The 539,073-nt window shown below is 44.0% G+C and overlaps 10 protein-coding genes and 1 long non-coding RNA gene across 18 annotated transcripts in view; 6 read left to right on the top strand and 5 right to left on the bottom strand.

The window, feature by feature from the left end:
- Positions 1-116,855: 116,855 nt before the first annotated feature.
- baiap3 (BAI1 associated protein 3) lies at positions 116,856-188,933 on the top strand. Its single transcript, XM_078558426.1, has 33 exons — positions 116,856-116,955; positions 128,782-128,872; positions 129,649-129,726; positions 129,985-130,092; positions 131,326-131,385; positions 135,191-135,257; positions 138,515-138,728; positions 140,369-140,413; positions 145,578-145,655; positions 146,544-146,643; positions 150,362-150,469; positions 151,775-151,867; positions 157,761-157,864; positions 158,299-158,416; positions 159,719-159,843; positions 161,057-161,147; positions 162,340-162,396; positions 164,025-164,122; positions 164,769-164,820; positions 166,030-166,181; positions 167,751-167,874; positions 168,190-168,333; positions 172,750-172,827; positions 174,450-174,665; positions 174,997-175,065; positions 175,697-175,776; positions 178,497-178,605; positions 179,328-179,399; positions 182,738-182,821; positions 184,119-184,239; positions 186,232-186,355; positions 187,026-187,228; positions 188,197-188,933. Exons 1-33 carry the CDS (start codon positions 116,861-116,863, stop codon positions 188,295-188,297), a joined length of 3,459 nt encoding a protein of 1,152 aa, XP_078414552.1. The 5' UTR covers positions 116,856-116,860; the 3' UTR covers positions 188,298-188,933.
- A 652-nt stretch (positions 188,934-189,585) lies between these two features.
- On the bottom strand, positions 189,586-203,381 carry tsr3 (TSR3 ribosome maturation factor). 4 transcript variants are annotated; one of them, XM_078558419.1, is made up of 7 exons: positions 202,727-203,381; positions 199,924-200,103; positions 197,057-197,270; positions 196,436-196,629; positions 195,755-195,925; positions 195,404-195,464; positions 189,586-189,896 (listed from the first exon to the last, which is right to left on the bottom strand). In XM_078558419.1, the coding sequence occupies exons 2-7, from the start codon at positions 200,045-200,047 to the stop codon at positions 189,698-189,700; spliced, it is 963 nt and encodes a 320-aa protein (XP_078414545.1). In that variant the 5' UTR covers positions 200,048-200,103; positions 202,727-203,381; the 3' UTR covers positions 189,586-189,697. The 4 variants fall into 4 exon arrangements, with proteins under 4 accessions (XP_078414545.1, XP_078414547.1, XP_078414546.1 ...); XM_078558421.1 differs by lacking the exon at positions 202,727-203,381 and adding an exon at positions 202,533-202,584; XM_078558420.1 differs by lacking the exon at positions 202,727-203,381 and adding an exon at positions 202,418-202,574.
- gnptg (N-acetylglucosamine-1-phosphate transferase subunit gamma) lies at positions 202,785-212,132 on the top strand. Of its 2 annotated transcripts, none has more exons than XM_078558422.1 (11): positions 202,785-202,866; positions 203,369-203,423; positions 206,531-206,598; positions 207,101-207,155; positions 208,182-208,265; positions 209,258-209,351; positions 209,813-209,927; positions 210,265-210,347; positions 210,572-210,700; positions 211,074-211,155; positions 211,782-212,132. In XM_078558422.1, exons 1-11 carry the CDS (start codon positions 202,821-202,823, stop codon positions 211,871-211,873), a joined length of 903 nt encoding a protein of 300 aa, XP_078414548.1. In that variant the 5' UTR covers positions 202,785-202,820; the 3' UTR covers positions 211,874-212,132. The 2 variants fall into 2 exon arrangements, with proteins under 2 accessions (XP_078414548.1, XP_078414549.1); XM_078558423.1 differs by having other exon boundaries at positions 202,818-203,181.
- Positions 212,133-216,865: 4,733 nt separating this feature from the next.
- On the bottom strand, positions 216,866-360,187 carry unkl (unk like zinc finger). Of its 2 annotated transcripts, XM_078558416.1 has the most exons (17): positions 360,102-360,187; positions 359,640-359,849; positions 285,055-285,231; positions 274,408-274,541; positions 270,361-270,496; positions 266,438-266,555; positions 263,940-264,024; positions 256,041-256,222; positions 254,958-254,997; positions 254,809-254,882; positions 252,654-252,719; positions 251,272-251,437; positions 243,603-243,695; positions 242,326-242,544; positions 229,059-229,261; positions 226,741-226,998; positions 216,866-224,485 (listed from the first exon to the last, which is right to left on the bottom strand). In XM_078558416.1, exons 1-17 carry the CDS (start codon positions 360,164-360,166, stop codon positions 224,330-224,332), a joined length of 2,382 nt encoding a protein of 793 aa, XP_078414542.1. In that variant the 5' UTR covers positions 360,167-360,187; the 3' UTR covers positions 216,866-224,329. The 2 variants fall into 2 exon arrangements, with proteins under 2 accessions (XP_078414542.1, XP_078414541.1); XM_078558415.1 differs by having other exon boundaries at positions 254,809-254,997.
- A 30,679-nt stretch (positions 360,188-390,866) lies between these two features.
- Positions 390,867-393,592, top strand: h3f3a (H3 histone, family 3A). Its single transcript, XM_078558406.1, has 4 exons — positions 390,867-391,075; positions 391,699-391,841; positions 392,164-392,317; positions 393,104-393,592. The coding sequence occupies exons 2-4, from the start codon at positions 391,714-391,716 to the stop codon at positions 393,230-393,232; spliced, it is 411 nt and encodes a 136-aa protein (XP_078414532.1). The 5' UTR covers positions 390,867-391,075; positions 391,699-391,713; the 3' UTR covers positions 393,233-393,592.
- Positions 393,593-397,052: 3,460 nt separating this feature from the next.
- Positions 397,053-401,040, bottom strand: uqcc4 (ubiquinol-cytochrome c reductase complex assembly factor 4). The gene is made up of 2 exons (XM_078558405.1): positions 400,885-401,040; positions 397,053-398,827 (listed from the first exon to the last, which is right to left on the bottom strand). The coding sequence occupies exons 1-2, from the start codon at positions 400,989-400,991 to the stop codon at positions 398,473-398,475; spliced, it is 462 nt and encodes a 153-aa protein (XP_078414531.1). The 5' UTR covers positions 400,992-401,040; the 3' UTR covers positions 397,053-398,472.
- Positions 401,041-401,541: 501 nt separating this feature from the next.
- On the top strand, positions 401,542-427,031 carry top3a (DNA topoisomerase III alpha). Its single transcript, XM_078558402.1, has 19 exons — positions 401,542-401,946; positions 407,004-407,063; positions 408,232-408,305; positions 408,680-408,755; positions 409,095-409,203; positions 410,000-410,143; positions 410,589-410,759; positions 411,326-411,426; positions 412,798-412,872; positions 414,050-414,132; positions 414,780-414,987; positions 416,239-416,424; positions 416,982-417,111; positions 419,352-419,465; positions 420,367-420,532; positions 420,992-421,135; positions 421,867-421,989; positions 422,084-422,739; positions 423,201-427,031. The coding sequence occupies exons 1-19, from the start codon at positions 401,809-401,811 to the stop codon at positions 423,323-423,325; spliced, it is 2,883 nt and encodes a 960-aa protein (XP_078414528.1). The 5' UTR covers positions 401,542-401,808; the 3' UTR covers positions 423,326-427,031.
- Positions 427,032-430,642: 3,611 nt separating this feature from the next.
- Positions 430,643-440,379, bottom strand: LOC144690671 (mitochondrial dynamics protein MID51-like). 2 transcript variants are annotated; one of them, XM_078558404.1, is made up of 4 exons: positions 440,107-440,379; positions 438,359-438,530; positions 437,788-437,953; positions 430,643-432,294 (listed from the first exon to the last, which is right to left on the bottom strand). In XM_078558404.1, exons 2-4 carry the CDS (start codon positions 438,500-438,502, stop codon positions 431,240-431,242), a joined length of 1,365 nt encoding a protein of 454 aa, XP_078414530.1. In that variant the 5' UTR covers positions 438,503-438,530; positions 440,107-440,379; the 3' UTR covers positions 430,643-431,239. The 2 variants fall into 2 exon arrangements, with proteins under 2 accessions (XP_078414530.1, XP_078414529.1); XM_078558403.1 differs by lacking the exon at positions 440,107-440,379 and adding an exon at positions 439,223-439,697.
- Positions 440,380-440,591: 212 nt separating this feature from the next.
- Positions 440,592-499,165, top strand: flii (FLII actin remodeling protein). The gene is made up of 30 exons (XM_078558412.1): positions 440,592-440,744; positions 443,551-443,661; positions 444,734-444,805; positions 445,308-445,388; positions 446,271-446,356; positions 447,324-447,485; positions 447,962-448,065; positions 450,047-450,222; positions 455,411-455,568; positions 456,091-456,175; positions 459,330-459,477; positions 461,411-461,544; positions 463,559-463,771; positions 467,460-467,639; positions 469,254-469,333; positions 471,061-471,135; positions 475,448-475,531; positions 476,204-476,375; positions 477,617-477,721; positions 477,915-478,106; positions 478,764-478,952; positions 482,761-482,900; positions 483,276-483,483; positions 489,330-489,484; positions 491,436-491,496; positions 493,028-493,156; positions 495,757-495,863; positions 496,156-496,261; positions 497,857-497,922; positions 498,363-499,165. Exons 1-30 carry the CDS (start codon positions 440,682-440,684, stop codon positions 498,495-498,497), a joined length of 3,777 nt encoding a protein of 1,258 aa, XP_078414538.1. The 5' UTR covers positions 440,592-440,681; the 3' UTR covers positions 498,498-499,165.
- LOC144690684 (uncharacterized) lies at positions 491,513-492,029 on the top strand. Its single transcript, XR_013578931.1, has 2 exons — positions 491,513-491,621; positions 491,663-492,029. It is a non-coding gene; the product is annotated as an uncharacterized LOC144690684 (long non-coding RNA).
- Positions 499,166-501,178: 2,013 nt separating the features above from the next.
- The window catches only part of llgl1 (LLGL scribble cell polarity complex component 1), a 108,984-nt gene continuing 71,089 nt past the window's right edge, over positions 501,179-539,073 (bottom strand). Inside the window, exons 7-23 of one of the 2 annotated variants that reach the window (XM_078558414.1) lie at positions 536,775-536,907; positions 533,976-534,030; positions 533,209-533,363; positions 532,344-532,561; positions 531,751-531,818; positions 528,830-528,983; positions 526,480-526,584; positions 525,372-525,664; positions 524,441-524,594; positions 523,688-523,841; positions 521,647-521,763; positions 514,775-514,941; positions 513,034-513,298; positions 512,293-512,419; positions 509,577-509,671; positions 507,762-507,885; positions 501,179-503,271 (exon numbers count right to left, since the gene is read on the bottom strand). In XM_078558414.1, coding sequence (XP_078414540.1) covers positions 503,262-503,271; positions 507,762-507,885; positions 509,577-509,671; positions 512,293-512,419; positions 513,034-513,298; positions 514,775-514,941; positions 521,647-521,763; positions 523,688-523,841; positions 524,441-524,594; positions 525,372-525,664; positions 526,480-526,584; positions 528,830-528,983; positions 531,751-531,818; positions 532,344-532,561; positions 533,209-533,363; positions 533,976-534,030; positions 536,775-536,907 — 2,394 coding nt within the window. In that variant the 3' untranslated portion in view covers positions 501,179-503,261. The remainder of the gene's footprint in view (positions 503,272-507,761; positions 507,886-509,576; positions 509,672-512,292; positions 512,420-513,033; positions 513,299-514,774; positions 514,942-521,646; positions 521,764-523,687; positions 523,842-524,440; positions 524,595-525,371; positions 525,665-526,479; positions 526,585-528,829; positions 528,984-531,750; positions 531,819-532,343; positions 532,562-533,208; positions 533,364-533,975; positions 534,031-536,774; positions 536,908-539,073) is intronic. The other variant, XM_078558413.1, reaches the window with a different exon arrangement.

The raw sequence follows: 539,073 nt of genomic DNA, 5'->3' as shown, positions 1-539,073 counted from the left end.
ACCTGCAAGGTGTCATGGCCTTCCTCAAACAGAGACACTCGAAAGGGAGATAGGAAAGAGCTAAAGACTGAACTTTATAAAAAGACTGATTTGCACATCTCACCAAATATTCGAAACCCATCTCCTGTTGATTTATATCCCAGAATGTGTAAATGGTTGAGATGAAAAGAACATGGACTCTGGGTGCAAGTCAGTTTTTTCCCTTCCAGGATACACAGGGCAAAATCAGTTAAAAGCTGGGGTGCTGTGTGACTGTGTGTGACAACAAGCAGAAGAACAAGTCAGTCACCACCCCCTGCAGCTTGCAGGCAAAAGATCTCTCCCTCTCTCTCTCTCTCTCTCTCTCACTCTGTTGCCGGAGGCAAAGCAGAAGCCACAACCTAAAGGAAATAACGCAACCTTTCAGCCATCCTGCAGAACCAAACTAACTGCAAAACTACCAAAGTCAGCTCCAGTGGAATCACCCAACTTAACAGCCACAACGTACCACCATCTACGCCTCACGGACAAGTCAAAGACTGATTCATATATTCTTAAAAACTTTTATTTGGACACTTCTCATCTCTGATCTGTGTGTATATGTGTTGTGTTTTCGTTATTTTTCTCGGGTTTTAGTGACTAATAAACTTACTCTTTCTTTGACTCAAGAAAGCCTGGTTAAATTGGCTCCTTCTAAAAATAAATACATTTGGACTGGGAAAAGGTATCCACGGGGTGAAGGGATGCCTTTTAAATTAACCTTGTTGTGACCAACTGAAGGGGTTCAATAAAAAAGGGGAGCCAGCTGATTCCTCCTCACCCAGGAGCATAACAAAATGGGGGTCTCGTTCGTGAAGTTAACAAATTGGGGGACCTCAGTGGTGACCGATCATAACATTGGCATCGCCAATGGTGATTTCTAATCCTAATCCTAACAAACAACCACCAACCCTAAATTGTGCAGTGTTAATAGGGTGCTCTGCACCATGTTGTAGTGTTGGCTGCATTGTCAATAGTCACTCCAAGTGAGGAAAAAATCCAAAGAAACCTCAAAAAAATCCTGAGAGTTTACTTTATCTGAACTGTAAAGGTTACACAATAAAGCATGTAGTAAAGCCATGGGAAAGATCAGCTCCTCTTTCTCCCACTTCATACAGTTTTGCTCCCCATAGTGGTTGACCCATAAACAATGCTTACAAGGCATGTGCAGCGGAAAGTGTGGCTGTGGTTCAATAGCGAATAATCACTAAAGTAGCCAATTGTTGTTGGATAACAGATTAGGAGGGCAGGATATCAAACAGGGCAGGTTCTGACCAAGGGGATGAGTGGCTCAGTCTCTGACCCTTTTGACCCCGTAGCCTTTCTGTTAGGCCTCAGCATTCTCACATTCAACATTTATTCCAGGATGCTATGACAGAAATGTTTGAATTATGAAAGATAGAATGGATAGACAGAAGCAGACTATTTCAAGTAGTTGAGGTGTCAAAACAAGGAACAAGCCAGGATTTTCATCACAGAGGCGCGTAGTAAGAGTTGGGAAAATTCCCGGCTGGGCTCGCCAAGAATACATAATGAGCTTGGCTCAGAGCCCAGAAATCCATTAGCATTCTAAATCACCTGAGCCCCAGAGAAAACATTGGTTAGTTGACAGCTCTGGCTCTCTGATCTCTTCTGTCAATTGCACAATGTTTATTTACACAAAATAAAAAGGTTTAAAATGCCTGCAGCTTCAGCTATTGAAACTTCAAAGGGTCTGGATGATTGGTAATTTCATAGGGTTGTAGTGAAAGGACTTTTTTAACATAGTGGAAATTAATGAATGAATAACTTTTTCTGAAAAGCTTTTTTTTAAACACATCCTACTGTCACTATTGGATTCATTATTCCCATAAAGTCTGTAGTTGGTGAATGAGCATGAAAATGCCATAGCTTGGCATGGGCATGAGGGGCCATGGGGGTGAGTGGGAGCATACCATGACATAGGGGGCATAAGGACCTATGGGGGTGGGAGGGGGGCAAACCTAGGCATGGGGGAGGGCAAACTTACTTTTTAAAAAATCCCCTCATGCAGACTATGGTTCAGACTACAGACTCCTCTGAGGAGCTGTAAACTACGAGTCCTTTAAAACCTGGCCTGATTCAGTGAAAGCTGCAGACCTCGCAATGGAGCTGACCAGGTGAGGAGTGCAGGGTGCAGGCTTTTGACCAGAACCAGCCTGCGCCTTAATAAAACACTCCTGAAAATCAGACAGCCTGAGAATAGGAATCTTGGAATCAGGACCTGCCCACTGTAAGATTTCCTGGAGTTTGGGGGGCACAGATAACTAAATAGGCCGTCAACTAGTCATAAGTAATTTTAAGATGGTTTATTAAAGTTTATTCAGAAACAACAGTTTAGATATATGTTAACTAATTGGACAAAGTATACAACCCATGACAGTTGTGGTTTATTGGTTCCAGACGGCAGACAAACAGTTGGCACAGAGTCTGTTAATCTCATCATCATCCTCCTCCTCCTCCTCCTTATCCATCCTAGAGATTGGCTGCTGACAAGTACTGCAACCTCCCCAGCACCTCAGCAGTATAAGATCCCTCAGCAGTATACGACCTGGCCCCTGTGCGTGTGCACTTGTTAATATACCCTTTTTCTGGGGGCTGGTAGCTTACCCAATGTCAATCACCTATCTACATCCTTTAGACCAATGTATACAAGACAGGTACCCAAATTGTCAGGGTGGTTACCAGCCCCCCTGCTCACCACCCTGCACCAGGTCAACTTTTTAGTTTACATCCTGCTGAAAGTTACATCCTGGCCCTTTCTAAACAATTACGTAGATAAGGGGGTGCACAAGGTGTCATCCTAACAGCTTAGGAATGTCAACATAGCAGCCTGAAATAAGACTATTTAGAGGTCGAAGTGTTTAGAAATCCTCCTTCCAGAGAGACAATCAATGATACATAACTAATCCAATATGATGCAGAAAATACCTGCTTTTAAAGACCCCAATTTCTTACACCGCCACTTTAAAGGGCTCCCAAGACATCTCAACCTGTTGAAAATCCAGGCCTATAGATACCATATTAAATGTAAGAGAATGAGAATAGTGATCAAGAGAAATTTATTTACACAGAGCTCTGAAGCTGTGGAATTCACTTCCAGGATTAGAAATTGGAGCACAAAATTGTTATGTGACAAGTCATCCTCATGTTTTTATTCAAGACAGACCTCAGCCCAGCCCTCCGCTCCAAATATTGATGCAATGATTCAAGCTAAGAGGTGCCAGATATCGGAACAACAGTGGCTGTGAATAAAATCTAAATGTAAATTAATATCGTTTATCTTCAACTATTTCTGGTTTAATAAATTTTGCTGAATGCGGCCAACATCAATGGCTTGGATATGAAACCCAGCCCATGATAGGAAATGAGTTTCATACAACTGACCCAAATATGAGATTCACCAAAATTAAGTGTGAGTGAAGGCTAGTTTCCCCAGGGATCCAGTATGGCTGTGTTAGTAAGGGCCACTACAAACAGCTAATGTGTGTATACCAGGGGTGGGGAACCTTTACGTATCACGGGCCATTCACACATAGACAAAATCCGGTGCAGGCCACGCACACATAAAAATCAACAGTGTGGGTGGAGTTTTAGCACATCAAACTGCATTGTCAACTTGTAATCTGCTGATTTGAGCTCTTCCCACAGGACAGCAACCATAGCCAAAGATCTTGGCCAGAATTGTACGCCCCGCAGGCAGGCGCACGCCCAACCTGAACGGGCATAAAATCGTGCGAGATGATTTTGGGCGAGCGTCCCGACGCCATTGCGCACTCACACGATATTTTGCTTGGCGGGCATGTGTAGAAGTCGGAAGAGTGCCTGGTAACAATTAAGCGGGCAACTAAGCACATTAACAGCCCAATTGCAAGCGTTTTTTTGTGGCATGTCCAACCTTATGGTTGGCGGATGGGCCAATCGGCCATGCGGGCTTTACATTTTTGGTGAAACCTCATCTAAGGGCAGAATGAAATCTCCTTAAGGGTAAAAAATAAAAAAAAATATCTGGTGACTTTTTTTATGAGGTGTGCTTTCAGGTGCTTGATTGTGCTGCATGGACATTTTTCGCAGCAATTTTGTGTTTTATTTTATTATTTGGAGGTCTGCAGCTCCCTGAGGCAGCTGTCTGTCTTCAGGGAGCTCAGTGGAAGCGCTCACCAGCACCCGTGGTGACGTCAGCAGCCGCCCTCTTCCTGCCTCCACCCCGGCAGTGCTGAGCCTTTCTCCGGGCACGTTTTATGCTGGCTAGCCGTTAATTGGCTAATTGGTTAATTAGTCAGGGGCCGATCGCAGTCGGGGAAGCGCTTCCCATCTGCTCCCGGACCCGCCGATCGCGTGCACCCAATGGACGCGAAATTCAGGCCTGTGTTTCTCAGCATTCCTGGTGTCATTCTTTTGTTTAAATTAGATGGCAAGTTTCCAAACCCAAAAGCCTAACACTGTCCTAAAGTTCACCCAGGACTTAATTGTTTTCACACACCATTGTAGTCAGTTACAGAGACAAATGAGCAGCCATGCTATCATGATGAGTTTGTACATATCTCACCAAAAATAGCATCTGAGACAACAACAAAAGAAGTTACTTAGACAATAGAAGGATCTAGTACCGTATTCAGACTCTACACAAAACACCTGAGCTCATTTTAATTTTTAGAAGCCTTGCTGTGGGCCGATGAAATTGAGCAGTGGGCCAGATCTGGCCCATGGGCCATAGGTTGCCCACCCCTGGTTTATACAATATGTAACACCTGATCTCAACATATTCTATAAACAGTATAGGCCTGATTTTAATTTATTATTATGGGCCAGCAGTACAAGCACTGGGCCAGGAAGGGGACAAACAGGGTTCTGCATTCTCGATCACTGTCTCGTGACTCAGGACTTAAGTGTGTGGTGAGTGGACAGCTGTTGAGGTCAGCATCAATTTTGACTGTATTGTGCCCTCATTTGAATAGCCTGATACTGTAATAAGAATTACATGGGAAGTGGCTTATTGGACATAGAGCAGAGAGCGACCACTGGAACTGTTTCCCAACAACAGCAGCACTTTGACAATAGGAGTTCTATATACTCAAATAGAAGCTTCTGTTTCAGAACCGTCGGTCAGGTGCAGTGGGCATGCCCAGGGGCAGCCAGGAAACGGTCCACCACCGCCCGTGATCGGCCCCCGTTAATTTGCCAGCCTGCTTGAAAGGTGCGCTGAGAAGCTCAGCGTTGCCGGGGTGGGGGCAGGAGGAGGGCAACCGCTGAAGTGTGCAGATGGGCAGGGGAGCCCGCAATGAAAGCTCCCTCAGGGCACAGTGCTGCCTCAGGGAGCTGAAGAATTGTGGAAACAAAAATAAAGATTTTAAAAATGAGAGAAACATGTCCCCCACATGCGACTCAGTCGCATGAACAGGGACGTATTAAAAATGATATGTAAAATTTTTATTTTATTGCGGCTGGAAACCTCATCCCGCCTGTGGGTGAGGTTTCATAAAAAATCCAAAGGCTGCCTGGCCGATTTGCCCACCCGCCAACCGTGAGGTTGGGCGGGCAGCAAAAAATAGCTTTCAATTATTTGATTAATGGCCTTAATTGGCCTCTTAATTGTCGGCGGGCGCGCTGCTGACTCTTGCCCGTGCCCGCCAACTGAAATATCGCGTGAGTGCGCGCTGACATCGGGACGCTTGCCTGGCATCATTGCACGCTATTTTACACCTGAGGAGTTGGGCGCACGCCCGGCCGCAGGATGTAAAACTCTGCCCTGCGAGTGACTGGGGCTCTCCTGTTTTAGCTCCCTGCTGTGTTATCACTGTACATATCAATCACCTGCCTTAAGGTGTCAGTGTTGCACACTCTATAATTCCATCCATGCTTACCCACTTTGGTGCTTTTCCAGTGCACCATCCCCAAGCCCAGAGTATCTAGCTACAACTTCCATAATATTTTTGACTCCACTGCACATGTGCAGATTATTCCAATATTCATCATTTTTCCAATACTATTTTTCTAATACCTGGATTCAAATGTAAATTACTCTTTTCCTGCTATGGGTCTACTGAGCTCAGCACCCACCCATATCCTGTGCACAGCTCCCCAAGACAAGGAGTGTCCAACCTTCTACGAGTTGATGCCAGATGCAATCTAAAACCAGTCCATGGTCCGCATATGGCATCCCAGAAGGAAAAAATAGTTCAGACCAGTACTCTTATTTCCCAGTTTTTATTGGTGTTCCATTTTAAGGTATACAAGACCAGTTCGGACCAGTATTCTTATTTCCCAGTTTTTACTGTATTTTCATTCTGGGATTGCGAGAATTGAAGTTCTGATAGATGTGCAAATGACTTTTTGGAATGTACTGAATCTGTACCTGAAACATCTCTTCCTTAAAGATCACTCATTGTTTCATTAAAGTTTTCCCAGTCAGCCTTTGGTTCCATTTTACTCTGGCTAGATGCCCTCTCATCCCATTGAAGTTAACCCTTTTCCTATTTAGAAGTACTACTTTAGTCTGCTGCTTGCTCCTCTCCATTACAAATCTAAACCTTGTGTTATGATGATCCACCACAGACACTTGGGGCTGAATTTTATGGCAGTGGGATTTTACAGTCCCGCCAGAGTCAATGGGCCTTTTGAACGTCTCCCTGCATTTTACGGCCCCAGCCCCGCCCCCCCGCACCACCCCCCCACCCCCTCGCCACGACGGGGCCGCCAAATTCCATCTTTGGTCTACTCGGCCCACCTCATTCTCCAGCACCAGACCCAGCAATGCCTCCTTCACAGAATCTTCAAAATCAACTCTACACAACCTGCTCATCACAAAATGAGCCCCTCACACAAAGTGCTGAACTCCTCTGTGTCTGCCCCTCTCTCCCCCTCTCTCTGTATTTCTGCCCCTCTGAGTGACTCTCACCCTCTATGTCTCTCACCATCCCTCTGTCTCAATTCATCTGTGTGTGTCTGTGTATGTCTCTCTCCTTCTCTGCATGTCTCTCTCTCACTACATAGAAACAAAGAAAATTCATGCACAGAAGGAGGCCACTCAACCCATTAAGTTTGTCCCAGCCAAAAAAAGGGCTATACAATCTAATCTCATTTTCCAGCTCTTGATCCATAGTAGGTTACAGCACTTCAAGTCTCTTAAGTATTTTTTTAAGTAGTGATGAGGATTTCTGTCTTTACCACCTTTTCAGGTAATGAATTCCAGATCCTCACCATCCACTGGTTGAGAGCATTTCCCCTCAGCTGTTCTCTAATCCTTCTACCAATTACTTTTGAATCTATGCACCTTGGTTATTGACCTCTCTGCTAAGGGATTTAGGTCTTTCCTATCCGTCCCTTTCTAGGTCCCTCACAATCTTTAATCAATTCAATCTCTCCTTAGCCTCCTCTGTTTCGAAGAAACCCCCAGGCTATTGTTATGGACAGGGGTGGGGCGATAGACTCACTGTATTTATTTCCTCTTACCACCCGTCCGTAAGCAGGTGTTTTGAATTTTTTTTAATATGCAGTGGCGTGTTTTCCCAACCCCTCATTTTTTTGTGATCCAATTTATTAATAGTCCGCAGAAAACTAGAGTTAGGATTAACTCAGAAGGTTAAGTTTATTTCACATTCAAAAACCTGGGAGAAGGACTGTCCGCAACATTTCACTCCAAACACACACACACACACACACAGTAAAGGGGGGACAGGAAAAAGGAATTTTACAGGACAAAAGCCACAGAAATGAATATTAGCTCATGTGATTTCCGGAATCCCAAGCCAGAATCCAACGAGGGATTCTTTCACGTAGTAGTTCAAGTTCAGCTGGCTGAAGACCAGAGTTATAGTATTTGCCTTTCAGCTGGTGCTGATACTGTATGATGAATTAGGCACGCAGAGACTGAATCGGGCCTATAGGCGATGGTATGAAATCTTCCAGCAGACGCAGGTTTCGAGGTACAGGCTGTTGTTCTGCCTGGGGGGGGCTGCTTCTTGGTGGCTCACCAGCTGGATGTTAAAACAGCAGACTAACTAATCGTCAGTTCTCAAAGGCATATAGGGATTTCAAAATGGTCACTTAAGTCATGTGACCCTCCTCCATGATGACTTCAAAAGGGATGTTTATCCAGCATCTGGAATTGGCTTTGATTTCAGGGCTGATAATGTCCCAGTCACTAGTGGGTCTGGTGTTTGGGAAGCCATTGTCTCGACTTTGTATCTAGTGATCGAGATTGTTTTAAGTCTCTCTCTTTTCCCCTGTCTTACTACTATTTTTAGGATGCATTTTGTGACTTCTACTGTGAGGAAAGATACAAAATATTTGTTCAAAACATTTTCCATTTCCTGGCTTTCCATTTTAATTCCCCAGTCTCACCCCTAAAGGATCAATGCTCACTGTCGCTACTCTATTCCTTTTTATATACTTATAGAAGCTTTTACTGTTTGTTTTTATATTTCTTGCTAGTCTTCTCTCATACTCCATTTTTTCCTCTTCATTATCTTTTTAGTCAACGTTTGCTGGTTTCTAAAATTTTCCCAATCTTCTCATCTATCACTAATCTTTGCAGCATTGTACATCTTTTCTTTCAATTTGATACCATCTTTAGCTTCCTCAGTTAGTCATGGATGGTGCGTCCTTCTCGTTAACCTTTCTTTCTCAATGGAATATATCTCTATTGAGAGTTATGAAATATCTCCTTAAATATCTGCCATTGCTTCTCTACCGTTATTACCTTTTAATCTATTTTTCCAGTTCACGTTAGCCAACTCTGTCTTCATATCCTTGTAATTGCCTTTATTTATGTTTAAGACACTAGTTTCCTCAACTTCAAACTGAACGTGAAAGCCTATCATATTATGATCACTCTTACCTAGAGGATCCTTTACTATGAGGTCATTAATTAATCCTGTCTCATTACACATGAGAGTAATGTAGTACTCATTACCACATTAAGTCAGTCTAAAATAGTTTGTTCCCTGGTTGGTTTCAGAACATGGGCCGAGATTTTCTGCCCCCAATTGGGATGGGCATCATGCCAGGTGCGTGAGCTGAATCTTGCGAGAAGGCCTAAAACGGGATTTCAGATGACATAAAATGAGGAAACGATTGTGCGTTTCAACCATCAATGGCAGATGTGTTTCCCGCTGCTGAACATCACAAGCGTAATTAGCATAAATCTGCATCTAATTATGGTGCCTGCTCACCAGAATCACCCCTCCACACTGGATTAAGAGCCCAGGTCAGCGTGCAGTTAGGATGACGTGCTTCACAACAGGATTTAAACGACGTGCAGCTGGCGACCTGCACTTCGCTCAGGGCTCCGAGGCGAGTTCACATAAGTTGAATCGTGCAGCGCTGTCGGGGATCAGCACCGCATCAGCCTCCGGGGGATCTCTCAGGCAAGTCACCACAGTGACCACGCCAGGGTTGAGGCGGGGGTGGATTTTGCTGTGCTGCAGGACTAGGGCTCCATTGGGGAAGGGGCCAGACACAACTGAGGGAAGGGAAGAAGCTTCAGGGCAAGGGTTCCACTGGGGGCAACAAGCGGGGAAGATTGCATTGAAACACATGACTTGGGGGGGGCACTAAAGGGCCACCCAACTGAAATGTAACTTCCAAAGTGAGGACAGAGCCACAGCTGAGACAGGTTAGCAGGTGTTCAATTGACATGCAGGGAGTCAGGGAAGTGAAACAATTACACCCATTCTTGCAACACTGATCCCTTAAACTGGCAATGATTATCCCCTAGTTATATACCCTCGTGTGCACCCTTCAAATTCACAAGAGCATGATGGAACTGCATTTTTTACCCTGATCTTTTTTACCCTTTGCCAATTTGCAGTGGCTGAGGTAGCAATCCAGAGATAATTACCTTTGTGGTTCTGCTTTTTAATTTAGCCCCTAGCTGTTCATACTCCCTCAGCAGAACCTCTTCCTTTGCTCTATCTATGTCATTGGCACCCAAGTGGACCAAGACAACTGGATCCTCTCCTCCCACTCCAAGTTCCTCTCTAACCCTGAGGAGATGTCCTTAACCCTGGTACCTGGCAGGCAACACAGCCTTCAGGACTCATGCTCTCAGCTGCAGAGAACAATATCTATCCCCCTAACTATACTGTCCCCCACTACAACTACATTTCTATTTTCTACCCCACTTGAATGGCCACCTAAAACTAACTCCAGAACTATCCCTTCCCTCAGGCAGCGCCCTGACTAAAAAAAGTTCTCCTGAATGAATGTTAAGAATTCTGTGCCCTCCGCACCTTTTACACTGATTTTACTCAATTAATTTTAGGGTAATTGAAATCTCCCTACTATTACTGGCCTATAGATTCTGCACTTTTCAGCAATTTCTCTATATATTTATTCTTCTATCTCTCTCTGATCTGACTGTTTGGGGAAATATAGTTTAACACCAGCAGTGTGATTGCCCTTTTTTGATCCTCAGCTCAACTCATTTGACCTAATTCGATGATTCCTCTAGCAAATCATCCCTCCTCGCAGCTGTGATTGTTTGTGTGTGTGTCTCTCTCTCGTCCTGTCAGTGTATTTCTCTCGCCCTCCCTCTGAAGTGCTGCAAACAAGTTCAGCTGCATAAATCTGTGAACTGTAATTAGGAGCTGTGAGGATGAGATGGACTGAACATTGTGCATTAGTGCAGAGTACAGCGCCAAATAGATCCACAAGGCTGTTGGTTACCAAGGTGACAAGCTGAAGATCAGCTACAGCACGGGCATGAGGGCAAAGTGTTTCATGTTTTGCTCAATCAAATTTTCAGAGAGAGTAAATTTGCATCAAAAAGCAAATGTTCACTTTTGTAAACTCATGATTCACATTTGTTAAAAGAAAATCATCAAGTACCATAATTCTGAATGTGCATTTTGCAAAGCAATTCAATGATTTTAATGCTGACCCCATTCCGGGCTGAAAGAACCCAAGAGAATGCCGATAAACTGATAGGGGTAATTGGGTTTTCCAAATGATGTGAAAAAGGAGTAAAATTGCACAACACTGCTTCAGTATGATTTGCTGAAAGTTTCAATAGTTTTTCTGCAACATCCAAATGCTGACACAGTGTACAGACTGTACGCATTGTACACTGATACACTGTACACTGAGACACTGTGCACTGGCACACTGTACACAGTGTGCACTGGCAGACGGTGCACGTTGTACACTAACACAGTGTACATGCTGTACACTGACACGCTGTGCACCGGCACACTGAACACTGGCACACTGTACACCCACACACTGTACACTGGCACACCGCACCCCAGCACACTGTATGGTCACACACTGTGCACTGGCACACTGTACACTGACATAGTGTACACTGGCACACTGTACATTACCACACTATACACCGACACAGTGTGCACTGGCACGCTGTACACTCACACTCTATACACTGACACACCGTACACTGACACACTGTACACACTGTACGCTGACACACTGTACGCTGGCTCACAGAACACACTGTATACCAGCACACATTTCACACTGTTTACTTACACCGTGTACACTCACACAATGTACACTGAGACACTGTGCACTGGCACACTGTACACTCACACTCTATACACTGACACACCATACACCGACACACTGTACACACTGTACGCTGACACACTGTACGTTGGCTCACAGAACACACTGTACACCGGCACACATTTCACACTGTTTACTTACACCGTGTACACTCACACAATGTACACTGAGACACTGTGCACTGGCACACTGTACACTCACACTCTATACACTGACACACCATACACCGACACACTGTACACACTGTGCACTGGCACACTGTACACTGACACAGTGTACACTCACACACTGCACACTGCTTACTGTATATTGAACACTGTGTGCACTGTATACTGACACCGTATACACTGTATATCAATGCACTGTACATGCTATGTACCAACACACTGTACACATTGTAAACTTATTCACTGTACATACTGTATACCAACACTGTGCACAATGAATATTGGCACATTGTATGCTCTGTATATCAATTTATTGTACACACTGTATACCAATATTGTGCAAACTGCACACTCTGTACACTGGCGCCCTGTGTACCCTGTATACCGGCACATTGTACACTACACACACTGTACAGACTGCCTACCAACACATTGCACACATTGTATACCAACACACTTTACACTAACAAACTGCACACTCACACGCCGAACACTGGTGACTAGGTACTCACACGCTGTACATTCACACACTGTACACAGACACACCATACACTGGCATACTGTACACACTGTACACTGACACTGTGTACACCAGCATATTGTACACTCACACACTGTACACTGACACAGTGTACACCGGTACATTGTACACTCACACACTGTACACTGATGCATTGTTCAATGGCACACTGTACACTGGTACACTGTACACACTATACACTGACACTGTATACTGACATACTGTACACTCACACACTATACGCCAGTACACTGTACACACTGTACACTGACACACTGTACACTGGCACACAGTATACACTGTACACCAGCACACTGTACATTGGCATACTGTACATTGGCATACTGTACACTGACATAGTGTACACTGGCACACTGTACATTCACACACTATACACCAACACAGTGTATACTGACACACTGTACACTCACACTCTATACACTGACACACTACACTGACACACTGCACACACTGTACGCTGACACACTGTACACTGGCACATAGTACACCCTGCCACTGGCACACATTTCACACTGTCCACTGACACAGTGTACACCGGCACATTGTACACTGACACAATGTACACTGAGACACTGTGCACTGGCACACTGTACACACTGTGCACTGGCACACTTTACACTGACACAATATACGCCTGCATGCTGTACACTCACACACTATACACTGACACACTGTATACTCAGACATTGTACACTCACAGACTGTACACCGGCACACTGTACACTCGCACACTGTACACTGACACACTGTATATCCACACACCGTATACTAGCACATTGTACACTGACACACTATACACCAACACAGTGTACACTTGCACACTGTATACTCACACAATGTACACTTACACACTGTGCACCGGCACATTGTACACATTGCACACTGGCACACTGTACACTGTAACATTTTACACTGGCACACTGTACATTCACACACTATACAGTGACACAGTGTACACTGACGCACTGTATAGTGGCACACAGCATGTACTATGCACCTGCACATTTTTCACACTGTACACTGGCATAATGTGCAGTGACACAATTTATACTCACACATTGTACACCGGCACACTATACGCTCACACACCGTACACTCAAGGAGAGAAGAGGTGGTATAGTGGTATTGTCACTGGACTAGTGATCCAGAGACCCAGGGTAATGCTCTGGGGACCTGGGTTTGAATCTCACCGTGGCAGATAGTGGAATTTGAATTCAATTAAAAAATCTGGAATTAGAAGCCTGATGATGACCATAAAACCACATTGTTGATTGTCATAAAAACCCATCTGGTTCACTAATGCCCTTTAGGGAAGGAAATCTGCTGTCCTCTGGCCTACATGGGACTCCAGACCCACAGCAATGTGGTTGACTCTAAAATGCCCTCTGAACAAGGTCAATTAGGGATGGGCAATAAATGTTGGTCTAGCCAGTGATGCCCACGTCCCATGAACAAATAAAAAAAAACTCACACGCAGTACACTGACACAGTGTACACCAACGCACAGTGCACACTGTCTACTGACACTTTATACACTGTATATCAATTCACTGTACATGCTGTGTACCAACACACTGTACACACTGCAAACTTATTCACTGTACTTATAGTATACCAACACTGTACACAATGAACATCGGCATGTTTTATACTCTCTGTATCAATTGATTGTACATACTGTATATCAATATTGTGCAAACTGTACACTCTGTACACTGACACACTGTATACAGACACACTGTACACTACACACACTGTACACTGTGCACTCACACACTGTACATTCACACACTGTACACTCACACACTGTACACTACACACTGTACACTGACACAGTATACGCCAACGCACTATGCACACAGCATATGGCACATGGTATACACTGTATACTAACACTGTATGCACTGTATATCAATTCACTGTACATGTTGTGTAGCAACACATTGTACACACTGTAAACTTATTCACTGTACATACTGTATACCAACACTGTAAACAATGAACACCGGCATGTTGTGTACTCTCTATATCAATTTATTATACACATTGTATACCAATATTGTGCAAACTGTACACTCTGTACACTGACACACCGTATACGACATAGACCGACACACTGTACACTACACACACTATACACACTGCATACCAACACATTTCACACACTGTACACTGGCACACAGCACACTGCGCACACTGTACACACCAGTTACCGACACACTACACACTGTATACCAACACACTAACAATGGCATACTGTACACCCTATACTGACACACTGTATATCAACATTGTACACATAGTACACATTGTACACTGACACACTGTACACACTGCATACCAACACTCTGTACACATCATATATCGACACACAGTACATGCTGTATACCAACATACTGTATACACTGGCACACTGTACACACTGACCAGCAGCATTCCCACATTCTTGGTGCATGTGCTGGCACTAACATGTAGAACTAACCTTTCCCTCAAATTTCAGATTTACCAACTCCATTCACCAACATCCTTCAAATACTCTCCTTCAATATCCGTATAAGGTTTTTATCACTTCTGAGAGATCCTTTCCTTTCTCCCTCTCCCCTTCCCATTCAGCCTACCCTGGTTCCTCCAATGCCCATCAGTTACCATTGGTACTGGAGAAGTTGATAAGAGCTCATAAAACTGCCGTCACTACCTGGCCTAATTCAAAATTTTCTTTTGAAATCGTGTACTGAAAACAACCAAAATTAATTAGCCTTCCCTTATTAATCAAAGATACACTTTGATGGCAATTCAAAGACACCACGAGAAGTGAATTTTCTCCTTCCATCTCCCCTCCCTTACACAAGTGAGCATTATGCAGCACAGTGAAACCAGTCTTTCATCTCTGACAGGATCTCCGTGACAGGATACATGAAGCAGAGAGCAATTATCTGAACTGATATTTGAATCAAAATGCAAAAGCATTTGATTCTTGTTCAGATGTTCAATTCTTTCGAAATAATGAGACACTCTGTGTCCTTTGTTGCTCATGGTAATTGAGGCTATTTTTGGGATATCATGGCACTGTACCAAGAGTTTGTACAGTTTTTGGGTAATTTGTCCTCAACTGGCTGAGCATTTCCCAATTGCAAACCCACCTGAATCAGTCTAGAGCAAGGGGAAAGTAAAGGGAGATTGGTGTCTCACCTTAACGGTGAGGACAATCTTCATCATGTAATGTGAAACTAATATCACACTAATTGGAAAACGACATAGCAACTCAAACCTGGGTCATCAGAAGCAGCTACAGAACTGTATACAACCATATAGTAATTATAGTTTTGATAAATATAGGACTGTAGCTTTAAGAATAATCCTGTGTTGTAAGATCACATGATCTGTGTAAACCAATGAGTTAGTAGCACGGGGAGCATCTCTGGAGAGTTCTTCTTTAGCTATGGAGTTTGATGCACACATGTAGCTGCTGCTGCTGTCTTGTAAATAAAGTTAAAATGTGTCCACCAAGAAAAGCTGCCTGGAAGATCAACTCTACAACAAACTGGTGACAAGGATAAATCAGATCTGTTGCTGTACCTCGCCCAGCGATTGTGAGTATCTAAGTTCATTAACAAGAAAGGAAGATATACTCATCTGAGATGCCACAGTTTGGCAGACTTGATCCCTTTGAGCCAGCCACAGTCGACTGGTCTCAATGTATAGAACGTCTTGCATTCTACTTTCAAGCCAACAAAATCATGGGAGACAAAAAGAGGAAAGTGATTCTCCTGAGTGTATGTGGTGGGAGCAGGACTGAAAGTTTAATTCAAAGCTTGACAGCTCCCCATGCCCCAGATTGGAAGACTTTCAATGAATTAGTAGACTTTGTTAAGGGACATTTTCAACCCAAGACCTCAGTCACAATGCAGAGGTTCAGGTTCAGTTCATGGAATAGAACCCCAGGGGACCATTGCTACCTATGTGGAAAAATTAAAACAACTAACAGAATATTGTGATTTCGGTGAAACCATGAATGACATTCTCAGAGATCATTTGGTATGTGGCGTGCAGGAGGACGCTATTCAGTGATGTTTGCTGGTTGAAGTGGATCTTGATTTTAAGAAAGCGTTAGAAATAGTGATTATGATGGAAAGTGCTATAAGGGATTCGCAAGCAATTCAAGGGGTGCAAAATGGCGATGTTCTCCTAGTTGGGTGGGAACAGCTGGAACTCTGCTGCAAAGCGGGAAACAGCCCCTGCTAACCGAAAACTTAGAGGAAGCAGCTTAGCGACAAATTCACAAACTAATTTTTATCGACATGGAAACAATTATACTCCTCACAATTGCCAATTTAAAAAAGTAGAGTGTGATTTTTGTCACAGAAGTGGACACATATTGAAACATTACAAAGTGAGATTTACACAGGCTTCCAGACAACAGCCGAAGCCCAATGAAGCCTATAGTGCAGAAGAGCCAGAAACAACCAATTCTGACATTTATTCATTATTCAACATGAAAGTTGGGAAGATAGAGCCAATTATTGTCACAGTGCAAGTGAATGGTAAGCCCTTAAAAATGGAAGTAGGCACGGGAGCTTCTACCACTGTAATAGGAGAACACACTTTCGGATATTTAAATAAAGGTGATCAACAATTACATTTAGAACAAACATCTGCCAAGTTGAAAACGTGCACAGGCGAAGAAATCCAGGTAAAAGGTATCACAAGAGTAACTGTTCATCATAGACACCAAACAGCACATCTACCCATGACGGTGTTAGAAGGCAGAGGACCAATCCTTCTAGGCCAAAATTGGATGAGGGAAATTAACTTAATTGGCCAGTGAGATTTCAAAAGGAAGTAGGAAGTTGGAAAAGGAACAAGGCAAGGTACTTCAGAAAGAGCCTGGGGAGTCCAAGGACCGCAACAGGATGAAAAAGGAGCGTGTAAACATTCAGCAACCTGAAGAAATGAAGACTGACTTAAACAACGACATGGAAGAATTGCAGAAGAAACCCAAGAAGACTCTGCTGAATGATGGAGTTCAAGATGAAGTGAATGAGCTTCACAAAGAAAAGGAAAATCTGTTGAAAAATCTTCATGCATGACAAGGATCCCTCTGATCAAAGTTTGTACCTCTGAAAAATTACGAAGAGAAACAGAAAGAATTTGACACCTCTCTCAACAAATTGAAGAACCAGTTGGCAGAGAAGAAGCAGCAATGTTCAAATTTCCAGGAGGAAGCCAACAGATACAAGAGGGAGACAGAAGAGTTGAAGAATCAGCTGAATGAAGATAAAAAGGCTTTGAAAGCAAAAGTCGTAGGACATTCGAAGATGTGAGTAGATAATGAAATCATGGGTAGCTCAACTACTGAACCAAGGCAAGTTGAGATTTCACCTAAGAGACATCTGGCCGACAGTGAAGTCAAAAAGAAGGCCGAGACCAAACTCTGTGGTAGATAAAAGAAGAAGACACGTAGGAAGAGGATGCAGAATTACTGATAAAGCACCAACTTTTAAAAAATCATACTGTGTGGGATTCAGCATTGTTCAAAACTTCCCAGCAACATGCTGCCGCTGCCGAGAATACACTGGCACAACAAGAAATCGCCAGAATAACTGATGATGGATTAAGTAGTTCTAGAGACCCTGACCATCTTAATCAAAACCAGTCTGCTGTATGCAATATAAGCAATAGTCAACATGATTCACCAAAATCTGAAAGACATGTAATAGGCCCTACACTGTACTTGAAGTGAATGGCCCAGAAGTATCAGAACCTTGCATTCGGACTTCAGGTATAGTTGAGCCACAGCAAGGGCTGACACAAGTAAGGTTCATGGAGATGTTGCTTGATCAATCAAAGTTCCAAGGAGGACATCTGGGAACATCAGAAATTTCAGGCAGAGCTTTGAAACATTCAATGCTTTCCACAGCCTTGATAAAACATACTGAAGTTTTGAGGAATCAAGTGAGATTGCGTGCTTCATCAGTAGGTATTCAAGTTCAACAAGAACTTTTGAAATAATTGCAGCAACAGCTGTATAGACAGAGGGAGGAACTTGTTGCAACACACAGGTTACAAGAGGAATTCATCTACAGGCAAAGCCATCTGAAGGAGCTGATGCAACAACAGAGCAACGCCCTGGAGAAGAATTTTTTTGAAAATCGAGTTGCATAAAAAATTAGGGGAAGAAATCAGGAAGCAATTAGAGGAATATCAGTTGAAAAAAGGATGGTCTTCTGTTTCTACCATAACAAAGCACTTATCTGAGCAGCACTTGGTACCTCAGATAAGCCATTATGATAAATGTGCTGGACCTGAACTCAAGGCTAATACATCCTATAATAAGCCTGAACAGACCTTTGTCCCTTTTGCCCCTGATTTTGTGAATAATTCGAGAACTCTGGATCAGGGGCAACCCATGGCTGTGCCATTTGTTCACTTGCAAATACCAGAATTACCAGACACGAGCACTGGTCAATCACAAGTCAATCCAGCAATAAAAGTACCAGTTAGCACCATTTACCCAAGTGTTCCTAAAATACCTCTAACTTTTTACCAAGGAACCATCTTCGAACAAGGCTAAGCCTGATACTTCTCAATTTGTAGGGGAAGGTGGAGAAAAGTCAAAGGAACTACAAAGCTTCTCATTATTTGCATAGTTGTGAGAGACAATTTACTGTTGGTGAAGCAGTATATGTAAGGGATTTCAGTGGAGGACTGAAGTGGTTACCTGGTAAAGTAAGATCTGTGGCCGGACCATTGTCATACCACATGGAAGTGGAGGGCCGGATCATCCGTGAGCATGTGGATCATTTAAGGAAAAGAGAACAAAATGATGTTCCACCTGTAACCATTACCAAACCTCTGGCTGCTGTTGAAGTTGCTCAACCAAGGACAGACATGCCCGATGATTCTGTCGGAGTGCAAGACACTGAACTGCATGTGCCTAATGAGGTACCTGATGTTAATGTGGTTCCAGAGAATATGGTTCCTGCAAAAGAGTAGGAAGTCATGGAGCTCCGACGTTCCACACGGATCAGGAAACCACCTGAAAGACTGAACTTGTATTTTCATGATCTGTACAAAATGTACAGAAAAGTTAAAGGGGGTGGGGGGGTGGGGAGGGATGTAGTAATTATAGCTCTGATAAATGTAGGACTAGCTTTAAGAATAATCTTGTGTTGTAAGGTCGCATGATCTGTGCAAACCAATGAGTTAGCAGCGCGGGGAACCTCTAGGAGGAGAGTTCTTCTTTAGTTATAGAGTTAGATACGCACATGTAGCTGCTGCTGCTGTCTTGTAAATAAAGTTAAAATGTGTCCACCAAGAAAAGTTGTCTGGAAGATCAACTCTATAACAAACCACAACCTCATGGCTCAGAACATCCCTCACACCTCTATCGACCTTAGTCTTGAAAATTCAAATTGGCCCAACATCATCTTTTGGGGGGGAGAGATTTCCGTGATCTTTGTGCAATAAAAATGCTTCCTGATGTCCCTCCTTAATGGCCTAGCTATAATTTTAAAATTATGACCCCCCCATTGCATTCTTGATAACCCAGTTCCTTCTTATCTACTCTATCAAATCCTTTTAACATTTTAAGTACTTCAATCAGATCTCCACTCAATTTTCTAAACTCAAGAGAGTTCATGTAAACCTCTCCTGATAACTTAACCCTTTAAATCTCTGTATTATTCTGCTGAAATTATGCTGCACCCCCTCCAAGGCCAAAATATATCCTTTCAGAGACCTGGTGCCTAAAACTGTACGCAATATTCCGAATGGGGTCTAACCGAGACTGTAGAATTTCTTCCCCTTTGTATTCTAGCTTCCCTGAGGTAAAGATCAACATTCTATTAGTCTTTTTAATTGTGTTTTTTTTACTCTGTGCACCAGCTTTTAATGATTTCTGTACTTAGATACTCAAATGTTTTTTCTTCACTACAATTTCTAGTCTTTCACCATTTAGGAAATATTCCAATTTATCTTTCTTATATCCAAAATTGTTCCCCTCACACTTGCCCATCTTAAACTCTGGTCCTTCATTTTCTTGCTCACTCACTTAACCTGTCTGTGTCACTTTGCAATTTTAGGTTCCATCTGCCCTAATTACTGTCCCTCCTCACCTATCTTTATTCTATATCTAGCTCATGCTGTACCTGCCCAGGGAGTGTTTGCTGGGACAATGTAGCGTGGTTTTATTCAGTATACAACCTGTGCTGTACCTGTCCTGGGAGTATTTGATGGGACAGTGTAGTGGGAGCTTTACTCTGGCCAGGATTTTTCCTATGGCGGGTGGGCTGGGCGGGAGCGGGCGCAGAGCCAATCACCACCCTCGATCGGCTCCGCGTCACCATTTTATGCGGGTGGGCCAATTAAAGCCCCACCCCCCAGTGTAGATCACGGCTCCTGAGATCAGCGAGAAGGGGTGGGCGGCAGTGGGAGGCCCATGTCCGCCGGGTCCAATGGCAACCCGACAGCCTATTCAAAAACGGCAGGCAGCTGTCCTAAGGCTGCCACTGATGCCGGACAGAAGCGTGACGGATAATGTCCACAAAGAGCAGGCCAGGCAGGAGAGCAGGTCAGTGGGGCAGTTGGCCCCGAGGTTCTCAGATGAGTGCCTCACTGCCCTCCTCGAGGAGGTGGCAGCATGCCACGTGATCCTGGTGCCAAGGGGTGGGAGGAGGAGGAGGCCCCCCCACATAACAAAATGTGCTTGAGGGGAGGTGGCAGAACAGGTTAGCTCCCAAGATGTGGTGAGATGCACCTGGGTGCAGTGACGCAAGTGGTTTAATGACATCTTGCGATCGGGAAGGGTGAGTACCGTGTTGGCATAGGCCACTTAGCACAGAAGTTAGGTTGCCCGCCCCCCCCACAACCCCTCCCCCAACCCTGGGCTCCCCCCAACTCAGAATTTTGTTTTGGTATTCATTCATGGGATGTGGCCTTCGCTGGGTGGGCCAACATTTATTGCCCAGCCCTAGTTGTCCCTGAGAGGGTGGTGCTGAGCTGCCTTCTGTACCCGCTGCATTTGGTGTAGGAACGCCAGCAGTGCTGTTGGGGGCGAGTTCCAGGATTTGGACCTAGTGACAGTGCTGGAGCGCTGAAACATTTTCAAGTCAGGGTGGTGAGTGACTTGGAGAGGAACTTCCAGGTGGTGGTGTTCCCATCTATCTGCTGCCCTTATCCTTCTAGGTGGTAATGTTCGTGGGTTTGGAAGGTCTTCGAGTGTGACTGGCAAATGTGATGGAGGCAGCACCTGGGCGAGGGGGTCAGCCCTGGCTGCTTGGAGTGAGTGTATTGTGGCTCCAGGGTCACGAATTGGCTGAGCCCTGCAAGGTTTTCCTCAGGTGGGGTTGGCCAGGCTGCAATGGCAATGCAGATACAGGGTGGACTAATCAATGCTCCTCTCTCCTTTCAGGAGAAGACAGCACAGAATAATGAGCGGCTGCGGACTGGCGGAGGGCAGCCCCACCTTCTCATCAGGACCAGATACGAGCAGGAGGCAATGGAGCTGGAGAGGCGCCATGTGCCCAGGTCAACCGGCCGCGGTGAGGTTGGGGTGCCACTGGGAGGTAAGAGTGCCATGCTGAGGTCACAATGTCCATCAGTGCAAACATTCCACCGTTGAGTGTGTATTGATTTCAGCCTCCAACATGGGACGCCCATTGATAATGGAAGGAGGAGCACATCCTGATCCGGGGGCGAGGCCCGCACCAGACTTCAACTAATCAAATGTCCTTGTTCTTCCTTTCAGCCTCTCCAGAACACGCCCGGACTCAGGAGGCAGAGGGACCGCCGCTGACCCCTGAAGGCACAGAAGATATAAACGCACCAGCGTCACACCCTCTCAACCAGGCAGGCACCAGCGCAGATACCAGCACCTCGGTGGGGATAAGATCGTTGACTAGTATCTCAGTGCACAACGGTGAGGACACATCACACTTGCTTGAGGTGCAGGCGGAGACAGAGTGTGCCCAGGGCGCTGGCAGTCAGAGAAATGCTGGGGACCAGGAACATGCTCAGTCGGTGGCTGATGATGAACCTTTGGAGTTGTTTCTGAGGCAGCAGATGCTGGAACTCCAGCAGGGTGTGCGGGAGGATCTGGCGGAGATACATGAGGGAATGTGTGCCATGGTCTCCGTGATGGAGGAGTCCATGCGGAGCATGAGCAATGCAATGACCCTCATGGTCGAGTGCACTGCCTCCTCCATGGAGAGAGTGATGACTCTCATGAAGAGGCTCCTCCAGGAGATCAATCAGGGGTTCCTGGGGTTGCGCTCGGACCTTCAAGCCCTCACTGCGGCAATGACCTCAGGTGGTCAGTGTCAGTGTGGGAGATGGATTGGGCACCCAGTATCCCAGCTCGGTGCCCGTCCATCAATGGCAAGCAGGGAGGTCCAAAGTGACCTCACGTTGGCGCATGAGCTGCCTGTTGTCTCTGTGGGCTCCTCTCACAGTGCTCTGGATGACGGCAGCAGCTCCTCTGCCCCTCTGCCAGTGACCGTGGCACCTGATGAGGCTGTGGCGACTGGGGAGATGCCAGCAGTGCCACTGGCCGCTCCCTCTCAGGCGGGGCCAGCGCAGACTCCATGGGCCAAAGGAAGCCCGCCAAGGCCAACAGGACAGCAGGGTGAGCAGGCTGCCTCCAATGCTGGTGCCAGCGAGGGGGGCGCACCTAGACGTGGCACTCGCAAGCATAAGCGTAAATCACCTTAGGCACAACATGGGCTTTTTTTTGCCCCACGTTTCAGTTGATTTTAAGTAGCTGTGCTGTTCAACACCTTTTAACGTACTTTGATTTCTGTATGCAAGTTGGCAAACATTAAATGTTTTGGTTCTCAACAAGCCCCTGGGTGCTTCATTAGTTCTGCAGGTGAAGGGGAACCCATGATGTTATGAGTGACTTGTTTGTCATTGAGCTTTATTGAAATGGCACATAGTGCATGTTCCTGACCAGGCAAATGTTGCTCTCAGGTATCGAGTATGGAGTCTGAGCCCTGGCATGTGGTGGTGGTTCATCTTTGGTAGGCTATCTGAAGGAACATTGGATCAAAGCCTCCTGGGGGTCCCTGTCTCCCTGGAGATTGCCGAGATCAGTGTCTACCCCCTCAGCGTTCTTGTCCTCGGACTCACTACTGGACTCGTCTGCTGCCAGAGCAGCTGCGTCAACATCTTCTTCCTCCACTGCGTCCCCCCTTTCCAGCGCCAGACTGTGGAGAGCGCAGAATGCAACCACTATCAGTGACACACGATCAGGGGGTATTTCAGTGTGCCTCCTGAACAGTCCAGGCATCGGAAGCGCATCTTGAGAAGACCAATGGTTCTCTCCACCACAGCCCTTATGGAGGCGTGGCTCCTATTATACCGCTGCTCGGCCTCTGATGGTGGAGAGGCGTCATGAGCCACCTTCTGAGGGGATAGCCCTTGTCACCCAGCAGCCATCCATTTAGCTGGGCTGGAGCACTGAAGAGCCCCGGCACCTGGGAGCGTCTGAGTATCTAAGTGTCATGGGAGCTGCCTGGGTACCTTGCACAGACTTGCAGAATCTGCATCCTGTGGTCACACACTATCTGCACATTCATGGAGTGGAAGCCCATCCTGTTGACAAAGGCACCAGGTTCACATGCTGGCGCCTTGATGGCCACATGTGTACAGTCTATTGCACCCTGGACACGGGGGAAGCCAACAATCACTGCAAAGCCTCTGGCTCACTCTGCCTGGCTGGCCTCGTCCGAGCGGTAGTGAATGAAAGTCAACACACGCCTGAACAAAGCGTCTGTCACCAGCTTGACACAACTGTAAACAGCTGATTGGGAGACTCCACAAAGATCTCCCACTGACCCCTGGAAAGAGCCAGAGGCATAGAAGTTGAGGGCCACTGTGACCTTCAGAACCACTGGCATACAGTCGGAACTGATCTCAGGCCCAATCATCTGACAGATGGAGGTCATTGTCTCCCCTGAGGGACGTAGCCTCCTTCAGCATTGCACTTAGGGCATATTGAGGTAGCTGCATCGCCTCCTGTAAACCCTGGCAGCAGGATAGTGGCATCTTCTGCAGCCCCTTCCGCCTTGGACTTCCTGCTGGCCCTGCGCCCCTTGTGCCTGCGCCTCCCCTCCCACAGGTCCCTCCCCTGGAGGCTGAATGTGGACTCCTGGCCTCCTCCCCCTTCTGGCCCTCTCTTCCTCCTCAGAGGAGGTGCCTCCAGCGGAGACCACAATCCCCATTCCCAGGGTAAGGGAAGGCTGTCTGATACCTGGAAGGCCCCAAGTGTTGTGATTCCTCCAGGGCCCTGAACTGAAGCCTGTCCTTTCTGTCAAAGCAGTTCTGAAGCGAAATGAAGTTGACCTGTTCACACAAGCAAGCAGCAGTAAGTAATAAAGTAAAGTTCTAACAACTCGCATTAGCAAGCCCACTCACCCCTCTTATCCCGCCCGTGGATGAAGTTTTTAAAAATGTGGCCTACTCGCCTGCCCGTGCGAGGCCCTGAAAATCGCACGGGCTGCGAAAAATCATCTTCAATTTCTGCCTCAGGGGCCTTAACTGACCCGTTAATTAATGGCAGGCGCACCCGCCTTCCGAAATATCGCGATGGCACGTGGTGACGTCGGGACACATGCCCGATGTCATCACACATCATTTTACGCATTAGCGTGTCGGGCCCGCCCCCACACACCAACCTGGCAAATTCTGCCCTCTGTATCTAACCTGTGCTGTTACTGGCTTGTGCTGACACGTGGTGCCAATCTTTAATGATTAATTTTTCTCTGTACTGACACCTGTTCGGTATACATAAAAATTCATTCAAGAATATACATAAATAATTTCTTAAAAGGAACATTTTTTTTATATTTTAATTAATAATTATGCTATTTCCGCTCCATTAAGGATCACAAGGGTGACATTTGCACTGAAAGATCCCTGCCGTGGTTACTGAGTAAGGAGATGTTAAATTATGCAGGTAACAGAATAATTAAAACATTAGCATTTACAAAGGTGAGAATAGGGAAGGTCAATCCACAGCTTTAAGCGTGTAATCTGATGTTTGAACTACAACCTGTAATAATGCAGCCGTTAATTATTATACACAGTGCAGACACCTGCAGTGGCTGAGTTTATCTGAGATTAGGCTTCCTCACTGTTGTCATTAGCTCCCCACTTTCCCTGTGTGGTTGTCTAATTTATGTTTCATTATAATTCCAATGGCTACCCTCTGGAATTAACTCTTTACTGGGGTACAGTCCCACTGTATGTGCCCTGGCACTGACTCCCAGGGGTGCAATTCTACTGGTTGTTCTCTTACTTACTGCTACCCTTTACTGCAGTATAGTTCTACAGACTGTCCCCTGGTACTGACCTCTTACTGACATACAATTCCATTGGCTGTCCTCTGGCACCAACCCTGCGCTTAGGAACCAACTGGGTTACTACCAAATTAGCCAAGCTGACACTTATTGGAGGAGCTAGCTGTAGGAAAGACTGGGAAGTGTATGAGAGTATGCTTCTGGCTGGCAGCATGTCAGAATCCATGAGGAAAGGCATCATCACCCTCATCTACAAGCGGCAGGGGGAAAGGGAGGAAATTAGAAATTGGTGACCCATTTCACTGTTGAATGTGGAGTATACGATTCTGTCCAAGGTCATCGCCAATCGGGTCAGGTCTGCTCTGGAGTTGGTGATCCACCCTGACCAGACCTGCACTGTACCTGGCAGGAAGATCTCTACCAGCCTCGCGCTACTCAGGGATACGATTGCCTATGTATGGGACAGGGGTGTGGACACCTGCCTCATTGGCCTGGATCAGGAGAAGGCCTTTGACAGAATATCGCACACCTACATGGTGGATGTGCTCTCCAAAATGGGGTTTGGGGAGGGAATCCGCAACTGGATTCAACTGCTCTACACTAACATCTGTAGCGCAGTTTCAATCAATGGGTGGGGATCAGAAAGCTTTCCAATTAAATCTAGAGTCAGGCAGGGCTGCCCTCTCTCCCCTGTCCTGCTTGTGTGTTGCATCGAACGCTTTGCTGAGTCCATCAGGAAGGATCCGGGCATAAGAGGAGTGACGATCCCAGGCAGTGGAGGCACTCAGGTCAAAGCCTCCCTGTACATGGATGATGTCGCCGTCCTCTGCTCAGATCCGCTGTCGGTGCGCAGACTGATCAACACTTGTGACCAGTTCAAACTGGCCTCAAGAGCCAAGGTAAATCATGGTAAGAGCAAGGCCATGTTCTCTGGGAACTGGGCTGACCGATCCTTTATCCCCTTCACTGTAAGGTCAGTCGGACTGAAGGTGCTGGGGATATGGTTTGGAGGAACCGGGGCATGCGTTAGAAACTAGAAGGAGCGAGTGGCTATGGTGAAAAGAAAACTGGGCATGTGGGAGCGATACTCTCTCTCCATTGCGGATAAGAACCTGCTCATCAGGAGTGAGGCACTCTCAGTGTTGCTGTACTTGGCGCAGGTCTGGCCCATTCCACACTCCTGCACGATGGCGATCACTCGAGCCATCTTTCCCTAATCTGGACGTCGAAAATGGATCGTGTCCGCAGGGACGCGATGTACAAGCCTCTAGATAAAGGGGGAAAAACGTGCCCAACATCGCCCTCATCCTGATGGTCACCTTTGTGTGCGGCTGCATCAAGCTGTGTGTAGACCCTCAATACCCAAACACCAAGTGTCACTATGTGCTGAGGTTCTACCTGTCCCTGGTGTTGCGAAGGATGGGTCCGGCCACACTGCTGCGGAACGCTCCAAGTAGTTGGACCGTGCCGTACCATCTGTCCCTCGTGGAAAAATTTATGCAGAGAAACACCTTTGACCACAAGTCCATCAGGCAGTGTTCGGCATGTAATGTCCTAGAGGCCCTGCGGGGAAAGGAGATGGTGGATCCTGTCGGATGGTTCCCCAAGTAGACTGTCAAAGTCATTTGGCAGAATGCCTCATTGCCAGAACTTTTCAACAAGCACCAAGATGTAGTTTGGCTGGTGGTGAGAAAGGCCCTCCCTGTCAGATCCTTCCTACACACCAGGAGTCTCACCCACTCTGCAAGTTGCCCTCGAGGTGGCTGTGGTGGGGAAGAGACCGTTGTTCACCTCCTTGTGAAATGTGCCTTTGCAAAGAAGGTCTGGAAAGAGATGCAGTGGTTTCTGTCGAGGTCCATCCCAAGCAGTGCTGTGACACAGGACTCTGTGCTCTACGGGCTGTTCCCAGGGACACACACCGAGACAAACATCAACTACAGCTGGAGGATCATCAACTCGGTGAAAGATACTCTTTGGTCTGCCCGAAACTTGTTGGTCTTCCAGTGCAAAGAGTTGTCCCCCGACCAAGTGTTGCAGACTGGCACTTTCCAAGGTCCAGGACTACGTGCTGAGGGACACACTGAAGCTTGGGGCAGCCGCCGCAAAGGCCCAATGGGGAAAGGTCACTGTCTAAGACCTTTCTGCCATAGTGCACAGAGGGGCTGGGAACTGCTTGGAGCCCCTCGGGCTGTCTGACTCACATTGAATGTATGCAGTGAATATTACATGTATCACAATTGTGTTGAAGCACCTCAGAGTGCAACATGATCTATGTAGACAACTTAAATACCATTGCACTGTCTGACAGTCTGTAATGACCATGTTGAAATGTCTGTAATGTTCACTGATTGTATTGAAGCACCTCATGACCTATGTGGAGAGCTTGAATATGATTGCACTTTTTGTGATGGCCATTTTGAAATGTTTTGTAATGTTATTTCAGATATTTTATGAATAAAGTATATTTTTCCAAAAAAATAGACTTCAAATCAATAGGATGTGTGCCTCTTTGAGGCATTACTGAAAGTCACAGTAAGGTGGTATGTGGATACACTGTGTCATGGAAGAAGATGACTTAGTACAGCTATGCAAGATGTTTAATGGTAAAGGAAATACACGATGACAGCAGGAGGCACAGGTTATAGAAACAGAAGGAGGCCATTCAGCCTCAAGAGCCTGTCCCGCCATTCAATTAGATTATGGTCGATCTGTACCTCAACTCCATCTACGCAATATTGTTTCATATCATTAACACCCTTATTCAACAAGAATCCACCAATCTCAGTCTTGGAAGCTTCAACTGATTGAGAATTCGTAACCTTTTGTGGGAGAGAATTCTAGATTTTGCTGACCATTTATGTATAAAAGTGCTTCCTTTCCGAACTGGCCTGGTTCTAATTTTAAGTTTATATCCCCTCTTCCTTGATTCCCCCATCAGAGGAAATAATTTCTCTGTATCAACGCAATCGACTCATTTTAACATTCTAAACGCCTCAATCAGATGACTCCTCAGTCTTCTAAACTCAATTAAGGACTACACGCTACATTATGCAACCTGTCCTCACAATTGAACCTTTGAGTCCTGACATCATTCTAGTGAATCTTCACTGAAACCTCTCTAACTTTAATATATCCTTTCTGAGGTGTAGTGCTCAGAACTGAACACAGGTTGAAACTGGCAAGCTGCAGACTTGGGACAGATTTGAGAAAATGCTTCACACAAAGGAATCAATACATGGAATGAGTCAGAAAGCTTCAGACTCTATCTTTACACTGACAGAAGAAAGTCAGAATGGCGGCTTCACGAAGCAGTAATCAGGTTCACTGATCTATTCTGAGGTTTCTTCAGAGGGAAAATGAAAGCATGCAGAATAACATTAAAAATAAACCCAATCCATTCAGTGCAATTTACATTTCTTGAAAAGACTGAAAGAGTTTTGAATCTGTAATAGTAATTAATACAAAGAGATTATTAATTAGAGCCAGCCAATGCTATTCAAGCCTCCAGTTGCCTATAACATTGGACTTGATGCTTTATAAGGATATTTTGTGGGCACAGGGGTCACTGACAGTCAGCCACTAGCTCCCATAGACTCAGAGGCCACTGGAAATACAACTACCAGATTAGTAAACCCTCAACCTCGGTCTTTCCAACCTCCTGTCTTTGTCCCCGCTTTTCGGTCTCTGACTCTGATCCCTAAGCATCCCACTCCCTTTGCCCCACTGTTTGCCCCAGGGCCTTCTGCTGCCTTGACCTATTTCTCTGGTACTGTCTCCACAAACCTTTGTCCTGAATTTTTATTTCTCTCTTAGTTATCCCCTTACATCTCCCCATGGTTTGCTGTTCAATCCTTTCATCTATCTTTATCTATTTCTCCCCATTTTTAAAGCATCTGAACTCCTCACTGGATACAATCCTAACTCTGGCACTTACTCCTCACTGGAGTACAGTTCCACTGGCATTTCTCTAGCACTGACTCCTCACTATGGTACAGTTCTACTGTAAGTATCCTGGTGCTAACTCGTCATTTGGGTACTGTTCCACTCTCCTCTGGCTCTGACCCTTTGCTTTTTTCTTATTCTTTCATTGGATGTGAATGGGGCTGCTAAGGCTAGCATTTGTTGCCTATCCCTAATTGCTCTTGAGAAGGTGTTGGTGAGCTGCCTTCTTGAACTGCTACAGTCCATCTGGTGTGGGTACTCACACAGTGCTGTTTGGAAGGAAATTCCAGGATTTTGACCCAGTGACGGTGAAGGAATGGTGATATCGTTCCTTGGTGTATGGCTTGGAAGGGAACTTGCAGGTGGTTGTGTTCTGCCGTCTTTATCCTTCGAGGTGGTAGTGGCCGCAGGTTTGGAAGATGCAGTCGAAGGAACCATGGTGAGTTGTGGCAGTGCATCTTGTATATAGCACACACTGTGCACCAGTGGTGGAGGGAGTGAATGTTTAAGTTGGTGGATGAGGTGCCAATCAAGTGGACTGTTTTGTCCTGGATGGTGTTGAACTTCTTGGGTGTTGTGGGAGCTGCACTCATTCAGGCAAATGGAGAGCATTCCATCACACTCTTGACTTGTGCCTTGTAGATGGTGAACCGGCTTTGGGGAGTCAGGAGGTGAGTTACTCTCCACAGACTTCCCAGCCTCTGGCTTGCTCTTGTAGCCACAGTATTTATATGGCTGGTCCAGTTCAGTTTCTGGTCAATGGTAACCCCCCAGGATGTTGATAATGTGGGATTCAGTGATGGTAATGCCTTTGAATGTCAAGGGGAGATGGTTAGATTCTCTCTTGTTGGAGATAGTCATTTCCTGGCATTGGTCTCACATGAATGTTGCTTGCCACTTGTCAGTCTAAGCTTGAATGTTGTCCGTGTCTTGCTACATATGGACACGAACTGCTTTAGTATCTGAGGAGCTGCAGATGGTATTAAACGTTATGCAATCATCAGTGAACATCCCCACTTCTGGCCTCATGATGGAGGGATGGTTATTGATGAAGCAGCTGAAGATGGTTGGGCCTAGGACGCTACCCTGAGGAACTCCTGCAGTGATGTCCAGGAACTGAGATGATTGGCCTCCAAATATCACAACCATCTTCCTTTGTGCTAGGTATGACTCCAACCAGGGGAGAGTTTTCCCCATGATTCCCATTGACTCTAGTTTTACTAGGGCTCCTTGATGCCACACTCGGTAAAATGATGTCTTGATGTCAAGGGCAGCCACTCTCACCTCAGCTCTGGAATTCAACTACTTTGTCTTTGCTTGGACCAAGGCTGCAATGAGGTCAGGAGTTGGGTGGCCCTGGCAGAAGCCAAACTGAACATCAGTGAGCAGGTTATTGCTGCTTGAATGCACTGTCAATGACATCTTCTATCACTTTGCTGATGATCAAGAGGAGGCTGATGGGGTGGTAATTGGCCAGCTATATCCATCCCATTTAATCCGAGGAGCAGCTGCAGGTCCAGTGGGGACTGATATGTTACCCCAGCACTAGCGCAACATTCGGTTGCACAGAGATTTTGACTATCTTGTCTGCCCTTATTCTCGGAAAACCTTAATCTCACACTTCAATACTCCCTGTGCCTTTAATAAATATTTTAAGATGAAATAAACATGGTACCATGGAAACAGGAATAATGAGAATTGAAACATAAACGCATCAATAACAGTTCCCAAATGGCAATTCAATCATAAGGCAATTGTAACCAGACATCTAAAATCCAATAAAAGACAAATTCATTCAGAAGCAAGCAATTTACATACAGATCCCATGGGGCCAGCCCACGTCATGGTTGGCAAATCACGCAGATCTCCTGGTTGGATTTCTGATCCATGCACCTAGCCTTTTCCCTGCCAATGGTGGAAAGTCGGAATATTACTCCATAGCCTCCAAAGTCTCCACTTGATCAAACTTAGAATTCGCCACCTCCCCACCACAGCAATACACAGCCTTGAATGTTTGACACTTTGAAAGACCAGAAATGCCAAATTGTAGCCAGTGATACAAAAGGTTAACAGGGAACAGGGTTAAACAGGGAAGACCTTTGGCTCATACTCCAGAGCATTCCCTTTTGTCCATCAAGCCCTCCCCCCAGTATTCCCTTCTGCCCATTGAGCCGTAAGGCTGCTTGGGGAAGGGGGAGAAGTGGCCTCAGGCAAGGGAAGAGGGTGTACTGGGGAAGGGGGGTATCCCAGGGTGTGCGTGGAGGCACATGTTGGTCTGTGCAAGCGGTCTGAAGATGGTGAGGGCTGAGGAGGCAGTCTCCAGAGGAGATAAGGCCAGATGGAGATGTGAGAGTGGGTGTGAAAGAGTGAGTGGTGATGTCCCTTGAGCTGGCAGTGAGTGGGAGACCAGTGAATGTGTGATGGGCTTGTGAGTGTGAGGGTTGAGAGTGATGAGATGGTTGCCTTACCCTGGTGGCATGGATGAGATCATTCATCCTCTTTCTGCACTGGTTGGCCAACCTCTTCTGTACAACATTGGCACTGACCACCATTGCCACCACCTCCCAAGCTGGAGTGGTGAGATTGTTGGGTCTCCTGCAGTCAGAGCGGGGTGGAGGACATCACGGTGGGCCTCCTAAACACATTCCAGTGATGGGTTACTGAACTCTTCTTGACTTTCAGGGCCACATCTTCACTGGAGCAGTCCTGGGCTGCAAACATAGAGAACTGTGTGGGTGGCTGCAGTTTAGATATGGCACCCGGAGTGAGGAAATGGTGAGGTGACGGCGTGGTGGGTGATTCAGAGGCCACCCGCCAGTGAGACAGTGTATTTCCTGTGGCTGCATAATTAGTGAGACGGGAAGCAGATGACACGGCTTGAATACCCGCCATTGTGGCCGGCGGGTAAAATGTTGTTTTTCACACCCGCTCTCACACTTATTGCAATTCTGGGATGATTCTGCCCTAAACCCGGTGGCGGGAGCGGGATGTTGGAGTGGCTTCTGTTGGAGAGCAGGGCGGGTGAACATGCTGAATCGTGCACTGTTCATCCTATTCATTAAGCAGCCACAAGGTTCTCGCCGAGTCTCGGGGCGAGGCCGGCAGGAAGTCGCGTGCCCCGCCATCATGTCCGGGCGCCATATTTAAAAGGCACCTGGACAGTCCTTCAATCACTGTGCCAGGGCCTTCAGATTTCAGCGTGCCACCTAAGAGAAGGCAACAGGTTCTGGGCCCAGGCTTCAGCAAGGCCTCCCTGGAGATTTTCCACCAGGCCCATCAAGTAAAGACTGGAGGTCTTCTTTCCGAGGGGTAGCAGCAGGTGGCCCTCCTGTCTGACCACAGCGGCCTAGGAGGAGGTTGCCAAGGTGCTCAGTACCCATGGGGTTCCCAAGAGGACAGCCCTGCAGTGCAGGAAATGCGCGAATGATCTCATTCGCTCTGCTATGGTAATTGAACCTCTTACTGTCCAATATCACATCAGCAATGAGTTTTTTCTCATCTTTCATGGCATGTGGGCATCGCTGACGTGTCCAGCACTAGTGGCCCTCGAGAAGGTGCTGGTGAGCTGCCTTCTTGAACCGCTGCGGTCCATGTGGTGTAGGTACACCCATAGTGCTGTTAGGGAGGGAGTTCCAGGATTGTGACTCAGCGACAGTGAAGGAACGGTGGTGCAGCTCCAAGCCAGGATGTGTGGCTGAGGGGGGAGCTTGCAGGTGGTGGTGTTCCCATATTCCCTTGCCCTTCTCAGTGGTAGAGGCCGTGGGTTTAGCAGTTGCTACCAAAGGAGCCCAGGTAATTTGTTGCAGCACATCTTTTATGTGGTACACACTGCTGCCACTGTGCCAGTGGTGAAGGGAATTTGTGTTGAAGATGGTGAATGTGATGCCAATCCAGCGGGTTACATGGTACTCGATGGTGTCTAGTTTCCTCATTGTTGTTGAAGCTGCACTCACCCTGGCAAGTGGAGAGTAATACATCGCAGTCATGACTTGTGCCTTGTAGGTGCTGCACAGACTTTGGAGAGTCAGGAGGTGAAGCACTCTCTACTGGATTTTCAGCCTCTGACCTGCTCTTTCATCCAATGTGCTAACACTCAATCCCCTTGTCCTCATGTACGAGAAGATAGCCCACAACAGGAGGGAGAGAGAAGATGGGAGATGGAATGGTGGAGCTGCAACACCTCATGCAATTTGAACAGAAGGCTGCAGAGCTGGTAGGAGAGGCCAGAGACCATGCCTAAACTGATGGCAAGTTTGGCCACCCTCCCCCAACAATCCAGTGAGGAAACATGGACATTGGGCAAGAGTGTGCCCGATGTCTGTAATGCCTGAGCCAGCTATTCCAGGTGCCAGCCGGAAGAGGGGCAGGCCAGCCTCTTCCAGTGAAGAAAGCCCCACCCACCGGCCACCTCAGGGGACAAAGAAGGCCCTTTCACACCTGGAGAGCCATCACAGCTTTCACCTACACCCTCCATCAGTGCAGAGACACACACATCGTGGGGCATAGTTCAAGGGTAGGCTTGAGGTCACTCAAAAAGCAATGTCTCTATGCCCAGGCATGTATTATGGGGAGGAACACCCATCTTTGGTCCTACAGGATGTCCTTCACCTGAAAGGAGCAGCAGGTCACCCTTGGAGTTTGCTGGATGGATGGCCCTGGGGTGTCTGGCTGTTCCTCCTCCTCCCTTTGTGTGCCCAAGGACATCCCCCCCCCAATTCCTTGAGAGGAAGGGGCATCTGGAGGTGCGTTGAGGTGCCTTGTTCCTCTTTCGCCTGCTGAAATGCAGCCATAGCTAGAGAGATGGAATGCAGGTCTGAGTGCAAACTGTGCATTCTGCTGGACCTGGGTCTCCAAAGTGACCACTGTTGTAATATGGGCTCTTTAGAAACTCCAAGGGTGTCCTGCTGCTCCAAATCCCCTCTGCCCATGACCCCATCAACTGCAGCTAGTCAGGCCGAGGAGGGTGCATCTGGCCCGCAGTAGGAGACCCTTATCAGGTCGGGCCCTCCAGGCCTCGGACCTCCAGAGGATGCCCGCCCCAGTCATCTTAGATAACAGGGCACAGCAGTCAGCAGGCTGCCTCCAACTCTGCTGCGGATGTTGGGCTGCACCTAGACGCAGTTGTAGAGTAAGGAAAATTAAGAAGTTTTGAATGAACATTGGCGGCACGGGTGTGCAATCATTGTTTATAGTTTTGGCACTTGTAAATATATGTTCGCTTGCACTGATTGAAAGTCTCCTGGATTCATTCTTACTGCTAGTCGTTGTAATGGTTGCACAGACTCCACCCCTTCCAGGTGAAAGGCATCCTGGAGGACCAAGGATGGTTGTCTTCCCCTAATTCATGCGTGTACATGGAAACATCACTCTTTGACAAGGCTGATGAGAGCCATGTGCGAGAAGCCTCTCACTCATACTTTCCCACTTGCATCCACTGCCCTCGAGACTCTATAGAGAGACCTTTGCCTTGTCATAGTAGAAAGACTAACCACATGAGCCCTTGTCAGACATGACCTTTTCCCCGGGAAATGGAGGTTTGCAGTCACAGGTTGGCTGCCATTCATCTGCATGCCCCTTGTAGACATCCCCCTCCCTCTCTCCCTCCCTTCATCCCTAACCCTAACTGGAGCTGATGGGAAATGGCTCAGAGTGAAGGGTAGCTCTACACCTTGCTGGGATCTCGTCATAATGAGAACCCTCTGGGTCTGACCTGCTGGGTTGTGGGCTACACCATGCAGTGAGGATATCAAAAGGACAAAGCTCTCATACAGTCGCCCCATGATTATTAGGGTTCCTGTTTAGTTGTCTAGTTGTACTGACCTTCAGCTCCATCCACCTGAGCAGACCCTCCCTCACCTCAACGTTTGGCACTTGGACATGGAGGACGTTGCATTGCTCTGGAGCTGGCTCTGTCTCAGGATAGTGTGTGTTTCATTTCAAACTGTCTCCACCACCTTTTAGCACCCCCTGTCACCCACCAACTTCACCCATCACCATTGACACCCCCTCCAAATTGACTTTCACTCTTCCCCTGTAACCCTTGAACCTCCCCTCATTACCCTGGACCCAATATTAACCTGGACAATATTAAGACTCCCCTCCACAATGAGACCACACCAGTCCCACCCTGATCCTACCCATTCCCATTATTCATGCCACCATTCTTGTCCCCCTCAATAACCCTCCCAATGAGAACTACACCTGCCATGTCCACACCTTGACCCTCCTATACTTCCGTGTCCCACTTCCTCCTCTCACTGTCACTGCCCCTCCAGTCCATCAACACCCTCAGCTCTCCCCCAGGACTCTGCTATTGACTCCACTGACTGCTCCCTTTAAAACACTACAAGCATCCCCACTCATCACCCCATCCCTGATCACACCCCCATCCCCACTCACACACCCCCAGCCCCATTCACACACCCCCATCCCTGATCACACCCCCATCCCCACTCACACACCCCCAGCCCCACTCACACACCCCCAGCCCCATTCACACACCCCCATCACTGATCACACCCCCATCCCCATTCACACCCATATCCCCACTCACACCCACATCCCCACTCACACCCCTATCCCCACTCACACCCATATCCCCACTCACACCCCTATCCCCACTCACACCCACATCCCCACTCACACCCACATCCTCACTCACACCCACATCCTCACTCACACCCACATCCCCACTCACACCCACATCCCCACTCACACCCACATCCTCACTCACACCCACATCCTCACACACCCACATCCTCACTCACACCCACATCCCCACTCACACCCACATCCCCATTCACCCACATCCTCACTCACACCCCATCCGCATTCACCCCCCACCCTCACTCATACCCCCCATCCCCATTCACACCACCCATCCCCACTCACACCCCCCATCCCCACTCACCCCATCCCCGCTCACACCGCCATCCGCACACCCCCATCCCCACCTACACCCCTCAATCCCCACTCAAACCCCCCATCCCCAGTCACCCCCGCTCAGCCCCACTCACCCCCATCCCCACTCACCCCCCATCCCCACTCAAACTCCCCCATCCCCACTCACCCCCCATCCCCACTCAAACTCCCCCATCCCCACTCAGACCACCCCATCCCCACTCACAACCCCCCATCCGCACTCTCACCCCCCCATCCACACTCACATCCCTCCCACCTCCACTCACACCCTCACATCCCCATGCACACCTCGCATCCCCGCTCACCTCTCCATCCACACTCACATCCCCGACCCCCACTCACACCCCCCATCCCCACTCACAACCCCATCCCCACGCATACCCCCCATCCGCACTCACCCCCCATTCCTACTCACACACCCCAATCCTCACTCACACTCTCCCTCCCCACTTACACCACTCATTCCCACTAATACCCCCATCGCCAATCACCCCAATCCCCACTCACCCCATCTCCAATCACAAACCCCATCCGCCACTCACCCTCATCCCCACACACCCTCATCCCCACGCCCCCCCCCATCCCTACTCACCCCCCAACCCCACTCACGCATCTCCATCCCTGCTCACAGATTCCCATCCCAATTCACATTCCCTCATCCCCTCTTAACTCCCCCTCCCCACTCACATATCGCCCCCATCCCCACTGACATTTTCCATCACCACTCAAATCCCATCAACTCACAACACCCATCCCCACTTATCCCCAACCCCCACTCACCCCACGATCACCACTCACACCCCCCCATCCCCACTCACCCCCCATCCCCACTCACACTTCCTCATCCCCGCTCAGACTCCCCATCCCCACTCACACCCCCTATCCTCACTCACACATCCCCATCCTCACTCACCCCCAATGCCACTCACACCCCCCATCCCCACTCACTCCCATTCCGACTCACAGCCCCATCCCCACTCACACCCCCGCATCCTCACTTATACCTTTGTCCCTACTAACACCCACCTGTCCCCCGATCCCCACTCACACCTCCCCATTCCCACTCAAATCCCATCCCCATTCACATCCCCCATCCCCACTCACCCCGATACCCACTCACACCTATTCCTACTCACAACTCATCTCCACTCACCCCCTCACCCATGCTCACACCCGTCACCCCCACTCATCCCATTCCAGCTCACACCCCATCCCCACTCACCCCCCATCCTGACTCATATCCCCATCCCCACTAACACCCCATCCCCACTCACACTCCATCCTCACACATCCCCCATCATCACTCACCTCCATCCCTTTTTCACCCCCAGTGCCACTAACAACCCCATCCCCACTCACTCCCCAATCCCAAATCACATCCCCCATCCCCACTCATACCCCCGATCCCAAATCACACCCTCCATCCCCACACCCCCATCCCTACTCACCTCCCGCAATGCCACTCCCACTCCCCATCACCACTCACCCCGATCACCATTCACTCCCATTCCCACTCACACTCCCCATCCCCACTCACTCCCCCCATCCCCACTCACACCCCCCACCCCCACTCACACCCTCCCTCCCCACTCACCCCCTAACCCCACTCACACCCCTCGATCCCCCCTCAGACCCCTCCCACCTCCACACACCCCCACATCCCCACTCACACCTCGCATCCCCGCTCACCTCTCCATCCCCACTCACACCCCCACCCCCACTCACACCCCCCACCCCCACTCACAACCCCATCCCCACTCACACCATTCGATCCCCCCTCAGACCACCCCACCTCCACTCACACCCTCATCCCCACTCAAACCCCCATCCCCACTCACACCCCTCAATCCCCACTCACACCCCTCCCACCTCCACTCACACCCCCACATCCCCATGCAGACCTCGCATCCCCGCTTACCTCTCCATCCCCATTCACAACCCCCATCCTGACTCAAACTTCCCCATCCCCACTCACCATCCCTACTCACACCCCCCCATCCCCACTCACATCCTCATCCCCACTCACACCCTCATCCCCACTCACACTCATATCCCCACTCATTCCCATCCCCACTTAACCCCCATCCCCACTTAACCCCCATCCCCACTCACATCCTCATCCTCGATCATACACCCCTATCCCCACGGACACCTCGCATCCCCGCTCACCTCTCTATCCCGACTCACACCCTCCCTCCCCATTCTCATTCACACATCCTCGTCCAGGCTCAGACATCCCATCCATAGTCACATCCCCCCACATCCATCACACCCGCATCCCCACTCACAGCCCCACCACCACTCACACCCCCCCACCTCCATCACACCCACATCCCCACTCACAGCCCCACCACCACTCACACCCCCCCACCTCCATCACACCCACATCCCCACTCACAGCACCCCCACCACTCACACCCCCCCACCTCCATCACACCCACATCCCCACTCACAGCCCCACCACCACTCACACCCCCCACCTCCATCACACCCACATCCCCACCCACAGCCCCACATCCCCATGCACATCACGCATCCCCGCTCACCTCTCTATCCCTGCTCACACCCTCAGCCTGACTCACACCCCCCACCCCAGCTCACTCCCCCCATCCCCACTCAATCCCCCCATCCCCATTCACACCCCCCATCTCCACTCACACCCCCCATCTCCACTCACACCCTCCCTCCCTTCTCACTGCCCCATTTTCATTCACACATCCTCATCCACACTCACATCCCCCATCCCTACTCACATTCCCCCATCCCCACTCACCCCCCCATCCCCATTCACACACCCCCATCCCACTCACCCACCACCATCCCCACTCACCCCCCATCCCCACTCACCCAGCATCCCCACTCACACACCACCATCACCACTCACCCCCCATCACCACTCACACACCACCATCACCACTCACCCTCCATCCCCACTCACCCACTCACACACCACCATCACCACTCACCCCCCATCCCCACTCACCCACTCACACACCACCATCAGCACTCACCCCCCATCCCCACTCACCCACTCACACACCACCATCACCACTCAACCCCCAAACCACTCACCCCACCTCCACTCACAACTCCTATTGCCACTCATTCCACCAGCCCACTCACACACCCCGATCCCCATTCACACACCCCCATCCCCGCTCACACCCTCCCTCCCCACTCACACCCTTCATCCCCACTAATACCCCCATCCCCAATCACCCCAATCCCAACTCACCCCCATCTGCACTCACAGCCCCCATCTCCACTCACAGCCCCAATCCTCACTCACACATCCTCATCCCCGCTCAGACTCCCCATCCCCACTCACTTCCCCCATCCCTGCTCACACCCCCACATCCCCACTCACAGCCACATCCCGGCTAACTCCCTCCTCCCCACTCACACCCTCATCCCCACTCACTCCCCAAATCCCCACTCATCTCCCCATCACCACTCACACCCCCATTCCCCCTCTCAGACACACCCCCACTCAACTCCCATCCCCGCCTACACCCCTGAGCCCCACTCACACCGTCCATCGCCACTAACACCCCTCATACCCACTAAAACCCCCCATCTCCCATCACCCGCATTCCCATTCACCTCCATCCACACTCACCCCCATTCCACTCCCCCCCATCCCCACTCACCCCTCTACCTACTCAACCGCCATCCCTACTTAACCCCCATCCCCGCTCACACTCCCCAACCCCACTCACACATCTCCATCCCTGCTAACACACCCCCATCCCCATTAACACCCCCCATCCCCACTCACCCCATCCCCATTCACCCCTCTACCTACTCAACCGCCATCCCTACTTAACCCCCATCCCCACACACACTCCCCAACCCCACTCATACATCTCCATCCCTGCTAACACACCCCATCCCCATTCACAACCCACCATCCCCACTCACCCCTCTCCCCACTCACACCCCCCCATCCCCACCAATAACCCCAATCCCCACTCACCACCATGTGCACTCACAACCCCCATCCCCACTCACAACCCTCATCCACATTCACCCCCATCCGAACTCACAGCTCCCCATCCCCACTCACCCCATCTCCAATCACAACCCCAATCCGCATTCACCCCCATCCCCACTCGTACCCCCACATCCCCATTCTCCCCCATCCCCATTCTCCCCATCCCCACTCACCCCCATCCCCACTCACCCCATCTCCAATCACAACCCCAATCCGCACTCACCCCCATCCCCACTCGTATCCCCGCATCCCCATTCTCCCCCATCCCCATTCTCCCCATCCCCACTCACCCCCATCCCCACTCACCCCATCTCCAATCACAACCCCAATCCACACTCATCCCCATCCCCACTCGTACACCCGCATCCCCATTCTCCCCCATCCCCATTCTCCCCATCCCCACTCACCCCCATCCCCACTCACCCCATCTCCAATCACAACCCCAATCCGCACTCATCCCCATCCCCACTCGTATCCCCGCATCCCCATTCTCCCCCGTCCCCATTCACCCCAACCCCACTCACGACCCCTTCCCCACTCATGTCCTCATCCCCGCTCACACTCCCCATCCCCACTCACACCCCCATCCCCACTCACCCACATCCCCACTCACCCCCATCCCCACTCAGCCCCATCCTCACGTACACCCACCGATCCCCACTCACATTCCCCCATCCCCACTCACACACACACCGATTCCCACTCACACCCCTCATCCCCACAAATAACCCCAATCCCCACTCACCCCCATCCCCACTCACAACCCATATCTCCACTCACACCCTCCCTCCCTAATCACTGCCCCATTCTCATTCACACATCCTCATCCACACTCACATCCCCCATCCCTGCTCACAGCCCCCATCCCCACTCACATTCCCCCATCCCTTCTAAACCCCCATCCCCATTCACACCCACCATCCCGACTCACACCCCCCCATCCCTACTCACCCCCCATCCCTGCTCACACTCTCCTTCTCCACTCACGCCCCTCATCCCCACTAATACCCCCATCCCCAATCACCCCAATCCCAACTCACCCCCAACTGCACTCACAACCCCCATCTCCACTCACAGCCCCAATCCTCACTCACACATCCTCATCCCCGCTCAGACTCCCCATCCCCACTCACTTCCCCCATCCCTGCTCACACCCCCACATCCCCACTCACAGCCACATCCCGGCTAACTCCCTCCTCCCCATTCACACCCTCATCCCCACTCACTCCCCAAATCCCCACTCATCTCCCCATCACCACTCACACCCCCATTTGCCCTCTCAGACGCATCCCCACTCACCTCCCATCCCCGCCTACACCCCTGATCCCCACTCACAACGTCCATCGCCACTAATACCCCTCATACCCACTAAAACCCCCCATCTCCCATCACCCGCATTCCCATTCACTTCCATCCACACTCACCCCCATCCCACTCCCCCCCATCCCCATTCACCTCTCTACCTACTCAACCGCCATCCCTACTTAACCCCCATCCCCACACACACTCCCCAACCCCACTCACACATCTCAATCCCTGCTAACACACCCCCATCCCCATTCACAACCCCCCATCCCCACTCACCCCCATCCTCATTCACACCCCCCATCCCCACTCACCCCTCTCCCCACACACCCCCCATCCCCACCAATAACCCCAATCCCCACTCACCACCATGTGCACTCACAAGCCCCCATCCCCACTCAGACCCCTCATCCACATTCACCCCCATCCGAACTCACAGCTCCCCATCCCCACTCACCCCATCTCCAATCACAACCCCAATCCGCACTCACCCCCATCCCCACTCGTACGCCCACATCCCCATTCTCCCCCATCCCCATTCTCCCCATCCCCACTCACCCCCATCCCCACTCACCCCATCTCCAATCACAACCCCAATCCCCAGTTACCTCCATCCCCACTCGTATCCCCGCATCCCCATTCTCCCCCATCCTCACTCATCCCCCATCCCCACTCACACCCCTCATCCCCACTCACGTCCTCATCCCCACTCACCCCAATCCCCACTCACCCCCATCCCCACTCAGCCCCATCCTCACCTATACCCACCGATCCCCACTCACATTCCCCCATCCCCACTCACACACCCCGATTCCCACTCACACCCCTCATCCCCACTAATAAACCCAATCCCCACTCACCCCCATCCCCACTCACACTCCCCATCTCCACTCACACCCTCCCTCCCTAATCACTGCCCCATTCTCATTCACACATCCTCATCCACACTCACATCCCCCATCCCTGCTCACAGCCCCCATCCCCACTCACATTCCCCCATCCCTACTAAACCCCCATCCCCATTCACACTCACCATCCCGACTCACACCCCCCCATCCCTGCTCACACTCTCCCTCTCCACTCACACCCCTCATCCCCACTAATACCCCCATCCCCACTCATGTCCTCAACCCCGCTCACACTCCCCATCCCCACTCACACCCCCCCATCCCCACTCACCCCCATCCCCACTCAGCCCCATCCCCACCTACACCCACCGATCCCCACTCACATTCCCCAATCCCTACTCACGCACTCTGATTCCCACTCACACCCCTCATCCCCATTAATAACCCCAATCCCCACTCACCCCCATCTGCACTCACAACACCCATTCCCACTCACATTCCCCCATCCCCACTCACACCCCCCCATCCCCACTCACATTCCCCCATCCCCACTCACACACCCCCATCCCCACTCACACCCCTCCATCCCCACTCACACCCCCACTCCCACTCACACCACCCATCCCCACTCACACACCCATCCCCACTCACACCCCCCCATCCCCACTCACACCCCCCCATCCCCACTCTCACCCCCCCATCCCCACTCACATTCCCCCATCCCCACTCACACCCCCCCATCCCCACTCACACCCTCCATCCCCACTCACACACCCCCATCCCCACTCTCACCCCTCCATCCCCACACACACCCCCACTCCCACTCACACCACCCATCCCCACTCACACACCCATCCCCACTCACACCCCCCCATCCCCACTCACACCCTCCATCCCCACTCACACCCCCATCCCCACTCACACCCCCCATCCACACTCACACACCCCCATCCCCACTCACACACCCCCATCACCACTCGCACCCCCACAACCTCACTCACACCCCCCATCCCTGCTCACACCACCCATCCCCACTCACATTCCCCCACCCTACTAAACCCCCATCCCCATTCACACCCACCGTCCCGACTCACACCTCCCCATCCCCACTCACACCCCCATCCCCACCAACGCCCCCTTCCCCACTCACACCCCCCATCCCCACTCGCTCCCTCCATCCCCACTCACACCCTCCCTCCCCACTCACCCCCCATCCCCACTCACACCCCTCTATCCCCCCTCCGACCACTCCACCACCACTTACACCCTCATCCCCACTCAAACCTCCATCCCCACTCACACCCCTCTATCCCCCCTCAGACCACCCCACCTCCACTCACACCCTCATCCCCACTCAAACCCCCATCCCCACTCACACCCCTCAATCCCCACACACCCCTCCCACCTCCACTCACACCCCAACATCCCCATGCATACCTCGCATCCCCGCTCACCTCTCCATCCCCATTCACAACCCCCATCCTGACTCAAACTCCCCCATCCCCACTCAACCCCCATCCCTACTCACACCCCCCCATCCCCACTCACACCCTCATCCCCACTCACACTCATATCCCCACTCACCCCCATTCCCACTTCACCCCCATCCCCACTTAACCCCCATCCCCACACACCCTCATCCTCCCTCATACACCCCTATCCCCACGGACACCTCGCATCCCCGCTCACCTCTCTATCCCGACTCACACCCTACCTCCCCCATTCTTATTCACACATCCTCGTCCAGGCTCAGACATCCCATCCATAGTCACATCCCCCCACCTCCATCACACCCACACCCCCATTCACAGCCCCACCACCACTCACACCCCCCACCTCCATCACACCCACATTCCCATTCACAGCCCCACCACCACTCACACCCACCCCCCCCACCACCTCCATCACACCCACATTCCCATTCACAGCCCCACCACCACTCACACCACCCCCCCCACCCCACCACCTCCATCACACCCACATCCCCACTCACAGCCCCACCATCACTCACACCCCCTCCACCTCCATCACACCCACATCCCCACTCACATCCCCACATCCCCATGCACACCTCACATCCCCGCTCACCTCTCTATCCTCACTCACACCCCCATCCCCACTCATCCCCCATCTACACCCACCCCCCATCCCCACTCACAAACCCCATCCCACTCACCCACCACCATCCCCACTCACCCCCCATCCCCACTCACCCACCATCCCCACTCACACACCACCATCACCACTCACCCCCCCATCACCACTCACCCCCCCTCCACTCACAACTCCTATTGCCACTCATTCCCCCAGTCCACTTACACACCCTGATCCCCACTAACACACCCCCATTCCCGCTCACACCCTCCCTCCCCACTCGCACCCTTCATCCCCACTAATACCCCCATCCCCAATCACTCCAATCTCCACTCACCCCCATCTGCACTCACAACCCCCATCCCCACTCACACCCCTCATCCACATTCACCCCATTTCTCAGCTCACACCCCAATCCCCACTCACCCCTATCCCCACTCAACTGCCATCAGTGCTCTACCCCCATCCCCACTCACACCCTCATCCCCATTCACACCCCCATCCCCACTCATCCCCCATCTCCACTCACACGTACTCATGCCTTCTCACACCTCCCCATCATCACTCAGACCTCCTCATCCCCGCTCAGACTCCCATCCCCACTCAGCCCCATCTGCACCTACACCCCCCAATCCCCACTCAGATTCTCCCATCACCATTCAAACCCCCCATCCCCACTCACATCCCCAATCCCCACTCACTCCCAGCCCCACTCATCCCCCACAATGCCACTCGCACTCCCCATCCCCATTCACCCTGATCCCCACTTACTCCCATTCCCACTCACAAGTCATCTCCACTCACCTCCGCACCCATGCTCACACCCGCCACCCCCACTCACCCCATTCCAGCTCATCCCCACTCACACCAGCCCTTCCCCGCTCACCCCCACATCCCCATTCACACCCTAATTCCTACTCACATCCCCCATCCCCACTCATCTCCCCATCCCCACTCACACCCCCTGTTCCCACTCACACCCTAATCCCCACTCATATCCCCCATCCCCACTCATCTCCCCATCCCCACTCACACCCCCTGTTCCCACTCACACCCCCCCATCCAAACTCACACCCCCATCCCCACTCACACCCTCCATCCCCACTCACACCCCCATCCCCACTCACACCCTCCATCCAAACTCACACCCCCATACCCACTCACAGTCCCCAACCCCACTCACACCCCCATCCCCACTCACACCCCCCCATCCCCACTCACACCCTCCATCCCCACTCACACACCCATCCCCGCTCACAACCCCCATCCCCACTTACATCCCCATATCCCCAATCACAATGCCCTATCCCCACATACACCCACATCCCCACTCAACCCCATCTCCTCACAGCCCCCCAATCTCCACTCACACCTCCCATCCCCACTCACACCCCCCATCCCCACCACCCACATCCCCACTCACACCCCCCATCCCCACTCACCCCCACCTCCTCACACCCCCCATCCCCACACACATCCCCCATCCCCACTCTCCCCCACATCCCCACTCAGCCCCATCTCCACTCATCCCCACTCAGACACCCCATCAACATTCACATCCCCCATCTCTGCTCACATCCCCCCATTCCCACTCTCCTCCTGATCACCTCTCACACCTCCCCATCCCCATTCACACCCACACCCACACTCACGCCCACATCCCCATTCACACGCCCCATCCTCACTCATCTCCCCACCCACAATCACACCCCCCCATCACCACCCGCGCTCCCCATCACACCCCCCATCCCACTCACAACCCCCATCCCCACTCACACCTCCCCATCCCCATTCACAAGCCCCACGCTCACTCATCTCCCCATCCATACTCACACCCCCCCATTCCACTCACACCCCCATCCCCACTCACACCCACCATCCACACTCACACCCCCCCCATCCACACTCACACCCCCCATCACCACTCACGCTCCCCATCCCCACTCACACGCCCCATCCTCACTCACTCCCCCCCATCCACACTCACACCCCCCATCCACACTCACACCCCTCATCCCACTCACATCCCCCATCCCACTCACACCCCCATCCCCACTCACACCTCCCCATCCATACTCACACCTTCCCATCCATACTCACACCCCCCCATCCACACACTCCCCCATCACCAGTCACGCTCCGCATCCCCACTCACACGCCCCATCCTCACTCACCCCCCCCATCCACACTCACACCCCCCATCTCCACTCACACCTCCCCATTCCCAATCACACCCCCATCCCCTCTCACCCCCCATCCCCACTCACCCACCATCCCCACTCACACCCCATCCCCACTCACCCCCCATTCCCACTCATGCCCCCATTTCTTCCTGCCTTCAAACCCCGCCTCACCCCTTGTGTACCACCTTCCGCGGTCCTCACCAATGCGTCAGGCAGCGCTGACTGACCAGTAAACCCAATTAGTCTCCCTCACGAGTGCCCGACCAGTTTGTTAAGTCGGTTAACTGAACAGGGTACATTCCCGCTGCAGCAGGCCGGAAGTTTGATAGGGGCACAAGATTTCGGCCTATTGGCCTGGCAACGAGCATTCATTGATTCCCGAAAATCTTCAGTGGGAAAGTTGATATGTCATTATCCCGCCATGAAAGTCAGGAGAACACGATTCCAACCTGGTTTCCCAACGTCAGAAAACTGATTTTTGGACTCCCGCTACATCTTCCGCCCTCACCTACCACGATTTTCGCTGATGGAGGGAGGGGAAGATTCCGCCAATATCTTAGAGGAACGAAGAGCTCAATCCATTTGGTTAGAGCTAAGAAACAATTGCCAGAACCTTCCAGCCCTGCCGCGGTGGTGCACACATCGAGCCATCCAAGCGTCCATGGGCTTCGGCAGGACTGGAAGATCCTGCCGGTGGGAGGGCCTGGAAAATTCCAGCCAGAAGACATGCACTTATACTACTGAGTGCATTTTATAGGCTACCAACTAGCGGGAAAGATACAAAGGAACAAATTTGCAGGGAAACTACAGAGAGGTGCAAAAACTATCGAGCAGTTATAATGGGGGAGTTTAATTATCCTAATATAGACTAGAGCCGGGATTTTCCGTGCCTGATTGGGGTGGACATGTTTGATGGTGTGATCGGATAATCTCATGATTAGTCGCCCGTCCAGATGACGTAAATCCAGGACACGAATGTCCCTCCGCCCTCCGCCAATCCTGGGCCACGTTTCCCGCTGTCGAACGTCCGGAACTTAATTTGAAAAAATTTGCATCTCATAATTGTGGTCACAGGCTGGAATCACAACCCCCCATGTCAAATTTAATTCCCACATCAGCGCAACTTCAGAATGGCGCGATTTACGACTGCCTTTAAAGGGCGTGCACCTGGCGACCGGGACTTTGAGGGGAACTTGGAGGTGAGTGCACACAACATAGTGCGGCACACGCGAGGATCCCCCATAGGAATTCAAGGAAGCTGGGCCACGGATTCAGTGGGGGACGGTCATGGGCAAGTCTCCAAAATGGCTTCTTCCAGGCTGGCTTTCAGTGCAGTGTTGGGGCAAGGGGTGGGGTGTGGGCAAGGCAGCACAGACTGAAGGAAGTACACAAGCACATGCCGGTTTAGAGGGGGGGGGGAGGGATGGGTAGGGGGGATAAATCGGCCAGGCAGTTGGAAAAACTTTTCAAGATTGAGCGTCCTTCCACAGCTGTGACCGTTCAGCATGAGCTCCGTTGACATGCTTGGAGTCTGGCTTCTGAAACAATTATGGTCTCTCAAGCAACGTAAATTCCTGATAGTGCCACTGATGACTCCTGAGCTTTTAACCCCTCGGGCACGCACTGCAAAATAATCTGAGTTTTATGGGGGCTGCAGAACAATTGGGTGACTGGGCAAGTTGGAGGATCAGTCATGGAACAGTCACTGAGGGAGGCGCTCAGAACCCCTTGCTTTGTAGTTATTCAGGCTTTGAGCAGTAACCCTCATGGTCCAAGCTGACTGCTCAGCCTTGGAGTGCCGGTTAGGATAATATCTGCGCCTGAGCTAAACGCACAGGATGCAATCACGTGGTCGAAGCTGTCGCCACTCGGTCATGTGGTGTGGGGCAGCGGTGGGTGGGGTTTCGGTCAGGCATCAAGCAAACTAAGCACTGGCCAACCAAGTGGTGGCCTTGACTCTCCGACATGTATGAAGGAGCCTTGAGATGCAGCCGGAGCCGGAGACTTAACCGAGAGAGGTCCTTAGGAGACAATTGCTGACCCTTGTGTCTCTCTCTTTGATACTGCAGTGAGGAGACCTTCAGGAACATGGAGCCTGGTGAGCTCACTGTCTGCCTCATGGCTTATAGACAGGATTGAAGATGGAGAAGAATGTGACAGGCGCTGGCTTGGCAAAGGGAGGAGCACAACACTCAAAATGAAGGAGCACCAGGGACAGTGAAAGAAACCTCCACGCTCAATTTCTATAGCAGTGGCTCCTTCCAGGGCTCCACCTGCGACTGTGTAAGATCTCACAAGCCTCCACTCACAAATGTACCCAGGAGGTCACAGATATCACCTTCGCCAAGGCACACAACTTTGTCAATTTCGACCAAGATCAGGCTAGCCAGGAAGCAAGAGCGCTGGGATTTGCTGAGATTTGCAGTTTCCCACAGGCACAGAGTGCCATCGACTGCATTCACATGGCTCTAAGATCTCCATGGCAACAAGCAGTCCAGTACATGAACCGCAAGGGCTTCCACTCGCTTAATGTTCAGCTGGTCTGCAGCCATAATAAACGGACCATGCAGGTCTGCGCACGATACCCAGGGAGTGTCCACGACTCATATATCCTCAGCAGGTCTCAGATCCCTGACGCTTTCCAGGGACCACAGAGGCTGCAGGGCTGGCTCCTCAGGGACAAGGGTTACCCCACAGAGGACGGAGATCATGACACCCGTGCGGTGGCCTCAGACTCCAGCTGAGAGAAGGTAGAACGAGGCTCATGCCACAACCCAGACTCTGGTGGAGCAGACCATTGGGATCTTGAAAATGAGGCCCTGGTGCCTCGACAGCCTGTACACCCCCTCAGACGGCGTCACGCATCATCGTGCCTTGTTGCACACTGCACAATCTGAAGATGCAAAGGGGGCAGGTTCTGGATGATGAGGAGATGGAGGAGCTGTATGTCCCGTCCAGTGAGGAGGAAGTTGAAGGGTAAGAGGGTGATGAGGTGCTGGAAGCCCAGGCTGCAGGCGATGAGGCCATTGCTCTGGCCAGACGAGGGAGCCACAAGATTTCATGAGGAGGATGATGAATTGCAGTAAGGACTCTCCTGAGAGCACAAGATAGCAACTGGGGGCATCTGGCACCAGCCTGGCAGAGGTCATCACACTCGCACTCTGTGCTGAGTCTCATCTGCACCTTGCTGGGATATAGCAGAACATGGACTTCAAAAGTACTCGATCCTTTTACATGCGTAATCACTTTCCCCTTCAGCATTACACCTTCTGTCCAGGATGCAGACGAGGAGGGGGAGGAATCCCTGCCTCAAAGGTGCTCAGAGCACACATAACATCACACGACCCAACACTAGGGCACAACATTCTTGCAGTAAACGCAATCAACATCAAGGTGTAGGCATCACTGAGCTGGGCTGTGACTTTGGGATGGGACAGCCATGATGGTCAGAAGGTTACACACGCACGGAGGAGAAGCCCTGGACTGCGACACGCGGCTTTATTTTGTGCAGGGACCAAGGCTTCACTTCTGAATGATACGAATGCACCTCATCATAACAAGGAGCCATAGGCAAAGACACATGATTATGTGTGTACTTACATTGGTGAACATTATATTCAAGCGATTAACACCCGTGCCCACATTGTGCAACTACATCTTATTAACTTTCCTCACCCTGCCGCTACATCTTGGTGCATCTCCAACATCCACAGCAGAGGTGGAGGCACCTTTCTGACTGTTACACCCTGTTGTCTTTGATGACCTTGGCAGGCTTCCTCTGGAGGGCCGAGAACTGGAGGGTCCCGGCCTGCTTTCGGGGTCCTGCTGTGTGGCAGTGGCATCCTCCTCAGCCTGCAGAGCTGGAACTGCTGGGTCACAGGAAGAAGGAGTTTGGATGGGCCGCACACTCCCAGGGTCACCTGGGTGGATGGCCCCGGGGTGTGCACCTGCTGATCCTCCTCCTACTGGGTGTCCAAGGGGCCCTGGCTGACTCCTTGAGAGGGAGGGCCAGCTGGAGTTCGAGATGCCCCACCCCCTTCTCGCATTGACACTGATGGATATGTGCAAGTGCCTCAGTGGTGGAGTGCAGCTCCTGCAGCAATACAGGACCAAAGTCCTAGACCAAGGTCTCCATGGCAGCCACCACCCTAACAGTGTTGACCTTGGTGCAATGGCATGCCGGCGCTATCACCTCAGTCTGAAGGCAGACAGCTTCCTCCATCATACCTTGCAACCTGAGGAGTGCAGGGACATCCCTTCCTGATGTTCCCGAGCTTGTCTTTGCAGCTCCAGAAACTGAGACATGACCGAGTCCAGAGGCTCCTCACCTGACTCGAACTCAGCAGATTCCTGGCCTCCAGCTGTTCTCCGAGTGCTAGGGATCTGGGAAGTCCCTGCTGCCGCCTCCTGTGGATCAGTCAGTACAATGTGTTCACCAGATTGTGACCCCGAGGCTGCTCTAAAGCTTGGTCCCACCGAGGTGTGTGTCTCTGTGCTGGTGGAGGCTGTGGGTGAGCGCTGTGATGGGTCCTCAATTAGGGTATCATCATATTCCTCTTCTGAGGTGTCTTCAGGGCTTGAGTCAAGGACCTGGCTCGTGGATGCTCTGGGATGCTTTCGAGATGTACCAGCAAAAGAAAGGAGAGATCATTAGTGCATGGTAGGAGATTGTGGAACAGGAGATATTACTCACAGCATGGTTGCCTGATGGATGTTGCAGTGCAGGATCCTCACTTGGTTGAACACCACCGACCTCACCATCAGTACAGGAAGGGTCCACATCCTCGCTGGCCAACTGGATGGCTCTATTCTCCAAGTTGATTAGGGTCTCTGGTTTGGGCATTCCACTCCCGGCCTGGGACCTCTCCCTTTTGTTATCAGCCAGCTTGTCCTGCATGAAGACAGATGGAGAGAATGTAAGCAGGATACTTGCCAGGCCAATTGAGAACAATAAAAGCACAATGCTCCTCACCACCCACACATGCCAGGCATCCGTCTCATTTGAAATAAAAACAGAAAGTGCTGGAAAAGCTCAGCAGGTCTGGAAGCATCTGTGTAGAGATGAACAGAGTTAACGTTTTGAATCCAAAGTGACACTTCTTCTTGAGTCATATGCGACTCAAGACGTTAGCTCTGTTTCTCTCTCCACAGATGCTGCCAGACTTGCTGAGCTTCTCAAGCATTTTCTGTTTTTATTTCAAATGAGACGGATGCCTGGCATATGTGGGTGGTGAGGAGTGCCACAGACGGGTTGAGGGCACGATCCACAGAGGAGATGACAGTGTGTGTGAAAGAGTGAATGGTGATGCCCCTTGAGCTGGCAGTGAGTGAGCTCCCTGAGATTGTGTGATGGGTTTGTGAGTGTGTGAGCTGAGAGTGATGAGAAGAGTGACTTACCCTGGTGGAACGGAGGAGATCACTCATCCCCTTTTGGCACTGGGTGGCTGTCCTCTTATGTAGGGCTTTGGCACTGACCATCGCTGCCACCACCTCCCATGCTGCATTTGTCATTTTGGATGAGGGCCTTCATCCGGAGCAAGGGCAGAGGACTTCACAACGGGCCTGCACTGCGTCCTGCAGGCACTCGAGAGAGGTGACACCGAATTCGGGGGCAGCATGTTTCCTCCCTTTGGAAGCCATGACTTTCCACCAGCTTCCGACCCCTTAGAGAGTGCTAGCTCTGTGCAGGAGCGACCTTTAAACATGGCACCTGAATTACAGAAGGCCTAAGGTGACGGCGGGGTGAGCAAATCTGAGGCCGTCCCGCCAGCGACCTGGAGTGAAACCCTTGCCTCTCAATCTTTTCAGCTAAGTGCTACACAGTACAGCGGAAAAAGATGCCATTCTCGTTGCCAGGGTCGAACACCGCTTTCCCCACCTGCTTTCGGACTTTGCCGATTTCACTGAAGATCCTGGCCTAGGATAGCGACAATGCAAAGAGCAGAGAGGGGGGAAGAGTTTTTGAAGCGTGTTCAGGAGCATTTTCTACAGCAGTAGGGGCAGAATCTTACGTTCCGCGGGCGGGTGTGTACCCGACCTGAACTGGTGGAAAAACGCCTGAGATGACAAAGGGCGAGCACCCTGACATCATCGTGCACTCACGTGATATTTCCCTCGGCGGGTGTGCGCAGCAGTCGGAAGGGCTGTCGCCGACAGTTAAGCGGCAATTAGCTCAGTAATGGCGCAATTGTAAGCGGTTTCTCATGGCCCGTCCAACCTTACGGTTGGCAGGTGGGCCAATCAGCCAGGCGGCCTTTATGGTTTTAAAGAGACCCCCGTTAGGATATAAAATAAAAAGAAATATCGGGGGACAGCATTTTTATGAGGTGTGCTTTCAGGTGCTTGATTGTGCTGAATGAACATTTTTTGCAGCAATTTTGGGCTTTCTTTTATTATTTGGAGGTCTGCAGCTCCCTGGGGCAGCTGCCTGTCTTCAGGGAGCTCAGTGGAAGCGCTCACCAGCACCCGTGGTGACGTCAGCACCCGCCCTCTTCCCGCCCCCACCAGCAGCGCTGAGCTTTTCAGGTGCGTTTCACGCTGGCTGCCCGATAGTTGGCCAGCCAGTGTGAAATTACGGGTCAGGGACCCGTTTCCCATCCGCTCCCAGGCCCGTCGATTGCTCACGCCCAACAAGGGAAAAGTTCAGGCCTATGTTTCCAGCCCAATGAGGAAGGAGGCATTGCTGGACCTGGTTCTGGGAAATGAGGTGGGTCAAGTTGACCAAGTGTCCGTCAAGGAACATTTAGAGGTCAGTGATCATCGTATCTTAAGATTTAAGTTAGCTACGGAAAATGAAAAGGACCAATCTAGAGTAAAAATACTCTAAAAATGGAGGAAGGCCAATTTCAGAGGGGTAAGAATGGATCTGGCCCAGGTAAATTAGAATTAATGAATAGCAAACAAAATTGTAATGGAACAATGGGCTGTCTTTAAAGATGAGATGGTTTGGGTACAGTCAAGGTACATTCTCATATGGGGATTGTTTTTTAGACTGGGGGAAGGTATATAGTGGGATTCCCCAAGAGTTGGTGCAAGGACCACTGTTTTTCTTAATCTATATTAATGACCTGAACTTGGGTGTGCAGGGCACAATTTCAAAATTTGTAAGTGACACAAATCTTGGAAGTATTTGAACTGTAAGGAGGAGAGTGATAGACTTCAAGAGGACCTTGGTTGGTAGAATGGGTGGTCACGTGGCAGATGAAATTTAATGCAGAGAATTGTTAAGTGGTACATTTTGGGAGGAAAAATGAGGAGAGGCAAACAATGTTTTATAAAGGTTCACCATAACCTCTGTGCTTTTGTACTTTATCCCTGTATTTATGAAGCCCAGGATTCTGTATGCCTTATTAACCATTTTGTCAACCTGTCCTGCCACATTTAATGATTTATGCGCATATACACCCGGTCCATCTGTTCCTGCACCTACTTTAAAATTCTATCCATTATTTTATATTTCTCTTGTTCCAGTGATGAGGACTTCAGTTACGTGGATAGATTAGAGAAGCTTAGGCTGTTCTCATTAGAGAAGAGAAGGCTGTGAGGGGATTTGATAGGGGTATTCAAAGTCATGAGGGTCTGGACAGAGTAGTTAGAGAGAAACTGTTCCCATTGGTGGAGGAAGGAAACTCATTTTAAGGTACTTTTTTTTATATATACATTCATGGGGTGTGGGCTTCGCTGGCTGGGTCAACATTTTTTGCCCATCGCTAATTGCCCTTAAGAAGGTGGTGGTGAGCTACCTTCTTGAACTGCTGCAGTCCATGAAGTGTAGGTACACCCACAGTGCTGTTAGGGAGAGAGTTCCAGGATTTTGACCCAGCGACAGTCGTTATGGCCGATGCAGTTGGTAAAGGAGAGTTATTTAAAAATCCCAGAGAGAAACTTTAAATAACTGTCATAACCTATAACTTTAAGTGTTATGTTTGACATGCAACTCTAAATTCAGGAATCAGGCCACCAGTTCTCGAGGTTTTACATTAAACTAAATGAAACATTTTATTAACTTATACAGGTTAAAATATATATATATATATATATACATTACTACTACTACAAATTACTACTATCATAACTTTTAACAAATTCCCAAATTAATCTCCATTAAAGCAACAGCAACCCATAGACTTAACCAGACACCAGGCAAAGCATTTTCACCTTATGAATTCAAAATTAGGTTCTTTTCACTTTGGTTCCTTTGCAGACACAGTGGTCGGCTTACAGCTGCTTTGATATTACATTGCCTCTGCTCTGCACACCCAAAACAGTTGTCTTGTTATACCTACCACTGCCCATTGAATGTTAATTCTCATTGTATCAACAACCTCTGAACTAAACCTCCTTAATAATAAAACACCTTTCATAATACCAATTTTATTAGTAATATAAACATATTGCTTGGTTGCTGCTAGATACATGACGTTTTCACCCTACTTCTTAAATGCTCTATTCAAAAAATGCAAATGCACACTATCTCTCTTACATATCAAAACTAGTACACACCAAAGCACCCAGACTAGCTGGCTTTAATCCAGCTAAGACTCACCCACAGACTAAACCTCTATTTTAAAAGAAAAATAGTTTCCAAAATGTTATATACATTAATAGCTTCATGACGCAGTGAAGGAACAGTGATATATTTCCAAATTAGGATGGTGAGCGGCTTGGAGGGGAACTTCAAGGTGGTGGCATTCCCATGTGTCTGCTGCCCTTCTCCTTCTAGATGGTAGTGGCCGTGACTGCCTAAGGAGGCTTGGTGAGTTCCTGCAGCGCATCTTGTAGATGGTACACACTGATGTTACTGTGCGTCGATGGTGGAGGGAGTGAATGTTTGTGGATGTGGTGCCAATCAAGCAAACTGCTTTGTCCAGGTTGGTGTTAAGCTTCTTGAGTGTTATGGGAGCTGCACTCATCCAGGCAAGTGGGCGTATTCCATCAAACTCCTGACTTGTGCCTTTTAGATGGTGGACAGGCTTTGGGGAGTCAGGAGGTGGGTTACTCACTGCATGATTCCTAGTCTCTGACCTGTCCTTGTAAGCACAGTATTTAGGTGGCTAATCCAATTCAGTTTCTGATCAATGGTAACCCCCAGGATGTTGATAATGGGGGATTCAGCGATGGTAATGCCATTGAACATCAAGGGGTGATGGTTAGATCCTCTCTTGTTGGAGATAGTCATTGCTTGACACTTGCGCGGAGTGAATGTTACTTGCCTCTTGTCAGCCCAAGCCTGGGTATTGTCCAGGCCTTGGTGCATTTAGACATGGACGGCTTCAGTATCTGAGGAGTCACGAATGGTGCTAAAGATTGTGCAATCATCGGCGAACATCCCCACTTCTGACCTTATGATGGAAGGAAGGTCATTGATGAAGCAGCTGAAGGTGTTTGGGCCGAGGACAAAATGGCCAAAGAACCAAAGGTGACACGAGGGAAAATTTCTATACGCAGCAAGTGGTTAAGATCTGGAGGGCACTGCCTTAGAGTGTAGCGGAGGCAGATTCAATCTAAAGAGAATTGGATAATTATCTGAAGAGATAAAAGCAGGGCTACAGGGAAAGGGCAAAGAGAATGGGATTAGCTGAGTTGCTCTTGCAGACCAGGCACTGACACGATGGGCCGAATGACCTCCTGTTCTGTAACCTTTGTATGATTCCATGGTCCTTCTCAGGCTGTGACCAATTCAGTGCCTGGACAGCTTCGTAACCTTCTAATTTTTGTGCCATGTCCCAGTAAATAAATTTCCGTTTAGTTTATATTGTCAGGTATATTTTCTCTATTTCGGATATATAATTCTCTATTCTTGAAATATTTCCATTCTCAGTGCTTTTTTGCTATAATGTAGGCCGGCAGCCACTTATTTTTGCAGTTTTTATTTTTGCATTTTATTTTTGCTTTGCTCTTGATTTTAAGCCTATAGTGACTATTTAGTTATTTTGTATTAAATCTTACTTGGTAGACATTAATCTTTACCCAGCTATGATTGTGCTTTGATTAATTGATCAATAATAATCCGTAGTGATCTGTTTTTCCAGGCTTTGTTTTATTCATGCTCGCCATGCACAGCTGGAATTTAGACTACATCTTTGTTTTCCATTTTTCAAGCTAGGATACCAAAATAAATTGTCTTTTGTTTATCAGAAGTCCTTTTTCTTACTGCATTCAGTGACCCTTGGACTGCAGGCCAGGGCAATGAGTAACCATATAGTGGTCGCCTAATGTGGTCATCAGGAGATGAAGTTTGATTGATGGACGTAACACTTGAAGGATGACAGATGGGAAGACACCATCAAAAGACGTGTAAACAAATTGGATATTGCAAAGTCTGCATAGCCTTGCAGTGCCTGTGAGGGGAGTTGATAAAAACCGAGCTTGTTTTGGGAAAAGACTGTACCAGGCCTCAGAAGGCTGGAATGGAGCCAGAAATTTGGCTTAAAGGGACGCTGCTTTGAGGACTCGCTGCTGCATCCACAGTGGAATAGCCACCACTGAAGATGTGAAGAAGGGCCAGGAACAGAGTGACTGACCGTAGTGCTCACCCGTAGGTTACTCAGAGACTTGGTAATGTATGTACCAAGGAGATGGTAACGTATGTACCAATTTAGGTTGCTGTTGTGGAACAGACCAAATTGGGGCTATTCTTTGTGCTTTAGAAAAATCTGTCTTTCTCCTTTTCTTCTGATATATATAAAGCGCTTTCTCCTTTCTGTAAAGTTATCTTTCTCTTTACTTATTTTTCTCTTCTTTTATGTATTATCATTTATAATTGTCATGTCATTATTATTGTTTTACTATTATAATCATTATTCAAGATTCAATAAAATTGTTGTTTTAACACATTATTTGTCATAGTCACTCAATCTTGTTATGTCCAGAGTACAGCTCTGAAAGTACACGAGGCTCTGCAAGGGACTCTTAAGCCCCTCCCTACAAATGTACCACTTGAATTTAATTTAATATGGAATACAGAGAGAACAGAGCAGATGGAAGAACAGAAACGTTACAGAAATTATTAGATTTATAATAACTTGTTCCTCAGCGTCCTCCCTCTCAAAGGTGCTAACTTGTGCTGGATTCCTTGCTCCCTGTCTGGGGTTCCTTCCAAGTGGCCATCCTTCATTAGTACAAGTGGATGGTGAATATCGAGAGACCACCACAATTGGCCTTCCATGTCCGCTACACATGCACGCTCCAGGTAAGTGGAGAACGGGAAAAAAAACTAGATAACGATTAGCCATGAGAGCCCTGGCTCTCAACCCTAGGGCCACGGGTGAAGAGCAGCTAATTCAGCACAGATAAGGATTGAACCAGGGGTGTGTGAGCTCTGGGGAGTTGTGTATCGCAGCAACTGGTAGAGGTGGTGAAGCTATTGGAGTGCTCGGCTGTGTAGAATTTTTTAATTCATTCAGGGGATGTGGGTTTCGCTGGCTGGGCCAGCAATTATTGCCCACCCCTAGTGGCCCTTGAGAAGGTGGTGGTGAGCTGCCTTCTTGAACCGCTATAGTCCATGTGGTGTAGGTACACCCACAATGCTGTTAGGGAGGAAGTTCCAGGATTTTGACCCGGCGACAGTGAAGGAACGGCGATATATTTCCAGGTCAGGATGGTGAGTGACTTGGGGAGGAGCTTGTAGGTGGTGGTGTTCCCATCTATCCGCTGCCCTTATCCTTCTAGATGGTAGTGGTCAAGGGTTTGGAAGGTGCTGTTGAAGGAGCCTTGGTGAGTTCTTGCAGTGCATCTTGTAGATGGTACACACTGTTGCAACTGTGTGAAGGTGGTGAAGGGAGTGAATGTTTGTGGATGTGGTGCCAATCAAGTGGGCTGCTTTGTCCTGGACAGTGTAAGCTTCTTGAGAGTTGTGGGAGCTGCATTCATCCAGGATTTGTGAGATGAGTTCTGATTAAAGCCCCTGACACCGGCAGTGAGTAGCTGTCTCGTATTTGAATTTCTTTTAGTTCTTTTCCAATTATTTTCTGCAACAGTGAATTCTGCCTCCTTCAGATAGCACATGCCCAACTTTCACCCACGCATAGTCTCACAGGCACCAAACCAGCATTTAACTCTGATCTCATTTACCGGCAAGTAATATGAAATGAATACGTCTTGGAGCTAAGTCCTGTGATTCCCCTTCTGTTCAGGCATTTCAACAAAACACAAGAGAACTTCAAAGCTGTTGTCTTTGGGGTGTAATCCTCAACTTCCTGACCAGTGTGGAAAGCCATACAATTAGTACAAATATATTAAACATGTTAGTACAAGGATCTTAAATGTTTGTAAGCTGTTAACAGAAGGATCTTAATATATTCTAAACAGTTAGTACAAGGCCCATAAACGTACTTCACCAAGTTGGTACAAGGTTTGATGTGTGTTGTGTTTGTGTGTTTGTGTGTCTGTAACTGTGAGTGTTGAATTTGTGACATTGGTTGTGTATCTACGGCCAGAATCTTAAGCCTCGCAGGTGCTGTCTAAGGAGCCTTAGTGAATTCCTATTAACAAAACATGGCAGAACAGAGGAAACAGGATCATCCGTGAACAGTCCCTCTTGTTCTCATGGTCCCTTAAACTTACATTTACAAGTGCTGCGTCTTGTTGCCACCCACCCCCCACCCCCGCACCTCGCTGGCACTGGCATTGCAGGCAGTCGCTGACTCTGCTGTCCTGCTGGCCTTGATGATCTTGGTGGTCATCTTCTGGCCAGTGGAGCCTGTGCTGCCCCCACCTGGGAGGGAGCGGCCAGTGCCACGGCTGGCATCTCCCCAGTTGCCGCAGCCTCATCAGATGCAACGGTCACTGGCAGAGGGACGGAGGAGCTGCTGCCATCATCCAGGATGCGCTGAGAGGAGCCCACAGAGATGACAGGCAGCTTGTGCGCCAACGTGATGTCACTCTGGACCTCCCTGCTCACCATTGATGGATGGGCACCTAGCTGGGATACTGGGTGCCTCATCCATCTCCCACACTGACACTGACCACCTGAGGCCATTGCCTATTTGAAGGCTTGCAGGTCCGAGCGCAACCCCAGGAGCCTCTGATTCTGTTCCTGGAGTTGCCTCTCCAAGAGAGTCGCTACTCTCTCAATGGAGGAGGCAGTGCACTCGGCCATGAGGGTTAACGCAGTTCTCATGCTCTGCATGGACTCCTCCATAATGGAGACCATGGCACACACACCCTCATGGATCTCCTCCAGATCCTCCCGCACATCCCGCTAGACGTCCAGCATCTGCCACCTAATGGATGACTCCAGAGGCTCATCATCAGCCTTCGACCCAGCATCATCCTGGTCTCCAACAGCCCTCCAACTGCCGGCACCCTGGGTACTCTCTGCCTCCGCCTACACCTCAAGTGACTTTGAAGTGCCCTCACCGCTATGCACCAACATTCTAACTGACGATCTAATGCCCACCGAGGTGCTGGTATCTGCGCTGGTGCCTGATTCAGAGAGTGGGCGTGACACAGGTGCAGCCGAAGCCCGGCTGTCCTCTGGCATGAAGGGTGGTGCTTCAGGGTCCAGCGTTCAAGGACGAGCTGGCAATTCTAGAGGAGAACAACAACATGTTATTAGTTTAAGTCTTCACACTGTCACTGTACATGCCAGGCGCCTTTGTGAGGCAATGGAGATCTGCATCATGGTGCCATCATCTTTCAATGAGTAATGGGGACTCCAGGTTTGAGGCTCCCATCAATGATGAGACTACACAAGAATGTTTGCACCATCCAAAACTCTCACCTCTGTGCACTGCACTCTTACCTTCATCAGAGACCCCTGCCTTTCCACGCCCGGCTGACCAAGGTGGGTGGCGGCTCTCCAGCTCCATGCCATCCATCTCGTACCTCATCAGAATGAGGAGATTTGGGGGACGTCCGCCTGTCTTGGTTCTTTCATTGGTGTTATGGGTTCTCTTCTCCTGAAAGGACAGAGGAGCATTTATTATTCCACTCTGGCCAATCCCACTCGAGGAACACCTTGCAGGGCACATCCAAGTCGTGGCCCTCGAGCTGCAAGGCACTCAGGCCAAGCAGCCAGGACTCACCCCCTTGGCCCGGTACTGGTATCAGTGACAGTTGGCACTCAGACTCTAACAGCACTGAGCTGCACTTGGGGACAGCCAGACCTTAACATTTCTCCACACTGATCCATGCCAACTCCCAGTACTTACCCTTGCCGAGGGCAGCAGGTCGTTGAACCTTTTGTGGCACTGCACCCATGTGCACCACACAATGTTGTGGCTGCTGACCTCGGCTACCACCTCCTCCCAGGTTTTTTTGGTCAGATGCAGTGACCTCCTCCTGCCATCCCTGAGTGCTAAAGTGTCCCGCCTGACACCGACCTCCTCCACAAGGACCACAAGGCACTCGTCCGAGAAACAGGGGGGCCGGGCGCCCATCCAACTTGCCCTCCCGTCTGACGTCTCCAGTCACTAGTGAGGCCATTGTGCAAGTGAAATGGTTTCCTGGACAGACTCCAGAGATTCTCCCCTGGCAGTCTTCAGGGAGCTGCCTCTGCCGGTTTTGAAGTGCCCGCTAGGTCGCCATTGGACCCAGCGCCTGACAGTCTCCTGGCCCCGCCCGGCCCTTCCCGACCATTGAGGAGACGGGTTTCACGCTGGGCGGAGCTTAATTGGCCACCCAGCGTGAAATTGGGTTTGCAACACGACCACAGCCAGGAGCAGATTCCACATCCGCTCCCGCTCCCACTGACTGGGCGCCGCATCCCAAGCCTGAAATTCAGGCCTATGGATATTTACTATTGCTTGTTTAGTTTCGTATTTTTCTTAATGCCTCGATTCTCTGTTGAAACTGGACAACCACAGGACCTTTTCTAAGTGCAGAGACAGTAATGACGAGGAATAACATGGCCAATCCTGCTCCCCTCCCACCTGAACTTCCATGGCACTCGCCAGAGGCCAGAATCAAAGCTGCAACCTTGCCAGTCGAGTGGAGGTGAAAAGAAGCTGACAAGTTACCTGCGATTTCTGCAGCTACATTGCACCTCACAGCCAATGGAGCTAGATATGGTGAAGCAGTGGGATGTTGCCCGTTCCTATGGCTCACTCCACAAAGATTGAATAAAGCTGTTTGGACTTCACATGGACATTGAACACAGACAGAATATCAAGTGTCACACCCCAAACTCGCTCTGAAAAGAAGTTGAGTGAGACTCTTTTTCTGGGGCACTTTTACTCTATCTTGAGGTTTTTAAGATGATTAAAGGATTTGAATGAATAGTTAGAGAAAAATTATTTCTCTAGTTGGGGAGTCTAGAACAAAGGGGCATGACCTTAAAATTAGAGATAGGCCATTTAAGGAGTGAAATCAGGAAACACTTTTTCACTCAAAGGGTAAGAGAAGTCTGGAACTCTCTTCCCCAAAAACTACTGAGGCTGGAGCCTTTGAACATTTCAAAATTGTGAGAAGATAGACTTTCATTTTAATGCAAGGAGTATGAAGCAAAGACAGGGAAATGAAGTTAGGATGCAGAACATCCATGATCTAGTTGAATAGCAGAACAGGCTCGAGGTACTGAGCAGCCTAATCCTGTTCCTATATTCCTGGGAGTGTATATGAAGTTCCTCTGTGTGCACATGGGCAGAATATTGCGCTTGTCAGGCGGGTGTGCACCTGACCTGTATGAGCGTAAAATGACGTGTGATGACGTCAGGCGAGCGCCCCGATGTCATTGCGCACTCATGCGATATTTCGGTTGGCGGGCACACATGGGAGTCGGCAGTGCACCTGCCAACAATTAACAGGCCTATTAAGGCCATTAAAGTGATAATTAAATGAAATGTTTCGCTGCCCGTCCAACCTTACTGTTGGTGGGCAGGCGAAAAGGCCAAGCGGCCTTTGGATTTTTTAGGAAACCCCATCCACGGGCAGGATGAGGTTTCCAACAGCAAATAAAAATTAAATAAAAATGTTTAAATTCCATTCATAACATGTCCCTGCTCGTGTGACAGAGTCACATGAGGGGACATGTTTTTAACATTGCTTAAGTTTTTAATTTTTAATTTTTAGAACCTTCAGCTCCCTGAGGCAGCTCCCTCTGTGCCTCAGGGAGCTTTTACTGCGCACACCCATGGGCATGCGTGAACTGCAGTGCTCGTGCTCCTCCAGCCCCCACCCCAGCAGCGATGAGCACTGCAGCATGCGTTTCACTCTGGCTGACCGTAATTGGCCAGCCAGCGTGAAATCGCGGTCGGAACCCAATCACAAGTGGCGGTTGGTTTCCCAACTGCTCCCGGGCCCGCCCACCGAGGCCGCTGACTTTCGGAAAATCCTGGCCCAGGTGTGTGAATGTGTGATCCGGTGCTTGACCGAGACAAGATGGTGGAGGGAAGAAACCAACCTTTGTTAATTAGATTTTAAAACACTTGTCAGAGATGGTGATGAGCAGACCTGACTGTGTTGTCTCATATGCCTTTGTTCTAATACAAGGCAATATGATGCTTCTTCATTGGTTGGTCTCTCCTTTCTCATTGTACATTACTAAACTTCCATCATTTCCTGATCCCACATGTTTCATCTAATTGGCTCTCTATCTTAACTATTTTACGTTTTGGATTTTGTTTTTAGGTTCCTTGCTCTAACAGTCTGGGATTGATGAGTAATCATCAGAGCAACACTCCTCAATCCAAGTGTTAATAAACTTGTAAAGCAGCCCATCCATGAGAGAGGCCCTGGCCATTTGTAACTAAGCAACTGCAGTTAGCACTGTTCTGATGTCACTTACAGACATAGCTGGGCCAGCTAGGCTGATGGGGTTTCGGTGTTCCAACTCCCACTGTGTAACAGGAAGAGCCGCTGGGTCTGGTGCTGAAGTGCAGAGTATATCTTAAAAAAAAGTTCATGTAAATTATTGGCTCCTGGCAAGAATGCAGCACGTTGAAGCATTGATACTCATGTCCTTAATTCTCCAGTCCACCAATTTCCTATACTCAGCTATGCTGCTCTGGAGAGTGATAAGCAGGATGCAAGTACCCTGCACAATCTTCACTGCAGGTTCCAAAGACCTGTCTGATGATTATAGATACTTTTCTTCCTCTAATTACCTCACCTAAGAATTTCAGCCTACCGAATGGGTATCAGCAGCCCACTGAACTGTGGGAATCAGCAGAAATAGATCTAATCCTGGCCACAGTCAATACCCCACATTCTCCAGTCAATATCCCACACTCTCCAGTCAATAGCCCACTATCTCCAGTCAATATCCCACAATCTCCAGTCAATATCCTACACTGTCCAGTCAATGTCCCACTATCTCCAGTCAATATCCACATTCTCCAGTCAATATCCCACATTCTCCAGCAGGAGTCACTCTATAGAGATCAGGTGCAAGTCTGCTGGCTCATTTTTGCCCCTTACTGACCCACAGACACTGAGGAAAATGGTTTCACCTTACTGCCACTTGGGTTGAATTCATCTAACTTAGCAAAGTTTAGGGACTTTGGGACTCAGCTCTGTACAGCTCCATACTTTGAATCAAAAAAGCAATTCTATTAAAGTTGTAAATAGATAACTCCCTGAGGCTTCACAGTGGGAAACTACAATTTTCAATTGAGAAATCCAATAAATATTCATTAGCAGCTTTATATTGTGTGCTGGCCAAGAGTTCGTATGCAGAAGGTTACTGAATTTTATTAATATGCAAATGAGACTGACGGGGATTAATACATTTCACAGAAACCAGGGTCTGTTTCCATAGGTCTAATTAGCAACACAAATTGTAACAGAAAATCTTCTCCTTCCTTTCCACAGCAACAGGAATTTGAAAGGAAACAATAGAAAACACTGATGTCTCCATTATGAAGAATTCTCAGGTCAGGTACACACAGGTTAATACAACAACAACCTACAGTTATATAGCACATTTAATATAATAAAACATCCCGAGGCATTTCACAGGAGTGTTTGCAAACAAAATTTGGTGTGAGCTATGTATGAAGATATTCAGTCAGGGTACCAAAAGCCTGGTGAAAGAGGTAAGTTTTAAGGAATGTCTTAAGGGAGAAGAGAAATAGGAAGAGAAGCAGAGAGGCTTAGGGAGGGAAATCCAGAGTTTACAGGCCAGACAGCTCAAGGCATGGCCATTAATGGTGGGGTAAAATCAGGAATGCCAAGAGGCCAGAATTAGAGGAGCACAGAGATTTTGGAGTGTTGTGGAGCTGGAGATGGTTACAGACACAGGGATAGGTAAGCCAATGCAGGGATTAGAAATGAAAGGATGAGAATTTTTAAATTGACACATAGCTGGACTGGGAGCCAATTTGGACAGTGAGAACAGGGGGCGATGGGTGAGCAGGGCTTGGTGCAAGTTAGGATATGGACAGCAATGTTTTCAAGAGAGTGTAACAGTATAACAGGATCCTATTCTATGGAACAATTAGCACCATGTCACTGTCACAAAAGTAGAGAGAAGGTAACAGTACTACAGTAGAATCAGTAGTATCAATCTGTGCAGAATCATAGAATCTTCGAACATAGAAGTACCATATTGCCAGTGCTGGCTCTTTGAAAGAGCGTTCCAAGTTAGTCCACACAATAACTTTCTCCTCATAACTCTGCTTATTGGTCCTCTTCAAGTAAATGCCCAGTTGCCTTTTGCATGTTCCAATAGAATATCACCCTTTTTAGGCAAGCGTTCCAGATCTTAACAACCCTCTATGTGAAATAATTTCTCCTCATTTCCTCTCTAGTCCTTTTGTCAATTGTTTTAAGTCTATGTGTTATGATCCACAGCTGATGTTACCCCTGGACATGCCTGGTCCCTGAGTCCCAGCTTGATGGATCCTAACTTTTATTTTTGTTTGTTTAGATACGTGGAGAGTAGCTACTGAACAGAGGCACAGGAGTCAGCTGATGAACTTTTAACAAAAGAATAAAACATTTATTCAAAAAGAAAAGATGAACTATATTACAATACTCCTTCACCCACAACTATACCTTTATAGATGTATACAGATTTGTAAGGATAACACAAGTTACAAAAGCTATCTTATACTCTATTTCCTAACATTATTGGTTAATGACCCACTAACCCAATTTCTCCTTAATTGCTTTACTAAGAACATAATTTTGTACATCTCTATTAGGTCTCCCCTTAATCTTCACTGCTCTGGGGAGAACAATCCCAGCTTCTCCAATCTCTTCACATAACTCAAGCCCCTCACACCTGTTATCATCTTGATGATCCTTCTCTCCATGGCCTTGACGTATCCTTCCCAAAGTGTGGTGCCCAGAATTGGACACAATACTTCAGATGCGGCCTAACCAGTGATTTGTAAAGATTTTGCTTGATTCTTTTTATATTCAATGCCTCAATTTACAAAGCCAAGTATCCCGTGCACTTTTTAAAATATATTCTCAACTTGCCCTGCTATCTTCAAGAATTTGTGAATATGAACCTTCAAGTCTCTCTGCTCTTGCATCCCCTCAAAACATTACAATTTAGATTATACACATCTTCATGTTGTTTCATCAGAATCTGTATCACTTCATACTTATCCTCAATAAATCTGCCATGTCCATCCATTTCACCAGTCTGTCTATGTCTTTCTGAAGTCTGATACTGCCATTCTCACTATTTACTAAGTTACCAAGTTTTGGATCATCTACAAACTTTGAAATTATACTTATACCTAAGTCCAAGTCATTTATGCATGACCAAGAAAGGCAATGCTCCTAATATTGACTCCTGGGGGACAGAAAAAGTACATATGTACTTTTCCCTTCAGCCAGATAAACATTCACTTTTACACCCTGCCTCCGATCCCTCAGCCAATTATGTACTCGAGATATGACTGCCCCTTTAATACCATGCACTTCTACATTCCAAGTAAGTCTGTCATATGAACTTTATCAAATGCCTTTCAAATGTTCATAAGTACTGCATCTACACACAACATTCATCGACCTCCTCGTTTACTTCATCAAAGAACTCAATCAGGTTAGTCAAACAAATTTTCCTTCAACCGTTCTATTCCGGCTGTCCATTATTAAACCATGCTTCTCCGAAGTGAGAATTAATTTTGTTCTTGAAAATGGTATATCATAATTTTCCCACCACTGACATCAGTCTTGTTGGACTGTCCCTTTTGTTGAACAGGGGTGTAACATTGACTATCCGCCATTCCTCAAGGTACCACTCCAATGTCCAAAGGGGATTGAGAGATTGTGGTCAGAACTTCTGCAATCTCCAATCTAGCTTTCCTCGGCAAACTAAGACCTATCCAATCTAGACCAGGTGACTTGTTAACTTTGAGGGATGCCAAATTATTTAGCATATCCTTTCCATCTATTTTTATCCTATTCAATTTCAATACTCCTTCCCCCTCTACTGGGAAATTAACTTCATTCTCCTCTTTTGTGTAAAAATTAGTTTTTAAACTTTTAAAATTAATTGTTACTTTCCAGACTCCATCTGGATGACACTTGACTAATAGGGAACCTGATGAGTTGAGTTCTTGCAATTTTTAATACTCTTTAGCCAGGCCAGCAGATCATGTCTGTCTTGTCAGCCCCACCACGTTTTGGTTATTGCTTTTCTGGGTGTTCCCCACCCACCACCCTGCCTGATCTAGACCTTGAGAAATTGCCAAACTCATCATCACTACAGCCACAGGCACATCTAACAGATGAATAAAATTTAAAAGCCTAGAGCCATTAATGTATCATTAAATTTCTTGAAATAAATTTCATTCTCTTCTATTCCCAGGTCTTCCAGGATTTGTGATACCCTGTGACTTTAAATTAAAACAGTTGGCCAGATTTCTTGCTCTTGAACCCTCTCTAATCATTACAGCTGAATGGTGACAGAAGCAGACTCTGCAGACATACGTACGCCCATGGTCAGGAAGCTGACTGACACTCAGCTCCCAGGCTGGAAAGGCTTTTCATTTAAGATTTTCCCTGTTTGGTTTCAAAGAATGTATCATTAACTTATATGATTACCTTGATATGCAGTTAGATTCAGTCACAAGGAATTAAATCCCATGGGCATACTGTTTGGGATGCTGTTTTGTTCAATTAATTGTAATTGCAGATGAAAAAGCTATCAGAAAATGTGTATTGCGACATACCATAATAGCTTTCAGACAACTGGGAGTCATTTAGCACGTTTCCAAGCGGCTTGCATCACTAATGTAAAAATTGTGTTCATCCAAGATACCCAGCAAGGGATTAAACAGCTAAAAGAAGCTAAACAGATAATGGGCCGACTCTTCTGTGGCGTGGCATCAGCGTCAGATTGCCACTCTGCTCCTATTTTCCTACCTTAGTCTGGAGCTCCACACCCCTCGCCCCGACTTCTGACTCAGCCCTGCTAAGAAATGTGGAGCACAGCTGCTCCTACAGTGCAGTGTCGAACCATTTGGGGAAATGAGGCATGTCCCCCTTTTACGGCACTAGCTGGTAGTTGGGTGGTCGGGGCTGGGGGTTGGTGGGGGTGGGGGTGGGGAGGTAGTCGGAGGGGTTTGGAGGGGATAGTCAGGTGGTGGGAGGGACCATGGGTGGGGGCTTGGGAGGTGGGGGGTTGTTGGGTGATGGGGTAGTTGGGTGTTGGTGGGCAGTTAGGGGTTGGGGGGCTAGTCGGTTTGAGTGTAGTAGTCAGTTGGTTGGGGGTGATCGGGGGATAGGGTGGTAGTCAGGGGTGGAGGGTTAGACGAGGGGTGGGAGGGGTATTTGGGTGGTGGGTGGGGGTTACATGGGGATCCAGTGGGGAGGGGGTGTCAGCAGCATAGTTACCCAGGTGTTATAACTGGTTTTAATCCTTCTAACTTTTCCTGGATAGCTATTCCGCTAAAAGAGGGTCGGAACCATCCAAAGTCTCCAACTTTAAATCGGAGTTTTGGAGGGTTCCGCATGCAGGGTAATTTCCCAATGGAAGTTGAAACTTCCTGGGCAATTCCTGTCCAGTTGTTACAAGGGGACTTCCGAACTGTCCCTCCAACGCCTCTTCTCGGGTACGTATGGGATACGACTTCCTGGGGAACGGGAGATACGGGCCAAGGTTCTGCTTGTGTGCTGTCCTCTTTTCCATGGAATTCCCCTTCAACTTTGCAGCTTTGATTGGCAGCTTGAGGAGCCAACCCTTGACTCTGAAATTGGGGGGGGTGTGTAGAGGAAGGAGGAAGGGGGTGGTGATGAGATGTTATTTTGTTTTGTCTGTGTCTCTTTTTCAGCCAGAATCACTCTGAAACAGCTTTGAGTCTGAAACAGTTCAGGTGCACAAAAGAACCATTGTTTTCTAAGGTTAGTGCGGTCAGTTCTGGGAACTCAAGATTTTGTAAAGTGAATTCAGCTCAGAGCAAAAGATGAATCAATCGTAAAGTAATTCTGCTGCTTGGTGGGCTCAGCTGCGGTACTCCCCACGATCAGTCAAAGCTGCAAACTCCATGAAAAAGAGGAGAGGCACGCACCAATGCCACTGTCTGTTTAGCTAAGCACTTAGCTTGATTTAATTCAATTTTTGCATTAAGGATGCAAATAACTTTCATGTTTAATGTTAGTGTTCGCTGTACTAGCTAATGTGAAAAGCAGCCAAAGTGAGGCCAAGTAAAAACAGAAAATGCTGAAAACACTCAGCAGGTTTGGCAACACCAATGGATAGAGAAACAGAGTTAACGTTTTGAATTGAATATGACTCTACATTAGAACTCTAAACCAATAGGTAAAAAATTGGGAGTGGATAAGGGTGAGCCCACAGCTGGAGAATACATCAACCCACAGTTGAAAGGATGCATGAGTCCACAGTTGGAAGGGTATGTGAGCCCACAGCTTTGACTGTTGTTGCTCCAGATCTCTCAGCCTGAATGTTTAACTGGCTGGCCTTTGCTGACTCTGTAAACAGTTCCTCTGTTTTATTTATGTCTGACCCCTCTCTTAATTTCACTCAATCATTGTCCTCCCTGATGTCATGGACTTTGCTTTTTCATCTCAGGCAGCTCAGCAACAAATGTCTGAACGACACTCTCAGTCCCATTTTACAGTCTCCATGGAAACTGATCAAACTGGAATTTGAATAGCTCCATACAGACCCACTAATAGTCACTGCAGACCAGTTTGTTCAAGCTATAGATGGCCACTCAATATCCCCAAATAGATTTTGGTCACCCAGACCTGAGCCCCTATATGCCACTGTCACTCCTCCCAGCCCACATCACAATCTCTTCAGCCCAGACCCTGCCTTGTCCCTAGCAACAAGCCTGCTCTGGTCACAGTTCCCAATCATGCACCTTAGAACAGTATTAATGTCTCTCTTCTTCCTCATTGATTTTGCTGCAGCTCACAACATGTTGGTCAGCCCATCTTCCTCTGACCACTCTCCACCGAGGCCTCTCCTCTGTCCATCCACTGTACTGTATTCTCTTGGTTGTACTCCTGCCTTAAATTACTTCTCCTGCCCCCCCCCATCCCCTACACTTATGTGTGACACAAGGTTAACCTGGAGGAACAGCACCTCATCTTCCAACTAGGCACTTTACAGCCTGCCGGACTTAACATTGAGTTCAACAACTTCAGATCATGAACTCTCTCCTCCATCCCCACCCCCTTTCCATTCCCCTTTTTTCCAATAATTTATATTTTTTCAATATATTTTTCATTTCCCAACTATTTCCATGATTTTTAAATGTATTTCTACCCATTGTTTCATCTCCACCTTTTAGCCTATTTCAATCCCTTCCCCCCACCCCACCCCCACTAGGGCTATCTGTCACTTGCTCGTCCTGCTTTCTACCCTTAATGTCACCATTAGCACATTTCTTAGCTAATAGCACCACCGTCAACACCCCTTTGTCCTTTTGTCTATGACATCTTTGGCAATGTCTCCTTTGGCTCCACCTATCACTGGCCCTCTATCCAGCTCCACCTGTCCCACCCTCCTCAACTAGCTTATATTTCACCTCATTTCTATATTTCCTCAGTTCTGATGAAGAATCGTATGGACTTGAAACGTTAACTGTATTTCTCTCCGCAGATGCTGTCAGACCTGCTGAGTTTTTCCAGCTATTTTTATTTCTGTTCCGTCTCTGACCCTCCCCCTTTTCCCAAACACCTAACCCTGGCTGTGTGCAGGACAGATATACTACTATGGGGAAGGGCTTTGTAATCAGCCCTGTCAACACATGCTGCTGTTATCATCTCCTTGTGGTTGGACAAGAGGCAGAATGATCTTATTGAATGGTGGGGCAGGCTTAAGGGGCTGAATGGCCTATTCTTGCTCCTATTTATTATGTTCTAGAGTTAATAGCGATCTCAAACAGGACGTGTCTCTCTTCTTTCCCTTCTCTCTCTCTCTCTCTCTTTTCTGTGTCTCATCTCTTTCTCTGTCTCTCCATCCTCATCTTTATCTTATCCTCTGGCTCCATTGTTTCGCTTTGTCTGTCTCTTTCTGTATCTCTGTCTGTATCCCTCTGTCAGTCAACTGTCTCCTTACTATCTTTCTCTGCTTCTCTCTGTCTATACCGTTCTCTCTGTTTTTCTGTTCCTTGTTCCGTCTCTTGTTTCCACCTCTATCTTTCTGTGATTCTACTCTTTCTCTGTTTTTCCCTTGCTCTTGGACAGTAAATGAATAAGTTTTGACCAAACCTATCTGTTTGTTTCAATCACCACTTTCCTCGCGCTGTCCTGTGCAAGCCTTCATTTTAAACTGCCTGGTAGATTGCAGATCACAGTCATTCCACCACACTGATTCTGCAGCCTGCTCATAAAAATCACTTGTCTTCATCTAACCTTTAGATATTAGTTTCTTGAGTGATTGTAGAGCATTTATTTCCTGGTATTCATGCCTATTTTTGTCATTAACAATTGTTCTGTCCTGTTTCTTTTAATTGATGATGCTTTTTATTCTATTGATTGCAAAATTTCAGGTGTATTGTCTGCTGGAGTAATAAACTGGGCTGTAATTTCCACCAGGAATTGATTGTTTGCCTGACCTTTAATGAAGCAGGAGTGTTGCTGGCAGTGGTCCAGTTACTCACTCACAGTCCTCAATCCTAACAGCTCTGCCGCTGGTCCAGTGTCTAGAACATTGCATTTGTCCTCCATTCCAGGTGCAAGCTGTGTTCCTCAGTTTACAGCGACCCTCGATCCTGGCTTGGACCGTTGACTGTGGCAAGAACTCTTGGCTCAGCATGAACCTTGACCCTGCCTGGGACCATGGGCTCGCTACAACTCTCAGCCCTTTAAGATGCTCCTTCAAACCTACTTCTTTGACCAAGTTTTTGATCGTCTGCCCTGATAGCATCTTATGGGGTTTGGTGTGGAAAGTTTTATTGTTAACTCTCTTTTGAAACGCCTTGGAGCAATTTTTCTATGTTAAAGGTGCTAGTTAAAGGCAACTTGTTGTTGTTAACCTCGGCCACATTTCCACACAATTCCGGGTTGGTTGAATTGTTAGCTCATGGAGCTCTGAGTCAGAAACTCCACAAAAAGGCTCAGGCTGGCACTTCAGTAGAGTTCTGAGGGAGCACTGCTCTATCACATGTGTAGTGCTGAGGGAGTGCTGAATTGCCACAGGCACAGTGCTGAAGGAGTGCTGCACTATTACAGGCACAGTATTGAAGGACCATTGCACTGTCGTAGGCGCAGTGCTGAGGGAGCGCTGCATTGTTGGAGGCGCAGTGCTGAGGGCGCGCTGCATTCTCAGAGGGATAGTGCTGAGGGAGTTCTGCATTATCGCAGGCACAGTGCTGAAGGAGCACTGCACTGTTGCAGGCGCAGTGCTGAGGGAGCGCTGCACTCTCAGAGAGGCAGTGCTGATGGAGCACAGCATTATTGCAGCGCAGTGCTGAGGGAGTGCTGCACTATCACGGGTGCAGTGCTGAGGGAGTGCTGCACTGTCGCAGGTGCATTGCTGAGGGAGCGCTGCACTCTCAGAGGGGCAGTCCTGAGGGAGTCCTGCATTATCGGAGGTACAGTGCTGAAGGAGCACTGCACTGCCGCAGGTTCAGTGCTGAGGGAGCGCTGCACCCTCAAACAGACAGCACTGAGGGAGCGCTGCATTGACGGAGGTGCAGTGCTGATGGACTGCTGCACTATCGCAGACGCAGTGCTGAGGGAGTGCTTCACTCTCTGAGGGACAGTCTGGGGATTCTGCAAAGCTGCAGGTGAGCGTTGAGAGAGCGCTGTATTGTTGGAGGCACAGTGCTGAGGGAGTGCTGCACTGTTGCAGACGCAGTGCTGAGGGAGTCCTTCACTCTCAGAGGGACAGTGCTGAGGAAGCTCTGCACAGTCGCAGGCGCAGTATTGAGAGAGCACTGTGTTGTCGGAGGCACAGTGCTTGGGGAGTGCTGCACTATCGGAGGGTCAGTACTGAAGGAGTGCTGCATTGTCGGATGGACAATGCTGAGAGAGCACTTCACTGTCAGAGATGCTGGCTTTCAAAGGAATAATTAAACTGAGGCTCTATTTGCCCTCTCAGGTGGATGTAAAAGATTCCCTGGTACTATTCAAGGAACGGTGGGGAATTTTCCCTGGTGTTCTAGCCAATATTTTGTAAGTTTGAGTCAATGTTTGGTTCCGACTAGTCACTGACCACTCTGGGTACAAGGCATTTCGTATAATCAGTAGTAAGTTTATTAAATAGAAGCACGAGTCGTATAACAAAATGGTACTTAGCAAGGCGGTAGTCACAATCTGTTCTTATGAACTACAGACTCTTCGGTTGATTGGGACGCTATCTCCTGCTTGGATCTTGTTGCTGCTGTGTTCTTGTTGACCATAGTCTATCTTCTCTTCCCCTGGTTGTGTATTGAAGGTCACAAGACTCTTCTTCTTATACACATTTTGGGTCTAGTCTTGTGCCGTATTAGGTGACTGATTAGTTTACCTTTGAGCAGGATGAAATCTCATTTTAGCCAACCTGATTAGGCTACCATTATTTTATCATGGACCTGATTAGTTTACCATTATTTCATTAATGTCCATTACTTATTGTTAGTTTGCATGTCCATCATGCATGGCACTTTTGTTCATTAAGCAGGAGACCCTTTGACCATCATAAATAACATAACACAGTTCTTTATCTTTGCTAAAAGCAAAATGCTGCGGATGCTGGAAATCTGAAATATAAACAGAAAATGCTGGAAAGGCTCAGCAGGTCTGGCAGCATCTGTGGAGAGAGAAACAGAGCTAACGTTTCAAATCCCTATAATGAAGAAGAGTCATATGGACTGAAAATGTTTTTATTCTTTATCTTTGCTATTGTCTTACTCTAGAGTTCAGCAGATGAAAATGCTTATCCAAGCTTCCAATCAGTCAAAGGTCAGAATACTCCCTGACGTAAGCTTTTATAATAGCTTGACATTTTTTTCCACTATCCTCCACACATCAGAATCTTACATTGACTACATTATTAAAAATTATGCCTTGCTTCCCAGCATTTTCCAAATTCATACTTCCATACTAATCTACAATTTATCTCTCAACTGACATCACTGAACAATATGGGCTATAAACTTCTCAGTAACTTGCACAACTTGAAGAAAACCTACTTAAACCTACTTAAAGCTAGCCTGCACCTCTTAAAAGCCACTCTGCACTTCACCTTCTAGCCTGCCTTCACCACCAAAGGGGTGGATACAGCACTGACACACACCCAGTCTGCAAAGGTCGCCGGGCTCAATGGCATCTACCCAGAATTCCTCAAGGACAATGGCATCTATTCAAGAATCCCTCAGGGCTCAAATCGGATGTCGTTTGCCAAATTCGTCTCCAACATCCTTGACACTGAGATAATCCTGGAAGTCTGGTGCCATCCCAACGTTGTCGTTATCCTTAAGCCAGAAAAACAAGCTCACGACCCCAAAAGCTCATTTCCCATTGCCGTACGGTCTACGGAATGGTTGAACAGCTTGTCCTAAAGTGGGTAAAGCCGTTTTTAGAAACCGCCCTCCAATATAACCAGGTGGGCTTCAGCGAAGGAAGAAGGAACACAACGTTCCAATGCGCTTCTGCACCAGGTTCATTCTGGTTTTTACTTTTTGGCTGGTGTTAATGAGTTGAGGCCAATAGGCGACCATCCTGACCAGGGTGACAAGACCAGCCAAAGACAAATGCTTACGAGTGTTCTGCCACAGGGATCAGTGTGTGCAATGGCTTTTGAAATATCTATGTGAAGGATATGGCGTGCACCATATCCACTATATTTATTTTACATCAGATCCCAGCTGTTCACCTAGGCTGATTCCATAGCAATGCTGACACAGATATCAAAGCTAAAGGATGATCACAAGTGACTTGGAGCTGAGTCTACTGGAATGCTACTTCCCAGCTGTGGCCATCCCACCACTATCCAGGGAAGACAGTTATGTTGGTATTCTATTGAAATCAATGCCAGCAGCAAATAACTCAATGTTTCCTTCTGGAAGGCAATTTACCCGCAACCCCTGCCCAAAGGACCTGGGTGTCACCCTGGAGAGGACAGTCACCTTTTGGCTTTATCTCATTAACATCAGCCAAAAAATAAAAACCAAGATGAACATCATGGGGGAGCCAGAACACTGCTTATCACAAACAATGATCCTAGTCTACTCTGTTGCTCTGTCTTATGGTCCTGCAACTGTCCCACTAAGACACAGGTGGATGCGCAGTTGAACGTCGCCATGAGGACAGTGTCACAGACACTTAAGTCCAGCTGAGTGACTCTTAGTGCTGGGAGCCCAACTGCAACTGAATCTGGCCAAGGAAAGAGAGAACAATGATTGACCATGGGAGAGAGTGGGCGCCCAGAATTGTGGGCACTGCAATTGAGGTCTTTGTGGAGGAGATGGAAAGGAGGAGAGAACTGGTGTATCCACAGTGAGGAAGGAGGCCATCCAGACATGCACTCAATAGGCAATGGGTCAGATATCCGTGATGGTTAATGCCAGAAGTCCGGCCCCTAGGACCTGGATGCAATGTTCGTAAAAGTTCAGTGGGTTTGCAGGAGTGGTGACAGTCAGTAAATGCATATTTGTGCAATTTCTACTGACAGGTTATCAACCAATAGTCACCATTAGCCCACTGATGCCCACAGTTACCTTGACTACCCTTCCTCAAAACCTGCTTCTCGAAAGGAATCCAATCCATTCTCCCAGTTTCTCCATCTCCATCTGTTCTGACGATGCAACCTTCCATACCAGTGCCCCTGCTATTTCTTCCTTTTTTTTGAACCAAGGTTCCTGTCCAGAAGTCCCACTGGGGTTGACAGGGCCCTCGACCATGTCCATTCCATTTCCCCCACCCCTTCCGCACCCGCACTGGAGTGCGACTCTAAACAAGAGTGCTGGGAGTTGGGTGAGTGAGGGAGTTAGGTGAAGGAGGTGCTCCTTTGCTTTTTATAACTTTTTCACTCCATAGGAACTGGTTCTTACTCTTCTACAGGGGAAGAAGCTAGCTGTTTGGTGAGTATCTGATGAGTACCTGGTAAGTGGTTAAGGTCTATTCTATTCTTAAGGTTTAAAACAGTATATGAACAAATGGTAATGTTAATAAAATAAATAGAAAAGGAAAATAATTAATTTATTAAAATAATTAAGTCATTAATTAAAACACATCAAGAATGGCAAGACAGGTGATGTATCACGGCTGCAGCTTTTGGGAGCTCCTGGATGCCATCGTGATCCACGGCAAACACATCTGCCATAAGTGTTTGCTACTCGAGCAGCTTCTTCTCAGAATCATTGAACTGGAGGCCAAGTTGCAGACAAGCTGCGATGCATCAGGGAGGGGAAAAGTTACCTGGACAATTTGTACCAGGGGGCGGTCACATCCCTTAGGATAAGGTCTTCTGATTTGGTCAGTGGTCAGGGACAGGAGGGTCTGACTGCAAGCGAGGCAGGCAAGGTGACCCAGAGGGCAGGAGTTCAGCCTTTGCAATTGTCCAACAGGCTTGAGGTTTTTAGGTTCTTTCAGTTTGTTTGAATGAGAGTGGGGGCTACAGGGTGGATGAGCAGGCAGGCCATGGCACTGTGGTACAGGAAACTATTCAAGGGGTAGGAAAAAAAGAATGTAGTGGTGGTAGGGGACAGTATAGCAAGGGGGATTGACACTGTTCTCTGTAGTAAAGAGCGAGAGTCCAGAAGGCTGTGTTGCCTGCCCAGTGCCAGGGTTCAGGACATCTGCTCAGGGCTAGAGAGGAACTTGCAGTGGGAGGGGGAGGACCCAGTCATCGTGGCCCATGTAGGTACCAATGACATAGGCAGGATAAGGAAAGAGGTTCTGCAAAGTCAGTATGAGGAGCTAGGTACCAAATTAAGAAGCAGAACTTTGAAGGTAATGATCTCTGGATAATTACCTGAGCCACGTGCAAATTGGCATAGAGCAAATAAGATTAGAGAAATTAAAGCATGCCTCAAAGACTGGTGTGGGAGAAGTTGGTTCCAGTTTGTGGGGGCTGCACTGTTGGGACGGTCTACACTTGAACTGTACTGTGACCAGTGTTCTAGCGAGCTGCATAACTAGGGAAGTAAAGGCAATTTTAAACTAAATAGTTGGGGCAAGGGATCAAATCTGGGAAGATGTGGTAAATCAAGGCAAGAAATAAAAGGTAATAATATGGGAAATAATAAGGAAGGGATAGAAAGTATAAATCTAAGAGTAAATCGGTAGATAAGGCTAGAGGTTACAAAAATAATAAAAGGACAAGACTAAAGGCTCTGTGCCTGAATGCACATAGCATTCGAAGCAAAACAGATGAACTGATAATGCAAATAGAAATAAATAAGTACGATCTAATTGCCAATACGGAGACATAGCTACAGGATGACATAGATTGGGACCTGAATTTTGAAGGGTACATGGCATTTAGCAAGGACAGGAAGCTAGGAAAAGGTAGAGATGTGGTTCTGATAATTAATGATGGTATTAGCACAATACAGAGGGATGACCTAAGGTCCGGAAACTAGGGTGTAGAAGCGATTTGGGTAGAGATGAGAAATGATAAAGGCAAGAAATCACTTGTGGGAGTGGTGCACAGGCCCCCTAACAGTACCCACATGGTAGGAATAAACAGAATAGATACATTCCAACAAGAATAGAAAAATTCCAAGGGAAGGACCCACCATCCATGGTTAACTAAATAAGTTAAAGATAGTATCAAACTTAAAGAAAAAGCATATAATTATGCAAGGATGGGTGGCAGGTCAGAAGATTGGACAGAATATAAAAACAGCAAAGAATGACTAAAAGGTTAATAAACAGGGAAAAATTAGAGTACGAGAGAAAGCTAGCTAGAAATATAAAAACAGATAGTAAGAGTTTCTATAGTTATTTTAAAAAGAGTTAACAAAGTGAGCGTTGGTCCTATAGAAAGTGAGACTGGGGAATTAATAATGGAAAATAAGGAGATGGCAGATGAATTGAACAGGTATTTTGCATCAGTCTTCACTATAGAGGATACAAGTAACATCCCAGAAATAACTGTAAATCAGGAAGTGGAAGGGAGGGAGGAACTCAAGAAAATTACAATCACCAGGGAAGTGGTACTGAGCAAATTGTTGGAATGCGGGTTGACAAGTCCCTGGGTCCTGATGGCTTCATCCTAGGGTCTTAAAAGAAGCGGCAATGAGATAGTTGATGCGTAGGTTTTAATTTTCTAAAATTCCCTAGAATGGGGGAAGGTTCCACTAGATTGGAAAATAGCGAATGTAACTCCTTTATTCAAAAAAGGAGGGAGACAGAAAGCAGTAAAATACAGGCCAGTTATCTTAACATCTGTCATAGGGAAAATGTTAGAAGTTATTATTAAAGACATTGTGTACAGGGTCAACATGTGAGAGGGAAATCATGTTTAGCCAATTTATTAGAGTTCGTTGAAGAAGTAGCATGTGCTGTGGATAAAGGGGAACCAGTGGATGTACAGTAGTTAGATTTCCAGAAGGCATTTGATAAGGAGCCGCTTCAAAGGTTGTTGCAGAAAATAGAAGCTCATGGTATTGGGGGCAATATATTGGCATATATAGAAGATTGGCTAGCTAACAAGAAACAGAGAGTAGGCATAAATGGGTCATTTCCTGGCAGGATGTAACAAGTGGCCTGCCACAGAGATCAGTGCTGGGGCCTCAACTTTTTACAATTTATGTAAATGACTTGGATGAAGGGACCAAAGGTATGGTTGCTAAATTTGCTGATGACACAAAGATGGGTAGGAAAGTAAGTTTTGAAGAGGACATAAGGAGGCTACAAAGGGATATAGGTAGGTTAGGTGAATGGGCAAAGGTCTGGCAAATGGAGTATAATGTGGGAAAATGTGAAATTGTCCATTTTTACAGGACAAATAAAAAAGAAACATACTATCTAAACAGTGAGAGATTGCAGAGCTCTGAGATACAGAGGGATCTGGGTGTCCTAGTGTATGAATCGCAAAATGTTAGTATGCAGGTACAGCAAATAATTAGGAAAGCTAATTGAATATTATCACTTATTGTGAGGAGGATTGAATGCAAAAGTAGAGACGGTATGCTTCAGTTATACAGAGAATTGGTGAGACCACATCTGGACACTTTTTTTAAATTCATTCGTGGGATGTGGATTTCGCTGGCTGGGCCAGCATTTATCGCCCACTCCTAGTTGCCCTTGAGAAGGTGATGGCAAGCTGCCTTCTTGAACCGCTGTAGTCCATGTGGTGTAGGTACACCCACAGTGCTGTTAGGAAGTTAGTTAGAACATTCTGGATGTTAGTGGTCATGGGTTTGGAAGGTGCAGTCGAAGAAGCCTTGGTGAATTCCTGCAGTGCATCTTGTAGATGGTACACACTGCTGCTACTGTGCGTCAGTGGTGGAGAGAATAAATGTTTGTGGATGTGGTGCCAATCAAGCGGGCTGCTTTGTCCTGGATGGTGTCAAGCTTCTTGAGTGTTGTGGGAGCTGCATTCATCCAGGCAAATGGAGAGTATTCCATCACACTCCTGACTTGTGCCTTGTAGATGGTGGACAGGTTTAGGGGAGTCAGGAGGTGAGTTACTTGTTGCAGGATTCCTAGCCTCTGACCTGCTCTTGTAGCCACAGTATTTATATGGCTAGTCGGTTCAGTTTCTGGTCAACGGTAACCCCCAGGATGTTGATAGTGGGGGATTCAGTGATGGTAATGCCATTGAACATCAGGGAGTGATGGTTGGATTCTCTCTTGTTTGAGATGGTCATTGCCTGACACTTGTGTGGCGCGAACAAGTATTTGCCACTTGTCAGCCCAAGCCTGGATATTGTCCAGGTCTTGCTGTATATGGGCACAGGCAGCTTCAGTATCTGAGGAGTCGCAAATGGTGCTGAACATTGTGCAATCATCAGTGAACATCCCCACCTCTGACCTTATTATGGAAGGAAGGTCATTGATGAAGCAGCTGAAGATGGTTGGGCCTGGGACACTACCCTGAGGAACTCCTGCAGTGGTGTCCTGGAGCTGAGATGACTGACCTCCAACAACCCCAACCATCTTCCTTTGTGCTAGGTATGACTCCAACCAGTGGAGAGTTTTCCCCTGATTCCCATTGACTTCAGTTTTGCTAGGGCAGAGACGAGGAGAATATTTGTCTCTCAGAAGGTAATGAGTTTTTGGAACAGTCTTCCTCAAAAGCCGGTGGAAGCAGAATCTTTGAATATTTTTAAGGCAGAGGTAGATAGATTTGTGATAAGTAAGGGGGTGAAAGGTTATTGGGGGTAGGTGGGAATGTGGAGTTGAAGTTGGGAATGCGGGGTTGAGGTTACAATCAGATCAGCCATGATCTTATTGAATGGCGGAGCAGGCTCGAGGGGCCAAGTAGTCCACTCCTACTCCTAATTTGTATTTTCCTATGTTCCCTTCCCAGAACCACAATAATGTTCCTCTTGTATTCACTTTCCACCCCATCAGCCGCTCCATTCAATGAATCAACCTCCACCATTTCCATCACCTCCAGCATGATGTCACTACCAAACACACCTCCCTGCTATCCACTCCCGCCCCCCGCCCCCCCACCCCTCCCCACACCCCACAGATTTCAACTTTCGAAGGGACCATTCCCTCACAATGCCCTGGTCCACTCCTGCAGTCACTCCCAACACCCCCATCCCTTCCCACAGTAACTTTACACACAGCACATAAGATACAATACTTGGACATCTTCTCTCCTCACTGTCCAAAGCCCCAAATACTCCTCCCAGGAGTGCTTCTTTCCTGCTGCTCACACTGTGGTCTCCTGTACAATGGGGAGACCAAACACAGATTAGGTGGCTGCTTTGCTGAACGCCTCTATTAAGTCCAAGAGCATGATCCCGAGGTCTGCAGTCTCCTGTCATTTTAATTCTCCGCTCCACGTCCCTTCAGAACTTTCTGTCCTCAGCCTCCTACAGTGTTCCAATGAAGCTCGAAGTAAGTTCGAGGAACAGCACCTCATCTTTTGACTGGACACTTTACATCCTACAGGGCTCAACACTGAGTTCAACAATTTCAGATTATAACATCCGTCCCTTTTCTTTCTTTAATGAGTGTTTTTTATGTTTTTAAAAAAACTTTTGGATAACAGCTGCTGGTGATGATTCTGTTTGTCCCATTCACACCTCCCCTGGAAACATCTTTTGTTTCTTTGCTTATTCTATTACCACTCCTTTTTTGCCTTGCACTGCCATCTCTTCTTCTCTCCTCCCTTCCCCCATTTTGCCTGCCTTGCTTAAAAACTGTGACATCTCAAAAGTACTCCTAGTCCTGATGAAAGACCATTGACCTGAAATGTTCACTTGTTTCTCTCTCCACAAATGCTGACAGACCTAATGTGTATTTCTATCATTTTCTGTTTATACTTCAGACTTCCAGCATCTACATTACTTTGCTCTTCTTCAAATGCCATTTCTTACCAAGTGTACTGCTAGCCTCAGCCACTGCCCAAAACCTCATTCCAATCACTTGCCTCCCAACAATCTCCAGCAATCAGGACTCATACCTAACAATCTTATGCCGCTCTGTTTCCTCACACACTTAGCACTGCTGCAAGGCTTGCACCCACAGCTTAAAACTTTCACAGACTGCCAGCTATTCAACCATGAAAGGCTCATCACCCAAACAGATTGCATCACACTTATTGACACACTTCCCTCTCTCTTGCAGAAGGAGGTGATGCACAACCAAAGGCAGCAGAAGCTAGCCAGAGAGGGAGAGGTACAACTGAGGTCATACCAACTGACAGGCTGAAACCATTCATGGTGATGATATCATAAAAACATACGAACATATGAATTAGGAGCAGGATTAGACCACTCAGCCCCTCAAGCCTGCTCCATTCAATAAGACCATGGCTTGTAACCTCAACTCCACATTCCCGCCTATTCCTTGATAACCTTTCATCTCTTTGCTCATCAAGAATCTACCTAGCTCTGCCTTAAAAATATTCAAAGACTCAGCTTGCACTGCCTTTTGAGAGAGTTCCAAAGACTCATGGCCCTCTGAGAGAAAAAAATTCTCTTAATCTCTGTCTTAAATGGGCAACCCTTTATTCTTAAACAGTGACCCCTAGTTCTAGATTCTCCCACAAGAGTAAACATCCTTTCCACAGCCACCCTCAGAACCTTATGTTTCAATCAAGACTCCTCTTACTCTTCTAAACTCCAGCAGATATATGCCAAGCCTGTCCAACATCTCCTCATAAGACAACTTTCCCATTCCAGGTATATCCTCATACCTGATCCTCCTTCTCACATCCCACTTCCACCTCATTTCAAAATCTCTTTTTGTTTACAAACTACAGATGGTGTAAACATGCACCTCTTGCTTTCCCATCGCCTCCCCTCATCACTACCTTGTCCTTTTGTTTTTCTCTTTTTTGATGCCCAAGAGCAGCAGCCTGCCCAGGCAGTGGCAGGAGAGTGGAAGGACAGTGAAGATGAAGACACAGAGTCATTCAATTTGACATTATCAGCCCCCAACTAACTGACATTGCGTTATCTTATAGGAAAGCATAGAGACAGGATCAGCATGCGGTGAGGCATTGGGCAAGAGTGGCCCACAGCCAGGGCAGGGAGCAAGGAGCTAACTCACCAGAGAGTAAGTCACACACTGGTTCTGATGCACAAGATTCAGATGAGAACTTTGATGGTCCAGGCTACAGAAGAAGGCTGATGGGTGTAAACAATGAAACGTTTGATGCATTGGCAAGTCTGCCACAAAGCTTGCACTCAATATCCAAGTGAATGGAGAAATTCAGAACCAACCTGGCAGGGGATTTTACACAGAGCTTGGTGTCCAACCATTCCAGCAAGGAATGTCCTCCACTGTCCTCCATTATTACATTTGTGGATACACAATGATGCGAGCCCTCACTTCCATTACAGTGAAAGCAGCTTCCACTAGAATTTTGAGTGTTGCAATAGAAACTCAGATGGAAGTCATGCAAGGTCAGCTTGCTGCCAGCATGGCTGTGCACACCAGTGTTCAAAGGGCCTTGCAGAGTCTCACAGCAGTCCATTCATCCATTCTCCAACAGATTACTCCGGTTGCTGAGGCACCACCCCAGGAGAGCAACAGTGGCTCCGTGGAGCACTAACCTGCTGTCCTCTCTCAAGGTGACGGCATTCATGCTCCCACCCCCTGCAATCCCCCTCCACCAGTGCCCTGCTGATACCTATCAGTCAGCCATTCCAAACTGCTGCCACCTGTGTGGAGATGTTGCAGCCTGAAGCCAGGCCTTCCAAGTCCAGTGCTGCTCAAGGTTGTCCTCCAAGGCCATCTACAGTGTCCTCCAATGAATGTTAGCAGCCTTCCATCAACCATGCTGGAGCCAATGGGGTAGCACTGCATAGGAACACAAAGGCATACATTAGACAGGCACTAAGGGAATGCAAAAGGCTCATTAGTTTATTATTGTACGTGATAGGGCAAGATTTAATTTATAAATTTGGATTGGATACCTATTTTATGTTCTCTCCTATCCCCCCTCGTGCTCTCTCTGACCTCATCTTGTCCATGAGAGCAAACTCCTGTTCCCTCGATTTTATTCCCACTAAACTGCTGATCACCCAACTTTCCCTCCTGGTCTCATGTCCCCTCATGTTAGCCAATGTTGTAAAATGATTCTCTCTCTTCAGGTGTTGTCCCTCTATCCTTTAGTCTGCCATCATCATCCCTCCCCTCAAAAATACAACCCTTGACCCCACCATCCTCAACAAACTGACATCCTACCTCCGACCTCCCTTTCCTCTCTGAAGTCCTTAAACGTGTTGTCACCTCCCAAATCTGTTCCCATTTTCCCAAAATGCCATGTTTGAATCTCTCCAATATGGAGGTGGTTGCATAGTGGTATTGTCGCTGGATTAGTAATCTGGAGACCCAGGGTAATGCTCTGACTCCAGACCCACAGCAATGCGGTTGGCTCTTAATTGCCCTCTGAAATGGCCTACCAAGCCACTCAGTTGCTCAGTTGTACCATGCTGCTCTGAAGCCTAAAAAAAGGAATGAAACTGGACAGACCACCCTGCAAAGTCCTCCTTACTAACATCTGGGGGCTACTGCCAAAATTGTGAGGGCTGTCTCACAGACTAGTCAAACAGCAGCCTGAAATAGTCATTCTCATAGAATCATATCTTACAGATAATGTCCCAGACTCCACCATCACCATCCTTGGGTATGTCCTGTCCCACCGGCAGGACAGACCCAGCAGAGGTGGGGGCACAGTGGTATACAGTCAGGAGTAAGTTACCCTAGGAGTCCCCAGCATCGATTCCGGGCCTCATGAAATCTCATGGCATCGAGTCAAACATGGGCAAAGAAACCTCCTGCTGATTACCACGTACCGCCCTCCCTCAGCTGATGAATCACTGCTCCATGTTGAACACCACTTGGAGGAAGCACTGAGGGTGGCAAGGGCACAGAATGTACTCTGGGTGGGGGACTTCAATGTCCATCACCAAGAGTGGTTTGGTAGCACCACTGCTGACCGAGCTGGCCGAGTCCTAAAGGACATAGCTGCTAGACTGGGTCTGTGGCAGGTGGTGAGGGAACCAACAAGAGGGAAATGCAAATTGACCTCATCCTCACCAACCTGCCTGCTGCAGATGCATCTGTCCATGACAGTATCGATAGGAGTGACCATCACACAAATGTTGTGGAGACAAAGTCCCACCTTCACATTGAGGATACCCTCCATCGTGTTGTGTGGCACCATCGCCATGCTAAATGGGATAGATTTTGAACAGATCTAGCAATTCAAGACTGGGCATCCATGGGGCGTTGTGGGCCATCAGCAGCAGCAGAATTGTCCTTGAACGCAATCTGTAACCTCATGGCCCGGCATATCCCCCACTCTACCATTACCATCAAGCCAGGGGATCAACGAAGTGTGCAGGAGGACATGACAGGAGCAGCACCAGGGATACCTAAAAATGAGGTGTCAACCTGGTGAAGCTATAACACAGGACTACTTGCGTGCCAAACAGCATAAGCAGCAAGGGATAGGCAGAGCTAAGCGATCCCACAACCAACGGATCAGATCTTAGCTCTGCAGTCCTGCTATATCCAGTCGTGAATGGTGGCGGACAATTAAACAACTCACTGGTGGAGGAGACTCCACAAATATCCCCATCCTCAATAACGGAGGAGCCCAACACATCAGTGCAAAACATAAGGCTGAAGCATTTGCTACAATCTTCAGCCAGGAGCGCTGAGTGGATGATCCATCCCGGCCTTCCCAGCATCACAGATGCCAGTCTTCAGACAATTCAATTCACTCCACGTGATATCAAGAAACAGCTGAAGGCACTGGATACTGCAAAGGCAATGGGCCCTGACAATATTCCGGCAATAGTACTGAAGACTTGTGCTCCAGAACTTGCAGGCCCCTAACCAAGCTGTTCCAGTACAGCCTCAACACTGGCATCTACCCGGCTATGTGGAAAATTGCCCTGGTATGTCCTGTACACAAAAAGAAACAGGACAAATCCATCCCGGCCAATTACCGCCCCCATCAGTCTACTCCTGGTCATTATTAAATTAATGGAAGGGGTTATCAACAGTGCTATCAAGCGGCACTTGCTCAGCTATAACCTGCTCACTGATGCCTATTTTGGGTTCCACGAGGGTCACTCAGCTCCTGACCTCAATACAGCCTTGGTTCAAACATGGACAAAACAGCTGAACTCCCAAGGTGAGGTGAGAGTGACATCACTGCAGGTGTCCCTCAGGATAGTATCCTCGGCCCAAACATCTTCAATTGCTTCATCAATGACCTTTCTTCCCTCATAAGATCAGGAGCGGGGATGTTTGTTGATGATTGCACAATGTTCAGCACCATTAGTGACTCCTCAGATACTGAAGCAGTCCATGTCCAAATGCAGCAAGACCTGGACAATATCCGGGCTTGGGCTGACAAGCAGCAAGTAACATTTGTGCCACTCAAGTGCCAGGCAACAAGAGAGAATCTATCGCCCCTTGATGTTCAATGGCATTACCATCATTGGATCCCCCATTATCAACATCCTGGGGGTTACCATTGACCAGAAACTGAACTGGACTAGCCATATAAATACCTTGGCTACAAGAGCAGGTCAGAGGCTAGGAATCGTTCGACAAGTAACTCACCTCCTGACTCCCCAAAGCCTGTCCACCATCTACAAGGCACAAGTCAGGAGTGCGATGGAATACTCCCCACTTGCCTGGATGAGTGCAGCTCCTTTAACAATCAAGAAACTTGACACTGTCCAGGACAAAGTTCGATTGGCACCACATCAACAAACATTCACTCCCGACGCACAGTAGCAGCAGTGTGTACCATCTACAAGATGCACTGTAGGGGTTCACCAAGGCTCCTTTGACAGCACCCTATAAACCCACGACCACTACCATCTAGAAGGACAAGAGCAGCAGACACATGGGAACACCACCACCTGGAAGTTCCCCTCCAAGTCACTCACCATCCTGATTTGGAAATATATCACCATTCCTTCACTGTTGTTGGGTCAAAATCCTGGAACTCCCTTCCTAACAGCGCTGTGGCTGTACCTACACCACATGGACTGCAGCGGTCCAAGAAGGCAGCTCACCACCACCTTCTCAAGGGCAAGTAGGGATGGGCAATAAATGCTGGCCCAGCCAGCGAAGCCCACACCCCGTGAATGAATAAAAAAACCAGTTTTCCACCCCTGCCGTATTTCCAAAACAGTTCTTATAAAGTCACAAATGACATCCTATGTGACTATTATAAAAGTAAGCTTTCCTTCCTCACCCTTCTTGACGTGTCCGCAGCCTTTGACACAGTTGATCACATCATCCTCCTGCAACATTTCTCTACTGTTATCCAGCTGAATGGGACTGCTCTCCCCTGGTTCTTTTCTTACCTATCTAATTGTTGTCAGAGAATCACTTGCAATGGCCTCTCTTCCTATTCCCATTCCATTATCTCTGGTGTCCCCCATAAGGATCTATCCTTGACCTCTCCTATTTCTCATCAACATGCTGCCCCTCAATGACATCACCTGAAAGCACAGCATTAGCTTTCAAATATATGCTGATGACACTCAGCTCTACCTCACCACCACCTTTCTCAAATCCTCCACTGCTAATCCGGCATCCAGTACTGGATGAGCAAAAATTTCCTCCAATTAAATATTCGGAAGATCAAAGCCATGTTTTCAGCTCCTGAGGAACTCCATTCCCGAGCTACTGACTCCATTGCTCTCCCTGGCAAAAGCCTGAAATTAAGCCAGTCTGTTCACAGCCTTGGTGTCACATTTGGTCCCGAAATGAGTTTCCGACCTCGTACCCGTGCCATCACTAAGACCTCCTCTTTCCACCTCAGTAACTTCGCTGACATTGCCCCTGTCTCAGCTCCTGCTGAAGCCATCATTCACACCTTTGTTACCTCTAGATTTGACTATTCCAACACACTTCAGGCATTCCAACCTCTGTAAATGTGAAGTTTTCCAAAACTCTGCTGCCTGTTTGTTAACTCACAGGAAGTTCCGTTCACCTATCACCCCAGTGCTCACTGACCTACGGTGGCCCCCAGTCAAGCAATGTCTTGATTTTAAAATTCTCATCTTTGTTTTCAAATCCCCCCATGGCCTTGCCTCTTCCTATCCCTGTAATCTCCTTCAGCCCCACAACCCTCTGAGATATCCGTGCTCATCTAATTCTGGTTTCTTGTGCACCCCAATTTTCATCACTCCGCTATTGGTTGCCCTGCCTTCAGTTGCCCAGATCTCAAGATGTGGAATTCTGTCTCTGCACCTCTCCATCTCTCTATCTCACTTTCCTCCTGCAAGACACTCCTTAAAACCTATCTCTTTGATGAAGACTTTGGTTATCTGACTAACATCTCCTTATGTGGTTCGGTGTCATGCTGTGTTTATAACGCCCTTGGTCTTGGGACATTTCATTGTGTTGAAGGCACTATATAAATTAAATTGTTTTTGGCTTTTATTTTTGCTTGATGATCAAACTGACGATATGGTGCTCAGTGATGTAGGGAAGGTAAGGAGTGTGGGACTATTGGTGAATGGGGAATTGGGGTTGTGATTACTGGTATTGTTGTTGAATTAGTTCTTCACGTACAAACATTGGAGAAAGGTTGCAACTTCCCTCTGTCATCCTCCTCTTCTTCATACTCTGGCTGCTCAGCTTCTTGCCCTATAGTTAGTGACAAGGGCTGTCCTTCATGAAGGCAATGTTGTGCAGCATGTAGCACACTGCCACAAATCCTGACATCCACCCTAGCAAGTACTGCAGGTTCCTCCAGAGTGGTCAAGGCAGCACAATCATTGCTTCAGCACATCAATGGTCTACTCTGTCACCTATATTGTTTCAACATGACTCTTGTTGTATGCATGCTGCGCAGATGTGCGCAGACTGTGATCTGGAGTCATGATCCATGTGGTCAGCGGATAGCCCTCGACACCAGTAGCCACCCTTTGGTTTGTCACAGTGACTCAAAAGGCGCCTTGGCTGCTACCATAATACCACGCATTGACTTGCATGATTCACTGCTGCAATCATACACCAACTGGACGTTGAGAGAGTGGAATCTCTTTTGGTTCTGCTACATGACAGAATTGATATGTGGCACCCACAAAGCAATGTGTGTACAGTCAATGGCACCCTGCACCATGGGAAGCCTGCAACCCTTGTGAAGCTGCATGATCACTTTGCCTGCTGTTCACTGCCAAGATGGATTGAAATGAAATTACTTCTCATTGCATAGATAGCCTCAGTGACCTCCCTCATGCAGCAGTGCGCTGTAAACTGCGAGATGTTGCAAATATCTCCAGCAGCAGCCTGAAGGGATTCAGATACATAAAGGTTCATGTCCATGGTCACCTTCGCAGCCACAGGCAATGTGGCCCTTACCCTGCTCTGAGGTTGGAGCTGTGGCTGCAACAGGTGACAGATTTCAGTGAGAACCTCCTTATTGACATCTCATATATTATCCTTCTATCCTACTATCCTGAGGTTGAGGTAGGGAAGCTGTTCCCTGTACATCCTGGGCAGTTATGGGCCCTGGCTGAGAGCCCTTCTCCACACCTATCTCCCACCTCCTCCTCCTCCCCCTTCTTCCAGCAGCTTCTCCTCTTCTGCATGATCTCTCTTCATTCTTCCACCCATGCTTGATTCCAAGAGGAAGGTCTACCAGGCCACCATGTCTGAGAGTAACTTGTTTCAGCACAAACCTTTAAACCACCAAAGTATTTCAATAAGAGCCAGACCACACCCCAGAGAAGATTGGAACTTTATTCAAATATAGGAAAGCTCCAAGGATGTGTAGAATTGCACCAGCAGCCAGAAGAAATAATCAATAAACCAATCTGTAAGTAGTTCATGATCCCTTTAAAAATTGTTAGTCGGGTGTCCATCACGCCATTGAATGGTATGGGAGATTAAGAGAGAGTGAAGACTGGAGTGTGGCATTCATAAATGGCAGCACTGACTGTGTGTGAATCACTTATAGATGTGATTATGTTATTGTACAAATATAAGTTCTCTCTTACCAAGCCCAATGTATTTAGCCTTTAAATCCTAGCTCTGTGTACCTGCCCCTTATAACGCAAGAGGTTATTGATTCTAGGTTCCTGCAAGAATCCTGATGGAGATGGGCTCCCTGGGCAGGAGTCCCGATGGAGATGGGCTCCCTGGGCAGGAGTGCCAATGGAGATGGGTCCCCTGGGCAGGAGTCCCAACGGAGATGGGCTCCCTGGGCAGGAGTCCCGATGGAGATGGGTTCCCTGGGTAGGAGTCCCGATGGAGATGGGTTCAGTGGGCAGGAGTCCCAATGGAGATGGTCTCCCTGGGCAGGAGTCCCAATGGAGATGGGTCCCCTGGGCAGGAGTCCCGATGGAGATGGGTTCCCTGGGCAGGAGTCCCAATGGAGATGGGCTCCCTGGGCAGGAGTCCCGATGGAGATGGGTTCCCTGGGCAGGAGTCCCGACAGAGATGAGATCCCTGGGCAGGAGACCCGACGGAGATGGCTTCCCTGGGCAGGAGTCCCGATGGAGATGGGGTCTTTGGGTAGGAGTCCCAATGGAGATGAGTTTCCTGGGCAGGAGTCCCGATTGAGATGGGTTCCCTGGGCAGGAGTCCTGACAGCAATGGCCACCTAGTTAAATTGGATTGATCCCAAAAATGGGTGAGGGAATCCGGATGCAGGATTCCCTAATGTACATTCAACGTATTGCAGGTAGCACATCATATTCATGCGGCATGTTCATTATAATGATTGCTATGTGCAGCAGCACTAACTGCGCTGCATGCCTCAGAAAGGGGCTCAATCTTATTGCTTTCTAGCACTACTAAAACCTAGCCTACACTACTTAATGATAGCCTTCACTTCTTAAAGAAAGGATGTATTGTGGCTGCTGAAGGTGCTGAGATCATTTGGAGTAGTGCTGACAACAAACAGCAGTGGATGACCATGAAAGAGGGTGGGCAGCAAGGTTTTCAAATGCTGCACTGGAGGCATTGGTGGAGGAGATGGAAAGGAGAAGGGACATTTTATATCCAGGACACACAATGAGAGGGCAGTGGAACATTTAGTTGTGGATGTCAATGCCAGGAGTCTGGCCCAAGGACCCAGAAGAGGTGCCAAAAATAAGTTCAATTACCTCACACCAGTGAGGTCAAGGTCAATAAATGCTTTCTCAAATGCTATATCCTACAAATAGCACCATTAATCTCAGCTACTCCTCAATTCACCACACTCCCAATATTCACCTACCAACAATCTCTGTTGATCAGGACTCTTCATCTAACTTTCAAATGCATCGCATCATCCTTACACACTTAGTAATGTTGCAAGCTTCACGTTCACACCTCACTGCTTTCACACACTGCCAGCTATTCAACCATGAAAGCCACATCACCCAAACACATTGCACCAAATTCATGAAAACACTTCTACACCTTGCTGGAGAAGTGACAACCAGAGGCTACAGAAGCTAATGAGAGGGGAGTGGCATGACTACATGTTCTAACTGCCATGGAACAGATGCAAATGGCCATTATCGAGACTATGGCCAAAAGCGGGCTGAAACTATTGAAGATTATGGATTGAGAATTGGTTAGCAGACAGGAAACAGAGAGTAGGAATAAATGGGTCTTTTTCAGAGTGGCAGGCGGTGATTGGTGGGGTACCACAGGGATCAGTGCTTGGGCCCCAGCTATTCACAATATATGTCAATGATTTGTAGGAAGGAACCAAATGTAATATTTCCAAGTTTGCTGACTACATGAAACTTGGTGGGAATGTGAGCTGTGAGGAGGGTGCTAAGAGGCTTCAAGCTGATTTAGACAGGTTGAGTGAGTGGGCAAATACATGGCAGATGCAGGATAACGTGGATAAGTGTGAAGTTATCCAATTCAGTAGGAAAAACAGAATGGCAAAGTATTATTTAAATGGTGATAGATTGGGAAATGTTGATGTACAGAGGGGCCTGGGTGTCCTTGTACACCAATCATTGAAAGCAAGCATGCAGGCACAGCAAGCAATTAAGAAGGCAAATGGTATGTTGGCCTTCATTGCGAGAGGACTTGAATACAGGAGCAAGGATGTCTTACTGCAGCTGTACAGGACCTTGGTGAGACCACACCTGGAGTATTGTGTGCAGTTTTGGTCTCCTTACCTAAGAAGGATATACTTGCCATAGAGGGAGTGCAGCAAAGGTTCACCAGACAGATTCCCGGGATGGCAGGATTGTTGTATGGGGAGAGATTTGGCTGACTAAGTCTGTATTTACTGGAGTTTAAAAAAATTAGAGGAGATCTCATTGAAACATAAAGTTCTGACAGGGATGGGCAACCTGGATGCAGCGATGATACTTCCTCTGGCTGGGGGGGATACAGGGTAGGCCATTTAGGACTGAGATGAGGAGAAACTTCTTCGCTCAGAGGGTGGAGAACCTGTGGAATTCCCTAACACAGAAGGCTATGGAGGCCAAGTCACTGAATATATTTAAGAAGGAAATAGATAGATTTCTAGTCTCTAAAGGTGTCTAAAGGAAGACAGTGAAGATAAAGACACACTGTCACTCAATAAAGACAGTGAAGATAAAGACACACTGTCACTGAATATAGACAGTGAAGATAAAGGCACATTGTCACTGAATATAGACAGTGAAGATAAAGACACACCATCACTGAATATAGACAGTGAAGATAAAGGCACACCATCACTGAATATAGACAGTGAAGATAAAGACACACCATCACTGAATATAGACAGTGAAGATAAAGGCACACCATCACTGAATATAGACAGTGAAGATAAAGACACACTGTCACTCAGTAAAGACAGTGAAGATAAAGACACACTGTCACTCAATAAAGACAGTGAAGATAAAGACACACTGTCACTGAATATAGACAGTGTAGATGAAGGCACACTGTCAGTGAATATAGACAGTGAAGATAAAGACACACTGTCACTCGATATAGACTGTGAAGCTAAAGACACACTGTCACTCAATAAAGACAGTGAAGATAAAGACACACTGTCACTCAATAAAGACAGTGAAGATAAAGACGCACCATCACTGAATATAGACAGTGAAGATAAAGGCACACTGTCACTCAATAAAGACAGTGAAGATAAAGACACACTGTCACTCAATAAAGACAGTGAAGATAAAGGCACACTGTCACTGAATATATTTAAGAAGGAAATAGATAGATTTCTAGTCTCTAAAGGTGTCTAAAGGAAGACAGTGAAGATAAAGACACACTGTCACTCAATAAAGACAGTGAAGATAAAGACACACCGTCACTGAATATAGACAGTGAAGATAAAGGCACAATGTCACTGAATATATTTAAGAAGGAAATAGATAGATTTCTAGTCTCTAAAGGTGTCTAAAGGAAGACAGTGAAGATAAAGACACACTGTCACTCAATAAAGACAGTGAAGATAAAGACACACCATCACTGAATATAGACAGTGAAGATAAAGACAAACTGTCACTCAATATAGACAGTGAAGATAAAGACGCACCATCACTGAATATAGACAGTGAAGATAAAGACACACTGTCACTGAATATAGACAGTGAAGATAAAGACACACTGTCACTCAATATAGACAGTGAAGATAAAGACACACTGTCACTCAATAAAGACAGTGAAGATAAAAACACACTGTCACTCAATAAAGACAGTGAAGATAAAGACACACTGTCACTCAATATAGACAGTGAAGATAAAGACACACTGTCACTCAATATAGGTAGTGAAGATAAAGACACACTGTCACTCAATAAAGACAGTGAAGATAAAGACACACTGTCACTCAATATAGACAGTGAAGATAAAGACACACTGTCACTGAATATAGACAGTGAAGATAAAGGCACACTGTCAATGAATAAAGACAGTGAAGATAAAGACACACTGTCACTCAATAAAGACAGTGAAGATAAAGACACACTGTCACTGAATATAGACAGTGAAGATAAAGACACACTGTCACTCAATATAGACAGTGAAGATAAAGACACACTGTCACTCAATATAGACAGTGAAGATAAAGACACACTGTCACTCAATATAGACAGTGAAGATAAAGACACACTGTCACTCAATAAAGACAGTGAAGATAAAGACACACTGTCACTCAATAAAGACAGTGAAGATAAAGACACACTGTCACTCAATAAAGACAGTGAAGATAAAGACACACCGTCACTCAATAAAGCCAGTGAAGATAAAGACACACTGTCACTCAATATAGACAGTGAAGATTAAGACACACTGTCACTCAATAAAGACAGTGAAGATAAAGACACACCGTCACTGAATATAGACAGTGAAGATAAAGACACACTGTCACTCAATATAGACAGTGAAGATAAAGACACACTGTCACTCAATATAGACAGTGAAGATAAAGACACACCATCACTGAATATAGACAGTGAAGATAAAGACACACTTTCACTCAATATAGACAGTGAAGATAAAGACACACTGTCACTCAATAAAGACAGTGAAGATAAAGACACACCATCACTGAATATAGACAGTGAAAATAAAGACACACTGTCACTCAATATAGACAGTGAAGATAAAGACACACTGTCACTCAATATAGGCAGTGAAGATAAAGACACACTGTCACTCAATAAAGACAGTGAAGATAAAGACACACCGTCACTCAATATAGACAGTGAAGATAAAGACACACTGTCACTCAGTAAAGACAGTGAAGATAAAGACACACTGTCACTGAATATAGACAGTGAAGATAAAGACACACTGTCACTCAATATAGACAGTGAAGATAAAGACACACCATCACTGAATATAGACAGTGAAGATAAAGACACACTGTCAATCAATAAAGACAGTGAAGATAAAGACACACCGTCACTCAATAAAGACAATGAAGATAAAGACACACTGTCACTCAATAAAGACAGTGAAGATAAAGACACACCATCACTCAATATAGACAGTGAAGATAAAGACACACTGTCACTCAATATAGACAGTGAAGATAAAGACACACCGTCACTGAATATAGACAGTGAAGATAAAGACACACTGTCACTGAATATAGACAGTGAAGATAAAGACACACTGTCACTCAATAAAGACAGTGAAGATAAAGACACACCGTCACTCAATATAGACAGTGAAGATAAAGGCACACTGTCACTGAATATAGACAGTGAAGATAAAGACACACTGTCACTGAATATAGACAGTGAAGATAAAGACACACCATCACTGAATATAGACAGTGAAGATAAAGACACACTGTCAATCAATAAAGACAGTGAAGATAAAGACACACTGTCACTCAATAAAGACAGTGAAGATAAAGACACACTGTCACTCAATATAGACAGTGAAGATAAAGACACACTGTCACACAATATAGACAGTGAAGATAAAGACACACCATCACTGAATATAGACAGTGAAGATAAAGGCACACTGTCACTCAATAAAGACAGTGAAGATAAAGACACACTGTCACTCAATAAAGACAGTGAAGATAAAGACACACTGTCACTCAATAAAGACAGTGAAGATAAAGACACACTGTCACTCAATAAAGACAGTGAAGATAAAGACACACTGTCACTCAATATAGACAGTGAAGATAATGGCACACTGTCACTGAATATATTTAAGAAGGAAATAGATAGATTTCTAGTCTCTAAAGGTGTCTAAAGGAAGACAGTGAAGATAAAGACACACTGTCACTCAATAAAGACAGAGAAGATAAAGACACACTGTCACTCAATAAAGACAGTGAAGATAAAGACACACTGTCACTCAATATAGACAGTGAAGATAAAGACACACTGTCACTCAATATAGACAGTGAAGATAAAGACACACTGTCACACAATATAGACAGTGAAGATAAAGACACACCATCACTGAATATAGACAGTGAAGATAAAAGCACACTGTCAATCAATAAAGACAGTGAAAATAAAGACACACTGTCAATCAATAAAGACAGTGAAGATAAAGACACACTGTCACTCAGTAAAGACAGTGAAGATAAAGACACACTGTCACTGAATATAGACAGTGAAGATAAAGGCACACTGTCAATCAATAAAGACAGTGAAGATAAAGACACACTGTCACTCAGTATAGACAGTGAAGATAAAGACACAGTGATGGCCTACTCCATTACCACATTTACAGATGTAACAATAATGCAGCGTCTGATGGCTGATATCTCAGCTTCCATTACAGCATGAGAAGTTTCCACTAAAAGTCTGGGTGCCACAGTGAAAGCTCAGACCAAAGTCATGCAAGCTCAGCCTGTTGCCATCATGGTTGTGGATGACTATGTGAAAAAGTGTTTACAAGGTGTCAGAGCAGTCCAGGAGTCTGTCCTACAACAGGTTACTAGGATTGCTATGGCGCTGTGCAGGAGAGCAGCAGTGTTTCCATGGAGCATGAATCTGCTGTCCTTTCTCAGGATGACAGCAGTCATGCTCCCAACGCTGCACTCCCTTGTTATTGCCTGTCAGTCAGCCAGCCTATACTGCTAATGCACAGGTTGAATGGTAAAATCTGAAGTCAGATCTTCTAGATCCAGATAAAAGCAAAATACTGAGGATGCTGGAAATCTGAAACAAAACCAAAAATAGCTGGAAAAGCTCAGCAGGTGAGTTTGATGAAATACGGAATCGAAACGTTAACTCTGTCTCCCTCTCCACAGATGGTGTCAGACCTGCTGAGTTTTTCCAGCTATTTTTGGTTTTGTTTCTTCTAGATCCAGAGCTGCTTGAGGTAATCTTCCAGGACCATCTGCAGTCTCCCCCAGTGAAAATCAGCATCAGCCATGCTGAAGCTATGAGGGTAACACTGCCTAGGAGCACCAGGCACACACAAGGGGCACACACATGAGAGGGAATTCACAGGGTGATTAGTTTATTTATAATATTCTGTGTTGTTTTTTAGCTTTTGCTTTGAGGCCAAGAGGATGCTGTGAAGGTCTGTGTCAGAGGGAAGATAAAGAATGTTGGACTGTTGGTGAGTGATGAATTGGGACTGTAGGTAATGGTCTCACACTTGAATTAGTTCTTCAAGTGCAGTTTCCTATCCTCTTCCCCCACTTCCACCTCCTTTTTCACACCCTCTTCTTTCTGTTCCTTCTGCTCATGCTCCTACTTCTCAACTTCTTGTCTGATTGATGGTGGTGAGTCCTGTCCCTTAGGATAGTGAGGTTATGCCGCATGCACCTAGAGACCCATCCTCCAGATTGGTCCAGGCAGCAGAAGCATTGTTTCTGCACACCAATGTCCTGCTCTATCACACTTCTTGTGCAGCATGGCTTTCATTGTGTGCATACTGCTCACATGTTGCAAACTGGTGTCATGAGCCAGGTTGGCAGCAGTGGTTGTTGCCCAGTAGCCACCGTTTGGTTCGATGTGGTGGCAGAGATGCAGCCAACACATCTGACCGCCGCAGACTGAAGGCATCATGATTCCTTCCAGAATACCGGACTCCTTCCAGGATACTGGGCAATAACATGCTACCCATGGTCTCAGGCCAGCTGGACAATGATGAAGTGAAATCCTTTTTGATCAGGTAGGTGGTAAAGTTCACATGAGATACACACAATGCGACTCGTGTACTGTCAAAGGCACCCTGCTTCATGAGGAAGATTCCAAGCTGACTAAACCCTCTTGCTCATTCTGCCTGCTTCTCTCTGGTAAGAGGGAATAAAATTAAGTTATCTCTCTTTTTGTAGAGAGCCTTATGCAACAATGGGCTGCAAACTGTCAATGTTGCTGATATCTCCAGCAGCAGCGCGAAAGGAGCCAGACGCGTAAATGTTCATAGCCACGGTCACCATGATAGCCGCAGGGAAAGCAATCCTTGCTGTACTCTTGAGGTCAGGTTTGTGGTTGGAGCAGTGGATGGATTTTAGTCATGACCTCCTTAGTGAAGTGCATTCAGCTCACACACTGGTCATCACTGAGGTTCAGATAGATTTACTCCCTGAACACCCTTGGTAGATATGGTCTCCAGCTGGGAGCTCCACTTCCTCCCTTTATCCTCCTGCTTCCTATAGCCTGTCCAGCTCTGCTCATTCTCCTAGTCATACTTGATTCCAAGAGGAAGCCCCTCGCCATGTCTGGGAGCAACTGGTTTGTACAGAAATCTTGAAGTCAGCAAAAGTACTTCAGTGGACCTGCAGTCTTTTGAAAGTTGAACTAACTATGGAAAGCATCAAAACTCTGCAGAATCAGAGCAACAGCCAGGAGAAATCAACCAGCAACCTGTAAGTTCCTTAACGACCCCTTTGGAGGGCGGGGGGTCAACAGAGGGGGAGGGGGGTTCGGTTTTTCATGCTGCTTAACCATGTTCAGCTGTGTGAGATTAAGTGAAGGCACTGACTGGACCATTGAGCTCCAACATAGCGGATTGACATCATGTGCTGCCCACTCTACATCTACATACTAACTACATGTGTGCTAACACCTTTACCAAGTGGAACCAGGAAGCTTAACATCAGAAGTGTGCACGTGTGTCACAGACACTATCTTACAGCCTTACAGGCACTTATAGTTCTCAAAAATGGGTGCTACTAAGCTCAATTTCACCCCCAACCTTGTGTTTTTATAGCGTCATCAACTTGTTGCCCCACTTTTACATATTTATGTATCTTGAATCCCCTCCCCAATGTCTGCTCATCTGCTCCTTTCACACTTTTACCATTTAAGGTATATTTTCCATAAGACCATAAGATCATAAGACATAGGAGCAGAAATTAGGCCATTCGGCCCATCGAGTCTGCTCCGCCAATCAATCATGCCTGATAAGTTTCTCAACCCCATTCTCCCGCCTTCTCCCCGTAACCTTTGATCCCCTTACCAATCAAGAACCTATCTATCTCGGTCTTAAATACACTCAATGACCTGGCCTCCACAGCCTTCTGTTGCAATGAATTCCATAGATTCACCACTCTCTGGCTAAAGAAGTTTCTCCTCATCTCTGTTCTAAAAGGTCTTCCCTTTACTCTGAGGCTGTGCCCTCGGGTCCTAGTCTCTTCTACTAATGGAAACATCTTCCCCACGTCCACTCTATCCAGGCCTTTCAGTATTCTGTAAGTTTCAATCAGATCCCCCCTCATCCTTCCAAACTCCACCGAGTATAGACCCAGAGTCCTCAAATGTTCTTCATATGTTAAGCCTTTCATTCCTGGGATCATTCTCGTGAACCTCCTCTGGACCCTCTCCAGGGCCAGCACATCCTTCCCGAGGTACGGGGCCCAAAATTGCTCACAATATTCTAAACGTGGTCTGACCAGAGCCTTATAAAGCCTCAGCAGCACATCCCTGCTTTTATATTCTAGTCCTCTCAAAATAAATGCCAACATTGCATTTGCCTTCCTAACTACCGACTCAACCTGCAAGTTAACCTTAAGAGAATCCTGGACTCTCTTGCAGGTTGCACTCCAGATTTCTGAATTCTCTCCCCATTTAGAAAATAGTCTATGCCTCTATTCTTCCTACCAAAGTGCATGACCTCACAATTCCCCACATTGTATTCCATCTGCCACTTCTTTGCCCATTCTCCTAACCTGTCCAAATCCTTCTGCAGCCTCCCCGCCTCCTCAATACTACCTGTCCCTCCACCTATCTTTGTATCATCTGTAAACTTAGCCAGGATGCCCTCAGTTCCTTCATCTAGAACATTAATGTATAAAGTGAAAAGTTGTGGTCCCACACTGACCCCTGCGGAACTCCACCAGCCGCCATCCTGAGAAGGACCCCCTTATCCCCACCCTCTGCCTCCTGCCAGACAGCCAATCTTCTATCCATGCTAGTACCTTGCCTCTAACACCATGGGCTCTTATCTTACTGAGCAGCCTCCTGTGCGGCACCTTGCCAAAGGCCTTCTGGAAGTCCAAGTAGATAACATCCATTGGCTCTCCTTTGTCTAACCTATTCGTTACCTCCTCAAAGAATTCTAACAGATTTATCAGGCATGACCTCCCCTTGATGAAACCATGCTGACTTTGCCCGATTTTACCATGCACTTCCAAGTATTCTGAAATCTCATCCTTAATAATGGACTCTAAAATCTTACCAACGACCGAGGTCAGGCTAATCGGCCTGTAATTTCCCGTCTTTTGCCTCACTCCCTTCTTAAACAGGGGGGTTACATTAATGATTTTCCAGTCCTCTGGGACCCTCCTTGACTCGAGTGATTCCTGAAAGATCACCACTAACGCCTCCACTATCTCTTCAGCTGTCTCCTTCAGAACTCTGGGGTGTAATCCATCTGGTCCAGGTGATTTATCCACCTTCAGACCTTTCAGTTTTCCTAGCACCTTCTCCTTGGTAATGGCCACCATACTCACCTCTGCCCCCCAACTCTCTTGAACTTTGGGGATGTTACTCGTGTCTTCCACTGTATTCCACCTATTCAGTTCCTCCGCCATTTCTTTGTTCCCCACTACTACTTCTCCAGCGTCATTTTCCAGCGGCCCAATATCCGCTTTTGCCTCTCTCTTACCCTTTATATATCTAAAAAAGCTCTTGCAATCTTCTTTTATATTACTGGCTAGTTTACCCTCATATTTAATCTTCTCCCTCCTTATTTCTTTTTTAGTTGTCCTCTGTTAGTCTTTGTAGGCTTCCCAATCTCCTGGTTTCCCATTGCTCTTCGCCGCATTGTATGCGTTCTCTTTAGCTTTTATGCTGTCCCTGACTTCCCTTGTCAGCCATGGTTGCCTCGTCCTCCCTTTAGTATGCTTCTTCTTCCTAGGGATGAATTTTTGCTGTGTCTCCCAAATTACTCCCAGAAACTCCTGCCATTGCTGTTCCACTGTCTTTCCTGCTAGGCTCATCTCCCAGTCAATTCTGGCCAGCTTCTCCCTCATGCCTCTGTAGTTGCCTTTATTCAACTGTAATACCGTTACATCTGATTCCAGCTTTTTCCTCTCAATTTGCAGGGTAAATTCTATCATATTATGGTCACTTCCTCCTAAGGGTTCTTTCACCTTAAGCTCCCTTATCAAATCTGCCTCATTACACATCACTAAATCTAGAATTGCCTGTTCCCTAGTGGGCTCCACCACAAGCTGCTCTAAAAAGCCATCTCGTAGATATTCCACAAATTCCTTTTCTTGGGATCCACTACCAACCTGATTTTCCCAGTCTACCTGCATATTGAAATCCCCCATGATCACTGTAACCTTGCCTTTCTTACACACCTTTTCTATCTCCTGGTGTATCTTGTGCCCCACATACTGACTACTGTTCGGAGGCCTGTACATAACCCCCATTATGGTTTTTTTACCTTTGCAGTTCCTCAACTCTACCCACACAGATTCTACATCATCTGACCCTACATCATTTCTTGCTATCGATTTAATTTCATTTCTTACTTACAAAGCAACCCCAACCCCTCTGCCAACCTGCCTATCTTTTCGATAGGATGTATATCCTTGGATATTTAGCTCCCAGTCCTGATCCCCTTGCAGCCATGTCTCCGTAATGCCCACCACATCATACCTGCCAATTTCAATCTGCGCCACAAGCTCATTTACCTTATTTCGTATACTGCGTGCATTCAGATACAACACCTTCAGTCCTGTATTTCCCGTCCCCTTTCTCATTGTCGTCCCTTTATCTGATGTGCTTGAAGTTAGATTCCTAGCCCTTTCCAAACACTCTGTCCTATTTTGTGTTCTGGAGACTTTAATAGCCTCTCCTGGGCTCTCCTTTCTTTTCAGTTTTTTCATAATTTTCCATGAAGTTGAATCCAACCCCCCACATGCTAACCTGCTGCTTTGTTTCCCATTAGTCATACTTCTTGGAGTTTTACCCTTCCCTCCCCCCTCTCCTTATTCTTCCTCTAAAAATAGATTGCCTCATATTTCACTGCGCTAAGTTTACCTGGCATCTGCCTGATCCACTAACCTGTCCTGATGGCCCTGGTTAGCACACCCCGGGTTTCTGTATTGTCTGCAAACTGTAATAGTGAAACCCCTATATCTGAGTGGGTGCCAAAGAACGACAAAGTTCTCTGGCCAAACATATACCTGATTACAAAAACAAAAAATGCTGGAAAAACTCAGCAGGTCTGACAGCATCTGTGGAGAGAAAGACAGAGTTAACGTTTCGAGTCTGTATGATTCTTCTTCAGAGTTCTGTCAGACCTGTTGAGTTTTTCCAGCATTTTTTGCTTTTGCTTCAGATTTCCAGCATCTGCAGTATTTTGCCTTTATCTTAGCATATACCTGATAACTCTTTGTAATAAATTCCCATTTGGAAACAGATGTAATAAATGTTGATTTGGGACATGATTGCAATAAATGCTGGTTTTGAGTTTTGGGCAGAGCTGTAATATACACAAGTTTATGACAGGACTGTAATAAACATATACATTTCTTCAAGGGGTTAACAAGGTAGATGCTAAGCAGCCATCACCTCTGGTTGGAGAGCCTAGAACACGTGTGGTAGACCCGGGACAAGGGATCAGTAATTTTGGACTGAGATTAGGAGAATCCTTCACTCGGAGGAATGTGAATCTTTGGAATTCTCTACCCTGGGGGGCTGCTCAGTGGTTGAGTATATACAAGAATGAGACAGATAAATGTTAGAACACTATGGGAATCAATGGATATGGGAACTGGATGGAAAATGGGATTGAGATAGAACGTGAGCCATGATCTTACTGAATGGATAGGCTGGAGGGGGCACGTGGCACACTCCTTCCATTGCTCATGGTCCTAAACACTGGTTTGGGAATTGGACTGTAATAAATGCAGGTTAGACCAGGACTGTGATAATTGCCTGTTTGGACAAAATTAATAAATGCAGCTTTTGGATTGGTCTGTATTATTAAATGCACAGAAACAACTCCAAGAAATTCGGAAATAAGGTTGACAGCAAGCTTGGCCGATTTGCTGGTAATTTTAAAGTCAAGAAACTTTGGCTCCTCCCTCCAGGCGAGTGATTGATCAGCTCTGGTTGTATTCTGATTGGGCTCTTATAAGTCTGGAGGTGGCCAACCGCCCCCCACCCCCTTCTCCCCCCCACCCCCCGCCCCTCTCCATTCCCAGAGCCTGGAACTGTCAGTGTGCGGTGGGCAGGGAGCGGCTGCGGCAGGTGAGGTGCCCGCAGCAGGTGAGGTGCCCGGGGCGGTGGGCAGGGAGCGGCTGCGGCAGGTGAGGTGCCCGGGGCGGTGGGCAGGGAGCGGCTGCGGCAGGTGAGGTGCCCGGGGCGGTGGGCAGGGAGCGGCTGCAGCAGGTGAGGTGCCCGGGGCGGTGGGCAGGGAGCGGCTGCGGCAGGTGAGGTGCCCGGGGCGGTGGGCAGGGAGCGGTTGCAGCAGGTGAGGTGCCCGGGGCGGTGGGCAGGGAGCGGCTGCAGCAGGTGAAGTGCCCGGGGCGGTGGGCAGGGAGCGGTTGCAGCAGGTGAGATGCCCGGGGCAGTGGGCAGGGAGCGGTTGGGCAGGGAGTGTGAGCAATGTTAGTCCAGTGTAGAGGCTCTGCTTTTTCAGAGTTGCAACCTTTGGTTTTACGCCTGTCATGTTTGTTTATATGTCTATAGTTGTGTGTCCGTCCCCCACTCTGTTCCTCCCTCACTTTACTTCTCTCTCCCTCACTCTCTCTCTCACTCTTATCTCTCTCCTGGTCCCCCCTCCCATTCCCCGTCTCCATCCACTTCACCTTTCTCCACCTCTTCCCTTCCCCTCCTCACTCTCCTCCCCACCCCCTTCCTGCCCAGTCTGGGATCAAATGTATTTCAGACGTCCATGGGCGGCGGGAAATTGCCGCACGAAATTGGTTTGTGTCCAAAATGAAGGTGAAACGGTGTCTAATCTCCTGGCGTCGGTGTCTGTCTGTGTAAGTGATTCTCTCCCTGCCTTGCTCTCCCTTTCTGTCTCTCATTTTCTATTTTCCTTTCACTTTTTGTCTTTGTCATTTTGTGTCTTTCTCTCTATCTTGATGTTTGTGTCTCTCTCTCTCTCTCTCTTTCCCCCCTCCCCTTTATTTTTATGTGGCTTTTATCATCTCTTCCTCTCTTTCTACCGCTCCCTCTTTCTCCCTAGGTGTCTGTCTGTCTGCTCTTGTGCTGTTTACAGTGTAAAAGGACAGTTAAACCGCTCTTCCCTGGTTATGCATTTACATCGCAAGTGCTGGCAGTCTCCATGTCCATTTCTGATTCTGGCATACTTCATCTTTTCATCTTTTCCATTCTGACTGTTCTGTTTCTAACATAGTGCATTTTCTAGTTGCTTTGTTCCCACTGCATGAACACATCAATTTATTTTTGTTCTACCTTGCTATTTTTAGTTTTCCATTATATATCTTTCAGTTCTTTTATTCATTCTGTCTTGTGCGGTTGTTTTTCTTCATCTTCAATTTTTTTTTTGTTTTCCCTCCATCTATCTTTTACTTGGTGTGCAAGTATACCGAAACAGCGGGGCTATAGCGAGGCAGTGGATGCTGGGCCAGGGATGGGCTGAATAGAGAGCCGCTTCTCGAGTGAAACAGTGTGGGAGTCGGGGCAGAGTTGGTGGACAAGGGTCTGGGGGAGCTGAGGTGGGCTAGAGTCTGTCTGCTGCTCTTCAGGGTGTTAACGTGCAGGCAGGGGGAGGGTACAAAGCTTCCACTGAAAGCCACGTTCCACATTGATGTTTCTTCATTAACATGATTAGAGCTTTGCTGAGGAACTGTTTCTAATTTACCCCGTCAAGGTTTATTTTGCTCATTTTGTTAAGGAATTCGAGTACATGTTGAGAAACCTTTTTCTGCTGGCGAGGGAGGGCGGCCTGGGGGTCTCGGAGAGGGAGCCGGGTCATAGGCGAATGGTTGGGAAACGCTTCTTCATTTAAAGGCTGGTAAAAGTTTGGAACTCTCTCCCTCGCCAAACAATAGGTGCCTGGCTCAATTAATAATTCAAAACTAAGATCGATAGATTGCTGCTAACCAAGGCTATGGAAGGGTATGGAGCCCAGGCAAGGGCATGGAGCAAAATACAATCAGTGATGATCTCATTGAATGACGGAACAGGCTCGAAGGGCTGAACGGCCTCTTCCTGCTCCTATGTTCATGTGAAGATCACTTTATTGAAGATAATTAGTTTCATTTCTTGGGGTCCCCTGTTTTCCCGCGTTCTGTCTCCTCAGGTAAGAACAGTGGCCAAAACTTGGGTTCCTGGGTGACCCCACGAGTGGACCGATTGGGGGGAGGGCCTGGTGCGGCTGTGGGGCGGGGGATTAACTGCAGCGTTAAAGACACATTCGAACATATCCATTAGTGAAAAAAAAACATCAGTGAGAGAGAGAGAGATCTCAGGTGAGGTGATTGAATGTAATCTAATTGTTCAATTTAAGCAACAAATTCATGAAGAGGCGATTGGTTGAAAGCTCAGAACTGCCCCCCCCCCCCCCCCCCCCACAAAGCTTGCCACACGCTGTCAGACATGATCCCTCAGCTGATGTTCAGCTCCAATGTCAGTCACAGCCTCTCACAGGTCCCTTGTTGGGGAGAGCTTCCTCCCTTGAGCTTTATTCGCACTCCCTCCGGCATTCCCCGGGTTTCTCGCACCGCTCGCCAGTGTAGTGTGTGTCGGTGATCCACACTCATCCCATCAGCTGGATTTCCAGACCTGTCTCCCATCCCTAAAAGCCTATCCGTTGGTTCTACACCACTCCCAGCACACGTTCGGCCGTGTGAGTCTCTCTCTCTCTGGACAAGCGGTGCCCCAGCTGTAATCTTCACATGAACATAGGAACAGTAGGATCCCAACAGCCCCTCTCCTCTCTCCACTGGCCTGGTTCAATCCCAGATCAGCACCAGCCTCCAGTCAGAGTCTCTGATGGTCAGTTACATTGGAACCATTCCTCCGCCGGTCAGGAAGGTACCCCATGAAAATCTAAGGTGTCCCTAACCCTTTAAATAATTTCTGAGGGGTTAATTTGAAATGGACAGTTGAGTGTTCTTCCGCGACGTCCAATTCTCGTAAATGAAATCCCATCTCCGCCTGCATTCCCGTACGTTAATCTTTCAAATAAACCTTTCCAGTTATCGGAGTAAGGCACTTGCCTTTTCCCCAGTGACAGACTGTCCCCTGCCCTTAACAACGAGGCAGCTTCTACTTCAACTGCCGCCACTTTTGGAAAAAAAATACATAAAGGTAAAGAAATCTTAAAGTCCGTAATACACGGAATCAGCAGAGAGGGGTCCTGGGACCGTTCGTATCCCGAGTGAAGATCCCCATGCATGGACGGCTGGACACTAGGACATCCCCTGTTAGAGGCTGGACACTGGGAGGCCACATGATGGGGAACTGGACACTGAGAGACCACATGATAGGGAACTGGACACTGGGAGGCCACGTGATAGGGAACTGGACCCTGGGAGGCCACGTGATAGGGAACGGGACCCTGCGAGGCCACGTGATAGGGAACTGGACACTGGGAGGCCACGTGATGGGGAACTGGACACTGGGAGGCCACGTGATAGGGAACTGGACACTGGGAGGCCACGTGATAGGGAACTGGACACTGGGAGACCACATGATGGAGAAATGGACACTGGGAGACCACATGATAGGGAACTGGACACTGGGAGACCACAGCTGTTGGAGAACTGTGCAGGAAGTGACCACCCTTTAGAAATCTGGATACTGATAGATGACCTGTTAGAGAGTTAGACACTGGGAGGACACCTTTTAGAGAGAAGGATACTGGGAGATCACTTGTTAAAGAGTTAGACACAGGGAGATCATCTGTTAGCTAGATGTTGGGAGACCATATTAAGGGGAAGGACACTGGGAGACTACCTGTTAGAGCTGAACAGTCGGAGACCATCTGTTGGAAGGATATGGGAATTCACTTCTGGACACTGGAGTCCATCTGTTTGACCGCTGGACACTGGAAAACTACATGTTAGTGAAGTGGACACCTGGGAGACCACCTGTTAGACAGCCGGACACTGGGAGACCACCTGTTAGACAGCCGGACACTGGGAGACCACCCGTTATACAGCCGGACACTGGGACACCCCCTGTTAGACAGCCGGACACTGGGAGACCCCCTGTTAGACAGCTGGCTACTGGGAAACCACCTGTTAGACAGCTGGACACTGGAAGACCACCTGTTAGACAGCAGGACACTGGAAGACCACCTGTTAGACAGCTGGCTACTGGGAAACCACCTGTTAGACAGCTGGCTACTGGGAGACCACTGTTAGACAGCCGGCTACTGGGAGACCACCTGTTAGACAGCCGGCTACTGGGAGACCACCTGTTAGACAGCTGGCTACTGGGAGACCACCTGTTAGACAGCTGGCTACTGGGAGACCACCTGTTAGACAGCTGGCTACTGGGAGACCACCTGTTAGACAGCTGGCTACTGGGAGACCACCTGTTAGACAGCTGGCTACTGGGAGACCACCTGTTAGACAGCTGGCTACTGGGAGACCACCTGTTAGACAGCTGGCTACTGGGAGACCACCTGTTAGACAGCTGGCTACTGGGAGACCACCTGTTAGACAGCTGGCTACTTGGAGACCACCTGTTAGACAGTTGGCAACTGGGAGACCACCTGTTAGACAGCTGGCTACTGGGAGACCACCTGTTAGACAGCTGGCTACCGGGAGACCACCTGTTAGCTGGCAACCGGGAGACCACCTGTTAGACAGCTGGCAACCGGGAGACCACCTGTTAGACAGCTGGCTACTGGGAGACCACCTGTTAGACAGCTGGACGCTGGGAGACCACCTGTTAGACAGCTGGACGCTGGGAGACCACCTGTTAGACAGCTGGACGCTGGGAGACCACCTGTTAGACAGCTGGACGCTGGGAGACCACCTGTTAGACAGCTGGACGCTGGGAGACCACCTGTTAGACAGCTGGACGCTGGGAGACCACCTGTTAGACAGCTGGACGCTGGGAGACCACCTGTTAGACAGCTGGACGCTGGGAGACCACCTGTTAGACAGCTGGCTGCTGGGAGACCACCTGTTAGACAGCTGGCTGCTGGGAGACCACCTGTTAGACAGCTGGCTACTGGGAGACCACCTGTTAGACAGCTGGCTACTGGGAGACCACCTGTTAGACAGCTGCCTACTGGGAGACCCCTTGTTAGACAGCTGCCTACTGGGAGACCCCCTGTTAGACAGCTGGACACTGGGACACCCCCTGTTAGACATCTGGACACTGGGAGACCACCTGTTAGACACTGGACGCTGGGAGACCACGTGTTAGACAGCTGGACGCTGGGAGACCACGTGTTAGACAGCTGGACGCTGGGAGACCCCCTGTTAGACAGCTGGACGCTGGGAGACCCCCTGTTAGACAGCTGGACGCTGAGAGACCCTCTGTTAGATAGCTGGACGCTGGGAGACCACCTGTTAGACAGCTGGACACTGGGAGACCACCTGTTAGACAACTGGACGCTGGGAGACCACCTGTTAGACAGCTGGACACTGGGAGACCACCTGTTAGACAGCTGGCTACTGGGAGACCACCTATTAGACAGCTGGCTACTGGGAGACCACCTGTTAGACAGCTGGCTACTGGGAGACCACCTGTTACACAGCTGGACACTGGGAGACCACCTGTTAGACAGCTGGACACTGGGAGACCACTTGTTAGACAGCTGGACGCTGGGAGACCACCTGTTAGACAGCTGGACGCTGGGAGACCACCTGTTAGACAGCTGGACGCTGGGAGACCACCTGTTAGACAGCTGGCTACCGGGAGACCACCTGTTAGACAGCTGGCTACCGGAAGACCACCTGTTAGACAGCTGGCTACTGGGAGACCACCTGTTAGACAGCTGGCTACTGGGAGACCACCTGTTAGACAGCTGGCTACTGGGAGACCACCTGTTAGACAGCTGGCAACTGGGAGACCACCTGTTAGACAGCTGCCTATTGGGAGACCCCCTGTTAGACAGCTGGCTACTGGGAGACCACCTGTTAGACAGCTGGACACTGGGAGACCACCTGTTAGACAGCTGGACGCTGGGAGACCACCTGTTAGACAGCTGGCTACTGGGAGACCACCTGTTAGACAGCTGGCTACTGGGAGACCACCTGTTAGACAGCTGGCTACTGGGAGACCACCTGTTAGACAGCTGGACACTGGGAGACCACCTGTTAGCCAGCTGGACACTGGGAGACCCCCTGTTAGACAGCTGGACACTGGGAGACCCCCTGTTAGACAGCTGGACACTGGGAGACCCCCTGTTAGACAGCTGGACGCTGGGAGACCACCTGGTAGACAGCTGGACGCTGGGAGACCACCTGTTAGACAGCTGGACGCTGGGAGACCCCCTGTTAGACAGTTGGACGCTGGGAGACCCCCTGTTAGACAGCTGGACGTTGGGAGACCCCCTGTTAGTCAGCTGGACGCTGGGAGACCACCTGTTAGACAGCTGGACGCTGGGAGACCCCCTGTTAAACAGCTGGACGCTGGGAGACCACCTGTTAGACAGCTGGACGCCGGGAGACCACCTGTTAGACAGCTGGACGCTGGGAGACCCCCTGTTAAACAGCTGGACATTGGGAGACTACCTGTTAGACAGCTGGACACCTGCTAGACCGCCTGGCCTGCCAGATCTTGCACGGGTCAGCCATTGGGCTAATAATGTGGGGGTTCTGGTGCTCTGTGCGTTTTGAGCAGGTCTCTGGCGGATGATCAATAGCCGAGACTCTCAAACGAGCACAATATTCATACAAGAAAAGGACATAAAATCAGGAATTGTGCCCGTGCAGCTTCATAATGAATCTAAATAAGCAGTCAGCTCCTGGCGGCACTTCTGTAACCAGCTGTAAATCACAGCTTCCTTTTCTCACCGTCATTTATTGTGGGATTTGTTCAGTCAGGTAAACCAGTCTCTGAAAATGAAGTATATTATGAAATTTTAATGCCAGTCCTGGCCTCCCAACAATGTCAGCTGACTACAGACCCCTCCCCCGTCCCCAATTAGCCTGTCTATCAATCCCTCTCAAATACAATCTAATTGCTAACTCTCAGATATCTGTTATTCTATGTATAACTAGCGTCCCAACCCGCCATTAAACTCCAGCCTCTAACTCACCCCCAGGTATCTGTCTTTCTACATGTAATCCCCTTCCCCACAACCCCCACCTCTCAAAACACACACACAACACCTTGATTATATTGTTATCCCAGTTTGTGTCTCACTCCTGGGTATCTGTTATTCTACACGTAAACATCATCCCCACACCCGTCCACTCAGCCTCTCATTCACATTCCAGCCTTCAGCTCACTCTTGGGTATCTGTTATTATATTATAATCCCCGCTCCGCCGCCTGCCCCTTGATTAAATCCCAGATTGCAACACATCCCCGGGTATCTGTTATTCTATTATCGTAGCAGCAGCCTTGTTTACAGCCTTCGGTACACGATAAAGTTCTGGAGGGTCTGCAGAGAGGGTACACGCAGAACCGCGTGTGCACTCACGGAATGCACACATAGGCAGGCACTGGCATGCACACCGCACGGACAAATATGCGCGTACTCACAGCAGAAATGGACAGACGGCTATATGCACACAAGAACCCTGCAAATGCAGTTGTACTTCAAGCTGTGTCTAACATTGAAAGGCTCTGAGTGTTCTTTGAATGGACAGCGTCTTAGAGACTGAAGCAGAAGGAATAAGGAAGTTGCTGTTTATCCTCCAGTTTCAAATTAAAGTTTACATCTTGGGAGTACAGTTCGGAACCTCGAATAGGAGGCAAGGAGGCACTGTAACCCTTTGGCACTGAGTGATTGCTGATCTGGTGGGTGGGGGAAGTCACCATTCTTCAAGAAAGGAGTGTGGGGGCGGGTTTACAGCAAAAATATCTCCTTCCCAGTCATGTAACGTCAATGTTGCTATTTTATTTCAAAGAAGTGATGCCTTCATCCAGGGAATTAATTGAGAGGTGAAAAATGACGCATAAATTCTCTCTGATACCCTGCCCCAGATATTCCCTCTTTAGCAGTTCCTAGAAGCAACTTACCATGGAGGGGGTCTTTTAACATGGTGAGGCTGTTTCACTGCAGCTACCACGCAGTTCTGGCTGACCAGGAAACTCTCCTGCTCTTATTGTCTGTAATGGAAGGATTTGCAGGTTTACAGTCAACCTGCTTGGCCATTACCATGAGCAGCATACCCTCCATGGCCATTAACTCCACTGTGCCACAAGACCACCTCTTGCCCCAGGTACTAGGGATTAATGGTACCCAGTCTCAGGCCAACGTACAAATCACTCTGTCCTGCACAGACTGCATGTGTCAATGTGTCTGTAGGTAGTTCTGCCCATAATGCATGAAGGCCCAGGCATTAATCACATTAACCTTGTCATTTGGGATGAAGTATCTAACCTCACTACAAGGGCAGTTTAGACAGATGGTGGATCAGACACTTGTGACCATCAGCAGAGATCGGGAGGAATCTCTTTACTCAGAGCGTTATTACAGCTTGGAATGCTTTGCTGCAGAGAATGTTTGAGGCAGAAATCATTGTATTTTTTAAAGGGAAATTGGATAAAAATGTGAAGCAGAGGGAAATCAGGGTTCTGCGAGGAGCTGTACTGTCTCTCTGTGTCCATGGTGCTGGGTTGGGCTCCACAGGGTGCAGTGGATATATGTTATTTAAAGAAACGTGTCTCTGCCTACCAGGTCAGTCCCAAATGGTTACATTCAATATCAAACTGCTTCCTTCCCTCCCATCGGCAGGACTACACTCAGTTTTAAATCGGTGTTCCCATAATTCTCTCTCTTGTTTCAGAACCTGTGGATGTTTTCGAGAAGGAAGAACTGACTGAGGTAAAAATTATTCACAGACTGTGACACCCACAAACACCCCCCCCCCACCCCCCCCACCCGTCCTAGATACTTCGCTGGGTCAATATCCAATTTGACATTGAGTCTCTTCCTTAGGTCCCTCATCATTGATTCCCTAAGCAGAGGAAATGGCCTTCATTTACTCTTTCAAAACCTGCCTTAATTTAAAAACCTGGATTAAATTTCCCCTCAGCCTCCTCTTCTCCAATCAATCAGAACAGTCTCAGTATCTCAACTCTCTTCTCATAATCTCCTATCACTGGCATCATCCAGATAAATCTACACTGGCTGCTCTCTCTGCCCCTACTATCCTTTCTATAATGAAGTGCCCAAAACTGAATCCAATCTTTAACTGTGACCCAACCAATGTTTAGTACAAATTTATCATTATTTCTGTATGCTTGTACCAAATGCCTCCATTTATCAAACCCCAAATGCCATTGGAGTTTCTATGACTTTATCTTCCCAAACTCTCACTTTCAGGGAATTATTTATTTGAGCCCCTTGGTCCCTCTATTCATCCACCTTTCAATGTCTTCCCGACTGTTTACTTCTGCATTTCACATTTTCCCACCTAAGTCATTTTACCCCACAGTTCTCCATGTTAAATTGCATTTGCCACCCTGTCTGGCTATTTCATGGATCTGTCTATATTCCTGAAGCCCTCACTGTTTGCTAAACCTCCTCCTTTTGAGTCATCAGCAAATTTTGCAATCCTCCGGGAGCCAAATTCAAAAGGTACATCAAAAACAGAAAATGCTGGAAAACGTCAGCAGGTCTGGCAGCATCTGTGGAAAGAGAAACAGAGTTAACGTTTCGAGTCTGTATGACCCTTCTCCAGAGCTGAAGAGAAGTGGAAATGTGATGAAATTTATACTGTTGAAGGGGGTGGGGCAGGTGGAGCTGGATAGAAGGCCAGCGATAGGTGGAAACAAAGGAGGGATGGACAAAGATGTCATGAACTAAAGGACAAAGGGAGTGTTAGTGGTAGTGGTCACTGTTGCAGGCCTTCTATCCAGCTCCACCTGCCCCACCCCCCTTCAGCAGTATAAATTTAATCACATTTCCACTTCTCTTCAGCTCTGAAGAAGGGTCATACAGACTCGAAACGTTAACCCTGTTTCTATCACCACAGATGCTGCCAGACCTGCTGAGTTTTTCCAGCATTTTCTGTTTTTGTTTCAGATTTCCAGCATCTGCAGTATTTTGCTTTTATCAAAATGTGCATATTCGCCAAGAACATAAATGGTCCCAACACTGAACCCTGGGCAAAACAGAGAAACCTGGGCGTACCGCTGAACCCTGGGCATACCGCTGAACCCTGGGCATACCGCTGAACCCTGGACAAAACAGAGAAACCTGGACATAACACTGAACCCTGGATGTACCACTGATCCCAGGGCCTGGGCATAACACTGAACCCTGGGTCTACCACTGAACCTTGGGTGTGTCACTGAACCCTAGACATACCATTTCTAACTCTCTCCAATCTAGGCAAACCCATTTACCCCAACCCTTTGTTTCTCATTCAAAAACCAACTTTCTATCCAAGCTGGTACATTTCCTCTTGTCCCATATTCCTGAATGTTTCCTAACAAAAGCCTCTTGCAAGATTATTTTTGAAAGACTGCACACTGCATCTACTGCCTTCCTTTTATCCATCCCATCAGTCACGTCTCCAAAAAACTGCTAAATTTCTCAAGCGTGTCGTTAGCAGACATAATGCTGCAGTCCTTGTTTAACATATGAGTTTCTAAATGCTCGCTAACTATATTTCACATTATCTGTGCTAAAGGATCCATTTTAACCCTGTCTGCTTGGCGGGACAAGGTAGTCAGGGAGTTAAAGTGGTAATTTGATGTTCACTGCTGCCTTCCCAACACATTTACACACACCACCATTTTCACCCCGACAATTTGATCACAGAGAATGCACGTGTTACAGCCATCCAACACAATTCGACTCCCTGCTGCACCCCTGACAACTCCAACCTTCTATTATTTGATTTAATAATAGAAACCCTTACTAGTTTATTTTATATTATCTGCTATTGGCTTTTAACCATTCTCATCTCCATCTCCCTACTGCATTTTCTATATTTCCCATGATTTTCATTTAGATTTGTTGCATGAGCTGTGGCTCAGTTGGTAGCACACTTGCCTCTGAATCATAAAGTACTGGGTTCAAGTCCCACTCCAGGACTTGAGTACCAAAATCTAAGCTGACACTCCAGTGCAGTACTGAGGGAGAACTACACTGTCAGAAGTGCTGTTGTTTGGATGAGATGTTGAACCGAGGCCCTGTCTGCCCTCTCAGGTGGGTGTAAGAGATCCATGGACACTGTTTTGAAGTTATCCCTGGTATCCTGGCCAATATTTACCCTTCAATTAACATCACAAAAAATATAGATTGCCTGCTATTCTGCTGTTTGTGGTGGTCTGGTGGTCATTAAAAGCACAGTATAAACGCAATTCTTTTTTTTTGTTGTGTTTGGTTTTAATCTATTCACTCATGAAACTCTACAGTTTTGACCTTACAGGAGGATATTTGTGTTGTGCTCTGTCCATCTCATATTTAAACATTTTCCATTGAAGATTCTTCACAATTTGATAACTTTTCGCCTGGTTAGTTTGGATCGGATTCTTTCTTATTTCACAGCTTTATCTTTTTCCAGCCTGATCTTTGCTTCATTGTCTGAATGTGAAATAGATGTGACAACTATCTCTAATTGCAGACCTTGTTGGCTGTCCTGCTGCCTGCTTAACTTCTCCTTTGCTTTCTCTTCTTCCTTGTCCCCTGTGCAGCTTCAACATTTTCAAACTGCCGTTTGCCTTTGTGAGCAACAGTCAAACTCAGCAAATTATCATCACTGGAGCTTCCTCTTTGGGCCTCCCTCTCTGGCCAATCATCATTGGGCCTCTCTCCCTGGGGCCCCCTTCCCTGGGCCTCTGCCTATGGCCATCAGACCCTGGGGATGTTTTCCCTCTTTCAGACAACAATCTTGGGCAGCCAAACGTCAGCCATCCTCAAGATGAGACCTGAAGGTTTATTTGGACAGTCTTGATCCCAGACCCAAACTCATCAAGGCTCCTTTGACAGCACCTTTCAAACCCATGACCTCTACCACCTGCAAGTTCCCCTCTGAGTCACTCGTCATCCTGACTTGGAGCTATATCGCCATTCCTTCACTGTTGTTTGGTCAAAATCCTGGAACTCCCTCTCTAACAGCACATGGATCTATCTACACCACATTGACTTCAGTAGTTCAAAAAGGTGGCTCACCACCACCTTCTCGAGGGCAATTAGGGATAGTGCTGCATTGGCAGAGGGGCAGTACTGATTAAGCACTACAATGTTGGAGGGACAGTACTGAGGGAATGCTGCGCTGTTGGAGGGGCAGTACTGGGATAGCGCAGCACTGACAGAGCGCCAATACTGAGGGAGTACTGCACTGCTGGAGGAGCAATACTGAGGGAGCACTGCACTGTTGGAGGGGCAGGACTGAGAGAGCGTTGCATGGTCAGAGGTCGGGACTGAGGGAACGTTACACTCTTGGAGGGGTAGGACTGAGGAAGCGCTGCAATGTGAGAGGGGCACTGCTGAGGGAGCACTGTACAGTTGGAAGGGCAGGACTGAGGGAGCACTGCACTGTCGGAGGGGTAGTACTGAGGGAGCACTGCACTGTCAGAGGGGGTAGTACTGAGGGTGCACTGCACTGTCGGAGGGGTAGTACTGAGGGTGCACTGCACTGTCGGAGGGGTAGTACTGAGGGAGCACTGCACTGTCGGAGGGGTAGTACTGAGGGAGCACTGCACTGTCGGAGGGGCAGTACTGAGGGAGCACCGCACTGTCGGAGGTGCTGGCTTTGAAATGAAGTGTTAAACCTGTCGTTTTCAACACTGGTGCTTCTGACTCTGGTCTGGCAACACCAACCTGCATGGATTCTGGCTGCAAATTGGAATTGAGTTGGGAAATGGGTGATTGGTTACACTCTCAAATCTGTTCAATTTAAAAGGGAGTTATAAACAAAGGTAACTAATCCCTTTCCAGTGTGTCTCAGTCAGCCCTGTGCTTCTTATGGTTGAAGTCAGTTTAGACTTTATATCCTGGGAATGGATGCTTTATACAGAAGTCCTCTGGCAGCAGGTGGGTGTGGGTGAACATAGAACAACCTGATAACAGGAATCAAGCAACCACCACCACAATATCCCATAACAAACACAAGAGTTCTTTGTATTTTCAGCATTTCACAATAGTGAGTAGTAATAATGGAGAATATAGTCTAGGCTGGGATTTGCATGCATTTGTTTGAGGATTAGGTTTGGGAAAAAGGGCAGCCTGGTGTTAAACATTGCTATAAACTGAGGGAGTGGAAGAGATGCTGTATATCCGTACAGTCTGCACCAGGAGGGATTCTGTGTATTTGTATAGTGAATTCCAGGAGACATTCTATGTACCAGTGCTGTGGAAGAGGTTCTGTCTACCAGTATAGCGTACAGCGGAAGAAGTATTGTATACCAATGTAGTGTACACCAGAAAAGGTTTTGTGTACCCATGTAATGTACACTAGGAGAGGTTCTGTGTACCCGTGTAGTGTACACCAGGAGAGGTTCTGTGTACTCATATACTGTACACCAGGAAAGGTTCTGTGTACCCGTGCAGTGTACACTAAGAGAGGTTCTGCGTACCTATGTAGTATACACCAGGAGGGATCCTGTGTACTTGAATAGTGTACACTAGGAGAGGTTCTGCATATTCGTGTGGTGTACACTAGGAGAGGTTCTGTGTATTTGTATACTGTACATTAGGGGAGTTTCAGTGTACCATTGCAGTGGTTGGATTGGAGAAGTTAATCCAAATATAATTCACATTTTTTTTAATGAAAAGAGGAACAACACCTTGAAAGCTCCAATAATATGATCCGTATGTGCTTGTGGTTCCAGCAGATTGCACTTATCAAGGTGAGTAAAGGGTGTGAAAGAAGGCATTCTGAGAGTTGGAGTCCTCCACTCTTGACTTTCGAGCCTCAGAACCCACAAGTCTTGTTTGCTTTGGAGTGGACACACTGAACTTTCAAAGCATTGTGAAGTTGGATGCCACAAGTGCCGCCAGCTTACTAACCTGGCCTGTGATGCCACCAGAGCTACAGAGTGGCTGGGCCACAGCTGGGGAGCTTGCTAAGTTCTTGGTGCAGTGCCAATGGCACTCAACCAATTCTAATTTCTTAACTATTTTTAATTTCAGGTTTGCATCACTTCCTCCTGCTTATTGAGTCTTTTCACCATTGAGGTGGTGTGTAATCTTAATGCAGCAGCTCCAGAGCCACCAGTCACACCGCAGAATGACAACTCGTCCCGGGACCTCTGCAGAAGAAGCCCAAGCCACTGCCGGTGAGCCCAGGTAAGGGGGAATCAATAACCCAATTATCACAGCTTTTCCCACAGCTCAAAGCTCCTTTGAGCAATTTACTTTTCTTCAGATGTAAAAAATATATATATAAGGTGACCTTAGATTATGCCGTCCACAAAATCTAATCCTAACTGATAACTTTTTGTTAATTAATCATGGGAATTGAGAAACTCTCCGAGATTGATGCTGGTCACTCAGAGTGACTCCTCTGATTCTTGTCAAACACAAGTTTTTCCATCTCATTATCAAAGAGACGTAAAGACTTCCAGCACCAAGAGGGTTAATCAGAGAAAGACCCATCTCCATCCTCAGCAACTAGTAACTACTTGGCCTCCTGAGCACCAACTCCTGAGTCCCAGTGGCAGAGTGCTGGAAAGCCAATCCAATGAAATGGGTCAGCAGTCTGTATCCCAATCCTTGGGGATTTGGGAGAAGTGGGTCAGCAATCTATATTCCAACACCTGGGCATGGGGAGGCTTGTATCCTGGAGAGAGAAAGGGCACAGGGCTCTGTGACATTGGGTCTGTGCCCCCTTTACAGTGCCCCGGGTGCCTGACCAGTGTAGGAGGGTGGTTGTGGATGGTGGAAGATTTGTGCCCACAGTCATCACTGATTATGCTTGTGAGGTGGAAGGGGACTAAAGGGATTCTCTACCTTATTTTTCTCTTGGTGCTTTTAGTGTCCGCCAGGTTTAGAACCAAGAGCAGAAATTGGTAGGAGGGTTAGTGCCCAAGGCTGCAAGTTTCTTTTCAAAAACTCAGCAAAACCCTCAGAGGGCAGATTGCAGATCTTCTGCTCTAAGATCTAAGCTGCACCTTATGCAGTGCATTCTGGAACCATCTGCCGGTCAGGCATCCAGGATGGGAGGAAACAAAATCGTCTCACCACATCCTGCTGAATGTTTCCTAATCTCAGTTTCTCCAGATGACCTCCCACTCCATTCTTCAAACATATTTATCCAGCTCCATTTTGAAAGCATTGATCGGCACAACATGAACAACTTTTGTAGTCTGCTCTTTGTTGGGGTTCGAGCTGGGTGGTGACGGGGGTGGGGGCAGGGTTTGGGGGTTGGAGAGATTTAATCCCTCAGCTCTTTTGAAGTTTCTAAACTTTAAAGCATTGGCTCCTGTACATTATTTTGTCCCTGCATCTGTGAATACCTGGGAATGTTTTCCTATGTTAAAGATTCTTTAACGTAAATGCAAATTGTTGTTGAGGTATTTGTTGTCACCTGTAAATAAACTAGCTGCTTAGTCACTGACATGATTCACTATTATCCCTCTGGAGAGGGTCAGCCTGATCTACCTGTTACTCCAGACCCATACAAAATAATTGACCCTTCAACTCCTCAGGACAACTAGAGATGGGCAATAAATGTGGCAATTGCTGTTAAGTAAACACAGCCTGAAATCACTCAGAGTTTCATTGCTATTTGGTCAGGAAACATTGTGCCCCAAGAGGAAATATACATTAAAAAATCATCTACACCAGAGGATTTTAAAGCCAGGAATCACAACAGTCTTCATCTTCAAATAACACAGGCTCGGCTGTATGAATCTCTCCTAATAAGTTTGATACTAAACCTATCTCAATTCCACCCCTTCCCCCAAATTAAACAAGCTTAAAATACTTGTAACTTGTAACAAGTAATTTCTATTTTAGTCGCAGAGGTGAAAGGTCAGTGTTCTGGTTGCTCAAGTGAGTACTGTGCACTCATCCCTCCCACCTGCCCTCACACTTCCTTCAGTTTCTCTTTCCTCATCGCCCAGAGTGAATCTTCCTGTTTTTAAATTCCCCTTTTTTACATGCTGACTAGACCTAAAACAGAGGCAGGTCTGGAACCAGGGGTAAATGCATTGAATAAGATGTGGTCAATGAGCTATTACAGATCAGTAGAATGATCTAGGCTAACTCAGCTCTCGAGAGTAAACCTGGAAGTGAACAGGATTAGAGACAGCGCAGGAAATGAGGAGTGTAATGTATTGGGGCTAGAATTGCACAGGATCAGGAATGGAATAGTGTTATGTTTTACTATGGGGTCGCTTTGCTTGTGCAGTGGTTGCACACTTATCTGTCAGCAGGCGAGTCGATTACAATATACTGCAGACGCACAGACCAATATGAAATGAAGCACACACTGTTTATTTACACAAACAACAGAGCACTAACATGTGTGCTTCTCCAACCGGACCCTGCTCTAGACTAACATTAACATTGTAGCCCGTGCTACACAGCTATTGGGTCTTACAGTCACATGGTCAATCTGCTCACAGTCTCCTAAAGGTTATTACACACCAGATTACCACATCCCTCACCCTTTACTTGAAAGTACATTTTACAATATATTAACTATTTACAAAAATGAACTATTTACAAATTCAGTCTCTCTGGAGGCTTTTTCAAACGTGTCGACCGTCATAGTTCTACAACTTCCGATGGTTTATCTGAGGCCTCCCTCTCAGGAGTTATCTGTCCACTAGGCTCCCTAGTAGGAACCTGTAAGTTTGCCTCTTCCACTCTCTAAGGGTCAATGGGTTCTGCAGGTACTTCCAAAGCAAGAAGAGTTCCTTCTTCCTATGGCGTAGACTCCAACAGGAATGGTTGGAGCACCTTTTTTGTGAATCTGTTTCCTGTTTCCTGAGGTGATCTACATGTCTCCTGATTATCCAACCTTCAACTGATATATGGTAGGACTGGGGCCCTGTCACTGCACTGACTTCACCTGATAGCCATTAGCTTCTCCTACAGTGAAGTTTCTTTCATGACCTTAGTAATCATGTTCATTTTTCTGGGCCTCCTGACTTCTCTCTACCCCACCCCCTAAATTTGACCTTATGAGGCTTAACCGTGTCCTGGGACATCTCTTCATTAATAATTCTGCGGGCGCAATACCTATGAGCATATGTGGCATAGTTCTGTAGCTGAGCAGGAATGATAACTTTGTTGCTATGGAGATCCCTTTTGTTTTTTCATTCCGGACTTGAAGGTCTGGACTGTACTCTCGGCCAGCCCATTGGATGCAGGGTGGTATGGTGGGGTCTTGACATGTGTTATGCCATTGAGATTTGTAAATCTTTGGAACTCCCCGCGAGTGAATGCCATTCCATTGTCAGACACTATTATTTCTAGTAAACCTTGTGTCGTGAAACTGACGCAATCTGTCTATGGTGGCAGCAGGTGTGGGTGATCGCACCTCATACACATCCATCCATTTGGAGTGAGTCGATAAGTAAAGGGAACATTGTGCCTAAAAAAGTCCCCACATAGTAAACATGGAGGCCTTCCTGGCCATTCCCAATGATGCAGTAGAATAGAAGGAGGCAATTTCTGCACCTATTGACCATGTTTTTGATTTCAGTGTCTGCCCCTGGCCACCATAACTAGCTGTGCGCCAACATTTCCATTTTGGAAATGCCAGGGTGAGCACTATGCAATTCTATCAATAATGGTTGTCTTCCTCTGGGAGGCACAATGACTCTCGCTCCCCACAGTAAGATGCTATCCTGGCAGGTGAGCTCGTATCTCCTGTTAAAGTAGGGCTTCATCGCGTCTGACTTTGGCTCGTTAGACCATCCCTGCAAGACTTGTTCCCTGACGTGAGACAAAACTGGATCGCGGTCTGTCTATTCTCTGATCTGTTTGGCATTCACTGGTGATGAGTCCAGAAAGTTTAACAACAAAACAAGTTCTTGAGGGATGGGGATATTCACAGTGCTGTCCTTTAGGGGTAATCGGCTCAGCGCGTCAGCATTGGCAATCTAGCTTCCCAGCCGATGGATAAAAGCACATTGATAAGCAGCTAGAATCAGCGCCCACCTTTGGATGCATGCTGAGGTGATTGGGATATTGCCTCATCTCCCCCGAACAAGCCTAGTAGTGGCTTGTGGTTGGATACTATGGTGAAGTGGCGACCATAGTTGTTTTGGTGGAATTTCTTAATGCCAAATACGAAAGCTTTCTTTCTCTATTTGTGAGTATCTTCGTTCTGCCACGCTGAGTGTTCTTGAAACATAGCCAATGGGCCATTCGGAGCCATCTGTCAGCTGGCAGGAGAGTACTGCCCATACCCCCAAAGGAGATGCATCGCATGTTAAAATCAATTGTTTCTTTGGGTTGAAATGTACCAACAGGGCCGATTGAATATAGTAACTGCTTTACTGTTATAAAAGCCTGTTGTTGTGGGGCTTGCCAAGTTTACCTGTGGTTTTTCTTGAGTAACCCATATAATGGAACCAGTACTGTTGACAAATTTGGGAGAAAACAACCGTAGTAGTTAACCATTCCCAAGAAGGACTTGAATTCTGTGGCATTTTTCGGGGCTGGCTCCTCACGAATCCTTGTCTTCTACTGGGTGAAGGCCCTGCGAGTCAACCCTATGACTCAGGTAAATCACTTCTTTTGCTTGGAAGATACATTTTTTCCCTATTCAAGCGTACTCTGGCTTGTGAGAAATGCTTCAATACCTCTCCCAAGTTAGCCAGATGTTCTTCAACAGCTAGTCCTATAACTAGGACACCATTGAGATAAACCACCACATGGGGTAGACCTTGGCGTTAATTTTCCATAGTCCGTTGGAAAATGGCACAAGCCGATGAGACTCCAAAGGGTAACCTGGTATACTGGTATAACACCCTATGTGTGTTGATAGTCACAAAATCCCAAGAGGCCTTTTCTAGCTCGACTTGCTGGTAAGCGTGGCTCATGTCGAGTTTTATATGAGGTTCCCCCTGCCAGCTTGGAGTACAATTCATCAATTTTTGGTATAAGGTCCCTGTCAAGTCCAGCCACTTTGTTGACGGTCAACTTGTAGTTCCAGCATATTCACCTGCTCTGGACAGGCTTCAGTACTGGAACTATGGGTGCTGCCATTCGGAAAATTGTACAGGCATTTTTTATTCATTCATGGTTATAAGACACCCAACCTTTCCAGCCTGTCTAATTCAAAATCCACCTTTTCTCATAATGCATAGGGGACTGACCTCGCCTTCAAGTGTCTGGGGGTTGATCTGGGATCCATATGGATTTTAGTTTGCAGTCCCTGAACCTTCCCGAGCTCTTCCCTGAACATGGGCATATTTCTGTAATAATTCTTGCAGATCTTTCATTCTGAGTTGAAAAATCTCAGTCCACTCTAATTTTATTTCCTTAAGCCAGTTCCAACCAAGTAGACATGGACCCTCCCCTGCTACCACTATCAGGGTTGGTTAGCAGACTGGTTTCCATATTGTACTGGAACCTTGCATATACCTTTCACTTGTATGTTTTCACCAGTATATGTCTTTAGTTTGGCATCTGAGTTTTCCAGCTTTAGTGAGCGGCCTCCTGCATTCAGATACTTAAATATCTGTTCCCCTATGACTGTTATGGATGCCCCTGATCCACCTCATTCAAATGGATTTTCTATTGACTTCTACTGTCATGTAGATTGGCTGTTTTACCCATTTTTAAGTTGTGTAATGAGTAAATATCTGACTCTGTTTCTTCTGTTTCCTCCATTATGTAAATTTCACAACTTCAGCCTTTTTGTTCAAAATTTTGCCTCAATTTTTCTTTACAATATCGCAAAATGTGCCCATTGCAATGGCAGTAGAAGCCCTTGGTTCTTTTAAATTGTCATTCTTTTGTAGGCTGTCTGGTTCCAATTCTGCTGTTATGAATGTGGTTTTTATCCGTTAAGCCATTGCTTTTTGCTGGTCTGTTAATGGTGGCTGTTTCCTGCCTTTCCACGGAGCCCTGCACTTCCGCGCCATTTCTAGCCGGTGTTTCCCTCCCACCGTGAAGAACGGCGCCATTTTGTGCTCTCTTGATTTCTTCTGAATCCCCGACTGCGCTCTCCATTGCGAGCGCCAACTCCAGCGCCTTGCTGAAATCCAAATTTATTTCTGACGACAACCTTTTTTGAATGGCGTCTTCGTTAATCCCACACACTAATCGGTCTCTTAACATGTTATTAATCGAAGTCCCGAACTCACAGAGCCCTGTCAATTGTTTTAAGGCTGCTACACAGCAAGTGACTGTTTCTCCAGGGGCGCAACACCTCAAATTGAATTTAAAACTTTGCATTGTTACCGAGGGCTTCGGATGGAAGTGGCCTTTCACTAGATTCACCAACTCATCAAAGCTCTTGAAACCTGGGGTGTTGGGTGCCAATAGACTACAAATTAGGCCGTATGTTTTACTGCCACATGTCGATATGAGGATCGCCCGCCTCTTCTCCCCCCCCCACCCCGATGTGTCGTTGGCCAAAAAGAAAAATGTGAGGCATTCAACACAATGTGACCAGTCATCGGTGGTCTGATCAAATGGTTCAGTGTGGCTAAATTGTGGCATACTGGAGGGCGATGACTTCGACAACTACAATTGTAATGTACTTACAATCGGTCTGCAGGGCACGGCTAATTCACTTCAGTTGAGTTTTTGCGGCTTTCCTTGGTGTCGTCAACTGGTCGTGTTTTGCCTCGTCGCCAGTTGTTATGTTTTACTATGGGGTCACTTTGCTCGCAAATCGGTTGCACGCTTATCAGTCAGCAGGTAAGTCGATTACAATATACTGCAGACGCACAGACCAATATGAAATGAAGCACAAACTATTTATTTACACAAACAACAGAGCACTAACATGATGTGTGCTTCTCCAACCAGACCCAACTCCAGACTAACGTTAACATGGTAGCCCGCGCTACACAGCTATTGGATCTTACAGTCACATGGTCAATCTACTCACATTCTCTTAAAGGTGTATTACACCCCAGATTACCACAAATAGGAAATCAGTAGGTCAGGGATGGGACAGGAAACAAACAGGATCAGGAATGGAATAGGATACCAGCAGGATCACGGATGGGGCTGGAAACCAATGGGATCAGGTATGGGGATAGATCTAGAAACCAGCAGGATTAAGGATAGAAACCAGGAAAAAGTACTGTACACTCGGATAAAGTACCAGACATTGGGAACAGTTACCAGGTGCTGCGAAATTTATGCACATAAGGATTGCATCTGAACTGCAAGATTCCGTGGATACCCCCAGTCTTTGGGGAACGAGAATTCAGGGAAAGAATGAGTGTCTGGAAGCTGAGTATCTGTAACACAACCCACAGAATTTAGTGAGGGGCACTCTTGAGATAAAGAGGACCGGGATGGTGGAGGCATTTTCCATCAAAACCCGAACCAAGAGATAAAAACACAAAATGCTGGAAAAACTCAGCAGGACTCACAGCACCTGCGGAGGAAGAAACAGAGATAACATTTCGGGTCCAATATGACTCTTCTTCGGTTCTGAAGAGGAGTCATATTGGACTCCATGTTAACTCTGTTTCCTTCTTCACAGACGCTGGCAGACCTGAGTGTTTCCAGTGCTTTTTTTGTTTTTATTTCAGATCTCCAGCATCTGCAGTATTTTGCTTTTATTTTAGCGGACCAAGAGCCTTGCGAGGGGATCACTAAGACAGCAAGCTGAATCATTGGAAACAGGTGGATGAAGGAGAAGGTGAGAGTGATCACCAATTCAATGGTGGGCAAGACTTCCAGACAGAGGCAGTAGAATCAGTGAACAGGAACAGAGACATGACCGGAGGAGAGGTATTGTACAAAATACATAAACAATGGAAGCTGAAATAGGATGCTGGAACTGAGACTGTTGTGATAGTCAGGAACAATGATGTAGTGGGAATATCAGAAACATGATTTGATCAAGTGAATAAACATAACTCAAAACACTCAGGCAACACAGTGTTCAGACAAGGCAGAATGGACAGAATTCAACAGCAGCTTGTATTTATACAGAGCCTTTAAGGGGTTTCACAAAACAAAGTTTGACACCAAGCAACGCCATAGGGCAGATAACCAGAAGCTTAGTCAAAGAGCTAGGTTTTAATGAACATCTTAAAGGAGGAAAGAGAGATGGAGAGGTTTGGGGGGCATGGAGTTTCAGAGCTGAGGGCTGAGGCAGCAGAAGGCAGGGATAAAAATCAGAGGCGCTGAAGAGGCCAAAATTGGAGGAACAGAGAAATCTCAGAGGATTGTGGGGCTGCAAAAGGTTACAGAACTAGGAAGGGTGGAAGCCATGGAGCGATTTGAAAATAACAAGAATTTTAACTATGAAACGTTTAACCGGGAATCAGTGTAAACCAGCAGGCATGGGTGGTGATGTGTGAATGGTACAGAGAAGAGCCCAGAGTTGGTTCTGCTTGGGAGGTCCCAATATATCATCTTTCACTCTGTCTCTATGGGCAGAATTTTTAGGTCGGCCTATTGGCCGCAATTGGCAGATCTGGGATTGGCCAGGGAGCAGACCACCCACCATGATCGGCCCCCAACTGTGATTTCACGCTGATTGGCCAATTAGCGGCCAGCCAGCGTGAGGCGTGTGCTGAAATGCTCAGCGCTGCCGGGATGGGGGCGGGAGGAGGGCGGGCGCTGACGTAAGCACGGGGCGCAGGCCAGCGCTGAGCGAAAGCTCCCTGAAGGCAGAGAGCTGCCTCAGGGAGCTGAAGCCTTGAAAACAGTTAAGTAAAGTTTGTAAAATCAGGAAAAAAATGTCCAAGCATCACAATCAGTCACCTGAACATATACATGATAAAAATGCTGTCCATAGATTTTTTTAAATTTAATAACTTTAATAACGGAAACTTCATCCTGCCCTTGGATGAGGTTTCATGAAAAAAGCAAAGTCCACCTGGCTGATTCGCACGTCCGCCAACCATAAAGTTGGACAGGCCACGAAAAATTAGAGGCAGTTACAACTTTAATGACTCTAATTAGCCTCTTGATTGTCGGCAGGCACACTTCCAACTTTTGCATGTGCCCGCTGATCGAAATATTGCGTGAGCATTTGGGACGCTCACTCGACGCCATCTTGCACAATTTCTCGTCCAGTCAGGTTGGGCGCACTCCCACATACTGACCTAAAAGCCCTGTCTGTGTCATTCTCTTTTTCTGTCTCTGGTTGCCCTTTTTAACTTAATTCCTCGCTCCTGTCCCTGTCTCTTTCTTTTTTCCTCCTCACTTCCCTGCACCTTCTCTCTCCCCCTGTCCAACCCCTGGCTGCGTGTCTGTCTTTCTTCCTTCCTTTATAAATGTTTCTGACTCTCTGCCTTCCCATCTTTGTTTGCTCTTTCTCTCACTCCAGCAGCAGCTGCGAACAATTAAGTTGATTTTCTTCCTGCAGGTTTTTGCTGACTTTTATTGTTAGAATTTGTTTAAAACTCATGTCTGATTTTGAATGACTGTCTCTTGTGAATCCTATGAATCTGGCCGTCAGGATGATCTGCAAGTGATGGTCTCCTAGCAACAGTTCAAGGTCCACGGCAATAGAAAATTTTCCAATCATAACCAGAATCCTACTTGGTGGACCAACCCTCCCCAAACACCCCCTCTCCCTAAAACCCCTCTCTTCCTAAAACCCCCCTCTCCCTAAAACCTCCTCTTCCTAAACCCCACTTCCCAAACAACCCCTCTCCAAACACCCCCTCCCCGAACCCTCAACTCCCCAACCACAGCCCACCTAGCCAAGTATATCAAAGCATTTGCGATATTTAATAAAAGCATATTCCAAAATTTCAGACTGTTATGGTCTGCCAAATGATCCCAAAGACCATCAGTAAAACTGTTATGTCTCCATATTGGGGGGTGGGGTGGGGGGAAGGGTCACTATTCGGGCAGGGGTTGTGTCTATATGCAGGGTGTCAGTATTCAGTATGGGGGCTGGGTCTATACTGAGGGAGGTCAGCACTCAGTATGGGGGTGGCTGTGTCTATATGGTGGGGGAGGTCTATATTCAGTATGGGGGGTATGTCTATATGGGGGTGTCAGTATTCAGTAGGGGGGCTGTGTTTATATGGGGGGGTGTCAGTATTCAGTATGGGGATATGTCTATATGGGGGGTCAGTATTCAGTATGGGGGTTGTGTCTATATGGGGGTCAGTATTCAGTATGGGGGGCTGTGTCTATATGGGGGTCAGTATTCAGTATGGGGGGCTGTGTCTATATGGGGGTCAGTATTCAGTATGGGGGGCTGTGTCTGTATGGGGGGGTCAGTATTCAGTATGGGGCTGTGCCTATATGGGGGGGGTCAGTATTCAGTATGGGGGGCTGTGCTTTTATGGGGGGTCAGTATTCAGTATGGGCTGTGCCTATATGGGGGTCAGTATTCAGTATGGGGCTGTGCCTATATGGGGGGTCAGTATTCAGTATGGGGCTGTGCCTATATGGGGGGGGGTCAGTATTCAGAAGGGAGGGGCTGTGTCTATATGAGGGTCAGTATTCAGTAGAGGGGGCTGTGCCTATATGGGGTGTCAGTATTCAGAAGGGAGGGGCTGTGTCTATATGGGGTGTCAGTATTCAGAAGGGAGGGGCTGTGTCTATATGAGGGTCAGTATTCAGTAGAGGGGGCTATGCCTATATGGGGTGTCAGTATTCAGAAGGGAGGGGCTGTGTCTATATGGGGAGGGTCAGTATTCAGTATGGGGCTGTGCCTATATGGGGGGGGTCAGTATTCAGTATGGGGCTGTGCCTGTATGGAGTTGTGTCTATATGGAGGGTCAGTATTCAGTAGAGGGGGCTGTGCCTATATGGGGTGTCAGTATTCAGAAGGGAGGGGCTGTGTCTATATGGGGAGTGTCAGTATTCAGTATGGGGGCTGTGTCTATGTGGGGTTGTGTCTATATGGGGTGTCAGTATTCAGAAGGGAGGGGCTGTGTCTATATGGGGAGTGTCAGTATTCAGTATGGGGGCTGTGTCTATGTGGGGTTGTGTCTATATGGAGGGTCAGTATTCAGAAGGGGGTCTGTGTCTATGTGGGGGGTCAGTATTCATAAGGGGGGCACTCTGCCTATGGGGGGGGGTCAATATTCATTATGGGGGTGCTCTGCCTATGTGGGGGGGGCTCTGCCTATGTGGGGGGGGCTCTGCCTATGTGGGGGGGGCTCTGCCTATGTGGGGGGGTCAATATTCATTATGGGGGGGCTCTGCCTATGTGGGGGGGGGTCAATATTCATTATGGGGAGGCTCTGCCTATGTGGGGGGGGCTCTGCCTATGTGGGGGGGGTCAATATTCATTATGGGGAGGCTCTGCCTATGTGGGGGGGGCTCTGCCTATGTGGGGGGGGTCAATATTGAGCACAGGTGGGCTGTGTCTATATGGGGGTCTGTATTCAGTATGGGGTGGTCAGTATGAGGGTGTGTCTATATGGGGGTGTTTAATATTTATTATGGGGAGCTGTGTCTATATGTAGGGTTTGTATTCAGTATTGGGGGGGTCTGTTTATATGGGGGGTCTGTATTTAGTATGGGGGGGGTGCCTATATTGTGGTGTTCAGTATTCAGTATGGGGGGGTCTGTTTATATGGGGGGTCTGTATTTAGTATGGGGGGGTGTCTATATTGGGGTGTTCAGTATTCAGTATGGGGGGGGTCTGTTTATATGGGGGGGAGTCTGTATTTAGTATGGGGGGGTGTCTATATTGGGGTGTTCAGTATTCAGTATGGGGGGGTCTGTTTATATGGGGGGGTCTGTATTTAGTATGGGGGGGTGTCTATATTGGGGTGTTCAGTATTCAGTATTGGGGGGGTCTGTTTATATGGGGGGTCTGTATTCAATGTGGGGGGGGCTCTGTCTATATGGGGTTTCAGAATTCAGTATGGGTGGGGTCTGTGTCTAAATGGGGGGGTCTGTATTTAGTATGGGGGGGTGTCTATATTGGGGTGTTCAGTATTCAGTATGGGGGGTGTTGTATTGATGCTCAGTCTAGCTGCGTGTGTTGCTGAAGCTCCTTCCAGCTTCAACAGGTTCAAAAAAGATATTTTCTCTCTGCGACAGGACTGATGAAGGAGGTGACGGTGATTTTTTTGAAAAACTGACCGCCATTCAACGGAAGCAGGAGAGTTTACAGTGTCTGGACTACACGCAGGTACTATGCTGTCGCTGCTCCCCACAGAGCTCCAGGGCTGCCAAGGGAAACATTCAGCTGTCTGGCTGAATTCACTGACCTAAGCTCCCAGTGCCCCTGCTGCTCAGATTCCCCAGAGTGACTGCTCCATGAATACAATGCTGCCTGGGGCAGGGATAGGGTTTTTCTGTATGTGATGCTGGGAGACGGTCAGATTGGTGGCCTGAGTGGGTAAGACCCACATGGTCATTGTCTGTGGTCAGTGCCCGTGGTCAGTGTCTGTGGTTTTTGTCTGTGGTCAGTGCCCATGGTCACTGTTTGTGGTCAATGCCCATGGTCAGTGTATGTGGTTTTTGTCTGTGGTATGTGCCCATGGTCAGTGTCTGTGGTATGTGCCCATGGTCAGTGTCTGTGGTATGTGCCTGTGGTCAGTGCCCATGGTTAGTGCCTGTGGTCAGTGTCTATGGTTAATGCCCATGATTAGTGCCCGTGGTCAGTGCCCATGGTCAGTGCCCGTGGTCAGTGTCTGTGGTCAGTGTCTGTATTTTCTGTCTGTGGTCGGTGCCTGTATTTTCTGTCTGTGGTCGGTGCCTGTATTTTCTGTCTGTGGTCGGTGCCTGTATTTTCTGTCTGTGGTCGGTGCCTGTATTTTCTGTCTGTGGTCGGTGCCTGTATTTTCTGTTTATGGTTGGTGCCTGTGGTCAGTCCCTGTGGTCAGTGCCCAAACCACAGTTCTCTGCCATTGTTTTTGAATTCCAAGTCAAATATAACTTCTTTATTTTCTCTGTTTGCCACAGCCACTGGGAGATGCCAGTGACACCCTCTCTCCTCAAACAGTCGGGCACAAGAACAAGCTGAAGATGTCATACGGAGAGGTAACATCCACCTTCGCCTTCAAGGACAACTTGGAGTGCACGGGGTGGGGAGAGGGGGGTTTGAGAGCCAAGGGTGGGGGGAGTTGGTGACTGGGAGTTATGGGGTGATGGTGGGGGGAGGAGTTTATGGGCAGGGGTCAGGGGGTGGTGCTTGGTGACTGCGGATAAGGGGAAGATGAGGATGAGGCAAGGTGACTGATGATGGGACTGGCAGCAGTACAATACTCTTTCAGCTGTTTGTTGTCTCTGTTCCCATAGCTGCTTTTGCTTTACGAGGATGTGCTGTACACCCTGATCCACCAAACCGGTGTCCCCTCCTCAACACACATCACAGACCAGGATGAGATGCTCCGCTATATGCAGAAGGTAATTCAAGAGTTACAGGCAGCCCCACATGGTACCCCCAGGGATATAAGCAGTGCCACATTGTAATCCCAGGGGTAAGATAATGCCACACTGTAACTCTGATGGCACAGGTAGTCTCACATTGTAACTCCAGTGGTACAGACAGTCTCATACTGTAATTCCAAGGGTACAGACTGCCCCACACTCTGTCCCCACAATTACAGGCAGTCCTACACTGTAACTGCCACCACACAGACAGTACCACACTGTAACCCAAGGGGTACAGGAATACTCACACTGTAAAGGCTACAGACTGTCACATGCTGTAACTCTAGGGGTAAGGGCAGTCCCACATTGTAACTCCAAGGGTACAAGGAGCCCCACACTGTAACCCCAGGTGTACAGGCAGCCCTACACTGTAATCCCAGGGTTACAGGTAGTCTCACATTGTAACTCCAGGGGTACAGACTGTCACATGCTGTAACTTCAGGGGTACAGGCAACCCCACACTGTAACCCCAGGGGTACAGGCAGCCCCATACTATAACCCCAGGCAGTTGTAGGTGGAGAAGCATTAACAGAATGTATGGCATAGTTATCTTAGGGAAAGGGGCGGAGACAGAGAGAGTGAAATATACAAACAGATAGAGACAGAGGAGAAAATAGAGATAGGCACAGAGACAGACAGAAATAGAGGCAGGGAGGCCCAAATTAGAGACAATGGTGGATTTAAACTCTCCCACCTGGAAATTAAAACTGGTGCTGGGGATCAAGCTCATTACTGAGACCACTTGAGTTTGATTGTATTGAAGTGGGGCCTGTAATGACGCTGATCCAGAACTGTAGGTTCACCTCTGGGTGGCTAGTGGGGAAGCTGCTCCATGTATCTGTGGTTACAGAGTGAGGTGTGTATGGGCTGATTATCTTTCCTTGCAATGCAAACATCCTGTTTCATAGATTCCCGCACATCCACCATCCTCTTGGAATAACTTCCTCCCTGGATGGGATAGACTGACTATTTGGAAACATTATGACTTGGGGCAGAGAGTGGGCTGGCATTGGTCAGAATTGCTGCTCCTGACTCCTGCCAGGAATTTGATGGTCATCAATGTCAGGGTAGATAGGATCGTATTCAGCTGTGATGCCCCCTGTAGTTGAATATGCTCACTGCCTAGGTTCACATCTGAAGAGTGGCTGTTTGTGTATAATGATATATTCAGACTGTGAGAGGATAATGCGATTTTAAATGTTGCAGGTTTTCAAGCTGGATGAGAGCGACCATGAGGCCGTGATGCAGAGAGTGAAAGAAGCAAAGGTAAAGGTGTCTCCAGGTGTTGGAGCTCAACATTGGGGGATTGCTGACACAGTAAACGTGCTACTCCAGCACAGGAGACAAATTCCCAGTAAACCTTCCCCAATATTCCCAGTAAACCTATGCTGTGACTAGTTTAAGGGAACTTAACCCAATTTGTCTGCAGTTACAAATCTTTTTAGTTTAAAAGGATTTACACCCCTGATTTACAACCCCCCAATTTCCACCTCCCCCCACCCCCAATTTACGCTGTCTGATTTACACCACCACCCTGGTTTACACCCCCTTGTTTACACACCCTGATATACACCCCCCCGATTTACACCACCCCCGATTTACACCCCCCAATTTACACCTCCCCCCCGATACATGCCCCTCGATTTAAACCCCCGCGATTTACAATCCTGATTTACTTCCCTTACAACCTCCCCATTTACAACCTCTGATTTGGACACCAACCTCCCCCCTTCAATTTTCCTTCCTACCTGCACTGACCGGGACAGTTATTCTTGGCTCCAAAGTGTGGATCACAGGTAATCTGGATTGGTCATTTTTGACTGTCAGCCCACCGTATATCTTTTTGGTTCCTGCTCAAAATAGAGAAATGCAGATAATTGTTTATAAACTGTTCAGGTCAAGTAGCAGGAGACTGGAACTGACATATATTTTGGGTGCCAATTCACATAGAATTTCTTCCTCATCTTTAAAAAAACTTTCTTTGCTTCTGTAGCAAACTATATGCCCAGATGCAATGTCAGGAAGCGTTATACCCACAGTTTGATGCCGGAGTGTTGGGGAGCAATGTCCATGGTTTCAGGCTGCGATACCTGGGGTGTATTGTCTGAGGTGCAATGTCCAAGGTGTCAGGGTACAAAGCCCAATGTGCGGGGTGCAGTGTCTGGGGGTTCCTCGTTTGTGGGTGCCAGGGCTTGTGGGTGCCAGGGCTTGTGGGTGCCAGAGCTTGTGGGTGCCAGGGTTTGTGGGTGCCAGGGCTGGGGCGTGCCAGGTCTAAGATGCAGTGCCTTGTTTTCATGGGTGTCTGCTGGGCCTAGACTTTTAGAAGCAAACACCAAAGTAGAGCTGGGAGTTAATTCCATGAGTCTGCTCAGCTAATGCTGCAGTTTCTGGAGTTGAGGGCAAAGGAAATCAGGAATGAATTTAGTATTTTTTTGAAGTTTTCTCTGAGATGGATTAATGCAAAATCACAGTTACACAAATCTAAGCGCAAAAGAGGCCATTTGGCCCATCGTGCCAGCACTGCTGCTTCCTTCACACCAGAGCTCTCTACTCTGGTCCCGATTCCCTGCCTTTTCCCTAAGCCTTTAATATATTTTTCCTCTGTGAGTGATTCCCCTGTAACTGACTCAGCTTCCCTCACTCCCTGTGGGAATGGACCCCATCTTCCAGTCATCCTTTGGGGGAATATTTCTTTGAGCCTCTCTGAAAAGATTCAACTTTAAAACTTTGGGACAATCTCCTTTGCTTTCTCTTTTTAGTCACCAGTGATTTTCTCAATCCTGCCAGGTGATTCATGGTTACTGGCTGGTTGGCATGTCCGCTTTTTGTTCACTTGTGGTTTCCTGGTGTATATGAAAATGTGAGGTGTGGCGATTTGTGTTAAAGATCAGACTTTTGTACCTGTAGTTTGAGTTGGCTCTGCTGTCTTTATGTCCCATTTAAAAATCGGCTGTCTATAATGATTCTCTATACAATGATTTTTCAGTGTGGAATTTATTGTTCACTATATCATGGCTGAGCCACATAGAATCATAGAAATAATCATCTTGAGAAACCTGACACAGAAGATCCCTGGTTTCAATTTTCCGCAAAGCTTGAGGATAAACCTAAACCGCATCCGCACAATTCAATGCGAATACATGATGTACAAGTGAAAAGCTAAATATTCTTCAGTGTGCAACTGTGGTCACCCAGGGCAGACCATGAACATTTAACATTCAATGCCCAATTCATAAACACAAAGGAGAAATCACAGTGACGCACTGTGCTACTCCTGATATAATTATCTGACTTAACGACTGGAATGTAAAATTATAGATACTGTTATACATCTACATCAGCCAGAAGAAAGAGAGAGAAACCAAAGAACGGGGCCCATCAGCTACCATGCCTGTTTCCATTCTTTACGAGAGCTATCCAATTAGTGCTACTCTCCTGCACTTTCCCCAGAGCCATATGATTCTTTTTCCATCAAGTATTTATCCAAATTTATTTTGAAAGTTACTATTATGCACCTCTGACAGTGCAGCACTTCCTCGATACTGCCCCTCTAACAGTGCAGTACTCCCTCAGTACTGCCCCTCCAACAGTACAGTACTCCTTCAGTATTGCCCCTCCAATAGTGCAACACTTCGTCAGTACTGCCCCTCCAACAGTCCAGTACTCCCTCAGTACTGACCCTCCTATTGTTCAATATTTCCTCAGTACTAACCCTTTGACACTGGAGCACTCCCTCATTGGCGCTCCACGCTGAAAGTATCATCACCCCTTCATGCAGTGCATTCCAAATCATAACAATGATTTTTTTCCCCTCATGTCGACTCTGATTCTTTTGCCAATTACCTTAAATCCGTGTCCTCTGGTTACTGACAGTTCTGCAGCTGGAAACAATTTCATTTTTATTTACTCATCATAACTGTTCATGATTTTGAACATCTCTATCAAATCTCCTATTGGCCTTCTCTGCTGTAGGGAAATGATCCCAGTTTCTGTACAGAATGGAAGTCCCTCCTCTCTGATACTGTTCTAGTAATTCCTTCTAAAGGATGGTGCCCAGAATTGAAGACACATTTCATCTGTAGCCTGTGTCTTATAGAGAGCTTTAGCATGACTTCCTTACTTTTATACTCTATTCCTTTGTTTAGAAAGCTAATTATCTGTCTTATTTAACAGACTTCTCAACTTGTCCTGGCGCCTTCACAGATTTTTGAACATACACCCCCAGGTCTCTCTGTTCCTGCACCCCTTTCAAATTTACCATTAAGTTTATAGAATGGTTGCAACTCAGAAGAAGGCAATTTGGCCCACTGTGTCTGTGCTGGCTCTCTGTGAGAGCAACTCAACTAATCCTATCCCCAGGGTAGCTGATTGGCCCCCTTCTTTAGTTCCTCATAGCCTTGCAAATCTTTTCTTTTCCTGCAAATAATTATCCAATTCCCTTTAGAAAGCCACTATAGAATCCGTCTTCAGCACACACACAGACAGTGCATTCCAGAGCCTAACCACTTGCTGTGTTTTTAAAAAAAAAAAAAAAATTTTGCCTCATGCCACCTTTAAATCAGTGTCGTCTGGTTCTCTATTGCCTCTCCTCATTCTTCCTATCACTTCATACTCCTCTGCATTAAATTTCATCTGCCGTGAATCTGCCCAATTTCCCAGTCTGTCCAAATTTTCCTGAAGTCCAATACTGTCTCCCTCATTCTTTACTAGATTTCTGAGTTTTGTAACATCTCCAAACTTTATAAACCCAATTCCAGGTAATTAATATAGATCTCAAAAAGATGCTTTAAGAAAAGAAAATACCTCAGAACAGAATCAGATAGACAGCAGAAGTCCTCTTCCTGCCATCTTGCCTGCCGCAGTTACTAGTGGTCTTGTTGTGTTCAAGGAGTAGCTTCTAGTCTTATCAAAAATCAGATAAAAATGTGGAAAGAGTAGCTTATCTTGTTCGACGATTTGATTTGTACACTGGCTGTTTATTTCGTCTCTTGCAGGTGGTCCTGTGCATTTTCCAGTGGTCAGTGATTAACCCCAGGCTGTGCTAATACCTGTTTCCTTGTGTCTCCTGCAGATGCCCTCCTGGTCCCTGAAAGTGACTGTCATTGGGGCAAGAAACCTACTGGCCAAAGATGCCAATGGTGAATAACCTGAAGTTTCCCATCTGGCAGAGACCCTGTGAAATGGCAGCTGCCTTCTGTGTTCATTTGTCTACTGCAGTTCTATATTAATCTTCAAGGGGGGGAGAGATACTGAACCTGTTCAGGGAGGGGGCTTATAGGTGGATCAAGTTTCACACTCCCTATGTATTGTTTCATGACGCGGGTTGAAAGTGGAGGTATTACTGTTCTTATATAGTAACTAACATCAAACAAACAAGGAGTTCAGGTAAATGAAGTGATTACTCAGTGTATTAACACAGTTTTTTCTCCCCTGCACTCATCTAATCTAGTCAATAATTAGCAGTAGCTGGAAAGTACTGTGTAAGCAGACTAGGTTCTTTCTTGCATTTTAGACAGGGTAAACTCACTCTCAGCTGTAGGAGCTGAGTAGTTAATTAGCTAACTGGCTGAATCTGGTTACTGTAGCCCCAGTTCATTTTTACTATAAATTCACTGTCCTGTAGTGCAGCCTTAGCAAATGGAGTACAGCTGGCTAACTGAGTGAAGACTTGGGGCTGAATTTTACGTTCGTCGGAAGGGCTTGCGCCCTACCCGATCAGGCATAAAATCATGCACAATGACGTTGGGCTCGCGATCTTTTGGTCAGTGAGTGCACGCGAGAGTCGGCAGCACGTCTGCCGACAATTAAGAGGCCTACTGAGGCCCTTAAGCAATTAATTAATTTATATTTTTCGCTGCCTGTTCAACCATTCAGTTGGCGGGTGGGTGAATAGATCAGGCGGCCTCTGCATTTTAACGAAACCCCATCCATGGGTGGGGTGAGGTTTCCAACGGTAAATAAAAATCCGTTAAATACTTTGCCCACTCATTTAACCTATCTATGTCACTTTGTAGACTAGGTAATTAGGAAATAGCTGTAAATGAGGAAATGGAAGGGAGGGAGGAACTTGGAAAAATTCCAATCACCAGGAAGTGGTATTGAGCAAATAATTGGGGCTGTGGGCTGACAAATCCCCAGGTCTGGATGGACTTCACCCTAAGGTCTTGAAAGAAGTGGGTAGTGAGATAGTTGATGCATTGGTTTTAATTTTTCAAAATTCCCTAGATTCGAGGAAGGTTCCATTGGATCGGAAAATAGCAAATGTAACTCCTTTATTCAAAAAGGGAGGGAGACAGAAAGCAGGAAACTATCGGCCAGTTAGCTTAACATCTGTCATAGGGAAAATGTTAGAAGTTATTATTAAAGATGTTATAGCAGGGCACTTAAAAAATTTCAAGGCAATCAGGCAGAGTGCACATGGTTTTGTAAAAGGGAAATCATGTTTAACCAATTTATTGGAGTTCTTTGAAGGAGTCACATGAGCTATGGATAAAGGGGAACTGGTGGATGTGCTATACTTAGATTTCCAGAAGCATTTGATAAGGTGCCACATCAAAGGTTATTGTGGAAAATAAAAGTGCATGATGTAGGGGGTAACATATTGTCATGAATAGAAGATTAGCTAGCTAACATGAAGCAGAGAGTTGGCATAAATTAGTCTTTTTCTGATTGGCAGGATGTGATGAGTGGCCTGCCACAGGGATCAGTGCTGGGGCCTCGAATTTTTACAATTTATATAAATGACTTGGATGAAGGGACCGAAGGTATGGTTGCTAAACTTGCTGATGACACAAAGATAGGTAGGAAAGTAAATTGTGAAGAGGACGTAAGGAGGCTACAAAGTGACACAGATAGGTTAAATGAGTGGGCAAAGATTTGGCAAATGGAGTATAATGTGGGCAAATGTGAAATTCCTCATTTTGGCAGAAAGAATAAAAAAGAAGCTTCTTATCTAAATGGTGAGAGATTGCAGAGCTCTGAGATTCAGAGGGATCTGGGTGTCCTAGTGCATGAATCACAGAAGGTTAGTATGCAGGTACAGCAGGTAATTAGGAAACCTAATAGAATGTTATCACTTATTGTGAGGGGATTTGATCACAAAAGTAGGGAGGTTATGCTTCAGTTCTACAGGGCACTGGTGAGACCACATCTGGAGTATTGGTCTCCTTACTTAAAGAAAGATGTAAATTCGTTAGAAGCAGTTCAGAGAAGGTTTACTAGACTAATACGAGGAATGGGCAGATTGTCTTATGTGGAAAGGCTGGATCAGTTAGGGTTGTATCCAGTGGAATTTAGAAGAGTAAGAGGCAACTTAATTGAAACTTTTAAGATCTTGAGGGCTCTTGACAGGTTGGATATGGAGAGGATGTTTCCCCTTGTAGGAGAATCTAGAACTAGGGGTCACTGTTTAAAATTAAGGGGTTGCTCATTTAAGACAGAGATGAGGAGAAATTTTTTCTCTGAGGGTCGTGAATCTTTGGAACTCTCTTCCTCAAAAGGCAGTGGAAGCAGAGTCTTTGAATATTTTTAAGGCGGAGCTACATAGATTCTTGATTAACAAGGAGATGAAAGGTTATCGGGAGTAGGCAGGTATGTGGGGTTGAGGTTACAATCAGATCAGCCATGATTTTAGTTGAATGGCAGAGCAGGCTCGAGGGGCCGAGTGGCCAATCCTGCTCCTAATTCTTATGTTCATATGTATCTCCTCATTAATATAACATCCCACCATCATGTTAAATATCTTCCAGCACCTTGTCCGTGTGGTCAGTATTCAGCCTGAGCTCGGGCACTGAGTGTTAACAAGCTATTTAACTACAGGTGGAAGCATCTATGAAGGTGGTGGTTAGGTTTAAAACCTTGCAGCACTAACACTACACTGCATTTTCCTTTAATAAGTGAAAATAGAGCCATAGTTTATCAGCATATACCATCTAGATTGAGGAAATATGTGGCTGGTGCAAGCACAGCCAACCAATCAGTTCACTTCTCCATGAATGCACATGGACCTGTTAGACACGATCCCAGATATTACTCCATGATCCTGGTGATTCCTCTGTGATCTTAGTGATTACTTCATGATCCTGGGATACTCTGAAGCTTTGATATCCTGGGATCCTAGTGATTATTCTAAAATCCCGTGAGATTTCTCTGGGATCCCATGTGGTTACTCTAGGACCTTGGCGATTACTCTGGGAACCCGTGTGGTTACTCTGAGATCCTAGTGTTTTACTCTGGGATCTGACCAATGTCACGGATTTGTGTGCCTGCCCCACCACATCCCACCTCCCTCTGCCACCAGCTCCCCTTTGACTGAATGAGCACCAACGACTGTCCAGTGAGTTTTGGTGACTGGCTGAGAGGTCACAAAGCATTTACTCTCTGATACTCCGTGCAGGTTTCAGCGATCCCTACTGTATGTTGGGAATCACTCTGGGAAGGGCCACACGGGAGACCGAGGAGAAGAAAGAGCGGAAATTCAGCTTTAGGAAGAAAAAGGACAGGATAGAGAAAAGGTCGAGCCTCAGAGAAGCACTTCCTGCCAAGTACATTCAGGTCACAGATGTCAAACCAAACACACTGAATCCAGTGTGGAACGAGAGCTACACGTTGTGAGTATCGAGCCTGCTGCGCAATGAGACAGCTGCACTGTTGGGGAAGCAGTAGCAAGGGAGTGCTGCACTTCAATATTGAGGGAGCGCCACACTGGTGGAGGAATAGTACTGAGGGTGGGTTGGTATTGAGGATGGGTCAGTACTGAGGGAGTGCTGCACTGCCGGAGGGGCAGCACTGAGGGTATGCTGCAGTGTCGGAGGGTCAGTACTGAGTGAGCACTGCATTGTTGGAGGGGCATTACTGAGGGAGTGCTGCACTGTCGGATGGTCAGTACCGAGGAGGTGCTGCACTGTCAGAGGGTCAGTATTGAGGGAGTGCTGCGCTGTCAGATGGTCAGTACTGAGGAGGTGCTGCACTGTCGGAGGGTCAGTACTGAGGGAGTGCTGCACTGTCGGAGGGTCAGTACTGAGGGAGTGCTGCACTGTCGTGGGGTCAGTACTGAGGGAGTGCTGCACTGTCGGAAGGTCAGTACTGAGGGAGTGCTTCACTGTCGGAGGGTCAGTACTGAGGGAGTGCTGCACTGTCGGAGGGTCAGTACCGAGGGAGTGCTGCACTGTTGGAGGGTCAGTAGCGAGGGAGTGCTGCACTGTCGGAGGGTCAGTACCGAGGGAGTGCTGCACTGTCGGAGGGTCAGTAGCGAGCAAGTGCTGCACTGTCGGAGGGTCAGTAGCGAGGGAGTGCTGCACTGTCGGAGGGTCAGTAGCGAGGGAGTGCTGCACTGTCGGAGGGTCAGTACCGAGGGAGTGCTGCACTGTCGGAGGGTCAGTACTGAGGGAGTGCTGCACTGTCGGAGGGTCAGTACCGAGGGAGTGCTGCACTGTCGGAGGGTCAGTACCGAGGGAGTGCTGCACTGTCGGAGGGTCAGTACCGAGGGAGTGCTGCACTGTCGGAGGTCAGTACCGAGGGAGTGCTGCACTGTCGGAGGGTCAGTACCGAGGGAGTGCTGCACTGTCGGAGGGTCAGTACCGAGGGAGTGCAGCACTGTCGGAGGGTCAGTACCGAGGGAGTGCTGCACTGTCGGAGGGTCAGTACCGAGGGAGTGCTGCACTGTCGGAGTGTCAGTACCGAGGGAGTGCTGCACTGTCGGAGGGTCAGTACCGAGGGAGTGCTGCACTGTCAGAGGGTCAGTACCGAGGGAGTGCTGCACTGTTAGGGGGGCTGTGCTGAGCGAGTGCTGCACTGTTGGGGGCTGGTAGTGATGGAGCACTGCACTTTTATGGTGCCATCTTGCTGGTGAGAAGTCAGGTGGATGTAATTTGAAGAAGAAAAACTGAGTTGTTGATGTCCTGGCAAATACCTACCCCTCATTTAACATCACCAAATAAGAACGAATTGTGAGGAGTGAAACAGAGTTAATGTTTCACCTGAAATGTTGACTCTTTTTCTCTTTCCACAGATTTGCCTGCCCTGAGTATTTCCAACATGTTTCTGTTTTTATTTCAGATTTCCAGCATCCACAGTATTTTGCTTTTGGACACAAGCTGGCTGCTGCATGTCCTTTATTACATGTGTGACTAAAGTTTAGTGTTTCATCAAGTGTAAAGCGCTTTGGGGTGTTCAGACATCATGAAGTGTCGTTTATCTTCCTTTCTTTGTGTAATGAATATTGATTTGCTGTTTATTCCCTGGTTCACAGTGATCTGGACGACATTCAGAGTGACCAGCTCCACCTTGATATTTGGTGAGTTTGCTTCTCCAGCTGTTTATCATGTTCTGTTTCCATTTTCTGGTTTCTTTCTCTCCCTCTCATTCTCTCTCACTCTGTCTCTCTCAAACATTTTTTTCTCTCTCTCCCTCTGTTTCTCCATCCCCCCCTCTCACTCTCTATCACACTATATATCTGTCTCGTTCACCTTTGCAGAGATTGCTGTTCTAGCTGTAAGGAATGATTCCCCTCCCTTTCCCCATCCAGAACTGAGTTAAATGTCTGCTATTTTTTTCTGAATTCTGATTGTTTGGTGGTCAGGCTTGGCGATATCAGGGCACAGTGCCAGACTGTGATGGGATTTGAGTCAGCCCCTAAACTCAGCATTGGGAGGCAAGTGGAAGACAGCACCTCAGCATAGATGGCAGGAAGACTCTGCCTCAGGCCTTACCTAAAGGGACTCATTTACATGGCAAGGATATAGAACAGCCCTGTGTGCACGGTGCCAGTACAGAGCAGCCCTGTGTGCACGGTGCCAGTACAGAGCAGCCCTGTGTGCACAGTGCAAGTACAGAGCAGCCCTGTGTACACGGTGCGAGTACGGAGCAGCCCTGTGTACACGGTGCCAGTACGGAGCAGCCCTGTGTGCACGGTGCCAGTACGGAGCAGCCCTGTGTACACGGTGCCAGTACAGAGCAGCCCTGTGTACACGGTGCAAGTACGGAGCAGCCCTGTGGACACTGTGCAAGTACGGAGCAGCCCTGTGGACACTGTGCAAGTACGGAGCAGCCCTGTGGACACGGTGCCAGTACGGAGCAGCCCTGTGTACACGGTGCCAGTACGGAGCAGCCCTGTGTGCACGGTGCCAGTACAGAGCAGCCCTGTGTGCACGGTGCCAGTACGGAGCAGCCCTGTGTGCACGGTGCCAGTACGGAGCAGCCCTGTGTACACGGTGTCAGTACGGAGCAGCCCTGTGTACACGGTGCAAGTACGGAGCAGCCCTGTGGACACTGTGCAAGTACGGAGCAGCCCTGTGTGCACGGTGCCAGTACGGAGCAGCCCTGTGTACACGGTGCCAGTACAGAGCAGCCCTGTGTGCACGGTGCCAGTACAGAGCAGCCCTGTGTGCACGGTGCCAGTACGGAGCAGCCCAGTGTGCACGGTGCCAGTACAGAGCAGCCCTGTGTGCACGGTGCCAGTACAGAGCAGCCCTGTGTGCACGGTGCGGGTACAGAGCAGCTCTGTGTGCACGGTGCCAGTACGGAGCAGCCCTGTGTGCACGGTGCCAGTACAGAGCAGCCCTGTGTGCACGGTGCCAGTACAGAGCAGCCCTGTGTGCACGGTGCCAGTACAGAGCAGCCCTGTGTACACGGTGCCAGTACAGAGCAGCCCTGTGTGCACAGTGCCAGTACGGAGCAGCCCTGTGGACACGGTGCGGGTACGGAGCAGCCCTGTGGACACGGTGCAAGTACGGAGCAGCCCTGTGGACACGGTGCAAGTACAGAGCAGCCCTGTGTGCACTGTGCGAGTACAGAGCAGCCCTGTGGACACGGTGCAAGTACAGAGCAGCCCTGTGGACACGGTGCAAGTACAGAGCAGCCCTGTGGACACGGTGCAAGTACAGAGCAGCCCTGTGGACACGGTGCAAGTACAGAGCAGCCCTGTGTGCACGGTGCAAGTACAGAGCAGCCCTGTGGACACGGTGCCAGTACGGAGCAGCCCTGTGGACACGGTGCAAGTACAGAGCAGCCCTGTGTGCACGGTGCCAGTACGGAGCAGCCCTGTGTACACGGTGTCAGTACGGAGCAGCCCTGTGTACACGGTGCCAGTACGGAGCAGCCCTGTGTGCACGGTGCCAGTACAGAGCAGCCCTGTGTGCACGGTGCCAGTACAGAGCAGCCCTGTGTGCACGGTGCCAGTACAGAGCAGCCCTGTGTGCATAGTGCCAGTACAGAGCAGCCCTGTGTACACGGTGCCAGTACAGAGCAGCCCCGTGTACACGGTGCGGGTACGGAGCAGCCCTGTGGACACGGTGCGGGTACGGAGCAGCCCTGTGGACACGGTGCCAGTACAGAGCAGCCCTGTGGACACGGTGCCAGTACAGAGCAGCCCCGTGTACACGGTGCCAGTACAGAGCAGCCCTGTGTACACGGTGCCAGTACAGAGCGCCCTGTGTACACGGTGCCAGTACAGAGTGCCCTGTGTACACGGTGCCAGTACAGAGCGCCCTGGAGAACTCCACTATACACCTTCCCCCAATCTGAAAGATAACCGTTCACCACTATTCTCTATTTCCTGTCAGTCTGGTGACTTCATATCCATCCCTTTTATTCCATGGTCTTTGATTTTGCTGACAAGCCCGTTATGTCGCACTTTATCAAACATCTTTTGGAGATCCGTGTATACCACATCAACCATATTACCTTCATCGACCCAATGTTTCCTTGTCAGAAAGCTCAATCAAGTTAGTTAAAAACAATTTGCTTTTAACAAATCTGCACTGACTTTCCTTAACTAATCTACATTTATCCAAGTGTCTGTTAATTTTATCCAAATTATCATTCTTAAATTACCCATCACGAAGGTTCAACTGACTGGTCTGTCGTTGCTGGGTTTATCCTTACACCCTTTTTTGAAACAAGAGTGTAACATTTGCAATTCCCCATTCCTCTGTCACCACCCCTGTATTGAAGGAGGATTGGAAGATTCTGGCCAGTGCCTCTGAAATTTCAACCTTTATTTCCCTCAATATCCTCAGATGCATCCCATCTGATCCTAGTAATTTATCAACTTTAAGTACAGCAGCCTTCCTGATACTCCTTATTAATTTTTAGCCCATCCAGTGTCTCAACTGCTTCCTCTCTCACAATGATGTTGGCAGCATCTTCTTTTCTGGTAGAGGCAGATGCAAGTTACTCATTCAGTACCTCAGCCATGTCCTCCGCCTCTATATGGAGATCCCCTTTTGATCCCTAATTGACCCCACCCTTCCTTTTACTACCCTTTAACTATTTACATGTATATAGAGGAATTTTGGATTCCTTTTTATGTTAGCTGCCAGTTTCTTCTCCTACTCTCTTTCTGCCTCTCTTTTTTTTCTTTTTTCACTTCCCTTCTGAACTTTCTATATTCAGCCTGGCTCTCAGTTGTATTATCAACCTGACATCTGTCATACACACCCTTTCTCATCTTCATCTTATTCTCTATCTCTTTCACCATCCTGGGAACTCTGGCTTTGTTTGTTCACCTTTTCCCGTCGGAGGAATGTACCTCAACTGTACCTGAACTATCTCCTTTTTAGAGGCAGCTGATTGTTCAGTTACAGTTTGCCTGCCAATCTCTGACTCCAGAGCCAGATCCATTCTCACCTCATTGAAATTGGCCCTCCTCTAATTAAGCATTTTTACTCTGCATTGCTAACCTAAACCTTAAGATACGATGATCATTAACCCTCTAAATGTTTTGTGACTGGCACTTGACCCACTTGACCTGCCTCATTTTCCAGAACCAGATCCAGCAGTGCCTCCTTCCTCATTGGGCTGGAAACATACTGCTTTTTACACTGTTATTATCCTAATGTATTAGAGTAATTCAATCCCTTGTTATAGTTCCTGCATGTGTTGGTAATTTCCTTGCAAATTTGTTCCTCTATATCTTTCCCACTCATTTGCGGCCTATGGAATACATCCAGCAATGTAATGGTACCTCAATTGTTTCTTAGCTCTAACCAAATAGATTCTGTCCTTGACCCCTCTAGGATATCCTCTTTCTCCAACACCTGTATTATTCTCCTTAATCTACACTGCCAGCTTTCCTCCTTTCTTTCCTTCTCTTTCTTTCCTGACCACCCTTTATGGCATTAGTACAGAGCAGCCCTGTGTGCACGGAGCGAGCGTGGAGCGGCCCTGTGTGCACGGAGCGAGCGTGGAGCAGCCCTGTGTGCACGGAGCGAGCGTGGAGCAGCCCTGTGTGCACGGAGCGAGCGTGGAGCGGCCCTGTGTGCACGGAGCGAGCGTGGAGCAGCCCTGTGTGCACGGAGCGAGCGTGGAGCAGCCCTGTGTACACGGAGCGAGCGTGGAGCAGCCCTGTGTACACGGAGCGAGCGTGGAGCGGCCCTGTGTGCACGGAGCGAGCGTGGAGCAGCCCTGTGTGCACGGAGCGAGCGTGGAACAGCCCTGTGTACACGGAGCGAGCGTGGAGCAGCCCTGTGTACACGGAGCGAGCGTGGAGCAGCCCTGTGTGCACGGAGCGAGGGTGGAGCGGCCCTGTGTGCACGGAGCGAGCGTGGAGCAGCCCTGTGTGCACGGAGCGAGCGTGGAACAGCCCTGTGTACACGGAGCGAGCGTGGAGCAGCCCTGTGTGCACGGAGCGAGCGTGGAGCAGCCCTGTGTGCACGGAGCGAGCGTGGAGCGGCCCTGTGTGCACGGAGCGAGCGTGGAGCAGCCCTGTGTGCACGGAGCGAGCGTGGAGCAGCCCTGTGTACACGGAGCGAGCGTGGAGCAGCCCTGTGTACACGGAGCGAGCGTGGAGCGGCCCTGTGTGCACGGAGCGAGCGTGGAGCAGCCCTGTGTGCACGGAGCGAGCGTGGAACAGCCCTGTGTACACGGAGCGAGCGTGGAGCAGCCCTGTGTACACGGAGCGAGCGTGGAGCAGCCCTGTGTGCACGGAGCGAGGGTGGAGCAGCCCTGTGTGCACGGAGCGAGCGTGGAGCAGCCCTGTGTACACGGAACGAGCATGGAGCAGCCCTGTGTACACGTTGCCAGTACAAATCAGCTGCCTTGATAAAAGCCGACATGTGAGGGAAATGGAGAAAAAATGTGCGATTATAGGAGTGACTGAGCACCATGAGGATACAATCCAATCTTCCAAGCTTCTCTCACTCATTGTCACTAGCTGCCTTCCTGTGTCTCTCCAAGATGACTATGCTTCATGTGTGAGCACAGATTTGCTGGTAAGTTATTTGACAATGTGGGGCATCACAGCTGACCCCAATCTTTGAACTGAAGGCCCCAGCATGGACCCAGATAGTGAACCCTGGCACTCCCTCAAAAACCCAGAGCCATCAGCATCCACACATTCTAGTGCGCTGTTGAGCATGCTCAATGCCACGGCCAATGTGCACTCACACAGAGCATTCACGGTCTGAGAGGCCTGTAAGTTAACATGGATAACTAACTATTGTCATTGTGTCACCTCCCAGGGACCATGATGATGAAGTCTCAGTGGTAGAGGCTTGCAAAACACTAAACCAGATCAGTGGGTTCAAAGGAATGGGAAGGTAAGTCAACATCCTGCTCAGATTGGTCCATCCAGTGTCCAATCAAACCCTCCCAGGGCATCGAAGCTACCGCTAACCTGTGGAGTATCTGCCCTGGGAGTATTTGATAGGACAGTATAGGCCAGGGGGGCTTTACTCTGTATCTAGTGTGTGCTGTAACTTTCCTGGGTGTGTGTGTTTGATGGGGACAGTGTAGAGGGAGCTTTGCTCTGTATCTAACCCCGTGCTGTACCTGCCCCGAGAGTATTTGATGGGACAGTGTAGAGGGAGCTTTGCTCTGTATCTAACCCCGTGCTGTACCTGCCCCGAGAGTATTTGATGGGACAATGTAGAGGGAGCTTTACTCTGTATCTAACCCCGTGCTGTACCTGCCCTGGGAGTGTTTGATGGGGACAGTGTAGAGGGAGCTTTACTCTGTATCTAACCCCGTGCTGTACCTGCCCTGGGAGTGTTTGATGGGGACAGTGTAGAGGAAACTCTCCTAGCCAGAGAATTTTTGCTGCCTTTATTTGAGTTAATATTCATGCCGAGGGCTAAGTGTTTGTTAGCTAAGATGAATTGGGATTTGATTGTTATTGCTGAATTTAAAAATGCACTTGAATTAAAAAGGAATTGTTTAATTTAGGTTTAAAAGAACTTTTTATTCAGCTGTGTGTTGACAGCTTTCTAGCTCCACCTTGCAGATTACCTCTCTTTTGTAAATGTCAGTGCTGAGACCAGCTTTACTGTTGCTAAGGAAGAGTCTCCAGATTTTCATCTAGAGACTGATAATCCCACTGCAGGGATAACAGGCAGTGCTGTGCTGCCCCTTCATGCCCTTTAACCCATCCACAATACTCGGTTACTCCGCTCTGATCCATCTTGCTGATTGTTATTCTGCTTGTGTAGATACTTCAAACAGATCGTGAAGTCAGCTCGAACAAACGGGACTACAGGATCACAGGAAGAAAATGATGATTTCCTCGGCTGCCTCGATATTCCAGTTGGTGTAAGTCTGACAGACAGAACAGGGAACTGGGACAGCCTACCAGAACAGTGTTAAAAGCACCCCTCACTCCTCCCCAAACGCAGCCTCTACCATAAGTCCCAAACTGTATCCCAGGTCCAGGCAGTACCTCAGACTGTTCCCTAGATCCTGGACTGTACTGCATGCCCAGGCCCTACCTCAGGACCTAGGAGCATAAGAAATAGGAGCAGGAGCAGAGCCTGTTCCACTATTCAATACAATCATAGCTGATCTATCTCAACTCTACTTCCCTACCTGATCCCCTTATCCTTTTATTCCCTGAGAGCTCAAAATGTATCAATTCAGTCTTGAATATACTCAACAATGGAGCATCCACAACCCTCTGGGGTAGAGAATTACAAAGATTCACAACCCTTTGAGTGGAGAAATTTCTCTTCATCTCACTCCTAAATGATTGGCGCCTTATCCTGAGACTGTGTCCCTGTGTTTTAGATCCCCCAGCCAAGGGAAACAACCTCTCAGTGTCTACCCTGTCAAGCCTCTGTAGAACCTTGTAGGCTTCAATGAGATCACCTCTCATCCTTACTCCAGACAATATAGGCCTAATTTACTCAGCCACTCATCATTGGACAACCCACATCCCAGGAACCAATCTAATGAACCTTCGTTGTACTGCCTCCAAGGCAGGTATATCCTTTCTTAGATATGGAGAACAAAACTGTACACAGTACTCCAGGTGTGGTCTCACCAAAGCCCAATACAATTTCAGCAAGACTTCCTTATTCCTGTGCTCCAATCTCCTTGCAATAAAGGCCAACATGCCACCCATCTTTCTAATTGCTTGCTGTGTCTACATACTAAATTTGTGTGTTCTTTGTACAAGTACACCCAAGGTGCTCTGAATATTTAAAAGTTTTGTGTCTTTTAAAAAATATTCTGTTTTTCTATTATTACTACCAAAAGTGAATAACCTCACACTTCCCCACATTATACTCCATCTGCCATCGTGTTGCCCATTCACTTAACCTGTCCAAATCTCTTTGCAGTCTCTTTGTGTCCTCCTCACAGCTTACATTTCCTCCTAAGCTTGCTATTGTCAGCAAACGTAAATACTTAACTCTATGGCTCTTCAACTAAGTCATTAATATAGATTGTAAATAGCTGAGTCTCCAGCACTGATCCTTGTGGTGCTCAACTAGTCACAGCCTGCTAACTTGAAAATGCCCACTCTTTGCTTCCTGTCTGTTAATTAATCCTCTATCTATGCCAATATATCCCCCCCACTTCCTTGAGCCCTTATCTTGCATGCTACCCTTTTGTGTGGCACCTTACCAAATGCCTTTTTGGAAATCCAAGTATACTACATCAACTGATTATCCTATATCTACTTTACAAGTTACATCCTCAAAAAACTCTAATAAATTTGTCAAACACAATTTCTCTTTTGTCAAACTATGTTGACCTTGACTGGTCATTCAATGATTTTCTAAATGCATTGCTAAAACTTCCTTAATAATAGATTCCAACATATTCTTGATGGCTGATGTCAGGCTGACTGGCCTGTAGTTCCCTGTTTTCTCTCTCCCTTCTTCTTGAATTGCATTTACATTTGCTTATTTCTAATCTGCTCAGACCATTCAGAAATCTTGGGAATTTTGGAGAATCATAACCAGCGCATCAACTGTCTCTGCAGCTACCTTTTTTAAAACCCTAGGATGTAGGCTATCAGGTCCTGGGGATTTGTCAGCTTTTTTTCCCTTAAGCTTCTCCAGTACTTTTTCCTCTGCTGCTATTAATTACCTTAAATTCCTCACTCGTATTAGCCCCTTGGTTACTCTAATTCTGGTATGTAATTTGTGCCATTCACTCTGAAGACGGACACAAAATATTTGTTCATCATCTCTGCCATTTCCTCATTTCCCATGATAATGTCTTTTGTCTCTGCCTATAAGATCATAAGAAATAGGAGTAAAAGTAGGCCATTCAGCCCATTGAGCCTGCTCCGCCATTCTATAAGACCATGGCTGATCTGGCTGTGACCTTAACTCCACTTTCCTGCCTATCCCCCATAACCATTAACTCCCTTGTCAATCAAACATCCTTGAATAATTCAATGACCCAGGCTCCACTGCTCTCTGTGGAAGAGAATTCCAAAGACTAATGACCCTCTGAGAGAAGAAATTCCTCCTCATCCCCAACTTAAATGGGAGACCAATGTTTACTTTAGCTACTCTCCTTTTTATATACTGTAAAAAAAAAACCTACAATCTGGTTTTATATTCCTGGTTAATTTACTTTCATATTCTAGCTTTTCCCTTTTTATCAATTCTTTAGTCACCCTTTGCAATCTGTTACAAATGGGGAGAAGTGATGGGATAACTTTTCCCCTTTTTCCTCATCTCTTGGTTGTTTGCAACAAGATGTGTATTCTAGAGGGAGTATTTTAAACCCTTTCAGTGTTGCAACTTTTAATAATAAGCAGATTTTCTGTTAAGTTCAAATCAGAAGAAAGATAAACATTTATTCACATAACGCCCCAAAATGTAAATGCAACAAAACACTCACTCCCCTCAACCACACATGCACACAATTAAAGATGAATCTAGAGATGAAGCATGCATTTAGATTATTAACAGAATGATCAGAAGTAAATCACATGTTTAAAGCAGTCCTATAAGATGCCCGTGTTGCAGACCTGGATGGGTTCTCTCTTGTGGTTCTTTCGAGATAAATGGAAGTTGGAAGTTTTTGGGATTCCAGACAAAGTTGTGGCTGAGTTTCTGTGGAGATGAATTTTTGCAGCTGAAGACAAATTAGCCTCTCTCTCACTGCCTGGTTTGACAAGTATGAGGCAGATTTCCTCTCTTCTTGTTGGAGGATGGTCCCTCTTGTGTCCTATTGATCTCCAGACTGCCTTGTCTCTAGCTGGTTCTTGGAGTAATAAGATTCATTATCTGAAGTTAGCTTTGATCATGCGAACACATGATCAAAGCTTCTGTTAGTTCACACAAATGATTAGAAGTTAGGAACCATTGCTACACAATCGGGGATGAATGGTGCCTGTTGACACCTGCTTGTGATAAATTGATTTCCCTGCACCTCTTTTTGTCCTACAAGCCCATTTTCCAGACTGCCTTTGTCAATTTGATTTGTCCTGTCTACATAAAATCAAAAGTCCCCCACAATTATTACTTTGCCTTGGTTACAAGCTCCAATTATTTCTTGCTAATGCTCTGTTCAACAATATAACTATTGTTAGGGGGCCTATAACCTACTCCCGCCAGAGTTTTCTGACCCTCATTATTCCTAATCGTCACCCATACTGATTCTCCCCACACCCCCACCAATTTTCTAAGCCAAGATCCTTTCTCACTGCCACCCTTATGTTATCCTTTACTCCGCCTCCTTTTCCATTCTGTCCGACTTTTCAAAATGCTTTATACCATGGAATATTTATTTCCCAACCTTGTTCACTTTGCGACAATGCATTTGTAATGGCAATTAGATCGAAACCATTTATCTCTTTGTGCCACGAGTTCATCCTACCTTAGTTGAATGCATGAAGCATTCATAATAAAGAGACTTCAATTTTATCTTTTTCCTTCTATTCTATTACTACTAGTCAAACAGTCCATCTGGTCTGTATCCCAGGCCCAAGACTGTGACTCAGGATCCATCTCAGGCCCGAACCTCCAGTTGGCTTGATTCATGATCTGAATATTTTCTGTTCCATTGTCAGGAGATTCCAGTTGGAGGATTGGATAACTGGTTTAAACTGGAGCCTCGATCAAGCTCTTCTCGAGTGCAAGGAGATTGTCACCTCATCCTGACACTGAGCATGTCACAGGTAATGGGCTGGACAGGAAGGGGCAGAGTCACAATAAGATATCCAATTTTACCTCAGTGTCAGAGCATTTGCCTTGTGTCAGTCAGGTTTTGTCAAGTCTTTTTAATAAGACCCTTAAGATCAACTAAGCCAAGATCCTGTCAGCTGTCAGTAAACATCCTGCCCCACAGTTAGGACAGGAGCTCACATTGGAATATCACGTGAGAACCCACTGTCTGTCCTCACTCATTAAGCACAGCCACTTGGCTGAAGTACAAGATTGCCAGATTCTGCCAATGGAAATGTTCACACCAAGAGTCAGAGGGGACCTGTGCCCCAGAGAAAGTCAGCACCTTCAAGGGAGGGGGGAGCCTGTACCAGAGTGAGAGCCAGCACCTTCAGGAGAGGAGGGGACCTATACCAGAGTGAGACTCAGCACCTTCAGGAGAGGAGGGGACCTGTACCAAAGTGAGACTCAACACCTTCAGGAGAGGAGGGGACCTGTACAGAGTGAGACTCAGCACCTTCAGGAGAGGAGGGGACCTGTACCAGAGTGAGACTCAGCACCTTCAGGAGAGGAGGGGACCTGTACCAGAGTGAGACTCAGCACCTTCAGGAGAGGAGGGGACCTGTACCAGAGTGAGACTCAGCACCTTCAGGAGAGGAGGGGACCTGTACCAGAGTGAGACTCAGCACCTTCAGGAGAGGAGGGGACCTGTGCCAGAGTGAGACTCAACACCTTCAGGAGGGGAGGGAACCTATATCCCAAGGAAAGTCAGCACCGTCAGGAGGAGAGGGGGCTGGTTAGAGTAAATAGGGAGAAACTGTTCCCACTCGTAAAAGGATTGAGAACGAGAGGGCACAGGTTTAAAGTGATTTGCAAAAGAAGCAAATGTGATGTGAGAAAAAAACGTTTTCACACCGCGAGTGGTTTGGGTCTGGAATGCACTGCCTGGAAGTGTGGTGGAGGCGGGTTCAACCGAGGCATTCAAGAGGGCATTAGATGATTATTTAAATAAAAACAATGTGCAGGGGTACGGGGAAAAGGCAAGAGGATGGCACTAAGTCAAAATGCTCATTCAGACAGCAGGTGCAGACATGATGGGCCAAATGGCCTCCATCTGTGATTCTGAAGGTGCTGTCTCCCACTCTAGTACAGGTCCCCTCCTCTCCTGAAGGTGCTGACTCTCACTGTAGTGAGAGACCCTCCAGGAAAGGGAGGGTCCTGTACCCCAGAGAGAGTCAGCACCTTCGGAGAGGAGGGGAGAGAAATTGAATAAACTCTGGGGGGTTTGGAGACTGCTGTCACTATTGCCTCTTTTGCAGAGAGATACTGAGCTGTGTAAGAAGATGTGTGGTGTGAGAATCCATGAGTTGCTGCTGAGGGAACTGTTGGAGAATGAGAACCCCGATTTCCAGGTGAGCATCACTTTATTCTGAGCAGGAGTAAAGAGTCGGAGCTGTGGCTGGTTCAGGTGGATGGGGCTGGTTCAGGTGGATGTGGTTCAGGTGGATGTGGTTCAGGTGGATGTGGTTCAGGTGGATGTGGCTGGTTCAGGTGGATGTGGTTCAGGTGGATGTGGTTCAGGTGGATGTGGTTCAGGTGGATGTGACTGGTTCAGGTGGATGCGGCTCAGGTGGATGTAGCTGGTTCAAGTGGATGTGACTGGTTCAGGTGGATGTGACTGGTTCAGGTGGATGTGACTGGTTCAGGTGGATGTGACTGGTTCAGGTGGATGTGGCTGGTTCAGGTGGATGTAGCTGGCTCAGGTGGATGTAGCTGGCTCAGGTGGATGTAGCTGGCTCAGGTGGATGTGACTGGTTCAGGTGGATGTGACTGGTTCAGGTGGATGTGGCTGGTTCAGGTGGATGTGACTGGTTCAGGTGGATGTGGCTCAGGTGGATGTGACTGGTTCAGGTGGATGTGACTGGTTCAGGTGGATGCAGCTGGTTCAGGTGGATGGGGCTGGTTCAGGTGGATGTGACTGGTTCAGTTGAATGTGGTTCAGGTGGATGTGACTGGTTCAGGTGGATGTGACTGGTTCAGGTGGATGTGACTGGTTCAGGTGGATGCAGCTGGTTCAGGTGGATGCGGCTGGTTCAGGTGGATGTGACTGGTTCAGTTGAATGTGGTTCAGGTGGATGTAGCTGGTTCAGGTGGATGTGACTGGTTCAGGTGGATGTGGTTCAGGTGGATGTGACTGGTTCAGGTGGATGTGGTTCAGGTGGATGTGACTGGTTCAGGTGGATGTGACTGGTTCAGGTGGATGTGGTTCAGGTGGATGTGGCTGGTTCAGGTGGATGTGACTGGCTCAGGTGGATGTGGTTCAGGTGGATGTGGCTGGTTCAGGTGGATGTGGTTCAGGTGGATGTGGGTAGTTCAGGTGGATGTGGCTAGTTCAGGTGGATGTGGTTCAGGTGGATGTGACTGGTTCAGGTGGATGCGGCTCAGGTGGATGTGACTGGTTCAAGTGGATGTGACTGGTTCAGGTGGATGTAGCTGGCTCAGGTGGATATGACTGGTTCAGGTGGATGTGGCTGGTTCAGGTGGATGTGACTGGTTCAGGTGGATGCAGCTCAGGTGGATGTAGCTGGTTCAGGTGGATGTGGTTCAGGTGGATGTGGCTGGTTCAGGTGGATGTGGTTCAGGTGGATGTGGCTGGTTCAGGTGGATGTGGCTGGTTCAGGTGGATGTGGCTGGTTCAGGTGGATGTGACTGGTTCAGGTGGATGTGGCTGGTTCAGGTGGATGTGGTTCAGGTGGATGTGACTGGCTCAGGTAGATGTGACTGGTTCAGGTGGATGTGGTTCAGGTGGATGTGACTGGTTCAGGTGGATGTGGCTGGTTCAGGTGGATGTGGTTCAGGTGGATGTGGTTCAGGTGGATGTGGTTCAGGTGGATGTGGTTCAGGTGGATGTGACTGGTTCAGGTGGATGCAGCTCATTCAGGTGGATATAGCTGGTTCAGGTGGATGTGGCTGAATCAGGTAGATGTGGTTCAGGTGGATGTCGTTCAGGTGGATGTGGCTGGTTCAGGTGGATGTGACTGGTTCAGGTGGATGTAGCTGGTTCAGGTGGATGTAGCTGGTTCAGGTGGATGTGACTGGTTCAGGTGGATGTGACTGGTTCAGGTGGATGTGGCTGGTTCAGGTGGATGTGAGTGGTTCAGGTGGATGTGAGTGGTTCAGGTGGATGTGGCTGGTTCAGGTGGATGTGGTTCAGGTGGATGTGGCTGGTTCAGGTGGATGTGACTGGTTCAGGTGGATGTGACTGGTTCAGGTGGATGTGGCTGGTTCAGGTGGATGTGGTTCAGGTGGATGTGACTGGCTCAGGTAGATGTGACTGGTTCAGGTGGATGTGGATCAGGTGGATGTGACTGGTTCAGGTGGATGTGGCTGGTTCAGGTGGATGTGGCTGGTTCAGGTGGATGTGGTTCAGGTGGATGTGACTGGTTCAGGTGGATGTGACTGGTTCAGGTGGATGTGACTGGTTCAGGTGGATGTGACTGGTTCAGGTGGATGTGGCTGGTTCAGGTGGATGTGGTTCAGGTGGATGTGACTGGTTCAGGTGGATGTGACTGGTTCAGGTGGATGTGACTGGTTCAGGTGGATGCGACTGGTTCAGGTGGATGCGGCTGGTTCAGGTGCATGAGGCTGGTTCAGGTGGATGTGGTTCAGGTGGGTGTCACTGGCTCAGGTGGATGTGACTGGTTCAGGTGGATGTGGTTCAGGTGGATGTGACTGGCTCAGGTGGATGTGACTGGCTCAGGTGGATGTGACTGGCTCAGGTGGATGTGACTGGCTCAGGTGGATGTGGCTGGTTCAGGTGGATGCGGCTGGTTCAGGTGCATGTGACTGGTTCAGGTGGATGTGACTGGCTCAGGTGGATTTGACTGGCTCAGGTGGATGTGGTTCAGGTGGATGTGACTGGCTCAGGTGGATGTGGCTGGCTCAGGTGGATGTGACTGGTTCAGGTGGTTGTGGTTCAGGTGGATGTGACTGGTTCAGGTGGTTGTGGTTCAGATGGATGTGGCTGGTTCAGATGGATGTGGCTGGTTCAGGTGGATGTGGCTGGTTCAGGTGGATGTGGCTGGTTCAGGTGGATGGGGCTGGTTCAGGTGGATGGGGCTGGTTCAGGTGGATGGGGCTGGTTCAGGTGGATGGGGCTGGCTCAGGTGGATGTGACTGGTTCAGGTGGTTGTGGTTCAGGGGGATGTGACTGGTTCAGGTGGTTTTGGTTCAGGTGGATGGTGCTGGTTCAGGTGGATGGTGCTGGTTCAGGTGGATGGGGCTGGTTCAGGTGGATGGGGCTGGTTCAGGTGGATGTGGCTGGCTCAGGTGGATGTGGCTGGCTCAGGTGGATGTGACTGGTTCAGGTGGTTGTGGTTCAGGTGGATGTGACTGGTTCAGGTGGTTGTGGTTCAGATGGATGTGGCTGGTTCAGGTGGATGTGGCTGGTTCAGGTGGATGTGGCTGGTTCAGGTGGATGGGGCTGGTTCAGGTGGATGGGGCTGGCTCAGGTGGATGTGACTGGTTCAGGTGGTTGTGGTTCAGGGGGATGTGACTGGTTCAGGTGGATGGTGCTGGTTCAGGTGGATGGTGCTGGTTCAGGTGGATGTGGCTGGTTCAGGTGGATGGTGCTGGTACAGGTGGATGTGGCTGGCTCAGGTGGATGTGGCTGGCTCAGGTGGATGTGGCTGGTTCAGGTGGATGTGGCTCGTTCAGGTGGATGTGGCTGACTCAGGTGGATGTGACTGGTTCAGGTGGATGTGGTTCAGGTGGATGTGGTTCAGGTGGATGTGGCTGGTTCAGGTGGATGTGGCTGACTCAGGTGGATGTGGCTGGTTCAGGTGGATGTGGTTCAGGTGGATGTGGTTCAGGTGGATGTGGCTGACTCAGGTGGATGTGACTGGTTCAGGTGGATGTGGTTCAGGTGGATGTGACTGGCTCAGGTGGATGTGGTTCAGGTGGATGTGACTGGCTCAGGTGGATGTGGTTCAGGTGGATGTGACTGGCTCAGGTGGATGTGGTTCAGGTGGATGTGACTGGCTCAGGTGGATGTGGTTCAGGTGGATGGGGCTGACTCAGGTGGATGCGGCTGGCTCAGGTGGATGTGACTGGTTCAGGTGTATGTGTCTGGTTCAGGTGGATGTGGTTCAGATGGATGTGGCTGGCTCAGGTGGATGGGGCTGGCTCAGGTGGATGCGGCTGGTTCAGGTGGATGTGACTGGCTCAGGTGCATGTGGCTGGTTCAGGTGGATGTGACTGGTTCAGGTGGTTGTGGTTCAGGTGGATGGGGCTGGTTCAGGTGGATGGGGCTGGTTCAGGTGGATGGGGCTGGTTCAGGTGGATGTGGCTCATTCAGGTGGATGTGACTGGTTCAGGTGGTTGTGGTTCAGGTGGTTGTTGTTCAGGTGGATGTGACTGGTTCAGGTGGTTGTGGTTCAGGTGGATGTGGCTGGTTCAGGTGGATGGTGCTGGTTCAGGTGGATGTGACTGGCTCAGGTGGATGTGGCTGGTTCAGGTGGGTGTCACTGGTTCAGGTAGATGTGACTGGCTCAGGTGGATGGGGCTCATGTGGATGTGGCTGGTTCAGGTGGATGTGGCTGGTTCAAGCGGATGTGGCTGGTTCAGGTGGATGGGGCTGGTTCAGGTGGTTGTGGTTCAGGTGGATGGGGCTGGTTCAGGTGGATGGGGCTGGTTCAGGTGGATGGGGCTGGTTCAGGTGGATGTGACTGGTTCAGGTGGATGTGACTGGTTCAGGTGGTTGTGGTTGGTTCATGTGGATGGGGCTGGTTCATGTGGATGTGGCTGATTCAGGTGCATGGGGCTGGTTCAGGTGGATGTGACTGGTTCAGGTGGTTGTGGTTGGTTCATGTGGATGGGGCTGGTTCATGTGGATGTGGCTGATTCAGGTGGATGGGGCTGATTCAGGTGGATGGGGCTGGTTCAGGTGGATGGGGCTGGTTCAGGTGGATGTGGCTGGCTCAGGTGGATGTGACTGGCTCAGGTGGTTGTGGTTCAGGTGGATGTGGCTGATTCAGGTGTATGGGGCTGATTCAGGTGGATGGGGCTGGTTCAGGTGGATGGGGCTGGCTCAGGTGGATGTGACTGGCTCAGGTGCATGTGGCTGGTTCAGGTGGATGTGACTGGTTCAGGTGTTTGTGGTTCAGGTGGATGTGGCTGGTTCAGGTGGATGGGGCTGGTTCAGGTGGATGTGGCTCATTCAGGTGGATGGGGCTGGTTCAGGTGGATGTGACTGGTTCAGGTGGTTGTGGTTCAGGTGGTTGTGATTCAGGTGGATGTGACTGGTTCAGGTGGATGTGGCTGGTTCAGGTGGATGTGGCTGGTTCAGGTGGATGGTGCTGGTTCAGGTGGATGTGGCTGGTTCAGGTGGATGTGGCTGGTTCAGGTGGATGGGGCTGGTTCAGGTGGTTGTGGTTCAGGTGGATGTGGTTCAGGTGGATGTGGCTAGTTCAGGTGGACGTGACTGGTTCAGGTGGACGTGACTGGTTCAGGTGGATGTGACTGGCTCAGGTGAAGGTGGCTGGCTCAGGTTAATGTGACAGGTTCAGGTGCATGTGACTGGTTCAGGTGGATGTGGCTGGTTCAGGTGAATGTGGCTGGTTCAGGTGGATGTGACTGGTTCAGGTGGATGTGGTTCAGGTGGATGTGACTGGCTCAGGTGGATGTGACTGGTTCAGCTGGATGTGGCTGGTTCAGGTGGATGTGACTTGTTCAGGTGGATGGGGCTCAGGTGGATGTGGCTGGTTCAGGTGGATGTGACTGGCTCAGGTGGATGGGGTCAGGTGGATGTTTACATGCTGGAAGCAGCTCTTGACCCTCAACATTGGAATTTGAACCTTTTCTGCCACCAAATATGTTTAAAAATCCTTGGATGTTGTTTATATATGTGACATTTATAAATTAAAGTATCATAATTAATGGGTGGTCTCAGATTCCATTACCAGTAGATGCTGTGTTAGTTGATATCAGTCGGGACTGTGCTGGGTTTAGTAACTAGTCTCTATGGCCTTTGCTATGAAGCCAGGGCCCCTGCTCTTGTTGGAGTGGAGAGGACGAGGTGCTGCGGGGATCAATTTTGGTTGTGACTCCCTCACTGTGGAGAAACCTCCTGCCACTCACTGGCTGCATTCACACCTGCAGAGCGGGCACCTGGGGTGAGGGGCCAGAGAGTTCCTCATATCTGGGGAAAGCCAGTAAAACTCAGAGTGGAGCCAACATCAGAGTGAAAATAATCCTTGCAACAACAGTAATCCTGCGACTAATTCTGTCACCACTCCTTCATCACAGGAAGATCAAAACAGCTGGTCAGGCAAACTCAGCAAACATGCTGTGACCATTCTTTCCCACCATGCCATGCAAATCGACCTTTCGCTTCAACAGAAAGCGGCTATGTGAGTACAACTCTATGTTATCTTTTGCCCTGTCAGTATTCAGGAATTTCAATAAATAAAGCCTGATATCTCAGTCATGGTTTTGCTTTAGTTTATTGTGCTCATCCATGTGAACAATGTTAGTATTGGGGAAACAGAGAGAGCTACATCAAACGCTCACAGGGCAGCTACATCATGAGTTAGATACAGCACAAGCCTCCCTCTACAGTGTCCCATCAAACACATCCAGGCCAGGTATTGTGTAGATTAGATATGTAAAACTCCCTCTACGTTGCCCCATCAAACAGTCCCAGGGCAGGTACGGCACAGGGTTAGATACAGCAGGCCACAAAGTTTCCTCTACCGTCCCTTCAAACAGTCTATAGACTGAAATGATCTGAAGGAAATGAACAGGAGCTGACTGGACTGAAGTGTTTATTTTCCCCTCTCCACAGTGAGTGGCAGGCCTACAGCAAGCACCACCAGGCCCGACCCATGGACTATGGTTTCCTTCTCCAACTCCTTGAGGTCCTGGACCAGACTTTGGAGTTTAATGTTCTTATCAAAGAGCAGGTAAGATGCTCGGGTCACAGAGCATTGCCTGTGGCAGCTATTATCCCCAACCATTTCTGTTTACTGCCTGTAAAAGTGGTAACTTTTAATACGGTCTCCAGGCATTGAGCATTCTTCAGTACTTCACACAAGTTACCAGCCTTCGGCAGTAAACGTAAACAGTGGGTGTGGCAGGCTGTGTGTCTGTGAAATAAAGCACAAGATGCACAAGCTTTATGCCACTAAAGTTTCTTTGAGTGTTATTTTTAAACAGAGAATTTTCGATTTGCATGCATGTGTATGTGTGTGTATGTGTGCGCACCCATGTATATGTGCAACTCTCACACACAAAGATCCACTTTAAGTAAGGCAGATATTACTGAATACGCACCAGTGGCAGCTTTTGCTTATGTTCAAAATTCACTCTTTTTCTCAGTGAAATGATCAAATTTCATTACTTCGTAATGTTATTTCAGTTTACATGTCTTTCAAATTCCAGTTGGTTGGTGTTTGTTAGGTGAAGAATTTTAGGAAGAGGAACATTGGAACAGGAGTAGACCATTTAACCCAACCAGCCTGCCCGATATCGCCAATACTTTTAGTGAACAAAAATCGATCAAACTCAGACTTAAAATTAACAATTGACCCAGCATTAACTGCTTTTTGAAAAAGAAAGTTCCAGAATTCTACTACCTTTTGCATGGAGTGTTTCCTAATTTCACTCCTGAGAAGTCCGGGTCTAATTTTTAGGCTCTGCTCCATAATCCTAGACTCCTCAACCAGCAGAAATAGTTTCTCTCTGTCAACTCTACCTGTTACCCTTAAGATTGTGAAAACTTTGATCAAGTCATCCCTTAACCTTCTAAATTCCTTAAGGAATCCCAAGGACCTAGTTTGCATAATCTCAGAATTTAACCCTTGGCGTCCAGGTATCATTCTAGTAAATCTGCTCTGCACTTCCTCCAAATATCCTTCCTAAGAAGTGATACCCAGAACTGCTCACAGTGCTCGAGGTCTAACCAGGGCTCCATAGGCCCAGGACACCAGGAGAACTCACTATGTTGCAGAGGTTTGCACCTGCCCTGTAACCAAGGGCATAACATACCAGCTGGCAGTCCAGACAGGACTGTGGAGGGCAGGATGTAGATTGGAGGAGCTGCCCACGCTGCCCAACAACTCCCACCCTAGCCCCAACTCTCACCCTTTTATTCCTGGCTGTGCAGGTGGTTACAGCACCCTCTGAGAGCAGGCCACTCTTCACAAGAGTCTCCTTTTTGATTGTTATTGTAGTTGTTTCATTCCTTTTATTTTGGTTTGTTGCAGGAAGAGTCGCTTGGCAACAGTTTTGTCCTTTTCATTGACTACAGCTGGGAGCTGCTGCTGAGGATGAGGCAAATCTTTCCCTTCAATGTTCCAATGGCATTGAAGCAGCTAGAACTGATGCTGAGGTAATGCAGACTGAACTGATCAGGCCAAACCAGACCAGACTAATAGACCAGACTGAATGAGGCCAGACCAGATTGAGCCAGGCCAGATCAGACCAAGCCAGACCAGGCCAAGTCGAGCCAAGCCAGGCTAGACCAGACCGAGTAGAGCCAGGTCAGGGCAGACCGAACCAGGCCAGGCCAGGCTGAGCCAAGCAAGGCAAGGTCAGACTGAGCTGGGCCAGATTAAACTGAGCCAGACCGAATGAAGTCAGACTGGGACGAGCAGGCCTCTCAGTTCAGGGCATGAGTGCATGTGTCAGCATTTGACTCTGCATCACACAGGAACAAAAAGTAAACTGCCTGATCAGCCCCCAAGGTTTCAACTGTCATTGGAGTTCAGTCCCAGTATATCAGACCAGGGTAGGAGGTCTTGTGGCACATTGGTAGCAATCTGACCTCTGGAGACTCCAGGTTCAAGTCCCACTTCAGGACTTGATGGCCATGGAAGGTGCATTCATAATGTGGCCAAACAGGTTGATTATCAGCCTGTAAATCCTCCCAATATGTCTGTTGGCAGACCTGTTGAGGAAGCAGCTGCAAGTGCTGTAATGTAGGAAACTTTGTTTGATCAAGAACATCTTTGGAATTAAGAATTCTTTCTCTCCCTCCCTCTCTCTTCTCTCTCTCTCTGTATATATCTCCGCCTTTCTGTCTCTGTCTATCTCTAACTCTTCCTTTCTCTCCTCTCCCCCATTCTTGATCTTTTTTACGACTTTTGCCCTCCATCTCTCACTTCCTCCCTTTCCTCCCACTTGCTTTCTCTCTAACGTTTTACTAATTCCCTTGTCCCTGTCTTCCTCCATCCACCTTCTGCATGTTGTCCTTTTCCTTGACACTCCCTTTCTTTCCCTTTTCTCTCCCCCTCCCACTTCCCTTCTCTTCCTTATTCTGCCCCTCTGACCATGATTCTCCATCTCTCTCCCCTGTCTGTCTTTCCTTGATCCTCTTATCTTTCCCCCTGATTCTATCTCTCCTGGGTTCCCTGTCTCTCTCTCTGTCTCTATTTTCTTATTCCTCTCTTCCTCTCCCTGTTCCTGTGTGTGTGTGTGTCTGTCTGTCTGTCTGTGTGTGTCTCTCTCTCTTTCTGTGTCTCCTGGTTTCTCACTCCCAATTTATCCCTCTCTCTCCCTCTCTCCTGTTTTTTTCTGTCTGCACTTGGTTTAATATTTTTCAGGTGTTTGCTGAAGATTTATTCCATGGAAGCCTTTAAAGTGGCCTGTCCTTTACACAACCAGCTCCACGTGGATATTGCTGCCGTGGTGAAGGTACAGTGTAGGCTTCATTGTCAATAGTCAGAAAACATGCCAGAATCTGATGATAAATGGCATTGACCTTAAAGGGAGAATCTCACCTGACCAACCTTTATAACATATGTTGATGAGGGGGAGGGCAAATCCATTTGCTGGAATGTACCTCAACTTCCAGAAGAGTTTTGAGAAAGTACCACAGGAGAGACTTATCCACAAGCTAGACTCGATTATCCTGGGTGAGACTGGCTGACATGAAGTAGTAACTGTTGAATAAAATGAAGCAGCAGCTAATTGTAAAGGGACAAAGGTCACTGTGGAAGGATGGCCAGGGGTCTGAGCTGCTCCTGATTTATCGCAGTCACAACATGACTGAAATTCACTGATAAACTAGTTCAGACATGGCTCAGAGGAGACAGTCAAGATCTTATCAAAACAACTCAACAGGATTTGCATTTGAGCTGATTAGAGGCAAAATAAAGTTTAATATGAACAAATGTAAGGTATATTGGAAAAGAATAGAATATAACATGGATTTTATGAGGGAGAGAGAAGTTACCCAGGGGGAAGATGATAGAGTTCTTAGGCGCTAATTAACTCCTCACTCACCAACTCTAGTAAGAAGCAGAAAACAAGAAAGCATGTTGCAGAGTTTGTGCACACACTCCAATCTTCATCTGTTGATTTAAACATCACCATCTGCAAGTTCCCCTCCGAGTCACTCATCACCCTGACTTGGAACTATATTGCCGTTCCTTCACTGTCGCTGGGTCAAAATCCTGGAACTCCCTTCCTAACAGCACTGTGGGTGTACCTGCGACACATGGACTGCAGCGGTTCAAGAAGGCGGCTCACCACCACCTTCTCAAGGGCAATTTGGGATAGAAACAAATGCTGGCTTGCCAGCAACGCCAACATCCCATGAAAAGAATTTTTTAAAAATGGGCTGACCTGTATGTGCAGAGGTACAGAGCGTCCCACAGCCTCTCTGATCACTGAATTGGACAATCCAGCTCAAGTACCAATGAGTGCTGGACCTGAGACAAATTACTATAGTGTTTCAAATCTATGTCAAAAGAGGAAGTATGTTATATGTTGGGTTTGGTGAAACCAATAGACTGTCACGCAGATTCAAAAATGTGTCGAGTGGCACTGTGGTTTGACACTATACTAAGTGACTTTGCATTGATTTGCTCTGTTAATTTTACAGAAATCTGCATCTGAATGGTATGGGAAAATGTGTGACAACTTCAAACCAAAAATCAAGGTATGTGTGACTGATGAATAAAATAATCTGTGCAGATTGGCAGAAGAATTTGACTTTGCCATATTAGGTATTGTCTGTCACTGTTGTGGGAACAAGGGATGTTTTTACTGTGTGCCTTGTTCATTAATGAATTAATAAGCTGTTGTGCAGCACAAACTGTGTGAAAGCAAGCTATGCTCAGAAGTTGAGCCAATGACTGCAGTGAGTCAGCTGAACTGAGCTGAACAGTTGTAGCCGATTCTGTGTGTCTGAGTTAACAAAGGGAAATTGAGCTCATCTTCCTACTCCTGGCGACAATGATTTGGGCCAAGTTAATGATGAGTTAGACTTTGGGCATTGTTGATGATAAGTTGGGTTTGGGTTGTTGTTGACAGTGAATTGGGTGGGGTGTTGATGGTGAGTTGGGTTTGAGGGTTTTGTTAATGTTGAGTAGGGTTTGGGGTGGTTGTTGATGGTGTGTTGGGTTTGGGGGGGTTTGTTGACAGTGAGTTGGGTTTTGAGGGGTTTGTTGACAGTGAGTTGGGTTTGGGGGGCTTTGCTGATGATGAGTTAGGTTTGGGGGGTTTGTTGATGGTGAGTTTGGTTTGGGGAAGTTTGCTGACAATGAGTTGGGTTTGGGGGGGCTTTGTTGGTGGTGAGTTGGGTTTGGGGGGGTTTGTTGACAGTGAGTTAGGTTTGGGGGGGTTTGTTGACAGTGAGTTGGGTTTGGGGGGGGTTTGTTGACAGTGAGTTGGGTTTGGGGGTGTTTGTTGACAGTGAGTTGGGTTTGGGGGGGGTTTGTTGACAGTGAGTTGGGTTTGGGGAGGTTTGTTGACGGTGAGTTGGGTTTGGGGGGGTTTGTTGACAGTGAGTTGGGTTTGGGGGGGGTTTGTTGACAGTGAGTTGGGTTTGGGGGGTTTGTTGATGGTGAGTTTTATTTGGGGAAGTTTGCTAACAGTGAGTTGGGTTTGGGGGGGGGTTTGTTTGTGGTGAGTTGGGTTTGGGGGTGTTTTTTGACAGTGAGTTGGGTTTGGGGGGGTTTGTTGACAGTGAGTTGGGTTTGGGGGGGGGTTGTTGACAGTGAGTTGGGTTTGGGGGGGTTTGTTGACAGTGAGTTGGGTTTGGGGGGTTTGTTGATGGTGAGTTTTATTTGGGGAAGTTTGCTGACAGTGAGTTGGGTTTGGGGGGGGTTTGTTGACAGTGAGTTGGGTTTGGGGGGGGTTTGTTGACAGTGAGTTGAGTTTGGGGGGTTTGTTGGTGGTGAGTTGGGTTTGGGGGTGTTTTTTGATGGTGAGTTGGGTTTGGGGGTGTTTTTTGATGGTGAGTTGGGTTTGAGGGGTTTGTTGTCAGTGAGTTGGGTTTGGGATGGTTGTTGATGGTGAGTTGGGTTTGGGGGTGTTTGCTGACAGTGACTTGGGTTTGGGTGGGGTTTGTTGACAGTGACTTGGGTTTGAGGGAGGTGACTTTGTATTGAGTTTGTGGATTTGTTGATGGTGAGTTGGGTTTGTGGGTATTTGTTGACAGAGACCTGGATTTGAGGGGGGTGACGCTGAGTTGAGTTTGGGGGTGGTTGATGGTGAGTTGCATTTGGAGACGAGAGGTTCCTTACATTATCAAGGTTGTGATCTCAGTCTGACTTTATTTTGCAGTCTGAACTGTCTACACTGATGAGTTTGGTACGACAGGTCGACACAGTTTGCACAGAGCTACGTAAAAATCAAAACCAATACAACCAAATATTTGTCAGGTAATTGACTCCTATGTTCCTGCATTTTAGTATTGCAATTATTTTGTTCAAATAAATTAAAAATGTTAGTGCAGGGAATAAAACCCTTTACTGCTTTGGATAACCTGTGTCCAATTGACAGTGCCAGGGCAGGTACAGGACAGGATAGATACAGAGTAAAGCTCCCTCCACACTGTGCTTAATGAGATCCATAACTGCTTTCTTGTCTGAGGTCATGTTGATTATTACAGATTGGGTATCAAACTGGGGGTGTAGCAGTGCTGGGTTGCTTACTCACTTATTTGACAATCCCTATAGGAGCCATCATGCAGCTTTTGCCTGTGCTTCAATTTGCAACTCCTAGCAGGGGACATAAATGGAATATGTGATGCAGTGAGAGGGCCGGTTACTTTTGTGGAACATGGTAAGGGTCTCTGGCTGCACAAATTCTTGCGTTTTGATGCAATGGGTAACTCAACTCAGCTTTAAATGTCCTGCCACTCCGTCCCTATGTCCTGCATCTCCACCAGCGATACATGTCCTTTCAATGAAGTGGTGTAGGGCACAAAAGGCCATGTCAATAAATTATGCATGTTGTGTTCTTGTCAGGTGTTATAACTGCACTTGGCTGCTTTTCATACTTGGAATGATTTCTGTCTTTTTCCAGTGCTGTGAAGATTGATTACTTCAGCATCACCTACCAACAACTGGAGAAACTGGTAAGAAGATTGTGTGAGTCTCTGAGAATGAGCACTCAGAGTATCCACCCATCCCCAAACCCGTATGTTAGAAACTATGAGGGCCAGAGACTCCAAGACCCCCATGTGTGAGAAACTCCAAGCCCTCTGTGCTTGAGAGACTTCGAGCCCCAGAGACTCCCCAATGTGTGTGAAACTCTGAGCCACCCCATCGTATGTGAGACCCTGATACCCCTCTGTACGTGAGATTCTGAGCCCCTAACCCACACAGAGACTTTAATCCCCAGGGACTCCAAACTCCCCCCACTGTGTGTGAGACTCTGAACCTCCCGCAAGAGAAAGATCAGTATTTAATCAAGGGCTCCCCAAACTGTAAAATAAAATCTCTCAGTTTATTCAATGCAATATTCGGAACCCTGGCTTTTAGTTGCCTCATTTTTAGTTTTCCCAATGTTGATTTTTTTTCCCCTCCCTCCATTTCCCTCCCCATCTCCTCTCCCAATATCTCCCTCTCTCCCTTGCCCTATCTCTCCCCCTCCAACCCCTCCACAACTCTGTCCCTCCTTTCCCAATCTCTCTCCCTTCTCTCCTCCACTCCCATCTCTCAATTCTTCCCCTCCTCCACCTCCCTCCCCTTCCATATCACTCCATCCCCATCCCCGTCTGCCACCCTTCCACCTCTCATTTGTCACTTGGCCTTTTCCCCACCAGCTTATTTGGGGTTTCCTGGCTGGCTGGATCATCTTGGACTGCTAGAACCACTCTGGAACTGGATGTCAGGATGTGTGAGGGGGATGTTTTATATCCTCCCCTGCCTGGGGGAGGAGCCTTTGTTTACTGCCATTTCAACTTAATGCTAACTGCCCGGCCACAACTGGGAACTCGCTGTGTGCTGAATCAGGGCATTAACTGTGTTCAGCAGCTCCGTACTGAACCCACCCCCCACTCCCCCCCCACCCCGGCTCCCAGCCCAAACCCATCAGCCTCTGAGTGACCAGTTTCATTGCGGCACCTCACCATAAACTCTTCATCAGAATAGTTTAGTTGCTGAATGACCCCTCCCTCGTTGCAGACCACTCAAAGTCCTGGACAGGGTGGGGAAGAGCCAACCTAGACTCTGCCCAAGATCACCTGATTATCATGAGGCAGATGGGTTCTTGCCTTTACCCCCACCCTCATGAGTAGGTTTTTACCACAAACTGTAGCCTTCAAACTATCTGCTTGGTGCAGGTCGCCGATGATGTTCTGGCACTGATGGAAGAGCTGGGAGCGGCCATGGAAGAGGAGAGGTCGAAAATGACGCAGCAGACAGGGGAGACTCTATTTGAGCTGTACCTGTCGCTCAAGGAGCTGAAACAATTCAAAGAATTCCTTCCACTAAAGTGAGTCAACAGAAGCCGCAACAACTGGCTTTAATATAGCCCCTGGGATGGGGTTAGGGACTCAAACACTGAGCAGGAATTACAGTGAGTGAGGGGCAGTTGAGGCTGAATTGCTGAGTTATGTAGTGAGGGAAAGAGGGGTGGAGACCATCGAAAGTGAAGGTTGCCCTGGTGCAGAGGTTACTCCAGTCTCAGAGCTGGGTGATGACATGGGCAATCTTTGTACAATGACCCGGATTCAGAAACCACCACACTGGATTCCCCCGAACAAGGGATAGAACCATTCAACACATTCAGTCCTTCGTGCCTGTGCCAGTTCTTTGGGACAGCTATCCAGTTATCCTACTCCTCTGCCCTTTTTCCCAATAACTATGTTTCCCTTCAAGTATTTATCCAATTCCTTTTTGAATGTTACTATTGAATCTGCTCCCACCACCCATTCAGCCAGTATTCTGGATCACAATAACTCACTGTGTTAAACAGTATTTCCTCAAATCACTTCTGCTTCTTTTGCCAATTGCTTAATTCCATGCCCTTTGCTTACTGCCCTTTCTGCCACTGGAAAGAGTTCCTCTTGATTTACTCTATCAAATCTATTCATAATTTTGAACACCTCTATCAAATCTCCACTTGACCTTCTCTGTTCTTTTGGGAACAACCCCAGCTTCTCCAGTCTCTGCATGTAACTGAAGTCCCTCGTTTCTGGTATTGTTTTGGTATTTCTCTTCTGCACCCACTGCAAGGCCTTGACATCCCTCCCAAAGTGCAATGCCCAGAATTAAACACAATAGTCAAGATTTAGCATAGTTCAGTGAGGGCACATTCACCACTGGATCACAAGGTTCTGGGTTCAACCCCACTCTAGGGGCTTGAATACAAAATTCGGTCTGAAATTCGAGTGCTGAGGGAGTGCTGCACTTTTAGAGGAGATGTTAAACAGAGGCTCTATATCCTCTCAGGTGAAGAAGAATAGGGAGTGATCTATTACACTGGATCCTCTGGATAGGGAGTGGACTATCACACTGATCGTGTGGGAAGGGAGTGGATTATCATACTAGATCCTATGGGCAGGGAGCAGTCTATCACACTGGATCCTGTGGGCAGGAAGTGGACTGTCACATCAGATCCTGTGGGCAGTGAGTTGACTATCACACTGGATCCTGTGGGTAGGGAGTGGTCTATCACACTGGATCCTGTGGGTAGGGAGTGGTCTATCACACTGGATCCTGTGGGCAGTGTGTGGTCTATCACACTAGATCCTATGGGCAGGGAGTGGAATATCACATTGGACCCTGTGGGCAGTGAGTGGACTATCCTCATGCTGGATCCTGTGGGCAGGAAGTGGTCTACCACACTGGATCCTGTGAGCAGGGAGTAGTCTATCACACTGGATCCTGTGAGCAGGGAGTGGACTATCACACTGGATCCTGTGAGCAGGGAGTGGACTATCACACTGGATCCTGTGAGCAGGGAGTGGACTATCACACTGGATCCTGTGAGCAGGGAGTGGACTATCACGCTGGACCCCACTAAGATTCTAAGTCTGCTTTGTTTTCCCACCCCCTATAGGGACTCCAAACCTCTGGCACTCACAAATTTCCACGATTGGTTTCAGATGTCCATCAACAAGTGGCTCCAAATCGTTTATGAGAAGTCAATTGAACGTATTACAAGGGCAGTAACGGTGGATCAGGTAAATGACCCCAGTCGGACATGTTGACAAGTTACAGGCTCATTGCCCATGACTTCCTTTTCTATTCAGGCGTGGTCAGTAATTGTATTGCACTGTACCAGCATATGGTACACTGATGGGGCAAGACTTGGGTCAGTTAACTCAAGATAAACTTTTGTACTGAATGGGTGTGTAGAGTCCATGATGGGGAGATTTTACATGGAGCTTGGAAAGCTAAATGGCCTTTCTCACTATGGGGTATCTCTGAGTGAATTTCATGTTGCGTGTAACTTTCTCTGATGACAATGGCGGTGAATGTTTGTGGTTTTCCCCCAGCTTGATCCTGTTGACACATTGTCCAAGCACAGCAACTCGGCTGTCGATGTAGTGACCTGTTTCACCCAGATCAAGAGCTTCTGGCTGCAGCTGGCCTGGCCTGACCCCATGGGAGCCTTTGTCTTTGTAACAAAAATCACTGACGTGAGTGTGAGCACAATCTCCATAATTATTGCAGGTTTCTCTGAAGGTACTGTTTCGTGAGGGAGCCTCAGCATCACAGTAAAATGGTTCTGTTCTAGACTCCCTCTCATACTAGTTATACATTGGGCAGGCCACTATGACTTTGTTTCACTGCTCCTGAGCTTCAGGCTACAAGGCAAGATCAACATGGCTCAGCAGTGCATCACTCTCAGATCCAAGGCACGATGTAATTTTTCATTTCAGTAAGTCTAGAGTGAGTGCTTGTTCCATGTCCACTTCGTGACCTTCTAGTGTCTCCCACACCTGATTACACCTGGCCAGAGGATAATTGCTGCTGCAGGGAACCTATCTCCTTTCATTTCAGCATTTTTCTCCTCCAGCATAAAGTGACTGAGATATTTTCTGTGTTAGATGCATTATATAGATCCAAGTTGTTGATGATCAACTTATCAATGATTCAAATTGTATTCCTGTATGCTGTGTGTGTGTATTGGCACTGGGGGAATAGTTGCAGTATCCAGTTTGTGTCCTGCCACCTGTATTCTCAGCACCAATAGATATCCTCCCATGGTTATAGATATCTCCATCTCCGTGATTATACATATCTCCATCTCCATGGTTATAGATATCTCCAACTCCGTGGTTATAGATATCTCCATCTCCATGGTTATAGATATCTCCATCTCCGTGGTTATAGATATCTCCATCTCCGTGGTTATAGATATCTCCATCTCCGTGGTTATAGATATCTCCATCTCCGTGGTTATAGATATCTCCATCTCCGTGGTTATAGATATCTCCATCTCCGTGGTTATAGATATCTCCATCTCCGTGGTTATAGATGTCGCCATCTCCGTGGTTATAGATGTTCCCATCTCCGTGGTTATAGATGTCCCCATCTCCGTGGTTATAGATGTCTCCATCTCCGTGGTTATAGATGTCTCCATCGCCGTGGTTATAGATGTCTCCATCTCCGTGGTTATAGATGTCTCCATCTCCGTGGTTATAGATACTGACAGACTGACTGTACAAGTTTCTATAGGTATGTGAAGAGAGAAAGATTGGTGAAGACAAACGTAGGTCCCTTACAGTCAGAAACAGGGGAATTTATAATGGGGAACAAAGAAATAGCTGACCAACTAAATACATACTTTGGTTCTGTCTTCACAAAGGAGGACACAAATAACATACCAGAAATGTTGGGGAACACAGGGCTTAGTGAGAGGGAGGAACTGAAAGAAACCAGTGTTAGCAGGGAAATGGTGTTAGAGAAATTGATGGGATTGAAGGCCGATAAATCCCCAGGGCCTGATAATCTACATCCCAGAGTACTTAAGTGGCCCTAGAATTAGTAGATGCATTGGTGGTCATCTTCCGAGACTCTATAGGCTCTGGAATGGTTCCTACAGATTGGAGAGTAGCTAATGTAACCCCACTACTTAAAAGGGAAGGTAGAGAGAAAACAGGGAATTATAGACCAGTCAGGCCAGTCAGCCTGACGTCAGTAGTGGGGAAAATTCTAGAGTCCGTTATAAAAGATTTAATAGCTGAGCACTTGGAAAACAGTGGCAGAATCGGACAGAGTCAGCATGGATTTATGAAAGGGAAATCATGCTTGACAAATCGACTGGAATTTTTCGAGGATGTAACTAGTAGAGTTAATGAGGCGGACCCAGTGGATGTGGTTTATTTGGACTTTCAGAAGGCTTTCGACAAAGCCCCACATAAGAGATTAGCATGTAAAATTAAAGTGCATGGGATTGGGGTTAGTGTATTGAGATGGATAGAAACTGGTTGACAGACAGGAAACAAAAAGTAGGAATAAACCGGCCTTTTTCCGAATGGCAGGCAGTGACTAGTGGGGTACCACAGGGATCGGTGCTGGGAGCCCAGCTATTCACAATATATATTAATGATTTAGATGAGGGAACTAAATGTAATATCTCCAAATTTGCAGATGTCACAAAATTGGGTAGAAGGGTGAGCTGTGAGGAAGATGCAGAGATGCTTCAGTGTGATTTGGACAAGCTGAGCGAGTGGGCAAATGCATGGCAGATGCAGTATAATGTGGATAAATGTGAGGTTACCCACTTTGGTAGCAAAAACAGAAAGGCAGGTTATTATCTGAATGGCTATAAACTGAGAGAGGGGATGTACAACGAGACCTGGGTGTCCTCGTACACCAGTCGCTGAAGGTAAGCATGCAGGTGCAGCAGGTGGTAAAGAGGGCAAATAGTATGTTGGCCTTCATAGTGAGAGGATTCAAGTACAGGAGCAGGGATGTCTTGCTGCAATTATACAGGGCATTGGTGAGACCACACCTGGAATATTGTGTGCAGTTTTGGTCTCCTTATCTGAGGAAGGATGTTCTTGCTATAGAGGGAGTGCAGCGAAGGTTTACCAGACTGATTCCTGGGATGGCGGGACTGGCATATGAGGAGAGATTGAGTTGGTTAGGATTATATTCGCTGGAGTTCAGAAGAATGAGGGGGGATCTCATAGAAACCTATAAAATTCTAACAGGACTAGACAGGGTAGAGGCAGGAAGGATGCTCCCGATGGTGGGGGAGTCCAGAACCAGGGGTCACAGTCTGAGGATACGGGGTAGACCATTTAGGACTGAGGTGAGGAGAAATTTCTTCACCCAGAGAGTGGTGAGCCTGTGGAATTCGCTACCACAGAAAGTAGTTGAGGACAAAACATTGTATGTTTTCAAGAAGGAGTTAGATATAGCTCTTGGGGCGAAAGGGATCAAAGGATATGGGGAGAAAGTGGGAGCAGGCTATTGAGTTGGATGATCAGCCATGATCATGATGAATGGCGGACCAGGCTCAAAGGGCTGAATGGCCTACTCCTGCTCCTAGTTTCTATATGTTTCCATATCTCCGTGGTTATAGATATTTCCATAGTTATAGATATCTCTGTGGTTATAGATATCTCTGTGGTTATAGGTATCTCCATCTCCGTGGTTATAGATGTCTCCATCTCCGTGGATATAGATGTCTCCATCTCCGTGGTTATAGATGTCTCCATCTCTGTGGTTATAGATGTCTCCATCTCCGTGGTTATAGATGTCTCCATCTCCGTGGTTATAGATGTCTCCATCTCCGTGGTTATAGATGATGTCTCCATCTCTGTGGTTATAGATGTCTCCATCTCCATGGTTATAGATGTCTCCATCTCCGTGGTTATAGATGTCTCCATCTCCGTGGTCATAGATGTCTCCATCTCCGTGGTTATAGATGTCTCCATCTCCGTGGTTATAGATGTCTCCATCTCCGTGGTTATAGATGTCTCCATCTCCGTGGTTATAGATGTCTCCATCTCCGTGGTTATAGATGTCTCCATCTCCGTGGTTATAGATGTCTCCATCTCCGTGGTTATAGATGTCTCCATCTCCGTGGTTATAGATGTCTCCATCTCCGTGGTTATAGATGTCTCCATCTCCGTGGTTATAGATGTCTCCATCTCCGTGGTTATAGATGTCTCCAACTCCGTGGTTATAGATGTCTCCATCTCCGTGGTTATAGATGTCTCCATCTCCGTGGTTATAGATGTCTCCATCTCCGTGGTTATAGGTGTCTCCATCTCCGTGGTTATAGATGTCTCCATCTCCGTGGTTATAGGTGTCTCCATCTCCGTGGTTATAGGTGTCTCCATCTCCGTGGTTATAGGTGTCTCCATCTCCGTGGTTATAGGTGTCTCCATCTCCGTGGTTATAGGTGTCTCCATCTCCGTGGTTATAGGTGTCTCCATCTCCGTGGTTATAGATGTCTCCATCTCCGTGGTTATAGATGTCTCCATCTCCGTGGTTATAGATGTCTCCAACTCCGTGGTTATAGATGTCTCCATCTCCGTGGTTATAGATGTCTCCATCTCCGTGGTTATAGATGTCTCCATCTCCGTAGTTATAGGTGTCTCCATCTCCGTGGTTATAGATGTCTCCATCTCCGTGGTTATAGGTGTCTCCATCTCCGTGGTTATAGGTGTCTCCATCTCCGTGGTTATAGGTGTCTCCATCTCCGTGGTTATAGGTGTCTCCATCTCCGTGGTTATAGGTGTCTCCATCTCCGTGGTTATAGGTGTCTCCATCTCCGTGGTTATAGGTGTCTCCATCTCCGTGGTTATAGATGTCTCCATCTCCGTGGTTATAGATGTCTCCATCTCCGTGGTTATAGATGTCTCCATCTCCGTGGTTATAGATGTCTCCATCTCCGTGGTTATAGGTGTCTCCATCTCCGTGGTTATAGGTGTCTCCATCTCCGTGGTTATAGGTGTCTCCATCTCCGTGGTTATAGGTGTCTCCATCTCCGTGGTTATAGATGTCTCCATCTCTGTGGTTATAGATGTCTCCATCTCTGTGGTTATAGATGTCTCCATCTCTGTGGTTATAGATGTCTCCATGGTTTCTTCCAGGACATTTGTAATGCAGCTGTGATGTACTCAGAAATGGTGAGACGTAAAGCAGATGATCAGAAGAAAATTACACAACAGGTGAGCTCTGGATAATTCTTGTGAGCAGGAGACACATGATTCATATCGGATATCATATCTATAATAAGTCCATATAGAATCCCAATGAGCCAAATCCCTTCTCATTCACTCCCATTGTATAAACCCAAGTGAGCCAAATGCCTTCCCTTTACTCTTCCTGTGTGCTTTTGCACTGATGATGCAGAGTAACAGCCTATAGTGTGTTTCCTGGACTCTGGGTAGTTCTGAATCTGCTCAGTTAGGCTGCTTGTTGTTCTCCTATTTCCTATGGATCCAACCCAGGGTGCACATGACATCAGTGCAGCAGCCCAATGGGAGGAAACCCAATTCAGGGCGCCTCTGTGGGTCATAACATTGCTGTACTAACAAAAGAAGTCAAAGAAAATTCTCCTATTTTATATTATGGGATTTTCACAGAAGGGAGCTACATTGGGAAGCAGAGTTTCAGACCAGCTTACCCTGCATGTAGTAGAGTATTAACTCCACAGTGTGCATCTTTTCTTATTGACAAAATCCCTTCCCAGAAGTCAGCATGATTGACAGATGCCTTCCAGTCACACAGAGAGGATTCCAGAGCAGGGAGGTCCAAAGGTCTGATCCATAACCCCTATGGTGGGGTTGGCAGCTCCTGATGGAGGTGCAATCTCAGGCCTGATTGGGGCCGATCCAGTAGAAGCCCAATCCCAGGACATGGGGGTTCGAATCCCAAACCCAGGGGTGTTTGTATGGGTGAGGCAGCTTGGGAGAGCCAGGGGCAAGCACTCTTGATTCACGATCAGTACTATTAAAAGGCAATACTGCTATATCCCAAAGCTGTCCTCACCAGCTGCTGGGGTTCCTGAGGCCTGGGAAACATGACCGGCTAAGATTAACACTGTAAAACAGGTTAAGAGGCTGCCTGAGGCCTGGGAAACATGACCGGCCAGGATTAACCCAAAACAAGTTAAATCAGAGCCTGCCTGAGGCCTGCAGGCCTAGGCCTGGGAAACATGACTGGCCAGGATTAACGCTGTAAAATAGGTTAAATTGTTATTAAATTATTTAGATTGGCAACCTAAATTGGGTTTTCTTCCCTTGTCCCACCTCTCTTAAACCCAGAAGTGGGCAGATTGAAATCTCAGATTTGCTTGGGTGTTAAAATTCAACTTTTGGTGTCAGTAGTACATTGAACAGAAAATGTCTCTTTCCACAGTGAGCTCCCTCTTTCATGCTTTGTTGGAAAAAGTCCTTTAAGTAGTTGGATAAACATCTGTTTGGATACAGGACAAAGGGACCGAGTTAGTGAAATACTATATGGAACATTGCAGTTCTGTCCCACTGGGACCTTGGGAATGTGACTGATTAATCATAGTCCACTGCTGTCAGCTGTGATGTTAGACTAAAATTCAGCAATTTTACTCCACCACCCTCAGAGCAAAGGGCCAAAAAAAACCCATTGGAGACTTAATTCCGGCCAGTTCTCTCTGAGGATGCTCACCTCCCTCGGAAGATGGACGAGAATGGCAGATATTCTAGGGTCGTATCCTTTGCTTGTTCTGTCACTTCTGATCTACTAGATTTCCTGCCATCATTCCTACTCTTTCTCCCTTCCTGTCTTGACTGCTTCCCTTCTCCCTCCTCAGCTGTGCATTGTCCTGAATAACATCGAGCATGTGCGCACATACACCTGGAATTTGCCAAAGGAATTAGACTGGCAGGGAGTGGAGATTTCCATGGAGCAACTGTATGGGCTGGAAGGGAAGCAGCAAGTGCAAAGAGCACTGGGCACCCAGCTACAAAGCATCGATGCAGGCATGCAGCGGCAGTCTAACTATATGATCAGCCAGCTTGTGGAGAAGGTAACCAGCACAGCATGTACTGATGGGTTAGCGCTTGGCAACTGAATGTGAACTCCATCTGGATCAGTGTATTGTGATGGGAAAACTCCGGGGGGTGGGGGTGGGTGTGGCGGGGAGGAGGTATCAGTTTTCTCCAGTGAAGGGTTTTCGCCCTGGTGGAGGTCGGTTTGCTTCATTGGGGATCAGTTTGGTTTGGTGGGCATCAGTTTGCTCCAGGAGTGGTTACAGCCCAAGCTCTGAATGACTTTCAGGGGGGAAAAGGGCACTTTGCCGAGAAATGTGTGCAGCCCCAGTCCGATACTAAACTGTTTCCCGTGTTTATGTTTTACAGATGGTCAATGACTTGCGAAAATACATTCAGCACATCAGCTTGTCACCAGACTCCATCCAGCCTGATGATGTAGGTGCCTTGGAGACAGTTTCATACTGGAACATTTGGGGGCTCATCACAGCAGATACAGACTCCAGTTCTGAGGCCATCCTACAGATCCCCTCCTCACACACCCACACAACTATCACTACACTGGTGCCTTTTAAGCAATAATCAATGATGCTGAGATGGACCAAATCCATAGCAAGGCCTCAGTGAACTTAAACAGTGCAGGGCTGGACCAGATTAACCAGACAGCCCAGGGTTTGATCTATGGCTTTGCTGGTCTATCAAGAGGGGGAGGGATCTCCATTTCGCTGGGCCCAGAGGAGACAATGGGCCAGGTTTCTAATAGATTTTGCTATAATGTGCCTGTGACTATTGGGTGAGAACAGAATTGGGCTCAACTGTGATGCCCTCAGTCTTGAATAGCTCGGTGTTGCACATTGTTACAGCCACACATAAAGTGTGGCTAGTTGATTTGAGATGTATGATACCATTGCTGCTATCACACAATGATTTCCAGGATCAGTCAACATGTCCAGGGAGGAATGACACACACAGCGGGAACATTCTGAGATTTCTTTTTCATGGAAACACTGTTTCTTGACTGTGTGAATTGCATCCAATCAATTCACAACTGTTTCTGTGTTGTTTGCAGGCTGTTTCCCCTCTTATGAAATTCCTGGATGACAATCTAATGATCCTGAGCGAATGGCTGGTGAGGAAGAATCTCAGTCGGTAAGTAGAGACAAGTCAAAGTTCATTAAAATAAATTCAGTAACAGAAAGATGGAACAAGTTCAATAGAGGTCATTGGCTTCAATAATAGCTCAAGGTTGCAGATAGGCCTGAAAAGTTTCATTGCACAACTGAGATCAACATTACACTCAGCCTTAAACTCTGTCTCTCATAGGACCTGTGCTCAAATGCAATCCAGACTGAAGGACTGAAAGGCTCCTCACATCTGTGGGAGTGTCTAGCCTTATCCAAGCAGTGCTGTACTGGCTCTGGGAGAATTTAATGCAACAGATTAGAGAGAGCTTTACTCTGTATCTAATCAGTGGTGTACCTACCCTGGGAGTGTAGAGGACAATTTACCTAATATCTAGCCCTTGCTGCACGAGCATCATTAATCCTCCCTGAAATTAAAAATCAACCTTTGAACCCACCATCTTTACAAACTATCATCCCAGCTCCAACTTCCATGCCCATCTTTCTTGGAATTCCATGCTTCAATCCCTCCGGTCAGCTTTCCACTGCTGTCACATTACCGAAATGACTCTTATCAAAGTCACAAATAATATTCTATGTAACTGACAAGGGCAAACTATTCTCTTTATCATTATCAACTTTTCTGAAGCCTTCCACACCACCTATGTCCAACTCCTCTCATGGTCGTCCAGCTGGGTGGGTCTGTTCTCACACGGTTCCATTCTTATCTATCTAATGTAGCCAGAATGGCTTCTCTTCTATGTGCTGCCTCTTGGTGATATCATCCAAAAAGCAAAGCGTTAGGTTTCGCATGAACATAGACAACGCCCAGCTCTACCTCACCACCACCTCTCTCTCGACTTTTCCACTATTGCTAGATTATCAGACCTCTTGTCCAACATCCAGTACTAGATGAGCAGAAATTTCTTCCAATTAAATATTGGGAAGACCGAAACCATTGCCTTTGGTCCCTGTTCCAAACTCCGTTCCCTGGCTACTGACTCCATCCCTCACTCTGACCAGTGTCTAAAGTTGAGCCAGACTGTTTACAAACTTGTTGTCATATTTGACCCCAAGATGAGCTTCCGGCCATATTTACAGGCTATCACTAGGACTGCCTATTTCCACCTCCATAACATCACCTAACTCCACCCCGTCTAAGGTCATATGCTGCTGAAACCCTCATCCTTTGTTAACTTTACATTCGAATATTCTAATGTACCTCCCACATTCTATCATTCTTAAGGCTATTCAAAACTTTGCTTAGTCCTAATAGAAGCAGGAAATGCAGGAAATACTCAGCAGGTCTGGCAGCATCTGTGGAGAGAGAAACAAGAGTTAACATTTCATGTCGTGACCTTTCATTAGAACTGCTTCACTGCATCCTTACTTGCACCATGGCCTGTTCACCTATCACCCCTGTGCTCTCTGACCCATGTTGGTTCCTGGTCAAGCAATGCCTCAATTTTAAATTCTCATCCTTGTTTCCAAATCCCCCCAGGGCTTTGCCCCCTCCCTATCTCTGTAATCTCCTCCAGCTCTACAACACTCTGAGATATCTGGGCTCACCTAATTCTGGCCTCTTTGAGCATCCCTGATTTTAAACGCTCCATATTGGCTTCTGCGCCTTCAGCTGCCTCAGTCCTAAATTTTAAAACTCTCGACCTCTCCTTCTCCTTAAACATTCTTTTCTATGGCCAAGCATTTGGCCATCTACCCTAATGTCACCATGTGTGGCTCAGTGTCAAATCTTGCTTTTCAACACTTCTGTGAAGCACCTTAGGGTTTTTATTACGTTAAATGTTTGTTGTTTTTGTACCTTCGCTGGGAATATTTGATTGAATAATGTAGAGGGAGTTTTACGCTGTATTTAATCTGTGCTGTACCTGCCCTGGGAGTCTCTGGCCAGAATCTTTGGGTTGGCGAACGGGGGCCGGGCCCACTCGCCGACACATAAAATGATGCACGGTGACGTCGAGCATGCGTCCCGACTTCACCGCGTGTCATTCATGCCTTGAGTTCGGTGGGCGTGCACTGGAGTCGGCTGCGCACCCGCCGAACTGTCAAAGGCCTATTAAGGACATTTAAATATCAATTAAACTAATAAACTGAGCTGCCCGTCCAACCTTAAGGTTGGCGGGCAGGTGAAGAGCCCAGACGGCCTTGGCATTTATCATGAAACCTCATCCACGGGCGGGATGAGATTTCATGAAGGCTTTTAAAGTTTAATAAAAATTTTTAATAAAATTCATTGACACGTCCCAGCTCATGTGACACTGTCACATGAGGGGACGTCTTAAAAATGTTTTTTTCTTTATTAAACTGCGCTCTTTCGCGCAATGCAGGCCCCAACTCAGCCTATTCCCCCTGCTCGTACAGGGAGCACACAGGCCTTAGTTGGCCTGCCCACGTAAAATTGCGGTGCACAGCCGATCATGGGTGGTGATTGGCTACCTGCCTTATGGGACAGCTCAGAAGGAGATTTGCTCTGTATCTAACTCATGCTGCATCTCTCCTTGGAGCTTTTGATCAAACTCTGCGGAGAAGCTTTATTCTGTACTTAACTCATGCTGAGCCTGGTTACTGCCCGTTGTAGAAAGTGTTAGTATTATAGGCATCTTCAAAGGAAAGAATACCTCTCAATAATGTCAGAGTTAAAGTTGTGTCATGTGTCACTTTGCCTTGTGCAGCTCAGTGTACATGTTCTCTCCCAGCTTTTCTTTAAATGATTTTTCTGTCCTTCTCCAGGATATTGGGTTCTCTGTGGAAACTGTTGTTGGATTTGATCGTTGTGGCATTGGCTACAAATATTGGGATGTCTGCTGAATTCTACGAGCGATTTCACTTCACTCTGGAGGTTAGAACAAAGGAGCAAGGGTACAGTTACCAATCACCAGTGTGCCACATCTTAATAGCCCATTACCCGTTTCATGCTTAAAATTCTATGATCACCTGACTTTATTCATCCCATCACCCCCTATCCCTGACTCCATGAATGGAGGCTTAATGCTCAACAATGCAGATGCAACGATTTAAAAACAATTGGCAATCTTCTCATGAGGAATCTCCCAGTCTCCCCATGCAGAATCTCCCGGTGTCCCCGTGCAGAATCTCCCGGTGTCCTATGTTGTGTCTCCCAGTCTCCCCGGAGAACTGTATCTTTTCTTACAAGTGTGCCTTAGGGCCCTTAACGCTCACCTGAACTTGCTGTAACTTCTAGGACACCTCTGACAGTGTAGCATTCCCTCAGTACTGGAAGTGTCAGCCTAGACTATGGGCTCAAGTGGCACCAGAGTGTTATCAAATGAGCTAAGAAAGTGCCACAAGGAATGGCCAATGTCCCAGTGAACCCAATCCCTCCAGTAAAGCAGGTACAATTTTGCATTAGCAAACCCTGTTCTTATTTCCTTATGCTTACTGAATGAAGTGATTAAAATTACCAAGGTATCAAAGGTGTTAAGTTCCTCCAGATAGTTCGCCATCCTCTGTAGCAGTTCTCTAACGAACTGCTCTGTAAACTGTTAAATGTGGTGTTTGGATGCTTTGTGTTTCTGGAATGTTGACTCTGTCTCTCTGTAGGCTCTTGTGATATTTTTCCACGCTGAAGGACAGGGATTGCCACTTGACAACTTGCAGAATGATAAATATAAGGTAAACGGTACTGGTTGCACACTCACCACTAACTCAGTCCCTGGGACCTCCTAGAAACTACTTAACCAAAATGTGGAAAATTACGGGGAGATCAAATAAAGAGTTCAAAAATGACAAGGTAAATAGTGAAAGATTCTTTTGAATGGTCAGTGAGTAATTAACAGGAGGAAACTCAAGATTTGTACAGGAAGCAGAAAAGGGGAGATTCGGTAAGTGTTTGACAGAAATGGTGACTGGATATGGTATCCATTCTCACAGTGGGGCGATGGGAGCTGAGTCATTCACAGAGGGAGTTAGAGAATCACTCACAGGAAAAATATGAAAGGGTCAGGGGAAAAGACAGGGAAACAGGACCAGCTCTAATGTGGAGGAAGTTCTAGTATTGGCACGATGGGCCAGATGGCCTCTTCTGTACTGAAATTTCTATTATGCTACTAGGTGGAACTGCATAAGGGTTAAGAAAGCATCAGTGTGTTCCTCCCTCTGGCCTCCTGTACAATCCTCCCACTCTCCATTCCTCCCACTTTCTCTCTCTCCATTCCTCCCTCTTTCCCTTTCTCCATTCCTCCCTCTCTCCATTTCTCCCTCTCTCTATTGCTCCCTCTCTCTCCCTCCTTCACTACAGGCAGCAGGATCTCTTATGTTTTTGGCCTCTCGCCCATTTGAGCTCTGTCTCTAAATCCCACTGCTTCGTACCTCTCAGCTTAACTTCAGTGACCATAAGACGTAGGAGCAGAAGTAGGCCATTCGGCCCATCAAGTCTGCTCCGCCATTCAATGAGCTTATGGCTGATCTGATAATCCTCAACGCCACTTTCCTGTCTTTCCCCCATAATCCTTGATTTCCTTACTGATTAACTTCTGTCTATCCCAGCCTTGAATATACTTAACGACCCAGCTTCTACAGCCCTCTGCGGTAAAGAATTCCACAGATTAACTACTCTCTGAGAGAAGAAATTCCTCCTCATCTCTGTCTTAAATGGACGCCCCCTTACTCTGAGATTATACCCTCTGGTCCTAGGCTCTCCCACAAGGGGAAACAAACTCTCAGCATCTACCCTGTCAAGCCCCCTAAGAATCTTTTATGTTTGATAAGATTGCCTCTCATTCTTCTAAATTCCAATGAGTACAGGCCCAACCTACTCAACCTCTCCTCATAAGAAAATCCCTCCATACCTGGGATCAACCTAGTGAACCTTCTCTGGACTGCCTCCAATGCTAGTATATCTTTCCTTAGATAAGGAGACCAAAACTATTCACAGTATTCGAGGCATGGTCTAACTAGTGCCTTGTATAGTTTTAGCAAGACTTTCCTATTTTTATATTCCATTCCCTTTGAAATAAAGGCCAACATTCCATTTTACCTATTACCTGCTGAACTTGTATGTTAATTTTTTGTAATTCATGCACGAAAACCCCCAAATCCCTCTGTGCTGCAACTTCCTGCACTCTTTCTCCATTTAAATAATATTCAGCTCTTCTATTCTTCCAGCCAAAGTGCATAACCTCACTTTTCCCCACATTATATTCCATCTGCCAAGTTTTTGCCCACTCACTTAACCTGTCTATATCCCTCTGTAGACTCTTTGTGGCATCCTCACCACTTGCCTTCCCACCTATTTTTGTGTCATCTGCAAACTTGGCGATAGTACATGCACTTCCCTCATCCAAGTCCCATTAATATATATTGTAAATAATTGTGGCCCCAGCACTGATCCCTGTGGCACTCCACTAGTTACAGGTTGTCATCCTGAAAATGCCCTCCTTATCCCAACTCTCTGTCTTCTATTAGTTAGCTAATCCTCTATCAATGCTAATATACTGTGCCCAACACCATGTGCTCTTATCTTATTAAGTAGCCTTTTGTGCGGTACCATATCAAACGTCTTTTGGAAATCCAAATATATAACATCTACTGGTTCCCCTTTATCCTGCCTGTTACCTCCTCAAAGAATTCTAATGAATTTGTCAGGCATGATTTCCCCTTCATGAAGCCATGCTGACTCTGCTTGATTATATTTCTAAATGCTCTGCTATTACTTCCTTTATAATAGACTCTAACATTTTCCCAATGGCTGATGTTAAGCTAACTGGCCTATAGTTACTTGTTTTTTGTCTCCCTCCCTTTTTGATTAAGGGGGTTACATTGGCAATCTTCCAATCTTATGGGACTTTTCCAGAATCTAAGAAGATTGCTACCAGTGCATCCACTATCTCTGTAGTCACTTCCTTTAATACCTAGGATGCAACCCATCAGGTCCAGGGGACTTATCAGCCTTTAGTCCCATTAGTTCCCCAAGTACTTTTTCTCTAGTGATAGTTATTGTATTTATTTCTCCCCCTCTTTTGCCCCTTGATTATTTAGTATTTTTGGAATGCTATTAGTGTCTTCTAGTGTGAAGACGGATGCAAAGTATTTATTCAACTCCTCTGCCATTTCCAGGTTCCCTATTATTATTTCCCCGGCCTCATTCTCTAAGGGGCCTATGTTAACTTTGGCCTCTCTCTTCCTTTTTATATATTTAAAGAAGCTTTTATTGTCCGTTTTTATATTACTTGCTATTTTACCCTCAAAGTTTATTTTCTCCCTCTTTAGTATTTTTTGGTCATCTTTTGTTGGTTTTTAAAACTTTTCCAATCCTCTGGCTTACCACTACTCATTGCCACATTGTATGTTTTTTCTTTCAATTTGATACTATCCTTAATTTCCTTGGTTAACCATGGTTGATTTATCCCCTTCCTAGAATCCTCCTTCCTCACTGGGATATATCTTTGTTGTGAGTCGTGAACTATTTTCTTAAACGTCTCCCATTGTTCATCAGCCGTCTTTTCTGCTAAACTCCTTTCCCAGTCCACTCCAGCCAACTCTGCCCTCATTCCTTTGTAATAACCCTTATTTAAGTTTAGCACAGTTGCTTCTGACCCAAGTTTCTCACTCTCAAACTGAATGCTAAATTCTACCATGTTATGGTCACTGTTTCCTGGGGGATCTTTCACTCTGAGATCATTTATTAAACCTGCCTCATTGTACATTACCAGATCTAAAATAGTCTGATCCCTGGTTGGATCCACAACATATTGTTCTAGGAAACTGTCCCAAATACACTTTATGAATTCTTGGTCAATGCTTTGGACTTCTTGTTAGCCCTCTGCTCCTGCTTGCTGTCTGCATCAGCCCTATGAAGCACTGCAAAATGTATACAAAGTCAAAGTCCTCTACATATTACTGTATAGTTTTGGATATTTATCAATTTTCTTATCAAAGCACTCTCCTACATCAGGAATCTGTGTCGCAGACAGACGGTGTTTTTTTTAATCATTGGCATATTGATTTCACAGGCTCTAAAGGAAGAGCTGCGTCTAAATAAGTGCTCAACACAGGAGCTGATTGAGCACTCTTACCAGGACAAAATCCGCCAACAGGTACTGTGCCCACCCAACCAATTCCAAATTACAATATTAATTTATTTATTTGTTTCTGGTGAAATTTTTGTTGATCTTGATCGTTATTAGTTCTGGGAAACAGGACAACCCCATTTCATGGAAATAGCATTGGCATCAAACACTGCCAGGGCAGGTACACCACAGGTTAGATACAGAGTAAAGCTCCCTCTACACTGTCCCATTGAACACTGTTAGGGCAGGTATACCATAGGTTAGATACAGAGTAAAGTTCCCTCTACACTGTCCCATTGAACACGGTTAGGGCAGGTATACCATAGGTTAGATACAGAGTAAAGTTCCCTCTAGACTGTCCCATTGAACACTGTTAGGGCAGGTACACCACAGGTTAGATACAGAGTAAAGTTCCCTCTACACTGTCCCATTGAATACTGTTAGGGCAGGTATACCATAGGTTAGATACAGAGTAAAGCTCCCTCTACACTGTCCCATTGAACACTGTTAGGGCAGGTACACCACAGGTTAGATACAGAGTAAAGTTCCCTCTACACTGTCCCATTGAATACTGTTAGGGCAGGTATACCATAGGTTAGGTACAGAGTAAAGCTCCCTCTACACTGTCCCATTGAACACTGTTAGGGCAGGTACACCACAGGTTAGATACAGAGTAAGTTTCCCTCTACACTGTCCCATTGAATACTGTTAGGGCAGGTATACCATAGGTTAGATACAGAGTAAAGCTCCCTCTACACTGTCCCATTGAACACTGTTAGGGCAGGTACACCACAGGTTAGATACAGAGTAAAGCTCCCTCTACACTGTCCCATTGAACACTGTTAGGGCAGGTACACCACGGGTTAGTACAGATTAAAGCTCCCTCTACACTGTCCCATTGAATACTGTTAGGGCAAGTACACCACGGATTAGATACAGAGTAAAGCTCCCTCTCCACTGTCCCATTAAACACGGTTAGGGCAGGTATACCACAGGTTAGATATTGAGTAAAGTTCCCTCTAATTGTTCTAACATGGTACCTTGGTCCCACCATCTGCTGTGTTCCCTGTTCTGCACATGTCTATAATTTTCCTATTTCTTACAACAATCATCCTGGGCCCCTCTGAGTATGTTTAGTTGTGAGTTGAAGATGCTTTGTGTTTACTGCCCATTGTGTGCCAGAGTCAGACGGACTGTAGAATTTGGAGATTCAGGCTCTTATGAGCCAAGGTGACAGATACACTGCAGCATACAGAGCTTGACTAGGAGAGGAGGGAAATAATTAATCTGCTTTATTCACATTAACTGTGCTGTTCCTTCTCAGAAGTCCAATGAACCCAACCTGTATGGGATGCTTTGCATCAAGTGTCACTATGAAGCTGCTGAGTCCAAACTGTGCATTGACGTTTTACACGCTACGAACCTAATTGCCTTGGATGCAAATGGTGAGAGTGCGACATTTGCCAGCACTGGCACTTCATGTATCGCTTGCCGTACCCAAATCAGTAAAACAACAAAAACAGACGCAGGCAGCATCAGTGGAGAAATAGACAAGTTAATATGTGTTATGCATAATCCTTCTTAAAAGATATGAAAACTAAGAGGCAGATGGGTATATTGGTACAATCAAAAGGGGAAAGAGAGTATAAAAGAATTAGAAAACTTGGGGAGGAATCACGCAGAATTGTATCATTGGTCACTCCATTTGTGATTCCTCTGGGGTTTATTTGAATGTTTGAATCGTGTCCTTTGGTGGGATTAGGATGTTTAGAATTCTGTTGTATATTCAAAACGCTGACAGAACTCATTATTCCAAAACAGTAGGGGGCATTTAACATATCTTTACATGACAAATTGAAAATGGTGGCTAATGACATATGACAGACCCAAACAGGTCCTTGATTGGACTCTCAAGCTGGTTAGAACTGATTGTACAGGCCAATTCAAGGTGATAGTCCAGGCTGGTTGGAACTGATGGTACAGGTTGGATAAATATTTTAAGTGGAGGAAGATGATGGAGGGCTATAGGGATAAAAAGTGAAGATGTGGGACTAGTTTGGATTGAAACAGAGCTATGCAGAAAGAGTGGAGTCGTGGGATTAGTTTGGATTGATACAGAACTATGGGGATAGAGTGGGACTATGAGATTAGTTTGGATTGATAAAGGCTATGAGGAGAGAGTGGAGATGTGGGATTAGTTTGGATTGATAAAGGCTATGGGGAGAGAGTGGGACTATGAGATTAGTTTGGATTGATAAAGTCCATGGGAAGAGAGTGGGACTACGAGATTAGTTTGGATTGATACAAGGCTATGGGAAGAAAGTGGAGATGTGGGATTAGTTTGGATTGATAAAGGCTAGGGGGAGAGAGTGGAGATGTGGGATTAGTTTGGATTGATAAAGGCTATGGGGAGAGTGTGGAGATGTGGGATTAGTTTGGATTGATAAAGGCTAAGGGGAGAGAGTGGGACTATGAGATTAGTTTGGATTGATACAACGCTATGGGGAGAGAGTGGAGATGTGGGATTAGTTTGAATTGATACAGGGCTTTGTGGAGAGAGTAGGGCAAATTATTTGGTCACTTATCTCAGTGCTATTTGTGGGACCTTGCTGTGCACAAATTGGTTGCTGAGATTCATGCATTACAAGTGACTACACTGGCTGCAAAGCACTTTGACTGGCTGTAAAGCATTTTGGGACATCCTGAGGTTATGAAAGGTGCTGTAAAAATGCGAGTTCTTTTGATCTGAGATGACCAGTAATATGAGTTCCTAGATGATTATCACCAATGGTACAAATCAGGCCAGTGGAGGGACTGGCACCCAATGGTACCTGTGAAGGCATGGGCACCCGATCATACCATCAGGAGGTTTGGGCACCCGAGAAAGGGGTGTACCCAAAGGCACCAGAAGGAGGTGGGCATGCAATGACAACAGCAGGAGGGACAGGAATCCAATGGCACTGATGGGAGGTCTGAACTATTTTCATGGTCATACCTGATTTTAATTTGATTGACAAGCTCAACAAAGGCTGACAGGCAGCATCAATATTGGTAGTTCCAGCAGGAATATTTGTATTCCTGCCCTCTGTAGAAATATCAATGTCGCAGGCCTTTGGCTGTTTGAGTGACCTGTTTGGTTCCCTCTAAGAACCACTGATTCACCCACATGGCACTGGACCCTGATTTATATATTTAAACAAGGTTCCCGCTTGTTTGAGGAGTGCCCCTTATTGTATTGCATGACCAATTTTGGGCCATATAATATGATCATACACTGTACATCTCAAATACATGCTCGACATCTATCTATACATAAGGGGAAATACAGTTTTAAATGCTGCAATTACTCTGAACGTCTGTACTCTGTTCTTGGCCGGGATCGGGTGGATGAAGTCAGGAGCCCACCAATTACTCTCTTCTTGTCTCTGTGTTGACAGGTCTCAGTGATCCTTTTGTCATTATCGAACTCGCTCCTCTCCACTTCTTCCCAGGGGCAAAGAGCCAGCGAACACAAGTCAAGAATAAAACACTGCACCCGATCTTCGATGAACAGTTTAACTTGTCAGTACTTTTGTTTCATTACCTAACGTGTTGAATTTATTGTCCCATCAAATACACCCAGGGCAGGTGCTTTCTGCTGCACAGAGCCAAATTAGATTTGAGCCTTTAACTCACTTCGCTTAATTGGCACCCCATCCATAACCTTAAACATTCACTCCTCCACAACTGACGCACAGTGGCAGCAGTGTGTACAACCTACAAGATGTCTTGCAGCAACTCACCAAGCCTCCTTTTGACAGCACCTTTCAAACCTGCACCACCTGCAAATTCCCCTCCAAGCCACATACCATTCTGACTTGGAACTATATCGCCGTTCCTTCACAGCCACTAGGTCAAAAACTTGGAATTTCCTTCCAGTGTTTGTCTGTATGTAGCTACAACACATGGACTGCAGTGGTTCAAAAAAGTGGCTCACCATCACTTTCTCAAGGGCAGTTAAGGATGGGCAACAGATGCTCGCCTTGTCAGTGACACTCATATTCCTGTGAAAGAATTTTTAAAAAGTAGAGTTGACCTCATCCTTGTCGCAGTCTCTATCTTACTGATCTCTTACACGCATCCCAGCCTCTGTTAGTTTACTGATCTCTCACGCCCATTCCAGTATCTTTGGATCACATTCTCCTTCTTTGGCAAGTATACACTGTGTTGCAATCTGCTTTATCTCTTTCAGCACGGTAACGCGGGAGCAGTGCAGTAACAGCACTGCCTGCATTCACTTCACAGTCATGGACCACGACTGGCTCTCGACCAATGACTTTGCAGGGGAGGCTGTGTTGCAGCTGCAGGAGGTTCATGGGTTCCATAAACCTGCCAACAGAGAAGTAAAAAGCGTTTCCCCAGTATTCCTGAAACTGACGCACCCTGAACCCAGTGGTAAAAAAACACAAAGTTCAATATCTATCTACAATATATTTAAAAATTACATCTGCATGAAATTCCTGTCATTTTTTTCATAAAAAACATGCCCATATTTATAATGGAGACTGCCTATGTAAACATGTCGCTCTGTAATTTCACCCACCCACCGGTGGTGGCAATGTAGTTTCATTACAGCACAAGAAGTTTACAGAGTTTTGGCATAATTGTTGATGCAGGGATTGGTAATAAGGATCGATAATATGAGGGTTTATTTCCTTGCAGCTTCTCCCACTGCAACATTATAACTTTGCCAGAAACTCTACTTACAGTGAACTTACTGGTGAAACAGGAGAAGCTCTAAGGAAATTCCCAGCCTATGATTTTAAAATGAGGATTGAATGTCTGTATGAATTGGTCCAATTATCCTTGCCTGCTAACTAACTTCGCCTGAAGACGACACTCAGGCTTAACTGGCCGAGGGCCGTTCCAGAGAAGAGCCACTAATGTGTAATGAATGATTGTGTCAGTAAAATGTAGAATTGATTAGTATCTGGGCATAGTTTCAATGTCAGGTCTTTATTCAAAATCTAGATTTCTCCTATGGGTAGCAGCTCGTCGACATCCCCACTCCAGTGGTTGTTTTTAATACATCACTCTGAACAGTAAGTGTTGACAGATGATTTGACAGTTGGATGGTGGGTAGGGTGGGGGGGGTTGCTGTCAGAAATGAATCTGATCCTGTCCTCACCAATGTCTGCCCCCTCCAGCAGGAGTTACCGGACAGTAGTCAGGAGCAGGAATCCTGGTTGATTTTTGTTCACCAAATGGGCCAGGACCAGAGGTAGTGTCCCCTATTGCTAACTCAGCGTAGACCAGTGATCACATTTATGACTGTCCTGTTCTTATGGTGCAGCATCAGCCATTGCAATACGCAAACTTTGAGGAAACACGGTGCTGTTGGTTACAGGTGTTTATTTTTGCAGTGATGAAACCAGTCATGAAGATGCTGGAGGGCCGGACAGCTGACAGAGAAGCACAAGACTTTGTTAAGAAGATGAAGGAGCTCGAGATGTCTCCAGAGTAAATACAAGCAGCTTTGAAATATAAGTGAATAATATATGAATATAAATCAAACATTCAGAACTGCAGAATGTCAAGTGTTGGAGTGGTGCTTTGTTGTGATGATAGTGCAGCTATGCAGGAGCTCCTCAGCATTGGGATGATTATTGATCTGGTGCTGTGGCTTCTCACTGTCACCATTGTGGAAATACTGAAGTTGTGTTGTAGCTCCTCAATCTTGTGCAATTTTGGAGCCAATGTGGAGCTCCTCATCATTGTGATGATATTGATCCAGTGCCGTAGCCTCGTTGTCATGGTGATATTGATCCAATGCTGAAGCTGCTCACCATTGTGTGGTACACATGTCGTGCCAGCCCTCCTCACTGTGGTGATATGGATCGTGCCAACACGCCTCACCATCGTTGTGCTATGGATCCCGTGCTGTAGTGGTAACTCCTCTCCACAACCTCTTCATACTCCTATTTGTTACAATAATGAGCAATTCTGCTTTTTGAGTGTTTCTTTAAATTAAATTTGATGACCCGTCTTTGCTCTTGTAAGTATTACAAAGAAATATTGTATAGTTGTGATAACTTTGTCTGAGAATGTCAGATTTTTGTACTGTAGCTTTGAAAGCATTTAAAAGAATTCCAAGTGAGACAACCTCTTGTTTTGTTTTCCTGCTGTAACTTTAAACTGTGGTCTGATTTGTTCAGTTCAGTCCCATGACCACAACTCCAGAATAGTGACCATTCCCAGTGTCTGGGCCAATATTTATTACTTAACCAAAACCAGATTAACTGGGCATTCATTTCATTGCTTGTGGAATCTTGATGTGTGCTAAATGGCTACCAGATTTGCCTATATAAGCCACTGCACTTTCAAGTAATTCATTGTTCGTGAAGTGCTACAAGACCTTCTCGGAGATGTGCTATATAAAGGCAAAGCTTTCCTTTCTTTATAAAATTTTCCACAACAAATGCTTTTCAGGGCACTCCACAAGGATCCATTTTTATTTACTGCAAGTGTAAACGATCTGGAGAGTGGAATTGAGGAGTGAGGCGAGTGGGACTAGACTGGATTAGAAAACATGAATGGCGTAATCACTAAAAGATATGATCTGATCATTACCTCTGCTGATTGTAGGATCTTGATGTACGTATATTTGCTGCCACATTTCCCTACATTATAACAGTGACTATACTTCAAAAGTATTCCACTCACTTTTATTAGCTTTGGAATGTCCTGAGGTGGTGAAAGATGTTGTAAATCCAAGTTACTGATTTAAGCAGTGCATTCTACACAGGTCCCAGTTATGTTATAAATAATTTTATTTTCTACAAGCTTTAACAGTTTTTTTTTTAAGTCTGTCAGCAGGGAACACTCCTGCCTATCTTGCACAATGCTTCTTCATTTTATTCCACCTCAATCCTTTGCACTGTTGATGGTCTTCACAGTAGGTTCCTCCTTTCTGCATGCTGCTTGGTCTCTTCTCAGACTATGAACTTCTGCAGCATTCCCTTCATCGGGTTCACTATCTTCATCTTCCTTCTCCTCAACGTCGTCATCATCATCATCATCATCATCATCACCACCACCACTATCTTCTTCAGTCTCCACAGCCCTTAATAAAGCAACATTAAATAAAGTATTAAAAGAACTGTGAAAGCTGCAAAGTCTGCAATGAAAACAGAAAATAATGGAAATGCAGCAGGGCAGGTGCTAGCCTTTCCTGAGATTAAATATCACCCAAAGATAAGTTTACTGCATTTAACCTGTGCCATACCTGCCCTAGGAGTGTTTGATGGGACAGTATAGAAGGAGCTAGAGTACAAGAGCACAGAGGTTATGCTGAACTTGTATCAGACACCAGTTAAAACTCAGCTGGAGCATTTTGTACAGTTCTGGGTGCCACTTTAAGAAGGATGTGAATGTATTGGAGAGCACGCAGAAGAGGTTTACAAAAATGGTTCCAGGGATGAAAAACTTTAGTTATGAAGATAGATTAGAGAGGTTGGGACTGTCCTCCTTGGAGAGAAGGCCAAGAGGAGATTTTATAGAGCTGTTCAAAATCATGAGGGGGCTGGATAGAGTAGATAGGGAGAAACTGTTCCTGCTCGTAAAAGGATTGAGAATGAGAGGGCACAGACTTAAAGTGATTTGCAAAAGAAGCAAATGTAACGTGAGAAAAAGCTTTTTCACATAGCGAGTCGCTCGGGTCTGGAACACACTGCCTGGAAGTGTGGTGGAGGCAGGTTCAACTGAGGCATTCAAGAGGACATTAAATGATTATTTAAATAGAAACAATGTGCAGGGTTACGGAGAAAAGACAGGAGAGTGGAACTGAGTCATAACGCTTATTCAGAGAGCTGGTGCAGACATGATGGGCTGAATGGCGGCCTCCTGCACCATAACAATTCTGTGATATGAATACACAAAATAGGAGCAGAAGTAGGCCATTCGGTGCCTTGACCCTGCTCCGCCATTCAATAAGATCAATGCTGATCTTTTTTTGTTTCGAAATCCATATTCCCATTTACCCCTGATAACCTTTGATTCCCTTGCCAAAAAAGAATCTATCTACCCCTGCCTTACAAATATTCAATGACCCTGCCTCCACCATCTTCGAAGGCAGAGAGTTCCAAAGTCACACAACCCTCAGAGAAAAAATGTCTCTTCATCTCTATCCTAAAAGGGCGATCCTTAATTTTAAAACAGTGCCCCCCTAGTTCTGGACTCACCCACCAGAGGAAACATCCTTTCCATGTCCACCTTGTTAATATAGTTCAGGATCTTATACACCCTTCATTCTTCTAAACTCAAGTGGAAACAAGCCCAGTCTGTCTAACCTTTCCTCATAAAACAACCCACTCATTCTAGGTATCAATCTAGTAAACCTCCTCTGAACCACCTCCGACACATTTACATCCTTTCTTAAATAAGGAGACTAAAACTGCACACAATATTCGAGATGTGGTCTCACCAATGCCCTGTATAACTGAAGCATAACATCCTTATTTTTATGTTCAATTCCTCTCGTAATAAAGGATACCATTAGCCTTCTTAAATACTTGCTGTACCTGAATACAAACTTCTTGTGACTCATGCACTAGAACACCTAGATCCCTCTGCAGCTGGAATTCTGCAGCCGTCTTTCATTTAAGTAATAATCTGCTTTTTTATTCTTCCCACCAAAGTAAACAACTTCACATTTTCCCACATTATACTTCACTCAACCTATCTATATCCATCTGCAACCTCTTTATGCCCTCTTCACAACATAATTTCCCACCTATCTTTGTGTCATCTGCAAATTTAGCTACCATGCCTTCACACCTGAGCTTTACTCTGTATCTAAACCTATAATTGCTTGGGATGTGTACAGTACTGCAATTTTCTAGCCTCTCAATCAGTCCAAAGCACTTTTGCTTTGAAATAAATGGAGCCACTCGAGGATCTGGGTGGGGAAAATCTACCACAGCTTATAAGTCTTTACAGGAGAGGAAGCAATTGACTGAATTCCTAATTGATAGTGGTTTAATTTTATTAAAATTTTAAAATATGAATCAAAGAAATACAACTTTGTGCTTGTTCCTGAACATGGCCTGCTCCATCCTTATCTCTTGAGCTTTGCAATTATAACAAATTTAGAGTTTTAGGGTCAGAATTTACAAAATGTGCCCGACGCTGTGCCACATTTGCTGCAGTGAAATTGCATCCAAGTTTCCATGCAAATTCAATGCATTTGTCGAACACAAAATCTCCTATGAATCGAGTAATGTAATTGATTTGTGACTGGAACAGGGGCCTCAATATGCATGGGTAGAATTGTATAAAAGGTGAGAAAGAAAAATCATCTTCAACTTGAAGGTGGCAACCACAAGGTAAACAGCACATCTCTATCTTGCAACCTTTAAAAAAAACTTTATAAAGTAAATTTAATACAGTTAACTCCTCACTTAAAGTTGTCGTTATATTACTGTAAAGTGAAACAACTTTAAGCGAATCAGATTTTCCCATTAAAACCAATGTAAAAACTGCAGTTAGGTCCCACAGGACCTTTCTCATTAGAAAAAAAACAATAAAACATTATACCCTGTAAGTTGAAATACTTTACATTGCTAAATTCCTATATTGGTAAATGAAATAATTTTTCAAATAAATATAAAAGTATAAAAGAAATATGCTAACTTTCTACTTGTCTCCTGCTTGCTGCTAATTCTACATGCCGAACCTTCCACTCCCTGACCCTCCCTCTCATTGCAGACCCTTTCTCTCACTGAAACTCCCAGTCCATGGCCCTCCTACTCTCCGCTTCCCTCTACCAAACCCTCACTGTGAGCGAGGAGACTGGAGATGAGCTGCTAGAGGCAGGAAGAGGAGCTTCCACTTGCAGAAGACAAGCCCCAAGCTGGAGGGTCAGTGGCGACAGGGTCAGGGACTGGCAAAGGCTGTGAACCAGAGGGTTGGCGACGAGAGGGAGGGTCAGGGAGTGGCAGAGCCCACTTCAAAATGGTGCTGATCGGGTCACTCGGCCCTATGCCAGCGTGAAATGACTTTAAAACGAAACTCACGACACTAAACGTGAATACAGGCCCCATTGTCTGATCAATGTTAAAGTAGAACAACTTAAAAAGGAGCAACTTAAAACAGGGAGTTACTGTACAATTGGTGATTTCTGCGGGAGAAGAACAGCAGCCCCTGGTTGCACCTGTGGCTTTGATTAACACTGTATTCCTGTGAGCACAGTTATCCTTGCACCAGAGACCATGGGCACAATGAGATGACTGCCCACCCTCACTATCTGAAGGTGTAGGTACTGGAAACTCACCTCTCCGACCCGCAAGTGTGGTTAGTTTTGCGCTTAAAAGTCAGTGTGATCATTTGCGCTAGTTGATTTAATTCCGCTCAGAATAAGTTATTTTCTAGGCACAAATTCCGTGAACTCCTGAATTTGGAACATTCATTTTGAGAAGAGTTACAGTGCCACTGGAAACCTGCTGGTGATGTTACTGAGCTGCTGGCAGTGCAGTCACTGCGCCACCAGCAGGAAGTTACTGACACTGCAGGTCTAGGACTGGTCTTCATTGTTTTCATTTTGCCCAGGACATGAAAGGCTTGTGTTTCTATACCCATTACAGTAGAAAATATTCCACTGGAGAGAACAGCCAAAGCAGTTGTGTAAGAATTAGCACAGCTGACCAAATGCATCATTGAAGCAGTCAGTTATGAGGAGGAAGGAAGTCATAGGAGAAGAGAGAAGGGCAATGGAAAGAAAGTTGTAGCAGAATGTGGGGCCTGTGAGGGGAAGAAGCACAGCAGCTTGGAGTGGGAGAATGGTGGGCATGTTGGCCTGTAGGTTGCAGAGCTCAGGCAGGCTAAAGCGATAAGGATTGGTAACTGGCCAAGGATACTGAATTGGATGAGGACAATCCACATCCATTTGTCCACAACCACATTCGACTTTCTCCAATCAGGTATCCCTCCCACACAATGCAGAAACAGCCATAAGCAAACTCACAAATAATATTCTCCATAACTATCAGCTCACTGCAGTCTTTGACCTATTTGATCACACTGCCCTCCTGCTCCCATAACCCCCCTCCATTATTCAGCTCAGGAGAACACTCATTTGTTTCCCTGATCTGATTGTTGCCAAAGCATCTCCACCAATGACTTCTCTTCTCACACTCAGAATCCACATGTAAACTCAACACCCAGCTCTACCTCTCCACCATCTCTCTCAACATTGCTTGTCAGATATCAAGTCTTGGGTAAACCGTAATTTCCTCCGACTAAAATACTGGGAGGTCTGGAGGCAGTCTTCGGATCCCGGCACCAACTCTGTACCCTCACCACTACCTTCAGCTGTTGCAGACCCACACTCTGGAATTCCCTGCCTAAACCCTCCACCTATCTACACCTCCAAAACCCACCATTTTGACCAAGCTTGTGACCACCTCTGATTGTCGATTTCCTGTCAGGATGCTGAAGCAGCTGGTGTCATTTTTCTACATGAAATCTACTGTACTTGGTTGGTGACTTGGGGGTACATGTGCACAAGTTATTGAAGTGGCAGGGCAGGGTGAGGAAGCAGTTAATAAGACAGACGGGATCCTGGGCTTTATAAATAGAGGCATGCAGTACAAAAGCAAAAAAGTTCTAATGAATGTTTATAAAACACTCAGCTGGAGTATTATGTACAATTCTGGGCACCGCACTTTAAGAAAGATGTGAAGGGTTTAGAGAGACTGCAAAAAAGATTTATGAGAATGGTTCATGGGACGAGGGACTTCAGTTATGTGGATAGATTGGAAAAGCTGGGGTTGTTCTCCCTAGAGAAGAGAAGCTTAAGAGGAGATTTGATGGAGGTGTTCAAAATCATGCAGGATCTAGGCAAAGTAGATGGAGGGAAATTCTCATTGTTGGAAGGATCGAGAACTAGAGGACACTGATTTAAGGTGAATGCAAAAGAAATAAGAAAGACATGAAAAACTTTTTTAATGCAGCGAGTGGTTAGGATCTAGAATATACTACCTAGGAGTATTGTGGTGGCAGATACAATCATGGCTTTCAAAAGGAAATTGGATAAGCACTTGAAGAGAAAAAAATTGGTTACAGGGAAAGGATGGACGAGGTGAATTGGTCTTTCAGAGAGCCAGCAAAATGGGCTGAACAGCCTCCTTCTCTACTGTAACCATTCTATGATATAAAAACAGAAAAAACTGCAAATACTTAGGCAGCATCTGTGGAGTGAAGCAGAGTTAACATTTCAGGTTGATGACTCTTCATCAGAACAGAACAAGTCGAAACATTAACTGTTTCTCTTCACAGATGCTGCCTGAATTGTTGAGTATTTCTAGCATTTTCTGTTTCCATTTCAGATTTCCAGCATCTGCAGTATTTTGCTTTTCTATGATTCTATGAAAATGCTCCAGATTCAACAGGACATTAAGGTTGCTCTAGACATCATGGACTCAAGGGAGCTGCCAAGAAGGTTAGTGGGAGTTAGTGGGTAAGGGTAGACCATTTTTAATAGGAGCTGAATATGGTGGCTTTGGTTTTCTCAATATTCAACTGGTGAAAATTTAATGACTTAAAATAAATCATGTACGAACGCTTAGACGTTACCTTCCAAGGTTAGGTCTATTAGGATTACAGAATTCTTTTCCCGAATCAACATCAAATGGATCTGCAAAATAAAAGGTGCATTAAATAAGAAGGCCACACTGATCTTCATTCCTTTAATCACATTATATGTGCACCCTGCTCTCCTGAAAGTGCTGACTCTCATCGGGTTCCAGGTTACACACAGACTTCTTGCTCCTGATCACCAACCAGCGACATCTGCTGGAACTGAATCAAGCTTCGATACCCTGCCAATGCTCGGTCCAAGTTCACAAAGGAAGGGCCACCTGAGTGAGGGGAACTGACAAGGAGCAAATGCCTTCAGGGAAGATTACGTACAAAATGAGATTTTACCCTCCTGATCTTCTGGCTCTTTCTTTGCAGCTAGCCACTCCTGCTCGACCTGTAGCACTTCCGCCTCGGTCTGGCACATACTGTACTTCTCCAGCAAAGCTTGGTTCAGTTGTAGAAATGTTTTCCCCCATTTGAATTTCTTTAGTAGAACCTCAGCCAGTTCCGGAAACCCTATAAGAAGCAGACAGTGTGACAAGCATGGTCTAGATTTCAGTCCCCCAAACCCATGCCCCCACCCCTGCCCCCTCTCCACCACAGGGCCCTGTTCCATCCCACTTCCACCCTCCCCTCTGCACCTCCCTGATCCAAGGGCAGCCACTCTGCTCCATACCCATCCCCTTCTCTGCAACCGACCCCAGGTACACCCTTCTGCCCCAATCACAGTCACTGCTCTTTCTTAACCACACCCAGTCCTCCAAATCCATACTCGAAAATGGCAGGAAGTGAGGGCAGGATCAGTTTTGACTGTTATTCTCTCCTAAGTCTAACAGCTTGCTCTGCCTGTCTGCACTCAATGCACAAATACAAACGTTGCTGGGGGAGGCGGATGAGGGTGGGAGAGGGGAGGGTAGGGCTGGAATCCATGAAACCCGAAGCCAGTATGATTCAGTGAAGAGAGTACATTGGAAATAAAGGACTAATGAGGGCCTGACACATCCTGAACTCAGTCACCTAACTCACCCACAATACAGAAAGTGGCAGCAAATGCCTCAACACAGGACAACTTGCAGGGCCGTCCATAATTCACTGGGTTAGCAGCAACGAGGTAGGGTAACAGCCTGGGGTATCTGCCTCGCATTTTTGTGAATGGAGTGTCCTCTAGTTTAGCCCAGGAGCAGTCGATGACAGCCACACCCGACTGCGCCACGATCTCTCTGGAGGAAAAGAAAGCACTCTTCCATTCAAAAACATCAAAACAACATTACTTGCATTTCTTACAATCGGTTTCCTGTCACCAGGAACAATCTCGAGTGGAGGGAGTAACATAGAAATGGCTTTCAACGTGGGGAAAGGGATTTTATTCTATAACTAACCTGTACTGTACCTGTCCCAGGAGAGTTTGATGGGACAGCGTAGAGGTAGTTTCATTCTATATTGTTTGATTTTATATCTGCACCTGCCCTGCCTGTGTTTGGTACCATTAAAAAGAGTAAATTAATGAGAGTTTATTCATATACAGGAGGAAATTTTTGTCTCAACTTAACATGAATTTTGTTATCGCTCTCTTTTAACACTGTCCATTTTTCCATCCAGATTACTTTTATTTTTAATTAGTTTTATTTTATTTGACATTTTGCTCACCTGTCAGAAGGGGAGAGGTACTTGGTTCCCATGGGAGTAAGAACTAGTCCATTGAATCTCTCATTGATACGTAGGTTGCGGACGAACCCTTTGCGAACGAGCTTCCTGCCCGTACACCGTTTTATGTCACAGTGTCCTAGTTCCCACATGGCTAATGGACATGGGAACCGGAATGTGGGACACATCCCATCTTCAGAGACACCATCATCAACAGCTGCAAATCAACCGTACTCACAGGTTACAGAACACACACACAGGCTCAAACAACATTTAAAATGGCTCATCAGGGCGAAGGATGTTTACTGGGATCTGCAAACTGCCAACATTGGGTAAATATTAGCAGCAGGTTCACAGGGTTTTGCACATTGGTTAATGTACTGGTTGTGATTGATCAGGAAGAAGGAACCAATCAGGAGTGCATCCTAAACAGGAGCACTGATCATAGCATTAACACAATATAACACTAATACACTCACAGAGTCAGTGTTAAAGGTGAGGGAGAATACCCTATCAGATTATATTTTCCCCATATTCTTTTTCAGTGAGAGAAAAAATGATATAGCCTCCAAGGTACAGGAGCTTCAAGGCTTGGGTACATAAGAACATAAGAACTAGGAGCAGGAGTAGGCAATTCAGCCCCTCGAGCCTGCCCCGCTATTCAATACGATCATGGCTGATCTCATTTCGGCCTCAACTCCAATTTCCCACCCTCTCCCCATAGCCTTTCAACCAGTTGCTAATTAAAAATCTGTCTATCTCCTCCTCAAATTTATTCAGCGTCCCGGCATCCACTGCACCCTGAGGTAGTGAATTCCACAGATTCACGACCCTTTGAGAAAAGTAATTCCTCCTCATCTCTGATTTAAATCTACCACCCCTTAGCCTAAAACTATGGCCTCTCATCCTAGAATGCCCCACAAGGGAAACAGCCGCTCCACATCTACTTTGTCGATCCCCTTTAGCATCTTATATGCCTCAATTAGATCTCCTCTCATCCTTCTAAACTCTAGTGAGTATAGGCCTAAACTGCTCAATCTCTCCTCATAAGACAAGCCCCGTATCTCTGGAATCAATCTAGTGAACCTCCTCTGAACCGCCTCCAAAGCAACTACATCCTTCCTCAAGTAAGGGGACCAAAACTGTGCACAGTACTCCAGGTGCAGTCTCACCAATGCCTTGTACAGTTGCAACACTTCCCTATTTTTATACTCTATTCCTTTAGCAATAAATGCCAAAATTCCATTTACCTTCCTTATTACCTGTTGTACCTGCATACTAGCTTTCAGCGATTCATGCATGAGGACACCCAGATCCCTCTGCATTCTGAAGTTTCTCTCCATTTAAATAATAAGTCGCCTTTTTATTCTTCCGACCAAAATGGATAACCTCACACTTATCCACTTTAAACTCCATCTGCCAAATTTTGTCCCATTCACCTAACCTGTCCATATCCATTTGTAAATTTCTTATTTCTTCATTGCAATTTACTTTCCCACCTATTTTGATGTCATCTGCAAATTTAGCTATAGTGCGTTCTATCCCTGAATCCAAGTCGTTAATACAGATTGTAAATAGTTGGGGCCCAAGGACCGAACCCTGTGGCAGCCCACTAGTTACAGCTTGCCATCCAGAAAAAGACCCATTTATCCCGACTCTCTGCTTTCTGTTGGTTAGCCAATCCTCTATCCAAGCTAATATATTACCCCTAACTCCGTGTGATCTTATCTTGTCTATTAATCTTTTGTGCGGCATCTTATCAAAGGCCTTCTGGAAGTCCAGATATACTATATCTACAGGATCCCCATTATCCACTTTGCTTGTCACATCTTCAAAGAACTCTAGCAAATTAGTCAAACAAGATTTCCTCTTCATAAAACCTTGCTGACTCTGATGGATTGCATTTTGACTTTCCAAATGCCCCATTACTACTTCCTTAATAATGGGTCCCAACAATTTCCCAACGACAGACATTAAACTAACTGGTCTATAGGTTAAAAACAAAAAATTACTGTTGAAGGGTCATGAGGACTCGAAACGTCGACTCTTTTCTTCTCCACCGATGCTGCCAGACCTGCTGAGTTTTTCCAGGTAATTCTGTTTTTGTTTTGGTCTATAGGTTCCTACTTTCTGCCTCCCCCCCTTTTTAAATAAGGGCGTTATATTAGCATTTTTCCAATCCACTGGAACCTTTCCAGAAACCAGGGAATTTTGAAATATTATAGCCAATGCACCCACTATCTCTGTTGCCACTTCCTTTAAGACCCTGGGGTTTAGTCCATCAGGTCCTGGGGACTTGTCACCCTTTAATCCCAATAGTTTGCTCAGTACTTTTTCTCTAGTGATGGTGATTGTTCTAAGTTCCTCCTTCTCTATACCCTCTGCATTACCCCTTACTATTGGGGTGGTACTAGTGTCCTCCACCTTGAAAACTGAGGCAAAATATTGATTAAGCATCTCTGCCATTTCTGCGTTCCCCACTATTAACTCCCCAGTCTCATCCTCCAAGGGACCAACATTCACTTTAGCTATTCTCTTTCCTTTTATATACTTGTAGAAGCTTTTGCTGTCAGTTTTTACATTTTGCACTAGTTTTCTTTCATAATTTACCTTTGCTGTTTTTATTATTTTTTCAGTAACCCTTTGTTGATCTTTAAAAGTTCCCCAATCTTCCAGCTTGCCACTGACCTTTGCAATTTGGTATGCCTTAGTTATTACCTTTATGTTACCTTTAATTTCCTTGATTAGCCATGGGTGCTTTTTCCCCCTCTTACCATCTTTCTTCCTCTTTGGAATATATGTTACTTGGGAGGAATTGAATATCCTAGACTTGGTCTTTCTAGGGTTAGAAGAAGGTAACAGTCACCCACCTTGCAAAGCCTCGTGAACATCCTCGGTGAACGACTCCAAGCACCGTCCCTTATGTTGATGACGAGTTTCTTTCCATTTCAGAGCTGCTCGCTCCCCTTTCTGTGACTGTTTCTTCCTCCCCATTTGAACAAGGATTGCTGTGAGGGATTTGAAGTTGCCAACAGCTCAGTCCATGGCACCTGAAAACATTTATAGTCAACTAAACATTATCAACATTATTCTATTATCTCACACACGTAGATAAAACCATCAAAATTTCCAGAAAAGGGGGTCATTCATTTCAGCATGCCTGTGCCAGCTCCTTGCAAGAGCAATCTCAAATTAATCCCGCTGCCCCGCTCTCACCCCAAACTAATCCCACTGCCATGCTTTCATCCCAAACTAATCTCACTGTCTCACTCATATCCCAAACTAATCCCATTCTCATCCCAAACTAATCCCACTGCGCTGCTCTCATCCCAAACTAATCCCACTGACCTGCTCTCAACCCGAATAAATCCCACTGCCCCGCTCTCACCACGAATTAATCCCACTGCCCCACTCTCACCCCTAATCCCACTGCCCCGCTCACACCCCAAACTAATCCCACTGCCCCGCTCTCACCCCGAACTAATCCCACTGCCCCGTTCACATCCTGAACTAATCCAACTGCCCCACTCTCAGCCCGAACTAATCCCACTGCCCTGCTCTCACCCTGAGCTAATCCCACTGCCCCACTCACATCCTGAACTAATCCCACTGTCCTGCTCTCATCCTGAACTAATCCCACTGCCCCGCTCACATCCTGAACTAATCCCACTGCCCCGCTCACATCCTGAACTAATCCCACTGCCCCACTCAAATCCCGAACTAATCCCAATGCCCCGCTCTCATCCCGAACTAATCTCACTGCCCCGCTCACATCCTGAACTAATCCCACTGCCCCGCTCACATCCTGAACTAATCCCACTGCCCCGCTCACATCCTGAACTAATCCCACTCTCATCCCGAACTAATCCCACTGCCCCGCTCACATCCTTAACTAATCCCACTGCCCCGCTCTCACCCCGACCTAATCCCACTGCCCCGCTCACATCCTGAACTAATCCCACTCTCATCCCGAACTAATCCCACTGCCCCGCTCACATCCTTAACTAATCCCACTGCCCCGCTCTCACCCCGAACTAATCCCACTGTTCTGCTCTCATCCAAACAAATCCCACTCTGATTCCAAATTAATCCCACTGCCCCGTACTCATCCCAAACTAATGCCACTGCCCCGCTCTCATCCCAAACCAATCCCACTGCCCCGCTCTCATCCCAAACTAATCCCACTGCCCCGCTCACATCCCGAACTAATCCCACTCCCCCGCTCTCATCCCGAACTAATCCCACTCCCCCGCTCTCATCCCGAACTAATCCCACTCCCCCGCTCTCATCCCGAACTAATCCCACTCCCCCTCTCTCATCCCGAACTAATCCCACTGCCCCGCTCACATCCTGAACTAATCTCACTGCCCTGCTCTCATCCTGAACTAATCCCACTGCCCCATCTCACATCCCAAACTAATCCCACTGCTCTGTTCTCATCCTGAACTAATCCCAATGCCCCATTTTTGAACCAAACTAATCTGACCCCCCCAACTCATCCTGTGTCCCCATTTTTAAAGATTCGTCTGCCAGGGGGGGACAACCTCTGTGTCTACCCTGTTGAGCCTCTTCAGAATTTCTATGTTTGAATGAGATGATTCCTCATTCTTTTAAATTCCAAACAGTATAGTCCCAATTTACTCAACCTGTCATCATAGCACAACTCTCTCATCCTAGGAGCCAATCTAGTGAATCTTCACTGTACTGCCTCCAAGGACCAAGGCAAGTATATCCTTTCTTAGATATAGAGACCAATTTGCAAACAGTATTCCAGATATGGTTTCATCAAAGCCCTATATAATTGTAGCAAGACTTCCTTATTCCTTACTCTCAATCTCTTTAGCTAAATTATTAATACGGATTGTAAATAGGCTCCAGCATTGATCCTTGCGGCATTTGACCAGTTACAGCCTGCCAACTTGAAAATGCCCCATTTATCCTGGCTGTTTGCTTCTTGTTAACCAATCCTCTATCTATGCTAATATTACCCGATTCCATAAACCCTTACCCAGCACATTAACCTTTCCTCTGGCACCTTATTGAAATCCAGGTGTCCTACATCTACTGGTTCACATTAGTCAACCCTACCAGTGACACCCTCAAAAAATTCTAATAAATTTGTCAAAGACAATTTCCCTTTCATAAGACCATGTTGACTCTGTCTGATCACACCATGATTTTCTAAGTGCTTTTGTAAGACTTCCTTAACAACACATTTCAGCTGTCCTGTTCACTGATGTTAGGCTGACTAGCCCTATAGTTCCCTGTTTTCTCTTCCTCCTTTCCTGAAGAGCAATGTTATATTTGCTAACTTCCAATTCACTGGGATCATTCTGTAATCCAGGGATTTTGGAAAATCATAACCTGTGCGTGCACTGTTGCGATCTCTTTACCACCCGGATTGACGCCTACAAGAGGGGGGTGATCACCCCTCCTGACTGATCCCTGCACAGCGACTAGGGGCGGATAACGAACTAACCCCACTCAAGGCAGGGACAATCCGGACTCACTCCACTCCCCAAACACCGGACAGGGATTGGATCCGGACTGACTCCCCCCCCCGCCGCCGCCCCCCCTGGATCTAGCCCCGGGCTGCTCCCTCAGGTTCTGCTCAGACCCGGGCCCACTTTCCGGTTTATGGAAATTAGGAAACCGAAGTTTGATTTAATTTACCAGAAAGCTGCCCTGTAGTTCCGGGTCACCTGGGTGCGGGGTACTTCCGGGTTACCCGGAAGCAGTGGGGGGTGGCGGGGGTCCAGCGGTCGCCATGGCGATGGGCGGCCCCGGGCTCTTATTGCTCTGGCTGCTGCCGGGTGAGTCTCTGCCGCCGGGGGTTCGGCTCCCCAGTTCCTGAGCTCGGGATCCGGGACAGTCAGCCGCCTCTTTGGCCATGGGGAGTTTCGCTGCTGATCCTGGTCCCGCCAGACTGATCCACTGGCCAGAGCAGGAAGCCTGGCCGTTGTCCCCCTTGGCGACAGCTTTGGCCCCTGACCCCGCAACAGTCAACTAAACAAAAACAAAAATTGCTGGAAAAACTCAGCAGGTCTGACAGCATCTGTGGAGAGAAAGACAGAGTTAACGTTTCGAGTTCGTATGACTTTTCTTCTCCCCTCAACCCCTCGTCTAAGGTGATCAGCCCCAGCTTCTCCAATCTAGCTACATAATAACTGAAGTCACTCACAACTGACCCTGGGATTTTCCTGCTCCGCCTGATTTAGGCCCACATGGAACAGAAGTTACTTTGAGTTCTTTTAGTGAATGTCGCAACTCCAACCTTTCAGATAGTAACGAAATGTATTTTTGCTTCTTTTACAGTTATCATCGTCTCAGCTGGTAAAATGAAAATTGTGGAAGAGCCAAACACCTACGGGTAAATAAATACAAGCATAGCCCAACTTAGAGGTTCGGAAGAGCACGGGGAAACTTTATTTGTCTCTAATTTTCCTCCCTGACTCAATGCCCTGCTGTCCTGTTATTGTAATGGTATTAAAGAGTGACAAATGCCCAATACCAGGTGATTTCCGTCCCAGGGTTTTAAAGGAAGTAGGTGAGAACATTGCATATGGCCCAACTAGTATTATTCATGCCACACAATTGCCAGGCAATGACCACCTCCCCATGACATTCAATTGCATTACTATTGCTGAATCCCCCACAATCAACATCCTAGGGGGTTACCATTGACTGAACTGGACCAGCGGTATAAATGCAAGAGCAGGTCAGAGGCTGGGAATTCTGAGGTGAGTAACTCACCTCCTGACTCCCCAAAGCCTGTCCACCATTTACAAGGCACAAGTCAGTAGTGTGATAGAATACTTTATTTGCCTGGATGAGTGTGGGTCCAACAACAAAGAAACTCAACACCATCCAGGACAAAACAACCTGCTTGGTCAGCCCCCCCCATCCACCAACCTAAAATTTACTCCCTCCATCACTGACGCACAGTGGCAGCAGTATGTACAATAAATTAGATGCTCTGCAATAACTCACCAAGACTCCTTCGACAGCATCTTCCAAACTCGCAACCGCTTACCACCTTGCAGGACATGGGCAGCAGATGCTTTGGAACACCATCACCTGCAAGTTCCCCTCCAAGTCACACATCATCCTGACTTGGAACTTTATCGCTGTTCCTTCACTGTCGCTGGGTCAAAATCCTGGGACTCACTTCCTAATAGCACTGTGGGTGTACCTACATCACATGGAATGCAGCTCACCACAACCTTCTCAAGGCCAATTAGGGATGGGCAACGAATGCTGGCCTTGACATGACACCCCCATCCCATGGAAAGAATAAAAAAATCACAAGGATCTTCCAAAGTTCTTGTGATTTAGATACCATTCCTTTAAATTAGAAAGTTGTGCATGTCACTCTGCTATTTAAGAAAGGAAACCAGGGAATTATAGACGAGTTAACCTAACCTCTATTGTGTGGAAATTACTGGAGTCTATAATTGGGGAGAGAGTAATAGAACAGCTTGAAAATTTTCAGGTGATCGAGAAAGCCAACATTGATTTGTAAAAAGCAGGTCATGCCTGATTTTTTTTTGAAGAGGTGACTTAAGTAGCGGACAGAATATGGATAATTATATGAATTTCCTGAGGCATTTGATAAAATCCCTAATAAGACACTTAGCTAAAGTTACAACTCAGAGAATTGAAGGAAAATTATTGAGCTCGTTGGGAAATCAGCTGAGTGGCAGGAGACAAAGTAGGGATAATGGTCCATGACTCCAACTGGCAGGGTGTGACAAGTGGTGTCCTGCAAGGATCTGTGTTGTGGTCTCAACTATTCACACCGTATTTATTAACAAATTAGATAATGGGATAGAAAACCACGTAACGAAGTTTACTAAGATAAAAGCAAAATAGTGCAAATGCTGGAAATCTGAAATAAAAACAGAAAATGCTCTAAAGAAGTCATATGCACTCAAAACGTTAATTCTGTTTCTCTCCACAGATGCTGCCAGACTTGCTGAGTTTTTCCAGCATTTTCTGTTTTTATTCACCAAGTTTGCTGATGACACAAAAGATAGGTCACATTGTCAGCATTGTCGACAGAAGCATAAAGTTACAGAGATATTGATAGAGTAAGTGAATGCTCAAAATTGTAGCAAAAGTGAGGTCATCATTTTGGACCTATAAAGTATAGAGCAGGTATTTTCTAAAGTTAGAAACAGTGAAGGCCCAATGACATTTAGGGGTCCAAGTACACATCAAAATGTCATGAACAGGTACAGACAATAATCAAAAAGGCCAATGGCATGCTGGGCTTTATATCAAGAGGATTAGAATACAAGTGGATAGAAATCATGCTTCAGCTTTCCAAATCCAGATCACACCTGAACTATTGTGAGCAATTATGAGCACCACACCTTCAGAAGGATTTATTGGCCTTGGAGGGAGCACAGCATGGATTTACCAGAATGATCACTGGACTTCAAGAGTCATATTACAAGGACAATTTACACAAACTTGTGTGTTGTATTCCTTGAAATTTAGAATATTAAAGGGTGATTTGATTGAAGTTCGAGATATTAAAGGGAACAGATAGGGTAAATGGAAAGAAACTATTTCTGCTGGTTGGGGAGTCTAGGTCTAGGGGCTCGTAGTCTTAAAAATTAGAGGCATGCCATTCAGAAATGAAATTAGGAAATATTTCTACACACAAAGTATGTACCCTGTTCTGCATATGGCTGCTGATGTTAGGTCAATTGTTAACTATAAATCTGAGCTTAATGGATTTTTGTTAGCCAAAGGTATTAAGGGTAATGGGAAAAGGCAGGTAGGTGCAGTTATGTCACAGATCAGCCATAATCTCATTGCATGGCAATGGAACAGGCTTGAGGGGCTGAATGGCCTACTCCTATGTCACTGAGTTGGTGGCCTGGTGCTCTAATCTCCACACAATTTTATTCCAGTGATGATTCCAGTGTGAGCGAGTTTGTCTGAGTACTGAAGCAAGTTGTTCTGTCTTAGATTGGCTAATTATGCACAGACCCAGGATGAAGCCGAGGACCTTTCTGGTTTGTGAAGCAAATGGATAGAAATGACTTCTGGTCCATCAGGAGTATGAGGCTGTTGTGATTTATGATCCCGGGAGACACAGCACATAGGGAATGAGCTTCACCCTGCCCTATCATCCATCAATGTTTCCTGTAAGCTGCACAGTGATCTGAAAATTCCTGCTCAAGTCACACACAATGTTGGCCACTTTGATTTACCACGAGTGCCCACTGTGCAAAAAAATTTAAAAGGGCCATGTGCTTAAATAAAACACCCATACAGTCCAAAACAAATTAGAGGGGATGTTAACCTCAAGCCCTGGGTACCTTGAAGGCCACTGTTGGCAGAAGCCTGGGACAAGGGTCTTGCTCTGCCAGAATATACTTGAGAAATGTGAAGAGAAAATATAAATATCTAACCCCCTGCCCCTCCAAAAAAACCTTAGATAAATCTCAACTATTTCTTTTTCAGGCTAAATAATCCTTTCCTGTCCCAAGTAAACAGACTTCAACCGAAAATCAGACCTGCTGCAGTTTCAGGTAAAGGATACTGATGGGAGGCTCCCCTCCCAAACCTGTCTTCTGACCCTGCCAAGGGGTGACTGATCCTGATCATGCCAGAGGATGGGGCTGGTGAGTGCAACTCTGCTCAAGGGAAGGGCTAGTGAATGTGACTCCACCAGGGAGGGGCTGGTCAGTGCATGATTGTGCCTGGGATGGGAGCATATGACTTTGTCCAGAGGAGTGGCTGGTAAATATGTGACCCCCCCCCCCACCCCGAGGAGGGGCTTTGTTTCTGACTCTGCCTAGGAAAGGGGCTGTGTTTCTGACTCCGCTGTGGGGTGGGGAGGGGAGGCTGAGTTTCTGACTCCGCCCATGAGAGGGACTGAGACTGTAACTCTGCCTGAGGGTGGGGCTGATGGGTGACTGTACCCAGGGGGAAGGATGAGATAGTGACATTGCCAAGGGGAGGAATTGTTGAGAGTGACTGCTGTGATATCTGGTACACAAAGTCATGGATTTGCTGTGTTTTTAATTCTAGGCCCTGCTCATCTGCACAGACTTGCTGGGAAATGTTTCAGTATGACTGAGTCTGCGTGAGTATCAATTTTACTGATTGCAGTAAATATAAACTGAGTCAGGGGTCTGGTCCATTTTATGTGAAAGATTTTTAATGATGAGGGAATCTCTAATTTTAAGGGAAATTGTGTATGTAAAAAGTTGGTGTGACAGTATAGTTGAGGGAAGGCTTTGGGCAATAGACAGTGCTGTGAGGCAAGGTTCTTAAGCTACCACCCATCTCCATTACCACCTGTAGGTAAAGAAACCTTTTTAAACTGGAGGTTGTTTCTTAGAAGGTTGAGGGGGTATTTGAAAGGTCTCCAAAATCATGAAAGGTATGTATGGAGTAAATAAGGATTAATTGTTTCCAATGGAGTATAAAAGTAGGGAAGTTTTGCTAAAGCTGGACGGGACATTGGTGAGACCATACCTGCGGTACTGATTACCCTTTTGGTCTCCTTAATTAGCGAAGGATCTATTTGCATTGGAAGTAGTTCAGAGAAAGTTTACTAGGCTGATTCCTGGGATGAGGGGGTTATCTTATGAGGAAAGGTTGAGCAGGCTGGGCCTATACTCATTGGAGTTTATAATAATGAGGTGATCTTATTGAAACATACAAGATTCTGAGGGGGCTTGACAGGGTAAAAGAAAAAAAAATATTTCCTCCTATGGGGGAATCTTGAATCTAGGTAGCACAGTTTAAAAGGAGTCTCCTATTTAAGACAGAGATCTTCTCCAAGGGTCATTAGTCTTTGGAATTCTGTTCCACAGAGCACAGTGGAGGCTGGGTCATTGAATATATTCACGGCTGAGTTTGACAGATTTTTGATCAACATGAGAGCTAAGGGTTATAGGGAACAGGCGGAAAGTGGAGTTAAGGCCACAATCTGATCAACCATGATCAAATGACTCGATGGGCCAAATGGCCTACTCCTGTTTCTTACGATCTTATGAATGAATTGGATAGCTCTTTAAAAGAGCTGGTGCAAGCACAGTGGGCAATAGGCCTCCTTCTACGTTGTCTAATCCTATTATTTTTATATGCTGCCTCTTTCTCGCAGGTACAAGTACGAGTTCTGTCCCTTCCACAATATCACACAACACGAGCAGACATTCCGCTGGAATGCATACAGTGGGATCCTGGGGTATGTATATCATTGGGAGGGTGGTTGTGGGGGCAGTGAAAAGAGGTGGAGAGGGGTTACGGAGAGAGAGGGTATGTGGAGAGAGTTGGGAGGGGGGGCGGGGGGAGATGTGGAGAGGGGAAGTGAGGGTGGGCTGCAGAGGGCGGTTTAGTCCAGGGGCAGGGGCGGGGAGAATACTTGCCCTTTTCACAGGTTGGATATTTTATGTTCTGCTATCTAGTGACATTTGTCTGTCAGCTGATGGAAATTGAGCTTTATTACAGTTTGAATTTGTTCAAAAGAAAAGCAGCTTTGCAATGTGGCTATCCATGACCCACGCAGTGCCATGGTTACCCCATGTGACCATCCCTGTGCACAGTGAGCCCATGAATTCTCCCTGTGGTATTGTGAATCCATGTAAAATAATTGGGGAGACTGATGATGCCAGATCTTTTCCCTTGTGAAAAGAACTGGAGAATATGATCGATGTGCTTAAAATTATGAAAGGTTTTGAACTCATTGGATCCTAAGAAACTTTTCTGCCCTGTACAGAACTCTGCCACAAGGGGCCTTAATTACAAATCAAGATAGCTTTTGAGATGTAGGAAGGAGTTTTTTTTTTACTTAAGTCTGTGGGATAGATTACTGGCACATTGTGGGGAGGGGACAGTATAACAAGAAACTTTAATAGGCTTCAAGAAAAATCCAGACAAGTTTCTTATCAGCAGATTGATTCAAGATTATTAGAAATGCATGAAGGGCATACTATGGATAGGAGGCTTGATATGCTGGGGGCAATGTACGAATACAAAATTTGAATAGTGTTTGAATTCCAACTATTTGTTAGATTGGTTTGTCCTCTTCTATAGAATGATAGAAATGTGGGTAAGGATGGAAGTGGGATAAATCTTTGGGGTGCAGATTATTTTTAGACCTAACCTGAGGATCTATACAGGAGTGAATCAGGACTAAGGGAAGATGGATGAGAAAATCTGACAGTTTTTGTTCTGCAGAATATGGCAGGAATGGGAGATTGAGAACAACACATTTGTGGGAATGTGGATGAAGGAAGGAGATTCCTGTGGCACCAGAAACAGACAGACCAAGGTACATGTTCCCTGTTTTCCTGTGCCCGTTGATGCGGTGGTAGTACCTCTGTCGTTCTTCCTGTGTAAACGTTAAAATGTTAAACATTGTAAAATGTTTTACCAGGTTATTCCACTGTAAGGGGCATCAAAGCTGAACCCAGTAACCTGCATAGATCACTGGGGAGTAATCAGGAGCTGGAACCCAGTTTATTTCCATCCCCCAGCCCCAAGCTAATTACAACCCATCTTCCTGCCTCTCTGGAGGATCAGATCAGTTAACAACACACAGCAAGATTTAGGTTTGGGTTGTGTGGTGATGCATTTATGCACTGAGCCAGAGAGAAAGGGTTTGTTTTTCCCACAGCTGCTCAAAAGACGATTCCAGTCTGTGTCACATAATCTCACAGACACAGATTCTGGGTCACTCTGGCAAACTGAACCGTCTTATACCCATGTGAAATTCAGCTCTCTTTTTCACAGGTCCTTCTAAAATGTGGACCCAGCCACAAACTGGTCCAAGTTTCCGAGCCCAACACTTGTATCTACTATCTGAGCTTCGAGACACCGCTGGTCTGCCACCCCCACTCCTTACTTGGTGAGTAAGGAAAATGCAGCCATTCGTACAGAGCAATTCACTGGGCTGAGAGTCAGGTGGAGGATTATTGCCCTCCCACAAGAATAGCCGTTCCTGCGGAACCAGAGGGCCTGGGAGGTGACTGGGGCTACGACCAACCTTAACCCAGCTGGGGTTTGCAGGGGCGGAAACAGATAATTGGCGGGGAAGTGAAGCTTTGGAATTTTATTGTTAGGTGTTTTGGGGATTGTGGTGTTTGAGTGGGAGGGGATGTGTGTGTGGTGTGGGGAAAGGGCTGTAAGGGATATGTGAGGAAGGAGGTTATACTATTTCTGCTCAGATTTATTTATTTCTGCAGTTTACCCAAATCTGAAGAAAGAGCTGCAGAATCGATGGGACCAGGCAAAACAATCACTCTACGATGGCCTAATTACTCAGCAAGTAAGTTCTGTGTTTGATGAAGCCCAAGTCTGGGCCATTTTGAAAAGCTCAACGGTCTCTTGTGGACCTGCTGATTGCTACCTAGTTGAGGGGGCAGTGCACAGGTAACAAACCAACCTTGGAGGAACTGCATGGGTCACTTTCTAGCTGAGTGGGCACTCGCTGTCCAGCTGTAGGGGCACTGCAGCCACTGACTAACGTCACTTGTGCTCCTTGTATTTCAGGGTTATAGGAAGTTGCTGCAAGTAATATTTGGAGATGCGGGTTACCTAAAAATCACTGGAGAAAAACAGGATCAACAGGAGCTGGAGGAACAGAACCACTCCCAGGAGACCTTGGGCAGGTGCAATGAGGTAAAGGGGATTCAGGATGGGGTGTGATGGGAGGGTGCAAGATAGGGCAACATTCGGTGAGGGGGTGTGATGGATTTATTGCACTAGATGGAGGCAGCTGTTGTTTGGTTGATTCCCTTTGGGGATTGAGAATTTATTCCAAACTTCAAATCACGCCTTTCACCAACTCCTCCTGAGGGAGAGCCTGGACACAGTGAGGGATGAGTTGAGCAGCCAATTCTCAGTCCAGGTTTCACATCTGTCTCTCTTGTATCCATCCGTTGCAAGATATAAAGGATAAAATACTGGAGTTTCAGGGCTGTTCAATCTAGGATCTGGCGTTCAGTTTAATGCAAGTTATTCTGTCCACTGTTTGTGTCCTATTCCAATTCAGGAGCGAAATAAACTGTCCGCAGAAGTCCAGAGGCTAAAGGATTTACTGACCCGTAACAACATCTCCTTCACAATGCCGACCGGTCAGTATTATCTCTCAACTCCTGGCAAAGTCTTTCCCCCCTCTATCAAAAATGTGGACTTCTGGCTGGATTCTGTTCCAGAACAGTTCAGTGACCTAAGTGTTTGTAACTGAGCTGATGATCAGGCTGCCTGCCTGCCTAGAGTCAGGCTGGGGTCCTTGTGCCCTTACTGGGGTCTGGATGCTGGGCATTGCTATTATTGTTTGCGGAGGTTTGTGAGCATTGCTGGGGCAAATGTGTAAGAGATCAGTGATCCTCTCCACCTACCCATTTAGATTCCCTCCATAATCTGATCACACTGATCTTGTTAACCTCTGACAGCCCTCCTGTGTGTTTTCTCCCTCATGCAACTGGTAATCGAGCCATTCAAGCCTGAGTATCTGGAAATCTTGACTTAGCCCAAGCTCCACACTCACCCTTGGCTTTACTTCTTCTCTCCCCTTCTTATAAAACCTACATTGCCTCTCCTTATTTCGTCAGTCACCTTTTCTGATTGTACCAGCACAAGGAATTTCGGAGAAGGTTGGGTGGTGAAAGCGCGGGATATCAGAGAAGGATCAGAGGGATAAGGCATTTTGCTTCCTGTACAAGTGTCGTTGTCAAAATGACATTTCTTGTTCCCTCAGTGAATGAAGAAATCCCCAGATTAACTGGAAACCAAACTCCAAGGAACCAACAGCTGCGTGGAGACCTGGGGCTCCGGGATGATGCACTGTGATCAGTACCCAGTGGACAGATAGTCCGGACCTCAGGATTGTTTGCTTTCCACCATACGCTTTTCCAAGCAATTAAGAGGAAAGCTCCAGCGACACTCCTCACTCAGTTGCTGCTTCTGCAAATCCTGCTTATTTTGAATGTGGGATTCGCTCTGTAAAAGTCTTAATTCCTATTCAGATTATGGAGAATGAAGTGATTGTGTTTCAGCTCTGGAACCTCTCCATCTTAAAAGTTGAATAAATGTCGAGTTTGTTTCTATATTTCTAAATGTAAAATGTTATTCCTGGATTAGACCAGCAATGAAAAATGTAAGGGACAAATATTGAACGAACCCAAGTGACGATGCAAAGCAATCAGAAGTGGAAAAAGTTCTTGAGGAGTAGAATAATAAACAACTTGGGGTTAGGGCGGTGTGTGAGCTCCAGCCAGACACCAGGGAAGTGCTGGTCAAAGGTGGGGTAAGTGAAACAAAACACAACCTTTATTCTGCTTTGATCCCACGCCTCACACTTGGTGACGCATTGATAGTTTAAAGTTACAGAAATGACCAACGATTAAAAGTTATTTTAATTGGCCGGAAGTTCTGCTAACAGGGCCGGGGAGATGGGGTGCACAAGGTGCAAAACACCGGGGCTAAGGGGCCTGGGCTCGTTGTTGTAAATAGAGTTCTCGTCATTGAACAGCCAGATGGGATTGAGTCAGCTGAAAGATAGCTTTAAAATAAATGAACTTGGTTATTGACAGTTGCTGCAAGTAGGAATTTCATTTGTTTTTATTTTATATTCGCCATTTCTTTGGCAGGTTTCTTAAGTGTTCACTTCAAGATCCTGGGCAATGTGTCTCCAGTCTGGTAAAATTGGCACATTCACTATAATTTGGCTGTTTGTTTGCTGCTGGGGAAAAGTATTTTATTGAAATTTTGTGGAGCTTGGGGTCCAGTTAACAATACCTTTAATTTCATTATCTACCTCTTGATTCTTTCTAAATAAATAAAAATTCCACTGTTTGTGCATACCACTCTACCTTTGGACAGCTTTGTGGTTTAAAAGAAATCAGTACTGTTAGTTACTGACGGTTGCTGCAAATAGGAAAACTAATATACCTACTGAATACTCTATTCACACTCTAAGAAGGGATAAACTGAAATTTGTTTAGAATGTAGGCACTCAATAGGCAGATAGTAAGGCAGCTGACACCTGACATTCCAGATCAAAATTATATGGTAATCTCAACGTGTCATGCACTCCGCATTGGGAGCAACACTAACTACATTACCTGCAACAAATATTTGCGAGAAATTCTTGTGGAATTTGTGTCAATCAGAACAGAGAGAAACTGCTGTGACTGATCTTTGGGAAAAACCATGAAGCGTCCCACAGGTCAAGTAGTCGGCACAAATGGTGTATTTTATTTTATTATCAAGAGCTAGATCATGAACTTGAATGTATTGCTAACTGAACCCCAAGCTCCACAACGTTTTAATAAAATACTTTTCTCCACTGAATATGTCTATTTTACCCACATGGAGATGCATCGACCAGGATCTTGGGAGTGAACTCAAGAAACCTGCCAAAGAAATGGTGAATGTAGATTAAAACCAAATGAAATTTCTACTTGCAACTATCAGTAACTTGACAGCTCCTATTTGTTTTAAAGCTGGTCAACCATGAAGCTGCCTGAAGGTCTTTCCCACTCAGTAACTACCAGGTATTTAAAAAAAAAACATTTAACTGCCAGTTAAACTGTCAGTTGTTGAGAGCAGATGACAGCAGAGCAGTGATTGGAGGAGTAGCAGGTGCCGGAAAGACAAAGCTGCTCCTCCAATCACAGATTCTGTCTCTCCCACACTGGATAAATGCAAGCTCTCCCGTTTGTTTTGTTTTCTGGTGCTTTGCTTGCCAATCTGGTTTTCCAGTGGCTCTGCGTGGTGCTGTGTTGTTTCTCTCTCATTCACGCTGATTGGTCAGTAAAGGTTGGCTAGGGAGATACTCTGGCCGTTCCTGGTGGCCACCATGCAGGAGTTTTTCAGCTGCACTGAACAACTTGTGACGACATCTTCTGGGAGGCCAAGGAGGAACAGAAAATGAAAGAACAGGAGGGAGTCTCCGCTGGTAACGAGGCCAAAGCAGGCCCAGGGGAGCTGTCACTTGGCCTTGCCTTGTGCCAAGCTGGACCAGACTAGTCTGTAGCATGAGCCACTCCCAGGGAACTAGAACTTTGCTTCTAGTGATAGTTATCTTGAGTGATGTGATTGAGTGCTGTGTCAGTGTATCTGGGGAGGAAGAAGGGAGCTTAGGCAGCAAGTGAATGGGGCTGTCTCCTTTCCTCCCTCTTTCCCTTCTATAACTCTCCAACAATGAAACAATGTAAGCTGCAGCATGGAAATGGTCTTTTCGATACAGAGCAAATAGTCAAAATATATAAAACAAAACCGGAAAGGTTTTCTTGCAATCTGGGTTGCAAGTATTTAATCTTTGCCCCAAATATGAATTTGTTCTCTCAGTTTATATATGATGCAATGTGCAAAACATGTTAATGAGATAGTCACCGAAATCAGTGTTATTGCACAATGTTATAAATAATTAATTGGATATTTTCCTGTTAAATTAATTAAAATAAAATTTGTACTCTCTGGTTTGTTAATAGTTGTGGTGGGATCACCTATAGGGCATACGCAAGTTAACAGCATTAATATTAAAAGCAGCAACAATATAATGAACCATGCTGCATATAAATTGGACAATATTTGTAACTAGATGCCACAATGGACGTTATCATTTTACTAGGACCTTTCTGTGATTGTGTGGTGAATTGATTGGTGAATCTTGAAAGGGGTAAAAAATATGTATGATTGGGAGGCGGGGGAGAGGGTTAAGAAATAAAGGGCCCGGAAATAGGAGAAGCACTGGGGACCATGATTTCTCTCCCTGGTCGCGAATACAGTTAAACCCGAACCTTGGACCCACTTCCTCTGCCTGATCACCCTATCTGGCCCTGTCCGTTACGGGGATTCATTAATTTAGCTTAGCTGCCAACCACAGCTGCTGATTCGGATTAGGCTCCATGTTAGTCTTTGGTTGCTCCTGTCATGCACGGATCCAGGTTAAAGAGCTGGAAGTGGTTACAGCAAATGTATTGCGGTGGGAATGACTACAACAACAAACAATCATGTTGTAGAACCAGTGCCAGAACGTTCCAAAAGAAACTGGGCATTTTGCAGGTTCGATTTTCTCTCAAAGCGATGGAAATTTGACCCTGGCATTAAATAATATTCGGCCCCCTCTTGCTCATTTGGGCAGGGAGGAACAGCATCGCCACGCTGCCACACAAATCAGTGGTTAAGCAGAAAGACAGGTTGCTTCTCCCAGCCCAATATAGGCAGAACCCCAATTACTGCTTCAGATATGACGGGGGAATGAAACTGAAGCAGTGAGAGAAACACAGAGCTCAATGTTTCAGCCACACTTCTAAATGTACAATAGAACAACTCCAGGACTGTTAGCAAGTCCAGAGAAGAACCCTGCCCACAATCCAAGCTTGCATCTGATTTCTCCACCTATGTCCCGCAGCATCAAGTTATAGATCTAGTTCAGTTAGGTGTGTCAGTACTGAATGCGCTGTTTACTCTGTATTGTAATTTTGGTAATACCAGACAACTGCAACTGAAAAACTAAACTGCATTTCTGGCCTATGAGTCTGGGATGAAAGGACAAGCTCCATTTTGCCAGCACTTCACCACCAGAAGCAGAGTTCACCCAATATTCCATTCTGCAGCATTTGTGCCTGTGACACTAATGGTGCTGCACTTTTTACAGAACAACATGACAGACAGCTTCAAGATTTCCCTTTAAAAGTGCTCATTCCTGAGGGCAAGTAACTGTAGCTGGGCAGGATGCTCCTCCTTACCTCCAAACTGCCAACCTTCCATCAAATTTGCAACGGTTTCCAGTGGGAGAAAGGCTGGTAACCAAGGAACGTGGATTTAAGATGATTGGCAAAACAACCAAACTCAAGATTAGACATTTTTCTTTAGGGAGTTATGATGTTGAATGCATTGGCTGAAAGGGTGGTGCAAACTAATTCAATAGTGACTTTCAGAAGTGGATTGGACAAATACTTGAAAGGATATTTTTCATGGCTACGGGGAAAAGAGCAGGTACCAACTAAACAGCTCTTTCAAGGAGCAGCCATAGGCACCAAAAGCCTCCTCCTATGTTGCATCATTATGAAATTTCAATTATCTTAAGTCAGTTGGCAGTAGAACACTGTTGCTCCCTTGTGGGTGGAGTCAAGCCTCACTTCAACCCAACTGAAGGTGGTGGGTGCAAGAGTAACTTTCAGATGACTCAATCCCATCTGCCAGTTCACGTTGACACGAAAAATCCCAATGGCACCATTCATGAAAGTTCTCCAAGTGTCACTTAGCTAATACCAGAACAGATGATATATTCAGTCATCTCTTTGTGAGAACATGCTAAACAAAACAAAAATATTTTTTATTGATACGCTGAGGCAGTGATTATATTTAATGTAAATACAACTTAATTCTTTATACCTGCAGCCCAACCTAGATCAGGAGCTTGCCATGAGGGAAGAAGTTGCAAGCTTGACCATAACTTACTTTTTAATGCTAATGTCTCAAATTTAGAAAAGGAACCTTTAACTACAGCAGGTTCAACTTTTCATTCCAGTCAAGCCAGACTGAATGAAACCATTAATATGCCAATTTATGGGCCATTTTTGAGTTTGATTTGGGTCACGGAGAGGAGAATACTGTCATAAATACTCAACTATCCAATCCCCTGAATTTCCAGATTTAACAATTAGTACTGCATTAAAACTAGGGCAGCTAGGCAAACCCCCAAAATGCAGTGCAGGAAATGGTAGTTAGAGAAGACAAGTGAATCAGAAAGTTGTGATGAAGTGACATCAAGCTTCAGTTTTAAAAGGAAGGGAAATCTGGGAGAAAAAAAGGCAATTAATATAATGTGTGTTTTGAGGATCAAAAATTATTTTAATTCCCATATTGATAATAAAAATAATTCCATGAATTCTGTAAACCACTGCATAAATGCTATAGTGTAAAAATCTTAAGTGTTAACAATTTAAACAATGAACTAGAGTAAAATGATTATGCATTTATAAATACCTTCTAAAAGAACATTCCATTCAGATCGCCATTCTGTTTGTGTACACTCACCTAGACCGCATACAACAGGCTTCCATAAATTAATACACAAAAATGAAAAAATTCCCATAATATTCAATTAAGGTCTTGCTTTGACCACACAAAAAAATTAATATATCAAGACAATATTTCAGTAATATTTAAACACTAGTTAAGATATGAGCTATTCCACGTCAATACATAAATCACAGAGTCAGGGATATGTTACTATTGTAATACATTTTTTTTGCCAGTAATGTCACTGAATTCTTGCACCTCCCATGATTTTCTTGAATGTCAAAATTCCCAGGAGTACAAAGTGGATGAAGTACTTGGTTATAGATCTGAAGCAAGTTTTCACTGGTTTGGCTGTACGCTACCCGTGCAATGAAATTTGCAATTAGTCAACTTATTATGACCTGTGATAAAACAATGCTGTAAGAGACATACATGATTATGAATAGAGTAAAATAGGCAGGGGCTTATTGAGTTTTTGTTGTATTTGAACTGGTGATGTGCACAGAAACTAGCACAACTACCTGGTTGCTGGATTCTTCCAACAGCCCATCATTACTGTTGCCCAGTCTTAAAACTATCCCCATTCAGTGAGCTTCCTAGATAAACATATATAAATGCAGCTTGGCTTCCACAGAATGCTTTACAAACTCTCATTACAGATTGTTCCTTATACCCTGAGAAAAGTTTTTTTCCTCCTGTTTCATTGCTCTTCCCAGGCTGAGGAACTTGCATATAAAGAATCTGAAAGTGTGTTCACATAGAAACCATCCCCATTAAGAAATTAATTTTCAAAAAGTGATTTTAAGATCTTAAGTCTAAAATAATTTTATTCTATACTTTTCCCTTAGAAGAATTGTTTAATTCAGTGCTTTGCTGAAGTTTATTCTCAGACTCAGTCATCATCCATCACACCACATCCACCTTTTGACAATGATGCACTGCTACATGCTGAATCCCAGCAGTAAAAAATTACAAACACTGAGGTAAAATAAATACAAAGCTAAACTCTTCAATAATTTACTGTTGGTTCACAACCTTAAAAGTTAGTTGTCCAGGCTTGTGTTGCCCAATAGAGCATCAGTGTTGGAATAGAAAGCACACTGCCAGAAGTTCTTAATTTCTTGCACATAAAATGCTTAGCTTCACCATTTCTTAAGTTTATAAACTCGATCAGATATAACAATTTAAGTTTGCCCTGTAATCCCTGCAGGAAGTAGTTTGGTATTGCAACAGCCACAGAAATGTAATACTTCATTGAACATGGTAGCAAGTCTGTAGTGAAGCATTAGCTAATGTATTACAGTAAATGTGCCTTGAAGCACACTCACTGGTCAATAATAAACCATCACTCAGCAAGAGTTCAGGTTTATTCATACATCGAAGTGCAGTACCTCTGCTGTGGGCTATTAGGGCATTTTGAAGATAGGCAATGAATTTTCCAGCATAACAGAATGATATTGAACTGCACCACACTTGTGTAATTACCCACCAAAGAGGAGCACAACAAAGGACCAGGTACATGGGAAAGAAAAATATATATGGAGTCAAAAGAAGGGGCTATGGCATTCAGTATAATCTGGAAAGGTTAGCTATGTCCTTTTGTCTTGCAGGTCCATTAATTGTGAAAATCAATCAGCTTGCTAGTGGAAATGTCATCTGGTAAATCACATCAACAGTAGAGATTTCATTAAAGCATCTGTAAATGTCCATTGATTTTTTTTAACAAGAGCCAGGTGGTGATGGAGACATTTTCTGAAATACCTCTACCTGGTGCAGAATTCTGCTCCACTCTGGAATCAGACACCTAATACTTTACTGTCATACAAGGGAAATAGTTTGTATATAAACACACCTCCAGTAACTTCACACACCTGGGAGAGATTAATTTCAACCTGTTGTACAGAAAATGACAAGCTACTCACTATGGGAATTTCAGCAATTCACTCGTTACCACACTGCATGTAACCTCACCACCTTCCTGATTCTGAATGATTGGTTCTAAAATTCTATTTTAGCCTGTTCATTATAAAGGACGCCCATTGATCTTCAGATGTCTCCCTTGGAAATATTTTTGTAATATTGTTGGACTGCTATTCATTTTTCTGTGAAATGATTTATTGGGGGAAGTATTTGGCATCTAATAGTTTTGAATGATTTTTAAGGCAGTTTTGGCACTTGCAAGTTGCTTTCTAAATGCTCTGCTGACTATTTACACTTTCCTACTGGTTTGGCACCATTCATGATAACCATAGGGAGCATGCAGTTAAGAAAAACTAAGTTTAATACATAAATAAATTTACTTTTCAGTAACAATACACCAAAGAAACCTGACGAATGGGAGAAACATAGAAAAAAATTTGAACGCTGGTTTACTGTTACTTAGGAAGGAAGCAGCTGCACAAGTTGTGGTTAATTATTTTGGGATATTTTTATTATTCCAAGATTGTCCACTGCATATTTCTGTTTAAGTGCTCTGGAATTGCATTTTTAAAAAGTATTTTGGGGTGGGTTGTTGAATTCTCATTTACACAGAAGTTAAAATGGTGCCAAGCAGTAGGGCAGTCAGAAGTGCAGTGTTCCTGGGGGACATTGTGAGGCATTATTAGCTCAAGGTGCAGGCTTTCACAGTCCCAGAGTATTCAATGGCTTATACAGCCATTTAAAAAAAAAAATCACCAATGGAGGTGCCAGATCCCGTTCCAATTTACTTTTGTTTCTGTAAAAATAAGGAAAAGCACATAAATGCTGGAACTGCACAAATTGAGAAAACATCCATTAGGACTTGGTCTCCACTTGCACAATGTTTTATTTGTGGTGAATTCTGTTCCTTTAATTGTGGCTATCTGCTCCAAAGTTTTATCATAAATTATAAGTGTGTGAGTGACAGAATGAGAAATAAATACTTGTTGATTTTGGGTGCATCTACACTGTTCGATGAACAGAGCAGGTTTGAGCTCAATGGGGGGATTGACTATGTTTGCAATGTGGTAAGAAATCTACAATTTGTATTCCAAAACTCTAGTGGCTGGGATTTCCTGGAGTTCTCTCCCAGTGCTTGGGGAGTCGACTGAGTGATCTGACTATTTACACCCTAAGTTTATTGCTGCAGTGAATGCCAACGTTGGTATAAACACACCCTTAAAGAAAAGAAAACTATTGGATTCAGATAGGATGATTAAGGCTTATGGCTCAGACAACATCTCCAGTTGGCATCAGTTATCTCACCAGGAAGATTCATGCAGAATATTAACAGCAATATAGCCATTTCATTTGCTAGCTTAGGTTGTCTGCATTACTTTGAAGCACAGATGAACAAAAATGGATTACTTTCAGAATTAAAGATCTGGCACCTAGGGATTTTAAACAAACTAACTTGGAGACTGATCAGGGATGTTGTGTATGAGCTTATGGTCTTTTAAAATAATGACCCACAGTGTTCAAGTGGGAGGGGGAAGAGAGCAACAAGATTGCCAACTGATATTCTCGGTTCAGCAAAATATTTACAAGACTTTGGTGTTGGGAGCTAAAGGAGCAATATTTGGAAAAAGGGGTTGCAAATTCCCCCTCTATAATTGAGAGTTGACTAGATTTTGATAATTTTGCCCTAAAGTGACTTGAATTCTTAACTCTGATTTACATTAGCTCTCATTTCTCCTGCCAAGTTTATATTGGGAGAATGCCTTCCAATTACTATTGCCTGGCTGGATTGCCAGGTTTGTGAAAAGGGTGGTGGGCTTTGACTAACTTATCAAATGTACATTTAGTTCTGCACATCATTCAATAGTGCCACATCCCAGTCCACAACTGTGAAGATAAAATGGTGGTTTGTTTTTTTAAAACCAAAGTTTTTCTATGATGAATGTGGCAGAGTACAGTTCATGCAGTAACGAACGAGCTAGTTTTGTTACACAGTTCCTCTTGAATGCCAACAGTAGTGCACAAGCATTAATATGTAATAGGCTTACCATTAACGTGACAAATTTCAATAAAACAAAAAAACCTACAAAATTCTTATAAGCAATTTAACTAAGCATTGATGCATATGGCCACTATATTTTTTTTAAAAAACAGAATACCAAGCAAAATTTTACTTCACAATAATCTTGAACAGATGTAAGTAAACCTTGAATTCTGGACTGCTTTTATGTAATGTTGCTGTTTTCCCAATACAATGTACTTTATAACTGTAGAACTTCATACATTCCACATTCTTCTCAAAGAAATATTAGCAGTCTGTGATCAAAGAGCATTTCATGTAATAAGCTTCATTTTTATACAAAAAAAGTGGAATTTCTTTTCCCTTACTGAGAACACAATACAGAATTAAAATTTCTAATTTTGGTCACTGTTTCAGTAATTCTGCCTATAACTAGCTACCGTTTAGTATTTACATGTCTTGTTAAAACTACAGATAATAATAAATTGCTATACAGAAAAGTTCTTTGGCAAAGACTACATATGGTTCAGAAGTCCATTATAACTCTTCAGCAAAGTGCAGAATGCTTTTTTTTTTGTGTATGCATCTCAGCAACAGTTAATATCTCTCTGCCTCACAAAGAAGCCAGGGGAGCTGTAAATGCAGACCATGCAGTAAGAGTGTGTTTATCCACTGAGGCATTTTGCACTTTGTTGGACATTGAAGTTGATGTGTAAATAGAGATTTACATCCCAATGCTAGGAATTTTGTACCCAAAGTGCCAATCCTTTGCCTTGATGAAAGTGCAGTCTCTGTATCCATAATGAACTCAAGCGCAAATTCCTCAATTTACTATAAGTAATGCAAATGTTTCCTTATAGCACTGGACAATGGCAGTATGCTTCATTCACTGTGAAGTTGGTCCTTAAGTTACATTGTTAACTCCATTATACTAGAGAGTCATAAGTATTAGACTTTCACACAACCATGGCCCCAACCGTTATTAGATGCCCATAAACTTAAGACATTAAAAGTTTGAAAAAAGCATTTAAAATACATCTGAAATAGTGCACAAGCATTAATATGTAATAGGCTTACCATTAACTGACTAATTTCAATGGAATAAAAAAAACCTATAAAATTCTTCTAAGCAATTTAACTAAGCATTGGCCCATATGGCCACTATATATTTTTTAAAAACGGAATACCAAGCTTTGGGTTTTGAATTGGCCACATTAATCCAACAACTAATATACCAATGGTGTTTGGACACTTGAAAGATTTATCTAAAAAAATATCAAATTATATTTTATGGGCTCATTGAAAATTTCAAATCTAACATATTCTGATTAAATGTTGCTATTTACATGATTTAAAAATTCAGTTCTGTTCTTGCATTATTTTCAGTTTCTTCTAATGGAGCAAGTTGGGCTGGTGCAAGTTATAATAGTAAGGTTTGTTGTGGCTGCATTGTTCATGAAAATAAGGATTGATTTCTATGTTGAACTGGGCATTTCTAATGTAACACTTCAAATGCTATTTGTATCCAGCTAGGACCAGAGATCTTCCTCATTTGCACATGGACTTTGCAATGGTCAGGGCTCACCATAAACCCCTATTTAAAAATCTCTCAGGTTTGCAATGATTGGCTATTAACAGTTTAATTCACTCCAAAAACAGTTCGCAACTCCACGTGAACCAGTCTTTTATGTATTTTTAAAAATAAACTAGTTTCTTTGAACAGCTGATATATTCCCATATTAACCACACTTCCCATACAATTCCACACTTTGATGGAAATAATAATGGACTTCTGATACAGAATGACAAGAAGTGAAGACAAATCATTTCAATTAACACAGTAATAGGTCAATTTTTCATTCTTAATTATAACCTGTACATATTATGCTGTTCAGTCAAGTGAGCAGTGTATGTAAAAGAGAGCACAGGTTATGCCCTCTGGTGCTAAGTATACTCTAAATAAGTCAGAACAAGAAACGGTGGCAATTTCAACATCTATGTTCAATACGAGTTCATCCTGAATTTTATGCACCTAACTTCTTTACAGTTAGAGAAAGCTGGTCTATGAATTTGCATTAATTATATATTTAAATATATGTGTGTATATATATATATAATCAGTGCAAAGATTTCATGTCAAAGTACCTTTGCCTGACAGAAGTTGTCATTGCAATTTAGGTTTAGGCAAGGCAGAAGGCACTTGGTAACAGTGGCCAGAAATTAGACATTGTCATTTAAAATGCTTACAAGGCTAGGAGTTGCACCAACTGAAGAAAAAAAAACAATTAATTAAAACTTTCATGATACTAGCTACAAAACTCTCCAACCACATGCTGGTCAATGCAGCTTGTTTCAGAGAAGAAACAAAAAACAAAAAGACTGGTTCATTTTATTATATAAAATAGCAAACTTCTCTTCAGACTGCTTGTTTGCTAAGAATAGCATTATGTGCCATTATGAAATTGCTGCTGGTTATCCTTTTAAGCATTAAAAGTTTGCACTTAATTTATAAATTGAAAAATGTAAAAATCCTAGCAAGTTGCACAATACTAATATTTATAATAGTACTTAATTAGAATAGGAAATCTAACAATATTCACTGTACTATGATTTAACAGTAAGAATCTGAATACCAAATATCTATTAACAGGTTTCACAGTACACATACAAAGCTTTATATTATCACATGTTCTGGAAAAAAAACTACAAAGCAGCTTGAAAGCAATTTATTATAACCTCTAAACAAAAAAAAACCCAGGTTAACAAAGTGCGTTACAGGAAATTAAACCTCTTCACATAACCTAGTATTTTTTTTCTTTTTAATTTTATATGTAAAATACTAGAACATAAAAATGCTAAAGCTGCAGTGCTCTGCATGCAATATTCATTGGAAATACACAGCAAGTCGATCCTACACTATGATTCAGTATCTGAAGTGCCTTGAAGTTACTTCAATTTTATTTCTGAATGCATGCGGCACCAGTTGTAAACACAGGGCAAAAGTGATGAAAACGCAGCAACATTGTGAAGCACATCAGTCAGACTAAAGCAAAATGTATGGCTAACGTGCTCAAGAATGGACTGAGTTAGTCACTGATTGACTGGTTTACCAGGATGTGTGTTACAAGTTTTCCCGGGGGAAAGAAGAGCTTATACGTATTAAAAAATAATTCAGTAAAGAAATACAGACACAAATGCCATATTTTGTAGGGTAGGATATACTCACTGCGTAATTTAAAATATTTCCGACATGAGGGGGGCACTACAGCTTCAAATTGTTAGGATAGTGTAGTCGTTCTTCAAAAGGCTAGTCCCATGTACCTAGAATATATTCATCACCAATTCATTACTTTCGTTTTGCAATAGGGACATTCAATTTTGTTAGGTGCACAGTGCTCACAGAGGACATAATGCTGGCAAGGCTGAAGTAATATAGAACGGTCCCGCTCCTGGCATACAATGCATTTCTTCGACTGGAGCTGATAAATTACCTGTTTTGAATGGAAACATAAGATGTGATCTGCAAGTAGTGATTTCTTTGGTAAGTTTATAAAATTCCCAACATTTTGTAATCAAATACAATTTTTAAAAACTTGTCAGATGAACTTTATAATAAATTATGACAAAGTTTTTGTTTAGTACGTGCATACTACCGTTGATACCTTCAATGAATAGTCTATTCAATTACAGACTCACAGGGCTAAATTTTCACAGCCCCCTGCAGACCAGGAGATGTCAGGCCAGATCTCTGATGCATTCCTGCCTGCGGTAGACTTTCCCAGAAAGGACTGGGAACTGGGTCAGCTGCCTACTCCACAGGGGTAATTAGCCAATTTGTCCAGTAAGGTTCTACTTAGGGGCCATTTTGCAATGACTCTGCTATCTTCCTACCATTGGAGTGGCCCTCTGCCATGTGTGGAGGCCACCAGCTCACTTGAGGCAGCCTCCCAGTGACGGGCCAGTTGGTCATCAGAAACAGAGGCTCCATTCCCCAATGTCAGAGCTGCAGGGTGAAAGGACGCAACCCTGCCGTGAATAGACCTGTATGGTGGTCCTCTCCACCCTGATGTCCCAACTGGCTTCAGGCCTCTTTAATTGATCACTGCTATACAGGCAACCAAGGACACCTTCATGTGGAGGTGCCCTTGCACTTGCTCGACTGCCTTATGGGTGTCCACTTCTCCTGGTGGGGCTGACAACCTGATGTCGTAGGAGGCCCTCTGATTGACCCTGCAGCGTTGGAAGGCTGCCTACTGTCCTTGATAGGCTGGAGGCAGATAATTGGAAAGCCGCCTCCTGGAATGTTGCGCTGATGAGTGCCCTGACAATATGAGCAGGCTCAGGATGACATCAGGGTTGCAATGTCCCATGGAAAATTCAGGCAATACTTTCTTAACCCCATTCCCCTACCTTCAAGGAGAATATTGCAAGCCTGAAGGTCTAGTCAAATAACACAAATGGTTTCTATGACATATTACTGTAGCAGATGAGTCCTTTTTTTTTTACTTCAACAGATTGCATCCACACAAGTTTCCCACCTCCCATAAGGGCACTGAGTCTTACTGTGATGAAGTTCTGTTGGCACCAGCCATCATTTTGTACTTGACTACTGAGGCTGCTTTTCAAGTGCATGCCAAGACAGCAAGTGCTAGTGTGCTTTTCAATCGTGGATGACATTACAAACAGCAGGTACACACCCATACACTTTCCACTGACTGGACAACAGTTAAGAGTGGGAACCACAAGCTGCTCTACCTCAGGGATGAAATGATGAATTGTAGTGCTCTTAGGAGAGATCAGCCAATTCAGTACAGACTAGCAATGAAAGTAGGGTTTTTCTCTTTATTTGTTCTTGGGATATAAGCGTTGCTGGCAAGGTCAGCATTTACTGCCCAAAGGAAGTTCCAGGGTTTTGACCCAACGACAGTGAAGGAATGGCGATATAGTTCCTAGTCAGGATGGTGAGTGATTTGGAGGGGAACTTGCAGGTGGTGTTGTTCCCATCCGTCTGCTGCCCTTTGCCTTCTAGGTGGTACAGGTCGCAGGGTTGGAAAATGCAGTCAAAGCAGCTTTGGCAAGTTGCTGCCGTACACCTTGTAAATGGTACACACTGCTGCCACTGTGCATCAGCAGTGGAGGGAGTGAATGTTTATGGTGGGGATAGGGTGCCAAACAAGTGAACTGCTTTGTTTTGGATTGCGTCAAGCTTCTTGCGTGGTCTTTATTCTGCACTCATCCAGGCAAGTGGAGGGTATCCATCACGCTCTTGACTTGTGCCTTATAAATGGTGAAAAGGTTTTGGGGAGTTTTTGGTGAGTTACTCGCTACAGAATTCCCAGCCTCTGATCTGCTCTTGCAGCCAAAGTATTCATGTGGCTGGTCCAGCTAAGTTGCTGGCCATTGATAACCCTCAGGATGTTGGTAGTGCAGGATGCAGCGATGGTAATGATGTTGAATGTCATAAGGAGATGATTAGATTGTCTCTTATTGGATATGGTCATTGCATGGCACTTGTGTGGCACAAACGTTAATTGCCACTCATCAGCCCAATGTTGTTCTGACCTTCCTGGTATGTATAGGGCCTTTTGTACAGTACCTTTTGTACAGTAGGCAGTGTATTCACACAGAGCTGAAGAATGCAACATAGCTTTTAAATGGAGTGGCTTGTGGTGATGGGGACAACGGTTATGTTTTTAAAAATTCTCTCTCTCTATTTCCAATGTGCTAAACCCAAGTTCCAACTCACCCCATCCACAAGGTCCAAATCTGCACGCAATTGACTTTGTATAGAATGAAGCTTTGGTAGTGGAAGCTTGTCTATATCTCCATAGTTTCTCAGAAGGGGAAAGTTTGGAGATCGGTATAAAGCATCAAAGTCCTCCTGCAGCTTTTTAAGCTGTTTATCCACTTCTTCTTTCTGTTGTAATACTACTTGCCGGTCAGCATCAGCCACTTTTGCCCTTTCTTTGGCCTCTTGAGCTTCCTTCTGCCATGCATCACATGCCTGGAAACAGAAACAGCGTTGTAAATATGCACAGGAAGAAACAGAGGCACACAGTTCTGATAGACATTAATTAATTTATTCTCAGAAGTAAACTGACCACATACAACAAACGCATCATTGAGAAAGCTGCATCCACGACCCAACACACAGTACTGTTACAATCAACCTTGGGATACGAAACATTGTATAATTAAGAATATTGGCTAATGCAAAGCAATTACAAGGCAAGGATCTCAATGAGATACTTGGAGGTGTTTAAAAACTAGACGTTAAACTTCATCTTGTTGACACATCTGTGTAACTAATAAGGCTTAAGTTATCAAATTGTACTGTACATAAGCTAGTGATGAAAAGCTTTAATTTGTATGTACCATTGGAATGTTGTTAAGTCTTTAAGTTGGCATCTCATTAAGTGCCAAAATACTGTACTGCAGCTTTCAGAAAGAAAATATGGAGTTATAGCTAGGGCACATTTAGGCTCCAGTGAATCTAGCATTAGCAGTGAGTAGAAGCTAAGACTAAAGTGTTGGCTGATTGGCTAGAAGGATGGCCCAAGGGCTAGGCATACCAGGGCCCCCAGTATAAAAGGTACAAGTTAAGGTTAGTTCATTGTAGGGAAGCCAGAAGCACTCTTCCCATTGGTCAAGAACTGCAAACGTTTAGTTAGAAGTTATTAGTTGTGTTGACACAGGTGCACAGACTTGGGCTGAATATTGCAAAAGCTGCCTGCAAATGGGGTATAAATGTAGGGGAGCATCACTAGGGTCTTTGTATATGCCAGCATGTAGCTTTTGTTAGAGGACACTTGCTGGGGGCATTTGTCCAGATGGAAAGTTAGGAGTTAGTTGTAGAGTGCTTGCTAGGAAGTTAGCACTTGCATGAAATATTACCAGTCAACGGCTAATTATCATGGGTTGGGGGCTGCCACAAGAACCCAGAAGTGACTAACATAATTGTCACAGGTTAAGGATTGCCGTAAGAATCCAGTATAGAGATCAGGATTAGAGTCCAGCATTAGGGCTAAAGGTAAACGAAAGTGAATAGTTTTGTTAGGAAGCTGCTTTCAGCTTGAGAGTGAGAGAGAGAGAAAAACACTCAGCAGCAGCTCTAAAGTGCGTAGCTTGAGAGAGAGTGAGAGAGATAGAGAGAGAGAAGCATTCAGCAAGCCTCTATGAAATGTGCAGATCCAGCAATTAAAGTGGACTTGGACATGAGAATAAAAGTCTTAAAGCAATAAAGGGGTTTGTATGTATGTTAGATTTAAGTTGACTAAGTTGAAATCTCAAAGGACATCATGAGTCAAGAGACCAGGTTCAAGGAACCAAGAAGAGATGACCCTAGAAGTCCTGGGATCTATGGGAAGATAGGCCGACACGTGTTGAACTTGTGTATTGTGCCATGCCTTGACTAGTGGATTGTTAAGTACTGATCTTCGTTATTCAATAAACCGTGTTTGCATTCTAAATTAGTGATTGTCCTTTTTGCCAATAAGATTATTTCTTAACAAGAATTTTCTTATTCTGGGGTTTAGTATAGAGTCCAAATCCCTACACAAATGAAGTCAGTTTCTTTTGTGACTGTAATGTTAGTGGAATGTTTTTTTGTTTAGCCTATGGTCCTTCTCTTGCCATTTTTTCTTTACAGTGGATACTGAATGGTAGTGTGTCACAAGCAATTGGTGTGATGTAATAAGACCAATGCACATCCTAAATCAACTGATAATCAGCATCTTAACGAAACTGAGAAAGAGAAGAGGTCGCTCTTTCCATCAAACTCAATCCTTACAAAGCCTACGTATGGCTACTTCAATTATGGGCTAACCCACTCCACCCAGGGTCTCTTACCAACTCCCATTAGAGTCAAACTGACCTATCGGCAAGTCTCTAACCTCAACCTGCTGATCCAATTTCTTCGCAAAAGCATCAATTGACTCACAATCTACAACTTTTTCCAGTAATCTATTTCATATGTCCACAATCCTGTGAGGTTGAAGGAAGGGGTGGGAAGGAGGGAGCGAAAGAAACAAATAACTGAAGTTTTTAAAGCTCTTTCACACCTACCTGCTTCACTTGCTGCCATGAGTCTTCCCACTGTTTGATCTTCCGCTTAGCCTCCTCAAGTTCTCTTCGCACTCTAGCAAGCTCGCTACTGCTGGAGCCAGCAGTGGTGGTTGTGGCACTACTGCTGAATACTGGAGATGGGCTAGGAGAGAAATTCCCACTAACAAAATGATCCCAGATGCTTCCAGAAACACCATTCAAACCTAATTGGAGGAAAACCGATTACAGCAGTGTGTGATTAAACAGGGAAGATGAGCATCAAAAGTGTCAGTCACAGAACATTTAGGGAACAGTGATCATTGTAACTTAAGGTTTAGGTTGGCTATGAAAAAGGACAAGGAACAATCTAGAGTAAGAACCCAACATTAACTGGGTTAGTCATAGTGATAGGTTGAGAGGGAGCAGAATTCTTAAAATGCATCCAGGAGAGCTTTTTAAGTCAGTACGTAGAAGGTCCTACAAGTCCTGGACTTAACTTTAAGGAATGAAGCCAGGCAAGTGATAGAGGTATCAGCGGGAGAGCATTTTGCAGATAGTGATCATAACTCCGTTAGGTTCAAGGTTGTTATGGAAAAGGACAAGGATGGGCCACAAATCAGAGTTCTAAATTGGGGGAAGGCCGATTTTAATTAGGGCAGATATGATTTGGCCAGAGTGGACTGGAAACAGCTACTTTTAGGCAAATCTGCATCAGAGCAGTGGGACTCATTCAAGAAGGAAATAGGGAGAGTACAGGGCCAACATATTCCAGTAAAGACAAAGGGTGGGACCAACAAATCCAGGATGTCGAGGGATATACAGGATTGGATAAAGAAAAAAAGGGAGGCTTATGGCAGATACCAAGGGCTCAAAACAGCAGAAGCCTGAGAAGAGTATAGAATGTGTAGGGGGGAACTTAAAAAGGAAATTAGGAGAGCAAAAAGGGGGCATGAAAAAACGTTGGCAGGTAAAATAAAGGAAAATCCAAAGTTATTTTACAAGTACATTAAGAGTAAGAGGATATCTAGGGAAAGAGTAGGGCCCATTAAGAGCCATAGTGTGTGCGGAGCTGGAAGACGTAGATAGGGTTCTAAATGAATACTTTGTGTCGGTGTTCACAAGTGAGAGGGGACAACGTGGGTATGGAAATCAGGCAGAAGGACTGTGATATAATTAAAGAAATTAGCATAGAAAGGGAGGAGGTTCTAAGTGGTCTGGCAGGCTTAAAAGTAGGTAAATCTCCAGGCCCGGATGAAATGTACCCCAGGCTGTTGAGTGAGGCAAGGGAGGAGACAGCAGGGGTGCTGGCAATAATTTTCAATATCTCTCTGGCCACAGGAGAGGTGCCAGAGGACTGGAAGACAGCCAATGTGGTACCATTATTCAAGAAGGGAGGAAGGGATAAGCCAGGGAACTACAGGCCAGTCAGTCTAACCTCAGTGGTGGGGAAACTATTGGAAGCAATTCTGAGGGACAGAATTAATCTACACTTGGAGAGGCAGGGATTAATCAAGGACAGTCAACATGGTTTTGTTATGGGGAGGTCATGTCTGACCAATTTGATTGAATTTTTCAAAGAGGTGACCGGGTGTGTAGATGAGGGCAATGCATTTGACGTAGTCCACTTGGACTTCAGCAAGGCTTTTGATAAGGTCCCACATGGGAGACTGATAACGAAGGTAAGAGCCCATGGGATCCAAGGCAATTTGGATCCAGAATTGGCTGAGTGGCAGGAAACAGAGGGTGATGGTCGAGGGGTGTTTTTGTGACTGGATGCCTGTGTCCAGTGGAGTTCCACAGGGATCGGTGTTGGGTCCCTTGTTGTTTGTGGTATATATAAACGATTTAGACTTGAATGTAGGAGGGTTGATCAGTAAGTTCACGGAAGACACGAAAATTGGCGGGGTGGTAAATAATGAGGAGGATAGCCTTAGATTACAGGAGAAAAAGGCGGGCTGATCAGTGGCAAATGGAATTTAATCCAGATAAGTGTGAGGTGATGCACTTAGGCAGGACAAACATGGCATGGGAATACACGATGAATGGTAGGACCCTGGGAAATACCGAGGATCAGAGGGACCTTGATGTGCATGTCCACCAGTCCCTTAAGGTAGCGGGACAGGTAGATAAGGTGGTTAAGAAGGCATATGGGATACTTGCCTTTATTAGCCGAGGCATAGAATATAAGAGCAGGGAGGTCATGCTAGAACTGTATAAAACGCTGGTTAGGCCACAGCTAGAGTATTACATGCAGTTCTGGAATCCGCATTATAGGATGGATGTGATTGCACCAGAGAGAGTGCAGAGGAGATTTACCAGGATGTTGCCTGGGCTGGAGAGTTTTAGTTATGAGGAGAGATTGGATAGACTGGGATTATTTTCCCTGGAACAGAGGAGATTGAGGGGGGACATGATTGAGGTGTGTAAAATTATATGGGGCATAGATAGGGTAGTCAGGATATAACTTTTCCCCTTGGTGGAGGCATCAATAACCAGGGGGCAGAGATTTAAGGTAAAGAGCAGGAGGTTTAGAGGGGATGTGAGGAAGAATTTTTTCATCCAGAGGGTGGTGGGAATCTGGAACTCACTGCCTGAAAAGGTGGTAGAGGCAGAAACCCTCATAATATTTAAGAAGTATTTGGATGTGCACTTGCGATGCCATAGCATACAAGTTTATGGGCCTAGTGCTGGAAAATTGGATTAGAATAGTTAGGTACTTGTTTGACCAGTGCAGACTCAATGAGCCGAAGAGCCTTTTTCTGTGCTGTAGACCTCTACAACTCTAATAATTAGCTGGGGTAAAGCCAACTTCAGTGGCATAAGAATTGATCTGACCCAGATAAATTGGAATCAATTGGCAGGCAAAACTATAACTGAACAATAGGGATGCCTTTCAAGAAGATACAGTTCAGACAGTCAAGGTAAATTCCCACAAAAGGGAAAGGTAGGGCAAACAAATCCAGAGGTTCCTAGATGACAAAAGAGGTGGAGATTAAGATGAAGAAGAAAAAGCATGCTTATGGCAGATGCCAGATAGATAACATAACTAAGAACCAGGCTGAATATAGGAGGGTCGGGGGGAAATTAAAAAAGCAAATAAGACAAGCAAAGGAGAGAAAATATGAGAAGAGACTGCCAGCTAACATAAAAGGGAAACCAAAAGTCTTCTATCGGTATATAAATAGTAAAAGGGTGGTAAAAGGCAGAATGGAGCTGATGAGGAACAAAAAAAAGGGATTTACGCACAGAGGCAGGGGCATGGCATAGATATCAAATAAATATTTTGCATCTGTCTTTACCAACCTGCTACCCAGGCCATGATGAAAGAAGAGGTAAGTAATGACTAGAAGGATTAAAATTGATACGGTGGTGGTATTGGATAAGCTGTCTGTACTTAAAATTGATAATGCACAAGGATCAGATGAGATGCATCCAAGAATGCTGAAGGGAGCGAGAGTGGAAATTGTAGGCACAGGCCATAATTTTCCGATCTTCCACGGACTCCGTGGTGGTGCCAGAGAAATGGCGAATTGCAAATGTAACAACCTTGTTCGAAAATAAGGGTGTAAAGGTAAGCCCAGCAACCAGAGGCCAGTTTAACCTCAGTGGTGGTGGGGAAGCTTCCAGAAACGATAATTCTGGACAAAATTAAAGTCACATGCACAAATGTGGATTAATTAAGGAAAGCCAGCATGGATTTGTTAAGGGTAAATCATGTTTAACTAACTGCTTGAGTTTTTTGATGAGGTAGCAGAGAGGGTTGATGAGGGTAATGCTGTTGACGTGGTGTACATGGGCTCCCAAAAGACATTTGATAAAGTGCTGCACAACAGGCTTGTGAGCAAAGTTAGAGCACATGAAATAAAAAGGACAGTAGCAACAAAGATACAAAATTGGCTGAGTGATAGGAAACAAAGAGTATTGGTTAATGGTTGTTTTTTGGACTGGAGGAAGGTTATAGTGGAGTTCCTCAGAGATCAGTGTTAGGACCCTGGGGATGGATGTACTGTAGCCAAATTTGCTGACAATACAACTTGCTTTCCTACCTATCTTTGTAAGTAGGATACCAAATCTGCAAAGGGATGTCGATAGGTTAACTGAGTTGGTAAAAATTAGGCAGATGGAGTATAATGTGCGAAAATGTGTGGTTGTCCACTTTGCAGGGTGAACAGAAAAGCATAATATTATTTCAATGAAGAGGCTTTATTAATAGGGGCATAGTGTACAAGAGCAAGGAGGTTATGTTGAACTTGTATAAGCCACGAGTTTGGCCCCAGCTGGAGTATTGCATCCAATTCTGGACACCACATTTTAGGAAGGATGTAAAGGCATTAGAGGGGTTTGGTCAGAGTAGATAGGGAGGAGCACTCTTGAAAGGATTGAGAACTCGAGGGATTTAAAATAATTGGCAAAAGAGGCAAAAGCAATATGAGAAAGAAAATTTCATGCAGCAAGTGGTCAAGGTCTAGAATGCACTGCTTGGAGTGTGTTGAAGGCAGGTTCAACTGAAGCATTCAAAATGGAATTAGATGGTTATCTGAAGAGGAAGAATTTACAGGGTTAAAGGGAGAAGGCAGGAGAATGGCAAGTGAACTGCTAATTTGGAGAGCTGGTGCAGACATGGTGGGCCAAATGGCCTCCTCCTGTGCTGTAACACTTCTGTGATTCTGAGAAAGAATGTTGCAGGACAGAGGGATCTGGGTGCCCATGTACATGAATTACAAAAAGTCAGCATGAAACACAGCAAGTAACAAGGAAGGCAAAGGGAATGTTAGTCTTTCCTTGAAAGGAAGAAGTAATATAAAAGAAGGGAAGAATTGCTACAACAGCATTGGTGAGACCATACCTGGAGTACTGTGCGTAGTTTTTTTGTCACCTTACTTAAGGAGGGACATACTTGCATTGGAAGCAGTTCAGAGAGGGGTTTGACTTATGAGGAAAGGTTGAGCAGGCTGGGCTTATACTTGTTGTAGTTTAGAAGAATGAAAGGTGATCTTATTGAAACATATACGATTCCGAGGGGGCTTGACAAGTGAGATGCTGAAAGGATGTTTCTTCTTATGGCTAGAGTTTCCCTAGAACAAGGGGCCACAGTTTAAAAATAAGGGGTCTCCCATTTAAGACAGAGATGAGGAGGAATTTCTTTTCTCAGTGGGTTGTTAGTGTTTGGAACTCTCTCCCCAATGAGCAGAGAAGGCTGGGTCAAGGCTGAGTTAAACAGATTAAACTGAGTTGACTAACAAGGGAATCAAGGGTTATGGGGGGCTGGCAGGAAAGTAGAATTAAGGTCACCATCAGATCGGCCATGATCTTATTGAATGGTGGAGCAGGCTTGAGGGACCAAATTGTCTATTCCTGCTCATACTTAAGTTCTTATGATTCCTGCTCTTCCTGATATATAATAATGAGCTAGACCTTGGCGCACAGGGCATAATTTCAAAACTTGTGCATGATAAAAAAGACTCAGGAGTATCGTGAACTGTGACGAAGATTGTGTAGAACTTCAAAAGGACATAGGCAGGTTGATGGAATGGGCAGAAAAGTGGCAGATGAAATTTAATGCAGAGAAGTGTGAAGTGATTCATTTTGCTAGGAAGAACACAGACAGACTATATAAAACAAAGGGTACAATTCTAAAATGGGGTGCAGGAGCAGAGGGACCTGGGTACATACATGCATAAGTCATTGAAGGTTATTAAAAGGGACATGGTGTACAAGAGCAAGGAAGTTATGTTGAACTTGTATAAGACATGAGTTCGGCCTCAGCTGAAGGTTGCAGGACAAGTTGAGAGCACAGTTCATAAATTATACAGCATCCTAGGCTTTATCAATAGGGGCATAGAGTACAAAAGCAAGGAAGTTATGTTAAACTTTTACAGAACAATTGGAGTATCGTGTCCAGTTCTAGGTAACACACTTTAGGAAGGATGTGAAAGCATTAGACAGGGTGCAGAAAAGATTCACGAAAATAATTCTGGGGATGAGAAACTTTAGTTATATGGATAGATTGGAGAAGTTGAGATTGTTTTCTTTGGAGAAGAGAAGGTTGAGATGAGATTTGATAAGAGGTATTCAAAATCATGAGGCATCTGGACAGAGTAGACAGGGAGAAACTGTTCCCACTGGTGCAAGGATTGAGAATCAGAGGGTACAGATTTAAGGTAATTAGCAAAAGAAACAATGGCGACATGAGGAAAAGCCTTTTCACACAGTGAGTGGTTAGGATCTGGAATGCGTGACCTGAGGATCTGCTGCAGGCAAGTTCAATTGAGGCAATCAAGAAGGAATTGAATTATCTGAAAAGGAAGAATGTGCAGGACTATGGGGAGAAGGCAGGAGAGTAGCACTAGGTGAACTGCTCCTTCAGAGAGCCAGCACAGGCAGGACAGGCTGAATGGCCTCTTCCTTTGCTATCACCATTCAATGACCAACTGCACTGTTCACATTAAGCCAAGGTGTGTAAAAAAGGGTAGGTTTGGTTTCATTATTGCATGTAATGCATCGTTATGAAGGTGTAATTATCATAATAAAGGTTTTAACGCTTATTTGTACCAACATTTATCTCTATTATTATTTTTCATTTATTGAGCATTTATTGCCACCTGCCCATATAATGTCCAGATGTGGCCTTCTAGCTGAAAAGTTTGCCCACTCCTTGCTATTGAGTAAGAGAGAGGATGCTGCAGATGAATGCCTAGCTGAAGAGATGGTTCAGGAGGCATGGCTTTAGATTCCTGGGGCATTGGGTTTGGTTCTGGGTAGTGGGACCTGTACAAGCCAGGCAGATTGCATCTCGACAGAACTGCGACCAATATCGTGGCAGGGACATTAGCTTGTGCTGTTGTGGAGGGTTTAAACTAATTTGGTGAGAAATGGGAACCTGAATGTAGATTTGCAAGGGACAGAAGTGAATCTGGAAATGGAATGCAGAAAACTAGTAAATGAGTATGGAAGACAGAGGAAAAAAAGATTAGAAAGTGGACAAAGGAATTGCTCAGTGCGTAACAGTATATACTTCAATGCAAGGAGTCAAGCAAATAAGGAAGATAAGTTGTGGGCACAGATAGGCATTTGGAAGTAGTTATTCATCAAAGAATGGCATGAAATTCATTCCTGGTTTCAGGGCTTTCAGACAGCATAGAGAGAGGGCATTTGAAAGGAGGGGTGTTGCATTATTGGTTAAAGAAATAATCGCAGCTATAAGGTGGGAAGATATGGTAGAAGCATCATCATATGAAATCATATGGATTAAACTGGGGAACAAGGGAGCAATCACATTGCTAGGAACATACTACAGACTCCCCAAATAATCAGAGGGAGATTAAAGATCAAATATGGAGGTAAATGCTGAGAAGTGCAGAAACATTGGGGCAGCAATAGTGGGGGATTTCAACTACCTCAATATTAACTGGGATAAAATCAGTGCAAAAAGGTGCAGAGGGTGCAGAATTCTTAAAAAGCATTCAGAAGAACTTTTTTAGTCAGTACATAGCAAGCCCAACAAAATGGGTAGTTCTGGACTTAATTTGAGGGGACTAAATTGGGCAGGTGGAAGGGGAGAACATTTTCGTGGTAGTTTTAATAAATTTGGGGTGGCTACGGAAAAAGATAAAGGTAAAACAATACAAAGTAAAAAAATTTTAATGGGGCAAGGACATTTTTGCTAAGCTGAGATGGGATTTCACAGACGAGGACTGGAAAGAGCTATTTGAAGGTAAATCAGTATCAGAGCGTGGGAGGCATTCATACAGAGATAGAGAGGATTTTCTATCCTGTGCCCTGTACACCAAAGTCTAGGTTATTGTTATATATCAGGAAGCGCAGAGATCATGTTCCTGCAAAGAAAAAGGATGGAACTCCTAAACCTAGAACCCCTTGGATGTCAAGCAGCACAAAGGGTAGAATAAAGCTGAAAAGGGAAGCTTGTGTCAGATATCGAAGGCTCAATACTGCAGAAAGCCAAGAGGAGAATAGAAGGTGCAGGGGTGACATTATAAAGAAAGCTAAGAAAGAAAAGACAAGGCATGAAAAAATATTGGCAAATAAGATCAAAGAAAACCCAAAAATGTCTAAATGGAACCTGTGTGTAGAGGCTCCAGGCTCATCCCAAGCTATGAGAAGAAGAGGAGGAAATAGTGAAGGCGTCGGTCATCATTTTCCAATCCTGGTGCTGGAGGGCTGCTAACATTGTATCATTATTTAAAAAGAAAGGCAAATACTGAATAATTATAGGCCAGTCAGCCTAAATTTGGTGGTAGGCAAATTACTGGTAAAACTTCCAAGGCACAGTATAAATTGTCATTTAAAACAGAACGGATCAATCAAGGACAGTCAGCATAGATTTAAGAGAAAACCATTACTTGACTAACTTGAATGATTTTTCTTTTGAGAATGTAACAGGGAGGGTCGATGAAGGTAGCATGTTTGATGTATTCTATGTAGAACTGAACAAGGCTTTTGACAAGGTCGCACTTGGCAGACTGGTCTGAAAATTACAAGCCCAAGGGATCCAAGGAAAAGAATCAATTTGGATCTAAAAGTGGCTCAATGACAGGAAGCAAAAACTAGGAGTTGATAGGTGTTTTTGTGACTGGAAGGCTGTTTCCAGTAGGGTTCCACAGGTCCCTGGCTTTGTGTGGTGCATATATTAAATATAAAAATATATATATACACACACTTCAATGATTTAGTCTTAAATGTAGGAGACATGGTTAAGAAGTTTGCAGATGATTCAAAAATTGGCCAGTGAGGAAAGCGGCTGTAGTTCACAGAACAAAATCAAATGGATGCTTCAGGTCAGCAGAGAAGTGGCAAATGGAATGCGAACAGGAGAAGGGAGAGGTGATCGCGTGGCGGTATTGTCGCTGGACTGGTAATCCAGAGACCAGGGCAATGCTCTGGGGACTCCAGGTTCGAATCCCGCCATGGCAGATGATGGAATTTGAATTCAACAAAAATCTGGAATTAATAATGACCATGAAACCATTGTCAATGTTGTAAAACCCATCTGGTTCATCTGCCAGTCTAACTGGTCTGGCCTACTTGTGACTCCACAGCTCTGGCCTACTTGTGACTCCACAGCCATGTGGTTGACTCTTAAATGCCCTCTGAAATGCCCTCAGTTGTTACTTTGTAACAAAGTCACAAAAAAGGAATGAAACTGAGTGGACATCGAAACCGACAATGGCAATCGCAGCCATGTCGACCCTGCTAGTGCCAAAATTGGGAGAGCTGTCTCACAGACTAGTTATGCACTCCAACTTCAATGAGTGGCTCGGTAGCACCACTACTGACCGGGCTGGCAGACTGGGTTTGTGGCAGGTGGTGAGGGAAAAACATACTTGACCTCATCCTCACCAACCTACCAGCTGCAGATGCATCTGTCCATGACAGTATCAGTAGGAGTGACCACCACACAGTCATTGTGGAGATGAAGTCTCCATTGTGTTGTGTGGCACTACCACCGTGCTAAATGGGATAGATTTCAAACAGATCTAATAACTCAAGACTGGGCGCTGTGGGCCATCAGCAGCAGCAGCAGCAGAATTGTACTTGAAAACATATCCCAGCATATCCCCCACTCTACCATTACCATTAAGTCAGGGGATCAACCATGGTTCAATGAAGGGTGCAGGAGGGCATGCCAGGAGCAGCACCAGGCATATCTAAAAATGAGCTGTCAACCTGGTGAAGTTATAACGCAGGACTACTTGCGTGAAAAACAGCATAAGCAGCAAGGGATAAACAGCTTAAGCGATCCCACAACCAACAGAAGCTCTGAAGTCCTGCCACATCCAGCCATGAATGGTGATGGGCAATTAAACAACTCACTGGAGGAGGAGGCAGCTCCACAAATATTCCCATCCTTAATGATGGAGGAGCCCAGAACAGCAGTGCAAAAATTCGCATTCGCAACAATCTTCAGCCAGAAGTGCCGAGTGAATGATCTATCTTGGCCTCCTCCAGAGGTCCCAGCATCACAGATGCCAGTCTTCAGCCAATTTGATTCACTCCACCTGATATCAAGAAACAGCTGAGTGCACTGGGCACTGCAAAGGCTATGGGCCCTGACAATATTCTAGCACTAGTACTGAAGACTTGTGCTCCAGAACTTGCCGCGCCACTAGCCAAGCTGTTCCAGTGCAGCTATAACACTGGCATCTACCCAGCTATGTGGAACATTGTCCAGGAATGTCGTATACACAAAAAACAGGACAAATCCAGCCCAATCAATTACGCCCCATCAGTCTACTCTCCATGAAGTAATGGGACGGGTCATCAACTGTGCTATCAAGCAGCACTTGCTTAGCAGTAACCAGCTCACTGATGCCCAGTTTGGGTTCTGCCAAGGCCATTCAACTCCTGACCTCATTACAGCCCTGGTTCAAACATGGACAAAAGAGCTGAACTCCCGATGTGAGGTGAGAGTGACTGCCCTCGACATCGAGGCAGCATCTGACCAAGTGTGGCACCAAGGAGCTCGAGCAAAACTGCAGTCAATGGGAATCAGGGGGAAAACTCTCTGCTGGTTGGAGTCATGCCTAGCACAAAGGAAGATGGTTTTGGTTATTGGAGGTCAATTATTTCAGCTCCAGGACATCACTGCAGGGGTTCCTTAGGGTAGTGTCCTAGGCCCAACCATCTTCAGCTGCTTCATCAATGACCTTCCTTCCATCATAAGGTCAGGAGCAGGGATGTTCGCTGACTCCCCAAAGCCTGTCCACCATCTACGAGGCACAAGTCAGGAGTGTGATAGAATACTCTCCACTTGCCTGGATGAGTGCAGCTCCTACAACACTGAAGAAGCTGGACACCGTCCAGGACAAAGCAGTCTGCTTGATTGGCACCACATCCACAAACATTCACTCCCTCCACCACCGACACATAGTAGCAGCAGAGTATACCATCTACAAGATGCACTGCAGGAATTCACCAAGGCTCCTTAGACAGCACCTTCCAAACCCATGACCACTACCACCTAGAAGGACATGGGCAGCAGATAGATGGAACACTGCCACCTGGAGGTTCCCCTCCAAGTCACTCACTGTCCTGACTTTGGAAATATATCGCCGTTCCTTCACTATCACTGGGTCAAAATCCTGGAACTCCCTTCCTAACAGCACTGTGGATGTACCTACATCACATGGACTGCAGTGGTTCAAGAAGGCAGCTCACCACCACCTTTTCAAAGCAGCTAGGGATGGGAAATAAATGCTGGCCCAGCCAGTGAAGCCCACAGCCCGTGAATGAATAAAAAAAAGTATTAGGCAGTGCACTTGGGGAGGGCAAACAAGACAAGGGACAAGACAATAAATCCCTAAACATAGCAAGGCAGGTAGATAAGGTGGTTAAGGCGGCAATGAGGATACTTTCCTTTATTAGCCTAGACACAAAATGTAAGAGCAGGGAGGTTATGCCAGAACTGTATAAAAACACTACTTAGGTCACAAACTAAAGTACTGCACACAGTGCTGGTCAACACATTACTGCAAGGAATATGATCAGATATTTACAAGGACGTTGCCAGGAATGGAGAATTTTAGCTATGAGTGAAGATTGGATAAGACTGAGGTTGTTTTCGTTGGAATAGAAAAGGCTGAGGAAGATTTAATTGAGATGTATATAATATTGAGCAGCCGAGGTAGAGTGGATAGGAATGATCTATTTCTCTTAACAGAGAGGTCAATGACCAGGGGCCAGAAATTTAAAGTAACTCGTTGAAGGATTAGATGGGAGTTGAGGGTAGTGGGAGTCTGGAACTCAATGCCTGAAAAGAGTGGCAGAAAACATCATCATATTTTAAAAATACTGTCAAATGCACTTGACGTGCCATTAACCATAGGGCTACAGACCAAAAGCTGGTAAGTGGGATTAAGCTGAATGGCTCTTTCCAGCCAGCATAGACAAATAGCCTCCTTCTGAGCCATGAATCTCCTATGTTTTCAATTCTGAGCATCATACTTTGGCAAGGATGCCAAGAAATTAGAGAAGGTGCACAGGAGATTTACTGTAATGGTACCAGGGATCTGAAACTTTAGTAAAGTAGCAAGACTAGATAAGCTGGGATTGTTCTTCTTAGAACAATAAAGGTTAAAGGGACACTTAATATTGATGTTCAAAGTCCTGAAGGCTTTGCTCAAGCAAGTACAGCAAAACTGTTCCCAATGACTGAAGGGTTGGTGTGCAGAGGACACAGATTTAAAGCAATTGGTAAAAGAACCAGAGCTGCAAGGAGGAGAAATTTCCTTATGCTCAGAGTTGTTCTGATCCTGAAAATGTGGTGGAAGGAAATTCAGTAATGACTTTCAAAAGGAATATAGGTTAATTCTAAAGGAATGGAGCGCAACTAATTATATTGCTCTTTCAAATATCTCATGAGAAGAACCTTGCAGGGTTGATTGGGCTGGCTGTACCGTTGTCATGTCCCATGCCCAGGACAATGCCAGGTGGTTCAATTGGTTTAATTCCTCTCATTTTCTACAATGGTTTAATGCATCCAAGTGGCTTGCTAGATCAACTGCAGAAAGCAGTTAAGAGTCGAGCATATTGTTGTGGGTCTGCAGTAATATTTGGCCACACAGGGTAGGATAGTAGGTTTCCTTCCCTAAAGGACATTAATGAGCCAGATTCCTTTTTATGAAAATCTAGTAACTTCATGTTCACCATTACTGAGACTAACTTTTCAGATTTCTTTTTTTAGCTAATTGATTTTAAATTTCTCTAGTCAACTAAATTTATACAAATCATAGCAAAGGAAGCATAAATATAAGTAAGCACTCAACCAAATATAAAACAAAAAAAATAAAGGGCCAAGTGAAAACATTTCATACGTTCAAAATGATAGAGAACCACAAAATCATACTTGAGCCAATTTCGATACTCTGGAAAATTCATCACCTCGAGCTACATCTGGACTACCAGCAGCAGACAACTTTGTGTCCCCACGAACCCACCCACCGCCTTGTCACTCAAGGCATTTTTCCAGACACAAGCCCAATTTGAAAGGACAGTGGGCATTTTTCATGACTACAACAGAGATTTGACACACCTATTATGATAACACTGGGGTGCTGATACTGTAAATGCCTAAACGCATACTGATTCATGTTAAGTTCCTACGGTTTCCTCATTAAAAATTGTTCAGTGTGTTAAAAGTCCTCGAAAGACAGTGTTACTAGAAAATGCAAGGTCTGTCCTTGGTTCAGTTGCAGACTCTCTAAAAATCACATTTAAAACTACTCAAGTCAAAATTCGCAACACAAATCTGGGAAAGGCTATGATGACTTACCTAAGGAACTGTGAGAGGAAGCTGAAGTACCCAGGAGGGCATGCTCAGACTTTGACGGCTGCTGAGATTGTTGTTGTGGAGCCATGCTGGATGAAAGAAAAGATTGAGAAAGGGAACCAAGTGGAGAGGCAGATAAGGAGGAAGAAGAATGCAAGGATGAAGACCGAGCAAGTGACCCTGGAATATTTACAGGAGCCGAACTGCCCAATAACCGCTGACCTGCGAAAACAAAATAAATGACAATTGGAAGATGCACCTTTTTCATGCCAGGAAGATATGATGCACCATAAAAGTTTATGCTTTTAATCAGTATCTTCATTTGATACTGGGGCACAAACAGCTCAGTGTTCAGTTGAAGACCTGAAATTGTGAGCATCGCGGACCCCTTCTTTATTCTGTACTTTTTGCTGCTCTCAACCTAATCTGCTAGAGTGTCAATAGGCCAGGGTTTCATTGAGGAAACATATGTGTGGCTGAGACAGTGACTGGAAGAAGGGCATGCACCATTAGGGACCAGAGAAAGGAAAACACTGCTGAAATACACACAAGGTGAATCAAAGAAAAGGCTATGTGACTTCAAAACTTTCTTAACGATTGTAGGTTCAAGATCTATTCCAGAGATTTGAGCGTATATTCCAGGCCAACACTCCAGTGAAGTACTGAGAGGGCACTGCACGTTCAGAGGGGCAGTACTAAGGGACGAATTGTTACTGTTTGTGGGATCTAGTTTGCAGATTTCCTTCTGCTTTTCCCTACAAAACAGCGATTACACTTCAAGAATACTACATTGCTAGGAAGCACTTTGGAACGTCCTAACACTTGAAAGTTATATAAATGCAATCACTTCCTTAAAAGCTCTTTATTTAGAATTTAAACTTTTAGTTAGAATGTGTCATTTTAAGTCTCCTGGAATTTATCAAATAGGTGGCAGTGTGGGTACTACAATTAGTCTCCACATCCTTAGAGAAGAACTGAGGAATATTAGACAGAGACCCTGCTGTTTATTAATTAGTGAGCCCTGCTGGAAGAGCTGGATATGTGACAAGATATGAGGAGCCCAAGGTATCATCTCCCCATCAGTCAATCAAATAACTTGTCAAGTGACACTACCTGCACTCAGGTGAATTTAGGCAAAGTAACCAGTGAAACCCAAGCTCAACACAAGCCAAAGAGGAGAACTCTGGAGCAGGTACAGGCAGTGTACTAGGAGTGAGCTTTAGTCCTGGAATGAGATTACTTTCTCCTTATTTGCTGAATTCAGCTGTGCTATTGATTACCTTTTATTCCTACGTCACCAGTATCTTGATCCTCTAATTCTTTATCAAGAGATGCAACATTTACATCACTAAAATGAAGATCTAAAGCAGAACCTAAAGTAGGAAAAGAAACTTCATTATTCAAGCAAAATCGCGTGAATATCTTGAACATATTCTGTGCTCCTTCCATTGACCATTCATGTGATGAGCTATCAATCTTAGCCATGTCATTGTGGGAAAAGGCAAGTAACTACTGACATTAATGAAAGTCCTCCCAGTGGTTGGTTCTAGAGGGCACTACACTGGGTGTTAGCTGTTCACACAGCTTCATTGCCAGGGCAATGTGTGACACAGCAAGATCAGGAAATGTAGCTTTTCCAACACTAGGCGTAACCTCAAAAAGAAAACGCTCACCTCCTTTACAACACACATCGCTAAGAGTCTTGGAAGACTGGTCAGGTATAACATTTTAGCAGCACATCAGATACCACTGTTTTGCAACTCATTACAAGCTTTCCAATACACATAGAAGCTGTAATTGAATAAACTGTCACTGAATATGATGCCACTTTGTACTTTTGGCACTAAGGAAATAATCTTGCAAATCAATTGCTGTTGATAAACTTAAAACCATTGCTTTTAGTTAGCTATGGTTTCAATGTATACTGTAAATGATGTTCAGAGAAACTTATAGGGGATGAGAAAGGAGAAACACCAAATAATAAAACAAGACTATGGTAGGTTTTCCTGATGTTCCAAATCTGGTATATTAAGCTATGTCAACCAAAGGATCCCATTCATTGTTTGTGCTAACCTACCTAACTTCAATCAGAACAGCAGGAGTGGCTCCTACAATTGGGCTCAGTCCTCAACAGAATCAGCTTCTGATCGCTAGCCAGTGACCTCTCTCTGCACAAATGGATGGTGTGAGCAGACTGAGCTCAGCTATGATGGCTTCCCTGGTTAAATACACTGTGGACATACATCAATTGGGCTGAGTTATGAAGAATGATAACTTCAGCAAGACAGTGGAACCACAGCTCAGAAACAGTCAAAGCCTTCAGAAGGAAAAGGTCAGTAGCTAAAATAAATACAACTCTTCAACTATGTCAACCTTCAGAATCTTGTTTCTTTTGCCAAGTTGTCCATTCTGCCACCATACTATGAAGGCTGTGACTCCTTGCTTGGGTACAGTTCCACAGGTCCTGTTAACCCAGGATCTTGCCCTTATTCATGTGTGGGCCATGACAATTCCCACCTTCAATTAACATCCAGTTTCATGCACTGCCAGTCGAAGGATAGATCATTGCACAGCAAATCAGGAGCAGGAAACCCAGCTGTTTACCTCTGCCTAACTCAGGGGAGCTGAGGCCAATTGCATGAACCTACCACCTTCCTGTTTGAGATAATGAACTCAGCATAGGACAAGGAAAAGAACCAGCACCTTCGTACTTAAAAAAATAATCACTATTCCTAATTTAGTCAGCTTGGGAAAAAATAACTTCCAATCAAAATCAAATGCAATTTTTTTTTATTTTGAACATGTTATTTTGAAGGGAACCTTAACTGCAAAAATGAGGTGCTTTCATAGCTACCAACATAAAACAAATTAGGCTACAAACTACTAGCAGCATCAAATTACAATTTATCAGTCTATGCCACAGTGATGGTATAGGTTAAAAGTGCACTGCTATAGCAACGGTTATCAAAGCACACAGCTGGTTGCCAGCACAGTCCCTTACCAGGTGTTTTATAAACAAGGAATACACCAAGCCAATTAGTGCAATGAAAGTACGTGAGCGGAGGTACAACGAAGGGTATCTGTCCCATTTATAACCAATAATGTACAAGATCAAGAGCACAACCCTGAATATTACATAACAGATTGAATGGACATTACTTCTGAAGTTATATTGGAGGGTTACACCAAAGCACAATATCTTGTACAATGATAAACAGCCTTCATTAAGCAATTATGAGCAACCTCAGAGCTGCTGAAGGTCAAATTTCATCAACATTGTCGTCTCCTGAAGGCATCACAGGGGTACAGACGCAAGGGCGTTGCTGCCCCTCCAGTACCTTGCCCATGTGGCCATTATTTGTGCTCAAGCCTCAGCAGTGATGTTGCAGGACATCAAACTGAAGCTGCCAATCACACATACATTTACAACAGACTGTTGCACAGTGACCCACCCAGACTAGGCCTTTCCCATCCCCCAACCTAGGGAGCACCGAGTCCCATTGTAGCAGCTCAACAGCACTGAGAGATTGGCTGACTCAACAAACAGGAACTTTATTGCCAATCCATCAAGTGAAACTGTTGACTCAATATCTAAGCATATGTTGAGGATTTATTATGAAAGTTTATATATTCCAATCCCTTTGTAACATACTTTTTATTTTTTAGTCAACACTACAACATGTCCGAGCGACAAACTGAGCTAACACTTCTTAATTTGAAGGCTGCACTGAACACAATCAGACTTGTATCAAACCATTCTAAATATAAACCGCATAAAACAAGTCGCACTCCTTCTCCAGTCAAACACCAACACTTTGATCTGTTCAAACTCTGATACTGTCACTTGCCAACAAATCAAGAAATTCAGACCAATTTGTAGTTATCTTGCCTATTGAGAGTTTTCTTTCATTACTGTGCAGCTCATTAGAAAATCATATAAAGCAATGCTGTAGTTATAATGAAACATTTCTGCTAACCAAAGCTTAGCAGAAAGAGCACATAGCAAGAAGTTGTGAATTCTCACAGTAAATGTGTCCTCACCTTGGCGGAATGAGCTGTGCAGTTCAGGACTCGTGCTGGCCTTCTGACTGCTGAGTCACTCTGCACCAGCCTCAATTCCACACCCATTTACAGTTGGACACCCCCCTCCTTCTACACAAACTGACTAATCACAGCAATTTACATCACGTGTTCTCAGCAGCCTAACAGCACTGCCAGAGCAATCTGACACCTCAGATGGAAAAGCTGGCTGAGTTAGTCACCCAACTTCATTTAACGCTATAATCACCAAGCCAGCTCAATATTGCAGCATCACTATGATTCTGTACATGCCCTGATAGTGTAATCAGTAAGTTGGCTTAATATTGCAGCATCACTACAATACAGAATATACTCCGATAATATAATCAAGCCTGCTCAACACTGCAGCATCATTACCAACAGCATACCCCAATATTTTCTGAACAGCAAAAGTTCAGTACATCAGCTTATTTTGCAGTGGAGAAGAAAAATATATTAAAAATAAGTTCAGGCCTCTGGGTAGCAAATTCCAAAGATACACAACCCTGAGTGAAGAAATTTCTGCTCATCTTAGTCCTAAATGGCTGACCCCGATCTGAAGATTATGCCCTTAGCTCTAGACTCTTCACACAGGGTAAACAGCCTCTCAGCACCCGCCAAGCCCACTCAGAATCTTATACATTTCAATGAGATCACCTCTCATCCTTCTAAACTCTAAAGTATAGACCCATTCTAGTCAATCTCCCAGGCTGCCTGGTTTTCATTTCAAATATAAGAAACAAAAACTGGCAGAAGTCTGGTTTTCTAATGCTCATTGTATCGGAATGCACTAAACTGAGTGGGAAATTTTTAAAAATAACAAATGCCTCGACCAATCTGCCCTTTGGATTGGGTAAAGGATCAGTCTGGAGAGTGTCAATGTACTGTTGCACATCGTTATTTTAAAGTAAAACCAATTGTACCAAGAAAGATTAATCCTCCTCTGAAAACAGGCTTTTCCAGCATTTCTTTGAAGCAAATGGACCCCACTCGACCTTTACTAGGTGCGTTTAAGTACTGCATAGTTAGGAGTTTCAATACACGATTCTCCTCCTTGACAACTGTTTGAAGCTAAACCACTGTTCACAATACTTCTGTCATATTTAACCAGAGATGAATTTCTGACCATGTACTTATGCCATCAATTTTTACCTTTGTATCATCTCCCAACTCTGCCCCTACTTCAACTCATCTGCTGCTGAAGTCCTCATCCATGCCTTTATTACCTCATGACTTGACTACTCCAACCCACTCCTGGCCACCCTCTCCTTTTTTAATCCTCTGCAAACCTGAACTTATCCAAAATTCTGCTGTCCGTATCCTAACTCGCACCAAGTACTACTAACCCATCACCTCTGTGCTCATCAACTTATAATGGCTCCTAGTCTGGCAACACACCAATTTTAAAATTCTCATACTTGTTTCCTAATCCCTCCATGGCCTCACTCTATCCTATCTCCAAGAGCCTTACAACCTTCCAAGATAGCTGCACTCCAATTCTGGCCTCTTGAGCATCTCTGATTTGAATCCCTCCTCCAAACGCAGCCGTGCCTTCAGCTGCCAAGGATATAAGCTCCAGAATTCTCCCCATCCACCTTGCTGCCTCTCTTTTCTCTTTAAGATGTTCCTTAAAACATACCTTTTTGACTATGCTTTTGATCATCTGCCCTAATATCTCTTTATGTGGCTATAAGACTCCTACGAAGAGGCTCGGTGCGTTACACATTAAAAGGTGCTATATAAATGCACGTTGTTCTTGTTTAATCTGCTCCTTATCAATATCAGTAGGCATATTTGAGAATAGGAGAGAGCTAGGATTTACTGCAAAAGTTCTTAAATAAGTCGGATATTTTATGTTCATCCTCTAATTCTAAGCTCACCATAGGCTCAGTCAAGATGGCAGGTACAGGTCCTGCTCTTCAACCTTTGCTTACATTTCTTATATTCTGGGGATTGTCCAAATATCTCCACTGTTCCCATCTTGCTGCAATAGGTATTTTCCTGACCCCTTCTGCTGACTTACAGTGTGATACAACGATATAAATATCTCCCCTGTCCTGTCCCACTGCCTTATGCTGCAATGTGAGATATCTCCCTGCCCTGCTGCTTTATGCTGTGACACAGACCTCTCCCATGTCCTGCTGACCAAAGTATCTTGATTTGCTTAAGTTGTGAAGTGTTTCAGCTTTATTTAGCAAGGGCTAACATGTGCGCAACTTGCACACCAATTTCAGTGTTGTAGAAGCATAATTGCTGCAGACTTATTCTGCAATACAGATATATTCCCTCATCTGCTGTCTTATACTGTGATAGAGGTTGTAGTGGCCTTAACGTATCTTGCTCAAGTGGAGATTTTTTCACCAGCAATTGAGCATGAGTTGGTTTTTTTTTTACTGATTCATGGGATAAGAGCATCGCTGGCTAGGGCAGCATTTATTGCCCATCCCTAATTGCCCTTGAGAAGGTGCCTTCTTGAGTCGCTGCAGTCCATGTGGTGTTGGTACACCCACAGTGCTATTAGGGAGGAAGTTCCAAGATTTTGACCCAGCGACAATGAAGGAACAGCAATATATTTCCAAGTCAGGACAGTGAGTGGCTTGGAGGGTACTCCAGGTGGTGGTATTCCCATGTGTCCTTCTGGATGGTAGCAGTCATGGGTTTGGAAGGTGCTATCTAAGGAGCCTTGGTGGGTTCCTGTAGTGTTTCTTATAGATGGTACACATTGCTGTCACTGTGCATTGATGGTAGAGGGAATGAATATTTGTGGATGGGGTGCCAGTCAAGAAGGGTGCTTTGTCCTGGAGCAGCAGGGGGGAAGATGAAAAAAATGAGCGGTGATCTTCAAGTTGATCCTGTCCTGAATGAACATGCTTGCAATCAGGAGCAAGAGCTGGAGCTCATTTTTTTTGCTCACCCGCCGCACATCAGAGGCCAATTATAGTGCCCCTATTGGCAACCTAAATTGTATACAGATGATTGTTGCTTAATACAACAATTGCCAAATGATTTCTAAACATAAGCATTGACTATCAAAAAAAAATTTACTTGATGAATGGAATCACAAAAAGCTAGAATGAAAAAGACTACTCCTGCTACATTTGTGAAATCTGTATATTTCTTGCACACCAAAGGATTAATTTATTATGGTCTAATTCTACTGAATCTCTGCATACAAAAAAACAAGTAAACAAAAATGTCTAGCACACATACTCAGGAGAGGAAGCTTCCCAGAGGCTTGCAGAGCTCCTCAGAGTTAGCACAGAGGAACTTACAAGCAGATCAGACAGCACCAGAAAACCATCACCAACCTCTTCTTGTGGAAAGCTGGCACAAGACAACAAAAGTGGGGCAAACAAAAAAGGTGCAATTACTATGGAAAAGTCTTGGTGCTATTGCTTTGCATAATCAAACTACATTTCATGACCAGAATACTCATCAGCTCAGTTGCTTCAGTGTTAATGAGTTTTTACTACTAAAAGCAAAGGCTAATTGCAGCGGAAGACGAGCATTTTCAACATTCTTGAAATGTTTACGAGTCACAACTCAACAAGATGCTCATGCTTGCTTGTCAAAAACTCAATCCCTCCCCATCCCCACACATGCACTTCTAGCATTTGATCTAAGAAATTCAAGGGGAGAGAAAAACAAACCAGCAATGGCATCTTGTTCCAAATCAATAGTTTAGCAAAAAAACCCAGAGGTGTTGGGGGGGGGCCAATATTCAGCAAATAATTTTAATTTTCCTCAATTTAATAAGATTAAATTTAATATGCATCACTCCATAGGCTGGCAATCTATTCTGATTCCTCTCCTAACAATCATATGTAGGTGCACGACAAGAGGGCTGACCCTTACAGTTACGAGCATCAATAAGTTTTCAGCTCCTAGAACTCATCTGTAACAACACTGAAAAGACATTATCAATACAGCATAATTTCCCTCAAATTTCGTCCCAATATTCCTCCTCTTCAGAAAGCACTGACTCAACACAAAGATATTGTTCTATGGGCAGCAGTGACACACGTAACAAGCATGCTCTGAGATCGATGATGGTATCCAACACACACATACACAAACACACACACACAGACGCATACTCCTGTTCTTGTCTAATCTCTGAAGGTAAACAGTATTTGGATAAGAGGCAATCCATTAGAATGTCTGATCACAAGAGACCAGAGCCGAAACGGACTCGGTGCTCAACCAATTTCCAATGTTTTCACATCTAGCAGAACCACCAGAAAAAAGAATCACTAGGTACAAATGGTGAGATTCACTGTAGCACCTTGCTGTTACCATAATGGGCTGTTAAATCAGCACATGCAATGCTCTAAACCAGGTACCTTTCTGGTCCAGACAGTTTAGTACCACAACATTAACCCACTGCAGGTGGCACTTTGGATATATATTTTAAAATATTATGTGTTGATCCAATGATGTCGCTATAGAACAATGAACCTTGAAGATTCCTACCAAATCATTGAATGAAAGGAGGGTAACAAGGAAGGCACAATTGGAGTTGGAAGAACAGTTCCAAAGCATTAAGGCAGCTGCAAGCTGTTGGTCTTCATACACCCTCTTCTAGCCAAGATTGGAAAAAATGCTTGACAGTAGGAATCTATCACAGCCAAACCACTGTTATCCTCAATTAACATCTACCTCCAGCAGGACTCACTATACATGAATTCTGTGCTTTGATGTCAATCCCACCTCTGAAGTTCAGTCAACACCAATGATCTGGTGGGAGAGTACAATTTAAGCAGCGTAATCAGGACAAAGACTGTTCCTTTGTCAAGATAGTACATCTCAACCACTGGAAGTCATTTTCAATAATCCAAAAACACAAGCCTTAGTGATGTCCAAATAGGTCACAATTAAATTAGCACTTACCAATTACTGATTCTACTGTATTGCTAGCAGGGTAAAATGGAACTGCTTTGGCATTCATTGTTGACAAAGTGGAGGGAGATGAAGTATCAGACCCAATACTAGATGCCAAACTAGATGTTATACTGGAGGCTAGTGGATTTACCACCGAAAACACATTTAAAAGGTTCTGCAAGGGACAGAAGGGATTTGATTAGAATAAGGGTGTGAACATACTTGCCAGCATGAATTAACTTCTTGCTGCAATTATTAAATGCAATCATGGTGAAACTCTATAATGTGAAAAGTTAACCAAATCTATTTATAAATCATTTTTTTCCAAAAACTATTTCAAATGATTTTTTTCCCAGTTGAAAGATTAGTACTGCGTAATAAATGTTTAAGTCAGAATCTTATTCACCTTTAATCAAGGAATGAATGCAAAAATGCACCGTGCTGCAAGATAACTACAACATGTTTTTGCAACGCGACTGTCTAAATAGCAACTTTAGATTTTTCCCATGTTGTTAAGTGCCAAGGGTATGAATTCAGTGGGGAAATCAAGTTGCAGAATTACTCCTGTTGCTTTCATATTTCTCAATACCAGGTTATGCAAAAGGACTGTCTGCTCTCTTAGCTAGTGCAGTGAAACAAGGGTGAAGAAGAGGAGAAACAAATTCAAATACATCAAAAAAAACTCAAGCATGTGTCCTTAAAAAAAATGCATCACCGACACCTCTAGTATACAGACACAGAGACCAGGAAGATCTGGTTGTGTTTATGCTGAGATAATTAATCTCAGCCAGCACAGGTAGGGTACTACAGTTGTCCCTGGAGTAAAATTACAGGTGGAAAAAATAGCCACGTATCATCTGCCACTGACCCCTGGAGCAAGTGCTTATGTTTGGTTGCTAGGATTAGAGTTGGCAGAGTTGTTGTTCACGTTCCTATTGTCTGCTGATAATCACTGCCCATGTTCACACAAGTCTGACCATTTAAGGGGAGATACTGGATGGTCACAAGCAGCAACAGAACAAGTATGTGGCAACATGAGACAGATGGGGAGGGGGGAAGTGGGGAAAGAAATCAGCACTATTACTCCCAGGGGATCCTGTGTAAATATTAATACCACTGGATTAATGTGAATGAAATATTTTCTAAAAGAAATAAGAATATTTTTGATCAAGTCCATTTAAGTGTTTCAGACAGTAATGTTAGTGTCCTGTTTAAACAACACCTCTACACTAAGCAGTACACTGAACGCTCACCAAATGCTCAGGTAATTGTGAGAGTCACTTTCCTACATCTGGAAGCCAACATTGAGCTTTGTGAATGAAGCCCAATTTATCATAAAGTGGTAAAACCATTACAATCAAAATCAATTTTAAATTTCTCCTCTCACTCACCTGTTTACTATCGTGTTCATTTAATTTCTGGTTATTCTCTAGTGTTTGGTTCTTATGTTGCTTTGCCTGCAAGCAATCAAACAGTTGTAAGCACTTCAGTTCCAATCCAAATATCTCACCTACTCCAATCACTATAACTTCTTCCCTCATCAGTACTCAATCCCAGGTGCAGAAGAATGAAGACATTCGAGCAGTAACTACACACGCTCACCATCTCTAGAAGGGGCATTTGGGTAGCAATCATTTCAGATAAGCTGGTGGAAGACATTCATAGTTGTCTCACAACATTGCAACCAGCAAGCATTTGAAAATGCTGCACTGTCCTTACCACATCCACACATGTAACTCAACACCTGGGAAGGCCAAGGAGAAATTGCTAGCTTCATTCATAATTTCTGGTACTGGTAAAAACATATTCTGGCTCAAATTGCCAGAACAATTAAATTCACCATGGGTACCTGAATTGCTCTTGACCTTCAACATTATTCATTGAACAGATTTGTATAAGCTCTTTCTTTTTGCTGCAAGGAGCAATATCCAGTCATGTGCTGCCTGGATCTATTATTGTCCAGACAGTTCATTGCACACTCAAGCAAAGATTACAGCAAGAAAACTTCTTAAACATGGTCTTCCTTTCCTTGGACACTATCAAGAGATTGATAATACTGGAACAAAATGTGACAGCATATAGTTGTGGTGGCAACACCTTCCCCTTCTTAAATCCTAATAACATAGAAATACACAGTTGAAGACAGCAACAGGCCATTTAGTCCAGCCAGTCTGTGTTAGTATGCACCCTCCAATAGCAAAAAGTCCAAAGCGCATTTACCTACCCTGCTTCCCACACCCCACCCTCCCCTTTTCTTTCATCAGGTCAATCTGGAATGTTGACAGTTTCTGCCTCAATCACTGATCTTGGAAGTGAATTCCAGTTGCAGAATTGTGTGCATGTGAAGATGTTTCTCCTGCCCTCCATTCTATATCTCTTACAATCTTGCATTTACAGCTCCTTAGTGTAGACTCTCAACTACTGGAAATGGCCTGCTTTACCTACCCGATCCCATCCCTTCAGAATTTGAAACATTCTAATCACATCATCCTGTAACCTTTAATAATAACAAAAAATGCTGGAAAAACTCAGCAGATATGGCAGCATCTGTGGAGAGAGTAACAAAGTTAATGTTTTGAGTCCGTACGACTCTTTTCAGAGCGAAAGGGAAGTAGAAATGTGATGGATTTCATACTGTTTAAGAGGAGGTGGAGCAAAATAGGAGGTCATCGTGTATTCTTGGTTATTCTAAATTTGGGAAGATGCTGAGCCAATGCACCATACTTCCACAAACGGAATTTAAGGGGTGAAGGCCGGATGGGGGAGAGAGCAACAGACAGGAGGCCAGTCTGACTTGTGCCCTTTCTCGCAGCTAGTTAGAAAGCACTGGGACAGACCTGAGCATTGAGTCATAGAGGTCTACAGCACAGAAAAAGGCCCTTTGGGCCATCGAGTCTATGCCGGTCAAACAAGTACCTAACTATTCTAATCCCATTTTCCAGCACTAGGCCCACAGCCTTGTATGCCATGGCACCGCAAGTGCACATCCAAATACTTCTTAGACACAGGTCAACCTGATGCTCACATGAGAAACATGCAAAAAGCATGGAAAAAAAGAGTTAAAGCCAGTTAACAGATTGAGGGGGAAGAATAGGAGAGCATAATTGCCCTTCCAAAATGTTCAAAAATAAACTCAAAACCCTTTTTCTTGGTCTTCATCAAATGATGCTCTGAAAATGACAGGTTTCAGATTCGAGATTAACTCACCTGCACTGACTTAGAAGAAAATAGTTCCATGATCTTGGAACTCTTAATTGGCAGGCACCTCTGAGTCTAGGGATCAGAGATGTCAATTAGCAAAAGCTGACACCTCAGACAAAAGCGGTCAAAATGGTTCCAAACTGCCAAATCACAATAGCGTACAGATGAATCTACTGTTGCGTACAAAAGACAAGTTACAGACGCTGTAATTCATAGTATAAAGTATAGGAGCAGAATAGACTTTGGAGTAGAAGACTGCAAACACAGAATGTGGGTAATATACGTTTAGAAAAGAAACTAGCCTTTAGCCCCAGTTATATTGAGATATTTTTGTATGCGAGTTACCTGATCTTCTCGTTCAAACCCCGGTGCTTTTGGATATGTAGATGTCGGTGATGAAACACTGGACGTCGCAGGATCTGAACATAAACTACCATTAGTGAAATATTTAGGCCTACTTATTGGTCCAATAGAAGACAATGAACTGTTACTACCTGAACTTGAAGTAACCGTTGGGCTGCTAGAAGATGAAACCTGAAATAGAAAAACATTTTAAAAAAATAGAATTAAATCATGCAATTAAAAATCATAAGACAACAAACTGACAGTCAATTAATTATTTTGGTTTCAGAATTGTGTAAATATTCAATACAAATTAAATACCAAACCCAGCTGGGAAATAGCATTTTTTTTTAAAAGAATGCCCCAGTGTGTCTCTTGCTGGAACACATTTATATGAACTTTGGAGGTCCACTGACTTGGACATCATTCACAGGAGCCTAGGTAGTGATTGTCTGTCTATAGTTGCCAATATTCTAACTTACATCAAGTCCCATTCACCTCTCTGTCCAGGCTTGTTGAACTACACTGCAGGAACCAATTCACACAGGTCATCCAATTCCCCAAGTGCCAGAGGCCACTACTATCCAATGGCTCATGTGTTGGCAGGTCACCCGATTTCCCAATGGTTGGTGGGCTGGCAGGCTTCCTGATACCCCATCACAATGAGTTTCCAGTGTGGATTGGGCGAACAACATCAAGTTGTTTCCTCATAACTGAAATTACCTATTTCTTTAAATCTATACAAAAAAATCAATTGGACAGTCTCTTCAGATCTCTCATACACCACAAAGCAAGAGTATAATTTGCGTAAATAAAGGGAAGCTGCTTCTTTAAAATCAAGCTTGCAAATATATGCACCAATTTTTTTTAAAGGAACTAAAACAAGGAAAATAATTAAGAATTCATGCCCAGTTCAGGAAATAAATGCTGGCATGCTTGTGATACTAGACCCATCCATCAATGACAAAGCCATTTATATCACAACTAGATGTGAAAACAGCAGTGATCACATTCAGGTTATTCGTAGCTGCCACAGTGTTGTACTTCAAATATTTGTAACATTCAAACATTGACAACAAAACTAGAGAAAATGTTATTTATTTCTATAAGAGTTTAAAGTTCTGACCCGGGTAGGCAGGATCCAAGTAGTGCAAGGATAAGCAGTTTGATGGCAACGAAATACCAACATGTAATATGGAATATTATATTATATGTAATATAAGAGGTATACTCACGTTTCCTATCTGTCCATTATTGCTGCCTGAGTTAATACTCGTGCCCCAGTCATTTGTAGATCCAAGGCTTTCTGTAGAATAAAGGCGAGCACCTTGCTTGGGCTGAGCACCTGCGGCAGCCCCTGCCTGCATAATAGAGGCTACCTGATTCATAATCTGCACTTCCTCAGTAGAAGGGATTCCTACAGAAAAAAAAATCTAAAATCAGAACAGAAAACTCATGTCCTGCTCTACTTTGTTAACAAAACAAATAGCAATCAGTTATTTAAGAGTTAAATTTTTCTAGAGTCTAGGAACAACTTAAAACTTGTAAACAATGGAAAATAGAAGCACTTCACTTTTTAAATCTCAGCAGCTCACAGGATCGCAAACTTGATTGTGCGCACACCACTGCAAATCAGCTGTCCTGTCATTCAAGGATTGCAGCAATATATTTAAAGACCATACACTTGCTCCATCTCGCTAAAATCATTAACAGCATGATCCAGGATACCAAATCACCAGGTCTGCAACCACTGAATAGAAAGGAGACAAAGTGGAAAGAAGAGTTGGTGCAGGACTGACATTCTGTCACTGGATCTCTTCAGCAGAAAGGCATGGAAGCTTACATGACAGTAAGCAGCCTATGCCTGTTCAGTTCTTAGCCAGAACAAACTATAACTAATTCCTTTGCTTTGCTCTTTTCACATACCCCTTTATTTTCTCCGCCTTCCCAAATCACTTCCCCAACCCTTCAGTACTCAAGTACTCCTTGATCATCTAACTGTCCAGCTGCTGTACCAGGCTTGACACCCTTTTAGATAAGCCTGCAGTTTCCCTCTATGCCTCTCTTCACACCCTTTGAAGAGTTCAGTGGGGCACTCAGCACTGCCTCATTATGAGAAGTAACCCCAGCTGTACCACCGTCTTTTGCCAACCTTCCTGTCCATTGTGTCTGCTGGGGCCTAATTTTGCTAATCTCCTCATTATCCAACTTAACCCTCCTGCTGCCAACCCTGTGGACTGTCAGGAGTTCAGTTATGTCTCTCCATCTCCCTTCAGAATGCCCATTCATTTGTGAACAATGCCCCTGCCATCTATAAGCTTATTGTGGATGACTGTTATCAACGTCATGACTTTGATAGTATCCTAGCTGAGGGGTGATAATGGTTAGGGTGCAGTTGACTGTGTGCAGTTTTGGGCTCCCAGCCATTGGAAGGATATTAAATGCACAGTGTAGATTCACCAGGGTGATGCAAGAGATGAAAAACTATGGTTCAGAGACTTGAGGAACTGTGATAATTTCACTGAAACAGAAAAGGCAAAGAAGAGATTATTAAAAAATCAAACCCTCTTGTAGGTTGATTAAGAAATAACTGTCCTTCCTTTGGGCAGTTACTGTAGTAATTATAGTTTTCATAAACGTAGGACTGTAGCCTCAAGAAGAATCCTGTGTTATAAGATTACATGATCTGTGTAAACCAATAGGTTAGCAGCGTGGGGAACCTCTAGAGAGAGTTCTTCTTTAGTTATAGAGTTAGATGCACACATGTAATTGTTGCTGCTGTCTTGTAAATAAAGTTAAATGTATCCACCAAGGAAAGTTGTCTGGAAGATCAACTCGATAACAAACTGGCGACGACGATAAATCAAATCCGGTACTGTCACTCGCCCAGCGATTGTGAGTATCTAAGTTCATTAAAAAGAAAGGAAGATATATTCATCCGAGATGCTACAGTTTGGCAGAATCGATCCCTTTGAACCAGCCACAGAAGACTCATCTCAGTATATAGAACATCTTGTGTTTTACTTTCAAGCCAATGAAATCATGGAGGAGGAAAAGAGGAGAGCGATTCCCCTGAGTATTTGTGGGAGCAAAACCTACAGTTTAAATCGAAGCTTGACAGCCCCCTGTGCCCCTGATTCAAAGACCTTCAGTGAATTAGCTGACTTCGTTAAGAGACATTTTCAGGCCAAGCCCTCAGTTATAATGCAGAGGTTCAGGTTCAATTTAGAAGAAACAGCTTAGCAGCAAAATCGAAAACTAATTTTTATCGACTTGGAAACAATCACGCTCCTAACGATTGGCAATCTAAAAAGGTAGAGTGTAATTTTTCTCACAAAAGTGGACATACATTGAAACATTGCAAAGCGAGATTTCAACAGGCTTCCAGACAACTATCAAAGTCCAATAAAGAACATAGGGTAGAAGAGCCAGACACAACCAATTCTGACATTTATTCATTATTCATGAAAGTTGGGAAGACAGAGCCAATTATTGTCACAGTGCAAGTGAATGCTAAGCCCTTAAAAATGGAAGTAGATATGGGTGCTCCTACCACTGTAATAGGAGAACACACTTTCAGCTATTTAAATAAAGGTGCTCAACAATTAAATTTGGAACAAACATCTGCCAAGTTGAAGACATACACAGGTGAAGAAATCTAGATAAAAGGTATCACCAGAGTGACTGTTCATTTTAGGCACCAATTGACATAACTACCAGTGATGGTGGTAGAAGATGAAGGACCAAGCCTTCTAGGTTGTGACTGGTTGAAAGAGATTAAATTAAACTGGTCCAAAACCTTCCAGCTGCGAGCAGGGGGCGCTGCCAGAGCATGGATGAACTGGGAAAAATCCAAGGCCTACAGCCCAAGTTTACGCGGGCCCAGAAGCAACCCCTCGCTTCTTAAAAGCACGACTAGTGCCATACACCCTGAGAGAGAAGGTTGATGCTGAGTTGAACCAGCTAGAGAGGCTGGGTCTCATAAAAGTGGCTCAGTTCTCAGTGTGGGCAGCACCTATAGTCCTGTCCTCAAACCAGACCAGATCGTCTGGATCTGTGGGGACTATAAACTAATGGTCAACAAAGCAACCAACCTGGACAGGTACCCTATTCCCAAGACTGAAGGCCTCTATGCCAAACTAGCAGGAGGGACAACATATACAAAGCTTGACATGAGTCACATATATCAACAACTGGAGCTGGATGACGCCTCTCAAGAATTTGTGACCATAAATGCCCACAAAGGGCTATATCAATGTACAAGCCTGCCCTTTAGTGTTCCCTCGGCCTGTAACATTTTTCAGAGGATGATGAAGAACTTGCTACAAGGACTACCTCAAGTTGTGGTCTAACTGGATGATGTACTGATAACTGGGTTCACAGAAAAGGAACACTTGGCTAATTTAGAGGAAGTCCTGAAACAATTTTTAGAAGCAGGAGTGCGCCTAAAGGAGGAAAAGTGCACTTTTCATGCAAATTAAGTCATTTATTTGGGCCACCAGGTAGATGGCCAAGGGTTACACCCTTTTGAAGAGAAGGTTAGAGCAATCAGAGAGGCACCTGCACCTAAAAACATCTCTGAACTTAAATCATTTTTAGGGATGGTAAATTATTATGGCTGATTTCTACCAAATTCATCAACAGTTCTAGCCCCTCTACATTTACTGCTAAAGGAAAATAAGCGTTGGGTTTGGGAGTCACCCCAAGAAGAAGCCTTCGTGAAAGTAAAACTGGTCTTACACTCTTCAAATTTGTTAGTACATTATGACCTGACAAAGGAATTGGTGGTAACCTGCGATGTGTCCCCCTATGGAGTGGGAGCGGTACTATCTCACAAGATAGACAACGGTCCAGAGAGGCCAAGAGGTTATGTATCCAGGATAGCTACCACAGCTGAAAAAGGATATTCTTAGATTGAAAAGGAAGGTCTGTCGATTATATTTGATGTAAAAAAATTCCACCAATGCATGGGCAACATTTCACAATAGTATCAGGCCACAAACCACTTTTGGATCTGCTTAGCGAGGAGAAGGCTATATCTCCCATAGTTTCTGCATGAATACAGAGATGGGCCCTAATTTTGGTGGCACATGAATACACCTTTGTACAAAGACCAGGGATTCAAATAGCAAATGCTGATGCCCTAAGTCATTTGTAAGAGAACAAATGGCCATGTCCCAATTCCCCAAGAGCACATATTAGTGATGAATTTCCTGGATTCTTCACCAGTCTGTGCCCGATAAGAAACTGGACGAATCGTGATCCAGTCCTTTCTCAAGTGAGAGGTCAAGTGTTACATGGTTGGTCCCAGCAACCAGTCTCTGAATAACTGATGCCATTTGTCAAGCGAAAGCATGAGATGAGCAGTCAAAGTATGTTCTATTATGGGGTGCACGAGTAGTAGTTCCTTCACAAGGAAGGGACCCACTCTTAGTAGAGCTACACAGTGCCCATTCAGGGATCTCTCAAATGAAGACGATAGCGCACTGTTATCTTTGGTGGCCGGAGATAGGCGGCGATATTGAAAAGGTGGTAAAACAGTGTGCAATATCAACAGCTACAAATGTTGCCAGTGACAGCCCCATTACATCCATGGGAGTGGCCTGGTAGGCCCTTGGTGAGATTGCACATAGATTACATCGGTCCTTTCCTTGGAGTCATGTTTCTACTGATTATAGATGCTCATTCCAAGTGGTTAGACCTTTACGAAGTAAAGTCGCCAACTTCAGGCGCTACTGTAGAAAAACTACACCAAAGCTTAGCAATCCATGGATTGCCAGAGGTGCTCGTTTCAGATAATGGTATTGCGTTTACGAGCGCCGAGTTTCAGCGATTTGTCAACCTCAATGTTGTCAGCCACATAAAGACTGCACTGTACCATCCGTCATCTAATGGACTGGCAGAAAGTGCAGTACAAACTTTTAAGGCAGGAATGAAAATGTTAACAGGTAAATTGTTGGTAATTAAACTTGCTTGTTTCCTGTTTAACTACAGAACAACCCCCCACACTACGACAGGAGCAACACCTGCAGTATTACTGATGAGGTACCGTCTTTGAACAAGACTAAGCCTGATACTTCCCAATTTGGAGGGGAAGGTGGAGAAAAGTCAAGGGAACCAAAAAGCAACTCACAATTTGCACAGTCGTGAGTGACAATTTACTATTGGAGACGCAGTATATGTAAAGAATTTCAGTGAAGACCAAAGTGGTTACCTGGTAAAGTAAGCTCTGTGACCAGACCATTGTCATACCACGTTGAAGTGGAGGGCCGGATCACCCATAAGCATGTGAAGCATTTAAGAAGAAGAGCGATACCCCAACAAAATGATGTTCCACCTGTAACTACTGCTGAACCTGTGGTTCCTGTTGAAGTTGTTCAACCAAGGACATACATGCCCGATGTCTCTGTCGAAATGGAAGACACTGAACCGCACGTGCCTAATGAGGTACCTGATGTTAATGCGGTTCCAGAGAACAGAGAATGTGCTTCCTGCAAAAGAATCTAAAATCGTGGAGCTACGACGTTCCACATGGGTCAGGAAACCACCTGAAAGACTGAATTTGTAATTTCATGACCTGAAATATTGTAATGTCATGAGATAAATATCCTTGTAAATACAAAATGTACTAAAAAGTTAAAGGGGAAGGAATGTAGTAATTATAGTTGATAAACATAGGACTGTAGCTTTAAGAATAATCCCATGTTGTAAGATCATATGATCTGTGTAAACCAATGAGTTAGCAGCATGGGGAACCTCAAGGAGGGAGTTCTTCTTTAGTTATAGAGCTAGGTGCACACATGTAGTTGCTGCTGATGTCTTGTAAATAAAGTTAAATGTGTCCACCAAGAAAAGTTGCCTGGAAGATCAACTCGATAACAGTTACCAAGGGTTATCAGTTTAAAATTGTTGCTAAATGTATGTGGGGGGAAATTAGGAAGTAATTTCTTTATGTTGAAAATTGTTGGAGTATCGAATGCTTTGCCACAGTGAGTAGCTGAGATGAAGACCACTGCATTTTTAAAGGGATAATTGAATAAATATACAAACAACAATTTGTACTTCTCTAACACCTTTGACCTACTAAAACGCCCCAAAGCACTTCTCAGGAGCATTATAAAACAAAATATAACACCGAGCTACATAAGGAAATAGCCACTAGATCAGGTGACCAAAAGCTTGGTCGAAGAGCTTTAAGGAGTGTCTTAAAGGAGCAAAGTGAGGTAGAGGGGCAAACAGATGCAGGGAGGATATTCCAGAGTTTAGGGCCTAGGCAACTGAAGGCATAACCACCAAAAGTGGAGCGATTAAAGTCAGGGATGCTCAAGAGGCCAGAGTTAGAGGAGTACAGATATCTCAGAGGGTTGTGAGGCTGGAGGAGATTAAAGATAGGCAGGGGCTAGGCCATGGATGGATTTGAAAACAAGGATGATAATTTTAAAATCACGATGTTGCTTGATCAAGGGGCAGCATGTAGATGAGAACTAGGAGGGTCCAAGGATATATCCTTGGGGAACACCAGAGATAACGATGTGGGAGCAGGAAGAGAAGCCATTGCAAGCGATTCTCTGGCTAAGGTTAGAGAGATAAAAATGGAATCAAGTGAGATAAAAATGAAATCAAGTGAGAGATAAAAATGAAATCCAAGTGAGAGGAGTCCAATCTCGATGGATGACAGTAGAGAGAGGCAGGGGAGGCTGGTGTCATCAACCATGTCAAATGCTGCTGGCAGGTTGAAAAGGATGAGGGGGGAATGCTTACCTTTGTCACAGTAACATAGGGTGTCATTCGTGCCTTTGATAAGAGCTGTTTCGGTACAGTGACGGAGCGGACACCTGCTTGAATAGGTTCAAACGTGGAATTTTGGGAAATACAGGCACGGATTTGACAGGTGATAAGACGTTCATGGACTTGTGAGAGGAAAGGGCGGTTAGAGATGGGGCGTTAGTTTGCAAGCACGGTGGGGCCAAGAGTTGGTTTTTTGATAGGGGTGATGATGGCAGATTTAAAAGGAGAGAGGGGAAACACCTGAAGGGAGAGAACCATTAACAATACCAGCTAACATGGGGAACAGGAGGGGGTGTTGGGTGATTAGCAGTTTAGTGGGAATAGGGCTGAGAGAGCAGGAAGTGGGTCTCATGGAAAAGATGAACTCAGAAAGGCATGCAGAGAGATAGGGGAGAAACGAGAGAAAGATGGCTCGGGTGGTGGGGCGACATTACAGGAAGTTTGGTCAGGGGGCTAGTGGAAGGAAGGGATGCGGCAGAGGGAGCTGATCAGATTCTCTTGATTCCAGGGACAAAGAAGTCCATGAGTCCTTGCACTTATTATTGGATGTGAGGGTGGAGGGGACAGTGGAAAGAAGTTCAAGACAATGGTTTGCTGTAGAGAAAAGGAAGCCAGGGGATACTACCTTATTGAATTTCTTCTGAAAGCCATTATATGACATATTTACTGTATTCCCTTCATTTATTTTCAGAAAACTCAAATTTGTGAACTACAACTTGCATTTAACCAATCCATGCTGGCTGTCCTGGTTTAACCCTGCATTCTAAATAGCATCTAATTTAATATCAAATTATGGATTTGAAGACTGCCTACAACTGACATTGGACAAATACATCTACAATTACCCCTTTTATCCTTCCTTGAAACTGAAGTGTCAAGTTGGTTACCTTTCTCCACAAAATTTGTATATCTAAGGGAGACTGAAAAATTGGTTTAAAAAAATTATACTTTGAGTGCAGGATGGTTGGGCTCACAAGATATTAAAATGAGCACATCAAATGAATATGGCATTTAAAGACCATGGAATACTGGGTTTTATGATAAGCTTTTGAATTTCTTCCCCTGCAGATGTCCAAACTTTGCTGTAGAAAACAAAAAAGATGGAGCAAGAGTACAAACAAATTTTAATGGGAGGGGAAAATTATAAACACAAATGTTACAAACATGAATTGGCAGAAAACAATAAAAGTGATTCCACTGCATTCCTGACATTTCTGATCAATGGCAGTTGTGTTTCAACATAACAACTCTGCACCCACTCCGTCAACAACAAGCCCATGGCAGAACCAACAAACCTCAGAAAATGGAACATCCCTCAACATGTGAAACACAGAATGCTAACTTACGCTCAACATGTGCAAATGCACAGAAAGGTCCACGAGGGCAGTATCCTGTCTGCCGCATATCATTGCATTTTGTAGACTTGTAGATCTAGAAAGGGACAAAGAGATTAATGCAAAAAGAGAAAAATATCCTTTACCTCGTCCACATGCTCAAACTCTCTTTAACAGCTGTTGCCATTAGGCTCAACTATTCCAATCCTCACCTGTCTGACCTTGCGTCCGTCCTCCACACCCTGCAAAGTTTAGCTCACCCAAAACTCTGCTACCCATATTCTGTCCCATATCAAACCCTGCTCATTCATCACTCTTCTCTTACTGATTTACACTGGCCTCGGGTCTTCCAACACTTCTAATTTAAAATTCTCATCCTTGTGTTTTAATAGTTTCATGGCTTCACTACCCTGCCCCAATCACTGTAACCTTTTCCAGCCCTAAACTGACCCCAGAACTCTCCAAACTCTCTCCAGTTTTTGCAATCACTCCCATTATACTTGAAGGATTTGGAGTGTTTTTCTACATTAAAATGAGTTATCCAAAAGCAAATTTTCATTTATATACGTATATGTAAAAACAAACTGTGTATAAAGACAATTGCGTATAAATGCAGAGAATCAGATTTATAGTATGTTAACCCTCCTCTTCCATATCACAGGCAGAGTGGGGGAAGGGCTCAGTAGACTTTTGAAAAAGATTTTCAATTCAAGAAAGGAATCCCATTGTGTGTATCAGAGTTAGGCAGTTTTCTGACTCATAACTGGTATTAATGGCCAAGTCACAGGACATTCTGTTTATAGACAAATCTGGCCAATGCTGAAAGAGCAGAATACCAAATGATCTTTTGCAACTATATCTAATTTCTGCATGCAATTAAAAATAATATATGTTACAAATTGATAACATATATCAAGAGACCTTCAATATTCCAAAAGCTCTTGGTTGTCCTTCAGTTTTATGTCTAAATTGTATCTACAGATGTCCACATACCAGTTATAGTTTGTCATGCCCATTTTAGTTCTAATAAAGTTCAAACACCTCACACCCTTATAATAAAGTACACGCACAGAGGCACCACATCCATCAAGAATCACTTTGTGATGTACCATTCATTTTTGGATCAGGGTAGGAGATCAGAAGAAGAATTGGCAATACTGATCCTTGCTAATGTGACAATAGACCCTCAGGTCCTGTCACAATTTGGATCACAGCAGCAACAACGCACCGGCAATGCTTCATGTAATGAATTTGCAACCTTGGTCTATTTTTATCGAGAGATGTCTAGTGTAGGTGAGGCACTTTTCAATAGCATGGGGGTGGGAGGCAAATCCCTGAATCCTCCCTTGCACTATAAAGGATTTTTAGTTGGCACACAAAAAAGGAAAATCACAAACATAATCCTTGGTCTTTATTTATTTTAGTCCAAGAATTAGTGGACTCAACAATTAGCCCAAGTGCAGCTAATTTAACGATCGGAAGTCAGTTTGTATCTTACTTTGTGTTTCCTGTTGGAATTGTGGAACAAGTTTAGATCTGATGGCAGGAAGGAGATTGTGCATTTATAATGCTCTTTTCATATTTTTGGGATATCCCAAAGCACTCTACAGTCGATAAATTATTTTTGAAGTGTAGTCACCATTGTTTTGTATGGAAAGGCGATAGCCAATTTGAAACAGCAAGGTCACGCAAACAGCAATGAGATAATGATCAGTAATCTGTTCTTTTGGTGATTTTGGTTGAGGAAGAAGCTAAGCAGAAGAACTCTCCAACTCTCTGAGAGTAGAGCATGCTGTGAGATCTTTTACATTCACTTCAAGGCGTAGGCAGAAATTGTTCTACTCCAGAAAGCCTGGTGGTAAAGGATAGAAATGGAGCCAATTTCCACAAAATTTTATAAACTTTTAATTACTGAGATACAAATTGCAAAACTTGCATCTCCTGACCCAGCAATTTCAGTTTCAGCCTGTTCCTGTCTACAGGACCACAAATGAATCCCCAGCAAATGCCTTCCAATTGCATACAATTACAGACCCATGTCACATCTGAAAGAGATCTTCTATGACAATGCAGCGCTCCAATTAAGCCAAATAGCTATATAACTTGCTGCATATGGTTCTATCTGGGGATTGGTTAGCTCAGTTGGCTAGCATGTGGCCCAGAAATAATACCAACAGTGTGGGTTCAATTCCTGTTCCGGTTGAGGTAGATTTGGGACCTGTCTCCTCACCATGCCCTTGAGTGGAAGGCAACGACAAACTATCACTGACAAAAAAAAACTGCCAGGAAAACAGTTCAGGATGAAGCATCAGCAGACAATGAGACAAGGACCTGCCTTTGGCCAGAACATGAATGAATGAATGAATACGGTTATATATGAAGAATGGTTACGACCATAACCAAGTAACTGTACCAGGATTTTGCAAAGTTATCTCAGGTCCAAGCCATCATTTAACACCCTTAATCAGATGACTGTACTTCTCATCAATCTATGCATTTTATAGCCTTACCTCTGGATGGAACTGCTGCTCTGTTCGAGAGTGACAGTACTGACAGTTATCTCCACTCTCACATTTTGTGGGCTCTCCCCATTCATCCCCATGTTTGACATTAGGACAGGGCGTTGACCTACAAAATGAAACAAAGGCGGAAATTATTCTGTAGTATAGAGTGATTCAACCCATCCTAAAGAGGGATTGCAGACATTGCAACCTATGCGTATGTACAACTTTCAGTGCACTATTTTATCCCTCATTCTATGAGGAATGACAATAATAATCAACACCTTATGCACGAAGTAATTTATTGAAGGAGGATGAATTCACACACCAATATCTATGACACTTCTTAGCAGCTTACCATCAGATGTACCGAGTGGATGATCCACCTCAGCCTCCTCCTGAGGTCCCCAGCATCACAGATGCCGGACTTCAGTCAATTCGATTCACTTCATGTGACATCTGGAAATGGCTGAAAGCATTGGATACTGCAAAGGCTCCGGAACAAGCCACGTCCCTAGCCAAGCTGTTCCAGTACAGCTACAAAACAAACCTATCCGGCAATGTGGAAATTTGCCTAGGTATGTCCTGTCCACAAAAAGCACGACAAATACAATCCAGCCCATTACCACCCCATCATTCTATTCTCAATCATTGTTAAAGTGGCAGATGGGGTCATCGACGGTGTTATCAAGTGGCACTTACTCAGCAATAACCTGCTTAGTGACGCTCAGTTTGGGATCTGCAAAGTCCACTCAGCTCCTGACCTCATTACAGTCTTGGTCCAAACATGGACTAAAGAGCTGAAGTCAAGAGATGAGATGAGGTGAGAGTAACTGCCTTGACATCAAGGCAGCATTTGACTGAGTGTGGTATCAAGAAGCCAGTAAAATTGAAGTCGACAGGAATCACGGGAAAACTCTCCACTGGTTGGTGTCATACCTAACACAAAGGAAGGTGGTTGTGGTTGTTTGAGGTCAATCACATCAGTCCCAGGACATTGTTGCAGGAGTTCCTCACAGTAGTGAGTTAGGCCCAACCACCTTCAGTTGCTTCATCAATGGCCTTCCCTCCACCATAAGGTCAGAAGTGGGGATGTTCACTAATGACTGCACAATTTCAGCAATATTCGCAACTCCTCAGATGCTAAAGCAGTCCAAGTCTATAGAGGTCAGAAGCTGGGACTTCTGTAGCAAGTAACTCACCTCCTCTAGCCTGCCCACCATCTAGAAGATACAAGTCAAGAGAGTGATGGAATATTTTCTACTTGCCTAGGTGAGTGCAGCTTCAAAAACAGTCCTACTAGGAGTTGATTCATTACCCTGTACCTACTTGTATGACAGTGTGCCCATAACATCCCCTTGTAACCAAAGTCAGGTATTTGTCACTTTTACACATATACACAACCGAATTGCACTGTGGGGACTGAATTTAATGGCTGCAGTGGTGGCCCATCCACCAGCTAGAGAATCGGTAGGAACACTGCTATGGCCATTTCCATGAGCCTCAATGGGGGTGGGATCGATGTGGGATCTTCATGCAGGGGCAGCCTTGCTGCTGGAAGGGCCCTCTGTTGGGCAACAGCATGCCTATACCAGCAGCGGTGGCACTGAGTGGCTACTTAAGGGCCTCAATTAGCCTAGGGGTGGGAAAGCTGACCTTTCCTGTCCCAACCTAATTGGGGGAGTCAGGAAGGTGACAGGCTTTCCACCCCGTGCTCCTCAACAATAGCCCCCCCAACCCGCCTCCTCCAGCTGGGGGGGGGCATTAAATTCCACTCTGGGAGTACCTTCACCGTACAGACTGCAGTGGCTCAAGAAAAAAGGTCCACCACCATCTCTTAAAGGAAACTGGCAACAGGCAAAAAATGACAGCCTTGCTAGCGAAGCCCTATTCCAACAAAAAATACATTTTTAAGAAGTTGCTTTAAAAAAATCCATATTTAAAAGTGATTCTTATTTTCAAATTCTTGGATAAATGGTCTAAATAATTCAGAAACAGGAAAGATTAGGGGGGATAATTGTCCTTCAGTATTCATTCCCTTCCTTACATTTCTATGAAGCTCCTAAACAATATTTTTCAACAATCTAGACACTGACAAATGTAAACTGTTGCTGTTTAGCACTGAATTTTGTTGCAGTAAAAGTTTACTATGCTCCAAGTATGAAGAAATATTACTAAAGTAAGCTGCAACTGATGTGGGATTACAGGTTTCAATAAACTAAAACCTTGTCAGTGATGATGGAGCATCATCAGTTTGTCATTAAGAGCTTAGCAGAAATTTTAAGTACATAGAATTGGTTCCTCGCAGAATGGGTTAGGCAGAAACCACTACATCTTCTAACAGAAAAAAAAAGTCTAACAATTTCACATGCAGGTAGATGAAGCACTATGTAGAAAGAGAGAAATGAGATTAACTCTTTATTGCTCTAAGAGCCAGCAGAGACACATGTCCTCCTTATATGCGGTAAACTTCTAGGATTCTCTAAGTTTTAAGGAAATCAATTTTCCGTTCACTACACAGCAAAGTGCTGCATTGTCTAAACCACATTTTAATGTACTGTTTTAAAAGTATTCCTCATAATCTGGCCTCCAAATACATCACATTATAAATTTAGTTATAACCCCAAGGGAAGAACATTAACGCTTAGTCTAATCGAGTATTTATTATGGCCACATTACTGAAAAGAAAAACTTGTATTCATAAAACGCTTTTCACGACCACTGGATATCACAAAATGCTTTACAGTCAATAAGGCACTTTTTCAAGTGCAGTCCATGTTGAAATCTAAGAAGCGCAGCTGCTACTTTTCATTCAGCAAACTCCCACAAACAGCAATGTGATATGACCAGGTAATCTGTTTTTTGTAATGTTGATTAAAGGATAAATATTGGCCAGGTCACTGATGTAACTCCCCTGCTTTTCTTCGAAATAGTGCCATGGGATCTTTTACATCCATCTGAACTAGTAGATGGGGACTCAGTTTAACCATCCAAAAGATGGCACATCTGACAGTGCAGTAATCCCTCAGTATTGCACTGAAATGTCAGCCTTTTGTGCTCAAATCCTTGGGAGTGGGATTTGACCCCAGAACCTTGTGATTCAGAGGCAGGTGTTCTACCAACTGAGCACCAGTTGGCACAAAAGAGAAGGGAAGCTCTCCCAAGTGAAGGGGGTAAAACAATGAAGGAGAAAACCAATCACTGTGCTGCTTTTGCATATTTTCCAGAAAGCATGGTTTGGGGGAGCTTGCACCATCCTAGCCATAGGAGATCTGAAAGGGAGACAAAAAAAAAGGGAAAGGGGGCATCAAGCATCACTGTACCCGCTTCCAATCCCATCCATTCATAGCACCGAAACAAAATGGCTCCTCTCTGCTTTCAGTGTTTCCTTCCCTCTATTATCTACAGACTATTAAAATCCAACTTGGAAACATCTTGAGTTCTCATTTTCCTTTCTACTATTTTCAACCTTGGGGGCAAGCTGCACTATGAGATTGGCTTCATCTTATCTTATGCCCTTTAGCAGACTGTTATAATCACTACTACATCATGCCAGGATCAACCAGGAACCTTTCTACTAAAGTTTAAGCCCAGAAAATGATTTTGAAAGTTGCAGAGGTTGTTCAACAGTCACTGAATATGATAATTTAATTAAAATGGAGAATGTGAGGATAGGCAGTAAAGAATTTTCCCAATCTACTGTCTTATACTTATCAAGCTCCCTGCCTGGTTGCAGAGTACATGCAGTTGTGCTTTATTTTCATGTATAATCACACAATTTTAAGTGAAACTTCAAATATTTAAAAAAAACACAAACCATGCACCAAATATTACAAATGTACATATCTTGGCAGAGGTGGTGAAGGGTTAATGTTCAAGTGTAAGTCAGTGTTCAGTAAAAGCAAGCACCCCTGCAAGAATGAAATATTTACCTGTATTTAAATTTTCTAGGGTTCCTTCTTCTGTCCCGGCTGTTATGATAATGAGGGCAGGCATAGCCTTGTCGACAGAGCCTAGGTGGTTTATTACACTGTTCAGTCTTATAGTTTGCTAACACAAAGTTTGTTTCTGCAAGACAAATAAATATTGTCAAGACTAAAACATTCAAAATATCTGCAAAGTGTATTCTGCACTTCTGAAAATATAGTTTTCAGAAATACACACTTAAAGCCATTGCTCCCAACACACAGACCTCCCACCCACATGCAGACACCCCTCACCACACCACAGACCCGCCCACTATCTCATATTGACATATTCATTGCATTATATCAAAGGCCCTATCTCTCTTAAGCATTCCCCACCTGGGACAAATAGTCAGTATAAAAGTAGACCCCTGAAGTGCTACCCTTCAGAGCAAACATTGAGATTCTTTTCACCAACTATTTTGAGATTTATACCTTCCACCCAGAAAGCACAAAATGTAATAATATGCTCATAAATGGATAGCAGTCGAAATTTTACCGTCTTTTCTTTAAAGGAAAATACAAGCATAAGAAACAGTTCCAACCAATTTATAAAAGTTTTAAATTGCAGGGGGGAAATAAAGTGTAAAAACCCCACTATATCGGGCAACGTACCTGCAAGTTTTTAAATGGCAACTCTTGCAGTTTAAAGCTGAGAATTTTTTATGATTTACATACATGCTTAGAAGAGGAAGAGCAGCTGGAGATCTTACTAACCAGCAACAATCATGGATGTGATTTCTGCATGATCAGCATGACCAAAACACAGAATAGATAGAAACATGACCAGTAGCTTTCAATGCACTTTCATTCTGTACAACTTGCAACACAATGAACAAACAACAGAATCCATAAATATTTAATGCGAAGATGACAACACATAATCATTTATCTGCTGCGCTTAATTAAAAGTTTAACCAAATATATGGGCAAATGAGGTTCTTAATATAGAGATCAATTAAATTATAAACAATGCGAGGGGAAGCAAAAGTATCACTCTCTAATCCTCGATTTTCAAATTCTCACTCGATTTCAAATTTCCTCCAGAGCTTCGCCCCTCCACATCTCTTATCTCCACCAGCCCTAAAGGTTTTAAGATCACTGTGTTCCTCCAATTGTGGCATCTTGCACATACTGTGCATCCTTAATTCTAAATCTCCACTGCTTTCAGTTGTCTTGGCCCTAAACTCTAATTCCTTCCCTCAACCTCTCTGCTTCTCTCTCCTTTTAAGACTCTGCTTAAAACTGCCATCTTTGACCAAGCTTTTCCTATCTTGTGTGGCTGGATTTGGCTTTGTTTGATAACTCTCCTGTGAACTGCCTTGGGATATTTTACTACCATTAAGTTGTTATAAAATTGCAAATGGTTGTCATTCTGAAAAAGGTGGGAACTGTAGAGAGCAAGCCATAGAAAAAAAGCATGGATTTGAAAGCACTCTATGAAACGCAAAATGACATGGGAAAGGACAAACTAATTCATTTTACAGAAAAAAGCTTTTCCATTGCGTTACACAAACTGAACAAACAAAGAGTTCCCACGTGACACTGCCCCTCTTTTTCACTCACATTCTAGCTGAAAAATTCTGAACCCGTTTCTTTATGCACTTATGATTCTGACACTGGGGTAAGCGCCAGAGCCAGGGTCCCATCTCAGCAAGTAAGTGTGCGTAAAATTCCATTTTATTGAGGAATTAAGTGGATCTTGATTAATTAATGCAGTAACGTACATTAATACCCTACAGTGAACTCTTATGCTGATTGGCTTTCAAATCAATTGCAATCCACCACTGAAGCGTCATAGGGTTGTGCTTAGATCCCAGCTTAATAATTTCAATTGAAAGTGTATTCTTTTATTGCTGTTTAGTGAAGGTTATAAATTACTTTCCACTTGCTACCTCGCAAGTAGAAATTGTTCTTTGCCCTTTACTGTCATGTGACAAACCCTCTCTGCTTTAAGCCTACTACATCGATAATTCCATCTCCATGAGGGTAGCAATCTGCTCCAGAATTCTTCACCAATTCTAAAGAAGGTTCATGACAGCATCGCGGGGAGACTTGTCTGCCCACAAAAAACATACTGCTGAGATTGGTGAATTCACTCATAGAGCTTTCATCTCTTCCTTCTCCTGAAGTTACTGATGCTGCCTACAACAATCATAATTGAGAACCTGAGCTCCTTTCCTCTCCACACCACAGATTGTTGTGGTGCCAAGATCAGTGAATTCACCATAAACTGGAATCAAACATGAGACCTTCTGGGTCAGTTCTATATATCCTCTATCAACTGATCCATCAGGAAAGTTTAACTCAATCATGAGCATAAATTGCACCACTTGAACTCAACTGACTTGCAGCAACTGTTAATAACATTGAAAATATACCAAGTTTGTTTAATATGGAGCTATGCTATTTAATCATGCAACATTCTTGCTGAACTGAGCTATCCAGCAGATGGCAGTGTTTACTGATTGCACTGTTGAAACACAAAGATGCAGCCACAAAACTGCTTCACATCTCTTCTTCAGTCTTAACAATCTTTGAAAGGACCAAGGCTGCAATATTTCATCCTAAAGAGATATTCTAAAGATGACATGAACTCCCAAATGAAATGATACAAAATACTGCAGATGCTGGAAATCTGAAATAAAAACAGGCAATACTGCAAATATTCGGTAGATCTGGTAGCATCTGTGGCGAGAGAAAACCCAAATACGTGACCTATTTTTCTTTTGAAAACCATCCCTCACCAATTTTCTCTTCTCTCCTGAAAGTGACAATTCCTTGCTGCATCCCTCTGCTATCTTCCAAAAGTGGACACTATTATGCTTCAACAGTCAGCAAAAAGACTGTTCAACTGCAGGAATGAGCCTCATCCTTTCCCAACTCAACATCCACAAATGCCTGTACTTCCAGTAAGGATAGGTAAGGGAGTTAGGATTGGCCTCAGCTCCACTACCTTCATAATCCCAGCAGTGATTAGGCAACTCAGCATAGAACTGGAGTCAAACTCAACACCTTTGGTCTCAATTAAGTTTTGCTTAGCTTCGAGCCAACAGAATAACTCCAAATTTAAGTAATCCTAGGCAGATCCAACTGACACCTTGTACATTCTCAGAAGAGACCAAAAAGCTGGCGATCACCAATTTTGCCCTAATTCATTTCAGACTTACTCAGTGAAGGTGGAATTAACTCTTGCAATAGTTTTAAATAAAGATTCAAATTTAATTACTTTGTCAAATTGTTAATTTCACTGTCTTCAAGTATGGCTCAAGCAAGTTTTTTAAAATGTCTGTTACTATCAGTGATTTGTCTAACCAATGAAACATGCTTTCTAATTCCAATTTTTTTTTAAAACCACAGTGATGTCAAATTGATGCCAGCAAGAAACAATTAGAAGTAGCCTCACTGCATTACGATTTTTTCATTCTCATGATGTGGGTATTGTTGGCAAGGCTGGCATTTATTGCCCAATTCTCATTGCCCTGAGATGGTGATACAACAGAGAAGCATGGCCACTTCAGAAAGTAGTTAAGAGCCATCTCCTGGTGTGGGACTGAAGTCACAAATAGGCCAGACTGGGTAACGGCTGCAGGGCTCCTTTTCTATGAAGGACATTAGTGAATCAGTTGTGCTTTTATGGCAATCTGACAGCTTCATGGTCTTTTTCACTGATGTCAGATTTTTATACCAGTTTTTTTATTTAAACCATCACAGTGGGATTTGAAATCAAATTCTCTGGATTATGAATCAAGGTCTCCAGAGTACTCATCCAGTAACACAACCATTATGTTACCATACCCTTATTGCGTAAAGTGCTTTGAAGGTGTTTGATGTGATAGGGAACCCTACAAATAGATGTTTTATGTTGTTATTGTACAAGGATCTGCACAGATGAATAGGCAAAACTACTGAATTAACAACAAAAAAAAATATGGCACCTAGTGATTAAAACGAGTTTACAAAGTGACATTTCATAAATGCTCCCAACACAGATGGATCATTCACTTTCCTTACCCTGCCATCTTGGATCTTCAGACAGTGTTTTCTCTATCATGGCTTGACTAGCCAGCACACCTGGCTGTAGATCAGGAAGTCCCTCTCCTGCCCCGAGCTGACCATTCTGCAATGCTTCTTGTGCCTGGAGTTCCCTAGAAAAGAAAAGAGTTCTTTAAACGGTGGGTCGTGGGATTGTTAGAAGTTGCTCCAACACAGACACTGGACTGAAGTCATCTAGTACATGGATTTTTTTTCTTCATTTCAATGGGTAAGAGAATGGCAGGCACAAAGTGTGATAAATATAAATGTAATCCTGCCATCTCATAAGGAACACTGGAATTATTTCCCCTCCTCCAAAATACAAAATTCCAATACAGTAATCCCTGTCTGACATGAAAATGAAGGACTGCTCCAGCAAATAGACTTCCAGCTAGAAGCAAAGAATGATTCTGCAACTTTTAGAATACGTCTCTTAAAAATCAAATTATAGGTTGGCTTTCAAACTTTTCTTGTCTAAACTCTAGTCTGCCATTTATTTTTCTTTTAACATCCACACACCATTACATTACCAGGAAAACAGGCACAGGACTTGCTGCTGGGCTCCTTAACAAAAGCTGCAGGCAAGTGACCTGATGTGATAGCTCATTGATCGTCCTGCATTTTGGGTAAATACCTCACTTTAATTCAGTCTCTAACAAAATGAAACAGGCACCAGCAGCACCTGGAGAAACAGCTAACAGAAATTTACTAACCGGGCAACTGTGGGTATGAACCCACATTCTACCAAATCACTGTTTTGCCCAGAAACTAGTAGTTGGTTTTCAGTATGACAAGGTCACTCACCATCTGTCATAGCAGTACAAGTGTCTAACTTTTGGTCAAGGACTCAGTCCGAAACAACGTTTTGAACAATTGGCCCCAAACAGTAGCGGACTGATTCTGCAACCATCTACACACTGAGGTCTTGATTTTAAGGATGGCCAAGCTGGACTCTTGGGAGACCAAGCACAAAGAAGAAACAAACAAGAACGCAATAATTCTTTCAAACTCTAACACAATTTTAGTTAAGTCACTGACTAATGCTTATTGGTATGTTTTTTACCCCCTCTCATGAGGCAGCAAAAGGAAAAAGGGAGAATTGCTGCACATTAACTTTGGTAAGGTCCAACAGTGAGCTACAGCCATGAAGTGGATGACAGGAGGCATATGAGCTGGGCGACAAGTGGCCTTGAGTCATGCATGCACCACTGTTTCACAGAAGAGTTAAACAGCTGCTTTAAAAGAAAACACCAAGTTCCTCTTGGCCTGGATTTTCACTGCATCAGGATGACTCGGGAGCCCTTCAAAAATGGCAGCCAGGGCCCGATTCTGGGATTCCCAACCCCATTCCTGGGGTTTCCAATTTTTGGGAGTGACTTTTAAGCATGCAGGTTGGTTCGAGTCATAAGTTTGCGCCCTGCACTCCCAACTTGGTCGGCTCCATTGTGGGGATACGCATGTCCGAGTCCTGCACAATCTTTATGGAGTCAGGCCAGGTTTTCAATGAGTCAAGGTTCTCGGCAACTTAAGGGGTTTTGTGACCAGAGTCTGCATGAGGAGACCTTTAAAAAGACAGGGTCAATAGGTTTTCTTCATGCCTCCCATGCCGAGGCATGCACCCCCTCCACCCACTATGGCATTTCCATGCCATTTTGCCCACTATACATTGCATAGAATCAATGAATCCTATTGTGTCATTGATAACTTTCCACTTCTTCAAAAAACAAATTCCTTTTTACTAAATCCTGATATAAGTGTCAATCGTCCATTAAGGTTTCAACAGCTGAAACTACAAGCACTTGAAACCTCTATCGCGTGTAGTACACTAATGGATGTCTGAGCTGTCAGCCAAGAATACATAATGAGGCATAGCTGAGAACCCCAACATCCTTTAGTCTGTTGAAACACCTGAGCCCCAGAAAAATCATTGCTCGATTGACAGCTATGGCTCTCTAATCCATTCTGTTGATTTCACAATATTTATTTACACAAGGTTTCAGGTGCTTGCAGTTTCAGCTATTGATACTTTAAAGCATCTGGAATTTTGGCACTTTCATTGTTCTGTAGTAAAAAGGAGTTTTCTTTTAAGAAAGTGGAAAGTCATCAATTAATGATTTTTTAAGATAAGTTTTTACACAGCCTACTGACACTACAGGGTTCATTGGTTCTGTACAGTATCATAGTGGGTGAACGGGCATGCAAATGCCATAGTTTGGCAAGTGGCATAAGATGCCACGGTGGTTGTTTGGGAGGGGTGGGGATATGAGATGACAGGGGCATGGGGTGTGGGTGGGAGATAATGAGCATGAGGGGTGAGAGCCTGTTTTTATTTTAACTGGTATGAACTCCCATAGCACTGAGGCAGGGCCTTTAAACAGACTACCCTGGGAAGCAGCAGCCCCTGTGGCTGCCTTGGAGCTTTTTCCAGGATTGGCTGGCCCGAGTCCAGCCTGCATCTGCCCAGCCACCCCCAAAATGAGAACAGTCCCGTCCTTGCGGGCACTTTCTCCCGAGGCGGGTAGGCCAAGCCAGGAATTTTCCTGACTCTCACTACCTAACTCAAGGATTAAATTCCAGACCACTGTCCTGACTGGATAGCCCCTTTCAATTAAGTGTTGGGATACTCGCCAATCAGACTGCATACAGTCTGCAGTAGTCCTCAAACACAAAAAGAAATGCTTACTCCTGCAACACATATTATCCGACAAACATGTGGAACAAATACCATCGATCATTGCATGCCTTAACAACCAGAATAATCACTTTCCTCTGCCAGAATGCACAGGCCAATGCAGAAATTCAAAACTTGAACAAAATGGATTCAAAACTGGCCTATTTTACATTGTACACAGTTGTAGTCAGCTGGATTTTTCCTATAATCCTGACATAAAAACACAGAAGAAATTAAAGTTCAGAACCTCTAGGGATACATCCAACCAGAGTTGGCAATGCCAATGCAGATGCACGGGAATACCAGATGATTCTTCTCATCCACAGCTCAGAAATACTGAGACCAATTGTAATGCCCAAACTTTAAGCCTGGGTGAGATCAAGGATTGAAGATTGCAACTTGCTTTGCCGCATGGTTCAGGAGTAAAGCAGCTGTATTTACCCACAGCATTTGGGAGTAGGGGAAATATTAGAACTGGAAAAAAGGACCATCCTGCTATATATGGCTCTACAGTTCATCAGCTTCCACAATTGAGTGGGTAGACCATTTCAGTTTTTCTTTATTAAAGATGAGGCCTTTTTGCCGAGTACTATTTCCTATGCATTCCTACTCTGCAAATTGTGAAATTACCAAATTTACATATAAAAATAAACAAATATTGTTAGGCAAAATGGACAGAGTATTTCTTGAAGTTTTGGAGAATACTATCAATAAAACATAATAATTTGCTCTGAGTGGTAATGATGCAACCACACCACAATTAGTTCACACCCAAACCACAATCAGATTGATAAATTGCTAGTCAAATATCTTCTGCCTAGAGAATCAAATGTAATATGTGTTGTGCTTTGACAAACATTTGTCTATAGGCATGTACAAAAGCGAGTTATCCATGATAACTGCCTAAATATGATTTAAACACGCTCTCTGTTTCTCATATTCATGTGGTTTCAGAAAAATCAAACATAACATTAACTCTCTTTTATACAAGATTACAGTAAAGGTAGGAGTACATTTTGTCCAACCCACAATGCCAGTGAAGGAGGATGAGTTTGCACCTGCAATTCTGCACAGAACAAAATCTGAATATTCAAGGAGAATGAAAACCTGGAGGGATTGGACTCCCACCTCAATTATCTTAAGAAAACATACATATTAAAAAAATCTTTGACTTATTTAAAAACATGAAATTTCTTGTCACTGCAAAGACAGACACAGGTTAGTGCTGTTTGCTTCCAGGACATCCATTATAATACCTGTGACTTCACATCAGCCCTGGAGGCTGTGCACAAAATTGGTTTCTGCCTTTGATGAAAAATCAACAGGGATTACACTTCAAAAATTAACTAATTGCCCATGAAGTGAAATGTTCTGAGGATGTGAAAGGCACTTTATAAATGCAAGTATTTTCTTTTCAGATGGGGATTTTGCCCATGTGCTCTGGAGCTGCTTCATTAGAAATAACAGAAAATATGACTGTCAATTAGTCAGAGTGGCAATCTGGATTCCAGGAGACAGGCTTTAGATACAGCATATCAGAGGTGAAGGATCACTGTGCAAAGGGAAAAATAAACAAGATTATCTGAGGTCAAGAAATATATAAGTCCGATTGAGCCCAAGTTAGAACTGTTACAGTAGAAGAGAGCATGAAGCATTTAAGATTTTATATTCGAGGCGGAATCTTACAGGCCTTTGAAGATTTTCTGAAGTTGAGCCCAAAAGAGGTCTTGGCCCCACTGGTGATGCCTGGCTGTTCACTTTACCAGAGGTGGCTAATTAAGAGGCTGCTTCCAGCAGCACCCATTGAGGATGGTGGGCAGGACAGGCACTCAGCTGGCCCAATGTGAGATCCATGGTGATGCATTACTGGCACCCCCCCACCCCCCCCATGGAGAGCTGGGCATTGCTACGGCAGGCAGGAGAACGTGAGGGTGCCTCAAGATGGGGGCGCGCTCCGAAGACGTGTAAAATTACGAAAGTTATTCGTGTCGTACTGAGCCGTTGTTAGCAAGGGGATGGGGACACTCCATCCACAGGATGGTCTGCAGCCACAGCTGTGGCCCAATGGCAGAAGCTGTCCAGGAGGGAATAAATAAAGGAGGTTTCTTAACACACAGAAGTAAATGGTGTTGTAACAATGGCACAAGATAGGTGCACAGGATTTTTGTTGGGGCGGTGGGGGTGCGTGGACTGGAAAGAGAGAAATAATTGTCCGGGTATTTTCTTCTCTCCCCTTCTCCACCGTTCAGTAGTTCAAAGTGTATTAACCCCAAAGCATGAGTTGTTTCAAGATTATCTTCTGAACTTAGATGATTTTCACCCTTTTGACTGGAGTTTGAATCCAGTACAAGCGAATAACTAAAAGACCTCTCTCCATAGGGCTCACACATAAAATGAGTTTCAACCTAGCTGCTACTGGGCACAGGTCTACGCAGAACAGGATGGAAAGTTAATTCAGCAAAATATCACAGATGGAATGCATTTGCTCTCTTACTGTCCATAATCGGTATGTTTTGCATGGAAAGAGGTGTATCTTTTCTCATCCTTGGAGTGTGTATTCCAATTAAAGAACTCAGCAGCAAGCTCTCATGAGTTTTAAAATAAAGTTTATTTATTCTCACACACTTACCTTTCTCATACACACACACACACACACGGATAAAGATAGTGCACTTTTACAGATCACAGTTAACTCAGTCTCTGATGTACAATTTCCAGTCTCCCACACAGCAGACCTGTGGTTTCTTGAATAGATTTGATGTTTTAAAGTTGAAGTGAGGATCTTATAAAGTGAAGGGTTCACAGCATGTTGCAAGGTTTCCTGTAGTTGAATATCTAGGAGGTTGGTACTTGGGCAAACTTTGAAACAGGAACACGAAGTACTTTGGTTGCTTGATGACTTGCAGCTAGTTTCAGAGTCTGGTTCTCAAGCTGACTGGCAACTGATGAATCCGAAAGGCAGAGATGGCACAACCTTTCTCTGCAGCTGTTGTCTTGTTGGTGTTCTTCTCCAGTCTGCCCTGGTCTATTCTGGGTCTTGGGATAATAAAGGATCTCAGCATAAGAAGCCAGTTTCTGTCAGATGGTCAACGGCCATTGTCCACCCACCATGGCTTAAATCTAAAAGGCCACTGATATACAATAGGAAGTAGATAGTGGTCTTTCACACACACAACTTGTGGATAACTGGTCCTGTCAGCTTTCCTTTGTTGAATTGCAAACCTGGAGACACACAGTCATGGGGTCCACTGACTCTATCTTGAGTAAGCTTCGAACATTGGCGGCTTGAACTCCACAGATAACATTTGTCTTGGTATGTTCATTCGAGGAGGAGGTTCCCATCCATGGTTTTTCGATTCAGAACTTTGCGGAAGCTTGACAGTCTGTGTTGAATAAACAAAGGTCACCTGTATCCATTTTAGATAAACAGAGGAAAGTTCCAGAAACTTCCATCGGAGCTCAGTCCATGTGTAAAGTTATGAACATGACATGCCTTTACTGGGCATGACAAGTCCCCACAGGGAAAAAAGAAAACTGTATTTTGATTGCTTTCTTGGAAGAGCAGGAGAAATAGTAACACACATTCTGCACTCATTTTACCATCATATATTAATCTTATACTGCAATTGTGTATAACAGTTTGCTTTTCAAGCTCAGGCTCCGTCCCTCTGAGGATGAGGCTCAAGTGCAACTGAATTTCTTCTGGTGTTGGGACTTGCTTTAAGGCGGCTTGTATTCAGGGCTAAAGTGCCTTCTATCCCATTTTTCCTTTTTAAAATTCATAATTTTACTTTGTCTAGTGGTCTAAGATTTTTATTAACACTTGGCTGTGCTTCTTTGGAAACTTTATCACCAGCAGATATGTGACTACTGGTAAACTGTGGGGTTAGTGAAGTGTCCAATTTAATGCTGCCGTCCTGGAAAGAATCAAGTTTCGCAGGTTATTGAAGAACAACGTTTAAACTATGTAAATTTCTGCTACTGCATAGCTGCCCTGCTTGTATATGCCTTAATCCTTTAGTGGCTGTTTTTACAACCCATGGGTTAGACTATTCTGTTTCTGGTATCGTGATAAATCTTATTTCTAAGGTGATTGTGGGTATGAACTGGTTTTAGATCCGTGAAGATGTCCTGATTCTCCTCCTGCACCTTGTCTTCAGTGGGTTCTAAAGTTAAATTGTTGGGTTTGGGAATTTTTGAATTTTGAACTTGACCATCTGGGCTTTTAGTTGGTAATTCTGCATAGACTGCATTTCTCTTGTGGTTTGCGGAACAGTTGTTGTCTTAAGGCATAGCATCTTCGCTTTCTCTTTCATCTTGGGGATGGATTTTTCTCCAATCTATCCCATGTCCTCTGTCCTCAGGTAGCGATCCAGCTTCGGCCATACTACCCTGTGGCACTTTGACTAGGTAAGGCATCTTCCTCATTTTCAGCCTACCTGCTTGGGAACTCTCTTGGTCCCTATTTAAATTCTGGAAGAAAGTTTTTGCTGGTCATACCCCGGATGCATTTTCTTCAACTTTTTCTGCCTTTATCTCAGTACTTTTGCTCTCCTTTGACCCTCTTTTGGCCCTTTTAAATTCTCCAGGCCCTACTCTGGCCTCTGGTGGTTTGGCTGCTTTAAATTCTATGGGCTCTAACTTAGCCCTTGTAAATTCTGCTGGCTTTCTTTAAAAAGCCTCTTTAGTCCTTACTGGCTCTATCCTTTCCTATAGGATTTTAGGGATTTCCTTAGCCCTCTACAGCTGAGCAGCATTTGCTTATTCCCATCATTTTCCCAGACTCTGCAGACTGCTCGGAGCACAGGACTGCACTTGCAGCTAAGTCACTGCCCAACAATAAATCCATCCCCCATAATGGCAAGCTCAGGATGACCCCAACGGTCACTACCTCAGTGACCAACTTACTCTGCAAGTAAGTTTTAACTAAAGGAACCTTCAAGCACTTGCCAGTAAGCCCTTTTACCAATACCGTGGTATTTGTTCCGCTTTGAAGTGGCATCTCTGCAACCTTTACTACAAGTAGGGTTTGAAGACAGTCAGTGTCCCTGAGGATAGTTATCTTTTTTCTCAGGGCATGGGATACAAAATGAGTCATTTTCCCTTTGTACAAAAAAAAAACTCTGGTAGGTATTCTGATTCCCCCCCTTAACAGTTGAGCTCAAGCTCACTGTCCTCATGGCTGTAGATGCTGTCCTGATTGCAGTGCCCCATATTGGTTTCTCTGCATGCCAACCATTTTCTTCAATATACCTAGGTGTCCCATAGTGAAAACACATACAGCAGCCTGCTGCTGGTTTGCACTTCAAGTTCTTTCTTTTAAAAGTGGGGGAGTCAGCCCTCCTTTTCTCTGGAGCTTGTTTCTGTTTCATCTACCTCCATCCTATTTCGCAGGAGTTAGTAAACCCAGGTTTATTCAGAGTTAGAGGTTTGTGGATCAATTCATAGTCTCTGCTATGATAGCTGCGTCCCTATGTTTTGGAAACTCTTTGTTCCTCCACATGGGTTTTAAGGTTGTACAGGCAGCAGTTCCTAATCTTCTCCAACAAAATTATTTCCCTTGATCTGTCATGGGTATGGTCAATTTTTAGGACTCACATCCACTGGTCAAAAGTTAACTGTTTAAGTCTCTTGAATTTGAGGAAAGTTTGGGTGGACTTTTTACAAGCGTTTTGGAGTTGTTTAGCCACATTAATTGATCTGCCAGCTTTTCAAAGGCTGTGAACGAGGTTTCTACATCCTCTTCTTCAAACTTAGGCACTAGTTCAGAATGCTTCTAAAGAATCAAATCCTGTTTCTAAGCTAGGAGCAGTTGAGTTACCAGTCACGACGACGGAAACTGTGACTGAATGAGATCTACCTATAGCTTCACCAGCTAACCAAAAACATTGAACTGTTTAAAGAGTACTGTTTTTAAAAAATACAAGAAAAACGCTGACCAAAGATAGCTACCACCAGTCACCTGATGTTGATCACTTTTCTGGAAAATTATGATATGAATTGCATGCTGACATATTGCTCATGGAATTCTACACCTGGGGGTGTCCAGGTCCACTTCAAACAGGGACTCTTGAAAAGAAGGTACTAAAAATGCAAAGTGCCGGACTTCAATCAACTGTGATTCTGTCAAGACAATGGGAACTGCTAACCAGCTATATACTCAACAGACATTCGAAACCCCTGTGGAGGACAAAATAACCCCATCCCCTATTTGCTCTACTATCTTGAAATGTGTCAAACGTTTCTGAGATGAAAGGTCAAAAATGTGATTACTTGTTCAACAACAACGGCTGCAAGACATGTTAATCAAATTCCTTCTTGGAATATACAGCCAGGAGGTTTAAGAACTAGTTTTGCCAAGCCAGAAACAGAGAGAAATTTCAAAGTCAGCTGGAAAAAAAAAACACTGAAGGGAGAAATAAAGAATCTCTCTCTCTCCCTGAAGCTAAAATTGACTCCAGCAAGGTGCAATCTACGCCTCAAGGACAAGCAAAGGACTTAATCGTCGGCTTTTTAACTTTCCTTTGGACTCTGGCTTTTCTTACGTGTGTGTGTGTGTGTGTGCATGCGTGCATGCGCATGTGTGCGCACGTAGTCACAACTTTTAGCATTTTTTTCCTCAGGTTAAGTAACTAATAAACTCACTCTTTCTTTGACTCAATAAAACCTGGTTTGATCGGTTCCTCATTGAAAAGTAAATACATTTGGATTGGAAAAGGCATCTACGAGGAAAAGAAATTTTAAAAAACCTTTGTTGCGGCCAACCAACGGGTCTGAGTAAAGGAGAGCCAGTTCATTCCTCCTTACCCGGTCGTAACACTAGGTAAAGACAAATTCTCCCTAGCTGCTTCAATCAGCTTTAGTTCCCAATCCTTTTGTGCTTGTAATTCTTTCTCCAGCTTTTCCAGCTGGAATTCTCCTTCTCCCTTGCCTGAAATTCTAACTCTAGCCTCTACTTCTCTAGGCGAATTTTGGTTAAGGTAACCTGGTCTGTTTCAGGTTCTGCCTTTCCAAGTCTGTGAAAGGGTAAAATGCTCAACCAGCATCCTTAATACCTCAGGCTTCTGTGCTTTACGCATATGAAGTTTTACCTGCTTATGACTTTTATCTGTTCTGTAGTTAGGGATGCTAATCTAGCCCAAGTTAAGCCCTACTGTTGCACAAGTGCTTTTACATCCAAGTCAGCCATCTTACTTTCCATTGTTAATATTCACAAAGCCGACTGCTGTAATCGATTTTGTTTTTGTTTTAAAAATTTTGGCAATGTCACTTTTCCCTTCTACTTCCAATTTTCCTTCAAGTCCAATTTGGCTCATTTGCTCCAATGATTTAAGTCCCGGGCGAAGGCCCCAATTCTGTCATGGACAGAATGTATTTACTGTCTTACTGCCTGTAATCTGTATGTTTTGTATGGGGGGTTTGCCTTTTCTTACTATTCATTCCAATTAGCATGCATTCTAATTAAATAATTCAGCAGCAAACTTTTGCAAGTTTAAAAATAAAGATAATTTCTCCTTACACACTTACTCCGAATTAACATACCATCTCACACACGGTCTCACAAATGCACACTCATGCACAAAGATTGGAAGACTGTATACATTTACAGATTACAGTTAATTTACGATTTACAGTTATAATTTCCTGTCTGGCACATGCCAGGCCTGTGGTTTCTTGAATGGATTAAATGATTTAAGGTTGCAATAAGGGTCTTGTAAAGCGATGAGTTTTCAGCAGGTTGAAGTCGAATATCTAGGCAATAGGATATAAAAAAAACAGAGCTCAAAGAGCAATGCAGCTAAAATCAGATTCATTTGGAAAACGAGTGGAACGAGAGAGGAGCAGCACCTGCTGGAGACAGTTAGGAAAATACATCACAAGCAGCAAAAGTACAAAAGTTAATGGGCAGCCTGAAAATTACATACACATGTTAAAATTACATAAACTAAGAATACCTTATGTCATATACTGGAGGGCGAAGATCATGTGGACCATGAGCAAATGCACAGTGAAGTCCATTTTTCACACAGTGCCCACGAGCATCTGTTTCATGGATGCATGTACCAGTCTTATAATAGCGTAGATGATACTTTCTTTCTGTGTCCCCAGTTGTTCGATGTAGATATGGGCAACTACAAAAGAAATAAAGTTTGTTTACATGATTAACTGCAGCTCTTCCACACCTATTGTTTATTACAGATTTGAAACACCATTTGACATCCTTCCTGAGGCAAACTGTGTTTAATTTTTTCCTGACAATTTAAAATGACAGAAACTCTTCAGCTTGCAGTCTGATTTATTAGGAAAGACAGTTTTATGATCATGTGGAAGTATATCTGGAATTCATGATCTCAGCTCAATTATCAGTCACAGGGGCTTCCTTAGTTGGTTGGATGTAAGAAAGCAATAAAGATTTAAAACCAGAGGGTCATTCCGCTGAAACCACAGATCAAAAACATCAAGAGGGTCAGGACAAAAAAGCCGATTTGACCTCTTATACAACTGTATCATGGAAGAAAAAGGAAATTAACCTCAAATGAAAGAGAATAATGCAGTTATTGCCAGTTGACAGAAAAAAAGTTGCAGTATTGTCCATTATTCAGCAAGATGGTACTCTCACTTTTACTCATACCCAAGATCTAATCCCTTTTATAGGAAAATAGGTCTTTCAAGGTAAGGGCAATTACATTGGCCCTTTGTTTAGTCATCATATACGTGCACCACACGCATTAAGTCACTTCCACCTTTATGCAAGCAGCTTCATAAGGATTTGGGTTAGATGCGATTGATTGTTGAAAATGCAAACTTCCAAGGCCTGAACTCTTTGTGGATAACCCAACATGATTGACAGGCTTCCAATGGCATATGAAACAGTACAGCTCTGACATTAAGCCTTTTTTGGAGCGGCCTTTGAAAAACACTAAAATTAATATGTAAATTGAAGTAATACATGGATGCAAAGTTTTAGTACAGGGTATATGCAGATGTCCTTCTAGTCACTTTAGTTGCTCAAGAGGTTATGCCCCTGGCTTAAAATACTTAATAATTCTAATCAATAACGATGGAAACAAGATAAATGGGCAGCAAGCCTCTGAACAACGGCATTCCATGATAGCACAACTAAATTAAGAAGTTCAATGTTTTTGATTAGTCCCAAAGTACTTTTGTACCTGGGTAGAGTGGACGTGGGGAAGATGTTTCCATTAGTAGGAGAGACTAGGACCCGAGGGCACAGCCTCAGAGTAAAGGGAAGACCTTTTAGAACAGAGATGAGGAGAAACTTCTTTAGCCAGAGAGTGGTGAATCTATGGAATTCATTGCCACAGAAGGCTGTGGAAGCCAGGTCATAGAGTGTATTTAAGACCGAGATAGATAGGTTCTTGATTGGTAAGGGGATCAAAGGTAACGGGGAGAAGGCGGGAGAATGGGGTTGAGAAACTTATCAACCATGATTGAATGGTGGGCCGCATGGCCTAATTTCTGCTCCTATGTCTTATGGTCTATGGTCTACTTTTCCATCTTCTTCCCCCATAGATACACACATTAGTTGCGGTCAAATTGCTCTAAGGCTCCAACACTCTCTAAGGTATTCCTCAAAGATTTCCCTCCTCATTTTAGGGATATATAGCTCTCATGAGCCGAAGAAGGACAAAAGATAGAAATCAAAACCTCACTCCGTGCCATATCACTACATATTGGCACTTCAACAGTCTATACTGCTGGTTTGACAAGGCAGATATTAACTACAGAAACTTGAATATTTAAATGCTGAATGCATATTCCACATTGAAGAAGAGCTAAGTACAGGATCACGATTAAAGAACTCACAACAGTAATCACAATTTAACTACTACGTTCTTTCAAGTCCAAAGTAGGAAAGATTTAGTTGGAGAAAACAAGCTTTCTGATGGACTTGACAGTCAGATTTGTCAGCTAATTACCAATGAAAATCCACCATCCTAGAAATATATTAGAAAAGCTGCACAAGGTATATTTGTTCAAAAATGTTGTTTTCTACTACAATTCTTCTGTGTCATCCCTTATATTAACAGCATCACTGGTTTTGAGAGCGGTTCAAGACCACAAACCTCAATTCTAGACTTCAAATGCAATAGCTGATGCAAAATACCCAAGCATGATTTACAAATTGCATGAAAAGTGAATTGTAAGAAATGTTTATGAGTGCTAAGTTTGGAACCCAAGGCCAACATAAGTATATTTTGTGCTTCTAAGACTAATGATTCAAGGGAAATATGCAATAATTAAGACAAATGCAATCTACAGCTGTTTGGCCACCAGTCTTTGGTTGAAATTCCTGCCTCAGTGGCTAAAGAGCAAGTTAACTGGGGCCAGCATCAAGCTCCATCAGTCCTAGGTCATACTCATCTTGTCCATGAAAATTCATTTCTAGAAACGTGTGGTTTTTTGGTACTTATGACCTTGTAAACATCAAATTTAGCAGATTGTGTGCATCAGTGCTCAATGAAGTTTACAATGAGGACTCTTGCCTGAGTCAGAAGTTTGTGGGTTTGAGTCCCATTTCCAGAGCCTTGAGCAGATAATCTACACTGACACCCAGTGCAGTTCTGAAAGGGTGCTGCACTATCGGAGGTACAATCTTTCAGATGAGGCATTAAACTGAAACCTCGCTGTGCTCTCAGGTGCACAGAAAAGATCCCTCTGCGCGATATGAAGAGAAGGGGTATTCATTTGGTAGCACAGAACTTGAGTATTGCTGAAAAAAAGAAACATTTTTTGTCGATACTTTTCGTCTTGCACTCACCAGGACAATTTGCAAGAAAATGCCAATGTAAGGGGAAACAACAAATTTATACTGCATAAGAAGAGTGTGCTTATTGGTTGGCAAGTGGACTCTGATTGCTAGAGGCGTTGCTATGGAGAATGCATCAGCTGATGGTGATTGATAATTAACAGCCAAGCATTGTTTGAAATTTAAACCAGACAGCTTGACTCTGATTGGTCAAGACACTGCCCTGGGGAATGAACCAGCGAAGGCTGTCACTTATTTTGCTTAGCTGAAGGCGGCGCAATACATGTACATATTCTTTCTGCCTGCAAAGAACAGGGCCCTGTTTATTAATACATGCAGCTTCCAGTACACGCAAACGCACCACACTGCAGGCCCAACCGACAATCTTAAATTGGTTGTCAGTGCAATTCTTAGAACACTGAATATTACTTAGCACATGTTGTCCAATTGCGGAATTACATCTAATGTTGGACAGGGCAAGGTGCAGACCGTACCTACCAATCCATGCTTGCAAAACTCAAAACACAGTGTCCAACATTTGATGTGAATACAGGATTGGACTACATTTGCTGAATCATCCTCAATGTGCTAAGAATTACCCTGACAATCAATATAAGATTTGTCAGTCGGGCTCACAGTGTGATGCAGTTGCGTGTACTGGAAGCTGCATATATTAATAAACAAGGCCCTGTTCTTTGCAGGCAGAAAGAATATGTACATATATTGCGGTTTCTTCCACTAAACAAAATAAGTGACAGCCATTCGCTGACTCATTCCCCAGGGCAATGTCTTGACCAATCAGGGTCAAGTTGCCTGGTTTAAATTTCAAACAATTTTGAAAAAAAATTCATTCATGGGATGTGAGCATCACTGACTAGGCCAGCATTTCCTGCCCAGTGCCGATTCTTGGCAGTTAACTGTCAGTCAACATCAACTGGTGCATTCTCCATGGCACTGTCTCTAGCAATCAGAGTCCATCTGCCAACCAATCAGCACTCTCTTCTCATACAGTATAAATTTGTTGTTTCACCTGACATTGGCATTTTCTTATGAAGTGTCCTGATAAGTGCAAGATGAAAAGCTTGGACAAAAAATGACTTCTTTTCAGCAAGAGGCAAAGGAATGCTCTCCAGTGTTCTGGCCAACATCTCAAACTGATTAGCTGATCATTATCACATTGCTGTTTATGGGAGCTTGCGGTGCACAAATTTGCTGCCGTGCTTCATACATTATAACAGTGGCCACTCGTAAAGCCCTCTGGGATACTCTGAGGTTGTGACAAGTGCTATATAAATGCAAGTATTTCCTTTGATATTTAATACATCATCAAAGTACTTAGCATGACAAATACTGAAGGAAACCAGAAATCATTACCACATTCCAAGGGTAAGGAGCAGATGGAAAGATGAAGGAAAAGAAAACTCATAGCATGAGTCACGCAATTTTTTTGGTGGGGGAGGGATGTTGTGCTGTAGTGACAGCATACAAGATTTTCTTTTAAATAAAGCGAGTGTGATAAAACATTAACGTAAACTTATGTCCATGTGGGGAATTTTGCTCATGGCAGTAGAATAATTGAAGCATAGGTGTTAAATGCCTATTTGAATGACTGTGTTATGCATTTTTAAACAGGATTTCCTCTATTCAGACTGAACAAACGTATTCATCATGAATGTCAAGAATAAGGGAACTAACACCACTCACGTATATGAGAATTAACTATTACAGCATTTCAAGTGTAATATTTAGAGGAGTAATAACTTGTCTTCAGGAAACCCCAATGATATTTTATGCAAGTAAGTAAAAGGCTTTTTTTTTAAAAAATTATTTTTCAGGAAAAATTTTAAATTTTCCAGATTGATGGTTCAACACCAAACAGGTTTTAAAAAATGGGACAAATAAACTCAGCAGATTTCATCAGAAATTTTTCAGCATGAGCTATGTACCTCAGAGTTCAATGTCACAACTCATGCCAAACGTGGTAGAAGACAACCAAACTTGCTGAATTAAGTTTGGCAGCAGCAACAGCTGCTTTTCAAAATGGAAACAAAAATATTGCATTTAATCTAGAGAAGCCATTAAAAAGGGTATTTAAGGAACCATGGTCTAGGCCAGGAAAATTTTTAGTCGACAGTAATCTTTTGCACTTCACGTTTTCATAGAACTGCAAAATTAGTTTGCTTTACCTGGAAAAAAAACTGTATATAATATCAGCACATCCAGAGAACACATTTAATCCAATATGCAGATTTCTTAAAATGGGACAATTTTTGTTCCGTCAGTCATGCAATTCTCCAAGACAAATTAGGGGCACAGAAAAGGGTTCTGGATAACAGGCACATGGCCCATTACAGGAACTAATATAAAGCTGTTGAGAAAAGACTGAATCTGAAGATTTAAAAGTACTCTGTTATATTCTGTGCCCAATAAAGTTGGACATGTGCAGAGCTTAATGAGTTGAGCACAATCGATTGCCCTGCAGATTCAATTATTGCCACCTCGAATCCAATTATAGCAATTATAAACGTGAGGACACCAAAATAGACAGAAATTACAGAAATATAACAGGCTGAAGTTGGGCAACATAAAAATTATGCAATTGCACATTCTCCATGTACTGACAAAAAGTGGGTGACATTTCAAAAGTAATTTGTAGATCAAACAGCATATTTAGAGATTCCATCACCAGTGGGATTAAAAATCAAAACAGCGGCAACGCTGCACGGGATTACAAAACTGAAATGCCCGCTGGAGCCATTTAGCATCTCTCAGGTTCACCATTAATCTGAGTAGATCTGTCATTTAAAAAGAGTAGCATATTTAACTGGGAACATTTGAAATGAAGGTGTTGCAAGTCTTCACATGTTCGATTATCATAATCAACAAACGAGCAACCTAGTTTATAAAACACCAGTTTCCCTCCAACACGCTTTGGCTTTACGTAATCCACAGTGATCTACTCAAGTAATTTATTCAATATCTAAATGCCCAGACATACCACAAGAAATTCCTCAACCTCTCTACATCTGTGTTGTGCTATATTACCCAGTCGCTAATACAGCACATTTTTTGCAAATTTCCATTTATCCCCGAAGTAATTTAACAAATTGTGGGATTAGTCAGATATCAGCCTTTCTGCAATTCAACCAAGTTGGTAAAAAGAACCCACACATATTACAGTGAACAAACCCACTTCAAAACAAATACAACCATATGAAAAGTTGTCTCTTGCATTCTGCAAGTGATGAATCAGATTTACCAACATATGGAATTAATGCCTACAAGCGTGCATAAAATGTGTTCAGAACTTTCTCCAATGTACACTTCAGGTATGGTCTCTGCACTAAATTATATTAGAAAGAATTTAATGCTGAAATGCATAACTCAAAACAATTATCATAAACAGAACGTATTCTTATTTACATTTAAACATAATAGAAAACCCCCTTGCTACTCTTGGTTTAGTACACATAACCAAGTTAACATGTACAATGATATTTAGTACAAGTGAGTAGGTATTATTTTAACACAATCATATCAGTCTGACCTTTAACTGGAACATTTTAGCAGAACTAAACATACATAACATCTTTTTAGTTGATCTACATTAGCAAAGTAACACATAGCACATCCACAATTCAGAGGCACATGTTTTTTGTGCAAAATCAATGAGATGACATTTCTCTCGAAGTAAACATGAAATGTTCTATCCTTATTTTATAAACAGTCTACCCTTGTCAAAAAAATTGTGGAATATTTTACAAATAAGATTTCTTTAAGCTCAGTATTAACAAAACCTCTTCTGGAAATAGGCAAGAGTGGCAAATAGCCAGAGCAGGATTTAACCAATTATAAGCAATTCAGTTGTTCAGCTAGGCACTGGATGAAACTTTCATGGATGTAAAGTGGTGCTTCACAAGGAGGGGGAACTTGTGGGGGGCACGAGTTCCATTAAGTAGAATATCTGGACTGGATGACTGGGACAGCAGCTGTAGCCCTCTCCCAAACAGTGCCCTCTCCAAACCTGAAGTTGTATGCAGCAGGATTCCCATAAAGGACATACTCCAGGAGCCTGTGTATAGAACCTGGTTAGGGAATGCGGAACACTGGGGAAAGCCAAAGACATCGACTATTCCTTGCCCACCCTACCGTCTTCCCTTTGGCTAACCCAGATCATACGAATCTTAACATCTTGTTTTCTTCTTACAGTGTCAGCCGTGATTCAGTTGGTAGCATCCTTGCCCCTGAATTACAAGATTCTGGGTTCATGTCCTACACCAGGGCTTAAGCAGAAAAATCTAGGTGACACTCCAGTGCAGTACTAAGGGAGCATTACATTGTGCTATCTTTTGAATGAGACAATAAACCGAGGCCCATCCGCCAGCTCAGGTGGATGTAAAAGATCCTACATTACAACATTAGTGGACTAGTAATCCAGAGACCCAAGGTAATGCTCTGGGGACCCAGGTTCAAATCCCGCTACGGCAGATAGTGGAATTTGAATTCAATAAAAATCTGGAATTAGAAGTCTAATGATGACCATGAAACCATTGTCAATTATTGTAAAAACCCATCTGATTCACTAATGCACTTTAGGGAAGGAAATCTGCCATTCTTACCTGGTTTGGCCTACATGTGACTCCAGGCCCACAGTAATATGGTTGACTCTTAAATGGCCTAGCAAACCACTCAGCTGTATAAAAATTCTACAAAGTCTCAAAAAAGGACCTACACTACAGGGACTGCAGCGGTTCAAGGAAGTTCACTACCACCTTCTCAAGAGCAACTATGGATAAGCAGTAAATGTTGGCCCAGCCAGTGGAGCCCACATCCTGTGAATCAATTATTAAAAAGTGGCTATACTTCAAAAAGTACTTCCTTGGCTGTAAAGAGCTTTGAGATGCCCAGTGGTCATGAAAAGTGCTTTTTAAATGCAAGTCTTTCTTCCTTAATTAAATTTTAAATCCTGCATCCTATCCAACATATTGCATTTAAAATCCTTGACACCAGCTATAAACTCCCCCATGGTGTTTCCTTATCACAACCCTGAAATCTCCTCTGATCATACGCGCTGTCCCAAATGCTCGATTCCACAGACTCCAACTTTCTTTACAACCCTTCCTCCCACTATTGGAGCTAAATTGTTCAGTCTATCCAATCCTACTCATTGAGACTTACTATCAAAACCTCATCACCTCTGTCTATTGTTATCTCCTTGACCAAGCTTATGGTTACCTCTCCTAGCATCTCCTTTCTGGCTTGGCATCTATTTTCCGTACACCTATTTCTTAAGTGCCTTAAGTGTCTTTATTTCTTAAAGATGCTGTTATACAAATATCGTGGGGCCTTGAATTTATATTATAGTCACAAAAGGCCGAATTTTCACTCCCGAGTCAGGGAAATTCACAACTCTGCAAACCCGAATCAGGAGAAAGTGCCCTGGACATCCCTATGGCCCTTTGTAGCCCCTATGCCAACTCATGCCATCCATGGCTCCCCACTCATCCCCATGGCCTTTTATAGCTCCTATACCAACTTAGTGCCAACCCATGACTCCCACCCACCACCCTTTGCCCTTACACACTCTATGTCAACTCACCTAGTGTCCACCACAAGCAGACCTCAGGACACACGCTAGTTCTAAGTGTCTACTGATGACTTCACTACCTAAAAAATATACTTTAATTGATTAAAAACCCATTCAATACATTTAAATTTCTTCAACTACTCAATCCTTTATGAAAATAAACATTCCATGAAGTACTTAATCCCTTATAAAAACAAGCATTTGTATTCATAGCCAAAGACTTTGCAACCACTCGGGGCTGTCAAGCTGTCTTAACTTACAGCATCACCCCCACCACCCCCCAACCCCACTATGATAATGATAAGTTGTGGCATCAGTCACTCAGCACTAACCCTATGATGATAACCCTCAGGCTTACATCAATGGACGGAGTGATATGTACACAGCTACAGCAGGCTTTTTTTTTTAGAATAAAGGGCTTTGCAATTTAAATGCCATGACAGCCTGACAGTTCCAATAAGTTTATTCACTTTTTACACAGATTCATGTCTATTTTTAACAATCCCAAAGGGCACCCTACCTCTCCAAACGACTCCAGCAGCTTTAGACCTTTGGCTCAAATGTCTAAAGCCCATGAGTTGTGTCCTCCACATCCCACTAACGAAAATTGCATCCTTTGAAGGCAGCTGCACTTTTACATGTGCAGCTGCCTCCGTGAACCACAGATATGCAAACTATGACCCGCCCCAAAACCCATCCCCCTCCTCCCCCCACAGCAAAAATGGTAGGTGCCAGGTTCAGGACTTCCAGAATTGGGGCTCCAGTGCCATTTTGGCTAAGTCAGAGACCCCTTCCGTTCCTGCAAAAATTCAGGTCCAAGAATGAGGAAAAAGGTTAGCACAAAGCTCTTTTCACAGGAGTTCTGGGTATGGAATGCTTTGTCACAGAAAGTGATCGAGTTATCCTTTAGATAAATATTTGAAATGGGAAGAAATGGAGAAGAGTGTGGTCTTTCCGATGAAACATCAAACAGAGGCCCTGCCTACTCTCTCAGGTAAATATAAACGATTCCATGACACTCTTTCAAAGCGGGGGCGGAGATTATCTGGTGTTTCACACATTGCTGTTTGAGGGAGATTGCTTTACACCAATTGGCTCCTGCATTTCCAACATTACAACAGTAACTGCGCTTCAAAAAAAATACTTCATTGGCTATAAACATCCTGTAGTTGTGAAAGGCACTATATAAATGCAAGTATTTCTTTCAACTCAGTCTTCCTTCTGTGCAAAGCTTGTTTTTCAAACGTTCTTCTGACTATAAAATATGTACTTTAATAAAGTCTTAAAATTTGCTGGTGAAACAATTTCTAAAAAGATTCTGAAGTTCCTTGCTTGGGACAGGTTCTTTAGCATTTGTCACATAGAATTTTACAGCACAGTAGTAAGTTATTCAGCCTAACAGGCTCCACACAAGCCTCCAGCCACTTCCTCACACCCAATTTGGTTGAATGGAACAGAGGAAATAGGAGCAGGACTATGCCATTCAGCCCCTCAAGCCTGCAGTGTCATTTAACTAGATTATGGCTGATCTTCTACCTGAAGGCCATTTTCACTGCACTATCCCCATATCCCTTGATATCTTTAATATCTGGAAATCTATTATACGAATTAGGAGCAGGAGTAGGCCATTCAGCACCTTGAGCCTGCTCTGCCATTCAACAAGATCATGGCTGATCTGATTATAATGTCAACTCCATATTCCCACAATCGCCCAATAACCTATCACCCCGTTGTTTATCAAGAATCTATCTAGCTCTGCCTTAAAAACATTCAAAGAATCTGCTATGGACTCTCTCTATCAATCTCTGTCTTAAACATACTCAGTGACTGAACTTCCAAAACCCTCTGGGGTAGAGAATTCCAAAGTTTCACCACGCTCTGGATGAAGAGATTCCACCTCATCTCGGTCCTAAACGGACTGCCTCTTATTCTGAGACTCTGTCCCCTGGTTCATGACATCCCCAGCCAGGGGAATGGCAGTATTTCCAAACTTTGATACAATTATACATTCATCTAAAAGTGGAGTTGCTCATTAGAAGAAATTTTTGCTGTGTAAATGGATGAGAACTATTCAGAGAGTTAGGTCCTCTATCAAAGGTCTGCTTCAGAACCTTATGACCTCAATTGGGTATGAAAAACAAAACACATTTTTCATTAGGACATTCAGCAAAGTATAGGTCTTGAAGCACTCAGTTACATACTGCAAAGTCAGTGATCTGTTATATACTTTAAGTATCCTATCAGACACCAACTCAAGATTTGAAACCAAACAACCACCACTACAACACAGTGTACATCAAATTAGAAACAAATACTTCTGGCTTAAACATTTTTACAAGTTGGATTATAGAACTATAGAAGATTACAGCACAGGAGGCAGGTCCATGCTGGCTCTCTGTAAGATCAACTCAAGCTGCTGCCCACTCCTTTGTCTTTTCCCCATAGATTTTTTTTCTCTACAGATAAAATCTAATTTCATTTGAAAACCATGATTGAATCTGCCAGCACCACATTCTCAGGCACTGCATTCCAGGTCCTAATCCCTCGCTGTGTAAAAATGCTTTATGTCATAAAAATCATAGAACATTTATGACACCAGAGACCCTTCAACCAATTTTTTCCATGCCAGGCGAAGAGCTACTCAGCCTAATCCTACCTTCCAGCACTAGGTCTGAAATCCTGCAGGTCACGACTCTACATGCCACCTCTGCTATTTTTGCCAATCATCCTAAGTCGGTGTCTTCTGGTTCTTGACCTCATGGCAATGGGAAATTTCTCCCTATCTACTCTGTCCAGAACCCTCATGATTTTGAACACTTCTCCTCTCAACATTCTTTTCTTGAATGACAAAACCCCAGCTTCTCCAATCTATCCACATAACTGTAGTCCCTCATCCCCAGACCCATTTTTGTGAATCTTTTCTGCACTCTCTTTAATAAATGCACATTCTTTCCAAAGTATGGTGCCTAGAGTTAAACAAATTAGTCCAATTGAGGACGAATCAACGCTTTATAATGATTCACCATCACTTCCTTGATTTTAAAGAGGGACATGTTAACAAAGCTTTTTCTCTTGCACTCATCAAGACAAATGCAAGAATGTCAAATTTCAAATGATCACAAGAAGTTTTTATTCGTTCATGGAATTTGGACGTTTCTGGCTAGACCAGCATGTATTGCCCATCCCTAATTGCCCTTGAGAAGGTGGTGGTGAGCTGTCTTCTTGAACCGCTGCAGTCCCTGTGGTGTAGGTACACCCTCAGTGCTGTTCGGGAGGGAGTTCCAGGATTTTGACCTAGCAACAGTGAAGGAACGGCACTATATTTCCAAGTCAGGATGGTGAGTGACTTGAGGGGAACAAGCAGTTGGTGGTATTCCCATACATCTGCTGCCCCTGTCCTTCTAGATGGTAGTGGTCGTGGGTTTGGAAGGTACTGTCTAAGGAGGCTTGGTGGGTTCAGCAGTGTATCTTGTAGATCGTACACACTGCTGCCACTGTGCATCAGTGGTGGAAAGAGTGAATGTTTGTGGATAGGGTGCCAATCAAGTCGGCTGCTTTGTCCTGGATGGTGTCAAGCTTTGAGTGTTGTTGGAGCTGCACTCATCCAGGTAAGTGGAGAACATTCCATCACACTCCTGACTTCTGCCTTGTAGATGGAGGACAGGCTTTGGGGAGTCAGGTGGTGAGTTACTCGCCACAGGATTCCCAGCCTCTGATCTGTTCTTGTAGTCACAGTATTTATTTATATGGCAATTCCAGTTAGGTTTCTGGTCAATGGTAATGCCCAGGATGTTGATAGTGGGGGATTCAGCAATGGTAAAGCCATTGTATATCAAGGGACAATAGTTAACTTCTCTCTTGTTGGAGATGGTCATTGCCTGGCACTTGTGTCGCACAAATGTTACTTGCCATTGTTCACCCAAGCCTGGATATTGTCCAGGTCTTGCTGCATTTGAACATGGGCTGTTTCAGTATCTGAGGAGTCAGGAATTATATGGGACATTGTGCAATCATCACTTCTGACCTTATGATGGAAGGAAGGTCATTGATGAAGCAGCTGAACATGGTTGGGCCGAGGACACTACCCTGAGGAACTCTTGCAGTGATGTCCTGGAACAGAAATGACTGACCTCCAACAACCACAGCCTCCTTCCTTTGTGCTAGGTATGACTCCAACCAGCAGAGAGTTTTCCCCGATTCCCATTGGCTCCTGTTTTGCTAGGGCTCCTTGATGCCAAATCGGTCAAATACTGCTTTAATGTCAAGGGCAGTCACTCTCACCTCGCCTCTGGAGTTCAGCTCATTCGTCCATGTTTGAACCAAGGCTGTAATGAGGTCTGGAGCCGAGCGGCCCTGACAGAACCCAAACCAAGCGTCAATGAGCAAGTTATTGCTATGCAAGTGCCACTTGATAGCGCTATCACTTTACTGATGGTCGAGAGTAGATTGATGGGCAGTAATTCGCAGGGTTGGACTTGTCCTGCTTTTTGTATACAGGGCATAGCTGGGCAATTTTCCACATTGACAGATAAATGCCAGTGTTGTAGCTGTATTGGAACAGCTTGCGAAGGGCGCAGCAAGCTCTGGAACATAAGTCTTCAATACAATTGCCGAAACAGCAAGGTGGTTTCCTTGCCCATGTTTGACCTGATGCCATGGGACTTCATGGGGTCTGGAATTGATGTTGAGGTCTCCAAGGCAACTCCATCCCGATTGTATACCACTGTGCCGCCACCTCTGCTGGGTTTGTCCCACGAGTGGTACTTTCCACTAACAGGACGCTGCCATCAGTCCAGAAAGACATTCTGTCTAAAACACAATTGAGCAACGTAGTGTAAGAATTTCAGTGCTAGTGTGCTGCCAGGTACAAAGGCCTGATCAAATCAAACAGCATGTTCCTTTGGGTGTTTGTAAAAGGCAAAGTGCAGGCTGTACTCAACCAATCCAGGCAAGCAAAACCCAAAAGCTGTTATATTTAATTCCATGATTGTGCAACACTTGCTGAACAGTCCTGAGTGTGCTAATAGCTACACTAACAACCAATTTAAGGTAATCAGTCAAGCTCGTAACATGGCACATTTGCTAGAAGCAACATACATTTATACATAGGGATCCGCTCCCTGCAAATATAAGGAACAAAAGGAGCGTGTTTAAGCCTTGTGCTTTTTTTGAATTACCCGGAAGCTTGGGGAGCCTATAGTTCCCTGCTGCTTCTCCTTGGCAACGTCTTAGCCAATCAGCACTGTTTTCTCCCGTGGAAGAAATTGTTGTGATCATTTGAAATTTAGCATTCTTGCATTTGTCCTGATGAGTACAAGGCAAAAAGCCTCTGCAACACGTCTCTTTTCCGCAGTATTTAAGTTCTGATCTATCGAGCAACTTTTGCTTGCTTTTGTACTCTAGGCCTCTATTATTAAAGCCAGAATCCGATGTGCCTTATGAACTACTTTCTCAACCTGCCCTGCTCACATACCACCTGATCCCTCGACTCCTGCAACTCCTTTAGAATTGTCCCTTTATTTTATATTACCTTTCCTCATTCTTGCTACAAAAATGTATCATTTCACATTTCTTTGCATTAAATTTCATCTGCCACACGTCCACTCATTCCACCAGCCTGTCTATGCTCCTCGAAGTTCACAAATCTTGTGTCGTCTGCAAATTTCTAAGTTGTGCCCTGAACACCCGAGTCTAAGTCATTAATATAAATCAAGAAGTGGCCCCAATACCAACCCCCTGGAGAATCCCACCATATGGCTGGGATTTTTTCAACAACTTGTCATAACCGGAACTGTTCGCCACTTACGCTTTATTTTTGCTCTTTCCCTTGCGATTATAATTAAAATTCTAAGTGCCAGCAGCATGCATAAAAAACACGTGCGACTTAGTGACGGGGAAGTTTCCCATTGGTGAAACCTGCTGTCAGCTGACAAGCTGCTTCTACTGGCCTATTAAAGAGCCTCATGTTCAAACAGGGAGGCGGTGCATCACTGCCAGGATGCTCCACTAATTGAGCGCCACATTATTTGAAGAAATGTTTGACCACTGAAGCAGACCAGCCCCACTGTTCAGCAATGCCTCCCTGCACATTCTCCTCCAGGCCATTAGGGAAAGGCGGGAGGTTCTCTATCCTGAAGATGGCATAAAAAGACCCTCCTGCCAGAGCAAAGCGCCCTGGACGTATGTGTCAGAAGAGGTGAGCAACTGCGGGGTCATGTGCCGAACTTGGGTCCAGCACAAGAAATGGGTCAACAGCCTGCTCCAATCCGCAAGGGTAAGTGACAGTGTAGCATCTTCAACAGGAGTTTCTCTTGTGGTCATCAATAATGTATATGTGTGAGTGGACAGCTGTGCCAGAAGAGTGAAAATGTGACCAGCCTTAGTGCCACATGCAATTAAGATCAAAGCGTGTGAAAGTTTGCCTTTTGTGTGTGCTTGGATGCAGTGTGTGAATGACAAAACTGTGTGTGAAATGGGGATTTGTGCAGGCAATGGGGTTGGGAGACACCTGACATGTCACTAACTCTGCACTTTGTCAAGCAGGGCAAGCAGACCCACAATGTCAGGGAGAGAAGATGCACAGGAGTTGTTCCTGACCTAAGGCCTGACAGTAGCCAGTGAGGTGGTGATGGAGATCGCTGGTGAGGAGAGAGCACAATCAGTGGCAGATGGCAATGCCGGGCTGGCCAGGAGTAAGGAGAAAGAAGCAACCTGGTGGTGGCATGTGGGCACATAGGACGGATGCGATGAAATGTGAAGCCCTCAAACTGTGATGATTCTTAATGTGAATCTTTCTGTTCTCCACTGCAAGTCATCAGCATTCAAGATCCAGCCGCAGCCAAAGCAGGAGCCTAAAGACTCCACTTCTCGGGACAAAGAAGCCAGTGCCCTAGAGGATGCACCATCATCTGCCTCATCATCAATCTCCACCAATACTGTTACATCCACATGATTTGCGGAATGGTCGCATACAGATTCAACAGCACAATCTGATAAGTACATTACGGACAGGTCCAAATAGCTGTGGGAGGTTGCAACAGTTGTGTCCACCGATGATCCAAGGACTGCTTGGGATCAGGCTCCTGCTGAGCCCCACACTGATGGCAGGCATCAGGTTGTGGCAACAAGAAGCCTGCTGGACATGCAGCATAGGCTAGAGAATATCGTGGAAATGCCAGGGATTGTGTGCAGCTCTGCACAGGATATGGAGGAGTCCATGCACGCCAGCAGATCTGCCATTTCTCAGGCATTTGAGAGCACGGCTTGATCCATGGAGATGATGGCGAAAGCCAGGTTGAGCATTCGATCCACATGCGCTCTGATCTGCTTTCCACTGCTCCAGCCATGGGCCCAGAGCAGCAATGGCAAGACAAGAGGGGAACGAGACCCTTGGACCACCCTCCAGGAGCCCCTTCCCCTCAGGGAGACAGGGTGGCGTCTTTGCACACCCAGATAGAGGAGGAGCATGTGCCAGCTGTCCCAAGGTCTTCATCTCAGTACACCCCCAGGGTTAGTGCATCTCCTCATCCCCTCCACCACTGACCCTAACAGCTCCAGCAGGTGAGGCAGAGGGGGCACCCCTGCAACAGTGCAGGTGACCCCCAGTAGGTTGCAGCCCTCGTCATAGACGTCCTACGGACGGCCTCCATAGGACGTCTGCCACAATTATCCATAGCAATGGGGCATGACATTGAGCAGACTGCCTCCACTTCAGTTGGTGATGTTGGGGTTGCACCCAGAGTAGTGGTAGAAAAAGAAAATTGAAAAGGTATGAGCACTAAGATGACACAGTTGATTTTTCCACGTCTGTCTCACTTGTTAAAATGCACACAATATAATTTGTTTTCTGTAATTGCTTGTAATTCCTGAGATTTGTCAGGGCCTGTCAAAGCATCAGATGTAAAGATGGTGTGCTCAATGACGGCTCTGGTAGATACATGAGCTTGATTGTAGTGCTCCTCTACCTCGCTCTCAGGATTCCTCACCGACGTCTTCAGCCATGCTCGCAGGGGACTGCCCTCGTCACAGAGGATCCATGCATCATCCATTTTGAAGCTCGGGCTTGAAAAAGCTCTGGGAGTCTTGAGTTGCGCAAGATATATGCGTCATTACAGCTCCCTAAGAAAAGAGTACAGACGCATATTATTCTTCTCCTGTGGTCGCACACCAATTATACATTAATGGAGTGAAACTATTTAAGATTTACAAATGTTCCCAGGGAGCGTTTATGACCATGAGTGCAAGGTGTCATCGACAGCTTTCGAGGAAACCCAGCAATGACACCAAAAGCGGCTAACCTTGCAGTCTGCCTGTCTTCATTGATGGTGAAACGGACAAAATCATTGGCACAACGAAATAGGGTATTGGTCACCTCCTTTATATGCATCAATGTATGGCAGCTTGTGAGATCCCACATATGTCACCCGTTGCACCCTGGAAGCCACTGCTGGCATAGAAATTAAGCGCTGCTGTAACCTTGAAGGCCACTGGCATGGGGTTCCCATCAAATCCAGGTAGCTGCAGGTTTTGATGAACAATCCAACATATCTTGGTGGCCATTTCCCAGGACATCCTCAGATATCTCTAGCATCACCTCTTTGACATCTGGAGGTAGTTTGTTCTTGCCCTCTGGATGCATTGGCACATCAGTGCCCATCATCTCACAAACACCAACCTCTGTCTCTCTCCCTTACCTCCATACTTCCCTGCACCCAAACGCCAACCTTGCGACACCCACCGCCTTGTGCCAAAGTTCAACACGAAAAACTTCTTACCTTAGTCATACGAGTGCACACCACCTTTAAACAATCATGAACCAGGTGCCACAAAATTCTCGTGCGCCATTAACTTTATCTCAAGGGTAGGACTTTATTAAAAATTGTTTCACGTTAATGAGTATTCATGGCATGCAAATGTATCACAAATATGAACTCACCAGAGGTTGCCTTTCTGCTCAACACGCCGCAAACATACTGCTGACTTTATCTCTGCATCTCAACCCGCCACTAAGAAATCAAAATTTTCCAACCTCCCTAATTAAGTCACCCCACATGCCAAGTTTCCTGCCATTGCAAGCTCCATTAAAACATCCCATATCTTCCGCCATTCCAGAAAAACAGCTGCTTGAGCTGCTGTTTCCTGTCACTCAGCCAACTTTGTATCCATGCTGCCACTGCCCCTTTAATCCATGGGCTTTAATTTTACTGATAAGCCTGTTATGTGGCACTTTATCAAACACCTTTGGAAGTCTACGTGCACCATCAACCACATTATCCTCATCAACCCTGTCAGCTCATCAAAAACACAATTGACAAAAGACCTCGCTTATGACCTTCTCTGGAATATCACAACAAAATATCTCAACAGCTTGTTCTGAACAAAAAATTCAAGGCGGTCAATCTAAGAAACCAAATTATAAGGTGAACACAAAACTTTCCAAGAATATAATAAAAATTTCCAACATATACTTTATGTATTTTTTCTGGTACCTTTAAGAATCATTCTAGAGGTTCTGCTACAAATAATTCTGGAACCCTAAAAGTTGGGGTTCATGCCTTAAATTGGCTTTCAGTCAACACAAAAAACAACATCCATTATCAACATGGTTAAACTGTATTTAGCTTCTGATGTCAGGAGATATACTTGTCCAGACAATCATGTATGCAGTGTGCAATTATCAAGATTTTACTTACAAGAGTCATCAGCCATGCAAGCCGATTGCCAGAAGCTTCCTGGCACTTCAGTACTAAACAAACATTCAAACGTTACTCAGTTACAACAGCATCACCAATTGGCAGTAGTTAATTTCCATCACAATTATATTCCAATGCAGAGAGCTTACAAGATAAATTGAATAAAATTAGCTAAACATACCAGGTGAATACTTTTAAAACAATGTGTCATTGCACCTTTAAAGCATCAATGCCAACACTCATGTATCATGAGCCCAAAAACTGGCAAATGCCATACAGAAATTTTTTTTAAATTGTTCATGTGGTGTGGGGATCACAAGGATAGCATCTATTACCCAATCCTAATTGCCCTTGAGAAGATAACAGTGAGCTCTCTTCTTGAATTGCTGCAGTCTGTCTGGAGTAGGTATACCCAGATTGTTTTTAGGTAGGGAGGTCCAGGGTTTTGACTCAATGAGAGTGAAGGAAGATTATATATTTCCAAGTAAGGATGCTGTGTGTTTTGGAGGGGAGGTTGCAGATGGTTGCCACACATCTGCTGCCCTCATTCTTTTGGGCAGTTGAGATCTTGGATTTTGATGGTGCTGTGAAAGAAGCCTTGGCAACTTGCTGAAGTATATCTTATAAATTACACATGCTGTGGCTTTGTTGTGCTGGTGGTAGAAGGAGTGACTGTTTAAGGTCGTAGATGGGGTGCCAATCAAGCATGCTGCTTTGTTGTCGGTGGTATTGAGTTCCTTGAGTGTTTTTGGAGCAGCACTCATCCAAGCTAGTCGGGGGTTTCCATCAGACACACGGTTTGTGCCTTATAGATTATGGACAGGCTTTGGGGAGTCAGGAGGTGAGCTATTTGCCGTAGAATCCCCAACCTCTGACCTGCTCTTGTCGCCACAGTATTTATATGACTGGTCCAGTTTAGTTTCAGGTCAATGGCGAATACTCCTCCCCATCCATTCGCCAGAGTTAAGCCCACTAATTTAATCTTTTAATATCTCTTTACAATTTTAGACTTCCATTTACACAGCTGCCCCATCTATATCAAGTTATTTTGTTACAATATCAAAGCAGATAACTTGAGTCAAGATACAGTTTGGTCCTGTTAACTAAATCGCTTCTTGCTGTTCCAATGTGAGAGAGCTCCCACTCCGAAAGCTGGTAGGTAGACTGACAGGTGAGTTCACGCTTACATTTGCTGTTATCACTGCTTCCTTGTGCCAGGCACAGTAGTAGAACTGAAAATACCAGATTTGTAGATGCACAGTTATCCACTGTTGCTAAATTTCCCACTATATAAAAAGGGCAAACAGCAGCATGGAGAGCCCTTCTAATGGGAGTGATTCTGTATCAAAGGTTATTTGAGACAAAAGAAAAGGGTACTAACTCACTGTGCTGCCCAGTCCCCCATCACAATTGATTTTTCCAACCTAAAATGCATTAGGCCCACACAACCCTCTTGTTTTGCTTGTTCTTCTTTTTAAAAAAAGTAGACTTTCATTTATCTAGTGCCGTTCGTGACCACTGGTCATCCTCAATCTCTTTACAGCCAACAAAATACATTACAATAGTGACTACACTTCAAAAGTAAGAAATGTGGCAGCCAATTTGTACACAACAAGCTCCCACAAACTGCAATGTGATAATGACCAGATAATCTGTTTTTGGGATGCTGATCGAGGGGTAAATATTGACCAAGATACCAAGAATAACTCCCCTACTCTTCTTAGAAGATCTCACGGTGTAATTTCAATGTCAAGCTGGGAGGGCAAATGGTTTAATATCTCATCCGAAAGCCAACACCTTCAACAGTGCAATACTCCCTCAATACCGCATTGGAGTGTCACCTTTGATTTTTGTACTCAAATCCTTGAGTGTGACTTGAACCCACAACATTTTACCTCATAGGTGCGAGCACTAACAAGACATGAGCCACAACTGATACTTTCACCTGGCTCTGAAATAATGTAGTATTTCAGCTAACTACAAATTATTCTGAAAAAGGAAACGTAATGAAAACAATAAGCTTGACAATTATTTAATGTTACCACCAAGGAACTGGATTGATTGTAGCCTTCTCCCACCCCTATGTTTATTGTGTTAGCATTTGTATGAAGTGACCAGAGCCAGGGAGCAGTAAAATCCTGGAACTTCCTCCCTAACAGCACTGTGGGTGTACCTACACCATATGGACTGCAGTGGTTCAAGAAGGCAGCTCACCAGCACCTTCTCAAGGGCAATTAGGGATGAGCAATAAATGCTGGCCTAGCCAGCGACACAAACATCCCACGATGAATTAAAAAACAGCTAACCAGTTAGGTTTGAAGGCGATTCATTTCTTGGGTTTCACACATTAACTATGTTATTGAAAAGGAAGAATGCTAGGGAAATCCCGGAAATATTCCCTCCTTTCAATTTCAAGTCAGTTCTTCATCTACATCTGAAGACCAACTTCAGGATTAGAGCATAAATGCTAGGCTAGCCCTTCAGTGTAGTGCTGAAGGAGTGCTGCATTCAGAGTCCCCAAGTTTCAATAAGACATCAGCTTAGCGGACCAGTGACATGATTCAAAGAGCAAGACGTCCTGGGCAAGATTCTTCCCTGAATCCCAACCGGCAAAAACAGATTAATTGGCTATTCATTCATTTGATTTTATGAGATTTTCCTTTATGCAAACTGACTGCTGATTTTGCCAACACAACAAGTGACTGCATTTCAAAAGTAATTCATTAATTATCATGTATTTTGGGTCATCTGAGGTCACAAAAGGCACTATATAATTTCAAGTTCCTTCTTTGCCACTGCCCATTACAGTGCTTGCTCTCACTACAAACCCTCCTTTGCACACATACATGCCAAAATGAGATTTCCTTAACAAAAAAGATCAAGATCTCTGTATGTTTATAATGTGTTACGTACCTGTCCTTAATCCATCAGAACAAATACTAATTCCATTGACAACTTGCTTCTAGGAAAGCCTAATTCAATTTACAATTCTTGGTTTAGCAAAAAACCTATTAAATTAATAATTCATTCAGGAATTCAATATAAAAACAAAAGCAGTAGGGAATTTACAACACATTAATTAAACTTCTAAATTGTAATGTCCTCTTGATAAAATATCACAGTCTGGAATTTGGCGCATCAGCCATTAAAAGGAAAACAAGTAATTTAGAAAGCTGTGTTAAAGTTGGATGAGGAATTTGACACAGAACAAAGAATAAGCAGCACAGAAACAGCCTATTCGGCCCAACCACTCCAGGTGATGTTTATGTTCCACTCGAGTCTCCTTCTTTGTTTCTTCATCTATTAGTTTAACTATTCCCTTCTCCCTCATATGCTTACCTAGCTTCCTCATAAATACATCTATATATTATTCACCTCAACTAATCCATGTGGTAGCAAATTACAAATTCTCGCCACTCTCTAGGGAAAGAAAAGTTTCTTCTGAATTCCTTAATTTGATTTTTTGGTGACTATCTTTATTTGATAGCCTCTAGTTTTGCTCTTGCCCACAAGTAGAAAAACTATCTTTACTATTATCAAAACCCTTCACCATTTCAAAAATCTCTAACAGGTCACCTCTCGCCTTTCTCCTTTCGAGAACAGATACCCAATTAGTTCATCCAATCCTGATAGATATAACCTCATCTTTTTTTGCACCCTCATCAGTGCCTCTGTATTCTTTAAATAATATGGTAGCCAGAACTCTTCACAGTACCCCAAGCATTCTCTCCATTTGGGAGACACAGCTGGTTATATAGCTTGAGGGGCGCCACTTCACATCAAGCGTGGGTCAAGGTAAACAGGCAGGCCATCATGAACTTCATCAAATTACTACAAATTCAATTCATTATGTCTGTGTGCTATGTTACATTCACAGTCTATGGACATTGTAACTTTTAAGGTACAGGACATTCCAATGCTGTTACAGTGGTTCCTGCCTAGTAACAAGGTTGGGACATTTGGGAGTATTTTGATCAATTCAAAGGTCAGTGAACAACTAAGATAAAAGCAAAAAACTGTGGATGCTGGAAATCCAAAACAAAAACAAAAATACCTGGAAAAACTCAGCAGGTCTGGCAGCATCTGCGGAGAGGAGCACAGTTAACGTTTCGAGTCCGAATGACACTTCATTTATTTTTACTTAGTTTTGTTGAAGGGTCATTTGGACTCGAAACGTTAACTGTGCTCCTCTCCGCAAATGCTGCCAGGCCTGCTGAGTTTTTCCAGGTATTTTTGTTTTTGTTCAGTGAACAACTCTTCAGTCAGTCAGTTTGAGGTAGTCCACCAACCAAGAAGCGTCACAGATACAGGAACAGGAATAGGTCCTGTTAAGTAAGTTGAAAGAAAGGAGCAAAGAAATGGGTTCCGAATTAAAGAAAGAGCTGTACTTAGCAGACTGACTCCATACTGTGGGTCACTGGGGCAAATGTATTCCTTTGGAGCAGCGGTGTTCCGCTTGGCACGACTATAGGTCTGAAAGGGTGCTTGTGAACTAATGTTGAGTCGGTCAGGAATCCAGGGAGAAGGAATCCTATAAGGCGAGATCAAAACCCTGCGAGGTGGGTTGTTAAAGCCGTCCAAGTGGGAGAGATGGTTGCAGAGAATTCCAAGGCAGGGTCTTCAAAGGTTGAGAACAGGAAACCCACATGAGAAAGACAAAATTTCAGTGAGATTGCTGACTCACAGTGGGGCTAACGTCTGGGTGATTTCTTGAGAAATCCACAGAATCTGTTTTTGGTTGCATCTTGTCATTTACTCTATTGTATGGTGTGTTCAACCACAATTTGCTTGTTAATTCACGTGTACCTCATACTTACCCTGAATGTTAGAGCATAGAATACATACTGTACATTGTTTTATCTTTCTGAACTTGTATAGTAAATTTTGTTTTTGTTTGTTCAAAACCCATGGAATCTTGTGGCCTTATTCCAAAAGCAGGTGGTCTTGAATCTCAATCTTTAACTACTTTAAACAAAACGTTATTGGTCCCTAACTGGATCTCCCCCCACATCCTGGGGTCTGGCCAAAGATTGTAACAAAGTGCATATCCTGATTTTTTAAAAATGTAATGAGGGTTTCCGCCAAAACCCTTTTCAGGCAATGGGTTCCAGACTCCGCACCCCTCTGGATGAAAAGATTTCTCAATGTCCCTCTAATCCTCTGCTAAATACTTTAAATCTCTGCCCCCTAGTTACTGAACTCACTGCTAAGGGAAATAGGTCTTTCTTATCCACTCTATTTTGAGTCTTCATAATTTTCTACATCTCAATTAAATCTCCCTTCAGCTTCCTTTGTTCTAAACAATAAACCACAGCCTGTCCAAAAATTCCTCTTTGCCAGAATTCACCATTCCTGACATGATCCTCATCAATAATAATATAAAAGCAAAGAACTGCGGATGCTGGAAATCCAAAACAAAAACAAAAACAAAAATACCTGGAAAAACACAGCAGGTCTGGCAGCATCGGTGGAGAGAGGCACAGTTAACGTTTCGAGTCCGCATCACTCTTCAACAGAACTAATTAAAAATAGAGAAGGGGTGAAATATAAGCTGGTTTTTTTTTTTGGGGGGGGGGAGAGACAAGAAGAGCTAGGTAGAGGGCCAGTGATTGGTGGAGATAACCAAAAGATGTTACAGACTAAAGAACAAAGAGGTGTTGAAGGTGGTGATATTATCTAAAGGAATGTGCTAATTAAGGGTAGAAAGCAGGACAAGCAAGGTACAGATAGCCCTAGTGGGGGTGGGGGGGCGGGGGAGGAGAAGGAATCGAAAAAGGCTAAAACAATGGATGGAATTACATTTAAAAATAATGGAAATAGGTGGGAAAAGAAAAATCTAAATAAATTATTGGAAAAAACAACAAGGAGGGGGAAAATCGGAAAGGGGGTGGGGATAGAGGAGAGAGTTCACGATCTAAAGTTGTTGAACTCAATATTCAGTCCGGAAGGCTGTAAAGTGCCTAGTCGGAAGATGAGGTGCTGTTCCTCCAGTTTGCGTTAAGTTTCACTGGAACAATGCAGCAAGCCAAGGACGGACATGTGGGCATGAGAGCAGGGTGGAGTGTTGAAATGGCAAGCGACAGGGAGGTCTGGGTCATGCTTGCGGACAGACCGAAGGTGTTCTGCAAAGCGGTCACCCAGTCTGCGTTTGGTCTCTCCAATGTAGAGGAAACTGCAATGGGAGCAACGAATGCAGTAGACTAAAGTTGAGGGAAGTGCAAGTGAAATGCTGCTTCGCTTGAAATGAGTGTTTGGGCCCTTGGAAGGTGAGGAGAGGGGAAGTGAAGGGGCAGATGTTGCATCTTCTGCGGTTGCATGGGAAGGTGCCGTGGGAGGGGGTTGAGGTGTAGGAGGTGATGGAGGAGTGGACCAGGGTGTCACGGTCCCTACGGAATGCCGCCGGGTGGGGTGAAGGGAAGATGTGTTTGGTGGTGGCATCATGCTGGAGTTGGCGGAAATGGCAGAGGATGATCTTTTGAATGCGGAGGCTGGTGGGGTGATAAGTGAGGACAAGGGGGACCCTATCATGTTTCTGGGAGGGAGGAGAAGGTGTGAGGGCGGATGCGCAGGAGATGGGCCAGACACGGTTGAGGGCCCTGTCAACCACCGTGGTGGAAAACCTCGGTTAAGGAAGAAGGAGGACATGTCAGAGGAACTGTTTTTGAAAGTGGCATCATCAGAACAGATGCAACGGAGGCGAAGGAACTGAGGGAATGGAATGGAGTCCTTACAGGAAATGGGGTGTGAGGAGCTGTAGTCGAGGTAGCTGTGGGAGTCGGTAGGCTTGTAATGGATATTGGTGGACAGTCTATCACCAGAAATTGAGACAGAGAGGTCAAGGAAGGGAAGGGAAATGTTAGAGATGGACCATGTGAAAATGATGGAGGGGTGGAAATTGGAAGCAAAATTAATAAATTTTTCCAGGTCCCAACGAGAGCATGAAGCCGCACCGAAGTAATCACTGATGTACCGGAGAAAGAGTTGTGGGAGGGGGCCGGAGTAGGACTGGAACAAGGAATGTTCCACATACCCCATAAAGAGACAGGCATAGCTGGGGCCCATGCGGGTACACATAGCCACACCTTTTATTTGGAGGAAGTGAGAGGAGTTAAAGGGGAAATTGTTCAGTGTGAGAACAAGTTCAGCCAGACGGAGGAGAGTAGTGGTGGATGGGGATTCTTCAGGCCTCTGTTCGAGGAAGAAGTGGAGAGCCACCAGACCATCCCGGTGGGGGATGGAGGTGAAGAGGGATTGGACGTCCATGGTGAAGAGGAGGCGGTTAGGGCCAGGGAACTGGAAATTGTTGATATGATGTAGGGCGTCAGTGGAATCACGGATGTAGGTGGGAAGGGACTGGACAAGGGGAGAGAGAATGGAGTCAAGATAGCGAGAAATGAATTCTGTGGGGCAGGAACAGGCTGACACGATCGGTCTGCCGGGACAGTCCTGTTTGTGGATTTTGGGTAGGAGGTAGAAGCGGGCCGTCCGAGGTTGGGAGACTATCAGGTTGGAAGCTGTGGAAGGAAGATTGATCCTCATCAATCTCCTCCTCTTTAGTGCTATCACATCCTCCCTGAAATGTGTTGACCCAAACTGTATGCCACATTCTAGCTGTGTCCTAACTAGTGTCTTATATAGTTCTAGCACAACATCCTTGCTCTTATATTCCATGCCTCAGTAAGCCAAGTATCCCAAATGCCTTCTTATTTACCTGCCCTGCTACCTTCAGGGATCTGTGCACATGAATTCCAAGCTCTCTCTGTTCCTCTGCACATCTCAAAATCTTACCATTCACTGTGCACTCCTTTGCCTTATTTGTCGACATTTGGGAGTTCAACTCTTTTTCTTTGCGGGAACATCTTTGTTCTGAACCCTCTCTATTTCCTCCTTGATGCCTCCCAAGGATCTGACACTCATTTACCGCCAAGTAGCTGTTTCTAGTTCACTTTTGCCAAATCACATCTCAGGAATAGTTTGTGGCTTTCTTAAAAGAAAAACTCAAACTAAACCATAATACTCCCAGATAAGGAGGAGGCATTGCTGGATCTGGTCCTGGTAAATGAGGAAAGACCCATGGATCAAATGTCAGTTGGAGAGCATTTAGGGGACAGAGATCAAAGTGTCAAAAGGTTTAGGTTAGCCATGGAAAAGGGCAAGGAGCAATCCAGAGTAAAAGTAAATAACTGAGGGTGGGGGCAAGGAGGTGGTCAATTTCAAGAGGGTGAAAAAGGATCTTGCCCAGGTAAACTGGCAAACAATACTGTAACTGAATAATGGCCTGCTTTTAAAAAGGAGATAGTTTGGGTACAGTGGAGGTACATTCCTAAATGGGGGGTAAAGGTATGGCAAACAAAGCTAGAGCTCCCTGGTGTTAGAGGGTAAGGTGAAGCAGGAAAAGCAGGCGCATATATGAGAGATATCAGGTTCACAATATAAGTGAGAGCCAAGCAAGGGAGGTTGTTCTGGTGCCTGCTCTATTGAGTTCTTGATCATCTTAAACACCTCAAGTTCAGAGGGGAAGTGAAAAAGAGCAGCAAAGACACAGTATGAGAATAGGCTGGCAGCCAACATAAAAGGAAATCCTAAAGGTGGTAAAAAGGCTAGGGCCAATTAAGGACCAAAAAAGGGATCCACACATGGAGGCAGAGGGCATGCCTGAGGTACTAAATGAGTACTTTGCATCTGTCTTTATCAAGGCAGAAGATGTTGTCCAAGTCATAGTGAAACAGGGGTTAATTGAGTCACTGGAAGGGATAAAAACCGATAAAGGCTACTGGTACTTAAAGTTGATAAGTCACCAGGACCTGAATAGGTGCATCCGAGATGCAGAGGAAGTAATTTTCCAATTCTCGTTAGATAGCGAGAGGTGCCAGAGGACTAGAAAATTGCAGATTTTTTTCTTTATTTGTCAGTGGAATGTGGGTGTCACTGGCTAGGCCAGCATTTATTGCCCGTCCCCAAATGCCCTTGAGAACTGAGTAGCTTGTTAGGCCATTTTAGAGGGCATTTGAGAGTCAACCATATTGCTGTGGGTCTGGAGTTACATGTAGGCCAGACCAGGTAAGGACGGCAGACTTCCTTCCCTAAAGGACATTAGTGAACAATGGTTTCATGGCAGATTTCCTTCCTTGAATGATATTAGTGAACAATGGTTTCGTGGTCATCATTAGACTTTTAATTCCAATAACTGAATTCAAATTTCACCACCTGCCGTGGTGGGATTGGGACCACAGTGCCAAGAGCATTACCCTGGGTTTCTGGGTTACTAGCCCAGTGACAATACCACTAGGCCACCACCTCCCCATGTTACATCCTTGTTCAAAAAAAAGTGTGTATGGATAAACCCAGCAACTACAGATTGGTCAGTTTAATCTGTGTGGTGGGAAAGCTTTTAGAAATTATTTTTTTTTTATTCATTCAAGGGATGTTGCTGGGTCGGCCAGCATTTATTGCCCATCCCTACTTGCCCCTGAGAAGGTGGTGGTGAACTGCCTTCTTGAACCCGTGCAGTCCATGTGATGTGAGTACACCCACAGTGCTGTTAGGGAGTTCCAGGATTTTGACCCGGTGACAGTGAAGGAGTGGCAATATATTTCCAAGTCAGCATAGTGAGTGGGTTGGAGGGGAATTATCAGGTGGTGGTGTTCCCATGTGTCTGCTGCCCTTGTCCTTCTAGGTGGGAGAGGTCATGGGTTTGGAAGGGGCTGTCTAAAGAGCCTTGGTGAGTTTGCAAAGTGCATCTTGTAGATGGTACACACGGCTGCTAGGTACGTCGGGGTGGTGGAGAGAATGAATATTTGTGGATGGGATGTCAATCAAGTGGGCTGCTTTGTCCTGAATAGTGTCAAGCTTCTTGAGTGTTGTTGGGGCTGCACTCACCCAGGCAAGGGAAGAGTATTCCATCACACTCCTGACTTGTGCCTTGTGGATGGTGGACAGGCTTTGGGGAGTCAGGTGGTGAGTTACTCACTGCAGGTTTCCGAGCCTCTGACCTGCTCTTGTAGCCACAGTATTTATATGGTTAGTCCAGTTGAGTTTCTGGTCAATGAAAACCCCCAGGGTTTTGACAGTGGGTGATTCAGCGATAGTAGTGCCATTGAATGTCATGGAACAATGGTTAGATTCTCTCATGTTGGAGATAGTCGTTGCCTAGCATTTGTGTGGCACGAATGTTACTTGGTACTTGTTAGCCCAAGCCACTTGGACAAGTGTGGATTACTTAAGGGAAGCCAGCACAGATTTATTAAGGGCATATTAAGTTTAACTAACTTGACTGAGTTTTTCGATGAAGTAACAGAGAGAGTTGATGTGGGTTATGTGGTTGATGGTGTACATAGACTTCCAAAAGCTGTTTGATAAAGTGCCACATAACAGACTTCTTGTGAGCAAAGTTAAAGCCCATGGAATCAAAAGGCCAGTGGCAGCATAAAACAGAGTAGTGGTGAATGGTTGTTATTCTGGACTGGAGAAAGGTCTGTAAAATGTTAGGAACTAGAAATAGTTTAACTAAGTTGTATGTGTGTATTAGGAATAAGGTATATCTTTAAGATAAAATTTAATTAGTGTTTCTGTATGTGTGTTAAGAAAGAGAGAACTTGATTTAGCGGCTCAGTGGTATACAGTCAGGACGGAGTTGCCCTGGGAGTCCTCAACATTTATTCCAGACCCCATGGAGTCTCATGGCATCAGGTCACACATGGGCAAGGAAGCCACCTGCTGATTACCACAAACTGCTACTCCCCAGTGCAGCTGATGAATCAGTGCTCCTGTTGAACACCACTTGGTGGAAGCACTGAGGGTGGCAAGGGCACAGAACTTACTCTGGGTGGGGGACTTCAATGTCCATCATCAAGAGTGGCTCGGTAGCACCACTACAAACCGAGCTGGCCGAGGACATAGCTCCTGGACTGGGTCTGCGGCTGATAGTGAGGGAACCTACAAGAGGGAGAAACATACTTGACCTCATCCTCACCAACCTGCCTGCCGCAGATGCATCTGTCCATGACAGTATTGGTAGGAGTGACCACTGCACAGTCACTGAGGAGACGAAGTCCCGCCTTCAAAACGAGGATAGCCTCCACATGTGGCGCGACCGCCTACTAAACGGGATAGATTACGACAAAGCTATCAACTCAAGACTAGGCACCCATGAGGCACTATGGGCCATCAGCAGAAGCAGAATTGTACTCGAACACAATCTGTAACCTCATGGCCCAGCATATCCCTGACTCTACCATTACCATTAAGCTAGGGGATCAACCCTGGTTCAAAGAAGAGTGCAAGAGGGCATGCCAGGAGCAACACCAGACATACCTAAAAACGAGGTGTCAACATGGCAAAGCTACAACACAGGACTACTTGCATGCCAAACAGCATATGAAGCAAGTGATAGACAGAGCTAAGCGATCCCACAACCAACAGATCAGATCTAAGCTCTGCAGTCCTGCCACATCCAGTCGTGAAACGTGGTGGACAATTAAACTTCTCACTGGAGGAGGAGGCTCCACAAATATTCCCATCCTCAATGATGGGGGAGTCCAGCACATCCGTGCAAAAAACAAGGCTCAAAGCATTTGCAACTATTTTCAGCTGGAAGTGCCAAGTGAATCATCTATCTTGGCCTCCTCCGGAGGTCCCCAGCATCACAGATACCAGTCTTCAGCCAATTCAATTCACTCCACATGCTATCAAGAAACAGCTGAAGGCACTGGATAGTGCAAAGGCTATGGGCCCTGACAATATTCCGGCAATAGTACTGAAGACGTGCTCCAGAACTTGCCCCGCCCCTAGCCAAGCTGTTTCAGTACAGCTACAACACTGGCACCTACCCTGCTGTATGGAAAATTGCCCGGGTATGTCCTGTACACAGAAAGCAGACAAATCCAACTAGGCCAAATACCACCCCATCAGTTTACTCTCCATCATCAATAAAGTAATGGAAGGGGTCATCAACAGTGCTATCAAGCAGCACTTGCTTAGCAATAACCTGCTCACTGATGCCCAGTTTGGGTTCCGCCAGGGTCACTAAGGTCTTGACCTCATTACAGCCTTGGTTCAAACATGGACAAAAGGGCTGAATTCCCGAGGTGAGGTGAGAGTGACTGCACTTGACATCAAGGCTGCATTTAACCGAGTGTGGCACCAAGGGCTCTGGCAAAACTGGAGTCAATGGTAATCAGGGGGAAAACTCTCCGCTGGTTGGAGTCATACCTAGCACAAAGGAAGGTGGTTGTGGTTGTTGGAAGTCAATTATCTCAGTTCCAGGACATCGCTGCAGGAGTTCCTCGTTTTCGGCCCAACCATCTTCAGCTGCTTCATCAATGACCTTCCTTCCACCATAGGGTCAGAAGTAGGGATGTTTGCTGATGATTGCACAATGATCAGCATCAATCGCGACTCCTCAGATACAGAAGCAGTCCATGTCCAAATGCAGCAAGACCTGGACAATATCCAGGCTTGGGCTGACAAGTGGCAAGTAACATTCACGCCACACAAGTGCCGAGCAATGACCATCTCCAACAAACGAGAAACTAACCATCGCCCCATGGCATTTAATGGCATTATCAACACTGAATCCTCCACTATCAACACCCTGGGGGGCCATTGACCAGAAACTGAATTGGACTAGCCATATAAATGCTGTGGCTACAAGAGCAGGTCAGAGGCTAGGAATCCTGCGCCGAGTAACTCACCTCCTGACTCCCCAAAGCCTGTCCACCATCTACAAAGGCACAAGTCAGGAGCGTCATGGAACACTCCCCACTTGCCTGGATGAGGGCAGCTCCCACAACACTCAAGAAGCTTGAAACCGTCCAGGACAAAGCAGCCCGCTTGATTGGCACCACATCCACAAACACTCACTCCCTCCACCATGGTCGCACAGTAACTCCCTTTCTAACAACACTGTGGCAGTACCCACACTACATGGACTGCAGAGGTTCAGGAAGGCAGCTCACCACCACCTTCTCAAGGGCAACTAGGGATGGGCAACGAGTGCTGGCCCAGCCAGCGAAGCCCACATCTCGTGAATGAATAAAAAAAAAACTTTAAAAGATGCCTGCATTTTAATGAGGTTTGACTCTTGAAGAGGAGGAGTTAAAACAAACAAGGTGGAAAAAACTGTGCTATTGCCATGGGGGTTGAGAGAGAGGTCCCACACAGACACAAAGAAATCGAAAGCAGTTTGAGCTCAGTTGATCATCCTGCTCGAAGATGAAGTCTCTCTCTGGCTGGCATACTATCAAACTGCTGAGGAAAATAAGTCTAAGAATCTTAGATGAGTTGCTCTAAAGTTAAAGTAACAGTGAATGTCAAGTGAGTTCTGGACCTCAAAGGAGATACCAAGTCGTCAGCAGTCTACTGGGAGGGGGAACTGCTGGGAACAGGTCCTAAAGGAAAGAAGAGAAAGGCCCGAGAAGCCCTTTAAGTTAAGTCAAAGGACAAGGGCAAGAATCCAGAAAGAGCCTGTTAAGTGAAGTTAAGAGTAAGGAGTAGAGAAAGGCTCCAAGCTTAAAGGGAGAAAGCTGCAGCACACAGGCTTAAAGCAAAATAGGCTTATGAGAAGCCAGAAGATGCAAGGAGACAGTCGAAGATCTGTAAATCTTTAATATGGGCATGTGAAGCAGTGGTGTCTTGTTGGCATGGCTGAGCATTTGAGCAAGAGTGAGTGGAAGGCAAAGTTTGAATGCACGTGGCGATCCAAGGGAGAGGAACATCGGAAGGAGAGTTCAAAACCCCGGAGGTCGACCCTGATGGAAAGTGTCTGAGAGAAAGCGTCATTTGGGAGAAGATTCCAAAGCAGGTTCTTTGGCACTGGAGATTGGAAATGCTCATGTGAAAGATGGAGCTCAATGAGGCTGGTTGGTTCACAGTGTGACAAACATCTATGGGGAGTTGATGAGATATCCATAGCATCTGTTTGGGGTGGCATCAGTCACTTGGTTCCAGAGTGTGGTGTGCCTGACCACAGGTCACCTATTGGTTTACAGGGATGGTGTACTTATTGTGAACATTAGAGTATAGGATAGCTTTTGTGTCTTGTGTTATCCTTATAAATCTGTAAAGGTGTAGTTGTGGGTGAAGAAGTATTGCAATATAGTTCATCTTTCCTTGTTTAATATATGTTTTATTCTTTTGTTAAAAGTTCATCAGCTGACTCCTGTGACTCTGTTCAATAGCCGCCCTCCATGTTTTTAAACAAAAAATAAAAGTTAGGATCTATAAAGCTGGGCTCCACCCTGGGATTTGGCTTGTCCAGTAGTAACATCGGCTGAAATCATAACAAAAGGGGTTCCCAGGGGTCTGTATTAGAGCCACTGCTTTTCTTGATCTATATTAACCACCTAGATGCAGTTGTATATGACACAACTTCAAAATTTGACAGTAACACAAAACTTGAAAGTTCTGTGAACTGTGAGGACCATAGTGATAGACATAGTGATAGCATATACAAGCTGGCGGAATGGATGGAAATGTGGCAAACAAAATTTAATGCAGAGAAGTGCGAAGTAACAAGTTTTTGTAGCAAGAATAAGGAAAGGCAATATGAAATAAAGGATACATTTCTAAATGGGTTGCAAGAGTAGAGGGACCTGAGGGTGTATGTGCCCACATCATTGAATATGGCAGGGCAGGGTGAGAAAGTAGCTAAGACGACATGCAGGATTCTGGGCTTTATAAATAGAGGCATAGAGGACAAAAGCAAGGAAGTGATGGTGAACAATTATAAAGCACTGATTCTTCCTCAACTGGAGTATTGTGTCCACTTTAGGAAGGACGTGAAGGCATTAGAGAGAGTACGGAAAAGATTCACGAGAGTGAACCCTGTGATAAGACTCTTCAGTTATGTAGATAGATTGGAGAAGCTGGGATTGTTCTCCTTCAAGATAGGAAGGCTGAGAGGAGATTTGATACACTTGTTCAATATCATGAGGGATCTGGACAGAGTCCCATGGTCGGAAGGGTCGAGAACCAGAGGACACTGACTTAAAGTGATTGGTAAAAATAGCAGAGGCAACATGAAGAGCCGTGAACTGCAGGACTATGACTTAGTGCAGGAAGGTGGGATTGGGCTTAGCAGCTCTTCATCAACTGACATGAACATAGTGGGCTGAAGGGTCTCCTTATGTATCATAAATGTTCAATGATTCTTTGTAAAATTAGATTTTCCCCAATTTAAAACTTAGACCAAGAGTAAGTCTTTGTCCTTTTCCATAACTACATCAAGCAAGGAACGATACAAGTTCAGCATAACTTCTCTACTTTTCATTTCTATTCCTCTAAAAATAAATTCTATTGCCTGGTATGTTTTTATTATGACAATATTGACCTACATTGCGATTTTTAGTAATTTGTGTATTTCTTTTATTCATTCAAGGGATGATCGTTGCTGGCAAGAACAGCATTCCGGCTATTCCTCACTGCTCTTGAGAAAATGGTTACATGAGATTTCTTGAATGCTGCAGTCATCTGGCTAAGGCATACTGACAGTGCTGTTGGGAAGGGAGCTCCAGGTTTTTGATCCAACAATGGGGAAGGAACAGCAATGTAGTTCCAAGTTTGCATGGTGTGTGATTTGGGAGGAACTTGCAGGTGTTTCCATGTGTCTGCTGCCCTTGTTCTGGCTGGTAAAGGTCATGGTTTGGAAGGTGCTTTTGAAGGAGGATTGGCGAGTTGCTGCAGTACATCTTGTAAATGGTAGGCACCGCTGCCACCGTGTGCCGACAGTGGAGGGATGAATGTTTAAGGTGATCGTTTGGGTGCCGATCACAATCCTGGATGGTGATGAGCTTCTCGAGTGTCGTAGGTGGTGCACTCATCCAGTCAAGTGGAGGGTATTCCATCACACTCCTGACATACATTGTTGATAGCAAAAGGTGAGTTACACGCTGCAGAATTCCAGCCTCTAATCTGCTCTTGTATTCACAGTACTTATATGGCTGGCCCAGTTAAGTTTCTGGTCAATAGTAACCCCAGTTGTTGATGATGGAAGATTCAGCAATGGTAATACCGTTGAATGGCATGGGGAGGTGGTTAGATTTGTTCCTATTGGGGACGGTCATTGCTTGGCACTTCTGTGGTACAAAATGTTGGCTGCCATTTTATCAGCCCAAGCCAAAACATTGTCCCAGTCTTGCTGCATATGGAATCGTTTTCCCCAATTCCCATTTCAATTTATCTAGGACTCCTTGATGCTGCACACAATCAAATGCTGCTTTGATGATGTCAAGGGCAGTCACTCTTACACCAACTCTTGAATTCAGCTCTTTTGTTCACACTTGGACTAAGTCTTTAATGAAACATGCAGCCGAGTGTCCCTGGAGGAACCCAAACTGAGGACTGGTGAACATGTCATTGCTGAGTAAGTGCTGTTTAATAGCACTGTCAACAACACCTTCCATCACTTTGCTGATGATTAAGAGTAGACTAGTGAGGTAGTAATTGACCGGATTGGATGTGTCCTTTTTTTTGTGGTCAGGACATACATGGGGAGTTTTCCACATTGTTGGGTAGATCCCAATGTTGCAGCTGTTTTGGAACGCCTTGGCTCAGGAGGCAGCTATTTCTGGAGCACAAATCTTCAGTACTACAGCTGTGATGATGTCAGAGCTCATAGCCTTGGGTGTATCCAGTGCGTTCAGCCATTTCTTGATATCTCGTCGAGTGAATCGCACTGGCCGAAGACTAATCTGTGATGCTGGGGACCTCAGGAGGAGGTACCTCACTTGGCACTTCCAGCTGAAAATGGTTGCAAATGCTTCAAGCCTTGCCTTTGGCACTGATGTGCTGGGCTTCCCCATTATTGAGGATGGGGATGTTTATGGAGCCTCCTCCAGTTAGTTATTTAATTGTCCACCACCATTCACGATGGAGGTAGAGAGAACTGCAGAGCTTTCTGATCCATTGGCTGTGGGATGGCTTTGCTCTGTCCATCGCATTCAGTTTCCACTATTTAGCATGCATATTGTCCTGTATTGCAGTTTCATCAAGTTGGCATCTCATCTTTGGATATATCTGGTGCTGCTCCTGGCATGCCCTCCTGTACTCTTCATTGAACTAGGGTTTATCCCCTGGCTTGATGGTAATAAAGAGGGAAGTATATACCAGGCCATGAGGTTACAAGTTATGACTGAATACAATTCTGCTGCTGCTGATGGCCCACAATGCCTCAGGGATGCAGTTTTGAAGTGCTAGATCTGTTCTGAATCTATTCCATTTAGCACGGTGGTAGTACCACACAATACAATGGAGCATGTCCTCAGTCTCCACAAGGACTGTAAAGTGGTCACCTCTGCATCTGAGACAGGTAGGTTGATGAGGATGAGGTCAAGAAGGTTCTTCCCTCTTGTTGGTTCTCTCCCCACCTGACACACACCCAGTGTGGCAGATATGCCTTTCAAGGACTTGGCCACTCCAATAGTTGTGGTGCGATCGAGCCACCCTGAGTGATGAGCATTGAAATTCCTCACCCAGTGTACATTCTGTTTCCTTGCTACGGTCGGTGCTTCTTCCAAGTGATGTTCTACATGGAGGAGCATTGATTCATCAGCCAAAGGAGAGCAATAGATGGCAGTCAACAGGAGGTTTCCTTGTCCATGTTTGTCTTGATGCCATGAGACTTCAAGGGGTCTAAAGTCAATGCTGAGAACTCCCAGGACCACTCACTCCTGATTGTATACTACTGTGCCACCACTTCATTGGTGTGAAAGGACATACTCGGTTATGGTGGAGTCGTCATTTGAGACATTGAAGGCATTATTCGGTGAGTATGACTATGTCATACTAGTTGACTAGTTTGGGACAGCTGTCTCAATTTTGGCACAAATCCCCAGATGTTAATAAGGAGGACTGAGCAGGGTCGGCAGAGCAAGTTGCGCCCTTTTCATTTCCAGTGCCTAGGCCGATGCCAGGTGGTCCATCCAGTTTATTCTTATTCAACTTTTCTGTTGTGTTTTAATACAACTGAGTGGCTTGGCAGGAAACTTCAGAGGGCATTTAAGAGTCAGCCACGTTGCTGTGGGTCTGGAGTCACATGCAGGCCAGTTTGAGCAAGAACTGCAGATTTCCTTTCCTAAAGGACATGAATGAATAAGATGGGGTTTTACAACAATCCAATAATTTCATGGTCAGGTTAACCGCCACTAGCTTTTTATTCCAAATTTTACTAATTAATTGAAAGTAAATTCCACCAGCGGCAATGGTCCTCCACATCCAGGCCTCTGGCTTACCAGTCTGGTAACATTAGCACTATGCTATCGTTCCCCTTCTATTATCAGATCCCTTTGTTCCTCTATCCCATTTAGCTTCTTATTTTCCAGATAATATGACTTCATTATTCTTACCAAAATGTAATAGAATCATAAGAATGGTTACAACACAGAAAGAGACCATTCAGCCCATCACATCCATGTTGGCTCTCTCAGAGATCAACTCAGCTAGTTCCACCTCCCCATTCTTTCCCTATAGCTCTGCAAACTTTTTCTCTTCAGATAATCATTCCATTTTCTTTTGAAAGCCATGATTGAATCTGCCTCTACCACTCTCAGTCAGTGTACTTCCAATCTTAATCATCTGCTGCATAAAAAAGCTTTTGCTCATGTCACCTTTGGTTCTTTTAGCATTCACCTTAAATCAGTGTCCTCTGGTTCGTGACCCTTCCACTCATGGGTCTGTTCAAACCACTCATAATTTTGAGCACCTGCATCAAATCTCCTCTCAACCTTCTCTTCTCCAAGGAGAACAATTGCAACTTCTCTAAACTATCCATGTAACTCAAGTCCCTTATCCCTGGAACCGTTCGCGTAAATCTTTTCTTTATCCTCTCTAATGCCTTCACATCATTCTTGAAGTGTGGTGCTCAGAATTGAATACAAAACTCCAACTGAGATCGAACTAGTCCTTTATGAAAGATTCACCAGGGCTTCATTGCTTTTGTGCCCTTATATGCCTTACATTTATCCAAGCTTAAATTCATTTGCCAATCACTTGTCCATTCTGCAAGTTTACTGTCTTCTTATAATATGTTGCAATCTTCCTCAGTGTTGACCATCCCTCTCCAATTTAGTTGCGTCTGCAGATTAAAAAAATTTCTTTTTGATTCTAAAGGTAATACAAGTTCTTAATTGTGGTTCCAACACTAATTCTTCTAGGACCCCACTTCCCACCTTTGGCCATTTAAATAGCTTTCTTTTACCATTACTCTGTTTTCTTGCCTTGCAGCTAGCTAGCTAACCATTCTGCTACTTATGCCTCACTCCCCACATGCTTTGACCTTATCCATCAGTCTATTATGTAGTTCCTTATCAAAGGCCTTTTGGAAATCTAAACATTTATTCCATTACCATTGTAGAAATAGCAGAGATTAGACAAAGTGCTCAATGAGGTTAGTCAAGCAAGCCTTTCCCTTTTGAAATAGGAGTGAAGATAAAAGTTCTGAATTTATACCTGGATAAGAAAAATGCTTTGATCTGATGCATGCGGACTCATTTGTGCCAGGTCAACACTGCAAATTGTGCAATATAACTTTGGACTGGTTCAACACTTTTCAGAAACAAACCTGCAATATTCTTTTTAAAACCGCTGAGCCTATACATTTTAACATGAGAGACAATTACCAAAACAATATAAGATGCTTTTCTAGAATACTGTGTGGAAAATAACCTTCCATATATCCCTCCCTATCTTAAGTTTATGTTTGACATATGTACATGGGGTGACATCTTACCCGAGATTCTCTGCCTTTAACTTCAACATTACTGAAAATTTCAGTAGAAAAATTATGATTTAAGTGGACAGAGCTGGTTGGAGACACACAGAGAGAAAACACAAGCTAACATGTGCTGGTGGTGGTGTGGGAGGGGAAAGATGAAGAAAATAAAGCTCCAAAATGGCAGTTCTACAGGCCTCCAATATACATTCTTCCAGCATATCAATAGACCAAAAACAAAATGTTACATATTTGTAGCTCTTCATATCAATTTGTGCCTAAGTGCTTCCGAAACACATCTTTTCTCAACTTGCACATGCCAATAAGGCTATGTCCAGATGTTTGTCATTCTGGTTAAAACATCTTCACTCTAAGTCTCCTTCAGAGTTGGAGAATTTCTAGCTTTCCTGCAAAATTGCTGTTGCATTATTTACAATGATTTTTTTGAATAAGACAGGGGCAGAGAGAGAACAGAGAAAGCAAAGGAAAACCTGTGATCCCAATGAAGTATGGTATGGTTAGTTCTTATCAAATCAATGAACCTTTCCTATACTATTCCTGGCTAATAACTGCCCCTTGGCACAAAAAGTGCATTATGGAAATAAATATTGTGATGAGGGATGAAGTTAGAACAAATTGAGGCTCAGCATCCATTTCCTCACTCATGTCTTTTCTCTAAAGTACCTTGGACCTTTTTTTTTTACGAAAACAGCAAACGCACATCAATGCAAATTGCTACTGTTGAAACTGTTAACTTTTTCATTTCATTCTACAGAAAAACATTCAAAATTGTTCGGAAATAGAGATAGTTTAAGTAAGTTATATTTGTATTTGTGGGTGTTAGGAATGAGTTTTAGCTTTAAAGTTTAAGTTTGATTTGTATTTCTGTATCTGTATTAAGAAAGGTCAAATTGAGTTCTAGTTTCACTTTAAAAGGTGCCTGCATTTCGAATGAGTTTTAGTTAAACAAACAAGAGTAGAGAAACTGGGCTGTTGCCTAGCAACAGGGGTCCAGAAAGGCAGGTCCCTCCCACAGACACACAGGAAAACTAAAGAAACAGCAGTTTTGAGTTCAGGTTTTGAAGACTGCTGCCAAACAGAAGTCACCTAGAAGTGACAAAGAGCTGGTCCCAAGCTAAAATTGATTGAAAGTAGCTGCCAGAGAGAGGATGGAAAAAGGGACAGATAGCAAGTCCCAAGCTAAAGAAAAGGCCCCAATATCATGGGGAGTGGAACAGGAGAATGTCCCAAGCAGACCTTCTCGTCACAGGAAGGTCGGGAACCTGGAAACGGTCCTGTTAAGTGAAGTTAAGAGTGAAGGGCAGAGAGAAAGGCTCCAAGCTTCAGATTTAAAGAGACAAACGCTGCAGAAAGCAGATTTAAAGCAAGAACAGCTTACAAGAGGCAAGGAGGTCCAAAGAGACAGCTGAAGGTCTGTAACTCTTTGCTATGGGCATGTGAAGCAGCTGTGTACTGTTAACAGTTCAGTCAGTGAGAGAGAGTGCTTAGAAGACAGCTTGAATGCATGCAGTGACCCAGGGGAGAGGAACATCTGACGGAGAGTTCGAAACCCTGAAGGTGAACCCTTGTGGAAGGTGTCTGAGAGAAAACATCAGTTTGGGAGAAGATTCCAAGGCAAGGTCTTGGAGAGTGGAAATTGGAAACCCTCATGTGAAGGACAGAGTTCAGTGAGACTGGTTGGCTCATGGTGTAACAAGCGTCTGGGGGAGTTGAAGAGAGAGCCACTGCATCTGTTTGGGGTGATACCTGTCACTTGGTTTCAGAGTATGGTGTGCCTGACCACGGGTTGCCAACTGGTTTATGTAGACTGTACTTACTGTGAACTTTAGAGCATAAGACAGCTTTTGTAACATGTTATCCTTACAAATCAGTATATACCTGTAAATGTATAATTGTGGGTGAAGGAGTATCGTAATATAGTTCATCTTTTCCTGTTTAATAAATGTTTTATTCTTCTGTTAAAAGTCCATCAACAGACTCTTGTGACTCTGTTCAGTAACTATTCTCCACGTATCTAAACAAATAAATAAAAGTTAGGATCTATTGAGCTGGGTTCCATCCTGGGATCAGGCTTGTCCAGTGGTAACCTCAGCTGGGGATCATAACAAAATGAATACAAACTAAATATGCAGCTTTTGTGCTCCCCCCCCCGCCCCCCACCCCCGCCCATTCATTTTACAGAAATATATATATTACAGGAGTAATTTAATTTTTACACAGCACATTGGTCCAGATCTGAAAGAAAAAAGATAGGTCTGGTTTGAAACTTAACTTCATTTGTTCTGAGGTTAGATAATGTATTTCCTATTTTAAATTCTAAATTTAACAAGTTGACAAGTCTAAGTGCTACATCAGTTTTTCTCCTTTCATCGCAATGCAGGTTGAAGTGGGCCAGGGTATTTACAGAAGCTGCAATGGGACAAAAAGCAAAAAACAAACTATTTTGAAACTGGATATTTTAAATTTCATGACTGGAGAAATGTGTTCTCTTTGAAAGAATAAAATTTGAATACATGGTCCAAACACATTTTCTAATATATTTATTCAACCTCTGCATCGGCATCCTTTTGTAGCTTCTGAAGGGCCCAATATTTGATACAAATTACACTCAAAGCCTTCTTTTAGACTTTTTCAGACGAAAAGACTACAGATAATAGCTCACATCCTTGTCGCAAAAAGGAAACTGAATAGTTCTCTGCAACAGCTAATGTTTGTCTGGAATCATCCTCCAACTGCCACGGCAGTCTGGCTCATAAAATCTTCATAAAAGCTCTTCTCTTTATTGCTCTACTTCAACTTTGTAACTTATGCTCAAGTTCCATGATGTCAGCAGTTACTCCAGCCATTGTTTCAACAGTTTAGTCTTATAAGAGCAATTTGGAATAATGGCTTGGCAGAAGCAACAGGCTGAAAACTGCACTACCTGGTTTCAGCTTTCTCTGCATATCTTTGTGATTCTTCTTTCTTTCTCGTATATTTTGAACTGCTTTCATCTCTCCTCACTTTCTTGCTACGCCTTTCCTTTAACTGAAAGAAGGACAACAGCAACATTAGTTTCTTTGTGAATATAGAAGTCTTTCCTTATCTTATTCTCAAGCAGTTGCTCACTATTAACTTCACTCTCCCAGTTAATTCTTCCCATCAATTTTCCCCATCATACAGTTTTTGTCTCCTTCCTAGTTTCTGATATGCATTTTTCTTTCACTTGCTCAGAATTTCCTGTGAAGAACAGTAGACGCTAAAGGAACAGCACTCACTACTCCATTGAGTCAGTTAATAGTCTCAACACGCAGGAAAAAGACAATTATATCTATAAGCAAAATAATTGGAGTAACCAAAATTTAAAATACAATAAAATTTTATTATAATATTTATCAAGGCATGAATACAGCCAATTTACATATGAACATATGAAGTAGGAGAAGAAGGCCATTCAGCCTCTTGAGCCTGTTCCACCATTTGATAAGATCATGGCTGATCTGATTGTGGCCTCAAATCTACTTTCTTGTCTACCCCCATACCCTTTGACTCCCTTGTCAATCATGAACCTATCTAACTCAGTTTTAAAACTATTCAATGGCCTTGCCTCTACTGCTCTTTGGGGAAGAAAAATCCACAGACTAACGACCCCTCGGAGAAAAACAATTCATAGAATCATAGAGTTATACAACACAGAAACAGGCCCTTCGGCACATCGTGTCTGTGCCGGCCATCAAGCATCTATGTACTCTAAACCCATTTTCCAGCACTTGGCCCTAGCCCTGTACACTATGGCGTTTCAAGTGCTCATCAAAATTCTCATCTTCTTAAATGGGAGACCCCCTATTTTCAAATTGTGTTCCCTAGTTCCAGTTTCTCTCAGAAGAGGGAAACATCCTCTCAGCATCCACCCTGTCAAGTCCACTCAGGGTTTTATATTTCAAAAAGATCACCTCTTATTCTTCTAAACTCCAATGGATACAGGCCCAACCTTTCCTCATAAGATAACCCCTCCATCCCAGGAATCAGTGTTGTGAACTGCTTCTCACATCCTTTCTTAAGTAAGGAGAGAAAAACTGCACACAGTACTCCAGATGTGGTCTCACCAATGCCCTGTACAAATGCTGCAAAACCTCCCTACTTTTACATTCCACTCCCCTTGCAATAAATGACAACACTCCAGTTGCCATCCTAATCACTTGCTGTAACTGCATAGTAACTTCCCGTGATTCATATATCAGGATACCTAGATCCCTCTGTACCACAAAGTTCTGCGATCTCTCTCTATTTAAATAACATACTGCTTTTCTAGTCTTCCTGCCAAAGTGGACAAGTTCACATTTTCCCACATTATACTCCATCTGCCAAATTTTTGCCCACTCACTTAATTAATCTAAATCCTTTTGCAGACTCTTTATGTCCTCACAATTTACTTTCTTACCTATCTTTGTGTCATCAGCAAATTTAGCAACCATACATTCAGTCCCTTTATCCAAATCATCAATATAAATTGTAAATAGCTGAGGCCCCAGCACTAATCCCTGTGGTACTCCACTAGTTATAGCTTGCCAACCTGAAAATGATCCATTTATCCCTTCTCTCTACTTGCTGTTTGCTAACCAATCCTCTGTATATGCTAATGTGTTACCCCTTACACTATGAATTTTTGTTTTGTGTAGTAACCTTTGATGTGACACCATGTCAAACTTCTTTTGGAAATCCAAGTACATCAAATCTACTGGTTCTCTTTTATCCATGTTGTTTGTTACTTCCTAAAAGAATTTTAATAAATCAGTCAAACATGATTTATCTTTCACAAAACCATGTTCGCTCTGCCTGATTGCACTAAGATTTTCTCAGTGCCCTGCTGTAACCTCCTTAATAACAGATTTGAGTATTTTCCCTATGATAGATGTTAGGTTAACTGGCCTGTAGTTTCCTGCTTTCTGCCTCCTCCTTTCTTGAATAGAGAAATTACATTTGCTATTTTCTAATCTGTTAGGACCTTTCCAAAATCTAAGGAATTTTGGAAAATTACAATCAACACATCTACTATCTCCGCAGCCACTTATTTTAAGACCCTCGGGTGCAGACCATCTGGTCCTGGGATCTTGTCAGCCTTTAGTTCTAATAGTTTTCTCAGTACCCTTTGCTTGGTGATTGTAATTGTTTTAAGTTCCTCCCTCCCTTTCACCTCTTGATTTACAAATATTTCTGGGATGTTATTTGTGTCTTGGACAGTGAAGACAGATGCAAAATATCTGTTTAATACTTCTGCCATTTCCTTATTTCCCATTATTAATTCCCAATATATCACAACTTTGTTTCAAAGATCCAGGAACTCTTTGAGTCGGTCTGTGTTTACACTGCTATATCCAGCAGTTGAATCATTAACCTTCACAAAAAATTGATCTATGATTCTGCACCAGGATAAGTGAGCAGGGTTTAAATATGCAAACACGACGAGATGGTCTATGGGCATTGATCTCCCAGAATCCAAACCAAGCAAGCACCATGTAAAGAGTCTTAGGATTCTTACATGCACAGTTATTGTGAAAGCAAAACTAAAACATCAAACACTGTTGAACTTGCTGTTCAATATATTTCAAGATAAAATTCTTTAACACCTCAAATAACTGTGAAACAGGAACCTGAAATCCCTGTGAAGTAATTTGTTTGTGGCTGATGTGGTAATTTGTGCATTTTTATAGTTACACCAGTTTGAACAAAATTATGAGAAACAGAATCAGTTGTGATTTCTGGTTGCGATATTAAGGGTACTTATGACCAATCATGTTATCCAAGAAACTGTAACAAGGTGACTTTTCCATATCGCAGATTAAGAAGGTGACTTTTCCATTTTACTGATTACTTTAGCACTCCTTAGAGAAGCATAAATCCACATATTTTCAGAATTTAGATGTTTGTTTGGCAAAGCAAGTTAATGCATAATCTTCATACTCATCATCTTATCCTCATCAGAAATTCCTTTTCAACAGCATCACTAACTGATGCAAATCTCTCGAAGAAAATCTGTTTATGGGTCTGTAATACGCAGATTCAGTGGTTCTAGCCGGTATTTTTGCAATTCCACAACCACCACCACCTTGGCTGGCAAAGTTTCCTAGAATTTCCATCTTAAATCATTTAGTAATGTAAGTTAATCCATTTGCTGCAATATTTCATATTTTGAAATCTACAATAGATATATTTGCATGACCTAACAGCTTCTAAATTAACTTCTGCATATTGCCAATACTGAACATTACAATTACAGACATTACACAGAAACAAAAAAGACTACAAGATGACATTTTAATGTATCTTGTGATCTGGGATGAATGGAGTCAACATTTTGCACACATCAGAGCTCACTGCTTTACTTATAACGCTTAAAAAATACATCATGGTTAACAATGTGACTCAATAAATATCTCCAGTCAGGAGACAGATGGTATTACAACTCACTGGTATTTTTCTTTACTCTAAGCTTGTGTATCCTGCAATGTTCACACAAATAGCACATTGTTACACAGAAGTAATGAGGTTTCTGCAACATGAAATTTAAAAAGTTAAGGAAGCAAATATCCCCATCTAAATCAATGACTCACTGCATAACAATATCATTGGTATGCATATGGCAAGTTTAATTATGGTCCGAAATAAATGTGTTAATCGCAATCAAGGCAGCATTTGAAGGCCTAACCTGAGCTCAGCCACAACCAAAACAAAAAGTACACACCAGTCATGCCAAACAACTGTAAAATTCTCCAACTGACATTTTAAATATAAACAAAAAGTGAACAGAAGTGGGTCGATATTTATTTGATTTCCAGAAAACGGTACTCCATGTAATATATGAATTAACAATGTACAGTAGTGGTTTGAATGTAGGGGAGGATTACAGAAAATCCAGGCTATTAATACAACCCCCTCAACTACTTGAGTTGCAACCGGATGTTTCATCAGGTCATCTTGATCCATTGCTCATCGCATAGCTGTATTTTCATTAATTATTGAAAGGAGATGTGATTGTCCCGAAAATAGGGCAATAAACTTTACAGGACAGTAAACAGTTTTTTCATCCAAATGAATCAATAAGTGTTACCATAAAGTACAAATAGAAGTCAAAATACACAGGTTACCTTCTCTTCCTCCTCCTACGTTAAGTAATAAAATGTACCAGCGTTAAAACTATCAACAAAATGGAAATCCAAAGACTTGGGAACTACAACTCGCAATTGAAACAATGGCTTGCAGAAAGAATAAAACTCCAAGGCTATAGTTGTGCAGTTCACTGCCAATGATCAGGCTGAGTTCGCTATGTTGGTGACCAAGTTTCCCTGGATTTCTACCGCCTGAAAATTAGCTCAATTGTCCTGTAGATATAGGGAGCTGTCTTAATTCAGTGAGCGTACAATAGAACACAAAGTGGGAACAAACAGGAATGCTTTTGTGTAGAACATATTCAGGTTAGTACAGGAATGATGGATATACAGCAGTTCATTTAACTACAAAAACTGGTCAAAGACACTTCACTCTCATGAACCAAATTGTGACGTACAAGGGGAAATGCCATATTCTTAAAGCTTGCTGCTTCAAAATTATTAAGCTTAAAAATTTATCAATGAGTAACCTGGTTTTCAAATTATTTCATTCATACTTAATTCCTCACACTCCACCCTATAAGTGGGGAAAAGTGTCCTGCAGTCAGCATCACAGCGATGCAGTCTGGGAAGAGTGTCCTGCAGTCAGCATTGCGGTGAAGCAGTCTGGGAAGTGTGTCCTGCAGTCAGTTCTTGTTGGAAATAACAAGAGTGACATCGCAAGACAGCGCGAGAGAGCGGCGGAGAGATCAGAACCAGCGCGAGTGTGGGGAAGTTTCAAAAAGTGACATCAGCACAAAGGTGAGAGCTGATTGGTGAGTAGTAGGTAAGTGTTTTTCTCCAGTTTAAAATAAATTCAGCTAAGGAAAGGTAAGAGTTCTAGTTTTTATTTAAAGTACATAAATAATTTAACTTTTTTTTACTGTATTAAACTTAAAGTAAGGGTTTTTTTTTCAACTGGAAGCATGGCAGTGCAGCTCAGTCCTGTGTTATGTACCACCTGCAACATGTGGGAAGTCCTAGACTCTCCTTGCGCTCTGACCAACCACATGTGCAGGAAGTGCCGCCAGCTGCAGCTACTTGAGCTCCAATTTTCGGAGCTTGAGCTGCAGCTGGAGGCACTGAGGTGCATCCGCGAGGCTTAGAGTTTCGTGGATAGCACATTTTTAGGCGTGGTTACCCCACAGCTTACGGAAGTGCAGAGAGAAAGGGAATGGGTGATCATCAGTCAGAAGAAAGGTGTCAGGCAGGTAGTCAGGAAATCCCCAGGGTGCATTTCGCTCGAGGTGTGTTAGAAAACGGCGAGTGACAGTTCCTCTGGGGAATGCAGCCAAGCTCTTGGCACTGTGAGTGGGTCAGCAGCATGTTGGGGGGGGTGGAGGAGGAAGAAAAAGAGGGGAGAGCAATAGTGGTAGGAGACTTGATAGTAAGGGGAACAGACAGGCGTTTCTGCAGCCATAGATGTGACTCCAGATTGGTATGTTACCTCCTTGGTGCCAGGGTCAAGGATGTCACTGAATGGCTACAGGGCATTCTAAAGAGGGAGGGCAAACAGACAGAGACCGTGGTACATATTGGTACCAATGACATAGGTAGAAAGGGGGATGAGGTCCTGCAAGCAGAATTTAGGGAGCTAGAAAGCAGATTAAAAAACAGGACCTCAAAAGGTAGTAAGCTCTGGATTACTTCTGGTGCCACGCGCTAGTGAGTATAGAAATAGGAGATTAGTCCAGGTGAATGCGTGGCTGGAGAGATGGTGCAGGATGGAGGGCTTTAGATTTCTGGGACATTGGCACTGTTTCGGGGGGCGGTGGGACCTGTACAAGACAGATGGGTTGAACCGTAATGGGACCAACATCCTTGCGGGGAGGTTTGCTAGTGCTGTTGGGGAGGGTTTAAACTAACTTAGCAAGGGGATGAGATCCTGAGGGGAGGTTCAGCAGGGGGAGATGCATATCCAAAATTAGAAGAGAGAGCAAGTGAGTCTGGAAGGCATAGAAGTTATTGGCCAGTTAAGGCACAGGGGAATTTGGCAAGGTTGGATGGTATTTATTTTAATGCAAGGAGTCTGACGAATAAAGCAGATGAGTTGAGGGCACAAATTAACACATGGAAGTATGATCTCATTGCTGTCACAGAGACATGGTTGAGAGAGGGGCAGGATTGGCAGCTCAATATTCCAGGATATAGGGTCTTCAGGTGAGACAGGGAAGGAGGTAAAAAAAAAAGGGGGGGGAAGTATTGCAATATTGATCAAGGAATCAATTACAGCAGGAAGGAGGGATGACATCTTAGAAGGCTCTTCAAATAAAGCCATATGGGTAGAACTGAAAGAGAAAAAAGGAGCAATCACATTGCTGGGAGTGTACTATAGGCCCCAAAAAGTCAGGGAGAAATAGAAGAGCAGATATGTAGGCAAAGTTCAGAGAAGTGTAAAAATAACAGGGTGGTAATAGTGGGGAATTTCAACTTCCCCAACATTAACTGGGTTAGTCATTGTGTGATAGGTTTAGAGGGAGCGGAATTCTTACAATGCATCCAGGAGAGCTTTTTAAGTCAGGACATAGAAGGTCCTACAAGAGAGGGGGCGGTCCTGTATTTAATTTTAGGGAACGAAGCCGGGCAAGTGGTAGAGGTATCAGTGGGAGAGCATTTTGCAGATAGTGATCATAACTCCGTTAGATTCAAGGTTGTTGTGGAAAAGGACAAGGATGGGCCACAAATCAGAGTTCTAAATAAGGGGAAGGCCGATTTTAATAAGATCAGATATGATTTGGCCAGAGCGGACTGGGAGCAGCTACTTTAGGTAAATCCACATCAGAGCAGTGGGACTCATTCAAGAAGGAAATAGGGAGAGTACAGGGTCAACATATTCCAGTAAAGACAAAGGGTGGGACCAACAAATCCAGGGAACCCTGGATGTCGAGGGATATACAGGATTGGAAAAAGAGAAAAGGGGAGGCTTATGGCAGATACCGAGGGCTCAAAACAGCGGAAGCCCTAGAGGAGTATAGAATGTGTAGGGGGGGGAACTTAAAAAGGAAATTAGGAGAGCAAAAAGGGGGCATGTAAAAACATTGGCAGATATAATAAAGGAAAATCCAAGTTATTTTACTAGTACATTAAGAGTAAGAGGATAACTAGGGAAAGAGTAGGGCCCATTAAGGACCATAGTGGTAATTTGTGTGTGGAGCCGGAAGATGTAGGTAGGGTTCTAAATGAATACTTTGTGTCAGTGTTCACAAGTGAGAGGGACGACGTGGGTATGGAAATCAGGCAGAAGAACTGCGATATACTTAAAGAAATTAGCATAGAAAGGGAGGAGGCTCTAAGTGGTCTGGCAGGCTTAAAAGTAGGTAAATCTCCAGGCCCAGATGAAATGCATCCCAGGCTGTTGAGTGAGGCAAGGGAGGAGATAGCAGGGACACTGGCAATAATTTTCAATACCTCTCTGGCCACAGGAAAGGTGCCAGAGGACTGGAAGACAGCCAATGTGGTACCATTATTCAAGAAGGAAGGAAAGGATAAACCAGGGAACTACAGGCCAGTCAGTCTAACCTCAGTGGTGGGAAAACTATTAGAAGCAATTCTGAGGGGCAGAATTAATCTACACTTGGAAAGGCAAGGATTAATCAAGGACGGTCAGCATGGTTTTGTTATGGGGAGGTCATGTCTGACCAATTTGACTGAATTTTTCGAAGAGGTGACCGGGTGTATAGATGAGGGCAATGCATTTGACGTAGTCCACTTGGATTTCAGCAAGGCTTTTGATAAGATCCCGCATGGGAGACTGATAACAAAAGTAAGAGCCCATGGGATCCAAGGCAATTTGGCAAATTGGATCCAGAATTGGCTAAGTGGCAGGAAGCAGAGGATGATGGTCAAGGAGTGTTTTTGTGACTGGATGCCTGTGTCCACAGGGATCGGTGTTGGGTCCCTTGCTGTTTGTGGTATATATAAACGATTTAGACTTGAAAGTAGGAGGGCTGATATAAGTTCGCGAAAATTGGTGGGGTGGTAAATAGTGAGGATAGCCTTAGATTACATGAGGATATAAACGGGCTGGTCAAATGTGCTGATCATGGCAAATGGAATTTAATCCAGATAAGTGTGAGGTGATGCACTGGGGCAGGACAAACAAGGCATGGGAATACACGATGAATGGTAGGACCCTAGGAAGTACCAAGGATCAGAGGGGCCTTGGTGTGCATGTCCACCGGTCCCTTAAGGTAGCAGGACAGGTAGATAAGGTGGTTAAGAAGGCATATGGGATATTTGCCTTTATTAGCTGAGGCATAGAATATAAGAGCAGGGAGGTTATGCTGGAACTGTATAAAACTCTGGTCAGGCCACAGCTGGAGTATTGCGTGCAGTTATGGAATCCGCATTATAGGAAGGACGTGATTGCACTAGAGAGAGTGCGGAGGAGATTTACCAGGATGTTGCCTGGGCTGGAGAGTTTTAGTTATGTGGAGAGATTGGATAGACTGGGGTTATTTGCCTTGGAGCAGAGGAGATTGAGGGGGGACATGATTGAGGTGTATAAAATTATGAGGGGCATAGATAGGGTCAACAGGAAAGGATGTTTCAGTTAAAGGATGAGATCAGTGCTAAAACAGAACAATTTATTTTAGCGTACCTTCACACACACTTTTTTCCCTCTGGTGATGGAAGGATTCCCGAGCTGATTATTAGCCTGTTAAACTGCCATGAATGCCCCTACCATGACCACCAGGTCCTGGCATAGGACCTGAACCCAGAGTTTCTGGCCTTGAGGTAGGGACGCTACCACCACGCCACAAGACCTCCTCATGAAACAATGAAGTACAGGGAAACTTAAGCTGAACAAATTTTAGAAACTGACTACCTAAGATCAGCATAACCTTCTGGTATATCATCCAAGCAGTTATCATTCATGCAAGAATCTGGACAGCAAGCATAGTATTCGATCAAAGCTAAGCCTGGTCCTGACCTCACCACATAGCCAGAGTTCCATCAGAGAAGTTTTACTTCAAATAACCAAGGAATGCTCATGTCAATTATGGTGTCCTGACCAAAGCTCCAGCTAAGGATCAGCATACAGTGGGATAAAACATAGGACCATTTGGGTCTGTACAGCTAAGATGCTTGCTAGGTAAACATGAATTTTTTTTTGGGGTGGGAGGACTGAGAAAAGGTAAGCAATAATTCCATCTTGGTTGCTACTTGACCTGACTAAATGGTATTAGGTCTTCATAAGTCATTAGATTTAACTGCAGAAGAATATGCAATGTACTTGTTTAAATATGAGCCGAGTACCTCGAGGAGCATTTTGAGGAGCCATGATCTCAAATGTCAGTGGTCAACCACATTACAAGCTCAAGTTAACTCTACTACACAACTTCTATTCTGGTTTGCTTCACATGCATATTTTCTCTTTGTTCTTTTTCTTCCTCACCACATAAATATCTATAGTACACAATCAAGTTTAAATAGTTGGTTTGCATCTCCTTCTGCTGCAGTTAAGTCTAACCTCTTCCCCTCCCCCCAAATTCTCAGATTTCTTAAAAGGTAGCAACTCACACTGAGGTACAGCTGCAAAGGCAGTCCTTCAGTATTTCTGGAATGAATGACAAGACGTCAGTTTGACTGGACATGTGGAAACTTCCCAATTTAGCCATATTTTTACCCATATTCCATGAATATGCATTTTCCAGCAGGGGTTATTATAGTGAAAAAGAGAAAGAACCTAGTTGATTTTCTCATATTACTAATCTATGGATATTTGCTTCAAAACATATGGAGGTGCTGGAGGGCAAACCCTCCCATGATCTAACAGCTGGATGATATACACCACCCAGGGTCACTTTGAAAAGGAGAAAATCTCAAAACACCACTTCTGATCCTATCCAACAAGTTATCTTAATTGAAAATCATTAAATCAGCACAAAACAAGTATTAAACCCAGGGTTTTCCTCTCTACATATACAGCTGTACCCTTACACATTGAGCTAATTGAGCTCAACCTTGTCATTTTCATAATACAAAAATGGACTGCCAAATGTGATAGATCACTGCTGGATAGATTTAGAAGTCATATGGCAACAGTTGATTACCCGCATGAGCAAATCCTATCTAGCTTCTCAACTCCCAAATGAAACTGGGATTTCAAGATGTAATTTTTTAAGAATCAATTCAATATTGCTATGTACTAAGACCTGTTGATTGAGCAGAGTGAGGGGGCCCTCTTCATAAGCATTCCTGTCAATCACATTTCTGTCAAATCACATTTCTGCCTTGCCCCTTACACGCGGCCCCTTCCCTCCCTACCCACTTCCCCTCCCCCTATACTCCAGCAGTCCCCCTACCAGCCCACAAAAATAAGTTTTCCGTCAGTGCAGGGTAACAGCTGCTCATATAACTCCCCTGGGAGCAACGTAAAAAGCACAGCAATGCTATTCTGTTAAGTAATATGCTCAAACTCATGAACCTTTCTGTAGAGTACAGGCCATCGCTGCTTTCTGTTGCAGCACAGCAACTTGATCACAATTTACTGTGATTTCAATCATAGGTTAGGGATCAAACTGAACTGAACATAAACCACAAGATATGACATGATGTTAGAAACATGAGTGATTACAAAGCTGCAAAATGTTCTTACTACAGAAGGGAATCTCACTAAATTATGCTTTTGGTTGCAGTGGCATTTCATGCTGGTGGAACAGTAAAACCACATCAAACTAAAGATGAGTTACCCACAATTAACTATTAGACAACGAATACAACGGTGGAATTACGTAACATTCTTTTGCACTGGGAGTTGGTGCTCAGGTGAGCAGTGTCAATAAATGGTCAAAAACCAAAAAGAATACAGTACAGAAGAATTTCCCTGATGGCTCAGTTGGCTAAGCTAATTAAGAAAAACCACACACAGGCCACGATGGACATGACTGTAGCTCAATTCTCATTCTGTGCTGGGTTAGCTTATCTCAATCAGCCAACGGTTGACATCTAATGGCCTCAACATACAGGGTGATTCACACCTGCTCTTCAGTGACCACAGCTGAAAGTGCCTGCTGGACATGAATAGGATAGGGTTAACACTTCCACTAACATCTGTACCAGAGGATTTGCTATGCACAGGAGGGAAAATGCATTCATGGAAGTGTAATGTTACCAAACAAAACACATTACTTGAAGTAATCTAACCGCAAAATAACACAGATATTTGAAATCTTGTTTGTAAGCATAATACAATCCAGCAGCCAAAGGGGAAAAAATATTTTTTCAACTCATGGCAAATATAAGTAGCTATATTAAGTTCTTCAAAATCAACAGTTCAAACAACAATAGCCAAATCTTGTCCTCTTCCATCCCCACTTCCCAGTTCATAATGAACCATTTTTATTCAGGCTAAGTGCAGTCAGATCTTCTATCTATAACTTTTAAGGGGGAGACATAAATTACCTTAAATAAGAAGTATTCTCCAGTCAGTACAGCTTTACTGCCTCTTGAGAAAAATCCAACAGTTACAGGGAAACAACAATTTATACTGCATGAGGGTCGGTTAGTGGACTCTGATTGGTGGAGGTGTTGCCATGGAGAATGCAGCATAGAACAGTTAACTTCCCAGTTTTGTTCAAATTCAAACTGGGCAGGTCAACTCTCTTCTCATGCAGTATAAATTGTTGTTCCCCCGTTACTGTTGGTAATTCCTTGCGAGCTATCCTGATGAGTGCGAGACAAAAAGCTTTGATAGCATGTCTCTTTTTTCAGCCTGTACTACCAAATAGCTATCTTTTACGTTGAGAAAGCTGCTCTGGCCATATCTATGTCCACCCCTCTTGCCCCACACTGAGAGAGTCCAAGTCAAGTAGCATGTTGCTGCAGCATTCTTCAAGCCAACTTTCTCCATGAGCAGAGAGCTGCATCAGTCCTAATCCTGGAGGTCCAAAACAATTAAACAGTTCATTACCAGCGAAGACACAAGCTTTGGAACACCAGGTACAGAAGGATGCTCCATGTGACAGTTGTGAAGATTGTACTTTGAAGGAAAACATTTTAAGCATAGCAGACCACTGAGCACATTGCACTTTTGCTGGGTTCTTGAAGGAACCAGCCAAGAGACCAACTCCACAGCTTGTTCCCCTTAAAGTCATTAGACTCCTCTGCAGTTGTTCACATCAAGTAAATGGATCAAAAGAAAGATGGAACCCCCAAATGGCAAGATTACTGTATCACTAAAACTACTTCTGATACTACTCAAAATTGTCTTGATAAGCAGGAGAATGTACTAGTTAACAAACATCAAGAAACTTGAAGCTTACAATCAGCCAACAGATTTCCTGCAGTTATTTTCACCTCTTTGTGTTCTTCATATTTCATCCATACGTCTTAGCATATTCAAAAATCATTTTCTGCTCATTTAACAACTGCGCTAGGGTAACTGAACCAATTGTGAAATTTAGGATTGCTGGAGTTGCTTTGAAAATCAAGATGGAACAGAGGGAATCAACTTCAATGAATGAAAAGTTTCAACTTTGCACAGATCAAGCAAATCAACAGTGAAATCCTGGTCACTTGCAGCTGCTACGACGCTTAGAGTGAAATTAACTAATATCACACGATCACACTCTCAACTTTCAAATGCAACTTCAGTGCAAAGTACTCAAATGCATTGCTTTGAATAACACCTAGACAAACAAAATGCATACAGTTGCAAAAAAAAAGTAGCCTAAAATATTACCCGTTTGAAACAAATGGCACAAGGTAACACAAGAGGGTGAGTCAGGGAGCACAGCAGCTGCAAGTCAGAAGGTCGGCTGCAAGAGGGTGGGTTAGGGAGTGGGAAAGGTCACAAGTCGAAGGGTCAGCAGCAAGAAGAAAGGGTCAGGGAGTGGCAGAGGCTGCTTCAAAATGGTGCCTGTCGGGTCATGTGACCCTACGTTCAATTGGCGTGAAATGACTTTAAAACAAAACTCGCGATGCTAAACAAGAACACAGGCCCCACTAACTGACCAACGTTAAGGCGAAACAATGCAGAACAGGGCAACATTAAACGGGGGCTTACTGTATATCAATACATTCCCTATCGCCATTGGCGAAGCTTTTTTTTAAACTGGTCTTAGAAGCAGTACCATACATGTTTGTAAGATTTTTGTAAATTGATCAGATCAATCTTTTAATTTCCAAAAGCTAGATCCAGTTCAATCTGGGGCATATGTATATTTGCAAGTTGTCCTCAAACCAAAAACCTTACATTATAGTTTAGAATTATGAACATAAGAAATAGGTGGAGATGACACCATATGGCCCCTCCAGCCATTCAATATCCTCATAGCTGATCTTCTGACTCAACTCCACTTTTCCACCCGCTCACCATGTCCCTCAATTCCCTGATAGACAGATGATGTTTGCTCTATCTCAGCCTCAAAATATATTCAATAATGGAGCATCCACTGGATAGACAATTCCAAAGATTCTCGATCGTGAGTGAAGAAATTTCTTCTCATCTCAGTCTGAAATGATCTTTTCCTGAGACTGTGCTCAGATTCCCCAGTCAGGAGGAAACAACTTCTCAGTATCTACCCGGTCAAGCCCCTTCAGAATCTTCCACGTTTCAAAGAGATCACCTCTCATTCTTCCAAAATCCAAATAATATAGGCCCAATTTATTCAGCTTCTCAACAATTGGACAAACCCTCTCATTCCAGGAACCAATCTAGTGATACTTCGCTGTACTGCTTCCAGGGAGACTATATACTTGCTTAGATATGGAGAGCCAAACTGCATGATCTCACCAAAATCCTACACAATTGTAGCAAGACTTCCTTATTCTCCTACTCCAATCCTCTTGCAATATAAGCCAACATGCCATTTACCTTCCTAATCTCTTGCTGTACCTGCATGAACCAGTCCCCCACCCATGCCAAAATATCACTCCCAACTCCATGAATCCTATCTTGCTTATTAATCTTTTGTGTGGCACCTTAATCTAAAAATTATTAAAAAACCACACCAGCAAATATTCAGAATCAAAGTAGAACATTGGCTGTATAATTACTGTCATGGAATTCTAGCAATTCAAAAATGCCTTTAATGTAAATATGACAACAGGCTGTGTATGCAAGAACAGGAACTTTCACCACAAGGGAAGGACCACAGAGTGTCCAACTGAGCTAACTGAGACTGGCGTAAATTACACCTTGACTATTTATTAGTAAGGTGTATTGCTTTAATGAGTTTGATATAGTTGAAAACAACAGAAGTTGCATGGAGAAGAATACACTGAGCTAACTTCTCATGCTTTAAACAAGCACGAACACAACTTTTGGTCAAAGCTATTAAATAGCAGATGCATACAGCTCCATTTCCCTCTTCTGAACCAATTTTTAAAAAAGGAAATGCCTGCATTGGGTATTGCAAAATTGCTACAGGGATTCCAACAATTAATCTTGTCTGTTATCTTCACACATTAACAATCCTCTTTTTAAAAAAATTAACACACAGGAATATAGGAACAGGAGGCCATTCAGCCTGTCGAGCCTGTTCCACCATTCAATTAGGGCATGGCTGATCATCTACCTCAACACCACTTTCCCATATCCCTTGATGTCATTAGTCTCCAAAATTCTATCAATTTCTGTTTTGAACATGCTCAATGATTGAGCTTCCACAGTCCTCTGGGGTAGAGAGCTCCAAAGATTCACCACCCTCTGAGTGAAGAAATTCCTCCACATGTCAGTCTTAAATGGCCTACCCCTTATCCTGAGATGATGTTCCCTGGTTTTAAACTCACCAGCCAGGGGAAACATCTTAACCACATCCACCTGCCACATCCTGTAAGAATTTAGTTTCAATGAGGCCACCCCTTTTTCAAAACTCTAGGGAATACAGACCCAGTCTCTCCTCATAAGACAATCCTGCCATCCCAGGGATTAATCTGATGAACCTCCGTTGCACTCCCTCTATGGCAAGTATATCCATCCTTAAATAAGAGGACCAAAACTGTACACAATACTCCAGGTGAGGTCCCACCAAGGCTCTATTCAACTGCAACAAGACATCTTTACTCCTGTACTCAAATTGCCTTTGTCAGCATACCATTTGCCTTCCTAATTGCTTGCTGCACCTGCATGCAAACTTTTAGTGATTCATGAACAAAGACACCCAGGTCCATTTGGACAACTGCACTTTCCAAACTCTCACCTTTTAGGAAATATTCTCCCTTTCTGTTTTTTCTACCAAAGTGAATAACTTCACACTTATTCATATTATATTTCATCTGCATCAAGTTCCTGGGCAATCAAGGCATTCAAACTTGAGTCTGGCTTTGTATTGTTTTAACATATATTCACTGCATAACATTTCTACTTGCCTTGTTGAATCACAGTTTATGAGCATGTTCAGTTTTACTTAATGACAATATAGAATAAAATGGCGCAAAAGTCAAAGGGGGAAAATGATTAAGGATGTGAGTCATGAATATTGTCAATCTCTTATTTCACTTTCTAGGCGTGGTGAGAAGAGTAAGGACAAGTATCACAACAATTGTCAAATTTGGAAATGAATACAAAAGAGCACAAATTATCATGGTTACGTTCAAAGTTACCATTCTAAGTACAATACTGTGGCGGATTGTTCTATATTGAGCTGGCAATGCACAACAAATGGGATGGGATATAAAATAGACCCCACATATTTTGATGTAAATATTCAATATTGTACTTAGCAGCCCAACTAAATAAAAATGTAATTTCTCCAGCCAACTGGATTGCTATCATTTTCCAATTGGTCCCACATTTGGGATCAGTGATAATTACAAGAAAATATCTTGCACGACTTCATAGCACAGAAGGCAACTAACTGTAGAGGAAGGCACAAGCTTATAGTTTGAAAAGAGCATCATCATCCTATTGCAAAGAAATTTCATAGGTATTTGCTGACAAAACTATTAAATTGACCCTCAGTTTGGGTTCTGCCAGGTTCACTCAGTTCCTGATCTCATTATAGCCTTGGTTCAAACATGGACAAAAGAGCTGCACTCCAGAGTTGAGGTGAGAGTGGCTGCCCTCAACATCAACGCAGCATTTGACTGAATGTGGCATCAAGGTGCCCAAGCAAAACTGGAGTCAATGGGAATCAGGGGGAAAACGCTCCACTGGTTGGAGTCACTCCTAGCAAAAAGGAAAATGGTTGTGTTTGTTGGCGGTCAATCATCTCAGTTCCAGAACATCACTGCAGGAGTTCCTCAGGGTAGTGTCCTAGGCCCAACCATCTTCAGCTGCTTCATCATTGACCTTCCTTCCATCATAAGGTCAGGAGTGGGGATGTTCGCTGATGACTGCACAATTTTCAACACCATTTGCGACCCCTTAGATGCTGAAGCAGTCCATGTCCAAATGCAGCAAGACCTGGACAATATCCAAGCTTAGGCTAACTAGTGGCAAGTAACATTCATGCCACACAAGTGCCAGAGAATGCTCATCTCCAGCAAGAGAAAATCTAACCATTGCCCCATGACATTCAACGGCATTACCATTGCTGAATCCCCACCATCAACATCATGGGGGTTACCACTGACCTGAAACTGAACTGGGCTAGCCATATAAATACTGTGGCTACAAGAGCAGATCAGAGGCTAGGAATTCTGTGGCGAGTAACTCACCTCCTGACTCCCCAAAGCCTGTTCACCATCTACAGGGCACAAGTCAGGAATGTGATGGAATACCCTCAACTTGCAGCTCCAAAACAAGAAACTTGTCACCATCTTGGACAAAGCAAACCACTTGATTGGCTCCCCATCCACAAGCATTCACTCCCTCCACCATCGACACACAGTGGCAGCAGCGTGTAGCATCTACAAGATGCACTGCAGAAATTCACCAAAGCTCCTTAGACAGCACCTTCCAAACCCAAGACTGCTACCATCTAAAAGGACAAGCACAGCAGGCACATGGGAACATCACCTCCTGGAGGTTCCATTCCAAGCCACTTACCACCCTGACTTGGAAGCATATCGCCGTTCCTTTACTGTCGCTGGTTCAAAATCCTGGAACTCCCTCCCCAACACCCTGTGGGTATACCTACACCACATGGACTGCAGTGGTTCAAGAAGGCATCTCACCACCACATTCTCAAGGGCAATTAGAGATGGGCAGTAAATGCTGGCCTAGCCAGCAACACCCACATCATATGAATATATGAATTAGGAGATGTAGGCCATTCAGCCCCTCAAGCCTGCTCTGCGATTTGATAAGATCATGGTTGATTTGATTGTGACCTCAACTACACTTTCTGCCTGCCCACGGTACCCTTTGACTCCCTTGTTAGTCAAGAAGTCTGTCTTAACAATATTCATGGCCCTGCCTCCACCTTGCTCTCTGGGGAAGACTCACGACCTTCAGAAAATAAATTTCTCCTCATCTTCATCTTAAATGGGAGATCCCTTATTTTTAAGCTGTATCCCCCTAGTCCTAGTCTCTCCCACAAGCAGAGATATCTTCTCAGCATCTGTCCAGACTCCCCAGAATCTCATGTGTTTCAGTAAGATTACCTCTCTAAACTCCAATGGATATAAGACCAACCTTTCTCATAAGATAACTCCTTCACCCCAGAAATCAGTCGAGTGAAACTTCTCTGAACTGCTTCTAATGCAGCTATGTCCTTTCTTAAATAAGACCACCAAAACTGTACACAGTACTATAGATGTGATCCCACCAACATCTGAAGCAAAACTTCCCTACTTTTATATTCCATTCCCCTTGCAATAAACTACAACATTCCATTTGCCTCTCTAACCACTTCTTATACCTGCATACTAATTCTATGCGATTCATGTACCAGGACACCTAGATCCCTCTGTACCACCGAGTTCTGCAATATGGTCAAATGGGCAGATAAGTGGCAGATGGAATTTAACCCTGAAAAGTGAGAGGTGATACACTTTGGAAGGAGTAATTTGACAAGGAAGTATTTAATGAACGGCATGACACTAGGAAGTTCTGAGGAACAAAGGGACCTTGGCGTGTGTGTCCATAGGTCTCTGAAGGCGGAGGGGCATGTTAGTGGGGTGGTGAAAAAGGCATATGGGACACTTGCCTTTATCAATCGAGGCATAGATTACAAAAGTAGGGAGTTCATGTTGGAGTTGTATAGAATCTTGGTGAGGCCACAGCTGGAGTACTGTGTGCAGTTCTGATCGCCACATTGTAGGAAGGATGTGATTGTACTGGATGTTGCCTGGGTTATTTAAGTTATGAAGAGAGGTTGGATAGGCTTGGGTTGTTTTCGTTAGAGCAGAGAGGACTGAGGGGCGACCTGATCGAGATGTACAAGATTATGAGGAGCATGGACAGGGTGGATAGGGAGCAGCTGTTCCCCTTAGTTGAAGGGTCAGTCACGAGGGGACACAAGTTCAAGGTGAGGGGCAGGAAGTTTTGGGGGGATGTGAGGAAAAACCTTTTTACCCAGAGGGTGGTGATGGTCTGGAATGCGCTGCCTGGGAGGGTGGTGGAGGCAGGTTGCCTCACATCCTTTAAAAAATACCTGGATGAGCACTTGGCAAGTCATAACATTCAAGGCTATGGGCCAAGTGCTGGTAAATGGGGTTAGGTAGGTAGGCCAGGTGTTTCTCACGTGTTGGCGCAGACTCGATGGGCCGAAGGGCCTCTTCTGCACAATGTGATTCTGTGATCTCACCATCTAAACAGTCTGCTGCTTTTCTAGTCTTTCTGCCAAAGCGGACAAGCTCATATTTTCCCACATTATACTCCATCTGCCAAATTTTTACCCACTCACTTAACCTGTCAATATCCCTTTACAGACTCTTTACCTCCTCTTGACAGCTTACTTTCCTGTCAATCTCTGTGTCATCAGCAGGTTTAGCAACCATATACCCCATGAATGAATAATGAAATAAAAATTAAAAAGTGTTCAATCATTCAGATTTTTTCCAACTGCATTCCATTTACTCTCAACCCAAAGGATGGCTCTTAGCTAGGAAATGTTCGAGTGACACTCACTCATTCACATGGCCATTCTGCATGTGGGAAGTCTCGACAATAAGTGCAAGCAGTCTATTGGATCAAATAATGCAATAAAACCAAGCTCAATATGTCCACATATATGCAGTGATTACCCAATAACTGTCTGATTTTCTTTTCTCTATCCTTGGGTCATCAGCCTATTTGAAGTTCTGTAGGCACCACGCATGGGTGAGATCAGCAAGCTCAATACACATCTCTGGAACTTTATGTCTTTACAATTCAACCCCATTCTGACATTACAAATTGAACCATCAGCTGTACAGGAGCTTTTTTTTTAAAATAAAAAACAATTCTTCAACTTCTATGCAGACTTGCAGGCGAACTGAGGTCATGGGTATGAGATGTTTGTAGTTTACTTCCATGTTGAATAGAACATAACAGTTCTACACAGTATGAATAAACAGCCACAGAGATGCTCATGTGTGAGATCCAGGAAAGTGGACAAGGGGTAGAGTTAGGAGTCAAAACCAGCTTCTTCAATTACACTTTGTTTAGAGATGGGCAGCTGGTGAAGGGGGTGTGGGGGGAAGACAGAGAAAGGCCGGGTGGAGGAGAGGTCATAGGATAAAAACTCGGAGGAGCAGGCTATTCGGCCTCTCAGCCCTGCTTTTCCATTCAATAAGAGCATGGCTCATTTGATTGTGGCCTCAACTCCACTTTCCTACTTGCTTCCCATATCCCTGGATTCTCCTGTATATCAAAAATCTGTCTAACTCAGCCTTGGATATATTCAAAGACCCAGTCTCCACTGCTCTCTAAGGTAGAGAATCCGAGGCGAGGCGTGGAGGAGCACGAGGCTGGCGTGAAGCAAAACACAAAGGGAGTGAAAAAGAGAAACAGAAGGAAGCATACAGCTGGTGCTTAGGACAGAGAGAACCACTGACAAAGGAAGCAGTGAAAGGCAAGATTGTCTAATAGAAGGCAGGAGCTTGGAGATGACGGGTGAAAAAATGGGACACAATCTAAAAAAGTGGCAGAAGATTAAGGTTAAGTTTAGTGAGGAATTGACAGATGATCAATAGTTGAGCAGTTGGGGAGGAAATAAGAAAACATTTGCTTCGACAATCTCAACTTTTTGATTTGAACATAAAACGGATTGTCAATCGTCACCATTGTCCAGATCATCGCAGAGCAATAGGAGGGTCAACCCTCAAGAAGGTAACATTGTAACGCTTTATATGGGCCAGCCATATATGGCAGTGAATTTAAAACTATTGTGCTGCCAGTTTTGAGAGACACACTTATTTGATACTTGAATTGCTGAATGTCATCTACATTCCATGATCAGCTAGCTGGGCTGATAGAGAAGTTAATGAGTGTGCATAGACAATCTTTTCCTCTTTGAGTAGAACTTACATCTTGTTCAGAATGCATTCCTTCCTTCGTTTAATCCAAGCCTAAACTGATTTTATATTGTGAACACTGACACTACTTTCACTGGTTCCCAATATGCAAATCTTGCACAACCAGCAGTCAATTCAATTTGTTAGGCTCACACCAACTGATGGTTAGGGAGTCTGTTAAAAAGCCAAGAGTAGACATAGGTGTGAGCCTTAGCAAATGCAGCAAGTTGACTCTGAGGTGAGGCATACATCGGAAGCCAGCAACATTAACCCCACGTAAAAGCAGTTTCACAATTTTGTTGTCGCCTGTGGGGATACGTATGAAGCACATAAGCAGCTTTATGTATTAGGATGCTGACCCAGATCTTCACATTTATTTATTCCTTTCCTAGTTGTCAGATACCAACACCAATTACTTATACTTATTTAGCACATTTAATGTAATGAAACATTTCAAAGCACTTAAAAAACAAATTATGACAACGATCCACCTTAGCCAATATTAGGTTAGATGACCAATAGCTTTGGCAAAGCGATAGGTTTTAAAGGAGCATCTTAAAGGAGGAAAGTGAGCTAAAGAGGCAGAGAAGCGTAGGGAGGGTTTTCCAAAGCTTGCAGCTGAGGTAACTTAAGGAATGGCCACCAATGGTGAAGCAATTAAAATTGGTGATGAGTGAGAGGAGCGCAGGTAGCTTGGAGGGCTGTGGGGCTGAAAGAGACTACAGAGACAGGGAGGAGCAGAGCCATGGAAGGATTTGAAAACAAGGATGAGAATTTTAAAATAAAGATGTTGCCTGGCCAGGTGCAGTTAATACAGTGGTGACAGGGGAATAGGACTTGTTGTGAGTTAAGGCACAGGATGACCTCAAGTTGAAAAAGGGTAGGCTGTGGGAGACCAGCCAGGAGTGTGTTCAAATAGTCAAGTCTAGAGATAATGAAGGCACGAACCAGAGTTTCAGCAGCAGATGTGCTGAGAAAGGGCCGAAGTCAGGCAATGTTACGGGGGTCAAAACGTGTGATACAAATCATGGCATGAATATGAAGTTGGCAGCTCATTTTAGGACCAAATGTGAAAGCAAGGTTGCAAACAGGCCAGCTTAATCTCAAGCCGTTGCCAGGGAGAAGGCTGGATTCAGTGGTTGGGGAGTGGAGTTTGCAGTGGAGGCCAAAAACAGTGGCTTCAGCCTTCCTAATGTTTAATTAGAGGATATTTGTGCTCATCCAGTACTGAATGTCAGATAAGCTGTCTGATAATGTCACAAATGTGGAGGAGTAGAGAGAGGTGGTGTTGTAAAGCCAGGTGTCATCAGCGTACATGCAAAAACTATTGCTGTGCCTTCAGATGTTGTTTTAAGGGGCAGCATGCAGATGAGAAAGAGAAAGGAGGCAAGGATAGATAATAAGTGACAAACCTGGAGATTAGTAACAAACACAGAAGGGACACGTTTACAGATATTTAAAATTCATGCAAAAATCAATAGTCTTCTAGAACTCCTGCTTGTAAATGAAGCAAGTTCAACCATGGGGCATTACAAGTTTATTTTACATGATACTTCTGTCTTTTCGGGTAGATAGTTTTTTTTCCTGTTACCGTCTATATCTAAAAGTGGGCTGAGATCGCCCAACTAATTTGACTTAAAACCCTCAGTCAAAACAATTCAATCCACCAGTTCCACAAGTTAAAAAGGGTCCAGTACTACAGAGCTTTTCCCAGCACATCTACATTTTTTCACTGTTTAAATACATTAACTAGATGGAACTGAGCAATTAATTACTTGTCTCACAAAAGGTAAAACAAGAACTTTGGAAAGAATTACCCATGTAATTCCCATCTTTGCTGCACTAAGGCAATCATTCAGCACAGTCTGGAGATTTAAAAATCCAACAGGCAAGAGGAAGCTATCTATAATGTATTAAACATCTTGCCTTGAACACATATGAATTCTATTATGCCCCACTTACTTTCAGTTTTCCTCACATTTTTATGTTAGTTTCCCCTGACCCTCACCATTATGAATTCCTCTGTCCATATTTATAATGGAAATCACCTATGTAACTAGTCATCGATTAATTACATAATCTAGTCAAGAGGCTTTTCCACATAATTCATTCAGAATGTTTGAAAAATTTTACTTCCTCAACAAATGCAACTTCTGATGCCCAAAGCAAGGGTTTAAATAAAAATTAGAATGTGTGAAAAATTCCATATTTCACAAATGCAATTAAATGTGTGTATTCAAGTGTTTTTAATGGCTTCATTATTACTTCAAGGCTTCAGCCTCTGCCAAAAACTCGGGTTTTGATTTATTTTTGCCAAAAGCTGTAACGCTGAGCTAAATGTAAACTGTGTCTTGTGAGCATGTGCAGCTTACCTAATTTCTCAGGATACAACAATACCAATCACCTGTATTGATGAAATTTTTTCTTCACTTTTTCAGTTTCTGGCCAGCTAGTTCCCAAAATTATATTTGAAGAAAGCTAGGAGGACAAATTTCAAAAACAGCTGGCAGCTTTGGGACCTCGATTGATAATTGGTTAGGAGACAGGGTCAACAACTTACAATTATAAAGCATCTCTAATGTTGTAAAAGGTCCCAAGTCGCTTCACTGGAGTGTAATTAGACAAAAGAAACTGACAAAGTAGGAATAAAAAAAATGTACCCAAATTTGCACGATGTGGCAAGTGGCGTTCCCAAAGCAGTTGTACAGGGTATTAGCTCTTCACCATTTCCTTCCTCCAAGTCATTGATAGAGAAGAACTGAATATCCAAGTTTGCAGATTACACTAAATTTGGATGCATAATAGGTTGTATAAATGGGAGCAGGAAGTTACAAAGGGACTCAGGCAGGTTAAATCAGTGGGAAATAATGCATTAGATTGAGGTCAATGTGGAAAAATGCAAGGTCATCAATTTCAGATCCAAGACAGATAAATTGCAATACTTTCTAAATGGGGAGACGAGAAACTGTGAAGGAGCAAAGGGATTCGGATGCCCAAGTACAAAACTCACCAAAGGCTAGTGCACAGGTACAAATATTCAGCAAAAAGCTAACGGTATGTTGCTCTTTTACTTAAGTGTGCTGGAATACAAGAGAGGAATCTGTACTTATCTACCAAATCCCATCTGGAAAACTGTGTTCAGTTGGGTGCTGCACCTCAAAAAAAGGATATACTGGCCTTGGGGGGGAAAAAAAAGGTGGGCTTGTGTTTATATAGCATCTCTCATAACCTCAGGGCATGTCAAAGCTCTTTACAACCAATGAAACACTTTTGAAGCGTAGACATTGTAGTACGGTAGGAAATGCAGCAGTCAATTTGAGCACAGCAAGCTCCCAGAAACAGCAATGCAAAAGTGGGAAAAGGCAGGAGAGTGGGACTAGCTGAGTTGCTCTTGCAGAGAGCCGGCACAGACACGATGGACCAAGTGGACATAAGGGCACAAGAAATGGGAGCAGCAGTCAGCCATCTGATCCCTTGAGCCTGCTCCACCATTCAATAAGATCTTTGATGATCTGATTGTGGACTTGACCCCATTTTCTGTGCAGCAACCATTCTATGATTCTATAAATGATCAGATAATCTGCTGTGTTTATGATGCTGACATGTATATTGACCAGAACACCTGCTCTTCTTCAAAACAATGCCATGGGATCTTATACAACCAATTTAAAAAGCTGAGAGGGCCACGGTTTGATGGCTTATCCAAAAAAAAAAACAGCACCTCCGACAGTGCAGCAACTCCCTCAGTACTGCACTGGATTGTCAGCCTAGCTTTTTGTGCTCAAGTGTCTGGAGTGGGACTTGAACCCACAACCTTGTGATTCAGTGGCAAAAGTACTACCAACTGAGCCAAGGCTGAAGAAAGAAGAGCAGACATTTGCCAGAATGATAGTGGAGCTCAAAGGGTTAAATTAAAGCCAGGTTGAATGATGGGTTGCATTCCCTTGAGTTTAGAAGATTGAAAGATGATCTCAACATAGTTGTTAAAAATGATTAAAGGGATTCAATAGAGTAGAGAAATTATTTTCTCCAGTGGAGGAATCCAGAACAAGAGGGCATAATTTTAAAATTAGAGTTAAGCAACTCAGGTGTTATGATATAACTTTAAGAGAATATGCAAATGATCAAGGAACCAGGATGTAAAGCAGCTTATGAGCAGCAGCCAGTTCATGGTGCATGAGAGTGATTGCAAGCTGTTGCTGAATGCCTGGAGTAGACCTGTCTGTTGAGGTATCCTGTAGTGTGTGTATATATCAGTTGGAGTCTTCAAATAAACTGAACCTACTTATAGTTTACCAGTCCTTTGTGGGAGATTGACAAGCTTGTGTAAAGGAGCCAAAAATGCAACATGGTGGTAGCGTTGTGAGTTTGAAGACCACAAGAAGAGCCACAGACAAGATTTTTTGCAATATAGAGGCTGTACGTGCACTGAAACCTAGGCAGGCAGGCAGTAATTTGCAGAACAGCGAGTACCTGATTTGTGGGATAGCCAGATCGATAGTGAATGGAAGCAATGAGTCGGTTCAGGGCCACGCTGTGCAGTCAGTTTTGAATCAGGCAGAAAAACTGCAGGGCCTTTGAGACATCCTCAAGTGCCATTCCCGAGCAGAAGTCAGGCAGTGTGTTAAATGGGAAAACAGCGCCACTAGTATGAATGTGGTAAAAACCTGAACTGCAGCCACAAAAATAAATTAATTAATTAATTAAATAAATAAAATAAAGAAAGAAAGAAAGAAAGAGGGGAAAGAACAAAAAACAGCAGCTATATTGCTGAGTCTCTCTCTAGAGTACAGAGGTTACAAATCCCCGTAGAAGACTGGAAACCTCAGGAAGATGACCATCAAATTCCCCAGCATGAATTGGAAGGCCACGGATATCCTATCTAAATTTAGACCATTTAAACAAAAGATGGAATTATGCTTCTCAGATTTATTCATCACAGAACCAAATAAACAAACGGTGAAAATAAAGGTAGCCATAGGAAATGAGGGGTTGCATAGAGTCAACACTTTGGACCTGTCTGAGGAGGATCAGAAGGACCCTGTTAAGAGTGGAACACGTCGGGGGATGAGCTTTGAGTAATGATGAACTTCATAATACACCGAATGGAGCTCATGGCTTACAGACAACAGCAACAAGAATAAACTGATCAGTCCGTCAGCAGGTGGCATGATAAGGGCAAGGGCTGCAATTTTTCAGAAGCTGAGCTGTCACCCATGGCGAGACAAAGGTTGGTGGTGGGGAAAGCAAAAGTTGAAGGGTCCAAGCAGCAGTTCTGGGGATGGAATGTAGCGGCTGGAGGAAGGTGGAGAAATAGGGTGGGGAGAAAGGCTTTAGAAAGATTTAAAGATGAGAATGAAAGAATTAAAATTTAAGACATTGAAGGTCGTGTACATGAGTCAGCTAGAACAGGATGAAAGGCAAACTGGACAGGATGTAAGCAGCTAAGCTTTGGACAATCTGGAGTTCATGGAGAGTGGAAATGGAACTAAGCAGTCTTTGGGATGGAGGTGATATAGGTGAGAACCAAATGTCCGGGTTGCAGTCTGTTTCAGCTTCAGGTCAGTGGCCAAGGAGCAGAGCTTGTGGTGGAGTAGGGGGAGGATACATGTCATCCAAGTGTAAATTACACTGCAGTAATTTAAAGACACTGTTGAAAGGTAAAGCTGGGTGTTACTGGCACAGCTGACCTGATGTTTACAGGTGATGTCATTGCAAGAAAGTGAAGAAGGACTCAAAGATGGATCTTTCTGGGCATTTGGAGGTGATATGGAGAGGGTGCGGGGTAGAAAGACAAGGCCAACTGGGCAGAGAGATGGCAGATTGCTAGTATTAGGGCAATAGGGGAAGAGAGAAAGCAACAGGAGTAGTTGAACACATTGTGTGTGGATTTTGTTCATCACCTATCTCAACACAACGTCCTCGAAGTTTGGGTAGAATTATCGGGAAGAGGGGTTTAGTAAGGAGGTTAGTCACACACAGTCAAGATTGGGAGGTCAAATACAAAGCTGTAAAAGTATTCGTCTCTAGGTTGTGCTAAATAATCATTGCACAAAAGTTTAGACCTTTTTCCCCTCTTTAGGAAACAGTATCCATTTTTATGTCAACTTGGCAGCACTGGCAGCTATCCCAATACAGAACAGCTAAGCCACACAGACCACAAGTATCCCAGGTCTCACCTCAAGCCTGTGCTGTTTTAGTCATACTTACACTAAGATTCTCCACTCACTATTCCTCTCTTTTCCCCTTGACTGCTCGACATACTCCACTCCCCACAGATCTTTTCAGAGACAAAGATAGACCAGCTTTGACTTAATAATAGCACTCTTGCCTCGGAGTCAGTTTGTGTTGAATCCCACTTCAGAGACTTGAGCACATAACCTAGGCTGGCAATTCAGTGCAGTAATGAGTGAGTATGATATATTCAGAGTTGCCACCTTTCTTCTAAGATGTTAAACTATGGCCCCACCTGCCCATTCAGATGGAGGAAAAGATTTCATGCTACTTCTTTGAAGAGCAGACAAACTCTCCCCACTGTCCTGACCAATCTTTATCCCTCAACCAATAACGCTAAAACATGATTTGTTCATTGTCACACTGCTATTTGCTGTGTGTGGAACCTTGTTCTGCATACACAAGCTGCCACATTCCTTATATGACAACAGTGGCTCAACTTCAAAAGTACTCTATTGCTTGTAAAGTGCTTTGGGACATTGAGGTTCTGAAAGGTGCCATACAAATGCAAGTTTTTTCTTTCTGAAATGTCTCAGCAACTTTGGGTTATGGAGAAAAAAAAATCAGCCAAGACTCCAGCTCTTGACCACGGGCCAGGTGACCCCCACTGAAAAGTGCTTACAAGGACAGCATCCAGTTCAGCTGTGATGCACCCTGCAGTAAAGCAGACTGTCATCACCGAGAACGCCAGCACTTGGATGGTGTACTGAAAAGCAACCAATGCTCATGAAATGTACACTAAAAAACCCAAGCTTCTAAAAAACGAGGGAGCAAAATAAAATTGGCAAGGTGTACTAAAATAACAAGTTTTAACTTTTACTAAATATTGCTACTTCAAAATTCCAATAACTGAATTACAATGACCATGTCAACTGTTTTAGACAGTAGTTTGAGTCACACTACATCTGTCAGTCAAATCTACAAACCATTCCAGTCTTTTCATTTCAGCTGGCAGAAAACAAAAAAAAAATCAAGTTAAGAATCAATTTCCCTATTTTACTCATGCAACTGGAAGGGTTTCTGCTTAAATTTCACTTTTTCCACCTACTCAACATACATAAATATCAAATTACCAGTCACAAACTTCCTCTACAGCTACAAACAGGATTGGAGCTACTATTTATTTAATAATTTTTTATTCAACACACTTTCAGTTTTAAAAATTAAAATCAAAGCGAGATCTACCTTACTATTTTATTCAATCATGGGATGTGGGCATCACTGGCAAAGCCATAACTTATTGCTGCTTAGACCTCCGTTCTGAAGAAGGGTCATATGGACTCGAAACATTAACTATATTTTTCTCTCTCCACAGATGCTGTCAGGCCTGCTGAGTTTTTCCAGCATTTTTTGTTTTTGTTCCAGAATTTATTGCCTATACCTTCCAGACCTGAAACTGGGGAAAGGGAGTCTGAGAAAGCAACTAAGTTTAGTTCTTCTGATCTTTAAAGAATTTAAATCCTAATTCATGATTTATGATATTACACAACAGTGCGACAGACAGATCACCGTCACTAGTTCACTTTGCAAATTTTTCTGCATAAATTACCCACTTCAAATAAAGATATATTTAAAGATCAGCACCTGCAAATATTAACACTGAAGGGCCCCAGTCATATGCTGTACTATTATTTGTAATGTTTTATTAACATTGGCAACAATAATACTGTATTGTGCTTGGAAAATCAATAAATGCAGAAAAATAAAGAATTTGAGACACTTCTTACATTATATGCAGCTCCAGGCAAACAAACCAGATGACTTCAACCAATCCATTGTAAATCCTGAATGGATCTCCGAGGATTCATTTTTTAAAAATTGAGGTCTAAGCCCAAGCTGAGATAAAGCAAAAAAAAAAATGCCTCTTATATACTAAACTAATAGTTAAATTGTCCTGTTTATATTGAGGGGCAGATTCAGCAATAAAACTACACAACTGCCAAAGACCTCTATGTGTACAATTAGTTACGATCACTAACGCACCTTTACAGCAGCTGTAGATTGGGCAATTGGTTAAAAAAACAGAAATACAATTCTGAGGAAGATGCAGAGGCCAGCAATGGACAAAGTAAACTACTGGCAGGCACATGCAAAAAGTGAACACAGCACACCTGCAGCCAGACCAAGATAATAAAACTGATGCCAACACTGCTGGTGGTACCAGTTGATCTTCGCTATTAATAACAATAACTGACCTTCACATCCTTGAACTGTGGAAGCCAAAGGAGAGGAGAGATGTGGAAAAGGAAAAGTATCAGCCAAAGTTACCACTATGCAGCAACTCATATTGGATAGAGGGCATTTTTTGAGGATGTAACAGATATGGTAGATGGGAGAGAAATGCAATGGATAACATACATACATGAACATTTGGATCACCTTTGAGAAGGTGCATGGGAGATTACTTGACGATGAAGTGAAATTTAGGAAGGGTAGGAAATTGGTTAGAAGGGAGAAAGAGTTAAGAGCAGTTTTTTTTTTTAAAAAGTGTGGTTGCAAGTGGGTAATAGCTTCTTTCAATATTCAGCTCTTGATCTGGATGTCTAGTTTCACAGGACATTAAAGGTGGCACCTCAGATTAATAAGGTCATTAAAGTCAAATGATTCTATTAAATTCTAATCCTAGGTTTTATCCCAAGAAATATGAAATGAGTCAAGTAATAACGATGAGCCTGTATAAAATCTGAGTAAGGCCACAGTGAGAGTACGGTATGCTGTATCTGGCTGCACCATAGAAAGGATGTTGAGACGCTGGAGCGTGCAATAGAGATGCTGCCTGATATCAGGAAATACAACTAGGAAGACATATAAAAAAGGGATTTTTTCTGTTAAAAAATGTAAATTGGGGGCAATGTCACAGAAGTATTTACAATTATGTAGGTTTGGATCAAAGTATATAGAAGCAGACTAGTCTCATTATTGAAGGGTCAGGATGAGGGACTGTTGTTACAACCCCTGTAGAGACCGACAACTTTTAAAAAGAGATGAGTTTCCAAAACAACCAAGGGAAATAAATTGAACATTTTTTTAATACCTTTATTGTGACAAACAAACTAAAATCAATACAGTTGAAACATTAATCAACAGGCAGCTGATACATCAAACTAAAGAGAAAAGTAAGTTTTGCATTAACTAACTAACATAGCTGAATTAGGTCTTAGGAAATGTTTTTACATTATGCCATGCTTCTGGCAGATATGTGGCATTAAAGGAACAGTCACAAAGTCACTCACCAGCAGATGTTCACCTCTCCCCGCAACGCCAGATCGAAACTTCTACTATTCTTTGACAATTATTCTGCTCCGTCTGGGTCTTCCCGGATACAATTATCGCCAGCAAGGTACACCTCAGCGAATCCCCCTCATTCACAGGTTTTAACAGTCCTGACAATCAGAATTCCAGAGGAAACTGTGTCCAGCCCCTTTGAACAGTTTAGTTGGCTCTTGTAAAACAGTTTCCCCCATAGAGAGCTTGACTACTACTCCCCATAATTTCTTACAGGACAGCAGGGACCTGTTCCTGGGAAAATTCCAATTCTTCTCCTGCCTGTGTCTAAGCAGCAGCTGTTCTATGCTCTGTGGGAAAGATGCTAAAACTGCCAATGAACACCTCAATGAGTTATTATTTTCTATCTGAGTTTCTCTTGAGGCCTAAGATCTCACAGACATTTCTCCGAACTGAGGAGATTATCAGGACCCCCTTTTCAGAACATTCTGCTTCACTAAGTTAAAAGGACATTTTAAAACATAATCATCTTGTAAAGTTGTGTTCATGACATCATAGATACAAAATTAAATGCAAGAAATTCAGAACAGAGGGCAGGAGAGACACAGAGTTGAAAGGCTGGAATTCACTTCCAGGGTGAGTGGTTAAGGTAGGAACTGTCAATATTCAGGTTAGTTTGGATAGGTGTGTGCAAGGACATGGCAGATAAATGTGATTAGAAGTGCTTTCAAATGGAGGGTAAACACACAGTTTGGGCTGAGTGGTCTGATTTTAATTGCTCCTCCGTTGGTGGCCATGCCTCCAGCTGCCAAAGAGCTGAGCTCTGAAATTCCCTTCTATGTATATCTATTAAAGTGCAATGATATAGTCCATAATTTCATACAAATGGTAAACTTTTAAAGAACCATTATTTCACAAAAGATGTAAAGAGTAGTGTACTAAAATATTAGTCCAAAAAGGGGAAACTTATGCATTGTGTTTACAAATTAAAGCAGAATTATGTACTTCTTGTCTGTTATTTTAAAAAGCTTCTATTAGTCAATCATAAAAAATGACATACTGTAATTTTAGACCAAAGCACAAGTTCCATGGCACACAATATTTTGACTTCACACAGAATTCTCATCTCAATATTTTAGCTATCAAAAGTATTAACAGTCCTATCAATAAACAGCCTAACCCAAATAAATTCACTACTGTGTCACCATAAAAGCAATCATCTAAAGAAAGGGAAATTAAGCATCATGACCATAGTGCCTAGTGCAATCATTTTATCAGCCACAGCAAGTTATTAATTCATTAACAAAGTATTACATTTGAGCAAGTTAAGTATTTGCTCAGATTTCATTATAAATTGATAAAAAAAGTGAGGTCCCATATTTTATCTTCTGTAAGCTTGAGGTCATCCAGAACTCTGCTGCCCGCGCCTTTACTTGCACCAAGCCCCATTCACCCACTGATTGGTCCCCAGTTAAGCAACTCCTCAATTTTAAAATTCTAAGTTAAGCAATTAAATTTTAAAATTCTCATTCGTGTTTTTCAAACCGCTCCATGGCCGCACCTTTCCCTATCTCTGTAAACTCCTCCAGTCCCACAACCCTCAGAAATACCCCTGCTCCTCTAATTCTGGCCTCTTCAGCAACCCCAATTTTAAATGTTCCTTCATTTAACAGCTGTGCCTTCAGCTGCCAAAGCTCTAAGCTCTGGAATTCTCTCTCTCCACTTCTTCTTCCTCCTCAAGACATTCCTTAAAAACCTATTTACTTGTTCAAACTTTCAGCCATTTGCCCTAATATCTCCTATATAGCTCTGTCAAATTTTTCTTTAAAAAGCTCCAGTGAAGTACCTTGAAAATTTTATTACATCAAAAATATTATATAAGTACAAGTTTTGTTGATGGTGGTCCATGTCAAGCACAAAAATTAATGATTATGAACTTATGAATGTCACATCCTTTTTTAAAATTTAATGTTCTGTAAAATTAATTTGCAATGGGTTCAGGAAGCTTATAAGTAAAACTTAAATCAGTATCAAAGTTATAAAGTTTGCTTTACTTGAACATAAATATTTTATAAAATATTTTGCAGACAAGCAGTGTATGCTGCTCACTATGAATTCCTGATGCAATTTTAAACATTACCACATAAAATTTCCAGTTAATTTTCATGAAATTTTAAGTGTGATATCTTCAAAGATTTACTCTGACCATTAAACTAGCCTTCCATTGAGACAGTCTAGCTTCATCTGTTTTATAGAAAACAGTCAGCAAAATTTAACAAACTGCACCAGTATGTTACTACATAATTATTCAAACAACATAATTTCAAGCAATGTTTACCTGTGGTTTGCCACAAAGAGTGAAAACAAACCACACAATTACAATAGTGATGACTCTTCAAAGGTACCGAATTGGCTGTGAAGCAATTTAGGACACCCTGAGATTGTGAAAAGAACTACATAAATTTCCTTTTTTTACATTTCCAGATAAAAGTCAAGCTTTGAAGCACTATGTAAGTAAAAAAACTAATTGCACCTCACCAAAGAATACCTCAAAGTTTCCATCTATTTACTGATTCATATTTGATTAATGAATTATCTTTCAGACTCCATGATTGTCAAGAGCTTGAACTTCAGAAAAGAATCAATTTCTAATTTAGAGCTAGGATGCAGCTCCCACTTTAAAAATGATTAACTATAAAAATACAATTAAATGCTACAACTTCATCAAACCTTGAGTGACCGTCAGGGAGCCATGTTCACTATTCGACATTAAAAATAATTCAAGCAGCATACATTTATATTGCATTTTGATGTAGAAAACATGAGGCTTTACAAGTATATGAAGGAAAAAAGGGCAAAAGGAGAGATTACGTGGGGTGGCCAAATACAAAAAAACAGAATGACCTATGTAGAAGAAAAACTACTGCAGTTCCCTGTGCCAATATTGCCCAGGGAAAGAAAATCTGGCTTTATCACCTCTCAGGTCTCTAACCACATGACATACAACAAATTGCTTTGAAAGGTAGTGACATATAGGAGAGATGCAAATTTGAATACAAGATGTTACATAAGTCCAAAGTTTAAAGAAGTCCTAAGAAACAATATAAACTTTCAACCACAAATCATTTACAAATAAGGGCTCCTTTCAAAATTACATACTTAACTTCTGAAATATCAACATGATACCAGGCAGGCATACAAACAAAAAATACTGAAACCAAAACTACAAATATTCCATAGTTCAGTTTAACCTATGTGATCAACATAAAAAATTACACCTATGCTAAACAGCATCTTGCCAATCAACATTAAATTCGATAACAAGTGGAGAAAAACCACACGTGGAGAAAAAACACAAGTCCCACAGCTCACGCTTAGCCTTAAAAGTTTGCTACTTTATAAGCTACCTTCCATTCAAACTAAGATCGCTGTCAATGAATGCGAAATTATTTCAAACATAGTATTTTAGTTCAGTGTCTGTAAGTACCGTACAGTTTTAAAAGGAAATAAATTTCAGAAATATAGTAACCCACTTTCCCATAACTCTTGCATCTCAATACAACACCAAGAACATGAGCACTTCAGGCAGTGGATGTGAAGTCCAGCCGCCACAGGAGTCAACATTCAACACAAATGTATAACACTGCGAGTCTCCCGCTCAAACACAGAAGCCCGTGGTCCACTGTAAACAGCCGTGACAGGAGTGAGCGATCTTCAACTACAAACATTACCCGCCAACACAAACACCCACAGCCCACGACAGGAACACAACAACCGAGCGAGGCGGACACATCCCTCTCCCCGAAAACACCACCCGAGACCTCGCCAAAAACCCGCGCCCGATCCACTCACTCATCTCCGTCCGGGCAGATCCCCGTCGTCTCGTCGTATTTGGTGCAATAGACGTCCGGGCTGTAGTTGAAGGTACCGTCCCGCCTCCTGATGGGCCTCCTCCGCCGTTGATTGAGGAAATGCCAGTGGAAGCAGGTGAAGGGCCTGTGCTGGGCGCACTTGTGCTGCAGGAAGAGCGGGCATTGCTCCGTCCGAAACTCCTTCAGGTACCTGCAACAAAAAGCCCTGAGATTAGCGGCTGGTGATGGGGCCGGGCAGGGGGGGAGGGGGGCTGGGCCTGACGGGCCCAGGGCCTGGGCTCCGCTCCGTGCGGGGGAGGGTCGCTGCTCCAGGGCTAAATTAGGTGGTGTGGGGGGGGATCTTTGATGCACTTTTTCCCGTTATCTTTTTGGCGGCGGGTAGGTCCTGGCGTGCGCTAGGTGCAGTTGCGGTGGAACTGCTGCAGGCGGGATCGGTACTTACGTGTAATGAGACGGTTTCTCCGTCTGAGGAGAAGCGCTCGTCGCAGCTTTCGAAACCGACGGCATTTTTAGTCAAAACAATGGACTGCGCGTGCGCGCCGCGAAGCACGCTGGGTAATTGGCGGGATGGTTCAAATGTTGGTCCAGGGACATGTGGTTGTAGCAGATCCGCACAACCTGCAAAGTCCCACACACAGTTCGCTGGGCCGAGCCCGGGTGTTACAGAGATCCCAGAATTTTCTTATAGAGAGATCAGACAATACACAGAAACAGGAGGTGGCAATGCAGCCCCTCGGACTTGGTTACATCGCGCAATTAGACCAGCTCTGCCACCTACCCGTTGGTCAAACCTACCAATCTCAATTTTTAAATGTTCCTTTGTGGAGGAGAATTCCAGATTTGCACACCCCTCCTTTCATTTCATATGGAGGGGTGCTTCGTACATCACTGAATGGCATTTTTAATAATTTTAAGGGATTTTGATTTATTGGGACGCACCACGAGCATGGTCAGCATTCACCACCCACATAGAAGCGAGACCAGATAAGGATGCATGGCAGAATGGAATGTTTTTTATGATAATTCACAATGGTCACTTTCAATTCCAGATTTTTAATCATTGAACTTTAAACTCCTGCAGCTGTCATGATGGGATTTGAACCTATGTCCCTAGACCCTTTGAATTACTAGGCCAGTGACATTACCACGACATCACCATCTCGCCCTATGCCTCTTTGTAATCAAACCAGTAAGAGAGCACAGATTCAAACTGATGCCAAATTTAGGACTGATGCAAAGAAGTTCTTCACATTAAGAATTCCCTACATCACAACAGTGACTAGACGTCATTGGCTGTGAAGCGCTGTGAGATGCCCTGAGCTGAGAACATGAAAGACGCTTTCGAAATGCAAGTCTTGTAACGATGGTTGACCTTTAGGCCGCACAGTGACGGCAAACCGTTGCATTGGATAGATGTGTAGGTTCTTTCTGAATGGATGCACTTGAATGGGCCAAATTCTTCAACTTTATGTGCCCTCGAACCCGTCAAATCCTGATTTTCAATAAAATGTCACTCAAGCAGAATTGCGCTTGTACAGTGCTGTCAACTTCAGGGAAATGTAAATGACGTTTACCATCCGCTATTCTTGACAGATCACAATCCCTTGTTGACATCGATTACAACCCCATTGAACACGTGGAGCTGCAATTGTTTTTAAAGTGACACATCCCACTCTTCGGATGAGTCAGCAGGTTGTCAGCCAGTAGTTAAATGCAAATAAGATCCTATGATGTAATAAATGTCTCAAACCTCTTCACACAATACTTTGAAATGAAGTGATGTTTGCTATGCAAGCAGCCTTTCCACGCCAGCAAAGTGCCACAAATGGCAAAGGGGTGATTAAGCTCATTATTTTGTTGAGGTTCACTGAGGAAGGAATGTTAGGTACTCCAGGAGAACTCCATGCTCTTCTTCGAACGTTAGAATGGGATTTTAACATCCTCCTGAACAACTAGAAATAGGCAGACATTTTTAACATCTCGTCAAGACACGATATCCTGAAAAGTTCAGCGATGAGCCAGTACAGTGCCCTGGACTGCCAGCCTGGCGTCTCAACCCCTACAAGCCTCTGAAGCAGGATTGAGAGTGTTCAATTAAATACAAACTGAACATATCAGCGAATCTACACGTTTCAAAATTGTGCACTCGACTCCAGCCCCGCCTGTTACCATGGAGGCTAAGTATAAACCACAGGGCATTCATTGTATTAGGAACGGTTCAGTGCAAAACTCCGGCTGATAGATAAACTCCGTACACAATGGCTGAGTTTTAAATTGACAACCACTGAGCCAAACTGTAACTTCGACCAAGCTAGTTAATTGTTCCACTGATCTAAGTGTGTGTGTGTGTGCCCTAGCCTGCACCATGCGCTCGGTGACAATCTTCCCTGTAAACAACATCAAACATTGGAATTTTTAACCACGGACCTTGGGAACGATTGCGAACATGGAACCTATTTGTCTGCGGGTGATCTGGGCTGGATCGAAGTTCTTTTATTTGACCCTTGCTACAATTCAATTCCGTAACCAAGTGAGACATAAAATCAGCCTCCTGAGCACACTACATCTCTCTAGATATCCAACTGCAGTGAACATTTCTGAAAATGCCTCAGCCACACGGTCCGGTGCTGTATCCAACACAGAACGTCTCTGGCCAATTCCTTCTACGGAACATCTGTTATCGGTCTCACTTATTTAATGCTGTTCGTGAGGGCTGTGGACGTCGTGCAGTTTTGATGCAGTTCACAAGTTCACTCAAACCTTGACATCTCTCACACTCCGGCCGCTGAAAGGCCTGGACAAATCTCTGTACGGTTAACCCATGACCCAGGGACGTGGCACCAGTTTTTGATGTAACACGGTGAGTTATATTCCCCAACCTTTTAACCCAAGATCATCGTGTCTCTGATCTTAGATAACTCTTTAACTCCCCAACAGGTCTCGATCTTACCTTGAGATCTCGAACAAACACCAGTCCCTCCTTCAGGGAAATGTTCTAAATGATGTTTATAATCCTCTGTTTTTGACAGATTGCAACCCTCGTTGACAGAGATTACAACTCACTTTAACACGTGAAGAGACCATTATTTTTAAACTGACACATCTCACTCTGGGTGAGCCAGCATGTTGTCAGCGAGTAGGGAATTACTAACACCCTATGATGTAATGAATTCCTAATTCCCTTCATACGATACTTTGAAATTAAGTGGTGATTTTTGCAATGTGGGCAGTTATGTCATACCATTCCCCAACCCCAAAGGAATCGATCCCACTCCCTCCCCCCGCACCCCCCACCCCCCTCCTTCCCAAGCTCCCTCTTGATTCTTCGAAAACAATAACGGCATCAAACGGACCTGGATTAAAGTTTCAGATATGTAGTAAATGTATTAAATGAACAAGTAAATACATATTTACAAGTAAATTGTATTTTCTCTAACTCCTTAAAGAGATAAAATGACAGATCGCGAACCTTGAGTTAAGCTTAACTTTTGTAGATAACTTTTAAATACACATTGTACTTCTCTTTCATCAGGCTTGTCAAACTGTTTCTGATGGGATTATTAGACTCTTGAAATATTCTCAAATGTCTCGTCCGAGATTCTTTTGCTGCTCCCCATTGCTCAGAAAGGAATATTGATATTGACGATCTGGTCTTTCAAATTCAAAAGGAAATTGCCACCCGATTACAACCTGAACAATCACCAGGCCTGTATATGTTTGCATATTGTGCTCAACTCCCCCCTCCAGCGTTCGTTTCCACGGAGACCACAGCAACAAACCATGCCATAATATGAGGGCAGATCTGACAAAGATCCTGTTACTGGATGAATCTTCAGCTCCTTGTTCAATGGCTAAGTTTTTAAAAAAACACCCCAAAATCATAAATGTAAAACGACGCAGAATTTTTGCCGCATGTATGCAGAAGCTAGTTAGACATTTGGATCAATATTTTGGGGTTAAAGGTTGAGGGGAGTGTATAGGATTGTGGTTTTATGTTGGATGGCACTACCCCTTGTTCTTGAAGCAAAGTAATGTGCATCTGACCCCATTCTGCTCTCTCTACTATTCCCGTTTCTCCATACTGCTCACCTTTCTCTACCTCTCAGCCTCCTGCTCAGCTCAGTCTCCCACTTCGTACAGTGCGTGAAACGTCTTGTGCATATTGGAATCGTGCACGGCAATTGTTGGGGATGTCTTAAACAAGTGTATACATAAAATGAAGAACTTGAATCTATGCCAAGAGAAATGTTTAACAAACCGTTTCTTATTTATTTGTAAACACAGAGGTGATGTGTACTGTATTAAACATTAGACCACCCAGCTGCTGGTGACAAAATTAAAGCCCTTTTTTGTCTATTGGTTTATATATACGCCTACTGTATCGAAAACATTAAAAAAAGAACAGAAGATAGTACAGTTTTACAAGAAAAACTAAGTAATTATGTAAAATCCTGATTGAGAAAAAATTACAATATATGCAGACGATCATTTGATGGTGGGGAGAGATGTGGAAGAACAAAAAGGGTCCCTTTCTAAAAAGGAAATTTTTATCCAATCCGTAGATTTAACGATACACCGGTTACTGAATTTCAAAGTAATTTGTTATGTGCAAGGTACTGGATTTCTTTATAGAGAGACTGCACAGACTCGATGGGCCGAATGCCCTGCGGTACTGTTTTCGGATATTGAACCCATGCAGCAATGGGGTACACCATTTATTTTCAGTAGAGTAACAGAGTATTGTGTACAATTTAGGGGACTCCATTGTTTGAAGGATTTAAAATCACTTGAGAAGGTGCAGCATATATGCATTGGGATGCTATTAGAGATGAAAGTTTACAGTTAAAAGGGATGAGAAATTAGGGTTTTTCCAATGAAGCTGAGAAGGGTAAGAGGTTAGAGCTAAGTAGTGATGTTTAGTTTCCATTGGTTGGTGAGAAGGCAACAAGAAGGACAGATCTATGATATACACCCAGGGCAATCACAATTCTGTAGCTGGAGTGTGCCATAGATTCCCAAACAGTCACAGAGAGATAGAAGAGCAAATATGTAGGAAAATTGCTGAAAAGTGCATAAATACCAGGGCAATAATAGGGTATTTCAATTAGCCTAATAACAACTGGGATAACATCGGTATGAAAGTTATAGAGTGCAGAATCTTAAAATGCATTCAGGAGAAGATTTTTTGCCAATATGTAGCAAGCCCAACAAGAGAAGGGCATCTCTTGTTAAGTTGTAGAAAGTGAAGCTGGGCAGGTAGAAAGGATCAATGGGAGAGCATTTTGGTGGTAATGATCATAACTCAGTTACATTTAACATGATCATGCAAAAGGACAAAGATGAACTAAGAGTAAAAGTTTTCAATTGGGGAAAGGCCAATTTTACTAAGTTAAGATGTGCTTTGGCAAAAGTGGACTGGAAACAGCTACTTGAAGACTGAATCAGTGCCAGAACAGTGGGAGGTGTTCAAGGAGAAGATAGAGAGGGTTCAGAACAAATAAGTTTCCACAAAGACAAAGGGTATGTCTCCCAAATCTAGACACACCTGGATGTCAAAGAGCATACTGAGTATGTAGGATAAGCAAAAAAGGGAAGCCTAGAGGAATATAGAAAGTGAAGGGGTGACATTAAAAAATAAATGAGGAAAGCAAAGAGGGATGAATTCAACAAGTAAATTCAAGCAAAACCTAAAAATGATTTATAGATACATAAGGGGATATTTACTTACGCTCAGCAAAGATTTATCCCAATGAGAAAGAAAGGCTCTTTGAGAACAATGCATCATTCATGGCTGAATAAGGAAGTTAAAGATAGTATCAAATTGAAAGAAACACTACAAATCTGCAAAGATTTATTGTAGGTCAGAAGATTGGTCAAATTTTAAGAACCAGCAAAGAATGACTAAAAATTATGAAGAGGGAGAAAGAAGAGTATGAGAGAAATCTAACTAGTAATATAAAAGCAGACGGTAAGGGTTCCTACAAGTATTTAAATAGGAAAAGAGTAACTAAAGCTAGGTTTGTCTCCTAGAGAGTGAGTTTGGGGAATTGATGAAAACAAGGAAATTGCAGAAGCATTGAACAGGTATTTTGTAATTGTATTCATGTAGAAGACTTAGAAACCTTCCCAAAGATACTTGAAAATCAAGAGGTGAACAGGAGGGAGGAAGTTAAAACAATCACAATCACTAGGGAAAAGGTGCTGGGAAAACTATTAGACCTAAAGGCTGACAAATCCCCAAGACCAGATGGCCTGCATCCTAGGGTCTTAAAAGATGTGGCTGCAGAGATAGTAGATGCATTGGTTATAATCTCCCAAAATTCTTTGGATTCTGGAAGGGTCCCAGTGGATTGGAAAACAACTAATGTAACACTTTTATTCAAGAAAGGAGGGAGACAGGAAGCAGTAAACTACAGGCCATTTAGCCTAACATAGTGTCAGGCATTGACCATCTCCAACAAGAAAGAATCCAACCATTGCCCTTGATGTTCAATGGCATTACCATCACTGAATCCCCCACTATCAACATCCTGGGGGTTACCATTGATCAGAAACTGAACTGGACTAGCCATATAAATACTGTGGCTACAAGAGCAGGTCAAAGGCTAGGAATCGTGCAGCAGTTCAAGAAGGCAGCTCAGCACCACTTTCTCAAGGGCAACTACGGATGGGCAATAAAATGCTGGCCCAGTCAGTGAAGCCCACATCCGGTGAATGAATAAAAAAAAATTGCTGGAATCCATTATTAAGGAGGTCATAGCAGGATATTTAGAAAATCATAATGTGATCAAGCAGAGTCAACATGGGTTTGTGAAAAGGCAATCGTGTTTCACGAATTTATTAGAGTTTTTTTGAAGAAATAACAAGCAAGGTGGATAAAGGGGAACCAGTAGATGTGGTGTACTTGGAATTCCAAAAGACATTTGATAAGGTTCCATATCAAAGGTTACTACACAAAATAAGATTACATGGTGTAGGGGTAACATATTGGCATGGATAAAAGATTGGTTGGCAAAGAGGAAGGAGAGAGTAGGGATAAATGGGTCTTTTTTGGGTTGCAAGGCTGTGAAAAGTGGAGTGCCAAAGGAATCAGTGCTGGGGTCTCAACTATTTACAATCTATATTAATGATTTGGATGGAGAGACTGAATATATGATAGCGAAATTTGCCGATGACATCAAGATAGGTAGGAAAGTAAGTTGCCAAGACAAGGTAGAGAGTCTGCAAAGGGATATAGACAGTTTAAATTAGTGGGCAAAAATTTGGCAGATGAAGTTTAATGTGGGAAAATGTGAACTTATCCACTTTATTTGAAAAAAGATATATTGCGTGAGAAGAAGTTCAGAGAAGGCTCATTTGACTCATTCTTGGGATGAGGGGCTTATCTTATGAAGAAAGGTTATACAGGTTGGGCCAATACCCATTGGAGTTGAGAAAAATGCAAAGTGATCTTATTGAAACAAATAAGATCGTGAGGGGATTTGATAGGGTAGATACCGAGAGAGAGTATGTTTCCTCTTGTGGGAGAGACTTGAACTAGGGGACACAGTTTAAGAATAAGAAGTCTACCGTTTATGACGGAGATTAGGAGAATTTCTTTCTCTCAGAGGGTAGTTAGTATGTGGAACTCTCTTCCCCAGAAAGCAGTGGAGGCTGGGTCATCACATTTATTCAAGGCAGATTTAGACAGATTTCTGATCGACAAGGGAGTCAAGGGTTATGGAGGGCAGATGGCAAAGTGGAGTTGAGACGCAAACAGATCAACCATGATCCCTTTGAATGGCAGAGCAAGCTTGAAGGACTGAATGGCCTGCTCCTGCTCCCTATCTTCCTATAAAGAGGAAGAGGATAATTAAAGGAGGATTATGGCCTATTGGGGATCAAAATGGGAGCCAGTGTGTGAAGACAGAAGACGTGGACATGGTTCTCTTCACATAAGAGGGAGACAATTGTAGTTGTAGTTAAGGAGTGTAAAATATTGGATCATATAACCATTTTGAGAGAGGAAATATTAAAGGTTTAGCATCTTGGCCTCCACCTCCCAATGTTCAATTTTGAACAATTCTTGTTCAAAAAAGGGTGTAAGGATAAACCCAGCAACTATAGATTGGTCAGTTCAACCTGGATGGTAAGAAAGCATTTAGAAATGATTTTTTTTATTCATTCATGGGATGTGGACGTTTCTGGCCTGGCCAGCATTTATTGCCCATCCCTAATTGCCCTTGAGAAGGTGGTGGTGAGCTGCTTTCTTGAACTGCTGCAGTCCATGTGGTGTAGGTACACCCACAGTGCTGTTAGGAAGGGAGTTCCAGGATTTTGATCCAGTGAGAGTGAAGGCGTGGCGATATATTTCCAAGTCGGTATGGTGTGTGGCTTGGGCGGGAACTTGCAGGTGGTGGAATTTCCAAGCATCTGCTGCCATTGTCCTTCTAGGTGGGACTGCAGGAAGACATCAATGAATTGGTCAGTTAGGCAGGAAAGTGGGAAATGAAATTCAATCTAGAGAAGTACGAGGTAATGCATTTGGGGAGGACAAACAAGACAGGGGAGTACACAATATATGGTAGGATGCTGAGGTGTAGAGGAACAAAGGCACTTGCAGCACGTGTCCACAGATCCTGAAGGTAACAGGACAGCTAGATAAGGTGGTTAAGAAGGCATACACAATCTTTTCCTTTATTAGCTGAGGAATGGAAGAGCAGGGAGGTTATGCTAGAACTGCGTAAAACACTAGTTAGGTCACAGCTAGAGTACAGTGTACAATTATGGTCACTGCATTACAGGAAAGGTGTGATTGCACTATAAAGGATAGAGGCAATTTAAGCAAATGTTGCCAGGAGTTGAGAATTTTAGCTTTGAGAAAAGATTGAATAGGCTGGGATTGTTTTCTTTGGAATAGAGAAAGCTGAGGGGAAATTTTGTTTAGGTGTATAAAATCATAAGGGACATAGGAATGCATAGAAAGGATCTATTTCCCTTAGCAGAGAAGTCAATAACTAGGGTCATAAACTTAAAGTAATTGGCAGAAAGCGTAGTGGGGAGTTGAGGAGAAATTATTTTTCTGGTCCCTCCAATTGACAGATAAATAATGCTCTGACAGACCACAGATCTCAGGATACAAACTATCAATCGGGTTTATTAGCAGATAGAATTATAAACAGAAACAAACCAAACACAGCAGAGTTCACTACCTTACAATTGTTAACCCTTGATTTCTCACCAGTACTTTAAACTGATTACAAAATTAATAAGTCTCTTGTAACTTTAATAATTTGCTTGTGAATTGCACCAAACATATATGTGAGGAGAAGGTTATGCATGAAATCAAATATCAGTGGAGTGTTTGCACTAGTCTGGAGAAACACAAATTCACTAAAGAAACCTCTCTTTACTTTGAAAGCTTAACTGAGGCAAATAAAATATATATTTCACAATTAAATACAGCTGTCAACTACAGAAGGATTTAAAGGCATTAAACTGGTTGCCCCATTTTCCTGATATAATGTTACATCAGAGAAACAATGCAACTCATGCAGAACAAGATCAGATCTCCCTCCTCCCACACCCATAGATTATCAATCTCGGACTATTAGATCTGTCTCCTCACAAATAGGTAATCAATATAAACATTTCTGTCACATCTGTGAACTTGCCAACTTACGCTCTTTAAGCTGTCCACCTAGATAGAGGTGCTTCATCTATCAGAAAGCAAAATACTGCAGATGCTGGAAATCTGAAAGAAAAACAAAAATGCTAGAAAAACTCAGCAGGTCTGCAGCATCTGTGGAGAGGGAAATAAAGTTAACGTGAACTATGTTTCTCTCTCCACTGATGCTGCCAGACCTGCTGAGTTTTTCAGCATTTTTTGTTTTTATTTTTGATTCATATATCTACACTTTTTAAGTGGCTTTGGCAAAAAAATCAAACAATTTGTATTTCAGGTATTCACGGATAAGCTGTTTGCAGCAAGCACCCATCAAACTCCAGTAGCATGATCACCAGTCACTAAAATTCCAGAGTGAAGTGTAATAATGTAGAGTCTCTTATGAGTTGATTCATCATATCTCTTTTTCCACTGACAGCTAGTGTAGGAAGCACTATCTCACTCACCGACTACTACTTTTCCTTTCCAAACATGTGCTTAATTATAGAAAAGCAAAATACTGTGAATGCTGAAAATCCAAAATAGAAACAGAAAATGTTGGAAATACACAGCCGGACAAGCAGCATCAGTGGAGAGAGAACCAGAGTTAACATTTCAGATCAATAGAACTGGAAAAAGTTAGAAATGTAACAAGTTTTAAGCAAATACAAAGGTGGGAAAAGATGAGGAGGAGAGAAAAGGAGAGTCTGTGATAGGCTGGAAGGCAGGAGAAATTAGTAGCAATGTGATAAGTAAAGAAACAAAAGATGGGTCTAGAGGAGGTGTGAATGGCAACAGCAGAATCAAATCAGGACCAAGAGATTGATTAAGAAGGGAAAACTAGAGTATGAGAGTAAACTTGAAAGAAACATAAAAACAGACTGTAAAAGCTTCTATAAGTATGTAAAAAGAAAAAGATTAGTGAAGACAAATGTAGGTCCCCTACAGTCCGAAACGGAAGAATTTACAATAGAGAACAAGGAAATGGCATAGCACTCAAACAACTACTTTAGTTCTGTCTTCACGGAGGAAGACAAATAACTTCCCAGAAATGCTAGGGAACCAAGGGTCTAGTGAGAAGGAGGAATTGAAGGAAATTAGTATTGCTAAAACAATAGTGCTGGAGAAATTAATGGGGCTGAAAGCTGAAAAATCTCCAGGGCCTGATAATCTACATCCCAGGGTATTAAAGGAGGTGGCCATGGAAATAGTGGGTGCTCTGGCTGTCCTTTTCCAAAATTCTGTAGATTCTGGAACAGTCCCGGCAAATTGGAGGGTGGCAAATGTAACCCCACTATTAAAAAGGTGGGGGGGGAGGGGAGAGAGAGAGAGAGAGAGAAAACAGTGAATTACAGACCAGTTGGCCTAACATTAATAGTAGGGAAAATATTCGAGTCTATTATAAAGGATATGATAACAGGACACTTAGAAAATATCAACGGGATTAGACAAAGTCAACATGGGTTCATGAAAGGGAAATCATGTTTGACAAACCTAATGGAGTTTTTTGAGGACGTAACTAGCAGAATAGATAAGGGAGAACTAGTGAATGTGGTGTATTTGGATTTTCAGGTTAGCGTGTAAAATTAAAGCACATAGGATTGGGGGTAATATATTAGCATTGATTGAGAATTGCTTAGCAGACAGGAAAGAGAATAGGAATAAATGGGGTTTTTTGGAGTGGCAGGCGGTGACTAATGGGGTAATGGAGGGATCAGTGCTTGGGTCCCAGTTATTCACAATATATATCAATGATTTGGATGAGGGAACCAAATGTAATATTTCCAACAAAAAACTACTGTGGATGCTGGAAATCCAAAACAAAAACAGAATTACCTGGAAAAACTTAGCAGGTCTGGCAGCATCGGCGGAGAAGAAAAGAGTCGATGTTTCGAGTCCACATGACCCTTCAACAGAACTGAGTATAGTTAGGAGAGGGGTGAAATATAAGCTGGTTTAAGGTGGGGGGCGGGGTGAGAGAAGTTGAGGGTGGGGTGGTTGTAGGGACAAGCAAGCAGTGATAGGAGCAGATAATCAAAAGATGTCACAGACAAAAGGATCAAAGAGGTGTTGAAGGTGGTGATATTATCTAAGAAAAGTGCTAATTAAGAATGGATGGCAGGACATTCAAGGTACAGCTCTAGTGGGGGCGGGGTGGAAAGACTGACAAGGTATTAGTTGTAGATTTAAAAATAATGGAAATAGGTGGGAAAAGAAAAATTTATATAAATTATTGAAAAAAACAAAAGGGAGGGGGAAGAAACGGGGTGGGGATGAAGGGAGGGAGTTTAAGATCTAAAGTTGTTGAATTCAATATTCAGCCCGGAAGGCTATAAAGTGCCTAGTCGGAAGATGAGGTGCTGTTCCTCCAGTTTGCGTTGGGCTTCACTGGAACAATGCAGCAAGCCAAGGACAGACATGTGGGCAAGAGAGCAGGGTGGAGTGTTAAAATAGCAAGCGACAGGGAGGTTTGGGTCTTTCTTGCGGACAGACCGCAGGTGTTCTGCAAAGCGGTCGCCCAGTTTGCGTTTGGTCTCTCCAATGTAGAGGAGACCGCATTGGGAGCAACGAATGCAGTAGACTAAGTTAGGGGAAATGCAAGTGAAATGTTGCTTCACTTGAAAGGAGTGTTTGGGCCCTTGGACGGTGAGGAGAGAGGAAGTGAAGGGGCAGGTGTTGCATCTTCTGCTTGGGCATGGGGAGGTGCCATAGGTGGGGGTTGAGGAGTAGGGGGTGATGGAGGAGTGGACCAGGGTGTCCCAGAGGGAACGATCCCTACGGAATGCCGCCGGGGGGGTGAAGGGAAGATGTGTTTGGTGGTGGCATCGTGCTGGAGTTGGCGGAAAAGGCGGAGGATGATCCTTTGAATGCGGAGGCTGGTGGGGTGATAAGTGAGGACAAGGGGGACCCTATCATGTTTCTGGGAGGGAGGAGAAGGCGTGAGGGCAGATGCGCGGGAGATGGGCCGGAGATGGTTGAGGACCCTGTCAACGACCATCTGGTCCTCTCACCCATTCTAATCTGTCTCTCTCTGAACTTACTGCACTCCGTTCTCTCAGATCCAACCCCAACATTGTCATCAAACCCACTGACAAGGGTGGTGCTGTTGTTGTCTGGCGCACTGATCTCTACCTCGCGCAGGCTGAGCCTCAAATCGCAGACACTTCCTCCTACCTCTTCCTGGACCATGACCCCACCACGGAACATCAAGCCATTGTTTCCAGGACTGTCACTGACCTCACCTCCTCTGGAGATCTTCCTCCCACAGCTTCCAACCTGATAGTCGCCCAACCTCGGACGGCCCGCTTCTACCTCCTACCCAGAATCCACAAACAGAACCGTCCCGGCAGACCGATCGTGTCAGCCTGTTCCTGCCCCACGGAACTCATTTCTCGTTATCTTGACTCCTTTCTCTCTCCCCTTGTCCAGTCCCTTCCCACCTACATCCGTGTTTCCTCTGACACTTTACGTTACATCAACAATTTCCAGTTCCCTGGCCCCAACTGCTTCCTCTTCACCATGGATGTCCAATCCCTCTACACCTCCATCCCCCACCAGGATGGTCTGAGGGCCCTTAGCTTCTTCCTTGAACAGAGGCCCCAACAATCCCCATCCACCACTACTCTCCTCCGTCTGGCTGAACTTGTTCTCACACTGAACAATTTCTCCTTTAACTCCTCTCACTTCCTCCAAATAAAAGGTGTGGCTATGGGTACCCGCATGGGCCCCAGCTATGCCTGTCTCTTTATAGGGTATGTGGAACATTCCTTGTTCCAGTCCTACTCCGGCCCCGTCCCACAACTCTTTCTCCGGTACATCGATGATTACTTCGGTGCTGCTTCATGCTCTCGTCGGGACCTGGAAAAATTTATTAATTTTGCTTCCAATTTCCACCCCTCCATCATTTTCACATGGTCCATCTCTGACACTTCCCTTCCCTTCCTTGACCTCTCTGTCTCAATTTCTGATGATAGACTGTCCACCAATATCCATTACAAGCCTACCGACTCCCACAGCTACCTCGACTACAGTTCCTCACACCCCGCTTCCTGTAAGGACTCCATCCTATTCTCTCAGTTCCTTCGCCTCCGTCGCATCTGTTCTGACGATGCTACCTTCAAAAACAGTTCCTCTGACATGTCCTCCTTCTTCCTTAACCGAGGTTTTCCACCCACGGTCGTTGACAGGGCCCTCAACTGTGTCCGGCCCATCTCCCGCGCATCCGCCCTCACGCCTTCTCCTCCCTCCCAGAAACATGATAGGGTCCCCCTTGTCCTCACTTATCACCCCACCAGCCTCCGCATTCAAAGGATCATCCTCTGCCTTTTCCGCCAACTCCAGCATGATGCCACCACCAAACACATCTTCCCTTCACCCCCCCCCAGCGGCATTCCCGTAGGGATCGTTCCCTCCGGGACACCCTGGTCCACTCCTCCATCACCCCCTACTCCTCAACCCCCACCTATGGCACCTCCCCATGCCCAAGCAGAAGATGCAACACCTGCCCCTTCACTTCCTCTCTCCTCACCGTCCAAGGGCCCAAACACTCCTTTCAAGTGAAACAACATTTCACTTGCATTTCCCCTAACTTAGTCTACTGCATTCGTTGCTCCCAATGCGGTCTCCTCTACATTGGAGAGACCAAACGCAAACTGGGCGACCGCTTTGCAGAACACCTGCGGTCTGTCCGCAAGAAAGACCCAAACCTCCCTGTCGCTTGCTATTTTAACACTCCACCCTGCTCTCTTGCCCGCATGTCTGTCCTTGGCTTGCTGCATTGTTCCAGTGAAGCCCAATGCAAACTGGAGGAACAGCACCTCATCTTCCGACTAGGCACTTTACAGCCTTCCGGGCTGAATATTGAATTCAACAACTTTAGATCTTAAACTCCCTCCCTTCATCCCCACCCCGTTTCTTCCCCCTCCCTTTTGTTTTTTCCAATAATTTATATAGATTTTTCTTTTCCCACCTATTTCCATTATTTTTAAATCTACAACTAATACCTTGTCAGTCTTTCCACCCCACTCCCACTAGAGCTGTACCTTGAGTGTCCTGCCAACCATTCTTAATTAGCACTTTTCTTAGATAATATCACCACCTTCAACACCTCTTTGATCCTTTTGTCTGTGACATCTTTTGATTATCTGCTCCTATCACTGCTTGCTTGTCCCTACAACCACCCCACCCTCAACTTCTCTCCCCCCGCCCCCCGCCCCCCACCTTAAACCAGCTTATATTTCACCCCTCTCCTAACTATACTCAGTTCTGTTGAAGGGTCATGTGGACTCGAAACGGCGACTCTTTCCTTCTCCGCCGATGCTGCCAGACCTGCTGAGTTTTTCCAGGTAATTCTGTTTTTGTTTTGTAATATTTCCAAGTTTGCTGACGACACAAAACTAAGTGGGAATGTGAGCCGCGAGGAGGGTGTTGAGAGGCTTCAAGGCAATCTAGACAGGTCGAGTGAGCGGGCAAACACAAGCCAAATGCAGTATAACGTGGATAAGTGTGAAGTTATTCACTTTGGTAGGTAAAAACAGAATGGCAGAGTATTATTTAAATGGTGATAGATTGGGAAATGTTGATGTACAAAGAGACCTGGGTGTCATTGTACACTGATCACTGAAAGCAAGCATGCAGATGCAGTAAGCAGTTAAGAAGACAACTGGTATGTTGGCCTTCATTACAAGAAAACTTGAGTACAGGAGCAAGGATGTCTTACTGCAGCTTTAAAGGGCCTTGGTGAGACCCCACCTGGAGTAGTGTGCGCAGTTTTGGTCTCCTTACCTAAGAAAGGATATACTTGCCATAGAGGGAGTGCAGCAAAGGTTCACCAGACTCATTCCTGGGGTTTCAGGATTGTCATATAAGGAGAGATTAGGCCAACTAGGCTTGTATTTACATGTTTAGAAGAATGAAAGGGGATCTCATTGAAACGTACAAAATTCTGACAGGGATGGACACTCTGGTTAAAGGGATGATGTTTCCTCTGGCTGGGGGTTTCTAAAACAAGGGTTCACAGTCTAAGGATACGAGGTCGGCCATCTAGGACTGAGATGAGGAGAAACTTCTTCACTCAGAGGGTGATGAACCTGTGGAATTCTCTACCACAGGATGCTGTGGAGGCCAAGTCACTGAATATATTTAAGAAGGAAATAGATAGATTTCTGAACTCAAGGCATCAAGAGGTATGGAGAGATCAGGAATATGGCGTTGAGATAGAGGATCAGCTATGATCATATTGAATGGTGGAGCAGGTTTGAAGGGCTGAATGGCCTACTCCTGCTCCTATTTTCTATGTTTCAAATTGATTTTATTATTTTTATCCTTTTGTTTCTTTCATTCTCAGGCCCACTGTCAATCCCCAAGCCTAGCGTTACTCCCGGGCCTCTCTTCTGGCTCCTCCCCTGATTAAAAAAATATTTTTATTATCCCTTTCTCCTTAAGATTTTGCTCTTTATCATGCTTTAAAATCCGCATAGAAAGAAAAGCTACAACATAAAACAGGCCATGTGGTACAACCAGTCCATGTCACATGAGCAAATAGTTCTAATCACATTTACCCATTCTGTTCCCATATCCCTCCTCCCCTTCTCCTTTGTCCCACCTATCCAATCTGATCTGGAATGTTAGACAGTTTCTGTTCCAACCACAAACCCTGGGGTTGAATTCCACAGTTTCATAGCTATGAAAATGTTTCTCCTGCCCTCTGTTCTAGATCTTTAATAGGGTTAAAGTAAACAGATTGACAAAAGAACCAGAAGCGATATGAGGAAAACCTATTTATAGATTGAGTGGTTAGGATTTGGAATGTACTGCCTGATAAGGTGGTGGAAACAGATTCAATTGTAACTGTCAGAAGGGAGCTGATAAATACTTGAAAGAGGAAAAATTGCAGGTATAAGGGGGGATAGTGGGATGTGGGTTGCTTCTTGAAAGATTCGGTGCAGATTCGATGAGCCAGATAGCTCTTTCTGTGCTGTATAATTCTATGATTGCATGATTCTATTTCATCTGTTTTAATTTAATGGGGAAAAGATTTTCCACCCAGAAGGTGGTTGGAGTCTGGAACGAACTTCCTGAGGTGGAGGCAGGTTCAATCGAGGTATTCAAAAGAGAATTGGACGGCTATTTGAAAAGAAAGAATGTGCAACGTTACGGGGATAAGGCATGGGAGTGGAACTAGGTCAAATGCTCTTGCAGAGAAACAGTGCAGACTCGATGGGCCAAATGGCCTCCTTCTGCACTGGAAAGATTCTGTGATTGTGTAATCTCATATCAATAGCTCCTCATTCTAGACCCTCAACCACTAAACACACTCTGTGTCTGTGGGAAGGAAACTGAGTGAGGTATGTTGTCCCTGGATACAGTATTTCCTTGCAGTCCCAGGCTTTCCTCCAGGGCAACTCCCTCTGCTGGTCCAGATTTGCATTTACACCATGCTTTACCAGATCTTCCAGCAAAGCTTCAAATCACTTGACATGAATTAAGTTCCCAGGGCAGGGAGGGGTTTGGGGGGTAGGGGTAGGGATGGGGGCATGGAGACAAGCGGTAGCATAGCAGTAATGTCACTGGTCTAGTAATCCAGAGGCTCAGGCAGATACCCTTAGGATACAGGTTCAGGAATTTAAATTCAATTAATAAATCTAGAATATAAAGCTAGTCTCAGTACCAGCTGAACATGAAACTATCATAAATTGGCATAAAGGCCCATCTGGCTCTCTAATGCCCTCAGGAAATCAGCCATCCTTACCTGGTCTGGCCTACATGTGACTCCAGACTTACAGCAATATAGCTGACTCTTAATGTACTCTGAAATGGCCAGACAAGCCACTCAGTTCAAGGGCAATTAGAGATGGGCAACAAATGCTGGCCTTGCCAGTGACACCCACATCCCAAGAAAGAATAAATTTTTAAAAATGAAGTTTTTATATGTATCACTGTTATGCAAGTGAATGCAGCACAGCAAGTTTCACACATAAGGATGTGATAAATGACTGGTTAATTTGCTTTACTAGTCTTTGTTGAGTGAGGAATGTTGGCTCAAGACACTGGGAGACTTCCTCAGCTCTTCATTGGGTTCTTTGAACAGCACCATTCACCTGAGCTTGCAGATGGGGCATCAGTTTGACATCCCATTCATTTCCACAGGTTCTACTAAATCTAGGTCAGTCACAGAGGGAATTAGAGATACTCTTGCAGGATTTAGGAGAAGGAGCTGTAACTGGAGATAAAGCTCCAATGTGGGGAATGCACCAACATTGGCTTGATGGGTCAAATGGCCTCTTTTAGTGCTGTAATTTCTCTAGTTCTATTGTTTTGATTTTACATCTCTTTCAACAAGCTTGCTTTAATTTCTTTGTCACATTGGCAAGACATTGAAATTCCTTCCTGATCAGGATGTATTGTACTCCACAGGAATTCCACCAATAGGGAACCAGTTAAAATTTTAAAACAAAAACAGAAATACCTGGAAAAACTCAGCAGGTTTGGCAGCATCAGCGGAGTTGACGTTTCGAGTCCTCATGACCCTACAACAGAACTAAGTAAAGATAGGAGAGGGGTGAAATATAAGCTGGTTTAAGGTGGTGGTGGTGGGGGGGATGGGGGGGGGGTGGGGGGAGAAGTGGGGGGGGTGGTTGTAGGGACAAGCAAGCAGTGATAGGAGCGGATAACCAAAAGATGTCACAGACAAAAGAACAAAGAGGTGTTGAAGGTGGTGATATTATCTAAAAGAATGTGCTAATTAAGAATGGATAGCAGGACAGGCAAGGTACAGATAGTTCTGGTGGGGGTGGGGCGAAATAAGACTAAAAGGGCATAAAAGGTATAGGTTTAAAAATAATGGAAATAGGTGGGAAAAGAAAAATCTATATAAATTATTGGAAAAAACAAAAGGGAGGGGGAAGAAACGGAAAGGGGGTGGGGATGGAGGAGGGAGTTCAAGATCTAAAGTTCTTGAACTCAATATTCAGTCCGGAAGGCTGTAAAGTGCCTAGTCGGAAGATGAGGTGCTGTTCCTCCAGTTTGCGTCGAGCTTCACTGGAACAATGCAGCAAGCCAAGGACAGACATGTGGGCAAGAGAGCAGGGTGGAGTGTTAAAATGGCAAGCGACAGGGAGGTCTGGGTCATTCTTGCAGACAGACCGAAGGTGTTCTGCAAAGCGGCCGCCCAATCTGCGTTTGGTCTCTCCAATGTAGAGGAAACCGCATTGGGAGCAACGAATGCAGTAGACTAAGTTAGGGGAAATGCAAGTGAAATGCTGCTTCACTTGAAAGGAGTGTTTGGGCCCTTGGACAGTGAGGAGAGAGGAAGTGAAGGGCAGGTGTTGCATATTTTGCGTATGCATGGGGAGGTGCTGTAGGTGGGGGTTGAGGAGGAGGGGGTGATGGAGGAGTGGACCAGGGTGTCACGGAGGGAACGATCCCTACGGAATGCCGCCGGGGGGGTGGTGAAGGGAAGATGTGTTTGGTGGTGGCATCATGCTGGAGTTGGCGGAAATGGCGGAGGATGATCCTTTGAATGCAGAGGCTGGTGGGGTGATAAGTGAGGACAAGGGGGACCCTATCATGTTTCTGGGAGGGAGGAGAAGGCGTGAGGGCGGATGTGCGGGAGATGGGCCGGACACGGTTGAGGGCCCTGTCAACTACCGTGGGTGGAAAACCTTGGTTAACGAAGAAGGAGGACATGTTAGAGGAACTGTTTTTGAAGGTAGCATCATCAGAACAGATGCGACGGAGGCGAAGGAACTGAGAGAATGGGATGGAGTCCTTACAGGAAGCGGGGTGTGAGGAGCTGTAGTCGAGGTAGCTGTGGGAGTCGGTAGGCTTGTAATGGATATTGGTGGACAGTCTATCACCAGAAATTGAGACAGAGAGGTCAAGGAAGGGAAGGGAAGTGTCAGAGATGGACCATGTGAAAATGATGGAGGGGTGGAGATTGGAAGCAAAATTAATAAATTTTTCCAGGTGCCGATGAGAGCATGAAGCCGCACCGAAGTAATCATCGATGTACCGGAGAAAGAGTTGTGGGAGGGGGCCAGAGTAGGACTGGAACAAGGAATGTTCCACATACCCCATAAAGAGACAGGCATAACTGGGGCCCATGCAAGTACCCATAGCCACACCTTTTATTTGGAGGAAGTGAGAGGAGTTAAAGGAGAAATTGTTCAGTGTGAGAACAAGTTCAGCCAGACGGAGGAGAGTAGTGGTGGATGACGATTGTTTGGGCCTCTGTTCAAGGAAGAAGCTGAGAGCCCTCAGACCATCCTGGTAGGGGATGGAGGTATAGAGGGTTTGGATGTCCATGGTGAAGAGGAGGCGGTTGGAGCCAGGGAACTGGAAATTATTGACGTGACGTAAGGTGTCAGAGGAATCACGGATGTAAGTGGGAAGGGACTGGACAAGGGGAGAGAGAAGGGAGCCAAGATAACGAGAAATGAGTTCCGTGGGGCAGGAACAGGCTGACACGATCGGTCTGCCGGGACAGTCCTGTTTGTGGATTTTGGGTAGGAGGTAGAAGCGGGCCGTCCAAGATTGGGCGACTATCAGGTTGGAAGCTGTGGGAGGAAGATCTCCAGATGATGTAGAATCTGTGTGGGTAGAGTTGAGGAACCGCAAAGGTTAAAAACCATAATGGGAGTTATGTACAGGCCTCCGAACAGTAGTCAGGATGTGGGGCACAAGATACACCAAGAGATAGAAAAGGCGTGTAAGAAAGGCAAGGTTACAGTGATCATGGGGGATTTCAATATGCAAGTAGACTGGGAAAATCAGGTTGGTAGTGGATCCCAAGAAAAGGAATTTGTGGAATGTCTACGAGATGGCTTTTTGGAGCAGCTTGTGGTGGAGCCCACTAGGGAACAGGCAATTCTAGATTTAGTGATGTGTAATGAGGCAGATTTGATAAGGGAGCTTAAGGTGAAGGAACCTTAGGAGGAAGTGACCATAATATGATAGAATTTACCCTGCAATTTGAGAGGAAAAAGCTGGAATCAGATGTAACGGTATTACAGCTGAATAAAGGCAACTACAGAGGCATGAGGGAGGAGCTAGCCAGAATTGACTGGGAGATGAGCCTAGCAGGAAAAACAGTGGAACAACAATGGCAGGAGTTTCTGGGAGTAATTTGGGAGACACAGCAAAAATTCATCCCTAGGAAGAAGCATACTAAAGGGAGGACGAGGCAACCATGGCTGACAAGGGAAGTCAGGGACAGCATAAAAACTAAAGAGAAAGCATACAATGCGGCGAAGAGCAGTGGGAAACCAGGGGATTGGGAAGCCTACAAAGACCAACAGAGGACAACTAAAAAAGAAATAAGGAGGGAGAAGATTAAATATGAGAGTAAACTAGCTAGTAATATAAAAGAAGATTGCAAGATTTTTTATAGATATATAAAGGGTAAGAGAGAGGCAAAAGTGGACATTGGGCCGCTGGAAAATGATGCTGGAGAAGTAGTGGTGGGGAACAAAGAAATGGTGGAGGAAATGAATAGGTACTTTGCATCAGTCTTCATGGTGGAAGACACGAGTAACATCCCCAAAATTCAAGAGAGTCGGGGGGCAGAGTTGAGTATGGTGGCCATTACCAAGGAGAAGGTGCTAGGAAAACTGAAAGGTCTGAAGGTGGATAAATCACCTGGACCAGATGGATTACACCCCAGAGTTCTGAAGGAGATAGCTGAAGAGATAGTAGGGGCGTTAGTGGTGATCTTTCAGGAATCACTGGAGTCAGGGAGGGTCCCAGAGGACTGGAAAATCACTAATGTAACCCCCTGTTTAAGAAGGAAGTGAGGCAAAAGACGGGAAATTACAGGCCGATTAGCCTGACCTCAGTTGTTGGTAAGATTTTAGAGTCCATTATTAAGGATGAGTTTTCAGAATACTTGGAAGTGCATGGTAAAATAGGGCAAAGTCAGCATGGTTTCATCAAGTGGAGGTCATGCCTGATAAATCTGTTAGAATTCTTTGAGGAGGTAACGAGTAAGTTCGACAAAGGAGAGCCAATGGATGTTATCTACTTGGACTTCCAGAAGGCCTTTGACAAGGTGCCGCACAGGAGGCTGCTCAGTAAGATAAGAGCGCATGGTGTGAGAGGCAAGGTACTAGCATGGATAGGAGATTGGCTGTCTGGCAGGAGGCAGAGAGTGGGGATAAGGTGGTCCTTCTCAGGATGGCGGCCGGTGACTAGTGGAGTTCCGCAGGGGTCAGTGTTGGGACCACAACTTTTCATTTTATACATTAATGATCTAGATGAAAGAACTGAGGGCATCCTGGCTAAGTTTGCAGATGATACAAAGATAGGTGGAGGGACAGGTAGTATTGAGGAGGCAGGGAGGCTGTAGAAGGATTTGGACAGGTTAGGAGAATGGGCAAAGAAGTGGCAGATGGAACACAACATGGGGAATTGTGAGGTCATGCACTTTGGTATGAAGAATAGAGGCATAGACTATTTTCTAAATGGGGAGAGAATTCAGAAATCTGGAGTGCAAAGGGACTTGGGAGTCCTAGTCCAGGATTCTCTTAAGGTTAACTTGCAGGTTGAGTCGGTAGTTAGGAAGGCAAATGCAATGTTGGCATTTATTTCGAGAGGACTAGAATATAAAAGCAGGGATGTGCTGCTGAGGCTTTATAAGGCTCTGGTCAGACCACATTTAGAATATTGTGAGCAATTTTGGGCCCCCTATCTCAGGAAGGATGTTCTGGCCCTGGAGAGGGTCCAGAGGAGGTTCACGAGAACGATCCCAGGAATGAAAGGCTTAACATATGAGGAACGTTTGAGGACTCTGGGTCAATACTCGATGGAGTTCAGAAGGATGAGGGGGGATCTGATTGAAACTTACAGAATACTGAAAGGCCTGGATAGAGTGGACGTGGGGAAGATGTTTCCATTAGTAGGAGAGACTAGGACCCGAGGGCACAGCCTCAGAGTAAAGAACAGAGATGAGGAGAAACTTCTTTAGCCAGAGAGTGGTGAATCTATGGAATTCATTGCAACAGAAGGCTGTGGAGGCCAGGTCATTGAGTGTATTTAAGACTGAGATAGATAGGTTCTTGATTGGTAAGGGGATCAAAGGTTACGGGGAGAAGGCGGGAGAATGAGGCTGAGAAACTTATCAGCCATGATTGAATGGCGGAGCAGACTCGAGGGGCCGAATGGCCTAATTTCTGCTCCTATGTCTTATGGTCTTATGGTCTTTACACAACATTTGGTTAAGTTTCGATGATTTATTGCCCCCTTCCACTCGCACCGCTCCTCTTCCCCCTCCCCTCTACCTCCTCCTGCTCCAACTCCCTGCAATATCCCCATTTCCCTTCCCCTGCTCCATTCCCCTCTCCCTCCCTAAGTCTAACATTCAAATCACTATAACCGTACTGACATTCCTACCCTGCCTAAAGAAATCTGTTATCAATTTGCTTTTCTTTAACTGAAAGTAACATGGCATTTAATATAAAAGTGATTCTCCTGATTTGATACCTTCTAAACAGCCAGACTTTAAACACAGACTTGAATTTATACAGTGCCGTTCACAACCTCAGGATGTTCCAAAGAACTTTACAACAGTGATTACACTTCTAAAGTACTTCATTGTCTGTAATGTAGGAAACGGGGCAGTCAATTTGCACACAGCAAGTTTCCATAAACAGCAATGAGATAGTGACCAGATAATCTGTTTCAGTGATGCTCAATTATGGGATTATCATCCAGAACACCCTGGAGAATTCCAGTATGCTTCTTCAAAATTGTGTAATGAGATCTTTTATTACTACCTGAGAGAGAAAAAGGGGCCTCTCAATATAATGGAAGGTAGCACCTCGGACTGTACAACACACCCTCATTGGTGAATTCAGTTTCTAATAAAGGAAGTAAAAATCTAGGCTCCAGATCACAACTGGGAAGCTAACAGGGAAAAGAATGGTTTTAATCTTCAACAGAACAATAGCTTGGGAAGTTCATTAAAGGAAACAGATGTCAGTAATTGTACCCAAATACAGACTTTAAAGTAAGGAATCTAATGAAATTCAGAATGTAGGCATCAGTTTAGAAAGAAAACAGTGATGGAAAGAATTCACTTACTTGTCACATTAATATAAGCAGAATATTAATATCTTAATGACACAATATGGTTGGAGTTTTACTTTGCACCTGCCCTGGGAATGTTTGATGCGACAGTGTAGAGGGAACTTTACTCTGTGTTGAATACATGCTGTACCTTTCTGGAAGTGTTCGATGGGTCAATGTTTAATGTGAAATGCAGTACAATATCATTGGCTTGTAATCATGCTTCTGACTCAGAGGCAGTAGATTCAATCCTCACTCCAGGATTTGAGCACATAATTTTGACTAACACTCCAGTGCAGTGTCAAGAGAAGGTTGCAGTATAGGTTGGCAGCACCGAGAGAGGCCTGCATTGTCAGGAGGGTAGTGCCAAGGAGATGCTGCATTGTCAGGGGGAGGGCAGTGCCAAGGGAGCACTGCACTGTTGGAGGCTTGGCTTCAGATGAAATGTTAAACCTAGATGCCTGCCTGTTCAGGTGAATGCGAAGGGGTCCCATGCCACTATATGAAGAAGTGCAGGGCATTTTCTTGATGTCCTGGACAACATTCCATTCTAAACAAACACCACACAAAAAAACAATGTTACTGTTTATGGGTGTTGGTTACAGTCCAATAGGTCTGAAGAAGTCTTCATAGTCATACGTAGGTTAACTGTAAGTCTTTATTGACTCCTAGAACTATTTACAAATATACAGTAAAGGGTACATGCTAGGAGCTGGTGCACAAGGCTCTTTCCAACACTCAACTGACCTTGGGTGCAGATCATGTGCTCTCTTACATCACTCTGTGGGTGGTATTGTACTCAGTCCCACATTAACCCTATATGTGCCACACCTATAACACCCTTCCCCAAGTCTTTATCCAATGGTTTTTAAGTGATTATAGTTTACCTTATGTCTTACATTGTTATTATTATCCTACATTTACATTGTCATTACTACATTATTGACTACCACATCTCCCCCCTTTAAGTCCTTGAATTCAAAGGTTCAGGCAGTCCGGAGGCTTTATAACCCTTCCATATCTCATTCACCCTACTGTCTGTCGCTGCTGGTTCTTTCTGGAGGTTTGGAGGTTGTTCTGGCATCTGAAAATGTTTCTTGATATCCCTCCATTGCACAGTGGGGACAAGCAATCAGGGACGAGACTCCTCCTGTTTCTCCTGACTGTCCCCTCTGCGGTGCCAATCAGATAGGAGCGAGGTTGGTCCTCACTCTTTGTAATGATGGTACCTTTTCTCTCTTGGTCTTTAATCCAGATCTTGTCACCTTTCTGTAATTGTGGCAAGTGTCTGGAGCGGTACCTTTTGTTGTAGGCAGAAGGCTGCTTATGCCTGTAGGACTACTTTCTTGTTGGATGTCCTGGTAATCCTTGGTCACCAGCCCTGGTATGAGTTTTCTCAGCAGGATTGAAAGTTGTGCGTGAGTTTCCTGCCCATCGGGAGTTTGGATGGGGACAGGCTACATTGTGAAGGGATGGACCTGTATGTGAGCAGTACTGTGGGAAGTCCACGTTCCTTTTTTTTAAAGAGAGCTTTTACAGTTTGGACCCCTCTTTCAGCCTCCTCATCTGACTGTGGGTATCTTGGGGGGTTGGTATGATGGTGGAAGCCGGGTGTGGCGGCGAAGTGCGTAAAGTACTTGTTTGAAAATTGTGGGCCATTATCATATACAATCTCGTCTGGGATGCCATGACTTATGAACGTCTCTTTCATTGCCTTAATTACTGTCTCTGCGGTCGTCGTATATAGTTGCTTCACCACAACCTATCTGAAGTTGTAGTCCAGCACTATAAGGAACGATTTGCTGTTGAAGATGAACAGGTCAATGCCCAGCCTCTCCTATGGCCTGGTAAGGATTTATATGGGGGTGAGGGACTCTCTTTGGTCCTGCCTGTGCAATGCACACATCTGGCAATTTGTTCTGATTTCTTCAATCGTCTTGGAAATGCCTGGCCATCAGACAGTGGGTTGGGTCTATGCTCTGCACTTGGTGATTCCCTGGTGTATTTTTTGAAGTATGTCTGGCTGCAGGAAGACTGGGATGACCAGCCACTTATCATAGGCCAGGAAGTCATCTATAATCGTAGAGCGTTTTTGTTGTTCGAATCAGGTTTTCATGATCCCTCTGTTTTGTCTCTGCTGAGGCCATCCTTGTTGGCAGTAACTGCAGATGCAGCCACACTCCTCATCGTGCATTTGTTCCTGGCGGTTCTGTTGGAGTTTACTTGTGGTCGCTGGAGGCCGACTCCTTGTCAATTGGGAGTATGCTTCCAGTTGTTCAATGAGATTGACGACCTGTTTTGTCAGGAAGCCCACTGTGGCTCTGGAAAGTGGTGTCTGCTGTTGTTTGGTTTTTACCTTAGATGTATACGGTCTCGTAGGTGAACCTCATGAGGTGCAAGTGAAACGTCGGGACTCTGGGAGGCATCTTTGATAGCTCCTTCTTGTCCATTAAGGAGACTAATGGCTTGTGGTCCATTTCAATTGTAACCTTGAGGTCGATGATATAGTCTGAAAACTTCCCGCATGTCCACACAACTGCAAGGGCTCCCTTTTCTGTGACGGCATACCTCATCTCTGTGTCCCTCTGCATGCATAGTACTCAGGTTAGCGACTTCCATCCGATTGTTCCTGGAACAGGACCACTCCCAGACCTGTGGACGAAGCATCCGCTGCAATGGTGGTGGGCAGTGCTGGGTCGTAGTGGGCCAGAATGTCTGTGGAGAACAGCATCACCCTGATGCCAGTGAATGCTTGCTCTTGATGAAAATACCAGCACCATGCTTGGTCCTTCTTAACTAGATGCCTCAAGGGCTCTGTGATCTATGCCAAATTCAGTAAAAATTTTGCCAGCAGGTTCAGCATGTCCATGAATTGCTGGAAGTCTGGAATTAAGGATGGGGTTGGGAACTTGGTTTTTAGTGGGTCTGCGTGATGCCTTTAACGCTGATGATTTGGTCCAGAAATTGAATTGGTGTTTTTGAAAACTCACATTTGTCATTCAGCCCTGCTTCCTTCAGGCGCTCTAAGAGTTGAGAGACTCTTGTCATATTCCTCCACCGTTGCACCGTGAACCAATACATCATCCCTGTGGCAAATGAGCCCTTGAAGGCCCTGCAAAATGGTCAATATCGTATATTGGAATATTTCTGATGCCGATGTGATTCCAAACAGCAGGCAGTTAGAGCAGAATCTGCTGAAGTGGGTAATAAATGTGGTCAGAAGCTTGGACTCTTCATTGAGGGGAAGTTGCCAAAAGCCGCTGTTTGTTTCCAGTTTTGGAAAAAACGTGCTCTTCAAGAGTTTAGTCAGGTTTTTTGTCCTGTGAGAACATGGGACATACTACATGGATGTAATTCTCTGGCGACAGCTTTATTGAGCTGTGTCAGGTGGACGCAGAAACAGATGTACCCATTTGGTTTAGGGACTGAAACCTTCCTGGAATGCTATGCAGTTGGTTGTGTGACTGGGAAGATGACTCCCACGTTTGTCATCTCATCGAGCTGCTGCTGCATCTGCTTCACAAGTGGTTGGGGGAATCTTGTGTGATGTGAATAAGCATACAGGTTTAACAGCCTCTCTCAGTGTGATCATGTATTCACTTTTCAGTTGCCCCAGTCTTGTGAAGAGTTTTTTGAACTCACATTTGCACTTGGAGCCAGGCCCTTGCTGGCAGACCTCATCAATTTTCTGTAACAGGTTAACTTCAACACAGGCTTTGCTGCTTAGTGATGAACAGTCCTGGTTGTGGATCACAAAGAGGGTCTCATGGATTGCAGTCTTGACCTTGTGGATAATCTTTGGGTCTTCTGTGCGTTTCAGAGTTTTTGGCTTGCACAGTTTGCCGTAGGGTCCAATCCTGTTGCACTGAAAACATTTGGCTGAAATTGCAGGACGTTGATCTCATCTGTGGGGACGCTTTGTTCCACAGCATTGGAACGGTCTCTCTGCTGGCTGGTTCGGGTATTGCTTTCCCTGGCCTGCGTCTTTGTTGTTTAACTAGCTGCACTGTGAGTTGGCCTCTGCATCACAGTTTCTCCTCTTAAAATGGTTCTGTGCTGCTCAAATAGTTCTGATTGCTTAACTATCTGGATTGTCTTTTCCAGGATTAGATCTCCCTTTGCTTTAATGAGGTCAGAGAGTGCAATGCCTGCTACTCCTACCACTATTCTGTCTCCAATGAGTTCTGATCTTAAGTCTCCATATTCACAACCTTCTGCCATCCTGTACAGATCATTGGTGAATAAATCAACAGGTTCTCCTGGCTGCTGGACTCGCTTGTTAAATTTAACTCTTTCATGTATTTTATTGCTTCTTAGATTGAAATACGTGTCAAAAGATTTTAGTACTTCTTCAAATTTAGCAGATGATTAATTGATTCCCTGTCTTTCAATGTTGTTTGCAATCGGGCCTACTGAGTAAAACAGTGTGTTTCCTGCTCTGCTTCTGACTAAATCTTAAGTGATGCTGTATCCTAGTAATCTTTTGCTCCAAAGTACCCAATTATGTGATTGATCTAGGCCTTGGATTGGTCTGAATTGATTTGGAAGTGTGAAATTCTGATGCATGGTTAAATTTTTAAAAGTGTGGATTCTGTTTAAGAACTTTCTGAATTTCAAGATAGCATTGCTGTTCATTTTTGATTTCAATACAGTGTGGAGCCAGAGGGGATTGGCAAATGGTTTGTAGGGAGTAATAGAGTAAGCTTTGTTGGGTGGGAGTAGGGAGGAGGCAGGAAGAGAAGCTCAGAGAAGCAGTGATCAGGGTGAGGAGGGAGCAGTGACTGGGGGAGCACTGACTGTGGAGGGAGAGGTGATTGGGGGAGCACTGACTGTGGAGGGAGAGGTGATTGGGGAACAGTGACTGTAGAAAACACTGAGCGGGAGAACACTGACCAGTGAGAAAGCACTGATGTGCAAGAGACAGAAGGGGGTTTGGAAGGAGATAAATTGGAAGCAAAGAACAGGACTTTAAGTTCGATATCACATCATTTTGAGCATTGGTTCCTAGAACTCACTTTCCCCTCAGCCAACACATCCTCTCTGCTCTGGCCTTCCAAGTGGCCTCTACCATAATAAGTTGCAAAATGAGCCTTCAGCTTCTCAGGGTAGGTGCCCTCTGATCACAGTCTTCTCATTACAGTACGCCATCCCTTTCCTAATAGTAATATAGTGAGGTCACTATATCCTCCCAGCTTCTCCAGAAGGATTTTGCCTATTCTTTTGTGCTTTCATCCGGGTCTAGCTTTCAGTTTCATCTGGAGTGTCACCTGTAAACTGTCCACACAAAAATCAGACACTACTCATGATTGCCTCATCAGAGAGGACCTGCCAATCTCCACGAGGTGTGATTAATGGTAGAATTGAGTTTCCTCTTTTATCTTCTGCTGTTGATGTCATGTAACACAAGATGAAGTACGATAGAGCCATAATTACAAGCCGCCCCGGGCACAGTGAATGATTTATTATGTTCACATATACCATTGGCTTTCAGTATATCTGCAATTACTGCGGAGAATGACTGGAGACAATGAGGCATCCAGTGCCGAGGGTTACTGAGGTCAGCCTAGGTGCACAGAAAATACCGGAGGGTTGCGATTCTGTACTGGCTGGCGTGAAAGTCAGTCATACAGATCACTGCCAGTTCAATCCTCCGATTCAGCCAGTGACTCCAAGTTTGTGCAATTTAAATGAAGACAAAATGGTGGAATAGCTGACTGGACTGCTTTGCACATAAAACATGGTCACTCTGCTGCAGTATTAAGCCTGTCACCAAATCCCACTCATCTCGTCTGCAGTCAGCACCTTAAGCAAGTGGAGGGAAAAATAAATCTGGAACATCCTCAAACATTGCAATCTAAATCCTCATCTTCTCCCTGCCCAAGTCAAAGCCCAATGGTCTTATTACCACCTATACTGGGAACTCCTACTTCAATACGGTATTATCAAATTTCCAACCCAGTACCTGGGCTGCATAGCTCAATTCCACATTATAAAATGAACTAGATTTATATTGCATCATGTCACATCTTCAGGACATCCCAAAGCACTTCCCAACCACTGAATTACTTTTGAAGCAAAGTTAACATGACCTGAAAAAGTAATTGATTTGTAACATTAACTTTGCACCTTTCTTCACAGATGCTACCTGGCTTGCATTCCAGCATTTTATGGTTTTATTTCAGATTTCCAGCATCCACAGTATTTGCCTTTGAATAAGTTGTGATGCTGTTTTATATATAATGGGATTGAGTCAGCGTCAACAAACAAGAATTGCACATTAAGGCCCTACTAGCATAGCAATTAATATGCAGTCCAATTAAACTCATTTTCTTAAAGCAACCAGGAAAACAAAATTAATCCTACCAAATAAGACACAATGTCATTGCACATTTACTTATAACACATACTATCTCTTGTAGTGACCACTGATTGTGGTAGGCCCCAAGTGTACTGGTGGGCACCACAGGCTACCTTACAAGGCCACCCTAGCATGCAGCAGACCTCTGATCTACCCATCCCTCTCTACAGCATCTGGTAAAAGTCGAAAGACGAAAGTGGAGGAGCAAAGAGGTGCCGTGACTGTACAGGTGTTTTGGGACTAATGGCCTTCTTGTATTCCTTTAATTGGACAAAGCAGTCAGATCAGGTAATAAAATAAATCTAACAAAAAATGCTGTTTCTTGGTGGGCTCGGCCAAATTTTTGGTGTTTCTTTAGACGAGTGGTCTCTTTCTATATTGTAAAATTCCACGAATAATTTAATTTTAATGTATCTACATGCTATGTATTCCTGAAAGTCTGCAATTTTTTTCTTACATTAAAATTGTATTACCTTTTGCGTATTTTAGGCAGTACCACATCCTTCTCCACAACTCATTAAAGATTTGGCCGAGCTCACCAAAAATTAAATCTCTTGATAACCCGTTTTAAAATAGTCACGTTTCACACAAATAAGATCCAAGTGAGGGATGTATGGTTTCCGAAAATAAACCATGCGTGCTGTTCGTCATGATTCATGCTAACGATATTCACGAGTTTCATGGTCAGTTCCGCTTGGCAGTAAATGTGTAAACCACCTATAAATGACGAAAATGTTTTCTAAAGATTCATTGAAACCACACAAACGTATTCAGTGCAACCCCAAACCAGTTAGAAGCTGAATGAAAATACAGTGGGAGGAAAACGAGTGGGCGAGAGGTGGCTTGAGGACAACTCCTGAGAACACACGCAATTAAACACGAAAACTGCCTCACCGCCATCATCAAAAACAAAAGTACTCTCTTATGCAGAGGATGAATAGGTAAATATATTTAAATTGCAAAGGGAATTTTAAAATAACCTGGCTTTTGAATGTTTAAAAAAAAAGGGGGATACGGGGCAGTCATTGGTTTTGGAGAGAGAAAGAGACAGATGATGTTTGCGTTGAGCAGGTTAAATTATACGAACATCACCCCTCGACTGCTGCAATAATTCTCTTGTTTATGTTCATGAACGTGAAGGAGGAACTGGGCAGAATCCAAGAGGGAGCAAAGGGGGCGGAGTCAGCCCGCCTTATTACCATACTACAACAACGACAAGGAGCGCTGGCCAATGGGCTTCAAGGGCAGTCTGTTGTGGAACGTTGACCCTGGAATGACGTCAGACATGTTATAAATAGTGGCGGCGGAGCGGCAACGACTCATAATCGGGCTCTTACTGCGGGTGGTCAATTTGGTAAGTGAAGCACTGCAAAGCAACTTGTTATTGTGTAAATTCTGGCGGAGATTGGATTGGAATCCGTTGGCGTGGCTAGTATTTGTCCTGGGTTCGGCCGCCGGGTTGTGGCTTTTCCTGTGGGTGAAGCGTGCGTGCCTGTTTAGAGCAGGGTGCGAGCTGGGCGGCCTCGGCCTCGGCCTGTGTTGTGTTTTTTTTTGTCTCCTCCTCCAGTTTGTAGAGTGACCCGGAGTTCGGGTTTGTCTCCGGGCGGCGCTGCGGGTCCCGGAGTGGAAATGAAGGGGGGGGGAGGAGGAATAAGTGGTTGTAGTTATTCGGGGTGCCTCTCGCCGCTTTGTGTCGGCCGCTCGCTCGGCTGTGGCGGTGATCTGACGAGCCCCCGGAGTGGAGTGACTTGGCGGGGTGTGACTACCCCTGGGCTTGGCTGATTTCTTAGCCTGCAGTCCAGGAGACTGCCAAACGGCCGCCATTTCGTTGCGTGCTTTCAGGTTGGTGCAAGTCCCACCTCCGCTTCCCCTGATTTGGAGTCAGCGCTGCCACTCCAGTACAAGGCGGGGTAAGCTGGCGGCGGCGGGAGAGTGGCCGCTTCTGACTTTTTTTCTTTTCCCCCTCCTGTCTTGTAGATCCTGTGAGCGGAGATGGCTCGTACCAAACAGACCGCCCGTAAATCCACCGGCGGCAAAGCGCCCAGGAAGCAGCTGGCCACCAAAGCGGCCCGGAAAAGCGCCCCCTCCACCGGCGGAGTGAAGAAACCTCATCGCTACAGGTGAGTGTGGCTTTTGTTAACCAGCTGTTGTAAATCGGTTGCTTCATCCCTTGGAGACACTTCAACGCAGCAATTCCTTCTTAACCTGTGCCCCACCGTCCCGTGGGCCTGCAGATTTTACTTTTAACTTAACGCTATTGATTGTCTTTTAATGCCTCAAAATCGGGTTTGGTTCTACTCGTTTGGGTGGTTAATGTCGTTCCCTATATGGAATTTGGGAAATGTTATCTATACTTATTGGATTTGCCTTCGGGCTACTTTGTCATATTAAATCAATTGGCGTGAATTTGTTTTTCTGATTAACCTGTCTTGCCACAATTAGGCCTGGTACAGTCGCGCTCCGAGAAATCCGCCGATACCAGAAGTCCACAGAGTTGCTTATCCGTAAACTGCCCTTCCAGCGTCTGGTGAGGGAAATTGCCCAGGACTTCAAAACTGATTTGAGGTTTCAGAGTGCTGCAATTGGAGCTTTGCAGGTAGGACATCCTGTATTTGAGATCTTGAGCCCTGTGACCCTGGCTGATATTGCAATTGTCTGCTCTAATATCCAAATGTGTTAATCTTTGGAGCTTGCTAAGTGTGCATTTGAATTCACTCACCACCTTCCTCAAGTACTCATCTCAAATATTGTTGTTTGCTCGTCAGACAGAACAATATTATCAGCTGGGATATGATAGATTTGAAATCAATATTTAAACTTAACTCTGAATCTGTTTGTAACCAGCCATCTTGAGGCTACTGTTAAACTTGTGGTGTGGTCCAACTCCTCCCGTTATTTGTTTTGATTAGAATGTCTCTAGGGATTATAGTCACTATGTCCAGATGTGACTCTGCCTTTGTGGATTCCTGATTCATCTAATTGATGATTTAATACTACTTCTTTGTAAGAATGAAGCACTAGTGACAGTAAATCATTTTTTGGTCTGTATCTGATGCATGTCTAATTCTCTTCTATGGCCCAGTTGAGTACCGTGCACCATCTCTGGCCTGAACTTTAATGGCTGGTTTGTTAACAGTTCATGTGAGTACTTTGATAGTTGGGAAACCCCAAGGGAACTGTGCGGGAAGAGATTTAGAGCTAACAGCAACTAAATTAAGTGGGGTGGGGTGGTGGGAAAATTGGACGATTTAAAATGGGGCTTTGGCCTGGTGGCTATTTTATTGAGAATTTGTTATTGTCAACAAGGACAACAGTACTGGGCATGGGCCAGGGATAAACTATTGCAAGTGTTCTCTGAAGAATTAACTTTTTGTTGTTGCAGGAAGCCAGTGAGGCCTACTTGGTTGGCCTGTTTGAGGACACCAACCTGTGCGCCATCCATGCCAAAAGAGTGACCATTATGCCCAAAGACATCCAACTTGCACGGCGGATCCGGGGGGAGCGTGCTTAAACTCTGCTTCATTACATTTTCTCCAGACTATTTTGAAGTGACATTTAAACAATTTCTAAAACGTTATTGGACTGTAAACTTGGCTTCTTGTGGAGGCTGGGCCTTTATTTTGTATTTTTGTTAGTATCGAGTATTGATTGTGACTTAGTGGAAGTAGCAAAACATTTTGTAAACATTCCTTCGAACTCTTGGCTCAGGTTGCAAAATAAAACATTTGTATCTTTTGTCCGTGCTACCTCCTGATTTTATTGTGTAAGGCCGGACTCTTTATCTTGCATGCATTGGGGGGGAATTGTAGGCTGTTCCTTTGCATTGTGCTGATTTTCAATGGGGTTGTAAATAAAACTTTCCACTACCTCAGCTATATTTTAGTGTTTTGTTTTAAGTCAACATTTAAGTAGCTGCTGTGCAAAGATACAGGTTTGTATTCTGGAAATAGTTGCACTGTTACCCCAAATGGTATGCTGCAACTAGTTGTGTATGAAATTGCAGAGCGACTGTCCTGCAAGTGATCGCTGCAAAGAGAAATTGGTTCGAACACTGGGTGAGTTTGCTTCTTCGAAATAGTACCATGCAATGGTTAAAATCTTGTCTTTAACACCCCAGGACAATGTTGCGGTATAGATTGGGCTAGGTTATTCAGGCTTTTGCTGTGTTAACAACTGTGACAAGTGGATGTAAGGACAGCATCAAATAGGAATTGTCTTGGTTTCAGTAATGCAAATTCACTTGCCAAAGAATTTGTTGGCTGTTGGTGCCTGAAGGTTTGTTTGGGTGGGTGTTGTGATTTAAACATGGGACCTTTTTAAGCTCTAAGAAACCAGATTGCTTTTTTTAGTCTTATCCCAACAAAATCTTGCATTAATAGTTCCCATAGCTTAAGGTAAATCTCCTGAGTTGGGTGGGGAGTTGAGACCTGTTTTGCAAATGTGGGTAAGTGTCATACTGAGCATCAAACAAATGAATGTACTCCATATAATGCAATTATTGCATCAGTTAAAGACTGACTGTAAACTGAGGTCACAGGTCCCTCATGCTGTCTAGCTTTTCCCCTTGCTTTTCAGTTTTATTGGTGGACATAGTTATCGAATATTTCCCTACAATGGCAAAGCTCATCAAGGCTACTGGAGTCCATTCCAAGTGATGGTAGGAGATAATCCTTGACCTCGCACCTCTCATCCACCTCCATCTTTTGGAGATGAGATTGGCACAAGTCTTGTGGACTCCATTTTCCACAGATCCTTAATTTGTGTAGTATATGCATGTAAGTAGCATTTCCAAAACACTGCATCTTAAAGCAATTGGTAAATATTGCAATATGTAAATAAATTTTTGTCCGAGGCTGACCTTGGCCCATAAGCATAGAGAGTGGACATGTACTCCAAGTTGCATTTATATAGTGCCTTTTTAATGTAGTGAAACAGGCCAAGGCACTTTGAAGGAACATGCTAAAGGAGAACAGTAGAGATGTTTGGTGGGTGTGGGCTGGAATTCCAGAGCTTAAGATTAGGTGGGTGAAGTGCAGCTACCAGCAAGGGTAACAGTTGAAAGGGGTGATGCAATTGGTGTAATAGATTTTCGAGAAGTCCTGAGGTACTACAAAGCAGGCTTGACAAGATTCAAAGTGGAGTTGGGACAAGTAGCAGAATGATTAGGCAGCTGGTGATAATGTCAACTAAGTTAGCAGTTTTTCAGATTGGTAAATGGTGATGCAGTTTATCAATTATAGACTGGGGTCTGCATTTTGAACTAACTCTAAATTTGCAGGTGACACCAACTTGGGAAAGATAGTTTTCTGTATTAACTAAGAGGAAGACATTAAGGATGTAGAATGAGTGCTAGATTGATGTAAACTCAAATATAGGTATATGTGACAGCACATTTTTTCATTCATGTGGATGTCGCTGGCTAGGTCAGCATTTATTGCCCATCCCTAATTGCCCTTTAAGGTGGTGGTGGTAACTGCCTTGAACTGATGCAGTCCATTTAGTGCTCTGGCTGGGCCATGTATAGACTGTCCATGGACACGATAAGTGTAAGTACATCCACAGTTCTGTTGGAGGGTGTTTTAGGATTTTGACCTAGTGACTGAAGTCAGTCGCAATGGTGAGTGGCCTTTGCAGTATCCTGTGCTTTCAGCCATTTTTTCACATGGAGTGCATCAAATTGGCTGAACTGCTGGGGACCTCTGGAAGAGGCCAAAATGAATCATCCACTCAGCACTTCTCCTCTAGTTTTTGCAGAAAAAGGAGACCATGTACTGATGAAAGCAAATGTCTAAATGGGATGGAACAATGGGTGAGTGCAGGCATAAATCATTAAAAGTTTCACAGCAAGTTAAGATCAAAGCAAATAGAACATAGGTTCATTTAGGATAGAATTGGAAAGCAGAAGTTGAGTTAGACCTTAGTGAGACAACACTTGGATTCTGAACAGTTTGTCTCCACATCATAAAACAGAGGCACTGGGAAGATAGTTTTATGCCTATCACAAACATTTGAACAGGCAGTCTCTCAAAAGATTATGGAATTGTCCTGATAGGCCTTTAAGCTTATGAAAGGGTTTGATAGGGCAGATGTAGACTAGATGTTTCTACTTTGCAGGCAAGACCAGAGAATTCATGAAAAACATTTTTACCTGGAGAGTGACAAGATGTGGAACTCACTCACTCATTAGATAAGATAAATAGTATATAGATGCATTTAAAGACAAAGCTAGATAAACATGAGAAAGAGGAATAGAATGATACCACAACTTTTAAGAGTGAGATAGACCATTTATCCATTGAGTCTGTTCTGCCACCATTCAATCAATATGGTTGATTTGCAGTTGAACTCCATTTATCCATATTTGCATTCTACCTTAATATTTATCAATTCCAGATTTAAAATTTATTATCTAGAGCCAATTGTTCACAGGAGTGTGTTCCAAACTGCTACCACCCTTTGTGTAAACATTTTCTTAATTTCACTCCTTAAGTCCAACTCTAACTTTAGACTGTTTTCCCCCCCTTCAGTCCTAGACTGCCCAAGTGGAAATAGGGTGGATAGAGAGAAACTGTTACTCTTAATAATTTGAAAACTTTGATGAAATCACCACTTAACCATCTAAATTCCGGGAAATACAACCCCAGTTTGTGTAATATCTTAATTTAACCCTTGGAATTCAGGTATCATCCTGGTGAAATTAAAAATGAAGTGCTGGAAAAACTCAGTAGGTCTGGCAGCACCTGTGGAGAGAGAAATAGAGTTAATGTTTTGAATCCAAATAACTTCTTTGGAATTGAGGTCAGTTCCAAAAAAAGTCATGGACTCAACTGCAGAGATAACTGAAGTAAAATTAATTATGTGTAAATAAGTCTGAAGACTTAGGCCAGCAAAATGGGCTGAAAACCAATGAAGACTCAGGGATTGCATTTACCAAGAATCCTGCAAGACTGGAGAGATGTCATGTCAGAAGCAACCATTAGAAGTGTGTGTTACTGGCCCCATGGTGAAAATGCAGGTCAACGTCCATGTTCACAAAGGGCAACAAAAAAGGCCACAGGCAATGACTCTACCATTGATCACATTCAAAGCTTGTGCAGTATCATGATTATTCACAATAAATCAGTCAGCACAGATTCAGGTGCCTTTTGAGGTAATAATCTGAGCTGTGCAAAAACACAGTAAATTTTACTATATGACTGTTACTTATTAGCCTGTTAATCTTTTGTAAACTGCTTGATATTTTAAACTTGAAACAAGGTCCAATTTGACGCTCTATCATTTTGTAGGACTAGACTAAGATCCTATGAGAAGCCAAGAATAAGTCTAGCAGGTGGAAGTGAGTATCAGACATTTATTAGAGATTTAACAATTGAACAGATTGATTAAAAAATACATTTGTACTAATGATCCTTTTTTTGCTCTAGTCAACTGCTGACGTGTGCAAACAGTAGCATTGATGCTGGCCTGGGAGGCAGTGGTGTGACAAAATGAATTATTTTAATCATTTTTTAGTTAGTGTGAGGTGTTCATCACTCAGCTTTCAGGAAAGGTGGAATAGAGAAACATTCGCATTTCATCCATTTGAACAATAAATTGCAAAAGGATTATAGATAGTATCCTCGCTCTTCAACTCTGAGGTCAACACAGCAGAGCTGATCCTGTCCTCAGATGCACAATAAAGTATACTTTCTAAAAGGAGTCAATGGATAATATTCAGAAGGCCCCCCCTTTGCTCTCCCTGCATGAGTTTGGATACCAATGGGGCACACTTGCTCTGGCTGGGCAGAGATCAAGAACTGAGTTTGGTATTTTGGGATTGTTATGGCGATTGCTACACTGTCTTTACTCAATGGGACATTAGGGGAGCTGCAGTATTTACGGTTACAGGTCTCTTACTCATGGTGGTAATGAATCAAGAGGCTGACAGATGCTGTGTTGGTAATGGCAATGGCAGACTGGTGGCCATGTGACAATACCATTCTCTGTTGGGCTATATAGCTCCATTTCTCACCACTTATTGTCTGATCACTGAGTTGTCAAGGGGTAAACCTAAGGTTTAGTTTGTCTGTTTTCTCCCCAGTAGCTACATTTCCTCCACTGAAAATGGGACTTATGTTAGTGGACGATGCCCAGGCAATGGCAAGTGGCCCAAAATCTCCTCTCCCAACATCTAACAGGATAGGATAAGCAGAAAACCTGGCTGCTTTTTTTGCATAGCCTGGGGACACGGAGGCAAACCGCAGCTGCTGCAGCCACAAAAGCTGCAGTTAACTGAACACGGAACAAGGATCAAACAGACAAACCTGGTCTGGAAAATTCAGAATTAGGTATTGCCATCTATACTGTCCAGTGACCAAGAGGTTACACAGGTGGCCTAACTCTTCATCTTTCACCAATACTAAATAGGGAGAAGGTAGTGAAGATTGGCTCACCTCCAAAACCCTCCCTTTGAAGTAATTTCAAGAGCAGGTGCTGCAATGTCTCAATCAAATTTAAAGCTGTCCAAATTTTCACTGATGAAGTTTGAAACAGTCTGTCATTTAATCACCTGTCCTTTTACTCCTGTACAAAATATTATGAATATGCAGTAAAGTATTGCTGTCTGTGGGAGGCCTTTATAGTTCATTTGTTATGTTCCTTTCTCCAAACTGACAGAAGATCATTGATCTGAACTGTTGACTTTGTTTCTTTCTCTACAGATTCTGTTTCAGTATTTTTCTGTTTTCATTTCAGATGTCCAGCAGCAGTATTTTACCTTTGTGTTGTGTTTCTTTGCTTGGCAAGCTCCTCTGGTTCAGCTGTAGGCTGCTCAAAATCAGGCAAATGGTCAAGCAATGTCTGTTCCAGTGTTCTATCAATTTCAGTTTCTTTCCGTAGGAAACACCAGACTACAAATGCAATTCCAGCAAGGCTCAGAGAAAGAACCTTCCACCGGGTGTTCTGGTAATCACTGCCCAGGGACTTGTTCACTGTCCAAACACGATAGCTTGCCTTGCTGGTGCTAAATTTTAAGGTTCCATCACCATTATTGCTTTTGTTATCCTTTGGTGAAGATTTGTCATCACCCGGAGTTGTAGAGAAGGAAGCTTTTGCTGCATTGTTGTTCCTGAGAAAAGTTCTAACAGTTAGAGGCAGACCAGAGCTGTAGGTTAGACTACACTAGAACACAAATCACGTTCATTTTCTCCCCTTCTCCTAAAGATGGTTCTAAGACTCGATCATTAACCAATAGAACAGATACAAAGCTACATGCTAGAGTCAGGGTCAGACTGGATTAGAATAAAAACATGAGTAATAGGGGCAGAAGTAGGCCATGTGGTCCCTCAAGCCTGTTCCGCCAATCAATAAGATCATGGCTGAACTTCTAGTACAACTCCACTTTTTCACCCAATCCCAATAACCCTTGATTCCCTTAGTGCCCAAAAATCCTATCCATCTCAATCTTGAATATACTCATCAGCTGAGCATCCACAGCCCCCTTGGGTAGGGAACTCCAAAGATTCACAACCCTCTGACCGTAGAAATTTCTCCTCCTCTCTCTAAATGGTCAACCCTTTATCCTGAGACTACGACCTCCTGCTCTAGACTTCCCACCAGGGATAACATATCTAACCTGTCAAGAGTCTCAAGAATTTTCTATGTGACAATGAAATCATCTTCCATTCTTCTAAATTCAGAGAATACAAGTCCATTCTATTCAATCTCTCCTGGTATGACAACCCTCTCACCCCAGGAAATATCTTTTCCAAGGCGAGGTGCGGGAACCAAATCTCTACAGTCCTCTAGGTTTAGCCTCACCAAAGGCTTTTATAAATTGTAGAAAGATGTCCTTACTCTTACACCCCAACCCCCATGAATGACTGCTAAAGTTTACTAGTTTGTCAATACTCACTATTGAAATTCATGCACAAGCAATAGTTATTTGAATAAGGTACAGGAAGGTGACTGGTGCTCCCAGACATAACTTCAGCAGTGGTCTCCCTCAACAATAAGTACAGCAATTGATTAAAAATATGACATTTACAGGAGAGGGAAGATTTCACAAAGTTGCCAACCTTCAGATAGAGTGAATAGTGCTTTAAGTTCTTGCTACAGTTCCTGATCTGAACCACATCATCTGATGGTGCTCATGATGTGTGATCAGCAAGTTTGAGATTATACCCCCTTTATCCAATTCCACATAATCCTTTTAAAAGGGCACTTGCTGGATTGTAATAAAAATTCTCTGTAGCTCAAGTCTGTGACAATAACTCTATATATTGTGACCAGTGAGGAAAAAATGTTAACTTGGAGATTTGCAGGAGCAACTCCAAGGAATTTCCCGGCCATGCTAATTAATCCACAGACAAAAAATGTTCAAATTTTGGCCCAGCATAATGAAGCAATCTCTTAGCTCCAGATTTTTTTTAACTTAACTGATCCCATTTAGCTTCAAAATTTTGCTAGGTGCCACTAGAAATTAATCAAACGTTACTATCACTGTGCATGGGGAAAAAGACTCTCAAATACCATCTTCCTGCCTTACACTGTGCTGAGTTCAAGACTCGTTTCACCGTCTAACTCATTTTTTCCTAGGACTTTAAAACTGAAACGTTGAGCTCTGTATTTCTTTCTGCCTGCAAGTGAACAGGTCTTTTAAAATTCCTGCAATGTTTGCATCCACTGACTTGGACTTGCAATGTGGCAAAGTATATGTATGGAATCTCTGAATCTTGCAAAAACAGCACTGCCTGAAGTGGTTATATTGTCAACCTTCCGTCGCCAAACAGTACACGATGAAAATAATTTACAAAAAGGTAACTGAGGGGTTTATGAGTCACGCAACAACAGGGAAAAGGAACGAGCTTTAACCAAATCGCAGTTCCAAGGTCTCTGATAATATCATGATGTTGGGTATAGGTTGCAAAAGCATACAGTGACCATTCATTTTTCTTTCAAAGGTTTAAACAAAAAGATCAAATCAGCCAGTATTAACTTCCTGTACTTAATGCCCACTAACCCCAATTTGGAATTTCTACTGTATGAGTAACGCTCCCAAGGTCTTGGGAGTCATGGTAGGCTGTAACTGAAGGCTGATGAGAGTCATGCAGCATAGACAACGATCCCCAATCTAACACAACCCCACGGCGCCAAGCCTTCCCCCGGAGCTCATAATCAACGCACCTCTGTCCCACGAAGCCGGCGAAAGTTACTCCCAACCGGCGTGGGGTTGAAAGTGAAGGGATCCCGAGAGCCCGCACAAGGCCCACACTGGCCGCCATCATCCTCATTTCTACGGCAACACATCCGGCCCACCCTCTTCCCCCGACACCCAGTGCACTGGCTCAATAGTTCCGCCTGACACTGCAAGCAGGGAAGCGGCGACTCAACACAGCCAAAATAACCAACTGCTGCCAAACTACAATCACTTCGATTTATAATTAACCCTAGAATCTTCGTTTCAGTATTTCTCAACCATTTTGTGATACAACCTGAATAATCGTTTTCTCACAATTAGTTATGCATAACACAGATAGTGTGCAGGGGTAAAACCAGTAGACAGTGATCAGTTACAACAACATATGATGTCGAGGACTAATATTTTTGGAAGACCAAAGTCCCCCCGATGCTGGAGATCTGAAATAAAAAGTTGAAAATGCTGCAGATCAGGCAGCACCTGTGGAGATAGAAACAACATTAACGTTTTAGGTCTGCGACCTTTTGTCAACCGAAACGTTGGCTATTTCTTTATTTTTGGCCCTTGTGTTTTCTGTTTTTAGTTCAGATTGCGAACACCTGAACTTCTTTTTCTATTTCACCTTTTATTTTTATTTTGTTTATGTGACACGGGCCGCAAACCCCTTTGAAAAATATGGGAGTGTGTTTATTGACAGTGACCTGGACGTACAGCACCCAGATATCAGCTGCAGGTGAGCGGCTGTCAATCACAAGTGGGCGGGTTCCTGTGGTTGCTCGGCCATCTCCCAGGGCACGCGCACGTTTGGTGTCACGGACAGCGCTAAATGGCGGGTAAGGGTGGCGCGACTTTTGAGGGGACGCCATGGTAACCAGGCCCGAGCCCTCGACTGGGCCTGACTCCAGTTCGGTATGATATCGGTGTTAAGCCGGATGATGAGCAGCGTGATGGGCCGGCGGCTGCAGGCCCGCCAAGTTCTGTGTGTGGCCGAGAAGAACGACGCGGCCAAAAGCATCGCGGATATCATGTCGGGTGGCCGCTTCCGGAGGGTAAGAGGAATAAACATTGCTTTCGTTGAAGTCTGCCTGTTATAATTTCAGCACCAGTTATCGGAGAAAACAGCTTCCTAACTACCAGCCTTGTTCCTTGATGATGTCCTTGTTTAGGATCCGCCTGCCCCTTTGAGTTGAAATTTGCGTGGTGTTGCCACTTGGAGTTAGACTGTGGAAACTTTGGAGGGTACTATAGTCTGTAACCATTTCCATCTAGAAGCAATGCTTATGTATGTTTTTAATTTTAACATTTCTAAAACTTGCTCAATCAAAACTAGCGAATCTGCTGAAGATGTCATAGACAAAAGGACAAAGGGGTGTTGACGGTGGTGCTATTATCTAAAGGATGTGCTAATGGTGACATTAAGGGTAGAAAGCAGGGTGAGCAAGTGACAGATGGCCCTAGTGGCGCGAAATGGGCTAAAAGGTGGGGATGAAACAATAGGTCGAAGTAAATTTAAAAATAGGGAAAAGAAAAATATATTTGTAAAAAAAATTATAAATTATTGGGGAAAGGGGGTGGGCATGGAGGAGAGAGTTCATGATCTGAAATTGTTGATCTCAAAATTAAGTCCGGAAGACTGTAAGGTGCCTAGTCGGAAGATGAGGTGCTGTTCCTCCAGGTTGCGCTGAGCTTCACTGGAACATTGCAGCAGGCCAAGGACGGACATGTGGGCATGAGAGCAGGGTGGTGTGTTGAAATGGCAAGCAACAGGGATGTCCGGGTCATGCTTGTGGAAAGACCGAAGGTGTTCTGCAAAGCAGTCACCCAGTCTGCGTTTGGTCTCTCCAATGTAGAGGAGACCGCATTGGGAGCAGCGAATGCAGTCAACTAAATTGAGGGAAGTGCAAGTGAAGCGCTGCTTCACTTGGAAGGAGTGTTTGGGCCCTTGGACGGTGAGGAGGGGGGAAGTAAAGGGCAGGTGTCGCACCTTCTGCGGTTGCATGGGTAGGTGCTGTGGGAGGGGGTTGAGGTGTAGGGGGTGATGGAGGAGTGGACCAGGGTGTCCCGGAGGGAACGATCCTTGCGGAAAGCCGCCGGGGGGGTGAAGGGAAGATGTGTTTGGTGGTGACATCATGCTGGAGTTGGCTGAAATGGCAGAGGATGATCCTTTGAACCCGAAGGCTGGAGGGGTGATAAGTGAGGACGAGGGGAACCCTATCATGGTTCTGGGAGGGAGAGGAAGGTGTGAGGGCAGATGCGCGGGAGATGGGCCAGATATGGCTGAGGGCCCTGTCAACCACCGTGGGTGGAAAACCTCGGTTGAAGAAGAAGGAAGACATGTCAAAGGAACTGTTTTAGAAAGCGGCATCATCAGAACAGATGCGACGGAGGCGAAGGAACTGAGAGAATGGGATGGAGTCCTTACAGGAAGCGGGGTATGAGGAGCTGTAGTCGAGGTAGCTGTGGGAGTCGGTAGGCTTGTAATGAATATTGGTGGACAGTCTATCACCAGAAGTTGAGACTGAGCGGTCAAGGAAGGGAAGGGAAGTGTAAGTGATGGACCACGTGAAAATGATGGAGGGGTGGAAATTGGAAGCAAAATTAATACATTTTTCCAGATCCAGACGAGAGCATGAAGCGGCACCGAAGCAGTCATCGATGTACCAGAGAAAGAGTTGTGGGAGGGGGCCTGAGTAGGTCTGGAACAAGGAATGTTCCACAAACGCCATAAAGAGACAGGCATAACTGGGGCCCATGTGGGTACCCATAGCCACAACTTTTATATGGAGGAAGTAAGACGAGTTTAAGGAGAAATTGTTCAGTGTGAGAACAAGCTCAGCCAGACGGAGGAGAGTAGTGGTGGATGGGGATTGTTCGGGCCTCTGTTCGAAGAAGAAGCTGAGAGCCCTCAGACCATCCTGGTGGGGGATGGAGGTGTATAGGGATCGGACGTCCATGGTGAAGTGGAAGCGGTTGGGGCCAGGGAACTGGAAGCTGTTGATATGATGTAGGGCGTGAGAGAAATCGTGGATGTAAGTGGGAAGAGACTGGACAAGGGGAGAGAGAATGGAGTCAAGTTAGCAAGAAATGAGTTCCGTGGGACAGGAACAGGCTGACACGATCGGTCTGCCGGGACAGTCCTGTCTGTGGATTTTGGGTAGGAGGTAGAAGCGGGTCGTCCGAGGTTGGGAGACTGAGGTTGGAAGCTGTGGAAGGAAGATCTCCAGAGAAGATGAGGTCAGTGACAGTCCTGGAAACAATGGCTTGATGTTCAGTGCTGGGGTCATGGTCCAGGGGGAGGTAGGAAGAAGTGTCTGCGAGTTGACGCTCAGCCTCTGAGAGGTAGGGGTCAGTGCGCCAGACAACAACAGCACCACCCTTGTCAGTGGGTTTGATGACAAAGTCAGGGTTGGACCTGAGAGAACGGAGTGCGGCAAGTTCAGAAAGAGACAGGTTAGAGTTGGTGAGAGGAGCAGAGAAATTGAGACGAATGATGTCACACCGACAGTTCTCAATGATAAGATCAAGAGCAGGTAAAAATCCAGAGGGAGGGTTCCAGGTGGAGGGAGAATATTGAAGGCGGGTAAAAGGACCCGTTGATCGGGGAGAAGACTCCTGCCCAAAGAAGTGAGCACGGAGACGGAGGCGGCGGAAGAAGAGTTCAGCATCGTGCCAAGCCCGAAATTCACTGAGTTGAGGGCGTAAAGGTATGAAATGGAGGGGCTAGATAAGGGTAATGTGGTTCATACGCTGTACATAACTTTCAAAAGGCGTTTGATAAAGTAACTCATAACAGGCTTGCTGGCAAGTTAAAGCCCATAGAGTGACAGCAATGATATGAAGTTGGCTGAATGACCGGAAATGAGAGAGTAGCGTTGAACAGTTGTTTTTCAGGCTGGAGGAAGGTATATAGTGGAGTTCCCCAGGGGCTGGTTGTAAGGCCACTGATATATCTTAACCTAGACTTGGGTATGCAGGACACAATTTCAAACTTTGCTGATGAAACAAAACTTGGAAATATTGTGAATTGGGAGGAGGATAGTGATAGACTTCAACAGGACATAGACTGGTGGAATGGGCAGATGTGCAGCAGATGAAATTTAATGCAGAGAAGTGTGAAGTGGTACATTTTGGCATGAAGGACGAGGAGAGGCAAAATGAAGAGTGCAGTTCTAAAGGGGTTGCAGGAACAGAGTGACCTGGGAGTAAATGTGCACAAATTGTTGAAGGTGGGAGGGCAGATTGAGAAAGTGATTAAAAAAGCATACAGGATCCTGAGCTTTATGAATAGAGGCATAGAGTGTAAAAGCGAGGAGATTATGATGAACCTTTATAAAACACTGGTTTGGACTCCACTGGAGTAGTGTGTCCAATTTTAACCACCACACTTTAGGAAGGATGTGAAGGCTTTAGAGAGGGTGCAGAAAATATTTATGAGAATTGTTCCAGGGATGAGGAACATCAGTTACATGGATAGATTGGAGAAATTGAGGTTGTTCTCTTTAGAGAAGAGAAGGTTGAGAGAGATTTGATAGAGCTGCTCAAAATCATGAGGGCTCTAGACAGAGTAGGTAGGGAGAAACTGTTCATGTTGGCAGAAGGGTCAAGGACTGGAGGATACTGATATGAGGTGAATGGCAAAAGACCCACCAGTGCCATGAAAAACGCAATGAGTGGTTAGGATCTGGAATGCAGTGCCTGGAAGTGTGGTGGAAGGAGATTCACTCCTGGCTTTCAAAAGTGAATTGGATGAGTGCTGATGAGAGAAAATTTGCAGGGCTATGGGGAAAGGGTGTGGGTGTGAGAGTTGCTCTTGCGGAGAGCTGGCATGAGTCCAGACTTGTGGTCCAAATAGAATCCTCCTAGCTCTAACTATCCTATCTATCATTGTATCTTCCGTCTGAATCTAAGTATTCCCAGTCACCTTGGTGTGTCCAGCCTTTGCTCTTCCACCAGTTCCACCCCTCTCATATCCTCTACCCTCCAAATCACTGATGATTTCCCACTGACTGACCCCACATCTATTTTTGACTAACTCCCATTACAAATTCCCTTTTTTCCTGGATGCTGAAGTTGTTGCTTTTTTATTTCCCCCCCTCAGTTTCTCCAGCAGGTGTTGAAGTAGTAGTTGTTGCATGACTGGTCAGCTTGCTTATTCCTTGCATTTACAGCACTCTGTTCACTCTGCTAGTTTGCCTGCATGTATTTTAAGTCAGCTGTGATGAGTTTGACATGTAACTGTGTTACCTCGGGCGTTGTTCATGTGCACCAGCTTTGATTGAGTGATCTCACATACTAATTGTTGGGAAGCCTTACCAAAACCTATCATATAGTGTGTGTGTAGGCATTTAAAGATTCCTCTCCCCCTCATCCGTCCGTGTGTTAGTGCAGTGACTTGTTATGTAGGCATTTAAAGATCCCTCTCCCCCTCATCCAATGAAATCATCAGTGGCTTTACATCTTTGGGATTTTTCCTTTATCTCTCCTCTCCTGCAAATAGGTGGCAGATGTTTCTGGGCCTGGATGTATTGGATCAAATAGGTGCAGGGCAGGAAGGATCAGATGCCCGTAAGGGAATGTGAAGACTTTTCAAGCAATTAATTTAAAAATGGCAGGAATTTGGGTAACAGCTGTGCAATTCTCCTGGCAATGCAAGAAAATCTGGTCCAGTGATTTGAGCTGGATTAGGGACTGAAGAACGCTGGGTACCCTCGGGTACTCATGAAAGTGTCCAGGCTGTGAATTTTAGCAGGCATTTCAACTATTGGGATCATTACAGCTGAGCCAAATTTGTCTTCACCAGATAACCTCACGGATGCATTCTTTCTGGGACTTTCATTTGATAACAGTTGAGAACATGATTCCTGGATTTTTTTTCTCTAATTCTCTTGGCTACTGCTGTTTTTCTGATAAAGATCAGTGAGTTCATCATAAGAGCAGTACCATGGAGCCTGGGTTTTCTAGTCTTTAGAGTTCAGTAGCAGCCCAAGTGATGTCCTGACTTGAATTGGGAAGCTCCGGCATGTGTTTTGATGGTTTGGCTTATTTGAATTTTATTTAATTTCCAAATACTGCTTCTCAATAATCTTCCTGTTTTTGCTTCAATTAGAGAGAAGGACTTTCAAAATTCAACAAGATCTATGAATATGAGTATCATCTATTCGGTCAGGTATGTTTTTCTTAAAAACTCTTCTGGAATTTTCTTTTGTTCATCTCTTTTCTCACTGTGACATCTGTTGTGAGAGGTAGGGTCTGAGTGACTGCTCACAAGCCTCAGCCAGAGGTTTGTCTGATCCGGCACTAAGAGGGGTTACAAGGGTGACGGCAGGGTTGGAGGACAGTGGTATGCATGCAGTGAATAACTCCGAACTATTTACGCCTCCCCCTTCCTAAGCTACTCATAATGGTAGAGCTCGGGTGGGTACTGCCAATTGACCATGTGTATTGAGTGTCCGTAACAGGCTGTGGTGTTGAAAGCCAGTTAGTGAAGGGTAGAACTTAAGCTAATCTTTACACTATGCGCATTTATTTACGGAATTACATATTACAAGCATTCATCTTGAACCCAAGTACCACAGTTTCAGTCTGTGCCAATTTATAAAGGCATAAGTAAATCTCCAGTTTATGCCCACCACATGCATACAGTTGGACACAATTAATATACAACTAACATGTGCCACAATGTTGCTTCCCTCTGGGCGTTGTAATTTTTTGAAAATTCCTAGAAATGGAGGTGTGATTTTGGACAGTAGAAAGACTACCTGTAATCTCACATTTCTGTTCCTCGTGTACAGTTAAAAAGAAAAAGCAGATTGTTTTGATAAATATATGTTGGACCACCAAACTGACCTCCCCAAGCACTTCATAGTCTTATGAAAATTAGGGATGGCCTCTTGGAAATCAAACATGGAATGGGGATATAGAAGTGCTAGAATTTTGTGAGTTGAAAGTGGAATGATTTTAAAACAAAAACTGCTTTTAAAACTGCTTCACTTGGGAGGAATGACCAGGAGGAGAGGTGCAGTGTACTACTTCTATACTGCTACACAAAACCAGATTCAAAACCTTTAACCCACTGGTAGAGGGCAGCAGAGACCATCCACTGTTGTCAGATCCTGCTACAGCTCAGTTTAAAATCGATATTAAAGACAAGATAAATGGAGAGAGTCTTTCAGGAAGTGAGTGAAAATATATTTTCTTTCTTTGGCCGTGTGCAAGGGTGTGGGACAGTAAAATCTAAAAATGGGAACACAAAAACATGTGTAATGTAAAGTTTACTTTGTTGAGCTCACTCAATTTTTTTTCTTTCTCTTCCTCTCATGCCACCATGAATACAGAATGTTGCTGTAGTGATGACCTCTGTCTCAGGTCACCTCCTCGAGTTAGAGTTCAAATCACCTTTTCAGAAATGGTAAGTTTTTATGTAAATATGAAGCCATGCTGAGACTCATCTCATGTACAGACCTCTGTCAGCAGGTAGAGGGAGGCTGATCTCAGCATTGGGAGATGGTGCAGCCTGTTCTCATAGCCCACTAATCAGATGTACATGGATGGACTGTAAACTATATGCCAACTTAAAGTGATATAACTTTAAACTATCTACGTAGAAGCAAAAATCTTATTATAATTTTGTTTATTCACTCCTCTGTGTCAGAAGAATACAAAAATCATCCTGTCCTCATTTTAAACAAACAATTTTCAGAATTCAGCAATATCTCTCAATAAGAAGAATCTGTTTGGTAAGTCTGGATTTTGCTCATTGAAGCTTTTGTTTCTGATATCTAGGCGCAGCTGTAACCCTGTGACTCTCTTTGATGCTGAGGTGGAAAAGTACTGCCCAGAGAGCTATGTGGATATTAAGGTACGCTAATTATCATATCAATGGCTCAGGATCACGTGCTGCACATATGCTTTACTGTGTATCAGATCCATTCTGTACCTGTTGTGGGAGTGTTTGATGGGACAGAGAGCTTTACACCATATTCAACATGTGCTGCACCTGCCCTAGCAGTGTTTTATGAGAGATTGAATGTTGGAAGGGAGGAAGTGCTCTATTCCCGTGTTATCACCTTGATGATCAGATAAATGAATGAAATTGTGTAAATTTAAAATAATGAATCTTTGCATAATGATGTTTGATCAGCAGTTTATCACATAACATAATCGTTGTAGCTGATTCTTGGCTTCTGTTTGTTTGTAGAGAACCCTGGAGCGAGAGGTGAGGAAATGTCAGGCCCTGATCCTTTGGACTGACTGTGATCGTGAAGGGGAGAACATTGGATTTGAAATTGTTCACGTGTGTAAAGCAGGTTTGTGTACACTGGTGTGATGGCACGCTTTATTAGATCCTAATAGCATGACGTGTGCCAGTGTGTTTCAGTAATCATTGAAGAATTTTATAGAAATCTCTATTGATTTTGGGTGGCAGGTGGGAAAAAGGATTTACTCTTTCACTCAGCCTCCTGTTGGGGTCTCTGCAGGTCAGGCAGTGCCTGGAACCAGACAGCTTTCTAACCTCTGCTTACCCTACCCTGAACTGACCAACACAAATCAAGCAAGAGGACATGGCAGCTATATCTATCACTAAATACTCAGTGGTGTTGGTATCGACGATGGCATCCTGTGCTGTAATGTTTTGTCGTCATCTCTGCATTTTATTTAGAACATAACTGATGACGCCAGTGTCTGTATTAAACGTGAGTTCGTGAATGCAGTTGGTGAAGAGGACTCACTTGGCTCAGTTGTGGTAGCCTCACAATTGTCCAGTGGGAGCTGCATTACTTGGGACAGTCCTGAGGGATACAAATCAGAATGAGATGTGATCCTCGTTGCACAGTGAGCTAGTCGATGTTAGCCAGGGTGGCACTGCAGTTGGTGTTCGAGTGTCTCTGAGGTGTGGAGAAGACAAATGGCTGATCTTGGCAGGGAGATGCTGGCAGGCTGACATCTGGCAAGGACTGGGATTGGGTGAAGCTGTTTGTAATTTCTAGTTTCTATTGTTTATTCTTTTGGAAAAGCTTGGTGTGTTGCTGGAAGACTTTGCTGCAATGTTTGAGGAACTGATTTGTTAATGATGGTCACTCTGCCTTGTCTTTCCCTGGGCAGTGAAGCCCAATCTACAGGTGTTGCGAGCACGATTTTCCGAGATTACACCTCGCGCTATCAGACAGGCCTGTGAGAATCTGGTGGAACCTGATCAGAAAGTGAGCGATGCTGTCGATGTAAGACAGGAGTTGGACCTTAGGATAGGTAAGGAGCCCAAAGGAACTTCAATTTCATTTGTTTGCCCTGTGCTTTTCCATGTGAAAATAACTTGTAAGTTCACACAACAATCCCCAGCAACAGCCCCCCACCCCCACTCTGCCCAATCCTCCAAAAACTTTGTTCTTACCCAATTTCAGTGACTCCTACATGGACCACTTAATTTGTTTTGGTGGTGTTAAATGTTAAATGTTGAATTGTGATCAGGAGAACCCCCCATGTCACCTGTACAAGTAGAGGGGACCTTAGTAATACAGTGCACTCTCAGTATTGTGCTGAGGTGTCAGCCTAGATTGTGCACATGCCTCTGGAGTGAGGTTTGAACCCACGATTGATCGAGAATACCACCAAGTGAGTCTAGATGACAGAAATGTAACTGAAATTTGCCTTTGCAGTGCTGATTGAACTGAGTTGTGTAATTTTATCTATATAGGTGCCTCATTCACCCGGTTTCAGACCTTGCGACTACAGAAAATATTCCCGAACGTGCTGTCAAATCAGCTCATCAGCTATGGCAGCTGTCAGTTTCCTACGCTGGGGTTTGTGGTCGAGCGTTTCAAAGCGATCCAGGCTTTTATCCAAGAAACATTCTATAAAATTAAAGGTATGGTGTAGCTGTTGGATGTTTCTGAACCCTGTTGAAAGTGCGTGTCAGTGGGTATTAAGTGACAGGGGGATCATGCTCTGGTATGTTGCCCCTGCCTGCTTGTACAGTTGAATAGCCCAATGATGTTCACATATAAGAAGTGATAACTTGGGGTGAGGTATGCAGAGAGATGGAGTGTGTGAAATCAGTCCCTAGAATGAACCTCTGCAAGGAAGGAGGAAGGAAAAAATAGTGTTGATTCCAATGAGTACAATACAATGGATTCTGTATTAAAAGGTCATTGCTGCATGTTAGTTCTGTCAATTAAATGGTAGTCAGATATTTCAATAATTGAAGTCCAAACTACTGAAAAAGCAATTATGGACCCATGCCCAAAACATTGTATATCCAGATTCTGAAGAGATGGATAACTGGATAAGTACCTTTTGGTGACAGGTGCATTTTTACAGAGTTCCCTTTTTTCTATTTTGCTAACATGGTGTGGGTGATCAGGGTCCAGTCTTTGTTGTGGACTTTTTTCATGCCAGATGTGCCAGATATCAGCCAGGAGTTTTGCTTTTCAGTTACCCATGAGACTGAAGATGGAAACGTAGAATTTAACTGGAAAAGACATCGCCTCTTCAACCATACAGCATGCCTTGTACTTTACCAGATCTGCATGGAGGTGAACACGTATTTCATTCTGATTCTCCTGAATTCCTAAAATATTTGGAAGTAGGAGGAGGATAGAAAACTGGATTAAAAATTGGCTGGGAGGGAGGAAATAGAGAGAAGTTTTTAAAGGTTATATTTCACTGTAGTTGGAAATGGGTTGTGGTGTCCCATGGGGTTCTGTTCTGGGACTACTTCTATTCACTATTAATGATTTGGATATAGGCTCAGAGGGAGTACAGATGATGCAAAAATAGGTAGAATTAATTCTTTAAAAGAGCAAAGGAAGCTGCAAAGCGATGTTGATAAGATTGAGGACTTGTCTAAAAAGTGTCAGATGGCATTCAATATGCTTGAGTGCAAGGAGATGCAGTTTGGTTTAAAAAATCTATCATCAGTAATTGTGTGTGAATCGAAATAGTGCTGTGGGATTTGGGGAACAGCTTCACAGGATATTAAAGATAGCTCGAGGTGATATGGCTGTGGAAAAATTAAATACAGAAACTAATATAGAAAAATAAATAGAAGTAATGATAGAAAATGCTGGAAATTTTTAGCAGCTCAGGAAGCATCTGTGGAGGAAGAAAAAGACATAATGTTTCAGCTTGATGACCTTTCATCAGAATGGAAACAAATGAAATTCTAGGTTTTATCTTAAGGGTGCAGAGTATGAACACAGAGGTAATGATGAGCTTGTATTAACCTTAATTAGACCTCTTTGTGTATCGGGCTCCACCTTATTGGAATGATATTGAGATTTGTCAGACGGTAAATTGCAGATTCATTAGAATGCTGCCTGAAGAAAAACTTTAATAATTGGGTCTTTCTTGATAGAATAACACAATTATAATAGAAGTGTTTAAAATTCTGAAGGGATGGGACAGGTTAGATAGAAAAAAACTGTTTCCAGTCATTGAAAGGCCTAGAACGAGAAGCAATAGAGACAAGATTAAATGCAAGAGATTTAGAACAGTGGAAGAGATAAATCTTCACACACAATTGTGAAATTCCCATTGTGTTTGAGGCAGAAACTCCAAACATTCTGGCTTAGTTTGGATAGGTGGATGAAGGAAAATAGGATTCAACAAAATGGGAACTGGATGCGTAAATGTGATTGAATTATCTCCGACCCCTGAGTGAAACAGTTTTGTGTGGTTGAGCTTGTGGCTCTTGGGAAGCCTATTCTGTAGAGGTAGGGGTTGGTGAAAGGACTGTGAGTGAAACCCAGTTAATAGGATAATATTTCACTCACAGCCTCTCAACTGTTAGTTGCACAGGATGTTATTTAAGTAAATCCAGAAAAAAATAATTAGCACCTCAGTTTTGTAAAGATTTTGTATGCTTTTTGAATGCTCCCTTGATATCTTTTCTTTGCTGATCATAGGATCCGGTTGCAACTGTACTTGATGTCTTCACTAAACCAAAGAGCAAATGGAGACCTTTACCCCTCGATACTGTGGTGAGTATCTGGATGTAGGACAAGTTCTATTGTTTAAAAAAAACCTGCTATCGTGATTAACAATGTTTTTTTGGAAAAAAAGAATGGGCCTGTATCGAAATATGGTTGTGACGTGCTGCAGCAGCATGAGTTTCAGATGTTAGTTTCTGTTTTAATGTTTTTATATTGAATGCCGTCATTCTATGCTTTTTAAGGTTATTTATAACAGAATGCTACCTGCTACTTTAACTCAACGGGTTTATGTAGTGACATGCAAACCAGGAAAATTCCAGCTTTTGACCCCTGGTCTGTGCCAGGTTAGCTGATCTCAGCCAGGCCAGTATTTTCACCTTGCTGTGTCTGGGTTAGAAGGGAGAGATGAACTAGCACTCCCGGTCACTGTCCAGGGACCCCTGACAAAAGTCCTAGGATGTTCAATGAGAATTAGAAATGACCTCCATGGCCAACACTCACTGTTGAAGCTCATGTTTCAATATTGACCATTGTGTAAACTTAGAGCACAGTTGGCAGCTATGGGACATTAGGCAAGCGAGGATTCAGTGACATTAGGAGGGAAGGACCGTGTGCTTCCCTGTTCTGAAGATCCAGGGAGGGGTAACCACAGCTGAGTTTGACCCTGCCTCAATACCCACACACTCCAATCGCTGCAGAGAAATGGTTTATAACTGAGCCCCAAGACTCCTGCCTTTTCTTTATCAAGCTCAAGCTTTGAAAAGTTATCAAAATTCTCAATAATTTCATCAGGCTACAAGAGTATAAAGGGTTTGGTGAGTTTGTTCTCCATTGTATGTTGAAGCATGATAGTACTCAGCTGGTTAATTATGGAGTGTACATTTTGGTTAGTATCTGAAAACTCAAACAAAACATGAGATATCTGTCATTGGTGATTGTTATGAATGTACAGACTGGCACAACACATGACAGACTGAACATGAGGGTTTTTTAACATTGATCCTGTATGTCCTCTCTGTCTCCTTCAAAAGCACCTTTTAAATTTGTTTTTGGTTACCTTCCCCAATCTTTCTCCACTTAATGCTTCATCTCTGCCTTTGCCTGGAAGAAGCCTTTTGTGGCCATTTACTACATGCAAGGATTGGTTGTTAGCAGAAAGTACCTGAATGATCTTAATAAGGACTGGAATTTGAATTTTAAAGAACAAATTCTGTTTATAAAACAGGAACTGGAGAAGTTGGTTTCAAGGAAGCTGAAGATCAATGCAAAGGAGACTATGAGGATAGCGGAGAAGCTGTATACACAAGGGTGAGGCTCTGTGTGCTGTTGCACTAGCTGTTTTCAGAATATATATTTTACTGTATGAGAAATGTTAACTTTTTTGCATGGTATTTGGAGCCTTATGCAGGCCCAGCTCTACTCTCAATCTCTCTCCCTTGGCCCTGCTCTCTTACTACACTTTCCCCAGCCTTTAAAATCTTTTCGAAGTTTCTTCCATTGTGCCTTTAGTCATATTTCCTGACTCTGCTATATTTGCTTGGCATCTGCTTCTGCTGAAGCACTTTGGGCCACTCACTGAATTAAATGTACTGTATAAATGTGAGCTCTGTGTGTGAACGGTAAGTCAAGAGAAGGGGAAAAATGAGTTAAGTTCGTGTGTATACTTACTTCTGCTGCGAGGTGCCTAGGTGTGGAAGGTGGGTCAGGCTGGCTGTGTTACCCTTACCCATGTAGTTGTATCATTTACAGAGACTTACTGTCCAGACTTATGTTAAAAAGTGGATGGTTTGGGTGAGATGCGGGGGGTTGCTGCCCTTTGCACTCCACCTCAGCATGAATCAGTCTTTGGGACAGAAGGTGAGTAAGATTAGAGCGGGATCGAGAATGCTTGTGATGCGAAAGAAATCGCTCAGTTTGCAAACTCATCACATTGCTCCTTGTTTCTGTTTGTGCAGGTACATTAGCTACCCTCGCACTGAAACCAACATCTTCCCCAAGGACCTGAACCTCTCCACATTGGTGCAGCAGCAAACTGTGGACCCACACTGGGGGACATTTGCTCAGGGTATTTTGGACAGAGGTGGGCCAACACCCCGAAGTGGAAGCAAGTCAGACCAGGCCCATCCACCTATCCATCCAACTAAATACACCAACAACTTGCAGGTAATGACTCTGTCTTATAACTGGTGTCATTAACAATGCATTGTAACCTTGCTTTGCTTGTTTGATCTACTTTAAGAGTGACCCTATCTTGGGGAACTTTGTATGCAAATAACTCTGGAAATGGTGAGAATTTTAAATTCTTTTTATCAAATTAAAAGCTTTTTTACAAAAGAAATTGTTATGGGAGGGGTCATGTGGGCTGTGGAGGGTTGGGAGGGAAAATAGAGCAAGTTGCTCCCAAATTTAACTGACTGCAGCCGAGTCAGGGGAAGTGGGTCTACTTTTGACCTTTGACAGATGTCTGTTACACAAAGACTAATAGGGAGAGCATACAGGGGAAAAAGAATTAAATGCAATTTTAAAACGCTGAGGCAGCAGACAGCACTAGTTTGGTCTATTTGGTAAATGGAACGTTTTATGGATAGAGAACCACCCACTGCCACAGTTACATTGTGTTCAGGCACAGGGAGAGTGCAGTCAAGCTGAAAGACTGATCGGAAAAGTAACACTGTGATGAAAGATTAGAGGAGCTTAATCTCTGCAGTCTGTACAGGCTGAGGGCCCACCTCACTAAGGTGCATAAAGTGATACAGGTATAGCTGAGGTGAACCCAGAATGTTCAAGATAAATCAGGCAGTGGGACCAGAGGAAGTAAACTTAAATGAAAACTCAGAAGTAGTTAGGAAACATGTCCACATTCAAAGAATGATGAGCTTGTGATCTGTTGTGCAAGGCAATGGGGAGAGTCTTCAGGGTGTTCAAAATGTAATCGGCTGTTGGTCTGGGAGAGTTGGACTGTATTTGCATCATAACTTTAACATTGATGTGAAGTGGTTTTGCCTTTGTAATGACATGCAACTTGTGCTGTCCAAATCCCCTCAGTTGGCCATGTTTTGTGGCCCTTGCAGGGTTGGGGGAAGTGGGGGTGACGGTGTGGAGCAGAACCTGCAGCCCTGGGGAGGGGAGGGGAGGGGGGTGGGGTTGGATGGGATGACCTGACCTGTGACTGACCCTGCAGCACAGGGTGTGGTGGCGGCGGCAGGCTTACCTGTGACTCACAGGATTCGGGAGGTCTGACCTTTGGCCCATGGGGTAGGGATGGGCTGAGTTGAATGACACATGTTGCAGTCCATTCTGTTTGGAATATACTGAACCATCAGAATACTTAGTGTGTGAGTGTATAGTACTTAGTGTAGTAATTTTTTTTTATATACATATTTAGATTTACTGAATATTTTCCTTTTTTTTTAGGGAACTGAACAGCGTATTTATGAGTTTGTCGTGCGCCATTTTCTGGCATGCTGCTCCCAGGATGCACAGGGACAGGAAACCACAGTGGAGATAGACATTGCAGGAGAGCTCTTTGCTGGTTACGGCTTAATGATTATTGCACGGAATTACCTGGAGGTTTATCCATATGACAAATGGAATGCTAAGGTATTGAAGTAAAGACATTATTGTCTGTTTTCCCACCCCACCCTGATCACAGCAGGGGATAGTTTATTGTATTGCAGATTGCTGTCTGGTTGGGGCAAGTAATTATCATTGTATTGGGGATTGGAGCAAAATTGTAAAACTTGATTAGCAATTTGATTTATTTGTTCAGGGATGTAGCTTACAATTAGCCTCAACACTGCTGGACCAGGGAGGCGTTCCTGCTCCTGCTCTGGTTGGACATCTTGTAATGTTCAGCTGATAAATCTGTTGGTGTTAGTGTACGTCAGAGTTTGGGGGTGGGGAAATGTGACAGGATTGGGTCTAACTGTGAATCATTTTGCAGTAAAAAAAAAAATGCTGAAACCCACTCGAGGCTTGCCCACGGAGGATTGTTCGTATGGAAAGGAGAGTATAGCTGGTAAAAATAATAATGGAAGGTTGGCAGGCTTCCAGAGCTCATCCTGGTCCTCAGCCAAGGGACATCTGGGGAGATTGGGGAAAAGAAGTGATTGTTTAGGAGTTTGTGTGGTTCTAAAATGATGGGATCTCTGTTCCAGGTCATACCTGTGTATGAGAGAGGCAAGAAGTTCCAGCCCACTACTATTGAGATGGTCGATGGAGAGACAAGTCCACCCCAACTCCTAACTGAGGCTGATCTTATTGCCCTGATGGAGAAGCATGGCATAGGTTAGTCTGAAGCCCGAGATTCATTTTATTAAGGGGCCTTCCTTGGCTCAATGGCTGAATGTACTGCCTGGTATGATTCTGAACCATGTTGGATCTTGGGTTTGATGCCTGGTTTTTGCAGAGAAAGTGGCCATTGCTGTTAGAGATTGGAAAATAATTCCTGCTACTGTTTGCTATCCAATTGCTCCTGCTGGGATTGGAGTATGTGGACATTGGGTGAAGGCAGTTTCAGGGCTTGAATATGGTTTCCTTAACTCTGCTTTAACGTTTAGAGGTTTTCTCCTATTTTGCTGGAATGGGTTTTTGATTTAGTTTGTATTAAATGCAATGGAGTTTGATTCAATTCACAAAGGGTTAAGTCCAGAGAGAGGGGTAAGCTATCTGGGAGGTTCAGAAATACCAGTTGAATCTGTCACCTCAGATCTGTCCTGTCTTTCCACATTCAGGCCATTGAGTACATTCTAGAGCCATTCATGTCAGAATCGTTTTTATTCAGTATTCCCAGCAGAAGCTTTAGCTAACCAGACTATTTAATTCCTTCATCCCCAGCAAAGCAGGAGGTTTCTTATTCAAGGTAGTAGCTTTGATTGGCAGCTTGTTGAGCCAATCCACAACAACGCAGAGCTGAGGGAGAGGTCAGAGATCAGCCTTTCCCTTTCTGCCTCTGGAAAAGTCAGTGTAAAGCAAATCAATACCTGGAACAGCAAGAGAGAGGTCGGTCTTCTTGTAAGCCAAAGACTGACTTGAGAATACATTTGACAGGTTAAGTAAAAAGCTAATGCCAGCCAGTGTAGAGACTGCTAATTTGTAAATTGAGTTTGGCTCATCAGTACATGCATACGAGTATACGAATTGGTGGTGGTGTTCCTGTGTATATGCTGCCCTTGTCCTAGATGGTAGTGGTCATGGGTTTGGAAGAGGCTCCTTAGGTAGCACCTTCCAAACTCATGACTGCTGCCATCTAGAAGGACAAGGGCAGCAGATACTTGGGAACACCACCACCTGGAAGTTCCCCTCCATGCCGCTCACCATCCTGACTTGGAAATATATCGCTGTTCCTTCACTGTTGCTGGGTCAAAATCCTGGAACTCTCTCCCTAACAGCACTGTGGGTGTACCTACACCACATAGACTGCAGCGGTTCAAGAAGGCAGCTCACCACCACCTTCTCAAGGGCAATTAGGGATGGACAATAAATGCTGCTCTAGCCAGTGGCGTCCACATCCTGTAAATGAATTTTAAAAATGAATTAGGAGTAGGCCACTCGGCCCCTCGAGCCTGCTCTGCCATTCAATAAGATCATGGCTGAAATGATTGTAACCTCAATCCCACATTCCTGCCTACCCCCGATAACATTTCACCTCTTGCTTATCAAGAATCTATCTAGCTCTGCCTTAGAAATATTCAAAGACTCTGCTTCCACCACCTTTTGAGGAAGAGTTCCAAAGACCCATGACTCTTGGAGAGAAAATTTCTCCTCATCCCTGTCTTAAATGGGCAACCCCTTATTTTTAAACAGTGACCCCCTAGTTCTGGATTATCCCACAAGAGGAAACATCCTCTCCATATCCACCCTGTCAAGAGCCCTCAGGATCTTATATGTTTCAATCAAGTCGCCTCTTACTCTTCTAAACTCCAGCAGATACAAACCTAGCCTGTCCAACCTTTCCTCACATGACAACCCACCCATTCCAGGCATTAGTCTAGTAAACGTGCTCTGAATTGCTCCCGATGCATTTACAACCTTCCGTTAATAAGGAGACCAATACTGTACATAGTAGTCCAGAGGTGGTCTCACCAATGCCCTGAATAACCGAAGGGGCAAAGTGGAATTTTTTCTTATTTTCCAAGGTACAAGAAGTCATAAAAAATATATGCATTTTTTAGTTTTTCTGCACTCGTGTTTTGTGCAAGCTAAACCAATTTGTTGGAGAATGGTCGGCCTGCTGCTGCAAGAGTGATTTTTGGTTTGCTTTCTGAGAAGAGAGAAGCATGCATGTGGCAGTGTGTGTCAGATCAGAGTGTCAGTACGTGTAACAAAAAGTTATTACAGTTCCTGCATTGTTTAATTATATATTGAGCAATAAAGATGTACTTTGGGTCATAAGGGCCGTGAGGTCTGTTTATGGGAGTGACTGGTGACACTGAACTGAGTGTCTGAGTCTGGGTGTGACCGAATGCATTAGATCCTAGTGCTGTGGGGCTATGTTACCACTGACATGTATATTTGTTTCCTCTCAGGGACTGATGCCACTCATGCAGAACACATCGAAACTATCAAATCCCGAATGTATGTGGGCTTGACGCCGGATCAAAGGTTCCTCCCAGGGGAATTAGGAATGGGACTGGTGGAAGGTGACAGCAAAAGTTCTAAAGTATTTTTAACACATTTTATTTTCTGAAATCATATTTTGAAGCACTTTATTTATAGATTTAATTATAAATCGAGCTTCTTCACTCAGTAACCTCTAACCTGGTTCCCCTTGGTGAAGTTAACTTAAGTGAATTAATAAATTATACTGCCTATGTGAATAATGATTGAGTGAGGGGGAGGGAGCCGGACAGCTTTCACCAGTTAAAAAGGGCACGGTCTTTGGATTGGAACTAAAGCCACTAAAAATCCAAGAAAAATGTCACACAGATGCAGGGCTTTGAGAATATGGAATTCGCTGTCCCAGATGGTCATTGATGCAGAATCAAATCGGGTGTTTAAAAGAGAGAAATATCTATTAGGGAGCAAAGGTATTTAGGGATATGGCAAGAGACCAGGAAACTGGGTTGACAGAAAGAACTGCTGTAACTATCAGGGTGGTGCAGCAAGACCAATGGGCTAATGTTCCTCCATTCTTGCTTTCCATTGTGTTGGGACAAGGACATACTTGCATTAACAGAGCAGCTTATCATGTAATTGAAATCTTAAAGTGGTACTATGCTGTGTTGCTTGAAGGGTAGTGACTGTTGCTTAGTAGGGTAAGAGATTGCTTTAGGCTGTCTGGGTGTAACTTTGTGTGAGGGAAAGGTTGCTTCCCAGACAAGGGTACCTGACCCTGCAACTGACCCTGCAACTGACAAACCTATCTACCTCCCCACTCCCAAAATAATGGGCACTGGGATTTGAACTCTGTTGTTCCAGTTGGAGTACCTCTCAGCTTGTGTATTACAGGTACTCCAGCTTAATCCCACACAGATAAATGCTGACATCCTTATATCAAGCAGTGTATGTCTGGAGTGGTGACTGTTTGTGCTTCTGCTGCAGGGTATGACTCCATGGGATATGAGATGTCTAAGCCAGATCTACGAGCTGAGCTTGAGGCAGATCTGAAGCTGGTTTGCGAGGGCAAGAAGGACAAGTTTAGTGTGTTGCATCAGCAAGTTCAGAAATACAAGCAGGTGTTCATCGAGGCAGTGACAAAGGCAAAGAAGTGAGTGTGTTTTTAAAATACTCATTCTTAGAATGTAGGTGACACTAGCCTGGTTGGCATTTATTGCTCATGCCCAGTTGTGCTGTAACATTAGATACAACTCAGGGTTTTGTTTGGCCACTTCAGAGCACAGTTAAGAGTCAACATGTTGGTGTCACATATTAGCCCAGACCAGGAAGGGATGGCAGGTTTCTGTCCCTAAAGGACATGAGTGAACCAGTTGGGTTTTTATGACAATCTGACAGATTCATGATCTCTTTTACTGAGACCAACTTTTCATTTCTTCTGCATTGTTTTTATGGCTGAATTTTCTCAAACTGCCCTGGTAGGACTTGTTCTTGAATTCTTTAAATTATTAGTCTGTGCTTCTGAGGGTTGTGCAAGCTTTTGGAGCATTTTATTTTGAGCTACATGACAGTGAAGCACAGACACTAAGTGCTCGGTGATGTGTTTTGACAGGCTGGATGAGGCTCTATCCCATTACTTCGGGGAGGTGACTGAAATTACACAGTCCGAGGAGTTCCTAATGGAGATTTCGGAACCTGTTAGAAAATGTCCTCAGTGTGGTAGGGACATGGTTCTCAAACCAAAGAAAGATGGAGGGTAAGTCTATCCTTATATATAGGAACAGGAGGATGCCATTCCACTTCTTGAGCCTATTCTGCCATTCAGTTAGATCATTGTTGATCTTTACCTGAATTCCATTTACCTGCCTTTGCTCCATTCCCTTGATACCCTTACTCAACAAAAATCCTTCTGGTCACACCCTACCTCTGGCTCCCTGTTGCTGTCGTGTCCTGATGCTGTCACTTGGTGGTGATGCTCTTGGCAGGCTCCCCAAATGTTCCTCACTTGAGCATAATTAGTTAGGAGCACATGTAATATTGTATCTTCCCATTGATTCACCTGTTTAAGAAAACAGTTTTCAAGGACTTCAGTAAACTCCCTCATACCCCACTGTTCCAGAAGATTAAAATGCCCCACAATTGTGCAATGCCATAGCACTAATCTCTGTTTTTATTCCCTGATGCCTTAGAACATATACTTGCCATTAATTTTTCCTCCTTTCTATGCTGCAGATCCACTAGTCTGTCAATTCCAGTCCCATCCTCAGCAGTGTGTGAATCTCCCCTGGTAAACAGTGTGACCCAATTCCACTGTGAATCTCTCCTGGTGTATTTATTCATGGGCTCAAATCTATTAATGCTCTCCCTTTTGAAATTCACTTCATAAATTTCTGCACTTCTTCTCTTCCATTAAAATGCTCCTTTAAAGCCTATGTTTAAAACCAAGTTATTGTCACCTGTCATAATATGTTTTGTTCTTGTTTGCAGGTTTTACCTTTCGTGTACAGGGTACCCAAACTGCAAGTCTGCAGTCTGGTTTCCTGACTCTGTTCTGGGGGTCAGCAGAGATGAGAGTGTGTGTCCCACATGTAAACCCCACCCTATTCACAGGTAAGGACTATAGTATCAAAATATAAACCCAACAGCTGTTACAGTTGTTTTCTTTTGAGAATGAATGGTTACTTTATTTATTCTGAATTTTCAGGCTAAAGTTCAAGTTCAAACGAGGAAGCATGCCTCCACTGGTTCCCCTGGAGTTTGTTGGTTGTATTGGGGGGTGTGATGAAATGCTAAGAGAGATCTTGGACCTGAGGTATTTACGAGGAGCATCACAATCAAACAATCGAACTGCCAACCATGTGCCACAGAGCAGGTCAGAGACCCGGTCGTTCCGGGATCATAGGAACACTGTGCCCAAGCATCAGGAGGTGGCTGTGGCACCAATGTCCAGGACTGTTCCTTCACAGATGGCAACTGATAACGTAGTTGTTTGCAACTGTTCCCAAGACGCACTGCTACTGACCGTTCGGAAGGAAGGACCGAACCAGGGGCGGAGGTTTTATAAATGCAACGCGGGCAGCTGCAACTTCTTCCTGTGGGCTGACCAGGATGTGGGTGACTCTGGCCGAGGCGGATCGGTCGGTAGGGGGAGTGCGGCCCCTGGTGCAGGGGGCTTCCGTCGTGCCGGAAGCAATGGAGCCTCTGGTGGAGGGGAAACAGTGTGCACATGCAATCAGTTAGCAGTGACACGCACGGTGCAGAAAGACGGACCTAACAAGGGACGGGCGTTCCATACCTGCTCCAAACCCAGAGACCAGCAGTGTGGCTTCTTCCAGTGGGCTGATGAGAATGTTCCACCAGGTACATGTCCTTGTTTCTTCATCGATCATCCTGTCCAGCACCACTCACTGGCAAATTGTAGCTCTACAACTTCTTTCTGAAATCCCATAGTCTGTGACGTAGTTTGTAATTCATGTGTGCGGATAACGTGTGATTTCATGTGTATAGCGTGTATACATGAGAAAACGAGAGAGTTATTTGAAGTCATAAAAGATTTATAGAGGGACAGAAGTGTCAATTTAAATCCCTCATTAGCCACTTTTTACTCCTGTTGTTTATTGTTAGCTTAGCTGTTGGCCTGGCTGAGGGGAGCTGAGAGCATTGAATGGTGCCACCAATTAGATATCTAGAAACCATTGTTTTGGCCTGGAGTGAGTGAAATAAATGACTACTTCACCCTGAAACGATTTTAAGTCATTCACAAGAGAAGGCACTCGTGGCATTCAAAGCTCGCAATCTAATTTTTTTTTCTCCTATCTCAGGGGTGACAAATAAACGGCAGGATGGAAACTCCTCAAGAAATGGTCCGACTGCAAAGAAGCCACGATCCTGTGGGCTGTGTCACCAGCCGGGACACACCAGAACAAAGTGCCCCCAAAACCGGTGACTCTTTCTGCAGCACTGACATTTGGCAATAAACTGGAAACTCTGACTGCAGAGAAAGCTACAAGCTTCACCATTCTCTGGCCTTTCCTGCCAAAGCCAACGGAACCCCACGCAAACAGCTCTTAATGTGCTGCCAGCCTTCAAGTAGAGCAGATAGCCTAATTCCTGTTTTCACTAATATAGACTTTTCTTTGTACAGCACCTGGTTATATGTTGCTGAAGCACAGCCACTCTGGTGATGTCGGGGGCGGATGTGTGGTGTGAGACGGTGATGAACCATCTGGGACCCGCTGCTACACTCTGCTGGGTGCCCAGTTGAAGGCTCTGGAAACAATATGGGCGCCGTTACTAAACCCAGTCATCAGAAGCCTCCGATTCAAATCCCCATCTGTGAATTTTATTCCTGAAAATGGCGTTTCTGCTTTTGGTGAATTGGAACCATTCTGGATTTGGTGCATTTCACAACGTGAGGAGTCTGGGGGTTGGTGGGGGAGGGTGGTGGGTGGATTGAAATTAATAGGAACGATGATTTTAGTCAGAGGTCCCTTTTGTCTGAATTTTAACAGGCGTTGACTGATCAGAGAATGACTTTTTGATTTCAGCTCCTCACACTGAGACAGGGTAATATTCAGACATGCTGCAGGGTTATTTTTCAGTTTAAGTCCAAGTTCAAGATGTTGGTATTTTACTTTTGTTTAAAATCACCTGGAAATATCAGCCATGTTTGTGGAGCAGGCTGGCTATGTTAGTAAATTGTTGTACTAACCACTGTGGCTTCTTTTTCACATCATGCACAAGTTTGTGACTAAGGAGTAAGTTAGAGGCAGCATCATTACTGATTTTACTGAAGTGTAGTGCAAGTGTGAAACTTACTTTCCATATTCCCTTGATTCTGGAAAAAACAACAAATATTCTAAGTTCTGTACTTTAGTTGTGGCTGGGGAGAGTGTTTCTGCTATATAATGTTGGGGATTCAGTTCTGGTGGGTACAGGTCTCAGACTACAACACTGGGGCACTTTGGAGGATATAGCTCTGTCACTGTATAATACTGGAATACAGTCTCTATCCGTCACTGTCCTGTATAACACTGAAGTAAAGTCCCGGTGGGTACAGGTCTTGTTACTGTAGAACACTGGGGTACACTGCTGGTGGGCATAGGTCTCACATTATAACACTGGGCTACAGCACCTGTGGGTGCGTGTTCATCAGTAACACTGGTGCAGTACAGCATTAATGACTATTGTGCTGTTTCCCTCTTGTGTTAATTGTGCCGTGATAGTACTTTCCTGGTTCTGCCTGGTGTTTGTATGTGGTTTATTACACTGATTCTATATTTCTACAGTGTTCACTTCTGTGTTAGGTTTCTTTCCTTGTTCACGTGCAGCTGTTACCCCATAGAACTGGCCATTGGGAGCTGTGACTGGCTCTTCGGGGTTTGACTTGGGTCCTGAGCTCTCTGGGATGAGTTGTAAATGTTAACACCTGTCTTAATTGGTGGTCAGCATCCCAAAGCCAGGTATAGCTTGTGTAGCTGTCACTTAGCCATGAGACTTGTTCAGTTATAAACAGGTAGTAGAGTACTGGGAGAGAGGGATATAGGACCTTTAGGAATAAATATTGAAAATCAGTTACATTTTAATACTGAGCTGCTGTTGACTTTAGTATTTTAAAATTTTGAATATTATAAATCAAATTTCTTTTCCAGAGAAGTTGGTTGATCTGTTTTCATGGCATTTAATCTGAAAGTAATGTCCCAAGGATATTACGGATTAACTATTTGTCTCTTGCATGTTTAGCACATGATTCTCTGCCAGTGTACAACATTATGGCTGAGGAAATTAAATAAATTTGTAATCCATGTCAAAACATCAGCTGTCCCAATTTTTTATAAGAACAGGATGAGGCCATTCAGCTCTTTGAGCCTTTCTCACCTTTTGATGAGATCATGGTTGATCTCTGCGTTTTTACTCATCTTGCATATTAACTGTTTCAGCAGAATACCTTTGGCCCACCTAGTCTACCTAACGGCAGTATTTCCTTGGTGTATTTCTAATAACCCTGAACCCCACTTGTAGTTCCTGCCAATCCTCATTCATACAAACGCTAGTAATTTATATGTATTTTTAATTATACAGGAGTAAAAGGAGTACAAAGAATAATTGGTAAAGCAGCACTCTATTTGTACATTACCTTGATTTATTTCAAAATAGTGTCCAAGATCTTGATTCTTTTCAGAATCCTTTTTACAGTAATGAGGATAGTTTGATTTTGGAGATGATTATATCAAATGCAACAGATCAGCATTTTGTAGCAATTGGAATACTTCCCTGATATTATATCAGCTCATAGCCTTTATCTCTTATAACATTAATCATCTTTTGGTTATTTATTTATAATCGTGTTGTTAATCTCCAACATTGGCTTTTATTGCAACAGATTTGCTCTATTTGGGAGTAGGTCTTTTTGATAATATAATGCAGATCAGCCATGATCACATTGAATGGTGGGATAGGCATAATGGGCTGAGTGCCTCCTACTGTTCCAATGGTCTATAAATGATCCTAGCAAACAGAAACCTGTTGTAATCAATTTTCTTTCTTACGCTGTAATTTGTAGCCTTCTGTGGAATGGGCTGTCCTGTTATTCAGTGGTCTTGTCTGGCAAACTTTGGACATTGTGTTCTATTATTACATCATGTTGACGGAATAATTTGTGATCACTGGTGTCCATTTATTCTGTTCCTGGGAAAATAGATTTCATTCAGGCTGAAGACCCTCCATGTCAAAACACATACTATAGGTCAAAACAGAAACATTGCTGTGAAGCGGGGGGGGATGTCCATTGGTCAGAACAGGAGCACTGCTGCAAGTGGTTGTCCATTAGCCAAAGTTGGATTATCTCAGTTTATGCTGAGTCTTGCCCCAAGATTGTTGTCAGATACAGCCAGGGCAGGCAAGTTCAATATCACCTCACTACCCTAAAACTTCTACCAATGAAAAGGATGAGCAATGTCCAGGAAACACAATCCTGACAGACGTATATCACCCTTCCTTGAATAGGTCACCTATCCTGGAATTCTATCCCTAACACCACACTGGGAGCACCATCGCCACATGGACTAGTGGGTCAAGGAGAAGATTCACCACCGCGACCACCTTAAAAGGCGAATAAGGGTGTACAATAAATGCCAGCCTTGCTAGCGACATCAACATCTCAAGAACAAATTTAAAATAATTTGCACTGGAGGCCTAAAATAGATGTATCAATTACAGTTTATTGATGAATGATTATTATTGGTTGTGCAATTTAACATTCTGCACAGTAGCCACTATTTGTCACTGGTAATTACCAATTACAAGACATTTAGGCAACCTAACGCCAATCAAAAATAAATTTAATAGAAGTGTCCCTTTTTTAAAAGGGAAACTTAAACTATTGTTTTCTGTGCCTACAATGCATGCTAGTTCCTCCTTGTGTCCATTTGTGTAAATTTTCTGTGACCGTTCTGTCCTTTGCAAACTATCTAAAGAATAATTACATTGTATAGGACATTTTTTTTCAATCTACTAGCACAGATCTCCTGGTTAATTCACAAGATGTTGTTTTATGAGGAAGGACAGCTGTTATGTAATGTGTATATTATGCTGCTATGATGGAACTATGTGTCTTTAAACCCAGATTATAATGATAAATGTGTGGTCACTCACACTTTGTCCAGGGGATGTTACTGTATGAAGTGTGCTTGTTTTGTTACATAATAATGGGCATTATAAAATTTCCCTGTGGCTATAGTGCAGTCCTACTGTTAGTTCAAAGAAACACCTTCCTCCATCTGGTCAAACAAACTGTTATCTGCTTCTGCACTGGAGTAAAACACCTTATTTGTAAAGTAAGAAAATATTTACGATCTAATCTGGGAGTCCACATCCTCCCCTTCCTGCTCCCTAACAGAAGTAACAGCAATAGTTTCAAATGCAAAAAGCACCCTCGCCGATCTATTCTAGCTTATTGGTGTCAGTCATATTGTCACCATCAGGACATATTGGAACACTTAGCCTTGAACTGCTGTGTAGAACATGCACTTGGCCAATGTCTAGTTACTGCTGTTGGGAAGTGGCTGAGTAATGGTGGGAAATGATAGAATTGGGCTGTGATACCTCAGTGGTTAAGTTCTACTCTCACTTTCTCAACTTGAGTAAGCAATGGTAAATTGGTTAAAGTACCAGTCGCAGAACCGTACCCTCCCATGAAGGTAACACCTTTAGAAAGGCAAAACTTGATGCGTGGGGAAGAATAAATATCCTGTGGATGAGACAGAGTAGAATTGTGAAATTTATGAGCACGGCTTTTTAATTCAGTCCTGGGATGTGGGAATCATTGGCAAAGCCTGTATTTATTGCCCATCCTTAATTGTCCTTGAGAAGTTGGTGGTGAGATGCCTTCTTGAACCTCTACAATAATTTTGATGCTGATTAGTCTTTATGGTCATGATTTAGTACAACTGAGTGGCTTGCTAGGCCTACTCAGAGGGTAGCTTAGAGTCAGCCACAATGCTGTGGGTCTGGAGTCACATGGAGAAGACCAGGTAACGACAGCAAATTTCCTTCCCTAAAGTGCATTAGTAAAACTGATTGACTTTTATGATAATCATGGTCTTACTGATAGTAGCTTTTTCCCCAGATTTATTTAATTAACTGGATCATTAAATTCCCCAGATGTTTTGATTTGAACTCATGTCTCTGGATCATTAGTCAGCCTGTAGATTACTAGCCCAGCAACATAATCACTATGCTCTAGAAGCATGCTCTATCAATGCAATGTTGAATTACCTCAATCTAATGTCTGTGCCTGTTGATAATTTGACTTCCATACATCTCAAACCTGCTGTCCTCAATACCATCACTCATTGTGATTAAAACAAAGGATGGAGCTAAAATTCCCTCTGACTTGTTGTACAGTTTTCTCCAACCTCAAAGTACACAGGCTGATCTGTGATTCCAGTGAGTCCTGCAAACTCTCAAGTACCAGGTTCTGTAAGAACCTGGACAGTGAAGCCTAGCAAATTTCTTGACTGTGGAGGATATCATACAGCGCAGGACCTTTGGCCAATGTGCCTGTGCCAGCTCTTTAGTAAAAGCTATTAAATTAGTTTCACTCCCCTGCTCTTTCCATCTGGCCTGCAATGTTTTTTTCTCATTTATCCAGTTTCCATTTGAAAATTATTGAATCTGTTCTTCCACCCCACACCCCATTCAGGCATCACTTTCTAGATCATAACTTGCTGTGTTTTTTAAAAAAAACAAATTCTCATCAACCTTCTGGTTCTGTTTCTGAAACCTAATGCCACACAAGCAGTTTACAACAGAGGCCCTGGTTAGTGAGCAGGCTCCTCATTATTGGAAAAATTTAAATGAGGTCCTGATGATGAGACTTAATTGTATGTGTTTTTTAAAGTTTTAAAATTTTGATTTACATACAAAATACCACAAGTAGAAAGAGATATTACACGGTGGAAATATCACATGGTGATGGTCTCTAAGCACTGAGTAAGAACTCTACATGGGTGAGGAAATTAACCCCTTTGGAACAATAGTACCATTAATATATCTAGCTGAAATTGGCTTCACATCCCACCTGCAATCAAACAGCCAATTTTAAAGATTGTCATGCTGACTGTAAATAGCTGATTTTCTGGTGATAAATAAAACCAGTAGCTGCAGCCTGTCTGTTGAATTCATTGTTAGATTACATCAGCTGCACCTATTACAGCATTAATAATGTGGCCTTGGGGTCTAACAGGAAAAATAACAGTGTGGACTGAAATCTCAAAAACACCAGTAAAATTCCTGGAATTCTACACACTGTCAATAAAAGTGACTCAGTTCAGCTGATTAAACATTTAAAAAGTAGACTGAGGTTGGTGAAAAGTCTAAAAGTAGACATGTCAGATTGAAATAGCAGATGAGCAATCATTTATAAAACAAGAACTAGGGCATAATCATTGGTGAATTCAAGCTTTGCTTCTTTGTGGTTTTAATATAGGCCTAACCCACAGAACTGCATTCTGCAGCATTAAAGAGACCCCACTAAGTTATCCTACACTCAATTGATGGATTCTACACTACATAAAACTCAAACTTCAGTTGTCAAGATAGCGATAAAAGTGAAGGGCAAGAAATATTCATATTGTGCCTTTCACAACCTCAAAGTCCTAAAGTGCTTTATAGCCAATTAAGTAGATTATTAAGTGTTGGCACTGTTCATAATGTGGGAAATGCAGCAGCTGGTACCTTGCAATGGAGGGTAATTTTGTCAGTGAAATTTCTCCTGTGCAAATCTGAAAATAATGCTTAGTATAAATAGTTTCTCCTTGTTTAAAATTGAACTGGAGCTTGTTGATTTTCTCCATTACTTTTTAGATTACTATTTTAATTATAAGCAACAATCTTCCTCTAGAAGTATTTCGCTTTATTTTGCTAAAGCAAAAACTGCTTGCAATTAAAATTTCTATTTAACACCACAAATTCTAAAACATACAAATTAGACTTCATTATGTAATTCTTCAGTTACATTCATTTCTTAAGGGCTGTGTTGGAAAGGCTTCGTGGAACAAGTTCCTGCACAGCCTGACTAAATTAGTTGGTAGTTAATGGGACTCTTAATCCCAGGACCATGGTTTTGAGCCCTACATTGGGTGATTTGTTTTTTTTTTATCCAAGACTGAAATATCAATTGTGCAGATGCAGTGTCGATCTCAATCTACCAGAGTTTGATTGTCTAAAGTGAGATATGCTTTTAAGTGCAGCTCTGCTTTGTTGCTGAATTAGACCTATAAAGGGGAAAGTTAGAAGACACCATCTTGCACAAAAATGCATAATTCAGCAACAAAGCTGAGCTGCATATTAAAGCATCTCACCTTAATCACAGACTGATGGGATTTGACTTTGCACGTGCAGGAATTCCCCCCTAGTGTTGCAGCACAAATAAACAACCTTTCCCAATTTGTGTAATCGTACTCCCAGAAGTTACAGTAACAGCTTCTGTTCAGTTATGTATTTTATCTTCAAACTTAAACAGCAGGACATGGCAATAGTTCTAAAAGTTATCCCCCATATTTCATTGCTATTTTGTAGAAGGTTGCTGCATTCCAACCTGTAGGCAGCTGGCAATAAAGTGTTCTAGCCTGGGTTCATGTTCTTGAGAGCTCACGACTGTCTGGAGAATGGATGAGTCGGTAATGCCTCCATAGTTAAATTGCCTACCGAGAATGAACCAAAGGAAAGGGAGGAGTAAAAGGAATGGACAGAAAACACTACACATCAGTAAACACTTTTTAATATAGGACATTAATCATGGATGGTTTTCAGTAAAGACCTGAAAGGGGAGCACCTCAAAATCTGACCAGTCACTGATCCATTGTACATGATTAGCTCCCGAGAGATCTGCATCAGTTCTGATCATTTACCTGTGCTTTATTTCTGTTTAGTTTGCACTGAAGCAATATCGAAGAACTTTGAGATGGCTTTATCAGGTGAATGTGAAGCCTTTATATATTAAAAATATCCAGAGCAGGATTCTAGAGTGGATCCCTCGGCCTATACTGAGTCAGCTAATCAATAATTGGCCTCAGTGCCAGTGGATTGTTGTCCAATGACCCACATAATCCTGTAAGGACAGGATCAGCTTCAGAGCAGTATCTCCCCTTGTAGACAACCTACTGACATACACTCAGCTCATTGATAAAGTGCAGACTTTGGGTCGTAGAAGAGCAGTTGTTAATACTTGATAATTGTAGTGTTTCTTTTAAAGCAATCACCTAAAATTTAAAGATGAGTTCCAATATTGTAGATTATTTTAAAAAAAACACTGATTTGAAGTTAGTGTACAAGAAATGACATTACATTGTGGTTCTTGTCACTGATTAAACAGAATGTCCAAATGTGACACAGCGCAGTAGAGGGTGTAACCAATCTCATCGACTTCTTCCTCTGACAGATCAGACAATAGATTCACCTTGTTGTTAAAGTAGGCTGGCAGGCAGCCCACTTCCAAGTAGCCAACAAGCTGCTGGAGTATTTGAAGGGCCCGCTCAGCCAGTGCTTCCTTGGTCCAGTCTTTTTCCACTTGGCTCAGGTGCAGGATAACATTGATTAGCTGGCTGCTGGTCAGCTTCCGCAGAGATGGCTGGTCCCTGGAGACAGCTTTCAGTACCTTCAAGCAGCAGAATCTGAAGCCCAGGTCAGTACTGTCCAAGGATCGTAGCCTGCTGGTCTCAGCAGCCCAGAAACTCTGCTGCCATATATTTACATAATTGCCTCTTATTTGTGGCTTGGAGAGGAGTACGGTATCTTCCATTTCAATCATGGGCAGTATATCAATGCCCAGGAGTTCCTCCCCATTGTGTTGAACTTTCAACTGCAAGACCTCAGCAGAAACCTCTGGTCGAATGATGCAATCCAGTAAAGTACCGATCGCCAGCCAGTTCATACTCTCCAGCACCATCTTATGGAACAACTCTACGATTAATTTTGGTGACAGGTATCTTCCCACAATAAATCGATCCCAATAACTGATGCCTCGGGGAAAATATTCCATGTTATCCCTCCGTACCATCCACAGATCTGGGATGTTCAATATGGTTTCTTCCCCTGCAATGAGGGTCCACAGGTTGTCCTCGAGTAGTAGTGGCAGCATCAGGCAAACGTAGTCAGGGGCCACCATTTGGAGATCATTGTACAGACTACCGCTGAGGTGCATTTCTCCCAGGGGCATGCTTGGATGTTTACTATGAAGAAATTTCTGCAGCTCCATGCAGATATTCATTGCGCACTGCTTGGCTCTGCTAAGCTCTGCGGGAGGAATGGATCGATGTGTGTAATAGGCTAGAAGCTTCTCCTGCAGACTGACACAGTGGTCAGCTATACTGCTGTCAGGTGTCATGTTCTCCAATAAATTATCTTGGCAATTCCCTAGAAAATACAATCAAAGCATTCCTATGAGTTAACTGGAACATTAAAAAATTCAATTTGTGAATTTTATGCTCATCAAGATGAGGAATGTCATTTCTCAAACATAACTTATACGTCCAAGCGTGGGTACAGCACAAGGTTAGATACAGAATAAAGCTCCCTCTCAACTGTCCCATCAAACACTCCCAGAGCAGGTACAGGGTAAAGAACCCTCTAAACTTCCCAAATATTTGGGCTAAACAGATCTGGGAAATGCAATTTCTGCCAAGGAGTGAAATTTCTAGTTCAGTGGATCAAACCTGGGATCTCTTGGTTTAAACATGGTTCAGTGCCATTCCTCAGTGTCTTTATCTACAGAGCTTTTGTCAAACGTTCCAAGGGTTTATTGCATTTGATTTGATTTCTAAAGAACAGTTTCAATGCTCAATGAGTGAAGTAATTGTTAGAGCACAGTCCCTGAGGTTAGGGATTATGATGAGTCTAATCTTCTGCCTGGAGATTACATAAATACATGGGACATATATGGGATATATGGCACAGAAACAGGTCATTTGGCTAAACCAGGCCATGCCGGTGGTGTTTATGGTCAACTTGAGCTTTCTCCCATCTTTGCTCATCTAAATCTATCATTGTAACCCTCTACCTTCTCTCTCATACGCTGGTCTAGCATCCCCTTACAAAGGTTTATACTATTCACTTCAACCACTCCCTGTGATAGCGAGTTCCACATTCTCACCACACTCTGGGTAAAGAAGTTTCTTCTGAATACCCTGTTGGATTTCTTGGTGACTACCTTACATTGGCCTCTAGTTATGCTTTTCCCCACAGGAGGAATCATTCTGTATCCACTCTGTCAAAACCTTTCATAAGTTGAAATACCTCAATTAGGTCACCTCTCAGCCTTCTTTCTTTTAAGAGAAAAGAGACCCATCCTGCCAATCTTTTCCTGAATGTATACCCACACATTTCTGGTATTGTTCTTGTAAACATTTCTGCACCCACTCCAGTGCCGTATTACAAAAAAGATGTAGAGGCAATCAGAACTGCAAGCAGTACTCTTAAAATAGTCTAACTAAGGTTCGATGCACATTTAGCACAACTTTCCTATTTTTCAATTTTATCCCTCTAGAAATCAAGTCTAGCGTTTGGTTTGCTTTTTTTTTTCTGGCCTTGTTAACATGTGGTGCAACTTTTAGTGACTGGTGCATTTGTACTTGGATCCCTTTGCTCCTCTACGCTGTCTAGGCATGCGCATTCCAAGTAATAAGTGAACTCTATTCTTCTTACTGAAATGTACTGCCTCAATTTAGCTGTTTTGAATTTCATTTGCACATTCAGTATGTTTATTAATATCCTCATGTAATTTGTTGGAATCCTCCTCAGTATTGACCATCCCTACCCCCTCCACCACACCAAATTGGGGGAAATCTGCAAATTTAGAAATTGTGTTTTTGATTCCAAAGTCCAAATCGTTAATGTAAATTGTGAATAGCATTGGTCCCAGCACCAATCCTTGTGTAACACCATGTCCCACCTTCTGCCACTCTCATTAACGATCCTTTACTTTCAATCTCAGCTTTCTGTCTTGAAGCCAGTTAGCATTCCATTCTGCCACTTGCCCCTGACTCCACATCCTCTGGCTTTATTCATTAATATATTATGGGGCACCTTATCGAATGCCTTTGGAAAATCCAGATAAATTCCCTTTACTGCATTACCTTTGTCTACTCTGTTACCACCTCAAAAAAAATCAATAAAGGTTGGCCAAGCGAGATTTTCTCATTTGAAATCCATGCTGGCTATTCATTATATTTCTAATTTCTAGATGATGTTCTACTTTCTCCATTATTTTTCCTAATCCCAATGTTAAGCTCTGTTCCCCTTTCTTAAATAAAAGAATTATATTAATCATCCACCAGTCCTCTGCCACTACACCTTTTTTCTAATAAATTATTAAAAGTGGGAGGACTCAGTTGTCGTGGTCCATGTTGGTACCAACAACATAGACAGGACAAAGGAGGACATTCTGCATAGTCAGTGTGAGGAACTTGGCACCAAATTAAGAAGCAGAACCTCAAAGGTCATAATCTCTACATTATTACCTTAGCCATGTCCAAATTGGCATAGGACAAATCAGATTAAGGAGATGCATGGCTTAAAGCCTGGTGTGGGAGAAGTGAGTTCTGGTTCGTGGGGCACTGGCACCAATACTGGGGAAAGTGGGATCTGCACCGTTGGGACGGTCTACACCTTAACCGTGCTGGGACCGGTGTCCTTGCAAGCTGCATAACTAGGGAAGTAGAGGGGGTTTTAAACTAAGTAGTGGGAACAAGGGTACAAATTTGGGAAGATGTGGAAAATCAAAGAGTAGAGACGAGGCAAAAGAGAAATGTATTATTACAGGAAATGAAAAAGCAGACCGTGACAGGAAGAGGTAAAAGTATAAATTTAACAGTAAATCAACAGATGAGACTAGTTATAAAAAGAATAAAAAGGATAAAACTAAAGGCTCAGTATCTGAATGCATGAAACATTCGAAACAAAACAGATGAACTGAGAGCACACAGTAAACAATAAGTATGATTTGATAGCCATTACAGCGACATGGCTGTAGGAGGACAAGGATTGGGACCTAAATATTAAAGGGTACAGGACATTTAGGAAGGACAGGAAGTGAGGAAAAGGTGCAGGGGTGGCTCTGTTAATGATGGTATTAGTACAAGAGAGGGGGATGACCTAAGTTCAGGAAACCAGGATGTGGATTGGATAGAGATAAGAAATGGTAAAGGCAATGGTAAAGTACACTGTGGGAGTCGTGTACAGGCCCCCTAGTAGTAATTACGCGGTAGGATGGAGCATAAAGAAAGAAGTAATGGGAACTTGTCAGAAAGGCACAGTGATAATCATGAGAGATTTTAATCGACAGAGAGACTGGAAAAGTCAAATGGGCAAAGGTAGCCTAGAAGAGGAATTCACAGAATATTTCTGGGATAGTTTCTTAGAACAGCATGTTCTGGAGACAACCAGAGAGCAGGCTATACTAGATTTGGTATTATGCAACGAGATGGGATTAATGAACTCATAATGAAGGCACCCCTAGGTAGCAGTGACCATAATGAATTTTACATTCAGTTTGAGGGAGAGAGGAGTGGGTCTAAGACTATGTTTTTAAACTTAAATAAGGGCAATTGTGAGGGCATGAGAGCAGAGCTGGCTAGAGTGAATTTGCAAATTAGGTTAAGGGTTAGGTCAATAGAGCTGCAGTGGCAAACATTTAAGGGGATATTTCAGAATACACAGAATAGATACATTCAAACGAGTAAGAAAAAGTCCAAGGGACGGACACACCATCCATGATTCACTTGAAAGGTGACAGATAGTATCAAACTTAAAGAAAAAGTATATAATTGTGCAAAGATAGGTGGAAGGCCAGAAGATTGGACAGAATATAGGGAACAGCAAAGGATGACAAAGATTATTAAGGAGGGAAAAATTAGAGTACGAGAGAAAGTGAGCCAGAACTATAAAAACAGACAACAGTAAGAGTTTCTATAAATATTTTAAAAAACGAGTTAACAAAACGAGCGTTGGTCCTATAGAAAATGAGACTGAAGAATTAATCATGGAAAACAAGACAATGGCAGATGAATCGAACATGGATTTTGGATCAGTTTTCATTATAGAGTATACAAGTAAGATCCCAGAAGCATCTATAAATCAGGAAATGGAAGGTAGGGAGGAACTCAGGAAAATTACAACCACCAGGGAAGTAAACGGTACCGAGTAAATTGTTGGAGCTGCAGGTTGACAAGTGCCTGGGTCCTGATGGACTTCATCCTAGGGTCTTAAAAATTGATGCATTGGTTTTAATTTTCTGAAACTCCCTTGATTCGGGGAAGGTCCTGTTAAATTGGAAGATAGCAAATATAACTCCATTAAAAAAGGGGGAGACACAAAGCGGGAAACTATGGGCCAGTTAGCTTAACATCTGTCATAGGGAAATTGTTAGAAGCTATTATTAAAGAAGCTATAGAAGGGCACTTGGATAAGTTCAAGATAATCAGGCAGGGTCAACGTAGTTTTGTGAAAGGAAAATCATGTTTAACTAATTTATTGGAGTTCTTTGACGGAATCACATGTGTTGTGGATAAAGGGGACCCAGTGGATGTATTGTACTTAGATTTCCAGAAGGCATTTGATAAAGTGCCACACCAAAGGTTACTGCAGAAAATAAAAGCTTATGGTATAGGGAGTAACACATTGGCATGGATAAAAGATTGGCTAGTGAACAGGAAGCAGAGAGTAGGCATAAATGGATCTTTTTCAGGTTGGTAAGATGTAACAAATGGTGTGCCACAGGGATGAGTGCTGGGACCTCAACAATTTACAATTTATATAAATGACTTGAAAGGATGGCTGGGATGGTTGCCAAATTTGCTGATGACACAAAGATAGGTAGGAAAGTAAGTTGTGAAGAGGGCATAAGGAGGCTGTAAAAAGATATAGATAGGTTAAATGAGTGGGCAAAGATCTGGCAAATGGTGTATAATGTGGGAAAATGATAAATTGTCCATTTTGGCAGGAAGAATAAAAAAGCACATTATCTAAATAGTGAGAAATTGCAGAGCTCTGAGATGCAGAGGGATCTGGGTGTCTTCATGCATGAATCGCAAAAGGCCAGTATGCAGGTAAGCAAGTAATTAGGAAAGCTAACAGAATGTTATCATTTATCGTGAGGGGAAATTGAATACAAAAGTAGGGAGCTTATGCTTCAGTTATACAGAGCACTAGTGTGACCACATCTGAGTACTGTGTACAGCATTGGTCACCTTATTTAAGGAAGGGTGTAAATGAGTTGGAAGCAGTTCAGAGAACATTTACCTGACGTATACCTGGAATGGGCAGGTTGTCTTATGAGGAGAGGTTGGACAGGCTAGGCTTGTATCCGCTGGAGTTTAGAAGAGTAAGAGGCAGCTTGATTGAAATATAAAAGATGCTGAGGGGTCTTGACAGGGTAGGTGTGGAGGGGATGTTTCCTCTTGTGGGAGAATCTAGAACTAGGGGGTCACTGTTTAAAAATAAGGGGTCGTCCATTTAAAACAGAAGTGAGGCAAAAATTTGTGTGTCGTCTGTCTTTCTCTTCCTGAAAAGGTGGTGGAAGCAGAATCTTTGAATATTTTTAAGGCAGAGGTGGATAGATTCTTAGCAAGCAAGGGGATGATAGGTTATTGGTGGGTAGCAGGATGCAGATTTGAGGTTACTATCAGATCAGCCATGATCTTATTAAATGGTGGAGCAGGCTCAAGGGGCCGAATGCCCCTGTTCCTTGTTCACATGTTTGTATATCAGGGTAATTGAAATTCCCGATGATAATTATTGTGTTTTTTTACTTGGTCAGTCCCACCCCCACCACCTCGGTCACCCCCACCACCTCCCTCACCCCCACCACCTCCCTTCCACCAGAGAATTGCAGTTTAAGGAGCATAGCTTTACCTTGTTTATGGTTGGATTTGGTACTCTGCATTCTGTGCAGAGATTCATTTAACTGTATGTTCAGCAGTTTTGGGGATGTGTCAATCCAGCTATATTCTTCCTTTACTGGCTCTGTTACTGGCTTGTCCAGGGAGATGTCTGGTGGATCACTGGCCTTGTCAAACATCTGCAAAAATACAGAGGATCTCAACAAGTTTGCTTTGCATTGTTCCATGTAAAAATTCACACATTAATAATTTAACAGACCTCAATCCGAACTATCCCGAAGGAAAGACCATAGTCAAAAACAGGAACTCTGGCTGATTCACCCTTGCCCAAGATCGTAAAGAACACATGGAGCAGCCCTACTGCCCATCCTATTAAACAGTACGTGACACTGAATTCATGTAATCTGTGCCCCATCCTCGTGATCTATGGCCCATCCACCCTTTTCAAAACATTAATATACTATGGTTACAGTTGTACTACTGCTGAGGCACATTGAATATCTAGATGGTAAACTGCGCGTAGGCTCAACACTGTCACAATACAACAGGAGGCCCAATCAAAAATGTCAGTGGTACCAACTCACCCGTTTGACGGCTACTGTGGCGATAGCAAGTACAGCAGCCCCCCCAACACCCAGCACCAGCCGGGCATTCGCCAGTAGGAAGTCGATGACGTCTCCCAGCCCACTGACCCTCCACTTTCCTTTTCCCTGGGCAATATTGGCCATCCTGTAGCAGCACTCTGATAAAAGTAAGCTGGGAAAACATAAACAATACATTTTAAACCTTAAATAATAGTTTTCCTCAGGTTCCTCCTACTCCCAAAGGCAGTGATATCTGCTGGCATGAGGCGCCATAAGCACTAGGAGTCTTCACGAGTGAATGTTGGTGGGCTATTTAACTGTGGGAGGCACTGCAACGATGCACAAATCCTGTGGAACGTGGCCAATACATTCAGCGTAACAAAGACATTCGGAACCCAGTGAATTCCGCGGAAGTGCAATTACAGTTGGTTCATGGACGGGAATTGTTCCAAAGGACTGCCCTATACTAGGTCACAATGCCCGGGGGCTGCTTTGGCGTTCACATACTGTACCCGGAATACATGGATAGCAATCGGAAGCAGGTGATTTTAGTTTAGTTTAAGGGCCTTAACTCCCTGCCGACACAGCCTTCGTGTTCAAAGGCGGTATTTAATTACAATAGGGGATAGACAGAGGAGTATTCAGTAATCAGTGGGGTACAGAGAAGGACACGTTTAATCCCAGAATTTAAACAAATGACGGATCAGGAAAGATGACGATCCGAGACTCCTCTCTTGAAAACAGGAGACTGAGAAAGGATATGATAGAAGGGTTTAAAATGATTAAAATTGCGGACACATTAGATCCCAAGGAAGCTGTCCTGCCGAAAGATCGTACAATACAAGCATTATTCTTTGCTCTCACCATTCCATCACTGTGAACCGAATGGCCATTGACAACAGCAGCAGCCTTAAAGCCACGTTAAAAATGGGAACAGAACCCAGTTTGTTCCTCACTCGATACTTCGCTGAATTTTTTCTTGTGTGAATGCCTGTCTACGACACAAGTATATTCAAATTGATTGGCAAATTAACTCTCTGGCTGTCGACTTGGAGTAAAACATTGCCATGTCGGTCAGTGCGAGAGGGACAGATGGGCAGCATCGTGCAAAGTGGGACAGGGCTCTGGCCAGCATTACTGCACTCCGCCGAAATAAACCACCCGCCTCTCGACCTCCAACACTTAGAGCCGCAGAACCCGTTTCATAAACCAAAACAATGATCATCAGTTAGAAATAAATGTTAGCATAAAAGCAAAATACTAGAGATCTGAAATATAAACAGAAAGTGCTGGAAAAACTCAGCAGGTCTGGCAGCATCAGTTCCGAAGAAGAGTCATATTGGACTCGAAACGTTAACCTTGTTTCTTTTCCCACAGATGCTCCCTGACCTGTTGAGTTTCCACCTCCCCCTCCCACCCCAGCACTTTCTGTTTATATTTTAGAACTAAACGTTACTGAGCGGAAAATAAATCTGCATTCGGTTGAGAGATTGGCCAAAAAAATCATTTCGTAAATAATAACACTTGAAATTTGCAGCTCCAATTAAGACAAATACATATATATTTTCCTTAAAAAATAATTGTGTCGAAAGTCAATATTCCGACTTCATTTTCGAATTAACAATTTTACATTCGCGGCTAATCTGCAACATTCTTTGAGAAATGAGAATACTCAAAGTTTATAATTAGAATATTTAATCCTATAATTCAACTCGAAAGTCTGTGCTTTTTTAAAGTCTATGACTTACATTTTGCAACGATTGATTATTAAACGATTGACAGGTGAGCCCGGCACACGCTCCTGTCAATCATTCAGCAACCTGCACTCCCGGGCCGGCTCTGGGAGGCCTTTATTAAATGTTTACAGCTCCTTGAACGCTCATGTCCCTGAAAGCTGAAAAACGACAGACCAGGATGTCACTGGCCATCTGGACCGGCATCTTCAGCTTCCAACTCTACCCTCACCACAATTTGTTCCATTTCTTCTTGGAAGCGTCGCGATCCATACAGCAGCCCGCCCACAAATCATGACCGACATCTGAACTGGCCAATCACTGACGGCGCATAAGCAGATAGCGGACGGGGCGATTACATCACATCCGGAGATGGGGAAAGCATTGGATTTCCAGCATCCGCAGTTTTTTGCTTTTATCGTAACCTAACCTGATGGCCGTGCTGTGATTGACAGCACATTCGACCAATCATAATGAGAAATATCAGTAATTGCCCGCCCAGGTAACAAGCAGGCACCGATGAGGATGGAAGGAAGGGCGGGGTTAATGGTGGTTGGTTGAGGAGCGCGCGATCAACTGTCACCGTCAACATGGCTGCCACCGGGGTTTTGCCTTTTATCAGAGGTGTAGATTTAAGTGGAAACGATTTCAAAGTAAGTCAGTTACGTTATTGTGAATATAAATGAACTGTAACCAGGTTAGCTGTTAAATATCGGGGTTTTACTGTTCAGTTGTTTCAGACATGAATGAGGCTGAAAAGGCCCAGAGCCTAGGCTATCGTTCGTTCAGTAATTTAACATTTATATTCTGAAACATTTTAGCATATTCCCTTATGCCTGTACAATATCTTCAAAATATCCCATGTTATCTATGTTTAGTTGTTTATGTAACTAACAGCTTGTATTTACGTAGCTCCATTTTAGTGGGAATATGAGAAATGGGAACTGCAGTAAGTCATTTGGCCCTTCGAGTCTGCTCCGTCAATCAACAGAATTGCGGCCGATCTCCTCCCTCAACTCCACCTTCCTGCACTACCCCCATATCCCTTAATTTCCTTAGTACTCAAAAATCTATCCATCTCTGTTATGAATATACTCAGTGACTGAGCATCCTCTGGGGTAGAGAATTCCAAATATTCATAGCTCTTAAATGGCCTTATGCTGAATCTGTGTGCCCCTTGTTTTAGAATCTATATCTGGGGAAACATTTTCTCAGCATCTACCCTGTCAAGCCCCTTAAAAATTTTATGTTTCATTTGCATCGCTTCACATTCATCTAAACTCCAGGGAATATAGGCTTAGTCTACTCTATCTTCTCACAGGACAATCTCCTCATCCCAGGAGCCAGTCTAGTGAACCTCAGTTGTGCTTCCACTAGGACAAATGTGTTCTTCCTTGGGTAAGGAGACCAAAACTGCACACACTATTCTCGGTGTGGCCTTACCAATGTCCTGTGTAATTGTAGTAAGACTTCTTTATTCATCTGCTCCTATCTCTTTGTAACAAAAAGTAACATGCCAATTGCCTTCCTAATTGGTGCTGTACCTTTGTTAACTTTGTGATTTCTGTACAAGGACATCCAGGTTCCCTGAATGCAAACACTTCCTAGTCTCTCACCATTCAAAAAATATTCTTCTTAATTTTTCATATCAAGGTGGATAACCTCACATTTAATCACGTTGTATTCCAGTTGCCATGTTCTAGCCCACTCAAAAAAAACCTCCATATATCCCTCTGCATCCTCCTCTCCACTTAATTTTCCACCAAACTCTGTATTGTCAGCAAACTTGGATATGTTATATTCACCTATGTCTTTAATATAGATTGTAAATAGCTGATGTAGTAAAATGCTCCAAGACATTTCACGGAGATGTTTTGGAACAACATTTGACACTGAGCCACATACTGAGAAATTAGGGCAGATGGCCAAAAGCTTGGTCAAAGAGGTAGGTTTTAAGGAGCGACTTAAAGGAGGAAAGGGAATTGGAGAGGTTTAATCCGGGAATGCCAGAGCTTGGTGCCTTGGCAGCTGAGAATAACTGCTAATGGTGGAGTGACTAAAATCAGAGATGCTTAAGATGCCAGAAATTGCGGACTGCAGAGATCTAGGTGAGATTGTGCAGCTCAAGGAGATCATAAAGATGGGTGAGACCATGAAACAACTTGAAAACAAGAACGAGAATTTTAAAATCAAGACGTTGCTTGACGCGAGCCAACATATATTAGCAAATATAGGGAGATGGGTACATGGGACTTGCTGTGAGTTAGGATATGGGCAACTGAGTTTTGAATGACTTTGAGTTTGCGAAGGGTAGAATGTGGAAGACCAGCCAGGAAGGTTAAAAAAGAAACGTTGAGGGTTTCAGTGGCAGATGGGCTGAAGCACGGTCAAAATTGGGTGATGTTACATTTGTTTAATTTAATGTTATATTAATAGGTTATGAATCCCCCTTCCTCTCAAGGTTATTAAGCTGCATTCCAGACGGTGGTACTTTAAGTAACAATAAAAATGTTACATTTCCAAGTTATTAATTGTAGTCGATTCCTGCAAATTTTTTTACACTTTAATTCGCATGTGGAATAATGCTGATGAATAAAGGAATTTCTTGCAAAATGAAGCAGTTTTGCCTGGTGTCCTCCCAATATTTATATCTCAATCTACATCATTTAAATGACCTGGTCATTTACCTCATTGCTGGTTTGGGACCATGTTGTATGCAAAATGGCTGCTGTGTTTCCTACATTACAGTGGTGACTTGAACAGCATGTTGATTTGTCATATTTCTGTTTAAAATCAGAATAGCAATGAGCTTGTCGGTAGCTGGCTATGAAAGCACTACATTTGTGGAGGGTGTGAGAGACAAATTAATATGCACACTGTTGTAGTGGCATGATGGTTAAAGTTAAATCTGTCCTGATACTTCAATTCTCTCTCATTGTTAGGTTTTTAACCCTAAATCTGAGATTGACCAATTTTGTTCCTTATGATCTTTGATGTAGAAAATCACGGCAATATTACAAAACTGTAATTATGAAGATTGTGACATTTAACCTTCAATATTAAATGTGGAAAACAAGATTCTGAACACCTTACTAGTGATTTTCTGTCATCTTCCTTCTCACCTCGCCTCTTCTCCCCCCCCAATAGTTCTCCCCTGCATTAGTTGTAAAAGCTAGAATAATAAAATATATTTCAGTTTCCAATATTTAATTTTCCTTTGTTATAACTCCTTTGTAATTTTTAAACAGTTTACTTGACCAAACATAAGTTCTTTTAGACAGCACCTTTGAGATTTTTGACAAATAATGAACCAATTGCAGTCTTGTCCTTTAGATTAATTATGTAATACCTTTATTTATGTAACAGTGAAGCCTCCCTGAAATCTTTTGATGTCTTACAAAGACCTGTTGTAGGCCTGCATATTTTAACTGCTAATTAACAGTTCTCTTCCTTTCAAAGGGTGGGTATTTTCCAGAACATGTTAAATGCATGACCAGTTTGAGATGGCTGAAGCTGAACCGAACAGGACTCTGCTACTTACCAGAGGAATTAGCTTCTCTTCAGAAACTGGTAAAGCATCAAGTTGGATTTTCTTTTTGATTTGTAATTTGAATACAATGTGTACCAGTGTCCTTTATCAATGTTTTTTCTTTTGGCCATAGTCCCAAACAATGTCGTCTTTGAGGGCCATTGTCAATAATGCTTTTCCATGTATAGGGGCAATGTGAAGTGCACCTGTCATTTCCCACACTGAGTCCAGATTCCAATCAAGTCACAGCAGGTGGTTACCATGTGAACAAGGCAGACAAACTGAATCGTGTATTAAGTTATTCAGTTTTCATTGGATCCTTTCAAATACTGTAATAAAACTGGAGCAACTTTGTATCCAGTAATATTCCCTTGACATCTGTTGCCATAAAAGCAGAGGGAACAGCAGTGAATTCCAGCTTGGTCAACACCTCACGACTGCTTGGGAACACAGATGAAAGGGAAATGGTTACAATTAAGTACCAACCTGTGTAATGTTGCAATTACTGTTCCAAGTTAAGGTAGCCAGCCGAGAAGAAAATACTTTGGGATACTGCAGTCGTCTTAGGTGAACCAGGGAGGAAATCGGCCAGTATTTCTGCTTCTCATTACTACCTAGTGATTACTCTGCTGGTAACTATTTCTGTTGGAGCAGGATCAAGCTCATTGCAATGCTTCTCATGGCCTAGTAACCTTCTGACTTCATGTCAAGGGTTATATATATGAAGGAAGGAAGATTTTAATATCCATGGAACTCAACCCGCACCCTACCCCGGCACCCCCCCAAGTCCTCCACTCCCTACCAAGAGTCATCTGCATCAGGAACCGCTGGTGCCTTATAAGGAAATTGTTCCATTTGTGAGGTCCTTGACCCGTACTGTGTAGGAAATTAGGTTATTTTAGTTATTGTGGTAGAAAGTTATTGTTTGATATTTGGACTTAAGAGCATGGGATCCTGTTTTAAGATAAATTAGAGTGGGAGAGAGGTAAGAGGGGCAATGAACAGGTCCATCATCTGTGTCACTGTTAATTTTTTGTATGCGTTACAAATTATAGGAGAATATTTAAAATGACTTACTCTGCTCTAACTTGAATGCTTTTGGTTTTGTTTCAGGAACACTTGTCAGTAAGTCACAACAGCCTGACGACGCTTCATGGGGAGCTCTCTAGCCTGCCATGCTTGCGGGTGAGTAATTAATAAAGCAGAGAATTCTAGAAAGGACCGTGGGAACCATAATTGCAACAATTGTACTGCTAATGAGCTGCAAAATCATTTAAAAAATCAAAAAAATTTGAGAGGATTATGTCTTAATGGCGGATGCTTCCTTTTCAGTCCTTTCCTGTCCCTGACCTAATTTCCAAACCTCTTTGATTCCTGTTCTTCAATGTGCTTGATATCACAATTTTACTTCATAACCAGATTGTCATGCCTTGTCTTGTCATAAGATTAAAGTTTCATGGCTGTAAATATAAACTTGGTATTATTTAAAAGGCATGCAGGTCATAAAGCTCATGAAATAAACTGATGTGGAATTCAAATGACTTTCAAAGTAGACTCTGAATTCTGTGAAATATACATGCTTTCAGTATGTTGACATGATTGGTCATGAAAATAATATAATCCAAAATGTTTACCCACATTACACACAACTTCAATTCCCAGATAATGTACTCTGTGCTCTCTATAGGCCATTGTTGCTCGGGCTAATAACTTGAAGAATTCTGGTGTTCCTGATGACATTTTCCAGTTGGATGATCTCTCTGTTCTGGTATGTTGACTGTAAGGGTTTGTTACAAGCCAGTCATTGTATGCACTTTAGGGGAAACCTGTTATGGATAAAAGAACCATCTGGCTTGTGCTGTGAGGTTGACTTAACAAAAAATTAAAACCCACAGTAGCAGTCAGGAGTGCATTTGAAGTTCTGTACTCAAAAGTTTTTATTTGCTGAATATTTGCTACATAACCAATATAGAGAAAACATTAATACAATGCTGGTGCTCCAATTCTTTCTCAATGTCTTTTTCATGCTTTGCAAATGCAATTTGAGTATTATTAACAAATGTGTCAGAAACATCGACTCCTACCCAATTTTATCCTGTCAGATTCCTGATGGATAAGATTTTGTGGGAGGTGAAGCCCCCCAATATTTAACCCAAGGCTCTCCTTGTGTGTGAATTGAGACAGAGTGTTAGCGGGCATTTTAATGGGTCAATGTTAAATTCAGTTACTTCATTTTATTGTTCCTTGTCTCCTTGGACATCTGACCTCTGCTCAGCACGTCCGAAGAGAGATTGGAAGCTATGTAGTTGGTAGAACTCAAAGATACTATGCCTCTTACATGACACTAAATGTTGGATCCAAGGAGTGAAGGTCGAGAAACAGTAGATGCAGTATTTGTTAAATGGGAGCATGTTAGTGACATGTAGTGATAGGGGTGTGTGTTCTCATTCCCACTGCCCATTTGCTTTCTTTAACTTGCGGTAATTGCTTGGAGCATATGGTTTGTGCATATAAACCCTGGAAAAAATATATGTTCAATGCAAAAACACATGTCAGGCATTTTAATTTTTGAGAGAGGACTTTTTCCAAACAAACCTCAAACTCCTGTTTTAAAATCTGTGTCAACCAAAAATATGTCCTTATGTTTCAGGACCTCAGCTATAATCAGCTAACTGAGATTCCTAGGGAGCTGGAGAATGCTAAAAACATGCTTGTGCTCAATTTGAGCCATAACAGGTAAGCAGGGGTCTCATGGTAAATATGTTTGTAGTGATAATTTAAAAACAAAATTCTTGTACTTTTCCTTGGGATTTGTTTCTTAAGCAATGGAATCATTAATAACTTGTTATAAAACAAGGGAATATTGAAAATGCACAATAGGAAGGTCAGAATCTGGAACAAAAAAAGTAAAGTCTAAGGCAATATTTTGTGTGAAAGCTGAAACTGTCAGGCTGGAGAAATGTATTTTTCATATCCATTAATGTGTGGTATCTTTGTGGGTGTTGCATTGTTACGTGTTCAGAACTGCAGCAAAGGTCAGAAAGGACATAGGTGCACCTGTATTCTCCCCTTCCATGAGATGGTGAGGCTGAGTGACACATGCTGGCTGCTAGTGCTCTGATTTCAGTCAGCAGGACAGATGTGTACATATGATTCTTTTCTTTTCTCTCTTTGCTTCTTCCATCCACTCTTTTCTCAAAGATTGGGCATTCGCTACGGAGAACTGAAGATAAAAATCCATGATACAGGTTTCTAGGACAGAATGATCAGTTTAACTTAAAAATATTTAGTTAGTGGGCTATCATTTTTTCTTGTTTGTATGTGCTCTTTCTCACTTAGTCTCTCTCTCTCTCTCCTTGTTGTCCTTGCCCCATGCAATCTCCAGGAGCTGAGATGCTTACCCCTTTGGCTTTTGATAGTGATGTTCTGAAACTGGCTGCTTGAAGTTATAGGCCCGAGTGTAATACTTTGTTCAATTCTTCCTCTACATGCAGCAGGGAAATAGTCTAGCTCCAACTTGAGGCTACATAGATATAATATAGATCAATAACAATAGCATGAGAACTGGAACCAATGTCCCACTATGCCATGGTGACGTGTCATTGCTGGGACATGTTACGTCACTGCAATACTTGTCTGTCTTTCCTAGTATTTATTGTATATGGTGCTATTCCAGCTTCTAATGCCTTGTATTTCTTCGCAGTATAGACAACATCCCAAATCAACTGTTTATAAATCTGACTGATCTGCTTTACCTGGACTTGAGTGATAATAATCTGGAGAGTCTGCCTCCTCAGATGAGGCGTCTGGTTCATCTCCAGACACTGATTTTGAATAACAACCCACTCATGCATGCTCAATTGCGGTAAGGAGCAACCAGCAGGAAATTTCTGTTGCTGCTTAATTACACAATGTAAATTAATCAAGAATAACGAAGTATGTTGAATGAGTCAGATGAACTAATGGTACCAAAGTAGAGACGAAAACCCTGAAATCATTTCCAAAACCGTTAGATGCTGTGATAAGAGTGTCTGTCTTTCTATATGGTGAACTAAGATATGTTGAATGGCCCTTCTCATTTGACTCTTGTATTTTCATTGAATCATTGACAATCATAGGATGCATTGAACAGTGTAATACTGAAGCACTTAGATCAAGGTGGTCATGGGTTTAATTTTCCCTTGAGGAGCCATGATCACTGCGTTTTGAAATTGTGACCACTTGCTGCAATATAGTTATGAAAAGTTGGGTATGGTACACTTTGATATGAGACCTGTGGAGCTTGGAGGCCTTGAGTTAATTCTGATTCCCTGTGTAATTCACTGTCCTAATCTCTTTTAGGCAGCTTCCTGCAATGACTGCTTTACAGACATTGCATCTCAGGAATACGCAACGCACACAGAGTAACCTGCCTACGAGCTTGGAAGGCCTGTCCAATTTGCTAGGTAAGCTGAGCTCTTTTTGTTAAATTGTGCTGTTTCTGAAAGTTTCAATAAACCCATTTTAAAAATAAGCTATTACTTCTTATAAATTCATGTCCTTCTTCACAAAACCTTCCACAGCATTGACCCTAGTTCTTGCAGTTTTCTATAGCCCTATGTTTCAACCTCTGTCTTACAGTCCTTGAACTTTGACATCCAGTAGATATCCACTCGCGCCACCCCCATTGCTGCTTACTTACCCCCCCTATGCCTTTATGCAAGAACAGGCACAGCATTTAGCCAATAACTCTTAACATAAGCCATAACTCTCTAATTTGAAGTTATTTTTACCTTGTGGCCTCAGATCAGTCTCTTCCCGCTTCAGATGGAAAAGTGTTAAGCTTTTTCTTCTCACAACTGAGACTGCCCAGTGTATTCTATTCAGTTGTGGTAAGCCAGCCATGTACCACTTCCTAAATGAATCCATGACAGTATCTTGCACAGTTGCTTGGTTGCAATCCTAATGAATGAACCTGAGTTTACCTAAAAAGCCTTCCTTGTCCCTTTCAGTTGCATCTCCCACCTCAATAATATATAACCATTTAATGGACTTTTGCCTTAAATCCACTCTGTAAAATGATAGTATTTTGAAGTCCTCCTGCTTAGATTACGGAGCTGCAATATTGAAACAAGTAGCTTGGGCTGGATGTATCCACATGCCTGTGGCCAGATTATAATGTCAGCAGGGGCACTGGTGATACTTTGCTGTCAGAGAAGGGATGCAAAGATCAGCCCACAATTGACCTTGGTGCCTTGTTTACATTATAGGGGCAGCTCCATACCTTCCTTTCCTTCCTTTTTCGGCTTTTTCCCAGTTACATGGAGTCACTACAATGTTAGTTGGTCACTCCTTCTTATCAACCATCATTTTTGGATTTGGTGGGTGATTTTACAGCCAGATGCCATTCCTGCTGATAACCCTTCCCATTTAACTGCGTTGGGGATTGACACTGACGTGCTAGCTTGCCTGCACCCGTGGATGGATTAGAGGCAGCTCCATACCATAAACTGGATATTCTATAATTGGTCTCAGAATTATTCTTTGAAACATTTAATTGAATATCCAAGTTGAGTGTGTTTAATTTTGCTGGATGATAAAACATTACCCATTGATATAAAGAGTTTGTGTTAGCAGATTTCTTAGTGATTCCCATCACACAGCAAAAGGCTATTAATCTGGTGACAATAACTCCGCTTACGATTAATTCACAGATGGTTTTTGTAAGAACGAGCTTTACTACAGTGGTTGATTTTGGCCTTTGATTTATATTAAATGATATGCAAATAATACACCAGGTTCCAAAACTCTGACTACCTCAAAATGCTCTCTGAAGTCAGAGAACAAGACAAGTTGTGGTGACCAGCACCTTTCAACCAGGCCTTCTGAGCGACTGCATTTCTCCTGACCCTTGAATACTCTGAAGTTAAAGGGAACCCAGTTCTAACATTGTTCAATAATAAAACCTTGGCCTGTGCTTATGTAATCTGTAGATTGCACATTCAGCTGAGGCTACATTTTTGTCTTTACACAGTTTATAATCTTTTCAGCCTTTGTCTCTGTGGTACTAACTTTGTTTCTGGTACAGTAAGTACTTGGGGCAAATGTTTGCTGTGTTCCCTAGACTGGATGTTTTCATTCTCTGCCCTGGTGTTTCCAAATAGTCCTTTGTCTTATATAGAGAGACAGGATTAAGATTTTTCTTTCTCACATTTGCTCACCACTACAGATCTTAAAAGAAAGAAATATTACCATAATTTAATATATTCTAATAATCTAGTATGATTTTAACTCAGTAAGCCTTTATGATAAGTTCATTATCAATGACCTATTTTTGCTGGAACTATAAATACCTACCTGTTTATCTATTCTGTAAACCATACTCATTCCAGTAGGATCAGACAAATGTTTTAACAGCTCAAAAAAAAAACTTTGCTTGTTTCTCAGATGTGGACTTGTCCTGTAATGATCTTAGCCGGGTGCCTGAGTGCTTGTATACCCTTTCTTCTCTACGCCGGCTGAACCTCAGTACCAACCAGATCTCTGAGCTCTCACTCTGCATTGATCAGTGGACACAACTGGAAACACTGAACTTGTCCCGTAACCAGCTGACCTCACTTCCTGTAAGAATGTTATTTTCAGTACTGATGTTTATTTTAATGTAGCGCATGTTTTTTGTTCTGGATGGTTTCTTGAGAGATAACCCCAGCTGTTATTGTGGGTGATGTGAAAGATTGCTTACTTTTATGGTCCTGATTCTGTTTCATTGCTAACTTCATTTGAGATGTTGGATGTAGTATTTGCAATTCTAGAGACCTTGGCCTTTTTTTAACAGCCTAAGAATTGAGCCACTTTAGACAGATAACATCGCAGGAAGCGGGATCAAAAATCAGCTGAGACAAAAATATCTGCTAAGGACAGGGTTTACATTGAATCCATTGTTAGCCTAATACACCTACAATGGGAATCAAAGGTACAGGTTTAATCCTATTCTGTGTAGAATGAAATGTTCTTCCTTGGTTCAGGCCTCTTTAAGATAAATGAGAGGTTAGTTGAGTACTGTTTGTCCCATGTCTAGAATAATGCAATGTTTAATGTTAGTATGCCGCTTGCTGTCAAGGTTACTACCCACAATGAGCAGTCTTATGATATTTGTCGTTCAGTGTTCCTTTGGGAAATATACTTAGCTGAGTGCCTGAGTTGCAGCATGTTGGCTCCATTTGGAATAATCATCATTCCTGCGAACCTGGTCTCTACCTAAAATTCTGAGACCTCCTTAGGCATCTGGGAATACCTTATTTGGATGGACTGGGCTATTTTGGCTGCTGTTGATGTGACTAGCAGGAGGTACACTTTTACAGATTTCTATTGGATCACCCCATCTGAGATCACCCAATTCAGCACAGCAGTAAACTAAAAATAAATGTTGTGACCTTTTATACTTTAATATGGACACCAGAAATGTGTTAACATCTACCTATGTCTAGTGACAACAGATAGGTATATTGGCATTGGTGCTGCCCTGAATTTGTGTGAGACTACCACAGCATAACGGTTTCTTGGTGATGTGAGATTATGCTTCACTGCAGGAAATGGCTTAACTTCCATGTTTTAAAAATTATGTTCAAATCTAAAGCTCATTTTGTCATTACATACATACGTACGTATGTATGTGTGTGTATATATACGTATGTGTATATATATGTGATTTATTAATAGTGAGGGAAATTAATATGAACAAGTTAGTTTGGGGTCAGTATGACTTTCCTTTGAGTAAAAAGCATTTTAATTGCATGGTGCCATCCATTGGCACACTTGGGTGGTTCCTACTGCTGAATCCATTCTCTTAACAGGAGAACTACAGTACCAGCTCCCATTTCCAAATGGAAACCTAGTGCATTTTTAAGTAGTTCCATTAACAGTGTCTGACCTGGCTGATACTGCTTCCGTTAAATCTGCCTCAGGCTTACAGTTTGCTGCATACAGCTTTTCTCATTTCATGTGCAGGAAATATGGCCCAATTTGCTGATCCCTGTCTGCATTGAATTCAGATGTCTGTGTACTGAGAGGAAGGTCTTGTCAAAGCATTTAGGCAAGAGATGCAGGGGGCATGTGAGGAGGAACTTTATTACACAGCTGGCCGTTAAATATTCCTGGGTACAAGATGTTTAGGAGAGACAGGAAAGGAAGAAAAGTCAGGGGAGTGGCAATAGTGGTTAAAGATGGCATTACAGTACTGGAGAGAGAAGATGTCCCAGAGAGGCCAAGGACAGAATCTGTCTGGCTAGAGGTAAGGAGTGGGAAAGGTGCAATAACATTGATTGGTGTAGTATATAGACCACCAACTAGTCGAAGGGATGTGGAGAAACAAATTTGCAAAGAAATTACGGAGAGGTACAAGAGTTATAGCTAATCATAACAGGGGACGTCAATTATCCAAATATAGACTGGGATAGGAATAGTATAAAAGGACAAGAGGGGTGAGAGTTCCTGGAATGTGTTCAAGATAATTTTCTACAGCAGTATGTTTCCAGTCCAATGAGAGGACATGCACTTTTGGACCTGGTTCTGGGGAATGAGTTGGTTCAAGCAGATGAAATATTTGTGGGAGATTCTTTAGGGGACAGTGACCATTGTATCATAAGGTTTAGGTTAATCATGGAAAAGGACAAAGAACAATCCAGAGCAAGGATAATTAAATGGGGGAAAGCCAACTTTGATAGGATGAGAATGCATCTGAGTCGAGTGAGTTGGAATTGAATGTTGGCAGAAAAGATGGTGGCTGAGCAATGGGCCACCCTCAAAGAAAAAGCATTGCAGGCAATGTCAAGATATATTCCCTTGAAGGAGAAAGTTAGGACAAATAAATCCAGAGCACCCTGAATGATGAGAGAGATAGAGGTAAAGATGAAAAGAAAGAAGTGCGCTTATGACAGATGTCAGGTAGAAAATACAATGGAGAGTCAGGCTGAATATAGAAGGGCCAGAGGGGAAGTGAAGAAACTAATAAGAAAAGCGAGGACAGAGCATGAAAAGAGGCTGGCAGCGAACATAAAAGGGAATCCCAAGGTCTTCTATAGGCATGTAAATAAAATAAAAGGGTGGCAAAAGAGAGAGTAGGGCTGATTAGGGACAAAAAAAGGGACTTGCATGTGGAGGCTGGAGAAATAGCAACGGTGTTGAACGAGCACTTTGCATCTGTCTTTACAAAGGAAGAACTTGCTGCCGAGGCCCAGGTGAGAGAGGAGGTATAAACGCTAAAATAACTTACAATCACGAGGAAGGAGGTGTTGGAAAGACTATCTTTACTTAAAATAGATAAGCTTCCAGGACCGGATGAGATACACCTGAGGAAAGTGAGAATGGAAATTGCAGAGGCACTCGTAATAATCTTCCAGTCTTCCTTAGACACGGGAGATGCCAGATGACTGGTGAGCTGCAAATGTTACACCCTTGTTCAAAAAGGGGTGCAAGGTTAAAGCTGGCAACTACAGGCCGGTCAGTTTGACCTCCGTGGTAGGGAAACTTCTGGAAACTATAGCATGGGATAAAATCAATAATCACTTAGACGAGTGCAGGATAATTCAGGAAAGCCAGCACGGGTTCATCAAAGGAAAATCATGTTTAACTAAATTGCTGGAGTTTTGAGGAGGCAACAGAGAAGGTTGATAAAAGGAAACACTGTTGCTATGGTGTATTTGAATTTTCAAAAGGCATTTGATACAGTGCCACACGATAGACTTGTGAGCAAAACTCTAGGTCATGGAATAAAAGGGAAAGTAGGCGCTTGGATAAGAAATTGGCTGAGTGACAGGAAACAGAGAGTAGTGATAAATGGTTGTTTTTCAGATTGGAGGAAAGTTTGTAGTGGAGTTCCTCAGGGGTCATGCTGGGACCCTTGCTCTTCCTGATATATATTAATGACCTAGACTGTTGTGTACAGGGCATGATTTCAAAATTTGCAGTTGATACAGAGATTGGAAACATCAACTGTGATGGGGATCGTCTTGAATTTCAAAAGAACATAGACATGTTGGTGGATTGGACAGATAAGTGGCAGATGAAGTTCAATGCAGAGAAGTGTGAGGTGATTCATTTTGGCAGGAAAGATATGGTGAGATAGTATAAAATAAAGGGAGAGCCTCTAAAGGTGGTGCATTACAGAAGGACCTTGGTGTATATGTACAGAGGTCATTGAAGATGGCAGGGCATGTTGAGAGAGCAGTTAATAAAGCATATAGTATCTTAGACTTTATTAATAGGGGCATTGAGTACAAGAATAAGGAGGTCATATTGAACTTGTATAAGACACTAGTTAGGCGTCATCTGGAGTACTGTGTCCAGTCCTCAGTGCCATATTTGAAGAAGGATGTGAAGGCATTGGAGAGAGTACAGAGGAAATTCACACAAATGATTCCAAGGATGAAGAGCTATAGCTGTGAGGTTAGACTGGAGATGGGACTGTTTTCCTTGGCAAAAAGAAGGCTGAGAGGAGACTGATTGATTGTTATTCAAGATCCTGAGGGGTATGGACAGGGTAAATAGCAAGAAACTGTTCCCACTCGAGAACGTCAAGGACTAGAGGGCACAGATTCAAAATAATTGGCAAAAGGAGTAAATGTGATGTGAGGAAAAATTTTTTCACCGAGAGGGTAGTTGGAGTCTGGAACAAACTTCCTGAAGGGTGGTGGAGGGAGGTTCTCCTGAGGTATTCAAGAGGGAATTAGATTGCTTCCTAATAAGAGAGAATGGGCAAGGTTAAGGGATAAGGCAGGGGAGTGGGACTAGGTGGAATACTCTTTCAGAGAACCAGTGCAGATTTGATGGGCTGAATGGCCGCCTCCTGCACTGTAAAGGTACTGTGATACTGAGTGATCATAACCTAGAACTTGCTGCCCACAAGAGTGGTGGAAGAGGAAACCATCAATAATTTCAAAAGGAAATTCGATTGGCACTTGAAGGAAATAAACTTTCAGAGCTATGGGAGTTGAGTGGGGTAGTGGACTGACTGGTTGCTCTGTGGGGAACCAGCATGGACTTGATGGGGCCTTTTGGCCTCCTGTGCTGTAAATGACCCTATGATTATGACTCACTGCAGGATGAAATCTAGGAACAGGTGGAGGATATTCAGCTTTGAACTGCTTCTGCCATTCTATTAGATCTTGGCTGATCTGTATCTCAAGTCTATTTACTTGTCTGTGATGCTGTTGCCCGATTTAAAAATCTATCTGTCTCAGTCTTAAAAATTTCAATTGGCCTATCATCTGCGATATTTTGAGGGAGAGATTTCCTCTATCCTTCATGTGAAAATGTATTTTCAAATTTTGCTCCTAAATGGCCTAGCTCTAATTTTAAGAATATGTTATCTCATTTGAGATTCCCCCACCAGAAGAAATGGCTTCACCAGATTCATCAAATTCTTTAATCATCTTAAACATCTCAATTAAATCACTGCTTAACAGTTTAATTCAAGGAAACCTGAGCCAGGTTTATGCTTCCTATCCTTGTAATTTAACTTTCTTTCATTCTGGTGAATCTGCATTGTACCTCCTCCAGTGCCAATATATTCTTCTGAGGTGTGGTACTCAGAATTGAATGCAGTAGTCCAGATGAAGTCTGACCAAAGCTTTGCAGATTGAGGCCCCAAGAGATAAAGGCCAACATTCCATTAGCCGTTTTGGTTACTGTGCAAAAAGGGCAGATGGTGATGAAATGACCAACAAATTATAAGTACTAAGGGTGGCAAATTATTAAAATGTAAGTTTGCAGTCTGTACAGCTCTGAAACCAAGTATATCCTTTTCCTCTTCAGTCAGCCATTTGCAAGCTGGTAAAGCTAAAGAAATTGTATTTGAACTCGAACAAGCTGGACTTCGATGGGATCCCATCAGGCATTGGGAAACTGGCGAGTTTAGAGGAATTTATGGCAGCCAATAATAACCTTGAGCTCATCCCAGAAAGCTTATGCAGGTATGAGCTTTGTTCTTTTTTCAGGTTCTGCGTGCAATTAAATCTCCACATGTCATCCTAGCAGTGTTCACGATGAAGTTATTGCCTTGGTCTTCAAGGGACTAAGTCATGCTGGGGTATATTTTCATTTAGGCAGGAGAGGGGAGGATAAAGGACCTGTATTACTTCAATATCTTCTCCAGTGACTATTCTTCATGCCTGAGCCAAAGCAACGAATTTCAGCAGACTTCATACACGTAAGGCATGACAGCCAGGCTTGAACCTACCCCACCTGATATCCATATAGGCATTTTCCAGCAGAAATCATTGGTTGGCAGAGATGTTGACTTTTTTTATTCCCTAACCTGGAACGATTGTAGTGCTCCTGCTCACAGGTTTGACTTGAATTAGCTCATGGTGCAGACCAGAGATTGAGCCTCGGGCTCTCCAGTTCTGTTTCGCAAATTTACAAACTGAGTCATTGGAAGAATTTTCCTTCTGCCCTTTAAAAGTGGAAATTCTAACTTGGACATCTTCTTGCAGATGTGGAAAATTGAAGAAACTGGTTCTTAATAAAAACCGCCTGGTCACTTTGCCTGAAGCCATCCATTTCCTTACAGATCTCGAGGTAAGGGTAATTCTAACAAACATTTTTTATTGAAATTCTTGTAGGTTTTTTTTAAAACTTTGGTAACACTCTGTCATACTTGGCCAATGGAGCTACTTGCATCTTAATTATATGTGATGGTACTGATAGTGTTAGAGTTCTAGGGGTAGTCAGTTTTCAGATTAGTGTATGGTTGGTAAAGTGATCCCTGTTTGGTTGGGAGAAAGACAGAAAAGGTTGATTTTTGGTTGAATTACCTCCTCCCTGAGTCCAAAGTTTGAAAATCCAAGCCTCATGGCGCTACGTGAGTGCACAAGCTAGGCTAACACTCCAGTGCATTACTGACTGAGTTGTTGGAGATACAGACTTTTGATTGAAGCCCTGCCTGCCTGTAATTGTGGTGGACGTTAAAATATCCAGAGGTGCCATTTGAAAAGGAACAGGCCATTTTCTCAGTGGCCTAGCCAGCATTTTTTTTCTTGAGCAACACTTCCAAAAAGTTCCTGCTAACAGTGTCCTAACCAGCCATTCTTCTAATTGTTATTCATGGAATCCTGCTCTTCACTCTGCTGTTTCCTTCAAAACTTCTGTCATCATCCCTCTGCTCAATAACCACTTTGCAATAGCCACCCGATCTTCAACTACCCTTTCCTCTCTCAAGCACTTGAACATGTTGTCGCCTCCCAAATCCATTCTCATCCTTCCCAGAACTCCCTCCAATCAGGTTACTACCCTGCTACAGTGCTGAATTAGCTCTTATCAAATGACATATTTTGTGAATATGACAAAGGTAAACTATATCTCTTTTTCCTTCTCAACCTGACTACAGCCTTTGACACAGTTGACCATATTACTCTCCTCCAACACCTCTCTACTGTCATCCAGCTGTTTGGAACTGCACATCAGATTCCATTCTTATCTGTTTGATCGGAGCCAGAAAATCACCTAAAATGGCTTCCACACTGTTACCTTTGGTGACTCCCAAGGACCCATCCTTGGCCCTCTTCTTTCTCTCATCCACATGCTGCTCCTCGGCAATATCATCCAAAATCTCAACTTTTGTTTTTGTATGTTTGTTGATGACACCCAGTTCGACCTCACCACCACCCCTTCTGACTCCTCACTGTCACTAAATTATCAGACTGCTTGTCCTACATCTAGTACTGATTAGGCAGAAATGTTCTCCAATTAAATATTGGAAAGACCGAATCTATTGTCTTTGGTCTCTGTAATAAATTTAATTCCATATCTACCTACTCCATCCCTCTCCATGGCAACAGTCTGATGCTGAACCAGACCGTTTTAACCTTGGTGTTCTGTTTCACCTTGACATATGCTTCCAGCCACACATCTGTGTCATCTATAAGACTGCCTATTTTCACCTCCATAATGTCACCTGACTCAATCCCTGCCTTAGCTTGATTTTAATTGCTCCACCATGGGTGACCATTCCTTCCGTTCCCTAAGGCTCTAAGCTCTGGTATCCCCTCCCTAAATCACTGCACCTTGCTCCCTCTTTTTTTTTCTCCTTTTCAGATGTCCCTTGAAACCTACCTGTTTAACCAATCTTTTGACCGTCTACCCTAAGTATCTCCCTATGTGGCTCTGTTTCGAATTTTGCTTTATAACGCTGCTGTGAAGCACTTTGGGACATTTTATTACATTAAAGGCACATTTAAATAATGAGTTTTTTTTCTTTTATGGGATGTGGGTGTCACTGGCAAGGCCAGCATTTGTTGCCCATCCCTAATTGCCCTTGAACTGAGTGGCTTGCTAGGCCATTTGAGAGGGCAGTGAAGAGTCAACCACATTTCTTTGGGTCTGGAGTCACATTTGGGCCAGACTAGGTAAGGAAGGCAGATTTCCCTTCCTAAAAGACATTAGTGAACCAGATGGGATTTTACAACAATTGATAGTTCAGTGGCACCATTACTGAAATTAGCTTTAAATTCCAGGCTTTTCCACCAGCAGTTGTGGCGGGATGCGAACTTGTGTCCCCAGGTTAGTAGCCTGGGCCTCTGCATCACTAGTCCAGTGACATTAAAACTATGCTACCATCTGCCCATTTCACAAATTGGCTATGGTAGAAGTCACCTCACTTCAAAATAATTCACTGCATGGAAATCCATTGGGATGTTTTGAGACGTGATTGGGCTCTACATAAATGCGTGTCTTTTTATTTTCCAATTGACTCTGAAGACATGAATTCCAATGCTGTAGTCTAACAGGATATTTCCCATCGAATTTGAATCTTGCACTGTCATGTTACAGGTTATACAATGTCTTATTGGAGTTGTTTTTCTTAGAGCTGGGGCTGTTGCTTTGGAATTCTGTACCGGTAACTTTCTCCATCCAGCACTTTGTCTCTCACCCAGAGATATTGAGGCCAATTGTAGTGTTCACATCATAATTCAAAGAATTGAATTAATTTGCCTATTTTTGCATGAACTGCTAAAATTAGCTTTTTTAAGAGCAACCAAGTCTGGGAGGTGATTGCTTATTTCCAGCACTTCTCTCAGAAATGTAGATGTTCTTTTTCTCATGCAAATACAACAACTACTTATATTTATATGGCACTTTTAACGTAATGTCCCAAAATGCTTCATAGGAGCGTGATAAAACAAAATTTGACACTGAGCCACAAAAAGAAATATTAGGTCAGATGACCAAAAGCTTGGTCAGAGTTAGATTTAAGGAGTGAGTTAAAGGAGGAAAGCAAGGTAGAAAACAGTAATGAGTGTAAAGGGAATACTCTTGAAAGTAGGTAGTTAGGCAATAATCTGGTTTAACTTCAAAGAAAGCCTAGATAGAGAACTGGAAGGTATGAATGGAAATTAATTCAAAAATAAATTTAGAGAAGTTATCTGAAAATATTCATCAAAGATTGATAAATGTGTAAAATAATCTACCAAACAAAACAGTGCTGAAACACTGGGGTAAATCAGAAATATGCAGAAGTCATGGAGAATTTGTGTTGAGGGGAATACCTATTAAACATTGTAAAACCAGAATGCTCTGTAAATATATGAAAGAAAAAATCAGAAACACAAAGATGAATTAAATCTTCCGCTATTTCTCTTTTTTTATTTTAGATCTCTAATGTTGATGCTTTTTCTTTGTGCCTCAGTTAATACTTCATTCTAAGAAGTTAGTTTAATTCTATTTTAATTCTTAGGTTCTGGATGTTCGAGAGAACCCTAATTTGGTTATGCCCCCTAAACCAGCGGATCAGACAGCAGAGTTTTACAACATCGATTTCTCCTTGCAGAACCAGCTTCGATTGGCTGGTGCATCACCAGCCACTGTAGCAGCAGCTGGTGGAGGTACAGATAATTGGAACCTAACATCTTTTTTTCACTTCATGCAAGACATTTTCAGTTATTCTAATACACTGAACCCTCCAGCTCCAAAAGATACTCTATTCAATTATTTATACAAATTAGTTTCCTTTGGTATTGCTTAGAGTGAGTTGGAAAACACCCTGTTTAGAACAATAGAGATGTTAACAACAAAATGTGATTGGAGAGTGAGGGGCTGGAGCCCAGACAATAGGTTCCGGTGGTGAGGTATCAAAGGTCAGCATAAGAAGCAGTGGCTGACAAAACCCTTGGGTCAAGATGAGTCCAGGATCATCACCAGGAAGGTACAGAGAGCTGAAGTGGGTCACAGTTGGGTTAGAATTGGGCATCTTAAATCTGACTTGTGTACTTCTCCCTGCCCACCCTTGTATTTTAAAAAAAAAAGCAATAATTCAGTCCTTAGTCACCATTCCACACAGGCCTCCATTGATTTCCCTTTCTCTGCTTCAAATGCTATTCTTAACCGCCAGCCCCACTCCCAGGCTTCTTTCAAGCTGCTTGATTGTTGTACTTGACACCTATTTGGAATAAAATTTGTAAAATTATTTTCTAACCCCTTTTTAAAGTAGGGTTGTTTTCTGGTTTGGATTTTTTTTTTTTTGCATGTACAAAAATTAAATATTGCATGATGTTCCCTGCTTTCCAGGCTCTGAATGGCAATTTACTCTTGTTTCATTGATTAGCTGTTTGAAAATTAAAATGGTCATTTAATGGAAACTGAGAAGGTGGGGAGCCAGGTGCTAGTGGGTATGGGCAGGCTGACAAAGTTGACACATTTTGGGGGAGGGAGCAGAGCTGGAGATAGGAGAATGGGGAAAGGACAATGAAGTGAAGCCCCCTTCAGGGAGCCAGAGCTGCAGGTGGATATGCATCCTGAGGCCAGAGTTGGAGTGTAAACATGTGAGTAAGATCAGTGAAGAAATGGAAAGATTAAAAAATAAGATACCAAATATAGAAGGAAGAGAGATCTTTCATCAGAACTTAGGCTGAAATGATGAGGTAGTTGCACTGAGGATTTGGAAACTCTGTGGCATGGTAGGAACTGTGACAGCTCGTTACTCACTTCAAGTTCTGAAATCCCACTCAGTTGGAACACAGTGTGACCAGGAATAGTGACAGTTAACTGTCAACAGTTTAACATTGGAAAATCTCATGGGAGATGTTTAGCTATCTCTAATGTGGTGTGTTGCAGATGCCAAGTTAATATATCGTGCACACGTAGAGGGAATTTTTTTTTACACAAATTCCATATAAGTTCTATGCACGTAAGTTATAAGATTCTTCCTTGTTTTCGGATTGATTCAGCAGTGAGCACTGATATGAGGGAACAGTAGCACGATGCACATGATACTTGAGCATAGTGAGCACGATACAGTGGTGGAGAGGTATGATGAGCAGGAGTATAGTAAATACCAGAAACTGTTACAGGTCCTCAGCGGCACCACAGGATACCTATAACATTTTTCTCAAAGTGAAGGGTGTTAATGCTGGGAATCACTATTTCAGCACTCTGCTATCAGCATCAAGCATTCCCAGATCATGTGCATCATGGGTTAGACACTTAAATAAAATTTGATCTAATCTGCTTCAATAATGTGCCTCAGACATAAATCCTACTGTTCCTGGGTACTCATTCTGTATCCCCTCTGAGTAAGTCCCCCTGGAATATTGTATGTGTTGCTGAGGGTCTGAAGTTTTTCAGTATCTCACTCAAGTGGTTGTTTTTCACATATGAGCTAAGACTGGTGTATCATCAGGCTGTTTGACCTGGTTGGGATCATTTGTCCTTGCCCAACATCCACACATCAGAAGAATGGGGTTTAACACCCTAACTGGAGTATGAACACACAGTTGAAGTTAAGAGTTGATTTTTTTCTTCTTTCTCTTCTGACAATAGGAGCCACTGTTCGAGATCCAATAGCCCGCAAAATGCGTCTGCGGAGAAGGAAGGACTCGACTCAAGATGACCAGGCCAAGCAAGTGCTGAAAGGAATGAGCGACGTGGCACAGGAAAAAAACAAAAAATTGGAGGTAAGTAGTAAAGGAATGATTCTGATCTTTGAAAGCATGTAGCAGAATTGATGCAGAAAACTATTGATGTGGACAGGCTTTTAATGTGTAATTCTTTTGTCTAACAATTTAAAGCTGATTTATAAATATATAAACAGTGCATTAGAAGGAAGATGCACATTGTGATCATTGGCAGACTTTGGCATATTCGTCTTGGAAAATGCTTAATCTACAAGATTGTGTTTTTAGAGGATGAGCAGTGTCACATTTAAAACACTGAAAACATCTGGTTCCAAAACATTTTCTATTTGTTAGATGTATCTGGTTCTGAGAGATTCATGCTCATCATTTTATCCATCCCAGCATTTGGGTCAATCAAGGTTTCAAAATCATTTTTTCTCCCACTCTTAATGAGAACAGTCACTAATTGCTTCCCACTTTTTCATTCTGTACTTGTGACATCTAAGTATAAACTGATTGTTAAATTGAAAATGAATATTGATTTGCGCGTTGTCCAGGACAGTGGAAGAATTCTGTGTTTCTTTTTAAATAGTTGAATAATGATGCTATTTCCAGAAGTGCAACATTTCCTCAGCGTCAGCCTTGATTTGGGCTCCAGTTCCAAGAGTGGTGCTTGAATCCACAACCACCTGACTGAAGAAGTCAGAGCGCTACCACTGAGACAACTGGACAGTTGAACACAGAGTGGAATCTAATTCTTCCCCCTGGTGGCGGGCTGGGAGGCAGGAGGCCCATATAGTCGGGCAGGAAGGTGCAGGATGGAGTCACCATCGCTTTCCTAACTCTCCTGGATTAAGTCCAGGGCGGGAAGGGTCGAGGTTGGGACTTCCTGCCTACTGGCCAATTGAGGCCCTTAAGTGGCCATTTAAGGGCTGCATCCCACAGCTACTGGTATTCTACCAGTGGTGGGTGGGGGGGGTCATGCCATGTGGGCAATTTGCCAGGTAAATCCTGGCGGGTATGCCTGTGGCTTGGTGAGGGGGTGGCGGGTGGGGGACACCCCTAATATTTTGGCAGCCTGTGCCCAACAGAGAAAACTGGTGTGAAGACCCCTGCCTGCTGTTTAAACTCATCTCCCTTCCTCCCCATCCATACGCCCCAGGGCCTCCCTGACTGACCCCAACGATTTTGCCTCACTTGCCTTTGCTCCAGTGACAATCTGGAGCCTAAATGTACTGCAGTACTGGCAGTGGCCACTATTCCTAGTGGCATTGCTGCTACTAGAGAATTGCAGCCCTCTGGCTAGCAGTTCTCAGAGGCAGGAAACCCCCTGACCGTGTCAAGCATCCATTGCCGACTGACCAGATTAAGTTCCTGATTGGCGTTAAATTGGGTTGGGAGGGAGTCGGGGGGGTTGCCACTGGCTCACTCACCAGTGAACAGGCCCACCACTGCAACTATTAAATTCTGGCCATGCTTACTAAAGGGAGTGAGCCCTAGTATCAGTAGACTTCATTAGCATGCAAAAATTATGTTTTTGGGTATTAAATCATCTGAAAGGGATGCTACAAGAGAGCAAAATTATTGGTGAGCGATCAGCCTTTGTGCCAAACACCAAGCCATCATGTTGCATTTTTCTTCTCCAAATTTCTATTGCCCTCCCATGTGCTGATTCCTCTTACAGTGTGTCCATTCTTCATTTGTGAATCTAGACCAGCAAGTGTTGATAAGCTGTTCGATTATGGGGGACATTATAACTAAGGCCAATCCTATCCTTGCTGGATATTAACTATTGTGAATATATTTCCTTTCCTAACAGAGACTATTGAGTTGTAGTACGCTAATGGATTGGAGGTTGAATATGGCCTGTTTTGATCTTGTGGTTTAGCAGTACATCTCTCACAATATTTATCCATTGAACTATCCAGTGAGTTTCCACAATAATTCCAATAGGGGACAAAATTAACTTTCTTTGTACTCTTCCAATATCCTAGTCTCCAATTGTAAATGCTGATCAACTTAGCATTAAAATAATAGTTTTTTTTCCATTACTGAGGCACCTGTTTACTTGCAGGAGGTGGGGGAAGTGAAGAGCACAGACCTGAAGACCAGGCGTTGGGATCAAGGCCTTGAGAAGCCTCCACTTGATTACTCTGAGTTCTTTACTGAGGATATTGGTCAGATCCCAGGAGTGATGGTTTGGCATATTGAGAATTTTATTCCTGGTCAAATTGATGAGGCTTTCCACGGAAAGTTCTACGAAGCAGACTGTTACATTGTGCTGAAGGTAACTATAACTGGGAAGAGTATAATAGAATTTTGGATCAGCAGAATTCATGTAGCATACTTAAATCAATTAATACTTGTGTAAAAGTAGCATGCAGGAATGTAGAACAAGTGTATTAAGTGTTCAGACATGAATTTTGCTGAATTGAAAATTCTACCATTGTGTCAGTTATCTATTTTAACTAAGGTTATAAATTTCTGCTTTTGCCTTTTTCTGCTTGGCTTGTATTCACAAGCATGCATTTTCTATGACGAGGTACAATTCAGGCTTTCTTTTAGCAGGCTGTATCCATAAACAGATGGATACTGTTTATTTTCCTGAACTGTCATGTAAATGGGATAGTGTGGCACGGGACCAGTTATTAACCCTGTACTGTGGAACACTACAACAGAGATTGTAAGCTTCCCTGTTGGAAAGGTGGAAAATGCCGCACTAATAATTCCAGTTTATTTACAAGAAAAATTAATTATAAGCAAGCTACAGAATACAGTTTAAGTGGCTAGTCCAATGTTTAACTTGAAGAGAACCTGAACTCCACTGAAAACAGTGCAAAATCTAGCAGTTCATCCCAGAATCTTTTAAACAGGTCCCTGATGAGCAATTATTTGGATAATTTCCATGAATCCTATGTGATTGTGACAAAGGTAAACTTGCTGCCCTTGTCCTTCTCGACCTGTTTGCAGCCTTTGGCACGGTAACCACACCATCCTCCTCTAGTGCCTCCCTGCTTTTGTCCAGCTGGTTGTAACTGCTCTCACCTGGTTTCATTCTCATCTATTTAATCACTTGCATTGGCTTCTCATTCTGCTCCCACACCATTACCTCTGGTGTCCCCCAAGGATCTATCCACTTCAGTAGGAAAAACAGAATGGCAGCGTATTATTTAAATGGTGATAGATTGGGAAATGTTGATATACGGAGGGGCCTGGGTGTCCTTGTACACCAATCACTGAAAGCAAGCATGTAGGTGCGGCAAGCAGTTAAGAAGGTAAATGATATGTTGGCCTTCATTGTGAGAGGACTTGAGTACAAGAGCAAGGATGTCTTACTGCAACTGTACAGGGTCTTGGTGAGACCACACCTGGAGTACTCTGTGCAGTTTTGGTCTCCTTAGCTAAGAAAGGATATACTTGCCATTGAGGGAGTGCAGCAAAGGTTCACCAGACTGATTCCTGAGATGGCAGGATTGATGTACGAGGAGAGATTGGGCTGACTGAGCTTATATTCACTGGAGTTTAGGAAAGTGAGAGGGTATCTCATTGAAACGTATAAAATTCTGACAGGGCTGGACAGACTGGATGCAGGGATGATGTTTCCTCTGGCTAGGGGTTCTAGAACAAGGGGTCACAGTCTCAGGATACGGGGTAGGCGATTTAGTACTGAGATGAGGAGAAACGCCTTCTCTGAGGGTGGTGAACCTGTGGAATTCTCTACCACAGAAGGCTGCGGAGACCAAGTCACTAAGTATATTTAAGAAGGAAATAGATAGATTTCTGGACTCTAAAGGTGTCAAGGGGTACAAGGTGAGAGTGGCAATTGAGATAGAGGATCAGCCATGATCATACGGAATGGCGGAGCAGGCTCGAAGGAGCAGGAGTAGGTCATTCGGCTCTATTTTCTATGTTTCTATCCTTGGACCCCTCCTATTTCTATCTATATGATGCCCCTCAGTGACATCATCCAAAAGCATAGCATTAGTTTTCACATGTATGCTGACAACGCCCACCTCTACCTCAGCACCACCTCTCTCGACTCTTCCCCTGTTGCTAAATTATCAGACTGCTTATCTGACATCTAGCACTGGATGAGCAGAAATTTCCTCTCATTAAATTTGGAAAGAGTAAAGCCATTGGCCAGGATTTTTCCAATGGTGGGGTGGGCTGGGCGGGAGCAGGTGGGTGCGGAGCCAATTGCCGCCTGCGATTGGCTGCATGCTGCCATTTTACGCAGGCTGGCTAATTAAGGCCCGCCCAGCGTACTATGCTGCCGGTAGCGCTTCAGCGCTCCCTGTGCGGGCGGGGGGAGGAGGGAGAGTCCGGACCTCTTTGACCAAGCTTTTGGACGTATGACACTGAGGAGGTATTAGGTCAGATGTTGTCCTGTGAAGCGCCTTGGACCCATTTTTATGTTAAAGGGGCTATATAAATATAAGTTGTTGTTGAATCTATTTCACAGCCTCAACAATCAAAACTGAAGATAAAACTGGTCATCAGGTTTATATTTTTACCTTTCTTTGACATGGCGGTTGGTTTCTTTGAAGAAAAAAACTAATTATTTTTCAGCAGCGAGGCATTCATAATGAGTATTTCCAAGTAGATAAGCATGACAATATCATGGCTCTTTGGTAAATCATTTGCTCTTAATACCTGGCTGCAACAGAAACTACTTGGAATGATACTGTTTTAACATTTCAAAACTGTGCTCTGATAAAGTAAAATTAGCCTGATCAGATTCTGTTTACAGATGTTGACAGCAGTAATGGCTAGTCAGCTTCCCTCAAAATTGATAGCTACTGCCAGATAATTTGGTGTTTTTTCTCCCCACAAAGACAAAAGAAGTCTTCAAACTATAGCTAACTATTGACACCTGGCCATGACCATTCCATTTTTTAAATTGCAGAAATTAGTTCTCTTTGAGTTGCTGCTTTTGCAGGCCCTTCCCTGGCCTTCTATCTTACTACCTCTTGAAAATGCTAACTCTAACTGATGTATGCTTCTGCAGGCACTGAAGTTTCAGTACCTGAGTGGTTATTCTTTGTGGCCAAACCTAGGCAGAGAGTGTTGACAGACTATTTCACCCTGGGAGGTAGTGCCAGTTTTCTGTTTTCCCTGATGTTTATACAGTTGGCATCTTTGGAAAAACCCTGGGAGCAGAAACCATATTCACACTTCTTTCCTCTCTCCCCTCCCAACCAGCTTTCTACCTAGCCCAAGAGCAATGTGGCCAATTGTAGCTCCTTACTACTGCCATACCAAGCTGTATAACTCAGTTTTGCACTAGACAATACATTTACCTATTGTTTCATTTGATATCTCAACAGCTTTGCTTGGGTTGGAAACTTAGCAGAGAGGTCATTGAACTTAAACCTTTTCTTCATTATTTTTGTATGTGGATGTTCCAAGTTTGCAATGATAATAATTACATTACTGAGGGAGATCGCTCAGCTAATTGTGCCAGTGCCAACTCTTTGGCTGGAGCTATCTACTGCTCACCCATTTCCCTGCTTCCCTTTATAATCTGCCTATTTAAAATACCCAAATCCCTTGTTGATGACGTCATAGTTTCTACAATTTGTGATAAGCATTCCATGCTGTAACAACTCTGTGTGGAAACATTTCCTGGACCTCTTGTTGTATTCCTGATAGCTAGTTGAGGAAAGAAACCAGAGCCAGTCTTTACTTGTGAATAGATTTATTCACAGAGTGAAACACTGACTCCACTCTTCTGTGTTAGTAAGTTCTCTTTTATATGTGCTCAAGTAACCATTCAATAAATACCCTCCACATGTATGAACTTACTTGATAATATGGTAGGTGGGCCTTTTTGAACTTCTGCAGTCCTTGTGGTGATGGTGCTTTTGCTATCCAATTGCCAACTATTGGAAACAACCTTTCACTCTTTGCTTTCAATTTTTTTTTACTGTTTTGAGTGTTAATTTTGTAAAGTTTAATGCTATCTTATTTTGCAGACTAACCTTGATGAGAATGGTGCATTGAACTGGCAGATTTTCTACTGGATAGGACAGGAAGCTACTATGGATAAAAAAGCTTGTGCTGCTATCCATGCTGTCAATCTCCGGAATTTCCTTGGTGCGCAGTGCAGAACAATCCGTGAGGAAATGGGTGATGAGAGTGAAGAATTTAGTTTGGTCAGTATGTAGTTAAGTATAGAAGGTGATTGCTCTGGGGTATCGGTATTGTCTCATGTCACCAGGAATGTGCCTAATTGATTTAACGTGAATTATTCACTTCTGTATCATTTATTTTCATCCTCTCTCAATATCTTCCTCCTTTTTCAAAGTACTGACTAATGGTATCCAGTTTCATTGACAGTAATAGCCCTTCACCAATATACCAAGGCAGCTGCCTTCGTAGGTAAGCCTGGACCCTAAATGTTGGCAAGATGTTCGAGCACAGCTGAGTGGATTCTGCCTTTCTCTGATTTTCACAACTGTGCTTTCCAGAGAATTGTTGGATGGTGTTGAAGAGTGGAAATTCTTACTCTTTTTTTTAGACTAATTATAGTAACTTTACTGAGATCAGCTAAGTTACTGCAGACTGAGGCCAAACCCTGTGACCTTTTGCCCTGTACGTCTTGGTATGACCCCACTATGCATTTAATTGCCTACATCTTGAGAAGTTATATAAACATATGTGGCCCAGAACTTCTGATCTCGGGGGGGTCGTACCCCGGAGGTGATGCAGAAGATCCACTGGGGGACTCCCCGGAAGTCCCCATGCAAGAACTGCATGGCAATTGTCCAGGAAGTTTAAACTTCCGATGAGCAATTACCCTGCACTGGGAACCATCTGATGCTCTGATTTAAATCGGAGACTTTGCACGGTTCTGATTCTCATAGCAGAATAGTTACCCAGGAAAAGTTAGAAGATTAATCCATCTAACTCTTGGGTAACTATGGTACTTACCCCTGACTACTCCCCTCCCAACTGAACACCTGATCCCCCTCCCCGACCCATCCTTCCCATCCTACCCACCTAGCCTAGACACTTATACTTTGAGAAGCCAGGGAGAAGGTATTTAAGCACAGGGACATTTAAACTTACCTGGTTTACACCAGCAGGTGGTGTAAAAAGGGGGCATGGCTTCACTTCCTCCAGTGTTGCTGCCCTCCACTGGAAAGCCTCAGGAACCAGATACCCTGCACATTTCTTACCAGCCAGGTCAGAAGAGCAGGCGAGAAATGTGCAGCTCCTGAACTGGGTAAGTAAAAAGGAGCAGAGTGGCAGTCCGACTGTAATTGTCACTTCTCAGAAGTTCAGGCCCAATATGCTTCCTCTTTGCATAATGTTTTAGTATTAAAGTTAACATGGCAGTGTTTAGATAATTGACACTAATAATTATAGCACCTAATCAGCTCCAAAATGGCAGATACCTCCTGACCTGCTGAGTATTTCCAACATTTTCTGTTTCTATTTCAGATTTCTGGTGTTTGCAGTACTTTGCTATTGTATTAATGTTTTCTTGATAGTTTTGTTCCTGGAACAGTCCATTTCAAAAGCTCCCATGTAGTAGCAGTTCAGAGCTCATTGTGAATATTTGTAGTACTGTTAAACTAGTTTTAATTTGAAGCTCCTGTTGAGATTTATGATTTCACCATGTGGTGCAGCAACTTGCTATCTTTAAACAGGAGTTGCTAGATACATTATACTGTAGACAAATTTCAGCATGGATTTCAGTTTTATCAAATTGATATCTATTAAATAATTTTTGATAGTTTTAGAATTTATTTTTGATGATGCAGGTATTTGAGAATATTTCCTACATTGAAGGAGGAACAGCTAGTGGCTTCTACACAGTGGAAGAGACGCAGTACATCACCAGGTAAAGGACAGGAGGAGAACTGGCTTTCCAATACAGAGGGTAGAATGAAGAGAGAGTCAGACTTTGAGAATGGGGCTGTTGGTCTTAGGCTTGTTTAGTTTATTTTTACCAACACAGTAAAGAAAAGATCATAATCATAAGGGGAGGCGGTGACATAATGGTATTGTCACTGGAATTACAAGTCTAATGATGACCATGAAACCATTGTCGATTGTTGTAAAACCCCATCTGGTTCACTAATGTCCTTTAGGGAAGGAAATCTGCCGTCCTTACCTAGTCTGGCCTACATGTGATTCCAGACCCATATCAATGTGCTTGACTCTTTAAAAATGCCTTCTGAATGAGGGAAATTAGGGATAGGCAATAAATGCTGGCTTAGCCAGCAATTCCCACATCCCATATGAAAATATAATTAAAGACAATGTTTAATGTTGTGCAATATGTCCCTTGTCTTATGCTTTGAATTCACCACAGTGTAATTGTTCCATTAGGCCTGACCGGCAGTCTTGAGGCGCAGTGGGTAGCGTCCCTGCCTCTGAGCCCAGAAGCTTTGGGTTCAAGTCCCATTCGTGGCCTTGATGGCCAAGGAAGGTGTGTTCATAATGCAGACAAACAGGTTGAGTATCAACTTGTAAATCCTTCCAATATATGCCATTGGTAAGAGTGAGAGAGATGTGATGGAAAGAAATTGGAGCCCCTACCATCACTGTCCATGACTCCAGCCTACAACATGCATGTAAAAGTGGATGTTGCCACAGCAACTCTGACTCCTTGGGGGCCAGTTGGCTGGATGGCTGATATGGATCAAATTGGTGCACACAGCACGGGGTTCTGGCTGGGCTGGATTTGGGACCTAACTGTGGTGGAGACCGTGGTGCTATGGGTTAGATCTGCCTTAGGGCAGAGAACTCTCAGAAATAGTCCTGACCATTGGAATATAGTGTCTCATACATCACAATTTATCTCCATGAACTCAAATTTGGAAGGGCCAAAGCTGTAACCACATTGCATAAATGTGTGTTTTCACAGTTTGAGTGAAAGGTAGGGTATAATGCAGACTCTTGTGTTTTACTAAAATCATGTATGTGTATGTTAATATAATTGCATATATATTTAGTTATTCATGGTATTGCACGTGAAATGCGGGTAAAAAACCCAAGTATAACCTTCAAGTCAAGCAGGCTAAGAGGCTTAGCTTATAATTCAACCAGGGTGCTTGGGTGAATTCAATTCCCATTTTAAAATCATGCATTCTGTGATTATTATAATGGATGTAGGAATTTATAGTGGCAATGTAAGTGAAAGTGTCTATGTGAACATTGAATGACATTTTCCCATGTAAACAGTTGCCTATTAGGTTGATGAACCAGTTGAATTGCTGAAAACACTTATTGAATCAGAAATTGTCTGGTGCTGCTCTCAGTAATTGAATTTTCTAATGTCCAAAATATAATTTTAAACGAAGTAAATAATAAATTTGATCCCGTTATAAACTATATCAGTTAAATTAATTTGTCTATTAATAACTTCATTAAAGTTTTTATTTGAAGACCTGTGTTTTTCCCAAAAGTTTGGGAAGGACTAATTTCTCAGTGTAGTCACTTTATTAGCTAATTCTCATTTATTGTTCTTGACTTATCGGGAGCAGTATTCGAAATATTTTGGAAAAGGAAATTGCAGGTCTTGAATGCTCCTTCCATTTTTATAAAGGTTTCTTTCCCCCGCAGGTTATTTCGGTGCTATGCTAAGAAGAACATAAAGCTTGAGTCTGTTCCACTTAAAGCCTCGTCGTTAGATCCTCGGTACGTAGTACAGTATTTGCCATTAATCAAATTTGTGGCTCTCTCAATCATCTCATCTTAATCTGCTATGCTGCAGTTTAACCATTCTGCACCACTGGGCTTGTTTAACTTGATGTTCATACGTTACAGGAAAATTCCACTCAACGTTGCATGGTATTCTTATTTCATCACCTGAAAATGTTCTTGTCAAAGTGACAGACCTGCAGCTATCAATGACTTGCCTTTCCTTCTCCAGACATGCCTTGAATTAGGAAGGGCAGAATCTATGGCTGGATTGTTGTCTGTTTTTCATCGTTCAAGTGGGCATAATTTTACTTGCAAGCTTTACTGATGGCAGCAGTGTGCTGAGCAGAATGCGAAGCTATGAGTACTGATGGTGTCTGTGATTGTGGTTTACGGGGAAGGTGGTCGTGTAGTGGTATTGTTGTTGGACTAGTGACCCAGAGACCCATGCCCCATACTGGGGTTCAAATCCCACAACGGCAGATGGTGAAATTTCAATTCAATAAAAATCTAGAAATAAAAATGTAATGATGATTGTCACAAAAACCCACGTGGTTCACTGATGTCTTTAAGGAAAGAAATCTGCTGTCCTTACCTGGTCTGGACTACATGTGACCCCAGACCCACAGCAATGTGATTGACTCTTAAATGCCTTCTGAAATGGCCTAGCAGCCTGATATAGTCATGCTCATGGACTCATACCTTATAGATAATGTCCCAGACACCACCTTCACCATCCCTGGGTATGCCCTGCCCCGCCAGAGGTGGCACAGTGGTATACAGTCGGGAGCTAGTTGCCCTGGTAGCCCTCAACATCGACTCCAGATCCCATGAGGTCTTACGACATCAGGTCAAACATGGACAAGGAAACTTCCTGCTGATTACCACATACCATCCCCCCTCAGCTGATGAATTAGTACGCCTCCATGTTGCCTAACACATGGAGGAAGCACTGAAGGTGGAAAATGTGTAGAATGTACTTTGGATGGGAGACTTCAACGTCCATCACCAGGAGTGGTTCGGTAGCACCACTACAGACCGAGCTGGCAGAGTCCCAAAGGACATTAGATGCTATTAGACTAGGTCTGTGGCAAGTGATAAGGGAACCAACAAGAGGGAAAAATGTACTTGACCTCATCCTCAAGAACCTGCCTGCCACAGATGCATCTGTCCATGACAGAATTGATAGGAGTGACCACTGCACAGTCCTTATGGAGACGAAGTCCTGCCTTCACATTGAGGATACCCTCCATTGTGTTGTGTGGCATGACCACTGTGCTAAGTGGGATAGATTTTGAACAAAACTAGCATCTTAATACTGGGCAACCGTGAGGCGCTGTGGGCCTTCAGCAGCAGCAGCAGAATTGCACTCGACCACAATTTGTAACCTCATGGGCCAGCATATGCCCCACTCAACCGTTACCGTTACCACCAAGCCAGGGTTGGTTCAATGAAGAGTGCAGGAGGGCGTATATAAAAATGAGGTGTCAATCTGATGAAATTACAACACAGGACTACTTGCGTGCCAGACTGCATAAGCAGCAAGCGTTAGACAGAGCTATGCAATTCCCCAACCAACTAATCAGATCTAAGATCTGCAGCCCTGCCACATCCAGTCGTGAATGATGGTGGACAATTAAACAACTCACTGGAGGAGGAGGAGGCTCCACAAATATCCCCATCCTCAATCATGGTGGAGCCTAGCACATCAGTGCAAAAGATAAGGCTGAAGCATTCGCAACAATCTTCAGCCAGAAGTGCCGAGTAGAGGATCTATCTCGGCATCCTCTGGTGGTCCCCCAGCATTACAGATGCCAGTCTTCAACCAATTCGATTCACTTCATGTGATATCAAGAAATGGCTGAAGGCACTGGATACTGCAAAGGCTATGGTCCCTGACGATATTCCAACAATGGCACTGAAGACTTGTGCTCCAGAACTTGCTGCACCTCAGCCAAGCTGTTCCAGTACAGCTACAACACTGGCATCTATTTGTCAATATGGAAAATTGCCCAGGTATGTCCTGTACACAAAGAGCAGGACAAATTCAACCCAGCCAATTACCACCCCATCGGTCTACTCTCGCTCATCAGTAAAGTGATGGAATGGGTCATCAACAGTACTATCAAGCAGCACTTGCTTAGCAATAACCACTGACGCTCAGTTTGGGTTCCGCCAGGCCCACTCAGCTCCTCACCCCATTACAACCTTGGTCCAAAAATTGTCAAAAGAGCTGAACTCGTGAGGTGAGAGTGACTGCCCTTGACATCAAGGCAAAATTTGACCAAGTGGGGCATCCAGGAGCCCTGGCAAAACTGGAGTCAATGGGAATTGGGGGGAAAACTTACTACTGGTTGGAGTCATACCTAGCATAAAGGAATATGGTTGTGGTTTTTGGAGATCAATCATCTCAGTTCCAGGACATCACTGCAGGAAGTCCTCAGGGTAGTGTCATAAGCCCAACCATCTTAAGCTGCTTCATCAATGACCTCCCTTGCATCATAAGGTCAGAAGTGGGGATGTTCACTATTCGTGACTCCCCAGATACTTAAGCAGTCCATGTCCAAATGCAGCAAGACCTGGACAATATCCAGGCTTGAGCTGATAAGTGGCAAGTAACATTCGTGCCAGACAATGACCATCTCCAAGAGGGAACCTAACATTGCCCCTTCAATGGCATTACCATCATTGAACCCCCCACTATCAACATCCTGGGGGTTACCATTGACCAGAAACTGAACTGGACTTGCCATATAAATGCTGTGGCTACAAGGGCAGGTCAGAGGCTAGGAATAGTGCGACAAGTAACTCGCCTCCTGACTCCACAAAGCCTGACCGCCATCTACAAGGAACAAGTCAGGAGTGTGATGGATGAGTACAGCTCCAATAACACTCCAGGAAGCTTGACACCATCCAGGACACAGCAGCCTGCTTGATTGGTACCACATCCACAAACATTCTCTCCCTCCACCACTGGCGCACAGTGGCAGCAGTGTGTACCATCTACAAGATGCACTGCAGGAACTCACCAAGCCTCCTTTGACAGCACCTACAGCCGTTACCATCTAGAAGAACAAGGGCAGCAGACACGTGGGAACGACCCCACCCCCAACCTCCAAGCCTTGCCATTCTGACTTGGAAATAGATCGCTGTTTCTTTACTGTCGCTGGGTCAAAATCCTGGAACTCCCTCCTTAACTGCACTGTGGGTATACCTAGACCACAGGGACTGCAGCGGTTCAAGAAGGCAGCTCACCGCCACCTTCTGAAGGGCAATTAGGGATGGGCAATAAATGCTGGCCTAGTCATCGACACCCACATCCCATTAATTGATTTTTTTAAAAAAAGGTTGTCTTGGCTCACATATAAAGAATGGTCAACTGGGCCACTTAGGATTGGGGGTGGATACAGTAATTGGGGGGTGATGGAGGACTGCACTCCTTCCAGCAAGGGCTAGCTCCCTCCAGAGTGGGGTAAGGCTGCATCTGTGGAATTGTATTCCAGCAGGAGTTGGCACATTCAGGAGAACAGGATGTTGGGAATGGCTGTTGGGAAATGAGTGCAAGTAGGCTGGTTTGATACTTAACTTTTTTTCTTTCTTCTTTCCCTCTGGCTGGGGTAACCAAGAGCCTAACACTTTATGGAAATGTGAGTTTGCGCCTAATGTGCTCTGCCACTTTTTCTCCCCCTCCATTTTTCTTATCCTGTCATGTGCTGGAGATCAGCTTCTTTGGTGTCTTGCTCTTCATGTGCCAATACATTGAGTGTCTGTTTTCTAGCAGATGTTACTGGATAAAAGTCAAGATGGAACCCTGGCTAAAAGTTTTTTTCCCCCCTTCCTAACTGGAAAGGCATCAAACACAATTATTGTTTTCCTGCTGCTACACTGGCTGATATTGGCTAAACCAGCAAAGACCAGGGATTGAACCCGACGCCTCCCTGATTTGTATAGCTTAGTTTCACAGACTATTCTTTTCCTTCCCCTTTCCCACCATATCCCCGCCCCAATACTTGAATAAGTTGCAATAGTGTGCAGAGGGATTTGCCTCCCATGTCATAAGCTGTATATCTCAACGACTTCCATTTGCATCAGAACTTTTCTTTGCAGTTCTGAAACTTGAAGGCAGAACTGACAGCAGTACCTTAATGAGCCATTAAGACTAAATCCCTTAAAAGTGATGTTCACAATGATATTCTATAGCATATTTCGATTTAATTTTATTACTCAAGGTTTTCTGCGGCTCTATTATTTCCTTTGCCTCATTTTGTCTCTTCACGATGTTAACACTTCTCCTTGTTTTTTTTTCTAGCTTTGTGTTTCTTCTGGATCATGGACTTGAGATTTACATCTGGAGAGGCTCCCAGGCCACCCTGAGTGCAAGCACCAAAGCTAGGTAGTATTCCCACACCAGGATACTGTATACAGCTTTCATCAAAGGATGTGGAAACACTTGAGCGGGTACAGAGAGAAGCACCTAGACTGCTTCTAGTGTAAAGGGGATCAGCCACAAGGAGAGATTGTAGAGGCTTAAGCTTCGCAGTCTAGAAAAAAGATTAAGGGGAATCTTGGCTGAGGTACATAGAGTTTTCTGGTTATAGATGAAGTGAACCCAGTTTATTACCCAAGGTAAATCGGGCCATTAAAGCCAGAGAAAGTAAACTTAAGATTTGTGAAAGTGATTTTAAAGGATTAAAAATTTAATGATAAATTTTGATACAGTAGTGATGTCAAAGCACTAAGGGCATTTGAGTGTCTTTGAATTGTGGACGGGATGTGTTTGTAAAGCTAGGACATGTTGAATGGGCCCAAATGGTCTTTTCTCAAGTTCTGATTTGTAAACCATGTATGAGATTCAGCAGAGACACAAGCTGGGTCCTGATTAACTAAAATACTAAGGTGATCATTGTTGCTTTAATGTGGGCTTTTCAGAGTTTTATTACGTTTTTACATTCAGAAGCAGAATGCCCAATATGAAGCCTGGTTTAAACACTGTCTGGGATCAGCTCTTGGGCACATGGAATTGTGGTATTGTAGCATGTTGTAATCAGAATTTTCTATCTTTCAGACTGTTTGCTGAAAAAATAAATAAAAACGAGAGAAAAGGAAATGCAGAGATAATACAACTGATGCAAAATCAGGAGACACCAGAATTCTGGGAGGCTGTGGGAGGACAACCTGAGGAAATTAAATGTCATGTGGTAGACAATTTTAAGCCTGTGCGGCCTAAACTTTATAAGGTAAAAATAAAGCAGAATTTTTTTGTTTAGCAAAGATTTCAGACAAAACTTATAGAAACATAGAAGATAGGAGCACGAGTAGGTCGTTCGGCCCTTCGAGCCTGCTCCGCCATTCCATATGATCATGGCTTGATCTATCTAGTTCCTTCTTAAGTATATTCATGTGACTTGGCCTCCATAGCCTTCTGTGGTAGAGAATTTCATAGGTTCACCACCCTCTGAGTGAAGGAATTTCTCTTCGTCTCAGTCCTAAATGGCCTACCCCGCTTGCTCTTGTACTCAAGTCCTCTCGCAATGAGGGCCAACATGCCATTTGCCGCCTTAACTGCTTGCTGCACCTGCATGCTTGCTTTCAGTGATTGGTGTACAAGGACACCCAGTTCCCTTTGCACATCAACATTTCCCAATCTATCACCATTTAAATAATACTCTGCCATTCTGTTTTTCCTGCCAAAGTGGATAACTTCACACTTATCTACATTATACTGCATCTGCCACGTATTTGCCCACTCACTCAACTTGTCTAAATTGCTTTGAAGCCTCTTAAAACCCTCCTCATCGCTTACATTTCCACCAAGTTTTGTGTCATCAGCAAACTTGGACATATTCAGGAGTTGAACTGTAATGTAATATGTCACTATTGTGGACAAAACCCATTAAAAGTGTGAGAACTTTTCATATTTAAATGTTAGTACACCTCTGGAAACTGGTTTGCTTCATTTGTAAGAGAGACATTCACCTGCAATGCTCACAAATTGCAAGAGTGGATCCAGTGTCATAACATCACTGGTGTCCTATTCTTTCTGTACTTTCTGGTGCATTGACTTAAATTACATTAAGAGGAGCCAGTTTTCAGATCATCTGGCGGTTACTGTGCACTTGTGAAAGACTTGATTACTGGGATGCAGGATGGGTGTTAAACAGAGGCTTCTGTGATTTCACAGTAGCTTGAGGTCAAAGGGGCATCAGTGTAAAATGTTCATATTGATTTAATATTGATACTATATAAGAGTGAAAGTGCATGAGATATTGGTGTGAAGAGTGAAGGTGGGCCGTCTCATTTGAGCATATCTCTTGATGGCTTGATGAAGCAGTGGTATTGGAGTTTTACCTGAATCTCTTGCATTGGACTGTTTTCCTTACTTAATTGCTGGAGTTGGAGGGTGGAGTGAAGACGGTAAGAGGACAACAATTAGCATAATACAGGTTTTTTTAAAAAGTGATTGCTTTTGTCTCTTCAGGTTGGCTTAGGTCTTGGATACCTGGAGCTCCCTCAGATTAATTACAAACTTTCCGTGGAGCACAAAGTGAAGCCGAAGATTGATCTGGTGCCAGAACTGAGACTGGTACAGTAACTCTCCCCTTGTGTGGGCCTTGAATTCTGGATGATATTGACTAGTAATGGCTGAGTTTTTTTACACTTGGGCTTGGTCATTATGTGACATTAACCCATTTAAAGGTCCAGTCTAATATTGGTATTCTTGTTTTATAGTATTACTCTGTAAATCAGATTGAGAAAAATTACCCTTTTTGTTTCAGGTCCAGAGCCTTTTGGATACACGATCTGTCTATATTTTAGATTGCTGGTCAGATGTTTTCATCTGGATTGGACGCAAGTCTCCACGATTGGTCAGAGCCGCTGCCCTGAAGCTGGGACAGGAGTTGTGTGGCATGTTGCACCGCCCCAAGCATGCTATTGTTATCCGAAACCTGGAGGGGACAGAGTGTCAAGTAGGAAACCTGTTGGCTTTGGGTTACAGTTGGGAATGTGCAGGAAAGAAATGGGAACCAGTTTAATGGTGCTCAAACACAATTCATCCAAAAATGAGTTAAGTGACAGCAAGCTTTAGTTTTAATAGTCTGTAGATTGTGGGAGGAAGGTAAGATAAGGTCTTAGTTGTTTTGCGATCCTGAGTAAGAATGAACTAGAGTGGAAGACAATGTGATGAATCTTGATTTCATTGGGGTTAGTGGGGGGAATATCTGTCTGGTTTTTGAACAATCAGTTTGCTTGATTGATATATTTGTGAGTGATGCTGATGAGACATCTCTGTCCCCAGAATTTGCATTTGACATAGGCACCTATGCAAGTAGCAGACGGGGGGGCTAGGAAGCTGTTCTATTTGGACATCTTGTTTGTGTTTATAAGGAATGGTCTTGTAACCTTATTAATTAGATTAAAGGAATTTTTTTTTCTTGTGTTCTTTTTGCTTGCTGTTGGGAGACACCAAATTTTTGGTATAGTCTTTAGAAGCTCCCAGATGGGGATTGCTATTGCTAATGTGCAGAGTCCCTGCCTGATTGGTGATCTATCAATGTTCACTTATTCTTGACTGAATTGTGTTAATGACTGTTTTCTAACAAACCTGATTAATTATTTGTAACTAGGTGTTTAAGTCTAAATTCCGTAACTGGGATGATGTCCTGAAGGTGGATTATACAACAAATGCAGAGACTGTGCTGAAGAAAGAAGGTCTCATGGGTAAAGTGAAGAAGGACGCAGAGAAGAGAGACCAGATTAAAGCAGATCTGACTGCACTATTCCTGCCACGACAGCCACCAATGCCACTCTCTGAGGTACTGGCTGTGACTACAATTAAAACCATTGGAGGAACTGATCACTACTGAGTTTAGATTATGAAGCAGGTTTATCAAAAAGGGCCTGACTCTTGGGGTCCATCAAGTAACTGTTGCTAGGCTGTACCTTTAGCATTGGTGCAGTCACTCTTTGCTATCTGTGATGCTTCCTTCTGGAACAAATTACCATATACACCAATAGATTATTTTCAAGAGTAACTTGTGAATGTAAGGTTCAAGTATACAAAATTTCTGTGATTTCGAGCATTATCTTGAACACTAGTTGGTAGCCTGATGACTGGTTGTGGTAATGTGAAAAGTTTATGCATCTTGGATTCCCCGCAGCCCCCGCTTTCTATTTTGTTTTCATAAACCATTCCTTAACTGTGATGATGGACATGAACCTTTCCTTATGTCTTAGTCAATGTCTTGTATCATTAGGCTGCTATAAAGCCTGTAATCAAGATTGGGTACTTGATATTTTGAAGAGGCAAACAAAGTGGGAAAGGTGGATGGCAGGGGCTAGACTTGATTATAAAAGGCGGCATAGGACAGTAGTGAGGAAAGATCATAGCTTGGGAGAGCAGCAAGTAAAATCAGTATGGATGGAGCTAAGAAACAACAAGGGCCAGAAAATGCTGGTGGGAGTAGTTTATAGGTCTCCCGAACAGTAGTTATACTGTTGGACTGAGTATTAGTCAAGAAATAGGAGGGACTTGTAACAAAGGCAGTGCAAGAGTCATGGGGAAGCTTTAATTTTATCAACTGGACAAATCAATTTGGCAAAAGTAATTTGGAGGATGAGTTCAAGGAATGTATTTGAGACATTTTTTTTGGAACAGTACATTATAGAAGAAACCATTTTAGATCTTGTGTTTTTTTATTCGTTCATGGAACAGGGGCACCCATCGCAGGCTAGACCAGCATTTATTGCCCATCCCTAATTGTCCTTGAGAACTGAGTGGCTTGCTAGGCCATTTCAGAGGGTATTTAAGAGTCAACCACATTGCTGTGGGTCTGGAGTCACTTGTAGGCCAGACCAGGTAAGGACGGCAGATTTCCTTCCCTAAAGGACATTAGTGAACCAAATGGGCTTTTACGACAATCAACAATGGTTTCATGGTCATCGTTAGACTTTTAATTCCAGATTTTTTTAAAATTCAAATTTCACCATCTGCCATAGTGAGATTTGAACCCATGTAATGATGTAGGATTAATTAGTAACTATACCCTCCCTGTACATAGATGTATAGATCATTAATATGTATCAAGAAAAGCAGTAGTTCAAACTACTCCCACCAGCATTTTCTGGCCCTTGTTGTTTCTTAGCTCCACCCACATTGATTCTACTTGCTGCTGTTCTGAGCTATGATCTTTCCTCACTACTGTCCTATGCCATCCATTATTATCAGGTCTAACCCCCTCCACCCACCTTTCTCACTTTGTCTGCCTCTTCAAAATATCAAGTACCCGAGTTCCTCTGGGGGAGTTCCATTCTGCACCTTTCCCCTGGTCCAGCAAACAACTATTCCCAGTTACACGTCACACGGTCAACTTTGAATCCATGTTGCCACTACCCCTTTTATTCCATAGGCTTCAATTTTGCTAGAAAGCCTAGATGGGGTACTTTATCAAACACTTTGGAAGTCCATATAGATCACGTCAGCTGAATTATCCTCAACAAAAAAAGTCCCAGATTATCATTTTAAAATCTTTCCACCACTGATGTTAAACTGACTGACCTATAATTGCTGGATTTATCCTTGCACTCTTTATTGGTTCTTTGGCACTACCACTGTTTCTAAGGAGGATTGAAAGATTATGTCCAGTACCTCCACAATTTACTTCCCTCAGCATCCTTGGATGCATCCCATCTGGTTCTGGTGACCTATCAACTTGCAGCCAGTTTTTCTAATACCTCCTCTTTATCAAATTTTAACCCATCCATTTTCTCATCTACATCCTCATTCACTATGAATCCTTGGTAATGACAGATATAAAGTACTCACTTGAATTATCAACCTGACATCTGTTATATGCACCATTTTTCTGCTTCATAGTATTTTGTTTCGTCTTCCAGGCTTCGTTTGCCCTACCCTTCCTCCCTGTGGGAATGTACTTTGACTGTACCCAAACTATCTCCTCCTTTAAATTGTTCTGTTATGAATGCTTGTCTTTGTTGCAAGTGGTTTTGAGTACAAGAGTAAGAAAATCTTGCTGCAATTGTACAGGGCTTTGGTGAGATCACACCTGGAGTACTGTGTATAGTTTTGGTCTCTGTACCTAAGGAAGGAAATACTTGTCTTAGAGGCAACAAAGTTTCACTAAATTGATTCTTGGGATGTGAGTGCTATCCTATGAGAGATGATGAGAGAATGGGCGTATTATATTCGCTGGAGTTTAGAAGAAAGAGAGGTGATCTCATTATAATATCTAAAATTCTCAAGTGGCTCGACTGGTGGTTCCTAGGATGAGAAAGTTGTAGAGATTTGAGTAGAATGGGCTTGCAGTCTCTGGAGCTTAGAAGAATCAGAGGTGATCTCATTGAGACATATACGATTCCAAGAGGGCTTGACAGGGTAGATGCCAAGAGGCTGTTTCCACTTATTAGAGAGTATAACGGGGGTCATCGTCTCAGGATAAGGGATGGACATTTTGGACTGAGATGAGAAATATCTTCACTCAAAGGGTTGTGAATCTTTGGAATTCTCTACCCCATAGTGTTGTTGAGTATATTCAAGATTAAAATTGCTATAGTTTTGGACTCTTAAGAGAAACGAGGGATATGGAGATCAGGCAAGAAAGTGGAGTTGAGGTCGAGGATCAGCCATGATCTCATTAAATGGTGGACCAGTCTCAAGGGACTGTATGGCCTATTCTGTTTCTAGTTTTTATGAGAATACCCTGAAAATGAATTGCCACTGATTTGATTTTTAATTCTTTTAATCTCTTTTCCAAATATTAGCTGGGAACAGTCAAGGAGTAGAGAGATTTAGGGATCCACGTACAGAAAATACGAAAGCTAGTGGATGGTACAAAAAATTATTAAAAGATGATTGGGATGTTGGCCTTCAGGGGCTGGAATGCAAAGAATGGAAGGTATGCTACAGTTGTGTCATGCTCTGGTTAGATTGCATCGAGTACTGTGTTCATTTCTGGGTACTGCACCTCAGGAAGGTCTTGGAGGAAGTGCAGCGCAGATTCACCAAAATGATACCGAGGCTAAAGGAATTAAATTTTGAGGACAGTTTATAGATTAAGTTTATATTTTATTGAGAAGTTTAAGGATGAATTAATTGAGTTGTTTAAGATTAAAGAATTTGATAGGTTAGATAAAAGCTATTTTCTCTGGTGGGGGGGTCGAGAACGAGAGGAATAAAATTAAAATCAGAGCTACAGTTTTCAGGTGTGATGTTGGGAAACACTTCTTCAAACCAAGGGCAGTGGAAATGTGGAGCTCTCTTTCTCCCAAAACAATGTTGAGAATGAGGTTATACTGGAAAATTTAAAATTCAGATGGATATTTGTTAGTTAAGAGCACGAAGGGATATGGGTACATGGAGTTGAGATACAGATCAATCATGACCTAATCGAATGGTGGAATAGGCTTGAAGGGCTGACTGGATAGCTCATGTCTCTTGTTAATTATGGCAGTAATCTTTTGGAGGTATTCGGCTTTCTAAAAGTTGTTTGCCCTTGAATTAAAAAATGTGAATATGTTAACTCTGTAAGCCTTTCTCACTGTTTGTTGGTGCAAATGAGATGCAGTTTCTTCAGCAAGAAGTTGAGTCTTGGTTTCTAACTTCAGGCCGAGCAGTTAATGGAGGAGTGGAATGAGGACCTGGATGGGATGGAAGGCTTTGTGCTTGAAGGAAAGAAATTTGCGCGCCTTCCCGAAGAAGATTTTGGTCATTTTTATACTCAAGACTGTTACGTCTTTCTTTGCAGGTAATTAGTTAAAGTGGTGTTATATATTAGACTGGATAACTGCACAAGTACAATATTATGTTTATATGAGCCACTTTGACTGGAAAGCATTCATATTAAGTCACTAACATCATAGAATGCAAATACAAAACTTGAATAATTTATGAATGGCATCTATTACTCAATTGAATTGCTACCTGCACCTTACTCTCTTCCAGTTTTATCCTCATCAGCTGCATCAACAAGCAATTTCTCAATCTCAATTCATTTAAGCCTGTTTCAGAGAGTGAAGTCTGAGATTCCAGGTTGCCTCCCTGCTGTGCCCCACCCACACTCCTCTGTCCCATGTGTTTGTAGTAAGTATCATTCTCATTCAGTCTTCCTTGTTTGTTTCAGGTACTGGGTTCCAGTGGAGTATGAAGATGATCAGAAAGATAAAGAGAAGATGGAAGAGGATGGGGATGATGAAGGAAAACAGCAGGAGGAAGACTTCCAGTGCGTGGTGTACTTCTGGCAGGGCCGAGAGGCTTCCAACATGGGCTGGCTAACTTTCACCTTCAGCCTACAGAAGAAATTTGAGAGCCTTTTCCCTGGCAAGCTTGAGGTAAACAGTTGCACATTCTCAACATGAAATTGTGTATAATGAAGTCTTTTATATTTGAGGTTATATGTCAGCACATGTTTAAAATGCTGTAAGATAAATTTGGGGTTTTTCTTTGCTTATGGTTTTCTCCCTTCCACTTATCTCTTGAAGGCACTGACTCTTGAGCATAAAGGGTATCCTGTGCTCTGGCAAACAAACTGTGCTTTTTTCCACAATCTTGGAGCGTGGGCATCGCTAACAATTATTGCCTGTCATTAGATGCTTGTGTGGAGGAGGTGATGAGCTGCCTTCTCATACTGCTACAGTCTGTTTAGTGAAGATACTCTCACAGTTCTGTTAGGTAGGGAGTTTCAGGATTTTGTTGCATTGAGTAAGAAGGAACGATATATTTCCAAGTCAGGGTGGTATGTGAGTTGGAAGGGGAACTTGAGTTGAAGGCATTCCATGCTTTTACTGCCCTTGTCCTTTGAGATGGTTGAGGTCGCAGGTTTGGGAAGTAGTGCCAAAGAAGCCTTGACAAAATGCTGCAGTGTATCACGCAGATGGAATATGCTGTTGCCATTGGCACTTGGTAGTGGAGGGAGTGAATGTTTAAGGTGGTGGATTGGATGCCAAAGAATGGACTGCTTTATCTTGGAGGGTGTCAGGCTTTGTGAGCCTTGTTGCTGCACCCATCCAGGCATGTGGAGAGTATTCCATTACATTCCTGACTTTATCTTGTAGGTGGTGGAGGAGTCAGGAGGTGAGCCTGCTGCTGCATAATACCCAGCTTCTGACCTGCATGAGTAGCCACAGCATTTATATAGCTGGTCCAATTGAGTTTCTGGTCAATGGTGACCCCCAAGATGTTGGTAGGGGATTCAGAGATGGTAATGCCATGAATGTCATGAAGGTGGTTAAACTCTGTCTTGTTGGAGATGGCCATTTCCCAGGAATCGTGTGACATGAATGATACTTGTCACTTGTCAGCCAGACTCTCAATGTTGTCCTGGTTTTGTTGCATGCCGATGTGGACTGCTTCATTATCTGAGATATTGTGATTGTGCAGTGTTCTGCTTCAATTATTAACAAACTGCCCCACTTATGATGGAAGGCAAGTCATTGATAAAGCATCTGAAGATAGTTGGGCCTAGGATGCTGTCTTGAGGAATACTGTGGCTGAGGTGTTTGGCTTCCAATACATACCGCACTTTGTCAACTGTTGCTCAAGCCACTGAAGACTTTTCTCCCCCATGGACTTCTGGGATGTTCACTGTAAGGTGCTCTGTTTTCTTTGCCATTCCTTAGGTAATGAAGCAGTCTATGCCTACATACAGCAAAGCTTCCACCTGGAAGAATAAGGGCAGGAGATACATGAGAACACCATCACCCCCAATTCACAACTTCATCTTGTCTTAGACATATTTCACCGTTCCTTCATTGTCACTTGGTCAAAATCCTGGAACTCACTACCGAGCAGCCCTTTGGAAGTTGGAGGACTGCCCTTTGGAGGACTGCAAACGTTGTCCCATTATTTAAAAAGGAAGGAATAGACCAGGAAATTACAGGCCAGTCAGTCTAACCTCGGTGGTGGGGAAGTTACTAGAAAGAATTCTGAGGATTAGAATATATCTGCACTTGGAGAGACACGGATTAATCAGGGATAGTCAGCATGGATTTGTTAAGGGAAGGTCATGTTTGACAAATTTGATCGAATTTTTTGAGGAGTTAGCCAGGAGTGTTGCTGAGGGTAATGCATTTAATGTTGTATACATGGACTTTAACAAGGCTTTTGATAAGGTCCCTCATGGCAGACTGGTTAAGAAAGTAAGAGCCCATGGGATCCAAGGCAAAGTGGTACGTTAGATCCAAAATTGGCTGAGAGGTAGGAAGCAGAGGATGATGGTAGAGGGATGTTTCTGTGACTAGAAGTTTGTTTCCAGTGGGGTTGCACAGGCTCGGTGTTGGGGCCCTTGCTGTTTGTGGTGTATGTAGCGGGTATGATCAAGAAATTCGCAGATGACACGAAAATTGGTACGGTGGTAAATAGTGAGGAGGATAGCCATAAACTGCAGGAGGAGATCAATGGACTGGTCAGGTGGGTAGAGCAGTGGCAAATGGAATTCAACCCGGAAAAGTGTGAGGTAATGCACTTGGGGAGGGCTAATAAGGCAAGGGATTACACTATGAATGGTAAGACCTTAAAGTATTGAAGATCAGAGGGACCTTGGTGTGCATATCCACAGATCCCTGAGGGTAGCAGGGCAGGTAGATAAGGTGGTTAAGAAGGCAAATGGGATATTTGTCTTAATTAGTTGAGGCACAGAATATAAGAGCAGTGAGGTTATGCTGGAACAGTATAAAATGCTGGTTCGGCCACAACTGGAGTACACTGTGCAGTTCTGGTCACCACATTATAGGAAGGATGTGATTGCACTAGAGAGGGTGCAGAGGAGATTTACAAGGATGCTACCTGGGCTGGAGGGCCTGAGCTATGAGTAAAGATTGGATAGGCTGGGGTTGTTTTGCTTGGAGCAGCGAAGGTTGAGAGGGGACCTGATAGAGGTGTATAAGATTGAGAGGCATAGATAGGGTGGATAAGAAGGCACTTTTTCCATTAGTAGAGGGGTCAATAACCAGGGGGCATAGATTTAAGGTAAGAGGTAGAAGGCTAAAAGGGGATTTGAGGAAAAATGTTTTCACCCAGAGTGTGGTGGGAGTCTGGAACTCACTGCCTCAAAGGTGAGTCAGAAACTCTCGTAACATTTAAGAAGTATTTAGATATTCACTTGTGTTGCCATCGCCTCCAGGGCTATGAGCCAAGCGCTGGAAAATGAGATTAGTGTAGTCAGATCTTTGTTGACCAGCACAGACATGATGGGCCAAATGGCCTCCTCTGTGCTGTAAGCATCTATGAATCTAAGTACCTTCTCTACACGCACTACAGCGGTTGAAGAAGGCAGCTCACCACCACTTTCTTGGACAACTAGGGAAGAGCAAGAAATGCTGGCCTTGTTAATGACTCCTAAATCCCAAAAATGAATAATATATGTAAATGAGGTTCTAGATAATGGTGGAATAGAATTCTGCTAATGGCTCACAGTGCTTCATGGATGCCAAGTTTTGAACTGCAGGGTACATAAATCTGCCCCACTTAGAATAGCGGTAGTGCCACATGAGACACTAGATGACAAAGCCAAGTAAGTTATTCTTGGTTTGTTTTCTCACCACCTGCAGCAAGCCCAGTCTGGCAGCTGTGTCCTTCAGGCGTGGGTCTGTGGTGTGACTACTGGGTCACTCTTGGTGATTACGATTCATGAACTCAGGGAGGATGGTAGGTGGCAATTAGCAGATTTCTTTGCCCATGTTTGACCTGAGATCATGAGACTCCAAGATGCCTAGAGTCACTGTTGAGGACTCTCCCAAAGTTGTTCCCGTTTTGTATAGCACTGCTCCCACCTCTGGGATATCCTGCCAGTGGAAAAGGACATGCCCAGGAATGATGGTGGGGTATTGGCTGATGGGTATGATTCTGAGAGACTCCAAATGACTTAAGCCCTCGGATGTTAGTGTGAAGCACTTGGCAGGATCAGCTGGACGTATTGTGCCTTCATGTCCTGATTCAATGCCGAGGCGTAACAGAGTGCTCCATTCGTTTGTTAATCCTTGCAGTGGTTTGATATAACTGAATGGCTTGGTAGGGCAATTAGGAGTAAATTATGTTGGTGTAGAACCGGGATCACACATAGACCAGACCAGGTATAGGCAGGAGGTTTCTTCCTGAAGGACAATAGTGAACCAGATGGGTTTTTACCACAATCCAACAGCTTCATGATGCCAGTTTTTTTTTAAACATAACTCAAATTGTCAGGGTGGGATCTAAGTTTGCATTCTCTGGATTATTAGTCCAGGCCTCTGAATTGATACATAAACACTGTACTGCTTGAATAATGCAGAGCTTTATCTCTCTTGAATATGGCTTCCCTTTCCGACTGGGAGAATGAGTTATCCCTATATTTCTATAGGAGCCAGCATTGCCTTACTACAATTCACAATGGTCGCTATTAGTGTGTGAACCTTGACAGTGAAGGTTAGCATGCTGTTCAACAGTGTGTGGTATTACTGGTGAGCCCAATCGTATCCCAACCTGATGACCATATGTGAGCACTTTCCACTAGAAAGTCCCAGGATAATGATCAGGAGCAGGAACTCAGCAATTTCCCTTGCTTAGTTTAATTCAGGAGATTAACAGGTTGTATTTTTTAATAAAGTGGGTCCCCCTCCAACCTGAATAAAAACTTTTAGAGTCATAGCTTCCTTTGCTATATTTGCAGGAAAATCATAAGCTCATTGATTGAATGAATTTACAATTTTGCTGCAAACAGGACCCAGAAAAAATTCTTCCCACAGTTCTGGTTATGTACCTGGAACTTGCTATCCACGAAGGTAGTGGAAGTGGAAATGATCAATGACTTCAAAAGGAAATTGAATGGCCACTTGACGGAAATAAACTTGCAGGGCTACAGGAATGAGCAGGGAGCGGGATTGACTGGATTGCTATGCAGAGAGCTGACATAGACTTGATGGGATGAATGGCCTCCTGTGCCGTAAATTACCCTCATGACTCATCTTTTTATGTATTGTGTGTCATGCTGAAATAAATCTATTGACACCCACTTAGATGAGAATCAGATCAGAAGTTTCTTCTTAGCTGAACCTTCGGAGTGAGCTTAGTTTTTTTTCAGTTGGGCTGTGCTTCATACTGTCTAAACATCTGGGTTTCGCGTAGATAATCGGCTTTTCTAGCTCTTATTCACTGGCTGTTTTTTACAACCCCACACTAACAGCACAACCAGGGGCTGAGAGAAAGGACAGCTGCTAACTCTACCTTGCCTAATGTGCATATCTTTGCATTACTGTCTGCCCAGAGTTCATCTACCAGGTTTCAATTGTTATCCATCTAAATCAATTTTGAAGGATTTTTTTTTATATTAACTCATGAGATGTGGGCGTTGCTGGTTAGGCTACCATTTATTGCCCATCCCTAATTGCCCTTGAGAAGGTGGTTATGAGCTGCCTTCTTGAACTGCTGCAGTCCATGTGGTGTAGATACACCCACTGTTAGGGAGGGAATTCCAGGATTTTGACCCAGCTGCTATAATGGTGGGAACGATAATTTTGGAAAAGTTTTGTAAGTTGGCATGTATGTATGGTATAATGTGCTTCTGTAATCAGTTTGTACAAGGGAAAAGGGCACACTCTGATATAACTCATCCAAGTGGAGTCACAGCGCTCCCATCCCCTACAAGGTAGTGTACTTAGGCTGTTAGAACTATACAGAGCACAAGGATGCCCTTTGCCTCTTGCCTATTCCAGCTTTCTGAAAGAACTATTCGCAGTCCTTTTTCCCATACTACAGAAAAGATAGGTTGTGATGAAGGGAGAGGTTGGACACCAGAGTGAAAAAAGGACCATCTCTTGTGTGATCTATTTTTCTATTGAGCTTGAGAGGCGAGGCAAGCACTACCAGCTATGGAAACAATGTTTAAATTAGGAGTTTCTCTGTGACAGTGCAATGGAGCTATAGAAAACTCTGTGCTGATCTATCCTTAAGTTATTTCACTTAAATCTTTGTAAATTAAGGACATTGATAGACAATAGGATTACCTGTGGTTATATGGCTTCAGTGAAGGTATGCTGACCCTCCAACCCTATTACAAGATCCGAAGGGAACGAGGGAACGGAGTGGTATGTGTTGCTGCAAGGACCATGCTGGTACATGTAGCATGGATGTTGCATTGGGGCTTGGAAATGAAAGAAAGAAAGAAAAATGAAATGGTGGATTAATTTGTGTCTCTGTCTATTAGGTGGTGCGAATGACCCAGCAGCAGGAGAACTTGAAGTTTCTTTCTCACTTCAAAAGGAAGTTCATTATTCACAAAGGAAAGAGGAAGACCCCAGAGAATGGTCTGCAACCCAGTCTCTATCACATCCGCACCAATGGCAGTGCTGTCTGCTCCAGGTGAGGCTTTGCTTTTGTCCCTTTCCCCTTGTTCTTTCTCCTCACTGTACACCAACTCTGCTTGAAAGCGTGAGTGACTAACTTGTTCTCAGATTTATCTCATTACTAGTTTCTGGGATGTTGGTGATGCTGGTGAAGCCAACTCCTTGAACAGCTGCAGTCCTATGGTAAAGGTACTTTCAAGAAGGTGTTAGCTGTGCAATTTCAGATATTAATATTTAAATACCTGGCAATGAGGAAAGAACAGTGATATATATTTGGTGAGTTTGATGTTTTGTGATTTGGAGTGGAACTAGTTGATCATTGTGTTTCCATGCATCTACTGTCCTTGTCCGTCATCTTAGTAGAGGTCATAGGGAGGAATGTTCTGGTGAAGCGACCTTGGTGAGTTGGTGCTGTACACCTGATAGATAGTTAAAAACTGTAGCCACAGTACACTAGGATGGAGCTTGGTGTCCCCTGCTACTAAATTCAGTCAGGGAAAATGTTCTGTTCTGGATGGCGCCTAATTGTTGCTCATCCCTAGTTGCCCTTGAGAAGGTGGCGGTGAGCTGCCTTCTTGAACTGCTGCAGTCCATGTGGCGTAGGTACACCCACAGTGCTGTTAGGAAGGGAGTTTTAGGATTTTGACCCAATGACAGTGAAGGAACGGCGATATATTTCCAAGTCAGGATGGTGAGGGACTTCCAGATGGTGGTGTTCCCATCTATCTGTTGCCCTTGCCCTTTTAGATGGTAGTGGTCATGGGCTTGGAAGGCACTGTCTAAGGAGCCTTGGTGAATTCCTGCTTGTAGGTGGTAAACACTGATGCTTTTATGCGTCGGTGGTGGAGGGAGTGAATGTTTCTGGATGTGGTGCCAATCAAGCGGTCTGCTTTGTCCTGGATGATGTCAAGCTTCTTGAGTGTTATGAGAGCTGCACTCATCCAGGCAAGTGGGGAGTATTCTATCACTTGTGCCTTGTAGATGGTGGTCAGGCTTTGGGGAGTCAGGAAGCCAGTTACGCGTCGCAGGATTCCCAGCCACTGACCTGCATTTCTAGCCACAGTATTTATATGGCTAGTCCAGTTCAGTTTCTGGTCAATGGTAACCCTCAGGATGTTGATAGTGGGGGATTCAGTGATGGTAATGCCTTTGAACATCAAGAGGCAATGGTTAGATTCTCTCTTGTTGGAGATGGTCATTGCCTGGCTTATGTGTGGCATGTATGTTACTTGCCGCTTGTCAGCCCAAGCCGGGATATTTTCCAGATCTTACTGCATTTGGACATTGCAGTACCTTCGTTGAGGGCTTTGTCTTAGTGCCATAGGCAGAAATTATAATCCCTTTTGCCCCCTTTTCTTCCCTACCTCTCACCATATGCTGGTGACTTGGGTAAGCATGCTAATAAATTACATTTCAGGCACTGAAGTAATTAGAAAAAAGGTTGCTTACTTATGTGTGGGGTTGAGTTAAGTTACAGCCCTGTTCTGTCCATCTGATGTATCTAATCCACTCTAGTCTCACACTAGTCTCAATGGTGATTGTCAGTTCACAGCTAGCCCACAGGATGATGTGATGTATTTGGGGTTGTTTCTACCTCTGACACTGGGTTTTAACCTCATCTGCTGTACTTGGGCTTTGAACAATAATGTCTAGTATACATGTACCTGTAGGAGATGGTTCATTGCATTAGAGCCCAATGTGGGTGTAACAAGTGCTGGAATCTGGATTTGGTTCTGGAGCTCACTCAAATATTAGGCCTTGCTGTGCATGTTTTATGGAGACCAGATATACCCTTCTCCCAACAAGATGTGAGGACAGGTCACCAAGATCTCCTGAATGTTGTTGGCAAAGATGCCAGTAGCAGGTTGTGCACCTACCTTCTCGGTTGTATTCGGTAATGCCCTGACAAGGATGATGTGGAGAAATTTGTATCCTATGTTTTTAAAATAATCTCTTATTGTTTGCAGATGTATCCAGATCAGTACAGATTCCAGTATGTTGAATTCTGACTTTTGCTACATCCTTAAGGTAACGCTTAATTATGAACAAACTTAAAGTTAAATTGGGTTAACCCCTCACCTTCCCATGCACAGACAAGCCTTGGCTGTATCTGTGTGTGTATTATGTAGCTGCTAGCTACAGTAACAACGTGTGTGTGTGTGTATATATCACCTTTAACATAAAGTATCACAAGACACTTAAAGCATTAGAAAAAGAAAACAAAGTTTTACATCAAGCCACAAGACATTAGGGCAGATAACCAAAAGCTTGGTTATAGTGGTAGGTTTTAAGGAGGGTCTTAAAGAAGGAGAGAGAGGTAGAGAAGTAGAGAGGTTTAGGGAGGAAATTTTAGAGCTTAAGGCCTTGGCAATTGAAGGCATGACCATCCATGCTAAACAAATTAAAATTGGGGATACTCAAGATGATGAAATTAGAGCAGCGTAGATATCGAGACAACTTGCTAACAGGCTGTGTGTAACCTTCTGGGTTTCTGCATGGCTGTGCATGCCTGCAGCCCAGAGGGAACATTAGTGATGGGTGACTGGAACTTGGTGCAAGTAGACTGTGGGAGGTTGGCCAGGGGTGCGTTGGAATAGTCGAGTCTAAAGGCATGAATGAAAGTTTCAGCCACAAGTGAGCTCGGGCAGGGGCAAAGTGGGGCAATATTAGGGAGGTGGAAATAGCTGTGCCAACACCAAGACTAACTACATGGTTGGAAGCTTATCCCAGAGTCAAGTACTTCACTCGGGTTGCAAACAATCTGACTTAGTCTCAGATAGTTGACAAGGAAAGGGATGGAGTCAGTAGCTAGGGAACAGAATTTGGATTGGGGACCAAAGGCTATGGAAATTTCTGTTCATTCAGCACTGGATTTCAGATAGCAATCTGATAATTTAGCAACTGTGGAGGAGACAAAAGAGGTGGTGGTGAGAGAGTAATGAGACTGGGAAACCACACAATAAGCTGGATGTAAAAAGATTGGCGAGTAGGCTGAACCAGTTTTAAAAAAGGACTCTGCGAATATCAACACACAGCTGCTCTTCAAAGTGGCTAAGTGTAAAGCAGTTACATGAGGCCAAAAGAGGGAGCAAGGGTTGAATGGAACAGAAGAGAAGGGTGCTGAACAATAAATCTATGAAAACAGCTCACCCAGTGTTAAACAGCGGGACAAAGAAATTAAATAACATTGTATTGGAAGAGGGATAGAGTACAAATCTATGGAGTCTGCATTACTATATTCATTGTTGGTTGATCTCCAGCTGGAGCGTGCAGTTGTGGTTACCTCCTTGTACCAAAGGAATCCTTGCTGTTATGAGACAGAAAATTTTATGTAGATTGCACTAGAGTTTAAAATATGAAATGGCTAACGTAACTGCTGAGTTAGCTGTTGGGGCATAACCAAATTGCAGTGGAAATCGGTCGAGTTCCTACTCCTGATCATTTCCTGGTGACCCCTGATGAAAAGTGCAAGTGAATAGTGCTTGTTTTCAAGGGTCAGAGGTGAAAGATTTGTCTGTACTAGTTTGTGTGTCTCTTGCTTTCTGTTCTGCTCCCTTAGGTGCCTTTTGAGAGTATTGATAACCAAGGTATTGTCTATACCTGGGTTGGACGTGCAGCAGATCCAGATGAGGCCAAACTCGCTGAAGATATCATGAATAATATGTTTGATGAAACATATAGCAAACAGGTAACTAATTCTTCAGACTTTCAAACCTGAAAAGAAAAAAGAATCTTGAATTACTCTTATTTTCTTGTTTGAAAAATGTTTCTTTTTCGGCACAAGTAAAAATTACTATGAGATGAAGGTAACACGAAGTTATTTTTCTCCCCAATACTTCCTCTTTTCCTTGTGCCTGTGGAAAGGCAAGTGTGTATAACTTGTCCCAATGCTGCTTCATGCTGTTTTGCTTAGGTGTGCACAGCTGGGTGGGTGATGGCCTTTAAAGGACTTCTCTCTTGTGTTCTCCTTGCCCCAATCTCTTTGCTTGAACCAGGACTTTTGGTACTTCCCTTAAGGCATTGAAGCTGAGCTCAGCCTGTTGACCATTGTAGGCCACAGTCTTATCCAGAAACTGATGTCCTGCCCTTGGCATGCTGATTCTCAAGAGCAAACATTGCACAGATCCTGCAAGATGGCTCAATTAATAAATGTATACAGACGAGGAGAGGAGCTCTTGGTTCAGCCTCTAATGTGGGTTTAGATAGGTGATCCAGTCAGTAGAAGGCTACAGCATTAACCCTGGGCCAGGGAAGGGGAAAATCAACTGGGTTCCTATTGCATAGATGTGTATTTGGAGGTCCAACTTGTTGAATAACCTGCCGATCACATATGAAGAGTTGTCATGTGGATGGGATACCATTGTGCGCCTTGGGAGAGAAGTTGAAGAAAGGAGATCTTTACACTGTTGATGGCCTTTTTTATTATCGTGTTGAATGATTAGTTGGAGACTATGAGGGAACAGAGATTCTTGTACACCAGTGATACCCGAGGTGCTGATTGCTGTTCATTGCTTCAATTTGCAAAGCAGTTCCATATGTTTTTGCTTCTAGCCTGTCTCTAACCAGTCCAGTCCTTGTAATGTAATAATATAGTGACCAGGACCTCAGTGACTGCATGTAAACTCTTTTTATTGTAGAGTATCATAAAGTAAATGTTATATTTGGCATTTTTCTGATGACAGTAGCCTGGTTCTGGTCAGTAGTAGTTTTAAAGAAATCTTTATTTTTTTGAGCGTTTAGTGAGGCCATTGTTTTTGAATAGGAGCATGTCTCACGAATAGTATTTTGGAACAGCAATCTTTTCCAAAAAGGGGCCAAACTGTTCATTTAATTTACAGTGGATCTTTTTATGGTGTATATTTAATTGACACCTCTAATGAAGTTTAAGAGAAATAGTTTTAATTTCTTTTGTTTCGGTTCATTATTTAAGGATTTTAGAGATATTTGGAGCTGCCTTCCTCCTTCATCAGGGGCCATTACAGCTGGGGTGGGCAAAATGGGTTTGTCATAGAAACTAGGAGCAGGAGTATGCCATTGGGCCCTTCGAGCCTGCTCCGCCATTCAGTATGATCATGGCTGATTCTCTATCTCAACGCCATATTCCCGCTTTCTCTCCATACCCCTTGATAAATTTTTGGGTATCAGGGGCATCAATTTCTTTCTTGAATATACTCAGTGACTTGGCCTCCACAGTCTTCTGTGGTAGAGAATTCCACAGGTTGACCACCCTCTGAGTGAAGAAATTTTTCCTTATCTCAGTTCTAAATGGCCTGCCCCATATCCTGAGAATGTGGCCCCTGGTTTTAGACTCTCCAACCAGGGGAAACATCCTCCCTGTATCTAGTCTGTATAGCCGTGTTGGAATTTTATACGTTTCAATCAGATCCCCCCTCACTCTTCTAAACTCTAGTGAATATAGGCCAAGTCGAACCAATCCCTCTTCATACGGGTCCTGCCATCCCCAGTATCAGCCTAGTGAACCTTCGCTGCACTCCCTCTCTGGCAAGTATATCCTTTCTTAGGTAGGGAGATCAAAACTGCACGCAATACGGTGTGGTCTCACCAAGGCCTTTTCTAACTGCAGTAAGACATCCCTACTTCTGACCTCAAATCCTCTTGCAATAAAGGCCAACATACTATTTGTCTTCCAATTAGGAAGCTTGCTGCACCTGCCTGTTTACTTTCATTGACTGGTGTACAAGGACACCCAGATCCCTTTTTATATCACCATTTAAATAATATTCTGCCTTTGTTTTTCACACCAAAGTATATAACTTCACATTTATCCCCGTTATACTGCATCTGCCATATGTTTGCCTACACAAGCAACTTGTCTAAATCACCCTGAAGCCTCCTTGCATCCTTCTCACAACCCTGCCCAGTTTTGTGTCATCAACAAACTTGGAAATACTGCATTTGGTTTCCTCATCCAAGTCATTTATATATATCGTGAATAGCTGGGGCCCAAGCACTGATCCCTGCGGTACACCACTACTCACCACCTGCCATCTGGAAAAAGACCCATTTATTCCCACTCTCTGTTTCTAGTCTGTCAACCAATTCTCAACCCATGCTAGTATATTACCCCCAATCCCATGTGCTTTAATTTTTCCCACTAGCCTCTTATGTGGGACCTTTGAAATCTTCTTGAAATCTGAATTGCTGCATCTAAATCATGGCTGCACAATTTTCTGCTCCCAAATTCCACCACTGTTCTGGGAAGGTTGACTGAGCGCTGTAAATTGTATCATTGACTAGCTGTGGACAAACTATCTTCTGTTATTTTAGGTGATAAGTGAGGGGGAGGAGCCTGAAAACTTCTTCTGGGTTGGAATAGGTGGAGAAAAGCAATATGATGAAGATGCAGAATACATGAAGCACTCCAGGCTTTTTAGGTATGTGCAGAGACGGTCTACCTACACGCTTACTTTAGTAATTGCAAACCACATGCTTGAAAAATGATTGGCTTTTCATTGAGACAATCTGTTTAGTGCAGAGGTTCTCAGTCAAATGAAGTTCTTTCTGCTTCCAGCTGCCACTCATTCGTGTACTGCTCGACTATTTTGCAGACCTCGGGAAGTGTCTACAGAGTCTAGTTTCAGAAACACTGGTTTTACTTTCTCGATTTCTATGTGGGATCCTGCAGAAGGCACTTACTGATGGAATGCATCATTTATTCCTTTTAAGGTGTTCCAACGAGAAGGGCTATTTTTCTGTGTCGGAGAAGTGCTCTGATTTCTGTCAGGATGATCTTGCAGATGATGACATCATGTTACTTGACAATGGAAAAGAGGTTAGTAAACAACTACAAAGCTATAGTAGGCAAACTAGGGCAGTGGTATTAAACATTGGGCCTTGAAGCTGGTGGAATATGTTTGCAGTCTCCCACAATGTAACTTATCCAGTTAAATTCTGCTGTCCTGAGCAGGCACATGCAGAGGTGGAGTGCATGTTCTTTTAAGGACAGTGAGGATGTAAGGTCTGAAACAGTCACCCACCTACTCTTGGGCATTTGAGAACATCAGGAAGCTACATACAAAATGATAGATTACCAAATGCATGTGAAGTAGTCAATACTGGAGGGCACTGAATGGTTGTAAGTCAGCTGAGTCTACAGAGGGATATAGACAGGCCAAGTGAGTGAGCAAAAACTTGGCAGATGGAATATAATGTGAGGTTATGCACTTTGTCAGGAATAGAGAAGCTGAATATTATTTAAATGAGAAAGACTGCAGAAAGCTGCAGCACAGAGGGATTTGATAGTCCTTGTGCATGAATCCCAAAAAGCTAACATACAAGTTCAACAGGTAAATAGGGAAGGCAAATGGAATGTTGGCCTTTATTTCAAAGGGCATGGGGTATAAAAGTAGGGAAGTCTTGCTAAAACAATACAAGGCACTAGTTAGACCGCACCTCAAATACTGTGAACAGTTTGTCCCCTTATCTCAGGAAAGATATACTGGCATTGGAGGCAGTGCAGAGAAGGTTGACCCCAGGTTTGGAGGGATTTTCCTATGAGGAGAGGTTTGGCCTGTAATTGATTGGAATTTAGAAGAAATAGAGGCAACCTTATTGAAACATAAGAGATTCTTAGGGAGCTTGACAAGGTAGATGCTGAGAAGTTGTTTCCCCTTGCGGGAGAGTCTAGGACCAGAGGGCATAATCTCAGTAAGGGGGCACCCATTTAAAACAGATGAGGAGGAATTTCTTCTGAGGGTAGTCAATCTGTGGAATTCTTTAGTGCAGAGGGCTGTAGAGGCTGGGCCATTGAGTAAATCAAGGCTGAGATAGATTTTTAATCAGTAAGGGAATCAAAGGTTATGGGGAAAAGGCAGGAAAGTGGAGTTGAGAATGATCAGACCAACCATGATCTCATTGAATGGTGGAGCAGACTCAATGGGCCAAATGGCCTACTTCTCTTATGGTGGTTTATCAATATATTTATTTCTACAAGTTCTGTATATGTGTACATTTAAACCTTAAATATTTTGTGAAGCTGAGCAGAATTTTGAAGCCATTGTGGGTCTCTGGTTTTATGCCTGGTTTATGCTGAGGTGGCAATAGAGGCCTTAATGTGAACTAGGGATAGTAAGTCAGCTATGATTTGTGCTGTTGTTTAATAACACTGTTAGCAAGTGTCTTTGTGGGCAGAATTGGGTTTGGTGCTAGTTTTCCAGCCTCATGGTTGCATAGGCTACAAATGTCAACTGTCTAAGGTCTTGACAATGGCACTCACTAGATCTCATTAAACTATGAGCAATACTGGGTATGAATCTAATGTTCAGCTCAGAATAGGAAAAAGCACTTCAAAAATATAAAATCCTGCTGTTTCTTTAATTTCCATTTACCTTTCAGTAATGATGTAAACTGTTTCTTCTGCCTTTTCAGGTTTACATGTGGGTAGGAACACAGACCAGTCAGGTGGAGATCAAACTAAGCCTTAAAGCATGCCAGGTAAACATTGTTCATACATGTAATGACTGAAAGGGCACTCTGATCCATCCAGCCAGCAGTGGGTGTAGAATCCGAACTCTCAGCCTATCTTGAATTATACTTGCCATGTGTCATTTTTAAAATAAGTTGCTCTCAGTAGAAGAATTTGGGAAAAATAACATTTAACTGGGGTCCATGGTGTTATGAGAGAGCCACTAGCTGTGATTACTTCCTAGGTTGAAGAGCCTGCTGATACTCACTGTCTAGGTTCATACATAAGAGGGGGGGCCCACTGTCATTCAATTATGCATTGTCACGCATCAGAAAACAATGAAAAAAAAATTTAGTCAATGATTTTCATAATCAGGTGTCTGATCTGCTGAATGTTTCCCTTGTTACTTCAGATTTCCAGCACCTGCAGTATATATTGATTAATCTAATGGGAGTTTTTTTGCTTTTAGGTTTATATCCAACACATGAGAGCCAAAGACAGCGATCACCCACGTAAACTAAGACTGGTCCGGAAAGGAAATGAACCCCATAACTTTACACGCTGCTTTCATGCTTGGGGTACCTTCAAAAAACCACTTGCTTAGGATGCTCACAGTCACCATTTGCCCCATAATGGATTGATCTTTTAAATATAAAGCAAGGGTTGGAATCGAACAAAGGCTCAACTATGTGGGGAGATAAAGGCTAATTATTTCCTGGCAATTAGTTACTGCAATGAAGGCTTGCCGATTGGCCTGTTAAGATACTTAATGATGAGCATCTGACTGTAGAAGCAGTAGAGGTGGTGCAGTTTCATCCTAATTTATACTGTGTGAATTGAGCCCATCACTTCATGTTTTAGGCCAGTAATCTTCCTTTACCACTTAATCTGCTGTTACTGTGATTTTGCTTTGCCAGGTCTGCATGTCATAGGTTGCACATCAAGGAAGGTAATGGGTGAATTTAATGCTTTCAGAAGTAATGATGGGTGAGAAGCAAGTTCTTAAGCACCCTCCCTGGATTCTAATTGGTAAAATCAATTCAGTATCCCCAAAACTTGTCTTTGGTTTTACCATTGACTATTTTCTGAGGGTGGGGTAGTAATTAGTGCCAATTACCATTGACAGAACAAAGTTTCAGAACAAGTGTCTTAAAACTTGACCTCTGTGCAATTATATTATGCTTGAGCTTGTCAGTGACAATTGTTACATACGCTATTAACTGTTTGTAAAACTACAAAATGCACTGCATTGTTAAATGTTACCAAACATCATCTTGACCTGTATATTATTGTTTCAGTGAAAAATGGATGTTAATAATCATATGCTTACACAGGGTAATTCAAGTAGTTTCCTGATGGGGAAGAAAATAACTTTATGTAATGGCACTTCCATACAGCACTACACTGGGACCCCACTGCTTTGTTCTTCTCATTAAAGAATGCCCTGCTGCTTTCCTGAGGAACTATGCAGACATATGGTGTAAGAGCAGAGAAATGAGATTACGATTGTGTTTAAATCGAGATTTGTGAAAAGCTTTATGCTCACACCAGCTAATGTCCTGGCACAACTTATTAAAGCACAGATTTACTTTTAATATAAATAGCGGCTTTGATGTTCTAAAATGTACAGCACAAGTTATCCAAGTATTGTGGGAGGCAGGGTAAGAGTTAGAGTTTAGTTTAGTTTAGAGAATGATCTAAAAGAGGGATGTAATTTCAAAGATTACATTCCACTTTGCCCTGTTACAACCAGCCACTCAAAAGTTAAAATCAAATCTATGCTAGCTGTGCATGTTAACCTGAGCAGATACAGCCATGAGGAACAATTCAACATTTTTCATGGCTCCTCATCGTCCCTGGCTATTAATAGCTGTACTGTGTGGCCTAGCATCAGACGATACACTGGATTGAAAACAGAATAAAATCAACTGGTCACAGCATCAGTGGAGAAGCAAAGTTAATACTGGAAAAAGTAGACGTAATAGATTAAGTAAATAGAGATGAGGGAAGGTCTGTGACAAGGTAGAATGCAGCAGTGATTAATGGACAGAAGATGAAGGGAATTAATGGAACTAAAAACAGAAATTATCAAGGTGCAAATTGGAATAGCAGCTTGTTACCAGCAGCTGTTGCCTGAGAAAATAGGGGCAGTGGTTCTGATCTGAAATTTTTGAACTGAGTCCTGAAGGCTGTAAAGTACCTAATCAAAAGATGAGCGATTTTCCTCAAACCTTCGTTGAGCCTCATTGGAACAGTGTAGGAGGCTCAGTACAAAGGTCAGAGAGTGGGCCAGAAAATTAAAATGGCAAGCAACTGAAAGTTGGAGACATTTGCAGACCAGACAGAGGTGTTCTGCAAAGAGGTCAATAAGTACAATTAAATCACTCACCTGGAAGCAGTGTTAGGGTTCTAGGCAGTGGAGAAGGGAGTAAAAGGACACTTGCCAATTGAATTAGAAAGAATGTATCACACTACACAAAAAGTCAGGGCAGTGTAAACGTGACCAAAAAATAGAATAAATTGCCCCATAGGCTATTTGTTTTTCATTTAAGTCAGCTCAAAGTAATCATCTCCACTACTCCACAAACCCCAGGATCCAGTAAGTACACAGGCCCAGGTCCTGCCTTGCATTAAAGACATACAACTAATACTCCATTACAGCCACAGGAAAGCAGATGACCCATTACCACCTCAGCCTGGTTCCAGCAGGCAGTTTCCAAATCCTTCAAGTAAATGCAAAATAAGCCAACGTTGCAACACTGCTCTCATTTTATCCTAACCTCCACAGCATCAGGCACTCAGAATTGCTCTCATCTCTAATTTGAGGCCATGGATTTGAGCCCCACACCAACCCTCCACAACCTGATTATTGCAGTGTCAGGTGTTTGCTTTAAACCAACACTAAAGCTGTAATAGAAAGACAGTTAGTGTTCTAGAAGGATAGGATCAAATGGTTGAAAGTGTTTCTACACTCTGCTGCCATGTGGCTGAATATTCTACAGAAATTTTAAGATAAAAAAATGAAAATTACAGCACAGAAGACATCTAGTCATAATGATGCTGACCCTCTAGAAAGGGCAAGGAAATTGGACTGGATTGCTCTAATTAGGATCTATTTTTAAGTCTTCTCTTGTATGTTATAGTCTGCCTCAAGTTAGAGACAATCATCCCACATTCCAATACCTGATAAAAGTGTCTGACTTTGATTTATTCCTCTGGTGATCATCGTGGGTCCATTCCCTCATTACACATCTCCCAGACCCGATTGAAGTGAATTAACAGTCATAGGAGACACTAAATGTTTTATTACTGTTAAAAGCAAAATCCATTAGATAATGTAACAGCTTTTCTGTAACTGAACACATTCTACTAGAAAATGTTACTGTAAACAGCACAAATCTTTGAAAATATCACAAGGTTTCATAGAGTCTGTGTGGTGTCAATATCAAAATAACCTCCCATAATCTTTAAAAGTAAGGACTGACAGAAAGAAACAAATGCTGACTGCTTTCCACACAAGGAAATAACAATCCTGTAAAGGGAACCCTGTAGAAATTGCAAAAAGGTGATCATTCAACAACAAAGGAGGCATATTTACAAATAAATTGTACCATTCTGCTCAGACTGTCAGTTTGATGAGAAATAATATTTACAGGGGAGTGAGAAATAAAAAATCATACCAGTGCAGTACCCTATCACCACTAGAGGTCTCTACCCTGCATCTGTCAGTGCACGCAAGTGACATCTACTGGAAGCACACAACCACTGCCCCATTGGACTGGTCTAATTACCAGGGAAATTATCAACTGACAGAAAAGACTGAAACATGATTAGATAATTTAAGATATTCAAACTTTGAAAACAATTCTAGATCTCTTCTTTCAGCAGACTTGCTTCCTTACAGAACAAAAACAAGCCTCAAAGACTTGTATCATATAGAAACAGTTCAGAGAGAAGAGAAATGGCAGCACAAATATTTTCAATTTCATCGCATGAACAACAGTGGAACAAGAAACCAGAAAGATCAATTCCTTATTTTCCTGTGGTGATGGTGGTGGCGGGGTGGGGGGGGAGAGAGATAGAAAGAGGCATGCAGAGGAAAGAGACAGACAATTTGCTGAAATTTAACTGCTGTACAATACATTAAAAACAAGTTAAAACTCATCTTGTCATCTATACAAAATTGGTGTTACAGAATGCATGTATACTGCAGTGAGGTGACCCACATCCCCCAAGCTGAGTTACTCAAGATGCAAATGCATTGGTGATTTAACACTGTAGACTTCAAGGGACATTATTTTACATAATCTAATTTCAAGAAGTGGTTAAAATGTAGAGTCCACAATTAAACTTATACAGATGAGGGCAGCAACAATACACTGAGAAGCAGACTGCACAGAATTGGGCCCGACGACTCCTTTCAGTGTCTGATCTCAGCAATGTCACACTGAGAAGCTGATCAAGGCCAGGCAATTCCCCCAAAAGAGAAAAAGACCTGTATTCACTTGTTGCTTCAAAGAGGCAAAAGTACACATTACCCAACTGGTTATTGGAGAGCAAGCAAGTTCAGCTGAATCTGGTAAGTACAATTTGAATTCCCTTGTAATATGAATCCCAACCAGACCTCAGTGTATGTCAGGGATATAGAAATGTGCATCTTTTCTTCAAAACATGCTCCTTTAACATCCAATTAACAATAAACCATAATTGTAAAGCTAGGACATTTTTAAAAGCCAACATTTTGAAGAGAACTTGACTCATCATTGAACTGTCGAAGGGCCCTATTATTATTTCTACTTTGTTGAGGCTAGTATACAAAACTACAAAGAAAGCAGCAAGTAGTGTCACAATAAGTAGTGTCACAATAAGTTCTTGGAAGGCAAAAGATCTCTTGTTTCTGAATGCATTTCAGAAGAGTCTAGGAACAAAGTGAGAATGATACCATCTTTTAAAACTGGTCCTCAAGCAGGAAGGGATTTGTGGAAAAAACAAAGTATAAACTTGAGATGATCAAATGTTTCCCAGATTTGCTTTTCCTTCATGTGAAAAGTAAAGATTGAAAATAGTCCTAAGTACTCCAAGGTGGTCTCACTTCAGAAAGTCAGTTTTATAACATTACTTGTTTAGTGTTGCAAGAGGCTTTGTATTGATGAAAGCAGGCAGGAGGCAGCTGGTATGTAGCTTCTGACAAGGTCCTTCTTTAAAAATCATTTTGGCACAGAAGATGTGACAATTCAAACCACTATCCACATCAACGGCCGTGATCCCAGTGTAAAGCTTGGGCTGTCAATGCTGGTAAAATTCCCTTTTCTGCTAAGCCAACCAATCACATAAGGTCACAAGGTGTCTTCAGCTCAATTTCTTTCTGCTAACATTCCCTGAAAAAAGTGGAAAACATTCCAAATTATAAGGATACAAAAAATTCTTTTGCTCCATTTCAGCATACATTTCAGTTCTTTGCTAACTCCAAAACAACTTTCTAAATCGTTAAAAACCAGAAACAGTAGAGGTCCAAAGAGGTTAATTAAAATGTCAAACAGGTACACAAATAATCAAAAAGGCTAATGGAATGCTAGCCTTTATATCTAGAGGGATGGAATAAAAATGGGAAGAAGCCATGCTACAAATTACATAGGATATACCGCATAGAAACAAGACATTCGGCAAAACCAGTACATGCTAGTGTTTATGCTCTACACAAGCCTCCTCCCATCTTACTTCATCTAAATCTCTCATTTATTTACCAGTCTATTTCATTCTCCCTTATGATTGTCTAGCTTCCCCTTAAGTGCACCTATACTATTTGCTTCAACAACTCCCTATGGTAGTGAGTTCCACACTCTTATTACTCATTGGGTAAAGAATTTTCTTTGAATTCCCTATTTGGGTTTTTTGGTGACCATCTTATATTGATAGTTATGTTCTTCTCCACAAATGAAACAAAACATTCCCTCTGTATCCCTCTATCAAAACCTTTCATAAATTTTAAAGACCTCTATTATTAGGTCATCCCTTAACCTTTTTTTAAGAAGGAGAAGAGAAAAAAAGAGACCCAGCCATCGATCTTTTCCTGATATGTATACCCACACATTTCTGGTATCATTTTTGTAAATCTTCTCTGCATCTTTTCCAGTGCTTCTACATTCTTATTGTAACTTGGTAACCAGAACTGCATGCATTACAGTATGGTTTACCATAACTTCTCTACTCTATCCCTCTGGAAATAAAGCCTTGTGCTTGGCAGAGTTTGGCTGCAGAAAAACATGTTTGCGTCACCTTTCCCTGTTCCAGTGTTTATTACTTTTGCCATTTATTCTGGGGACAGGGTTGGGTGAGGTCAAAAGTACGTTTTGGGTACGAGGCTACTAAGTTGTGCCTGCCAGACAGCAAGTACTGAAACTGCAGTTCTGGCACATTTGGCAGCCAAGTGCCAGTGCCAGGCACCAACTATTCCTGGGCCAACAGCTTCACAATCTATTTTCCAATTTGTTTGTTAATAAAATTGGTGCCAAGTGTTTTTTCCCCCTCATTATTTTAAACCATTGCCCACTCCTATGCCCCTGTAATGTTAACATCACAGTAATTTTCCATTCAAACTGTTCTTGCTGCCATGTCACATTTGATGTGCAAAGCCATTTCAAGTCACAGCAGATTTAAATAGTGAACTAGCTTGACAGTGGCCTCTCTAGTTGTCATGCCAACATGGCCTCTGCACCAACAAAAGCTCCACTGAACTAAATCACCAAGTACCATCTTTAATTGGATCCATATGCTTTAATATATAAGACACACCAATTTCCTTCTAAATGCAATGAATAAAGCCAGATCTACATTCAGGCCATAAGAAACAGACCAGAAACGGTAAGGCTCAGACTCCACCCGTAGCCCACTGAGTAATGTGAAGCTTCAAACACCGAGACAATGACATTATCCCTCATTACACTAGTGCTTATATATCATTGCTACCTCAATAACACATCCCAAAAAGAAGAGAGGAGCAAAGTTAGGAGAGGTGACCAAGCGAACAGGCTTCGAAGAGATTAAAAAACTAGAGGGGAACACAGAGCAAGTTCCAGAACACACAACCTCAGCAGGAAGGATTGGATAGGAGGGGGGAGAATGCACAGGAGAACAGTCAAAATGGAAGGTGCAAGTTTATGCAGCGACAAAGCTGTGAACTTGACATGGTTTTATAAGCGCTTACCAAACACCATCCTCCTGCACAGCCAACCCCATCCCAACCAGTCCAGTGAAATGCAACCTGCACACAGATCAGTGTTTGTAGGCACTAGTTGACAACATTTGCTCACTGGCATCTGGCTGGACACTTAAGCTGACCCTTCCCAGTCACTGTCCAGTGGGCCTTGTTGAGAAGATTGACAGATTGATGACATCCAGAATCATGCATGAGAGTCAAGAAACATTCCCCCAAAGTGGCATGATTCAGATTAGATATGAATTCCAGTCCATTTATAACAGGTGCATAGAAAATCATTACACTCTTGCCTTAAATTAATGTAGTTCCCATTCTATCCCCTGCAAAAACTATAGATAGAGTGTTTAGACTGTGCAGGAAGTAGAGGGAAAAGCTAATTTGCATTTGCTGAGGTATTGATCCATTTATTTTACACTGACCCCTGCCACCGATCAAAAAGGTATCAGGAACTGTTGTGCATGTTCACTCGCCCCACATTGCGACTGCCAGCACATATACAACTGCTCCTGATGCCTTTCTGGTCCGCAACAGAAGTTTGGATCCGAAGGCTGTGTAGTATCTCACAGTATTGGAACCTGCAATGTAAGCATTTCCAATGGGAATTCCAATGTTAAAATTTATAGCTTACATATGTTGAAAGTAATATAGTTGCATTATAATGGGAATTCCGTTGTAGCACAGAAACAATCTGCCAGCACCAATTCAGTCTAGATCGCAATCTATGATGGGATTGCAATCTCGATATTTTGAGTGCTGTGCACAGATCCAGGTCTTGTGCAGGGTAGCTCTTAATCCCAGGGTTGTCATCAAGTCCCCGTTGGGTAATTGTTTCTCTTTAAATGTTAGTCAAAATACTTGGAGATTTTTTCAACCAAAAAGTGTCTCATTTACTGAAGTTTTCTGATTATACATCATTTTCTGAATTTTGGGAAGCATGTTTTAGACGGAACAATTACTAAAGGATAGGTGGACCAAATACAAGAACTAGCATTTGATTAAGGACTGCACAGACCTAAAAATGGGTGACTTGAAATGTTGTTAATCTGTGTCAAAGCAACTTGTTTTAATGAGGCCAGCTGACATATTGTAACTCAGCATGTGCAGGAAGTGCTCCCCCTAGTGCACAAATAAACAAACAGTCTGGACTGGAGCCAGCTCAGAAATCAGCCCAGCTCATTAGCCAGCAGCCAGCTGTTTCCCCCTCTGCCTAAAGAAGAATAACACGAGCTTGTGCCAGTGTGCCCCTCAGGCACCGGACACTCAAAGCCACACCTCAATCAGAACTCAGCAAATAAACTTGAAATATCACTACTTTAAAACAACAGCATTAACAACAAATGTATTTTTAAAAATCAAGAAAACAAGAATGGCCAGGGCACATTCTGGCCTCGTGACCATCTCAGATTTCCTTCAAACCATTAGCAGCTGTGCCTTCAGCTGTCCAGGCCCCAAGTTCAGGAATTTCCTCCCTAAACCTGTCCACTTCTCCCCACCCCACCCTTTCACGCATTCCTTAAAATCAACCTCTCCTAAAATCTTATTCTTTGATTCAGTGCCAATGTTTGCCTCAAACGCCTGTGAAGCATCTTGGGATGTTTTCCTATATTTATGCAGCATCCTAAATGTAATTTAATATTGTTCGGGATATCAAGGTTGTTAAAAGCAGTCAATTTGTGATTCATGTTCTAAAAGCTGTAGATTGTAGGAGAAACAAGAGTCAAGTTAAACCACAGCTAGGTGGCACTTAGGATGACAGGGCCAGCAGATAGTGGAATAAGTGAGTAGGAGGAAGCATAAGGCTTCTGGAACGTGAGTATAGCAAGAGAGTAACTGAAATCAAAAGAATTGAGAATTAAGTAATGAAGCAAAACTATTATCAGGAAATGAAAACTTCAAATGCAGAACTGAATTTAATTGGAGTAGGTTTTCATCTGATTGGTTTGAGAAAAAGACAGCAGCACCACATTGAAATGGTGTCATTTTCATAGATTTGTTAAGACAGGTTTCTGCATTGCTCTGTGGAACAGAGTTAGTAGCCCAATGTGGTGGGAAGTGCACTATGAAATCAAACAACTTTAAAAGCAGCACTATTTGGACCTCCACTGGGGAAGTTTGTCCTGAACTTTACACTGGCCATAAAGCACCTTCAGAGGACACATCCATCTAATACCCTGTTCATACTTAGACAGAAACTGTAGGCCGTTTGACTCCAAAGAGCACAGTCTCTGTCGACACAAGTGTTAAAGCACTTCAAATGATTTATTGCATGTGACGAGCCTTGAAGCAAATTAAAAAAAGGTGCTGTATAGATGTGATCAGTAAGGTCCTGTATAAACACAAATCTTCAAATAGTGAAGAGGACAAGTTAATAAAGCTCAAAGTAAATGGGACCCTAATTTTTTTTTAAATAAGAGAAGCATACAGAGTACAAAACCAGGACAGGCAATGCTAAACCTGTACAAATCAGAGTTCCCAACCCACACACTAACCTCTGTGCAGCAATAAAGTTCAAAATGCCACTTAAAACAGTGCTCTGTAAGCAACTGTGAAACACATCCCACACAAAGTGCACCCCTTCCACACCAGCCCCAACCAATTGTGGCCCTCTGCCACCTCCCATTCTGAAAACTAGGCACATTTAAAAATACTCACGGTAAATAATCTTTGACATCCTCCACTGTCAGGTCACCTGTTGTGTCCAGTGTGATGTCAGCACTGCTGTTGGGAGAGTCGAGTGGAGTCTGAGACAACGCCAGTTGTAAATCCTCAAGCACCCCTGGCCACAAAACAATCAGGTAACTTCACATCTGAGTCAGTGATGACTTACAAAGTAAGCACAGAAGCAGGCTATTTGACCCAATACATACATGCTGCTGTTCGTACTCCACATGAGTCTCCTACCATCCTTTAAAACAGCTTAATATGGCCTCTCAGAATCAAGACTCAAGAAACTAAAACAACCACAGGCCTTGAAGAGAGAAATGTTTTGGTTTCAATTTGATTCAATAAGTAAATTGAACAATTCCTCCAGACTAAATTTTTGATATTTTTCTGCTCCAACAATTGATCTGAAGTTTATCCTCACACCCTAATCACCCACCTCACTGTCCCACAACCTTTACTCTCCATGAAATGCATCTCATTATGATAAACCAGTTGTATTTGCATTCCCTGGAATTAAGAATTACGATACACTCCCCTCTTTGCTGCATCTGTTAGAATAGACTTCTGAGAAACCTCTGTTTGAAGAATTCCATAATATCAGCCCTAAACTCACCTTTTATTCATGCAAGTGTGCATCTTCTAATTCTGCTTTATAGATTATATATATATATATATATATGTCAATATTTTGTATCCAAGATCAGTTCAGACATTTCCTAGAATCAGAGTCAGCATGTAGAGGCCCTTCAAGCCCATCGTGTCCGTGCCGGTCATCAAACACCTATCTATTCTAATCCCATTTTCCAGCACCTGATCCGTAGCCTTGTATGCTGTAGCATTTCAAGTGTTCATCTAAATACTTAAATGTAGACGGCTCCCGCCTCTACCACCCTTTCAGGCAGCGAGTTCCAGGTAACCCTCACCCTCTGGGTGAAAAGATTTTTCCTCAAATCCCCTCTAAATCTCCTGTCCCTTACCTTAAAGGTGTGCCCCTGGTTATTGACCTCTCCGCTAAGGGGAAAAGTTTATTTCTATCTACCCTATCTATGCCCCTCAATTTTGTACAAATCAAATTAGGCCACCCCCTCAGCCTTCTCTGTTCTAAGGAAAACAGCCCTAGCCTATCTAGTCTCGCTTCATAGCTGAAAAGCTCCAGCCCAGGTAACATCCTGGTGAATCTCCTCTGCATCCTCTCCAGTGCAATCACATCTTCCTATAGTGGCAACCGGAACTACACACAGTACTCCAGATGTGGCCTAACTAGCATTTTATACAACTCCATCATAGCCTCCCTGCTCTTGCCTTTATTAGTCGAGGCATTGAATACAAGTATCCGATATGCCTTCTTAACCACCTTATCTACCTCGCCTACTTCCTCTCTGGTCTTTCCCCATAACTTGGGCCCAGACAATGGGATCAACCTCATGAGTCTGTTCTGCTTCCAGAGCTTGAATGTCTCCAATTTTTCAGTCACCAGAAGTGGACACAGTACCAGGTGTTCTATACGGTGTGATCAGGGCTTTCTTTGATTTGTTTACTCCACAAATCTATTGGGAGAGAATTCCATCTAACTTCACTTCTAATTCCACTTTATTCCTATTTAAACTGGCTGATTTCAACTGCTCAGTGCACTGAATAGATTGCTCAATCATCTTCACATTAATAACTTCCACTGGCTCATATTTTCTAGTCCAGACTATATTGTTTGCCTGTCAGGATCTTCGCTCTCCATAAACAACTGATAAACTGCTTCCAACAAGCTGTAAACAATGTTCCCCAGAGGAGGAAGAAGTAGGAACATACCATCAGCAGCTCCCAATGAGTTGCATTCCTCTTTGCTCTGAAGTTTGTGAGTTCCATTTGCTTGATTCATCTTGGGAGATCCTTGCAAGTTATTGCTGAATATTTAGAAAGGAAAATCTTGTTTGTGCAGGAAACCAATGTGCAGCCATAAATAACTAGGCCCGAGACAGAACACTGAGCTGTGGAGGGCTAAAGACATGATTAGCAGCAACAACACAACTCTGCAAATTGTCAATTCCAGCCACACTGTTGCACAGACTGAGGGAAGCCAGAGCTCAATTAGTGTAATGTAATCCAGCAACCCACCCCACCCCTCTGCTGGGGCGGCCCCTCCCTCAGCACTGTCTTGAAGTGTCAACCGGAAATGTCCTTGAACCCTGCAGTGGAGTTTGACCCTAACTTGGTGGTGAGAGCAAGGAGTGCAGGGAAAATCCCAAAATATTCTATAAGTATATCAATGGGAAGAGGATAACCAGGGAAAGAGTAGGGCCCATAAGAGGCCAAGGGGGCAACCCATGGGTGGAGCCAGAGGACATCGCTAGAGTGTTGAATGAATACTTCAAGTCCGTCTTCACCCAAGATAATGAGGATGAAGGTATCGAACTCGGGGAGAGAGACTGCGAGGTTCTTAAGCAAATTGATATAGGGATTGACAAGGTATTGGAGGTGTTGGCAGGCTTAAAAGTGGACAAATCTCCAGGTCCAGATGATTTGTGTCCCAGGCTGCTAAGGGAGGAGATCGCAGGGGCTCTGACCCGAATTTTTAATTCCTCTCTGGCCACGGGGGAGGTGCCAGAGGACTGGAGAACAGCTAATGTGGTTCCGCTATTTAAGAAGGGTCGTAAGATAAGCCAGGGAACTACAGGCCAGTGAGTCTCACGTCAGTGGTAGGGAAACTATTGGAGAAATTTCTGAAGGAGAGTATCTATCTCCACTTGGAGAGGCACGGTTTGATCAGGGATAGTCAGCATGGCTTTGTCAAAGGGAGGTCATGCCTAACAAATTTGATTGAATTTTTTGAGGAGGTGACCAGGTGTGTAGATGAGGGTAGTGCAGTTGATGTAGTTTATATGGATTTCATATAAAGGGAGACTTTTAAAGAAGGCAAAGGCTCATGGATTACAGGATAATTTGATAAAGCGGATTCAAAATTGGCTTAGTTGTAGGAGACAGAGGGTGATGACAAAAGGATGCTTTAGTGACTGGAAGCCAGTGTCCAGTGGCGTACCAGAGGGATCTGTGCTGGGTCCCCTATTATTTGTCATTTATATAAACGACATAGATGACTATGTGGGGAGTAGGATTAGTAAGTTTGCGGATGACACAAAGATTGGCTGGGTGGTTAACAGTGAGGTTGAGTGTCTTGGGTTACAGGAAGATATAGACAGGATGGTCAAATGGGCAGATAAGTGGCAGATGGAATTTAACCCTGAAAAGTGTGAGGTGATACACTTTGAAAGGAGTAGTTTGACAAGGAAGTATTCAATGAATGGCATGGCACTAGGAAGTTCTGAGGAACAAAGGGACCTTGGCATGTGTGTCCATAGATCTCTGAAGGCAGAGGGGCATGTTAGTGGGGTGGTGAAAAAGGCATATGGGACACTTGCCTTTATCAATCGAGGCATAGATTATAAAAGTAGGGAGGTCATGTTGGAGTTGTATAGAACCTTGGTGAGGCCACAGCTGGAGTACTGTGTGCAGTCTTGGTCGTCACATTATAGGAAGGATGTGATTGCACTGGAGGGGGTGCAGAGGAGATTCACCAGGATGTTGCCTGGGGTGAAACATGTAAGTTATGAAGAGAGGTTGGATAGACTTGGATTGTTTTCGTTGGAGCAGAGAAGACTGCTGTACAAGATTATGAGGGGCATGGACAGGGTGGATAGGGAGCAGCTGTTCCCCTTAGTTGAAGGGTCAGTCACAAGGGGGCATAAGTTCAAGGTGAGGGGCAAGAGGTTGGTGGGGGGATGTAAGGAAAATCTTTTTTACCCAGAGGGTGGTGACAGTCTGGAATGCACTGCCTGGGAGGGTGGTGGAGGCGGGTTGCCTCACATCCTTTAAAAAGTACCTGGATGAGCACTTGGCACATCATAACATTCAAGGCTATGGGCCAAGTGCTGGTAAATGGGATTAGGTAGGTAGATCAGGTGTTTCTCACGTGTCAGTGCAGACTCGATGGGCCGAAGGGCCTCTTCTGCACTGTGATTCTGTGATTCACTAAGCACATAACCAGATGAACATTTTGGCTCTGGTGTCAGGCACAAATGGAGCATCTAGTTGTTAGTGATAGCTCAAGTACACATCACAATACTGCTCAGAACATGAAGTCTCGAGAAAGCCAATAAGAACAGCTAATGAGAAAATGGTAAGGTCACAATCTCTGACAACGACCTAACCGTGCCTTGAAGTGCTCGATCCAGATAATGGGTATCTGAAGTGTTCCGAAGAGGAGTCATATTGGACTTGAAACATTAACTGTTTCTCTCTCCACAGATGCTGCCAGACCTGCTGAGTTTTTCCAGCATTTTGTTTTTGTTTCAGAAAAGGGTTGTTCACCATTGCTCATTATTGATATGCTTCATCTCAATATACACAACTCTCCTCCATTTTCTACGCCCCCCCCTCCAACCACCCCAACCCCAATGGTACTTCCACAGGATTGCACGAGTAGAATTGTCTGCAGAGTCTCAATTTGATTTGTTAAAATGCAACTTACCACAGACTGGTCACAGGGCTCAAGAGATCTCTCTGACCTTCCCATCCCACCACACAATGTGGCTCAGTTATGTTCTTGGTAGACAGGGAGAATCGTTCAAACTCAGATGGAGATATCAAGTAAAAGCCTAAAACAGCAAAACCAGTCAAAAATCAGTACAGCAGCAACTTGACTGTGTATTAACTGCACTGAAATGACAACTCAAGGGTTGGTAATTCAAAAGTTTGTTTCCATGGGTCCCAACCACCTATTTGTACCATATTCCTTTCAGTTACAGATAAGGAAAACATTTTGGCAAAAGTCATCCAGTCTCCACACTAAACCACAGCAACCTGTCCCCTTTAAAACATGAAATTAAAATATATAGTACATTAATCAGAGAAATTGGGTTAATTAGATAGTTTTTTCAAACAGCCAGCACAGGCATGATAAGCCAAATGGCCTTTCTGTGCTGTAAGATTCCAGGATTCTTAATCTGGTTCTTAATTGATGGGGGAAAAGAGAAAAAACAAATTTTGCACTAAAATATTCAGATGGCACCACAGTAGAAGAGCAGAGTGCCAGACTGATAGTCAAGTCAAGCACATCCGAAGAGTGACCTCATTACATCACTGAGAAGCCAAGCATGTTCATGGGGAGAGGTGGGGAAGGGAAAAGAGGCAATAGCCTGGGAGGATTGCATGTGACATGTGTCACAAATGGCCAAAAAAAAACCAAACATTACTTAAACCTCCGAGTTACCCTGGCCTGTTTTTGTGAAGACACACGAAGCGATGCCACTGATGTCTTCTTTCCTTATGCAATCGTAGCGAATCTGTGGCCGAAGCCCTGGAATTGTGAAGATGTGAACGTCTCCCAGGTTCGTTAAACACACCAGGCAGTTCTCCGAATAGTCATCCGAGGCAATACTGGGGAAATTCATTAACCCCAATTTTCGCACTCTGGACCCTTCATGGGCAGTGAGTTTGAACTTTGTCTTAGCAGTCACTCTCGGCAGTGTAAACACCTACACACAAAATCAATGCTTTAATGAGATACTGTACTACTACAAAGGAGCTACCCAACTTCTCCCTGTCCTCCAACCCTCTTTGAAGATGCCAGTGCCACACTGGGGACATTGCCATGGAAACCTTCACTGCTTTGCACAATTCACCCATTATATACATCCCAGGTGTAACAAAGCTTTGGGAGGCTTCTTAAACCACTGAAGGCATCACAGTCAATCCAGATTCCATCTTCACCCAATCTCTACACAACCTTTCCAGTAAGAGGGTGGGCCCCACAGTACAACAAACTGGGAGCAGGAACCCAACCCACACCCAATCAACACAGCAGTGACTGGGGATAGTTCAGAATTAATGTTTTTGTAAAATTGGTAGCTTCTTGCACTTGTGATTGACCAAACAGGAATAAATCCTGCTGCCTCACTGGAACATTGAGTCAAAGGCTAGAACCTCAAGATGCATCAACCCAAGCTTCTATCCAACCATGTTGGGGGACTCTTAAAATTCCAAGTTAGATGCACTGAAGACCTGTTTTACACTCATGTACACCTGGAAAGGCAGAGCGGTTTAGGGAGGGAATTCCAGAGCTTAAGGCCCCAAGCAGCTGAAGGTGTGGCAGCCAATGGTGAGCTGAGGGAGCAGAGGAATTGCAAGGGGACAGAACTTGAGAGAGAGACATATCAGAAGATTGTAGGGCAATTGTAGGGGTTACAGAGATAGGGGTAAGACCATGGAAAAGTTTGAAGTCAAGGATGAAAATGCTAAAAATCAAGGTTTTGTCCGATCGGCAGCCAGTTTAAACAGTCAGTTAGCAGAGAAGCCAATTGGTGACAGGAAAGTTGAGTTTGGATACAGAGTTTTAGATGAGCTCAAGTTTACTGAGGGTGGAAAACAGGAGGCTGGCCTGGAAGTAGCAACTCTCGACTAAAAAACTCATCTAATGCCCCCATCGCTGGTTTGAGTCTTTGTTTTATGTACCTTTCCATAGGATAAGCTTTAGCTTTCCATTCACACCTACACTACCTCCTCACTCTATATTTGTTACCATCCGCAGAGTTAGATTTTCTCACTACATCACAGCCCCCTGTTGCCACAATTTGCAGTTCCTACATCTTATTTTAAAGCTTTTACCATTTGTGCACACACCTTAACATGTAGATTTCCCACTTTGGCTCCATTTGTCTTCCCTTTTCCTGGTCTGGAGTTCCTGTATCTGCATGTTTCTGGGTCCATATCCACATGATTAGCTTCTATTCTGTGATCATTCTTGCCTCGGATATATTCTCTCCCCAGATCCCCACAACTATCTGGTTTAAATAATTTTCAACTGCTGCTTCAGTGTTTCTTGCATGTCTTTTGTTTCTGGTTGGTTTAACTTAATCCTAATAATCACATATCTATCCTTTCAGAGGCCATCGCTTATCCAGGGTCACTGGCCACTACTCCGGACAGTTTCTACCGTGTCTTGTTCGCGTTACCTTGAACTGTTCTTCAGAGATGATTAGTACAGAATGACTGCCCTGCATCTCCGGGGCTTTAGCGAGATCACGAGACACTTCAAATGGCTCAGGGAGTGGATTCCCTCGTCCATCCAACACTGCAATCGATACCACAGGGGCTCGGTGCATCAGCTGAATTTCTTTACCTAAATTTGAGATGGAGGAGTAAAGCAATCAATGATTTCCATTACAGAGTGTAGAATGGATCATTAGGTGGAATTAAAACGCAGCAGTGTAATCTGGGTTAACATACAGCAAGAACTTTGACTAATCTGAATCTCCATTGAATCGACAGCACCAGAGGCCATTAGGTCCACCTGGTTAATAAATTATTCTCCACACAAGCCTCCTCCCACCCTACTCATTTATTCCTGTGTTGTCTTCCCAAGCCTCCTTAATTGCATCAGTGCTCTCTGCTTCATCCATTCCAACTGGCAGCTAGTTCCATATTCTCATACACTCTTAAATAGAGGAAATTCCTCCTAATTTTTTTGTTTGATCTGTTATGGTTATATTATATTTATCATCACTTGTTCTGAAATCAAATGGAAACAGTTTCAATAGGATGGATGTGGAGAAATGATCAGAACTTGAACCTCTATCAGGTCTCTTTTTGGTCTCCACTTATCCAGGAGCAGACAGGCCATTTTTGAATTAAGAGTTTGGAAAAAAGAGGGGTGGTGGCGGGGGCAAATCAAAGTGTTGTTAAAGGAAAGCAAGTGAGTGATTGGCTGGTAAATATTTATTTTTCTTTCTTCTCTAAACCAAAACATTAGTTTAACATAAATCAAAGAGCCAGGAAATTGAAGACTCCAATTGGGATATGTCAAAGTAAGTAATTAATAGAACATGAGCAAGCCTCAACTGAGGGCAAATTTCACCAGAGCGCAAAGAAATTTGTGAGGTGAGGGGGAGAGGTGCTACTCAACATATAAAAACCATAAACAATGTTAAATAAGAACTGTGGGCTAAGTTACAGTAAAGACAAAGCATAAAATAAAATTTAATAACATTATTCCCTAGATTAAAATCAGGTAGGCAACCCCTTGGGGAGGAGAAGGAATTTAGAGTGGGAGGGGAAGATCTGTTGTCGTTGTCCATAATCTACCTATGCAATTGATACTCCGGAAGTTCTGCTGGAGTATGAATAGCTAAGGGTTAACTTAAAAAGCTGAAGCAGAGGTAATAATCTCTGGATTATTACTTGTGCCACAAGCAAATTGGCACAGGGTCAATAAGACCATAGTTGAATGCATAGCTCAAGGATGAGTGTGGGAGAAATGGGTTTCAATTCATGGGGCACTGACACCATTACTTGGTAAAGAGGAAGCCGTTCTATTGGAATAGGTTTCACTTAACTGTGCTGGGGCCCGTATCTAGCAAATTGAACAACTCGGGTTGTAGATAAGGCTTTAAACTAAATACTTGGTGGAGGAAAGGTCAGGTGAGAAATTTAGAAAGTTAAAAAGGCACAAGGCAATAGTGCAGGGTATTGATATAGTTAGTTAATGATAACCAGGATGCGAAAGGAAGGGACAGAGGCTGCAAACATAAGAATGCACCAGCAAATGGGTAAGAGTAGGAAAAAATTAAAGGCTCTTTACCTGAATGCACACAACATTTATAAAAAACAAATAGATGAACTGATCTTACAAATAGAAATAAATGGGCATGGTTTGATAGCAATTACAGAGATGTAGTTGCAAGGTGACCACAGCTGGGAATGGAATATTCAGGGTACTTGACATTTCAGGATAGGTAAAAAAGAAAGAGAGAGAGATCAATACAGCAGCGAGAAATGATCTTGGCTCGGAAGATCAAGATGTAGAATCAGTTTAGGTGGCGATAAGAAGAGGGGGTGGGGGGGGGGAAGATATCACTGGTGGGAGTAGTCTATAGGCCCCCTTACTGGAGCTGTAGGCAGAGCATATATCAAATAACAGAGGCTTGTAAGAAAGGTACTACGATAACTGTAGATGCCTTTAACTTTTGCATAAATTAAACAAATCAAACTGGAAAGGTAGTCTTCAGAATGGGTTCAGCAAGTGAAAATTTGGGAGAGTTTATTATAACAATGTTTTATGAAGCCAATAGGAACTTATGCAGTGAGAAAAGATTAATAATAAGCACATAAAGGGTCCTTTAGGAAAAAGAGCGATCATAAGCTGAATGTGAAATCCAAGTTAAGTGAGAGAAACTTAGGTCTGAAACTTAGTGTCTTAAACTTAAAGGTAATTACAAAGGTATGAAGTTAAGTTGACGAAAGTGGGCTGGGAAATAGGTTTAAAGGTAAGGCAGTTGATTAGCTGTAGCAGACATTTAAGGAGATACTTTGTAATTCCCAGATATAGTCCACTGAGAAAGACAGACAGAGAATGATAAAGCATTCGTGGTTAACTAAGTATGGTATCAAATTGTAAGCAAATGCTTACAAATATTACGAAGATTAGTGATAGGCCAAGACTGGAAAATTTTAAGAAATCTGAAAGGATGATTAAAAATTAATAGTTGGAGAAAATGGGTTATGTGCAAATAGCAAAAATTATAAAAAAAACAGTAAGAACTTCTAAGTATGGAAAAAAAAAGTTGAAGTAAATGTTGGTTCCTTAAGAGGATAAGACTGAGAAATTAATGATGGGAAACAAGGAAAGAACAGAGACTTTGAACAAGTATTTTGCATCCTTCTTTAGGGTAGAAGACACAAAAAGAATCCTAATAATCAAGGCCAAAAAAAAAAGGCAATCATCACTGGAGAAAAAGTTCTTGGCAAACTAATGGGACATAAGACTGACAAGTCCCATGGACTTGATGGTCTGTATCCTAGGGTCTAAAAGGAAGTGCTGCATTGGTTGTGATCCTCCAAAATTCTCTAGATTCTGGAAAGGTCCCAGTGGTTTGGAAATGTAATGCCCTGTTCAAGAAAGGAGGGGGACAAAGCAGGAAGCTACAAGCCAGTTAGCCCAATATCTATAAATTGGGAAAATGTTAAAACCTACTATTAAGGAAGTAGTAGCAGGGCTTTTGGAAAATCATATTACAATCATAGAGTCAACATGGTTTTACCAAAGGGAAAGCCTGTTTGATAAATTTAACAGAGTTCTTTGATGATGTAACAAGCAGAATGGATAAAGGGGAATGAATAGATAAAGTGCATTTGAATTTCCAAAAGGCATTCGATAGGGTGTTGCAGAAAAGGTCACTGAACAAGGCAAGAGCTCATGATTTTGGGGAGGGGAGTGGGGCGGGAATAAATTAGCACAGACAGACAGAGGATTGGTTAACTAACAGGAAAGATTCAGCATAAATGGATCATTTTCAGGTTAGCAAATCATAACAGGGATCAGTGCTGGGGCCTCAACCATTTACAATCTCCAGAAAAAAAACATAAGATAGATGGGAAAGGAGGACAATGTCTCCCAATGGGTACATAAATTATGAAATCTATATTTGTCTGTGTGTGGAGGTGTGGAGCCATGGTAATTTTGCACCTGTGGGGGCGACCTCTGGTTGACTGGGGATTGTAACATTTAAAGTGCAGCATGTACCAAGTCTGGATACAGCAAATTCTAACCAGGAACAGGGCAGCGTTCTGTTGGAAGTTAGTAACAGGTCATATCAACCAATTCAAGGAGCAGAGAGTAAGCAGTCTCTCGGGAGCAGACGAAGAGGAGGGTTGGTTCCATGCAGCTGAAGGGCTTCATGCTGCTGAGACCGAGGCTCAGAGGCACCCAGGGGCAGTGTCATCTCAGTGAAGCTGGCAGCTGGGACAAAGGAAAGCCGAGGTGTGGGGGTTGGGGGTGGGGTTCCTGCTGGAGAGCTGGAATCGTGTCAGTAACTAGATGCTGGGGTGCAGCCATATGAAAAGATTGAGCAATTGGAAGGCAAGCAGTCATTGGGGCGTCTGAGTTGCAATGGCTTTTGAGGGAAATCAGAAGCTAGATCTTTGAAAGACAGGAGCTGAAATCCTTCAGGAGGAAGGCAGAGTTAAGGAATTTTTGTGACTCACTGACATCTGGGTTGGTTACTGAGAAATTTTGGGGACCTCCCTTGGTTGTGTCTGCCATTTAACATGTAGTTTGTGGTTTGTGCAACTATTCATGTTTACCTTATTAATTCTGGATGTTAGAGTATAATATGGATAGGTTGGCTTTGCTGACTTTTGTATAGTAAAAATGTTTGTTTGTTTAAAACCTTAGAATCTTGTGGCTTTATTCTTTTAGTAAATACTTGGATTTCAAATTTTGTCTACTTTAACAAAATGGTTAACTGGATCATAAATTTTGGAATCTCGTCCGGGATTGTATCAAAGTTTGGGGGTCTGATCTGGGACCTAGACTGGGATTGTAACATCAGGTTGAGTGAATGGGCAAAAATTTGGCAAAGGGAGTATAATTGGGAAAATGAGAGATTATTAGGAAGAATAGAAAAGCAAAATATTATTTAAAGAGAGAGATTACAAAGAAATCTGAGTGTCATTGTATATGCAGCAATTAGGAAGGCAAATTGAATGTTGGCCTTTATTGCAAGGGTGATGGGAGCAGAAAAGTAGGGAAGTCTTGCTACAACTGTATAGGGTGTGAGACACCGCACCTAGTGTACTGCATTTGTTTTGGTCTCCTGATTTAAGCAGGGATATACTTGCACTGGATTCAGTTCAGAGAAGGTCCATTAGGTTGATTTCTGGGATGAAGGGGTTGTCTTACGAGGAAAGGTTGAGCAGGTTAGGCCTATTCTCACAAAAGTTTAGAAAAACGAGAGGTGATCTTATTGAAACACAAGATTCTGATGGGCCTTGACAGGGTAGATACCAACAGAATTTTCCCTTCACGGTGGAATCTAGAAACGGTCATAGTTTCAGAATAAAGGGTCATCCATTTAAGACATACAAGGAAGAATTTTTTCTCACAAGAGGGCGTAAATCTTTGGAATTCTCTATCCAGAGAGTTGTGGAGGCCGAGCCATTGAATATATTCAAGGTTGAGATAGACAGATTCTTGAATTATAGGGGAGTCAAGGGTATTGGGGAAGAGGTGGGAAAGTGGAGTTGAGGCCCAAATCAGGTCAGCCAGGATCTTATTGAGTGGCAGAGCAGGCTAGAGGGGCTATTTGGCCTACTCCTAATTCTTTTATTCTTAAGCAGAAGAGCCCCAGCTACTCAGTCCTCCAAGAGGATAACTTAGCCATGCAATCAGGTCATTTACACAAAGTTCAGGCACAGTAAACTGCAGATAGTAGGTAGAGCCCATCTCCCCTCCCCACCCTCAACAGTGCCATTAAACACAAAACAAAGTAGTTAAAATTAACTCATGTTCAAGGAAATGAAACTGGCATTTAACTAAGTGTTGTGTCATTAGTCCCAAGGGGAGAAATGCTATCTATGCTCATTGTGATTTGCATAAATATTGATTCCCTCAAGCAAAATTTCACATTTCCACTATTCACCCTGGGCCTGTTCTCTCCAACATTCTCTCTTCTCCACTCCTACCCCTCATTCCCCGCCAAACTAAACCTCGGAAGGAACACAAGCACAACCTCAGGCTAACTATTCCTAGTTTGTCTTCCTCACCACCACCTTACCAGTTTCACCTCCAGAACAGAACAGGTGGAGATTAAGAACTTATCAATATTGGGGAGAGGAAAGAAGAGGGGGAAAAACTGGCACAGTCCCTGTTCATTGCACCACCCTCGCACCAGGAATGGTACCTGTTTAAAGGTGTCAAGATCAATATGAAAACTGCACTCCAAAGTTCTCAGTTAGAAATCCACAGAATAAGAACATTGGAAGAGAAACCATAACCCAATCCATTCAAAAAGAACATTTTTACCTAATGGTGATTCAAGTAATGACCCGGAACCCACTGTCCACAAGAGCGGTAGAGGTGGAAACAATGATTTCAAAAGACAACTGGATGGACACTAATCTGCAGGGCTATGGGGATCAAGCAGGGAACTGGGGCTGACTGGATTGTTCCGCAGGGAGATGGCATGGAGTCAATGCGCTGAATGGCCTCCTTCTTTGCAGTAAATAACTAAGTAAAAAAAGCTATGGGGATAAAATGAAAGCCAGCAAAAGCAAATTATGATATATTAACTTGACTGAGCTCTTTATTGAAGTAATTGAAGTACATATGGACTTTCAAATGACATTTGATAAAATACCACTTAATAGATTTGTTGACAAAGTTAAAGGCCATGGAATTAAAGGGACAAGGACAACATGAATACAAAATTGGTCTCTTTTCTGTTCCTGAGTTAATCCATCACTATTTATTTTCCCACACTGGAGAGAAGTATACAGTGGTGTCTCAAGGGGTCAGTATTAGAGATGCTTTTAAAAAATATATATATTGAATGACAGATCTGGAGTACAGGGCACAATTTCAAAGATTGCAAATGATATGAAACTCAACTGGAGTAAGCAATGAGGAAGCTAGTAACAGGCCACAGCAGGATGTAAACAGACTGGTGAAATGGACAGACACGTGACAGATTCAATTTAAAACAGGAGAAGGGGTGATATATTTTGGTAGGAAGAATAGGAAAGGCAATATAAACTAAAAAGTACAATTCTGAAGGGGGTGCACATACACAAATCTTCAAAGGTGGCAGGTCAGGTTCAGAAGGCTGTTAAAAACATACAAACACCCCAGTATAAATAAGGAAGTTATAAAACAAATGATTAGGCCTGAGTTGGAGTAATGCAGCAAGTTGTGGTGATCTGGAATGCATTGCCTGAAAGGGTGGAGGAAGCAAATTCAATGCGGCTTTCAAAACTTAAATGGTTTGGGCCATGATAATAGGACTTAGATTGAATAAACGATAGTTGAGGAACCGTAAAGTGCAAATCTTACCCAATACTGCCTCTGCGGATTTCTCCGTCCATTTCTCTCTGGATGGAACCTCCAGTGCATAAGCGTAAACAGACCCAGCGTTTGTTCCCGCCCACATTGTTGGGCCATGGTGTGTGGCTAAAAGAGAATAAAAACATTACACACTGAGATGAGGAGCAGACCACTGCAGTGTGACAGCTGCCTGGGAGTGCCAATCTAATGTAGGAAAGAGCACAAGTGAATAAAGTCTGCCTCACATATCAAGCAAGAACAGATCAGCACCAATAAGTCATCTGCCGCCTATCTTGCTCAAGCCAAAATTTTAAAAAAACATCACTACACAATTGCCCTTAGTGAGGCTGGAATTAGACACAAACCAGTGCCAACGAAAGAATCAAATATGAAAATTCAGTGATAATGACACTGTTTTTAAAAAGCTGGTTAATTTAGTCACTGCATTTCTAATTCTTAAAAAAAAATTAAGAGCTTTCAGGTGATTTTTGGTATTTCCATATTTTCTAAATATCGCAAGACACTGCTTGTCCAGTTTCTCAAGTCTGCATGCACTATAACCCAGGATGAGGCAGCAAAAAATATAGCAGCCGACTCCAAGCCTGCACTAATAGTGAGACTCGCCCATTCTGCAATGAGAAATTGGCTGTGAGGTGATGGGGGTGCCAGGCTCCCCAAAACAGTGCAGTTGGGATCAGAGTACTGGGACACAAGCTTGCAGCTCAGCAACAGTGTGATCGCATCCCTCAGTGTGAAGAAAGCACACGACCATAATGGGAGTTATGTACAGGCCTCCGAACAGTAGTCAGGATGTGGGGCACAAGATACACCAGGAGATAGAAAAGGTGTGTAAGAAAGGCAAGGTTACAGTGATCATGGAGGATTTCAATATACAGGTAGACTGGGAAAATCAGGTTGGTAGTGGATCCCAAGAAAAGGAATTTGTGGAGCAGCTTGTGGTGGAGCCCACTAGGGAACAGGCAATTCTAGATTTAGTGATGTGTAATGAGGCAGATTTGATAAGGGAGCTTAAGGTCACTTCCTCCTAAGGTTCCTTCACCTTAAACTCCCAGGCTAAGAATGGGCAAAGAAGTGGCAGATGGAATACAACGTGGGGAAGTGTGAGGTCATGCACTTTGGTAGGAAGAATAGAGGCATAGACTATTTTCTAAATGGGGAGAGAATTCAGAACTCTGGAGTGCAAAGGGACTTGGGAGTCCTAGTCCAGGATTCTCTTAAGGTTAACTTGCAGGTTGAGTCGGTAGTTAGGAAGGCAAATGCAATGTTGGCATTTATTTCGAGAGGACTAGAATATAAAAGCAGGGATGTGCTGCTGAGGCTTTATGAGGCTCTGATCAGATCACATTTAGAATATTGTGAGCAATTTTGGGCCCCATATCTCAGGAAGGATGTACTGGCCCTGGAGAGGGTCCAGAGGAGGTTCACGAGAATGATCCCAGGAATGAAAGGCTTAACATATGAGGAACGTTTGAGGACTCTGGATCTATACTCGATGGAGTTTAGAAGGATATGGGGGGATCTGATTGAAACTTACAGAATACTGAAAGGCCTGGATAGAGTGGACGTGGGGAAGATGTTTCCATTAGTAGGAGAGACTAGGATGCGAGGGCACAGCCTCAGAGTAAAGGGAGACCTTTTAGAACAGAGATGAGGAGAAACTTCTTTAGCCAGAGAGTGATGAACCTATGGAATTCATTGCCACAGAAGGCTGTGGAGGCCAAGTCATTGAGTGTATTTAAGACCGAGATAGATAGGTTCTTGATTGGTAAGGGGATCAAAGGTTATGGGGAGAAGGCGGGAGAATGGGGTTGAGAAACTTAACAGCCATGATTGAATGGCGGAGTAGACTCGATGGGCCGAATGGCCTAATTTCTGCTCCTATGTCTTATGGACAGGCTAACCATTGGATTATGTAGATTAAATAGAAGGCACTGGTGCTTCAACAGTTCCATTTGACCTGACAAAGACAGGATTAGATGCTCTCCCTGCACCAACACCTCCAAAATTACATATCGAAAGCGGTACTCACCATCTCGTAGAAAGGTATCAGCAAAATAAAGGCAGCGCACAACACCCGACAAAGAATCATCGGCAGACCGTGGCTCTATCCTTCTCTGTACTGGAGTCACCTCCACCTCACGTGGACCATCCTGCTCAGCAAGTTGGGCATTTGCTTCTTGGACCTATTGTGATGGAGATGATTAAAATGAAATCCATGTATGCCTTGTTTTGACCATGTCTCAATCTAGTAGAGGACTGACCAATAATTGCTTGAGTTGGGTCGAATGATGACACTGAGTTAAGACCACCACCTGGATATAAAAGTCATATCCTGTTTAAGACCAGATGTAGACCAAGGTTCACATTACATTGCACCACTTGTAATCTGATCAAACTAAGAGGCAATAATCAAATCTTGTGCTATGATTGATTACATTATACTGCACAAGTCACACTCTTGAGAAGCATCACTTATCCACCTGAGAGTGCATTATTGCTGTCTGTTGTAAAAGCATTGAATTAGTGAACACTCAAGTCAGGAAGTGAAACCCAGGTTTAAAGGATCTCCCATTTACACTTTAAAATGGTCTTATTTCACCCCCCACCACCCCACTCCTCCCAAAAATGACACCATCATAGGAAATGGTAAAAATGTGGAAACACTTTCCCATTCTGTCATGGAGCATCTTCAGTCTGACAGCGGGAGCAAAGTTTAAATGTACTTTCAGCTGGAGTGGTAGACTGCATAGATGTATCAGTTTCTGCCTCCCTGGAGCAGTACCTTGCTGGCAGGGCTGCTAGGAGACAGCCGCTTCTTCCCAGACACTCTGCTCTTTCGTATCCTTCGGAATGATTGACGTAATGACTTCTTCAGTGATTTCACACGGGAAAGCGGGCCCTCCATTGCCAGAGAGTCGTTCGGATGTAGTGTGCACCTGTCGATCAAATAAACATCATCAAATTGCTACATTATTGATCTGCAGGAGTGAAAATGTGACAAATCTAGGTGAAGGATAGCAAGATAGAAAAGTAGGAAGGAAATGCTTCAAGATTAAGAGGCAGAAGCATAATGATAAGATTCAACTTTTCTGCAGTAGGTGCGAAATGAGCAGGAAGGGCGTGGAGGTTGATCAGAACAGCAAACACAAGAGAGCTGTCTATAAAACATGTATCCAACAATGCTTCTATCATATGTTCCAGCTAATAGGATGGACTGCAATGGTTCATTGAGTATGTTTCAATAGTTAAACTCAGTTTCAATGTCCATCTTTACTTACTCTAGGGTTCAGCTATATTTCCAACAACCACTGTCTGACATGGAGGGCCTCTTGAACATGTTATTGTAGGGTTGTTGGTCAGGTCCAATCCACCAGTCACCATCCTCAGGGAGGGAGGAAGAATGGCAGACAAGGACAGTGATAAATAAATGCTCAAAGTATGATAAATGATTCATCTGGGAACAGCTTTCAAAAGGAATCCAAATAGGAAACCCAGGAACAAAATTAAGTTGCTCAAATAGTTCATCACTTCCTACAGATACAAAATTCTGAACAGTCCTTTATGACAAGAATGCTTGAAGGAAGGCACCAAGTTATGGAGGTGACTAACTGGCATCAGCAGGTAGTTTTATGCTCTTTCCTAGTTACAGACTGTGTGGCAAGGGGTAGGAGGACCGGAATAATCCCATTTACATGAAGACCCCCAGCACACACCTGGCTAATACTGGCTGCTGTCTGTAGTAATCAAAGACGCCAAAACCATGACTGGTGCCAAATGCCACAAGCTGCCATTCAGTGTGTAGAGTCACTGCTGTCACAGCAGCTGGTGGAATACACTGAACCAGGAAGCTTGGCTGGAAACCAGGGACAAAGCTGACTAGGCCACTTTTTGGGGTCAACCGGTCATGGCCTTTCCATGTGAAACCCTCTCGATCCTGAAGGAGGTCAACTGAAGAGAGGTTTATCTTTTGTTCAGACTTTTCATCATTAAATTCCATAACTAGAACCTGAGAATTAAAAAAAAACACACAATAAAATCAACTTTGTTCAATTACATTTTTAAAGAAAAAACAATTTTTGTCTCAGTGAGGGATGTCAGTGCTTGGAAATTTCTACTACCCAGTTGCGATGACCTTTGTCAGTATCAAGCTCCCGCTTCTGGTGCGCCATGGGTTAGACCTGGGAGAAGCTTTTTCTCCGGAAGAATAATTCCTCAGTGCCAGCTCACCATTAACGACAAGGCAACAGGGTCAATATCCCCAAAACAATCAACCTGTGATCTCGAGCAGGATTATTATTAGGAGCCAGTTTATAAAGGCAGTATTATACTTTGGTCCCAGAGTCTAAGGAAATGATTGCCTGATATGAAGCAATCTTGCAGCCTGAGAGGAATCTTTTAATAGATCAGTCTGGGCTGGATTTGTATACCAGTTCTAATAAATGAAAATTAGAATCAAAGTCTCGTCAATAATTATTTTACATTATTTTTCGTCTCAATACAAATCATCCACAGGTTAAGGCAGCAGCCAGTCCTCTATTTCAATTTTCACAGCCATTAGGAGTACTGACTCTTCAATTTTTCATCCTTCTCAATGAGGTTACGTCGGGATTCTTGGCCTTGAAAGGGTATCCTAACTGAGCAAGCTAAGGAGACTCAAACATCAGAAACAATGGGCCTGATTTTAACTCATTCAAAGCCCACCACTTGCACAAAGTTAAAATCGGATGCAGTGAGTCAATGCCGTAGCCAGCTTACTTCCCAGTCAGTGTGGCTGCAACTTGGCAGCTTACGAAGCAAGGCAAAAAAGACAAATTTTGGTACCTGTCCTGCTGTGCCAGCAACCACCAGCTGGCTGCTGTATTTACACAGGGAAATCTTCTGGATTCCCAGCCTGGGGTCATCACTATAAGGATCAAAGCAGCCAACCTGCAAGAGGGCAGATATCACAGCTAAAATAAATATTGAACCCTTCCCAGACACTTGGATCGGGGACATTGAAAAGTTACTCCCGTGTTCGATTATCCTTTTGAATCTTTCATACAAATCACAAACTTCCACTAAAAGCAGAGATTTCAGCATCGAATTTTGTATGCAGCAGCAGTATCAATTTCAGGCTGGCATTGGATCTGATTACTGGGGTTGAGGGGGTTGCAGAGGGGAGGGCAGATTTTTGTATAGCTACAGAAATAAAGTGCTCTTTGACAAATTGCCCAAATCATTCACTGCATTCTAGATCTGTGCAACACCAAAATTATCAGAGCCTCAACTGGTTTTTAAATCAAATTTATAGATATGATCCAAGGGATTAGCCAATTCTCCATGGTCCTGCCCTCAGGCATCTTGCAAATCCAGATTCAGCAAGTTTCCCTGATGCATTATTAAATTGTAAGAATACATTGAGCCTCTCTGCTGAATTTAACAAGTTTCACTAAGTTTTTACTCAATGTCTCACAATGGCACCTGCTAGGAGTGGATCAATCATCTCAAAGGGCCCATAGGAACAAGGTGCAATGCAGGAGGACATAAGGGTTTTCCTCTTTTTTATTCATTCATGGGATGTGGGCTTCACTGGCTGAGCCAGCATTTATTGCCCATCCCTAGTTGCCCTTGAGAAGGTGCTGGTGAGCTGCCTTCTTGAACCGCTGCGCTCCATGTGGTATAGGTACACCTACAGCGCTGTTAGGAAAGGAGTTCCAGGGTTTTGACGCAGCGACAGTGAAGGAACGGCGATATGTTTCCAAGTCAGGATGGTGAGTGACATGGAGAAGTGGTGATGTTCCCATCCAGGTGGTGGTGTTCCCATCTATCTGCTGCCCTTGTCCTTCTAGATGGGAATGGTCGTGGGTTTGGAAGGAGCCTTGGTGAATTCCTGCAGTGCATCTTGTAGATGGTACACACTGCTGCTACTGTGCATCAGTGGTGGAGGGAGTGAATGTTTGTGGGTGTGATGTCAATCAAGCAGGCTGGTTTGTCCTGGACAGTGTCAAGCTTCTAGTGTTGTAGGAGCTGCACTCATCCAGGTAAGTGGGGAGCATTCCATCACACTCCTGACTTGCGCCTTGTAGATGGTGGACAGGCTTTGGGGAATCAGGAGGTGGGTTACACGTTGCACGATTCCTAGTCTCTGGCCTGCTCTTGTAGCCAGTATTTATATGGCTAGTCCAGTTCAGTTTCTGGTCAATGGTGATCCCTAGGATGTGATAGTGGGGGAATTCAGCGATGGTAATGTCAATGAACGTCAAGGGGCGATGGTTGGATTCTCTCTTGTTGGAGAGGTCATTGCCTGACACTTGTGTGGCACGAATGTTACTTGCCACTTGTCAGCCCAAGCCTCGATATTGTCCAGGTCTTACTGCATTTGGACATGGGCTGCTTCAGTATCTGAGGAGTCTCGAATGGTGAGGTGACCATCAGTGAACATCCCCACTTCTGACCTTATGATGGAAGGAAGGTCATTGATGAAGCAGCTGAAGATGGTTGGGCTGAGGACCTCCTGCAGTGATGTCCTGGGGCTGAGATGACTGCCCTCCAACAACTACAACCATCTTCCTTTGTGCTAGGTATGACTCCAACCAGCGGAGAGTTTTCCCTCGATTCTCATTGACTCCAGTTTTGCTAGGATTCATTGATGCCACACTCCGTCAAATGCGGCTTTGGTGTCATGGGCAGTCACTCTCACCTCGCCTCGGGAGTTCAGCTCTTTTGTCCATGTTTGAGTAACGAGATCAGGAGCAGAGTGGCCCTGGCGGGACCCAAACTGGGCGTCAGTGAGCAGGTTATTGCTAAGCAAGTGTCGCTTGTGAGGATACTTTAATATACCACCCAGTCTAATCCCCTTTTTTTGATCACTCCAATAACCTTTATTATCTTACCAGTTTAATTCTACCTCTCCCCCTCACTCCCCAAACTCCACTGCTCCCTGTTCTGTTTCCTTCCCACCTGACATTTATCAAAACACAAGAGGACGCCTGTTCACAATACTGGTCACTAGGGGATGCACCATCATGTCCTGAGAGGACACTGCTCATCCATGTCTCCTCCCTTCTGTACTGTGGTAGGAATATTGCACAGCAAGAGAATTTAATTTGCCTCCTACCAGCCTCCACTGCACATTAACTGACACTTCCCAGAGCACTAGACAGCCACTTACTGTTGAACCAGAGAATGTTACCTTGCGGAATGGAGGCCACTCCTCTTCCCCGGACTGTGGAAAACCCTCATTGTGGTCTGCCTCCGTTTGGAAAATATTTGCCGTGGTCAGTTTGTAAAGAGGTTTCAGCGACACACCGGATGCATCCCAGAACCGCACTGTCCCATCCTCATGCCTGACAGCAAAAGGAGCAATGAGTGAATTGTGCCCTCATTTGATGGCTGCACTGGCTGTTCATCCAAGGTAAAGATCAGATTTACCCTAAGAAATTGGCAATTACTTCTTTCTACCCTCGTGTCTCACCACATCAGGTCAGACCAAAACAGGAAATTCAGAAGGGCACAGGTTCACAATTCCCCAGGCATCAGATTTAGAATAAATTTAAAACAATTTTGCTCCTTTCCCAATTAGGAGTGGCTGAGAATAGCTCATGGCCAGATCATAGCACTGACCCAACAGCCAGGGCAACAAGTAATTTTTACAAAGAAAAACTGATACTTATCCAACCAGTTTTCTCCTCCCTTCCCTGAATTACAGGTTTGGGTTCAGCCTGAGCTCTGGTATCTCAGCCATTAGTGTGTAAGTTAGACAACTATTTGACAACAGGAAATCTCACCGACGAGCCGACAACAAATCTCACGCGACATCTGCATACATCTTCAAAGGGAGTCACTAGATAGTAATCAAAGAGCAACAACCCCAGCCGATGGTCTTTGTTTTCTCTATTCCTGAAGAGAGGCATGGGATCCAAATGTCATTTGGCTGAGATCAGCTAAACAGACAAAAGATCAAACTGGGACCTTCTGTAGCAGAGATACACTGTCACTAATTTTACCCATTGAGCCATCAAAGGAACTTGTAACTTATTCCAAACAATGTTTGAGGCTGACAGCTCAGTATTGTGCTGGGTGTGCACTGCACTGACAGAACTGCCAACTTTCAGGAACTTCTGAGGAACAAAAGGGACCTTGGCGTGTGTGTCCATAGATCTCTGAAGGCAGAGGGGCATGTTAGTGGGGTGGTGAAAAAGGCATATGGGACACTTGCCTTTAACAATCGAGGCATAGATTACAAAAGTAGGGAGGTCATGTTGGAGTTGTATAGAACCTTGGTGAGGCCACAGCTGGAGTACTGTGTGCAGTTCTGGACGCCACATTATAGGAAGGATGTGATTGCACTGGAGGGGGTGCAGAGGAGATTCACCAGGATGTTGCCTGGGATGAAACATTTAAGTTATGAAGAGAGGTTGGATAGACTTGGGTTGTTTTCGTTGGAGCAGAGAGGACTAAGGGGCGACCTGATCGAGGTGCATAAGATTTGAGGGGCATGGACAGGGAACAGCTGTTCCCCTTAGTTGAAGGGTCAGTCACAAGGGGACATAAGTTCAAGGTGAGGGGCAGGAGGTTTGGGGTGGCGGGGATGTGAGGAAAAACTTTTTTACCCAGAGGGTGGTGATGGTCTGGAATGCACTGCCTGGGAGGGTGGTGGAGGCGGGTTGCCTCACATCCTTTAAAAAGTACCTGGATGAGTACTTGGCATGTCATAACATTCAAGGCTATGGGCCAAGTGCTGGTAAATGGGATTAGGTAGGTCAGGTGTTTCTCACATGTCGGTGCAGAGTCGATGGGCCGAAGGGCCTCTTCTGCATGGAGAAATTCTGTGATTTCAGATGCAATATTAAACAAAGGTCCTGGCTGCCCTTTCTGGTGGATACAAGATTCACGTGTCATTCTTCAAAAGATCAGGAGCTTGACAAGTGTCTTGGTCAACAATAATCGTTTAACGGAAACAGCAAAAATGGATAAGTTGGTTATTCACTTGATGTTTGTGGGCCTTGCTATGGGAAAACTGACTGCCACATTTCCCTGCATAACTTTTACTCCATTTCAAAAATAACCTATTGGTTGTAAAGCACTTTGATTCATTGAACATGTGATAAATACAAGTTACTTTTACTTCTTTCAGTAGCCACTGAAAATTAGTCTGAGCAACAGGGAATTTAGATTATGGCTTATGGTAGATAGAACTCAAACCAGCACTACACAGCTGTTTCATTATAAAAAATTTGAATTTCCTTCCTCTTTCCGATGCATCCCCTGCAGTGCTAATAAGCCCTCGAGTAACTTGTGAATTAGCCAAGTTTATTCAGAACCTTGTTCGGTCTAGTCAAACAAAAAAACAAAAAAAGCCAACTTAAATTTTGCTTCAAATGCTAGAACAAAACCCAAGGATGGGGGAAAAGGGATAGTTACGTGAAAGTTGGTTCTTTCACTAAAGAACAGGAATATTTAACGTTTGTTCCAGCAGAACAACATTAAGTAATTGCAGCAGCCAAAGGACTTTCCAAAAATAATTTGCATCACTCATGCAGTATGACTGTAAATCAAAGGAAGATGGAACAAGCAATGTTGTCAGCTAACCTGGAGGAAACACTTCAGTTTTTATAGTTACAATCTGGCATTCAAGGGCTTTCAAATAATCAGTCCAGGCTCAGTAGGTAGCACCCAGGCCGAAGGTTGTGGGTTCAAGTCTTGCTCTAGATTTCAGTACAAAAATTAGGCTGCCCTCCAGTGTAATGATGAGCGGAGTGATGTGCTATTGGGGGTGCCAATCTTCAGATGATCTGTTAAACCAAAATCTTGTCTGCTCTCTCAGATGGATATAAAAGATCCCATGGCCACCATTTCTAAGGGCAGCAATGGAGTTATGCCTGCTGTCTTGGTCAATATTTACCCCTCATTTAACATCAGCAAAACAGGAAATCAGGTCATCATATTGCTGTTTGTGGGAGCTTGCCTTAGGAAATATGGCAGTCAATTTGCACATGATACAACTGAGATGACACTTAAACATCAAGTACAATGCCAGTTTGCTTCATTTAAGGATTTTAGTAGCAACTCCCAAATCTGTATGAAATGAAATAGGCATGAAAAATCCCTTACCCAGTTAAAAGTAGCCCTTTATGGACAGGTTCTGGAGCCAGATTCTTCCCACCATTAATTGGCCACTCCTAAAAAATACAGATTAGTATTAAACACACTTACTGTATTACCAAGTACATAAGGAGCTGACTGAAGGCAAAATGGCACTTCGAGGTTGTCAATTAAAGATGGAAACCACCTTACCCAATAAATTATGGCTAGGTACAAGGCAGACTTCTGATTTGTGCAGTTTTAAGAAAAGAGGCATTTCAATGAGCCAAAAATACCTAACGTTCTGTAATCCCATGACATAAAAGAACAGCACGATATTTAACCATAAACCAGCAAAGCATCCCTTGTTGGCAGCCCAGTACCATTGCTCCACATCTTTCAGTACTCTACGCTAACTTGTGAACATCACCGCTGCCTCCAGTTGCCATTTGCAAAACCATCTAACAACTTCTAAGAAAAAAATATACTGGGTTGCAGTAGTTGGTCTTGGTATTGAGTGCTCAAATTATCTTTGGACACACGAGGTTATGACAATAATGACATCAGCAGGATAATAAAACGTCTGTGCAATACCCAAATGACCTTCTGCCTCAGTTACTCACCACTGTTGAATGCTGAGGGTTCTGCTGCTTCCCTGCACAGACGATTCTCTCCCAAAGCTTGACTGGGATATTGGAAATGTGATAGGAACACGTGATGGCAGAGGAATGAAGTGGTGCGAGGTATGGAGGAGTAATGGTGGGCCAACCTGGAGTCTGTAGGTCCACTGCCACCAGTTCTTCCTCTACTAGCACTAGAAGAGCTCTAGGGTTGTCATACTCTGTTCAAAGGAAACAAAGTAAGTACTTCAAAAATCACTATCTGCATTGGTATGAAATACAGAAACAAGAAAAGATGACGAGTCACTAACATTTTACAACTTGTTTTGGAGCAACTGTGCTTCGAAGCATGAATTGATACATTAAATTGCAACTTCAATGAACTTTCAGCTTTCACCAATAGCAGATGCTTTATTAAATACTCTGGCACACAAATGACAACCTAGAATTTTTATGGGAAACATACTATAATTTATATTAAAAATGCACAATGCAATATGTCTTTCCTTTCAACGAGGACATTGGGTTTCCCAGGCCAGCCACAAACAATATTCTTGTGTTTAGCCTCTGTTTCCAGTCTCCCTCCTGCTTACGTTAAATTTCTATTGTCCTGCTAACTCCATTCCAACACAATGTCAGAACATCACACTGGCCTGGGGAACACTCTCCTCAGAGAAATATGGTTTCCACTCACTGCAGAATGTGGAAATGGACAGCCCAAAATTCCACTGCAGGCAAATAATCCGCATCACTCCTAAGGTTCCAACTGCTTTACAGTGCAGCACACTGCACCACTAGCTTAACTTTCTCCTATCCAAAATATAGGCATTGAGCAGCAAACTACATCCAAGTTAAGAGAGAGCAATACCTTGCTCAGGGTCTATATTATGCACTGTGAAGAAGTCTATCACTCGTGAGGTGAAGTCCAGCGTTACTTGGACCTTGCCCTGCATTATGGTGATGCAGTGCCTATCCCCATAGCTGGCTCTTGGCATTCCACCACTGAAGATTACAAAAGGGCTCCTGGAGAGAAGCAAATACAAAACAATTAAACAAAAGAATGACATAGTACATCTCCCAAACAAACAGACCGCCCAATATAACAATGCACTGAAGTCTCCCATCTGTTGCACAACAAAGCATGGAACAAGACCAAATTGGCAAGATCTTCTTCTGCACTGTCTCTGCTGAGCTAGCCAAGGCAGTGGAGGGACAGTGGGGGTGGAAACTTGCAAGGGTTGCTAATGTTTGCACAGTGACTCCTTCCAGAAAATGTGCACAGGTGCATTTCAGGCATGGGCAGACTTAATTGGGATGCCCTGCCGAGGTATTGCCTGGCCTCATACAAGGAGGATAACCCCATGGGCAAGCAGCACCAGACAGCATGAACCAATCCCTACAGGAGAACAGGGGATAAAGGGGAAGAACAACAAACATTTATTCAGCTGCTTAAAGACAGAATAATTGGTCTGCACAAGCATGAGACTTGCCAAAGATAATACCCATGTTGGCACAGTGCCACAGAACAAATGTGTATCTTGCTTCTTCCCAGTCTTTAGGAAGGGGAGACAATGCAAGCATGCAAGAGAATAAGCGTCACTGTAGGATTTGTGTTATAAGTCAAAAGATGCTTGCCCTGTTTCTGATGTTCTCCAAAGAATTTTGTTGATGGCTTTGCAGGGGAACGGACCTAAGAGAGGAAAGAGAAAAATTACTGAGAAAATGTGCCAAAAATTTGCAAATATTCTAATGATCATCTAGTAATAGAATCATCCCCAGTGTGGCAAAATTCTTTCAAGAGTGCTTTCAAAGTTCTCAGAATAAGGGTAAAAAATCTTGTGTCAAAAGATACTTTAATTCACTGACTTTCTAACCTAGCTTGTGCCCCTCCCCTTGGAATCAGCTGGAGTGAGTGAAAAACCAAGCCTCATGTCTGCTCAGGGCTATTGTGCTTCTAAGCTGGGGTTATTTGTAGTTACAGCTGTGCAGGCCACCCACAATGAGGCTAGACACGGAACTGTGGGATAGAGAATTACTCACATGAAGTATTTTTTTTAATAAAAAAGAGTCCAGAAGCCTAGGCAAAGGAATGAAGATTCACCAGAGGAAATGGCAAAAGCATACAAAATAGGAGAAGTAGGCCATTCGGCCCCTTGAGCCTGCTCAGTCAGTCATTCAATAAGATCATGGCTGATCTGTTTGTGTTTCAAATTCCACATTCCCATCTACCTCCATTAACCTTCAATTTCCTTGCCTAACAAGAATCTATCTACCTTTGCCCTAAAAATATTCAATGACCCCGCCTTCAGAGGCAGTGTGTTCCGGATTCACATGACCCTCAGAAAAAATATTCTCCTCTCTCCTAAAAGGGCAATGCCTAATTTTAAAACTGTGCCCCTAGTCCTGGACTCACCCACAAGAGGAAACATCCTTTCAACATCCACTTGGTCAATACCATTCAGGATCTTATACACTTCAGTCAAGTCGCCCCTCACTCTTCTAAACTCTAAAGAACTCTAAAGAAGCCCAATCTGTCTAACCTTTCCTCATAACCCACTCATTCCAGGTATTAATCTAGCAAACCACCTGAATCACCTCCAACACATTTACATCCTTCCTTAAATAAGGAGACCAAAACTGCATAAAATATTGAGATGTGGTCTCACCAATGCCACGTATAACTAAAGCATAACATCTTTACTTCTTTATTCAGTTCCTCTCATATTAAAAGGATAGCATTCCATTAGTTTTCTTAATTATTTGCTGTACCTGCATACTAACTTTGTGACTCATGCACTAGAACACCTAGAGATCTCTGCACCTCGGAATTCTGCAGCCATTCTCCATTTAAGTAATACTCTGCTTTTTTATTCTACTTGCCAAAATGAAGAACTTCACATTTTCATATGAGGAATTAGAAGTAGTCACTAGATGGTGCTAAATCAGATTTATAAATGACCAACTTAAAAGGACTGGAAGACAACGATTAAAAGGTTGCACAATTTTTAGGCTCTGGGAAATTACTGAAGAAGCGTGTACTGAGAGTTTAGGAAAACAAAAGGAATGAGCGCAGTAAATAACACTTAGTCATCCAGTTCCAGTTAGATAAATGGGGCAGGGAGTACAAATGTATTCAACAAAATAATAGAAATGTTGACCTTAGAGTAGAAAAGTTACTTTGCAAGAAATATAGGAAGTCATTAATCAAACTGGCAGAAATATTTTTCTACATTGAGTATTTGATCCACTGGGAACCCTATTACAACAGAGCAGTGAATGAAACATATGCAATGAAACAGTTTGTGGAGTGTTCCAATACTTGAAAGTCATCCGGGAAAGCTGAAGGAATTAACATTGATCCCCTGTGGCCGCTATCTCAGTGCTATAGCTGCACAGTCCAAGTGGTGAGGACACACACTTTTCAGTAACACCTTTCACAGGCATTCAGCCACCAAAAACACTTCTCCCTTCATGCGCACACTCTCCCAGGAGCACAAATGCAATAAACGAATCTTGATCACGCCAGCATGGTTTTCAAACATGAAGCTGTACTCATGTTTTCGAAACTAAAGAAAATGAGCTACAGAAAAAGGTGAGGGAATTTGCTGACTTTTAAATAACAAAATGAAGTCTGAAAGTTATAGGAAAAAGTGCTGCTGCAGTACTTTTCTACAAAAAAACTTGTAGAATAAGTTAGTAGGAAAGACCATTACAATGTACTATATATTGCCAGGTTTTATGGAATTAGATTCACTTCCACAGGCATATGGTGAAAGTCGGGTGGTGGGGTGGAAAGCAGTCAAAAAAATTTTGGACAAAGTGGCCAGTTTCTACTCCAAAAACCCTTCATATCCCAGGACACATTTCCACTGTTGGTGCCTATTTCAGCAAAACTAGTTACTTTTGCAAAACAGCATTTTGCTTCCCATTAAAAAGCTGCCTCTGAGCATAACCAGCCTGAAACAGGGAATTGTCAAGTGGATGGGAATCACATTTTCACTCTATGGAGGACAGCAAAAGACATTGCTTCCAAGAAGTGGTTTCCTCTTGTTAGTTTTCAGCCTCACCCAACAGCCCCTCTCTGTAAAGCTCATCTGCCCAAGACTGAATCATTCACCTATTCCTGTGTAGAGCAGGGCCAGCCACGGAGAATGGCAGCAATCCCCAGCTTTCCGATGGAAACATTTAAAGCTTTTTATACCTCCTCCCCCTCAGTCTCAAAACCAGTTCACACCATTTAGTCATTAATGCAGGACTTCAACGTAATCTGTGTGCTATTTATTCAAGCCTGGAGTTAGAGTCTTCTACAACATTCCCAGCCTCAGAAGATGAGCAAGACAAATAGATGTAAAACAATTGATTCCCCCATAAACTGGATTTCCATAACATGCAAAAATCAAACTGTGTGTCTGCACCTTATGCTGGTGTACTCACCGTAAGGGACAGAGATGGTGAGGGGTTGGATCTTGCACCTTGCACTGTTCACTGGCCACACCATGTAGCCTCCATCACTATGGGAGCTGACAAACGTCCTGCTGCTCCTCTCCCAGCTTATGCTCTCGAGCTGCTATGGGATAACAACCTTAATCATTATCCAGCATCATGCATTTCACAACACTGTGCCAACAGGCCTCATTCTGACACTTACCAAGCCATACAATAACTTAACCTCAGGTTTGCTTCCCTCTCTTTTCCAAGTTACCTGATCTCTCTCATCCAGGACATTATAGAGCACAATTGGCTTCAACACTAGCAGGGTGGTTTGGTGGCGGTGGAAGAGAAAGAGAAAGAAGAATTAAGGCAAAAAAAAAAATCCCTGCTCTTGATTTAGTAGTTAATAGGTTACTAGGCCTCCAAGGGGAGGGGCATTGTTACATGATTAGTTAAACAGTTCAGGTAGATGAATAAGGAAGACAATGAAGTTTAAGATCCAACTAGAAAAAGGAAAAGTCAGTACAAAAACAAGACTAGTTTGGAATAGGGCAGGTTTTGAAAAGTTGAGTGGACTAACCAGGTGAGGACAGGGGGAAGAAATCTACATAGAGGACTTGAGCATCAGTGGCATCCCTTTTTTAAAAAAAAAACTGCAAAAAGTACAAGGGAAAGGAAACAACTCGTACTTTTAGGATGCCATAGACAAATAGAATCAACCATGGTCTACAGGGACAATATGAACATAATAACGAGAAAATTAAAGAGAGAAAGAGAGGTCAAGGATATAAGGAACACTAAGAGGGATGAGGGTTTATTTATTTATTTTTTTCAAAACACCAAAATTTGATTCAAGTACGCCAGTAAAGAGAATTGCTAAGTGAGGGGATTGTCAATTTGTAGATCTTCTTATCGTGTCCACGGACAGTCTATACATGGCCCAGCCAGAACTGGACACATTTTTGTGCCTTGTTGTTGAATTCGGCAGGATCTGCAACAGTGCAGGGTTCCTCTAGCGATAGGCATTGCAGGAGATGTTGCATAGTCTGTGGCTCAGTTCCACATTCACAAGTTGTCGGGCTGGTTGTATATCCCTATTTGCTTAGTGACACCTTTGAACGACCTACACCAGTCCTAAGTCTGTTAAGGCACTTCCAGGTTGCCCAGTTGCAATTAGCTCCTGCGGGATTTGTAGATAATAAATTGTAAAGTATTTATTAAACACTTATACATCAGTCTTACTAAAAAAAGAGAATATTTGAGGGGAGGCAAATCCTGAATAGATCAAGTGCATGGGACCAATTTTATGAAGGATGAAAGGAAAATTTTAGGCTAGGTTGTTCTTTAGCCAAACAATATGTCAAGGCCTGATAGGATACATCCTAGCACCCAGGGGAAGAGGAGGCATAAAACTGCTGAGGTCTCAGAGAAGATATCCCAGGGCTTTCGAGTGTGGTTGGATGCAAAGCTGGGAGGGGCCAATGCAGTACTCTCTTTAAAGAAGGGAGAGCGAGCTGTACCATTGCCATCTTTAAGAACTGGGTGCGCTGTTCATGTGCCAGCAGATTATTCCTTCATGCTTCAACTTGCATTTATATATTGATTTAATATAGTAAAATGCCCCGTGCTTCACAGGAGAGTTCAGATAAAAATTGACACTCGAAAGGGAGAAACATTAGGACAGGTGACTAAAAGCTTCAAAAAAGTGTGTCATTTTTTCACAAAAGCACAATACTGCAGGTGCTGGAAATACTTAACAGCTCAGGTAGTATCCGTGGAGAGATAGGGTTAATATTGCAGGTCGATGGCCTTTCATCCCCAGAACTGGAAGATGTTTTAATATCTATTACATCTTTAACAAGTACAGAGGCAAGAAAAGTGGGGAGAGGAGAGGCCCATAATAGGGTGGAGGGTAGGAGTGCTTAAGTGACAAGAGGGATGATGTTGCAAGGCAAAAGGGGATGGTACTGGAGCAAATAAAAAAGTTTAACTATGTTAAAGGTGCTACATAAATGCACATTGTTGATGTTGTCCACAGGCTGTGGGAGGACTAGGATTTCAAACTCTGAATGTATTCTTAAGTTTGATCACAAGACTTGCACTCAACCATCTACCCAACATTCCTATCCTTGCAACCCAACTTTTGGGAAGCAAGACAAATCTGAGTCTGAAGCATCCCTAAATATTTTATATTATGTCCCAAAGACTCTTCTCCAGGGTTGCTCTCAGTTTCCAGGAAATTAATCTTCAAATCCTGGCGACTCCAGGAGCGTAAGAGGGGGTTGGTACCCCAGGAAAGGCC

Source organism: Cetorhinus maximus, chromosome 15 (genome assembly GCF_964194155.1).
Source record: "Cetorhinus maximus chromosome 15, sCetMax3.hap1.1, whole genome shotgun sequence".
NCBI classification, from domain to species: Eukaryota; Metazoa; Chordata; class Chondrichthyes; order Lamniformes; family Cetorhinidae; genus Cetorhinus; species Cetorhinus maximus.
Note: the sequence above shows the minus strand (reverse complement) of the source record. Positions and strands in the feature narration are given on the sequence as shown.

Excerpts from the sequence above, each read along its gene's own strand:
- gnptg (XM_078558422.1), top strand. The coding sequence starts at position 202,821 with ATGGCGATGGGCGGCCCCGGGCTCTTATTGCTCTGGCTGCTGCCGG. Across the intron at positions 206,599-207,100 it reads CAGACCTGCTGCAGTTTCAG|GCCCTGCTCATCTGCACAGA; the intron begins GTAAAGGATACT and ends TTTTAATTCTAG. Across the intron at positions 207,156-208,181 it reads TTCAGTATGACTGAGTCTGC|GTACAAGTACGAGTTCTGTC; the intron begins GTGAGTATCAAT and ends TCTTTCTCGCAG.
- baiap3 (XM_078558426.1), top strand. The coding sequence starts at position 116,861 with ATGCAGCAGCTCCAGAGCCACCAGTCACACCGCAGAATGACAACTCGT. Across the intron at positions 164,123-164,768 it reads TACAACCAAATATTTGTCAG|TGCTGTGAAGATTGATTACT; the intron begins GTAATTGACTCC and ends GTCTTTTTCCAG. Across the intron at positions 164,821-166,029 it reads ACCAACAACTGGAGAAACTG|GTCGCCGATGATGTTCTGGC; the intron begins GTAAGAAGATTG and ends TGCTTGGTGCAG.
- uqcc4 (XM_078558405.1), bottom strand. The coding sequence starts at position 400,991 with ATGAGGATGATGGCGGCCAGTGTGGGCCTTGTGCGGGCTCTCGGGATC. Across the intron at positions 398,828-400,884 it reads GCCGGCTTCGTGGGACAGAG|GAACAACAATGCAGCAAAAG; the intron begins GTGCGTTGATTA and ends AACTTTTCTCAG.
- tsr3 (XM_078558419.1), bottom strand. The coding sequence starts at position 200,047 with ATGGGGAGGAAGAAACAGTCACAGAAAGGGGAGCGAGCAGCTCTGAAA. Across the intron at positions 197,271-199,923 it reads TGTTCACGAGGCTTTGCAAG|CTGTTGATGATGGTGTCTCT; the intron begins GTGGGTGACTGT and ends GTTGATTTGCAG. Across the intron at positions 195,465-195,754 it reads AGAGCCAGAAGATCAGGAGG|ATCCATTTGATGTTGATTCG; the intron begins GTAAAATCTCAT and ends TTTATTTTGCAG.
- top3a (XM_078558402.1), top strand. The coding sequence starts at position 401,809 with ATGATATCGGTGTTAAGCCGGATGATGAGCAGCGTGATGGGCCGGCGG. Across the intron at positions 414,988-416,238 it reads AATACACCAACAACTTGCAG|GGAACTGAACAGCGTATTTA; the intron begins GTAATGACTCTG and ends CTTTTTTTTTAG. Across the intron at positions 417,112-419,351 it reads GATGGAGAAGCATGGCATAG|GGACTGATGCCACTCATGCA; the intron begins GTTAGTCTGAAG and ends GTTTCCTCTCAG.
- LOC144690671 (XM_078558403.1), bottom strand. The coding sequence starts at position 439,251 with ATGGCCATTCGGTTCACAGTGATGGAATG. Across the intron at positions 437,954-438,358 it reads CCACAGTAGCCGTCAAACGG|ATGTTTGACAAGGCCAGTGA; the intron begins GTGAGTTGGTAC and ends GTATTTTTGCAG. Across the intron at positions 432,295-437,787 it reads CAAATCCAACCATAAACAAG|GGAATTGCCAAGATAATTTA; the intron begins GTAAAGCTATGC and ends TGTATTTTCTAG.
- h3f3a (XM_078558406.1), top strand. The coding sequence starts at position 391,714 with ATGGCTCGTACCAAACAGACCGCCCGTAAATCCACCGGCGGCAAAGCG. Across the intron at positions 391,842-392,163 it reads AAGAAACCTCATCGCTACAG|GCCTGGTACAGTCGCGCTCC; the intron begins GTGAGTGTGGCT and ends TGCCACAATTAG. Across the intron at positions 392,318-393,103 it reads CTGCAATTGGAGCTTTGCAG|GAAGCCAGTGAGGCCTACTT; the intron begins GTAGGACATCCT and ends TTGTTGTTGCAG.
- unkl (XM_078558415.1), bottom strand. The coding sequence starts at position 360,166 with ATGCCGTCGGTTTCGAAAGCTGCGACGAGCGCTTCTCCTCAGACGGAG. Across the intron at positions 264,025-266,437 it reads AGCAGCAGTTCCATCCAGAG|ATCTACAAGTCTACAAAATG; the intron begins GTAAGGCTATAA and ends GTCCCTTTCTAG. Across the intron at positions 256,223-263,939 it reads TGCATTTGCACATGTTGAGC|GAATCCCTTCTACTGAGGAA; the intron begins GTAAGTTAGCAT and ends TTTTTTCTGTAG.
- flii (XM_078558412.1), top strand. The coding sequence starts at position 440,682 with ATGGCTGCCACCGGGGTTTTGCCTTTTATCAGAGGTGTAGATTTAAGT. Across the intron at positions 491,497-493,027 it reads ACTTTTGCTACATCCTTAAG|GTGCCTTTTGAGAGTATTGA; the intron begins GTAACGCTTAAT and ends CTGCTCCCTTAG. Across the intron at positions 496,262-497,856 it reads TACTTGACAATGGAAAAGAG|GTTTACATGTGGGTAGGAAC; the intron begins GTTAGTAAACAA and ends CTGCCTTTTCAG.